This window comes from Cnephaeus nilssonii (assembly GCF_951640355.1).
Source record: "Cnephaeus nilssonii genome assembly, chromosome: 2".
In the NCBI taxonomy this organism is placed as follows: Eukaryota; Metazoa; Chordata; class Mammalia; order Chiroptera; family Vespertilionidae; genus Cnephaeus; species Cnephaeus nilssonii.
The window spans coordinates 100,302,066-100,878,781 of record NC_137073.1 but is presented as its reverse complement, the minus strand read 5'-3'; the positions used below and the strand labels follow the sequence as shown (position 1 = coordinate 100,878,781).

Sequence of the window (576,716 nt, the reverse complement as noted above, 5' to 3'; positions counted from 1 at the left end):
ATATATGTCTCTTGTCATTAAATATTGACATGATTATAATGTAAAAACTATTTAGTTAAATAAACATTTTGTAAAATATTTAGAAAGATACATAAGATATTATAAACAGAATTTGTTTCTAGAGATAATGGAGTAGATTTTTGAAAGAATCCTTTTAAGACAGATTCATATTTTCCATATGAATCTTTGAGGGTCCCAAATACAGTTTTTTGTGCAGCAAACATTGAGGCAACAGGTAATAAGTCACAACCTGATACAATTAAAGATTTTTGGCATGATGTATAGTCTAACTTCTTTTTGTTTGAAAGAAAATACATATGCTTCTCATCTTTCAATTCATAATGAATTAAATACTTGGATAGTCATAAATAGATTCTTTGGTTTGGAAACACCCAAAGCAATTTCCTTGAATGTTGGCTTACAAGGATGTTAGTCATCCAAGTTTGGTCTTGGGAGCAAGGAGAATTCAAATTCTTGCCAAACTGACATCTATCTTTGGAACTCAAAAAAAAAAAAAAAGAAAAAAAAAAAGGAAAGAAAGAAAGAAAAAGCAATATTGTCAGTTTTTTGAGTTGTTTGGTAAATGGGACAAAGCAGCATATCAGAAGGAAGCATATGCTGCCCATGATGTTTCACCTCTTTCTTGCTTTGGGGACAGATCAGATACAATGACTTGTATTTCATCTTGAAAAGTATATAAAACATGCTTGAACAATTGCAACTCTGAAAATTTAACTGAGGAAACAGGACTCTGTGTTTTCAAGGATATTTTCTGCCCTCTGGTGCATATGTGTCTTATAAAAGTGTTAAAATATGTATATATGGGATAGCTATATTTAGTAACTAAAATAACAGTTTTCTGATCACCAGGTCAATTGCATATTATCAATATAGTTTGCTAGCATGATCTTTTATGGAATGAAGAGGTAATAGTGGTCCTTGCAGATTAGATAATTAAAGAAGACTGGAGAGTTGGGAAAGCTCTGAGGTAGGTCAGTGAGTGGCTAGAAAAATTAAAACTCACTCTAAATCTTTACTAAAATGTATGAAAAAAGAGTTCTCCAGGTCAATAATTGCATACTAGCTAACAAAAACTGGTAAAGAAAACACATCGAGAGCACCATTTGCAACTGGAGTCACTACATGATAAAGTTGATATTTATCCATTGGCATTCTCCAAGGTCCATAGTTTTTTGTTTTTTATTTTTCTTTTTTGCATAGATCAGATAGGTTATTAGAATGAGAATTTGGTAAAAATCACTATCTTTGCATCCTTCCAGTCCTTGAAAATGACACTGCTCTCTGTGGACCCTCTGGGAATGGTTGACTAGATTTTTAAGTAGAAGCAGATCTAGTGTGACTTTTCGGTTCTACTACAACATCTCTCATTACATTTGTCAGAGAACCAATATAAGAATTTGGTTTTTCGCTGAGTGTGTTTATACTAAACTATATATTCAAGAACTTGGAAAATAACCAATGGATTTATTGTATTCAGGGACCAAAAGACTCACCATAATGTGAATTCCAGAAAAAGGCCATTATTTACTTGGTTTTCTATTCCCCTAACCCAACTGGCTCACCATTCTGGACTTTTCAGAAACTACCATACATGTAGAATCACTATCAAGTAATCCTTAAACATTTGGGGAGTATATCCCTATCCTCACTTCATAGTCATCCTGCTAAGCAACTAAATTTTGAAGATAGGAATCTGAAATTTCCCAAGTGGATCCTTAGGGGTAATGGGAATTTGTGCCACTCCTATATTTAGATCTAGGTGTTCAGACCCATGAGTTCTATTTTTAAAGGAAGACACATAATAGCTTTTGATGTAGGATTCTTATTGCATCTCGGAAGATAGCAATCCAACTATATGTCTTCCGATCTTTTATTCCAGCAATGCCTTCAAAAAGTAGAGTATTTTCAGCAGCTTTTATATGGTTTAGTAAGACCAGTAGATCCCATGGTCTTGGGCTTATTGCACACCCCCTTTGAAGTTTAGTGAGCCCCTTGGATTAAGGCGATATTAACCAGCATACTGTTTCAGTGAATCAACCCTCTTAAGCCGTTGTACAGTGGTGCGGGTGGAGGCACTGCAGGCAGAAAAGGCAAACTGGTAGCTGGGAAAGTATTGGTTCTAGAAAAAGATTTATGGCCGCGGCTTCCAGGATAGAAGAAGCACAATGTAATCAGTTGCAACCCAGCGGCGGGTCATGCGAAGTTAGGGTTTCAGCATTGGTGTTCATTGCTGGCAGGTTACATGGGCTATAGAACAGCAGTTGTGCCTGTCATTTTCAGGCAAATAAGAAGTGTTTTGACAAAAAAAAAAGGGCATACGTTTTTCTATGCATAATGTTTATAATCTGGCATCTAGACAATGATGATGCAGAACCTAGTACTCAGGATTCCAAGGAACCCTGCTTTGCTATTTAAAAAGAGCCTTGTTGGTAAAACACGTGACACATGTGTGTGCTCTGGTGCTTACAGCAGTCCCTTCAGGTTAAGCTCCATCCTTCTCCACCTTGGCTACTGAAGTCCCCTATAGTAACTGTGTCAACAGACTCCTGTGTCCATGTACTGGCTTTGGCTAATAGAGATATCAGGAAGCAGACTGGAGAAGGGAAGTGAGTTGGGGATTTTTAATCTCACAGCTCCCTACCTTCAGGCTCTGCAAAGGGCTCTCTCCTTTCAGGTTGAAAGAACAAATTATCCTGCACCTTCAGCCCAGAGTAGTAACAATCCCAGGATTTCTAGTATTTTTAAGTCCTATACATTACCTGTGGATTAGTAAGTATATCACACCTATGTAGATGGTCCATTTGCTAAACCCCCTTCAAAGTGTCCTCATTTCTGTATGCCATCTTCTTCCTGCAGGGACTCTGACTGATATAATATATGAAAAAATTGGGGGTAGGAGATTTTAATGAAAGTGAAAACATGGAAACCAAAAGTTCTCTTCAAGTAATTAAGAAAATGGATAAAGAGTTTCTAGTGAAAATGTTTTGTTAATACTGAAGTGAGAACCTAGAGAAGTGATAAATCCCAACAGATATAATTAACTGATAATATGTAATGTCTCTTAAGGAAGGCTTTAAGATTTGAAGCTCCAGGGATACTAAATTAAAGTTAGATGTAATCTACTCTCATTGATGTTAAACAAGCCAATTGTGTATATTTATACCAGAGATAAATCAATTAATTTTCAAGTATAAATCTACACCTCTCTCTACCCAACCCCGAACAGGCAAATATTTCCACTGTTTTCATTATAATCCCCACCCATCTTATGCTGAATAGATAATGATAGATAACCAACAATACAAAACATCCCTAACTTAAATAATAACTACTTACTGCTTATGTGTGTGGACTCAGCAGCTACTAGACCAGTGGCTCTGCTAAACTTGGCTGGGTTTGCACACAGGATGGCTGCTCGCTGTCGGGTGATGTCTCATCCGCCAGCAGGCTAGCCATGGCAAGATCTCCTGACAATGGAAGGCGTGTAAGAGCATCAGTGGAGACACAGGAGGACTCTTGAGACCTTGACTTGGAAACTTACAATTCCTTCCATCATGGGCTACTTTTTCACTGAAACAATATGCAGGGCCAGCCCAGACTCAAGAGATGGGAAAATGGCCTTCACCTCTCTAGTGAGAGGAAAAACAAAGGTATATGGCAAAGAATGTAAATGCAGAGAGGAAAAGTATCAGGGCCCTAATTTCACTCTTAATTCCCCCTATGGGAACTGGCTGTTTATCTCTTTCCATTATCCAAGACTCATGTCTTCAAACTAATCATTTCCATTTTAAACAAAACTGTAGGCCTTTCTGATTCTAAGAAACAGAAATGGAGCCCATGAACATGAAAAAGAAAGAAGAAAGAAAGAAAGAAAGAAAGAAAGAAAGAAAGAAAGAAAGAAAGAAAGAAAGAAAGAAAGAAAGAAGGAAGGAAGGAAGGAAGGAAGGAAGGAAGGAAGGAAGGAAGGAAGGAAGGAAGGAAGGAAGGAAGGAAGGAAGAAAAGAAAGAAAGAAAGAAAGAAAGAAAGAAAGAAAGAAAGAAAGAAAGAAAGAAAGAAAGAAAGAAAGAAAGAAAAAAGAGAAAATTTGCGTTAACAAGGGCCAAGGAAAAAGTGACCAGGCTTACAAGGAGTAGGGCCCCTAAACCAGGCACTGACATTAGACATCAGGGTTTGAACTCTGTGCTCAGGCAGCCAAATGTTTGAACAACTCGTCATCTATTTGTTTTCTGCTTAGATCCTTGACTATCCTGCTCCTCTTTTCATGCAATAGAACGCTCCCCCTGGGTCCAATACGCCCCCTCTTTCCATTATATTCAATAGCCTCGATGAAGCAGAGAACAGTTTGGAAGCATTTTTCCGAGAAGGTTGGGTGGAGTGGGGAATTGTAAGTTAGGCAGCAGTCAGGTGTGGCAGGAGTCGTGAAACCATCTCCAGTTATAACACAGATGCTTTCTCCATTATTACCATTATCCTGGTGAAGACTCTTTTCTCTTTTTATAACTCAAAAACTGCTGCATGAAATGTTCCATACAAAGAGGAAATAGAAATTCCTGCTACATCTGTACACAATGAGGAAATTCCTCCCCCTACTAAACTGTTTCTATCCGCAAAGGATATTTATCACTTATGTAGGCCTTAGTGAGTATATCAAAACATCTGAGATAAAAATTGATATCTTCTCCCTCACTTTTCAAAGCATGCTAAATTTTGTTTTACAAATAAAACAAGATAATTTAGTAAAATATAAATCATTATATCTTCATTTAACTATAAATTTGAATACAATGTTTTATTATTATTTACATTTGAGAGTGAAATCTACAAACTGTTAGATTTAGTGGGAATGCCTACCTCACCAAGTCAGAAATGACAGGAACTAAACAAGCATTATCTAGAGTCTAGATAGATTCTAGACTATGGGAGGTACTTTGACAAACATCATCTCACTGTACAAAAGCTGCCCGAATGTAGTGGTCAGGGGGTTGGGTCTGGGGGCATCTGCCTGGGTTCAGATCCTACATCTCTTGGTTTCTAGTTGACTTTAGGCAAGTTAGTTAATTTTTTACTTCAATATTCTTATCTATAAAGAGGAGTAATAATTGGGCCAATTTGTAAGGATACTTACTAGTATATGGATGAAGGGACTTCAGATAAGTAAAACCTATAGAGGAAACACATAGTAAATGCAAAGTTAATATAAGTTATTATTACTTTTGAAATTACAAACTCTATTCATTTTTAGTCTAAGGGCTCTTTTAATGTTTCTTAAAATTAAACTGACCTATTATTCAGTTTAAGGGTGACAACAAATGCATACAGTATTAATATATGGTAAATTAGCTTAAGACTATATTTTAAAGTGCTGGATTTTATTATTATTGCCATTATATCTCATCCATTTTTCACCTGAGTGGGAAGGGGTGATGTTACCATCAAGCGGCCATGGCCAGATCCCACTTCCTGCTATGGACTCATCAAAGATCAAGTCATAAAGCCTGAAAGTACATATGCAATTTAAAATTCTATAATTGGATTCTGCTATGCCCTACTAACTAAAAAGAGGAAAATCAAGGATTCTCTCTTACCTTCTGTGAAAAGATTGTTAAGATTAACTTCATGGCTTGGTTTCAGTCTTTTCGCTATGGAACACCTCTGAGGGAAGAGATGTTTTGCATTTTAACTAGAGGCCCCCTTAACCTTCTGTCTGGCATTTGAAGAACTCTGTCTGAGACGCTAATAAAGGGCAAGCAGGAGGGAAGTGAAGAGCCGTCGCTCCTTTGTCTCTTATTTGTTGCAGCCTTTTAGGAGCAGAAGTGGAAAGGGCGCTGATTAATTTTGTGCCTTCACGTTTCCCCAATCCCATGACATATCAGAGGGCTTTCCTTTTATGGTTTCAGCGCTGCTCTTGAGCTTCCTTTACATACTCCTCCCATGGAAAGCTAACCTTTCTGCTTTTATAGACTGATCCTGCTCAGAGTCAAAACAAAGCGGGCAATCAAAGGCTAGGATGGCATTTGAAAGCAAGATCATACCAATGGGGCTCACAGAATGAGCTCTCTGAATCCCTCACGTGTATCTCTTGAAACCAGCCTCCTCTGCATACCGTTTGTTACTAAAACGCTAATACTGTTAGCGCTCAACTCACATCCCTGTTCTCTGTGGGCTTGGTGTGCACTGTCATGCACATTCTTCACAGGCCTGATTTTCAGATTGTTGGACAAAGTACTGGGCCTTTATTATGATTGTACCTCGACTCAGTCTTATGTCGGGCCAGCTTACTGACTGGTCTGTGTTATGCAGCCAGAAGATGATGACCTACTTACTATGCCTTTTCCTGCTTAAACATATTGACCTTAAGATTAAATATTGTATATATTCTGCGGCTTTCTCTGTGGACATGAGACTGCTAACTCATAATCTGTGGGCTTTTGGATATATTGGATGTATTAATTAGTAGAGACCCATAGTATTCGACACTACTTTTATTAGCCCTGTGTGCTACAAGCCCTAACCACTTCCAGATCTGTGTGTGTGTGTGTGTGTGTGTGTGTGTGTGTGTGTGTGTGTGTGTTTTGGGGGTGGGTGGGCAGAGACTACTAGTAGATGGTGGATACTGAGGTAGGAATAGAATATAAGATAGAATTTGGAAGGTGGTTATAGCAGGGCAGGATCTTCTTTCTCTTTTATTCCTTATAGGGAAAGGAACTTTGATGAAACAGTAAAAAGGAGACTGTCTTTCTTAGATTAATAGCACATCAGCTTTATGCTACTGGAGTGGACATCGCTGCCACTTCCTACGTTCCACTAGGACAAAAAAAATATGAATGACAAAGTTTTAAGTAAATAAAGTGTCCCTCCTCCTTGCCTCCCCAAAGGAATCAGAGAGATCACAGGCTTTTGTGCTTTCTCAACAAGATTAAGCCTAAACCAGGATCTGAGGGTAAGGCAAAGAGAGAAAATATCTGGCAAATCCAATAAGGAGAGATAAAACACTCACGAAAAAAAGGTCATCAGGATAGAAAATGGTTCTGGTTGAAACACATATAGAAATATTTTTACCATTGTCTGAATTAATGGATTAGATAAGATTAATTATGATACTTTAAAAAAAATAATGAATCGTGTCCACGTGTCCACCATATACTACAAACTTGATAAAGGGGCGATCTTTAGAGGCTAATGAGCATAGTGCAGGGGGACAGGCACTGGTCTCTAATTTAGAAGACCAAGGCTTTTTTCTTGCTTCCTCCTTACAGATCTGTGAGTCTGAGTAACCCATTTATGAAATGATGATAACTTTCTTCCAGTGTTCTCTGAAAGAAAATATAATCAATGCTAAAGGTCTCTAAAAATCTAACAGATTTCTATAAATGCTAAGTAATATTATTAGCAAATGAATCTTTGACTTCATTAGACTGACTCTTGCCACAAACTGTTCTCCATCTAATTGCCATCAATGATTTATCTTAAATTTATATAGCTCAGTAGTTTTCAAACTGTAAATGATGATATTTGAAGATTAAGTACTGGAGAATCAATGGTGCCTCTGCCACCAGTTTGCCAAGGGTGTGCCTGGGAATAGTCCTCCTATTTCAGAGCTCACCATACCAGGTCTGAGAAGGGACCCTTTATTTAATTCCCTGTGTCCAAACTGGATTTAGGCAAAATAATGACTGCAGCACATTCTTTTGAAAAGCAGAGAACCAGGTCTCGGCATCAAGCTGATCCAGGTTTGCTTCTTGGCTTTTGCTCATGTAATCTAAGTTGCACTAGAGAACATGAGGCTGGAGAAAAGGACATGTGCTGGGCCTGTGGAGTTTGTTCTGTAAACCCCAACACTGAAATAGAATCATGTTTGGACCTTCACACCTGGAGCATGCAACCAGGCTCAATTGAGGGGGGGGCGGAATATATTTACAATTATTTAATGTTTGCCTATATGGAGTCTGGGAACTTAGAGACTGCAATTTTTTTTTTAATTTCTTTATTGATTATGGTATCGCATAATTGTCATCCCCCATTCCCATCCCAAACCCCTCCCCACGTATGCCTCCACCCCCCTGTTGTCCGTGACCACTGGTTAGGCTTATATGCATGCATACAAGTCCTTTGGTTGATCTCTCCCCCTTCCCCCCACCCTCCCCTACCTTCCCTCTAAGGTTTGACAGTCTGATCGATGCTTCCCTTTCTCCGGGTCTGTTTTTGTTCATCAGTTTATGTTGTTCATTATTTCCCCTAGATGCGTGAGATCATGTGATACAAGAAATACACTTATAAGAACTGAAAATGAGACAAGCCATAATGGTTATGCTGAGAGGCAAATGAATCAGTCTGTAGTGAGTTTCTTTCTGGGCCAACAGTTCTTTTGAGTCCCAGTTTCAAAGTCAAACAGTTCCTTATGTGTACATGTCAGCAATGATATTTCAGTTCTGGATGGTGGACAAATGGTGGTGATGCAGGTCCAACCGTCTCTGGTTTGGTCCTGGGCATCCTTCAGCGATGCACAGCTGCTGTCTGCTAGTATGGCAAGGCGTCGTCAGCGTCTTCCATCTCTGGACTGTTTCTCTTCTGTCTTCATGGCTGGAGCAGTCCTGTCAATTCTCTCTGTTGCAGGAATCCACATGGTCTTGGAGTTGTTTTCTGAAAATATATAAACATATTCTCGACCAAACAAAAAAATTAAAAATGGTCATTATGTGGTGTAATTGAGGTGTTAGCTAATGGTCATGGTGGAAATCCTTTTGTAATACATAAGCATATCGATCAACACATTGTACAAAATAAGCTTATGTAGTGTTACATGTCAATTATAGGGGAAAACATTAAATTAAAAAACAAATTTAATTTTTATTGTTAACTGACCTCGGCAGTAATTCAGGTGGATTATGAAACTTGAGAAATATAAAGCAATGTAAAGAAACTAGGTCTACAAGGTTATCCTAATAATTAAAATTTGAGCTTTTTTTAAGGTTTAGAATGACATTTGCTGTAGAAAACGCCCAGCATATCATGAAAATAAAGACTCAGACCACCATTTGGAATCTTGTGAAATCACGTATAATAAAAATTTTATTCTACTCTCTCCATTGTTTAAAGACTTAATTTGAAATTATAGCCATAGTTATTCTTTTCAAATATGTACTTTAAATTTTTAAAGGGCAAATTATTTTATTTTCAGTGATGAATTATTCAGTTGTTTATGCTTAACACTGAGAAATCTTTTGGATTTTGGCAAGGCTTTAAGACCACATTACCATCATCTGTCAACAGTTACATTGCTTTTGCATTCTGGATATAAATGCTAAATATATTCATATTTAACTTTTTATTCAATAAGTGTCTTCTTGGACAAATACAAAATAATTTCCTTTAAAAGTTGAAGTGGGGAAGGCCTCTGGCATTAATAGAGCTCTACAATTCCAATCAATGTTGTCCGTGTAAGAAAGCACCACTGTTGGTTCAAATCCTTGAGAGCTTCCTGGTGAAATCTGAAACTGGTCCCCACACAAGAGGGGCAAGGAGAGACTGAAGAAGGGAGACCACTCCAAATCTGTAGGTGGCAGCTTTAATAAGCAAGGAACTTACTTACAAGGCTTGTCTTGGGCAGCCACAGATGAGTAGATCTCTGTCCCTGGCCACCAGTATCTTAAAAGTTTATACAGAGGCCTTAAATGGGATTCAGTCCCAAACATAGTCCAGATAGGGTCAACAACACACTGCTTTCTCAAGGCTGCATCCTTGAAAACAGATCCCACCGTGGGAGTGGACAGCAGAGTGTGCAGTCTGAGGACACAGGAAGGGTGAGGAAGCTCCTCATCCTAGGTCCAGCTCAGGGTCAACCAGCAGTTGCATCCTCTCAAGATCTCACCTCAACAATCCAGGGCATAAAGCATTTTTTTATAGTGCATCCTTGTAAGCTATGTCATTTTTCCTTTGGGAAAGAAGTGGGACAGAAATAAACAATTTTTGAAATAAACATCAAAAGATTTAGTTAATCTGCCATGTCACTAGAAAAAGAATACATCCATAAGGTGCTCTTTTTTAATAAATAGGAGATATTATCAGTCAGAATGAGCTAGGTATGTTGCAGTAATAAATAACCCCCACATTTTAGTGGCTTAAGCACAGCCATGATTCCTTTTTTCCTCATGCCTCTTGACCATTGTGATTAATTAGACTCTGCTTATCTTAGTCCCTCAAGATCCTGGCTAATGAGGATGTCAAGAGACACCATCTTGAACTCGGGGAAGGAGGCTTTATGCTGAGTGCAGGGGGAAAGAGGGTGCTCTTGAGAGCCTTAGTTGAAGATTAAAATGCAGAGCCCAGAAATGATACTCAGCATTCCAATCTCAACTCATTGGTCAGAAATGGATTTGTGGCTCTATCAATCACAAGAAGTCAGAGAATGAACCCACCTTGTACCAAAAACTGGGGGAGAAATTATATGTAACCCTAAAGACCAGCTCAATGTACCCTTCTGATCCACAAATACTTGTTTCACTCTTCATTTCACCAGCAAAATGCACTTACAGCCTCCCTGGGTGAGAAAACTTAGACAGTGTCCATCCAGGCACGCCATGAAGCTCAAAGGCTCGGATGTCTGAGTGATGTACAGTAATATCCATATCAGGAGGGGGTGCTCATCAGTGAGCTACTGTCTCTCAGCTTGAATTCCACCTTTCCACATTCCACTTGATGGCACTGAGATGCTGCAAGCTATATTTTCTCGTTTACCAACTGACTCACAGATAGACTCTGCAGCAGGGGGTTCTAGAAGGAGCCTGGAAGACTAATAGAAGGAAAAACACAATATGCTTGCTTTTTGATCCTATAAAATGACTCCAGTCCATCAGTGGCATGTAGTCTAGTCACCGTGGCTGATTATGGTTTGTAATTTTTCAACATTCTCCAAAGAGCACCAGTTTGCCCCCTCATAGACAGCAGCACCAGCCAACGGGAGATAAGTGCTACTCCATCAAAGTTTGCATTCCATTTCCGGCGGGCTTGAACTCCAGATTTACCAGCCAGAAGGCTAAATCCTAGCTCTGAATCCAGTCCTGCTTTAATTCTAACTTTTCCCTTCAATTTCCAACCCCTGGGAGTAGAAGTTGCTTCCTTAATACTCTTTAAGTGATACTTCAGTGTTCTCTTTCGCCTTTACATATGGCAATGTTTTATATTTAATTATCTGTTAAAACAACTGGTGTGTTTTTCATTATGCCAATCCTTTCAACAACACTTCCAAAATATATCAGAAATCTCACTGAATCCAAAGGGGAAGGGATTTATCTCTGGTTTTGTGTTTATTATCAACCTTTATGCCTCAATTCCCTCTTGTCTGAAATTGATATGAAAACTATCTACCTCATAAGGTTGTAGTAGCCTAACATATAGGAATTGCTTAATAAAAGGCAAGCATAATCACACTTTGTACTTTAAGAAGTTCGCCCAATTGGGACCTGGTATCAAGTTCATCAACAGTGCAACAACTTCATCTTTTAGTTTTTTCCTCCTTCCTTCCCACAGAAAAACTCAGTCAGCAGATAGGCATACTCAAACCTGAAATGGTGGAACATAAATTGGGTTTACTATAGAACACTCTCACAATTTCTACTCTCACTACTGTCTCCCTAATGTTGATGCAGAACTTTTAAAAACTGAGACAAGGCAACAGCCAAATCTTACCTAATAATAGAGAAACATGTAAATTGACAATACTTCCGCTACACCCACAGCCAATCAGAGCGAGTATGCAAATTAACCCATCAAAGATGGCGGTTGCCCGAGCCCACGATTGGAGGGGCGGGGGGGAAGGGGCCAAGCTGGCGATATGAGGGGCGGAGCCCCCTGCCCAAGCCTAAAGCCTGGGTGGCCCGAGCTGGCGATCAGAGGGGCGGGGGTGGGGGAAGGGGCCCTGCCCAAGTGTAATGCCTCAGGCGAAGGCTTTAGGCTTGGGCAGGGGCCAAGCCTGGGATTTGAGGGAAGGGGGAAAAAAGTCAATGGAAACATATCCTCAGGTGAGGATAAAAAGAAAAATAAAGAAATGCCATATCCTATGAAATATACATCTTGAAAATGCCTAAAGAAAGTTGTCATTTTTTCATGGTGTAGGGATTGGAGTCTGTGTTAATGAAAATACCTTGGCAGCTGTGGTGACTGGCAGTGGCTGCAGCAGCGGGGTGATGGGGCTGGTACCTTCCCCTGATCAGCCTGGTCGCCTCCCGCAAAGGGAGGCCATACTGCAACTTGGGTCTGCTCCCAACAGGGAGTGGGCCTAAGCCATCAGTAGGACATCCCCTGAGGGCTCCCGGTATGTGAGAGGGGGCAGGCTGGGCTGAGGGACCCCTCCCCAGTGCACGAATTTTGTGCACTGGGCCCTTAGTTTAAATATAAATGCAGCAGTAAAATTGAGTCAACAATCATCAATATATACACACTAGAGGCCCAGTGCACGAATTTGTGCATGGGCGGGGTCTCTCGGCCTGGCTGACGATTGGGGCCAATCAGGGCCATCTAGCCCAGTCCTGATTGGGGCCCATGGGGGCCAGCTGGCTGGGGAGGGTCTGTGGGAGCGCTCCAGGGCATGTCTGGCCCTCTCACCCAGTCCTGATTGGCTGGACCCTAGCAGCAAGCTAACCTACTGGTCAGAGCATCTGCCCCCTGGTGGTCAGTGCACATCATAGCAACTGGTCAAGTGGTTGAATGAATGGTCGACGAATGGGTCGGACACTTAGCATATTGCACTTTTATTATATAGGATGTGCAATGTTATGTACCATAAAAGGAATTTAAGTTGAAATATCCCCATATAACATATCTATCCTAAGGGTTTATTCTTTATCTAGATGAAACCAGCATCATTTGATTGGTCTCTTTGTTTTAACATTTCAAAAGGGGAATATTTTTACTTTCTTCTGTCTTCTAGAGATTACTAAAATGCTTTCACTTTGCTTGAGATAGCATAATCTAGCACTATTTTTTTAAATGACATGATTACATTAAACAAGAAGTAGATAGAAGTAAAGGATTGTCTTACAAAAGGGATGACTCATTCCAAAGTATTTCTAGGCCAGCACTGGCAATAGAACTTACTGTGATGATGAAAATGGTCAATATCTGTGCTTTCCTATATGGTAGCTATTAGCCACCTATGACTGCTGAGCACGTGAAATTGTCTACTGACAGTGAGAAGTAGAATTTTAAAGTAAAATAAGTTAAGTGTAATTGAAATTCAACATTAAAGAAAGTTATTTAATTTAAATTCAAAAGTCTTTGCATAGCTAGTAGCTATAGTATTTAACACAGTTAATCTGTATTTCACTATGTCCTTCCTAGTCAAAACATGTCTTGAGTATTGTATGAATTGTTCTTAGTCCATCTTGCATGTCATCATTAGAATATACTTTATTTAGAATTCAACAAATGTTAATTGAGACCCTGCTATTTAACAGGAACTCACGCTATAGAACAGGCATTTCTTAACAGGAATCATGCTCAACATCATCTCTCCTTATCCATCTCTGCCAAATTTTTCAGGGTTCTGGACTCATGAGCAAGTTCCCATCTAGGAATTTTTAGTTAATAATCAATGCTTATTTGTATATGAAATGATTAACATAAACCTATTTGGAATTGCATAGGTAGAGATACTAACAAATGGAAATTTTTATTTCCTTTCCAAGGAAAACCTTAGATTCACTTTGCCTGAGGTATATGCCTACTCTTTCATTGACTACTGTTTCCAGAAATATGAGGTCTTATAACTAACAAGGACTCATAATATATGATAGGTATAGATCTATAAATAAAAGCAACATAATCTCTCATTTATTCAGCTTAAAGTTTGCAGGTTAAGGAATACCCAAAGACCTGCAAATAGTTTTAATCAAGTTACTACCCTCTCCAAAATGTTCTGTGGTTCACTATTGCCAATCCTATGAAAACCAAACCCCTGCACAAAATTCAGCTTTAATATGGTTCTTTTCTATTTTTATCTCAATCTCTCTGCCAGATTGGATCATAATTAATTCCCTAAATATCTCTGCCTCTATCACTATCAAGACACCCTCTAATAATTGACCTTGAAGTTTTCTTCATATTCCACATTTCAAGGCTCTTAGCAAATGTCACCTTTTTAAGTAAGAATTATTTTTTCTATTTGACGATAACTTGGAATTAGCCTCTTGATAGCTTATATGTCACATCCATGTAGGTTTCCGTTCTCAACTTGGACTCAAACACTAGTCAGGTGCTAATTTGGAATTACTATAGAAAATTTAGAACGTAATTCTAGAGCAAGACATTTTTTTAAATCAAACTGACAAGATGAACAAAAACTGAGAGTCAAATATTTCAGTTGTCTAGTTTCACAAAGGAGATCTTTGATTTTTTTAAACAGTAATGAACTAAGTTGATCTACATGTTATATACATTAAAGAAGGGAAGTGAAAACTACTGGGTAGTAAACTTGATTCTTCAACATAGTCTTTTCATTACCCATTCAGAAAATAATTCCTAAAATGTGAAGAATTAGGACCCATGATGGACATGGAGAGTTAATGTGGAATAAAATGTGGTTCTTTCAAGCCCCTGAGTTTTTGGGAGCTGTATGTTACCACAGCACAACTTAGCCTGGCCATACTAATACAGATGTTGTGACTGATGAAAAATGCTGGTTTTGTTGACTACACAGGCATCTCTTTTAGAGCGGAAATATGTGACTCATGTATTCTCTATTCAATACAAAAAAGTACACTTATAAAATGGGTTAGAAAGAATCCAATACCTGCCTTAACTTTCTGCTTTCTCTATATTAATAACCAGGATACATTCCTACTTACCCACATTCTTTTTCTCCATATTTGCTAGCCAAAAACCTTATCTCTTTGTAAAACTGATTTCATACAGCACAGCCTATATTTAGCAGAGATGCAGTATCTGGCCAATACAAACTAAATGAGCTTTGAAAATATCTGTCAAACCCAATAAACTTTGTAAAACAGTTTATGAGACAACTGTGTTTGATCTTTGCATAATTTTCTTTAGTAATACTAAGTCATCCAGAAAGAAAACAGAATGAATAATAAAATCTACTGGATTATTTTAAAACTATACTTTGTTTATTTAAATATTTGAAAATATTTTTCTATATCTCAGTTACAATAAAGAGGGCTATGGTAAGGAAACAATATTTAATCTTGGTGTGAATCCAATGAGAAAAATTGGAAATACCTAAGTTTTTCAGATAATGGTTTTGAACAATAATTGTACAAAATATTTCTAGTTGCATGACTTCAGAAGCACATCTTCTCTCATATAAATTATGTAAATATATGTAAGAAATAAAATACATAAATTATATAAAAGTATTTATCTGCAATTTATATACTACAGTCTACACATCATTGTTTTCATCATTACTGTAGAGACATTAAAAGACATGATTCTTTTAGAAAATCATTTAGGTTCATGTGACTAGCTGATAGTAAAATAAAAGCCTATTTTTATGTTCTGCATTTAAGTTCCTTTTCCTCTGTATAAAGGAAACCATAAATTTCTTGCAAGAAAAATGACCTGGAGCATACCCATGTGTTTTCTTAGAAGCAGGAGAATTTCTCACCTTAGACAGACAGAGCTAGTTTCTTGTAGGCAGCAGGGTCTGAACTGGGCAAAACCATGAAGAACACGAAATGTGGCTTTAATGTGTGCCCGCTGCCTGGTTTTGTTCCTGCCTGTATAAAGCTTACCCTTTTCCTTTCCCACTTTACTTTCAGGAAGCATGCTGTCCACCATGTCAGAGGCTTACTTATCTTGTATATTTGCTGTGGTTCTCCAAATTGGCTGACCATTCAGTACCTTATAAGAGGGGACATCTTTAAAAAATATATACAGAAGCACAGAGTTCTGGGCTTTCAAATGTTCCTCAAACAAATCTCATGTAAGAGCAAACAATTTGGAATAAAACCTTCAAGACTAACCATGATGATGATGAGAATGATGATGATGATGATGATGATGATGATGACGATAAAAAAAATAATTCTGTAGTTTGGAGATTTACTACTTTGCTGGCCAGAGAACAAGATATATTGGCATTTAAAAATATATTTAAATATACTTTGAAGATATTTTGTGATCTTTTAAATAACACCCCAGGGATGCTCACCTAGCCCTCTGTGAGGCTGCACCAGCTACATACCAGAGTTGTGTGGTATTTGTACTAGTGTCAGTGATATTCAGTCTGGGCATAGTGGGTGTCTGCCTCATCCACTCAAACACATTCTCACATCCCATAGAAAAGTGGTTCTTAAATTTATGTTTACATGTGTTACCTTGGAATCTTGCTAAACATGCAGAGTCAAGGTCCCAACTTCCAGAGACTGATTCACAGAATTTGCATCTTTAATTACTTCCCAGAATATCCTGATACAAGTGATGCATGGCTCCCAACATCAGGACCACACACTAGTTCTGGAGGGAGCTACCTGTGATGGTTGTTATCCCATTTCTTTAAAGAAGAAATCGAGCTGGGGGAGGAGTTATATATGTAATATATATGTAGTAATATCCCTCTCTGTTATGACGTTGGCATCCTGGAGGACCCATAATATATGAAATAGGATAAATAGCCTCAATTCTTTAGAAGAATTAAAATCATAGAATTTGACATCAAGGAGATCTGAATTTAAAATTCATCTCAGCCACATCCTCATCATGGTAGCTTGGACAGGTTATCTCATCTTCTGAAATGTTTCTTCATTTATAAATTTTTTTTTAAGCCAAAGCCAAAGTAACTCACAAATTTGTAGTAACAATTAAGTCAAAAAGAGAGACAATATCAATGCCTAGTGAACAGTAGTAATTTTTAAAGTTCATTTAAATACCTGCCCATCTTGCTTGTCACTTTAAAGGTTTCCTTTTATACCTGCAGAGTGGTTTAGTTCTAATAAAAATTGCTCTCCACTTGCTTCTATGCTGAAGCAATTCTGGAAAGATTAAAGTTGACATTTCTCCTGGCTGCATGCAGCTTTGACTGTCCAGTCAATTAGTAGTCCGACTCAGTCCAACTGTGTATAAATGGTGCTCACAGTTATGTGTTGGGTCCTCTATCCCCAGATGTGAAAACAACTCTTCTTTCAAAATGCAACAAGCGTTCTTTATGTGATGATGTACCTACGCTAAACGCTCCTTTCTTTTGCAATGAGGGAAACGGTGATTGCCCTTCATGGATGTTATAGAGTCATGCTCTGTTTTCAGGGTGTTATTGGAAAACAAACTATTTAACCTTCCTTTGGAGTCAGGACACTGACAGGTGAGGGAAGGATGGTAATCATGGGTATGTAGGACAGTGGATGGCTCAGGGGGATCATTGGTGAGGGAAAACCAAGCCTTTGAGCTCCAGGTCACCGATTCTAATATACACCAGGTCAGCGGTGATGGAAGGTGTGAGGGACTTCATACATCTTTTCTGGTTCCTGCTACATGGAGGGTTTATGTCAGAAAAGGCATCTCCAGAATTGACAGCCTCGACATAGAAGCCACAATTTAACTGACATGGAAGAACAGCCATCATTTCATATAGTAGACTGCCAGGGCAGAGACAATTTCATATGAATCCCGTCGCCTGCCCAGGGACATATGCTGCAGAAGACTGGAGTGACACTTGATAAAGGAGCTCAAGTGTGCACGATCCAGCAAATGGTCAGTGAAGCTGCCTGCTGAATGAAGAGATAGCTCCCCACAGTTCATGCATTATACCTTACACAGGAGATAATTAACAACCAGGTTAAATTCCACAACCATGTGTCAGCAGTTGTCCATGATTTGAAGATATTTGGGGATGATGTCCTCTTCCCTCCATGCTGTCCAGTGTTAGGTACTATTCCAGGCTTCCTCACCTCATTTTCTAAGAAACAGTGGTGGCTGTTTCTCTTGTAATGGTCTCCTCCTAAATTTGGAGAACTTTGTATTCTTGTGTCATTGATCCTAGATAACAATACCCTTCATGACAATATGTCAGCTAGAGCTTTTCTCCCATTGGAATTTTAGTGTTAAGAAGTGGTCATTATTTCATGGGAAGGACACTAAAGATGGACAGGCCTAGATTTGAATCTCTACTCAATATTCACTGTCTAATATGTGAAGAAATTCATGCAAGTTACTTAACTTTTCCAAACCTCATTTTTTATCACTTATCAACTGGTCATAATAATACCAAGTCTATGTAATGTATAGCATAGGGAATAACTTTGTGTGGTGACCAATAAGTTACTACATTTATCATGGTGATCACTTTGTAAGGTATATAAATATTGAATAACTATGTTGTACACCTGAACCATATAATATTGTATGTCACATATACACAATACCAATTTTATAGGATCCTTGTAAGAATTTAATAAAATCATATTTATAAAATGTTTCTTAAAAGACATATTTCATAAAAGTTAACCAATAAATGTCAGTTTTGTTCTATCATTGGTAAGTGTAGAAATTTCTGAAATATTTTTGCAGCTTTATTTTATACTAGAGGCCCGGTGCACGAAATTCGTGCACGTGTGTGTGTGTGTGTGTGTGTGTGTGTGTGTGTGTGTCTCAGCCCAACCTGCACCCTCTCCAATCTGGGACTTCTTGGGGGATGTCCGACTGCCTGTTTAGGCCCGATCCATAGGATCGGGCCTAAACAGGCAGTCGGACATCCCTTTTACAATCTAGGACTGCTGGCTCCCAACTACTCGCCTGCCTGCCTTCCTGATTGCCCCTAACCACTATGCATGACAGCCTGATCACCCCCTAACCACTTCCCTGCCAGTCCCTGATACCCCGGTCACCCCCAAATGCCCTCCCTTGCATATTCCCTCTTTATTAGATAGGGTTTTTTCTTTAGCATATTGGACAGTCCTGTTTTGGCTCAGCGGATGGATGAAGCATTGGCCTGCAGAATCAAGGGTCCCAGGTTCGATTCTGGTCAAGGGCATGTACCTTGGTTGGGGGCACATACCCAGTGGGGTGTGTGCAGGAGGCAGCTGATCAATGTTTCTCTCTCATAGATGTTTCTAGCTCTCTATCCCTTTCCCTTCCTCTCTGTAAAAAATCAATAAAATATATATTATAAAAAAAAGAAACATTTAAGGTTCCTCCATATCTGCCTGGCTGATGTGACTCAATGGTTGGGACCCCAGGCTGCCACCGCTGGCAGGGGATGGGGCCCTGGCCAGGCTGAGACCCCAGCCCAGGCTGCTGCCTCAGTCCAGCCAAGCTGAGACCCCTGCCCAGGCTGCCATCTCAGCCTGTCTGTGGATAGTCCGGTGGGGGTGTGCGTCTCCAGCCCAGGCTGCCTTCACTGGCCTGAAGATAGCTTGGTGGGGGTGCACCACCCTGCCGTTGCTGCTGGCTGGGTGATCATGCAGTTGGGTGCCCGGCTCTGCAGGAATGAGACCCCAGCCCAGGCAGCCGCCTCGGCCAGGGATCATGCGGCTTGGGTGCCAGGCCCTGGCGGTCTGAGACCCCAGCCCAAGCAGCTCGGCTTGGGGGCGAGGCCTGGCGCCCTGAGACCCCAGCCCAAGCCTGTGCGGCTTGGGGGCGTGGCCCTGGCAGCCTGAGACCCCAGCCCAAACCGGCGGGGCTTGAGAGCCATCTCGCTTGGGGGCCATGCCCTGGCAGCCTGAGACACCCCCAGCCCAAGCTGACTCGGCTTGGGGGCGAGGCCTGGCGCCCTGAGACCCCAGCCCAAACCTGTGGGGCTTGCGAGCCATCAAGCGGCTTGGGGGCGAGGCCTGGAGGCCTGAGTTCCCCCAGCCCAAGCCTGTGTGGCTTGCCAGCCATCCCGCGGCTTGGGGGCGTGGCCCTGGCAGCCTGAGACCCCAGCCCAAACCGGCGGGGCTTGAGAGCCATCGCGCTTGGGGGCCAGACCCTGGCAGCCTGAGACACCCCCAGCCCAAGCTGGCTCGGCTTGGGGGCGAGGCCTGGCGGCCTGAAACCCCAGCCCAAACCGGCGGGGCTTGCGAGCCATCTCGCGGCTTGGGGGCAAGGCCTGGAGGCCTGAGTTCCCCCAGCCCAAGCCTGTGTGGCTTGCCAGCCATCACGCGGCTTGGGGGCGTGGCCTAACGGCCTGAGACCCCAGCCCAAACTGGCCTGGCTTGAGAGCCATCGCGCTTGGGGGCAGGCCCTGGCAGCCTGAGGCACCCCCAGCCCAAGCTGGCTCGGCTTGGGGGCGAGGCCTGGCGCCCTGAGACCCCAGCCCAAGCCTGTGCGGCTTGCCAGGGATCACTTGCGAGTCTCTGCTCCCAGCTCCTCCTGCCAGCGCGATTGGCACCCCAAGTCCCGCCCCCGCGCCTCCTGCTGGCCCAATCGTGGGCGTAGCGGAGTGATGTATTTGCATACTTCCCTTTTATTATGTAGGATGGATCTATTCAAATGTGTAAGTCATCATGAAAATGAGTCTGAGGTTTTCCTCTTTGTGGAGAATGCAGGCCTGTCCTAAAAGGGCAGCCTCTGTCATGTGTAGCAGGATGTCTTCTCATCTGGGAACCACAGGATAGAAAGGATGAATGAAGCAAAGTCAGAAACTATGGGAAAGTAGTTTGCTATGTTCACTGATTTCTTGTGAACAATTGACAAAATTAGAATGTTCACATTATATTTCACATTATATAGTTCACATTATATATGTGTGCCCAAATGGTCATTTTGTCAATAATCAAGTCCATGAAATGAACAAATTCAAATAATGATTGGTTAATTCTCTAGATTCAGTCAGTAGTGGGTATCTTACAGCTACCACATTGGTACCATTGTACCATGTGTAGTGGTACCCTGTTGTGTGGTCTCAAGGATTGATTTAAATGATCTGTGAATAACATATTAGGTTAAATAAATAATAAAAATTCTTTCTAGCTATCAATCTATTAAGAATATTTGCTATTATTAATGAGAAAGAGAAAATCAATTAATTATTATTTTGACTATTGCTCTATTGTATTTCTGTTGTTGTAATTGAACTGTTTTATTTCATATTCTAAGCAGAAACTTACTCATGCAGAGGTATTATAGTTTTTTACGTTGCATCATTTACTTCATTACTAACATTGCCCAATAATTTTAAATTTCGAAAATGTACACTATCAAGAAAAATGCAGCTTGGTGTTCTAGTGCCAGGGTGATTTTACAGCACAGACAATAAGATTAGTGCACACCTGACAAGTGAGCCTAATAAATTTTGACAAGAAAGTCACTAAGAATAAATACATGTCCCCATATTTATTCTGTACTGACTATAAATATATTTTAAAAGAATATAGAACATTTTCTTTGACAACATCCTTGATGTTTTAGCTACCAATTTATAAATCATATAGGAATTTGACAGAGTTACAATATTCAAGGGCCCGTGTAGCATTTAGAAGTGGAACATCCAAACCAACCTTGAAACTAAAGAAAGATAATAGTTATATGAAATGGCATTATTGTAATTTATGTTCCAATACATAGAGAACTTCCAGAATCAATCAGGCAGAAAACAACACTTGTTCTCACTCAGTGACTTAGATGTATATTCCCCTTCCTTTTTATTACATAGTTTAGGCATTACAACTAATGAACACAATGTATTATCTTTGGAAGTAGGATGCTATTGGCTAACATAAATCCATTTATTAAATCAACCTATATAAAGCATCTGCATATAAAAGAATCTACACTAAACTCTTAAATATCCTATATATTAAAAGCCTAATATAAGAAACCAAGATGGCAGTAGAGGTAAACACCTAAACTGTTTCCTCGCACAACAATTTCAAAACTACAACTAAAAGACAAAACGGACATCATCCAGAACCACAGGAAGGCTGGCTGAGTGGAAATTCTACAACAAGAAGGAAATAGAAAAGCACACTGAGACTCACAGGAGCTGCAGGAGGCGAGTGTGGAGAGGACTGGCAACTGAGTGCGCGGCTGGCTTTCTCAAGTGGGAGGGAAACAAAAGCTCCCGACTGCACTAAACTCCAGTTCCGGGTGAGACTCTGGGGACCCAGACTCATTCAGGGAGAAAATGGACTGTCTGGTAGCGAGTGGAACTCGAGGGCAGCTTTCTCTCAGAGGTGCTTGCAGCAGTTACCACGGGACACTGAGACACAGGGGCCTATTAGGGCAGAGCTGATGGGAAACCAATGCTGTCTGCTCTGCCCTGAGACTCTGCCCCATTCAAGCTGAGCACAGAGGCTTTTGCAGGTCTTCTCCCATAAGGGTGTCTCCAGCACAGAAGTTCTCCCAGCGTAGACACAGCTGATCCTCACAGCCAATTGGCCTGGAGGTCAATTCTTCCCAGTGATACCAACAACAATCAAGGCTTAACTACAACAAGACTGTGCACACAGCCCACAAAGGGGTTCACCAAGAGTGTCCATTTCAGGTAACTGGGGAGGCTGAGCCACTGGGCCCTATAGAAGACCTAGCACACAAAACCACTCTATCAACTCAGGGAAGCCGCCAAAATGCAGAGACAAAGAAACAGGTCACAAATGAAAGAAATGGAGGAAAGCAAATGACTGGATATAGAGTTCAAAACCACGGTTATAAGGTTTTTCAAGAATTTTCTTAGAAATGGCCAATAACTTTAGCGAGACCCTCAAGGATACGAAAAAGGACCAACTAGAAATTAAGCATACACTGAATGAAATAAAAAATATTATACAGAGATCTAACAGCAGACTAGAGCAGTGGTCAGCAAACTCATTAGTCAACAGAGCAACAAACTGCGGCTCTCGAGCCACATGTGGCTTGTGAGCCACAGTTTGCCGACCACTGGACTAGAGGATCACAAGACTCAAGTTAAAGATTTGAAATACAAAGAAGCAAAAAACACTCAACCAGAATAGCTAAAAGAAAAAAGAATCCAAAAATATGAAGATAGTGTAAGGAGACTCTGGGACAACTTCAAGCGTACCAACATCTGAATTATGGGGGTGCCAGAAGAAGAGAGAGAGCAAGATACTGAAAACCTATTTGAAGAAATAATGACTGAAAACTTCCCCCACCTGGTGAAAGAAATAGACTTACAAGTCCAGGAAGCGCAGAGAACCCCAAACAAAAGAAATCCAAAGAGAACCACACCAAGACACATCATAATTAAAATGCCAAGAGCAAAAGACAAAGAGAGAATATTAAAAGCAGCAAGAGAAAAACAGTTAGTTACCTACACGGGAGCACCCATACGACTGTCAGCTCATTTCTCAACAGAAACTATGCAGGCCAGACAGTAGTGGCAAGAAATATTCAAAGTGATGAATAGCAAGAACCTACAACCAAGATTACTCTACCCAGCAAAGCTATCATTCAGAATTGAAGGGCAGATAAAGAGCTTCACAGATAAGAAAAAGCTAAAGGAGTTCATCACCACCAAACCAGTATTATATGAAATGCTGAAAGGTAGTCTTTAAGAAGAGGAAGAAGAAGAAAAAGGTAAAGATAAAAATTATGAACAACAAATCCATATCTATCAACAAGTGAATCTAAAAATCAAGTGAATAAAAAAATCTGATGAATAGAATAAACTGGTGAATATAATAGAATCAGGGGCATAGAAAGGGAGTGGACTGACAATTCTCAGGGGGAAAGGGGTGTGGGGTGTGCGGGAAGAGACTGGAGAAGAAATGTATACCTATGGATGAGGACAGTGTGTGGGGGGGTAAGGACAGAGGGTGGGGTGGGAACTGGGTGGAGGGGAGCTATGGGGGAAAAAGAGGAACAATTATAATAATCTGAACAATAAAGATTTATTAAATTATAAAAAAAGCCTAATTTATTAAGTCGTCCATTCATCTGTTCAACCAATCAAAGCATAACATGCTAATGATATGCTAAGGCTGATCATCTGCTCGCTATGATGTGCATTGACCACCAGGGAGCAGATGCTCCGACCAGTAGGTTATCTTGTTGCTGGTGTCCAGCTGATTAGGACTGAGCGAGATGGACCAGACATGCCCTGGAGCCCTCCCACGATCCCTCCCCAGATGGCCAACCTCCCGCATCCCTCCCCAGCCCCAATCGTGCACCAGTGGGGTCCCTCAGCCTGGCCTGCACCCTCTCCCAATATGGGACCCCTCAGGGGATGTTGGAAAGCCAGTTTCAACCCGATCCCACAGCCCAGGCTGAGAAACCCCACAGGTGCACGAATTCGTGCACCGGGCCTCTAGTATTCTAATATCAATGAGACACAATTCATTGACCTGGAGGATTAATGTTTAGAACTGACAAACACACTGTTAATGAACTTTTAGTTTCACAGAATTCAGCAGCTATACTATCTCTTTCCCATGCATTGGTCACCCCCCCCCCCCCCATACACACATACAAGTTATTTTTTAAATTATATTTCCAGAGTGGGTAGAGTTACCTTGGACAAAAGAAAGAGTGCTACCCCCCGCCAACAAGGACAATGGGTTAACTAGTGTGCAATCTCATTCTTGGTTGCCATTGATTTCCTTAAGATTATGCCTGTGTTACTTTCTAATAAAATATAAGGGAATTTTTCTGAGGAAATTTGCTCTTGCTAAGTCTGAAACTTACACAGAGAGTCAGAGATTTTTCCTACTTTCAAGCTAACATCTTATCCTGCCACATTTTATATATGTTTTTGACAAAACAAACAAAAAAACAAGAAAACCCACACAAGACCTGTGAATCAGGGAAATATATAATTTAATACCCGTGTCAAACTGAAGCAGCCAGAGAAATACCTGGCACCAGTGCTCCACATCCTAATCCCCACAGGGCAATGCAATGGGGACCAGATGCTTACATGCATATGCAGTTGGTTGCGAAAACAACTCCAAAATTTTGAGAGTTGGAGCTTAAATAGGACACTCAATCTGCCCATGTTCCAATCAACAGGAAGAGAGAGACCTTATCTCTGCTCTGGCATGTGAATGGATCCTGACTGGGAAAGTAGGGGAAGGTCTCTAAATTAATGCTTCTGAATGTGTCCAGATGGGAGAAAAAAGAAAAAGTCTCTAGCTTTCAAGGCCTTTGTTATTCAAACACACCCTTTGTGCAAAAGGCCCAGACCCTGCAAACCTGAAATGTTCATGGAGAATTATCTCTCAACAGCTTCCCATCCTGCATAAAAATACAAACCCTTCCAAGATAAAGGCCTTTGGCCTTTTATTCCTTTTCTCTTCTTTTTGTCTGGCAATTGCATGTAATCTCTGGAGATGCTAATACCATCTGCAGACCATGAGACAACAAACATGTTGGCAAAATCAACAGACTAGGAATGATAGAAGAGAAAGATAAGAAATAAAAAGTTTGTACACCTCACTGTGTTGCTAAACATTTGAATTAATGTGTGAGACTCTCTGCCTCTGTATTTAATGTCATGTGAGTAAAACAAACTGTCATTTGTGATTAAAAGCACTCCTAAGTCATGGGCATCATATGAGTGGATTCATGAATGAACATACACTTCATATACCCTGAGGAAACCTGTGGCAAAGTAAGTTAGTCCTGACTATACTATATCTGTGGAACACATAACGTGATTAATATGCAAGCTATGATTTAATCCTCACAAACCTTGGAGGTGTATAAATTGAGGTTTAGCAAGGTTAGGTAACAGGATATGGAGCGGGGGGAAAACATGTAAACACATAAAGCCTATGTTGTTACTGACTGCTATGTACAGGCATCTCCTGCTGAGTCCATCCTCCTCAAGAAACAACCCGTGCTGCAGGCTTTGTCCTAACAACCCCCTTTAAAAAGTAGCTATCTCTGTGGTTCTATCTCTAGACTCACTTCTTCCCTTCTGAGTAGCAGTAATGTTACTCTGATTCACTGGCCCTTTTGACTCTTCACCCTCTCCAGATAATAGTAGTGTATGCAGAGAATACAGTATTCTGAAGGCAATGCCACGACCCAGGGTGATAATGCCATGACCCAGCATGATACCATTGGTTAGAATATCAGGCTGATGGTGGATAGTTGCTTGGGGTGACGGCAAAATCACTGGATGTAGGCAGCCATTCTTTGCACAGCGAGATATGTTGGTTCTTATAATCTATCCCTGAATAACTCATTTTTCTGCAGGAAAAAAATCCCATTATAATAAGCACCTAATACCTCTATATTGTACAAAAGCTTTCCCAATTCCACTAGGCCAATGGCTCATAAATTTCAAATATTTTTCAACATAACAAATTGTCAGTGAAACAAGAGAAGTAATCCCTTTCAGTTATGCATTGGTTAAACCCATATAGCAGAAGATGAGGTGGATGCTGGGAATGTTCTGATTTGCTGAAATGTGTGATGAGTGAGGCCACACAAATGAGTAATAGATACTAGTTAGGTTGCCTGATGGTTGTCTTGGTTATCTAGGCCAGTGGTCGGTAAACGGCGGCTCGCGAGCCACATGTGGCTCTTTGGCCCCTTGAGTGTGGCTCTTCCACAAAATACCACGGCCTGGGCTAGTCTATTTTAAGAAGTGGTGTTAGAAGAAGTTTAAGTTTAAAAAATTTGACTCTCAAAAGAAATTTCAATCCTTGTACTGTTGATATTTGGCTCTGTTGACTAATGAGTTTGCCGATCACTGATCTAGGCAATTGCCACATATCAATTCTGTCTGGCACATTCAACTACAAGAGTGCCTGTGTAAGGAATCTTTCTGCTTGTTTGTTTTATTTTTAATTTCCATTGTGAACTAATAGTTTTGTAAAATGCAATAAGTAAGTAGTACTAATAAATTAAAATAATAAAAACAAAAAGATACAAGTAATAAGTCCCCACATGTTTAATATTAATGTCTGTAGAGAAATTTCAGAAAATGTAGAACAAGCATACAATAAGGAAAAGGGAAAAAATTAAACACCATAACCCTTGTTTATTTAAATTGTGCACATGGGCAATTAACAGAGATTTGCTGTTACACATAACTTTTTGTCATTCTTAATCAGAAGCTGTGAATAAAATACGAGTCTCCCTACATTAAACACACATATATATCCTTTGAATAAAGAGCATGTATATCAATATTTGAGGGAACAAATGAACTTTCTTTCTGCTTTTAACCTAAATATTCTAAGTTTGATTGACAACAAAGCTATTTATGAGAGGATGTTGATGAACTATTTTTTGGGGTTTTGTTTTAGAAACATTGAACCTAGAGAATTCAATCTAAGCAATATTTAATTTTCACATGACATAAAGCAAGTGATTCTGTGTTTTCAATTTTTGTTTTTATTCCTATATCAGCTGCCATTTCCCATAATTTATCCTGTAAAGTTTTGGTTAAATTTAAATATCTTGGATGACAACTAATGGATTCTGGGTTTTATATACTTGTTAGCTACTGTTGACAAATTCACCTGAAAATGCCACCCATGAGCTTGTACTGTATGGAACAACTACAGAGTTTGTGCTACCAGCATTTTACAAGGAAAGATCTATAACACCTGAACCTATCTATAATTGTCCTAGTAATTGCTACAAAAGTTTCCAAACTCTTACTCTTAAAGCTTCTGTTCATCTTTTCAGCAGACGGCTTCCAGCCCCTGGCCCACACTAGAAACACTGACCTAGAGAGAGTGTAATGGTCTGGCCAGTACCCTCACTTCAGAGGAATTCAGAGTAGGCAGGCAGCTACTTAAAGCATCATGCTCTATTTTCTGCAACCACCACCTCATTTTCCATGAAAAGCGTCTCTCCTTTCTTCTTTCTTCAACTTTGCCTTGTCTCTATTTTAGGTCATTAAAACTGTTTATTTTCTTTACACTACTGTCTTAAAATGTAAACATTTAATGAGAGACCACGCACTTCAAAAGACTCATACTAAGACATTCATAGACCACTAGGTGGCAGCAGACAGGATAAGCATGATTTGGACTAGCCATTTTCTGTGAGCAAAATCCTTTCCAGCCATCCTAGAGAAAATGTAGTTTTCTGGATGCAAAATAAGAAATCTACTCTTTCATTGTTGCTTCTTTTTCTTGGTCTATTTTTCTCTCTTCAATTAATTTTATCCATCTAAATGTTCCAGGTGGATGTTAGAATACCTATTGCAGAATTTGAGACCTTTACATCCTGTCACCTTTAATACTAGCTGGGTAATTGAATTGTTTTGGGGTTCTACAAAACTGGCTGTGCAAAATGAGTTGGTTCTTCTTTGTCTTGCAGGAAATGAAATAGCACTGCCCATATCACCACAGGGTTTATAAAACCCTACGCCATGGCTTACTCTTATTACTGACAGTAATTGAGCTACTTGAGTAGCTTAACCCAAGACAGAAAGATGTACAACTCTTGGGTTCTGGTATGATTTTTACTTCATCATATATTTAGTTCTTTGAAATGAGTGTTCAGCCATTACAATGCTAAAGTGCAATTGTTGAGAGTCCTCACTAATGGAAGGAGCCAGGTTGTTATGCGTGACATTCAGACACACAGCCAAATGCTCTGACAAAGATTTGGTGTCCGCATGACCTCCCCGTGACTCACACAGAGTCATCCTCATGGAATCTTCTCTCTGACTATTGTTTTCTGTATTTGGAGTGGTTTGGGCTGTTCAGAAAATATATCATTGATCCTAATTAGTCTTGGATTCAGCAAGTAAGCATATTGAAAAGGAAGGTGGGCAAAGTGAACGCTCTCTCATAATAATTTCTTTAGGATTCCTCATATTCTGCAGAAGCTCTAAAAGTCCAACATGTTTCTCCTTATTTGTATGTTTCAAAAAGTGTTACCATGGCATTTAAAGGTAAATCTCTTTATTTGACAGAATGTACATTGCTTCAGCTAGCAAATTCCAAGGCTCATGATAAACCAAAGTGTCTTATTTCTTTTGTTTGAAGGTTAAAAATTTACTGTGAAGTAGATATTTACATTTAATTCAATGAACGCAATGCTGGAATAAATTACTGCCTATCTATGAAGTACAGATGGGACTCCTGGCTTCAAAAGATTCTTAGAATGTTTCTCTGGAAGCAAATAAATTGTACTTATTTCACATATTATTATTCACACAGGGCATTGAATGAAAATAGTATGTATAAAAGTTTTATAATTTAATATTTCTATATTTATTGGGTATATAATTTTACTCTTCAAATAAGTAATAATCTTTGTATATTGTTTAAACCAGGGGTGAGGAATGTCCGACCTGCAGGCCGTGGTATAAGGGCTACGAAATCACTTGGTTTGGCCCTGCTAAGGCATTAGGGGTGAGTTAACTAAATGTTTGACCAAATATAGCAGGCTAATTTTTAAGTTGCTAATTTTGTATGGCCCGAGAATGATGTCATAAATACCCAAATGGCCCTTGGCAGAAAAAAGGTTTCTTTACCCTGGTTTAAACTATTTAGTTTCAATCATAACAAGTTTCTTTCATGAAAAGTTGCCAATGTCAGACACCTGAGAGGGCAAGTGTGTAGCTGCTCAATTATAAAAGTGCATGACGTTCTTAGGTGAAGCATCTCTAAAATACTGAGCAACATAGAACATCAAGACATTTTCCTAAACAAGGAAATAAGTGATAAAATGAAAGATTGGTTCTCATCAGAGCAGGTCAGAAAAAGCAACAGGACAAATTCATTGATGTCCAATATTAAATCAATATTATCATCATTTATAACTTAGGACTCCAATTAAATTTTTTTTCCTCTGTGATTCTTTAACTTTCACCACTCTACCCCTATTAACCACCATTCCTAGGGCTTTCTAATCAATGTGGGTGGTGGGGGGGGAATAGCTGTATTACAGAAACTTTTATTCTTTTCCCCTCAAAACTAAGTCTAAAAGGTACTGTGGCCCAGGTGACTTAGTAAGTTCCAGGAGTAGGAACATTAACAAAACACGATGAAGTGGAATAGTATGGGATAATGGGACATTCCTTAGGAAAGGATACCAGTAAACTAAGGACATCAGACATTAACTCCTCCATGCAATAATACAAATAGAATTAACAAACAGTTATAAAACAAAAAATTCCATCCACTCACTCATTATTTTACAAGTATTATTTTGAATTCCACCAAGTGGTCCATTATTAAGCCACTCAGTACCTGGGTGACTTACTACTTAACTAGGAGTGATAAACACGGGTCAAAATAAAAAGCAGGGTGCCCTAGCCGGTTTGGCTCAGGGGATAGAGCATTGGCCTGTGGACGAAGGGTACTGGGTTCGATTCTGGTAAGGGCACATGCCTGGGTTGTGGGCTCGATCTCCAGTAGGAAACCTGCAGGAGGCAGCTGATCAATGATTCTCTCTCATTATTGATGTTTCTATCTTTCTCTCCCTCTCCCTTCGTCTCTGAAATCAATAAAAATACACTTAACAAAATAAACAAAGAAACTGGAAGAGAAAAATAAATTGACTACAATTAGTTATAATAATTTCCCAGGTTTCCCAGGAGATTAAAGTGCCAAGATTTTTAGTGTTGCCTTTATCATTTACCGTATTTTCCAGCGTATAAGACGACTGGGCATATAGAAGATTTTCCTGGGTTAAAAAGTCATCTTATACGCTGGAAAATATGGTACTAGGGGCCCAGTGCACCTTGAAAGGAACTGTGGGTCACAAGGCTGCGGTGGGCATAGGGGTGGGTCTCGGCCCATCCTCCACACTCCCACCCAGCCACTCTTGCCATGGCCCGCCCCTCTGCCCCCCCTCCCAGTCCCCTGTCTGCCAGCAGCCCCTCTCCCACCACTGCTCCCACGCGCTGACAGCGTCAGCCCTGCTCACACCACTGATAGCGTGGAGCGATTGGGGCTAGCACCAGCAGCCGGTATGAGCAGGGGCTTCTGCCCTGATCACCCCTCAGGAGCAGGGGGAGGTGGAGAAGCCCTCAGGGGCGATCAGTGCTGGCAGCCACCACCGGTACCCACTGATGGCGCCAAACAATTGGGATTGGCAGTGGGTGCAAGCAGTGGCTCCGGCACTGGCTGCGGGTATGAGTGGGGCTGTCACCAGCAGTGGGCGTGAGCAGGGGCTGCTGACTGATCACCCCTCAGGAGGGGTAGGTGGAGAAGCCCTGAGGGGCAATCAGGGCCAGCAGCCACCACTTGCACCCACTGATGACGGTGAGCAATTGGGGCTGGTGCCAGGTGCCCGCATCGGGTGCAAGCGGCGGCTCTGGTTCCAGCAGCAGGTGTGATTAGGGCCGGCGCTGGCAGCAGGTGCGAGTGCCAGGTGGGACCACGGTGCAGGGAGCAAAGAATTTTCAGTAACCACCAGGGCTCACTCCAATGACAGCGATCGGTGCCCCGCCTTGGTGTGGTGCCCCCGATCACCTGCTCCACCCTCTGGCCATGGCTGGCACGCGCATGTTCCGCGCTCTGCTACCTGCTGCCAACACCCACCATGTTCTACATGCACCCCCTTGTGGTCAGTGCACATCATAGCAACTGGTTGTTTGGTTGTTCTGCTGTTCAGTCTATTTGCATATTAGGGTTTTATGTATAGATAGATAGATAGCAAGATATTTCATCCAACAAATTTGAAGACCAAGAAGGATACAATTAAAGGCTAAAAATTGCCCTGACCGATTTGGCTCAGTGGATAGAGCATTGGCCTGTGGACTCAAGGGTCCCAGGTTCGATTCCGGTCAAGGGCATGTGCTTTGGTTGCTGGCACATCCCCGGTGGGGGGTGTGCAGGAGGCAGCTGATTGATGATTCTCTCTCATTGATGTTTCTAACTCTCTCTCCCTCTCCCTTCCTCTCTGTAAAAAATCAATAAAATATATTTTAAAAAATAAAAAATAAATAAAGGCTAAAAATTGTGTGGAAACAGAAAAGTGAAAAATAAGAAAGCAGCCCTTGTGCTTAACAAATGCAGTGGAAGACCAAGAAAATAAAAGTGCTACTTTATTTCTAAAATCACAGCCATGTCATTCATTGTCAAATAGAGGTATGTGCTGAAAGTATAGACAGGTTCAAGAAAGTTGAAATAGATATGTGTTTTATAGAGAATTATTATTTTGAACAGGAAAAAAGGAATTTCAGAGTTTTAGTCTTAAATTTTGATACAAAAAAATATACCCATATTTTGCCAAAGTATGATATTGGTATTTCCACCAAAAGCAAAATTTGGGGATAAATAAAAAATTAATCTGGTGTTGGGTAGTATTATTAATGCAGCTAATTATGTTACATTGTGCATTAGAATGACACAGGTAAGCCATACTTAAAGCAAACTCCAAAACATATTAAATAACCTGGCATATGTTTAAAGTATTCCTCAAATTTGTTATTGTAGTTTTTGCTCTTACAAAAATATTTCTATTGTAATGGTATCTGCCATAACACACATGAACTCTAATGATGATCTCTTAGCCTGAAAATCTTTATTTTTGTTATTTATTTTACCACTGTTACCACATTCAGTTCACAAAGTTGGTGGAGATACGCAATTTGTGTCACAAGTGATTCATAAATATTAGGAATATCTGTTGCAGGAGAATGCCATTAAAATAGTCAGGAGAATAACCTATTTTATGGGAAATTCTGTATTTTTTTCCTATTACCACTAAAAGTTGTAAAGGCAATATTAATTTTTATAAGCATTTGTAGAACTACTAAATTGAAGTCAAAATGTGTTGGCTTTGCAGTTTTAAAGAGCATCTAAAATTAAGCTGGAACGAGACATGTTCTTTAGATGAGCAATTTTCTGCAAACATAGGCAAAATCTATTACTTGTCCTTCCATGGAATAGTACTGACACCCCAAACCAAGGCCAAGTCATCATTAAGAGTCCAACTCTGTGTTTACAGTTGTGAGTCATATTTTTTGCATTATTTTGTGGTTTAGTTAGTTTGTATTTGGGATGGAGGGAAGATGGGAGTTGTTTGTTCTAGTGAAGTAATAGGTAGGAACAGGAGAAGAAAAATACTTGAAAGGCTAGGCTTCACAATTATTGACAATTGAACCAAAATAATCATAGGATACTCTAAATTTTCTCTAATTCACTTCAGTTTATTTCCATTAATTCAAATCAACAAACTTACAATAATTAACTAGAGAGGTATGGAGCTAGGTCCTTTAGTTTAGAATAATGAAATAACTTTAAGCCATATTCTGTCAAGAGAAATAATTCTCCCAAGAAATAAAAAAACAAAAGTATTTCTTAGAAAATCCACACTGTGCTATATTTGTGCTTTATTTATTGTGTCGAAACAAATATAACAAAGTTATCATCTTAATCATGTTAAGTGAATAGCCCAGTAGTGTTAACTGTTGTGAAACAGATCTCTAGAACATTTTCATCTTGCAAAACTTTTCCAGTTCTTTTGTTTGTTTTTTGCTATTGATTTCTAGTTTTATTCCATTGTGATTAGAAGAGACTTGGGCAAAAATTTAAAGTTATTTCCAGGCCACCAACCTATAGCTGAAAGGTAATAATAGAACAGCTATTTTGTACTTCAGATCCTCCAAAATCTGTCCTCTGTACCAAAAAAATAAAAAAATAAAAAGAAAGAAAATCAAGCTCATGATGCCAAAGTCTAGAACACTGACAATGCCAAATGCTGTTGGGGCTGTGGAACAACAGAGACGTTCATTCAGTGCTGGCGGGAATGCAAAATGGTACAGCCACTTTGGAAGACAGTTTGTTGCTTTCTTATAAGTCTGCACATGCTCTTTCTATACAATCCAGTAATCATGCCCCTTGGTATTTACTCACAGGAGTTGAAAACTTATGCCCACACAAAACCCTGTATAGAGATGTTTATAGCAGATTTATTTATAATTTCCAAAGCTCAAAAACAACCAAGATATTTATCAGCAGGCAAATGGATAAATTAACTGTGGTATGTACTAATATCATTCACTGATATTTTTATATATCTTATTATTTTTTTTAAATACTAGGTGTCCTCGCAAAATAAATGTATACACACTTTGAATAATTAGTAATTTCAATGGGTTAAATCTGAAAAGAAAGAAACATAAATTGAGCTATCAGTGTATACATGTTTTGGGGACACCCTGTATATTTTAATTGAATTTATTGGGCTTACATTGGTTAATTAAATAAGTTTCAAGTGTACAATTCTATAATTGATTTTTTAAGTGCTACCAACCTATGAAGGACTTAGATTTCTTCTAAGTCTGGACTATTATTACCTCCATGAAGACATGGAGGAAGGTTAAATGCATATTACTAAGTGAAAGAAGCTAATCTGAAAAGGCACCTTATTGTATAATATTCTGGAAAAGGCAAAAACTATGGAGACATTAAATTGATCAGTGGTGCCAGGTCTTAGTGGGAGGGATGAAAAAGTGGAACACAGAAGATTTTCAGGGCAGTGAAAATACTCTGTATGATACTAAAATGATGGGTATATTTTAGTATCATACAGAGTATGATACTAAACCCATAGATGTAGAACATCAAGAGTAAACCATAATGTAAACTATGGACTCTAGGTGATAATCAGGTGTCAATGTAGGCCCATCATGTGTCAGTTTAGGCCCACTTTGGTGGGAGATATTCATAATGGGGAAGGCTAAACATATGTGGGGGCAGGGCATACATGGGAAGTCTCTGTATCTTCTGCTCAATATTGCTGTAAACCTAAAATTATTCTAAAAATAACGTCTGTAAAAGAGGTCAATGGGGGGAAAAGGAGACATGTGTAGTACTATATGTAATACTTTAAACAATAAAAAATGAAAAATATGCATGAAGCAATATTTTGAATAAAAATTTAGAATCTGGAAAAAAAAGTAAATAAGTAAAGCCTATATGTATCGGGTGAGGAAGGATGGAGTTAGTGATGTTGTTTTTTCAAAGGAAGGTTCCCCAGATTTTCTAACAACTATAATTTTTATTCAATTCCTGATGGGTATCATGCTTCTGATTGCTATGATAAGTCTCCTTGGCTGACTGCCCAGAGCCTGTACAGAATCCTTATGCCACTCAGAGAATTACATCACTGCTACTTCTGCTAAGGTTGCCAAGAGCAACACTATACAGCACATTCACCCATCTTAGTTGGTCACAGAACAGGAAACTAGAAAAGTTCTAGAAGCTTGGTATCCTTGGCTAAATTAAGAACCCTGTGGTTCTACATTGTTTCAGCAAAAATATTCTAAACAATGTTAGACATTGCTCTAAGTGCTAAGATTATAGCTGATCCAAAGAGGCAAAGTCCCTAATCTTATGAAGCTACGGTACATTAAGGCTGGGATGAAAGAAGGAGAAAACAAACTTGAGTGAAATAATATGATGATACATAGTGATACATGACAGAAATCTAATGAACAGCATTTCTACATAGGTTATCATGTAGTAACCATAGATAGTGATCTTGGTAGTAGGGAAAGTAGAAGACAGGGAGAGGTGAAAATATTTGAGCTGAGATCTAAATAATTAAGAACCAGACATCCAAAGATATGAAAGAATAGAACAGGAAAAGTAAAAACAGTACCAAAGACTGGGAGGACCAAGTGAAATGTTTAATGTTGTTAGTCTCATGTGCCAATTGGTTCAAACCCTTCTAAGTACAATTAAAAACTACTGAAGGGCTTTAGAGGAGTTGCATGATCTGATTTAAGGTTATAAATGATCACTATGATCACTCTGATGGCTCCATGGAGACAGACTGTAAAGATGCAGGAAAGGACCAAATGAAAAATGCGAGAATAATGCATAGTACAGGAGGGCAGAGGAAAAATAAAGATATCTAGAATCAGGCAGTCATGGAAAGAAATGGGTAAGCTTGAAGAGTTATATTGAAGGCAGAGTCCATCAGACTTTTGATAGATTGGTAGATTTGATGGGGGCAGGTGGCCAGTGAAGGAAAGGTGAGAATCCCAGATGACACTAAGTCTGGCTTGAATCCTTGCATCAGCACTTTTGCATAAATTGCCTTAGGCTGCTGTTCATACTTGTCTCTTCCCATCTCAACAATATATTTTTGGAAGACAATTCTCCAAGGGTCTCTCACATTTCTGTACATTTTATGAGCACTGATTGCATTTGTTCTGGACTATCTTTTCAGAAGTGTTTCTACAGCCAAAGCCTAGGAAAATAGGAATAATGTGACCCCGAGGAACAAAGGAGAGGTTTGTTTATTATTCCATGTAATAAAGACAATGTCTCCCACAGAGGCAAAAGTCAGGCAGTTTTATTTCCCATTATATAAAAGGAAAAAATGGCTTCCCTGAGAACATGGCTCCCCTCTTGTAATGCAGCCTATGTCACCCAGTCATGCAATCATGTCACCTGCCAATCGGGACTTAGGGAACCAGTGCAAATGCTATCCAGAATTTATGCATGGCTCCCCTTGCTTTGAGTAATAAACTGCCCTTATCTCTGACCCAGTGGTTTCAGTCTTCTGATATCATCCACAGCATCTATCAATGTGGCAGGCTCACTTGATAACTTGCAAGTCGAGTAAAACCTCTGATACTCCCTAGTTCTTGGTATGTATCACCCGGGAAGTTTAAAAGAGATACATTTTCTTTGTCCCAATAGGTTGAATTTTTCCAATGGGTTGTTTCCTTATTCCTGCCAGCTTTTCAGAAGGTTCAGTTACCAAGGAGTGGCAATATCTTGCTTACCAGACATAGAATGCTCTCGGGATGTCACAATAAATGTTATCTTTTTAAAAGTCCCATATGTAGATTAATGAGTATATATAATAAAGGTAAGTTTTCAGTATTAGAAGCTTAATTTAGAAACACAATTTTAGTATATTCTTTTCCAGCCAAAAAGACTTATCTGTAGCATCGCCTATGTAATAAATTACCTATTTTATTTTCCTTTCCATAATTATAGAGAAGGAAATGCTTCCTAAGTAGATGCACCTTGTGTTCCTCTTAAATGACATGGAATCTAGATAATCTAAAGAAACAGGGTTTGATGTAATTTGATAAGCAGATTATCATCAGCTGAATGAAGATACACATTAAAGGAGTGGAAAACAGTAATTACTGGGAGAAGGGGGAAAGGAGCTTGAAGAAGGTACATCTAAGAGAGGATCCGAGGATCCGAGAGAATGAGAGAGTTATTCTGACATAATAAAACTAAGGTCAGATTCAGTAGAGCAGAGGGAAGCAAAAAATGTGAGGCAAATTATTCAGTGGAACCACCTTGTTGGAGTAATTGAGAGAAAGTCCCAAGAGCTCTTGACAGGAATCATTAGGTACCAAAGTGTGCTTAAAATGAATGTCTTGCTACTTACAATAATGGCCGTAATTGTGGTCACAGCATCCTTACAAGAGCTATGTTGTACAATTAGCCAATTAGGTACAAAGATGAGAATCAAAATCAAAAAGAGAAACGGGGTGTAAGGACCACTTCTTAAATTGATTTGGATATGGAATCCCACTTTTCAGTGACATGCTTTGTGAACTCTCTTTTTTATAGAATGACCAATATCAATGCTTGTTTCACTGCCAAGATGGTCGTGGCTAATATGGAAACATGCAAACATGAGGGAAATGTATATACCTGCAGGAAAGGGGACCTTATTGTGTCACCCACAGCTGGCATCTTATCTTTTTTAGTGAAGCATCATCTACAACCTCTTCTACTGGATTCTAACTTCCTGGCTCAAAAAATTCCCTCTGAGTTCCAACCATCTTCACAATTGAATTTTTAAAAGATATATATGATGACATTCTATCTTAACCATCTTCCAGCCATGGCTTTCCACCAATATTATCTGTGTATGCTATTTAAAGAAACATACATTTTCATGTCAAGTTCAAGCCATCAAGAATATTAGGAAAAGCTCTATGAGAGGCAAACCAGACCAAAATATGAAGAAAATATGTTACAGATGTATATTCCATGAAATTTTAACAAATTCACTGAGAGTTTTTTTTTAACATTCCTGAATTAAGAATGACTCATTTTTGTACCCAACCAAGTTACAAAAAGTAGGTCATACATTTTGATAAGCTTCTAGGGGAGAGTTGATAAATTTTCACTGAATGATCACATTAAGTCCAATCTTTTTCATTGCTATATTTCATTTAATAAGTTGCAGTAAGTACATGGCTTAATTTGTCCCAACCTACTTACCTGGTGTCCTTCTATCTGGTTGTAGATTATAAAACCTGTGTAAGTGGAATTTTAAAATGTCTCCCATGACCTTCATTCAGGCTCTGATGTTACTCTCATGATTATTTTACCTTAAATGACAAATAGGAGGTTATCTGAGTGGGCCTACTGTAATCAGACTAGTTCTTTAGAAGCAGAGATTTCTCCGACTGGGGGACTTGAAAGCACCAGGGCTGCTGCCAGCTGGATGGGAGGAAGGGGGAGCCTGTGAAGGAACCGGTTAGTATTAACTAGAAGCTGACAGTAATCCCCGGCAGGCCAGACAACCAGCAAGGGAACGAAGACCTCAGCCTATTACCGCAGGAAACTCAATTTTGCCTACCAACTAAGGATCTTGGAATCAGATCAAAGTTCAGCCTGTCTAACTTCTTGATTCTAGTCTGTGAGACTCTAAACCAAGGACCATTTAAGTCAAGCTGAACTTCTGACTTTACAAAAAGAATGCTGATAATAATCAGTGTGTGTGTGTGTGTGTGTGTGTGAAGATGCTACATTAGTGGAAAGTTCTTAGACAGAAATATAAAAATGCAGAACCAGAGCATTTATAGGTTATAAAATTATGATAATTCCTATCCATAATATAGATAATATTGACAAAATAATCTTCTGATACTTATTTTAAAATAATTTTTTTTAAAAAGCAAACTTACAGGCAAGGTTCCAGGCACATATTTTTATTCTGTTTCTCTTGGTTTATCTTGTATTTTTCTGTTAGCTGTCAGCATTTTATTTTTCAGCAAAATACTATTCACTAGTGAGCATCTTAGGAAAAAACAAATAAGTCTCAAGGAATGATGAGGATAGCAGGGATACCATTGTACTTGACACAAAACATCCACCTCTACCTTTACCCTTGGTATTCTTCGGCTCTAAGATTTGCTGGAAAAGTTAATTAAAATCAAGACTGTTCGATTTCCATGACAACAGATCAGGAGGAAGTTCCAGCTAAACACAGTGTATACGAGGCAGTGTTGCATAATGGTGAAGCCATGGGCTCCTGAGTAGTTCTGTCTGTTTTCCAATCCTGGCTCTGCCAGTTATTTACTATGTGACCTTGAGAAAGCTTATTAATCCTGATGGTGTGTCTTCTTACCCATGAAATTGAGAGAGACAGTTTCTATCTCACAGAGAGCATCACAAAGGTATAATATTTTAGGTACTTCTTGATTATAGTGAATGCTCAGTGAATTTTACACACCAATGCAATGTGCTTGATCTTAGGCAATTTTACCAATCTCTAAACTAGAGCCTTTCTCTTGTCTTCCCCCTTTTTGTAGGTAACTTCCACCATTTCCCAAGTTACGGACTCAGAGCCCCAAAATGATCTGAGGCAAAAGTTTTAAAGTTGAATGTCTTAGGGTTGATCTGTGATTAGGTGGCAAAAGTAGGTGTACAGTTGCATTGTGACATTCTTTTAACAAAGCTATTGTAATAATCATAATCTGCATGCCTTTCTCCATATCAACAACTGTACACCTACTTTTGCAATCTTATATGTTCCTGTTAAAGTGGTCCATAGGAGATGGGCTTGTGCAAAATTGAGACTGGAAGTGTAGGAGTGCCCATTTTTAGCTCATATCCATTGTTGCCGATCTGCTGATTCACAACAGGGCTGCAACTGCTCCATCTGCCCTTGGATCCTACTCTTGCTTCTCTGATTACCAGCTCAAGGGTGTGTGTTTAGCTTTATGACAAAGAACCCAGCTTCCATAGGATACCCATCCCACCTAGGTCAATGGCAAAAAGAACTGATACAAGTTTTAGGCTTCTCTCGTGGACTCGAGCGTGTGCTTGTGGATATCAGCTTGTTATTCTCTCCATCTGATTCCCATCTTCCCCTCTGACTGCCTGCCATGTGGACTTCAAGCTCTAGGATCAATCCAAAGACCACATCCTTGGAGAGACTATTCAGCTAGCTTCTAGGATCATTTGCCCTGTGGTAGAGAGGAGAATTGAACTCTCCGATGTAAGACTGAATGAAAAGGAACATCAAATGAGCACCAAAGAAGTAAAAGGATGTATCTGACTAGCAATCTGGGACAGCAGTTTAACTATCTGCAGCAGCTTAGCGGGAGGTGAGTAAAGGAAAGGAAAGGAAGAGGATAGCACTCTGTTCTGGAGATGGGTAGGGCAAGAAGTTGGGTGAGGTGGGACAGGGGGTATCTCCTTCATGTATATCTCAAAGGTTGGCATAATGGCTGCTTTGATGAGGGTGAAAAATATGAACCTGTAGGAAAATTAATAGTCAGCAATAGCAACAGGATTGACATTCATATACTAGTACACATATAGACACTGTGTGTGCACCATCAGAAGCAAGAGGTCAGGTGGGACAAGGCTGATGGGGGAGATTTTATGATGCCTCAGGGATAACTCTTACTAGGAAGGGGAAAAAGTTGGGTTCAAGTGTCAGCAAAACTTTCATTAACCAGTTGGCCATGTTAACTTTCCACCTCCCAAACACATCTTCTTTCATTCCAAGGACTGTTTACATCCGCTTTCCTTCTAATTGGAAAATTCAAAAGTTAAATTGGGCTTCAGCCATCAAGGGCAGGAAGAATGAGCTGACAGCTAAGTAACCCAGAGATACCCTCTTATGTAGCAGAAATCAAATGGGCCAGGAAAGAAGATGGCAGGAGAGAAGGGACAAGTTCAGAATTGTAAGGAAAAATTCTCAGTATCTGGGAAATGACCCATGGTAGTAGGAGAAAGAAGATAAAAATGGCAGATCATGCTCAGGATGATGAAGTTTTTGCCTAAACGTGACATAGGTCACTTTTGTGCAATTGTCTTTAGACAAAGCAAGTTCACATGGCCCCTTTTGAGTTCAAGAGAACAATGGTGTAGTCTTCCCACAAGAAGGGGAATTGCAGGGAGAAAACCAGAATATTTGGTAAACTATGTTGAATTCCTCAAAATCTTCTGAGAACTTAAATTAGCCCTGGTAATCAATCAGTCCAGGTGTTTTAACTAAGAAGAGTGTATAGGCAAACTCCAGCATGGGCTGTTATTGTCATTTTGGTTGTTTTCATAAACAGGCCTCAGAGGTAATTCAGCTTTAAGATGTCCAAAGCAGGGGAAGCGCTACAGCTGGTGGAATGCAGGATTTAACAAATGTATTGCAATGGGCGGACAATAAGACAATGGGTACTAAGTAGCTCGAATTAAGAATCTAACATAATGCTTGCCTGTGTTTATAGTCTTGTAAGACACAAATTAAAACAAACATACATGTGGTCTACAGGCTCCAGTTTGCACACCCTAGTCTATCAAAAACTACATCAAAATATTATGGTAATTGACTGGATTTCTTTTTAATAAAATGGGGGCAGGGACAACAAGGCACCAATGTACATGAAAAAGATGGTACTAAGATCCATGGATCTTCCACTACCAAGTTGTTATGTGACCTTAAGTAGATAACTAAAATCTTCTTTATTCTGTTTTCAGCTTAATGGCAAAATAGTGTTACCACATTCATGGGGACATTATGGTGTAAACATATGTCATTGTGGACAGCTCTTTAAGTTGTTCTACCATGAAATCAAAACTAGTAAATCATAGTACCACTCTCCTATTAGGATGATATAGAATGCCTATTAGCTGTTTATGACCCTAAGAGCAGAGAAGAAAGTGAGCAGCCAGCATTAATGCTTAATGTGATGAGAGTCATCATTCAGGACTGTCCTGGTAATTCCCACATGCTCGCCACTTCTGAGAAAGCCTGAGACATGCCCCAGCCATCAGCACGTTTCCTTGAGAGGCTGTCAGCAGGATGCCAGAGTTTGTATGAATAAGATTTTTTAATATTCATAACACCTTTTTTGAGATATAATTCACATATCATAAAAGTCATCCTTTAGACTGCACAATTCAGTAGTTTTTCAGTATACTCAGAGTATACCATCACCACTATCCAATTCCAAAATATTTTCATTGCCAAAAACAGGTGGCAGTGGTCAAGAAACTAATAAGGACATTAACAAAATGTTTTTAAGTATCTAAAATCTAAATTAGTCCAGTGACTAATTGAAACAACAGGCAGGGGGATCTACAGTCTATATCAGGAAATGATTCAAAATCTCCTGAGCACCTACATCATCTAGGATATTGTAGCATCTGGATATTTAATATCATTTGCTCTAAGTCTAATGACTAGATATAACATAGGGTTTTTAAATAACAGAAACCACATTTATAGCCCTTTGGTTCAATAGTTAGAGGTTATGGTGACAATACCTCTAGGATCTGATTTTCTCTATGGTGAACACAATCTGTGCCTGCAAGGTGTTAGCACACACAGTTGAAAGGTCAAGTTCCAGCTCAGAAATTCCATACTGAGAATTACTGATTTCTTTAATTGAATTGGGGCATATTTTGCATTATATTATGGTAAGTGTATCTCTGATGTTTCACTACAGATAATTCAGGTATTTAAAATGTCCTTCAACCCTTTCTTAAAAACTACAAATTCATTTAATCAGAAGCTCACCTGAGAACGATGTTTACTGAAAGTTGACCGGTCTGCAGAAATCTTCGCTTCTCGTTTATGAGTTGGTGAATTGAAGAGAAGGGACTAGCTGTATTGTATTATGTGCAACTTCTTTAAGGCCAGGGGTAGATGAAATGTCTGTCACTGGGAGTGGGCAAAACAGTTCAGACCATAGGGAACGTCCGAAGATCCTGGGAAGTGCTGCCCTCTGGGAACATGGAGGGCCTTCCACTTTTCCGTCTACCTCTCTCTTAGCTTGAAAAATCAAATCTGAAATGTTTCCTTTTCTTTGTGTACATTTTACAACATCCCTCCTCATTGCTTGGTCACATTGATCACTGTCCCTAAAGTTCACCCCTATGATTTACACATATGTCATTTTAGACAGTAATATCACTTTTGCCTAGTATTGTGTTTGACCTCACTACCCACGTATCTGTTTTTGTCGGCCACAGACCTTGTAGTCTTGTTATCATTCTACACCCAATCTGAGGGCATTATGTTGCCTGAACAGCAATAGCGAAAACAAACAAAAAACCTTTGAAGGGGGTAATTATGAACAGTCTCTTAGTTATATTTTTGTACAAGCAAAAACCTACACATGTGAATTTACACATTAAGTGTAGTCAGAAGCAAGTTATTGTAGCCAGCAGCTACAATAGGTAATTTGAAACTGGCTTTTTCAAAGAGAGGATGTTTAAGGTTACAAGGCAGTCATAAAATCTCAGAATGCCGTCCACAGTTCTGGAATTTAAATGCAATAGTCCATGGCTGCGTGGCACCTAATGTAAGGGGCTGAGTAGCTCCATCATTTCGATCACCATAAAAATGTATTTTTTTATGAATTCTCAGTATTTGACAAATAATATTTAGCTGTCTGTGCTAGAGAGATTTGACTTTCAAATCATAATGCCGGTATTTTATAACAGTAGAAACCTCTTGTGCTTCTTTTCCTTTAGCAAATTTTCTGAAAGAATTTTAGCCTCACAAATAGATCCCATATATCAATCCAGGCCATGGTAGAGCCAGATAGGTAATAGTGGTGGTAATAAACTGAGAAGGGAATCACTGGAGGTACGCAGCACTGTGGAGCTGGTGGAAATGGTGTCACACACACATCACTTCTGCTGCGCACACTGCTAGGTCTTCCCATTGAAGATCTAGTGGGCCCCTGCCCCGCAAATATCCAGGATCTTGGTCAATTTCCATTAAAACTGACCTTAAAAAACCAAACAGGACTGCAACTGAGTGTCATGCTGATTTAGATCAGTACCTTGTCAGGTCCCCTGAGCATTTTTAAACCTTGTTTAACATATCAAAATAAAATGTTTGTTTTTTCCCATTGAATGCAGTTGGTAGTACCAAGTCATCAGTGGAAAGTTTTGGAAGGTCAAGAAGCTAGTTGGTAGTTGCCCACTCCATCTTTACATATGCTCAGTCATTCATTCTATTTCTCCTCTCTATACCTTCCCCAACCTGATTTTCCTGCTAAGGTGATTTTGAGATTTAAAGTGAAGTCTCCACCTAATCCCATATTCATAACAATTTAATTATTGTCCCTCACACTTTACTGCTAAAAATTATCTTCATGTGCTCCCTTCTTTTGGGGCCTTCAAATAATTATTCCTGAGGAATTTTGCTCTAAACTAAATCCTATGTAGGATTATATGGTTGTTAGGATATCTTAAATTCATATGAGATGGGGTGGATTTGGGAATTGAGACTTTCCATAAATTTCTGCTCCCCACCTCCCTGCACTAATTTTTAAGCTAACTTTGTGGCTTTCTCTATAAGTTATTCAACAGTCATCATTTCATTGAGCCATTAATTGGAAAGGAGAGATTAGACATGCACTAGATTTTTTTTCTATTTTTCATGCATTTTTATGAGAAATTCTTCCAATAAAATAATGTTAGTTAAGGAAAAGTTTCCCGGGATGTAAAATTGTAAAGAGTCAATTTGATGTGTAAAAGACATAACTAGTGACTTAGAATGTTGGACAAAACTTCATCATTCTCACTGCCCTAATAATAACTTTTTTGCTTTGCTCATCTCCATGCAATTTGGGAGTAACTTCCCTCTGTTTAATTTAGGAATCAGGAACCCAGAGGCATGAATGTACAAGATTCTTCAGTTAATTTAGAATTTTCAAAAAAACCTCTCTCAGGAAATTATTGTCAAAAGCCAGTAGCATGGGTTAGTGTGTTGTAGCTTCTTTAGTTAATTTTGTAAAATAAAAAGTACATAAAGTAGCTGTAGTTTTATTTAATAGTTACACAAACTCCAAACTTTGTAGGAAACTATATGATTTATTCATGAAAAATTTAATGCACAATAATCCAAATGAGCAGAGAAATGATAGCATTATTGTTGAATTAAAAATTAATTGATTATGTTTTATTTATTTCCTTTGTACATTTGAAATACTCTTAGTTTTGCAGTGATCTAACTCAAAGGAGATATTTACATGGCATCCAATCATTTTTAGGGTTGTCTTTTGACAAGAATTTCTTTGACAACATCTTTTTTATAGCTCCTTTTGCTTATGAAGGTAGTCTAATATTGTACTAGTTTTATTTCTCTAATGAGGAACAAATTTCTCTGTATATATAATCTTTTATTTTTGCAGAGAGAGATCAAGGAAAAAGGGCTTTTTCATTATCTTCTCTCATAGAGTGACATCCTAAATATCCCAGAGAGAAATGCTAGCTATGTAGGCAATGCTGTCAGATTTGAAAAAATGAGCCTTCGCCTTAGGTACTCGAAGAAAGGGAAGGGTATGCCACCTGCCAGCACTCCTCCATCATGGTGCTTCTGGATCATTCACTCTGTTGCTAGTCAACTGTATTTTTAGAGTCCTGGCAATTACCAAATGACAATTATGGTTTTAATTGAGTGTGGGAGTTGTTAAATGTCTGTTGTTGTAAATGAGTTGAACTTTTCCTGAAAGATCCATATTAGTTATATTTTTGTACAAGCAAAAAACTACGCATGTGAATTTTACACATTAAATGTAGTCGGAAGCAAGTTATCTCAATAGGGGATAGTAATTTTTCTACTTAACGGTTCTAAATCAAGCATGTATTGAGAACTACGCTAATGAAGAGAATAATGATCAACGAGGAACTAACGTATTAAATTGATTTGCAGTTAATGAACAGTCTCTGTCAGCGAGTGATGTTGTAGGCAGATGGCAGAGCTGATGCCTCGGAAGCAGGAAAGCCAGTATCCAAAGCTTAGTTAGCCCCACCAGCTGTTGGCGCTATGATCTTAGACACATTACATATTTAAGCAATCGTTTTCTCTTCCTTGCACCAAATCCCAAGTGGAATTCCCCAGCCATTCATCACCACACAATAATTATGTGAATACATGTGACATGTGTCAGGATCCTGAAGAAGGGCTCATAATTGTATAGTCAGGGAAAATGCAAAATTTGATAGCTCAAAGCCCTTCCAAGTGAAGTAAGGCCCCTATGACTGATTCCACCTCAATTTTATAAACACATATATACAAACATATATAAACTTTAAAAAATTTTTGTGATAATCTATAAATCTACCCTGTCTCCTTCCAAACTACTCATTCTTGAGCTCCCAGTTAAAAATCAAAACCTAAAGGAAGACCTTCCTTGAATCTTCACCCAGCCCCTCACACATACACCTAGACCCTCCATGCCCACAGAACCCTGATCATTTATTCCTAGTACTGATAAAAGTTTCAAATATTTATGTGTGTGATTATGTGGTGGAGCAAACATGAGTGAATGACCACTGGAGTCCAGACCAAATTAAAATTTAGGGAGCCTTTATTAGCCGGCCAGTTGGCTGGCCAGCCAGCCGGGGACTGCTCTGCCTTTCTCCATGCAGGGAGTCCAGGGAGCAGCCCCGAGCCTTTGTGCAAGACTGCATTTAAACCCATTTACCACATCTTGTTTTAGCAGAGTGAGTAATTTAAGATAAAACAGTTTTTCCCAAGCAACGTCAGGGTCATACTATTGGTGACCATGTTATTTACAGGGTCATCCTGTTCTTCAGAAAGCTGACAGTGATCTGTGTTCTAGCTTGCAAGGCTATTTTGTGAGTCAGCTGGGATTCATGCATGCTCAAAAATTCCCACTCTCTAACAATTATTTGATAAGTATTGGTTCTTCTCCCCAAAATTATAAGCCACTTAAAGACACAAATCACATATTTCCTTTTGTTTATTATCATATTTTAAATATACCTGGATGCTGGACACATGATATATAATTCAATAATTGGGATTTTTTGTTTGTTTGTTTGATTTTAATATATTTTTATTGATTTCAGAGAGGAAGGAAGAGGGAGAGAGAGAGAGAAACATCAATGATAAGAGAGAATAATCAATTGGCTATCTCCTGCATGCCTTCCTTGGGGACTGAGCCCACAATCTGGGCATGTGCCCTGACCAGGAACTGAACTGTGACCTCCTGGTTCATAGGTGGACACTCAACTACTGAGCCACACCGGTTGGACTCAATAAGTAGTTTGTTTTTTTTAAATATATTTTTTTATTGATTTCAGAGAGGAAGGGAGAGAAGGAGAGATATAGAAACATCAATGATGAGAGAAAATCATTGATTGGCTGCCTCCTGCATGTTGGACCAAGTCCGAAACCCAGGCAGTGCCCTTGACTGGAATAGAACCTGGGACCCTTTGGTCTGCAGGCTGATGCTCTATCCACTGAGCCAAACCAGCTAGGGCTCAATAAGTAGTTTTTGAGTGAGAAAGAAACTGAATGAGTTAGAATGAAAGTCAATGGCCTTTACTCAGATTTTGAGATATGACATTAGTCAATGCTCAACAATCGTCAATACTCACCATTCATAAATCACAATGCTAATCTGTTTCTTATCCTACATCTGAATACTGTTTGCTTTCTCTTCCCTGGTTTCTTATTCTTTTATCTCAAAAAATGTGAATATTTGCAAAAATCTACCTTTATTTTCTTTTTACTCTCTATCTACACAATTCTCCTCTGTGATTTTATTCGTTTCCTGAGCTTTTACTGTGTCTACCTGCTAATGTCTTATAAATAAATATATCAGTTGTTGGACCTCCAAACCAAATAAACTAAAACCGAATTTCAGTTTATTCTTTGTATTATGAAGCTTTTGTACTGGGTTATCTCTATGATCTCTTTCTACTCTAAAAAATACAACTAATTTAACATGTCTAACAGGGACTCCTTCCTGAAGCTACTGTTACTTAATTCCCCTTTGCTCTCAAGAGCAATGCTTTTCTCCACTCCCTGCCACAATTAGATTTGAGGCTCTCCTTTGATCTTATTGCTATTACTGCAGCAGCCTCCTAATTTTTTCCCTTACTTCCAGTCTGCACACTCTCTAAACTACTTAAGATGATAGCCAGTTTGATTTTTGTTTTAATAAAATAGAAGAAAATTTTTGTGAATATATTACTTTTTTAATCATAATACTTCACCTGCTCCCAGTTTCTGGCCAACTTTACAAAGGCCACAATACAGTATTTCAAATAAGCCAAAATGTGGTCCAATTTATCTTTCTGGTCTTATTTCTGTCTCTTCTATGTATATACTAGAGGCCCGATGCACGAAATTCAGGGCTCTGGCTGGTGTGGCTCAGTTGGCTGGGCATTGTCCTATGCACTGAAAGGCTGCTAGTTTGATTCCCAGTCAGGACACATGCCTGGGTTGTGGGCTTGATCCCCAGTAGGGGACATGCAAGAGGCAACTGATTAATATTTCACTCTTACGTGATATTTCTCTCTATATCTATCTCCCTCTCTCTTCTTCTCTCTAAAAATCAATAAAAATTATTTTTTTAGTTGTGCTTCTATAATGAGTAACTATATCTGAATAATTTTTTATTCCCTGGTTCAGTGCCAATCACATAGTACACATTCAATAAACAGTGATTGGTAAAATAAATTGATAAGTAAAAGTTATGTAAGAAAAGGAGCGTTTGATCCTAACAAAAAAAGAATTGGGCTGAGCAACCCAAGATTTTCTTCCTAATTAGCTGAGTAACCTTGGGAAATTCAAAGTAAATTAAGTTAACTAAATAAACTTTAAAATCGTGTCCATAGTAAAATACTTTTGAACATACCTTCAATGAATCCTAATAACTCATAAACATTAGTAGAATCAAAGTGATCAGTAAATTCTAAAAAATTGCCCTCAGCATGCTTTAGTTATTAACGTCAAATAAGTTAAAAACAATTCTAAAAGATTTCTTTCCTGTTGGATAACTTCAATATACAAACAGGGTAGAGGCTTTCTAAGTGTGTGGGTAATATTCACATCACACATCAGGCAACACAGAATTCTCTAGAAATTCGTACCAAAATCTATAGGAATGATTTCTCTAAGACTAAATGATATTACCTGAGGTTCCCCAAGGAAGATGCTTGATTCCACAGGAAACCATGATCTTAGAGCTGTTGGCCAGACCTATTCTATCTTGGATGTCTCTTATGATAGACTAGAGGCCCAGTGCACAAATTCATGCACCAGTGGGGTCCCTCTATCTGGCCTGCACGATTGGACCGAAACCAGCTCTCCAACATCCCCTGAGGGGTTTCAGATTGCAAGAGGGTGCAGGCCAGGCCGAGGGACCCCATTGGTGCACAATCGGGGCTGGGGAGGGACTCGGGAGATTGACCAGCCAGGGAGGGACCATGGGAGGGCTCCAGGGTGTGTCTGGCCCCTCTCGCTCAGTCCCGATCAGCTGTACCCCACCAGCAAGCTAACCTACCAGTCAGAGCATCTGTTCCCTGGTGGTCAGTGCATGTCATAGAGACTGGTAGACCAGTCGACTGTCTGCCCCCTGGTGGTCAGTGCACATCATAGCAAGTGGTTGAGCAGCCTTAGCATATTATTAGCATATTACACTTTGATTGGTTGAACAGACAACTGGATGACTGGACACTTAGCATATTAGTTTTTTATTATATAGGACTAGAGGCCTGGTGCACAAAAACCATGCATTGGGTGGGGGGGGGAGGGTTGTCCCTCAGCCCAATGCAGGACTGCTGGCTCCTAAATGCTCGCCTACCTGCCTGCCTGATTGCCCCTAACCACTTCTAACCCTAACCCTAACCCTAACCCTACCAGCCTGATCGCCCACAACTGCCCTCCCCTGCCAGCCTGGTCGTCCCCAACTGCCCTCCCCTGCTAGCCTAGTCACCACCAACTGCCCTCCCATGCCGGCCTAATGGCCCCCAGCTGCTCTCCCCTGCCAGCCTGGTTGCCCCCAACTGCCCTCCCTTGCTGGCCTGATCTCGCCCCCAATTGCCCTCCACTGCTGGCCTGATCTCGCCCCAACTGCCCTCCCCTGCCAGCCCTCTAGTGGTGACCATCTTGTGATGGCCATCTTGTGGTGGCCATCTTGTGATGACGTCGCAGCAGCCATCTTGTGATGATGTTGCACGAGGGCATCACGCAACACCACTTAGGCTTTTATTATATAGGATAGTTCCTGATGAATCAGAGCTACATAGCTGCCATGACATACAGGTTATGTTGCCAATTTCTGCTGATCTACCAAGCTCCCAAAGTATGGGTAAGTATGAAACCCAATTCATTATGATTTTATATCTTCAAGCCACAGGTCTCATAAATTTATTGTAAAAATTACCTTGTAAATTTAACCCATAATTAAAGTTATATATATTTTTAATTTTTATTTATTTTTGGGGGTGAATTGGTTAATAAAATTATATAGGTTTCAGATGTACAATTCTATAATATATTTTCTGTATATTGTGTTGTGTGTAAATGAGTGAATAAAAAAGCTGTGGTAATTTACACAAAGGTACATATTTTTAAAACTGTGAAAGTTTGTGAATATAATTTTAATGCATGCACTACCTACTTTACCCAGATTTTTCCATTTTCCCTCAAGCTGAAGAAATAGCTAGAAACATAGAAAGCTGTGGTGTAAGTATACCACCAGCTTTTCTTTACCTACATTGTTTTCAACCTAGGCATTCTATCTTTCTGCTGTGACTTCCAGAATAGAATTCATTTTCAGATAGATCTTTCCTGGAATGTTCCCCTCTCTGATATTATAATCTAGGTTCCAGCAAAATATCCCAGCATCTGAAAACTATTCAGATTGCAAAGCACAAAGTTACACTAAATTTTAAGCAATTATCTATAACTCTATCTGTTGCTAATATAAAATAAATAAGTCCAAAATTCAGGAATGTGACAATATTTTTAAAGGTTATTTACAAGACCCTACAAGACAATTACATGTATCAATCCAAGGCTATACCACAGAAAATCAGGTATCAGTGGTTCTCTGGAGAATGTGGTACTGCTTCTAATATTTTTAAAAGGGGAATAAAGGGATCTTGCCAATTGCACAAAACCATAATTGTTAATATAATATATTCTAACAATTGGAAATAGAGCTTGAATTTATGTGTTTTCAATATTACAATGCTACAATGTCTAACAGGCCCAATCAAGTAATACTTAATCATCTTAAGACTTCTTAATTATTGTTAACTAGAGGCCCAGTGCATGAAATTCATGCATGGGTGGTGTCCCTAGGCTTGGCCGGTGATCAGGGCCTATCAGGGCTGGGCTGGAGAGGAGGTGACGGGTCGACGGGCCGGGCTTGGAAGGAATGGATGTCAGACACGGATGCCACCATCGTCGGTGCCCTGCCACCGTGCAGTTCCCTACCGCCCCCCCTTCTCCTTCCCTCGCCACTGCGCCGCCACCATGGTGGGTGGGTGGTGGGCCGATTGGGGTGAGGGACCTTGGGAGGTTGGCTGGCCAGGGAAGGTTGGCTGTGGAAGTGTACTGACCACCAGGGGGCAGCTCCTGTGTTGAGCATCTGCCCCCTAGTGGTCAGTGCACATCATAGCTACTGGTCATTCCAGTTGTTCTGGTTGTTCCAGTCATTCCAGTTGCTTAGGCTTTTATATATATAGATCAGACCAGACAACATAATATTAGACTTATGAAGATTATTAAATTATAAGTAATATTTGGCTGTTGGAAATGCAAATAATTTTCACCTGATAGAAAAAAATAACAATAGCAGTTATAATTTTATTGCTCTTTGGGACATTAACCAATTTTGTATCTTACCTAGCAATCTTATTGAAGCATTATTTATTCTAGCAATGATACATAATCTGTGCAACAATTTTTCTTCTGAATCAGCTTTACCACCCTGCTGGTTTCTTCACTAATAAATCAATTGCAATCTGATACACATTTTCTATATATTTGAATGCAAATCAGATGGTTAGTCTTTGTAACTTATACTTTAATATAATTGCTACAAAACGTTATCAAGAATTTAGGCATTTTCAATGAGGCAAACAAGTCACACTGGATCTTGAATCTAGCTGATCAGCCACTCTGTGCACACACTCCTGCCCATAATTCTACCATGGAAAATAATTATCATAACTCTAAAAAGATTCCTCTTAGCTATACACACTTTTATGGGAACAGATTGCATTATCTTTGTAGATAAATTGTTTCCCCTCTCCTAAAATCGAGCTGTATAAGAATTAGTGAATTCTATATGAAATGAGTAGAAGACATGCATATTCCATCCAAAAGACAGACTTTTATTAGGTAATAGGAAGAAGAACCACGACTGAAATACCAGTGAATGAGATGAGCCAGACAGTGCCTGGATCCTCCAGGACAGTTATTTAAGCTCTGAGGAGACAGATGTGAGATTCAGCACTGGTTTTAAAGTCAATCTGTTAAGCGTGACATTTTAATTTCATGAAGATATGCATAGTCTTTGTTAACTAGTTAAGATAATTAGAACTACATTGGTGATGCCATTAGTGACTAATTACAACCCACCCTTATGAATAAAAGAAAACTGATTAAAGACTTTTATAAATTTGTGTGAGTATAATTTTCTACAATAAACATTTTTTGTTTATTTTATCCACAAATTTTTTCAGCTTTATTAATGTACTAGAGGCCCGGTGCATGAAAATTCGTGCACTTGGGGGGATCCCTCAGTCTGGCCTATGCCCTCTCCCAGTCCAGGTCCCCTCCAGGGATGTTCACCTGCCATCTTAAGTCCGCTCCCCAGGAGAATGGGCCTAAGCTGGCAGTCAGACATCCCTTTGGCAGCCAGGGAGGCCTTGGGGACATCCTTAGCACTGTGGAGGAGGAGGGAGAGGCACCCGCCACCACCGCTGCACTTGCCATCAGCCCGGCTTGTGGCTGAACAGAGCTCCCGCTGTGGGAGCACACTGACCACCAGGGGGAAGCTCCTGCATTGAGCGTCTGCCTCCTGGTGGTCAGTGCGCATCATAGCAACCGGTCATTCCCGGTAGTTCTGCTGTTAGGGTCAATTTGCATATTCCCCTTTTATTATATAGGATAAGTAATAAATGAAATAGTAAGATAATTAAAGTAGGCATCATGGTGATTTAATATACATATACATTGGGAAAGAATTACTAACACCTAGTTAATTAACACATATATCACTTTATTTATGTGATATATAGTTTACGGTATGTAAAATACTCATTAAATAAAAAATATTAATAGACATATCCACTGTATTCAAGGAAATTCAAAATATCAAAGCTAAGGATATTGAGCAAAATGTACCAAATAACTGATGTGTCTTTTGATTAAACTACAATTTTATTAAGGAATAAACCAATTAAATTAGAAATGTCATTTAATGCTCTCAATTTGCTCATATGGTTGTAGGGACTGACAAGCATAAAATGTGCAGAGTAGGCCAGCAGGCTGGAGACTCAAAAAAGGTCTGATGTTTTTGTTTTAGTCCAAATTCTTGATGAAAGGCGGCTGTAAACTCCAGCAGGGTTTCTATGTTGAAGTCTTGAAGAGATTTTTTTTTTTCAGGGAAACCTCAGTCTTTTTTGGAATAAAAGTCTACTTGACAAAGGAGCATAAACATTAAGAACTTGCCAGAGAACATAAACAAAACCCCCAATACGTTTCAAAGGGTTTATTGTTGGCTGCAGGACAGAGTAATTATCTAGATACACTACAAATTGTCCTTAGCTGGGAAACTGAAGTGAAAGTGATGAGTTCTGTTTATGTAACAAAAGAGAGGGAAGCCTGAGGAACAGTGTTAATCAAAGATAATCTAACATAAGAGATGGAGGACAGAAAGATAAAACCTTTCGCAAGGTAAGGTGCAAAAGGATCGTCAGCAGAAGAACTGGATGAGACTGGGACATTCCGTGGAAATTTTTCCCCTGCAGAGCTATCCACAAGAAGGAATGATTGCTTGGAGCATACACAGATACACAAATACTATCAACTCTTGAGAGTCAAAATATGACTCGTCCATCTCCTCAGAAGAAAAAATGTTTACCATTTCAGTTGAATAGCAGCCAAATCCAATTGTTTCTTAATGTTTAAAAAAAGAATTAGTCAAACTTAAGGATAAAAATGTATGGATAAACATAGTAATTGATTTCCAATGACACCATGCAGACTCAACACAAATTGCAGTGATAAATAATCTATTAATGTAATAAGTCTATATTAAAGTAGGTTTTAGGGCATTCAACATGCAACACAGGATGGAAAAAGAAAATAATAGAGTATCAAACCCAAATGATTTTGAGTAAAAGTCCGAAATCTGCCTCCCAGTGGCTTGTGTGATCGTGGTTGTGTTACATAACTTCGTCTGAACAATTGAGACAGGAACCCTGACTTTATACAGTTGTTGTGAGCATTCAGTAGCTAATATTTTGTAGGACCGCCTATCCTATTAATATAGTTTACAGAGAGTCTTATTAATTGTGGATAAATGTGTATTGACTTTACATTTCCACCCAGTTATGCTCTATTACCCTCTATCTCCTTGCCTTTGAGTGGGGAGGGACAAGCTCCATTAATGTAATTTCAAGCTATATTTTTTTCTTTCTCAATAACTTTTGCTATTAAAGCAACAGTCACTTCAGAAATGCTAAATTCCTCTCACTTCCTTACAACCCTACCCTCCCACCTATCTGTCCCCAAAGTGGGTGAAAATCTAATAGTTCAGAGATGTGGCCTATTTCTCTCATACACACCCCATCAGTTTGGGGATAATATTTGCCCCAAAAGAAAATATGACCTTGCTGTCTGTGAAGAATCTCCTTTGTCATACCGGCTGACCCACCCAGCTAGATGTCAAGGAAGAATTCAGTGTAAAAGACTAGTTCCACCCGTGAGGGTTCCGGTAGACTCTGCTGATGGGAGACTCATCCAAACTGAACATCTAGGCACTGTGATTCCCATGTAAGATTTGCTTGTGCTCTCTGGCCTGTACCCTGAGCTGGATGCATCATTTTGTACCTCTGTGATACTCTGTCCACTTTGCCCTAATCTGTGTTGTTGCCATTAAACTGAAATTTTTAATCCCATCTAGGATGATTGATTTTGTGTGTCAATTTGGTGAGGTCATGGTGTCCAGTTGTTTTGTCAAACACTGGGTGTGAAAATATTTTTTAGATGTCATTTATATTTAAATCAGAAGACTTTGAACAAAGTCTTCATAATGTGTGTGGGCCTCATCTAATCAGTACATGATCTTAAGAGAAAAAGACTGAAGTTTCTCCAAAAATGAAGAAATTCTCCTCAAGACTGCAACATAGAAACCCTGCTGAAGTGTCTAGGCTTCTTCCATGAGGAATTTGGACGAAAAATTGAAACATCAACTCTTACTTGAGTGTCCAGTCTGCTGTCCTGCTCTGCAGATTTTATACTTGTCATCTCCGACAATCATGTAAAACAATTTCTTAAACTCTCTCTCTTTCTGTTTATTGCTCTGTGTGTGTGAATATATATACAGGTACATTGATATGTGTATACTAGAGGGCCGGTGCATGAAAATTCATGCACTGGAGTGGGGGTCCCTCAGCCCAGCCTGCCCCCTCTCACAGTCCAGGAGCCCTCAGGGACAGGAGGCGACCCAAGAATCAGGGGAAGGTGACACCACCATCACACCTCTGCTGTTGCCACTGCTGGCAGCACAAGCCTCAGCCAGCCCTGGTTACCTGAGCCTTGGGCGGCCCTGGGCAGCTGGGAAGCTGCCATCCAAGGCTTGCCTGCGCCTTGGGCGTCGGCTGGGCAGCCGCCATCTGAGACTTGCCTGCACCTCCGGCCGGCCCTGGGTGGCTGGGGGGGGCTGAGGGTGGGTCTGGCCTCACCATGTACCTGCTCCCTGCTGCCTCCTGGCTGGGCTAAAAGGACTGTGAGACTCTGTTGGGGCTAAGGGGACTGGTCGCCATCATCTTGTGGCGATAAGCACCACCATCTCTGTGATGGTGTGATGGACAATTTGCATATCCCCTCTTTATTAGATAGGATACTTATATATGTACTAGAGGCCTAATTCACAAAATTCGTGCAAGAGTAGGCCTTTGCAGCCGTGGCGGCTGCCTCAATCCCTTCCTCACATCCAGGCCTGGATCCCTCCCTTGCAGCCCTGAGTGGCTGCCTGGATCCTCCAGCTGCAGCCCCAGCTTCCTTCCGGAAGGATATCCAGTCTAATTAGCATATTATGCTTTTATTATTATAGATATACACATTTTATATATATTAGAGGCCCAATGCATAAAATTTATGCAAGGGCCTTGGCCTTGTTCCTGCCCGCCACCGCCATGGCCAGGGGCTTTTGCCACCTCTGCCGTGGCCCCCACCTGTTGTGGCTTTGTCTAGAAGGAAGGATGTCTGGTCTAATTAGCATATTAAGCTTTTATTATTATAGATTAGAGGCCCAGCGCACAAAATCTTGTGCATGTAGCTCACCGCTGCTTGCCGCTCTCCCCTACCCACCTGCCACCATGAGCAGCAAGCTGCCCTGCCCACCACCATGAGCCGCTGCTCACGGGCCGGGTGGGGAGGGACCAACAGGTGGTCAATGCACCTCATGGCAACTGGTCAAGTGGTCATTTGAGTCATTATGCTTATGGTCCCTGGCCCTTTATTATATAGGATATTTTTTCCTCCAAGGAGCTGGAAATTCAGGAGTGAGAAGATAATGCCCATCTGTGCCTGGTAGTGCTCCACCATGGTCCACTATGACATTTTTCAGCACACACCCTCTTATAAAAGATACTCAGTCAGTTATTCACTAATATCAAACACCCAGCCAGGAAATAATATACTTCTTTCCTCTTTTCATAATTGCTAGAAAATATTATGTCATTACCTTAGTGTCGTTCTTCCTTTAGAGAGTGGAAGGCAGAATAGAGTTCTCAAGCAGTAAGAGCAGTGCTTGGAACATAATAGGGGCTCAATGAATATAAACTATAATTATTCACAGATACTTCATTACCCCAAAAAATGAGGGGAGGGGGCATGGGAGGTGAGGAAAAGGGTATGAAGATGGGATGATGTTAGTTTGGCTGGCTCTCTCAACACACATTTGTAAACTTCTTGGGGAAGAAGCTGGTACAACACTTGCAGTTCTCAGAACTCAATATGTGGAATTGTTAGCATCTTTTCTCTTCAGCCAGGGTATGAATAGTCAATTCTCAGTAAAAAGGGTCCCACTCAGCCATCAGGTTATACTACTCTCTTATGTATAAACCATAAGACAGATTACAAAACCAGATTTAAGCACTTGACCATAGAACACTGAGATAGTATCTATACTAGTAAAAGGGTAATATGCTAATTAGTCCGGATGTCTTCCAGACGACCTTCCAGATGTCCTTCCTGACAAAGCCAGGCCCGGGAAAATCCGCCTGCCCCATGGTCCCAGAAGCCTGCGGCTACAGCCCAGGCGAAATTGCCTGCCCATGGTCCCCTGTAGCTGCGGCCGGCTGGAGGAGGAAATCCTGGGTCCTGGGTGTGGGGTTGAGGCAAAGGCATTTAGGGGAAATCAGGCCAGCAGGGGAGAAGTTAGGGGCAATCAGGCAGGCAGGCAGAGGTGGTTAAGGGTGATCGGGCAGGAAGAGGGGTTAGGGGCAATCAGGCAGGCAGGCAGGTGAGCGGTTAGGAGCCAGCAGTCCCAGACTGCAAGAGGCATCTCCGACTGCCGGTTTAAACTGGCAGTCAGACATCCCCCAAGGGGTCCCGGATTAGAGAGGGTGCAAGCCGGGCTGAGGGACTCCCACCCTCATGCACGAATTTCATGCACTGAGCCTCTAATCCTTTAATAAAAAGTTTATTTGGGTTGAATTCAGAAGCTCTGGCTTCTAGTTCTTTACTTTGTCTTGGATAAATTGCAGGTTGTAAGTCTCAGCTTTATTTTATAACTGAAAAAAAAAGTAGATTGCAATGTTGCTGTGAGGATCATATAGATATTCTATGCCCAAGGACTTTGCATAGTATCATACAAGTGCTTTGAGAAGCTCTACTCACCTTCATTTCACCAAAGAAAAGATGAACTGTTTTGTATTGATCAAAAACTGTGTCTTTGACAAGTTATATAATTTTAGTATAGATTCAAAGCTATTTATGTTCCCTCAAGAGCCATACAGTGACATCATTCTTTAGCCAGACTCAGGATGAGTTAGATCAGTGTTTTGACAAATAGAATCCCCATTCCAGATGCTATAAAGCAGGGCTATATTATATAGTCTGCCTCCCCTTCTCCTACATATGCATTTAAATAACAGTGGGTGCACTCAGTGAGCTGAATGGGTGATTAATTGCCATCACTTACAAGTAGACAAGCACTGTCTGTACTGAGGCTACTGTTTAAGTACCACCACCAAAAAAAAAATAAAAAATAAATGTACAGCCTTAAAGAAGCAATTAAACCTTTTGGATAAATGTTGTCAGAAAGAACAACTTAGCATCAATTACTTAAGCTATATTTTCAGTCTTCAAATTTTAAAAGGGCAGTGTTAAATGGTTCCATGATGAGTCAATTTATTATAATCAAATCATAGTAATGTCAGGAGAATTGAACTAAGTTCCATTCAAAATTGGCAATTCTTTGAGAGACATCCTAAGATTTAGGCTCTTGTTTGCTAGCACATTCTATTGAGTTTATAATGCCAAAATCATTGTTTCAAGGGCAATATGGCACCAAAACATGGATCTACCCCATGTTTTCAAACATATTAAAAAGTACTCTTTTGATGGAAAGAAATGTAGGTCCTATTGCTGGTAATCTTTGGACCATTAAAAGTAAAATGATATTATTTCAGGCAAGAATAGTAATTAGGCTCCTTAGTATTCAAAATCAGTTATCAATTCTGTCATTCATACATCTGATTACTAAAGTGTATGGTGATTTCTCTCTTTAATGATCATCACAGTTATTAACAGTTCAAGTTCCCTAACCCAGTGGTTGGCAAACCGCGGCTCGCGAACCACATGCAGCTCTTTGGCCCTTTGAGTGTTCTAATGCCACTTCTTCAAAATAGACTCGCCCACGCCGACTTCTGTGCATGGGCCACAAAGTTTCAATCACACTGTACATGTGCGCCTGCACATGGTATTTTGTGGAAGAGCCACACTCAAGGGGCCAAAGAGCAGCATGTGGCTTGCGAGCCGCAGTTTTCCGACCACTGCCCTAACCGGTTTGGCTCAGTGGATAGAACGTCATCCTGTGGACTGAAGTGTCCCAGGTTTGATTCCGGTCAAGGGCACATACCTTGGTTGCAGGCTCCTTCCTGGCCCGGGCCCTGGTCTGGGCGTATGCAGGAGGCAACCAATCGATCTGTTTCTCTCATATAAATATTTCTCTCTGTCTTTCCCTCTCTTCCACTCTCTAAAAATCAATGAAAAAATATCCTCGGGTGAGGATTTAAAAAAAAAAAAACAGTTCAAGTGCTCATAAAATATCAAATATGTCTTCAACCCTGGACTTAACACAATCTTTCTTCAGACACAATATTGAGAAATACAATAAGAGACATAGTGACTATCCATCTTTCTATGTTCTCTAAGTTATATCACTGTATTGAAATATGAGAATTACATTATCTTATGTTTCTTCTGTGGTTCTAACATTGCCTCTTTGTAGCAAACACATAAGTAAACCTTCAATCACTGTTTGTCAAGTTAAAATATCACACACATACCCATCACGGTGTCCACCCAAAACTTCTACCCCAACGGAAGGAGGACAACACTAACTTTTCCTGAGTACAAGTGTCTATTTCTGTGGTAGAACAGATCTTTCTACAAAGCAAAGCAAGAAGACAAAGGGCTAGCCCATCCACAGCACACTCAGAAAGTTAACCTCCGGGAAAGAAACACAAGCTTTGAGACCATGTGAAAATCCAAGAGATTAGAGTTGAACTGAGTCAGCCTGCAAACTGTACCAGATTCAGAATCAAATGAGAAGGATACAGTGAACAAAGAAGCAAAGAGGCACCATTCTCGGCTCCTGTGACAGTTCCTGGTACATGAAAGGGGCTCAGTAAGTGTTGATTGAGTGAATGAGGGAATAATGGATAAGGAACGAGTGGAAGTTCAACTGGCTAAAAGTGGGATGGTTATTGCCGACCAGTATTTTATTTACCTGGTCATGTCTTATAAACACAAGACAAAATAAAAATAAAATCAATAACATCACTAAGGTAGCACTTACTGCCTTCGGAATTATTCCTCATGAATCTATTTGTATCAAAGCCCCCTGTTTTTCAGCCTTGCCTATTTGGCGCCTGTCTGCTTTAGATTCTCTTTTAGGCTTTGTCAGCCAGGGTCCTGGCCTTAGCTGCTAAGTTCTCAAATCCAGAATGGTTAGCCTTAGTTCATGTCCTTGATAACCAATGTCCCATTGCATTTGGGTAGTGAGAAATATGGCGACTGCCTTTCTGAGATGTCCTGACTCTGCTCTCCTCCCCATGTTTACCTGAGCACCCTTTATCGTTAATGTCCCATCATACTCAATTTTCATTCAGTTTCCAGAATTTTCTCCCCATTGTGGGCCCTCATTTATAATGAAGCATTGGGAGGTTGTTTCAAGAGCACAAAAGAGCTAGACGGCTCCAGTCACTTCGGGTCAGCTTATGGCTGAAATCTTCCATCTCCTGCTATTGGAAAAGGTCATAGCATTTATGCTGCTGTTCTAAACTTCACTTGCTGCAACTTCCCATGAATACCTGTTGGTTATTCTGTGATTTTTTCCATCTGTAGGTCCATTGCATGCTTCCCGCTGCTTCATCTTCTCCTCATACACACACATGCCAGCACCACGGCCTTGGGGCTGAAGGTAATGTGTCCCTACTCACTTGTGTCTTTAGGGCTCAAAGGGTTCTGTTGAATAGAATACAATACTTTTCAAATATAGTTGCAAAAACATCTATCATTCTATATGCTCACATTACAATGTGGCTCCCAACAAGAGGCAACGTCTGTGTTCTTTCTCTTTGAAACTATACTGGGGTGTTTTTTGGTTTTATTTTTAAGTCAAGCATAGCAGAAATGTCATTAGTGAGTTATGAAGCTGGGGCATAAAAGGCAGTACAGTTACCACCTTGCTTGATGGAGACCTAGAACCAGAACAACCAGCTGAACTACGTCCCAATTTCTAGTCTACAGATATCATGAGAAATATTTTAAACCCCAAGTTTTGAGCCAATCTCACTCAGTTGCACCATGTAGTGAATAAAATTGAACTCATCTGCAGTAGATTCTACACACCTACTTACAGTTCTGCAAATTTACCTGCTGAGAATTTGATTGTTACTTGGCGTAATTTCTGTGGGAATGATTGGCCTCTTCTAGTCATTTCTTTCCTGTTGTTTTGTAAATGATGGATAGCCCAGGTGAATTAATGGGGGGAGAAACTACAAATGATAATATAAATGTTTCTCTCCTACGTACATATGTAGAGTGCTTCCTGTTTATTTAAAGTTATTTCACCATTTAAAGTCACACTGATAGCATAAGTGAGTTTCTTTGTGCAGAATATTTCTAGGTCCAGGAAAAAATTGACAATGATTACTAGAAATCCTCATGTCTTATAACTTGGCCAGATGTGATCATTTGGATTTTTTCCCCTCTACATAATCACTTCTCTCCTTTTCTCATCAGGAACAGAGTATACTTGATCATGTTGTTTATGTTCAGTCTGACCCTGTGACTATTTTGGTGGATGCAGTGTTACTAGTTATGACACAAGCAGAGGTCTTGCAGAGCTTTGGTTGTCTAGGATATAATACACCTCAATCAATGTTTATTCAATAGTAAGAGTACTAGATTGCAATAAGAAAAAAATTATTTTCAAAATTATAAGGCACTATTATGGGTTAAATTGTATCCCCTCCCCAGAAACATTGTATGTTGAAGTCCTAGCCCCCAGGACCTCAAACTGTGACTGTATTTTGGAGAAAGGGTCTTAAAAAAAGATTATTAAGTTAAAATGAGATCATTAGCATGGGTCCTAATTCAATATACTAGTGTCCTTAAAAAAAGAGATCAGGACACGGATTCACCCAGAAGGAAGACCATGTGTCCACAGAGGGAGAAGATGGCCATCTACAAGCCAAGTTGAGAGGTCTCAGAAGACATTAACCCAGCTGACACCTCAATCTCACCCTTCTAGCCTCCAGAACTATGAGGAAATACATTTCTGTTATTTAAACTGCCTGTTTAAGCCACCTGGTCCATGATATTTTGTTACAGCAGCCCTAGCAAACTACTAGACAGGAATACAGATTAAATTCATGAGTGTATTGGTCTTATTTGAGGGATTTTTTAAACTAAAAGAAAAACAGCTTTCTATTCTATTATTACTTTCTTATTGATCCTTCCAAGTAGTCTGCTTTAGATGTTGAAGTCTCTTGTATTTCAACTTGAATGTGCCTAAATGGTAAAATTCTCACCACAGAAATGTTTAATCACTTGTCCATACAATAAGTCTCTGCTGAATATGGCCCAGCTTAAGAGCTCTCAGACTGTATCAAATATATTGAACAATACCTTATTTATTTAAATATATGCATGCATAAATTACAGTAGATATTTAAAAATGGAGCTTACAAGGTATGCATTAAACTAATGGTTTTCATCATTTTCATATAATAGCCACCAAAAAATCTGTTGTTCAATCTGTGCGTCATACGATTAGCACATAACATTCGTGATCAATTAATTTTGCATTTCTCTACTGAACTACATTTGCCATCTGCTGGCTCACTAAAAAATTATCAATCTGTTCAGCCATTTGCATTGTGCTTTAGTCTTGCTATCTCTTTGAAAAACTGACAGTACAAATATTCTATTTTGAAAGCCATTGACTAAATCATTATGTGGGAGCCCAGACATTTGCCAGGTTGGTGTTTCACCAAATTTCTCTACAACTGGAAATATACAATCTGTGTCCAACTCAATCATATTCCTTGGTGCCTGAGTCAGTGTGTTTATTGATATGACAAAGGGTGAGAAAATGCATGTTAGATTTGAGGAAAATGCCTCCATTTAAGCCTCTCAACAACAGTGAGGTCCATAAGGAAGGTGAGGATGCTGAAGCACAGGAAATAATGGAGCTGAATACAAGGCTGAGGCAAGAACACAAGGCATGATCAATGGCAACATGCACATGTCTTTGCTTTTCTGTCTCAAGCTCCAGGACTGCAAAATTGGAGATGCAGAGATGTTGGATTGAGGTCACATTCAGTCCAATGTGATAGGGTTGTAGTATTTTGAGAATGTTAGAATATCAAAATAAAAACTGCAAATACTGATAAAGCTTTTGGACCAATCCCTGGATCTTCTGTTATACTATACTCATTAAACCTATTCCCTTTGGCATCAAGCAGGCCTGTGATCAAATACTGATGCTGTTATGCTGTTATTAACAGATTCTGGGACAAGTTACCAGTGTCTTTTAGTTCCAACTTCATTATCTATAAAATTGGGATAATAATAGCCCATGCTTCATAAACTTTTTGAGTATTAATTTAAATAATCCACTTAAGTCCTTGTAAATATAAGGTGTGAGATAATATTAAAAACTATTGTTATCATGCTATTACTTTTTTATGCCTCCTATTAATAATATTTTAAAAATATATATTCTTATTGATTTCAGAGAGGAAGGGAGAAGGAAAAAGAGATAGAAACATCAATGATGAGAGAGAATCATTGATTTGGCTGCCTTCTGCATGCCCCACACTGGGGAATGAGCCTGCAACCTGGGCATGAGCCTTGACCAGGAATCAAACTATGACCTCCTAATTCATACGACACTCAACCACTGAGCAACACCAGCCAGGCATCCTCTTAACAATATTTATGTGAAAGATGGCATTCAAACAAGATTGAATGTTGTTTAGGCATAATTTTTTAAAATCCTTGCCCGAGGATATTTTTCCATTGATTTTTAGGGAGAGTGGAAGAGAGAGGAAAAGACAGAAAGAAATATCCATGTGGGAGAAACACATAAATTGGTTGCCTCCTGCACGAGCCCTGACCAGGGCCTAGGCCAGGGAGGAGCTGCAACCGAGGTATGTGCCCTTGACAGGAATCAAACTGGGGACCCTTCAGTCTGCAGGCCGACATTCTACCTACTCAACCAACTAGGGCTAGGCATCATTTATAAGGGATTTTTTTTTTACCCTTAGTTTCAGCTTACTTATTTCACAAACAATGCTTTCACCCAGTTCAGATCTTCTCATATACAATATACAAGACAATTATTCTACTGTAGGGCTTATAAAGACAGGAAAGTATTAGTGAAAATGAACTCATTCTGTGGAATTCAATATGTGTAATGATCCAACCATCAAATGCAATTAACTAAAGCATAGAGAGAGACAGGTAGACATATGTGCATACAACACACACGGTCGGGAGCTATAGCTAATGGGCACATGACAGTGCACAGAGTTTTTGCAGTTAATCAACAATGCCTGCCAATTACTTTATTAAAAATTCCTTGTTTATGAGCACAGAAGATAGAGTCTCTGTTATTCTGATATTGGTTTCAGCATCATTCTCTGATTCATTACTGCAGCCAACACTAAAACATCCATGTGCGTTGCCCTACTTAATGAAGAATTCATCACTTTGCAAATTGGAAATTGCACACTAACGGCAGAGAAATCCGAGGTCCCCTGGGCTTCTACTGCACACATTTCATCAGATTCACTTCCCTGCATCTAGTTGGTTCTCTACTTTCTCTTTTATATGTTAGGGAAGCCCTGGAATCGGGGAAGGGGGTGTCACTCTCCACCAATATACATTCAGGCAGTGAATTTGTTGTTAACAAAACCTAGTATAAAAACAACTAGAAAAAAATATCTACCATGCATTTCTTATTGGCTTTAGACAAGAGAAAGGATAACTTTGAACCCAATAAATATTAGCACATTAGTCATATAACCTTCGCTTTATGGTGTTCCATCTCTTTCACAATCTCCCCCTCTCACTACCTACAGCAACTCGGTTTAAAGACTATCCATTGGCTGCCAGGGCAGATATGCCACTCTTGACCTTCTCTGTGGCCAGTTACACATCAATGGTTCTGTACCTCTTTGAGTTGCTCTCACATTTATGCTTAATTTTCTCCAAATAAAAATTATGTTATGAAGTTTAATGATAATATTCAATGTGGCACCTTCTATTTATTGCCTTCAAAGAATCGAGCAAGGGATGATGAGCTGTCTTATTCTGCTATGACAAAATGGATCTTCCATAATGGTTCTTTTATTCTTACCCAACCTGGACACAGCTACTAGAAAGAGTCTGAAATCTGTTTGAATTACAGTAAATGATACCTATGTCCTCACCATACTCACCTGGACCACTACAAAGTACCCACTCATTTATCCTGAGCTTTATGAGACACTTGTCAATGTCTCCAGATTATGGTACATTAAAAAAAGGTATAAACTTTCAAGTAAGATGCCTAAAGGCCAGGCACCCTGCAGTTCTTTTATACTATGCTTCAAACAGTACACACCAGTTCATATATTATCACACTGTTTTAACCTGTGTATTAGTTCCCATTGTTACTGCAACAAATTACTGTAAATTTTGTGGCTTAAAACAACACAAATTTATTTTCTTACAGTTCTGGAGATCAGAAATCTGAAATGGGATTCACTGAGCAGAAATCATGGTGTTGGCAGGGTGCATCCTTTCTGGAAGCTCTAGAGTCAATCTGCTTCCTTGCCCTTTCTGTCTCCTAAGGGCTACCCAAATGCCTTGATTCATGACTCTCTCCATTTTCAATGCCAATAACATTGGGCTGAGTCCCTCTCAAACCTTTTTGTCTCTATGTCTTTTCTGCATCTCTCTTCCCCTTTTAAACACCTTTGTGATTACCTTTTGACCCATACAGATAATCCAGGATAACCTCTCTATTTGAAGGTCAGCTGATCATCAACCCTAATACCATCTACAATCTTAATTCTCCTATGCATTGTAACCTAGCATATCTATAGGTTCTGGGGATTAGGATGTGAACATCTTGAGGGACATTATTCTGCCTATCATATCCCTTCATGTGTGTGATTATTTTAAATGTTTAAGTAGTTTTGACACCCCTATTCCAGGGAGAAGCAGGCACAAAAGAGTTTTATCTACAATGAACAAACTATTTAGAAAACAGTTCAGGGAGATTTGGCTCCTTTTACAATTGTCTTTGCATAGAAATGATTTGTACAGACAAAGTGAAGTTGTAATTTTATTTCCTAAATGATGTTAGATTCAACAAGCTGGTTGCACCCTATAATAATATGAAGTAGCCTAGCCAGGTGCGGTTCAGCATTTGAGTGTCTACCCAGGAACCAGAAGGTCACTGGTTCAATTCCCGGCAGGGCATATCCCCTGTGGCTTGATACCCAGTGGAGGGCATGCAGGAAGATTCTCTCTCATCATTGATGTTTCTACCTCTCTCTCCCTCTCCCTTCCTCTCTGAAATCAATAAAAATACATTTTTTAAAAATATGAAGTATCCAGTCACAATTTTTAAAATGTTTTCTCAAAGGAACTTTTCAAAGTTGTTTTTGTTTGTGTGTTTGTTGTTGTTTTTGTTAATCCTCACCAGAGGATATGTTTCCATTGATTTTTAGAGAGAGTGGAAGGGAGAGGGAGAGACAGAGAGAAACATCGATGTGAGAGAGACACATCGATTGGTTGCCTCCTACATGCACCAGAACTGGGGAACCTGCAACCAAGGTACGTGCCCTTGACCAGAATCAAACCCGGGACCCTTCAGTCCACGGGCCAACTCTCTATTCACTGAGCCAAAACGGCTAGGGTGCAAAGTTTTAATAATTGCAAAGTTCTATTAATTTTGCTAATGTAAAATTTATATTTCAAATAAAGTAACAATAAGTTTGGTGAGACTTGCTTGAGAACAATAACTTGCCAATGTTTATTTCTATCTTTTTTTAGGAAAAAAATTAAAATCCTTTAATGACTGTTTAATTTTCTTTGAGATAGTCTATAAGATTAAGTTTAACTGAGGCTCTCCCAACACATTTAAAAGTGTTTAAAGACACTAAAGTTACTATAGTTCATTTGAATGATTGCAAGTATTATGTTATAAAACCTATTAGCAAGGATAAAGGTTTCTAGAAAGAAGCATAACATACATAACATTTTTAAATTTATACTTACTGCAAAACTTTAATTTTAAAAATAAAAAGAAACTTACAAATTATATTAAAATACTAAGGATTAGATATCTAATTCACCCCAGAAGCACACGAAATTCAAATGTGACCCTGCTAAGCATTCTTTGTTCGTGTGCATGAGTTTTCTCAGGAGTTTTTGGTTTGAAGAGAAATTCAGAAGATTCTAAATTAAATTCTTGCTTATTTCCCAACTTCCATCCTGAAGGCGTACAGTCTGGCCAATGAATTTGTGCTCAGTAGTTTGACATACCAGTACTCCAAGTAGAAAATTGGTAGTCTTGCTTTCATTAAGATCTTGTTCTACAATTTTAAACAAACCCAGGAAATACTGCCCTTATATCTATTGGCATATTTTCTATATTAATGTAAAACCTATGGAAGGATAAGCAGCATAAGCAGAAAAATGTTTGTACTGTTTTCCTGTCCATCATGTATGAAGTGACAGAACCCTTCTCACTTCCTCCTTACACCTATTTCATCCATGCCTGATAACTGCACAAAAGAAAAATTATGTGTTTGAGCTAAGCATTGTTCTCTAGGGAGTATCCAAAATACTCCTGAGACTGTATGACATAATCAAGGTAATTATTGTAATAATAATTATGATGATTAAAATATAACTAACACTATTGTTATATAGAAAACGTCATTGGATCTTCCCCATTTTCCCAATGAGACAAGTTTCATCATGTCTCTTATTTGCCAAAAAAAAAAAGAAATTTTGGCAAAAGAAGGAGGTCAGATTTCTGGATCAGAAAGGAGTTTGATATGTAAATAACAGAATTCCCTCTCTCTAGTTTAAGCAGAGAGAAATTTCCTGAATAATATAGGTAGCACATGGACTTTCCATGAGCGTCAAGAACCACACTTGGAGGTAACACAGCTAGCTTAGGTGGCCAGGTTCCACTGACATGGGCATGGGCACTTGAGCTTGCATCACTAAGGATGGGTCCTCTTCCAGGACCTTTCCAATCGCTACCTTGAAAAGATAGGATTCTCCACTCCATGGATTCCTCCTTCCTCAGCTCACTCTCTTCTAAAATAAAATTTTAGTCAGATGCAGCCTAATGATGAGCTGAGGTCACGTGTTAAGCTCCAGCTGCAAAGGAAGTGGGAAACTGATTTCCTGGCTCCTGCCTTAAGAACACAGAACTCACAAGATGGAAGCGTCGTGAGAGACATTCAAGTAGTGCTGGGTATCTAAAAATGGATGCTAAGTGTCTACTACACAGGGAGCTTTAAACGAATACCTCAAGGCCATTAAAATGCTAAGAAAAATAACAAAGTGTGTATCAAATATTCGTACTTATTGCTTTCTGGTTGGTCTCTCCGATGGTGCCCTATGCATATATTTGATCCAGTCCGCATGGATTCTAGCATCCGGTAACAAAGTGGCCATCTCAGAACTCCAGCTGGTCTTTTAAAGCTGTAACTAGGCTTAGAGACCTTCTGAGTCAGCTGATTCATTTGATGTGTGCATAGAGATTGAATAAATTGGCAAAGCTGACCCAGATAATCAATTGTAGAGCTAGAACCGGAATGATGCAATTATGCACACTCAACTTAACCTTCACTTTGGGTTTCTCTGGCATCATGTGCTGGATGAATCAGTCTGACTGTTGGATTCAATCTGAATTTTCATCAGTTCTATAATCCCCTAATTCCATTATTTAGATGAATATCCTGCTTAAACCTATATAATCTGCCCCTTACACAACTAATTCTTTCTCAAACCAAGTCTAATCTGCACTGGACCCCAGATTGTCCACACACTTCAATGCTTTTGAGTCTTGATTTATGCTGTCTCATTTGCCTAGACTATCCCTCCAGATTTATTGATTGAAATGATCTACTAGTTCTTAGAAGGTAAATCAAATATAACTTAAATCTATTCCAACACAATGGACTCAGGCTGTCCAAATGGTTTACTAAATGTGTGTGTATATGTGTTATTATATTATAGCTCTATTATTCCTTTACAGATATGTCTCCTTCAACAGTGTGTCTTATTCATCTTTGAATCCATCATAATTAAAATATTGCTTTATCCATAAGGCACCATCAAATGTTTGCTGAGTGACTTACTCTCTCCTTCAGTCTAGCTTACATGTGAAACATCCTTGAAATAAGACTCTGGGTGCATAAGTATATAAATATTAAATATTTTGTGAATTTGATTTTGTAAACATTTTTACTAAGTCTTCTATGTCAAAGAGTGTTAGAATAGGCTTTCAGTATGCCTAATTTTCAGGGATATCTTAATTTAAGGTTTGCTTTTAAACATTGCCAACAGCATTGCTTGAGAAATCAAAACACATATATTATGTAAATGTGAGTTATTTTAAGGCTGTCTTTCAGCTCATTGTTTTAAATAAAACGAGTATATCTCCAAAAATCTTATAATAGGAATCCAGATAGGCATTTTAAAACAGAAGGGTATGTATCCATACCATGAATGAATGAAATGAGTGAGATAATGTTTCAAGACGTGGATGAAATATTAACTGGAGAATTTACTGAGTCAACTTTTTTATTCCAGTTTGATTCAATAGTCATATTGCAAAATAAAAAAGTTTAAATCTCCCAGGAGCAAATTAAGATTACAAAGAAAATGACTAACATGTTTCTAGTGTAGGGATCTCAAAGCATGGTTAAATATAATTTCATCAGACAATAGTCTATCAACTCTTGGGCACTATAATTTGATGTATAAGAGTTTGTAAACATCTGTGATCTGAACCCCTGTATTCCTGCAAAGAATTTCTAACATCACCTCTGCATTCTGTAGAATTTAGAGAATAGCAAGTAAAACTCCCCAGTGTGCAGCTCATTCCTATTAGATAGGAAATTTGTGATGGTCTGGCAGGCTTTTACCTTGATGCCTTTAACTCAAAAGCTGATTTTAGGAGATCTGAATGGAGCTAGATAGTAAATTAATGACCACATTCATCACACCAATGGGCTTTTTTTCAATTAAGCAGAATTCAAGACTGTCTATTTTTTTTAATGTAACCTTATTTCATATGTCAAGGTAGGGCTCGTATTTGCAAAAATACGTCAAGTTCTACTACCTTTGTAATGTGAGAAGGGAAGCAAAGGTAGTTGACATAATAATGAATTTGAACAAAGGTCACTTGGCTGGAACAATAGGCTTGGTTTACATGCTGAGAAGCAGAAAGTTACTCTTGGTTTCTGATATAATTTAGACAACAATGGAAGCATATATAGGAGGAAGGGGTGGTTTAAAATCTTTCAAGATTAAAGAGGCTAACACTTAAAAATACTTTTAAGGTTATATCAGTTAGCTAGGGCTGCCAAACAAAATAACACAATCTAGGTGACTTAAACAACAGAAGTTTATTGCCTCATATTTCTGGAGGGCAGAAAGCTGATCTCAAGGTGTTCCAGGGTTGGCTACTTCTGAAGGCTGTGAGGAACCCTGTCCAGGCCTCTTTCTTTGACTTGCAGATAGCTGTCTTCCCTCTGCGGCCCTTCACATCATTTTCCCTCTAGGCATGCCTGTCTCCGTGTGAAACATGCCCTTTTTATAAGGACACAAGTTAAATTGGATGCAACCTAAAGACATCACTTTAACTTGATTTCCTGAATAAAGACATTATTTCCAAACACAATCACATTCAAAAGTACTGAGGGTTAGAACTCAAACATATCTATTTTGGGGGACACAGTTCAACTGACAAACAATAGTGCCAGGTCATAATTACTTTGTCTAAAAGTTCTTTCAACTTAACCTCTATATTGTTTCTGCAAGATCTTCTACTTTGTCTTCCCACTATTGCTGCCTTAGTTAAAAGTGCTCTCACTTTAGCAACTATAGTAATATCCATTTTAATAATTTTGATTATTTTACTTCCTCTAACTCATTCTACAGAACACTGCAAAACAAATCTTCCTAATATATTATAACCTCCTCTGCAGAAAGTTTTCTCATTGGAGTGCCTCCAATCTTTCATAGTCTTCTCCAAACTCATCGGCCCTCACTCAGTACCTGTCTCATGGCACATTATCTCATGTTGCAGTTATCTGTATAATTCTTATTTTTCTTACAAAATTACTGGCACTGGGAGCAGGAATAAGGTTTCATTAATTTTAAAAAATCCATGAGACAGAAAGCAAGTCTTTAAAAAACACATGTGTCAAATGTCTTTTATTATTAGGTGGCAGAGGTTACCTTTATCATTGGATGGTAGCATCAAAAGTTTTATCTTTATTTCAATGTGCTTTTTTGCATTTCCAACCTTTGTAGAAATAGATTATTTTGTTATAAAAATAGAATTAAAAAATTGTTGTTTTGCAACTTATCTTAATATGAATAGAGATCACCACATATAAGTAAACAGAAGCAAAACAGAAATGCCCTTATGAATAAAGCTTATTTATCATAAAGAAGTGAGAAATCTTAGAAGATATAGCACAAAAAAACTTGTTGGCCATCCTCTGAGTGAAGTTCTCACCTGAATGCACTTTATTTAATACTTACCCCTTCAATTATATAATGTAGTATTTAAATGGTTCTTTAAGATATAGTCAGCTCTGGTCAGTGTGGCTCAGTTGGTTGGAGCATCCTTCTGGGCATCAAGGAGTCACAGGTTGTGGTTTTCATCCCCCTGTCAGGCCACGTGCGTGAGGCAACAGATCGATGTTTCTCTCTCATATATATGTTTCTCTCGCCTCTCTCTCTCTCTCTCACTCTCTCTCACTCACTCTCTCTCCTCCTCCCTCTCCCTACTCCTCTCTCTCTCAAATCAATAAAAAATCATGTCCTTGAGTGAGAATTAAAATATCCTATACTAGAGGCCCAATGCAAAAAGTTCGTACAAGAGTAGGCCTTCCTTCCCCCGGCTGCTGGCACCAGCTTCACTCTGGCTCCCGGGACCCAGGCTTCCCTCGCAGTCCCGGCTTTGTCTGGAAGGTCATCTGGTCTAATTAGCATATTACGCTTTTATTATTGTAGATAATAAAACCCTAATATGCAAATAGACGGAAAGGCAGAACGATAGGTCACTATGACATGCACTGACCACCAGGAGTTGCCCCCTGGTGGTCAGTGCGCTCCCACAGCGGGAGCACTGCTCAACCAGAAGCGGGGCTCATGGCTGGCGAGCACAGCAGCAGTGGCTGAAGCCTCTCCCACCTCCGTGGCAGCACTAAAGACCCCTTGGAAGATGTTCGACTGGCAGACATCCCTGAGGGATTCCGGACTGTGAGAGGTTGAGGGCTATATATATATTCAGAGATGACTATACATATATTGGGCACACAAAATAGATATTTTAGGGTCCCATTGAATTTACTCAATTGTTTCCATCAATTTTAAAATAGGTTTTTTAAAATATACTAACCTCTGTGATAGCTGGACATGTCTGACAATTTCTTTCAGTTGTTGCTGGCCATGCAATAGTTGATGTTGTCTATGAATGCTTGAACTTGGTCAGAGTGGTTTGATTGTCAATTTAATTGAACAATAGTGTTCATTTGATTGTCAATTTAATTGAACAATAGTGTTCATTTTTGGTAATACCCACATGAGTTTTATATCCACTGAAAATGTATTCTAAAATATTACTTTGTGATTCAACATTGAACTAAATCTCAGTTTTATTGAGATATAATTGACAAATAACATTGTATAAGTGTAATGTGTACAATATAGTGTTTGGATATATGTATTTATTGTGAAATAATTACCTCAATAAGTTTAGTTAACATCCATCAATTCACATAATTACCATTTTTTTTCTCTGTACTGAGAACTTTAAGATATACTCTTTTAGCAACTTTCAAATATATAAAACAGCATTTTGAGCTATAGTCATCATGTTGTTCAATAGATGCCCAGAATTTTGTACCTTATGGAATTTTATACCTTTTGACTACCTTTATACATTTTGCCTCTCCCCCACCTCTGGCATCCACAAATTCAATCTCTGTTTCAATGAATTTAGTTTTTTTATATTTTATATGTAAGTAAGATCATACAGTATTTGCCTTTTTCTGTCTACTCATTCCTCATAGCATAATGCTCTCAGAATACATCCATGCTTCCACAAATGGCAGAATTTATTTTTTATGGATAATTAGTATTTTATTATAGATATTACATTTTCTTTATCCATTCATTTGCTATTGGACATGAAAACTGTTTCCATGTCTTGACTTATATTGTAAATAATTCTGCAGTGAACTTGGATGTGCAAATATCTCTTCAAGATAGTGATTTTGTTTCATTCAGATATATACCCAGACATATTTCTTGCACAAAAACAAGAGTTTTATGGAAACTAAGGGAAGATAGAATCCACAGAGATATAAAGCTTTATTAAATTTTTATTGCTGAGATATGTACAATAGGACTGTCCACCACCCAACAAGCATGCAACAAGCATGAGTCAGGATAAATGGATATACATCTCTAGAAAGGGCACAAAGATATTTCAAAGTAATAAGAAGCTGGTGTGATTAATTAATCAAGTATAAAAAAACTCTTACAAAAAGCATAAAATAAAATGTCTCAATGAGAAGGCATGATTGTGTTATATTTTAAGCAGAAGGGTATTTTTTTTCTTTTTCAGTGGAAGTAATACAAGCTTTCCCTGATAATGGATGTCAAATTAGATTGAAACACAGTAACTGCCAACAGAAGAATCCAAGGAACTATTTAAGATGAATAGCCCTTTTCCTATTATTCTTGAAGCTGAGGAGTACCCTAAAACAGTATTCAGCATACTGGTTCTACCACAATGCTTCAAAATTCAGCATTTTGAATTCTTCATCAGTGCTTTCTCTCCCGACTTCTCCATCTCAGCTGTCTCTCATTTTTGCTGGCCTTGATGTAACATGTACTGCACGTCTCTGTTATGTGCAGTCAGTATCTACTCATCTTCATTTTCTGACGTGCTTTCCAGGTCACAGGCTGTACCTATTTGTGCTCAAGGCTACCGATTAATTGACCTGCAAATGTACAACCACCATCACTGTTCAAGGCTCATGATTTTTCAGGTGCCTCAAATAAAATTGGAATACATATTTTTCAGTGACTGCATGATACTTTCCATTAAAAAGTCTCATTTTAACTGATTGTCTCAATTTTAAAAGTTCACCATATTTTAGAGAATTTTACATATCCATGTTTATTTCTCCTAAGCCTAGAATCCATGATGAATCAATGATAGTTAATTGGGACATGAGGGTATTCATCCTTCTGGTAGTTTAACCTCAATAAAAAGTTGCCATTCTTGGGGCACGAATTTGCCAAGAATTATGCCTAGTTCCTGGAAGAAGCAATGTTGCTGTTTCTAATTTTTCCTTATCTTGCTTCCAGGCTTGTCTTACAAAGTGCATACAGATGTTAAAATTACTGGGCTGGGAGAAGTGAGAGATGGAAAATCTCACATACTATATGTGCACCCTGCCTGAGGATCAAGGGAGAGAATTTGCTTAGCAATCAAATGCTTGGCGGTAGAACCAGCTTTGGAGCTATTGCAGTATCACACTGGAGATCAAATTGTGTACTTTAGAACTAGACCTGCTGCCTCAACCTTAATATTCTCTGCACCAAAACTTAATCCCCAATCAATCCACTCAATGTAATCATCCCATTTACATCTGACACAAAATGCTGAAAAGATAAAGTCCACCAGCCTCTCCAAAACACATTCCACAAACAGAAATATAACAGGCAACTAAAACCCCTCTTCCTCATAATGATCTCAGCATCAGAACACTGAAGGGATGAGTGTTATGTTGAAAGAAAGCCAAATAAATGCAATCATCCAAATAATGAAACAGATTATTGATGCAGGTTTTCATGCTGAGGAAATTACTCAGATCAAGTAAGTAGATTCTTTACTTTATCCATCCCTCTCTTTGAAGAGCCTCTGTTTTCTGCCAGCAACTTTAACCACTCCATATGAAATCTCTTCAGGAATGAGGACTTAAAAAATTCTAAAAATAAATCACACTCCAAAAAGCCTTAAAGAGCCAAAACCGGTTTGGCTCAGTGGATAGAGCGTCAGCCTGCGGACTCAAGGGTCCCGGGTTCGATTCCGGTCAAGGGCATGTACCTTGGTTGCGGGCACATCCCCAGTAGGGGGTGTGCAGGAGGCAGCTGATCGATGTTTCTCTCCCATTGATGTTTCTAACTCTCTATTCCTCTCCCTTCCTCTCTGTAAAAAATCAATAAAATATATTTTTAAAAAAAGCCTTAAAGAGAAAGAAGATGGTTTGTAGGAAAAGGGGGAAAAAATCAAAATGTTATAGAATCTTTTTAAGTATTCCTACTTTCCCCCCAAATTTTCTGCTTAAGCAGCACCATTTTCTCTGTTCTCTGTCACCAGCCATGGTTTTTCTCCTTAGAGTCAACCTACAACTCTGCATATTTTTACAACTTGCTAAGACTATTGATGTGGTACCAAATAGATATGGGCAATGATCCTAATTGCTTTTGCAGCTACAATATTTGCTTATTGCCATCTATACTAATAAAAGCCTAGATGATCCTTGCGCCCTTGTGAGACACCCTCACATCATCACAAGATGGCCACCACAAGATGGCTGCCACAAGATGGCCACCACAAGATGGCCGGCAGGGGAGGGCAGTTGTGGGCGATTAGGCCAGCAGGGAAGGGCAGTTGGGGGCAAACAGGCCAGTAGGGGAGGGCAGTTGGGGGCGATCGGGCCGGCAGGGGAGGGCAGTTGGGGACAATTGGGCTGGCAGGGGAGTGGTTAGGGGGGAAATCAGGCTGGCAGGCAGGCGAGCGGTTAGGAGCCAGCAGTCCCAGATTGTGAGAGGGTGCAGGCCAAGCTGAGGGACACCTTCCCCGCCCCTCCGTGCACATATTTTGTACATCGGGTCTCTAGTTTCTATATAAGTGAGTCACACTTCAGGTCAGAAAAGCTATTGCCCTTAGTGTGTCTCTGTGATAAGAAATAAAATGGTCAAGAAATCATTACCACCAAAATACCAGTGTTGTATAAAGACTCTACTGGAGTTAGATCATCCTTGTACATATGTAAACATTATTTAAGGCATTGTCTCAAGATTGTCTATATCCTCATAGCATCTACTGGCAGTGTTGGCCTTGTGTGGGACTATCCAGTAATCAAGGCTTATCTGCAGCAGTGTTAGAGTGTGGTCCGTGGACCAGCACCAATCTGTTACCTATCCCTTAATGAGATAGGGACAGAAATTGAAAGTGAACATTTAGACACATGTGTAGCAATTTGATATTGGCTGATACCCAAGTGCATAACTGGTGGACTCATCTCACTGAACAGGTATAAGACACTTTGATGTCCAATGCAAGCAATGAGTCACATCTGATATGAACTAATACCAATGTTTCTCTGCAACAAGTTGGGTGGAAATAACTGGTTCTTCACCACAGGTAGTTTGAAACATTTATCCAGAGCATTCTTCCACCTCCTTTTTATGGATCTTTCATTGCATATGTTGTCCCAAGCTTCCTATCCCCACAGAATCTCTGCATTCTTCTGCAATACCGTGCTAATGAACTAATACTTATGAATCTAAATCAATGTTATGAGTAGATGTTATGAAGATGTAGACATTCTACATAAAATGCCTTAATTGATGCTTATTTACGTATAATAATCTTCTCCAATATAGTCCTTAAATGACACTGTAGGAATGTGGACACACCTATAAATGTAATTCTGTGGGTCCCACACCCAACTTCAGCCCAGTCCTTCAAAATATAGCCACATCTGCTTTAACAAATTTTCAATAGATGTTCCATGTCAAGGTAGAAGCTTCGCCACCCCAGGTACATCCACCAGCACCCCCAAATTGTAAGTATACCCCAGTTACAGTATCACAGCTTTAAATGAAAGGGATTAAGTTGAGAGAAAAAGTGACTACATCTCAGAAGGACACTTGGGAGTCTGCTGCTCATATCAGACTCCGAGCAAAGACCACACTGTGACCCAAAGAACCAGATACCCTCCCTATGCACATTATATCCAGTGCACATGCTCATATGTGCAGAAATATTCACACACATGAGCATGTACAGAGAAACACACAACTGCCACGCTCATACTGAAAAATTGTCTTGTGTTTGAATATCAATACATAACAGCAACCAACAGACTCAGCTTAGGCCTGAGAACTTAATAAAGATGGCTAAGTTCACAATCCACTTAGACATTGTCATTCTATGTGTGAATGGATATTAATTATTTTGCCTAACTTGATACAAACATAAAAAATAACATATTTTAAGTTAATATTTATGGTAATGTATATAATTAACATATTAAACAATAACATAATATAATAAATAATAATATTAAAATAATGAATAACAAAATGATAAATAATATAAATGAATAATATAAATGGTAAAAAGATATATCCTATCTAATAAAAGGGTAATATGCAAATTAACCATCACTCCATCACAAAGATGGCGGCGCCCATAGCCACAAGATGGCAGAGCACAGTCCTCTCAGCTCCGCTGGAGTCCCCCAGTCCTGGGGGTGGTGGGTGGCCGCTGAGAGCGGGCAGCATGAGTGGCCTGGCGGAATGTGTGCTTCGTCACCGTGGCAACGAGGCAAGCATTCCGTGCCCAGCCTCAGATGGGCCTCTGGGCCACGGAGAGCCTCTGAGCAGCGGACACAGAGTGGCCAGGCCCCACAGAGAGCTCCTGGCACACAGATTTATGTGCAGGGCTACTAGTAATAACATAAAAAAGACCTTTGATTCATTCCAACCCTATTACTTGCTAGTGTATGATCTCAAGAAATCTATTCATTTTCTCTGAGGATATTTCTTCATCTTTCATGTCAGGATACTAATACATGCTTCATGGAGTTATAGGTAGACATGTTATTATAAAGTACTTAACAAACTATATAGCACATAACATGTGTTCAATCAAAAAATATTCATTCCTTATTCTGTTTCCTAGTAGAAAGTCTATTCAGCCAACACTTTTTAAAAAGCCCATCCTGGACCCACCTCCTGAGATGTGTCTAGGAAATGCGTAATTGATAAGTTCTTCATTTACAGACATCACTATCTCCTCTGGCAGAGTCAGACCACAGACAAGCAAAGTAGAGGGGAGGAGAGAAGAAAGATGGGATGGTCCATCTTAACATCCTGGTGAAGAATGGCCTCCTGCTCCTTCCCAGATTCTGATTCACCATCTCAAGGTCCAACATGTAGAAACAGGAAGGAGTCTGTTCAGTTTGGGACAAAACTAAGCTGTTCCTTTATCAGGATTTCAGAGAGGAGTCAATGTTTGAAAAGCTCCTCAGGTAATACTTGATGTGTTTCTACCCTTGGTAAAGTACTGACCCAAATGAAGAGATGGGCATATGCAGATTTATCATAGCTGATGTTAAGGATGCTATAATAGGATACAAGCAGAACACAGAAAAGAGATGGTATTCTGCTGAGAGTATCCACAAAAGATATGCAGAAGAGATGACATTTGGGCTGAATTTCTGGGTGTGGCCAGCCCTATAAGATATACCCAAGGAAGAAGCTCAAGTTGAATTAATTTTCCATTAAAAATGTCTAGGTGGAAATGAGACCTTGGTATTTAGAATAACATTATCAGTTTGTTTTTACATTGATATGTTTCAAGGATATTAAGAAAACATTATCAAAGTATTGGCCTCAGGCAAAATGTAAACTTCTTTCCCAGACACCTGGCAAAAAGAAAGATCATTTCCATTTATAGCTCTTTGTAGAATACTTTTGTTTGAGTTTTAATGGTTTCTTTGTTGACTATTGCAAAAAATGAACATTCTTAAAATGCAATTAAATGAAGGTATTATGATCTTCCAGAAAAACTATAAATTAACTTAAAAACTAAATTCAGAAATTTTTCATTAGAATGCAAATAGGTATACATAAGGGACTTCCAAATCATGTAAACAATTTGTTCTCTAATAAGTTCCACTCTGAACGAGAAATGACTTCACTTCCCAAAATGCATTTCATCTGAAGCAGTACCTTCATGCTGGTGGTAATGGTTTTCAATTAGCAAATAAGTATTAGTCAAAGGACAAAGTGGTAAGTCCTTTACTAGTTTTATATATATGAAAGGTTGTGAGCCATTTTCAAATTTAGGCTGAATAATATGTAAGTAAATTCAAATGACTCACTCAAATTATCTGTTTTCTCAGTTACAATGTGTTTTATGGTGACTATGCAGTTTGTTTCCTTGATAATAAACTCCAAAGTTCATCAGGCTTTACATCACTCCTCCACCTATTTTAATTAATATCACCAGTCTTACGATCAAATATTTAAGCCCTCAGAGTATGCCAAGTGTACACATCAACCTGATGTTGCCATCACAGTCAAGGACAATGTAAGAGGAGAAACAGAAATATGGGGTGGGAGAGAAGAAATATGAGGAAATAGAAAACTCACAAAAAGTTACACTCCAAAATTTTACCTTCTATGAATGGCAATAATCAAAAGACAGACAGTAACAAGTGTTGCTGAGGATGTGGAGAAATAGGAACATTTCTGCATTGATGGGGGGGATGTAAAACAGCGTAGCTGCTTTGGAAACTGTTGGATAGTTCTCTAAAGGGCTTAAGAGGGAGTTGGCATCTGATCCGACAATTTCTAAGTATATGTTATGAGTTGAATTGTGTCGCTTCAAAATTCATATGTTGCACTCCTATCTCCCAGTATCTCAGAATGTAATCATATTTGGAAAATACTAGTAAGTCTTTAAAGGGGTAATTAAGTTCAAATGGGGTCTTTAGGGCAGGCTATACTCTAAAATGACTGGTCTCCTTATGAGAATAGGAGATTAGGACACACAGTTTGAGGGAAGACCATGTGAGGACAGGGTAAGAAGATGAGCATCTGTAAGCCAAGGAGAGAGGCCCCAGAAGAAAATGAACTTACCAGCACCTTGATCTCAAAGTTATAGCCTCAAGAACTATGAGAAAACAAATTATTGGTGTTTAATCCAACCACTCTGTGGTATTGTGTTATGATAGCCCTAACAAACTAATACAGAAAATATCAAAGATAAATAAAAATATATGTTCACAAAAAAAAAATGTTCATGAATGTTCACAATAGCCAAAGGATAAAATACCCAAATACCCATGAATTGATGAGTGAATAAACAAAATATGGTGTATCCATCCAATAAAATATTATTCAGCTGTAAAAATTAATAAAGTGGCCCAGCTGGCATAGCTCAGTGGTTGAGCATCGACTGACCTATGAACCTGGAGGTCACAGTTCAATTCCTGGTCAGGGCACATGCCCAGGTTGTGGGCTCACTCCCCAGTGTGGAACATGCAGGAGGCAGCCAATCAATTATTCTCTCTCATCATTGGTGTTTCTATCTCTCTTTCCCTCTCCTTTCCTCTCTGAAATCAATAAAAATATTCTTTAAAAATTAATGAAGTATGAATACATGCTAAAACATGGGTGAACCTTGAAGTAAAACTTTAAAAGGATAAACTTTAGGGTATATAAATGATATCTTAATAAAGGCTTAAAATATAAAAGAAAAGGAAAGGAAACCAATCCTTGCTTATTCACACGTTATCCTGAGAGATGCTAATTGCTTCAATAGATCTAAAGGAAATGGAAAAATAAAATAGTCCACTCTAACATTTGGAAGTAAAATACAAAATTACAATGGACTAATGAGATTATGGCTTATTATTTTATGAATTCAAAATAATGCTTTAGGAGTTGTCTTCTGTTTCAACAAAATCACAAAAGTATGAATTACAAGAACAAATGATGCTAAACTTCTAAAAGAAAACAAAAACAACTCTACCTCCTGCGAATGTGAGATCCTGATATTAAATAATAAAAGGAATTGAAGAAAGTGAGGGACTGGATATTTGGGATAAATTAAAAAGCTATGGAACCTAAAAGAGGGTATCTGTCAATTATTATAACAAGAGATGATGGGAAGCTCAACTGAGTTTTCTCTAAACATTAAAACACAAGTCAGGTGCCTGCCTTCTTTGAACTGGGGACTTCTGAATGGTAGTGTCTTGGGGGTTATTTTTTGAAGGTTGGCATATGTCTACTAGCATCACCGTCTTCTCTTCAAGGTACCTACACAAAATAAAGAATGTGGACTCCTTTTTTTTTTTTTTTAGACTGTGGACTTTTTGAGGGAATATTGGCAGAAAACTATTAGTCTCTATGGTGCTTCCTCTACCATAAATCAATCCTGGGAACCCCAACTCCCTCCACGCTCTCTCTTCTGCCCCAGCTGCCCTGGGGAAGAAGCCATGTCAGGTCTCTTAGTTTGTCTTGTACAAATTTAGCTGCTCTGAATTCCATCCTTCAAGGCCAAGCATGTTACTTTCCTTGACATTTAAACACCTGTTTTCTAAATGATGGCCGTCTCTTGTGGTCACTGTGGATGTTTCGGGGTCACTGCCATCAGTTTTGCCTCAGCCACCTCTGGGCCACACTAAGCAGGCATGTGGTGGTACCACCCTGACTGAGCTGGGGTAGAGCCACCCTCTTCTCAATGTTGAGGTCCTTCTCTGGTCCAGAGTATCAACTATATTAATACTCCCAGCTCCTGATCACCTTGTCCCACCCTACACCTTCCCTTTCTAGGACAAAGTTTGACCTGTCTGTCTATACACCTTTCTATCGGGACCACACTTCTAACTAAACAATCACTTCCTACTTCATTCTAGACTTCTACTGATGGATAAATGGGCCCCTCTTCACTTCCTGTCATGTCTCAAAGCATTACTTCATACACCAATGAACAATAAACAGTACACTTAAAAGCAATAAGAAATCTGAAAATGTTTCATGAATATAAAAATGTGTTGTGTTTTTTTCTAATCTTGATATTAAAACAAATATTTCCCTCTCCTTTCCCGAAGAATAACGAAAATTAAATGTATACAACAGGCTTCAGTGCCAGGTGGGTATAGAACACACTCCATTTTTTAAGCTCACCAGACATCTTTCATTTCCTTTCTGGTATAGCATATGGTTAAATTGCATCTGTCTTCTTTTTTTGCTGTGTTATTGATTTCTATTATAAGATGCCAACGGGTGTTTATGTGATAAGTTGCCCTATAAATGGCTTTGTATTCAGACAATGAAATGAGAAATATTCATCTATAACCATAGTCCAGATGCTTCCTGGAAAATGTTGGAAGATGTTGCATTTAATGCTGTCAGAAGCCTTTGTTTTGGAAAAAACAACAACACACTAGCTTCCATTCCATTAATTGACATAACTTGTCTTAGAAAAGCAGTGTCACACAAACTCTAAAAATCCATGAAAGAAAATGCATTTGCCAGAGAGGATGGGGGAAAAAAACTTTAAAATTCCCAATTTTTATTTTATTTTTAAATTTTTAATTGATTTTTTTAGAGAGAGAGGAAGGGAGGGAGAGAGAGAAACATCCATGAGGGAGAAACATCAACATAAATTGGCTGCCTCCTGCACGTCCCTGCTGGGGATCAAGCCAGCAACCCAAACATGTGCCCTGACTGGGAATTGAACCAGCAATTTCTCTGCATGGGTCAACACTCAACCACTGAACCACACCAGCTGGGACCAATTTTTAAATTGTGATTTAAATTATGATTAGTCCTTTTGTAACCAGTTATTGAGATTAAGCTCATTGTTAGTACTGTGTAATTTATAGCCACCAATAAAAATGTAATTTCTAATGCCCAGATATTATGATGGCTAAATTTAAATTATTTGTCATTTAATTATTTGGCAGACTTGTTCTTGGAGTATTTCAAAATGAGATGTATTGCTTAAAACGCAAATGCACTGAGGAGAGTGAGAATATTCTCTATCTAGAACAGTGGTTCTCAACCTTTTTAATGCCGCGACCCACAGGTTGAGAACCGCTAGCAGGGTCGCCTAAGACCATCGGAAAACACAGATATTTACATTACGATTCATTAACAGTAGCAAAATTACAGTTATGAAGTAGCAACAAAAATAATTTTAGCGTTGGGGGGTCACCACAACATGAGGAACTGTATTAAAGGGTCGAGGCATTAAAAAGGTTGAGAACCACTGATCTAGAACATCCCAAAACCTTTAAACAAAAAAGAACACCTTACTCCCACAAAAGCAACAATCTCAACACAAAAGGCAGAATAGAGAAACTGGTTTGTCATAAAAAGCCTGCATTTGTCTGTGAAAAGAACCAAAAGCAGTGAACCATATAGACATTGAGCTATTATTTCAGGTAAATATACATGAAAATCTATTCTTGTTCTTTTTTCATGGCCCAGCACAGTGAAAGAAGCCTATCCCACACTTTTGAGGCACAACAATGAAGCATGTTCTCCAAATGGAAACATACCAAGTCCTAGTTAATTTCAAGAATGGAGAGCCTTCCTGCCATATATACAGCTAGTTTTGGAATTGGCAGGGAAAGTAAAACACACAACTCTCTTCCTAATGGAACAAGGAAAGGAAGAAGGAAGGTGTGACTTCCTTCTCTCAGTGTAAAGGCTGAGAGACAGAGGGAGAAAGAGCACTCAAAAAAAGCCACATTTTTGTAACCTGATCTCCAAAATGACTTTCCATCACTTTTTTTATTATCATTATTGATTTCAGAGAGGAAGGGAGAGGGAGAGAGAAATAGAAACATCAATGATGAGAGGGAATCATTGATTGGCTGCCTACTACATGCCCCACCCTGGGGATCGAGCCCACAACCCGGGCATGTGCCCTTGACCAGAATCAAACCCAGGACCCTTCAATCCACAGGCCGACGCTCTATCCACTGAGCCAAACCAGCTAGGGCGACTTTCCATCACTTAAGCCAATAGTCTCTTCATCAGAGGTATGTCTGTAAATGCAGATGTCCCCCAAGGAGAAGGGTTTGTAATTACCTGAAGTCCAGGTTACCGGGGGCCAATCTTAGAGCCTACCCGCCACACTCTCCGTCTGCTTCTGCTTCCTTTGCTCTCTTCTCTCCACTTCCTTTTCTTCCCCCCATTAAAGGAATTCAGAAATCAGCTCACTGACCCACACTTAAAGCTAAACAAGAGTATATAGAAATGTAGCTAAGTTTCATTATCTTAGGGTCACTCTTTAAACCACCAGCGCTATTTATTCTAGCACCTCAACCTTTCCCTGCATCCTTGGCTACAAGAGAGCATATAGCAGACCCTCACGGAGCCTCTTTATTAACTACTCTTTAACATAGTATTTCCTCAGCAAGCCGACTCTAAAACCACAACCCTAATAAAAAAAGAGGAGAAACACATAAACAGAGCTAGAAAGAGTTAATGAGCTAAACAACTTCTTCTGCTCAATCACAGACTTTTCTACAGACCATTAAAAATAATTACCTGCTTTAATACATGTCTCAGAAAAAAAGGGACATTTTGTACTGTTTAGCTCGTGTGTTTTAGTATCTAATTTCTTATTCAAGTCATCACTCCACAGTGGAACTCAGAATCTTCCATGTCCCTAAAATTTATATTAAATTAGTCCGTTTCCAATTTTTTTGACCAGCTGCCTCCTCGCAGGTCCTCAGGGTGCCATTAGTACCTCACTGCCCCAAGCACTGATACACTGGAATAGAGATACCAACATGGCCAATAGCGATTTATATTATTGGCACCATAACAACTAATTTGTCTTCATGTTCTAGCAACCACCACACCGGCCACGCTTATCCTGTCTGGTTGTAGCTAGAATTGGCATTTGGTAAGCATACATATTTTTTTAAATTTAACTTTATTGTGAAAGTATTACAGATGCCCCCCTTTCCCACCCCACTGATCCCCTGCACCCCACACCTGCCCCCAGGCCTTCACTACACTATTGTCTGTGTCCCTGGGTTATGCATGTGCACATATAATTTCTTTGGTTATTTTTTTAAATGATTTGCAATGAAGAACTGACTGTTGAAGCTAAAATCTAGTATGTTTTTAAAGGTAAATTTAGTAATTAGCCTTTAGAAAGGCAACGAAGCAGAGTGACACATCTTAGCACATATTCAAAGATATTTTGAAAACATGCTGGTAATATATTTCTAAACTTGCTAGTAAATATTTGCTGTTTATTATGCAAAAACTTTTCTTGGTAAATTCATGCACTGATGAGTAAGTGATATGTTCATTCTAAATATTATATCTAATAAATTCAGTAGTTGATGAAAATTCCTTAACTACTGAAGCATTTTAGATGATGAATGGCATGAAAGTTATGCATCTAAATTTGGGGGAAATAGAAAGTTGTAATTAGAATTGTTCTCTCCTATTAATCCTGACCAGATGTTTTTCTAGTGATGACCTTGCCACTCTACTATTTTTGGCCCTTTACTGGTGTGTAGAAATGAGGGAAATAAGGAAGGGCAAGAAAAATAATGTGGAGCAAACAAAATGAAAGGTAAGTAAAAGAATAGTATGTAAAAGAGCAGCAGGAAATGCTGTAGACAGCAAGCATGTCAAACTTGCGGCCGTTGGGCCACATGCTTGCTGTAATCAAAACCTCTCTGGGAAAAATTAAAAAGAGGACAATGGTTAAAACACAAAAATTTTCATTTAATTTCACTTCCTTAATTGCCAATACCTAAACAGTTCACTCAGATGCTTATTATGAATATCCAAAGCATAGTTAAATTGGTTAGCTTCTATCTTGTGAATATTATACAACTAGAGGCCCAGTGCACGATTCTGTGCACTGGTGGGGTCCCTCGGCCTGGCCTTCTAGGATCAGGCCAAACCGGCTCTCCAACATCGCCCAAGGGGTCCAGGATTGTGAGAGGGCACAAGCTAGGACAAGGAACCCCACTGGTACACGATCGGGACTGGGGAGGCACCACAGGAAGGCTCCAGGGCGTGTCTGCCCCCGTCTCACCCAGTCCCCATCAACCGGACCCCAGCAGCAAATTAACCTACTGGTTGGAGCGTCTGCCCCCTGGTGGTCAGTGTGTGTCATAGTGACTGGTCGAACAGTCCAATGGTCAAACATTTAGCATATTAGGCTTTTATTATATAGGATAGTTGGCCCAGTCCACTTTTGTTGGTTGCTGTAAAGTTCAGAACTGAATATTCAACTCACCTCTAATAAATTCTTATATTTCATATGGTATACATCTTTTTCTAACTTTTTTACTGGTTTACCTTATTTTATTTACCTCTACATTCACTTGGGGTGGGGGTTGTATTTGAGAACTATGTTATATTTTTGAGCTGTTTGAGATTCACAGCAAAATTGAAGGAAAAGTACAGTGATTTCATATGCACCCCCTTTCTCCACGCATAGCCTCCTCATTTGTCAACACCCCCCACCAGAGGGCTGTTTTTGTTATAATTAATGAACCTGAACTGACACATCATAATCATCCAAAGTCCATAGTTTACATTAGGGTTCATTCTTGATGATTTCATCTACCAGTTTAGAAAAATATATTATGACATGTGTCCATCATAATGGGATCATACAGTCTATTCACTGCCCTCTCCTATGAATGGCTTTTCTTGCCATGCAGTCTCAGAAAATTCTGAGGTTTCACACGAACCTCCTCAGCTCATTCACTGTTAAATCTACACTAACTAAATAGTGCCTGTTATTTAACGGGTGTAAGGGAGCCAAATCCATATACAGTTTTACTGTATACGGGGCTTTCTTCCTTCCCATTCCTTACCTGATGTCCAACGACAAGCCAGCTCATCTAGGCCAAGACATTGTACAGAGAGACAGCCGGGCCTTGAGATGATATAAACACTGTTCCAGGACTCTCAGTATGCAGAGCTTAGCCCTCAATGTGCATGCTCCCCAGCACTGTTCTGGAGTCCTTTGGGTCCTTTGTTCTGTTATTGTGTTACTTAGAGAAACTACTTGTCCCTCTACTCCTTTGTTATAAGCTGAAAAGTGTCCTTTTCAAAATTTCTAACTCCTAGTACCTCAGAATGTAATAGTATTTGGAGACAGGGTCTTCAAAGGGGTTATTAAGTTAAAATGAAATCATTAAGTTAAGTCTTAAACCAATTGATTGGTGTCATCATAAGAGGAGGCGATTAAGACACAGATAAGCATAGAAAATTTTATGCTATAAGAAATTTTGTATTTTCTTCTCTCCTTGTAAGTTAGCATAACTAATAAATTTTGGGGTTACCAGCATCATATGCTTTGGGGGCATAAAAAATCTTGCATCTTGCACAATAGGAGAGATGCTTAATAGATCTTGATTGGATGGATAGACAGACACATAAAAGGGGTGGTGCATAAAATTAGATGAAGCCATTCTGATATGGGGAAATCAATCAAGACAATGGATAGAAAATGTATCAGTCCCACCAAAAGCCATATTTTAGTTACTTACTTGAAGCCTGATTTATTCCATGCTGAAAAAAGACATTTATGCATTTAATGAAACCTGCACTGAAGCAGAAGAAAAATCTCTATGTGAATTTTAAAAATCTTTTTGTAGGATAAAATTGAAGGATCACAAACCCCACATTTATTAGAAAATAATAGATCATCCTAATATATAATATAATCATACTAAAATATATTAGGGATCTTCAGAAAAGCACAAATCAGATAAAATGTTTCCCTTAGGATTGGTCAGTGAACTAAAAGGAAGTATTGAACCAAAAATATACAATGGAGTAAAATATATAAATTAAAAAGAACATACATCCACCATATTTAATCCAAAACAAGGATACATATTGTAAAGTCAAATAATGAACTATTATTAGCAATAAAACTAAATAGAAATAATAATGAGTTGTTATAGAAAAGCTTAGAAAATACCAGGGAGAACAAAGTTCTATCATTGTTCCCCAGAACAGACTCTGAAGTGGAGATTTGCATGAAGGAATTTTATCAAAAAGTGCTTTGGGAGCACAATCTGTGAGGAAGTGAAGGAAATTAGGATAGGCAGTGAAAGATATTAAACTGAGATTAAACCACAGCAAATGCTTCAACGGATCCCAGGGAGAGCTATGAAACAAAGACGATTCTTTTGAGTTGTTTCCACTGGCAAAAGGTACCAGAATTTTGATCCTCTAATAGACCAACTGGATTTAAGCTTCTCCAGGGGAGGAGAAATAACCTTAGAAGAGGCAGATCCTTTGGCTGAGGCCAAGTCCTCAAAATGGGCTCAGATTTGAACCTTTGATAGGCATCACTCTCAGCACTTGGAGGCATGAGTGCCTTGATTCTGAGGGGGTGACACCACATCACCTACGACAGTCCACCTCTTGCACTGTTAATTGCTGCTTCATAAATATGATAACTTATCAGGGAATATCATTTCTGAGATTCAAATTTGTCTCTTTTCCTGGGAAAAATTATAAGAGAAAGGATAGTGGGGTAAGCTACAGACTCTGCTGCTGCTAATTACCAGGCTGCAACTAATATTCATCATCTTCCTCCTCTATTGGCCTTTCTAGTTTTCTCCTCATCTTTCACTAGTAGTATTCCTGGTCTATCTGGCTTACCTGGTGAAGTGACCCACACCCTCATCCATGAGAGATTTGGAGGTATGATCTCAATGTCCTTTTCAGGTCAGAGGACTTCTCCATCAAAAAGAGGATTTCAAAGAAAAGGTACAGTGAGCCATTTGGTACCAAGTCTATTCTTTCTGCTCTTATTATGTAACTAGAGGCCCGATGCACGAAAATTCGTGCAAGAGTAGGCCTTCCTTCCTCTGGCTGCCAGCACCAGCTTTCCTCCAGCACCCATGACCCAAGCTTTTTTCCTCCAGCTGGCCACAGGCAACTGGGACCCGGGCTTCCCTCCCTCTGGCCAGCCGCAGGCACCCAGGACCCCAGGTGGCTTCTCCTGGGCCCTGGCTTTGTAATTAGCATATTACCCTTTTATTAGTATAGATAGCAACCCTACCTACTTTTGATATCGAGTCACTAACTCCTAAATTATTGTCATTCTTTTTTTTAATATATATTTTATTTATTTCAGAGAGGAAGAGGGAGAGAGAGAGAAACATCAATGATGAGAGAGAGTCATCGGTCAGTTGCCTCCTGTAAGCCCCACACCAGAAATCAAGTCAGCAACCTGGGCATATGCCCTGACCAGGAATCGAGCCATGACATCCTAGTTCATAGGTCAATGCTCAACCACTGAGTAACACCGGCTGGGCAAGGATTGTCATTCTTCTTATTACCTGCGGCTCATTTGGCCCAAGAAACTCCAAGGGATGGATAGGAATAAATGCTTAATATTTAATGGTACTCTTTTTTGTCAACTAGTAGGAGATGTCCCCCACAGGATGATGAATTTTTATTCTACAAAGCCTAGAGTTTTATGGCTGAAACATACAAAACATCTAAGAGGGTCAGTGGGAGCAATGAGAATCAGGGCCAACCCTATTTCCACCGTTGGTTCTTTGACCATGTATTATTCTTATTGGGGACACAGTAATATCAATTGTCACTAGTCTAGGACATGCACTATATTCTGGAGGGAAGATGGCACGTTATTATCACAGGAATTCTGTATTTACAAAAATGGGTTCCAGCTTCTGATTAGTATAATATGTAATAGAACCAGTGCATGTGCTCTATGTCACACTTCCTCTGCTTCAAATTCCATCCTGTAGGGGAGCTCAGAGATGCAATATGTCTCCAGCAGTAAAGATGTCTGGGAAATGTTGGATTTTCAATTTAACCTTCTGTGACAGTTTAACTCTCTGTAGCCTCAGGTTTGGCTGACTACCCAAAAAGCCAGAATGCCACCCAAAGATAAACATCAGGCCCCAGGAAGAAAGTTAATGAATGTATAGAGTGTGGAGAACTGCCTGATGTTATCTGTTAACTTAGAAATGCATTGTTCTATCTGGTGGCCTATGTGACTACCAACCTTATGTTTTTATTATTAACCCCCTAATAAGGAGAGCTTATCCTGGGAGGGGAGGGATTTATTCCTGGACAGCCACCACTGGGAGTAAGTAGCTGCTTTGCCCATGTATGTAAGTTTCTCTTATTATTAAAGTTCTTATGAATTTGAATAGGCTATATGTCAGTTCTTCAGAATTGATCCTGAATTTAGACTTTTGGGCTCTCCCCCAACAATCCCTTGGTCCAATGGGAGGCTTCCATCTCTAGATCCAAAATGGAAAAAGGGCTACAAAGTTGGTATAGTTTATAGTACCAACAGACCTTCCGCTTGAGAACCATACAATCAGGCAGACCCTGTAGTATTAGATATTTCTGTTATGGAAAAAAATATCATTTTGAGTTTATACTATGTAGTTCCGTAGGTTTCTGAAGGCAACATCTTGATATGTAAAGTGTATAACAGGTGATCACAGTCTTGCATACAACAGATGCCCATTAGATTGTGACTTCTTTGAAAGCATGGATTATGTCTTATTCGTATTTATGTACAAAACTAGAGGCCCGGTGCACAAAATTCGTGCATGGGGGGAGGGATGTGTGTCCCTCAGCCCAACCTGCACCCTCTCCAATCTGGGACATCCCTCCCACAATCCAGGACTTCTGGCTCCCAACCGCTCACCTGCCTGCCTGCCTGATTGCCCCTAACCACTTCTGCCTGCCATTCTGATCACCCCCTAACCACTCCCCTGCCGGCCTGATCAACGCCTAACTGCTCCCCTGCCGACCCAATTGCCCCTAACTGCCCTCCCTTGCCAGCTTGGTTGCCCCTAACTGCCCTCCCCTGCCAGCCTGGTCACCCCCAACTGCCCTCCCCTGAAGGACTGATCACCCCTAACTGTCCTCCCCTACAGGCCTGGTCACCCCCAACTGCCCTCCCCTGTAGGCCTGGTTCCCCCCAACTGCCCTCCCTTGCTGGCCTGGTCCTCCCCAACTGCCCTCCCGTGCAGGCCTGATCACCCCCAACTGCCCTCCCTTGCAGGCCTGGTCCCTCCCAACTGCCCTCCCCTGCCGGCCATCTTATGGTGGCCATTTTTGACCACATGGGGGTGGCCATCATATGTGTTGGAGAGATGGTAAATTTGCATATTACCTCTTTATTATATAGGATACCTGCCACAATACCTTGCAAGAAAAATATTTGATAAATATTTTATGAGTGAGGGTGTCAATTAAGGAATTGATGAATATAAATACTGTGATTATACTCAAAATTTATGTCAAGTGTCTAATAAATTATTTGTCTAAGGTTGTCTTAGACGCGTTTTAAACAAAGTTTTGAATGTAAGTATCTTCACAGACTTTTATAATGGGAATTGTATAGTTTATTAAAGGCAACTTAAAGTTTTTTTCTAAAAATCAGTTATAGTAGCTTGTATCCTATCTAATAAAAGAGTAATACGCAAATTAACCATCACTCCGCTACACCCACCAGCCACGCCCACCAGCCAATCAGGAGTGAGTATGCAAATTAACCCAGCCAAGATGGCTGCAGCCACAGAGAGAGCAAGAGGGAGGCTTGGGTTTCCCCAGTGATGGAGGAAGCCAAGCTTTCCGCACACCCTGGCCGGCCCAGGCCTCTGCTTAAGGCTACAAAGTTTCAATTATAGAAGATAAATAAATCCCAGATACCAGGGCCTCCGCTGGGGGAGGGGGGGGCGTGGCCGGCCTGCAAACCACCACAGGCCCCTCGCCCAGGCTGCCCCATGCCCCAAGGGAACCCCCACCCTGATCCGGGACACCCTTCAGGGCAAACCAGCTGGCCCCCACCCATGCAGCAGGCCTCTATCCTATCTAATAAGAGTAATATGCAGATTGACCATCACTCCAACACACAAAATGGCTTCCCCCATGTGGTCAAATATCCTGCCCCCATGTGGACACAAGATGGCCACCACAAGATGGTCAGCAGGGGAGGGCAGTTGGGGACGATCAACCCTGGAGGGGAGGGCAGTTAGGGGGTGACTAGGCCGGCAGAGGAGGGAAGTTGGGGGCAAACAGGCTGGCAGGGGAGCAGTTAGACATCCATAGGCTGGCAGGGGAGTGGTTAGGGGGTGATCAGGCTAGCAGGCAGATGCAGTTAGGTGAATTCAGGAAGGCAGGCAAGCAAGCAGTTGGGAGCCAGCAGTCCTGGATTGTGAGAGGGATGTCCGGTGGGATCGGGCCTAAATGGGAAGTTGGACATCCTTTGAGGGGTCCCAGATTGGAGAGTGTGCAGGCTGGGCTGAGGGACAGCCCCCACCCCCATGCACAAATTTCGTGCACCGGGCCTCTAGTAACTTAATAAATACCATTAAAATAAGCATATATTAACTGGGAATGAATTATATGACAGGATGCTTCTAGATTCTGGAAAGCACAATAAATACACAATTTATTCCTGCAAGGAACTTAGTTTTCTAGCAATGATAGCATTCTGTGAAAGTAATTATGATCAGGCAAAATAACATATAAATTAGGTAGAAACATGTGTTTGATATTGATAATTCCCTACTCAGTTACAATTTTTCCCACTTTGAGTAACACAGCCCAATTTTTAGCTCAATAAATGACCCTCAAGAATAATTGTTTCCCAGACTCCTTTGTAGCTTCAGGAGTTGTGTTGTAAACTGAATATTTGAGTCCTCCACAATTCATTGGTTGAAAGGCTCCCAATGGGATGGTTTTAGGCGACAGGTCTTTTGGGATATGATTAGGTCAGTAGGTGGAACCCTGATAAAAGAGACCCCAGAGAACTCACTCATAGCTTTCACTATGTGAGGACACAGTAAGAGTGTATGAACTAGGAAAGTAGTCTCACTAGACACCGAATCTGCCAGGACCTTGATCTTGTTCTTCCCAGCCTTCAGAACTGTGAGAAATAAATGTATGCTGCTTAACCAACTCAGTCTATGGCATTTTTGTTATAGCAGCCCAAGCTGACTAAGACACCATGCACTCAATCTATTGAACAGAGGATAAACAATTCTCTGTGAGAATTCCAAGAAAGTCTCTATAAAAGGAGATGACTCCTTGCCTCCTGTTGAATCTTTAGAATAAGAATATGATGACCAGAGTTCCGGAAACCATCTGGGACCATGAGGTGCTTGTGAGGAAAAAAGTCATGTGCTGAGAATAGTCAATGGTGAACAGCTGAGGCTAGGGTGATTATGAAGCAACCACACTACCTATGGAAAGAAACTTCTATCATGCTTAAGACACATTATCGTGTGTATATTTTTCTATATACTTTATAAAGTAGATGGAAACATACATCTAAGAGATATTAGAGGAATGAAAGGCAACCATTTATTCTTTTAGGAGAATTAGGAGTTTTAGGGAGAAGGTATCTTTTGCATTTGACCCAAGGACATGAGACAAATTTGTTCGATCAATTCTTAGCTCAACGTTTATCAATAGACTGAGAGGAAAAAATAAAGATGTATATTAAAATATTTGTGTAAAATCAATTCCAAATGAATAGCTAGTAATAAAAGCTGCATTTATTGAGGTTCAGTTGTTCCAAGCTTCCTATTTAGCTATGGCTATATGTATTTAAAAGTTTTTTTTACATTCCTGAAATTAGAGCCATATTATTTGCCTATTAAAGACAATATCATAAAACAGATTTTAATTTTAAAAGCACACTTATAAGAGCCAATTATGTTTTCAAAACAATTACTTTTGAAAGTAGAAATATGTAAATTTATATATTTCTATGCATATAGGAAGATGACCTACTTAATACCATTAAATATGGAGGACGTTATTTTGGTATAATACTAAATATATAATAAGATATGAGACAGGGCCTTCTGCAGATACCAATGCAAAACCAATAGAAACATCTATGAAACCCTTTTCACTCTGCTAGCATTTAGTTATTTTTAGATTGCAGCAATTTTAGAAAACTAGGTTATTGTCTTCCTTCATATATATTCCCAAACATACGAATCTATAGGTTGAGATGCATTCCTGGAAAGAGGCATGTGAGGTTTGAAAGAAGGGGAAAAAGAATATAGGGAAGCTATTGAAAATTATATATATTGCAATAACTGTGTGCTTAGAAAGAACCCTGAAGTGAATATTTTGATTAAGCAAATAATGTTTCTGTAATTTTAAAAATTCACTTGTCAAAATCTATCGCCCTAACTGGTTTGGCTCAGTGGATAGAGCATCAGCCTACGGACTGAAGGGTCCCAGGTTTGATTCCAGTCAAGGGTATGTACCTTGGTTGCGAGCACATCCCCAATAGGGGGTGTGCAGGAAGCAGCTGATCAATGTTTCTCATTGATGTTTCTAACTCTCTATCCCTCTCACTTCCTCTCTGTAAAAAATCAATAAAATATATTTTTTAAAATTTATCAAGAATTCTAAAGAGTCTGAGACTTACCCTACTTGTAGGCAAGCACAGAGTGCAAGGTAACCACAGTTTGTTTCATTGATGCTGTTGACTCCTGGGTCAGGGACAAAGGATTTTATTGCTCGTGGCTCTACAAGCATACAAGTTTCATGCTCACATATATTCTTCCTGCCCCTCAAATTCCATGGAAGCAATGCAGAAAGGCACAGGAGGATCATGTACACATAGTAGGCAAGTGTCACAGAACCCAATTATTTTTAAATTTCTTTATTGATTAAGGTATTACATATGTGTACTCATCCCTCCAAATAACCCCCCAACCCACCCCCCACACTCATGTCCTACCCCCCCCCCCTGGTGTTCATGTCCATTGGTTAGGCTTATATTCATGCATACAAGTCCTTTGGTTGATCTCTCCTCCTTTCACCCACCCTCCCCTAGGTTCCCTTTGAGGTCTGGCAGTCTGATCAATGCTTCTCTGCCTCTGGATCTGTCCCTGTTCGTCAGTTTATGTTGTTCATTATATTCCACAAATGAGTGAGATCATGTGGTATTTGTCTTTCTCTGACTGGCTTATTTCACTCAGCATAATGCTCTCCAGTTCCATCCATGCTGTTGCAAATGGTTAAGAACTCCTTTTTTACTGCAGCATAGTATTCCATTGTGTAGATGTACCACAGTTTTTTAATCTACTCATCTGCTGATGGGCACTTAGGCTGTTTCCAAATCTTAGCTATGGTGAATTGTGCTGCTATGAACATAGGGGTGCATATGTCCTTTCTGATTCGTGTTTCTAGTTTCTTGGGATATATTCCTAGAAGTGGGATCACTGGGTCAAATGGGAGTTCCATTTTTAGTTTTTTGAGGAAACTCCATACTAGAACCCAATTTTTTATAGTATGCTGCAAGCAAGCCTTCCTGATCTTGGCCAAAGAGCAATATATTGTCTTTGTTGTATTGGACAATAAACAAATCTGCTCTTTGCTGTAGAAGGAGACAGTACCTCTACCTTACAAGGCTGTACAAATAACCTTGAAAAGACAGGCCAAGCTTCTGATTACAAGATGTGCAGAAATGCGATAGATGCAGGAGAAATGCTTCTCAGAAAAGTACATTCCTTATTGGAAAAACACAATGTAGCCACATCCCTGGGAGGGGAATCAGGCTCCCAAGTATAAGGAACTGAAAGAAGACCAGGAAATCTGTAGCTGAAGTAAGTTAAGGAGGAAGAGAGGATGGAATAACATGAGGTTAGAGAGAGACCCAAGTGATATAGATCCTGTTGGGACTTTTAATGCAAGGAAAAAAGTGGGTTTTATTCTGAAGACAAAAAAGAATCACGGATTTTTTTGGTTTTGTTTTTTGATATACACCCAAGGATATCTTTTACTGATCTCAGAGAAGGGATTAGGGAGAGAGAAGGGGTGTGGGGGGATAGGGAAATAGAGATGAGAGAGAGAGAGAGAGAGAGAGAGAGAGAGAGAGAGAGAGAGAGAGACTGATGTATGAGAGAAACATGGATCTGTTGCCTCCCATAGGCACCCCACAGGGATAAAGCCTGCAACCTAAGTATGTGCCCTGACCAGGAATCCAACCAGCAACATTTCGGTGCATGGGATGACCCTCCAACGAGCTGAGCCACACCAGCCAGGGTGAATCACTGAATATTTTTAAACAAAGGAAGATCACAGTGTAATTTATATGTTTGAAATATGTTTTCAAATATTACAAGTATTGGTAAAAAGGTATAAGGTTTTATTTATGCAACATAAGCCCTGGAGATGTCCTCTACAGCATAATGCCTTTAGTTAACAATTCTTTATAACATACAAATGTGCTAAGAGAGAAGATCTTATGGTAAGTGTTCTTTTAAAAATATATATTTTTATTGATTTCAGAGAAGAGCAGAGAAGGAAAAAGAGATAGAAACATGGTAAGTGTTCTTATTACAAAATAATAACAGGGTGGGATGAAATTTTTTGAGGTGACAGGGAAAAGTATTACATGTGCTGCTGGGTTGGGAACACATTACACAGAAGGGGCAAGAAGAACAAGAGTAGCAGACCCACCAGTTATAAAGGGAAAAGGTGACTGAGACAAGGACTAGCACCACTGTGGGAGAGCTGGGAACAAGCATGTATCTATTCCGAAGACGGAAATGATAGAATTTAGGGATGAAATGTGGGTGGAGCATTGATGCAGAGGAATAAGTGCAAAATAATGCCTTGTTTGTTGCCTTGGTAAAATATTGTAGATTGACTTGAGTGAGGGAAAGAATGGGGATCTTGAAGAAGGTGGTGGGAATGAAGAGCTCTATTTTGGAAATATTAACCTGAGAATTCCTGTTATGCTTTTAAGAGTAGATTGTTAGATGGACAGCTGGATATACAAAACAGATCAGGGGATAAATCTGGACAGAAGATATCGATTTGGGAGTCATAGGTAATATGCTATGTAAAGACCTAGGAATACTTGAGAACATTATACACAAAAAAAAGAACAGGAAACAGAAGCCTGAGGTACAAAGACTCTCATGATCAAATAGGATAGAAGAGGACGAAGTCAAGACAAGGAGAAAGAGAAGGAGCCACTGGTGGGGTAGCCTGTACTCAAGGTGGCCTGGTGTCATGGAAGCGGAGTAGAGACTTGCCTCCAACGTTTCACACAGGTAAGCACATGCCTCAAGCATCTCTACAGCCTCCTTCCCCCCAGCTCCTACCTCCTGGCGCTCTGCACTGTGCCCTGCGCAGGACAACCAATGCTTACACACAGGAGGCCATCAAAAATAAACATAATGATATGGTCCAAACCCCATCAAATTCAAGAAAGACAGAAAAGCCATCCCTGCGGGGAAACACAAGTGAGGCCGGAGCCAGGACTCACACCGAAGACCCAGGCAGGAGTCCTGAGCCCTATTTCAGAACCCCCCAAACTCCTAAAACTCCTAAGAGTCCTTCCCCCTTAGCCCTCCGGAGGCTTGCTCAGCCTGTGAGGCTGATGGGGCTGATTCCAGGCCTCTTCCCACCAACCTCCGCCTCCAGGCCCCTCCAGCATCCCATCACCCAGTGCGGCCCTTGTCAGACAACCAATCCCAGGGCAGCCAGCGGGTCACATGCGAGGAGCAGCCAATCGCAGGGCGATGCGAACGTCAGGGTGGAACCCCCTTTTCCGTCCCTTCGTTTCCAGGCAGGCTCCATCTTCAGAGTTAGGGCAGTCGCTTTACAGCCTCAGAGCAGTTCTCTCTCCCCAGTCCCCACCCAGGACGTCGGGGGCTGCTATCCCGAGTGGTGTCTTTGGTGCCTCGTTTTGTTCGGAGGCAGTTGTGCCCTGGGTGTCCGTTTCCGGGAAGCACTATTGACTGAGTGCTCCAGCTTGTTGATTGCACTTGTCAGGAAGGCCTGGTGGGGCTACGGGGTGAGGTGGACCTGGATGACTGTGTTCCTCTCCGTCCAGAGGGCACTCACTGGCTGCTCGGGCTCTTGGACACTTCCTAAGCAAGCAAGGGTGCCGCAAGGAAAGTGCAGGCAATCAAAACAACACGGAATAAGGAACATTTCAAAGAGCTGTGTCAAAATTTTTGTGGGAAGTTGGATTACACAAAGACGGAGAGGTGCCCACTAGATGTAGCAACATGGACTGTTTTAGTAAACTGGGCAAGATTGTTTTTACTGAAAGACAAAGCCAAATTAAGAGTGGGTTTAACTGTTCCCCACCACTAGAAGAAATAATTATGTGGACAGGACAGAGGTATTCGTTAACACTACAACGGCAACCATATTGCTATATGAACGTGGCAAATCAATATGTTGTACACCTTGAACTAACACAATGTCAACTATATCTCAATAACAAAATGAGAAAAATATAGAGTTTGCAAGTGAGCATTTCAAGGTCATCTCCATTCAATACACTATAGAGTGTTGTTTATTATAGCCCCATCTACTGTATCACCAAATTAAGAAATCTTGGAAGACAGAGGTTGTGCCTTTCACCTTGGCACTTAATATTTAAATGAACAAAAAAAAAAGGAAAGAAAAAGTAGATTGAGGAGGAAATAATGAATGAATAGTTGAAGACTGAAGAATGGTAAGCATAGATAACTCTTTCTGGAGGCCTATTCTGACACACAGCAGAGAAATAAGGCTCGAGGCGGGTATGAGGTCAAAGAATTAGTTTTTATTGGGAGATGGTAGAGCATGTTTTCATATGATTGGAAAAGATCCAGAAATGACTGTGATGCTGGGACCTAATGTGCAGATCAGTCTTTGGAAAGTTGAAAAGGAAAAGTGGAGAAATGCATATTCCAAAAGCTCAGAGGCAATTCATCCACAATATAGGAGAGTAAATGTGAAATCTGTGTATAGGAGAAATTATGTTTGTAGTTCTGGCAGAAAGAGGAAAGGGTCTTAATTTAATGAAACTTCTACTCTCAGTGAAGTATGTTCCTCATATCTTTTAATGAAGGGTCTTATTTTCTCAGTAAAAAAATTGAGGTCAGAAGTTGAATGTATGGGTGAGGAAGTAACAGGAACAGTTGGGAGGATTAAGAAAAAAATAAAAAGATGGGCAAAATCAGTATACTAACAATAAATAATCTTTTAGGAGGTATGCTTTTGTTTGTTCCTCAAGAACATCCATAATGGTCTTTACATGAGCAAGAAATAAGCTTTCACTGTGTTAAGCCACTAAAAAAAAAATGAACATAAACAAAGCTAAGAAGCTTGTAACTAGAGAGTGTACATACAGAAAGTATAGTTCAGAGTGGAGAAAGGTTTAGTCATATAGGTTGTGGTTACTAAGCTTTGCTATACTATTTTAGGTGCCTCATGTAGATTACAATTTACCCATTTTACAGTTGAGGAGATCCAGACTTAAAGACGTGACGTGCTTTCTTAACATTAACCACAACCAGTCAATAGCAAAATTTGAATTCAAGATCAAGTCTGACTCAAAAGCTTATATTCTCACAGCCATGGGGAGACATCAGAGACTTTAATTCAAGGGAGATTTGTGAATAGAACTCTGAGGAAGAAAATTATTATCAAAGTATGGATAAATGGGAGGAACCGAGACAAGAGAGAGCAACCAACTTTGAAAGTGTTGTAGTTAGTTGGTCAAGTACTTGATGAAGGAATAGGACAAAGCAATGGTGGGGGAATAGACACTAGAGGTCTGTAGGCATGTTAAGTAGATATTAAGGAAAGTCTACCTAATCAGTCCCTCTCTACTGTATTGATTTACATTTATTCTGCTATTATGCTTTTTACTCTAAAAAGGAGAAGTTAGCACCATTGTTCTCTCCATTTTCTTTTCACCTTCTCCCCCAACTTCAGAGTAATGAACTAGGGGGCCGTGGGGATGGAGGAGAGGAGGGGATGGGAGGAGACAACATACAAAGCACTAAGGCAAGCTCTGTCACATTGTCTCCGGGCGTTTCAGGAATAAGTTAGCATGAGTAACCTAAAGTAACTACGCATTAGAAGGCAGCGTGTGAGTGCCCTAGGACACTGACTTCAAAACCCTTCTCCTTATGGGCTTATGTTGCATGAAAAACATGTAACTTCTGCACTAATTTAGTGTGTGGATATGAGGACTATGAAAGACTGGAGAGAACAGTATTTGAAGACAAATGATCCAATATTAATTTAAAAAATTGCCTCATGTGGACATGGCCTCCATGTTATCAAAATGTTTACAATAAGCAAAAACGTTCTTTAGACAGGTGCAGATGCTGCAATGAATGTCACAGCAGGCTCATGAGGCATTTTACCAACAGTGGATTATTGGAACAAAGTGCGGAATAATGAAAACATATGACTGCTCAGAAGTATTTGGAGAAAATCATTTGCCCAATGATAATTGATGCTTACTGAGGACAAGGGAGCACATGAAAGCATCGTGGTTCATCCCCATATTTCTGTTGTCACATACATAATGACTCCATAGTCAGAAAATAAATAAAATGTGAATTTGTCTTTGGGGCACTATATAATTTCACATATTTTTTTTCTGTCTTGGGTTTCCTTTTATTCCTTTTCACACAACAACTTTCTTTATTTTTTTAAATGTTCCATATAGTATACATTTATTTCTCTTTTTTCCCCCCTCGTGGTGTGGGGGAAAAAATCTCTGAGCAGATGTTGCATTAAGATTGCCAAACTCATTTTACTTTTGATGTGCCATGCTCAAAGGTACTTTTTGGAGAACACCATGGAGGAATGTATGGCTTATTGTATACTGTAAATTTAATAGCAGGAGGAGAGTGTTTTTTTAAAGGCTTGTAACACAGTTCCTGACAACACCAGTGTACTTGGACCATCAAAGGAAAAATCTGGCTAAGGGTTCACAAGGCGAGCCCCAAAGGTTGCAGCTACAAATCTGTTAACTATTAAGAACAATGTTACATTTTTTAAAAAGACATCTAGAGTGATGAAATGCTCAGGGCCCAGAGGAATTTTAACAACTCAAAGTTGCAGTTTGATAAGCATTAAAAATTAGAATAAAAAAGTTCCCAAAATAAACAATGACTAATAGCAAAATATCCCCTAAAACCAGTTGGCAGTGAAAATGCAGAGGTTAGGCCATTGTATAACCAGCGTACACATTTCTCTATATTCTCTGTAGTGAAATGGGAAATTAAAATGAAGCCATATTGAAACACAGTCTGTATCCTTATAAAAAACTCCCATCATCCTGGCCATTTTTACCTGAGGAGATGCTGACTTGATAGAGGTGAGATAAGAGCCAGACTTAGATGCCTGCAGATTTTATAAGGAAATGTGTTACACAGGGGACAGAAATCACTGGAATAAAAGAAGATGAGTGTGGAATGCAAATCTTTGGAATGCTATTGAGAGAGAGCTGACGGGAGAAGTGTAGGAATGGTGCGAATGTGTACTGTTGTTCGTGTGCTAGGACTGCCACGCAAAGACTGACTGCTTAGACAATTGAAATCTATTTCCTCACAGTCCTGGAGGCAAGAAGTCCAAAATCAAGGTGTCGATCAAATTTGTTTTATTCCGGGGTCTCTAGCCTTGGCTTTAGATGGTCATCTTCTCCTTATGTTCACATGGTCTTCATCCTGTGCTGTATCTGTGTCCTAATTTCCTTTTCTTATAAGAACACCAATTATATTGGATTAGGACCCACGTCAAGGACCTCACTTAACCTTAACTACTCCCTTGAAGACGTTATTCTTATCTCTAAATACAGTTACATTCTGAGGTTCTGGGGGTTGGGACTCCAACATAGGAATGTTGATGGGACAGAATTAACATAAATATTAAGGAAATACAAGTATTTCAAATAGTCAAGTTGATGAAATCAAGAAGACACACAGACTATGTGACATTGAGTTGTGGTTTGAAAAATAAGCAGGAACTCATTAAACAGAGAGGGATTATGAAGACTGTCAGGGAGGGACTGTGACAGCCTGCAGACGCAGATGCTTTAGAAACACTTAGTCAAGGACCCGATGTCAACAAGGAACCATCGAAGCACAAGTAAGTGAACTAGCACAAAAGTCTTTAAAATGCTCCCTCTAAAAGCTATAATATATTCTAGACAACCAAGGGAAAATTTAAATTATGTATAAAAATCAACTTTTAGGTTGGATCGGCATAGATTTTCGTACCTAACTGTTGCTCCAAGCTTAGTGTCCAAAAACAGTAGTCAAAATATGACATGAGGAATTTGGAACAGAGATGCATATAAGTCAGAATTAGAATCAAACTAACACAATCACACATGTCTGTGAAGATGGCTTTATGTACACAATTGAGTTATTTATCAAGGACTGCCATCATTTTCAGACATAGCTAGGAAATTTTGTGACATTTTGCTCTCATTCATCTTAGAAGGGTAAACTCAAGATTTGACTGTCTCTTTAACCAGAAAGATCATTTTTAGTAAAGGTAGTGAATACATCCATTTTATATGACTGCATAAATTTTGTAAATTTTTGTCATCAACTAAGGACACACTCATCTTTTTAGTTCAGTCTATTTCAACTCAGTTTATTTCTTTGGCCAAGGTCAATCACACAGTCCTTGGGAGGCTATTGATGTAGTGTAAATGGAATTCAGAGACATTGAAAAGATTAAAGCTTCGCCTTGATATGTGATTTACATCTGATTCCTATCTTAAATATGCGTATTAGTTCCCACATTTCTCAAAAATTACACTGTTTATTGCACAACTTGTGTCCAAATACCAAGAAGAAAAAGAAACATGGTTACTCATTTCAGATAAGGATCTACCTAATCATTTGTCTTCTGAGACATAAAGTTTCTTAATTATGTACCTATTCCAGTGTCTATTTAATCTGTAGAGATTAATAATCAGAAAGGTCCTCTCATAGAACTCTAACTATGAGATAACAAGTAATAGGTTGAGAATAAGTATGTCCACAAAGATACAAGAACAACAAGCCATTAAGATATATAGTAGATTTTTATATTATTCTCCAAGTTCTTTTTTTAAAAGTACTATAGCTAAAGGAAGAGATTATTGTTGTTTTTTTGTTATATAAAATATTCTTTTAAAAAAATCTATAATAATAAAAGCGTAATATGCTAATTAGACTGGACGGTATTCCCGATGTCCTTCCGGACGACCTTCCGGACGAAGCTGGGGCTGTGAGGGAAGCCCGGGTCCTGGGTGCCAGAGGGAAGCTGGTGCTGGCAGCTGGGGGAAGGAAGGCCTACTCTTGCATGAATTTCATGCATAGGGCCTCTAGTTTATTGATATTTTTAGAGACAGAGAGAAACATTGATGTGAGAAACATTGATGGGCCGCCTCCTCCAGACTAGGGATTGAGCCTGCAACCTGGATATGTGCCCTGACCAGGAATCAAACCTGCCAACTTTTGGAGTACAGGACGATTCTCTAATCAACTGAGCCACATGGGCCAGGGCCATAAAATATTCTTTTTACTTTTTTTTGTGTGGCTTAATCGAGGTTGTTTTTGTTGTTGTTGTTATTGTTTGTTTGTTTTTACTTTAAAATCTTTTTAAATTTATTGTGGTAAGATATACAGAACATAAAATTTGCCATCTTAACCATTTCTAGGTGGCATTAAGTACATTCACATTGTTGTGCAACCCTCACCATCATTCATCTCCAAAAATTCTTTATTGTTTAAAGTATTACATGTGTCTCCTTTTTCCCCTATTGACCTCTCCCCAGCCATTCCCACCCCCAGCACATGCCCTTACCCCCTTACTGTCTGTGTCCATAGGTTATGCTTATATGCATGCGTACAAGTTCTTTGGTTAATCTCTTACCACTTGAGGCTATATCTCTGGTCCCATACTATCTGTGTGAGGTACAAGATTCTTGCTTCACACCCTAGCTGGGTTGCTCAGTTGTTTACAGCATTGTCCCATACACCAAAGGTTGCAGGTTCAATTCCTGGTCAGAGCACATATATAGGTTGTGTGTTAGATCCTCAATCTCTCTTTCTCTCTCCCTTCCTCTAACTCTAAAATCAATAATAATTTAAAGAAAGATTTTTGCTTTATGGCCATTTACTGAAGTCTTTGATTTTGAACATGAACTTGCTCAAATGACATACTTTTGATGATTGGATGTTTATAAGCCAATTTCTTCAAGACAAGTTGCATTTATTTAATAAACTCGGCAAACTAATACACATGATGGCATAATGCTGTGGTGCTCTTTCTCTCACCCAGCCAACTGAATTGGGGCTCCTGGACCTGGCAACAAAGTTAGATAGGCAAAGAATAAGAAATAGTAGTAGAAATGAGAGGCAGAGTAGGACTGTTGTTGAAACCATCTGAATATCTCTATCATTTTTCCATGGAACTTATAAAACATGGCTCTTAAAGGACTACACCAGGACGTCAGTGTTGAATTGTCTTGCCCCAACTGAAGGGTCTATCCAAACACTAACACTTAGTATATCATATTCAGTAAGCAGCAACTGATTTTTTTTAAACTTTTGATGTCTTTGTTGTCTTCCACACAGAAGCATTTCAAATATTGTTTTATGTTAGCAGAGCATCCCACCATCACCTAGCCTAGTCTCTAATTGTTTTGTGCAGAGGCAAGACATTTTAAAGTGTTAATAATTCTCACAGACATTTCAAATGCAATATAAATATTGTATGCATATCTATATGCACACAGATAATTATTATGTATTCTCAATCATGGCAATAGTTGTGTTATTGATCAGAAAAATAATGCTATCTTGCTAATTAACCAAATTTCAGAAACATGTGGGTGTTATATTTTTTAATTCACAAAGATACTAAAAATAAAGATAAGTGCTATCTAACCAGTAAGTATTCAAATCAACTACTTGAGAATATAGAATAGAAAAATGTAGTAGTATCCCAATTACCTATGTACAATGGTCTTCTGATTTGTGCTATTATCCATTTTTGGCAGCCATTATTCTAAAACTGCATTCCCACTTAAAAAAATGAAAGAAAAAAAAAATATGCAGACCTGTAAGCTGAATTGAAGGAATGCTGTGGAGAGAAAGTTTCTAGTTGCTAGGGAAACCGGATCCTTTGCATATCTATTTCAAGGGCCTTCTCCTTGGTAAACTGAGACTGGCCTTGTGACTTCCAGTGAAAAATGTAAGTGGAAATTATAATAACACATACATATGTTTATAAACAGTACAAAGTTATACTTACAAACTTATGAGCATGTATATTTTGTCAGCACATTGATTGAAATCTGTCACTGTTGTTTTTAAATAGTGAGCATACCTAAAAACATCAAAATATTATCAGATATTATTTTATACCACAATTAGAAAACATCCTTTTTTTTTTTCAATTGGCAAGCATTTCTTAGTACCTACTGTGTGTGGGCACAGAACCAAGTGTAATATTGATGGTTAATACTGCATTTTGCAGGGGCCTTCTTATACCAGCTACTCATTCTCAAATAAAGTACAACAGAGAAGAATTCAGAGCCATATAAAGTCATCATCAGTATCACCCCCTGAACCACAAGTTGACATTCTTATTTTACAGTTAAGAAGGCAGATGGCCAGAGGGAATAAATACCTTAACCAAAAGTCCCTCTAAACAAATTGTGTATATTAGCTATTTTCCCACCTAGACTGTAAGACTTCTGGGAGTTTGAAGAATGACTTACAATGAAAAACAGCAATAGACATATTTGTTGATTGAATTATGATTTGTAAGTTATGCTTTCTGACAAAATATCTCATCTGATGGTTGGATCAAAGATTCAGTCTTCTCCATTCAAGACCAAATCTGGTCTTTATCTGTTGCTTCTTCTCCTTCCAAAATTTATTTCATCTCTCCTGTCCACTTTGTCTAGCCCATCATATTCAATTTGAACACATAGCTAATGCTTATCATTGTTTGCTATACTTTTTGCTTCAGAATTCTACTTATTAAAAGGAACCACAAATAGAGTTTCACATCCCCTAGGTCAGCACTGAGGGGTTCCAAGCGTTAAATAATTTCCTCCTATGCCTTCTCCCCATTTGCCTTAAGATTCTTCATTCTCAGAGTCATGCTTTTTCTGCCAAATCTTTAAAATGTTTTTCTCTGAGTCAAAGATGGACTCCATTTGAATTCTTCACCTGAGATAAATGTTGTTGACATTGATAATTTGGGTTTTCTTCTGAAGAAAGAAATTCCTATATATGAAGATTGTTATTTGTATTACACTATTCAAATGAAGCTTAATAATTGATGATTTGTTGAAATAAAGAGTAATGGTCCATTTAGAACAGAGGTATTTAAGGTTGTTTGAAAAACAAATTATTGTTCAAATGGGCTCAAAGTGCTTTTATGTGAGGGGCAAATTATTTCTATGTAAGAAAAAAGAAAAGGATAGACAAAATAAAAGAGGAAAGTAATAGAAAAGAAAACCAGATATGGGTCATTTACATAGGGAAAAATTGGCCATAGTTGGTGGAATTATTTTTCTCTTTTTGCTGTGTGAATTGGCAAGAAAAGAAGAACTTGTGTACAAGAAATTTGAAGGAAAGGGAGAAAAACCTTTCTAAGAATGACTTATAATCAGGAAAATTTTATTATTTTTCTCCATGCATACAAGGATCTGGTACACTGAAATATTCTTCAATCATGAAGAAGAAAATGACAAAAAACATGAAAAGTTAAGGTGAGCTAATGCTTTCAAACCTGGGAAGAAAATGGAGAAAATTAATTTATATGAAACAGCATTTGTTAAAGCATAATTTGCAATAATAGTGCATGTTAAGCATGCTTACCTTTCTGTACAATTTTCTTTAACTGTTTGTTTCATTTTTATTATAAATGTAATATTTTACTACTATGCTCATTTCTTAATATGATTTTTTTCAAAAAATAATTAAGCAGTAAATTATTATATTTCAGTTAGAGTTACTATGGAAGTGTAAGTTACTACATCAGGATGTGCTAGAAAAAAATGTGCTGTCCGTTCCCTGACAACAGACTCTAATTATGGAAAAATCAGTATCATAAACTGCCTTAGAGGTACAAGTTATTCCACTATAAGACAGGAAAACAAACATTATGCAGATCAAGTCCTGCTTGAAATTGCCAGATGGAAAGTTTATAGCAGCTCATGCCTTAAAACCCATTAATATCTTATGGGAAGACTAAGAGGCTGCTGGATATAATGTGGGCACTGATATACTCCTGGTAATGGCAAGCCCAAACAGAGGATAACACAGCAGCTCAGTCTCCCCTAATTGTTCCTGTATAACACTTCCCTTCTTCTACATCCCCTCCATGGATTCCTGGGAAGTGACTTGAAGAGGTTACCAGGACATTTGTATGGGAAACTTGGAAAGAGATGAATTGGTACAGTTGCTGTGTTCAACAAGTGAGGTTAACATGGCCAGCTCCTGGAGGGATAATAATACAAGTGAGATGTTTAAAACTCTCCAAGGGCTGGATAAGGGTGGTGGAAGGGCATCCCCTAGTCAGTTTTCAAGTATCATATAAATGAATTCCATGCAACGTCAACCCTAATAGAAGAGGCTTCTCAGAGAGCAAAATGACAGTCTCTATCCCAGAAATCTCTATCTTATTATCAACCAAACAGGCCCGGTGCATGAAATTCATGCATGGGGGGGGGGTGGTGCATGGGGAGGGAAGCCCTCAGCCCAGCCTGCACCTTCTCCAACTGGGGACCCTTTGAGGGATGTCCAACTGCCGGTTTAGGCCTGATCCCATCGGCCTAAACTGGCAATTGGATATCCCTCTTGCAATCTGGGACCACTGGCTCCTAACTGCTCACCTGCCTGCCTGCCTGATCGCCCCTAACTGCCTCTGCATGCCTGCCTAATCACCCCTAACTGCCCTCCCTGCTGGACTGGATGCCCCTAACTGCCCTCCTCTGCTGGCCAAATTGGTTCTGATGGGTCAGTTTTTATTCCAGTCAGCATCAAAAGCTCCACCTCCTAGGCAGCCATTGGCTCCCGACAGCACCCAGATTTGGTTCTGATTGGTCAGTTTCTATGCCAGTCAGCATCAAAAGCTCCGCCTCCTAGGCAGCCATTGACTCCCCACAGCACCCAGATTTGGTTCTGATTGGTCGGTTTCTATGCCAGTCAGCATCAAAAGCTCCACCTCCTAGGCAGCCATTGGCTCCCCACAGCACCCACATTTAGTTCTGATTGGTCAGTGTCTATGCCAGTCAGCATTAGAAGCTCCGCCTCCTAAGCAGCCATTGGTTCTTCACAGCACCCACATTTGGTTCTGATTGGTCGGTTCCTATGCCAGTCAGCATCTCTGGGCCTATCAACGGGGCCTGATCAGAAAGGTGGGGCTGATCAGCAGCTCAGGTGGAGGCCTGGAGAGAAATGGAGGCGCAGCTGCTGGCCAGACTGGGTGAGAAAGAGAGAAGCAAGTGCTGATCAAAAGCTGCCACAGAGGCAATGGATCAGTCCCTGCTTCTCTCTTCAGGTCTCTCTTTGGCCCTGATTGTCAGCCCCATCAGCAGTCAGTGCTGGGGCACCGCACCTGCAGCAAAAGCAGTCAGGTCTGGGTTGCCACAGCAACCCAGAGCTGACTGCAGGACTGACTTCTGATTGGTCCAGTCTTGGTCGTCCAGACCCAGGGTTTTTTACATTAGGATTCCCCAATTATTCTCAGAATAGCTGGCAACATTTATTACATTCTGAAAAATAGCATTAATGGCATGCTACTTTATTTTATTTTAATGTTTTTAATATATTTTATTTATTTTTTACAGAGAGGAAGGAAGAGGGATAGAGAGAAACATCAATGAGAGAGAAACATTGATCAGCTGCCTCCTGCACACCTCTTACTGGGGATGTGCCCACGACCCAGGTACATGCCCTTGGCCGGAATTGAACCTGGGACCTTTCAGTCCACAGGCTGACACTCTATCTACTGAGCCAAACCAGTTAGGGCTGGCATGCTACTTTAAAAGAAATGAAGAATTTGAAACACTGATGGGTGCTTTCCTTCTTCAAGGTCACTGAAAAGTTGAAACTAGAACCCAGATGGGTTCAGCTTTCTAGGTCTAATTTCTCTTCAACAAGTTAAGTATAAGCTATTCATTAGAATAACATTAGTACTAGAAAAACAATTGCAAAATTTAAAAATATGCTTAAAGATATGAATATAAACACACACCTATACACACACATATATACATACACAAATATATACACACCATACGTGTTAATCCATTATGGTTTCATAGTAAATATAATAATAAGATATCTATATATATAAAAGAGTAATATGCAAATCGACCGAATGGCAGAAGGACTGAAATGACCACTCAACCAGTCGCTATGAGGTGCACTGACCACCTCTCAGTCCCTCCCTTCGGCCAGCAGGCTCTGATCGCCCAATGGCGAATGGGGAACCAGGGGTGGGTGGCGGCAGAGGTGGGGCCGGATGCCAGCAGCTGGCGAAGATGCCCCTGATTACAGGCCAGGCCTAGGGACCATACCCACACACAAATTTTGTGCACCAGGCCTCTAGTAGGAAAATAATAACCAAACTCTAAACCCATATGGTGCCAGTGTTCATTCATGTTTAAGTAAATACTCCAATTCCATTGAGTTATTTCATAGCAAATATACTTCACTGGTTGAATTTTTGCATTTTTGTTTAAAAATAAACTATAAAAAGAAAAAAATTATCTAGCAAATTACAAAACATTTTTCACATTAAAACTCAACAATAAAACTGTTTTAAGTTTGTTAGCTGTTTTTCAGAAAGTTTTCATTTTATTTCATAATCAATCTAATTTATAGCAAACCACCCTTAGCAAAGTTATGAATACAGCAAATTTCATTTCATATGAGGTTGTTTGTTATGTGATATATTTAAAATCATCTTTCAACCATAGTTCTTGCTTCTTTAAATAGAAAAAACTCATAAAATATATGAATCATAAATCAACTATAAATTGTAATTTCCCTTGGTATGTCACAAATCCATCTTTCACACTTTTTCTTCCCCATGAGTTTTTACACAAATATGAGGAGAAATGACTCCCCCTACAAGTTGAAAAGGTGGAAAATTGTAGCTCACACTTTCTGCAAGATCTAACTTTAAAGGTGTCTACCCTCTCTCTGCAACTCAATGACCACCACCAGCCCACACCACCATGGTGTCTGTAAGGTCCTCAGGTTCATGTATGCACATAACCACCAAGCCTCCTAGTTTAGTGCTTTTCTGAAATGGGTGTAAGCTACAATTGACTGTGGCCATGACGAGCTAATTAACGTCTCTGGGCCACATTGAAAAAAAGTTACAGAAGCATTATGGGAAGGGGTGCAAAGTGCAGACTGGGTTACTTAATTCCCAAACTGCCGGGGCTGACCAGCAGACCCTGAGCGAGGGATGAATGATTACTCTGACACAGGATTGTTGTGAAAGAGAGGGCTAAGGGACTGCCTGGCTAAAGGAACCAGACAGCCTCAATTGCCTGCCTCTTCAGGCTTTTATTGTAACAGCAGTTTAAGATAAAGTTTATCTTTTAGATGCAATCAGTAGGGTAAATAATCTTGGGAGGACACATGTGTCTGCAGTGTCCTTTAAGCAAGGACACCTAAAGATTAAGCATAAGGATTCCAGTAAACAATCTAGAGTCCACACATACACAGACTTGTTTGGAATGGTCAAGGAATAATTAGGGGCAGCTGCCTTCGGCCAAACTCCCCTAAGTCAGAATTCTGATAAACAGGGCAAGCCCCCTTCAGCCCACTTCCTTTTTCGGAATTTCCTCCTTACAGACTTTCCAACCAAATCTCCTATGCTTCCCTACCCCCAAACCTTCCTCAAACTCATCAAAATCCAACATTGTTAATTGAGGACAGAGCTAATGGCTGCATATAATCATTTGCTCTCTGGTTCAGAGAAACATCAAGAGAAACTTTCTGTTAGCAGATGCTCTACTGCTAGGAATTCATTGCAAAGATAGCTAAAATCCTGAAAAAAAAGGCTGAAGGAAATCTGCTAGCTTCTATGAAGACATATGAAGCCAAAGAAAACTCTTTATTTGTCTGGAGAAAGTTTCAAACACGGAAAGACATTCATTTTAATGAGTTTTCATAAGGTGTTAAGAGGTACAGAGATCTGTGCCTTGTCAAAATGTGTCCTTCCTCTATGCCTTCTCCTTCCAGAGCTTGTGCTGATGGATCTAGGAGTTCCTTCTTTCAGGACAGTTAGTCTTCATCTTGTTTTGGTCAGTTAAAAAAGCAAAAACAAAGACAAAATATAGCCCCCAAGAATTTAAAAAGAAAATTGCATCTCACAAAATTACAACTTGGTTACAGAAACCTCAAACATCTGCTCTGTACTACTTTTGCATAAATTTTACCTCTGCTTTCTCCTTTTATGCCGTGAAACATAAATTTTATGATCACTTCTTTTCCACTGCCTATGTGAGGACACAGCAGAAAAGCAAGCCAGGAAGAGAGTCCTTACAAGGAACAGAATATGCAGCTTCCTTATCTTAGACTTCCCAGCTTCCAGAGCTTTGAGAAACAAATGTCTATGTTTAAGCCACCTAGTCTGTGTTGTTTTCTTATAGAAGCTCAAGCTAAGATATCCAATAATTCTCAAACCACTATGATTACAATCTATGGACTCAATCACCTTTTTACTTTTCCTCACCCTTGGTATCCTCTTGACTTATTTCCTTATTATAGACACTAGCCTGTACACACCTTTATCTTTCTTATTCATTTCCTGCTTGGGTCACCAATTTCTATCCTCCCATTCTTTCTTAAACCCACTCCGATTTTTGTCTTCACTACTCCATAGAAACCTTCTTTCCTGGAGTCACTACCATTGCCTCTTTGCTAAATTTAATGGTCATTGCTGGGTCCTTATCTTCCATGACCTTTCAATGGATTTTGACAGAATTAATCATCAATATTTTCCTTAAAACAGTTTCTTCTCTTGGCTTCTAGTACACTTAACTTTTTTAAAAAATAAATTTTATTGATTTTTTTTACAGAGAGGAAGGGAGAGGGATAGAGAGTTGGAAACATCGATGAGAGAGAAACATTGATCAGCTGCCTCCTGCACAGCCCCAACTGGGGATGTGCTGCAACCAAGGTACATGCCCTTGACCGGAATCAAACCTGGGACCCTTCAGGCTGCAGGCCGACGCTCTATCCACTGAGCCAAACGGGTTAGGGCTAGGACATTTAACTTTCATTTATTTATTTTATCTTTTTTAGTGTCCTGAGATCTCACTCAGTCTACTTTGCTGTTTTTTCCAATCCCCAGTTTCAAATATAGGAGTTCCCCAAGATTTATCTGTTATAACTTTTTAATACTTCAGTTGATTTCATTCACCCTCATAGCTTCAAGTACAATCTATACACTGATGGTTTCTAACTTTTATATCCAGTTACAACTTCTCTAATGAACCTCTAGCTCACATCTCCAATTATCTACTTGGTATTTTTATAGAATATTTATTAGACATCTCAAATTTAACATACTCAAAACTACATTTTGCCAAAACTAGTTCCTCCTGCAGCCTTCCTCATACCAGTTAAAGGTATCTCCATTCCTCTACATAGGCCACAAATAGGTTGTGATATTTGACAAGGATTTTTTTTTTTTTACATTATACATCCAATCTGTTGAAAATTTCTGTTTTTCTACCTTCAGTAAGTTTGATCATTTCTCATGTACCACAATCCATGTAGCCCAAGCCACCATAATGTTTAGCCCAGTTTACTGCAGTAGCCTTCTATTTAATCTCACTTCTCCCAACCTTTGCTCTCATAATCTATTCTAAACAGATTACCAAAAGCAGTATCATTAACACTGTAGCAGGCCAGGTCCTAAATTTGTTCTAAATCCTTGATTGTCTTCACATCTCACTTCCAGTAAACGATAACAATCTTATCACCTACAGATCTATACACTATCTGGCTCCCTATTGCCTCTCTCCCTTATTCTCTTTCTCTGCTCTTCCTCATTCCTCACTCCATCTATGAAGTACTCCTTGATGTTCTTCAGACATACTTGATAGTCATATATCATGGACTTTGTGCTTTCTTTTCTACCTGGCTGAACACCTCTTATCCTAGATATCTGCCTAACTGTCTGCCTCACTTCCTTTATTCAAAATCACCTCTCAGGGATATCTTTCCTGCCCTGTGTTGATGATTGTACCTGACCCAGGACCCAAAACCTCATGTCCTGATCCTGCATTCTAAACACAAATGCCTCAGGCCTCTGTGTTACTTCTGAGGCAGAAACCTTAGGTCACAGGGTCACAATGGCTGTGTCACACGGAGACCCCTTCCCCTGTAGAACATGAAGTGTGCCCCGCTGGCTGGTGTCTCTTCTCCACACCCACAGGAGCCTTGTGGGGTTTTGCCAGTGACAGCAGAGTGTGACTTGAGCAGAGGGTGGCTTACATAGAAACTCAACTACATAAAAACAGCATCTGTCCAGAGAGATGTGGAGCCAGAAAAGGAAGATGTGCTTTTTCAAGCAATCAACTTAGTAGACAGTGAGGAAAATAAACCCTCAAAGGGAGGAGGGAGCCTTCCCTGTGGTGTTCACATTTTTTAAAAAATGGCTAAGCAATCATATAATCGTGCAGCATTTCTGGGAGAGACAAATGAAGCTGAATAATATTAGTTCAGAGCATAAAGTAGAATGCAAAGGGGAAGGAGTTATGTCCTGTCTATAACAGGGACAACATTAGAACTGCTTTTGCTTTCAATAATAATGTTAACATCCCAATATAAATGCATCTTGTCTACAAGCTTGAGATTTCATGTCAGAGTAATAGAGGTTTAGATGGTGTTTATAATTATATAAAATTACATGGTTCAGAGTAAAAAGGAACTCAGACTGCACTGACAACACAGACAAGGAGGGCACTCACACAAAAAAAACATTAGGAATCAGTACAATCCCCTGTGATATGGGATTTCACACACAGGGACTCATGAACACAGCCAACTAATTCCAGTAGCTGCTAATAATGTGATAAAGTAATCATGCCATTTTGTTTTGAATAATAAACTATCTCTGTGACTAAACTTCAAATATAATATTTTTAAGTGATGGGATCACAATTAAAGTAATTCAAACCTAAAATTCCCCAAACAAGGATTTTATTGGAAGTATCTAACAGTACATTTCTGAAGTTACTTTACTTTGTTAGGAAACTGTCTGCCCTATGTGATTATGCTTTATATACTTAAAACACACACACACACACACAAAAACAAAACAAACAAACAAAAAAATCTAAAGTTGTTGCCTAAGACTAATGTTTGAGTAGAGAGGGAAACTTAAGTACAGTATTTTTATTTTGTTACATTTACACACAAATATTTTATGCATATATATACTTGCACATGCATGCATATGTAGGTATATTTATAATTCAGACTTGATCAACCATTGATAACACATGCGATTTATGTACTATTCATCTTGGAACTCCAGAATTCAGCATAGTGTCTGGAATGTAGAAGGTAATTCATAATTTGTTCTGTAGACCTGTAATCTTCATAGGTTGATTTCTATTTGGAGATTTAAGAGATTCAAATATGCCAAATCTCTTAATAGAATAGGTAAAAGTTTCAAAAGCTCCAGATAGGAAAATGTTTCCAAGCAGGAAAAAAATTCTAATATTTTTCAAAAACAACCAAAGTCTTATGAGAAAGGTAGGTAAAAACCAATTCCTAAATGTGCCATATGTATCTTTCTAATCTATCAATTTTTGATTCCATGAAAACTAGCATCCAGAAAATATAGTTCTATCCGCCCACAAAAAAATAATCTAAATGAGTTCCTGAGGAAGCCAAGAGACAAAAGCCATACACTAAGATCCTTGGTCAATGTGTTGTGAGCCCCAGTCCAGGCATTATAGAAAGACAGCAACATCAATGATCTGTAAGGGGACACCCAGTCAGACTAAGCACATAATATAGAACAGACCTAGGGATGAACTAAACACTAAGGGAATATGATTAACTGACAGAGATGAACATTTGAATCTAGACCTACAGATATAGCTAGACTCTAGCTGCTAGAGGAATTAAAAATGAACAGAAGAGATAGTCAGAGAAGAGTGTCTAATAATGAAGCATGGAGCTGGAATACTCTAAATGAAGGGTTTTCCTAGTTGGATGTCAGAAGGGTGTGGTGAGATGGTTTTATATTTGCCGTGGTTGGGTTCTCAAGGCAGAGGACCAGGCACTTAGAACATTCATTTTGATGTATATTCTTTATAATATTAATTGAACACTGAATTAAATGAAATGGAGAACAAAAAGAATATACGAAAAATAATAATGCAACAAAGAACTGTTTTATTTAATATATTTTATTGATTTCAGAATGGAAGCTAGAACACCCCCCACTGGGGATTGAGCCTGCAATCCAGGCATGTGCCCTGACCGGGAATTGAACTGTGACCTCCTGGTTCATAGGTCGAAGCTCAGCCACTGAGCCATACTGGCCAGACAAGAGCTGGTTCTTTGAAAAGATTAATGTAATTGACAAACTTCTGGCTAGATTCATTAAGGAAAAAAGAGAAAAGACAAAGTCAGAAATGAAAGAGGGGAAGATACCACAGACACCACAGAAATGCAAAGGATCGTATAAGAATACTATGAAAGACTATATGCCACCAAATTCAATAATGTAGAAGAAATGGATTGTGCCGTGCCAGCATAGCCAAGGGTTCGGTGAGCCTGAGGGAGGGCCGGTGAAGGATGAAGAAAAGACAGACAAAGAGAATAAGCTGGGTCTAGGTGGATCTTCTGTGCCTTGCTGAGGCCACAGAACAGATCCAGACTGCAAGCTGATGGTTTATTTTATAGTCAGAGGTAAACAAGGTAATTTACAGTGTTCTTGTAAGTTTCACTTGTTTTGGCAGCCCTTGCTGCACCTCGCACAGCCCATTAGCTACCCAGGAAAGATCTAGGGAGCAGTCACAAGATCAAGCTTAATTATGCTTAGAGGGCTGTGCCCTCCAAGCTGGGACTTGTTTGCGACTTTGCCAGCAGGTCAGTCCAAGGCTTAACCCTATAACCGCTCCCTACAATGGATAAGTTCCTAGAAACATATAACCTTCCTAAGACTAAATCATGAGGAATTGGAAAACCTAAATAGAACAATAAACAGTGACAAAAGCCCTCCGAGGTGGCTCAGTGGTTGAGTGTCAACCTATGAACCAGGAAGTCACAGTACAATTTCTGGTCAGGGCCCATGCCCGGGTTGCAGGCTCGATCCCCAGTGGGGAGCATGCAGGAGGCAGCCAATCAATGATTCTCTCTCATCATTGATGTTTCTATCTCTCTCCCTCTCCCTTCCTCTCTGAAATCAATAAAAAGATATATTTAAAAAAAAACAAAAAACATATCCTCAGGTGAGGATTTAGGAAAAAACGAAAACAGTGAGAAAATTAAAACAACCATCAAAAACCTCCAAAAAGTAGAAGTTCAAGACCAGAGGGCTTCATTAGTGAAAATTCTTATGGAAGTAACTTCTGGGTATTTCAGGAAGCTCAGATATGTCTGCACAGCATATTAACTTTAAAAGGAGGAGTAAAGCACTATATTCTTGGAAACTTAATATTGTGGAAGACTGACCCTTCCACAATATTGTTTTAGGGTATAAAGCCAGTGGGTCTCAGGGCCCTGGGCTGCAGTGAAATTTTTATGTCTCTCCATCTGTATCTTTCATAGCAAGCAGGGGTAAGCTCTGTCTGTCCCCTGCCGGGGTGGATGTTCTCCAGCACTTTTCTTGCAGTCTTTAAAAGTTCATTCTGTGTCTATAGAATGACACTGCAGTTACTGTTTTCAGTTGTAAATGTAGTTATCATGGAGAACAATGGGAGATGGGTCTAAGGGATCCTGGAATCTACATCTTGTTAATGGGGCTCCTTGGAGACTAACTATGAAACCATAACAGGGAACAGATCAAATAAAGGAGGGGTATATGCTGAAGATGCTCATAATTTTTTAATGTTTTTGTTGATTTTAGAGGGATACAGAGATAGACACATCCATGAGAGACAAACATTGATCCTGCACACCCCCTACTGGTGTTCAGCCCACAACCCAGGCATGTGCCCTGACCGGGAATCGATCCTGTGACCCCTTGGTTCATGGGTCAATGCTCAACCGCTGAGCCACACCAGCTGAGCGATGCTCTTTATTGTTGAATAACCACTTTCAAGGGCTAAGAGACAGAGATGCAAATAGCAACTGCTCCATCACACAGCTGACTTACATAGTATGCACTTAGAGAGGTGCTAAATGTGGAACGTAGACACAGATATATCCTTGATTGTGTCACAGTCCAACAAGACAGTTAAAAGTGAATATGTGTTTATGAATTCAGAACACCACAAAAGGAGGTAGGTACGTAGCATCTTCAATCATAAATGGAGAAAACTATAATCAGATGGAGGACAAGGGGGATAAAAATAATGCAGAAAATTATATTGACAAGGCTTGAAGGATAGCTAGTTCACCAAGTAAATAGAGAAAAACATTCTAGATGTGTATGTACGAGTGTGTGTGTGTGTGTGTGTGTGTGTGTGTGTGTGTGTGTGTGTTCATGGAGATGGATGTTGAGTGGGAGGGCTGTGAGTACAGAAGCCCAGAAATGCAAAATGCATGACTAGAGAAAATTAAAGGGTGTAGAACAACTATTTCCCATGTTCAGCCTCATTTCAAACATGTTATATTAAGGGCTTTGCATAGACAGATATTTGAATTCAATTTTTAAATTATTAAAATAGTTTGATGCATGTTACAAGACATTCCATGCAAGTGTTAATTCCATGGTTCTCCAAAGTGAGTAAACTTTCAGAATCTGGAACAATGTCAAGCGTTGAAATTTTATATCTCACGGAGCCACATCTAGTTAGAAAATGAACTCTGCTCCAATCCATCTTGTCTCCTACTTAGTCTGGTTGATAAAAGGCAAGACATCAATCAGGAAAGAGCATAACTATGGAGCATTTTCAGGAGAAATATGGACACCTTAGTAAGAACATGAAACCATTATGCAATAATTTGAGTTTGGATGAGCATAGGTCAAAAACATAACTTCTTAAAAAATGTCATTGGCCTAGAAATCATACTCTATACTGGAAGGATATAGTTCCCTAAAAAGTTTCTAACTTTATTCCTTTTAAGACTATAATGTTAACTATACTGGTAAAAGCTATGTTATGGCTCAGTGGTGGCTCAGTGGTTGAGCATGGACCTATGAACCAGGAGGTCATGGTTTGATTCCCAGTCAGGACATGTGCTTTGGTTGCAGGCTCAATTCCCAGTAGGGGCATGCATGAGACAGCCAATCAATTCAATTATTATCTCTCATCATTGATGTTTTTATTTCTCTCTCCCTCTTCCTTCCTCTCTGAAATCAATAAAAAATATATTTTCAAAAAGCTACACTATTTAGGTACACAAAATAAAAATGTTTGATTAAAAAAACAAAAGCATTTCACTTACATAAATGCACATACCCAACAAATCCAGTCATGTCCATGTCCCTTCTTTGTAAATGGTGTCTACATTAATCCAGTTAATCAAGGAAGGTGACTTCCAATATTGGTGAATCATCCCTCTTCATCCTATTGCCCTTCTACCACCAATCTCTCCTTTTGATTCCTTTTCAGAGCCTCATGTCCAGGTAATCAAAGTGTGCAACTGATATGGAACAGAGAACAATAAGGTAGTTAAAAGCTAATGTTTCTGGATCCAGTAAACATAGATTTGAATCTTTCACCCACCATGTGAAAGCTTGGAAGTGACATCATTCTTCTGTGTTTCAAAGTCCTCATCTGAAACAAAGATAAAAATATATCTTATAATGTTGTCATGGTGATTAACTAAAATAACATACATAAAAAATTTGGCACATGTTAAATATTATTATTGACCTTATTATTACTCCTAGACAATGAGCTAGAAGGGAGTCAAAAACAGTACATGTGAATTCATAGGGAAAATATTTAGATATGCGGCTCCATAATTTCATCATAATATCTAAAACCTATAGCTCAAATGCATGTTTACATTTTCTTACTTTCTGTAACAGTAAAATATTCCGACATCTAAAAGCCACAATTGACTTCTTTTGGTTTGGACAAGCAATTAACACTAAGTGATTGTCCATCTAATGTATGCCAATTGCTTCATGTTTCACAGCACTTTCATGGACATGTGTTTTAACAGGGATCAAAAATGGAAGAAGGAATAAAAGAGACCCATTGGAGGATGTTGGGTATGAAGTTACTTACAAATGGTTTTCTCTATACTTATGCCATCTTTGTTTGCTAATCGGCATCCATCCAAGTTAGGCTCTGACTTCCCACAAAGACAGGATGTAGAGGCATAGAGGTGCTACCTTACTTGATATCCAAATTTCAAAAATATGGTACCTTAGGTTCTTGCGGAAAAGCCATTTCCTTGGTTGTAAAACAGGCAAGAAGTTGGGAGAAGATTTACATACATTTCAAGGGGCAGAGAAAGAATTTATGACTGCAAGTTTCTAAAGAAAACACTTTAAGAAAAGGGAGGTTAGGGGCCTATAGTCAGGAAGAAATATGCCTACAGTTTATCTGAACTGAAGAAAACACTAAGTCTGTCCTGGTCCATGTCGTATCATAGGAAGAGCTAGCTGCAAATGCATCCCTTTTAGTCACTAGAGCTGCCTACTGAAAGACCCCCACAATTGAACTCCTGTCCTCAGTTCCATAAAATCATCCATGGTGTCATGTGTGTATTTGTGTGACTGCATGTGTCTCTGTGTGGGTGTATGTTTGTAAAGTACCATTTGGGATTTTGAAAGAGTTGCTGTTGCTTTTCCTGCTTGCAAAGGACTGGACATATGTATCCCCCACCCCCAAATTCATATATTGAAACCCTAATCCCATTATGGTATTTAAAGGTGGGGACTTTGAAACATAATTAGGTCATGAGGGTGCAGCCCACATATGAGATTATTGCCCTTTTAAGAAAAAGTCAGAGGGCTAGCCAGCTCTCTCTTGGCCAAGTGAAGATAAGAAACACTCTTCAGTCTGGACCCCGGTCCTCCCCAGAACCTAGTCATGCTGGCACCCTGATCTGGGACTTCCACCCTCCGGAACTGTGAGAAATAAATGTTTAATCCATCCAGTCTATGGTATTTTGTTATAGTAATTCCAGCTAAGACACTGCTACAAGCTCCAATGTTGTCCTATTTACAGCTTTCTTATCTTCAATATTATCATCAATAGTAGCACCAATATTATCATCAATGTTATCAATATTGGGCTTCCATAGTGGACTATCAGATCTCATTAAGTAATGATCCAAAGCAGAAATCTCAAGGACAGTAACTAACTCCCCTCCCCCCCACTGAATTTCCTCTTCCCTGCTGCACTGGGCCTGTGTCTGAGCATGTTGGCTGTAAAATCTCAAGGGAGTATAGAGGGTTTCCCCTGGAGCATCACAGGTCTTGCATCCCATAAGACTACATTCAATTAGCTTTCTCAAATTGAAAAGTCACAGCCAATTCTGTAAGTTAAGTAATTGAGTGCCTGAGGAAAGAAGGGGCACTGTAACAGAAGGGGATGCACACCCTCAAGCTGTTCTCTCATTTTGTCTGAGCCCATGCTCTAGAGCTGAGATAATGGTGATGCATGACCTCATGCTTCTCCAGAGAAGCCAGCAAGACTGTGATCCCTCCGATTGAGAATCTAGCCTCTTGGGTTCAAGGGCACAGAACTAAGCCAGCTGAGACCTCAACTGCTGACCTCATTTTCTACCTACTCAACAGAAAAAGTGATACACTCTGTTCTTCCAAATTAATCTTCTAAGTCATTTAAAAAATATCATTCTCATACAAGCAGAACATCAATGTAATGGCAAAGTTAATTAGATAAGGATGAAGGAGATGGTACTCAAAATCATATCAAAAAATAGAAGGCAATATGTAAAGACCCGGTGCATGAAATTCGTGCACGGAGGGGGGTTGTCCCTCAGCCCAGCCTGTACCCTCTCCAATATGGGACCCCATTCCTCTCACAATCCAGGACTGCTGGCTCCCAACTGCTTGCCTGCCTGCCTTCCTGATTGCCCCTAACTGCTTCTGCCTGCCAGCCTGATCACCCCCTAACCACTCTGCTGCCAGCCTGTTTGCCCCCAACTTCCCTCCTCTGCCAGCCTGGTCACCCCTAACTGCCCTCTCCTTCAGGGTTGATCACCTCCAACTGCCCTCCCTTGCAAGCCTGGTCCCTCTCAACTGCCCTCCCTTGCAGGCCGGGTGCCTCCCAACTGCCCTCTCCTGCTGGCCATCTTGTGGTGGCCATCTTGTGTCCTCATGGGGGCAGGATCTTTGACCACATGGGAGCAGCTATATTGTGTGTTGCAGTGATGATCAATCTGCATATTACTCTTTTATTAGATAGGATAGAGGCCTGGTACAGGGGTGGGGGCCAGCTGGTTTGCCCTGAAGGGTGTACCGGATCAGGTGGGGGTTCCCTTGGGGCATGGGGCAGCCTGAGCGAGGGGCCTGTGGTGGTTTGCAGGCCGGCCATGCCCCCTGGCAACCCAAGCGGAGGCCCTGGTATCTGGAATTTATTTTCCTTCTACAATTGAAACTTTGTAGCCTGGAGTGGAGCCAAGCCTGGGGCTCCCTCTGAGGCCGGCAGCCATTTCTGTTGGGGTTATAATTGAAACTTTGTAGCCTTAAGCGGGTGAGCCCAGCCAGGGTGTGCGGAAAACTTTGCTTCCCCTGTTGCTGGCGGCAACCCTGGCCTGCTCACTCAAGCTCCATTCTGCCGCCATTTGTTTGAATTTGTTTACCTTCTATAATTAAAACTTTGTAGCTTGAGTGGAGGCTTAGGCCTGGCAAGGGCAGGCGGAAAGCTTGGCTTCCTCTGTTACCTAGGAAACCTTGCTCTCTGTGGCTGTAGCCATCTTGGTTTGGGTTAATTTGCATGCTCGCTCTGATTGGATGGTGGGCGTGGCTTGTGGGTGTGTTGTAGGTATGGTCAATTTGCATATTTGTCTATTATTAGGTAGGATATATATATAATCCCAGCTCATAATCAGTGGCAGTTAACAGATATAGAGAGAGCACTTTTCACCAATTAGTTAATTAATTCTCACTACATCTTTCTCAGAGATAACCATCTTCACCAACCCCTGAACCTGCCCATGTGGAGATAAAGCTGAGTGTTCAAAACATAATCTTAAAATAAGAACTGGAAATCAAATTAGATACTTCAGTTACTGCCTGCTCATTGAAAATTTAGATTCCAATTTTAGGATTTCTGAAATCAAACTTTTCTGAAACTTACTTTTACAAAATGATAAAAAACTGACACCTACTGATAATATCTATAGGCCTCCTTTTTATGAAAATAATAATCAACCAGTTGTTTGTCAATACATTGAGTACACAAACCCTCTATTTTCTTCCCCAAGAAAAACAGCATAGCATTTAAAACCAATGCAGTTGTAAAAGAGAGAGAGAGAGAGAGAGAGAGAGAGAGAGAAGAAGAAGAAGAAGAAGAAGAAGAAGAAGAAGAAGAAGAAGAAGAAGAAGCAGAATCTCTTACCCTTTGAGACAGCATGGAGTGACCTGGAGAGTATTATGCTAAGCAAAATAATCCAGTCAGAAAAAGACAAGTATCACATGATCTCACTCCTATGTGGAATCTAATGAATAAAATAAACTGATGAACAAAGTAAATCCAGAGACATAAAAGCATGAAATAGACTGATGAATCTCAGAAGGGAGGTGGGGGTGGGTGGATTGGGAGAGATTAACCAAATAACTTATATGCATACATGCATCATAATAGACATAGATAATAGCATGGTGAAGGCCTAAGGGGGATGGGTATAGGGTGGAGGGGGTGTCAATGGAGAAAGAAAGGGGGATATCTGTAATACTTTTAACAATAAAGATTTTAAAAGTAAAATCAATTATACCATCACCTTAAATGAGCCAATAACTCTGATTAGCAAAGTCAGAACAAATCTATGTTAGGTTTAGTTTTGAGGCTCAAGATTTACCTCATCTAAAAATTATTACTTTCATATAATATTTACTAACTGGCATAAGATACTATCTATTATGCTAAGTATGTAGAATTATGTAAATCATGTAAAGGTATCAAACGTGCTTGGGGTACCAAATTTAGTTTCTATCTTAAGTCATAAATTTTATATTAAGTTATATATAACTAGAGGCCTGGCGCATGAAATTCATGTGCGGGTACAGTGCTTAGGCCTGACTGCAATGAGGGCCATCTTCCCTGGCTGCACACAGCTGGCCCTACCCCCCGCCACCACTCACCCCTGGTTCCCTGTTCGCCATCGGGTGATCGGAGCCTGCTGGCTGTGGGGAGGAACCAAGAGGTCGGCCGTTCTGCCCACTCGCCAGCCCTGCCCCCACCATGGGTTGCCCTCTGTGTGTGGGGAAACTGGTGGGGTGGGGTCCTTGGCCTGGTGCCACCCATGTCCCCCGCCACCCACCCCCGGTTCCCCATTCGCCATAGGGCAATTGGAGCCTGCCAGCCGGGGAAAGGGACTGAGAGGTGGTCAGTGTACCTCATAGTGACTGGTTGAGGGTTGTTCTGGTCATTCTGCCATTAGGGTCAATTTTCATATTACCCTTTTATTATACAGAATTTTTAAAGAAGAAATACAGTCTCATGATTCAAAAATAGAAAATCTAAAAATGTCTATATTAAAAGAGTCCCTTCAACCCTAGTCCCAGATTCACCCAAGTGCCACCACTGCCTTGCATCACAAAAGATAATTGGTATCATTGGTCTCTTTGGATCACACCAACATTTCTTTTTGCATATCCACTATTGATTTTAATTTAATAAATGCTCTTCAACTTTAAAAAAAGCCAGTGAAAAGAGGGAATGGAGCAATATTTTAAAAGAGAAGCAAAAACTAATTTGATGACAAAGCATTCTTTTTTAAAAAAATAGGTAAACATGTTCCCCACCATTTCTTTTCTTAATACAGCTGAAGCTTTATAATTCTTATTTTCCAGGACTCTATTTTTAGCAAGTAGTTCAATAAAGAAACATGCCCACTTGTCCTCAACAAGTAAAGTGGAATTTTGCAAGTAATTGGGAGTCAGACCTGAAGGGTGATCTATTTTCTGGCTAACAAGCATAAACAGAAAAGAAATATTCAATGTTATTCTCTATTCTGGCATTGACCTTTCACAGGATGCTAATTAATTACAGGGGGAGACCTTATCAGACCTGAAAAGTCCTTTGAGATTTTGTCTCAAAATAGAGTTCTAACTTTCTCAGTTATAGTAGTTACTGAGACTGCAACTACCGAGGATGTAAATAAATTACTAATAATTATCAACTAAACTGATATAAGAAGCAGATACAAGACAAAGAAAGTAAGGCAGTCTCATACTTCACTGTCAGTAAATTTTATTTGGCATTAATTTGATGTCCTCTATTTGCTTAAATCTCACTCTTTGAATAGATTGTCCCTGACTTCAAAAAGTTACAATCTAGATAAATGTGTGGAAAACTACAATCAGTACAAAAGTCTGATAACAACTTGTAAAAATTAATATGTGTCATAAGAACGTTGTTTTCTCAATTAGTGATCAAATGGGCCAGCTATTGCTGAAATAACATCATGTAACAAAGCACCCTCAAATTCAGTAGCTTATAACAGCATTTATTTTTCTCTACACTTTTGCAGGTTGGTTAGGATGGCTCAATTTAGTCTGTCAGTGAGCTGAGCTTGGCTCTAGCCTGCAGGTTGAATTCAGGTCTGTGCCATTAATCTCTGCCTTGTCCTTGGGCCAGTGTCAATCCTGGGCATGTTCTTCTCATGGTGAATGGCAGAAGTGCATATTCTTCTCATGGTGAATGGCAGAAGTGCAAGAAAGCAGGCAAGGCAACTTCAGCATAGTTAAGCCATGCAAATAGCTTTTCTTGGTCCTGGTGTAGGAGAGATGAGAATGGGCAAGTTATGTCTTTTCCTTCTCTGTCCCAAATGTCCCCAAATATCCCACTTTACTTAAAAAAGGAAATTTAAGTAGTTGATCATAAAATGTCAGATATACACCAAGAAGAATTTAGATAAGCCTGTCTAGAATTTTAGAAGGTAATCTTAAGCAATTCCATTCCACTGAAATGAAACAAACTCTATTGGATAGCATAGGAGAAGAGAAATGATGGCTTAGGTACCAAACAGATTTACTTTTATATGCATCACAATGTCATGCCTATTTGCTCATCACCTTTAAGATCCATATCTAAGCAATTGGCCCTCGATCTGGATTTGCGAAATATGTAAGATTTGAATGGGTGGAGAAAAGAGGAAAGATATGAGCAAATTTGTAGTCAGGGAAATAATTAATCATTAGACTATTGCATAAGGATCAGGTATAATTAATAAACCATAAGATCCAGGAAGGGAACTTTTTTAATTTGCTAAAAGTTAGATTTTTTTATCCTATTTAATTTTATTTAATCCATACAAGGAAAGTAGGTATTAAAGATAAGGAACTGGGATTCCAAGAAGTTAAATAACAAGTTCAAGGTCATACATATTGAAGTTTGACAGGCTTGAGATAAAAACCCAGGTCAATCAGCAAATTCTGCCCTACAGCCTTCATGAAATGAAAAGTGTAGTAAAAGACCATAAAACAAATTTAGGGCCGCATAATAGAGCTTTTCCATTGTGAGATAAAGAGAGTAAATCTTATTCTATGGACTAAGGACCATCCAACAGGAGTGCTTATTCATGTGATACGTGGTTCTTAAGGAAAGCAGGGTGGCTAGTTGGGAATGAAATTGTGGTCCTCAGTTGGGAGGACTTTATCGAGCCATGCTGCCCCCACTTGCCTCCGTACCTCACCTGTTCTCTTTATCCTTGCAGAGCCAATAGAAACTTCCTGAAACATGCAACCCACAAGTGCATTTCATTTCTCCCCAACCATCTCTTTAAAAAAAAAAAAAAAACAGGCAAAACATTCCTTAGAACTATATTTTTTGTCTTTTCTCTTTAACCCCCTTCACTTGTGGAGGTTTTCTAACACAGGTTGTTTTGCATAAATTTTTAGATATTATATTATAGACTAGCAACTTTTGTGTCTTAAGAGACATCTTAAAGGGTCTCTAGCTATGGTTGGTCCCCTGAGCATTTGAAACACATCTGTGAACAAAAACAAACAAACCCTCAAAGGGCATACTCCTGTGCATTGCAGCATTATTTACAATAGCCAAGAAGTGGAAGCAATCCAAATGTCCACTGATAGATAAATGGAGAAAGAGAATGTGAGATATATTTATAATGAAATATGATTTAGCCTTAAAAAAGGAAATTCTATCACATGCTAACACATGGGTGAATGATGAGGACATTATGTTAAGTGAAATGAGTCAGTCACAAAAAAGACAAATTCTGTATAAACCCATCAAACTCATAAAAATGAAAGGAAGAGTGATGGTTGCCAGAGGCTGGAAAGAGGGGAAATTGGGAAGTTGTTGTTCAATGGTTATAGAGGTTCAGTTTTACAAGATGAAAAGTTCTAGAGATCCATTGCACAGCAATGTGAACATACTTAACTAGAGGCCTGGTGCAGGAATTCATACACCAGTGGGGTCCCTCGGCCTGGTCTGCGGGATCGGGCCGAAACTGGCTCTCCAACATCCCCCAAGGGGTCCTGGATTGCAAGAGGGTGCAGGCCAGGCTGAGGGACCCCCACCGGTGCACAATTGGGGCTAGGGATGGATGCGGGAGGTTGGCCAGCTGGGGAGGGACCGTGGGAGGGCTCCAGGGCGTGTCTGGCCTGTCTCGCTCAGTCCCAATTGGCCGGACCCCAGCAGCAAGCTAACCTACCAGTCGGAGCATATACCCCCTGGTGGTCAGTGCACATCATAGTGTGCAGTTGAACGGCCTTAACATATCATTAGCATATTACACTTTGATTGGTTAAACAGCCGACTGGATGACCGGACACTTAGCATATTAGGCTTTTATTATATAGGATACTACTGAACTTTATACTTTACAAAAGTAAAATGGTGAATTTTATGTTGTGGGGTTCTTTTAACCACAAGTTAAACATTTTTAAAGATTAAAATGGAAAATAACAATTACAGCATCCTTGAATAACTATTTGATGTATTAAATATCATGGAAAACTGGATTTGACATTCTTGATTAAAAGAAAAGTAATAAAAATTTTAAAATGATAATAGTAAAAGAAAACCAAAGAGCTATTGCTGGAGCAGAGCTTTGTACCTCCCTTGGGTCCAGGTAGGAACCTGATGGCAACCTCAGGTGTGAGGAGTGCAAAGAAGACAGAATCCCAGTCAGAGGTTAACAACCACTGAGCTTACTGATATGTCAATCAAGCCCTCTGCACTTGTATTTGCTTTATTGTTTTTTCCTCTCCCTAGACCCTGGGCCTAAAAGCAGACATGATGGATGCTCTTGTCATATTGTGAGCTGATAACTGTCACACTACCCCTCCTGTGCTTGCTATAATTTCCTTTAGGAGCTTTGGCTTGCTGCTGGCGGAGTTCAGAGAGAGCCATTCTTGTCAAACTTAGGAGAAAAGAGAGTGAAGAAATATGGATTTGTGACTCCAATTTAAATGAAGAGGTAGCACTTTCCCTGAAAATATTAAATTAGAGGTTGTGATTCAGGCTTCCAGGTCTTACTCTAGTTATTCCTCTTAAAAAGCAGGACTTGGAAGAAAAGCTTGATCTCTCAATATTTACCAAAAACATTCAGGAAAAACCATTCCAGTGCTCCTGGGAGAATTAAAGAGAAAAGATATAAAAATGCATTATATTACACAGAATGCCAAGTGTCTCAGTAGCCCAAGGCCTTTAGAATTATTCACTGTGAGCCTGGCCTTCCTGGGGGAATATGTGCATTTAGGAAAGAAGCATCCATAGGGCATATTTAGCCAATCACAAAGCACCCGGGAATGCCATGGAGGGTGTAATTGATGGGATCACACTAACACAACTCTTGGAGGCAGATCAATCAATCTCATTGAAAACTTCAGGGCAGTTCTGACAGCCAGCATAAACCAACAAAATAAGGAAGACAGGGTAAGTTTGAGTCTATTCTTAAGCTATTCTGAAAGCAACTAATCGAATGATGTTCAACAAGTGCTTGCAATTTAATGTGTAGATGCTGCTATGGATATACCCATGCACAATTAACAAATATGGAAGCAATGTGGGTAGTCATTGAAATCATGCCACTGGGACCCAGAGTCCAGACTTTCAAACCGGATTCTAATAACCCTCACAAGACTTTCAGCTTCACAAGGATATCTTTGAGAGGGGAGAATCCACTCTCAGAAGCCACAACAACTAACAATGTATATTAATAAGGTTAAAATACTCTCTATATATTTGACCTTGTGATTTGGGGCAATGTTACAAATCACTGAAAGAAGCCATAGGCAGGGTCTACAGGAGCTGAGCTGGGCAAGTGAAGACAGGGCATTGGGCACATCACTCATTCACAGGGTCTCAAGGAGTTGGAGCTGATTAATACCACATAACAACAATCAATACAAATCCCTCTGTTAGACTTGAAACAATGGAGTTTTAATTTAAAGAATAAAGAGGAAAAGAAATATGAGGAAAGGGAATATTGAGAATCATCAGATGTTACATAGACTTTAGGGAAAATAGATTTTAAAAATTGAAGTAGAGTAAATTGGTCCATTGCAAAGACTCTAAAAGGAAACACAGCTGAAAGATCATGGGAGACTTTTGAAAATGAAACCACGTTTATATCATCACAATTGTCTTAGTGAAGAAGACACCAAAAAGGTAGTGAAGAAGCCAGAGGGGAGGCAGGAGCACAGAGAAAGGTTCTCCTGAGTCCTAGGAAATGAAACATGATGGAAATAAGGCTTCAATTAGAAACTTTTCCCTCAGGTGACACCTCTACCTCGTTCTATAGTCCAGATCCTGGTTCTGAGTCTCCAAGCCTGGCGTCAATCTACCAAGACTGTCTGAGACTCTGTCCCCACCTAGAGGTCTAACAGTGAATAAAATGAGATAATTGTGAAGTGCCCTGAGTACTATAGCAAAACTCAATAATCATCACTGTATAAGTCCCTGATAAGTACATAGCAAAGCAAGGCGCAGTGCCTAGGAGCCAGTGGGGTTAATAATATGTCAGCCATATAGCTTTCTCTTGAGACAATGGGTCTTGATTTCAGCAAGATTTTTACAAAAACAAAACAAACAAACAAAAAACAAAAAAGCAATGATAGCTTTGTGGGCCATATAAAAAAAAATATGTGCTTGATTATTAGATGGTTAGTTAGCCTGAAAGCAGTCTAAGCGACTCTGTACAAACATTGTGGAGTGTGTGTGATAACAAGCTCACATTGAATCTCAGTGGTACTAGAGTATTCAGCCATAGGCACTGCCATGGATTGCCTATACCTGATAGGAGAGCAGCCATCACTCTGAATGCTCCTCCCTCCTCCCACTCCTCCTGAGCTTCTGTCTAATTTATTTTGGTAAGGGTGAAGAGGGGAGGGGAGTCAGCCTCTGTGGGAGAGGAACCTGGTGTGTCAGGAGCATGTCCAGTGCCCCGATGACGTCAGCTGCTGAGATCCAGGGTGTCAGCGTCGGCCCTCTTGGCTGGTGTAATATTTTATGGTGGCAACTTAGCCCAAATCCACAGCTAGGCCTGCTTATGAAACCTTCTGATTGACAGTCTAAATGAATGAGATGGTATGGCCATCTCCTCACCTCTAGCAGGGGGTCACCACAAAGCCTTTGTATGGACTCCTTTTGCCTTTTGGAGATTCAGACCTGCCTGAAAGTCCAGACCTGCCCTAAGTAATCTGTCTCCATGGGAAACCTAGGATTCCCTGTCTTGTCAATCTAGTACCAGAAGATAGTCGGAAGGAGGCGGGGCTCTGGAGGTGGCTGTGGTCCCTCGATTAAGCAGATCTGCCACTTTACTTTCTTGCACAGGATTTCTCTGATGCCACTGGAGCTTGTCTGCAGGTACTTCCACTGAACAACTCCAGATGAAATTAGACCTCTGGCTCTACGTCCGGAAACACCACAGTCTTAGGGAGGAAATGTCCAGTGGCTTCTCCCTTAATGAAGAGAGAAAAAGGGTAACTCCTCAGACTCAAATGCTCCCAGACACCTTCCAAAACATTCTCTTCCTAAAGACCCCTCCTCCTCTTCTTTCCAAACCTCTTTAATTATTTTTATTGTAATTTTATTGTGTTAAAAAACAGTTAACATGAGATCTACCCTCTTTGATTTTTCAGTGTATACTGCTACATTTTTAACTCTAGGCACAATATTATACAGCAGGTTTCTAGAAGTTGTTCACCTTGCATCACTGAAATTTCATACACGCTGATTAGCACATCATCATTTCTCTCCCCCTCTTCTTGGCCTGTGGCCACCACCCTTCCGCTCTCCTTGGAGTCGGAGAAGACTGGGAGGCTGCTAGCCTGTTCAGCAGTGTTGGCTCAGGTTGGCAAGGGCTGTGTGGAGTCCCGGCATTCACAGTCAGCACAAGAGTGGTCAGAGGCAGTGTTTAATATGTCCAGTTATTGCTTAAAAATAAGCACTTTTAGCACCATCTTATGCAGCTTAATGCAAGTCCACAGTGTGATATGGTTGTCTGTTAGCTACATGCTGCAACAGTACTGAACTGCTAATAACCACCAACGCTCTTCTCCCTGCCCAGCTTACAGCATATGCCGAAATGCTTTTTCCTTTAAGAGGAGTGAAAGAAAGCAGAGACTACTTCACCAGGAAGGCTAGGGGGAAGCAATTTTGTTGATTGGATCGTGGTCCTTTTTATCTAGGTGTGGGGAGGATTAAAATGGGCTCCAGCTCCCCACTGTTAAATTATGGGGTTCAAATCCAACTCCTGTAATAGCCTCTCCTGGCTCCCTCTTCCCAACATGCCCTATGGTTCCTCTGATGTGCACTTTCTCATGTGGTAACAAGCTGAATAAACTAACCTTGTTTGACTAAGGTGTGTTCCTGTTGATCTTTGGCTGAAGAATGGACAGGGAGACACTGTTGATTGTGATATATTGATGGGAGAGTCTCTCCTCTTCTCAGTCGTCAATGTGCCTACGAATCACCCGACGATCTAATTTAACTACAGATTTGGACTCAGTAGAATGGGAATGCACCTGAAGTTCTACAGCCCTAACAAGCTCCAGTGATGCCCATCCTGCTGATCTGAGCTGCACACTTTGAGCAGCAAGGCTCTGGTCCACTAATAAATGGCTAATAAGTAAACAAGTAAATAGGCTGTCCATTTAAATCACATGGAGAGCTGCAAAAACACTGAAGCGTGGGTCTCGCCCCTTAGGGATGATCTCGTTATGAAGCAAAGTCTGAGAAAAGGGGTCTACTATTCTCTGATGGAGAGTAGAAAGCATTGAAGCGTTCAATGAGCCGTTTCAAGGGGAACTGTGCAGGGGAGCCAGGTTTCTGTGAAGACAGAGAGACAAAACAAGGAGAGAAAACATGCAGAGTGGGGAAGTAGTTGGCATTCTTAGGATCACAAGAACAAGTAAGGTGAGCCAAGAGCAGTGGAGCACTAAGTAAGGCTATCGGTCTAGGGCTAGTTTAGAGTGTGTTTACTCCATTCTATGTTACCTTGATAGCAGTGCTCTTACTCCCTTGTGATAATAATAATATAATAAGGAATTTACTTGTGAGTTAAATAAACAGTAACTAGAGACAAAGTTCTAACAGTCTAGTCAGCGCCACATGGAGATAGGTCAGGGAGGACAATGAAGGTTTTGAACCATGGAAAAGAATGAAGACATCAAAGGGAAGAAGATAAATTATGTATGAAGGAGTTCAGGAGTCTGTGTTCTTCAAGAGCTTCTGGGTTCTGCTGACCTATAGTTTCTCCCACTTCCTCAGGTCAAATCAATATCTGTAATAAATTATGGAGTTGCATGTCTCCTCTTTCTACTCTTCAGTTATCACCTCTGGAAAGCAACAGGCACATGCCTACCCTCTGGTGCCCTGGCTTAGGGAAGTCTGCTTCCTGGCTTACTGCCTCAGTCTTTACCCTCACCCAAGGTGTTGGGCTTGACTAGAGTAGGGACTTGAATCAGAAATCAAGAGAATATTATGAAATATAGTGATGAATTCCCATTGCCGCACACCCCAGGATGGCTACACCTACTCACACAAGAGTCCAGTGACTGGAAGCAGCTTCACCACCATAAGAACCTCTGAAGGTTCACTGTTTTTTCTTGGACATGCCTCTGCTGAAACCCCCAAGGTCAATTTATCTTTCCAGGAGTCTGTATTTTGAATCAGACCATCCCCAAATATACACTCAAATTTCGGTAAAGATCTATCCTCTGCTGAGCCAGATAAGTGAACTGATACAAGTACGTGGAGAGCATTCTTATGTTTAATATCACATTCTGAGAAGTATAGACAGTAGCATTCACCCTACCTTCTTCCCTGTCCCTTTCCTGGAACCCAGCCGGTCTTAAGTTTGTGTTTTATCCTTATGCAAAGCAACAGAAACAAGGAGACAGTCTCCTTCCAACATCCAAGGCTCTCACTTGCTCTCACAGTAGAGCAGAATTCAGCTAAATAATTTGCCAGAAATTCCACCATGTATGGGAAATTAAAGGTGACATATTTACTCTTTAACATTGCTCTGTTCTCTAGTTCTTATTTTCTCCACTGATTATGTGTATAATCTCAAGAATAACTCCCGTAACACAAAGATCACAGCATCCAAGATCTAGGCTTATTGGTCTTGATGGTGTTACCTGGCATTCATCCAGGTTACAAGACCAGCCTCATGGGGAGGCACAAGTCGTGGCTGCCTCAGGGCTCAAATTCTAGAGCAGCCAGGCCTCAGCTCCTTCTGGTTGATCGCTTCAATTTCATTCTTGAGCGGCTGTCCCTTAATCACGTGAAAGCTCACATTAGTGCTGTATCCTTTATTGTGAATTAAACATATGAGCCTGTGTTTTGATTCCCCACTCAGGAAAGGGAGACAGATGGGCAGGTGGAGATAGGTGACGGATTTGGAAGAATGGCTTCCCTCTCACTAACCACACAGCTCAAGATGCTACTCCGTGCTCCATGCACCTCTTACTTTCTCTTTCCCCAGGTTCTGCCACCCCCATTCCTAGCCAGATGAGAAGCAAGCAAGCAGAGAGGCCAGCAGGCTCCCTGGGAGGGATGGCACCCAAGAGGCTTGCCAGGGGGCAGAGTTGTGACAGATGCCAGGATCCTCCCAGCCCTCCCAAAGGACAATGGTTCAGAGCACGCTGATTCCTTCTTCCTTCCTCTCATCAATCTTCACTGCTTGTAGTTAATAGAAAGGGGAAAAGCCTCGGAGGGAGCATAATCAGAAGTGAGCGTCTCATCAGCATCCACTCCTCAGCTCCCCACTGTGCCCTTGCTCCTCTCTGCTCTCACCTTGCTCACTTCCCACAAATTCCCTTCCAGAGGGAACCACTAAAAATAGCAGTAGTTGTGAAACAACGTTTTATGTGTTGTTCCAGATCAAAAGCTGTCTCCGAGTGGGGAAAGCATTTCCAGGCATAGAAATAAAGAGAACGTAAAGCAAAAGATTGATGGGCTTGGTCACATAAAAATTTTAAATGTTTATGCAGCAAACGCTGCCAAAAGCAAGATCTGAAAGGCATAAACTAGAAGGAAATGGAAACACCTTCCAGACAACGGGTCATGATTCCTAATACACACATAAAATGCTCTTTCATGGGAGAAGGAGATGCATATGCCAATAGGAGAATTGGCAAAATGTGAAGAGCTGATGAACAAAAAATAAAGTGTACATGGACAATGAAAATATTTAGAGTTCAACTTACGTGCAAATCAAAGAAAGGGACTTTCAACACCAGTGCCATTCTAGCCCATCATATAAGCAATTACTTGATGATAAGATTCAGTGTTAATGAAGATATGAGAAAGTGAATATTGACATGCTGTTGGCGGGAATGTGAACTGCTGCATTCTTTTTAATAGGAAATATTCCAATATGCATCAAAATCTTTAAAAATCTATATCGTTTGTTTTCCTAATTCTACTTATATGAATTTATTGTGAGGAAATAATAGAGATATAAACAATTATTTATTAAAGGTGTTATTGACAGGATTATTTATAAAGAAGAGAAACAACTTAGAGGTGTAACAGTCTAAATCATAAACACAAATATGAGGAAATAGCTAGAGCAAGGAACATTTGTCATTCATTAAAATGTACCCTACCTTATAATAGACAAATATGCAAATTGACCGCACCTTCGCCACGCCCAAGCCACGCCCACCGACCAAGCCACGCCCACCGACCACGCCCACCAGGAAACCGTTGCAGGGACGTTGGGGTGTGGCGGAGCCCAAGGCCAGGAAAGCCTTCACGGATCGCAGGCAACGACCAGGGGGTCGGCTCCTACGATCCTGGCCTTGGGCACTAGTGGGGAGCATGCACGGATCGCAGGCAACGACCAGAGGGTCGGCTCCTACGATCCCCTGGAGGCTGGGGTGCAGCAGGGAGGCTGGGGTGCAGCAGAGCCAAGGCCGCAGCCCAGGGCCAAGCCCCGACCCTGAAAGAAGGCAGAAGGCAGTGGCCACAGCCAAGGCCTGGGTCCCCGGTGCCGGCAGAAAACTGGTGCAGGCAGCCAGGTGAATGAAGGTCTATTGCACGAATCTTCGTGCAAACGGGCTACTAGTGTTTTAATAGAATAGCTAATGACATGGACAAATGTTCATATTATGAATATGAGTTAAAAAGATATAAACAATAAGGACCATAAACTAATTTCTGTATGTTTATTTGAATGTGTCTGTGTGTGTCTCTGTGTGTGTGTGTGTGTGTGTGTGTGTGTGTGCGCGCGCGTATCCCTAGAAAGCTTGACACAGACCCAGTGGTGGTGTTTCAGGAGTGGTCTGACATTTCTCCTATATTCCCCAATCTATAATGAATATGCATTTCTTTAATAAATGGTATTAGAAAAATAAATAGTCTTTTTAATAATCATGTCTTAATTTTTCATGATGCCAACCTCCATTGTATTCTGCAACAGATTATTCAATCCTTCTATTGCAATCATTTCAAAATGCCCACATAGATGCTGCATCCTTGGAAGAAAGGCATAATTCTGCTTGATGAACCCAGAAAACACTACGTCCACCACACAGGGTCACTCAAGCAGATAACTCTTGGAATAATGTTTGGAGCAGTTATCAGCTTTCAGAAAATGAACGTGTGCCACACTGCCCTGAATATCCAAATTAAGGTCTATAAATAACCACTATAAAGATCTCAAATATATTTGGAACATCACCTATTTAAAATCAAGCTACAGCTATGAAGCTTTTAATATATGGCAAAGTGAAAAAATAATTACAAGACTTAAAAGGCACATTGAATTCTATGGGAAAAACATACCCACTGCAACCGAATTGTGATGCAATTGTGTTTCTTCCTCTTCATCTGGAATTCTTCACCTAGAACTTTCAGATTTAAATTGGTTTAGAAAAAGAGGCCCTCCACCTCTACCTGGTGAGGAATACACTGTCATGAGAGGTGCTGTGGACAGGAGGAGGCTCTAAGCAGCATGTGGCCAGGCTCAGGTACAGCAATTTCCTATAGCCTGATGCAACTGAAAAATAAAAATTACAATTCTACATCTGGTAATAGTACATTTTCTACGTGGAATTCTCCATCAGATGTCATTTAAGATTATAGTCTCCCAATCAGTCTAATGTAGTCTCAGTTTCCTCTTCTTCTCCATTCCTTTGAGAAATGGCATTACCTGGGCAGGTTGAGCTGCTTCTTTCCAAAAGTTCCCCCAAATGTGTTCATACTGGTGAGGTTTACCTTTCTCTCCCAGAGCCTTCACTAAACCACCTTCCTGCTTCTGGTATTTATCATTTTAATGAAGAGCCTTGGAGAGCTCTAGTCAAAACAAACTCCCTGTTAACACCTTTTTATAAAAGCTAATACCAACTCACTGATCCTTTGATATTTAAAGACTAGAGGCCCAGTGCACAGATTCAATTGATAAAGATTCAAGATAATCATTAAGAAAAAAATAACAGCCAAAACCGGTTTGGCTCAGTGGATAGGGCGTCGGTCTGCGGACTGAAGGGTCCCGGGTTCGATTCCGGTCAAGGGCATGTACATTGGTTGCGGGCGCATCCCCGGTGGGGGGTGTGCAGGAGGCAGCTGGTCGATGTTTCTCTCTCATCGATGTTTCTAGCTCTCTGTCCCTCTCCCTTCCTCTCTGTGGAATATCAATAAAATATATTTAAAAAAAAAAAAGAAAAAAATAACAAAAACATTGGTTTATCTAGGTGTTGAGATCTATAATAGTTGGTATACTGTTTTTATTTTCTAGGAACAATACAATGTTATAGTTGGGAGTATAAATTAGTTCCTACATATGCAGGTAAGAGTTCTGAATAGTGTCCGGCCAGTGTGCTCAGTGGTTAAACATCAACCTATGAACCAGGAGTTCATGGTTCAATTTCCAGCTGAGGCACATGCCTGGGTTGTAGGCTCAATTCTCAGTGTGAGACATACAGGAGGCAGCCAAACAATGATTCTCTCATTTCTATCTCTCTCTCCTTTTTCTTTCCTCTCTGAAATCAATAAAAATATATTTTTTAAAAAGAGTACTGAATATTCATTCTATAATAATAAAAGTGTAATATGCTAATTAGACCGGACAGCTGAACGTCCTTCTGGATGTCCTTCTGGACGACCTTCTGGATGAAGCTGGAGCTACGAGAGTTGAGCCCCTTGCACGAATTTCGTGCATTGGGCCTCTAGTACAAAAATAAAAAACTAGCCTGGCTGGCATGGCTCAGGGGTTGAGCGTTAACCTATGAACCAAGAGATCACAGTTTGATTCCTGGTCAGGGCACATGGTTGGGTAGCGGGGTTGGTCCCAGTGTGGGGCGTGCAGGAGGTAGTCGGTCAATGATTCTCTAGTCATTGATGTTTCTAGCTCTCTGTTCCTCTCCCTTCCTCTCTGAAATCAATAAAAATATTTTTTTTAAAAAAACTATGCAGGTGAACTATAATTTTTTAAAAAGTAGTTATGTGCATTGCCCAGGAAAAAAATGACAAAACAATTTTTTTTAATATATTTTATTGATTTTTTATAGAAAGGAAGGGAGAGGAAGAGAGAGTTAGAAACATCGATGAGAGAAACATCAACTAGCTGCCTCCTGCACACCCCCTACTGGGGATGTGCCCACAACCAAGGTACATACCCATGGACCTAGAAAGCAAAAGAGGTAACTCTTCTGTTCTCTAGGGATTTTTCTCTCTTTTTCCTTATTTTTATTCATTGATGTTTCCAGTGTTGCCCTTGTTACTGACCAGGATCCTGCCCCACTGTGGGAATGAGTGAAATAGGAAAAGGTGCAGAATGTCGCCTTGATGTTATTTCAAGACCATTGTTAAAAACACCTACTATGCCACTGGGTTATTTATGCTAAGTGACATATACAGTGAGGCCTCATGATAATATTGGGGTAAATATTTAAATCAAGACAGACATGGAATCAAATTCCTGCTCCACAGATTGCTTATTGATGTGATCAAATTAACTCACTTCCTTTAAGCTTTTCTTTCCTCTTTCATAACGCAGCAAATAATACCTCCATCTGACACATTGATGGTGAAATGACATGGCTGCTTGGAGCACCCAATAGAACTCTTAGCATGGTACCTTTCTCCCTTTCCTGTTACTTTCAATGGTTATTGAAATAAACTGGCTGCCTCCCTCTGCAGGTAACATCCTCAGGAATACTATGTTTTCCATTCCTGCCTCCTCCTGTTGTCAGGTGTTACTTCTTGCTGCTGCTGTGTGTTCCCTCGGCTTCTAACCAGCTGCTCCACTTCCTGCAGCATCTTTAACTGATAGCCAAGGGTCCCTCAGCTCTCTGTTCTTGGAATCAAGTTCACAGGCTTTGTGACAGCTCATTGCTTTGTATTAGATGTTTGTCAGATCTGTGCTGCCTTTTGAACACCTCTCCCGTGTTTCATTCATCCTACCACTGGGCCAGTTACTAAGGTAGTCTGTCAATTACCAACCAACACTTCTATATTCTGTTTTGTGATGCAGAACTGGGATTCTCTAACCAAATCTCTGCTTTGCCTGCTGTGGCCTGTTGGGTTCTGCCAGCAGAGGTCTAGAGGGAGCCTGCAAGGCTTGAGGAGTGACAAGGAACACTTCCCGGTGGGACTCCTGCTCTGATTAAGCCTCCCTCAAGCAACACTTCCTCACCTGGCAGTACCACTTCATTCTGGTAGTGACTGTTGGTTTCAGTTTTAGGGCTTTGCAACCCTTGCATAAAGGGCCTCATTGCTCCCCTCCCCAGGGACACAATAAGCACGATCCAGCCAGCACTCCCTTCAGGACTCTGGGCCCCCACCCAGTAGGTTTCCTCCTCATCTTAAGCATCTAAGATTCAATAACTCCAACCTCTTCCTTTGTTCCCAAATCCTAGGCCACCTGACTTCTGCAGTTGCTAATCTATGAGACATTCATGGTATTTTATTTTGCCTTTTCAGTTTCCTAAACAGCAATTCCTTATACCTAGTTAGCAATTCTTTGTACTAAAATATCTCTGTTAAAATTACTTGTTAGGTATGAATGCTCAATCCTAACAAGATCCTGATGGATTACACCCATCGTGAGTCCTGCCTCTCTAAGGTAGGCCTTGCCTCATTGCCCAGGGCTCATTACAGCCATAGCTCAGAACTGTGCCAGAGTGCCTTATATGTCCGAGTTTCTCTGGGACAACTGTGATTTTAGCACCTGAATTCCCAAATCCCAGAAAGTCACAGTCCCAAAAAAACAGATATTTGGACACCCTACCTGTGGCCCGTGTGTCACTAATCCAATGTACCTTGCAATCAATAGTCAGGAGAGAGCAATTCATGAATTTCACTTGTAATTCTTTGGAGCAAAAATAAAATAAGTATAAAAAATCTGTGTTCTTTATTTTTTAACAACTTTATTGATATATAATTGACATAATAAACACATGCTCAATTTAAATATGTTTACTTAATGACAAAGATTAGTGGTCAACAAATATAGATATCACTCTTGAAATATGGTAAATTTATTAAGCATATGATATAGGATCCTTCAGAGTAAGACCCACATTCTGTGTGTGCTCTATGTCTCCAATATGACTATATTAGTCTGCATGGGCTACCATACAAAGTCCTATAGTCTGGGGAGCTTAAACAACAAACATTTACTTGTTCACAATTCTGGGGACTGGGAGTCCAAGATCAAGGACCAGCAGAGATGATTTCTGGTGAAAGCTCTGTTCCTGGCTTTCAGATGGCCATTTTCTTACTGTGTCCTCATATGACCTTTCCTCTGTACACACGTGGAGAGAGAGATAGACAGACAGACAGACAGAGACAGAGATCTGGTGTCTCCTCCTTTTCTTATGAGGACACCAGTCCTATAGACCAGGGCCCCACCCATATGACCTTATTTAACTTTTTTTACCTTCTTAAAGGCCCCCATTTCGAAATACAGCCACATTGAGGGTGAAGACTTTAATATATGAATTTTGAGGTGACACAATTCAACTTATAATATTGATCACAGATGAAGTGGGAAAGGCTGATAGTATTATCTAAAATCTATCTTTGAATAAATGGATAGGAAATGATTGGGGTAAATCTTATTTTTAGAGCACAGGATTTTTTAAATTAACTTCAGCATATTAGACCTTACACCTTCTTCCCAATCCCACACCAAATACTTATCTTCCTTCAGAGGTTAGTTTGGGATCCATATCACTAACAGATGAGTTGATATCACTTGTCTGAAAGAGTGATACAGTCCTCCAAAGGCTGAATATGAAGTGTTTTCCATGTTCTTTTAACAGGACACAAGTAAATTTCAATGGCTTGGTGTAATTTACAATCCGCATTACTATGTATTCAAAATGAATTGCATATGGGCTTGCCTATCCTGGCTGTGAATACCTGTCTTGAACTGTTTCTGAGATTACTGAAAAGTACCACTGTCTATTGAGGGAAATGCATTGTTATGATTACAGCCTTACTTCAGGTGCCATTATGTGGTGTTTGTCAGTGAGAGGTGTCTCATTAATTAATTCTTTGTGAGCTTTCAAGGAGTTAGCAAGGATATCACCAGCAGGAGGAAAGAAAATGACATGCCCCATGTAAAATGGGGATAATTCCCACCCCTGCTGGTTTCATGAAGTTGAAAATGAAAATGTAGATATGCTAAAAGTGGGAAAACATTTAAACTCTACGTAAATCTTGCAGTGTATATTTTGCAACTGAAAAGGGTGATGAAATTGCATTTCTGACAAAACAGGGGAAAGAATGATGGCTTAACCTTATTAATCATGTCTTTCTCCAAGTTTAGTGGGGGTTTTATTTCCATCAGGGCAAAGTTGCCCCGACAATTCAAGACAATTGAATCTCCCCAGGACTGAATGATGCATTAAGATGAGGGCAAGGAGTGCAGCTAGTGGGCACCCTGGGATCACAGCCCAGGGCACTGTGATTTGATTTGCCCCTTAAAGATGAGGCTGCCCAATGTGTTGCCAACAGAAAGTTCTGACCTCTATAAATGTCACCAGTTTCATAGCTATTGTCTTAGCAGGAACAATTGCAACTCAGTGATCAGACTTACAAAATTATGAGTCGGTTAACCAATTTCCTCAGCTTAAAACTAGTAAAAAATGAAGGTACTAAATATTAATTTAGATAAGCTGGAGGCAATGCAAAATATTGTATCAATCTTAGCTGGCTCAGCTTACCTGGCTCCTTTCAGCTGCAGGAAATCCAGAGGTCCCTGTCTTGCATGAGGTGGTTAACTACTACACATCACTAAAGTCTCAAGATATCACTTTCTTAATTCAGAAGGATTGTTCTGGCTGCCACAATCTCAAAGGGGTGGGGCTCCATAGTCTACTGTTCCATTCTCATTGTGGGTAGCCCCATGCTGTTTGAATATTTATTTCTCTGAATCTCCCTACTGTACTATAAGCTTTGTGGGGAAAAGGAATGTGTCTGTCTTCCCTCATGTATTAATTCATTTATGCAGTCAACAGATATTTATTGAGCATGTGCTATGTTCACATCCCAGTGAACAAAATGGCAAACTCCCCAACTCTGCAAATCTTGCACTCTGCTAGGGAAGGCAAATGGCAAGTAAACATATGTGCTATACTTGATTGTGTTGTACAGTGAAGGAAGTTGAGAGAAAACAATAAGAGTATCATCTGACAATAATGTTGTGTGCTGACAGCACTAACATCATAGAACTTGTGGTAGGCACTTGAACTTGTACTGGCCTCCTCAAAGATGGCCATGTCCTATTCTCTAGAACCTATGCATATGTTATGTTATGTGATAAGGGGAAATTATGTTTGCCAATGTGATTGAGGTTCTAATTATCTACCTTTAACAGAATATTCTGAACTATCCAGGTGCACCCAATTTAATAACGATTCCCCTTAAATCGATAGGAGACCAGTAAAAGTGTCACAGCCAGAGAGATGCAGCATGAGAAGGACTTGACTGGCCATTGCTGGTTTTGAAGGTGAAGCAGGTCACGAGCCACTAAGTTTAGGTGACCTCTAAGAGCTGGAAAATAGATTTTCCCTGAGGGTCTCCAGAAAAGAACATATCTTTCCCAACATCTTGATTTTAGCACAGTCATACTCATTTCAGACTTCTCATCTCCAGAATTATAAGAGAGGAAAATCATGTTCTTTTAAGCAACTAAATTTTTGGCAATTTGTCATGGGGGCAATAGAAAACTAAACAGAACTTCACCAGGTTCCTTTTGAAGGGTGGTACAAACTGTTGTGTACCAAAGGTAAGTTAAAAGCTAGCTAAGAAGTTATATAACAGCTAAATATAAGTGTTGGGTATTCATTTTGCATGCCAGTTATGTTTTAAATATTTATAATACACTTTTAATAATATGAGAGCAACAGCAAGGCCATCCTAATTATCAGATACACTTTGCAGATCAGAACATAGAGTATCTACTATGTGGGGATGGTTTATTTGTTGATTTGAGGTCATTTTCCATAGCAAATCTGTGCTTAACATTATGATGAAAAATATCACACATCAACTGTGTATTTCATTGATTTCACAAAACCAGAGCTCAGTCACTTCTACATATGTTACTCCCCAGGCTAGGCCCAACAATAACAACTCATTCAACAGATATTGATTGTGTTGTACCTACTATTTTCCAGGTACCATTATAGGTGCCGTGTTGGAGACAAACAAGGTCCCTGTCCCCGTGTAGCTTACATTCCAGTGAAATTAAACAGTCAATAAAGGAAGCAGACAAGTAACTAAATAATATTTGCCTCTCAGGCAAAGGATAGTGCATTAATCTCCCAGCACTTCCATGACAAAGTAACACAACTGGGTGGCTTTAACAATAGAAATTTATTGCCTCACAGTTCTGGAGACTAGAAGTTGGAAATCAAAGAATTGGCAGGGTTGGTTCCTTCTGAGGGCTGTGAAAGATAATCTACCCATGCCTCTCCCCTAGCTTCTGGTAGCCTCTCTTGTCCCTGGACTTGTAGATGGCATTCTCCCTGTGTCTTCACATCATATTCCCTCTGCATGTGTCGGCCTTCCTATCCAAATTTTCCCTTTCAATAAGGACATAGTGATATTGGGTTGGAGTCTATTCCTAACGATTCTGTTTTCATTTAATAATCTGCAAAGACTAATTTTCTAAATAAGACTTCTTGAAATCCAGGGAATAGGACTTTAACATATTCTTTTGGGCAGGGGTATACAATTCAACCTGTAATAGGTAGGCGGGAAGGACCTGAAACCAACTAACTGGAAGTATGAAGGTGCCAGTTGATTCTTTGGGGATTTCTCCAGCCAGCCTCCCTACTGTTATACTGGTTAAGAGCACCAGCTCCGGCTGTTTTACCAAGATGCTTCTTTCACATACAGGCAGTCCTCGGGTTATGACACTGTTTTGTGGTTACATCACCATCTCCCATCTACACTAATAAAGGAGTAAGATGCAAATTATGTTTTCTTTGAGCATTTGCAAATATTGTTTGGTCATAACTGAAGGTGAGAGGACAATATAACAAGAATGCACATATTTCCAGAGTGTTTTAAAAGGAGCTTCACATAGATAGCTCACAACAATTTTATTAGATGTAAGTGAATATACTCATTTAATGAAGACAGCCTCAAAGACATGACCACCAATGCTTGAGGTCACAAGGTACCTCAAGCATTGGTAGGTATGGGTCAAATGCAAGTTTGGACCATTTTGCTGCTAAAACATGGCTTATGACTATCTGACACTTGAAATTATTTGAAATTGGAAAAGATGGTCATGTGAAGAGTGAGAAAATACACGAATGTGAAATTGCTTCTTTAAGGCCTCAGTTCCCTCCTGACTGTAGAGCTGATAAATCTTTCTTCCCTACAAGAGACATGTCACAATCAATATTTTCCTGTGTTGAACAACCCTATGTTTTATCACAAAAGATCTAGCTCCTAACTTAATTCCATTTAGTACACTTTCATTCTCCTCTTATTCATATTTTTTTAGAAAATACACATCAAACACAATTTCCAAATGGCAGATTATCACTCCCATATTGGGGCTGCTCTAAATTTGCTTTAGAAAGAACTTGATGCTGCCAAAGTCATTCTAAAGGCTAACCAGTCAGCAGGTGATTATCAATTGAGAGAGAATGTTGTCTGTGTGCTCCAAAGGAGGAGGAAAGGATCACTTTTCATTACAGCTCTACCCTCTGTTTTCCCCATGACCTTTGTTGGAACTTGCTGGGTGGCCAGGCAGCGCATGGGCTTCAGGCAAAAGGAAGAGACTATTTAGTATGAAAAGGTCAAAGACAGCACAGCCTCATAAGGAAATCTCAGAGAGGAGCACTTAATTCCAAAGCCGGAAACTGAAAAGGTTAATAGCAGGGAAAATCCATGGCCAGAAGACAGACAGGCTCACACCTGGAGAGCATGTGCTTATGTTAACCGAGAAGAAAGCTCTGTCTGGCAAATCACGCTGTGAACGCCAGGAATCAAATCCCTGGCTGATTCATGCCTCTCCATTTCCTTGTTTTTGCCCAAGATGAACACATTCTTTGGCTTAGTTGGCTTCTCAGTGCTCGTTTTGATAAAATGACATGAGCCCGCAGTAAGAATTGCATTGGTTTCTCCATCATTTTTATCATGTTCTTCCATGTCACACTAATAAAACAGACAAGAACTTCTGGCAATGGGCTTATTAGAAAGTTTTACAAACAGAATACCCATGTGTCATAAAACACAGAACTACACTGGAAACTTTTCAAAATAGCTTCAAAGTTTCCCTTGAGTTGCTATTAATACATGACAGGAAATGTGATCTTGTCAACAATTTAGAAAAGAAAGTTGATCATAAGCCAAGAGTCATGACTTGCAAAGATTGGCCTAGTGTGCAAATTATCATGATACTGTATTTAGCACTGGATTTGCAAAACAAACAATGACATCCAGTTAAAGGTGAGCCTTTGGAAAACTAAGCTCTTAGAGATATCAATCTTGAAGCAAACTTGTCAGCTTCAAGTAGTGGCTGTCTTACATCTCTGCAGCTCTTTACAAATTACAAAGGATCCCTATGACATCCATTGATTTTGCCCCTCTCCATCCAACCTGAAAGATAGAGAGGACCAGAGGTATTACAATTTCTAGATTAGGAAATTGAGGCTCAGAAAGCCGACACAATTTCCTTCAGTTTCAGTTAGTAATGGACACAGCTGGGACTCTAGATCTTTGTCTAGGCTCCATTATAATTCACTGATTAAAATTATTCTCTTAACAAAAGAACGGTCACATGCTTTCTATGTCATCTGATGCTTCAGGTACCATTTAGAGATTGATGATGCCCAAATCCATACTTGTGGGCAGACCCATAAGGGGACTTCCTGCTAGATATCTAAATGTGGATATATATCCCACGAGCACTTCCCACTCAACATGTTCACAGCTAAATGCATCACCAAACAAACTGCTTCTCACAGCACCACCACTCACCTACTTGCTGTAGGGAAATTGTTGGAGGAACTTCCAAACACTAGCCAAATGTGATCCATTCCATGAGCCTTTCTCCATGATTTCAGCATTTACAATTTGTAGCATTTGTGCCATTGTGATCTCCCCACATCCCCGTGTGTGTCCCCTTCAATATTTTTAAAGTTTTTAAAAATATATATTTTATTGCTTTTTTACAGTGAGGAAGGGAGAGGGATAGAGAGTTAGAAACATCGATGAGAGAGAAACATCGATTAGCTGCCTCCTGCACACCCCCTACTGGGGATGTGCCCGCAACCAAGGTACATGCCCTTGACCCTTCAGTCCGCAGGCTGACGCTCTATCCACTGAGCCAAACCAGTCAGGGCTATTTTGAAATTTTTGATGGCAGAGACTAAGTACCTGTCACTTGATGAACATGCCATACACGTTTGCTAAAACTGATCTGAAGTTAACATAACTTTTATTTTCATTTTATTTATTATGCATTGGTTTTAAGTGTACAGCTTAGTGATTAAACGTCATATATTTTACATAGTGTTCCCCTTGATATTTCCAGTACCCCAACTGACGCCATACATAGTTATCACAATATTATTGACTCTATTTCCTATGTAATACTTACTTCCCCGTGACTCTTTGTAACTACCATCTTGTGCTTCTTAATCCCTTCACTTCTTTCACCCAGTTCCCCAATCCCTATCCCTCTGACAACCACCAGTTTTCTCTTTATATCTCTAAGTCTGTTTCAATTTTGTGTTCATTTATTTTGCAAAATTAACGTACATTTTAGATTAGTTTTTTTAACACTTTATAATACAGAATAGTTTTAGATTTAAAGAAAAATTATAAGAATAATACAGAGAAATTCTCATATGCCTCACAAAGTTTCCCCTATTATCAACACTTAACATTAGTATGGAGCATTTGTCACAATTAAGGAACCAATACTAATTACAATTAACTAAATTCCACGTTTTATTTAGATTTTCTTAATTTTCACCTAATGTCCCTTTTCAGTTCCAGCAACCCATCCAAGACACCACATCACATTTACTTGTCACATCTCCTTGTACTCCTCTTGGCTGTGAAATGTTTCAGACTTTCCTTGTTTTTGATGACCTTGACAGTGTTAGGGACTATTATTGGTCAGGTATTTCCTAGAATGTGTCTCGGTTTGTGTTTGTCTGATGTTTTCCTCATGGCTACACTGTGCTCATGGGTATTGAAAGGAATACCAAGAGAATAAAGTGTTATTCTCATTGCATGATATCAAGGGTATTTACTATCAACGGGACATATCACTATTGATGTTGACCTTGATCACAGGGCTGAAGTAGTGATTGTTAGATTTTTTCCACCATAAAGTTATTATTTCCCTTCCCTCTCCATATTATACTCTTTGGTAGGATGTCTCTAAGAGTAGCCCACACATAAGAGAGGGTAGTCATATTCAACATCCTTGAGGGCAAGTATCTACATAAATTATTTGGAATTCTGAGCAGATTTGTCTCTTCTCTCCCATTTATTTATTAATACAATTACTTATTTATATCAGTACAGACTCACGGACATTTATTTTATGCTTTGAGTTACATTCAAATACTTCTTTATTTTCCTGTTCAAATTGTTCCAGCTTTGGCCACTGGGAGTTCTTTCATTTGGAAGAAGTCTTTTCTTCATAAAAATAAAAATGTCATTTATGGATGCAAGGTGGTTTTTACAATTTGAGACAATAACATAGGCCACAGAATGCAGATGCTTAGGACCTGATTTTAATTTTAAAAAATAACATTTGGCTTTCTGTTCTTTTGTCATGCTTTCTCCTTCTTTTTCTTATTTTAACAGTTGTAAAAATACATAACCCTTACTCATCTTCATATTGTACCTAGCTACATCCTACATCCAGCTTGGCAAGATAATGAAGGATTTTTATCTCTGTTTTCCAGATGAGAATCTAAGACATGGAGCAGCTGAGTGGCATGCCCCTAGGCTTTCGTGCCGCACTAGGGAAATCAAATCTACAATGCCTCCTGCCAACCCTCCTGCAGAGAGCTGGGTCACGGCTGCCTCCATCCCTTCTCCAATTATGGTGGGCTTTGCAATCAACGCGGTGGTTAGCATGCCCTTTGCAAAAGCTAGGGGTCTCCAGCAAAGGTTAGCCAGTTCCTCAGGCATATTTTGTTTTCTGCATGTAGAGCCCAGGAGAGCAGGAAACTTTCAGCTGTTTCTTAGGACCACCTGGATTTCTCAATTCCCAGCTCCCCCAAGAAGCTTCGCAAACAAGCTCCTTGTTTTGGCCCTAATCCCACAAGACCTTTATCCAACATCCAGTTGCCTGTTAGGTTTAGCTTTCCTTTCAAAACAAACAGGACTCATTTCTGTTCTGAAAGCTAAGACCTATTAAGCCAACGTTGACGGGAGCTGAGATTTTGAGCTCCTGGAGCTGTATTACACGGAGATCAAAAAGGACAGAGAAGGAAGGATGCACCTACGTAGGGAAACAAAACGTGCCTGCGGTTCTATGCTGGGCTTTGCTGATGGTTAGCTCTGTGACCCAGGCCACCCCTCACGCCCTCTGGACCTCAGTTTCTCCACCTGTACAATGAAAAGGTGGTGGAGATCAGAGCCTCTATGGCCTTGCAAACTAACACCTTCACAGGAACAATTTCATTTTATACACAAATTAAATAGTATGATTGTATTTAAATAATTGAAAATTAAACATAATTGAAATTAAAGTTTCACTAACCAGTACTTACCCTTCCTACATGTGGTTACTCTGATATTTTATAGCCTACTAGGGGCCAAGTGCACAGATTTGTGCACCTTGAAAGGAATTTGTGAGCAGCGAGTTTGTGGTGGACACAGGAGTTGGTTAAGACCATCCTCCACATCCCCGCACAGCCCTTCCTGCTGCAGCCTCCCAGTCCCCTGTCTGCCAGCAGCCCCCTCCCACTGAGTAATCCGCTGGACAATGGCAGTGGGTACAAGTGGCAGCTGCCGGCCCCAACCCCCCCTCAGGAGCAGGGGGAGGTGGAAAAGCCCTGAGGGGCTATCAGGGCCAGAGACAGGTGCCCGCAGTGAGTGCGAGCGGGGCCAGCACTGGCAGCAGGTGCAAGCGCCAGGCGGGACTGCGGTGTGCTGGAGCAAAGAATTTTCAGTAACAATCAGAGGCTTGCCCCAATGACAGCGACTGGTGCGCCCCCGTGGTCTGGCGCCCCTGCTCACCTGCTCTACCATCCTGCTGCAGCCGACGCCCGCCATGTTCCAAGCACACCTCCTGGTGGTCTGCACACATCATAGTAACCGGTTGTTCAGTTGTTCCTCCGTTCAGTCTATTTGCATATTAGGGCAATCTATATATATAGATTACATATCATGGGTGTGTTTTTTTAATGTAGGTGATTTGGGAGCAAGTAAAATTAACGTCTTCTTGACCCATGAAAGGATCATGGTCTACTTTTCTAAAAATCCTGGGACTAGGAGGTATCTAGATGCTGCCCAGCACTCACAAATTTTTAAATCGTGGCTGGAGCAGATGCTATTGTCAGAGCCACTAGGCCGTCCTGCCCACTTGCCCTGGCTTTGGTCCTGCCTCTGCATTAGCTGTGTGACCTGGAACAAGGGACGCAACTTTTTGAGCCTCAGTGTTTTCATCTCTAAAACGAGGCCTGCTGTTAGGAATACATTACATAATGCAAGTAACAATGCTTCAACATTTTATGTAGAATATATGGTGTTATTATTATTGGGGAAGACTGGAGGGAAAGTCTTCTCATTTAGGATAGCGCTCCTTCCATGAGGAGGGAAGATGCGCAGTGCAAATATCCCAGTGGGGGCATCTTGGGCACCAGGTCAATTCTTGGTGCACTTTTGCGCATATTTCTCTCTCAGTGATGCCAGTTGGCTACATTTTGAAGATGCTGTAGGTTTTGTGGGTACTGAGAGCTACCCCTCAATTGTGTACATGAATTTGCCATCAGAATACAATCATACTATTTAATTTTATCATATAATCGTCATACCTTATATAATAGAGAAATGTAAGCTAAAATAAACAACAGAATCTCTTCCAAATCCTCTACTTACTTTGCCTGGAAATCTCTCTCATGGTGTTCTTCACTCTGTCTGAGGCCCTTTCCCAGATCCCGACCCCCATATCTGCTCATCCCAGGCCCGTCCATCTCCAGGTCCTTCAGATGTCTAGTGAGAGAAAAGTGTCTGGTGAGAGAACAGGCTGGGCTAAAGGAGGCTGGTGAGAGAAGAGGCGGGGCTGAAGGAGGCTGGTGAGAGAAGAGGCGGGGCTGAAGGAGGCTGGTGAGAGAAGAGGCGGGGCTGAAGGAGGCTGGTGAGAGAACAGGCTGGCCCAAAGGAGGCCATCGGCTGTCTTGTCAGCAGAAGTCATCACCAAATAACGTCTACTACAGGGAAGGAGGATCCTCTTTCCTGAAACATACTGTGTGTGTGTGTGTGTGTGTGTGTGTGTGTGTGTGTGTGTGTGTAAACACAATAAAATTGGAGGAGAAACTCCTCTCTCCTCCCTTTTCTTAGAGCAACTCCTTTGGAAAACTTGGAAATTTTGTCTCTCTCTCATTGAAACATCTAAATCTTTTAAAAAGCTAAATAGTTCTTTTCTGCTTGAAGTCCCTGCAATGTCTTTCTCAAAGACCTGGGGGCCATTCTTTGAAATGCAATTATCACAGGAGCTAGACCCCTGTCTCCCAGATTCCAGAGGAGGGTAGGAGCTCCCAGAGAGGCGGCAAGAGCATAGTTCTGGACTCTCTTCTCAGCCTGACCTTGGTGCCCAGGAAAACGGCCAGGGAAAGGTAAACAGGGCCATGACTCAGCAGTCGGCCACAGGGAGCTGAAATCATGTTGAGGAGGTGAGCCGGGTTTCACTAAAAGCTGATCCCTTTGAGAACTTTAAATCCATTCAGTTACTTGGAAGCATGTGAAAAGGACCTTTTCTTCCACCATGCTCCCTTTCCAGCCTTCTTCTTTGATAGGGCGGCAGCGTGTAGTGGTAGGAAGGACTCATTTCAAAAGCGTGAGCAGACATGGAGTGACTGTGATATGAAGCCAGAGGTGATGCTGCGATCAAATAGAGATTCAAAGTCTGGACAAAGCACAGCAATGGGCAGCCAGCCCGGCCCCCGGCAGGGCCAGGTCCACGGTGAGATTACGGCAAACATCCACCAAATGCCACCTCTGTGAGACACACTGTGCTACTGGAGTGTCACAATAAGCCATGAGATAGGACTGTCATTAGTGCATTTTACAAACGAGGAAACGAAAACTTAGATCCCTGAAGCAACTGGTGTGAGTGAGAATTCCAATCCCAGGCAGGGGATTTCCAAGTGCAGGCAGCAACCTCAGTAGCAGGATACTAGGATTCACACTGGCTTCTCCCTGCTCAGTGTGAACTCAAAAAAGCACCAAGCATCTCTGGTCCTCACTGTGTTCATCGGAAACGAGGTATATAGCAGGAGCCCTGCTGCCTCGTGGGGTCAGGCAATGCGGCAAGTGTGAGAGTGCTTGGAAAGGTCTAAGGTGCATTGCAGGTACAGAGCATTATTTACCCTGACAGTTCAGGGGACCGGGAAGCAGGCCTGCAAAATAGAAACTGAATTACCGCACTCAGAAAACAGCGGAGTAAAGGATTTCCTGAAAATCACAGCTTCCCGGGCACCGTGGAACTGCAGACCATAGAGGCCAACCATGGTGCCACACCACCTCCACAAACGCCATCAGAAGCAATCCCAAAGGACGCTTCAGCGCACAGTTTACAGGAAAGCCCTGCCTGTCTGGAAAGATCAGGGCCGTCACCTTGGAAACAGGGTCTCTGACGGGTATAGTTTACACCTGAGTGCTCGCAAGTGGTTCTTTTCAGAAATATAGGAGGGAGAAGGTGATGTTCCCAAAGACACTAGTGCAGCATCTTTCAGAGTAGTGAGGGTGTCAGATCGGAGCATGGAGCGACTGAGATGAAACTCCGGCAGGTGGCAATCCGCTCAGAACTCTGTGCCTTCCTTTGTGTAGTCTGAGCTCCTGCAATAAACAGGCCCCACCAGTAGGTGGCAGAAGTCAGATCAAAGGCAGCTGAGGAGGAGGAGGCTCTGTTCCATGCGGACCCAGGCTGGAAAGGCTACTTCTCAACATAGCACTTTCACCGAGTGGTGAGAGGGTAAAAGCAGCCTCCGATTATCAACTTGACCACATATTTGTGTTCTAACGATGCAACCAATAACTCCCAGGGAAATAGGTCTTTTCCTTGTCACCTCCCAAGCAACATATCACAATCACACAGTATAACCAATCCAGCCAGCCATGAAGGAAAGCTTATTTGGAAGAAAGGCCTTTAAATAAAAATCACCTTTAAAATGTGCATTGCTTATTTCATCTTGAAAAAAAAAATCTTTCATGTAAATGAAACATAAAAGACACTGAACTCAAATAAATTTTAATTTGTTAAACATCCACAAACCTATACCTACCTCTTTCCTGGTGAGAAAAACTTCTGTAAACTTCTGCTGAATTCTTTTGAAACTAGAAGACTCGCTTGTTCCCCCAGCATGGTGGCACTATTGCTAGAGTCCAGGTTTCAATTCCCCAAAGGATAGACTTCATTTAAAGCCTTTCCCAATTCTCCTCACAATCAATGACACAGAAAGAGATAATTGTGCCATTTTCCATCCTCATTACGCTCTAAGATTGTTCTGACAGTGGCTTTGTTAGTGGCGAAATGGCACCAGGTGTTACTGGGGAGTGAGACCGGACCTCGGTTTAGCAACCTCAATACTTGAGTTCTGGCTAAGAAAGAATTCAGAGCCAAGACTCAAATACATAAGCAAAAGTTTATTTTAAAAATCAAAGAGGTAATGCAGTGAGCCCTGGAAGAAGTGAGCCAGCTGGGCTGCCTGGCTTAGGAAACAAGTTACAGAAAATAAAGAAGGGCCCTTGGAACTTAGGAGAAAGCAAGCCAAAGAAAGGACCTGGGAGGAGGAGAGGGGAAAGGCACAGGCCTTCTCCAGAGAGAGAAAGAGCTTGCTGGGTCCTCTGCCCTGAGGGTTTTTACCCCCTCTCTAAAGGCAGGGATCTTAGGGGCAGTCCCAGGGGAGGATCTCAACAGAATATTCATCAGCTTCCCAGGAGTGTCCTTTCAGAGTCAAGGTCTCCACTGATAGGTCGAGGCCAGGACAGGGGTCCATTAGTCATGCAGCTGGTCCTGATGTCAGCCGTGGTGTCGCCCCACCTGGAGCTGAAACACAACTGAAGCCTAGATGTTACCTGTAGTTTTACCAAAACTCTGTCTCTGGTCAAGGCTTTGTTTCTAAGATTAGAACCTCATTGTCTAAATGCTTAAAGGAGTGGTTGTGCAAGAAGTGGAGGAAGGTGGAAGAGGGTATAAGGGGGATATATGGTGATGGATGGAGGCTTAACTTGGGATAGTGAACACACAATACAGTGTACATGAAACCTGTATAATTTTGTTAACCACTGTCACCCCAATAAAGTCAATGAAAAGGAAAAAAAGTATAAAATAAAAATGCATTTTCTCCTTTTCACGAGTGAAGAACTAGAGTTCTAAAGAAAGAATCAACTTAAAAACCATGGAATTATAGAATTTTTGTGTTGAAGAACACTTAGATAGCAATTTACCCATAATTATTTAAAACTCAGGAATCTCCTGAAACAAAATCTTGGTCTGCCATTGTAAAAGATTGAGTATTTTTAGAGTTCATTGAGAAAAGTGCTATTCAAACAGTGAGCTGTGACATCATGCTAACTCTTCAATCTATATTCAAGGGCTAGCTACAATGACAGCAGGTGAATAGTTGAAGGGACAGGAGCCGAGGAGAGAAGTTAAAGTAGATAAAGAAACCAGAGAAAGGGGCAGGGGTGGAAGTGACATCGATAAGGTCATGGATACAATCTATTTCTCCTGATAACCAAGTGACAAATATTGATGAAAATTAATTTAGTATTATATAATGTGCTCTCAAAAGTCACAGTTCCATTGGTACACAATTTTAGAGCCTCCCCCTCCTATGGCACTTGTTATAAAATGATTCTGAATATCAGAACTAGAAAATGTTACCTGATTTACAGTAACATGGAAAAAAAAATCACCTTTCATTTAAATAGCTATCTAACCAGGAAGGGTTAAATCTTAGAATCCACAGCTGGAAAACATCAGTTTCCTTTTGTCAGTTAAGGCCAAAAGTAACTCCACATTCTAGACCTGCGAAATCCATTTCCCCTCCAGTGTTCTTTCCCTTTATGGCAGCGTATATGCCACTCAGTTTACTTTGTCTGATATTTGCTTGGACTATTATCCACTTCATTTCTGCCCTCCCCTTCCTACCTTTTTGTTTGTTTGTTTGTTTGTTTGTCTGTTTTATTTGATGCTTGCTGAAGGAGTTAGATTGACAGCCTAAGAGACCAAAATCCTCTGTTTACTGAGAGAAAAAGTAAAGAGAAAGCACTGAGACCGTGAGCTTCACTGACAGGCAGCGAGACCTCAGTCTTACTGCTGAACCCCCTCCCCCAACTATCAGAAAGCTCGTCCATTGGGCACTCTGTTGTTCTCCTTCAAAGTACTGGTGACCTGTGGGGCAGGGCACAACACTAACTTTAGGGAACTACCTGGTGTCTTAGCATTTAAAGTGGCCGGTAGATGAAATCTGCAAGGAGGTATGGAACATGTGGGTCCTCAGCTGCCTATTTCTTACACCCAGACTGCAGTGTATTAGGCATACCTCAGGTAGCAAGCTTTCAGCACTACTTATACATGTGTTCATGTAGGTGTGCATGTGCCTGTAGTGAATTCTCAAACTGTCCATGCATTCTATCACCTGGGGATCTTGCTAAATTTTAGACTCTAATGTGAATGATCAAAACGTGGTCTGAAATTCTGCATTTCTAGTAAGTTCTCAGGTGATGTGATGCTGCTCGTCCAGGGACCACGTTTTGGGTGACAAGGGGTGTATGTATTTGGGAAAGACCAGAGGTGCTTGACACCAATCAAGTTCCTCCCTCAATTATTTCTAGAATTGGTTTCACAATAGAAATAAGGAAGTTACCTTGATACCTCAGCCCCTGAAACTCTCCAGAGTGAACATCGCCAGACTCTGCATCGGTTCTTTTCATCATGGTCATAAACATTGATGGGATAAGGAATCCGTGATTCAGGAAGAACCTGTGATTGCCTGATGAATATTCTATTATGTATAAAGCACTGGACTAGGATTACTAGACCCATACAGCTTGTAAAGTATAGGATGCCCATACCCCACCCTTAACTTTGAACTCGGGCTATATGTTAACTGGTGCTAGCCCTTCGGCTGGTTAGGATCTTGCCCTAGGAGTCTCCAGCTGACATGAATGATTTATTACCCCACATTCACCTGGATACTAGACCAAATTTTATTTTCCAAATAACTGTGTCTTTTTGTCTGCTTTTATCAAAGTGGTTGACCTCAATATGCTATCATTTTAAACAACAATGAGAAATGTGCATAATTTTTTTAAATTTACTATATATGACTCTTATCTAATAACTAAATGTTAAATTTTAACTTTGGGAGAGTGTAATGCCTAGTATACTAATCTATCCTCAAGGAAAACTCCTAGAGCCCTTTCTTAAAGATGTGACAAGGTCTATATTAATATTTCTTAGTCAAGATTTTAATTTTGTTTTTTCATAATTATGGGCCATAACAAAGCTTGACCCAAACAGAACTATTCACTGGAACTCCAAAGGACTTTTTTTCCAAAGCGGTATAAAAATCTAGAGGTAGCAATGAGCATTGAGGAGAGAATGTTTCATATGGAGAATTTTTTTTAGGGATGAAAGTTGAGTGCTTACAAACAGAAAATTATCAAAGGACTTCACAGTTGACACATATTTTGGAAAATAATGAGAGGTTTCCTCTCTTCATTTCTACAAACATTGAAAACCCTTACACATATTTGTACAGGGAGAAAACAAAATTAAAACATGAGCATATTTTATGTCATTTTTCTTTTATTATATTATTATTTTTATTATTCTTATATTTTTCAATCCACTATCATTTTCAGAGCTGATCAACAAGGCACCAAACATTTGTTTAAAATCTCACAGCACTGCTCTCATTCCCTCCATTGTCTTACCTCCCCTGAATTTATTCTCCACCTTTTTGGTCTCTAAATGTGACATCATTACCTGTTTATGTCAAATGATCTAACTTGACCTTCTCTCTGCTCTAGAAAAACAAACATTACATTATTTTCCTCGAGGGTTTCTTCTCAAAGAAGCAGACCAGCTTTGCTCTTTAAATTCTTTCTAGTATTTTAAGATTTGTCTTAAAAATTAAGAGAAAGCCCTATCTGGTTTGGCTCTGAAGATAGAGCATTGGCCTGCGGACTGGAGGGTCCTGGGTTCGATTCCAGCCAAGGGCACATGCCTGGGTTGCAGGCTCAATCCCCAGTAGGGGGCATTCAGGAGGCGGCCAATCAGTGATGTTTCATTGATGTTTCAATCTCTCTCTTTCCCTCTCCTATACTCTCTGAAATCAATAAAAAAATATTTTAAAAAATAAGAGAAAAACCTTCTGACCTGTGCAATCAACTCTGTTAAGACTAAAGCAATGATCACTTTTCATACTCAACAGGGATCATATCTATTTTCAGAAACTTCCAGGTTTGGAATCACTGGGTTAGTGAGGTTGTAATACTCTGTAATAACATCATATTATATCTTAGGAAGAGATAGACGCTAAGTATAAATTATGTACCTTACAAATGTTTATTCATTTAGGCCTAAGATCTGGAAGTCTTTATCAGCCTAATGCTTTAAAAAAGGGTGATGCATCTTCAAAAGTTGCTAAGGGAGATGCTTAGAATAGGAAACAAAGGAACCACTCCTTGCCCCCATGAAGTTAACATTCTACAAATAAACTAAAATGTCCCTGAGGGGACGGTGTCTTATGACTTTTTTCCACATCCAGTATGTAGCATAATTCATTGAGGGTAAACAAAACATTGAAATGCCATTGTAGTTATTGTCTTGGTATACTAATAACTTTCCCTTAATTATATATTATCTTGTATCTTTTCTTTGCATTCATAAATTTTAACCCAAAGAGACTGTGGTAGGCACAATTCAAAAGATGTCCCCAGACGACCCTCATCCCTTGGTTATTCAATTAAACAATAATCTAGCACTTGCCAGTTTGGCTCAGTGGATAGAGCGTGGGCCTGTGGAACAAAGGGTCCCGGGTTCAATTCCGGTCAAGGGCATATATGTCGGTTGCAGGCTCCTCCCCAGCCCGGGCCCTGGTCAGGGTATGTGCAGGAGGCAACCAATCAATGTGTTTCTCTCCCATTGATATTTCTCTCTGTCTTTCCCTCTCTCTTCCACTCTCCCTAAAAATCAATGGAAAATTATCCTTGGGTAAGGATTAAAAAACAATAATCTAGGTACTGCTCTAAAGGGGATCCACAGATAAAATTAAGGTCCTGAATCAAAGACTTGAGATAGAGAAATTATCCTGGGCTCTCAGAGTTTGCACAAAGTAATCACACAAGCAGTCCAGGAAGGCAGAAGAGTCAACCTGACCCATGGAACAGATGGAGAAGCTAAAGAGATTTGAAGATTGAGACGACATGACCTGCCATTGCTGGAAGCCGGCCACATAGGAGGCATGAAAGAGATTGGGAGCTGCCTCTAGAAGCAAAGACTGGCCCCCAGCTGACAGCCAGCAAGGAAATGGGACCCTGAATGTGCTTGAGAGCAGATTCTTCCCCAGAGCCTTCAGAAAGGGAGCAGCCCTGACCCAGCCTTGATTTTGCCCTTAGGAGACTCAAATGAGGACCAAGCTGAGCCAAGCTGTGCCTGGGCTTCTGTCAGAACTGGGAAGAAGTACATTTTTGCTGTTTTTAAGTCTCAAAGTCTGTAGTAATTTCTTATGACAGTGATTGAAAACCAACACAGAGATTTACATATTAATTTGTTTATTTCCTTAACCCGTGCTAGTGGAGTGACAAGATTGAGCTAGCCCTGTGGGTAGAAATACACAGTTAAGAAGACATGGTTCAGGCACTTTCATCCCAAAAGCCATCCCCCCCTCTCCCCTTGCCGTGTCACAGGCCGCTTGGCTGTCCACCTCCCTTGGTGGTCACAAGACGCCCCTCTCCTTCCCTGTTGGGGTGGTGCCAGAGGAGCATGTCCCAGCGGTAATAAGGCCACCTCTCCTGTGCTGTCTGTGGTGACCACTTGGGGTCCCTAACTTCCAACCCCAACCTGCAGTAACAAGGAACCCCCTTCATCAGGAGTCACTAGAGGAACTTGAGCTGAGAGGAAGGAGAGCTTTAAAGGACAACATCCATATCCGGTCTGGCAGAAAAAATCAAGTGAAATGATGGCTTTAGAAAGTGTGTACTGTGTGTTATTTGGAGACCGTTACTGACTTCAGACAATTAGCAATTTTAGTGGATAGTGAAAGGGGGGTTGTGGATGCTGTAAGTGTCGTGAAGTTCATGCAGAACACTATGTGTTTTGGTGGTTGTTGTGGTTGTTTTTTTTTTTTTTAATTTGGCTGTGAAGGAAAGGCATAGGGAGATAGCTAGACGTAAACAGAGGGATGCTTGTTACACAGAAGGGAAGAATTTAAGTATGTTTCCACAATGAAGAGAAAAATCCTTCAGAGAAAAAGGGGTGAACAACTTTAGAGCAGAAATGATTGATTGTCCAAGTTCTCCAAGATACCACAGGACTCCAATTACTAGAGGATTAACCTTGGATAGAAAAAAGTTTCCACTTTTTCCAGATCTCAGCGCAGGGACGACGGCTCAGCAAAGAAACATGTTTTTAGTGGCAGGGTTCCAATCTACTGAGTGCCCCCTGGACGGTTTGAGGATTTTCTCAGGAAGTTAGAGGCACAGTGATTTGCAAATAGTAAAGGAGAAGAGATGGAAGTGTTTCTAGGGCAGCCTAGGACAGTTACACTGAGCCAATATACTTAAGGAGTAAGTCTTTGATCAGTAATTATAATAAATGGAAGCAATACTGTCTTAGATTTTTCTTTAGAGCATTCATATTATTTTTGAAAAAAAAATCATTTTTCCTCTTCCTTTGTAATAAAAAAGAACATTAGTAAAATTGCAATGCTTTGCCAGTGATTTTAAAAAGTGAATCACAGCTCTGCCATCTTCCAAGTATTTTCAGCCAATTTCTAAAATTTATTTGGGAAAAGAAAAAAATAACAAAACAAAAAAAAAAGCCATATTTTCAATTACACCTTCAGGAAAGAAAAATCACTGAATAAGATTTCTCTATCTCAATCTAGCCTACATCATTACTTATTGGCAATAAATGTCATGCCCCCCCCTCTTCATTTTCTTCTCTGCTTGTTTACAAACTAAATGTGATATGCTTTCCTTTCTAGAGGACAGGGGTCCAGTCCTATTCTCAGGAACTGGAGATGTGCAGACTATTCTGCAAGTGTCCGAGAGATGGAACAAACACATCACAAGTGATGTGGAATTCTCTGTCCAAAAGGCTCCAAGTCCCCTTCTGCATGAGCCTCTTTAATTCAGGTTCATCCACTCAAGGACAGATTGCGCTCAGGTGTGTCTGCCCCTGTGCCTTGGCAGGGCTGGTCAAAGATTGTGATTTGCTGGGGTGTGCATTACTCTTGGACATGCAAACTTCGGTTCCATATGAATTGGATAGGTTCCCCCACACTGCAGGACAGAGCTGGGGATTGGGAAAGAGTGGCTCCCCATGTTCCATTAAGAAAATTTAAGGAGGCCAAGAATTCTAAATTTGAACTTGGTCTTCTTGATTGTTATGTTTGTCAAGGTCATGGGAGAGAACATACTTAACATATTTAGCATGAGGTATAATTGTAAGTGTATAGACATATGGGATGTGGACCTCCTTTGGAGTTCTGCACTGGGCCTGAAAGTGATAATGGGCCTGCATTAGGGAAAGATTCTGATAGTCTTGAACTTCCATTTTCTGTGGGGAAATTAAACTGGGAGAGTCCTTCAGTAGCACACATAGACACATATATTCTCGTGCACATATTTTATAGTAACCATAAAGCGGCCAGCTTTAGTCCAAGGGAAGTGAGATTCCTCTCTTTTAGATAATCCCAGGCATCATGTAATCTGCCTTACAAAGATAATATTTGTGTCTCCCAGACAGCATGGCTCAGTGGTTGAGTGTCAACCTATGAATCGGGAGCCAGGTTGCAGGCTCAATTCCCAGTGTGGGGCCTGCAGGAGGCAGCCGATTAATGATTCTCATTATTGATGTTTCTATCTGTCTCTCCCTCTCCCTTTCTCTCTAAAATTAATAAATAAATGTATATAATAATAATATTTGTGATTAGTGTTTATAGAAATTGATACCTGGCAAAATTGGAAAATTTTTGACCCCAGAATGAGAGTCTGTGAATCTATAAATGTTCTTCAATTCAACTGATAAGAATAAGGCCTAGGAAAAATATGGTTTTAACTAATCTTCCAGTTAATTTCTTGTGTTGTTGAAACAATAGCCCATCAGAACTTGCTAGACAGCTCTTGGGACCCTCAGCAATAAAATATGAGTCAAGTCTGAAAATACTTTATAAAACTTTATTCTTTCTTTCACTGTTTTCCAATTAGCCATCAGATGAAGTAAGAATCATTATGATCATCATGTAAATACAAAACAAACAGACAGGCCTTGCCAGTGGCTCCCCTTACAAGTTGCTCTGGTGAAATATTCCTGATATTTGGTATGACAAGTATCACTATTGAATTTTTGGCCACAGATGCTCACAACATTGACTCAATAGATTTTCAACAACAATGATAGCCAAGCTGTGTGCATAAATAGAATTGCTAATTATGTACCAGTGGGAACATATCAGTGAATAATATAGATGTACTAGTACTTCATGCTGCTCTGGTGTGCATGGTCCAGTGAGTGAGCCAGAAATGAAATAAATACCTGAATTTTTCTCATATGCTAGGAAGGACAGTGAAGGATCTGAAAAGCAATGAGAAGAGGTGAGCCAGTGTTTGCTGGCAGAGAGGGGATAGGTCATAGGAGGCTTCTTTGAGGAAATGACATTTAAACTGAGTCCAGTAGGATGCATAATTGTTAGCAGAGAGAAGACACAGTATTTGCTCTGGTCCTGAAGTGGAAAGGTCTTTGATCACCTGCAGAAAGACCAGAGTGGCTGGAGTGGAGTGAGTGAGGCAGGAATAGTGTTACACAAGATGGTGTTAGTCAGACCAAAGACTGTCCTCTGCTCAGAGTTGGGCCGGATGGTAAATATTTTAGACTTTGTGAACCAAGCAGCAAAATTAAGGATATTATGCAGGCATTTAACATCAGGAAAGAGAACAAATCCCCACATTTTTATGGGCAAAAATCAACATCCTATCTAATAAAAGAGCGATATGCAAATTAACCATCACTCCACTACACCCATAAGCCACACCCACCAGCCACGCCCACCAGCCAGTCAGGAGCGAATATGCAAATAAACCTAACCAAGATGGCTATGGGCACAGAAAGCAAGAGGGAGGCTTGGGTTTCCCAGGCAATGAAGGAAGCCAAGCTTTCCGCCTGCCCTTGCCAGCCTAGGCCTTCACTCAAGGCTACAAAGTTTCAATTATAGAAGGTAAACAAATCCAAACAGAAATGGCAGCAGCCACGGAGCCAGTAAGAGCGGGAGGCTAGGGTTGCCCCAGGCAATGGAGGAAGCAAAGCTTTCCACACACACTGGCCTGCCCAGGACTCCGCTTAAGGCTACAAAGGTTCAATTATAGAAGATACATAAACCCCAACAGAAATGGCTGCTGCCACGGAGCAAGCAGAAGGCTTGGCTCTGCTCCAGGCTACAAAGTTTCAATTGTAGAAGATAAATAAACCCCAGATACCAGGGCCTCCGCTTGGGTCGCCAGGGGGCATGGCCAGCCTGCAAACCACCACAGGCCCCTCACCCAGGCTGCCCCACGCCCCAAGGGAACCCCCACCCTGATCTGGGTCATCCTTCAGGGCAAACCAGCCGGCCCCCACCCATGCACCAGGCCTGTATCCTATCTAATCAAAGAGTAATATGCAGATTGACCATCACTCCAACACACAAGATTGCTGCCCCCATGTGGTCAAATATCCTGCCCCAAGTGGACACAAGATGGCCACCACAAGATGGCCAGCAGGGGAGAGCAGTTGGGAGAGACCAGGCTGGCAGAGGAGGGAAGTTGGGGTGACCGGGCATGCAGGGAAGGGTAGATGGGGGGGGACCCAGGCCTGCAGTGGAGAGCAGTTGGGGGGGACCAGGCCTGCAGGGGAGGGCAGTTAGGGGTCACCAGGCTGGCAGAGGAGGGCAGTTGGGGGGGAACCAGGCCTGCAGTTAGGGGAAAACAAGCTGGCAGGGGAGCAGTTAGGCATCAATCAGGCTGGTAGGGGAGTGGTTAGGGGGTGATCAAGCTGGCAGGCAGAAGCGGTTAGGGGCAATCAGGAAGGCAGGCAGGTGAGCAGTTGGGAGCCAGCAGTCCTGGATTGTGAGAGGGATGTCCGACTACCCTCGAGGGGTCCCAGATTGGAGAGGGTGCAGGCTGGGCTGAGGGACACCCCCCCCCCAGTGCATGAATTTCATGCACCAGACCACTAGTATAATAATAATAGGTGAGTACAATTTTTATTTGTACTATAGATCTACTAAAGAGAAGAATAGAATTTGGAGGGGAGAGAGATAACATTTTGTTTAATGTTTCAAGGTTAGTGTTTCCTATGATCAAAATGGATTTGACTTTATGTATTTCATGTATGGAAACATGTTTTCACACAATAGGTACTACTACCAAATACTGACATAAGTCCATGAGCATATGATTTTACTTGAGCATGCTCATCACTTGGAATCAGGCATTTATAGAATTCTATTAGATTTTACTCTTGATATTTGCCTTTGAGCTTATCATTATGTTGCAGATTAATGATTTTCAATTGAAGGTTAGGTGGAAGCTCCCAAATACACAGTTAATGGTTTTGGAAATAAGAAATTTCCTTTGCATATGCATTGAGGTCTGAAAAGTGCTTCTGGAATTGTAGCTACACCGCTGAAAGGTAATCTGTTTTATTATATTATATGATTCTGGATAATATAATCAAGTCCTAAGAGGGGGAAAAAAGATTAAAATTCTAGGCCTCAATCCGATGGTAGATTGTTATCTTACATGATAAGCAGGTTTGTCTATTTTTATTTTTTTAAATATATTTTTACTGATTTCAGAGAGGAAGGGAAAGGGATAGAGAGATAGAAACATCAATGATGAGAGAGAATCATTGATCGTTTGCCTACTGCATACCCCCTACTGGGGATCGAGCCCACAACCCAGCATGTGCCCTGACCTGGAATCGAACTATGACCTCCTGGTTCATAGGTGGACACTCACCCACTGAGCCATGCAGCCTGGGCAGTTTTTTTTCTGTTTTTAAAATGTTTGTCTGATTCTCTGAGTTTACCCAAGTTTCAGCTTTCCCAATCTGAATTATATGGCACACATTATGTATATTCTTTCTGTTTCAGTTAAGATTTTAAAAATATATTTACCAATCCCGCAGATGAAATGATCAGGAAACACGGGGCCAGCAATTCAGCTGCAGAAGAATTCGAATTGGAAGCATGTGACCTCTGAGATCCACTTCTTCCTTAGCTGTTCTCATAGCATTTCTCACCAGAGGCAAGTTCTTAGCCCAGATTTTCTTTTCCTCAAACTTCTGTTTCAAGACTCTCAGAGGAACTTTCTGCCAAATCATCCTAAACACTTAGATGGCAATAAAGACTGCAACGAAGTGTTCACTGTAGCAGTTTCACGGAATGCAATCCTACAGACTTAATGAAGAAGAGAATTTAATGAATTTTTTGAGTCTTTGAGGAGAAAAACATCCCACACACTGACATGACGAGGCAGAAAGATGTGCTGTGGTCCTCCTTCTCTCGATGCCATATCCCGGTCCCTTCAAAGACAAGCAGAGGAAGGAAATAGTGAGACAACATTGGTGGCTACACTCAAGAGCTGAAGCTGAAATTAGAAGGGGATCCTTGATAAGTGTGTTTCTGTTTTAATTTGCTAGCATTGCATAACAAGTTGCAACAACTTAGAGGTAGGACAGCTCCCATGTATTGGCTCACAGTTCTGCAGAAGACCCCATGGGACTCCAGGAGAAACACAGGTTCAGCACTCATACATGTACCTACACCAGGAAGCAATTCTTTTTCCTTTTCGACTTCTTAGATTTTTATTTCTGGGTCTCAAAAAGTAATCTGCATACTAGAAATGGCTTTGCATTACACGATTTGTAGCTGAGTACTATGATGATTCCATAAATAAAAATGATAAAATATCAGAAGGCAGCAGAGCCTTGTCATGAGATCTCAAATAATAATCTCATCTCTCAGGCTTATATCACTCTTCCTTCAACAAAAATTTTCTTCTTACCTAAACAGTTTCCTTACAAGCATTATAGTAGCCAAGGACATTGAGCTATAAGTATGCAAGAGTATGTATTGGGGAGTGTAAGTATTTGAAATTTAAGTATCCAGAAACTAATCTAATCCTGTTTTGTTTTTTTCAAGAGAATAAATACTTTTGGAGTTGTAAAAAGTGTTCTATTATGGCGAATGTTTGTGTATTGTGTAAAAAGAATCCTTTACTTTCCATAAAATACAAAGTTTTAACAGAGAAAATATTAAACAATGCTTTTTAAACTGTGGGTATCATTAACAAACTGAGACAAACAATATACATATATGTGTAACTTTATTTTCAAGTCTGAATTCAAGGATCAACCAATGTACTAAGGGTTTTCTTATCCATGAGCCACTAAAATTCAGTGTTGAGATTTTATAGATTTTGTTATTTTTCTTTTTTGTTTTGTTTTTTCTTTTGATAATCTAGTCTAAGACCATTGAGAACATACTAACGCATTATTAATAGGAGATATATCCATATACATTTCTTTATCAATAAAATAAATCAAAATGCTTTTTCATATAAAATACTTTACAGAATTGTTGCTATCATCTCTCAGATTCTCTGGGGGCGAGGGGGGGGATCCAGAAAAAAAGTGTTCATAGACATTGAATTCAGAATGAATGTATTTATAGAATTAGAAAAAGACTGATTAAAAGCAACGAAACTGTATAAATCAGTCAAGATTATGAGGATTGGCTGCAAGGTTGTTTTGCTTTCAGTGTGAACTTTAAAAACAAGACTTCCTCTCAGTTGCCATGGAAAGTCAGCTTTTCTGTACTGACATTTGCTTGCAATCTATTTGTGTGTTTTTTCTGATTAACAAGCACTCTGTTAATATAAGGAAAGTCTAATAGATTAACTTTTTTGGAGTAAGAAGGAATAAGCTATTATTAGATCACTGTAAAATGACTAGGATAAAGTTTTGTTTGTTTTTCCTTCTCCAGGAGTAAAACCTATCCCAGTCAACTGGCTGCCAGCTCCTTAGTTTACGGTCTGTTTCTTTTTTTTTTTTTACAAGTCATCCCAAACTTAGCTGTCTAAAAAATTAGCACTTTTATTATGCTCACGCATTCTATGGGTCAGAAATTTGGACTGCGTGTGGCGGCAATGACCTGTCTCTGCTCCATGATGCCTGAGGACCTCGCTGGGGAGACTCAAGTGACAAAGGGGTAACTCAGCCAACTAGGAGATGGGATCATTTGAAAGCTCCTACACTCACATACTTAGCCCCTGGGCTAGAATAACATGGAGATTGGGGTCGGCTGGAACTGTGGGAATGTGGCTTAGGCTTGTGGCAGCCTCAGAGTAGCTGGGTTTTTATATGGCAGCACAGGGTTCAAGAGAGCACATTCTAGCAAACTAGGCAAAGGCTACATATAACCTTTTATCACCTGACCTCAAAAGTAACAGAGCATCATTTCCTCTATATTTTACTGGCCAAAGTAGTCATCAGACCAGTCAAATTCAAGGGGAGAGTACACACACGTCCATCTATCAATGTTTTTGAATCTACACAACTATTCATCACTATCATTTCCATATTAATTTTATATGGTCATAATTAGGAAAATAAGTGCCAAAGAATGACTGTACAGCAAACAGATACTGTTTGGAAGTTCACAGAAACCTGGCTGAGTCTTGAAACCACACAATTCACTTGATTGTTTTAACTCATTAATTAATTCAGGTAGCTGAAAACAGTGGACAGTTAGTTAAACTCATTTTTAAACAATTGACATCAAAAATAAGCCAGTTGGTATGTGATAAAGGGTGAGAGAGTGACTAGCATGCAGTAGGGGAATTAAAAATGAGTAGTACCTAGAAGAAAAGAAAACAGTAGGTATTTCATAACTATTTGTTAAAATAAGATCTGAATGTCAATAATGCCTCAGCTCTATTTGAACTTCTTTTCAGAATGACGCTGGATCAAATGACAACTGACTCTTTTGTACCCTCATCTTGCCAGTTCTGCATTTCCAGAAACCTTGCATGGCCATGAAGCCAATAGAAAGTGAAGCAGATGGATGCTAAGATAGAGATTCCAGTCTCCTTCCATTTATTGTGTCCATGGCCATGTCATCTATCCCGCCAGGCCTCAGTTTTTCTTACCTGTGCAATGAAGCATTTGAACTTCAAATACCTATCAATTCCCTTCTAATACTGAAAGTTTTTATCAAAAGTTGTTTTTCTCTTTTCTTGACTGATTTTTTTTTGTTACATAACTTTACATATGTAAATCCCTATTTTGAAATGGGTTCACCAATAAAAATGATAGTAGATAAAGAAGGTTTCCAAGCTAACCCACTCAACCCACTTGTATGGCATAATATTTCAGGCATGTTATGAGTATAATGGCTGGTTGTAGTTCTTCCCTTTGGAGTAGAGTGAGGGATGTTGTTGGACTAAATTGGGGAACCTACTCACAATTCATAAAATGAATCTTTGAGCAAACGTGCTCCAAGACAAAAGTTAGAACACGTGAAATGTATATTGACTCCCCAATCCCCACAGCCTTATTTGCATAAGACAGAAATCAACTAAAGTTGTATTTTTTTTTCTCCAGAAACAAGCAGCAGATGCTTGCTAACCAGCCAAAAGGAAAATCCCTATGGAGACTTATGGAAGAAGAGAAAGTTTTAATTCTCCAGTAACTATTCCCCACCTCATCATGTGGCTGCTACTTATTGGCAACTCGGAAAGCATGTGTACCTTTGGGATATGGAGACTGCCTTGTCTCCCATCTTCACTCCAGTCCGCCACTGACAATGGACTTCTCTGTATATAGTTCAGGCAATTCAACTATTGCCACCCCTCTTTAGAGTCTGAGACACCAATTAGAAATCAAAATTGTGTCTTCAAATTTGAGTTTTTGGAAAAGGGGTTGGTGATGGTAGATGAAATGATGGTAGATTCCGATTGAACGAATCTACTGACATATTTCCAGAACATTTCTAATATCTGTCAGACAGGGATGCTAAATGGTATCAGAATGGGGGGTGGGGGGGAATCATCCTAAGTTCCACAAAGACGATAGGAAATGTGATAACTTTATGGTAAGCATCCAAGCAAGAGGCAGCCACAATCCTATTCATTATTTGAAATAAGTGAGCCTTGGCTCCCAGAGTCGAGAGTTAATTTCTTAGGAAGTGGTGTGGGATGCTGTCTACCTCAGCCTCCACCACATCCCTAGAACTTAGCACAGTGTCTGGTTCCTAGAGGCCACCCAATATAATTTTGTTGAATCAGGCGAAATGAATTGATTGAATGTATGATGAGCTGGGACACAGGAGACCTGAATTCTCACTGTAGTCTGGTTGCAAACTAGAGCTATGCCAAAGGTTTTGAGGCTTTTCTGTTAATTTATTTACAAACATCATAGGTACAGTGGAGCTTTCTGACATCTTTTAACACCAACTCAATTGACTGTGTGATTGCTATGCCCTTTGGTTCCAGATTAAATTTGAGTGAAATCAGAGCACTGAAAACAACCCCAAATCCAAACACGCAGATTTCACAAAATTTAAGACAACCTACAATCAAAGTCATTGGGAGGATTGGCTACCAGGGGTACTGTGTCACCCCCACTTGACCACTTTAAACTGTAAACGAGGTAAACCCCACAGCCCTTCTTCTCTAGCAGGAGACAGCAAGGCCTACCTTGTTATCATCCAAAAAGACTTTGAGGTATATTTCTGGAAGTCCTTAAAATCCCCCCTTACAGAGGCAATTTTTTAAAATATATTTTTATTGATTTCAGAAAGGAAGGAAGGAGAGAGAGAAACATCAATGATGAGAGAGAAGCATTGATCGGCTGCCTCCTGAATGCCCCCTACTGGGGATGGAGCCCCAAATCCAGGCATGTGCCCTGACCAGGAATCAAACCTTGACCTGATTCATAGGTTGACACTCAACCAATTATCCACACTGGCCAGGCAGAGGCAAATTTTTGCCAATATTATGAGAAATAATCTAACTAATTAAAAAAATCACAGCAGTTACTCTAGGCCAGTGGTTCTCAACCTTTCTAATGCCATGACCCTTTAATACAGTTCCTCATGTTGTGGTGACCCCCAACCATAAAATTATTTTCGTTACTACTTCATAACTCTACAGCAGTGGTTCTCAACCTGTGGGTCGCGACCCACAGCTTGAGAACCGCTAGCAGGGTCACCTAAGACCATCGGAAAACACAGATATTTACATTACAATTCATAAACAGTCGCAAAATTACAGTTATGAAGTAGCCACAAAAATAATTTTATGGTTGGGGGTCACCACAACATGAGGAACTGTATTAAAGGGTCGCGGCATTAGAAAGGTTGAGAACCACTGCGTCTAGGCAAACATACTCCCTAATTGTGCTTACTTCTTCCTGTGAAAGTGTTCAAGGCTCATCATTCATCTTTCATTTATTCCTTCACCTCCACATTAATATTAAAGTATAAGAAAATTAATTAAAGACATTCTATTATCACAATGTAGAATCACTATATCAATATCTGACCATTTTCTCTAATAGGAAATTTATGTAAGATTTTAAAAATAAAATTATGGCAACATGAAAACCATAAATGCATACTTAGTGTGTGGGTAATGTCATATTAATGAAAAGGGGAGGCAGAGAGAAGTTTCTGTCCACCAAATTATGTGCTTCCCCTCACATAATGTGATGTTGCCATTGCAATGTGCCTACCCAAAGGGAACTGTGTTTCCCAGACCCCATCCCTTGTAGCCAGGTGTCCACGTTGCATATTTCATAGAGAGGTTCCATCTATGGAATGTGAGCCCAAGTGTTATGCATTACTCTTGGGCAAGGGTATTTAAGAAGCATCCTGGCCGGTGTGGCTCAGTTGGTTGAGCGTCCCATGCACCGAAGGTCGAAGGTTCAATTCCTGATCAGGAAATTGAACAGGCCCAGTTGCAGGCTCAATCCCCAGTAGGGGGTGTGCAGGAAGCAGCCGATTGATGTTTCTCTCATCAATATTTCTCTCTCTCTCCCTTCCTCTGTCTCTAAAAATCAATAAAAACAGAGTCTTTAAGAAGCATTTTTGTCTTCTTCACCCTCTCCTCTCCTCTATGCCAGGTGAATACACAAGATTCAAAGGCTGTATGTGATGACTGGGACATAAGACGAAATAAATCTGGGTCCCTGAATCACAGCAAGGAGATAAATTGACCAGGAGTACCTATATTGACCTATTGCACAACGAGAAATCAACTTTGAGTACATCTAGTCCCTCAAATCTTGGGAGTTCATTTGTTATAGTAGCTGGTGTTATCTCAACTAATAGAATTTAAAAGTGAACAATTTCCTTACCAGTGATATAAGGACAATAAAATCAAACTCGGAGTATTGTTGTGTGAAGAAATGAGTTAACATATAAAAGCAGGCAGCCAAGTTCCTGGAATAGTACAGGTGCTCAGTAAAGAATATTTACAATATCACCTGTGTCGACTTTCCACTAACACTTCTCTCACCTGGTTTTAATATCAATCCTTCAAAAATGATTATAATTAATTTTGTAAAATAAAAAGTGTTAAGTTGTTATAATGCCTTTATTTGGGGACATTAGGGGTAAATGTTAATTTAATATAGCAGTCTACCACCCACTCATCACACACACACACACACACACACACACACACACACACATACACACACTCACCACCACCACCACCAACATCAACAACAACAAAAGCATAAAAGCTGCCTTTTCACATTTTCACATAATGGTGTTTGAAATGAAAACACATTTGGAAAAATAAATAATAGGATGCTCACACCTAATAATAACTCTCTTATTATTAGTTTCCCTCTCATTGTTGTCACTCCCAAGATATTTTTTCATAGTGCATAATACTAACACACCCCCCCACACACACACACACACACAAATGCAAAACAAAAACCCACACACAATAAAATTGCACCAACAACAACTAAAGATTGTTTCTATCTCCTTGGTCTTGATTGCTATAACTACATCCATCTGGCATAGCAGCTTCTACCAAGATAACTAATTTTGTGAGAAAAATGTTGAAATAGAAATTCTTAAACTATTTCGAGAAAGTGTATGCCCAAGAAGAGTACTTCTGAATTTTAAATGTATGCTAATCATAAATTTCTCTTGCAACACATGATCATTATGATATATAGAATTCAGGTTTTTAATTGTTTTTAATAAGTCCATTTTGCACCCCGACAGTGAAGTCCATAGATTACCACAAACGAGGCATTGCCTTGTCGGTCCTCTCCTGATTCCATCAGGCCCAGAAGTCAATTGTCCCCTGCAAAGCTGACTCATCTCATAGGCCTGAGATGACAGACCAAGTCCCAAACACGTCTGGACAGTCAAGCTGAAAAGGGAACACGGTACAAAATTATACACAGTGCAGTTCCTTAGAGGATATTTTAGTTTTTAAAATTATGTACTACTTCCAACTTGACTATAGTATTTATGTGATAACTTAGAAAATAGAATAAAAATAAAATTCCCTACTCCAATGGCACTACTGTTAGCATGCTGGAATTTTTCCTCCCTGTACACATTTTGTCCATATTTAAAAATGGATGGTATGTGCACCTTTCACACAGTGGCATGTACTTTAACATCACAATGAGGTGCTCTCCAAAGATCGCCTCAGCAGAAGGCTGCAATCACTCCAAGTGTAAGAAATTTACTTTGCAAGAGCCCCTCTGCGTGCCTCCAGCAAACTTGTTCTGTAGAGATCATGCTGTGTGGTTGAGGGCTCTCCTTTCTTTGAAAAACCCTGCAATAAAAATGTTATATCTTCAGGCCTGGCATCGTGCTGGGTGAGGTCAATTTCTCAGGCATTTCTCCCCCTGGAAAACTACCGGATACCATCCCCTATGGGCTCACCTAAAAAGTACATGTTTATAGTCTCTCTCCAGACATCTTCAAAATAATTGTGTATGAAAGAAAACTTTCCAGCACAACTCTGCTTGTTTTCAGGTTCTGCTGAGATAAACAGCAGAAAATGAAGCTCCTGACAATAATACTAGTAAATGCCAGAGGAGGAGAAAATCTCCTCTGTACAAAAATCTCAGACTATGGGAGGTGGTATCTTAAAGGCAACAGAAAGGGAACTCATAGGAGTAGACACTTAGGACCTTCTCTGGATCCCACAGAAATCCATTTACATCAAGGGGGAATTGGTTGAGCATCACTTAAAAATCTTCAAAAGAAAACAGTATTAAAATGAAGTAGAAGTGATTAATTACATTGTCCACGATTAATGAAATAATTATGGGGGATCACTTAGGTTCGAAGAATTCAAAAAAATTATTTTAATAATTTTGTATTGATTTCCTGTGGCTGCCATAACAAAGTACCATAAATTGGATGGTTTTAACAGCAGAAATTCATTGTTTCACAGTTCTGGAGGCAATCACGGGAAATATGAAATCAGCACATAAGCAGGGTTTGTTCCTTGTGAGGGAGAATGTGTTCCAAGTCTTACCTGCCTCCCCTCCCCAAATTCTGGTAGCCTTCTCCCTGTGTCTGACCCTGTAACTAAATAAGGTCATTTTCACACGTACCAGGAATAAACCATTCTCCCCCCCCCCCCCCTTTGATAAGCAGTAAAGGAAAAGAGGAATAAACTGCACATCCATGGCATTTTAATACTCACTTTAAAGAGTCCTGGCACATTGCCTGTATCAAGTTATTTAATAACCGAAACCAATCACAAGCCCCCCAAAGGAGCTTTGGGACAATAACCTTATATATTTTCTGCTTATGTTTACTTAGTTTCACCACCTATAGAACATGTTTGCTGACAAGTTATTAATTCAGAAAAGCACATGTACTACCTCTCATAAAAGTTTTCTTCTTTTAGATAACAAGTTGAATTTTTAATTTTTTTTTCATGAACAAATTGGCAGCAGTTCCCATATTTAGCTTTTGAAAATTCAAGGTCTGTCTGCTGTCTTCATCTCAGCAATTCTTTTGCTGACAAAAATAAGTGAATTGCCAAGTGGTTTTAATTCTCCTCAGAGATGTGAATGAATACCATTATTGTGAAAAGGGGTTTTGACCTTGATGTAGGACACACAACATTGAAATGGGTCATTGGTTTCATTGGTGCTCAAGGGACCTTCAACAGCCTCTATTATTACCCCATTATTTTGTAGACCAGCTGAATCCCCCACTAGAGCTTGAGCCAGCACTGGAAAAGTCCTGAGACCTTTCCTCTGCATGACACCAAGGACGAATTTCATCCAGGAACAATGAATTGCAGTTTGCTTATGCTGCATGCTCTGCCTGAAATCTAGAACTTAATACCTCTTTCTTTATTTATATCCATACTAGAGGCCTGGTGCACAAAAATTAGTGCACTCAGGGGAGTCCCTCAGCTTGGCCTGTGCCCTCTCACAGTCCGGGACCCCTCGGGGTATGTTCACCTGCTGGCTTAGGCCCCATCCCTGGGGGATGGGGCCTAAGCCGCAGTCAGACATTCTTAACGCTGCCTCGGAGGCGGGAGAGGCTCCCGCCACCTCTGCTGCACTTGCAGCCGTCAGCCCGACTTGTGGCTGAGCAGAGCTTCCCCTGTGGGAGCACACTGACTACCAGGAGGCAGCGCCTGTGTTAAGCATCTACCCCCTGTTGGTCAGTGTGTGTCATAGTGACTGGTCATTCTGATCGTTCCATCCTTAGGGTCAATTTGCATATTACCCTTTTATTATAGAGGATAGACTGTCAGACCCATGGCAAAGTGGTCCTTTATGATTTGCTATTACAAAGGGTACTTTTTAAAGGACCTGATTGAATGAATTTGCATCCTTCAGAGCTATAATTATCACTTTTTCATAAGCTGTAAATTGCCAGAGAAAAGTTATAAATATATTTTTTATGTGCTTGGCAATTCTTTTGTTGCTTTGCTGTGGGTTTTATTATCACTGTTATTACAGGTACAGGCATAAACTTATACAGATACACTGATGTGCACTTATAACCCAAACAAAAATTGAAAAGGATTGGATGGGAGGGAAGAAAGGAGTGGTAGGTAAAATTCTGAGAAGGTGGGCAAGATTCCCAGGACTGCTGGACATACCTTATATATCCCCCTTGCCTTTTGTTGTTGTTGTTAAATATATTTTTCATTGATTTCAGAGAGGAAGGGAGAGGGAGAGATAGAAATACCAATGATGAGAGAGAATAATCAATTGGCTGCCTCCTGAAAGCCTCCTACTGGGGGTCAAGCCCACAACCCGGGCATGTGTCCTGTCTGGGAATCGAGCAGTGACCTGCTGGTTCATAAGTCAATGCTCAATCGCTGAGCCACACTGGGTGGGCCCCCTCTCCTTGAGTGTGGGTAGGATCCATTAGTAGGATGGGATGTCACTTCCATAATTACATTATCTTATAGGGCAAAGGTGAAATGATTTTCTGCAGATGTAATAAAGGTCCCTAATTAGTTGACTTTGAATTCATCAAAAGAGAGATTATCTTGGGTTGCTTGACCTAATAAGATGAGCCTTTAAGAGCCTGGGCCCTTCCTGGAGTGGGATATTTGAAACATAGGAGAGATTTTCCTACTGGCCTTGAAGGAGAGAGGGCCTGTGGGAGGGTCATGAGGGAGGAATGGGGGGAGGCCTCTAGTTGCTGAGAATGATCTCAGCTCAGGGAAGCCTCAGTCCTACAAGGACACAGGAGTTTAGGGAAGGACCCTCGGACTCACATCAGACTGAACCCCCACAGACACCTTGATTTCAGCCTGGGAGAACCCAGTTAATGTTTATGGCCTCTGGACCCCTGGAACTGTGAGATAATAAATGTCTGTTGTTTGCAGCCTCACAGTTTATGGTATTTGTTATGCAGCACTGAACAACGAATACAGGAAGTACTAGAAGAGAAAGGTCCTGGAGGAGAAGGGAGGGAAATTCAATCACCAGATGAGGTTCACTTTCCTCTTCCACTCTGCTTTAAAATTGCCCACTGCATGGCAGATTTAACGCAGCCCCACTCAGAGGAACGCACCTGGGGTCCTGGAAACACGTTAGTGTCTCCCTCCTTTTGTTCCCGTGGCATTTTTTACAATGATGAATGTTGCTGTGGCAACATCACAGGATTCCAAATGATTTCTTCTAATTCATTGAAATAGTCAAATAAGCCATACAGTGAGCAGTGCTTCGACTCAGTGAGCACTCCAGTCACTGGCTGTGATAAATCTGTTCCCATTACTCCACCTGCCACCAGAAAACATCCCAATAGAAACTTCAAAATAGACTGAATAGTTGTAACATGTACAAAAGAACTGTATCTTTCCCAGGAAAAAATACAACTGTCCACAGCACAGATAGTTAATTCTAATCATGGAAATTGCTCTTCGTTTAGCTATTGTAAAACTAAATTCCAGTGAAACTGTTTCATTTCTCTTTAGTTAACTATCAATACAGCAAAAGCAAAAGTCATCCAAGTGTTTAACCTTTAGCTAATTGTTTCCATTACAAAATGAGCACTTTCATTAGAAGACTTAGTTTAAGCAAAACTAATAAAGTTTGACCACAGCTGAAGGTTTAAAAAGCCAAATGGAGATCTCAAACAAGGGAGGTGTCATTTTGACAGGCATCTGACCACAATTTAATAATGGTTTAATTCTCAAAATGCCTCTAACAATAAGACTGAGAAGGAATAATGAAGCAGGAAAATCTCTAAGAGCCTTCTTGTACTAGTAAGCAGGTACTGCTGTGTTGCATACCAAATAGAGAATTAAATATTGAAGCCTCTGATGCGGGTTGCTTACCCATCAGTCCCTGCCCGCTTCTTTTGTGTACACTAAATCCTGATCTTGTTTGGCGTTTTGTGACTGTGCGCTTCTGGGCAAGCTGGACTTGGCAGCCCTGGAGAGTTAATTGCAGCCTAAGCCTGTGGTTGTCCATCTTTCTCTCTCATCAGCTTCACCCAGAGAAAGTGAGCTCACTGTTTGCTGGGCCCCTCTCCATATCTGACTCAGTAGGTCTGGAATGGGGCTCAAAAAGGTGCCTATCTAGCAAGTTCCCAGGTGATACCAATGCTACTTCCCTGGGGACTCCAGTGTGAGGACAACCCAACCACTGGTCTCTCCAGCAAGTGATTTGGTTAGAAGGGGCCTAAGATACCATTCTGAGCACTAAGGTGAGAGGGCAAATCAACTGAGGGCTTTGGAAATATTGTTCATGATTAATAATAATAATATTTATTATTATTATTATTATTATTATTATTATTATTATTATAACTGAGACAGATTAGCATATTTCCTCCCTTCCCTGATTCTGAACTATGTTGATTTTGTTTGATGTGTAGAACTTGGGTGTTTACTATTATCTTAAGGGGAGACAGCATAAAAGAACAAGCCTATGTGACAGGTTGGAAAGTTAGAAAGGACCTGATCATGAAACAGTTGAGCTACTGAGCTCAACAGCCCTGGAGTGCTCTGCCTCTGAATTTGTTACCACCCATGGTTTCCAGCTTTAAACCAATGCCAGTTGGGTTTCCTCTTACTCAGAATCTAAATCTCCTTAACAGAACCATAAAAAATTGGAGCATTTTATTTGTTATTATGAGTTTTAGGTTAAATAAATTTTTTAAATGTTATTAATAAAGAATCATTCATTATGTGGCCCACATTTTATTTGTGTTCTGGGTCCTATTGCCTTAGATATTGAAATAATCAGTCTCCTGTTATGAAAACTGATCAGATTCCAAATATTATTTTTAATGGATATGAGCATTGGAGGAGAAACAGGAACAATAAAATACTAAAATGTAAAAAATTAAACTTAGAAATACGTTTCAAAATATTAGTATCCCAGACATTTATAGGAAAATGCATTATTGTTAAAATGGGTTAGCTGATTAAAATTAAGGGGTTGGATTGTTGGCTTCTAAAAGGGTTTTTGTTGTTCTTTCACTTTTGTTTTCCAGGTAATTGTCTGTTTTGTTCCGATTTGGGTGAGTCTAGAGGCCTGGACAGTCTGTTTTGCAGAACCTGGAACAAAGGTCATTGGCCAGAGGGGGTGGGGCCACTGCAAGTGCAGAAATCCTGAAGGCTTAAATGGTAATGCTCCAGCTAAAATCCCCCAGTCAAAGGAATTCTCTCTCTGGTTCCTCTCTTGTTCCTCTGATTTTGCTCTTGCAACCTTGCATTCCTAGAAGCTGCATGGCCCACGGCCCTGCGGACCCCACACGCAATGGCCTGATGAACTATAGCTGGGAACACGAGCCTGATGTTGGCTTGGACTGTGCAAACAAATATGGGCTGGAAAAACTGGGAAACAGCTTTAGTCCTAGCTCTGCTAAGGACATAGCTACACTTCTTCCATGGAGACAGAGGGAGAGGGGAGCTTGGAAACTCTGGGGTTTAATTCCATGCAAATAAATGCCACTCATTCTCCCATGAGAGTCTCAGAAAATTTCTTTACTCCTGGCACTGCAAGAAGCCCACCTCCACTGGCCACCAGTGGGGATATGGAGGGCTCCCCACTGAAAACATTACCATATGACACAGAAAGTACACTCCTAGGTATTTACTTAAATGACTTGAATACTTATGTTCAGACAAAAAACAGAACATAAATGTTTGTAGCAGCTTCCTTCACATTCATCAAAAACTGGAATAAAACAAGATGTGTTTTAATAGGTGACTGGATAAACAAACTCTGGTACATCCATGTAATGGAGTATAATTCAGTACAATAAAGTATTATTCAGTAACAAAAAGAAATGATCTATGAAATCATGAAAGATAAATGAATCTTAACTGCATATTTCTAAGTGAAATAATTAAGTCTGAAAAATCCATGTACTACTCTATGATTCCAATTATATGACATTACACAAAAGGCAAAATTATAGGATGGAAAAATATCAATGGTTTCCAGAGACTTGAGGGGATGGTGGCAAGGTTGAGTGGGTGAAACATGGGAGATTTTTTAAGGTGGTAAAATTAGTCTGTATAATCCTATATTATAAAAGCATAATATGCAAATAGACCGAACAGTGGAATGACAGGTCGCTAAGACACATACTGACCACCAGGGGGCAGACGCTCAACGCAGGACTATGAGAGCCTGGGACTGCGAGAGGGATGTCTGATGGCCGGCTTAGGGGATCGGGCCTAAGCTGGCAGATGGATATCCCCCGAGGGGTCTCGGACTGTGAGCGGGCACAGGCTGAAATGAGGACCTCCTCCAGTGCACGAATCTCATGCACCGGGCCTCTAGTCTTATAATAAGGTACCCATGACTCTATGTATTTGTCCAAACACATAGACCATAACAGCACAAAGAGTGAACCTTAGTTATATGCAAATGTTTAAAACATCATTTAGGAGGCTGGGGATCCCAGGAAGGAATGCAGAATGTGACAAAACAATTGAACTGTATTACAAAGGCATAAAATAACCTTACTGACTAGAGTAGATACAAAAGGTGCTGACCTAAGTAACATGGAAAAGAGTGGGGTCTATAAAACCAAAGACAAAGGAAACTGCACATAAACATCAGTTGATAAAGTTTGTTTCCCATGGGCTGGGTACAGATTCACAATTATGATACTGCTGTACATGAATGCTAGAATTGAAAAATTAAATAAATGGGTGGCATATAGCAGCAGCCAGGTTTCTCACTGTTGGAGTGGCAGGTTATAGATAAACAACTGTCTAGGTAGCCAAGAGGCTAGAATGACCCAGGTGGTAATGAATTAGAGTCAGAGACATTAGTGTAAACTCAGGTTTAGCTTAATATAAATACAGATTGTTACACAAAGAAGTATGTCTAGAGATGTATATATACACAATTTAGTATGCACACATATATTTCCTTGTTCTCTTCAGCTGAAAAGGCCTAGAAGCAATGATACCCTAGCAATAATTAGCACACCTAATGCCCACATCTTGGTTTCTAATTCCATTCTCCAATAAAGGAAGCAGGGCTCCTTAGAAAAATGGCTGGTTCTAGTATGGAGTAGAAATATAGGTGGTGAACCTGAAGCATCTTATAGTATTAGAAAGTAGGGCAGTGACCAAAAGGAAAGAAAAAAACCACATATACATAGGAGCATAGGAGCCAAAATAAAAGCTTCCAATGGACAAAGCCTGAGTAATTTGAGCAAAACAATAAGTTAAAATAGTATCAATTTATAACCCCCCAAGTAAAGTAATTATCTGAGTCCATACTAATTTAAATAAATCATTAAATAAGTTAATTAAATGGAGAGAATAGACGAATGTCCCATGCAGAAAAAATTTTTTTAATTTATGGAGACATTTTACCCTCAAGGAAGTGGAACATAACTCCCCACTCCTTCAGTGTGGTCTTCACATGGTGACTTCCTTCCGAAGAGTATATTATGGAAATGGGAGGAAAAGTAACTTGATAGAGGAGAAACCAAAACAAAAAAAAACAACAACCACTACCTCGGATGATAAAAGTAAACATTACCCGTGATAAATGATGTTGAGAGTACACCATGCTGGTATGATGGGATGAAAATGACAGTTCACCTCTGCCATCTTCTCCAAAATATATATATAACCCCATTCTAATAATAAATAAAATAGCAGACAAATCCTGATAATGAAATACTCTACAAAATGCCTGGCCAATACTTCTCAAAACTGCCCAGGTCAGCAAGATCAAGTGAAGTCTGAGAAACTGTCACAGCCAAGAGGACCCTGGAGTCATGACAACTAAACGTAATGTATTTTGGGTGGAATCCTGGAATGGAAAATGGATATTGGGGTAAAAACTAAGGAAATATAAATGGAATAAGGATCTTAACCTGATAATCATGGATCTATTTTGGTCGTTAATTGTAACAAACATACCATTCTAAGATGTTAATAACAGAAAAAACTGGATGTGAGTAAATGGGAACTTTCCATATTCTCTTCAAATGTTTCTGTAAACAAAACTGTACCAAAACAGAAATTTTATTTAAAAAATATCAGCATTAAAAGGGATTAAAGATACTTTTACCCTGCATCTTATCCTAATATTTTCTAATTGTTTCAACTCAAGAGTTGTAATCACACATCCCTGCCCCCAATGCCATCAAACACCAACACTCATCTCTATAGGGGAATGTATTTTTTGTCTTTGGCACCCATGAATGAGGTGAAGGTGACATTGCTAAGGGCTAGGGCTAATTTCTGAGGTACTACCATACCAGTGATGCTTCATAAGACTCAAGAAAGTGAACATGACTTCCTGGCTGAAAATCAGCCACAAACATAATTAAACAATCATTTCTCCACAGCATTTATTACACTATTTACATTCTCAACCAGTTGGCACATTAGCTCAACCAGTTTAACAATCAGGTCAACAGTTTCTGGTCAGAATAAAATGGAATGCACGGAAGAATAATTCAGGTCAATATAGGACATAGAAATCTGATTTCCCTGAAACATTTCAGTTCATTTTTTATGCCTGCATTTCATTTTAAGGGACTGTACAAAAAGCTGAAATTTTAATCAACAGTCAGTTTTGATACAACACAAATATTTATGACATGATATCTTATTTACTAGTTATCCAAGGTTTTAAAAAGAAATGCTTCAACAGATTTCTATTACCTAGTTCATGCTACTATCTGAGATTTCTTGTATTTCATTAAAGTTGATGTGGCTGTGGGACTACTTGGTGTTTATGAATAATAATACATGCACAGTTGCAAAAATTGTGGAAGTCACTTGATACTGAGTTTGTGGTTGACGGTTTGAGACTCAGATAATTATACATTATAAAAAGATATTCCTCTGTAAAATTCTCCTTGGTATTTTTTAATGATATTATTAGACTTATCCTTTTTTTATTAGAGTTCTGTTGTTATATCTGCCATGTATCTTCCTTGATTTGCTTGGCCTCTTTTTCAAAAGAAAGAAAATGTATTAAAACCACATTTAGATAATATATTTTAAAGTAGAAAACCACATCATTATCTCTTGGATCTAGAGAATAACAGTTTATTTCTTGCTTCAAAAGGCTCTCTCATTACTATGGACAGCCATGTATGTGTCAGTTAAAGTATTTGTCAAGAATCACTGATAAGGAATCATCTAAGCCACTGACTAAATGCAGATTCATTCATTACTCAGCCATGTACAGAGGGATTACAACCCACTGCTTGTAATTCAGCCATTTAATTTAACACCTGAGCACTTATGTCTGTGCCATGTGTCTATAGGGGAACAGGAGTCAGTAAACTTCGTAAAGGGCCAGCGAGCAAAGATTTCAGACTTTGTGAGCCTTAAAAAATCTGTCACATTTACTCAACTCTATTGTTGTAGTGTGGAAGCAGCTATAGAAAATATATAAATGAATGGGTGTGCCTGTGTTCCAGTAAAACTTTATTTACATACAGGTATCAAGTGCATTGAGTCAGACTTGGCCTCAGGGCTGTAGTTTGTCAACCACTGTTATAAACAGGGAGAGTAGGAGAGAGGATGGAACGGCAAAGACTGGTCACTGGATGAGGTCTAATATGTTCCCTGCTTCCTTGGCTGGCTGGAAAATCCCCTCTCCCTTTACACACTGGCTCACACATCCTTTCTTCCCTGCGGTCGTTCTCAGCTTCACCGTAGAGGGTTAGTTTTCTCTTTTTTTGCACTGTGCCATTATGACAGCTAATTTTCAAATCTACCATTCTGACTAAACAATGATCTCCTTGGGATAGGGCGACCCCTGTCGTCCAACTAAATGCACACGGTGCACAATGTGCCCTGTAGCTTGGAGTTGAGCAACACAGCAGCTCTTCTCATGGACAGGAAACTACTTCACCTATTTCTACAGAGCAGAGTGCCATTATTTTTTTTAAAAAATCATAAAAACAAAACAAAATAAAAAAAAGAAAGTGATGAGAAAAACATAGGTAGGACAACAGCATGTGACATGAACTCAGAGAAAGAAAAGAGTTCATTCAAATGGAGGGATGAGAGAAAGGTCTATGAGAGGCTGAGTATTGACACCGGAAGTGGGGGAGGATGGGTATGTGAAGGAGGAAACAGTGCTTATTCCAGACCCTGTGTGTGATTGGCAGCCTCTAGCATGGCCCACAATATCCCCACATCCTGATATGAATGCTCTGTGCAATCCCCTCCTCTTGCTTCTTGGTGGGACAGAATGACTCACTCCCCATGAATAAGATACTACAAATGTGATGGCATGTCACTTCTAAGTTTAGGTTATAAGAATAATGCAGCTTCCATCTCACTCACTCTCTCCTTTGATGGCTCTGAGAGAAGCTGGCTGACGCATTGTGAGCTGCTCTATGAAAGGGCATCATGACAAAGAACTGATGGCTCCAGCCAACACCTAGCAAGCACCTGAGCCACAGGAGAGAGCTCAGAAGTGGATCCTTGCCTAGTCTGGCCTGAGACAGCTCACACTTTGATCAGCCTTGTGAGGGACCCTGAGCCAGAGGCACTCGGCCAAGTTGCAGCTGGATTTCTGGCTCTTAGAAACTGTGAGATAGTAAAATGTGTATTGTTTTAAGCTGCTAAATTTCAAGTTAATTTGTTACATAGCAATAGGTAACTAATATATGTCAGGTATTTTAGATACACTTTCTCATTTAATCCTCACAATAGAACTATGGAGTATACATTATAGTCAATTTTACTGGTAAGGAAAAATGTCTCAGGAGATTATGTAATCTATCCAAAAATTCAGGGTTGCTGAGTAACAGAAGCGACATTCAAATCTTTGCTCTTTCAGTCTCTACAAAGCAGAAAAAGCAGGAAATAAGAGAAAGAGTGCTGTGGAGGCCACCAGGCAAGCCCTCTTCCCTTCCAGTAGATGCTGGGACCCACAGGTGACCCTAGCCAGTTCACCACACAGGCAGGGCTCATGGTGTCTCATCATAAAGGTAACTCTTTTTCTTTCTCAGAGGGGTCTCTCTCTGTCTCTTTAAATCTGCCACAGGGCTGTCCTTCTGCTCTGGAATGAAAACTCCGATGAGTGCCATAATATTTTTGGTCGCTCTTAGGTAACAGAAATGGCTGTCTTATCAAGACACAACCTTAACTTAGTGATTAAATGTCTGGTTTAATACACTGATCAACCCTTCAACCTTCATTCACATGTAATGCTCTGCTCTCCTCTCCAGTGGCAGAGGGGCTGACTGGAGCCAAGGGCCAGGATGCACCTGACCTTCTGCTCTATCCCATGGGCTTCTACTAGAAATACCAGCTGATCTCTCTGATCTTGTCAGGGTGGAAGGAAGTGGGAAGAAAGGCTTGGTGGCTGGAAGAATTCATCCTTGTCTGGTACTGTTGTGAGACAGCTCAGAATTTCTGGACCTAATAGCTACTGAAGGTTGACTTCTTTTCACAGCACTTTCTTCAGAGCCTCCCTTGGGCCTCGCTGCCTGCAACAATTTTGATGGAAGCTGACGATCAGCTTCTGCTAGCCTCCCTCTCCCCTGTCAGCCTCCATTCCTGGCAATATACCTCAAACCATTCTACATGAAACCCTCACCCCCTCAATATCGCTCCCTCGGGCAGGATCCCCTCTCAAACCATGCCAGTCTGACACTCCCACTCAGAGGGGCTGTGACATCAGATACAGCCCTTTCCTGAGCTGGGACAGGTTTGTCCTGTTGTGTTCTCCAACTGCAGGGGACACAGAGTGAGACACCTGAGTAGCCCCCATTGAAACATCACTCTTTAGTCTTGAAGATCTCTATATCCTACCCTTTGCAGGAAAGTGGGACTCACAGCACAGCTCTCTCCAATAATATCATTCTCAAAAATCACCTCTCAACTTCTGTCTCTTCGCTCATCAAGATTTCCCTTATGGGTGGAAAATTTCAGAGTTGTGAAGCTGATTCTCTGATTTTCCTTCCTTTGAAAATCTGCTGTGGTTTAGTGCCTTGCTGAAACTTCAATTTTAACGTCATTACAGCACAAACAGAGTTTTGCTTTAGGGGTTTTCATCTAGTGTTATGTAGGCGAGAATGTTGAAGGCACTGACGGAGAGAGACTTGAGAAGCAGCTATTGGATAATCTAAGTTATAGGCAAGTGATATCTGAACTAGGGCTATTGTAGTGGGAATGAAAATATGAACATTGTCTCAAGAGGCATGATAGAGGTAGATCAATAAGAACTGAATGAACGTAAATAGAAAAAGGGACATGAGAACTGGAAGGAAGTTTGGTCAACAAAGAAATCAGAATTTAGAAGGAGTGCCTTTCCAGAGGACATGGGATGATCAATCACGTGGCCCAGTAGGCCCTGTTGACATACCAGGTAGAGATGAGCATCAGGGAATTAGAAAATGGGCCTCAGAATTCAGAATTAACGCTCAGCATCATCTGCACAGAGCAGTCATGCCACTAGCATTAGAAAGCACACACCTATAGAAAATGACTGAGAAAAGGAGGAAAACCTCCCAATAGACATCACAAGAACCCCCAGGAAAGTAGAAACCCAGGAAAAGATATGGATTTAATGAGGAGTAGTCATTGGGTCCAAAGCTGAAGACAGGATAAGAAAGGAACTGCTGAATATAGCCTCAGAAAGATGCCCATCAGCAGTGAGGTCTCAGTGGACTTGTTGAAACCAATTGCAAGGGTCTGGATTGAATGAACTGTTGAGAAGTGAAAGCAACAAGTATAACATAATCTTGGGGGAATTTGTTAGTGAACAAGAGAGATCTCTTCAGAAGATGGCAGGGTCTGGGGGACATTTTAAAATAGGTGTATTTGGACATGTTTGTAAGCAAAAGGGAGAGAGCTGGTGAACAGAAAGTGATTCAGAGAATCAAATAAAAGGGAAACAGGACAAAAGGATAGACACAGGAAAGTTGCCTTAAAATGATGGACAGTCACTTCTAAACTGATGGAAAGAAAAGAAAACATGGGGAGAACACCTGAGATAGAGAAGAAGAGAAGGATAGGGGCCACTTTCCTGCAAAAAAAGTAAAAAGTTTTGAAGCCATCAGTATGTGGAATGGAATTTTTAAAACAGAAAATCAGATACTAATAAAGGATTGCTGACCCAAACCAATGGTTTGATTAAAACTAGCCTCTTCTTGCTCACCACTCACTCCATCAATAATATCAGCTTTTCAAGACTAACTAGTTGACATTGGGTTGTGACCTTTTTCAGAAGTGCCTGCCAGTTTAGGAAGAGCAGAGAAAGCAGATAGAGCCTTATCCTGGGCAGTCACTTAGCAAAGTAGCTACTATAGATGTAGGTCAGGGTGGGGAGAGAGACCATGGTAAAGAGACAGCAATATTTAAGTGTTGACCACTGTCCATGAAAGGAGACAATAAGAAGTATTACCTTATGAGTTCTTCATGGATCTGTCAGTGTAATAGTCAAGGTCTTTTTATTCTGTGTCCTTGAGTGTGAACACACAAGAATGAGGAAAGAGAATATTTTTTAAAAATTATATTTATTGTTGAAAGTATTACAGATGTCTCCCTTTTCCTCCATTGACCTCCTCCACTACATTCCCACCCCTTCCCCAGTCTGTGTCCATAGGTTACACATATATTCATGGGGGGGGGGGGAGTAATCAAAGAGGATATTTTTAAATGCCAAAACCAGCAGCAAAATGGTGTGATTTTGTTTATTGCTGAGTTGGGGAGAGAAAACTAAGGTTGCTTATATATAGGCTTCTGACTCGTGCTAGGAATGGTTCAGTGCACAGAGATGCCAGATGGAGGGGGAAAGGTGACAGATAAGAACCAGAAAGTGGAGTCCTGAAGGAAGGTGCCCGAGTCCCTCATGTTGGTGGAATAGAGAAATGCAAAACATAGTTTCGGACAATCACAAAGACTGAGCAGGCTTGTTAAGGAGACTTCTTCTGTCCAACTTCTAATACAGTATTCCCTCTGGTGCTATTCACTCTGTCCACTGGTGATGGTGTCACCTTCCTGATTGCTGAATTGGGGAGAAAAAAAACTCAGAGTGCTCATACAGGCTTCCACCTGCTCCCTCTCGGGTGCTGGCTCTTCCTGATATGTAAAACACCGTCTCAGTGGCTGTTCCATGGATGGGGCATGGCTGGCATCAAGCACTTTCTGCAACTAGGCAAGTACCTGTACCCAATTCTGGGGTTCTGGTCCATTTGACTCACACTGAACTACATCCTCCAACTTGGTCGTTATCAATCATTTTACCCTCCATCTGCCATTCCTGAGGGAGGAAAAAGAAGGGGTTTTTTTGTTTGTTTTGGTGTTTGTTTTTTTACTGATGCTTCTGGGAGATCATACAGTTTCCTGAAACTTCCTCATGTCGGCAATGCCTCTGGTTTGTTTCAGTTATAATCTGAATCCATAAAAGGATCTCACTGAAAAATCCTTGTTGTTTCTTTCTAGTCCTCCTTCATATATGTCATGAGCTTAATCTGGGAGTCATAACTGTTGAGTTCTTTAATAAATGGCCAGCCATTCCAGGCCATGCAGGATAAGTTGGTTCCAATTCTACTAGCTGAGTAAAGTTTGTCAATGACAGAAAATTATAATTCCAGACTAGTTCTCGAGAGGAAAAAAACTCACACATGTGTGAAGGAGGATTAAATTTAGTCACATTTTTAGATCAGAAAAGAATATTGAAGTCTGGACCCAAGAAATTTAAATTTAGTGTGATGAGTAAAGAAGAAATTTTCATGATTTAATGCCAAATTCCTTGCGTAAGTCCCAATTAGGCCCTTACTGTGAACACATGGATTTATAAATATGTTCTCACATATCACACTGTCCATGCCCCAGTTCCACATAAGGGAATGGCTTCTATGTGATTGTCTTTATTCCTAATGAGAAAGGTATAAATTCCAATCCAATGTTAAATTAAATTTATATTATATGTGTGGGTCTTTGGAACTCTCTTTCAGCCAGTGAAATTGTTGCTATAGTAACTAATGCATTTCCAAAAAAGGAAAAATGTGCACCAATATTTTTCCCCTCAAAAGGTAAAATTAAACTAAATAACAACAGATCATGGTCATTTCATTAAACAGTTGTTCTCTTCCAAATGGTATTACAAATCTCACACACTTCTTTGAAATTGGGAAATAAAATCCTTCTTCCCTCATTCTTGTGTGTTCTCACTCGAGGATAAAGAATAAAAAGACCTTGAATAGTACACTGAGATATTCATGAAGATCTCACTAAGCAAACTTAGGTGATATAATAGATTGATTTGTATGCTATGTCTTTAATGGTCTTTTGTTTTATGAGATATCAAATTGAATAATAATGATAATGGTAATAGTAGTAGTAATAGTCACCTCACGTATTAGGGAAACACCTACACAGAATATTTAGGCACTAAAAATATCTTAAATTCTATTTAAGCTCTAAATTTCAGGAACCTAAATGAAACCACAAAACAATTGGACCACAAAAACAATTCTATTCAGCATATACTAGTGAACATCCATAAATTAATTCATTTGCTCTTAATTTGTTTTGCTGCTGTTTTTGGAGTTTTAAAAAGTTTTAAGTATACTCAGTTTCTTAACTGAGCTTATTAAATCATTTTTTCTCTTTAGTCATGTTGAATTGGTGTGGTATGAAGAGCTAAAGTAAATGTATAGATTTCCATTTAATAACTTTTATACTTGTTAAAGATTGCTGAATTGTATATGATAAAATGAGGGAGCCAGGGCAAATGTGGATAGTTAGAATTAGATTGTGGTTAATTAAATATGTCCTTCTCTAAGAGTCTACAATAAACAAGTTTATGTCTAACCCTGAGATTTAATGAAAGCATAAAGTCTTTCTAAAGCTCAATAGTAATTCATTTGATCTCCTCACTGTTAATCTTTTTTTTTTTGCCACTTAGAAATATCTTCTAAAAATATTGAAAACATTATGCTTTATATTTTCTGTAAGCCACCAGATTTGAAAGCTGTGGAATAAAGCTATATATACTTCTTAGTAATCATTTCTGTTGGCATCAGTAACAGGAAAATAAACAATGTGAAGTAAACAGAAATAGGGGGAAATATAATTGCATATCAAAGAGTGTGAAAATATCATCTTTCTTTTATTAACAACTCCAGAGTAAGAGATGAAGTTCTTTGAACCAAATATTATAGGTATAACTTCAGACACTAAAGCAGTGATAAAATAACATAACACAAAGAGAAGTTAGCTTTAGATACCAAACAGATGGGTGATACGCAGATGTTCCTAGAACAGCTGCTATAACAATAATAGTCTAACAGTCTTTGGGAAAATTTAGGCAATTACTTTCCATTTATTGAATGAACTGTATTTAAGACTTAGATCTAATTAATATTGATATTGCATTCCTGCATGTGCCTATTAGTCAATCCAAAATGCAATGAATTGGACATTCATTTCAAAATGTCTATGGCTTATAACAATAAAGATGTTCAACCTCATGGTCACTGCTGTCATTATCAGCTTATGTCCTTCACTGATCACAGCTGGCCACAGCTTTTCTGGGAATGAGTCTACCACAAATGTTGTTGATTACTACATCCAGCATTCATTTGGCATGATGGATGGTTTCCAGTGCCATGTGAAAACCATGTACCTAGGCTCCACTTTGGGGCAATCCAATCCATCAGAAATGCAGCCTAGCCCAGAAAACATTTTGGGTTTTGCCACACAGCCTGGAGAACTGACAGCTGATGGAGGACCAAGGCTCCACTTTAATGAGTCTCCCTGGTCTTGAATCCATCACTGCCAGACTGACAAGCATCAAAACTTGGCACCCTCCATTAGAGGCTGTTGAACCTGTAAGGCTGCATGTGGTAAAGAACTGCCAGCTTGGAAGTTTGTAATAATGGAAACTTCCTTAGCTGAGCTGCAAGATTGGGTGATACATCTGTCTGGCCAATAAGAACCTTGAGGATTAAGGCATTAAATACCAGCTTTTCCATACTTTTTGCAGGTATAAGTAATTATTAAAATTGTGGTTTTTCAACATAAACTGATTCAGAGACAAAAGAAACATCAATCAGAACGTCAAACCTCAGGGAAGGTAGGGTACAGTGGGGGTAAGGGGGAGAGATCAACCAAAGGACTTACATGCATTCATATAAGCCAAATCAATGGACACAGACAACAGGGGGTTGGGGGCATGAATGGGAGGCGGGGGGTAATGGAGGAATAAGGACACATATGTAATACCTTAATCAGTAAAGAAATTAAAAAAAAAAAAAGAACACTCAAGGGGCCAAAGAGCCACATGTGGCTCGCGAGCCGCGGTTTGCCGACCACTGTCCTAGTCCCACAAGTTCTTTTGCTTTAGTTAGCCAGTGCTGGCTTCTGTTGCTTTCGAGCAGAGAACCTTAACTGATACAACTCTTCAGAGGAATAAATATACACTGATCAAAAAAAAATTGTGGTTTTTAAGAGTTTATCAGGATTTAAATACTAGATACATAAACAAAGCATAAAAATTCCTACATGTAAATTATTTGTGTGGAAATAGGTATCTATAGAAATTATTGCAAACACAGTACAGGCATACTCAGGATGATCTGGACCCTAAACCAAAATTGACCCTTTACAGTAGAAACAACAATTGTGGATAGTCTAATGATGGAATGAGACCACCACCCCGTGGTCTGCCGTGGAGACAGACGAGCACTGGTCACCAATATCCATGTGCTTCTCAGCATGTCTCCGTCCCTTTGCCAGTAGCAGGAGCTGTGGACATTCTGGAAAATGCACTATGTGTAGGAATGCAGTGAGCCACTTCCAGGCTGAGGCATGAAAGAGTGGGTGTGGGTTTTCCACCCTCTTGTCTCCTACTGTAGTGATCCACATTTTGAGATAATGGTGTCACAAAATGGTGATGCTTCTGGAACCTAAGTCTCTCACTACTACCAACAACCGGCATTGGATGTTGTATGGGCAAGAAAAAAAAAAAGTGTATGTATTGCCAACTAAAATATTTAAATTAATTTGCTACTCCAGTGTAACCTAACCTTACCCTGACAGAGATGTTAAGAGTAAAAAGTGACCCTTAGGCAAACAATTGACATCAGGAATGTTCTGTAAAATGATGGTAGGTGATGTCTGACTACTAGGGTATGATGATGGGCAATCCAGGCACTGATTATATTAAGAGCAGGATGCTGATAAGTAGATGTAGGGCCTCAGTCATGGAACCTTTTTGAAGCAGAACTTCATGGCTGGGTATATAAAATGTCATGATTGGAACAGGGAATTGCAATGAGACAATATGGTCATACAAACAAGAGAGGTGATTGTTTTTGGAATAGGGATATAATGTAAGAATAGAACCACCTAAGCTACTGAAATAAGGCTCTGAAAACACTTCATGACTAAGGATAAGCCTTTTACCAAAGCCTGAACGGGGATAAAAACACCAGTAAAAATCTAGAAATCTCAGCTCTGAACAAAGGAGTTTATTTTGAGGCAGAGGCCTGAAAATTAATTGAAAATTTTAAATAAAGGAGTTTAAGCAAGGCTCATATGATGATTGATTCAATGTTTATCATTAAAATGATCACATAATAAAATGATGGTGAGTCAGTCCTCTCATGCTGGGTTGATTCTCATAGCTAATAAAAAAGAGTTCCAGGTAGCAGGAGTTTGTTCAAAGCCAGCTTTGTGCCAAGGCTACTTCATGTGTCTATTAGTGTTACTCAGTGAAAATCAATTGATAAAATTAGTTTCCACATATTTTTTAAAAACGTGTTTTAAAAACATCTGATTGCCTTTTGAAATGTGGCAATGTGTAAAAAAAATATCTTTACCTATTGGCTTGGGCAAAGGCAAATAGAAGCTTGCATCCTTGTGCAAAAAGCATGAATTTTGTTTTAGCCAATAATTCTGAACGGGCCAAAAAACAAAATCAGAAGTAACAGAGTGAATTGAGATTTAGACTTTGCCCAGATACAAAATGGTTTTGCTAAATTTGGAATCATGAATGGAATTCAGCAAAATACCCATGTTGGACTTTAAAATATTAAATCTGCAATTTGACAGATGTGTTTTCTTTATAAATTAGGTCTGTCGTGTTATAGATAAGACCATATCTAGTTTTATGAACCACACTTTAGATTATTGACGAAAACAGGAAAGGATTGCCAGTGAGAAAGCACTCAGAGATTTAGAAAGAAGAGGTACACATGAAAAGAAACTGGAATTTCATATGGAAATAAGTCTTCTGGTCAGAAGATCAATTCTCTGGACATCTACTTTGACCATTATTTTGACCAAGTAACCACCAAATTTTTTACCCAAATTTGATGATTGAAGCAAATGTAACAGGCTGTCAATGAGTTAGTTAAAACAGTAATTAACTTGCAAAAAATAGAGTGTTTAATGTATTACCACATATAGTTTAACTAGGTCTGTGCCAAAAAAAAACACATTGTTTGATTTGATTAATCAGTTGACTAGATATACAAAATCATTTAGAGTTCTTTCTTGTAGCATGTGTTCTTTTACTGATTTAGTAAAAAAAAAAAAAAAGAATTAAGTTATTTTATTCTTTGTGAATAGGGGCAATATTTTATGCATCTGTCTTTCAAGCATAAACATTAAACTGTCACTTTGGTTGTTCAATAACCTGATAGCAAATATATACACATGGTCATACACATCATATACACATGAAGCTTTAATATACCATACCACTTAAATCAAGAGTGCAGAATTTATTGATTTAATTCCATCTTGAAGCAAAGAAAAAATGAGCAGTAATGCTTTCTTACAATTTATCATTGTTTATACAGTTTCCAATTTGTTTATGATTATAATAAAATTCATCTATTACGTGTCAAACTGATAAACAAGTAATCCAAGAAATTATTAAGAAAACCAGATCATTTTCAAAAAGCTTGTAGATGAAAACAACAGAAACTATTTTGTGGTTAAAAAATTTAAGAACATTAAACTCTTTTAAAGCCATATAGATTATTTTTTGTTAATTATCACAGTATCAGAATACTTGGGATTTTATTTAAAGTCTGGGAAAAATATATGTGTGTGCATATATGCTATGTGTAAGACACACACTCAATTATACACATTCTCCTGACATACTCTATTATCACAAGTTTCCTAAGCAAAATGAAGTCAATTTAGCAGATATGTTCTAGAATATCATCAAACTTTTATAAAATAATAATAATACAAAAATACAATTAACTATCAAGTAAAATACTGAAATACCTCCTAGTTCACAGGTTGATGCTCTACTACTGAGTCACTGGAGCCAGCCAAAAGCATATTCTTACAGAATATATATTTTTATAGAATGTGAAAGTTGAGGCAAAATTTTTACCATTTTCTCAGAAGGGCATTTAACTAGGAACAGTGACTATATAGAGGTTTGTACTTATTCCCAGGAAATATTACTTTAAGACTTAAAATAAGCTGACAATTTGGCACCTGTGCCATGAGGGCTACATTTGAATAATATAAAAGAAATGTGAAAAACAGTGGGGGCATGGAAAGAGATAACTTCACTCCTTTACCTTTCACCCAATTGTCTGTGTCTACCTCTAGGTGCTCCTAAATCCCTGGTGATATAAATCTGAGTCAATCTTCTTTCATTCAGTCATTGATTCTTGGATTCATTCAAGCAACCATATTTATTGCATGCTATTTTATGCCAGGCACTCAGCTGGGATCAACCCATTCAGAAGGTTGCCAAGAGTCCTGTTCTCTTTTTCTAGTATTCTAGTGATAGAGGCATAAATCAACATGTGGACTGATAAATAAAAAGGTAACCATAAATTATGGTAAGTTCTAGGAAGAAAATACCTGAAATGGACAGTAAGATGGGGACCTAGTTAACCAAGGTGGTAAGAAATGTGTGCTCTGAGACCAGAATATTGAACATGAACAAGCCATGCAATGAAGCTGGCAGAGAACTTTCATCCCCAAGGGTTGACCTTAGCCTTTCTTACCTATTTGTATTAGAAGATAAATCAGGAATAATTCAACACACCATCTTTAATGATAGATTTTCAAAGAGTTGGACTGTTCCCTGAAAAGATGTCTAGGTATCTTCCCAATGTCACTCAGATGACACTACAAGCCAATTTGCAGACATTTTTAGCCATCCTATATAATAAAACCCTAATATGCAAATCGACTGAACAACAGAATGACCAGTCGCTATGACACGCAATGACCACCAGGGGGGCAGACACTCAAAGCAGGAGCTGGCCCCTGGTGGTCAGTGTGCTCTCACAGGGGAGCGTCGTTCAGCCAGAAGCCGAGCTCACGGCTGGCGAGCACAGTCGCCATGGCAGGAGCCTCTCTCGCCTCCACTGCAGGCTGGTGGTAAGGAGCGAGGGATCCCAGACTGTGAGAGGGTGCAGGCTGGGCTGAGGGCTACCCCTCCCCGCCCTCCCCCCCAGCCCCCCAGTGCACAAATTTTACCGGGCCTCTAGTATGCCTATAAATGCATATAGAAAAGTAGATGCCTTGATATACTCACCATTAAACAGAAAAGAAAATCCACCACAAAGCTCAATGATCTCTGCAGGATAGCCCAATACTGTCTATTTTCCCACTGGATATACCAAAATTTTGTCTAAAATCTTTCCTCCCTATTCTAGAAAAAAATCTTTCTTATACTATTTATTCAATAATTGTGGTGACTAGCATTCCCAAGGTTACCCTTCTGAGCTTTGTGACCTTAAGTACTCCTGTTCTGTGTCCTAGAAGGAGCCCTCGATTCCATGCATCCACCTCATGACTGGCCACCGGTGAAAGACACAAAGGCAGTGAGTTGCTCAGGGGACCCATGATGGAGCCTACTCCACATAGCCCATTGTCAGCTGCACTTAGCTAAGCCAACCAGCTCTTCTTTCTTAGAAATAAACTGGGAAGAATCAAATAGCAACAAGAGCTAAAGTTGAAATGAGCTGGGCAAGCCAAAGTAATAAAGAGGCTATGAAGCCCCGTGGTATTGGGGGAAAAATAGAGACAACGCTGACACCAAATAGTATCAGTAGGAAGATGAATATGCACAAGGAAGGGAAGACCACTAGAGCACATTAATTATGGAATGTTAGGTTGGAGATAAGTCTAGCTACTTCTGTCTCCAGAGGTGCCTCAGAGTCAGATCCAGCAGCTAATAGGCAAAGACACGAGGTCTCTGTACTTAAATATCTGGAGCATCCCAGCTTCCCTTATGTACATGGATCCTCACAGCAAGCACTGCTTGTTCCTCCCCAGTTACTTGAGCAGGGTTGACTAAGACTATTCTTTGACACAAGGAATGACTAATAGAAATGTGCCCCACTGTATCAACCTTTCCCCTCAGGAACATTGGGACAATGAGCATGGTACACAAATAGTATCATTGTTGAATCTCCAGAGCCTAAGGTAGTGGCTGATACATAGCAAGCACTCAGTGAAAGTTTGTTTAATTCATAAATTAATGTCTGAGTAAAAGAAATACCAACCAAAATATTCATTTTTTTTAAAGTTTCTCTATTTTCAAACCAATGTCTCCACATACAAATGTTTAAAAGAAGCATAGAAATATCAGTTTATATCACAATTTCTACTAATAATATACCTTCAGAGACAGAGAAATCTTAAGAAATCAGTACAATATTTTTAAGTATAAGCAGAGATACAAATAGTATAACTGTGTCCCAGAGCAAAGTCTAATCTAGCCCATTCCTGTCACTGAACATCCAAAAGATGCCCCCTGCTTTCTCCTCCAGTAACAGGGGGCCTACTTCCAGAAAGGAGGAAGGAAGGAAGGAAGGAAGGAAGGAAGGAAGGAAGGAAGGAAGGAAGGAAGGAAGGAAGGAAGGAAGGAAGGAAGGGAGGGAGGGAGAGAGGAAGAGAGGGAAGGAGTAAGGGAGGATGAAGGCTCTAAGCCCCCTTCCACTCCACACAGCTTATATTTCCCTCAGGTCCTGTCCCCTTTACCACTTGTCTCTCTTTTCACCTCTCTCCTCTGAGAGCTTTGATTGCACAGAGCAGAGAGAGTGCACCATTGCCTTTTAATAGCAGCCACTCACCTAGAAGCAGAGGTGTGGCCCCGCCCGCTCTGAGCTCTACTCCTCTCAGACCACCTCAGTCAATTCCCCACTCTTGACAATTAAGTCAGGTTGTACACTAACATAAATGAGAAATAAATGGAATAGTTAGTGTTTAGATTAGAACAGACACTACTGTTCTTTCTTCCTTTCCTACTTTGTTTCTTGAATATTTTTTGCACAAATGGGGAAAAATGAGAAGGAAAGCTCACCATCTCACACTGAAACAACCCTCCCTTTAGAAACTACCCCTACATGGAATTGATTACACTAGGAAAGTGAATATTCATAAGCTTCAATTTTAATGCTTATGAATTCTATTCATTAAAGAGATTTTGGATTAATTAAGCCTAAGGGTAGTTTTTGATGGATAGAATTAAATATAACCCAGAAGGTGTTAAGTAGACCTTAAATGATCCTTATATAACTTGAGAAAAAAATGAAGAACTGCCTTGAGTTCATCTAAGCAATTTCTGCTAGAAGTTAAAAGGTATAGAAACAGATTGGTAAATTAACATAAACAAAGGTGTATTGGGATATGAGTTGTCATTTTCTTAGCCAAATTCAGTCCTAGAGGACAAAGGTCTTCCTGTTAATGGTTAGCATGGTGATTCACTGCAGGTAATAAATAACTCTTAGTTATCCCTTAAACTCTCTGTGCCTTGCTCTAATTATTTCATCGTGATAAAATCAGTGCTATCTAGCTGTATCCAAATAAAATAATTTAGCTATCAACTATGGAAAAATTTCTTCCAAAGTATTTTATTTCAGAAAAGACAAAGTTGTTTGTTAAAAGAACGTCATTTTTGTTCTCTTCATAGATGTGTAAATCATACCATAAACAACACTATTCTTTACAGTTGCAAAATAACAGCAATAAAAAAACAAGTCCTCCATATTTATTTTTTCCTCCCGCAGCTTAAAAAAAAAAAAAATGGTCACTCTAATTTTTTTCCAAAAAACATTTGCTACTGGGCTTAATAGCTTGTACAATAAATTACATTTAAACCTAGTAGGAAAATCTGACAGAATTATAAGCCTTAGAAAAACAATGCTATAATGGAGAGTTTGGTAAATTGTGTTTAAAAAAATCCAACAGAATAAATTTGAAAATCTAATTGGCTTTATTAAGCAATTCATGAATTAGGCAGCATCCCATTTAGCAACTAGAAGGGCAGTCCGAGGCGCTGGACAAATGGAAGGATTTTATAGGCAGAAGGGTGTGGCAGGGGATTTATTAGCAAAAGAAAAGGGAGGATTATTTTTAGACCAGGGCATCTTCTTTTGGGGAAAACAGGTAAGGATGGCAATGTTTTTATCAAGTAGCTTAACTCTTCTTCCATTATGGCAGATGACCTTCCTGAAGCTTGACCAGAAAATCCCAAACTGGTTAATGAAGATTATATTTCTGGGAGAGGTGGAAAGCGAAATTAAATCAGTATTGAGTCTAGGTTTGTTACATGGTCTTTAGCACAAGTGACGCCATTTGGGGCCTGAACTTTTCTCTTTAACAGCTGTTAGCTACAACTGTGCCATCGTATAAAACAAGTATGAGAACGAGGAATAAAAAAATGATGTGTGCATTTTCTCAGTTTATCTGCAAAAGTATGTACAAATTATAAATCTTCACAGAGCTCCTTTGATTCTCCTATGCGTGCCTATATAATGCTATCCATGAGTATAGCTCCTTAAATATATACCACCGGGAAGAATAGGAGAATAGCACAAGCATCATACAGTATTTAATGTTTTCCAAATAATGACCTGTTGCTTTTGATTTGGATAAAGCAATGGTAAGACAGTAGATTAATGTAAAAACAAAATAATGACAACAAAACAAATCTCCCTTGGAAGGGCACATAGCTGGGATTAGTACTGATACTTCTCATTGGCAATCTGAATGTATATTTCTTGCTTAACCAAGAAGAATTTTTCATACTGATTCCAAAGTCTTGCACAAAGTAAGCCACACACTACCCCACTATGGCAGACTGTAATAGCCAAAGGAGGTTGGCCACAGGCAACCGAAGGCAGGGTGGGTGCCCTGAGTAAGAAACATTTCTGGCACTCCCTAAAAATTCCTAAATTAACTTTGAATCACAAATGGAGGCGTTTTCTCAATAGTCTCCAGGGCTGAGTAGAACACAGTCTGTCCTGATCTTACCCTAGAGGCAAACTGCATATGGTCCCCCGTGGCTACTCCATTCACTAACTCAATGACTTTGGGCAAGTTACTTAAGCTACTCTTGAGTAAGTCTTTTCACCTGGTTGCAATATGGCTATGATGCAGCTTGTTTTCCTGTGTATGTTACTTGCTGTTGAGTGGGCTCCAGCCCCTGGCCACTATGAATGAGTGATGTCCACAATATTCTGTCCTTTAAGAGTCAGCTCTTATAGACTCATGCCTAGGCTTTCTTTATGGAGTCAATCCATCTCATATTTGGTCATTCTCAGCTCCTGCTGCCTGTCTGGGTGGTAAGATTCATGGGTGAGAGAAAAAGAGGTCAGCAAGGCAGTGGACTTTTCACATGGGGAAGAGAAGTGAGCTTCTTTGGCTCAGTGGATAGAGCATTGGCCTGCAGACCAAAAGGTCCCAGGTTCAATTCCAGTCAAGGGCACATGCCCATGATGTGGGCATTCAGGAGGCTGCCAATCAATGATTCTTTCTCATCATTGATGTTTCTCTCTTTCTCTCCCTCTTCCTTCTTCTCTGAAATCAATAAAAATGTATTTTCTTTAAAAAGAAGTGAGCTTCTGATAGGAGAAAGGAAATAATACAAACAAAGTAGAAATTCCTAGAGAGATAAAAATTACTTTGGTAACTAGCTAACTTTGAAGTGCTTCAGGAAAGCCTGGAGGGAGTAGGAGGAGAGAGGACAAAAAATTAGAAACATTACCACAATGTCTGGAGAGAATTGGGTAGATAAAGGATCACAAGAAATTCTAGAATTTTGCTCTATTCTATGGTTACTGAATATTAAGAATGCATCCTCCTTTACCTCACCTTACCTACTCTTGGGTTTTGTTTGTGTATTTTTCCTCCCAATGACTATGGTAAAAAAATAAATTAATTATTTTGTATGCTGAGTTTCATGTTTCTTTAAGCCACACACCAATTCTCATTAAGCTTCCAAGTTATCTTCATTTTATATAAATCACTTACCAAAACACACATAAAAATGAATTTTTTATTTTTTGCATAAACAGGATCACACTATACATATATCTATTTTTTTAACTTGATAATGTATCAAGGATATCTTCCCACACCAGGATTCATAGACTTACCCCATTAAAAGTATTTTTTCTCACTGCATAGTATTCCATAATGTATGTGGAACCGAATATATTTACATTGTTTCTTCATTTCTCTTATTACAGATAATATAGTGTGATATAGTAATTTATTTTTCCTAATGAATACATATTTATCTTAATACCACTTATTAAATAATCTGAATTTTCTGTGATAACTTGAAATATCAATGTTATATACAAAATTCCCTTATTCCGAACATAGAGACACACTGCACACCCATACATATACAAACTCATATTTCTGTACTTTGTGGTTTTTTATTAATCTATTTGACTTCTGCTTTTTTGAAAATTAAAATAAATCTACCTTTATAATATAATTATAATATATTAGGGCATCTTATCCCACCAGGATTTTTTCCACATTTTCATATTTTCTTGATTTGTTTGCAATCAACTTTAGCATTCATTTTTCAAATCCATGCAAATTTCTTTAGTCTTTATTTCTATATCATTGCTTACTTAAGTTAACTTTGAAAACTTTATATTATCATCATATTTACTCTTTCCATCCAGGATATACAATAGTCCTGCATTTTTTTAGGTTTTCTACAATTTCTGAAATTAATTTACCTGTCCTAGATTCTAATAAGTGCATATTTACACACTTTCCTGTTTCTAAATGCAGAACACATATCATAATGAATATATTTATGGTCATATTTATATTTGTTTTTTCAAAGTAGCGTAATTGAGTTGTATATAGAATTTTAGAGTCAGGAAAGTGTTGTGTCTCTATAATAGAACAAAATAGCATTTCTTTACATAGTTTAAAAATATTATTACATATTTTATATATTTTTGGCATTGTTTTTAGTCTATCTGTGGTTGCCTTCACAAGAGTGTAAGGTTCATTTATTGTTATAAATTATTTAAATTATATTTCTAATCTATTTGGTAATCATTTAAAATATCATTGATAATCTTTTTAAAAAATATATATATATTATTGATTTTTCACAGAGAGGAAGGGAGAGGGATAGAGAGCTAGAAACATCGATGAGAGAGAAACATCGACCAGCTGCCTCCTGCACACCCCCTACCGGGGATGTGCCCATAACCAAGGTACATGCCCTTAATTGGAATCGAACCTGGGACCTTTCAGTCCACAGGCCAACACTCTATCCACTGAGCCAAACCGGTTTCAGCTATCATTGATAATCTTATTATCATTTAGTAATCACCTGTTTTATGAACTTGATGTGCATAGATCAGATTTTCTTAAATAAAAATACCTCTTGTACTCTTCTGTTAATGTTTGCTATTAACAGTTTGCACACAAATCAATTTGTGTGAATCAATTGACTAATTTCAATGGTATTAACTCAATATTGCAATTAGTGGTATTTGTGTTACAGAACAAGTGTTTAAAGAAAGCAGATGCTATGACAAGAACATCAGGGATTTAATGATAAGAACCATCCTCATTAACAAAGCTACTTGTCCCAAGGTCAACGAAGTCAAGTAAATCAGAAGCCAGGATTCTATAATTAGAAGTAGATAAATCCAGTCATTATCAATAATGTGTTAACAATATTAATCTCTTCATAAGGCAGGCTTAACCTGATGTTTAAGAGAAATGCCTTATATACCCTTTGAAAGTTTATCTTAATTGATGCCATATGAGAGGTCTAGCACCTAGGAAGCAATTATGAAGTATCAAGATGTTTCTGAGATCTCACAGTCCGTGAGTACAAAGGAATTAGGTTAATAGCAACAACCCAGATATCTGAGCCCCCTTAGAAGGTCACTCACCTCTAAGAATTTCAGGAGCAGTTTTCCCACATAGAGACATGAGTAAACCCATTCAGTTACATGAGACTTTCAATACCCCTGCTATCTGCTTTTGTGCGACTTTGTCTACTGTCTCTCTCTAGGTGCCTGGGAGTCCCTGCAAACAACACATATGCCTGAGGTTAAGCAGGGAGACTCTGTTACTCTTGGGTGTAGGATGTGGAGGAGGAAGAAATTTTGTTCTATCCTCCGAGGGTCTCTGGCTTGTCTAATAATTAAATTTACATAAGACATTAATAAGAGAAAATAACTAACTTTAAATACATACATATATATAGGAACCCCACGTACATGAAAGAGTCAGAGATCCCACATACAGTTCAGAAGCAGAAAGGTAAAAGGAAGTATATGTGGCATTCTAATCTAAGGATGAGGTAAGGCATCTTGGAGCTTCAGATGGGGAAAAGGTCATAGTAGGACAATAAGAACAGACATTCAGTAATTAGAAGTTGCCCCTGCCCTGTAGATAACTCATAAAAAAATATCTCTGATAATAACTCATATTTTCGGCAAGAATCATTTTAAATACTTGTAGGTAGTTAAGGGAGAAGCAGAAGTTTCTCCTGAGCCCACAGCATCTCAACTGACTTCAGCTCAAAAGAATCCACATGCCAAAGTAGCATATTTTGGGGAGACCTGTTCTTAACCCCTTCAAGGGAGTGAAATTATCTGTTCAGGGGATTGACATTTTATGTCACTCAGTTCCATCTCCAGACTTCCTTTTCTATAGGACCGGGCATGAGTTCTGTCTAATAATTATATTAAGTATAACCATACACCAGGGGTTGCGCTAAAAACTACAGGTGCAAAGGGGATTAAGACCTAGCCTCTGACTTTCGAAAGCTTCTTGTCTAGTAAAGTTTATGCTTATTAAAGAAAATAAATACAATATAGAAATAGACCAAAATTGCCTGATTTGCTTCTTGAGTATTTGAAGAAGTCACATCATTTTTAATGATCATTGTCTCATATTGTCTTGAATGTGACATTGTTATTTCATCAATATCTGTCCTTTGACCCCTTAGGAGGCATTACCAGTGATGGTACAATTCAATCTTCAGACTCAAACCTAGACTTGGGCTCTGATATGCAGAGAAGGGAAAGCAAGCTCACCCCATTTATAGGCTAACCCTGAAATCAGGAGTTGCCGAGAGAGGGAAAAAATTATAGTTTGACATTTCCAATATTTCTATATTCTGAAATATGTTTCTATTCTAAAATAATGCCTTGATGTTCACACACATTATTTGCTGGGGTATAATGTTATTAAATATAAAAAAATTAATAATATCATGCAAAAAATTTAAAGAACATAGCTTTTTGTAATCACTTATTTTCTCTCTTTTATGGGTATTGTTGATAATATAGTAGAGAAAATTCCCAGGGATAATCTGCTAGTATCCATTTCCACAGGTAAGGAGATAAGTAGAGTGGCCTAGGACTCAATTTTTACCACTCCTCAAACCACCTGTAAGTGCAGACTCCAAATCTACTGTAACATAATTAAAAACCTGGTCTTTGAGGTTTAGATTCTTGGCACAATGGCCTCATCCACATTCCCTAGACTCTAATTCCTAATCTACAATGCAATTTCTGAAGAACAATTTTCAAAGCTTCATATACATTGGAAGAGAGATTTTCTATCCACTGCCAAATGAAAAGTTAAATACCTTATTGAAATGCAGAGCAAAATCCTTTATCACCAGAGGGCAAGAGTTACTTTCAATACTTTACTTAAACGTACATGTGTTATTACTGTCTGGCACATAAAGTAGCTCAAATGCTCTCTAGATGTTTTCCTCACTTTATAGGGAAAAAAATGGTCTGTTAATTTTTTTCTTTCTTTCACAACAGCACCAAACTCTAAGCATGCCAAATCTCCTTATGCTATAACTAGGCAAAAGATTGGGGGTATTTACATATTTAAATGAAATTCTCAAATTCTGACACAATTTATTAAATATTTCTTTACTTCATATTTCAGTCTCCCATGACATATGCTACCTATGAATAATATTTCTCAACCCACATGCGCCAAATATGGTGTTACTGTTCTTGCACTATTAGTCAAGTTCTTCACTAATTCTGCATAACAAAATCTTCCCAACACTTGAAGACACTTGCAAAATTTCACAATTTTTGAACTATTTTTTCCCTGAAAGCTCACAAAATTAATTCTTAGTTTTTTTGAGGAAACCAGGAAGCCAAAAGCTGATTTAAGTCGCAAAGTTTAATAACACCCATGAGGCCTTTTAACCGTAGCCAGAATTGACTATTTTCACTCAACCTTTTGGTTGACTTCTACATTCAACTTCTCGTCCAAGAAATATTTTGCCTCCTCATTTGGGCCTTTTTTCCTGCTGGCCCCATATGGATAACACTCAACAGCTTTTATTCCAATCCATTTAGCCTTTAATGTTCAATTCAAACTCTAAAGGAATCATGGCCAGCCTAAGCCAAAATACAGAAAAAGGAAATGCCTTTGAATTACCTCCTTTTTCCACCATCTTCTCTTCTAAAATGCCACTTCTACCATGCCTCTTTGCCATTTTTGAATACCTCTATCTGACCATCTCTCCTCCTTCTGTCACCCATCTTTCATCTCTTCACTCAATTCCTCTCTTCCTTTTTCTTAAAATGGAGACACACACACACACACACACACACACACACACACACACACACACACAAGTTCAGATATGGGGTATGTTTTGGTATGAGGGGAAAGATAAGCTTGGGAAGGAAAAAAGGGGCCAGATAATGAAAGGCCTTTTATGCCAAGCTGAAGGATCTAATTTTTTCTCAAAGACAATGGGGAATTACTGAATAATTTACAACAGAAAAATAGCAGGATCCTGTGTTAAAAAGTGTAAAAGTCAGCATTAGGTAGAGCATTAAAAACACTGTCTTTGAAGACACATAGACCTAGGTGTGCATTCCAGCTCCCCTCTTCTTACCTGTGTGACTTTAGACACATTTAAGGGGTCTGATGTCTACTTCCTCCATTTATAAATGACAATAGAGCCTGCCAGGTTGTAGAGGGGAATAAATGACAGAGGGAACCTAGTTAAAACGTCTAATACATTGCCCTGTGTGCTGCTTATTCTCAACTGCCCTCCTCCTCCCACTCCTCTACCTCCCATCCACTCTACACTTTGCTCCCTGCCCTGTGCCCTAGGAGTTTCATCCTTAAAGACTGAATGGTCCTGAATCCCTTGTTCCCTGTTTCTTAGCCAATAGAAGGCACCAGCAAGAGATGGGAGATGGAAAGAGAGAGGTGCAGGTGCCTTTCTTCTCTACTCTCTCCCTGCCCTGACACTGTGGTTCTGATGGTGGCAGCAACTTTTCAATACCAAGGCTTTTCCATGGCTCTCATTCTTACAGAGCTCCAGGAGCTTTCTCTCCTCCTGCTGCCCTTCACATTCCCCACTCTGCTAGTCCCTGCCTGCCTCAACCTCCTCTTTCAATTTCCTTAACCTTGCCACAGCTCTGTAGTTTCTCATTCAATCTCTTCAGTTGATCCATCTGCATAGAATTCTATTCCCTAACAGAATTCCATTTGGTGCATCTGGCTTATAAAGGAGCAGAGACAACAATGTTATAGAGAAACTGAAGCAGCAAAACGTGAGGTGGGAATGGCATTTTTTCCCTTAAGAGCACGCTCTAAAACATGCCACCCAAAGCCACATGATTGTTTTTAGCAGTAGCTTTACATGGAGTGTTCATTCTTTTTCCTTAGCATTATAAGAAATGGTGAATTGTTGCTAAGCAGGTGGCATGAGGTTTATGCTTCAAAACCCATTATTTCCTTAGACCAGAATTCTAGAATTTTTTTTCCTGAGATAAGTAGAAGGACTCTACTAGTACATGTATGTGGGAAAGGAGAGAGTGCATCTGCCGTCATAGTTCTTTCGGTGCCCAAGTCCCTGCAGTGGGAAGACAGCAATCTGGTGTAGCTATTAATATTGCAGAAGGAAAACTGACAGGAGAAGAAATTTGAAAACTCCCTAACATCAGAACATAAAACAGTTATGAATTCTTCAGCCACAGTGGTGTACTCATAGTTTGCTAGGGTCTAGGTTAAATATTAGTCTAGATTTTGATTATTTTCACCAGATTTTTATAACAAACATACTTTTTTGTGTGGGGGGATGGAGGCAAAAAACTCTAAGCCATGTAAAAACTTATAATTCTTTAAAGATAAATGCTCTTCATTTACCAAAATATTTTAGCCAAATATTAGAGTAATGGAACATTTCATAAACTCAAGTATTATCACTAAAAAGGTGAAAAGATTAAGAGCAAGACTTTCTTCTTTTATGTGAAAAAGCTGGACAATATAAACATGCAATGATATTTTTGAGGAAATATAGTGATAAGAATACTTAATGATATTGGAGGTTGAAAAAACCTTCAACTGAGCAACTAGATAATAATCAACTTAACCAGTAAAAGTAGAAAATAATAGCTATAGGCCAAGAAGGAGATTCTTTTATCTATATGTCTAGTTTTTCTCTTATAAGTAGGAAATATTGTCTTAGTATCAAACAAATAGAACTTGTTTTAAAAACAAGCAAATAAACAAAAAAGAAAGAAAGAAAAAGATAATTTCAGTTGATCAAAAGATTTATAAAACTATTAAATCAAGGGCTTGTTCTTCACAATACAAAAGGATGTGCCACTTTCTAGAATGTGCCGCCCCATTAGAGTACAAAAGTGTTTTCTAGATCACTAATCACTCGACAGTTGAATTTGGGGCTTGAGATGAATGTTGACAAGACAGAAACTGAAAACTAAACTTTTAGGATTTGCAGCCAATAATAAGAAATTAGAATTAAGTGTAAGCCTTTCTGGAATTTAAAATAAAAAGTTTGGTGAAAGTAGTAGTTCAAACAACACATGAGGAGAGAGTCTGCACAATGTTTGGCACCAGCAGACACTGAAGGGAGTATTTGATTCAGGTGTGCGTACCTCTGAATTCTAGGAACCCTGACTTAAGACACAGTGGTAAGTTTTGGAGGAAGAAAAGAAGCATGGAGAAGCATGCCCATGGCAAGTGGGGGACGGGGTTGGGGGTGTTGAGGGGGGGAGGGAACATCACCTAATTATATAGCTGTCAAGAGGCTGTTAGCCAGAGGAGTACTGGAAGGTGATGAGCCGGTGGACCCCGGAGGGTGGTAAAGAAGAGACTAGGGATAAATTCTATTTGCTTCCCTCTCCTGTGCACTGCGATCCCAAAGGAGAGCCATGTTGCACAAAATGACAGGGACAGCCCAAGAAGGTGTGGAGCCAGAGAGGGTGGCAGCCTTTGCAAACGCTGTCAGCAGCAGCAGTCAGTGATGTACAGCCTGGGCCATGCCAGTGAATGTGCTTTGTCATTTCCGTTCCAAGCATGGTACGTCTTGCTTCTATAGCATTCCGAGGCTTTCTCCCCAGACTTGTAATTCCATCTCCCAGAGAAATTGCCTGTGGCCTTCACCTCCCTAACAAACTCTTTTTTGATGGATTGGCCCCTCTGGGAGCATAGTTACTGCTCAGAGAGTAGATTTGTTTTGCTTGCCATTCAAATCTGAACTTCCTATAAGTCTGAATCTCTTTTGTTCTCTCCTGTCCTCACCAAGTCTCCCTAGAGAAATGGACCAGCTGGAGGACATGTCCCTGAAGCAGATCAGTGATAGCATACCTGGTGTCTTTCTCCTTCTCTGTCCCTGTCTTTGCTTTATCATGTTGGGAAGGCCAAGGGATAAGAGAAATGGAAAACTTGAACAAAACCCAAGTAAACAGCAATATATAGCTAGTAGAAGAGGTCTCTGAGTTGGACACCTTCCAGAGTTTGAGCAGGGAAATTCCTTGACAAGGAAAACAAATGATTACTGTGAAGGTTATTTAAAGTGGAATAACAATAATTTAAATGTGATCATCCCAAGGAACCATTCCTAGATTTTTCCTAAATTCCTTTCAAACACCTTGCATATAGTTTATTAACCTAGATATATTCATCTTTAAGAAAAAGAGACAGAGGGACAGAGAAAGAAATGTGTTTTAGTTATGTGAGTGATCAAACTTTCTTTTAGCACTGGAAAATTGTTCCTGAATTAAATAAGTCAAGAGGGCGATACTTTGGAATTGGGAATAGACACTCCACTTTTACTTATAGAGGTCTATTTTCATCGATTGGCTTGTTTTGTTTGTTCATATAATAAACACTTGAGTCCACAGGCAGTCGGAGTTGAGACATTCCAACTTGGCTCATGCTTACTCCACTTTCTTGGTTTGACCACCCCCAACCCAGCCACAATATTGTTCCTCATTAAAAACATCATTCTGTGGCTCTGCGACTTAAAAACCTTTTGGTGGCTTCCCACTGCTCTCGGAACTGGGATGGATAGCACACAGGCACCTCCATAATCTTGCTTCCCCTCTTAATTCCTGCTTCAAGCCTCTCCTTTTCCCACCTCATTCCCCCAAACACCTGGAAAACCCCAGATCGTCATCTGTCCAGCCTCCCCTCAAACATCTCCCTTCCATACCTTTCCTAATCATTCACACCGGGGCTGCTGTTATTCCAGCTTATAGCACTGAAAATGCCTGCTCATATACTCCAGCCCCTTCTAGACCTTAAGCTCCTTGAAAGGTGAATGAGTTTCTAAAAATTGAATCCTTAGCACTTAATCACAGTGTCTGGTATTGGCTAGGTGTACAATAATCATTTGTGAAGTTAATGAATTTCATATTAAATTGCAAGATATCTCTGCTTCAGGGCATCTGTGGCAATACAGGATTAAATTCTACTTAAGAGCAAAATTCAGAAAGGCCAATTTTCTGCCACATAACCTTTCCATGTTAAAGTCAGAAGACCCAAATCTCTACCACAAAAGAAAAAATTAAAAACTTGACATTCTGGAATGATCCCTTGTTTGATGTTCAATATCTTGCAGAGGAAAAGAAATCAAAGCTGTTACATCAAAGCTTTAGCTCCTTAATTTCTAACAAATCACGGTGTTTTCATTACTTTGTCTTCATGGCAGTGTTGATCTAATGTAAATTGTATACTGTAGCTTTAAAGGCCAATTCTCAAGTATTTCAACCTAAAAGGAAAGTTAAAGAGAGTTCACTTTTAATACCAGGAAACAGCAGAGTTTGCTTGTAGTGTTTCCATCCTGTTTTAGGTCCTATCACCCTTTGCTGTAGGAATTTGAGGTGGATTTTTCCCTGTGGTTTGGACTCAATAAGTAATTGCTTTGGAAAGAATCTCATTGCATGCCTGTATGCCCAATACAATATATTCTGACAAAAATGGGACCCAAAGAAAAAGAAAACTGGACAATATGTTAAATATATTTTCAAGGATTACAATTCATTTCCATAGATTCTATGAAATTCTAGCTAATTCTGAGTTTTAAGCATTGCATTTGAAGAGACTGAGGAGTCACATGTCAGTAGGCCTGCTTCGGAAGATTCAGGATGCTGAGAGGCTCAGATTCTGGCTGGGAGACCTTAGACGGAAGTATTTGAGTATGTTCCTCCATAAGCTAGTTTCAGGGCTTTGATGAGCATGTGGGAATATAAAAACACACTTTGCACCAATACAATCAGTAACTATGACTGTATGGAGACAAGTGTTCCATGAATAACATTGGAACAATAGTAGCTTACAGCCACTGTACTGAGCGTTTTGCATATTTTATTCCACTAAATCGCCTCAAAAATTCCATACAGTGGATACTTTTAAATCCATACTGCACCAATGAGGAAACCACATTGGTAAATGAGGAACTGTTACATTTTGAAAAGCTATGTATTTGAGGAAAGATGAAAAGTAGCAGACAGAAGAGAAGGTAAAAATAGAAGGAGAGCAAATACAGAATTGGGGATTCCCAATATTTCCTTCGGACTGACTCCTGAAAGCTGTCAGCTTTTACCCCACTGAACTCCAGGTGCAGGCAATATGACATGCATGCTGGTGAAGAAGCTTCCAGGTTTCTGGGAGATACTAAATGCTGCCCACACAAAATGCCTAGCAACCTTGTGCATTTGTGTACTGAGAATCTGCTGTGAGCATGTGTTCTACCACAGCACCAGCAATACACTAGTACCTAAATAAGGCAAGCAAAGTCCCCACTCCTAATTTACCTGCTGGAAGGGTTAGGCCAGCAGTTGGCCCAGGTTTTGTGATCCTCTAGCTCAGTGGTCGGCAAACCGCGGCTCTCTAGCCACATGCAGCTCTTTGGCCCCTTGAGTGTGGCTCTTCCACAAAATACCACGTGTGGGCGCGCACGTACAGTGCGATTGAAACTTCGTGGCCCATGCGCAGAAGTCGGTTTTCGGCCTGGGCAAGTCTATTTTGAAGAAGTGGCATTAGAATACTCAAGGGGCCGAAGAGCTGTGTGTGACTTGTGAGCCTCGGTTTGCCGACCACTGCTCTAGCTTATCCAACTCGGGGAAGGGGGGTGGGAAGAAAGACCTCTTTAAAGTAAGAATAGCAAAAGTTATTAATATAAAATTATTACAAAAGTGAATATTAATTTAGAATGAAAAAATTGCAAAAAATAACTTAAAACCTGGCAAATACCACAATATGAAAAAAAAAAACCAAAACCCTCACAACTCATCAAGTAGGGAAATTTAGAGAGGAAGGAGACTACTACATCTTAACCAATTATGGTTAAAGTATTGTACTTTTGAAAATCTCTCTCACTCTCTCTCACACACATACACACACACACACACACACACACACACACACACACACACTATGTAGGATCCCATCCCAGGCTTTACTGTAAATCTAGTTTGTCCATGCGTTAGACCATGGTTCTCAAAAGAAAGGGAGAGTAGAATTTTGCCCACAGAGGACATCTTACAAATGATTGAAGACATTCCTTTTTGGTTGTCATACCAGAAATGAAAGAGTGAAAAGACTGCTGATGGCATCCAGTGGGCCATCATCTGTCCCACAATGTCAATAGTGCTGAGACTGAGAAACCCTGAGTTAGACCAAAAAAACACAAGTAAGAAAATGAATGAACACGATCATTCAAATAGAGATCAAGGCTGCAGAGGCATCAGATCACAAAGTGCACCTGGAAAGGGCGTGCTCCTCTAGATGGGAGGGTGGGGTGAGGAACGTGTCACCGAGGCGGCAGAAAAAGCTTTTGAGCTGAGACCTGAACAACACAGAAGAGCCAGGATGAAAAGATTTGGAGAGGAAGCACTCCAGGCAGAACGCGGGGTGAGTGCAAAGGCCCAAGGTGCTGAGGAGCTTGATGTGTTGAGAAACAGTTCAGAGCAGTGCCAGTGGGTCCTTGTGAGCAAACAATGGAATCTCAAGGTGCAAGGCCCTGTAGACCAGGGTGAAGAGCGTGATGGGAAAGTGGAGTCATCTGACTTAAATTGTAAAAGGTTGTGCTGATGCTGTGTGGAAAATGGAGGGTAGAAGAGCAACAAAGAATTCATGGAAACAGATTAGCAGGCTACTGCAGTGGTCCAGGCGAGTGATAATGATAGCCAGGCCCAGGTGATGCGGATGGAGATGAAAGTAGCAAACAGAAAAGGGATTTATTTGGGAAATAGGGTTTGATGAGGGATTAATATTCATTGTGAGAATGAATAAAGAGAAACTTAAAGAATAAAGAGCCCTTGCCCTAGCTGGTTTGGCTCAGTAGGTAGAGTGTTGGCCTGTGGACTGAATGGTCCTGGGTTTAATTCCGGTCAAGGGCACATGTCTGGGATGTGGGCTCCATCCCCTGTAGGGGGCATGCAGGAGGCAGCCAATCAATTATTCTTTCTCATCATTGATGTTTCTATCTCTCTCTCTCTCTCCCTCTCCCTTCATATCTGAAATTAATAAAAATATTTTTTTTTAAATAAAGAGAGGCCATAGGTTTTGTGGTTGAGCAACTGAGTAGATGCTCTTGCAATTTTCTGAGATTAAAAGAAATTTTGGAGGATGGCAAAACCTAAAATTTCTGTTTGGCCATTACACATTTAAAATGCCTTTTAGACATTCCAATGGAAATGCTAAGGAGGAAGACAATTGGGTGGAGGACTCTGGATTCAATTTCCCAATTGAAAGAGCATGGCAAGTGCCGATCTAATGAAAGAGAGATGACCCACACCAAGACTCATTACTATGAAGGCCCAGAAAACTAAGGATAAGAATCCTATAGGTTTCTGAGGGTTGGAGCAACGAAAAAAATTAGAAATCAAATGGAAACCAGATAAAAGTTCCAAATGAAAATTATTTCCAACCCAGAAACATATTAATCCTGATAACGCATAAACTAAGAGTGAAATCATTTTTTAAAAAAGACATGTTATAATATGTATGGTCTCAAAAAACAATGTACCTCCAAAATTTTTATCTTCTATGATAGGAACAATAGATAATATCTAAAATGGGTAAATAAAGGAACAGCAAGCATATGCATTTTATGTAGAAACAGAAATAAATTCCAGGGGGAATAAAACACTATTAATTCAGAAATGATTTGCTCTTTGGGCTAAAACTCAGGTGAGGAAAGTGGGATAAGGGACAGCTATTTATCATTACATCTCCACAGTACTACTTAATTTGTCATTTTTATGCTCATATTACATCAACAAATATTTTTAATTTGGGGGAAAAAAAAGACTGACGTGAATTTGTTATGTTGTTAACACCCAACATGTGCCTTTCAATAATTTCACTGAATTTTGGACAAAATTAAGTTTTTAGTATTGGACTAAAACCATCTAGAAACAGGTGACACATTCAGACTTGACTTCTCTGCCCGAGCTCCTGGGCATTTGTGCCACAGAAATTAGTCCCTGCTGAGAACTAAACTAGGGGCTTTTCTGCGACTCTAAATGTCACTCCCAGGCCTGTCATTCCAGGTTCTGTTAGAAATGGGCCTGTGTCACCTTTATTGTGGCCCACGCTCTGCCTAGACTAGCATGACAACAGCAGAAATATAAGCTCTGTTCCCTAAATCATCCTGTGTTGAATTTCCATTCATAACCACTGAAGACTCACAGAGATCTCCTTTATCCAGTGAGTGGACCACTGTCCTCAACCCCTGAAAATTCTGATGCGGGGACTACTCATATTTCCGCCCCTACCACAGGTGCAATCTCAGAAGAGAACTACACACATACTACTTTCTCAGAGGAAGAGCACATCAGTTAACAAATGGTAAGAAGCCAACAGGGACTATGCTCCAAAATGGAGAGTTTGCTTTGAGTCACTGGGGTTCTGTACCAGGTGAGGAGGTCGGGGGAGAACGTATGGACACACGAATCTATTTCGTACCTAATCATAGCTCTGTTGAAGGCATGTTCTTGTGTCACTCGTTTACTGTCACCCGATATTCAGCAGAAGAGGACGTGACAGTTTGTAAGATCCTGCCCAGGCAGAATTTCTCTTTTCCTTGCTCTTAAGAATCCTCTGAGAAAACTTACAGCTTCCATAGATATTAAAAACAGGCACTGTTTTGTCAGGTGCTCTCACAGGAGATGAGCTTTGTTCCAGGTCCACATGTCTTCCAGGAAGAGATGGAAACCCCGTGGCTGCCACTGCTGGCTGTCAAAACAGACAGGGAAATGAGCACACGACTCGCTTGCCATTGCTGAAGACTGAAAAGAGGCTGTGAAGTGGGGGAAGAAACCTTTTGATCAGAGTAAAATTTAGAAATTTCAACATGCTTTGTACCCTCAATTTCTTCCCCTTCCTAGAAGGTTGTAATCAAATCAAAACGATTATTTTATGAGATAATTTAAAACTAAGTACGAGGGTTTGAAAAAAGATAGCATTGATCAAACTCCTACAAAGACTAAAACAACTTACCGTCATTATCGCCCTTATTCTGCACAAAGACAGTATTATTATCACTAATTTATAGATAAGGAAATAGAATCAAGAAGTTAACTAAATTGCCTAGATGGCACCTTCTAAGAGTAACTGGGGTATGGAACAGTCTCACTTAAGATGAATTCAGAATGCAACTTTATTTTTGTCTCCTTCTGTCCCTTTAAAATGTGTTCAGTTGGATGAAAAGTCAGGCAGGCTCAAGACTTTATTGGTCACTCTGAAGAAAATACAGTATCATAGTCAGTCCACAGTCATAATTTGGTAATGACATCTATTTATTTCCTTTGGCAAGAAACACAGAAAGAGGTCCTTAGTCTTTTCCTTTGCTGCTTCTTCTTTCACCTTCTCCCTGACCTTTCTTCCCACACCATGGCTACTTCTAGACCTCCTCTCGATCAAGGAAAGCAGGGGGCCATGTAAGTCCTGCAAAATCATTTGGTTTGGCCCTGCCACAGCATTAAGAGTGAGTTAATTAAATGTTTGAACAAATATAGCAGGCTAATTCAAAGAATAGAAACAAATGTGTAAACAATGACTAAAATACAAAATCTGCAATAAAGTACTGTTTTGTAACTAAGCATGGTGCAATATTGGTGTGCCATGGTGAGCATAAATGATACTTTAGATCATTCAGCTTCACTTTTCAGTAACCTAGGGAAAATATCTTTATAGCAAAATGCATAGTTTGGGATGTGTTTGCATAAAAATGGAGAGATAATATCTAAATCCAGGTGGAAATGGATAGCCAGAGCCAGAGGACACGAAAAAAATAGAAAGCATGAGAAAAATGAGTTTATTTTTTGTTTGTTTATTTTTTTAAAAAATATGGAACGCCTCATGAATTTGTGTGACATCCTTTCGCAGGGGTCATGCTAATCTCTGTATCATTCCAATTTTAGTATATGTGCTGTCGAAAAGAGCACAAGGACTTTATTTTTAAATGCCAAGAAGATCATGGGAACCAAAAGGACAGGAGAAATGGGACAAGGAGCGAAAGATGAACCAGTAATAGAGGAGGGATACCCTGACACTCATCCGAAGTCAACTTGCCATGAACCAAAGGGCACTCACTCAAGGAGCAACATGAAGGATTGTTTTGAACCACCAAATAGATTCTGTGTGATATACACAACATAATAGTAAGGTTTGATTTCTACTAGCAGATTGCTTATCAATTCAATAAACACTTACAGGTGTTTATTCAATAATTATTATTCATTAATTGTCTGACAATGTTAATTGCCAGAGATTGAAAGATGAATAAGACAGAGTCCAGAGCTGACTTTAAAATATTCTGTTTGGTGGGGAAGACAAAACAAACAAACAGACTATATGCCTTGAAGGGTAAGGGCTAACAGAGAGCTATCATCCAGCATGGGTGGCATCAGAGCCGAGTAAACTCAGATGCTGGTATTTGATCAGTTTCAGGGTCAGTTTTCCAAAAGGAAAAATGAGGACCCAAGTCTTCTAGGCGGAGGCATCTGCCAGAGTTAGGAAGGCCTGGGATGAAATTGTAGTGTCCAAAAGGCAGAAGTCTGGAGGTGTGGTAGGTACAGGTAGGGGCAATGGGTGGAAGTGACAAATGTTAAGATAGATATGAAGATATGTAGGGACTAGACCATGATGGAGCCAAAGACGTGATTTTATCCTGAAGTTTCTTGGGATTCCTGAAAGATGTCTGAGGAATCAAGCCGATGGTATCATGAGATTTCCTCTTAGAAAAAAAAATGACCAGGCAAGAAAATGAGGTGAACTAGAGAAGACAGATAAAAGGGGGATGGGAAATAATCAGGAGGCCTTGTCAATAGTTAATTAAAAGTTTATAATAAATATATATAAATAAAGTAAATTAATTATTAAATCAGAGTCATTTAGGAAACACTACAGGGTATTAAAAAGGAAAGAATTGGGTCTCCACGTGTTAACATAGATAGCTCTTAAAAATACAAATGTAAATATATATCTATCCTATCTAATAAAGAGGGAATATGCAAATTGACCATCACACCATCACAAAGATGGCAGCACCCACAGCGGAGGTGGGGTTTCCGTACACAAGATGGCTGCACCCACAGTGGAGGCTGAGTTCCCATAACGAGCCTTAATGAGCAATCAGCAGGGACCTGAGGCTGTATGGTGCTGGGCTGGGCCAGGGGACCTGAGGCTGCACCCTCTGCCCAGTGGGGCTTGACAGGGGACCTGAGACTGCATCCCCCACCAGGCGGGGCTTGACAGGGGCCCTAATGCTATGCCCCCCACCCCGGTGCCGGGCCAGAGGACCTCCAGCCGAGCCCCCCACCCTGGCACTGGGCCAGGAGACCTGAGGGTGCACTGGGGGATCTGAGGCTGTGCTCCCAGCCCAGCGTGCACCGGGGGATCTGAGGCTGCACCCCCCGCCTGTCACCGGGCCCGGGGACCTGGGGTTGCAGCCCCCCACCCTGCAGGGCTTGATGGGGGACCTGAGGCTGTGCCCCCACCTGGCGGGTCTTGACAGGGTACCTGAGGCTGGGACCCCCCAGCAGGGCTTGACAAGGGTGGAGCCTCAAAATCGCGTGAGACCCAGACCCAGCTGGCCCCACCCCCACTGGGTGAGATCCAGACCTGGCCGGCCCCTGGTTTCCATGAGACAGATAATTGGTTTAGGTTGTCCTCATGTTCCAATCAGTTAATTCCTGATACTAACTCTATAGGTAAAAATGATGTAAGTTGAATCAAATGTGTCCATAGGAACACTGGGGAAATAAAGGGTTATCATCCCAATGGAGAGCCTGATACTTAATTGTTAGGAAATGACCATACATGCTGGCTTGAATAAACATGTCTTTTTGTGTGTGTGTGTGCGTGCGCATATTTAGATTATTTCTATCACAGCTGGATTTTTATCTCAGCACTTGCAGAATAGAATAGGCTTTTATTTATTTCCTTTTTCACGTGGCTGGGTGAAATGTGAATTTTGAGTGGGAGATTTCATTGATTTCTGTCAAGCTGGACAATAATTTGTAGAGTAGTCTATCCTCTCAGGAAGGTAAAAAACCTCCTTTGTCAGGATGATATCGGGTAAACATTACTCTACATTGACTTTTACATATGATAAGATGTACATCTCAGAATTCAAGCCATATGGCTTAGCCACTAGTGATACAGCTAGTACAAACCAAGGAAATAAAAAGAACTTGCTTATTGGCTATTTCTAGGTAACTTGGGAGCCATAGGATGCCATCAACCAACTTCAAGCAATAGCTTTGGTTCACAAATGATCACCTAGAATTCCAGGTGGCACATTCCCAAAGACAATCGCTGGAAGGCAGGAACTGACAAGGAGCAGCCAACTGAGGAATGGAAGGTGCCCAGCAGAATGGAGGACTCCCAGCCCCGTTTTAGACTCAGGTCTAGATACCAGTTCTTTCAATCAAAGAATACAAGAAGTACAATTCAGAGAGGCAAATTCAAAGATAATCAACTATTAGAAGACTAGAGGCCAATGCACACAAAATTGTGCATGAGTAGCTCGCTTCTGCTTGCCTCAGCTGGCCGCTCTGCCCATCGCTTCTGGTAGCTCTCTGCTGCTCGTAGCTCATGCCCTGCCCTCCGCAAGAGCCGCTGCTTGTTTGGTCATGATGGTGTTACGGTGTCATGGCCACAGGCCTTTTATTAGTATAGATGCTTATTACAATGTGTTAGGATTGAGTTAATTAAGTAAAGAGGGATAGGATTCCTGGGCATTGTGGAAAGATTCTCAAAAATAGATTCAGGTTGTCCAATATTAACCTCAGCAGAAGGGCCTTAACAGGAGTGCTAACCCCTTGACTCAGGCTTAGTCAGGCCTGGACTCAGTGTCCAAAGCCCAAGCTGGACAAGTGGTTCTAGCCAAAGCTTTGAGTGCTTATTTCCGAAGGCGTCACTTGAACCAGGTGACTATGTATGGTCATGTGGAGAGCTATACACAGTGTGGCTGTTCCTAATATGTCCATTAAAAACAAAACATCCTGTTCTCTTTCTCAACCAAAGAAAAATAGAAAATCTAAAATGCAATTGGGGTTGGGACATACACTTTGCTAGAAATAATGCTTCAAACTCAGCAAAGTAGCAGTAAAAAATTTTCAGAATAATGTTCCTCCCTATATAACTCATCACTGGAAAACTGCAAAGTGCTCGTTTTTCTAGTTTTCTATATTTATTATAGAAGAATCCACCTAGAGTCTCTTAAAACCCTTGGAAAAGGAAAGCAGACAGAAAGGTTCATCAGAAGAGTCACAGAGGGTGTTTCAGGGGGTCGACCCCCCCCCCCCCCACCAAAGAATAGCCCAGACTTCTCCAAGTGTAATACACAGAGTTTAAAAGAGAAAGAAAAAGAAAAGGATTGTGAAGAAATTTTAGCTTTCAATGTTTTTTTCTAGGTCAAAGTATCTATGAAGATGCTGACTATTGTTAATAATACTGTATTGTGTATTTGAAAGTTGCTAAGAAAGTAGATTTTAAAAGTTCTCATCACAAGAAAAAATTCTGTAGCTATGTTTTGTGACAGATATTAACTAGACTTATTGTGATGTTCATTTCACAATACATATGTGTATCAAATCCTTATGCTGTACACCTGAAACTAATATAATGTTTTATGTCAATTATATCTGTGATGACATATTCATGGCAACTTGTTTATGACTGATACATCTTCTGTGCAGAAGCGTTTTTTTCTCCTACCCTCTCTGTAAACTTGGAAGGGGAGAGTTTTGAGTCAGCATCTCTATTAGACACTAATTTTATGCACTTCTTTGAGTTTTATGTGCATTTCCTGGCTCCTGGACCCTCCTTAGAGCTGAGCTGTCTTTTGCTCTTAGTTACCACCAACAGCCTGGCCATCAGTCTTAGTTGAAGTATGTGGCTCCTTCCTATACTTCTGGAATTCAAACTTTATGGCTTAGATTAGGCCACTGGTGATATACTGCTTGTACAAAACAGGGAAATGAATAGAATACCACCCTACAGAATTTGATATCCTTAATGACCACAAGCAAAGCTGAATGATATAACCCAAAAGTACAAGGAATTTCTCTCTCTGTGAAATAAACTTTGAGCATCAGTGAACAGGAAACAGGAGGGACCCGAACAGGAAACACTCCACCATGGATGGCTCTGTCCATATACGTTTCTTTGTCCTCCCTGTGTTGAGGGGAGAGATGCACCCGTGGTCCTAGCTGTGTCTTTTCACAGCTCTGTGATGCAACAGCTGGTTTGGTAAGACAAAAAAGCACACCTGTGCTTACCTTTTACCTCACTCTCACCACCTTAGGGTTGCATCTCCCCAGTAATGCAGTAGTACTTTACCTTAGATTCTATTTGAATTTAGGACATTTCACCTAAACTTGAATGAATTTAGGACATTTCACCTAAACTTGATTGTTAAGTTAGATCATTCATCCAAATTTTAGACTTAAAATATAACTAAGAGTAAGATAAAATTAAACGTGTCAGGTCTTTGGGGAAATACAGTGATACATGCAAGCTCACTGATTTTAAATTAAGAAAATATCCTTGAAAATTTGTATAATTCAATATCCTCCTTCAAGCATTCCAAATAGTGTTAATAAAAATGCTACTCTAAATAAAGCAGATATGGCTAAAATCAAGATCTATGAAACTCTGGGGTGAACAACCAAAAAATTGTCAAAGATTATTATTTATTCTCTTCATCCACCTTATGAAAATAAATATACTGTAGATGACAAGTAAATTCCCACCACAGTGAACTTCATGGTCTAGACAAATTTATTTCTTGTGGCTCAGAACTTACACATTTCCCAAGAGGCTAGAATTCGTATCCTCAGGCAGCTGGAAATGAAATCACTGTGTCCAAACTCTCTAAAATGAAATTAACAAATGTAAACAACTGCTCTAAAGACATTTAAAAAAAATGAAAGACCACATGAATTCTCCAAACAAGTAACTCTTTGCATAATTTTCTTTTGGAGGGTGATCAGGATATTTGAGAAGGAAGGAGATGGTGAGAATCAGGTGTGCAGTTAGTTGGACCCTGGGGTTCAGAGATGACTAAGATGTAGTCCCTGCTTCTGGTAAAAAAAAAGAGACATGGCCAAAAGTCTCAGGAGAGTCATAAATTTCATGTAACAGAAGCACAGGTGACAGTTGCTAATTCCACCTAGAGGAGGTCCGAGATATTAGTATATGAACTCATTAACATGCTACCGTTAACTGATATATGAATTGGCTTGAAGAGAAAAGGTCATAGGTTTCTTTTGGGACATGCTAAATTTGAGGGAAAATATCCAGGTGGGATGGTCTGCAGACTATTGGAAAAGCAGGTCTGAGTTCAGGAACCATTCCAGTCTACAGGAGATCTGAGCTTCAGGGTGTAGTTTAGTGCATAGAATGAGAGGGTCCAGAGAGCTTGTGCTGGGAAAAGAGGTGGATTGAGAGAAGATAAGCCCAATTTTAGAATCCCTGGGAACACAGATATTTAAGGTGAAAAGGGAATTAGAGAAAGAAAACAAGAAAGAACAGTCAAAAATCAAATGTATGTCTTAAATGAAAGTTGAAAAGTTTCCAAGAGGAAGAATGTGCCCAGCAGTTTTCAATGCTACTAAACTGCCAACGGAAATTATTGAGAAAGGTCAGGACTGCGTTGGGTAGCTAGCAGGTCCTGGGGAGAGAACTTTCTTAGAGGATTGACAGGACCACACCAAAGTGGATGAAGATAGGAAGTCAGATAAGGAAGTAGAAATGGTGGGGAGACACTGGCACCCAACACTGACACCACATCATTAATTGGGTCAAAAATAGTAAATTGTATAAAACACCATTGTGGTTTGGGGGGTTGTCACAGCTCATTCTGGGGTTGACATCATCAATATGTACCTGGTCTCATCTGCTGTGTGATGCTTGTTGGCGCCATTTGTTGGTTCCGACATGTACATCTTGAGGGAACCATTGTGGACTCTGGGTTAGCTGGGATTTACACACATAGTTAGCTCTTATTTCATAAGCTGGACTCACTTTCTGCCTCTAGTTTTCCAGGAGAGTTGTCTGCTATTCTCTGCTTTGCCTTGAATTTTTTCCTGATGCCCCATCTAGAAGTTAAAAACTTTAACTACATCACACTGTCCCTCCCCACAGCCCACTCATCTTATTGCATGATGATGAGAGGGTTGCTGACTAGATGCAAGGCAGCTAGAGGAGGAAGAGGAGGGGCACAGGTCTTTATTCTTTGTTTTCATCTCAGTTACTTTTCAGTTTTATTATTCTCACATCTCTCACTTATCACATAATGGCATATAATCAGGTACCTTGATATAGAGAGTAACTATTGCTTGGATAGAAAAGAGAAATTTCATACATTACATGAAATTATTCTTGTACAGAAACTGTACCCATCATGTGTCTTTTGCTTTCAAATCCAATTCCCCACCCCCCTTCCTCTATGACAGTGATTTTCAACCCTTTTCATCTCCTGGCACACATAAACTAATTACTAAAATTCTGCAGCACACCAAAAAATATATTTGTTGCCATCTGACCAAAAAAAAAAAGGTATAATTTTGATTCATTCACAATGAATAGCTATTGCTGTGTTGGCTGTTGTGGTTTTTTATTTGACATCCTCCCATTGTCTCTCCAGCCTTATGGGTGAGCACAGTTGCCTGTGATTACATCATCCACCCCTATTGGGCTTCTCAGATCTTCCATTACCCAGGGACACATTCCCTGAATTCAACTCTGTCTGCTGAAAGAGCTATAGTGGTTTCTGTCTTCCAAGTGACTGGACCCTAACAGAGAAACCGTCTTAACCAGATCTTGGAAGCACAGTTCTATGGAGATTGTGAGTAAAGACAGTCAAAGGTTTTTCTATATCAGCCTTAATTATCACACTTTCCTACCCAACCCTCATCCAAAAGTGATAGTTAACAATGTTCTTCCAAACCATATAATTACAATATATTTAAAAGCAGGAAAACATAGATACAAGGAAAAGTGATGCCTTGAAGAATGAAAATGCTGTGGTCGGGGCTCTGGAACAATGAGGGCTGATGGTCCAAAATGGCAAATAAGTTGAAGAAAAGGGGGCATTTTGGAGGTAAGAGCTATCAGAAAAGACAGGGATGTCAAAATGAGATGTTTAGAAAGGTATGCTGAACAAAATCAGAGCCAGGGGGATAGGTCTGCTTACTAACGTTAAAATTTGGGTTAGGGGAGTATGGGCTCCAGGGACAGGGAAGAGGAAAGATAAGAACTGCACTAGGAAATGAAGGGAAAGGGGAAATTTTTAAATCAAGAGAAACAGCAGGTATACCAAATAGTTTAAATCTCTACTGACAAAATCGGACAAATAAAACCTACATATTACAACTCTTATGGGCTAAGGATTACAATGCTGTGTTTTCCATAGTAGGTTCACCTAGAGTGAACCATCTGAAACACCAATGAAACCTTAAAATAAAATAAAATAAAATAAAATAAAATAAAATAAAATAAAATAAAATAAAATAAAAATTCCTGGACCTAGAATTATTAAAACAGACTGTCTAGGGGTGACACTTTCATATCTAATCTTTAAAGTGCTCCCACTCCAAGTATGAGAGCCTCAGCTGAAGGAGGTACCTGACAGCCCTCATAGGTATGACAAATGCTGGCATAGTTGAATAATCTTGTCCAAGAGTAGAGCAATACTTCTTTAAGAAACGTAAGGAATTTTGCCTTGTATCAGAGATCCCAAGATTTAGAAGAAACATTTCACACTAAATGCTTTTGGACACTCTGGACAGTGACAATAGAGAGTGGTTTCCAACAGACCCAGTAAGCCTGCTGTGTGCATTCCCCTTGGGAAGATCCTGCCTCATTTTATCGTTTTATCATCTAGGATGTAAATGTCCATCTGGTCCTCCCCCATGCCCTTTTCTTTTTCCTGCATTTATGGTTTGGTCCTGAAGTAATTTTAACCAATTTTACTCACTATAGCAACTTCTTTTTAATTCACATTGGGAAGGTTCTGGGACATTAAACAAAACACAACAAAACTAGCTCTTTTAAAAATATTGTTTTATAGAGCTATTTGCTGCACTTATTTTACTCACAGCATGATGATTATTTCTCCAGGCTTCTTTTTTCCTTCTTGTTTAGAGACAACTAGATAAGCAATTTTTTAGGAGACAGACACCCATTAACTAGTGCCTAGCCCATTTGAGGAAGCTTCAAGACTATTTGTAATACCACCGAAGAGATTTTCAATAACTGGCACATTTTGAAATGGAAATTGGTCTGCATGTTAAATTTAAAAGCAATTTTGTTTGGAAATATTAGTGTAGTCTACAAAGAAACATCAAATTATACAGCTAAGGGGACTAACAACCTTTGAAACTTCAGCAATAGCCTGGAGAATTCTCTTCCTTCCTTCCTTCCTTCCTTCCTTCCTTCCTTCCTTCCTTCCTTCCTTCTTTCCTTCCTTCCTTTCTTCAATATATACTGTATGTCTGATGCAATTGTGAGCAAAACAGTCATTTTCTCTGCCCTCATAGGCTGTAGTCCAATGAGACAATCAAATATTAAGCAAATAGTTACACAAAAGAATACAATTTTAAAGTAGATATAAATAAGAGAGCATCTGTCAGGGGATTTGACTTAGTCAGGGGGTCAAATGAGGGGCTTCAGTGTCTTTCAGACATCTAACGAGAAAGTCAGGTAGATGGTGGGTTAGATGGTTAAAATAAAAAAATTTAGCCCTGGCTGGTTTGGCTCAGTGGATAGAGCATCGGCCTGCAAACTGGAGGGTCCCAGGTTCGATTCCAGTCAAGGGCACATGCCAGGGTTGTGGGCTCGAACCCCGGGGGGGGCGGGGAATGCAGGAGGCAGCTGGTCAGTGATTATCTCTCATCATTGATGTTTCTATCTTTCTCTCCCTCTCCCTTTCTCTCTGAAATCAAAAAATATATATTTAAAAAATTGATTGTGGTTAATAAACCAATTATAGGCTACATCTATTCTGATTAACAGTGGTTTCCTTCATACCATCTTTTGAGATAGCCTAGATGAAATTTACTCTTTTAAGTAATAATTATTAAGCATGGGGGGAAATCGTAGTATGTATGTGGTTTTCACTGGCCTGGGCCTCAGGCTAATCGAAGGGGCAGGGTGGAAATGCTTGGAAAATTAAATAAAAACCCCATGTAATTTAACGTCATAATGAGTACTGATGCAGGATGGATGCAGGAGTCAGGAAGAAAAGGTCAGGGCCTCCACACATAGAGTTAGGAAAGGAGGAGGAGAAGGAGGAAAGGAGGATAAAAAGCATTCTGGTAGGGTATAACTATACCAAAGCAAATATCAGCAAAGAAAAAAGAACGCTATGGGGTGGGGAGGAGAGGAACATCTGGAATAATCTGAACAATAAAGATTTTTTTTTAAAATAGTAAAAAAAAAAAAAAGAAAGAAAGAAAGAAAGAAAGAAAGAAAGAAAGAAAGAAAGAAAGAAAGAAAGAAAGAAAGAAGGATCCTGGCACGTGCAGGGCTGCTATGAACAGAGTAGTAGCCAAGTCATTCAGTAGAGAGTCAATAAAGATATTTATTGGAGCCCGTATGATAAGGTGGGGTCAGTCTATGGACCCTGACTTACGATTTTTTAACTTTACAATGGTGCAAAAGCGATACCTATTCCGTAGAAACCATACTTTAATTTTGATCTTTACCCAGGCTAGCCGTATGCAGTACAAGACTTTCATAATGCTGGGCAGGGGCAACAAGATGATTGTGCCCAACTGTAGGCTAATATAAGTGAGCTGCGGATATTTTCACATGGTGGAAGGGGCAAGGTCTTTTCTATAAGGGCACTAATTCCATTCGTGAGGGCTCCATGACCTAATCATCATGACCTAGTCATCAATCAAAGTCCCAACCTTCTAATACCATCCCAGTGGGGGTTAGGATTTCAGCATATGCATTTGGTGGGGGGAGAGGGGGGAGAATGGGGGAGGGGCAAAAACCTGTAGTTCATAACACTCAGTAAATACCTAAATTAAAATGAAAAAAAAAAAGGGTGTGGGTAATTTATATGATCAATAGTAGCCACCACATAAGAATAAAATTAAATGTCCTATGTTTAACTGTATTAAATGCCCTTGTCATTGCAGAAATAATCCATTGTGCAGGAACGTCTTTTGATGTCATAGATAGAAAATGAAAATGTGCTTTCCTTTTGCTACTGCATTTAAATATTAGTTCTTTTGTAAGTGCATGCCCCTTGAATCTATAACAATCCAAATTATTCCAGGAGTAAGCAAAGAAGGCTTTCTTAAACAAATGATTCTTAAAAATGACTTACATTTCAGCACAATTCTTGAATTTTTTATTGTTCTTTGCTGCATTCATCAGCCCCTTTCTCTTTGTTTCATGATAAAGAGCTAACTTTCCAAAAAGGAAAATACACACACACACACACACACACACACACACACACACACACACACACACTGAAAAAGCACATGAGCTGTCTGAGCAAGGGCTCCTCGTGTACAAAACAAGGGCAGCAGCTGATGCTGGCTGCACAGTGCCTGCTGTGGTCACAGGGGACTCCAACCAACTCATACCTATCAACCCACTCCATCTTTATCACTATCAGGTGAGGACACTGAGGTTGGACCACCTGCCCACAGTCACATAAGGCAAAGCAAAGGTCTACGCTCAGGGACATTGGCACCAGCATCTATGCCCTTGGCCAGCATGCTATGCTGTCTCATAAACATGCCAAGACTGCCTCATGAGATGCTTCACAGATCAACCAGACAAGTTAGATGAAGCACTTAGTGCTTTTTTAGCAGTTATATGAACATTAGCTAACATTTTATTTAAATGAGTGGTGCCAGGATGGAACAAAATATCCTAGGCTACTAAAGATGACATTATCCCAAGACCCTTCACTCAAAAGGTACCTAATCTGAGATGTCAAATAAATTGGAGGAGGAGGGAAAAAAAGACTTCGTATGTTTTGTAATTCTATAAAATATTATTACTGGTGTGTCTCACCACAAATAAAATGAAGTCTTGATTTAGTACCTTATAGCTTTGGTGTTCTGATTAAATCAGATGTGAAAACTATAACTTACTTTGTGAGTACGGTCAAATTGGCTTAGGTATAAAATTTTTATTTAAACCCACTTTATTTTTCAGGTTGGATACAAGTTACATTTATTATTTGTAGTTTCCTGGGAAATTTTGAAGTCATTTTCCTTTAGTTTATCTGAAAAACTATAATGCTGTAATAATCAAAACTAAATTTTCAATCTTGCATCTGGGTTTATTGTATCAGTAAAGAGACATAGCAGCTCAAAATTTTACTTTTATCACTATTCCTTTCAACTTCACTACTTCAAAAGGTATTTCCCATTGTTTTTCATCATTTATTTATAAATTTGGCTGAGATGAGCTACAACCACAGAAAATACCATTGGCTAACATTCATAAAAATAGAAATGTATGATTTATATTTAAATAGTTATGAGGAAAGAGTGATGAAAGGGAATATATAAAATGGACTCACTTTAGACAAGCTCCTAAAATTATTAACATTATGAGGGTTGAGGCATTAGGAAAGACTCCACTCTTGTTCTAACTAGCCTGGGAACTTAAAACTTTTTTGAACTTTCCACTGCTGCATCAATGCCTGGGTATTCAGGTGGTACTCCAATAACCCTCTGCTTATCCCCTGAAGGACTCATGTGTCCAGGTCCCCTGGTTGCCCTCTGAAAGACTCACATGTACATCCACCTGACATCCATTATCCGGACCGCCAGACATGGCCAGACCTCCTGACGCCCATTTTTTAAACCACCTGGCATCCATCATCCCGACTACCTGACATCTGACTGATAACCATCCTGAACCAATCCTAGGGCTAAGAATTTAAGAACTAATAATTCTCAAAGATGTATTTTTTTAACTCTAAGAGCTTTTAACTTTTCCTTCTTCTTTGGAATACTTCTGGTTTTTGCCTAGATGTGTTTCCAGTTTGAAAACTCTAATTCCCCTGATTAATCTTTACCATTTATTTCTCGCAAAGCTTTCAGACTCTTTTTGACTTCATTCCAAAGTTACAAAGGTATGATGAGAATCACAAAACAAATGTTAAAAAGTGTTCTATATCCGTGCAAAACACTATAATTTTCATTATCATTATTTTCATACTTTTAAGTGCTTGATACCCATGAAACAGTCATTCATGATTTCAGGACCTCTCTATTTATTTTGACCAGTGTCGTATTTTAGAGAAATACTTTCTTTTCTTCTCTAGTTGTAGCCTACTTAAAGTAATCAAAATAACTTGCACTTTGCTGATGATAGTTTAACGAGCAAGAACTTGGTGTGGTAAGTTATGAAATGGCTAATGTCGTACAATCAGAAGAGCAACCAGTGCATTGTAGCAACAATGAAGAGACTCTTAAAGGTACATAATCCTAAATCTTCTCCAAGGAGAAGTTCCTGCCTAGATGATTTCGTTCTACCTGTGGGTATCCCTCAGGTAACTAGAAACATCTGAGAGACTGAATAGCCTAAACTCTAACACATTGATTATTTGATAGGAGATGGTAGATGGTAATAGTTTCAAGAGCTAAATGATACTCTAATATTTATTATTTTTAAGGATGAAGTAATAATTATAAAAAATTGACTAAGTGTTCATTATGCTTCAGGTACTGTGATAAGGGCTGTATGCACATTACAGTTGAAAAGAAAGAGAATATATTTAGTTACATCTACAAGGGACTTCTATGGAGTCAGGAAATGAAATGGGTCATTAGGAACCTAGGTTCAATTTGGCAGTATTTGATGATGTTTTATTCCAGGAAGCTAAGAATGCTCCTATTAGGTTTTTCAGGTGAGGCTAATGATGATTAATAGGAAAAGTGGAAATGAAAGGCACTTTACTAATAGTGGGCCACTGTCCAATACACTCACAAAGCAAAATTACCATTGAAGCTGAACAGGAGCCCACAACTTAGTCTGGAAGCCTAACAAAGTCTCAATTTCCCTCCATCGTGCCTGGATGGCTGCGGAGGTCACAGTGATGGGTACAGTAAAGCACAGGTTTGGGAAGAGGAAAGAAAAGAAATACATATAACAGGTCACAGGGAACCATAGCTCACTTGTTTATATAACAGAATAGCAGCCAGAGAAGCAGAAGTGAGCCACAGCCACATAAAACACCACAGGATAACATTCATAAAAATAGATGTGATATACGGTTTTTTAAAAGCACAATTTTCATAGTGAATCTGAACATTTCTCTCAATATATGAAGATAAAGTATCCAGAAAGCATTTCACAAGAGGTTCTACCTTAGTTGGGGGAGTGTGATGGCTAGGTCATGGTGCCCAGGTATTTGGTCAAGCACTAGTCTAGATGTTGCTGTGAAGGTATTTTGTAGCTGTGACTTACATTTACAATTGGTTGACTTTAAGTAAATCAGGGAGCCTCATCCAATCAACTGAAGGCCTTAAGTGCAAGAATTGAAGAAGGAGGATTCCCAAGAAGAAGAATTCTAACTCAAAAACAGTAACATAGAAATCCTGCTTGAATTCCCATCCTCCTAGCCTGCCCTTAGATTTTGTACTAAAGAATGCACCACAACTCCTACCTGAACTTCCAGCCTGCCTGCCTTCCCTATAGATTTCAGCCTTGCCACCTCTGCAATCACATAAGCCAATATCTTAAATAAATATCGATAAGTAAGTAACTAAATATCTCTCTTTCCCTCTCAAAAGAAGAAAGAGAAAGAAAGATCTGAATTCTAAATTATGTGGAATGATTCATTTGGTAAGGTAAGAGAGGGGCATTCAAGAAATATTACTTAAATACTTCAAATATATAACAATATATTTTATAACCTATTGACTTATTTGTTTTCATCTGGTTCAAAACTATTTACTAAAAAGAATTGTATTTATGGTTATAAAGAAAGTCACATTACATTCCTATCAGTGGAACTTTTTCTAACTCACAATGCGTTAATATCATTAATTTAAAAGCATATATATATATATATATGTATATATATATATATATATATATGAAAACTCAAAAGACAAAAATAATAAAGAAATATAATACAACTAAAAATCTCCTAAACTCTCCTATATCAAAGAGGAAATTTAAGTTTCTACTTACAGAGATCTTTGAGAATGAGATATATACCAAATGAATATATTTGGTTTCCTCACTGAATATGTCTCCCCAAGATTCATCCCCAAGGTAGTAATGTTTGAATGGTGGGTCTTTGGGAGATAATTGGGTTTGAATGAGGACATGAGAGTGGGGTCCCCAGAAGGAGACTGGTGTCTATCTAAGGACCTCTCTCTCAGCTTTGTGAGGTTACTGAGAAAAGGCAGCCATCCACAAGCCAGGAGGAGGGCCCACCAGAATCTGACCATGCTGCACCCTGATACCAGCTTCCAAAACTGAGAAATAAATATCTGTTGTTTAAGGCCCTCTGATTATGGTATTTTGTTACGGCAGCCTAAGCTAAGACATTTACCCTACTAATTTTCTACTGAAATAAGACAACCAAAAGAAAGTGTCGTAAAGTGTTGAAAAATTTGTATACCACTATGGGAAACTCAAGAAGAACTTTAACTGTATATTCCAAATGTCAAAGAACTGTAACTTTTGAATGATATAGTTAAAAATGAATAATGAGAAAGGGTGAGGTCTGCCTATGCTACTGCCCGCCAAAGCAGGAAGAAACACACAGAAGACAAGCACCTGTGTTGGAGAAAAAATAACCTGGTCAAAAGAAAATTTTTTTAAAAAATAGAAAATGATAAAATTGTGACTCTCATACAGATATGAAAATGAACATGTGTTAGAGATTTCATTTAACTCTAACAACCAGTTCAAGGAGTTAATATTAGAAAAGTACAGAATTCATTTGCATGTGTATAGACAAAAATTACCTTGCATGCTACCAATTACCTACAACTTACACAGTTGTAGCATAGCTCCAAAGAATCAGAATCATGTGATGTCTTTCAGACAGAAAACTAGACCAATGGCTCAGCAAATCATTTGTAGTTGCAGAATTTAACAGCTCTGGTTATGGCGACTTCTATGTGATATGAATAATCTACTTCAGTAGTTTCCCTCGTCTCCATTCATTTAAAAGGTTATGGTATCTATCCATTCAAGTTGAATGGTTAATATTTATATTACAGGCTGAAGAGAAGTCTAGAGCCTGCTCCAGCCAAGCTCTTTATAGTTCCTCCACTTAAACACCAAGTTAGCTTCCAACCATCATAAAAAATCTGCACTAAACCATTAAATTATAGATCAAAACTAAGCAATATTAAGATGTACAAAGGACAAAAGGGTGATAAAGAAAATTTAAGTGTGGGCTGAACATCTTTCTCCTGCTCATTTTATATTCAACATTCCTTAGGAATTCTTCTTCTGATGTGTTTTTTATTTCATGTTTGAATTCTTAATGGGTATGATCAATCTCTCTAGTTACCTTGGCCTGAATTCCTAGGCATTTTAATATTTGCAACAAATTCTTTTAAATTGGAAGAGATAGATGCATATACATTGAAAAGAACTCAGAAGGGTCAAGATGTCCTTAGTTATATGCATCTATTTTAATTACATGTGCATAATGGGATTATGGGTTTTTAATTTTGTATGTTGCTTTGTTTACTTTATTTTGACAATGAAACTGCAGTAATTTGAATTGAGAATCAATATGTTTTATATGAATTTTTTAAAAGCCATCAAACAATTTATATGTATCTTGGAAGCTTATGTTTGTTATACCTGAATGTACTATGTGGAAAACCTTAGGCCAGATATTTATTGATATACTACTCATGAAAGAATTGGACAGTTTATAATTATAACCATTAATTGTATCTTGCTTATGTTCGGGGACCCAAGTCCCACCCATTCTACCTCAAGAAAATGATGGGTGTATTCCTTTTGCAGTTTCATTGACTACTTGTAGTTATTGAATTATCATCATCATCATCATCATCATCATCACCATAGCTCATTAAGTGTGTTTTATATGCTAGACTCCATTCTAGGTGAGATGTTACATATATCTCATCCACCTCCTAACAACCCTATGTGGTGTGCACTGGTATCAACCCTACTTAACAGACAGAACATTGAACTGGAGAGAAGTTAAGAGCCTTGCTCTTCTAGGTCCCATGATTAGATAGTGCTGGACCAGGATTTGATCCAGGACACTGACTCCAGAGGCCCAACTCCCAACCTCTCTGTTTTGCTATTGTCTAAACCACGTGAACAAAAGTGAGAATAACAAGAACTAATGTGAAGATCACACACTTAGAACCCAGCAGAAATGGGCAACATGTCTCTCCAGCCTTGCACTAGCAATCACAGTGATCCTCTGTCCCTCTTTCCCAGAATGAGTACCTGAGAGTGTGTGCCATAAACCTTGCCTAGAGGTTTTCTGCTGGATCACATTTGTACATCAGGCCAAACAGCACATGGGTTAAAGAATGCTCTGAGTCCTTGAACATAATCTTTGTGTATGATATAGGTGGAAGTGGAGTGAAAAGTCTAACTCTACTTTCAGTTGAGCATAAAGGTAAAGTCCACAGTCAGGGAACACACAGGACTTGTAGGGCACATCCTGCCCTCACAACCCAAGTTTTATTCTCCTCCTTCTAGCTCCACTGACCTTCCCTGACTTGGAAGCCATCTTCAGTCATTTCTACAACCTTCTCAACCATGACCACCTCGTCTTTCTGCCGTGCCCCCCTTACCATTTACCAGTCCTGGGAAAAACCGACCATCTGCTCATGATCATTTCCCACTCCCACTTCTGAGCTGCTAGTAATAATCCAGAAAAGAAATAAAGCCATGACAGTTGGCCTGACTATAAATTCTCATTATCTACCTCAATTCATGCTTTCAGTAACATTCAGGAGCAATTTTCATTTAGTTCATTATTTTCCTTTCCTGCAGTGGCTGATGTTCCCAAACTTTCCCCCTCATTCTTTCTTTCTATCCCGACTCCTTCCCTCACACTCATCAGATTGCCTACCTTCTATTGAAGCCTTTGTTGTTCCCACTTCCAAGGTTATTTTATAAAATCCTTCCGGATCCTGTAAGTTGGTTTGTCAGCAAGAATACTGTGCAAACTCCCAATGCAGGGGAAGTTTCATCTCTGTCTTCAGGAAGCAGTAACCCAGAGTCATTCTCTGTGGGCGCTAAATGAACATTAATTAATGATGAATGGAGGATACTTTACCATCTGTTCACTACTGATTCAAAGTATACTGTTGTCACTTAATTGGATTATTTTTAGTCTTGTAGTTTCAGCTGGTTGAACACTAATGGCTGGAACTGTGAGATGCCATAGCAAATCATAACTCCCATTTTGAAATCCTTGTCTGGAGGGGTGGCTGATTATTGAATGATAAGAGCATCCAAACAGCAATGAAAGAAGGTCTTTTCTAACATTTGGGTTTTTTTTAAGTCATAAAACATTCCCTCTTCAGTAAAATAATTCAAGTCATGTATAACAAGTGACAGCCTGGAGGACTGAGAGCTAATGGAAGAAAGACAAGGGATTTTTTTTTTTTAGGAAAAGAAAACAAGTGGTATTTACATATATGTTAAATAGTCCAACATTGTCTTGTCATTAATTCCCCAGCACCTGCTAGCACATATTAGAGTTACCATACAGTGCTGCCCTCTGGAGGTACGTACTATGATATGCAGTGGAATCAGCAAATATCTTTCAATTCAGTCATTTCAAATTACTAATATGATAGCCATTTCTTCATGAAGGAGAAATTGAGCTGTTTTTAAAATTACTTAAGACAAGATGTTCCTGAGAGGTTACATTACATTTTTTTTCAAACTTTCAAATTAGAATTAAGAAGTAAAAATATATACCTAGGCAGAAACCAACCTGTGGGACCTGCCTGGGTGAATTACCCACAGTGCAGGTCCCTTGACTTTCGTCTTGATAGTTCTTAAATGTGATTGGGTCAATGTTCCCCTGATGAGCAGACTGGCTCTGCTCACTCATAAGAGACTAAATTACTGGCAAGTTCACACTAATTCGCTTCAGCAAATATCACTGTAGAGCAGACTGGGTATTTATATAAATATGGTAAGCACTTTTCTATAGTCTAGAGTGGTCACTGCTAATCTTTGACCTAATGACCGATTTTTCTATGAGTCCATAACTGACCACCTCCCCTACCAGTGGACACATTCTTTCCTTAACTCAGAAATGTTCACTCCCGTTGGCATATAGTACCACGCAATTCTGCAATGCGTCCTGAGTGGGACTTCTGCCTCTTGAAAATTCATTGGCTGCTGCTCTGAAATATTGTATATTAATTTCCTAACTCTCTGGGAGCAATTTTATCACCTTATTTCCCAATTCCTTGAGGCTCACCTAATTGTAACTACATACTGCCCATACCTAATAAGGCATACATAATTTCTGATTTTATAGATGAACATTGAAGCTCAAGTTAAAATGCACATTCTAATTTATATCCTGGAATATGTATAACTTCACATAATCAAGAATAATAGCTCTTATTTATGAAGAATGTGCATACTATTTGCCAAACACTGTGTTTTGCCCTTTATCAGTTTTAATCCTGATAAAAGTATGAAGAAACTGATATTTAGACTATCCTGCAAATATCACAACTTTAGCAAGTTACACAGCCAGAATTTAAATCTAGCCTGTTTGCTTCTAAAGTTCATGCTCTTCACACCACTTCATAATATTAAAAAGTTGCTAAATAAACAAAAGTCTGTGGCAAGTCAATGTGAAAGAAAAAATAAAACAGATCCAAAAGTATATTGCTTTGCTTCAGTCTCTATGATCATGTTTTCAGTGCTTCAGGGTGACTGTACCTTTAACAGCTATTTTATCGGGAGACATTGAGAGTGACGCTTTGATCACTGCAGAATCTCATTTTGGCACTGGTTCCAGTTTGTCTGATGAAGCTGTTTCAGCTGAGATTTCTTTGCATTTAATGTGCGTATGTGTTTTACACTGTGTCCAACCATTCTGGTAGTAGCATATGGTTAGTTTTGTTAATTGGGCTTTTTGTTATGCTGTGTCTGCAAAGCTTCTTTTAATTTATATTCAAATGTTTGTCATCCTCTGGCAGTCTGTTTTGTGATGTCTGTGTTTGTTTTGTGACCCATGACTATACCATGCTTTTCAAGCTGTGTTCTGGAACATTATTTGAAGATGCCCACCATGTGCTGGCTTTATGCTACAACATAATTCCTGCTCTCTTTCCTTAACAAGCCAGCAGAGTGGGCCTTGGGAGAGGGGAAGGAGGGGAAGGTCATTTTTTCAGAACATTCTATTCAACTACATTGTTAGGAATGATATAGACAGGGTGGAAGTTAGCTTGTTTATCAAAGACAGAATGCTAGATGATTCATGTAGCATCAAACATTCATAAAAGCCTATTCATTGCCAGGTACTGTGCATGAGCCAAGTTCGGGAGATTTGTAAAAAGAGGATAAAATAGGGAAGCCACCAAGAATGGTATTGATTCCAGATACTTGGACCTAACTGTCTGGATTCAAATTCCAGTTCCACTCATCAGTTGTGTAACCTTGGACAAAATACTTAACCTCTCTGTCCCTTAGTTTTTGTCTACATATATGGATGACAAAATATCTATTAGTATTTCATAAGATTGGTGGAAATATTAGTGAACTAATACCAATATAGCACTTAGAATAAAACCTGGGACAGTACAGTCAGTAAATGTTAGCTATTATTGCCATTATTATTTACATAATGTCTAGTAAATATAGGGATCGGGCTAGTACAATGGGGTGCTGTAAAGTAGAAATACAAAGCCCAAATGATTCTAATCAATATTTTCCAAACTGCATTCTTCAGCAAATGAATAAATTTAGAGAAAAAAAACTGTATGTGGTTTAATATGTACAGGAAATGCCAAGTTAAACAGATGATTGTGCATTTCATAGAGCCCACAGGAGGCTGATGTGTATTGTGACTCTCCAAGAGGAAGGAACATGCAGCATCAAAGATTAGTAATACAGGGCCTTCATCCATGTGTGGGGTCTGGATAAAGGGACTTATCTAGTCTAGAGAACATTTTTATTGACTTCAGAGAAGAAGGGAGAGGGAGAGAGAGAAACATCAATAATGAGAGAGAACCATTGATTGGCTGTCTCCTGCACACCCTCTACTGGGGATCAAACCCACAACCTAGGCATGTGCCCTTGATCAGAATTGAACCCGGGACCCTTCTGTCCACAGGCCAACGCTCTGTCCACTGAGCAAAACCGGCTAGGGCTAGCGATCTCATCTTAAGAGACAAGTTTCCATTGACAAGTCTTTGAGAAATTCTGATCTGGGCAAAAGTTGTGGACAATCACAACTAGCAATTAGAAGGAAGTTAAAGTTAAGGCTTTTAACCTTGTTCCTAACTGTTTATTATTGAATTCTTGGAGATTTAAGTATAATTGAAATTATATATTATGTGACATCAAAGTGGGGACGGGGAGAGAGGAAAAGAAGGAGAGAGAGAGGGAGAGAGAGAGAACAACTTATGCACAAAGCAATTCCTTGGTGTCACCATCCAAGACTGGATCCTGTGACACTTCAGGTATCTCATCCTTCCTGGAATGATATTTCTCATAGGAGAAGCCCAAGATCTCCCAAATCCTGAAAATGTAAGGAATCTAAAATGTAGCTGGGACTTTATTGCTATTCACATGAAAACATGGAGACAGAGAATATTGTCTCTGACTTTGCCTCTGGCAGAGAACGTAAAAATATTTGGTTATTTGTCCTATCATTTGTGTCCTATCTAACTGTTTATCTCATGCTTCTCTAATTATGGGAGAATTTGGGAGGAAGGCAGGGGGTAAAGAGAGGACCTAAAGGAATGTAATGACAGTAACCAGAAAATCAAAATGTCTGGCAGATATCCCTATTTAGAAACATTTCCTATCAGCTACGGAACTCTTCCATTTGGCTTTTTTAAAATAGGTATGGAAATATTAAACTAGTTTTCATGTAAAATGATTCTTAAACATTCTCCCTACACTGTGCTAGATGCTAGGGGGGAAATGGTAAACCTGACACAACAGTCTCATAGAGTCCTCACAGGTAATCACACAATTTCAACTCTTAGCTCTGAGCAAGGTAGTTTTGAAGCTGTGAAAACACAGGGATGAGTCACTAAATTCAAGATGGCTGGGGAAGAAGGAAGAGATGAAGTAGGTGCTACGCTGAGAACTGGGGAGTGAATGGGAGATGGCAGGAAGAGACGAGTGATCCAAAAAATGGAAAAGCTGCAGACAAGAGAAAGAACAGCAGAGTTGAGAGGTAGGGGTAAGTCAGGAGTGGGTAATAAATGATTTCATAAAGAGATAATAAATTACTTTGAAAGTCAGGTGAAAGGGCTTGCAATTTCTCCTGAGGATTATGGGGAGCTATTGAAGTGCTCTAAATAGAGCAGAGATATGATCACTTTGCCCTTTAAAAGGGTAACACCAACTATTGGGAGAAAATCAGTTTGTTTGGGGACAATATAGGTGGCCAGAAGACCACTTAGGACACTGTGCCTGTAAAGAAGGCAAGAAATGATGGTGGATGAAGAGATGTGAGTAGTTCAGGCAGTAAACTTGTGATTGGTTTAATGTGGGAGATGCAGAGAAGAATTCAAGGAGGGCTCACAATTTCTTAGATATGGGTGCCACACATTAATCTTTGGAGACAGTTAAACAGAACAAAGGATGAAGATGGTTCACTCACCTTGGAATATGTGGAGTCATGCATCTACGTGGAAATGACCAATGGGCAGTTGGACGTGGGTCTGGGTCTCAGCTGTGAGTCATCAACGCTGAAGATACACTTGGGTGGTGTCATCTTGGCGTGAGATGATGCCTAGAGATTGTGTACTGAGAGAATAATTTCTAGGGCAGTACACTGAGAGACAAAGAGAAGACAAAGAACCTGCAGGGAGACTGAGAAGTTGTGGGAAGAACTAGACAAGGAAAACCAGCAAAAAGAATAACGGCATGTCCAACCATGTGGTGAGATGATAAGAACTGAGAAAGGTTAAGCCTAAGAAACATCTTTTAAATGCAGGACTGCTACCACTGTTTCAATGAACCAGTAGGGAGAAGTGATTTAATGGGGAGCACTAGGAGATTGTCAGGTCATAGAAGGAGGTTTTCTCTCGGCATCATTTTCATTTAAAGAGGGGAAGAAATGCCTAGCCTGTGTGCCTCAGTGATTGAGTGTAGATCCATGAACCAAGAGGTAGTGGTTCAATTCCTGGTTAGGGCACATGTTCAGGGTTGTGGGCTCGATCCCCAGTAGGGGCATGCAGGAGGCAGCCAATCAATGATTTTCTCTCGTCATCAATGTTTCTATCTCTCTCTCCCTTCTTCTCTGAAATCAATAAAAGTGTATTTTTAAAATAACAATAAAAAAGAGAGGAAGGACTTAGATGTTTAAATGTGGATGAGATGACAATAGATAGAAAAAGTTGTAACAGTAGATTGAATAAGGTCTCTGAAGAGACCAGAGGGATAGGCTCCTGAGCTCAATAGTATTCATGCCAAAACAAACAAACAAAAAAATCACATCGATTCTATCACCTCTCCATGAGCATTTTAACCTCCTTTTTAATAACTGTGTATAGTGAGTTCCATGCAAATAGGAACTAGAACTATATCTTACTCATCACTGTATCCATCATGTCCACAGTAGATGCTCAGTAAAAGTGTGGTTAGATTCAGCAGGTGATTTTAGTATATCCATAATGCAAGTTTTCAGAAAGATGACTTGGCATAAGGACTAGAGGCCATAGCCTAAATGCTATTGCAAGGCCTAAATGTGCCTGAAATTTAGCAGTAGCTCAACAATATTCTTTTCTAATTCAAACATTAAGATTCTATCAAGAGACAGCATGATTTTGTACACGTGCAATCTGCTGCCTTTGGACATAGCAGGCCTGGGTTTGAGTTCCATACACTACCACTTATTAGGAGGTGTGGACCTCAGACAAATTGCCAAGCATCTCTTAACACTAGTTTCTTGATCAGCAGAAGCTAGAAGAAAGACAGGCCTGGAGGAGGAGGGATAGGAGCTAGAGAAACCCCACAAGGCAATGGAATGCATCAAGGGTTGTCAGGGGTAGAAGTATTCAGAACCAAGGGCTGTATATATTATCATTCAAAATTTTTCAGGACTCAGGAAACAAAAAACTAACAAGGTCCTGTCCAATAAATATTTGTAGGAACTTGCCTTACTCATAACAAAACATGATTTTTATTAGCATTGAAATTGTACATAAGACTGTTTGAAACATTTGTTCTCTTAAGTCCTCTCCAGTAGATTGATATCCCAGCTTAATATCACACAGCTAGTAAGTAACAAAACCATATCTGAAATGGAAACTAGATCTCAGATCCCTCCTACAAATCAATTAGGAAAAGATAGACAACCCATAGAAAGATAGGCATGAGACTAAAGAGGCACCTTGCAAAAAAAAATTCTCAATAGCTAATGAATATATGTGATGGGCTCAACATCATTGATTACCAAGGAAATGCAAAGAATTTCACAAAGAGATACCGCCACACCCTGACAAAATGTTGAAAACTTGGAAGTTGCTGGAATAGTCAAGCATCTCATCTTCAGAACACAGAAGTCTCTTTGGAGTTAATGTTGGATTAGTTTACCTGTGACCTTTTCTTTGAATATATACTAGTAGATTTGAATAAGTTGAAATTAAAGGTGCTCACATTTAGACTATGATGGGCCTCATGATTTGGCTTGGTGTGGTTTGGTTCGATTTTTCCTTTTTTTAAAACTATATTTTTACTGATTTCAGAGAGGAAGGGAGAGGGAGAAAGCGAAAGAAACATCAATGATGAGAAAGAATCATTGATCAGTTGCCTCCTTCATACCCCCTACTGGGGATCAAGCCCACAACCCAGGCATGTGCCCTGACCAGGACTCGAACCCTGATCGCCTAGTTCAATGGTTCTCAACCTTTCTAATGCCGCAACCCTTTAATACAGTTCCTCATGTTGTGGTGACCCCCAACCATAAAATTATTTTCGTTGCTACTTCATAACTGTAATTTTGCTACTGTTAATGAATCATAATGTAAATATCTGTGTTTTCCGACCCACAGGTTGAGAACCGCTAGCAGGGTCGCCTAAGACCATCGGAAAACACAGATATTTACATTACGATTCATTAACAGTAGCAAAATTATAGTTATGAAGTAGCAACGAAAATAATTTTATGGTTGGGGGGTCACCAAAACATGAGGAACTGCATTAAAGGGTCGCGGCATTAGAAAGGTTGAGAACCATTGGCCTAGTTCATAGATTGAAGCTCAACCACTGAGCCACGCCAGGCCAGGCATGATGTCTTCTTTTAGTGCGACTCAGGTATGCAAGATTGATTGTGGTGTCTGAAACCATGAGGCTGCATTGGTTTTCTATGTGATATTTCAGAATGGACTTTTTATTACCTGAGGGGAAAAGAGAAGAAAGCCATTTATTTTCAATCAGAAAGTTTCTTCTTTTATTCTTTATTTTCTATCTTTCTTTTTAAATTGCAGATGTACTGAAATAAAATCTGCTCCGTAGAACGAAAAGTTCTTATCATGCATCTAGAAGTGGCAATAATAGTAATATGAGAAACTCCATGATTATTTTTAAGATTACTTTGCTGACATCTACTGGATAGGACTTTTTTACATAAACTAGATAATACAAAGCAATAAACATTCCCTATTCCAATTGTGATGCATGAAATATTTTTTAAGGAACAAAATGGATGGGATTAACTAATTAGAGTAAATTTTAATTTCCTTCTATATTCCAAATTAATTTAATTATATTTATTTTTATATTTTTTCTTTTTACTTTTATTTTTCTATTTTTCTGTGTGTGGGTAGGGAATCTATAAAAATCAAACATTTCAAATTTCTCAGCTTGAAGAGAAAAGTTGTCATTTTTTTCTAATATGACAATGAATTGAGAAAATAATAAGCTCTATCTAATTTGTCATATTTTTTGCTGGTAGATCTCCCAGCTCAACAAAATAGAAATGCTAACACGTGTATGTTTAATTCAATATAAACACCTCCGTACTGCTGGGCCTTTCCACAAATGAAACAGCTCCAGTGAAGGGCCCTAGAGTGAGGCCACCTGTGGCCAGTCACCATAAAAAAACTACAGAAAAAATCCTATCACTCAACGGGGTTGTGAATGCTCTTCAGGGAAAGACGACAGAAGTGGCAGAGGGAAGCTTGTTTCAAAGCAGCTACAAAATACACAAAACGGAAGTAAATCCATTTGCATGAACCCTGCAGACACGTAACTACTTTGAGTTTTGAGTAATTCTCCATTGGGTGTACAGCCGAAATATTTATCGCCGACCATATACCACATTTTCTAACACCTGTTTCAACTCTCTTGATTACATTTTAAAATAACATACATTTTAATAGCTTGGAATTCATGGACTTGGGTTTGAGGAGCACCATAGATAGCGCTAAGAACAGATGTAGGGAGTGTTTTATTAAGATAAATAAGCAATACTAAGTTATTTCCTATATTGAGAGAGTTTGGCTATGGCGATACGAGAGGGTAATTTTGCGGCTTTAAAGATGAGTTACAACTAATTAAGCATAGACTCAGCAATGTTAGTATACTGTCAGCTTGATAATGGATATTTAATAAGTCTCATTTAATTTTTAAAATAACCTTGCAAGTCACAGTATTACCCTTAATCTATATATGAGGAAACCAATGCTTAGAAATAAGGCAACCAACCCAAGGTCAAGCAGATAATGAGTAGGAATGTTTTGACTTCATATCTAGTGCTATTTCCATCAGAGAATAGCTATCCAATATTCTTATGTTAAATCAATTTAATTTCTTATGTCTTAAAATATTTAAACTGATAATGCTCCCAACCAATATTATTTGCTGGAGTTAACCCAAAATCTAATGCATATGTTTATTTCAAATTGATTTGAAGAGTGGATGTGCTTCACAATTCTTTTTTTAAATACCTCATGGATAAGGAAATCAATGTATTAAAAAATATGTCCCTGGTTATCCAAATGCTTCTATGCTAGTGATCTGCAAAAAGGAAAGATCTTAAGTTGAGCTCTTGGCTACTGAGATCCACAGAGTCCTTGGGGACTGTGAAAGCCAATCTGAGGGGCCACCTAGGGACGCTGTGGAGCTCTCATGACATGAAGTGCACTGTAGGAAATTGTGGAGTAACCAGTCCTCTGTTGCCCTGCATCTATATATGGAAGTTCAGATTTCCAAAAAGAGGTCTGTTAAATTCACTTGAGAAAAAAATGAATTATTTAATAAACATACTCTTCGGTTTTACAACAAAACCAAGCCCTGGCCCACTGTAGCCACATCCTTCAGGCTACTTCACATACATGGGGATGTGACCCCAGCCAGGCCAGGGACAAGGGCTCTGCTAGAATTCTCAGGAAAAAGACTCTCACTTCAGGGTCTTGGGAACTAAGAATGAATCCTCTGTTGAAGTAGTGAAGAAGGAGTGGGAGGGGAGCAGAGTTAGAGGGACGGCAGAAAAGATAAGGAAATAAAAGATGAGAAAGAAAAAGCAAATGAAGACAGTGATCAAGAATCCTCCTTGTGTAACATATCTTTGAAATAAATTGCTTTAGCCTTGGGTGGAAGAGCCCAGAAATTACTTTGAATTATGGAATGGAAGAGAGTTACCAATTTTCAAAGGTTAAATTTCTTTAAATGACTATATTCAATCTTGGTGTTTGGGGAAGTCCCTCAGAATTAAGGCAGAAAAATGGTCTACTGATGGGAGTGAAAAAATACTTTCATTAAGAAGGGAAGCTGTGTGTATGCTTTCTATTCTGTTGTATCTTACACAGAAGTCTAGCTAGGTTCACTTTTATTTCTCTTTATTATTCTCTATTGAAATTCATGGGGTTTAAAGGAACCTGAAAGATGAGGAACATGTGATTTATTATTATTCAGAAAATTTTAATGATCAGAGAAGCCAAGAGTTTATGATAGCATAAAATACTTAATGTCACATTCTGTATTTACCAAAATGGATGCACAGTTATGTCAACTAATTTATATTTAATCCATTGTTAGAATAATTTATTTATGAAAATTAACTAGAATAACATTGCAATCAGTGGGAGAACTGAGATGGGAGAAAGCATAAATAGCATCAATAAATAATGAGGTGAAATAAATAAATGAAGAGGAACTATAGTTCACACTTAGAAGCAAGTTAGGACTGTGTGTTCCTACCTCACATGGAAGATAAGGACATGATCTGGTGTGCAGATGTCACTGAGATGTACAATGGGCTGATCAGGGTTTCAGGGGATGGCTTTATTTTACACCAACCAACCCCTGTGTTCCAGCATGCTCTGTCTACAATCTTGTCCCTGCCTTTGACTATTTATGAAAGATTCCATCATTTTCTGATAATTTTCAGTTTTAAGAACAGTTTTAGTCAAGTAACTATTATGGGTAATTATTCCCCACTTCTCATATATCCAAGTGGAAGAATGTCCACTGGAAAAAGCCCTCACCAAACTCTTCTGCCTCCCCCACCACTTCTCGTTTTTTTAAAATATATTTTATTGATTTTTTACAGAGAGGAAGGGAGAGGGATAGAGAGTTAGAAACATCTATGACAGAGAAACATCAATCAGCTGCCTCTTGCACTCTCCCTACTGGGGATGTGCCCACAACCAAGGTACATGCCCTCGACTGGAAATGAACCCGGGACCCTTCAGTCCGCAGGTCGACACTCTATCTACTGAGCCAAACTGGTCAGGGGCCCCCACCACTTCTTGAATGGCAGTTGTCCAACACTGCCTGGGACTGGGTGGGCAAGTTAATCCTGGAATAAGGGTTTTAGCTAATTTTTTAATGTTTTTTTTATTTAATAAATCTTTATTGTTCAGATTATTACAATTGTTCCTCTTCTATCCCCCATAGCTCCCCTCCACCCGGTTCCCACCCCACCCTCTGCCCTTACCCCCCCACACACACTGCCCTCATCCATAGGTGTACGATTTTTGTCCAGTCTCTTCCCGCACCCCCCACACCCCTTTCCCCCCGAGAATTGTCAGTCCACTCCCTTTCTATGCTCCCAATTCTATTATATTCACCAGTTTATTCTGTTCATCAGATTTTTTTATTCACTTGATTTTTAGATTCACTTGTTGATAGATATGTAATTGTTGTTCATAATTTTTATCTTTACCTTTTTCTTCTTCTTCTTCTTAAAGAATACCTTTCAGCATTTCATATAATACTGGTTTGGTGGTGATGAACTCCTTTAGCTTTTTCTTATCTGTGAAGCTCTTTATCTGCCCTTCAATTCTGAATGATAGCTTTCCTGGGTAGGGTAATCTTGGTTGTAGGTTCTTTCTATTTATCACTTTGAATATTTCTTGCCACTCCCATCTGGCCTATATAGTTTCTGTTGAGAAATCAGCTGACAGTCGTATGGGTGCTCCCTTGTAGGTAACTAACTGTTTTTCTCTTGCTGCTTTTAATATTCTTTGTCTTTTGCTCTTGGCATTTTAATTATGATGTGTCTTGGTGTGGTCCTCTTTGGATTCCTTTTGTTTGGGGTTCTCTGCGCTTCCTGGACTTGTAAGTCTATTTCTTTCACCAGGTGGGGGAAGTTTTCAGTCATTATTTCTTCAAATAGGTTTTCAGTATCTTGCTCTCTCTCTTCTTCTGGCACCCCCATAATTCGGATGTTGGTACACTTGAAGTTGTCCCAGAGGCTCTTTACACTATCATCATATTTTTGGATTCTTTTTTCTTTTTGCTTTTCCGGTTGAGTGTTTTTTGCTTCTTTGTATTTCAAATCTTTGACTTGATTCTTGCGATCCTCTAGTCTGCTGTTAGATCTCTGTATAATATTTTTTATTTCAGTCAGTGTATGCTTAATTTCTAGTTGGTCCTTTTTCATATCCTCGAGGGTCTCACTAAATTTATCGGCCTTTTCTAGAAAATTCTTGAAAAACCTTGTAACTGTGGTTTTGAACTCTATATCCAGTCGTTTGCTTTCCTCCATTTCTTTCGTTTGTGACCTGTTTCTTTATCTCTGCATTTTGGCTGCTTCCCTGAGTTGATAGAGTAGCTTTGTGTGCTAGGTGTCCTATAGGTCCCAGTGGCTCAGCCTCCCCAGTTACCTGAGATGGACACTCTTGGTGCACCCCTTTGTGGGCTGTTTGCAGTCTTCTTGTAGTTAAGCCTTGATTGTTGTTGGTATCACTGGGAGGAACTGGCCTCCAGGCCAATTGGCTGTGAGGATCAGCTGTGTCTACGCTGGGAGAACTTCTGTGCTGGAGACACCCTTATGAAACAAGATTTGTAAAAGCCTCTGTGCTCAGCTTGGATGGGGCGGAGTCTCAGGGCAGAGCAGACAGCATTGGTTTCCCGTCAGCCCTGCCCTAATAGGCCCCTATGTCTCAGTGTCCCACGGTAATTGCTGTAAGCACCTCTGAGAGAAAGCCGCCCTCAAGTTCTTCCCACTGCCAGACAGTCCAGTTTCTCCCCGAATGAGTCTGGGTTCCCAGAGTCTCGCCCGGAACTGGAGTTCAGTGCAGTCAGGAGCTTTTGTCTCCCTCCCGCTTGAGAAAGCCAGCCGCATACTCAGTTGCCCACCCACTCTGCACGCGTGTCTCGGTACCTCTGCCTTCCGTAGTTTTTCTGAGTCTCAGTGTGCTTTTCTCTTTCCTGACAGTCCAGTTTCACCTCATATGAGTCTGGGTCCCCAGAGTCTCACCCGGAACTGGAGTTCAGCGTAGTCGGGAACTTTTGTCTCCCTCCCGCTTGAGAAAGCCAGCCGCACACTCAGTTGCCAGTCCTCTCCTCATGCTCGTCTCAGTACCTCTGCATCCTGCAGCTCCTGTGAGTCTCAGTGTGCTTTTCTCTTTCCTTCTAGTTGTAGAATTTCCACTCAGCCAGCCTTCCTGTGGTTCTGGATGATGTCCGTTTTGTCTTTTAGTTGTAGTTTTGAAATTGCTGTACGAGGCAGCAGTTTAGGTGTTTAGCTATGCCACCATCTTGGTTTCTCTTAGCTAATTTTTTTTTAATCACTAAAGGAATGTGTATTAGTTTGCTAAGACTTTCATAACAAGGTACCACAACTGGGAAGCTTAAACAGAAATGTATTGTCTCATAGTTGTAGACATTCACCTGACATTCTCCCTGTGTGTGTGCATGTTCAAATGGCCTCTTTTTATACTAGTAAAGAACCAGTCATATTGGATTAAGGCCCCACCCTAATCCAGCATGACCTCATCTTAATTAATTACACCTGTAATAACCCTACTTCCAAATAAGGTCACAATTTATGGTACTGGAGATTTAGGTCTTTGTACAATTCCACCCATAACAGAGTCCAAAAGTAGATCTGAGTTGACAGCAGAAAGAATCAGAAAACTTGTGAACAGATCAATAGAGATCATAAAATCTGAAAAACACAAAGAACAAATAATTAGGAAAAGTGAACAGAACCTCAGAGCAATGTGGGCATCATTAAACACAGCAATAAATGTATAATAAAGTACCAGATGAAGATGAGTAAATATATTCAAAGAAATAAAGCCTGAAACTGGTTGGGGTTGGATGGTTGGGCATGAGGAGCAAGAAAATAGATGAGAGGCAGAAAAATAGGTGGGATTAGAAAATGACTAAAAGTCTTTTATAGCAGAAATATCCATTCAATTTTAATTTCTATTATGTGCTATGCTTTGTTAGCCCACCACATTACCCAACTCTTCAGCATAAATCCACTACACATAATGAAAATATGTGCTTAGTTTTAGAAAATTTAAGGAAAAGAACCACTGATATGAAGAAGAAATCATTGAACACAGTAGTCAAATGAAAGAAAGATGGAGAAATCAAAGCCAGTTGACTGAGCCATAAGCAGCTGAAAAACTGCAAGAAACATTGGGTTTGAACCAGTTTTAACTCAATCTTCAGAAGGAAGAAAAGACCAGCCAGATTGCAATGTTTATTATAAGTGTAATTATAAGTTCAAAAATGGAGAACACAATTACTGTCCAAATGATACTAAAAGCTTTATGGAAAAGAACTTGGGCTTAGTTGCTTTTTCATAAGCCACCACATGGCTTCAAAATATGTCTAAACAATGAGTTGCAGAGCCTATGAATTCATATTGCTTCTTTCCTGCCTCAGATAAATGTGTGTTTTCTTTTTCTTTTAAGGGTGATTTAATTCCCATCACATTTTTTGCATACCTGGGGGAATGGAAGTAAGTCGAACTTACAACTGTGATTTCTGCTGTAAGATCGTTTCCCATCTTTCAATGTGAACCTTCTCACCAGTGGGAAAAGATTCCAAATTGTTTGGCTGCAGGCTCACATCATGATCCATCAAAATCTCAGCTATACCCCAACAGCGAGCCATTCCAGAAGGGACCTGCCATTCTCACTGCTGCAAATCTTTTCAAAAATTGTATACTCATTTTTTTTCAAGGTGAACCCTTTTATAGAAAAGATAAACATTCTTTAACAAAGATTCCGTAAATCTTAGATCTGAGAAAATCTGTGAACAGTAAACAGTGAGGTGAATTAATAGAAAAGGTTTTGGGGAGAACTCATCATGTTTTTTTATTGAGGTATAACTGACATACAACCTTATATCAGGGGGTTTATATTTTTAATGATATGTACCATTGCAGCTGCACCTCTGTCCCTCTCTAACACTGTAAGAAAGCCTTTTTCTTGAATAAGAAATACTAACTATAATATCATTCTTTCCTTGGAATAGAATTCTTTCCCACGAGTTAACAAGCAACCTCTGGCAGTAACTTAGCAAATCAAAAGCACTGCTGAGAAATGAGCAGCATAGCTCCCTGACCCTCAGTCAACCTGAAGGTCAAAGAGCAACTGACAGAGAAAGTGTCTGTCTCCAAGCTGAATTGCAGGGTGAACGAATAAAGACTAGCTAAGATTAATGCAAGGGAGAGTGGACAGAATTCTGGGCACCTTGAGGAATGAACATAACATTGCAGCCAGGTGTGCTGCACCATTCGCTGGCTGTGTAACCTTGACCCTGGCTGAGTTAACGTTTTTAAAACTAAGTTTTTCGTATATGTAAAAGGCAGATTGTACTTTTTACTTCACAAGGGGCATAAATGAGACACTGTGGGTAAAACACCTAGCTAATATGGCAAATACTGTTTTTCCCCCTACTGTCATCCCCAAATTGTAGGTCTAAAATAAAATCTTTATTAGTAAGGCTTGTAAATTATTTATAAATATTTGTTTGAAGAATATTAGTTTTGTTGTGAATAAACAATGTGGAGAATTCACAATCATAATTAAAATGGAAGGAGGTTTGAGCTGAAAATGATTTTTTGATCCCTGGATAAAAGAAAGAGAATGGAACCTTCATGTCATCATGTCTCCTAGGGGCAGCACACCTAACATCACTTTCTGAGAAATTATTAATTTAAATCAGGAAACATAAAGTTATTAAGAGACAGAAAGCATGACAGCATTGTGACTGCTTTCATAGACCATCACAGGTCTCCACTCTCTAGCAATGCAGTAGCTGCTTGTCAGTTTCTTCATCTATGCAAATGAACAGGAAGCAGATGGCAGGGTTAGAGTCATATTCTGGTTCTAGCTGGCACTTTTTAATTTTCTTCAAAATAAAAGCGATTCCATTAACCAATACTCAAGCAATTGACTAACTGATCCTTATAGTAAGTCTACAGAATTTATCTAGGATGATATGTATAGAAATGCTGTTTTTAGGAAGTGATATTGAGTAACTGGCTAGGTTGGAGGTCACTAGAAACTTGTGGGACTTAACAAGGGCGGCTGGGACATATGTTTCCCTGTGTTCCTAAGGAGTCAACATCCATCTTTCGCTGTATGAAAGGACATCATAGATGGCTAATGACACCTTCTGGGAAAAGACTGATGGATTACAGGATCCACTCCTGCCAATTAAGTGGCTTTGAGCAAGTGTTCTATCTGCAAAATACTAGGTGCTAACAGTAATAGCTACATTAAAGGATATTTATGAGGGTTAATTAAGCTAGTACAGGAAAGAACTTTCTCAATCTTTAATATTAAGGCAAATCAGTAGGAATCTTGTAAAATGTAGATTCTGATTGAGGAAGTACGATGTAGAACAAAGATTATGCATTTCTCAGGTACTTCAATGCTGCTGGTCCTCAAACATCTTTTCAGTAGCAAGGCCTTAAAAAAGTTACCTCAGGCCTGTCACATTGTAAATACTCAGTATTAGCTCTCTTATTATGGTTATTGTTAATTAAAATACCATATCAAGGAGCTCTGCATTGCCACAATTCCTTTATAAAATGCCTCTATAACTCTATAGGAACAGTGGGTTATTTAAAAAAAAAAAAAAGTTCGCATGCAGTAAAGTTAAAATAACATTGAAGTAGTAAGCTGAATAATAGCAACCCAAAGATATCAGGTACTATATCAGGATCAGATAGCTGAAACCCATCAATGTTATTTTATATGGATAAAGGGTAATTAAATCTAGAATTTTGAGATGAGATTATCCTGGATCATGTGGGTGGGCCCTAGATATGATCACAAGTGTCCTTATAAGAAAAGACAGAGGAGATTAGAAAGAAGAGAAAGTGAGGTAAAGAAAGAGGCAGAGATTGGTGTCAGGTGACCAGAATCCAGGGAATGCCAGCAGCTGCCAGAAGCTGGAAGACAAAGAAGGATCCTCTGCTAGAACTTCCAGAGAGAACACAGCCCTGCCGGCACCTTGACCTTGGACCTCTGGCCTCCAGAACAGTGAGAAAATATCCCAATATCTCGTTTATAAAAGTAGTTTTTACCACTTCAACTCTCTTTAGTTATGTAATTGCTCTATGCTGTTTGAACCACAAATATATGTTTCCCAATTGTTTTATTAATGAAGGTGTTGAACAGTACCCCTTGTTTGTACTTTATAGTTTCTCAATCCTCACTGCTTTAACAGGAGGCCAGGCCCTGCCCCCCAAATATTTTGATTTTATCAAACTGTGGTAAGTCTTGAGCATCAATATTTTTTGAAAGCTCCCCCAAATGATTCTAATGCACAGTCAAGGTTAAGAACCATTATTTTTAAAAATTAAGTTTTTTCAAATAAACAAAAGTAACTTCACTTGCAAACCCATATTGGTTGTTTATTTTACATCTCCCTTTTGTCACCTCATGTAGATGGTCACTGGTTTGTAAATGAAATAATCTGCCTCACTACCTGAGCTAAAACAAAGGAAAGGTGGTATCATTTGACAATTTAACGGTGTGATTGTCAGCATCAGACATTAGCATTCATGACATATCAGAATACATACTTAGGGTATTTATGACACACTATGCAGAGAGAAACTGTAGAGGTTTGGAAGCTTTCCTTTGAAATTGACTTATAAATATTCTCACATCAAAACAATAAAGATAAAAGGAACCCCAAGAATTCAGTTTTCTTAAATTGACAAGGAGGAAATAGCATTGTTGCAGATAAAGTTGGGTTTAACACAGTATGGGAAGGACTAGAAGGATCTCACCTGTTGACCAGAAGTGTCCTCCGGCCAGGTGGTGGCAGCCCGCCTGCCTCTCTCCTTCTTACCTGAATTGACCTGTCACAGGGAGGGGCGAGGAACTGACCTTTGCTGAGCACTCTTTTGCCCTGGGTACTTTCTGATGGTCTCTACTGTTTCTCACAACAGCCTCACAAGAAAGGTATTGTATACCCAGTTTTTAGAAGAGGAAACAATGCCTCAGAAATGCTAAGCAAGTTTCTCAAACTGGTCTATTGGCTCCAAATGCTCCACTTACTCTGGTCAGGCTTTCTCCTACCCCCCAGGTATCCAAGTAGTTAAGAAATGGTGTGCCCAGGCAGCCAGCTGGGGTTAAGGAGTGTCTCAAGAGGAGAGAGGTAGGGCCTTCAGAGCCTGGCAGTAGTCACATTCCCATTCCTATGGTACCTCAGATGATAGCCACCACCAAAGGATGACTTGAGTTGGGCAAGTAAACAGTTAAAGGTTGGAAACTAGAACCTCCATCAGAGCAGGGCTGGAAGCAGGGGCTGGAGATGGGGATGTGGGTAGGAGTGGGACTCTTTTTCCCATGGACATTTTGTTACAGAATAGACTCTGTATCTATGATTAATGTCACAATCTATGTATATAAAAGCCTAAGTGACCATCTGACCATTTGACCATCCAACCGGTAGCTATGATGCACAGTGACCACCAGGGGACAGACACTCAACGCAAGAGCTGCCGAGCTTCAATGACTTGGCAGCTGCGCTTCTCGGGTGACACACCTGGAACCAGAGAGGAGGGAGCTCAAGAATCGCCCTCTTGCAATCTGGGACCCCTTGGGGGATATAGGAGAGCTGGTTTCAGCCTGATCCCTGCAGGCCAGGCCGAGGGACCCCACGCACCGGGCCTCTAGCTACATATAAAGGTTAACAGAGCCTTTAGGGAGCTAGGTGGAGCCTAAGCAAACACATAAAAATGACCAAATACAGCCCAGCCAGCATAGCTCAGTGGTTGAGTGTTGACCTATGAACCAAGAGGTCGTGGTTTGATTCCCAGTCAGGGCACATGCCAAGGTTTTAGGCTCAATCCCCATTGTGGAGTGTTCAGGAGGCAGCTGATTAATGTTTCTCTCTCATCATTGATGCTTCTATCTCTTTCTCCCTCTTCATTCCTCTCTGAAACCAATAAAAAACATATATTTTAAAAATGACCAAGTGATTGACAAGGCCAGAAGATTCAGGTTTACAACTATTGTCCCAAAGTGTCATTTGGTTTTGGCATTCCTGGACTTTTAATTTTGTAAAAAAAAAAAAAAAAATAGTATTATTTTCTATTGAAATAGGCCAGGATGGGTTTGAACCTGCAGCTTCTGTCCAGGTCTCATGAGTGAGATGCAGAACTCTCCTTTTAGCCTGGGATTAAATTTGAAAGACAACCTGTGATATCTATGAGTCAACCCCACCCTACACTGCAAAGATGCTTCCTAAGGGCAAAAGAATAATCTAGGCCTGTGAAGCATAGCCAGCAAAGGTCTCTTTAAGTACAGGTTTCTATCTAAATGCAAGTATTGCTCCAAGGGGGTCTCATCTTAAGCCATTAGCAGTTCAACCTCATGAGAACCAAGGGTATAACTGAAGGTGGTGACAAGATAGCAGAAAAGGTCTTTATGACACAATCTGAGGGTCTCACAACTTAGCAAAGGTTTGTTCGGGCTCTATAATCCTGTACACCACCTTGGGACTTATGTTAGTGGCCACCAATCAGAGATCCTGTAATGCCACGCTCATCACCTGAAGCAGGAACGGTGTGCTGTGGACTCCATCGCAGTAGAAACACAAGGACAACATTGCAGCAAGATTCAGACACACACCACAGACAACTGTATGGTCTGTGACAAGGCTGTGTCCAGTTTCACATTTCTTCCATGGGATGTACTGTTATAAGTTATAAGGAGACTGGCATGAAATTATATTACTAAGGCCTATTTAATTCCCAGATGATTTCTCATTCTCTTTCACATTCACCTAAAGACCCACTCCTAATATATTTTTTAAAAAGGGATTTAGATATCTCTGAAATAAGCTCATTATTTTTATTCATATATAAGACATAGAATTCAGAACATTACATGTTTGCTCTATGCATTGTACATAATACATATTTGTATTAGCAATAGTTTATTTGTATCTAAATGCAAACATGCTAGTATTAGCAGGGATCAAAATAATGAGTGTATAATGATTCTACATCTTTAACATCAACTTACAAAAGTTGTCTCACTATTCCACACTCAACCTGAATTTATCAGTAAATTCCCCCATCCTTCCATGGTATCAATAGGGGTCATATAAGGTGTTCTGCTTTTCTCCACTGAAAACTATTAGTAGACTTTTAGCATGGGGAAAGCAGATTAGAAAAACAAACAAGAAACAAACAAACAAAATAGGCTGAAAAAAACTAAACATATTCATTAGCTATAGTCTCTAGTTAATGCTTAATTTTCTGATTTCCAATATAATCAAAAGAATTTTTGTTTTCCAAAAATATGATTATGCCTACAATGATCATCTTTTTTAAATCTCTCATTTGTACCCCTTATAAATCTTTGTGGTCAGTAGCATGATGTGTCAGGGGACAGTAGCAATTTACTACATTCCTGAGACACTAAAAACATTTTCACTATTTGCTATAATAGCAAAAATAGTTTCATTGGTGCATGCAAATAATCACTTTTCAAATGCTAAAACACTAACATACCTCATAAACTTTTTTCTTCAGCCCACCTGGGATTAGCCTTAAGAATTTGCATGAATAAATTATAAATGGACAGATCACAGCAGACTGCACTGAGCGAGGTGAAGCTCCATGGAGTGAATTTTAAACTGCGCCCAGCGGTCAAGAAGCGTGTTCAGTATCAGCTAGAGCACAGGTTTTGCTTCATAATCCTTCACAAATCTCCCCATCCTATGACTTTCCAGGCAGTCTCTTCGGTGTCCTTCATCACATTTAATTTTTCTCCCTTCTCAAGTACTCATGAACACTCCAGGTAGCCTTATTAAAATTGACTCCTGCACCAAGGAGGGGGGACACATAATTGGCTTTCCAGGCAAGCCTGTTTGTGACTGCATTTGAAATGAATGCTACGCATATTAGGCTAAGTGAAGAAATAAATGAAGAATGGTATTTGCCGTACTCCTACAACATTCCGAGAGCAGGAGCAAAGCAGCGTGCTGCACGGTATGTCTTGGCTCTACCCACAGGACGCACAGCAAGGAGAGGTAATATATAGCACAATGAAAAATGGCATGTGGCATGAACATTAAAAGGAGAGCAAGGCTCCCAGCCTTGGCTCTGCACCCACCCCACGTAAACTCAAACTTGGAAACAATTAAGCTTGCCTGTAAATCCAGAGCCCTGGGGAACTAATGGAGTCCTAAATCATGAAAGCAAAGGAAGAATACTCATTAGCCAATCCACACTGTGGTTTTATGAATGTTCCTAAAAGGCAGGAGTGGACAGGACTCTTATAAAACCACATATTAAATTTTTTAAGGCATGAAATTATAATATTAGATCATAATACTGTTGGCATTTGTAATGAAAACTCTGAAACCCAGGTGATAAAGGTGCTATTTTTTAAATGCTCATTGGGGGGATTATTCATCCACTGCCCTGATCTTCCAGGGTTATTGCTAATATAGTCACGCACACATAACAACATTTCAATCAACGACAGACCACGTATATTATGGTGGACCCATAAGATGGTAGTGGGGCAGAAAAATTCGTAACCGTCACCAAGTCATAGCACAACATTACCATGCTGCCAGTCATATAAAAGTATAGCATGTACAATTATAATTTGACTAATAATAACTAGTAACTTCATAATACCTAATAATGACTAGTAACGACTGTTACTAGTTTATGTATTTACTATATTAAACTTTTTATCATTATTTTAGAGTGTCCTTTTAATTATTTTTAAAAGTTTTCTGTAAAGCATTATGCCATGTTACATGGGCAGCAGGCTCATACATCTCATATTTACTTCATGTCTTGATTGCATCATTTTTTCTTGTACTTGATTTAGTCTCATATTGTTCTGTACAGTAACATGCTGTACAGGCCTGTAGCCTAGGAGCAGTAGGCTCTACTACATAGCCTAGGTGTAATAAACTATATCATCTAAGTTTGTGTAAGTGCACTCTATGATGTTCGCACGATGGCAAAATCATCTAATAACAAATTTCACAGAAGGCATCCCTTTGTTACGCAGCACATGACTGTAATCAAATGCTAACAGTATCTGAGGGGAAGAAACTGATCCCCTTCTTATTCGCCATCCCACCCCACTCAGGATACTTCCTTCCACCCTGTTTTCTGCCTTCACATCCAGTCTCTTTATTCTCATTTCTCTTCATGCAAATGAAAGGAGAGGGCAGGATTCAACCTATAATTACTGTCTACTAAGCTTTATGATTGTCCAGGCTGAAAACAGAACCAGAAATGCCCCTCAGAGTGCAGGCTGGGCAAGGGGCAGATTCTTCTCTTGCATTGATAAGGCCCTTTGATTGAAGTGCAACACAGAATGAGGCTCACCATTTAAAAAAAGGCAAAGAACATTCTTGGGGACTCACGGTTTCTTAGCCAAATCCCGTATCCAACTCTAAAGCTGACCTTGAGTTTTCTCCTCTTCGTCGTTGGAGGTGTCTGCGGACACAACATACACATGTTCGATACAGCAGGTACCAGTCAACTGACCAGGACGCACTAATTTCTAAATTTCTAAAACTAAACACCAGAAAAATTATCAGCCAAAATCACTAGATTTCCTTGTGTTTTCATAACCTACTGATTTGTTTATTGGTTTTCCAAAGCATGCACCCAATCAGGAGGACCATGTTGTGATTATAAGTAGACCATTTATTTGCCCTTAACAGGCCTTGTTTTGATGTGCTGACAGGGGCTACTAATCAGCAGTAATCAGTTGCACAATATAATTTTAAAAATCACTCCTAATACTTGCAATATAAATAGCATTTAAAATGTAAAAGCAATTGTGCGCTCATCAGGGCCTGACATGAGGGGAAAACATGTTGTGCATTTGGGTGGAGGGGGGATGTGGTGTCTTTAAGAGAAAATTGCTTGTACGTATACTGTAACATTTTTATCATTACTCAAGATTTTTGTGTTTCAAATAGTATAAACAAAACTATCAGTATGCATTAACATATCTGGTTTTTATAAAGCTGTGAACTTTTTCACTCATAAAGACATTGTTGATGTCATGTATTTTATCGATACTGGAGAATTCTGCAAGTTACTTAACTATAAAATTGTAGTTTGCTCATCATATCTCTTAATGCTGAATTCTTTACAATAAGATTTTCCATTGCAAATAACATTTAACACAAAGAAGTATTTCTCACTCCAATGACTTAGAGACACACGATTTCCATCAGCCACTATTCTGCAGTTGGCAGCAATCACAACAAGGTTTGAGAGTATATTTAGAAAGCAGCCCTTCTCAGCCTCTCACTAAGGATCTCCTTCATCCCTCTGCAGAAGAGAAGAGGAAGCACAAGAAGAATCCCCTGGTGCAGAACCCGATTCCTACTTCATGGATGTGAAATGCCCAGGATGCTATGAAATCACCACTGTCATCAGCCATGCACAAACGGTACTTGTGTGGGTGGCTGCTCCACAGTCCTCCATCAGCTGACAGGAGGAAAGGCTAACAGAAGGATGCTCCTTCAAATGGAAGCAGCGCCAAAAGCACTTGAATCAAGACACGTGGAGAACCATCCCAATAAGCACATTTTGGATTTGTCCTACTCATTGTCTTATTCTACTACTAGGCAGGTCCTACCCCAAGTTTTAGGGATAACCAGAAGAGTGGTCTGCTAGAGTCATTTGGGGCAATCTGTGAAACAAAATGAAGGCAGTTTCCAAATCAAAATTCCATGGTGTTGCACATTAGAAGTCCTTACCTAGGAAGATAAAAGCTGCTGATGCCAACACGGCAAAGAGGGCAAAGAGGAGGATCTGGTAGGAACCCATGAACTTCTGGAGGACACCTGCACACTGACCTATGCATTGGCCAGAACAAAGGAAGGTACCAGCTATTTAATAACACATCCAGGGCGGAGGCTGTATTTTAAACCTTGAGTGGTCATAAGAGTATCCAGCAGAAGCATCAAAACCCAGCCCTCTAGGAAATTGTTTTCCTTCTTACCTAAAGAGGTGAACTACACTTGGCTCCCTCTATTTGGCTTTTTCCTGTCTCCAAAGCAATAAACTTCTCCAATTCCTGAGCTTACAAAAGAATATTTAAATCCTCTGTCACTTGAGAGTGCCTGTTACCTTTCCTGTGCACTTGGACTTGCATAATATGCTTCCCTTCACCAAATGTGTGCAGTGTATGGTGATTGGATTTCTAAATCTAATCCCTCCAATGTAATATGCTTCTTTGAATCTCCAATGACCTCTTAAACCCAAGGGCCCCTTAGCCTTTTTTACTCAAGACATCATTTCTAGGGAACATTGGTTTGTATATAACCTTGTCCTCAATAAAACTTTACACTCTTGTCTTTGGAGCATAAAATAGATAGATAATAGATAGACAGATGACAGATAGGTAGGTAGGTAGGTAGGTAGGTAGGTAGGTAGGTAGATAGATAGATAGATAGATAGATAGATAGATAGATAGATAGCTGAGGCCACTATAGTGTGGCTTCTGCCTGCTAATCTGTGACACACTGGAAGTATTACAGTCTCCCCTGTTCTCACTCATGGCATTCAGTATTTTCCTTTGTAGCACTTAACCCACAATCTTTTTTATCTTTTTCTATGTATGTAACACATGTGTCAGGTTATGCAATCATAATCTGAGATTAGAAAAAATTACACACCTAAATAGTTGCTTATTTTCTGTGTCTGTTATTCTGATTTACATTCCAAGAAATCAGGGACTGTGATCATTTTTTTCCACCATAATTCCACCAGTTCACTTGAGTACCCAACACACAGGAGGTGCAAAATAAATGTGATAAATCAATATTGAGACACATGAAAAAGTCTGCACTATCACTCTACAATGGTACCAAGTCCCTTGATGTTGTTTTCTCCATATCCAGGGAAGTCAGTGACTCTCCCCATCACCTGGCAGATTCAGTCAATGGGTCCTCCCTTGTCCCTGATTCAGTAACATGCAGAATGCTGTTCAGTGGGTGGGAAGTGGGGGATGGAAGTGAAGGTGAAGCAGAAAGGGGCTTCATTGGCTCTTCACTGCTTCAGAGACATTTCTTGTTGAACAGTTCCAAAAATTTTTAGTTATTTTCATGGTGTCCTTTTCTACATATATACAGGGGTATATCATAAAATTATATGAATTATGCATTTTCAAGTTATTTAACATAAAATCAAGTTTTGAAAGCTTAATTCTAAATATTCAATGGGACTTACCCCTTTCTAATAAGTACCGATCTCAATTCAGACATTCATTTAAAAAAATTTATTAATTCTCATTATTTTCACATTTTCATTATATGTTCTTCAAAATAAAATGATGGCTTGACCACAATCTACAAAAATCAACTGATATATTAACTCAGACAAAAAAAACCTGTTCAAATAAAAACAGCATCATCCAAGATAGGTAGGAGTCCATAAAAAAGGATTAATCTGAAATGGAGAATACAATAGTTGGAATAAAGCATACACTGGAAGGAATAAACAGTAGGTTGGGTGAAGCAGAGGATCAAATCAGCAATTTGGGGGTCAAGGTAGAAGATGGGTAGGAGCCACATGAACCACTCAGGTCTAACTCATCATAATTAGCATAAATTCATACTTCCCTAGTGAGAGGGACCTATACCTGTCTTCCTATAACCCTCCATCCCTATGAAACCTTTTATGTAGAAAGAAGTAATGCAGATATAAAGTTAACATTTATAAAACACAATTTTAATTTAATACTGACCAAGTTTTCTAGTCAATAGGTTATAAATTAAGTTTATAATTTATGCCTAGAACTGAATTTGAAATAAAAATATATGAAAAGTTCCTTAAATAGTATTTTCTTTAATAATGAAAGCCAATGTGAAGTTCCCATACGCCATCTAAGATAAGACTTTTATCCTTTCCCTATTTTTTTCTTCCAATCATATTTTTTAAGTCAACAGAAACCTTTACCATGCTATCACATCTGTTTTTTTCCATGTTATTGTCTAAATACATTTTACAGTTATAATCACAGTATTCAATATTTTGTTAACTATCTTTCAGTTAATATGTGCTTACCATTTCCATATTATTAAATGTTTAATATTGCTGTTCATGGCTGCCAAATATCTCCTAATTTCCTTAAACATGGCCTTATTATTGAACATTTAGGGTATTTTTCATTTATTTCTGTTATTGAATACATTTTTGCACATTAATTTGTTAGGTCTTTTAAATAGTTTCCTTAGTATAGATTTCCAGGAGAGGAAATAAGAATCAAAGCCTGTAACCTTTTTATGGTTCTTTCTGAGCTTAGTTAATTATTTTACAAAAAGGATGGGTCAATTTACATTGCTCTAGGAGTCTTGAGTTATTTGACAAAGACATCACCACAATTTACTTCTAGCTTTCATTTTCTTTCTTATAACAGACATCAATTAGTATCTCATTATTAATTATCAGTGGGGTTGAACATGATTCTATATGTTAATTCTTTAGGATTACATGAATTGTCTATTCATCCAATCACATTCTTATCCCAGTCTTCTATTCCCTTCTATTTTTTAAAGGGTCTTTTTTTAATCGGTTGCTTGAGCCATGAACATAAATCTCTTAACCTGACCTAAATGCAAAAAGGCAAATAAAGCAAAATCAGCACAAACTTGCCGTGTCACCTTAGAGAACGGGGCTGTCACCAGAAGCACATTAACAGAAGAATAATCCTTTCAAGGAAAATACTGTCTGCTCAACCTAGTCAGTCCTTAGACTTGAAAGAGGAAGAAAATGTATTACTGTGGATTTGAGGGCCACGCTTCATTAGGAAGTTGTAAATTTTACTTTTAAATCTCCAAGTAACTTTTCAGCAAACACAGTGATCGGTCATTAATGATGAAACCGGTTAAATGTAATTAAGCATCCGACTGAGGAGAAGGAAAACCTATGCAGCTCATTAATCATGATCAACCAGATTTACACAGCGTTCATGGCTCATAGGAGATAAAGGGTATGGTCATCTGTTTGCTGCATTTTCCAAAGTACTGGGTGGGGGACATGCCCCATATTACTTGACATCACAGAGGAGGGCGACCCCACGGAGCACCCAGTGTTCAGGAGTCTGGGCCGTCCTGAGGTCCACAGCAGCGATGTAATTCAAGTCCGTTCGGACCGGCTTCTTGTAGATGGGACAGGAGTAAAACCGAGGATCTCTTAGAGCTATAAAAAATTCACACAGGAAAAAATACTGGTGAATTTCTAATTTAAGTAACCCAAACAGTGCAGAGCCAAATGGGTGCATTTTAAAGGTCATTCCAAAAAGAGATGGGTTTGGTAAAATGAGGGAAATTCTCCCTGGAGTCAGTCAATCCCTAGATGGGAAGAAGAAGCAACTGTAGGTTTCCAGAGGATATGACAAGATGCCCAGGCATACCCAGGTTTTCCCCACTGGCCTTTTGTCCCGTCTGTGACAGTAACCCCTGCCCATGTACCATGACCCTGAGCCTCCAACTGCTTCCTCCCTCTCCTTTCTGTCAATTCCATTGCCCTTCACCCTTTCTCCTTTACTTCCCTACCACATTTTGTGCTCTTAACCCCGCCCCCCGCTCTGTGTTTCCTCAGAGCTTGCTTTTGGCAAGAGACACGTGTCCTTTTTAATCAGACAGCCAAAACCAATTCTTACTACTATTTCATTATTATTATTACTAAAGGCCCGGTGCATGAAAATTCATGTACTGGAAGGGGGGTCCCTCAGCCCAGCCTGCCCCCTCTCATAGTCTGGGAGCCCTCAGGAGCAGGCGGCGACCCGGCGATCAGGGGAAGGCGATGCCTCCATCACACCTCTGCTGCTGCCACTGCCGGCAGCACAAGCCTCGGCTGGCCCTGGGCGGCTGGGCAGCCACCATCCAAGGCTTGCCTGCACCTCAGGCCAGCCCTGGGCAGCTGGGGGGCTGTGGGGACTGGGGGACTCCGGAGGCAGGCACCCCAGAGGGGCTGAGAGGACTGGGTGCCACCATTTTGTGGCTGTGGGCACCACCATCTTTGAGGGCATGGCAGTCAATTAGCATATTCCCTCCTTATTGGCTGTGGGTGCCACCATCTTTGTAAGGGTGTGACAGTCAATTAGCATATTTCCTCTTTATTAGATAGAATTATTCCAAAATCCTCTCTTCAACCTTCTGTGCCACAGTCCAAAGCACATTGGAAATCACAGGACAGAGGGTACTCCCCACTCCTGCCAGGTGGTGTGAGTTCTCCATGTGTGTGGAGAAACTAAAGGGGCTGCGAAGCAGAGTCATAGCTGGGTTCAGCTTCCTGCGATTCAATCTACACTTCTGAAGTGCAGGAAAGAGTATCCAAAGCCACACATGCCATGAAAGGCATGTGGTTGGCCACCCTTCAAAGATCCCCTTTAATGCATTTATCCCTAACCAAAGCTCACTTCCTCTCCACCCTTGGAAACCCCATAATCAGGGACAGATCCAGGTCTTGTGGGGCCATAAACATACAAATTGGGGAAAAGGGCTCTTTAAGAAAAAGAGTACAAATTTACAAATACAGATGTAGGCTTTGGAAGGAGGCTCTTGCACTGAGTAGCCTTGGAGTTTAAGCTTCATTAGCTTCTTGTTGAGTCCACTCTGCCCAGGATACTTTCTCTGCACATCTTACAACATCCATCTCAGGAAGCAGTATGTTATTTCCCCTTATCTTCCAGATTATAAATTTCTTCAGGACAAAAGTTGTGTCTGCACCCATCCTTGGACTCCTCGGGAAGGCTAATATTATAAATGACCCTCATATAACTACTGAGATGAAAGCACATTTAACTATGAGGATAACTTTGCTTTGGTGAATTAGTGTTACAAACATGAGCACTGATACATGAAGACAGTAACTTTCTAAATGCAATGTTAATATATCAAAGTGACTAAATCTATGTCCCCAAACTCACATCTTCAATAATTTAGCTTTTCTTAACATATTATAAAAGCAAAGCACTATCAGAAATTATCTCATTTATTGATCCCATAAAACCTTCAACCTGTTGTGCCATGTGTTTTTATACCTCCACTTAATTAATTTTATTGGAAGAAGTTAAACAGTTGAATATGCATCTAGTGGGTAAATGTCAGAGATTCTGCTAATATCCTATAATGCACAGGGCAACCCCTCACGACAAAGAGTTATCTGTACCAAAAATGTCAGTAATACCATGGCTGATAAACCCCGCTCTAAACAGATATTTTACAGTACTTTAAAACTATGTGTTTGTTTAATCACATGAAATTAATCATTACAAACAATCTAAATTAATTTAACATCTAATATTTAAGTCTAGTCATCATTTTTTAATTACCATGGGAATATCATTAGTAATAATAATTAAGCAAATATATTAATATATGTGAATGATAGTAAATTTATGAAGTGCAATCAATACTAATTCTACTAACTGATATATTTAAACCATTTAATCCTAAGATCTGTAAACAGAACAAATATGTAACTGCTCATTCTTCTGTATGAAAATTTGACTAACAATCATTTTATAAATCTTGAAGTAAGCCATTGGAGTCTTAGATTTGAACTAAATGATCATTATAATAATTATACCGTGGCAAGAATTTGACTACTTAGATATTAAGCCCCAGAAAAATAAAACTGGAAAAATAGTATCCTTTTCAATAAGCAGGTAAAAATTCTCTGAAATTTTATTTATTTGTAATCGCTGCAGAGCTAAAGGTGGCCATGCCAAGTCACAGCGTGCCACAAACTTCGGCAGCAGGATTAGAAGCACTGAAAATATGATTTCATAGTGAAAGTGCTGACAGATGCTAAACAACCACAGCAACAGATGATTCCAAACCATTACGCCCGGTTAGACAAATAACTTTGAAGGGGAAAATAAACATGCTATGTAGATAGAACAAATCAGCTAAATATGTTTAAAGCCTTAGGGCTCCAGAAGGAAGAGCAGAGAGAAGTGGTTGTCGAAATGGGTGAGCCATCAGCTTTAGGAGCCTAAAGGCTTTAATAAAGCACCTGAGGGAATTTCATTTTCCAACTAGGTAATTTCACTCTCTAGCCTACATTTTTCATCCAGGTGTTATCATGTCATATATTCCTTCCATATCCAAAATAACCGAGTTCCATAGAGATCCCCCATGTAACCTTTAAATCATTCCTTTAATTTTTTAAATTTATTTTACTTTATTTTTTCATCACCAATTATCCTCTCTATGCCCTCTTCCACCTCCACCAATCCCTCTCCACTGCCGCCATAACCCCACCGTTGTCCATGTCCATGAATTCTATCTTTTTTTTTCTTTTTTCTCAATCCCTCCATCCCCCCTCCCCCAACCTACTCCACACCCCCAAGTTGTCTGCCTACTCTCTATCCATGAGTCTGTCTCTATTTTGCTTGGTGTTCACTTTGTTCATTAAATTCCACATGTGAGTGAAATCATATGTTACTTGTCTTTCTCTGACTGGCTTATGTCACTAATGTTCTCCAGGTCCATCCATGCTGTCGCAAAGGGTATTTAACTCCTGTTTTGCTAATAACATTTAAGATACTAAATAGAGAGCTCTTACATATGATATTTCTTTCCATCTTTCAATAAGCATGTGAGAGAACATATCAATAATAACAATAGCAATAAAATTATTTATTGTATGCTACGTGATGGACATCATCTCTATTATTCTCTCAACAACCCTATGACAGGGGTATGATTATTAAATCCATTTTACAGATGAGAAAACTGGACCATAAGGAGATGAGTTACTTGCCAAGGTTACAAAGCTGTAGGTGATATGGTAAGAATCAAGCCCCACCAGAATGGATCCAGAGCCTGTGGTCTTCATCTCATCAATAGCTGGGATGTACTATGTGTACGTATGTGCCTGTGTGTCTTTGCAGGAAGATGTGAACATGTACCTGATAACTAGATACCTGACTTCAATTCCTGGCATATTGGAATCCCCTCCAAAGCCACATGACTAACTACTGGGGTGATAAAGACAGGGGAGCAACCCAAATATCCAGGTGCCTGGCTCACTGTCTTCTACCTGAAGATATGTGGCCCCACCACCAGGCAGGGGAGGTGACCACATTGAGCCTGAAGCAATAAGGGAGGGAGGCCATCAGGAGTGAGAGCTCCCTTCAACATAGGGCAGAGGTTTTTACTGTCTGCCTCACTATGCACCTGAGAAAAATTAATTCACAACTTTAAAATGCAAGGGAGTTGCCCTCATTTCAATGTAGCCTTGATTTTTTTCAAGCACCATCCAGACACCACAGAGACTATCTAGATGCTTAGTCTCAAGCAGGACACTAACCACAGGAATTCTCAGAGGTTTGCATTCATCCCACAAGAGACAGATGGGTTCCCATACTAGTTCTGGTAGGAGGGAATCACAGGCAAATTACATAATGTCTCTAAAGCTTAATTTCCTCATTTGCAAAATGGACATGATAATATCTTACAGAGTCGTAAAGATTAAGTAAGTTAATATCTGTGAATACCTGGCATCATATAATGTCTGGAGTGCAGTCGATGCCCAAGGTGTGTTAGATTTCTAATCCTCCCACCGCCTCTCCACACACACACACACACACACACACACACACACACACACACACACGTTTCCCAGACTCGTGTTCCCAGGACTTTGACAGAGTTCCAGATTTAAAAATCGAAAATGTATTAAATACTGAGGGGCTTAGGAGTCAGGAGCTCTCCACCTCCTGGTCACCCACGGGGCTATTGCCAAGTCCAGCCCCACATCTGCAGTGTTGTAAGGGGGCGGAGTTTACAGGGCATTCTTACAAAGATGTTTTCCCAAGCAGGAAATACCCTCATTAGCTGCAGGGACCCTGAGCTCTTTCTCAGCCTACTTCGTGACCAGAGGTACATATAAGTCCTGCTTTGTTCCCCCAAAATGTTCTAATCATGGTTTTCCCATCACAAAGCTACAGCACTGCAGTTCGTGTATTAGCATCACTAGCTACATCAAGCATGTCAAACTCGTGGCCCGCGGACCACATGCCTCGTTTATTTGGCCTGTGTTAGCCTTTGAGTCTAACATGCTTGATCTACATAAAAGGAGACAGATCTTTCCTGTATCTGCCTCTTTTCAACTTCCTTTGAAAACAGAGGACCTGAGTTGTATATTTTTACCCTCTTGGTGAATTTAGTACTATTTGGGCAACTTTCCCATGATGTTCTAAGAAGAAACATGAATAAAGTAAGTATTTGGGGATGTATCACTCAATTTTTAAAGTTCAAATAAATCTCTAGGCATCTTTTTGAAAACAAATAAACTAGCCTGGTATGTAAAATTCAATGATGAATTATTTACACTGCAAACTGTTCTTCATCTTAACATGAAAACAATTCATTATAAGAATTTTAATTTTCAAACTCCGCACTTTTGTTGGATTGCCCTTTGGCCATGAACAATGCTACACCTCTTTATCTCAATTAGACCCTATCCAGTTATCAAAAATGAATGAAAATTAGATTGACAGCAACAGAAGGTTAGCTTTTTATCACTAAACAAACACCTCTCCGACAACAAAGTTATTTGGCAAAACAAGTTTCCACCAATTTCTATTGAAACCAAAAAAAATAATAGAGAACTAAAGTGTTTTTCTTTCTTTCTCCCCACCCCCCCAGCACATTGACATTAGTCACTTTTCCTTTGTTTATTTTACTTCCTCCATTACCTGCTGCTAATGAGCCTCACCGCTGACTATGCCCAGCAGGGGGAACAGAGTTCCAGAAAAACCTGTTCTTAAATAAAGAATTGCCTGTATTATAAAATTATTACTTTATTACTACCATGCTGAGATGTTCAACATTTTATTGCAATGGATTTTTTACAGTTTAGTCACAAGAAATTAAAAAAGTAACCCCTAACTCCATGTGAGAAGGATCTTTCTTTCATTTTATAAGGAAAACATCTTTTACAACATGTTGACTAGCTGCAATGACAGGATAGAGCACATTTTCTAAAATATGATTTCTGGCTACAAGAACATTATCATTCCTATAAAATAGTCCCTGCCCCAAGACCTCATACCACCCTGAGAACCAGTAAACACGAAGTCACAGGCAGCACGCTAGCCTAATGCCAGGCAGACACTTGTGTCCTCCCAGACACGGCCAGGATATTCTGAGCAACACCATGGGCCCAGAACTGTGCTGAGCACCCTCGTGGTTCTTCCCTTGCTCCATAAGCTCCTCTTCCTTCATACACCTTTTCTCTGTTCCTCAGCACAGCATACCCACTGCTACCTCCCGCCTTTCCCTTGAATATCAGCAGAACCACTTTCTGCCACTTGGATTCCAGTGCAATGTTCTCTCCTCAGCGAGGCCTTCCCCAACCCCCTGAATTATAGGAACAAGAACTAGCTGTCATCAGTTTCTTCACTTACAACTGATTATAAAGTCTCTGTGAATGCCTGGCCAGTGCTGCAGAGTGGTTGAACGTGGACCTATGAACCAGGAAGTTGAGGTTCAATTCCCATGCCCGTTTTACAGGCTCGATCCCCACTGAGGGGTGTGCAGGAGGCAGTCAATCGATGTTTCTCTCTCCCTCTCCTTCCCTCTCTCTTAAATAAAAACATATTTAAAAATAATAATAAAGTTCCTGTGAACACGGAATCAGGGACCATGGAACCTGTGCTCCTGTGGAAATACAGGGTTAGACCCCTGAGAGGCTCTGGTCACATTTTCATCAACCCACCAATATGTTATTTTGTTTTACGTGTGTTTCTACTTAAAGACACCTCTCTAATATACATTGTTGACTCACTGACATTGACCTCCAGGCCAACAGCATTATAACTCATGCCTGCATGTAACATATCTAGCACACGTGTTTTCTCCATAAGGCAGTCTTTCTGCTCTAGGGCACCAGACAGCACTTCAGGACTACTCCTGGGCATCCTAAATAGCAAAAGCACACAAACGTAAAGATACAGCACTAAACAGACCACAAAAGGACACTTGTTTACAGCTGAGACACTGTCACCTTAGTCACCCTCGGCTGGGAGCATGCACGCCAGGAGCCTCAAATTTTTCATTGTTTTGTGCATGTCTGGGAATTACCATGAAAGCACCACAAGCACTGATTTCTGGGTTACAAATAAATTTAGCCAGTAGGTGAATTCCTACAGAATCCATGAGTAACAGAGATTGACTCTATTTGCTTCTTTTTCAGCTACCATTCCCTGTTGAGTTCCATGACAATGGGTAGTCTGCCTGATCTTTTCTCACTGTTGCATCCCCAGCATGAAAATGGTGCAAGGTAGATGGTCAATATAAAAGAAATATTCATGGGATGACCGAGTGAGCTCATGCTACTCCCCTCTTCCAAGAAAAATCTCCCTCTAACTCCCTAGCACACTTGTCCTTGGCCTCCAGAGAACATCTCAGAAGAATCTGCACCTACCTCCCAGACACAGTTTTGATCTCCTTCTAGGCTTCCTGAGCATCCTGGGTGTATCTCTGTCATAACATGTATTAAATTCCATTTTATTTACTCATCAGTCTCCCCCACTAGACTGTGAGTCCTTGGGCAGAATCTGGTTCATAGTTACCTTTGTGTCCCTTGCACCTAAGGCCAAGGAGGGTGCAAGGGATGCAGCCAATGATGTTTGCTTAAAAAATAAATTCTCATAGTTTATAAACTCTCTCTTCTTGACACAGGTTTCCAAATGGGACATTCATCGAATGGATGTGGATACTAAAAGCTGTATTTTTAAAAGATATTATATTTTATCCCTTGTTTAAAGAAAAATATCTTGTGCTTCTGTCACACAATCAGTATTTCCTTGGGATCCTCTATCATAGCTACCTCTGGAGTTTATGGCTGATAGCAATCATTTTACTGTGTGTGTGTGTGCGTGTGTGTGTGTGTGTGTTCGTGTGTGTGTGTGTATGTGTGTATGTGTTATGTTGTACACATTAAACACAATTTTTCTTTAAAAATAAGATAAATTTTAATGAAATAAAATGAACAGGAAAGTTCAATATGTGCTGAAAAATAGTTATTGCTGAGATGTTATCTGGGTAAAATGCAATAACAAAAGCCTCCAGAAAACATCAAGCCAACAATAGAAGCAGTTTATCAGAGTTTCAATGACTTTGTCAAAGTAGAATAATGTGATTGCTTCAAAGCTGTGGTGTTACATTCATAGGCTGAAATATGAATCCAGCAATTTGCCACTGGCTACTGGATTAAGCTAGATGTCCCTGAATTCAATCTGGACTTCACAACCTGGCTTAAATCTCCAAGCTGTTGGTGGCTCCACCTCCAGGGAGCCCTGAGCAGTCCTGCCTAGTAAGCCTTTTTTCCACCACTTGCCCCCCCTCATCACCTTCATCCTTCTAAGCCCAGGCCAGGCCCAACTGCCCTGACCACTTCACCCCACTGTTATCTCACCCTCCTTTCCCACCACTTATTATCTATTCCAAACACTTGTTTCTTATCTCATCAGCTAACATTTTATGAGCATTCATATATATTTCATCTGCTTTATTAGATAGGCAAGAATTATCTAGAACTATTGCCTCCCCAATAGCACTCATGGAAGTGCCTCCTGGTCTATAAATACGCATTAAACATGGGTGTGAATGCAAAGGTAGTTGATAAAAGAGTCAAATTATCATTATATGATAACTAAAATAACAAGGTCCGGTGTTTATAATGTCACTCAATCCAATAATACCAACCATCCCTAAGTGCATAAGAAAACTCACTGTTGTTTTCTGCATAAATCCTTATGACAGGCATCAACTCAAAGAGCACTTTCGGTTTGGACTCCATGAGCTTCATGTTCCTCTTGTCCCAGCCAGCGCCTTCAAGATACAAGCCATAGACGTACACACCCTCTGTGGGAGGGGCAGCAATGTCATCCTTCATCCACTTGGTGACTTCGTTGCAAAGCACCATATTGTCCAGAGCCCAGCCTTTGTTGGCCCGAGTTATCTCCTGCCCCGGGCAAGAACAAAAGCAAAGGATGCAATGAGCAATTAGAGGTTTGTATATACAGAGCATATATGACAGTGTAGCTGCCCAATTACCCTAATTCAAAGTAAGCAGAATGGTATTTAAAGTTAAAAAGATTCTCTCAGAACCGATACCCATGTCCCAAGTTACCACTTGTACTGGTGTTTAAAGTGTGTAAAAGTTAGCACCCATAAGAGAGTCATTCTCTGTCTTATTATATTACTTAAAACTATAATGAAAGAAGAGAACTTTATAGAGGAAAATTATAAGAACACAACAGGTGCACATCAGAGCTATTTATTACCTGCCGCATTGCAGTCAAAAATCCTTGGGGGTTAAAGAAGCCGGTCATCCAGAAGCAGTGGGGTCGGCCATTGAAAACCCAGGAGGTAAACTGGCAGTTTCTTTCCAAAAGTTCAGTAAACCAGAAACCCAACGTACTTGAAACCCATGACGCCTGAAATGAATGCATTAAAATAATTAATACAGGTTTAATTTTGCTGCCTGACTGGCTATGTTCATGGGGGGAAAAATGATGAAATACCAATTTCACCTTTAGAATTTAAAAGTCCCTAAACGTAAATTATCCTGGGGTTCTGAATTTTAAGTTTTCAAATGATTCTTCCTCCTTAAGATATTATGATTGAATCAGCTGATCATCACATGAATACCTGATCGATTGAGAGTTCAGATGCTGTCCACATGTCTACTGTCAATAGACTCACCTTCCACTTACACACATATTCATCACCAATTCTGCCATAAAGCGCTAAAATAACCATTAAATTCAACAGGTTCCAACTACTTTCCTTAGGTTACATTTTCAACAGATACATTATAAAACAGGATCTCTATTTATTAAATGTGCTCATGGTCTAATCAACACTTTAAAATATATCTGTGGATAATAACTCGCAGAAGTCTTATCCATTTATCACTTTTAATGAGGCACACAACAATTATCTTCTGGAGATTTCGTCCCTTAGAATATACATTGATTTCCTCTGATAAAAGAGCAGAAATGGAAACAAAGGCCCATTTGCCACCAACAAATTAATTGCATTTATTGCTTAAAAAGACATTCAAGTCCTCATTTTACTTTTCCAAATAGAAAATCATTTCTTAAAACCTGTCATTTAGCATGTTTACCAATAGGTAATCAATAAGAATACTTGTTATCTTGAGAGAGATATATTCACATATCTACAAACAAAAGAAGGAAAAATGCTGCTCTTTGTGTGACTTTGGATATGTGTGTGTATCTCAGAACATTCTCTTTAAGGAAACTGGTCTTGTGGGCGTGGAAGCCCAAAAGCTTGGGTTTTAATTCTGATTCTTGACTACTTAGGTGTGTGATTTGAGAAAAGGTTTCACCTCTCCCATCCTCAAGTTCCTCATATGTAAATAGAGGGCAATAAAATGTAAGACTTTAAATGAAATAATGCATGGAAGTCACCCAGTAGAGCACATGATATGTGGGAGATGCTACATAATTTCCTTCCCTACCCACAATCTAAAAATACAGGACACTAAGGGATTAGTTCCTAAGCAAAAGAACACTTGTAAGTCAATTATCCTTCAGTCCTTTCCGCTTGCCAATTACAGCGATTCACAACAATAAGGTGATTAGGCAGAACCAGAGCAGCTTCCACGTACTTTTTTCCACTGAGCGGGAATTCTGGCATCAAACATGCAATTCAGTGCATCCCGAAGGTTTTCACTCATGATGATGGTGCCATCGATGGCAAGCTTCAGCTCGGTCAGGGTGCTGCGCACCAGCGTGAGCACCCTCTGCATTCTGTCTATCTCCTGCCTCAGGAAAATGTTCATCGGCTGGAATGGACCCATCTTTTGAAGCCTCTTTCTTACCTGCCGTGGAGACATTCAGCGCGTGTTAAAAATTAGAAAACTATTAACGTTTAAGTAACTGGGGCTTCTAAACAGGCCCCAGATTTTACAATTTCATAAATAGCAACTTTTTTTTTCACTGCCAGAAAACAGAGAAGAAATAAGAAAGAAAACATGTTAGATGACCAGTTGATTTTCCATCCCATGTGGGAGAGAACAGGCAGTTTTTAATTCACAGAAATATGTAAAGCACATGACCACAACCATACAACCTTCTATAGAACAACCATACTTATTGGGAAATATTCACTTACTGTCAATCTAAGACTTTCAAACATACATATGGGTACACACAAATGGACTTGTACACATAGATGACCATTCTGCTGGCTTCCTCAAAAAATTATATGTGTATTTTAAAAACTTTCTGTTTCCCATCGAAGCATCCACCCACTCACCCAATCATTTCCATCTTACAAGCATTTATTGATAATCAATCAGTCATTGTGCTTGGCTGAGTTGCTTTATCCTAGGGTAGCACTGACAAATTCAGCAAAAGGAGGGAGACACTCCTAAACCCCATTATTTACCATACTTATTTATTTAATTACATTTATAGAGGCCTTGTACACGAAATTCGTGCACAGGGAGTGGGCCTAAGCCAGCAGTCAGACATCCTTAACACTGCCACAGTGAGCCTGGCTTCTGACTGAGTGGCACGCCCCCTGTGGGAGCACACTGACCACCATGGGGCAGCTCCTGCATTGAGTGGGATCGGGCCAAAACCAGTTCCCTAACATCCTCCAATGAGTCCCGGATTGCGAGAGAGTGCAGGCCAGGCGGAGGGACTCCACAGGTGCACAATCGGGGCCAGGGAGAGAAGCGGGAGGTTGGCCAACCAGGGAGGGACCACGGGAGGGCTCCGGGGCATGTCCAGCCCATTTCATTCAGTCCCGATCGGCCAGACCTCAGCAGCAAGCTAACTTACTGGTCCAAGCATCTGCCCCCTAGTGGTCAGTGCACATCATAGTGAGCGGTTGAGTTGCCTTAGCATATCATTAGCATATTACTCTTTGATTGGTTGAACGAATGACTGGACAACTGGGCACTTAGCATATTAGGCTTTTATTAAATAGGATTATATTTTTAGAGATTTTTAATGCTTCAGAAATATTAATCACTAGACAAGAGTGACCTGTTCCATGATACTACAATGAAAGGTCTTTAGGAAAGCTGATTGCAGTATTTACTTCCTCCAAGCCAGGGGTCAGAGTTTCTTCTCGAGGAAATTATTCTCTTGGTGATAGTTCCTTGAGTTTGGTCTGTAGTACTAGCAGCTAAATGACCCACTCATGGAAAACAATAGGATGCTAAAGAAACAAAATCCTTCAAGTTTCCTTCTGAAAACAGGTGGAAAGGCAGCAATGTGTAAAGAAATATGGTGGCCCCATGAAGAAAGTATCGCATATTTAGTCCAGGTCATCTCTTAAGACAATATGGAAAGCAACCCAGTTACTTTTGCTTTAATCAAAAGTTTTAAAATGTTATCAGGATAAATATTTTCATAATTTGTTAAGATAACTAAAAATTAACTTTAATAATCATAAAATTGCTTAGAAATTAGTTGTATTTTAAACAGACATATCAATTTTTGAAACCCATGAGATGAAGAAGAAGGTGCAAAGAGTTAATGATAAAAATATAGACTCCCTGCCCTAACTGGTTTGGCTCAGTGGATAGAGCATCGGCCTGCGGACTCAAGGGTCCCAGGTTCAATTCTGGTCAAGGGCATGTACCTTGGTTGCGGGCACATACCCAGTAGGGAGTGTGCAGGAGGCAGCTGATTGATATTTCTGTCATCGATGTTTCTAACTCTCTATCCCTCTCCCTTCCTCTCTGTAAAATATCAATAAAATATATATTTTTTAAAAATACAGACTCCCTGAAATTGAAAATGCTTGAATGTTAAGGTGTACATTAAATTACACAATATGTTTTAACTAATCAGGTGCTAAACTCTAAGAATAAATTACTTTCCTCCTAACAAATAACAATGTGATATACCTCGAAGGAAAGTTCTAGAAAAGGAATCCTAACCCATCATATACACTTGTAATTTAATTATGAATATTAACATTTACATAAGGTTTCCTATTATTTATATTTTGAAGTAATCACATTTATAGATTCAAAAACTTCTTTTCTGGTTTTTCAGGGAGTGTTTAAAATAACTTTTTTTATTTCAGAAAAAATTATGTTTGCCCTTCTTCCTCATTTCCCAAACCAGACACATCCACAGCTGACTTTTCTTTTCATTTATTTTCTTTATTTTATCTTATTTTATTTTATTATTTTCTTTATTTTTTCCATCATCATTTATCCCCTTTATGCTCTTATACCTCCACCCACAGATGATGTTTTGTCAGGATTTCAACTCACCTCAAATGGGCCGTAGTCAGGGGGGAGCTTTTCCAGCATGTCGTCGGCCAGCCGGGCCACCACGGCCTCCCGGGTCTCATCCCCGCCACCAGAGCTGTCCTTGGGCTGGATGCCCAGGATGGTGTCCAGCACGTCCTTGGCCAGCTTGCTCTGGTAGGTGATGTCAGCATTGGGGTGCAGCCCGAAGACCTCGGGGCTGTCGTAGGTGGGCAAACTCTGAACAACAAGCACCCTGGTAAGCACAGACTGCTGACATAAGTACCAGTTAAATTGTACTGTCTTAGTAAGGAAACATGTTTTTATTAGGATAAGCCTTTATAAGAGATCTCTCAGGCCACCATCTCAACAATTTCTCCAGGGAAAAAAAAAAGCAAACGTTGCCTTGAAAAAAATTAAGAAACATAATCAGAGCATGTTATTGATGTCTGCATCTCTAGATACTTTAATCAAGTAGATGCTCTCTTGTTTTAGAAGATGTAATACAGAAAGTGAGCTACAAATTGGTGTTACTATGTTTTTAAGATACCAGAAAGTGACAGTTTTAGCTCAATTTGGGCCCAAATAAGGTAACTGTATTCACCTGGGGAGAAAGAGACACAGAGAAGAGGTAAATATTGAGAGAGCAAGAGTCAGAGAGGAAAACAGACAGCAAGAGATGGAGAGCAAGTGACAGAAGCAGAACAAGCATGCAAAATCCCACCCCCCTACCCCAGCTATTTGAAAAGCAAAAAATGTACCTGCAATTTGACATATATCCCTATGTATGAATTGTATCCTACGCTTTACTGTTGTCTTATTCATATATCCCCCTCCTTTCTATTCTATTTTATTCCTTTTTACATAATGTCGTCTTATGAGCGACCTTAAGTTCATTGTGAAATGAGATGTATATAAATAAATATATGTACAGGCATATTTAAATTTATACCTTCATAGGCACTCTCTTATTCAGTGCCAATGATTTAAGGACACATACAGTATAATTAAGACACATCTATTTGTTGATTTGAATTACTGAAAGTATAAAGGTGGTAATATATGATAAGCTCATCACATTTATTTATCACAGAACCTCTAAATAAACATAAATTTAGCCCTTTGGGGCCGTGTGCTTTAGTTTGTTCAATCTGAGATAAATCTTAGAGGCAAAAGAGATTGCTAAATAATGATCTAATTAATTCAAGGTTTAGAGACAGAAAATGTAGTTACCTTGAAACACAAATCCATTTTCTTCCCCAAATTTCCTGTCAAAATCTATCCTCTTCTTTCTTAGAGCAGTGTTTCTCAATCAGGGGTGATTTTAGCCCCCCCCCTCCCCCAGGGTACATTTGGCAATGTCTGGAGACATTTTTGGTTGTCACCACTGGGTGGGGATGCTACTGAAATCTAGTGGGGAGAGACCAGGATTGCTGCTCACCACCACCACCACCCCAGGACTGCCCCCTCCCAGCACTTCCCCCACTACAAAGAAGTACCTGGCCCTGAATGAGGAAGCTCTTCTACCAGTGGACTCCTGCACATACTCATACACTGTCCATCAGGCAAGGATGAAGGAACAGATGTCCCAAAATAAGGCAAGTGGGTTGAAAAATAGAACAGACTGTGTCTAGAGACTGCCTCTGCCCTATATAACAGGTAACTGAAGTCTCACAGGAAGAGAGCTCCAAGGAATTGGTGTAGGTTCCCCCGTTCTAATCTGCTCAATCTATCACCTCCCCAAAGAATATTCTTCACTGAAGCGTTAAAGAGAATAGGTGAAGGGAATTTATACAAAACAAATATAAACATTTTAATCATTAGGTAAAACAAACATAGGAAGAAAGCATCTATGGTGGAAGGTTCGATATGTATCACCATTAAAATTTATACTAAAGGGAGTATATAGAGTGTAAATAAAAAACCAAAAGGCCAAATGCTGGGGATATTTACTATAAGCATAAAATTCTGACATTGACAAACCTGGATATAGTGAAGATAGTTATCCACCGTGCTGCATTTTGGAATATTGTATCCTTGGTAAAAGCTGAAATCTGGTGCAAACATATTTTCACTGAACCAAACCTTAGCAAATGTATTCAGCAGTCTCTTATCATAGTCATCGGTGACTCTGCCTCCATATTGAATTTCGCCTATCATGTAGCGGACAGTAGACCAGGAGACACCCTGGGAAAAATTATAGAATAATTGTGTAGAAATGCCTACTGTCTCATCCTCATTTTCCTCACTCATTCATTCATTCATGCATGCATTCACTCATTCGTTCATTCCCAATGTGAAAAAAATGCAGAAATAAAATTAGGCAAACATAAGTGATTACTCAAAGCTCATCTTCATGACTTGAAATAGACTCTGCATTCATATTTTAATTTCAATAGAAAAATATTTATATTTTTTAGAATATTGAGGCAGTTCTTTTAAAAGCACACACTTCAAAAGGAATCTAGAATTCACTTTCATTTTTTTAATATTTTTTTAAAATAAGTTTCCCCACCTCTTGGAAAAAAAAAAACACACCTTGTTAGGATGTTTTATATGTAATGTCAACTTGACTGAGAAATTAAAAGATAATTTAAAAAAATTATTTTTTAGCTGAAATCAAGAGGCAAGTGTGACCCAAGTTGCTATGAATTAAAGATTGACTTTGCAAGCACAGAAAATCATCACTCTTATAAGATTAACTCCAAAGCTGGGGGACGGGGGCCATGTTAACTTGGGGACCCACCATCACCAGTGCCATGAAGCAGCTCACACACAGTACCTTTTTGATATCCATGTCATCCAAGTGGTTTTGGATGAACTGCACGGTGGCATTAAAGTCCGCTTGATTAAATTCATAAGGGATGTTCCACCCCAGGGGACCAAACTTCCGCCTCTCCTGGACCGTGGAGTGCAGGAACGCCACTGCGTACAGCATGGGCTTCCACTGGGCCACCGTGCTCACATCCAGCAGGTCTTGGCTCACACCTGTGGCGGTCAGCTGGGTGAATATCTGTATCATCTCTCATACATCTCTGTTTTCTATTTAAGTTATTAATTCTCTTTGTAAATTCCTAATACTAAGTGTCACTTATCTTGAATTATTTTTATGACATTCATATGGCAACTATAAATTAACTTTTGCATATCCAGAGGGCATTTCTCTCTGAAAAATCTGCAAAGAGATTTGAGGGGAGGAGGGGCTCGCTAACATGATTCAAGTTCCTGCCAATCTAACAAGATAATGTGGGGATAAAATACAGGTGGAAGAATGATGGCAGTAAAATAAATACTGCTACTATTACTACAACCACCACGACTAAATAATAATAATAATTTTTACATTATTATTATTTGGAGCGTGTGCATACACTATTTTAATTAATATGAAATTGTTAATACTATATATAGAAGCCCATTTCAACCTAATGTATTTATTGAAATAAGTATGATCACTATGCATGTATCTACAGTATATTATACATATAAAATCATATGTTTTTTCACTGGTAATCTTTTTTCACTGTCATCACCCTTCCACATCCACTTTATCCCCACATTACCTTATAAATTGGCAGGAATTTGAGTATTGTTAGCAATTCAAAAAAAAAACTCTGTTGTTGTTTTTTTCAGAATGATAGAGAATTATTATTATATTCATTATTATTAAGTACACTATATTTCAATCATCACAGATAGATTTTATTGTCCCTATTTTACATATGAGAAAACTGAAACTGGTTATTTGAGTACCTAACACCCAAAAGAACAAAGCATTTTGTGCAGAGAGACCCAGAAACAGATTTCTGACTCCGAGGGCCAGGATCTTTCCGTGACCATGAGTCCAGACAGGAAGCCATGAACAGGGGAAGCCAAGGCAAAGAGAATGCTCTCGGCTCCGGTTGTGAATAGAGGGCATGTGGTTGGGTTCTGCTGCTTTTGATTTCTAACTTCGCTGTGGCTCTGACATTCTGCCGTGTGGCTTCATGAAATGACGGCAGGCCATGACTTTAACTCAGCCTCTCCTCCTGGAAGAGGCCACTGTCCTACTTCCGGGCTGGAGACTAAAGACCATGAATGACAAAAATACAAAATGTAGATAGTAACATAAAAAAGGCAGCTGTCCAGCAGAGAACAGTACAGGCCAAAGTAAAGCAATACGGGAAACACAGGAAAAAATAAGGTGGGAATTCTGAGCTCTGACACCTGGCACTGCCAGGTCGTGTTCATTAGGACCAGCACAAGGGGCCATCTGAGCCTCATCACGTAAATAACAGTACTAGTTGCTTACCTATATCCTAGCTGATCCTGTTTTTACAATTTCTTTAATAAAACAATCTAAGTACAAAAACTCCAGTGAACTTGGAAGGATTCCTCCACTTACCGCCATACGTTCTCTTCAGCCCTGCACGGAGGCCCTGCGGAGGCTCATTGGCAAATTTAATGGCCATCTGCAGGAGTGTGATGGGAAACTGCTTATGAACCTCAGTGGTCATCCACAGGCGGAAAGCACCGTGTACCATCTCAGTTTCTGTAACCATGTCCATTAGCTCATCCAGGAAATCGAGTCCTAGGTGGCAGTTCTGCAGAAGTGCCCATCCTCCCTGAGTGAACAACAGTGAATGGAAACAACCTATTTTGTGTTTTTCCCAGAGATTTAAATTAGTGCGTCCTTTAAAAATTGAGTAGTTAAAATTTAATAGAAAAACACACTAACTACTTTAATCTAGGTCAAATCTAAGGGTGCAATAATGTCAGACAAGACACAGGATTCTTAAACACAGATGAATTTTTTTCTTCTCCAGAAACACTTCAATCAGACCCCTCAGCCTCCCAACTGCAAACTAAGGTCATTAGACATAGCACAACCCACCGAAGGGCCCCTCCCTTTCACCAAAACTGGGGGAAGGGCACAGTGTGGGGATGGTAGAGCCTCGAGGTAAATATGGAGGTTCTAAAACCCAGTGGGCTTAGTTCTAGACCAGAGGAAAGAGACGAGATGCAGCACAGGGGTGAGGTTCTAGATTCAGCAGCCAGGACCTAGAGCCCAGTGGTTTCAGGGAAAGCCCAGAGGTTTGGGGTTGGAAGCTAAGAAAGCCAGTCCTGCCTCATCAGGGGAGACCCTGGAGAGCACAGAAGGAGTCTTGAGATAGGGGGGATAATCAGACTCAAGGAAAGAGGACTAAGGTTAGGTCCAAAAAAAGGCCAGAACGGAATCTTAACTCAGATTGCATGTTCTCTAGTAGGAATGAGAAGTCAAGTGGTTCTGTGCCCCCACCATACCCAGCCAAAGTGGAGGAGAGGGGAACAAGGATGGAAGGATCCTCCAGGCTGAGCTGGACACCCCAGAGAGGGCTAGACCACAGTAAACACATGAGTGCCTTGTCCTGGAGCCAAGGTCTAGAAATGAAATGGAGGACCTTTAGCATCCTATTAACGTAAGTCCTTGAAAGTGCCCCAACTCTAGACTTAACTGTCCCATTAGCAGGGCTGTCAAGGGCTTTCCAGTGTTTGGTGGCTCCCAGGCCATTCCTGAGCACTGCACACTCTTCATGCTATCCTATCCTATTTAATAAAAGAGTAATATGCAAATAGACCATCACTCCAACACACAATATGGCCGCCCCCATGTGGTCAAAGATGGCCACCACAAGATGGCCGGCAGGGGAGGGCAGTTGGGAGGGACCAGGCCTGCAAGAGAGGACAGTTGGGGACGATCAGGCCTGCAGGGGAGGGCAGTTAGGGTGACTGGGCCAGCAGAGGAGGGTAATTGGGGGCGACCAGGCCTGTAGGGGAGGACAGTTGGGCAGGACCCAGGCCTGCAAGGGAGGGCAGTTGGGAGGAACCAGGCATGCAGGGGAGGGCAGTTAGGGGGGACCAGGCCTGCAGGGAAGGGCAGTTGGGGGTGACCAGGCCAGCAGGGGAGGGCAGTTAGGGGTGACCAGGCCTGCAGGGGAGGGCAGTTGGGGGTGACCAGGCCTGCAGGGAAGGACAGTTAGGGGCAACCAGGCTGGCAGGGGAGGGCAGTTAGGGGTGACCAGGCCGGCAGGGGAGGGCAGTTAGGGGCAATCGGGCCAGCAGGGGAGCAGTTAGGCATCGATAAGGCTGGCAGGGGAGTGGTTAGGGGGTGATCAGGCTGGCAGGCAGAAGCGATTAGGGGCAATCAGGCAGGTAGACAGGCAAGCGGTTGGGAGCGGTTGGATTGTGAGAGGGAGGTCCCAGATTGGAGAGGGTGCAGGCTGGGCTGAGGGACACACACCTCCCACGTGCACAAATTTCATGCACCGGGCCTCTGGTAGAGTTTATAATCTATGAAGGGCTTTAGGAGCCCTAGAACCTCTGGCACCTCTGCAGGGTGATGGCAGATTCCTGGCCTCTTCGGGATTTGAGCTATGCCTGGGTGACTCCGTTGTGCATTCTGCAACTCAAGAAAGGCACAGGTAGATTCTGGAGTTCTGAAGATTCCGAGAGTAGAGCTGGAGGGGCCAGAGTGTATAGCAGAGGGGGCAGAGCTGTGGACCCCACTGAGGGTTTGGGATCTGGAGTGGGGGTTGGCATTATGCAAGCTGGTTAGGAAATAAGATGTTCGGTGGGGTAAGTTTTCCAAAAGTCAATGCTCAGCAGAAAAAGTTTAAAATTTATCATGCAGTATGTAAATTTAAACTCTTAACAAGTAATATGTTCTGTAATTGTTACTCTATAACCTGTAATGTCAACAACATAACACAAATGTAGACATTGGACTCACATTTGCCATGGTCTGCTGCAAAAGTTTGCGAGCATGGACCTCCTGGCCTTGGCCCATGGACACATAACGGGTTTCTATTTTTAATCTCTTCCCCAAGGCGATGATGGAATCCGTGGGATCTGAGCCCATAGACAGGAGACAGATGAGTGGTGTCCGTGGATCAGATTCCTCCCACGTCTTTTCCAAGTCCAGGATGACCCCTTCCACATAGTTTTCTCCCATGGAGTCCATGATGTACTTGCGGGCCTATCAAAAATAGTACACCAGTCACCAAAACTAGTTCTAACTTCTTTATGTGTACAATGCAGGGTGGGCTCCAAAATTCATCTGTATAGATTATCTCAATGATGTCCACAGTAACCTGCCCATTAAAGAGGGCAGAGGCGTTTATAATGATATATTTTCTATTTTTTTCATTTGGTAATCTTTTTTTCACTGCTGTCATCCTTTCAACTCAAAAAAAAAAAAAAAACACAAAAAACAAACCCAAAACCTCTTTGTATGTTTTCAAACTGATACGCAATAATTATTACATTCATTATTACTATTACTAGTAAATACACTATTTGGATTAAAATGTATTCCAATCATCCTGGATATGTTTTATTATCCCTATTTTACATATGAGAAAATGGAAACTCTGACAGAGCATCATTTTTGCAACCAGGCAATTGAATATTCCCTGATGTGAGCAGTCATGCTTAGAGAAAATGCTGAGAGTGAGCCTGATGCTGCTTATGGGGAATGGGAATTGAACATGTCTACATTGTAGACCTTCTATTATGCTTCCCAAAAAGATATCTGATTGAATACTACAAAAGGAGTCTAATCCAAGAATAAGAATTTTCGAGGAGAGGGGTCTTCTTCCAGAGGGGACTTCTAGACCTTCTAGAGACCATAAGAGCCATGGGACGCCATTACAAGGACATAATCATATTTCCATCTCTTCTAGAATATACAGGATGGAGTAGAGTGGACAAGAGTGACTATAGGAGACCAGTTAGGAGGTCATGGCTATCATCAGCCTATGGATGTCAGAAGCCAGGATGAAGGTACAAAGGAGCATGGAAGGCTTAAATTTCAGCATTGGACCATTTAAAATAATAATCATAAAAAGAAAAGAAGGAAGGAGGGAGAGAGGGAAAGAGGGAGGGAGGGAGGGGAGGAGGGAGGAAAGGAGGAAAGAGGGAGGAAGGGAGGGAGGGAGGGAGGGAGGGAGGGAGGAAGAAAAGGAGGGAGGGAGGGAGGAAGGGAAGGAGGGAGGGAAGGAAAAGGGAACTACTTGAACCTTCTACATTGCCCTTAAATAAGGCAACTGTTTTACAATTCATTTGGGCAGAATAAAAGTAATGAAGTTGAGAACAAAAGCTGAAGGAAAGGTGATCTCAGTGTCCAGAGCTGCAAAACTCCTTTTCCTTTTCTCAATAAATCATTGAATCTAGTTGTTTCATTACTGCACAGTACCTACGTGGACGTAGAGATGGTTACTCCATGTTTTAAACAGTCCCTCTGGAGAGTGAAGGGGAATGTTTCCTACATTCTGTTATAAATCCTGCCTATGTTACCCCTTGGCTTACTTGGAGAAACCCTTGAAGAATCAACCTATGTGGAATATTAAGCTTTTAATTGTGAAGGCAAAATACGATGACTCTTTTTAGTGAGTAAATGTCCATGATGATAGACCGGCAGATTAAAGGTCTTTAAAAAGGTGATCTTGTAGAGGTAGGAGTCACATTTAAACCATATGTAAAATATATACAATTTTAAAATGTTTAGGCCAGCCTACTTCCTTGCATCAAGGGCTGTACACTTTCTGGGGAAATGCCCACAAGTTTGGGAATGCTTCCTCTCTAATCTCTCTTCTCCCTAGAAACTTCACATTCTTCCTACTTAAGGGGACATTGTTTTACTACCAGCAAAATGGAGCAGCCATATCATTTTTGAGTTAACCCATTGCGGATGGTCATGAGAATTCTCGTGTTTTCTCTTCTAAGGCTTGTGGCCAATCACAAGAATTCTTTAAAAAGATACTAGCTTGTAAGAACATGTAATAAATAACTTCAACATGCAATTGGTATTTAATTTTAAAGCATAGCATGCCTTTAACATTTATGTAAAACGTTTTTTGTACTCGTTCAATAGAAACTTATCTGGCCACTGGAGAAAGCTAGCAATAAAACTACTGGTCCGCAATGTTAATATAAAAAAAATGATATAGAAGAATAAGATATTACCTTTATGTTATACCTACACACCAATCTTAAAAACATTTCACTCTTGTACCATTTGGGCCAAAGAAGATTATTAAATCATTTAGCCTCAATGTACATCTCGGTACACTTATTTCTCATTTATTTTTCCATTTTCACATTCTAATGCTAGAAAAATACATGCAAGACTACAAAAAAAATCTCATTGGGATTAACATTTTAAATATGTCTTTAAGTTTAAAAGAACAGCCTCCTTAAAATGTCCTTTTAATTTCTTATAATATATTTTTATTGATTTCCAGAGAAGAAGGGAGAGGGAGAGAGAGAAACATCAATGATGAGAGAGAATCATTGACTGGCTGCCTCCTGCACACCCCCTACTGGGGGTGGAGTCTGCAACCGGGGCATGTGCCCTGACTGGAAATCGAAATGTGACCTCCTAGTTCATCATAGGTCAATGCTCAACCACTGAGCCATGCCAGCCAGGCTCCTTTTATTTTTTTAATAGGGACGTTTTACCTGGGCAATGGTTCTGTCAGGACACCAGGATCTAATAAGTAGAAGGCGTCTAAAGCAGTCAAGAGATTTATCATAGGCATTTGGAAGAGGTTCCTCCTCAGGATTTTCCTTATCAAACCAAATTTTCCACATTTTCTCATTTCTTGATATCTAAAAATATAAGGGGACATGTGTGAATGATATCTCTTGGTAAATTTTTTTTTATTTTATATTCTAGTGCCCAAAAGTCTAAAAATTAGCAATCAAATGTGATTTGCTCTAATGACACTCTGTAGTAACAACAGCCTACAGATAGCTTCTAAAGTACAGAGAACCCTGGGTTTTTTAATTTATTTTATGTCTTTGTAGTAAAGAAATCAATGGAAACTCATTATTTTAAGGAAATCTGATTTGCTCCATGAAATCCTCTCATGATGAAGAACCAAGTCTCATTCACTTATGTTTCCTCACTTCCCAGAACCACTCTAGGTACCAAAAAAAAAACCACAGTATTTAATACATGTTTTTATAATTAAAAGATTATTTTTTTTGGCCAATATGCTATTAATTAGAGTAATTAGAAATCTATCACTTAATATCAAATAAATAATCAGGCACTGGCTTCCTTTAGGCAACTGATAAGGAGGAAAAAAACACTCCATTATCCTTTGGAGCTTAAAAACAATCAAAGAGAGAAGAGCATTACATAAGCAAGCATCTGAAAAACAGAACAAACAACATTACAGATAAATACAATCTTATGTACTCTAGTATATCCCCTTTGGTTAAATACCCAAGTGAATATCTTAGTGGTCTAATTTTTAAAAAAGCATTTCAGGTTTGTATTTAGAACGTATCATGTAAGAATAAAAAATAATAACCTCTTTCAAACACGAAAGACTACATAATGTAGAGAAATTCAAGGTATAAGATATAATGTCCACAAGATAACAACCTCAATGACTGGTAATGGTCCAGGTAAGGTCACTAGGAGTCATCCTGTGGGGGAACAAGCTAGAGTGCATTAAAATCTCCCAAATGAAAGTTATTTTACCTAAAAGAATGGTCTGTATCCTAATTTTATGGTAATCATCAGTTGTAAGCGAAGGCATAAGAATATAGCAGAATTTAAGTTTCTGATTAACTTAAACTGGGAAAGTAAAAAAACAAGCATTGGAAATTTTCTGGTTAAAAAAAAAATGTTTTTAAGTCTTCAACTTGTAGTTAAATAAAGCCACGTTGCTGTCAATGTGATTTCTCTCTGGTCATCTGATATTCAAAAGCCCATCTCCTGGTCTGTCCCGATTCAATTCTCTATACTCAACTTCCATGATCCCAATATATACACAATTCACCAGCAACCGACTGATTATAAAGGGCAATAACTTGTAAAGATAAGAAGCCAAGTGTCTGCATTAGATTCATACACAGATGACTAGCTAAGGCAGTATAACAGGAAGGGCAGAAGAAGAGGCAAAAAAGGATATTTAGTATAAAGAAGAAGACTGTTCATATTTCTTTTCATATTTAACCTCTAGGAAAAAGGCACAACCTCTTAAGTTTATTAATTACTAGAGGCCCAGTGCATGATTGAATCATGCACATGTAGGGTCCCCTACACGCTTTCGCTTTTGATCACGGGGGAGCTGGGTGCCTGTCCGCTGGTGCACCAGGCCTTTCAGAAGCCTCCGCCGCCCCGAAGGCTTCTGAAAGGCCTGGTGCCTGAATGGACAGGCATCCAGCTGCCACGCTTTTGCTTTTGATTGCAGGGAGCTGGGTGCCTGTCCGCTGGTGCACCAGGCCTTTCAGAAGCCTCCGTCGCCCCGAAGGCTTCTGAAAGGCCTGGTGCCTGAGTGGACAGGCATCCAGCTGCCACGCTTTTGCTTTTGATCGCGGGGAGCTGGGTGCCTGTCCGCTGGTGCACCAGGCCTTTCAGAAGCCTCCAGCACGGCGGAGGCTTCTGAAAGGCCTGGTGCCTGAGCGGACAGGCACCCAGCTCCCACCCTTTTGCTTTTGATCGTGTGGAGCTGGGTGCCTGTCCGCTGGTACACCAGGCCTTTCAGAAACCTCTGGCATGGCGGAAGCTTCTCAAAGGCCTGGTGCCTGAGCGGAAAGGCATCCAGCTGCCACACTTTTGCTTTTGATCCGGGGAGCTGGGTGCCTGTCCGCTGGTGCACCAGGCCTTTCAGAAGCCTTCGGCTCAGCGGAGGCTTCTGAAAGGCCTGGTGCCGGAGCAGACAGGCACCCAGCTCCCCCACTTTTGATGGTCTGCGGCCACTGAGGGGGGCTACTCTGCTGTTGAGAGGTGCAGGGGGCGGGCGTCCCCCCCCCCTGCACCTCTCAACAGCAGGGTAGCCCCCCTCAGTGGCAGCGGATCCGTGCCTCTCAATGGCCAGATAGGCCACCCCAAGTCCCGCCCCCCAGCCTCCCACTGCCCAATCGTGGGCGTAGCGGAGTGATGGTAATTTACATGTTACTCTATTATTAGATAGGATTGCACCTAATTGAATCTATCCATTTCTCTGCTTGTGGATCTCCAGTTGATGATACTGACACATGGCACAGGGCAGCATTAGTTAGATTTCCTGAGCAAATAATTTGTTAGGGCAAGACCAGTCTGCAATGGGTGGAGTGTGCTGTATCAGAGTGTAAGTGAGCTGTGAGGAAGGTCAAAAACAGGTCATATATTTTACAAGTGTCAATATTAAGAAACCCCTCTCTTCCAGGAATATTGTAGCAGCTCACTACGACATTATCATAAGCACAGGTTACCTGATCAAGGATATCTGAAAACTGTCTAAGTTTGCTGAGTTCCACCAAATTCAGCCAGGTCATGTCCAAGATCCATTTAGATGGTTTAGGAGGACAAGCTTTAAGGTCCAATGAGGCACCACCTTTAAAATTAAACATATAAAGCTATTATAATTTCCTTTTTTATTATAAAACTATAAAAACTTTTGCTTAAATTATGTTAATTTCAATTATTTTACTACATTGACATTTTTAAGCTCAGAAATATGTCATGGTGATGAACAAGATTTAAAATTTAATGAAAGAATAGGTGACTTCACAAAAACACATTTAAGAAGCAGTAATATAACTTTGGAGCCAGGCACATGCTGGATTCTATCCTAGCTCCACCGGGCCAAGGATGCTAAGCTCAAAGTCATTTCCATAAGGAAATGCATGCCTGAATTTAGGATATCAGGAATTACTTTCCCCTAGGAAAGCTCAGTCAGCTAGAGGACAAGAGTAGTGAGGCCAGAAATCAGTAATATATGATGTGTGTCTATCTAAGGCATTATATCTCCAAATCACTCATCTTCTACGTGCTCAGCTTTAAGAAACTTAGAAAATAAAGAAACCTAAGGAGCAAGGGTACAAGAGACAACAAATTGGAGGGAAAGAGAGAATTGTCCATAAACATACATTTGTAATCTCAGGTCTAGCTGAATGAGTTTTTTCTGCTACTATAAGATGGATATGCATATATATATGAACATGACTATGCATTTGTATATATATCAGTATGACTACACACCCTCCAGGGTACAGCATGTGCATATACACACCCCCTCCCTACTATCCCCATTGGGGTTCTCTTCAAGTTTCTCTGCAAATCCACTCTCCAGGTAAAGTCATGAAAATCCCCTCCAACCCTCAGATAAAATGGAGTCTTATCTTTAAAGGCTTTGTTTAGAAAAGTATAGTAGATGAAACCATTTAGACCCCTACTATCATTTCCAAAGTACTTTAAATATTTCCTGTCTTGCCCAGCCTGTGTGGCTCAGTGGTTGAGCGTCAACCCATGAACCAGGAGGTCACAGTTCGATTCCCAGTCAGAGCACGTGCCCAGGTTGTAGGCTTAATCCCCAGTAGTGCAGGAGGCAGCCAATCAGTGATCCTCATCATTGAGGTTTCTATCTCTCTCTTCCTCTCCCTTCCTCTCTGAAATCAATAAAAATATATTTTTAAAAATAAAATAAATATTTGTTGTCCTGACATTCAAGAATGTGATAGTGAATTTATCACCTTTCACTGGGCTGTCTTGTTCCAGTGTATAGGGGACCTGTCTGTGAGCAATGCTTCAGCAGATACAGAGTAAGTGTCCACAGGCTGAGCTGCACAGGTGCCTCACCCACCCACTCCAGCCACCCTGATTGCTTTGCTTTCCCTCCACCATACTCCTTGCTTCCACCGGAGCCCTTGATGCTGGCTCCTCTTCCTTCAACACTCTTCCTCCCCAGAGCTAGTGCTGTGATTCTTCAGGTCTTTGCTCACCTATCCATCTCTCAGGAAGGTCTACCCCATTAAAGATCCCATATATCCCATTTAAATGTTAAACTTCCCCTACCCCACACACCCTTTATCCAGCTCTGTTTTTTCCATGTGCTTACCAGCTTTTCACATACTGCATAATGTACTTATTATTTCATGATTTTTTGATGTATCACCCACCCAAAAAATATATAAACTCTACAAAAGCAAGATTCTTCTTTTTGTTCACTGTTGTGTTCCAAGTGCTTATTCTGTGCCCAGCACACAGGTTCTAAACAAGTATTCATACAATAAATGAACAAATATCTCACATAAATGCAATCTTCAATGAAATGCAAAGAAATTATTATAACCAGAAGAAATTACTGCACAGGACCTTCACAATCTTTCCTATACCTGCAGTTGTGTACAATGCTTTAGATGTTATATTGACCTTTAATAAGGGTGAGAAACTCCTCATGCTTGACCCAGTTCCTCTGGATGTCAATCTTCAGTGTAAGCAACAAGGTGAACAGGAATTTGTGCTCCTCGTACAAACCCCGGGCAGCATACTTATAGACCTCATAGGTCATATGCTCTATGATATTAGCAATTCTTTTGCTTGTAATTGGGCTCTTGGCGGACCTGGAGTGGAGAACATTGAAATCAGACTCATCCCCCTGCCCTTTTCAATTGTACATAAAAGCAACGTCTTGAATGTAGAATAAGTAACTTTGGAGGGCCAATTCTTATTTTGTATACAACAAGGGTAAGACCTCTAAATCTAAAATAACAAGCATTTTCTCATTGTGAAATAACAGAGTCCATAACGTCTTCTAAATCAATTTTATCCACCAGGCATTATCACTCACAACAATGTCTGGGGAATGTTCTTGTTTAACAGAAACACATGAAACCACAGGAATCAATCAATGGATGAGTACTAGGTGGATCTTTCTCTGAGCATAAAATGATACATGAGAATGATTTGTTAACACAGTAGCAATTGCACTAATCTTAGACTTAAAAGAGAATAAGACTCAGCAAAGCTAAAGAAAATTATAAACGTAAAGTCATCATCTAGACCACAGGTAGAGAATTCAGCTTGCCTTCCCAAGCACACACACACCTGGCTAAGGAAAGGTCAAACAAGCCCAGAAACTGGCGGAGCGAAGTCTGATACATCTCATTAACCAAGCGCATCTCCGTGATGAGGAAGTAGAGGATGCTGCCCCGAGTAGCCACTGAAAGACAAAGTAAGGCTGCATGTACTATCAGGCTGGAAAGTAAATGACCTATCAGCCTCAACTCTACATGAAAACGACAAATTCTATTTTTATGTCTTACCGATAACTATATATTAGCAGTGGGAGTCTAGAGCGATGTTCATCCTATGTATTTAATTCTTACTTACAGGCTTTGTTTAAGTAGTCCACTATTTGTGTTGAGCAAATGGCACTTTCCATTTTAGAATGTCTAGATCCCTTATAAGTACACTAGAGGCCCAGTGCACGGATTCATGCACCAGTGGGGTCCCTCAGCCTGGCCTGCGCCCTCTTACAATTTGGGACCCCTCAGGGGATGTCAGGCTGCTGGTTTTGGTCTGATCCTGCAGGATGGGTGGTGCGCTGCTCCCTCTCATCCTGGCCCCAGTGCGCCTGCCACTGCCGCTCCATAGTGCTGCCATGGAGATGGGAGAGGCTCACACCTCTGCAGCTGTGCTTGCCTGTTGGTCAGCTGAGTGGCGCTCCCGCTGTGGGAGTGCACTGACCACCAGGGAACAGCCCCCATGTTGAACATCTGCCCTCTGGTGGTCAGTGTGCATCATAGTGACAGGTCATTCAGTTGCTTAGGCTTTTATATAGAGAGACTGTACTGTTTCTTTATAGGTAGAAAAGACAACTGAAGGGATATCAAAGGTTTTAACACCTAGCAAGTTGTGTAGGCAGTGAAAGGACCTCATTCTTAAGTGCCATGAAGAAGCTGCGCCTAATTTTGGCTTAAAGCTGGCAAAACAAGGCATCACAAAGAGGATGCACCTGACTCTTCATTGGGAGAAGATATGGTTTCCATTATTTTCCCAAGGGGAATGGTAACTTACTAAAGGAGACTGAATTCTTTTAGCAGGTTCCTCTAGTAACCAATGAACAACACCAATTTTTAAACTGGTGGATAAGACTGAAGAGCTCCCATTATACCGAAGAACTACCTTCCAAATACAAAGACTACAAACAAAACACTAGCTATTTGTTGTCAAACAATAAACAACTAATGAACAGCCCAAAATTCGTGCATTAATTCCTCAGATTTTACTAATTTGTAGTCAGGTAGTCTTTTAAAATTCTCCCTTTCCGTTCTAGTTTAAAAATAAGTTCACAGAAACTTTAAAAGATCTGCCAACTAACATGAACTAGAAAATTAACATCACTATAAAATATTGTCATCTCAATTTTACTAAATAGAAATGCCACAAAACATAAATGGCCACCCCACTTTGCAAGACCATTGGCCTAATGTCAATTTTTCTAATTCTCATTTATTTCCTGCTTCATTTTCCTGTGACATTAGTTCATTACCAAACTCACCAGGTCTGTATTCCTCCCGGGCTGCGTTAATTTGAATTTCTGTATCAGCTGAAATTTCCAGCTTCTGTGTCACCTCTTCAGCAGTCTTTTTTGTGTTACTCAGCACAATAATGAGACTCTCATCTTCCACCAGCGACCCCTGGGTACTCGTCAGCCGGTAAAGCAAATTATCTTCTAGCTCCTTCATTCTTCTTTTGTTTGCGGTCACATCTTCCATAAGATGAGTTCTTTCTTTCTCCAATTCCTGTTAATTTGCATAAATATATTTTATTCCTTAATAACTATTGTTTGGCCATTCCTTAAAAAGTTAACATACAGGGCTGTCCTCAAGCTCCTCACTATAGTTACCATATTTGGTTGAAAAAAAAAATACATACATCCAGTAAGAGAAGGAGAATTAATACAAGAAAGAAGAATTGGTGGCAAACAATGTGAAATTTGCTGAAAGTATTACCAAATTCCCTTTACCAACTATTTCTTTTATAAAGTCAAATCATTTTAAGTGGCTTTGGTGATTACACTTTAGCTTGTTTTGAAGATGACATGTATTTGAAAATATACTGAAGTGTATTTGAGGACAAAATATATATGTCTCAGATGGAATACATTTACTTCTGCAGTTACATTTAAATGGGAAAATCTTCTTTGCTTGTACAGGTGCTGTTTTCTCCAAGTGAAGTGGAGAGGTGTCTTCCCTATAGGTCTTTTACTGGCAGCGTGCGAGAGAAGGCTTCAGAAGAGAATTGGCCCTATTGGCTACTACTATTTCTTCCTCCTGGAAGTTGGAGAGGGAGAGACAGTGGAAGAGAGGAAAGAAAAGGTGGGGTTGGTGAGGGTTGGGGAAGGAGGAAATGGCCATGACATTGAGCAAGCCAGCGGAAGCAGGAAGCCCATAGGCTGGGCGATAACAGAATGCTTCTGGCACCAAATCAAAGTGTATGTGAAAGTATCATTATGCGAGAGGCTCTAACTTTGAAGCTCATAAAAGAATCAAAAAATGGGAAGGACAATGAGCAAATAGTACTTAAAAATCTAGTCATGTCTTGGTATCACAAGTACAGACATAAAATTCTCTGTAACCCAAAAAGCATGAAGTTAAAGTCAAGATTGTGGTAACACAATTGCATTAAGGCAAAGAGCAAGACCACTGGCCTCTGCTTTCTATTCTAGCCAGTTAACCTCCGTTGACTGAACAGTTATGGTGGGTAGGCTCCTACCAGGCTCCCAACTCATGGTCTGAGCACAACGTGTCAGGTCTGGTAATATTCTAGAAAAGGAAAACTCCTTTAAGCAAAACAAAAGCTTTGCACTTATATCATTTCTTAATTCTTTGAGATGTAGCAACTCAAGCAAAACTTGCTCTTATTATCTTTGTTTCTATCTGTTACTTAGCTATATTTGGAAGCTTCCTGAGTAGTTATTTTAATTTATTTATTCACTAAATGAGAATCTCAAATTTGAGGTAATGTAGAAATTAGTACAAACAAGTGATATTTAAAGACCACCATAAAATTTCTTTCCAAAAGCAGTTATAATAAAAAACATTCACACCATGCGTACACTAAGAAATATAATGATAATAAAACTAAAGGGAAAAACTTCAATTATTTTTATTGCCATAATCCAAAATTTCACACCTAACACCATCATTCCTCAAGGTGAGCTTTATAAAAGTCCTCACCTGAAGACAGGTAAGAGAAGGAATAGAGCAGTGGGAGGAGTGATGGTTTTGACATCAGAAAGACATGTTTGAATCCAAACTCCCAGGACTTATTAATTACATGACCTTGGCCATGTTACACAACTCTACAAACCTCAGTTTCTTCATCTGCAAAATGGACATAAAAACAGCTCAAAGAGTGATTGTGAGGCTATCGCCATTAAAGCAGCTAAAACATCGACTGGATGGATAGCTGCTCAGAATGTGTATCTTCCCTTCTATCCCCTCCCTTGATTCACTTCCCTCATGGATTTTCAGAAAGATTGCAATGTTTATTTAGAAATGAGTAGTTTGAAAAATAAAATCATAAGTTGGCCCCAAAAAGCATACTTTAGATTTCATATACCATCATAAAAGCATAAAGATGTAGATGAAAGGGGATTTTAAAAAGGAGAACTTTCCACTCTTGCACTCGTGCTCAGGATATGTGCTTCCCTGTCTGCAGGAAATGAGAGCAGGGACTGAAAAACCAAAAACCGCCCCAAGTCTTACTGAGTCTTTTCCTGAGCAACAGTTTTTCTTCTGTCCATTTTTCCCCCATGACCACAGTTGGTCTCCCTTTTCTGCTCCTAGTCATTCAGGAGATCTCCCTTTGCTTTTGGGAAAAGGCCAAAATTCTCAACATGCTTCACACAACCTGTCACTACCTACATTACCAACCTCATCTCCACTTCTGAACTATGGGATTGAGACCAAATTTATGCCTCCAGGTTGCTTTAAAAACCATTATTAATAAAATAAACACAGTTATTAGTAATGCATTCAATAAGTGGCAAATTATTTAATTTCTGATTTTAAAAGTAGTAAGTAAAAGCTTGACTATTATTGAGATGGTGTGGTCAATTTAATACTATTGTTAACACTATTTAAAATAAATTTGTCAATTACAGTACTACATTTATATTGCCAAAGGCTTGAAATAAGGCTAAGCACTACATTTCCCCCAAAGCTTGAAACCAATTATTAATATACTCCAAAGGAAATAGTGCAATTTAAAGTAATATTTGGGATTACAAAAGCAAAGTATGTATTACATGGTACAAAAGTGGCTGAACAGTAGAACAGACCATAGTTGTGGGGAAAAGAAAATTATCTTTGAAGGAAAATAGAAGAATTGCTGCTTGCTTTTCACTCAAGATTTAAAAATAGAAAACCTACTTTGGGATAAGGTTTTAGGCATATTTTAATTTGTATGACTGATTTAAATTTATTTCTGTTGACTACATAAAAAGATAGTTCTTTTTCAGATTAATATGAAGAAGGAAAATTAATCAAAATAATTTTGTCTGTACACATTTTTCCCACAAAGGGATTATCTCTTACACACACACACACACACACACACACACACACACAACAGTAAATATGTGTGCTCTGTATTCTATATCCTAAGGCTACAATGTAAAATTTTTATATAAACTGTGAAAAGTATCCCCAAAGTGAATAAGAAAACACAGCAGTTATTCAGTACAATTTCAGGAAATGTACTATTTATTAATTAAATGATCAAAAATTAAGGGCTTCAACAAAGATGCAAATGAAAACTAAAATCCTCTGTGTACATAAATGGCACCTGTAACCAAAGGTTTGAAATCGATAACAGAAAAGAGATGACAGCCTTTCAGACTTCTCATTTCTAAGGTATCACCCAGGCTTTCATTCCCTAAGATTCCTTCTCTTCTGCACTTTACATTGCTAATTAAAGTAGAAAGATTAAACAACAGAACTCGGGAACAGATTTATTTTTTCTCTCCTACCAGTGAGCCGGCAATAACACTGTCTGTTTAGTGTCTTTATTAGATTACTTCCCATATCAGCTCCACCAGGTTCAGGCTCCTCTACCTCCAAAGGAAATCAATCATCTGCCTGTCTGCTCATCCAGAATTCTAAACAATTACCCCTGAGGCTTTGCATTGCATGACAGTAGAAGTTGTTAATTGATATTAGTATTTTTCTCCTAATACTGCAGAGGTCTCTTTGAGTTTCCGACTTGTTCTCCAGGACCAAGGTCAGAGTGAGCCTAGGAGACTGGGTTTTCTTTAAAGGAAAGCTGCTGGAGGGCTACTGGTTTGCTGCCTGCTTAAAATGGTCCCGATCCATCACCTTCTGGTGACAACAGAGGCTGTCTGAATCTACTCACAGGTACATCAATCAGGTCAACAATTGAATATGGCCTTGGTGTGAACTTGAACAGCTCACACAGTTAAAATGACTGCCTTGAAGCACACAGAAAAGTGTAAAATGAGTTCAAAAGTCTGCCTCCCTTGCATTCATAGGATCTGGGGTTTCCTTTGGTTTCTGAGGCTAACAAAACTGTGGGTCCAGCTGGCTGTACAGCTGAGCATTCCTGAGACCAAATTCCGTGTGAGAGGGCTCCTCACTACCCTTTTTTCCTGGACACTAGGAAGCTGGTAAATTATGGAATCAGAGAATAGTGGTCTTTCCCTTGCAGCATAAGCTACAGCTCCAAGCCACCTTCCCCACGAAGAACCTACAGACCAGTGAATGCACAACTCATGCCGACTGAAGACGCTCACCGTTTGTTTCAGCCCCACATTTAAGGGATTTTCTTAGATGCTTTCCAACATCAACTTCGCATTGGTGGGACCTTCCTAGCTTCCAATACCCCCCTTGGCTCTAAAACATTTTATACTGACATTTTACATTCATATTTAAAATCACCCAAAAAGTGATCATAGGGAGACTACATCATCAATGAAGTCAAAGGAACAATTTAAACCTAAGAAAACATTTTATATCTGTGTTCATATGACACAGACATGGGCTCTTCTCAACTGAGTCACTAGATTATAGGCAATGCCCGGAAAGCACCAGAGGCCACCTCAGAGCCACGTGCCACCACCCAGGCCAGAGAGACACGGTAATCAGAGCAGATTCGGGGATACGGTGGGAAGAACAGAAGCTGCAAAATAACAAGCTGCTTGTGAAACGTATGCCACTTTAAATCCTCCCAAATTAAGTCCAGCAGGAGGGAGACTTTGCTTTAGAGAAAAGAAAATACTGGTTGCATGTTGTATTACAATATGGTTCAGGGTAAGAGACCCTCTACTATCCTAAGGAATGAGTGTTGTGTCACATTACTCTGACCACACTCTTTGTAAGAATCGTTTACTGTGAGACTGGAATGGATTCTGATAATGAGATGACATTCAACTTTCCCAGGAAGTAAGAAAGAAGCCGGGCCAGGGATCCTTATTGCCTTTTCAAAGCTGTTTGAAGTCTTGTTTTCAAAGGAGCTTAAAGTGCTCCTTGCTTCATCTCAAACCTCTGCGACCACAATCACGGCTCAGCACTGGGCTGTTCTGTTTTGTTGCAACCACAATCTGTCAGGCTAAATAATTTTCTAAGGAGACTCTATTCATCTGAGCTGAACAGAAAGAAAACCAAGGACAAGGATATTATTCAAACTGCCATCAGAGTCCCTTATCTCCCTGAGGCCAGGGCCACCGGTGAGGCAGAGCCTCAAACACGGCACTGGGTCCTGCCCCAAAGACATTACATCCCGTGGATCAAGATGCCCAGTCCTTCCTGCCATCATGACACAGCAGCACTGAGCTTCCTCAACCACCTCCACTGAGACGCCAAAAATGAACAAGTACATATTCTGAAGGTGTTATCACTTGACAGCTAGTCTGTGGCAGGCATTCTAGCATCTGTTCTTGCCATTTTTTATTCCCTGATATTTTATTTGTGGAAGGGCTCAAGCGTGATACAATATACACAAAAAGGTAAAAGTAATGGGAAGGGAAAACTCCAAAAATTCTGCCAATTTAACCAAAATGAATCTGCAGGTCAGTGTAGCAGGTGCCATAAAGTAAACTAAGAATCCAGAAGAAAATCAATAGCAACTTTCAGAGTCCATCCGGTTTCACCAAAGCAGTACTATTAAAATCCTCTAGATTTCTCTGCCTAATACACATTCCCTAGAGAAAATGCTGGTTCAGAACAGGAAGTTTCTAAATTATTGGCCATTATTCATTGAGCATTAGTTACCCCATAAAAAAGAAGTAAAAACTAAAAAAAGAGAGATCTTAGTTATCCTTATATAGCATAATTGAGCCAGTAGCTTCCAGAAAGTTCTGTGAAACTCTGTCTTCTCACAGCATACATAGAACGTTCTTAAATAGCAAATATGAACTAAGAATGTTTGCTGTTACCTGAGTGAAGCATTTTAATTTTATATTCCAAAAGTATATCAAATTAATTGAATGAAAGAAAAACCTAGACATGTACTAGAAAGTTAAAAGTCCATAGAACTCACAATAGGACAAACTCTTCAGGAAAATAAATAAAAAATCAGAATAATGAGGCTAAAAATAAGACTGATATTCTCCTAGTTACATCATTTATCTTTATGAAATCAAGTGATGATAGGTATGTGATTTATGAGATGCAGATGAAATATGTTAAGTAGATATTGGTTAGCAGTTACCTAAGACAATTGGGAAATAATAATGAAAAAACTTCAGAATAAAACAGGAACGCAATCCTATTACAACTTTTATCACATTGTTTTCATTAATGAAAGAATCACAATATAATGCAGAAGAGCGCGTGACCATACTTCACTCACCTGCTTCTCTGTGAGAATGACTCTACCCAGTAACTGGTCTTCTAGACCTTTCATGGTGACAGTGAAGTCAATGATGGAGGTTCGAGCACTTATTTCAGGGGTGTAGGCTGGGTTGGGCAGTTTGGTGGTAATGTAGAGTCTGAAGCCATCCATCACATCTACTTCCTTGTCACTGACTTTCACCTTTTTTATAAAAAAGAAAGTTAAAAGTAACAAAACAAAGATGCATCTTACTGTGTCTTTCTGTATAGGATCAAGTATTGCTATAAGCAATTACATACCTAGAGATAATTTATGCTAAAAATGAAATGATCCTCAGGCATTCACATGACTTCAAGCTGGAAGGAAGGAAGGAAGGAAGGAAGGAAGGAAGGAAGGAAGGAAGGAAGGAAGGAAGGAAGGAAGGAAGGAAGGAAGGAAGGACAGGAGGAAGGAAGGAAGGAAGGAAGGAAGGAAGGAAGGAAGGAAGGAAGGACGGACGGGAGGGAGGGAGGGAGGGAGGGAGGGAGGAAGGAAGGAAGGAAGGAAGGAAGGAAGGAAGGAAGGAAGGAAGGAAGGAAGGAAAGAAGGGAGGGAGGGGGAGGAGAGGAGAGGAGAGGAGAGGAGAGGAGAGGAGAGGAGAGGAGAGGAGAGGAGAGGAGAGGAGAGGAGAGGAGAGGAGAGGAGAGGAGAGGAGAGGAGAGGAGAGAGGAAGTTCAATATATACCATGCAATAAATACAGAATTTATCACCAACTCAGAAGACTAGACTGATGGTGTTAAATATCCTTTTAGATAGAAAAACTTACTACTCGAATAATGACATTTTCTGGGAGATCAGGGTAGGCTCCCAAGCAGGTCCAAAAAATTCTCTTGAGAGGGTCAGGGGGCAGCTGTTTTAAGATTTTGTGGTGTTGAGGGTATGGGGCTGGAATGACAGTTCAAAACATGGGCATTGACAGGGAGTTTCATGATGTTAACTTCCCACCAGTGCCAAAGGAGAGAGAGAGTACCCAGAGTTTCTTAATGGCTTGCCCAGATTTGGGACAGAAAGGGAAAGAGGCATGTTGGGGCTTGAAAACTGTCCACAGTCAAACATCAAAATGGAGTCAGACTTTTTTACACATGTCAAATAGATAATCCTAAAGGGACTACTCCTGGATACTTAAATCCCAACTCAGGAAGTGTAGGAAAACAAAGCAAATGCCTCTTGCCCCAGACTCGAATTTGAGTTACTGCCTATTGAGAAAATTTCATCTATGTCACATTTACCTGGTCTCATGGTAATTGTTCTGCACAGTTTATCAAAAGGCTTAACCCACCTTAAAGGTAGATCCAGTCTTAATGAAGTTTCTCTCCAAAACATTTTCCAGGGCTGGATCTAGTTCCTCCCCAACATCTTCGATCAGCAAGGGCCTTCCAAGAGAAAGACTGTCCTCCAGGTGGTTCCTGAAGTACTTGTGATTTAGAGATGTGATCTAGAAACCAGATCAAAACGTTGCTCTTGACAGAGATATCATGATGCAATGCACAGAGATAACTCACAGAGAGCTGAGCCTAAGCATTCTGTCACCGGAGGCAGGTACAGAGAATTCAGAGATCCTTACTTGAAACCACAGTTGGTGTGAAGGGATACAGAAAGCTTAAACCCTTTCCATTCTTTTTCTCAGCAGACCATCACTCCCCTTTACTGGGAAGCACAAAACATCTCTGGGTGGCAACACTGCCTTTCCTTCACCATCACTTTTGTGATAAATAATCATGGAATAATTACACAGGGTCCTTATAAAGTGCTGTCATTTAGTGTGATACAACTCCAGCCTGATCTGTTTATCAAAGAGAGCCTTAGACCCTAACAGAAGAGAGTCTGAGACCTTCAAAAGGTGGCATTAGTAGCAATCAATACAAAGGCAAATAATGCAATTTTTAGAAGTTATTTCTAAATATCTAAATATTAATATCTAATATTCTATATCCCTTTGTAAGGTATATAAACATTGGATCATTATGTTGAATACCTGGAACTAATATAATACTACTAGTATCCCTGTGCACGAATCCGTGCGCCAGTAGCTCACCAGTAGCTCGCTGCTGCCCTCTAGTAGCTCTTCACTGGCTGCCCTGCCCTCCTGTAGCTCTCCCAGCCCCCCCCCACCCCCGCCCCACACACACACACAGCTTGCTGCCCTGCCCCCTCCTGTAGCTCTCTGCTGCCCACTTGTAGCTCACTGCCCCACCCTCCTGCTGATCCGTGATTCAGTCCTTACGCTGTCAGTCATTACGCTTCACGGCATAACAACCATTTGCATATTACATCTTTATTATTATAGATATGGCAGTAATTATAAATTAATAAAATAAACCAGTAAGTAAATTTAAACAAAAACAGCTCTGTAAATAAGATAAAGATGATAGATAGATAGATGATAGATAGATAGATAGATAGATAGATAGATGATAGATAGATAGATAGATAGATAGATAGATAGATAGATAGATACAATTATTTCTAAATAACAAATATTTTATTATTCTTGGATACTTATTGTTCTGGGGCAATAAAACTTGACTAGTAACATAAATATACCCAAACACAAATTACCTGGAGTTCATTTTGGCTTTCTTTATTTTTAATCCAGATCTTGCCTTGAGTCTGTGGATCAATTAACAAAGGATAGCGAGATGCCTTTGTGACAATAATTCCGTTCTGAATGGATAAATCATCATTTGGTAGGCCTTGGAGGTTCCATTCACTAATCGTAGGAGCATCAATCAACATCTCGTTGAGATTCAGATTGTCAGCAAATGGAATCTTCCGGGATTTCATTTCCTTCTGCCAGTCATTTAACATCAGATTGCGAAATTCTTGGTTAAATGGACCAGAATAAGACAGAAAAGCCGTGGCCAACAATACATCCCCTAAAATGGAAAACAAACACCACTGAAATACTTTATGATCAGGCTTGTACTTGTGTAGAATATTAAAAATGAAAAAAAAACACCATTCTTTTAAACTAAATTCCAGAAGCCAAACTGTAACCATGTGTTGCTGTGTCTTGATGAATAAGAGGTAGTTTGGTTTACTGTTAAACAGGGTCCAAATTGTCCACCAAGGATTGGCTGCAATAATCAAGCACTGGAGAATTTTGACTCTTGTTGGATTTGGTAGGATGACTTCTGAGTTTAAGATACAACACTTAGAAGACAGAGCCTCTATTCAAAGTGACCTAGGTCAATATCATCTTTCATTGATAGAATTCAAGTGTCCTGATAATAAGAGGTTTAAAGGACGTTAACACATCTAATACGGACTGCATAGATGTCAGACCAATATTCATTCTTCTGAAACACTGCAGTCTCTCTCTCTCTCTCTCTCTCTCTCTCTCTCTCTCTCTCTCTCCTCTCTCTCTCTCTCTCTCATAGAACTTTAAAGTAACAGAGTTTGTATTTTGATTAAAGCTTAAATTTGCTAACTCCCTATCACAGTCAACACATGACGTCATTAATACAGGAATTTACATACCTACAAGTCTTTTAGTTTGTGCAGCAAACTCTTTACTCTGTTCTGTCCATCTTTCTTTTTCTCCTGCCAAACCACCAATCAGAGCAGAGGCAGTCTTCATCTTATGTCTGCACCGCTCAGCATCTTCAAGCAAGGTCTAAACCAGGAGAGAAATTTTGTTTAGATAAATACAGCCTCTGGCTGGAAAATGCAACTTAAAACACTATATATGATCTGCCTTTCTGAGACATGTGAGCCATTCATTTTCTGGAAAGCATAAGATTCAGTTCCTGTGTGCCTGTGTCTGCCTAAGTCTCTTTCTTGTGTGGGGCCCTGAGCCAATTGTCAGACCCTCCCTAGACGTGAACAACTAAGAAATCATGGAAATTTGTATCATTTATGATTTCTCTAAAAGCAAAGTATAAATAAAATACAAGCATGCATGTTAATATCATAAAACACACAAAAACCATAAAGAAATGCATGTGCTTATTTTTAACTTAGAACAATTTCTGATGTTAAAGTTCCAGCATCATTATCGCTTTATCTACACTACATGTCCTTTCACATCAGGTAAAACTTGAGATTATCTTCAGATTGTGGGGTTCCGAGGCTTGTTCTCAAACTCCAGCCATACTTGACTCAGCAGATCCCTCCCTGCTGCTCCTTGTGTCAATAAAGTCCTTTAACCAGACTTCTACATACTGTTACCACTAGGTGCTTAGTTATTAAAAACAAATGGTTCTGACTCTCTATGTTTAAGAGACAACTGTTAATTCTACTTGTAAAAATGTATACTTATGAAATAATGATAAATATGGATAAAGATTTAGCTGTGTAACCAGTCCCTAGAAGTTCTTGTATAATAATTATATATATTTACATAATATATATATTTAGCACTTACAGTTGACCCTTGAACAATGTGAGGGTATATATATATATTTAGCATTTACAGTTGACCCTTGAACAATGTGAGGGTTGGGGGAACCAACTCCCTGCAAAGTTGAATATTCATAATAACTTTTAAATCTCCAAAAACTTAATTACTAATAGTCTATTGTAGACTGAAAGTCTTACTGATAACATAAAGTCAACACATATTTTGTACGTTAGATGTTATCCTATACTAGAGGCCCAGTGCACGAAATTTGTGCACAGGTACAGTCCCTAAGCCTGGCCTGCAATCAAGGCCATCTTCCCTGGCTGCCTACAGCTGGCCCCGCCACCCACCCCCGGTTCCCTGTTCGCCATCAGGTGATCAGAGCCTGACGAATGGGGGTAGGGACTGAAAGGTGGTCAGTGTACCTCATAGTGACTGGTGGAGCTGTTGTTCTGGTCATTCCACCATTAGGGTCAATTTGCATATTACCCTTTTATTATATAGGATTATTATATAGGATAATAAAGGCATAGTATGCAAATTGTCCCCTCAACCAGGAGTCCATCCAGGAGTTCAACCAGGAGGCAGGGCCAGCCAGAGGAAGGGAAGGAGGCCCTGGCCGGTGGCGGTAGCAGTAGGCAGCCAGGGGAAGGGAGGGAGTACCTGGCCAGCAGCCGACAGCCGCTAGGGACCCTACCTGTGCACAGATTTCATGCACTGGGCCTCTAATATATATATATATATATTCTTACAATAAAGTAAGTTAGAGAAAAGAAACTGTTATTAAGAAAATCATAAAGAAGAGACAATACATTTACAGCATTATTGAAAAAAGCCATATATAAGTGGACCCATGTATTTCAAATGCACAGTATTCAAGGGTCAACTGTATATGCTAAATATAAAACAATAGAGGATTATTTAAATAGAGTATGGTATGTTGTGAATAAGAATACTCTGAAGCCATTAAAAATAATCTCATAAAAATGTGTAATCATAATATATCATTAAGTTAAAAATTCCATTTATAAAGCAGTATGTACTGAATTATCTATTACAGTTTTAAATAAATTTAAAATACATGTAATTCGAGGCATATGTTCACATATGAAGTGATAAAGAGCAAAATATTTCTAGTGGTCCTCTCCAGGTTACCTATGTGTATTCTCTATAAGGAACATGAATTGCTTTTGTAGTAATAACACAATACAGTGCTTTACAAAAGCATGATATTTATTCAGCCTGCCTAAAAGATTGTTTCAAAGATTAAATGAGATAAAGTGGGAGGGTCTGATTTGAAAAACATGAGAAAAAAAAGCTACGTAAGACTTAGTTATCCTCCCCATTACAGGGAAACTCAGAATGTTCACGTTCCAGAGCCGACTCCTATTTTGGCTGAACACCCTGACGTCTCACCAATGGTCCTTAGTGTCTGTTAGAAACAACATCAAGCCTTAGTGAGGGATGATGTGCTATGTTTGCATTTGTATAAATTCGGTGAAGCCTTGATCTAAACCAAACCTCTGCAGAGAGAAAGCAATAAAGGAATGAGGGATTGCCACAGCCGTGGAGTAGTGTGACAGTCCCTCCCACGCCAGGGGGCAGTTACCTGCTTTTCCGTCATGGCCTGTTCATACTCGGCCTGCACCACATCAAGCTCTGCCTGCTTGTCGTCGAGCTCCGCCTGGGCCTTCTGCAGGTCCTGCATGGCCACGACGTAGCGATTCTCCTGCACCACCAGGTTGGCCTGCACAGGACACAGGAGGTGTGGGGTGGCAGCAAAACCAAACATCCAGCACTTCAGAGACTGAGAACACTCAGTTATGTCTCCTGCTTATACCTGCTCTTTGTTCCATCCTTAGGGTCTTTTCAAATTGTGTTAAGTCAAGACCCAATCTTCATGTGAAGTTGATATAAATGTTCGCAAGCAGAAAATTAGAATTCATTAGAATAGAAGTGAGCAATTTTTTCCCATATTTTATGCTTCCAGGGCCAAAAGGTAAAATCAAGGCCACCAATGTCTATGTGTCAACCCTGTCTCTTTTACAGAATTCCTGGCACAAGACCTTGGATGTTATCATGGGATTCTGTGCTATAGTTTTCTGTGTTTCTTTCTTTCTTTTTTTTTTTTTTTTTGAAGTTGACAATGTATAGGAAACTACCAATAGCCTACATGGGCTTAGTTCCCTCACAGAGCGTCTGTGCCTAAAGGCTCACACCATGCTGATTGGAGCAGGATTACAGAGAAGAAAGAAGCATCTTGTTTGCAGCCTTTCTGTCCCCGTGAACCCGAGTACAATAATACCAAAGGCTGAGAACTCCAGGGCTGTGTGAAAAGTCAAGACCCAGTTGACCTAGAGGCCCCTCACAGGCACGTATCATGCAGCTCTACCTAGAAGGCTTACCTTCAGAGGCAACACTTCTCTGTTTATAGAAAAAAAGGATGCCATGGCTTTGGTCCAGGAGCAAAGACCAGCCACATTCCCACATACACGTTTAGCAGTTTCGATGTTGTAGTCTGCCATTTCAAAGTAAGGACCCAAAAATTCTATCACTTCTTCATTGATTGTGTCTTTGGGGAATTGCTATGGGAAAAAGGCATAAAATTAAGTCAAATGCTTCTTGTCATGAAGAAATATTCACATTATGCTCACAATGCTATTGGACGCTGAAATGGAAGAATGATGTCATATTTTGTCAATATTTTAGGATATTAGGCAAAAGTCCTAAAGGTGAAAGCAGACTAAGCAATGACAACAAAGAAGTCGAAATACACTTTGTCTTCTATGAACAAGATATACCAACCCTAAATAAATTTTCTGCGATCTAAGGAAAAGGAAAGTATTTCAGTGATGAACACTAAAATGGTTATTAGAATTTCAGAAGCAATAAAATTTTCATGTCATTAATCCTAAATAGGTAAATTACAAACCTGTAAAGTCAACAATGGAAAACAAATACACCGAGAGATATTTAGCCTAAGGACATATATATTTAGCATTTAGCAGCAACTAAATCCTTAATACATTCAGACAGAGGTTTGATTAACTCGCCTGAAATGTGAAGATAATAACTTAGACATTAGGCCTTGAGGGTGATGAATTAATTTTTAATCATAGAACTATCAAAAATATGAGATAATTTTTATATTCTTGAGGAATAAAAAATTTTAAATAGCAGAAATGTATCAAGAATACCTTCTTACATCAAGAGAAAATACTGATCAAACAATGACTTTGGACCTTTTAAAAGTGGTGTTTGATCATCTAAAATAAGATAATTAAATGTTTTCCAAGTAGAAAAAAAATTTGGTGTCTAAATAACTCAGTGAAACAAGCCTTCACAGAAGAAATGTAATGTGGGATAAAACACAATCTCATTCAGACCTGTTTGATCACAAGTTTCTCATATTTTAATTGTCTGGATAAGTCTGTGTGGTCCACTAGTTTCATAAGCTACTTATTGTTATAGCTGCTGTAAGATAATGTAGCCACAGTAGCCACTGGGCAATGTTGAATTAAAAACTAAATGGAAGATAGTGCTAAAGTTATCACTTGGGAAGTTAATGTGAGTTGGGTATTCCCAATTAATTGTCTCAAGATCTAAATATGACAGATGAAACAATAAAACTTCTGGAAAAAAACTCAGAGGCATTTATTCTGCCTTAGAGGTGGGCAAAGATTTCCTAAACAGAGTGCAGAGAGCACTTAAGGAAAATACTGAAAAATTGGACTACATTAAAGTTAGGAACGTCTGCTTATCAAAAGACACAGTTAATGGAATGAGCAACTAAGGCAGAAAGTGGGAAAAGATAGTTGCAAACATATAAATGATAAATTACTCATATTTTATATATGAAGAAATTCTACAAAGTGATAAAAATTTGAACGACGAACCTGTAGGTTCTGTAAAAAGTTCCCTGCAGTCATCAGTTTTAAGGATTCCTGCCAGGAAGGAATCGTACAGCTTTTTTCCGGGTCAATTTTCACTGCATTGACTTTCCTTTGAAACAACAGCAGCACACAATCCATGATCCTCATGATGAGGTGAGGGGGCCGGCCCAGCGTGCGGACGGTGGCAATGTCCGAAGGCTTGATGGTCTGGGGGAGGAAAGGAGGTTAGCATCCAGTCTCAGATGAGAAAAGTGCAGACAAGCCTTTCATCTCTAAATGCTATGATTTTGACAGAGGAAAACAGCATTTTTAAACAGATGCAGTCATGGGGGCTAGATGCGTATTTAATCCCAAACAAACCCATGTCCCCAAAAGTTCCAATGCTTACAATTCAGACTGACAATGAGGAAACACTGCTGAGCAGATAAGGAGCTGTGACTTCCCTAAAACTGTACAGACCACTTAGTGTCAGAAAGCAGAAGAGTGTAATCTGAAAGAAAAAAAGAATAGTCAGCACTTATGCAAATACCAGGGATCCTCAACCAGGAAAACTCCAGTATTTGCAGTGCTTTTTGAGTCATTAGTTATATAGGTCAAGAATCTGCCTCTCTCTCTTAAGTAACTCTGACTTGTCACAGTGGACTGACACTAGCGGGTAGCCCCAGGGCTGACAGATTGAATAATTAGAGGTTTCTTAGCTGGAAACTGACCTTTAAGTGACAGAACTTGAGCAATAAGAATTTCACTAAGCTGTTAGAAAAGTTCTGTTCCATTTCCAGTACGGAGATTCTTATGGCGTAAATTATTTAATAATCACATAGAACCATTCTGGTTGATAGTAACTGGCTCTATCTCTTAAACTCTTTTTGGAATAAGTAGTGGTAAATATCCTAATATATAAAAACCCTGGGTGGTAATGACCAGTAACGACCAGAGGCTGACCAACTGGAAGTCAGTGCTGGCCCCACCCCCAAGCAAGCGGAAAGGGGCAATCAGGCAGGTGGACAGAAGGATTAGGGGTGATCAGGTAGGCAGACAAGTGGTTAGGAGTGATCAGGTAGGCAGACCAGCGGTTAGGGGTGATCAAGTAGGCAGGCAAGTGGTTAGGGGAGATCAGATAGGCAGACGGCCCCTTGCTGGGCTGGCCCCACTCCCCAGCAAAGAAAGAAGGAGGCCCAGGCCAGCCAAGCCATTGCACCCCAAGCAAGCGGTTAGGGGCAATCAGGCAGGCAGGCAGAGTGGTTAGGGGTGATCAGATAGGCAGACCAGCAGTTAGGGGTGATCAGGTAGGCAGACCAGAGGTTAGGGGTGATCAGGTAGGCAGGCAAGCGGTTAGAGGAGATCAGGTAGGCAGACAGCCCCACCCCCAAGCAAGTGGTTAGGGGCAATCAGGCAGGCAGGCAGAGTGGTTAGGGGTGATCAGGTAGGCAGACCAACGGTTAGGGGTGATCAGGTAGGTAGACCAGCGGTTAGGGATGATCAGGTAGGCAGACCAGTGGTTAGGGGTGATCAGGTAGGCAGACCAGTGGTTAGGGGCGATCAGGTAGGCAGACAGCCTCTTACAGGGCTGGCCCCGCTCCCCAGCAAAGAAAGAGGGAGGCCTAGGCCAGCCAAGCCATCGCACCCCAGCCTGTCACCTGCAGAGGGAGGACACTAGTGACAGGGGAGGGGGGGGGCAGCACTGCACAGATGGCAAGCAGTGGCAGTGGCGGGGTGGGGCCAGCTGCCTGCAGCCCAGGGAAGGAAAGCCCCAATAGGCCCTGATCTCAGGCCAGGCCTAGGGACCCTACCCGAGGGGTCCCAGATTGTGAGAGGGTGCAGGCCGGGCTGAGGGACCCCCCTGAGTGCACGAATTTTCATGCACCGGGCCTCTAGTTAAATATAAAAATCAGATACAGTACACTCTCTAGACAAATAGTGTACATCCATTCCTTCCAGATCTTGAAAACCTTCCATCTTATTTGCATCTGCATCTCTCCTGCCAAAGAAAATACCCAATGACCTTCTCATCAAAGCTAATGATCTTTTCTCCAAGGACTGATAAAGAAAAGAAGAAAACCACTAAACTTGATAAGCAGGAATGTAACTATGTATTTTGAAAATGTTTCAATAGACTAGTATTTGTAAAAGCTAGACAGCTGGAAGTGAAGAAGAATTTGTGGTAAAAAAGAAAAAACACTAAAGATGGCAGATCGATCTTTCTTTGAGATGTGTGGCTATGAAAGAAAGGAGAGAAATATAATAGCAGCCAATGGGGAATGCAGGGTCAAATTAAACTTATATAAGGTTTAAGAGCTGAACATGCTTATTTTACTTTAGCTTTAGAAATAGGAATTTTCAAACAGAATTGGGTACCTAGGTAAAAGGAGTTGGAGAGAAGGTTATAAATGAAGTTAAATCTATTTCAGCTAAGTATTGAAATCCTCTCTTCTCAGCATGCAAAGCAATATGACCGTTATATAATTCCCATACATCATTGCAATATAATAGTTATTTAACATCTGGAGGCATATTAGCATTGAGATAGGAAGAAACACATTCTTTGCGGATACATTTTTTGTTGTATCGATTTATGTAGCCTGATGCCAAACTGTTAAGAGTTTGGATGTACCTGGAACTTCCTTTGTATACACTGGTAGTACCACATTTCAACATTTCAAAAGCTCCCAAAGAGGCAAAAAAGATGGGAGCAGAACCAATGAAAGAAATTAATAAAAAAAACCATCTTGCACAACCCCGATCATCTTACCACAGTTCCCACACATTTCTGCACTGATGATTACATAATGCAGGATAATTCAGTGGCAGAGAGCACTAAATTAGGAGGATACTGGAAAGTACTTTATAATATTAAAAGAGATGCTAAGCCTTTAAGTCTTGGGAAAATGCAGGACTTTAAGCAAAACATGAGATGCCATATGCTCTATTCCTATGATGCCATTAGGAATTATGAGCTCAATAAAGACTTAGAAGTTTCTTTACACTGTCATTGTCTTCTCTCTGTTGATCAGACACTTTCAGAGATGCTCAGATACCTAAAAGAGGTGCAGAGGAGGATAAAGATCGGGATCTCATCCTCAGAGATATCTGCATCCCATGTTCACTGCAGCATTATTCACAATAGATACGGAAGCAACCTGAACGTCCACTGATAGATAAAAGGATAAAGAAAATGTTTTGAATTATAATAAATATAATTCAGCCTTAAAAAAGAGAAAGAAATCCACTCATGACATAGATGGGTCTACAGGACATTATGGTAAGTGAAAATTTTAAACATAAAGATAAATACTGTATGATCTCATTTATATGTAGAATCTAAAATAGACTCATAGAAGCAGAGAATAAAATGGTAGTTTCCAGGGGCTGAGGGGGAGGAGAAATGAGGAGGTGATGGTCAAAGAGTACAAAGTTTCAGACATGCAAGATAAATAAATTCTAGAGTTGTAAACAGCATAATGCCTATAGTTAACAATACTATATTATATACCTAAAATTTGTTAAGAGGGTAGATCTTGTTATATTTTTACCATAAATAATAATAACATTAAAGGGAGCAGGAGGAAACATTGGGAGGTGATAGATGTTTCTATGGCCTTGTGTTGTTGATGGTTTCATAGGTGTATACTTGTCTCCAAACTCATCAATTTGTACACATTAAATATGTACAGCCTTTTGCATGTCAATCATACCTCAACAAAAGGAGAGATGAGGTGTCCACCAATCTGAAAGACTGGAGACCCTGGAGGACTTCAAGGTCTAAGGAAGACAGTGCATGGTGGAATAGTGAGGCAGCAAGGAAAGACATGTCACATATAAGTGCAATGTGAAAAGTTGGAGAGATATAAGAGAAGGCAAGATCTAATTCATATATTGTATATTGACTCAGAAAGCTTAAAGACTTAACTTGGATCAAAAAGATACAGAAATGTTTCTGGAAGTGTACTAAGGAACTTGTAAAAAAGTAACAATTACATCCTATCTAATAAAGAGGGAATATGCTAATTGACCCTTATACCATCACAAAGATGGCAGCTCCCACAGCCAATAAGGAGGGAATATGCTAATTGACTACCCCACCATCAAAGATGGTGGCGCCCACAGCCAATAAGGAGGGAATATGCTAATTGACTGTCATGCCCTCAAAGATGATGGTGCCCATAGCCACAAGATGGCGGCGCCCAGTCCCCTCACCCCTGTTGGGGCCGCAGGCACAGGGCAAGGCCAGGCCAGACCCACCCCCAGGCAGGCCCAGCCACTCTGCGCGCCTGCCTCCGGAGTCCCCCAGTCCCCTCAGCCCCCCAGTCGCCCAGGGCTAGCCCGAGGCACAGGCAAGCCTCGGATGGCGGCTGCCCAGCCGCCCAGGGCTGCCCGAGGCTCAGGTAACCAGGGCCGGCCAAGGCTTGCACTGCCAGCAGTGGCAGCAGCAGAGGTGTGATGGGGCATCGCCTTCCCCTGATTGCTGGGTCACCTCCCACCCCTGAGGGCCCCCGGACTGTGAGAGGGGGCAGGCCGGGCTGAGGGACTCCCCCTCCAGTGCATGAATTTTCATGCACTGGGCCTCTAGTTATCAAATAATGATGCATGCTCATTTTAGGTTATGTAACTTGAATTAGCAGTAGACACATCAGCAGCTTTTCCCTCTCTCCAGCAGCTTTTTAGGCCAAAAATCAATAACATAAGGCAATAAATAAGACTGAAGTAAAAGCAATCTTAAAATTGAGCCCCCAAAACTCTTAAATTGAGACTTCAAAACTGGACCAGCCCCTTAGAGTATGGTCTAGTTCATTAAACTCATCATATTTACTCAGAATCCAACCTCCTTTCTAATTGCACTATTTGTTATTGCCACACAATTGTATCAAATATTTGTGTTGGAAGCCTGCTCAAACTCTTGACATTAATGAGCTACTTTAGATCAGTAGTTTGTCATATGGATAATTCATAGATAAACTCAGAGAATGTTATGGCTTACAGACCCACTCCAGTGTTCTCAAGAAATGAGTGAGTAAATGATATTTTAGCAATTTTATGTGTCTTTCCCAATGTCACATAGCTTATTGGTAACAGTGAACATGAGAACCGAGCACTCTTGATTGCCGTGATATGGCACTGCCCATCAATCAATCATGAGAGAGGAAATGAGATGGGAAGTAGCACGTGCAAAATATATAAAGAGCTAGTAACATCCCCAAGCAAAAATATCACTTGCAGTTGTTCCCGTGGAGAGCACTTTGGTCTGAAGCACTTCCTGTTGTTACTCGTCTTTTCTTCGTTTTCCTCCTTGGCCCTGCGCTTGACATCTGTTATATCACACATTTACCTGCAGGGCTGCCTCTGCTTCTTCTAACGCTGGTTTGGCTGCTTCCAGTTTCTCTTCTGCAATGGCTTTATCCTTAGAGATGCTGTCTACAATGGCTTGTGCTTTGTCCTTTACCTTCTGTACCTCGGCCTTCACCTTTTCGGCAGCCTGTGCCTTCATCGTCACTTCTTTTAAAACCTAATTCAATATAAAACAAACAAAAAAGCCTCGTCAAAATAGACCCAGGTGAAAGGGCACATTTTTGCCTTGGTTTCTTGATTTTTGTCCACTATACAATTTTTCATACAGAAAACTAAGAGTATTCTATGGTAATGCAAATAAGTATCTTTCACTTTCGTGGCTATAACTTAGCAACTATATATATATAAAATTAACATTTGTGAACTGGGAATTCAAAATAAATGTGATACACATGTGAATGTCCACCCACCGTGTCGGCTTTATAGTTTGCCACTTGCAGCTCCTTTTCTTTCACTTCCAGTTCTTTGCTCAGAGCTGCAACAGACTCCGAAGCTTCTTTTAGCTTTTTCAATCCAGTATTCATTCTGAGATTGAAAATCCAAGGAAGCAATGTTAATTTTGTGGTAGCGGGCCACATTTTCCAAGTGGTCTATATTATAGATAGTAATGGCCATATTTGAAGACTGAGTATACATACAAACAGCAAATCCAGCAGAGCTTGATAGAAAGGGATGGGTCCAGGCTTGATTCCAGCCTAAAGACATTGGTGTATTTTCCATAGACTGTGTGTGAGAAGAGAGAACCTGCTAAAAATATTCTGTATGCCCGGCCAGTGTGGCTCAATGGTTGAGCATCAACCTATGAACCAGGAGGTCACAGTTGAATTCCCAGTCAGGGCACATGCCCTAGTTGCAGACTAGATCCCCAATAGGGTACCTGCAGGAGGCAGCCAATCAATGATTCTATCTTCATCATTGATGTTTCTATCTCTCTCTCCCACTCCCTTCCTCTCTGAAATCAATAAAATATATTTTTTAAATATTCTGCATAACATGAGGAACATCAGTGGTTCTAGCATTTGTATCCTGCAGGAAACATGTTTAATGAAGTTTAGCTAAATGACAATAGACTTCAAATGTTTGAAGGCCTAACATGGAGCAAGGAAAATCAATTACTTCCACTTTTTGAAAGAGACCAATGAGCCCTAGCTAGTTTGGCTCAGTGGATAAAGCATCAGCTTATGGACGGAAAGGTCCAGGGTTTGATTCAAGTCAAGGGCATGTGCCCAGGTTGTGGGCTCAATCTCCAATAGGGAGGCTGCAGGAAGTAGCCAATTAATGATTTTCTCTCATCATTGATGTTTCTATCTCTCTCACTCCCTCTCCCTTCTTCTCTCAAAGCAATAAAAATATTTTTTTAAAGAAAGAGACCAATGAGGTTAAAAGCAGAAAGATTTAGGATCAAGAGGATAAATGAATTTAAAATCATCAGAACAACATCATGAAGGGACTAGCTACCTGCCAGAGCCTGAATTAATGCATCTTAAAGACTGGAGCCCTCAGAGTTATTTAGTCTAATCACTCCCCGGGTGTTCCTCATGTAACAACCCTGGCTGATTCTGTCCATATTCAGGCAGAAGATGTAAGTGGTCAGAGAAGAGTAGGGTAGAGAATGAAGTTTGGAACAAACCTCAGCGAAGTAGGTATTCACTTATATACAGTGCATATAAGCAGCAAACAGAGTATCCTAGATACTCAGAAAGGATAGCGATGGAGGGAGGGGATGCCTGGGTCCTCAGCTTCCTTCCAGGTCTAATATTTCTATAATTATGTCAGTCCATATTAGACAAAGTGGTAGGCCACATAAACACGTGGCAACATTTTATCCTATTGGGCAAGAATAAAGCCCCCAGCAGCCATAATCCTTTGAATAGGCTTGAGAGAAGGGCTTCTCAACTCTAGCACTGTTGGCATTTGGGGGCTGAAAAATTCCTTGATGTAGAGGTTGTCCCATGCACTGAAGGATGTCTAGCAGTAGCCCTGACCTCCACTTATTTGATGCCAGGAGTACTGCTCCACACTCCCATCACTGGAGTTTTAACAAACAAAAATGCCCATTAGGAGTAAATTTGCCCTCCTTGAGAGTGACTGATGTAAAATAACTCCATATTTGAACTTCACACTTACCTGTTGGCCAGAGTTTGCACTTCCACATGCTTCTCTCCGTATATGAACTTGTAGGCCTGAATGAAGGACAGGTATGACTTGGGAGTCACATGGGTAGAACGTCGGAATCTCTGGAAATAATCAACACACTTCTCAGCTACCCCATCCTGGAAGGAGCCCATGCACTGAACCACTTCCTTCTTGGTTTCCAGACTGCAGTCAATATCATAGGAAGAGAGGAAGTGTTCAGACACTAGAAAGAAAGAATAGAGATGACAGCATGTGAAATATGAACATGAATTACCATGGAAATAGTTAACTGGCTATTTTTTAAAGACTTCGTTATTTCTTAGGACTCCATACCATTTTTAGCCCTAACTAAGTAGATATAAGTCAGCATTTTTGGTCCCAGGCCTATGACAACAATAATTTTATTTTCCCTTTCATGTACATAACTATCACAGACTTTACGTCTATCATCATACTTTTTTTTCTGGTACATATGCAAAGAAGTCTCTTCTACACAGCTGCAGCTTCTGGTCAGCAGCCAGCCTGTTGTATGGTTTACATAAGGACAAAAGTGGCACAAATAACTCAGAAATCAGTGCCCACCTGGCACTCATATTTAACAATCTCATTTATTTTTTTTTACTCAGAACCTGTCAAACCCTTAATTCCCTCACACTCTGACTGCATTTGGCACGTAGAATGTTCACCACAATTTTTTTTTTATTCCTGGGCCAATTTGTTCTTAAATGTAGCAGCTAGTCATTTGCAGTCAATTCTAACTTGCAGCATCATTTAAAAATGTTTGGGTAAAACCTCCTGTTGTTCACTTTTATCTTCCCAACAGTGCCAAACACAGGGCCAGTTCTAAGACAGCGTTTCCTATTATAAGAATAGGCCACAAAGTCAGAGCTAATCAATCACCACATACATATTAAGTGTCTGCTACACACCCACCACTGTGTGGTTCCATGGAATAAAAGAAGAGGATGACACTTGGTCTCAACCCCAAGGAACTTTAAAGGGTTTCATATAATGAATGCAGTTAAATCTTATCATAACCATTTTTATGAATCTTAGAAAATATGGCCTATGGATTTGCTTTAAAAATACTTAAAATATTGAATAATGTATATAAGAGTTGCAAATAGAAATACGGCTAATAAAAATGAAAATAAAGAGAAAGAATGAAATGAACAAACCTATCAGGTGATAGTTGGCAAAGAAAAAAAAGTGGCATCTTTTCACCAATAGTAACTGATCAGTAAATTAATGTGGTCATTGTGGAGCAGTATCTACATCTATGCAAGTAACAGAGACTATTTATCAATGTGAGATGGATGGGAGGCAGGTGAAAGAGGAGGAGAGACCATTAGAAAGCTATTTGGGTTTTCCAGGTGAGTGACTGATTGCTTGGCCTCATGTGTCAGTGAAGGAGAAAGAGTTGAATAGACTCCACCAATATTTAGAAGATAAAGTTGACATGACTTGACGATGGAATAGACCTGAGAGTCGAAGGGTGAGAGGTGCTAAAGAAAAGAGATCTCTGATTGCAGTTTGAGGGACGATGATGGGACCTCCTGGGAGAGGGAGGCCAGAAGAGAACCAGTTCCGTTTCAAACATATTGCGTTTAAGGATCCTGTGAAACATCCATGAGAGTGCATCAAGCAGGCAGTGAAGTGCACTGATTTCAAGCCAGAGGAGAGACCACACTGGAGATAAAATTGATGAGGCATATTGTCAGAGGCTGTGCATGAGCCTGCTGGGAGGAGAATCTGGAGTGAAGAAACAAGTCTGTCTTGCCCTCCAATGTGCCTGGCTGAAAACATTCAATAAATACGTTCTGAATAAATGAACAAATAGATGCATGCATGAAGGTCAGAACACTTGCAATGAACTGAGGACACAGAAATGTAAGTTTCCCTGTCCATGTAATCTTGGCTTGGGTTGATGTCATGACATTTAAAAGTATGGGACAGATTTGAGAGAAATAAACAAAGGAAGAATCAATAAGACCTCTGTCTTGTGAAAGAAGGGATGGTCAAAACAGGGACTTGGCAGAAAGGGCTCCATATTTAAATTAAATAATCGTAATTATGGTATATTATTGTGATTGCCATCTGAAATAATTTTGTTAATAATAGTACCTTACATGATAGTTTACAAAGTACTTGCATATTAATGATTAGATTTCATAGTAAACTCTAATATAGCATAGCTCTTAAATACTGTCATTTTGTGCACTACATTCATATCCGACTTCAAGGAATTTTTAAGTTTACACTTAGTTGTATTTACATTTTAATAGGACTTAAATTTTACATCACTGGGCTTTTCTCAACGCTTATCTGACAAAAGAGAAAACTGTACAATTGTCCTTCAAATATATTAAAATCACACATTGGAAAACCCATAGTTTTCAGTAGTAGTATCCTAAGAACAAAACTTCCCCAGTGGATAAGAGTTTGTTTAAAATATATACGTATGTTGCTTCTAGCCAAAATACTGATGGTACTGTTTTCTTATGCCTCTGACAAGTCTCTCATCTCATTATCCCCAGTCTCCCCTTCTATAAAAGACAGGAGACACACTAATGAGTCATTCTCTCACTGGGTACCACAGAGCTGGAGAGCAGGTGTGGGAGGCAGGAGTGAGGTGGGGTGAAAGAGGAGGCTCCAAAATGCTTCCTCCTCTCCACTTTTCACTGTTTTACCTACTACGGCTACCTGTGAGGTTTTACTGGGATAGAAGACTCTTCTTAATTCGTATTAAAATACAATAATCAGAGAAAAAGTGTGACAGCCACTGCCACTGAATCAGGGTTCCCCTAAGGTTCTGATGCAGTAGGTCAGAGGGGAAGCCTAAGTATCTCCACCACCTAAAATATCCACAGATAATTTCTCATCAACAGCTGGGAAAGACCTTGAACTAAATGAGTGCTCTCTACTATCTCCTTTACTACTTTTATGTTGAATCCATTCACAGAGTCAGAGAAGCATGAATGTCCCGTGGGATGGACGACTAGACAGAAGCAGCAGCAGCAGGGGCCCCAGCCACAGAACACTCTGGTTATCATCCTTTTCCAAGGACAGACACTATCAGAGGATTGCTGGATAATGATTTCCGATTTGATTGCCAGCACTGCAGACACGAAAAGAAATCAACCAAGAGACACATGGCTTAAACTACTCGTAGGCTGGCCAATCCACCGATGAAGGAACAGAAATGCTATCAAATTAAGAATCTCAGTGGCTTCCTGTGGCATTCCAGAGCCTGCCTGCGACCCACTTGAGACATAGTTACAGAACTAGAACACTGTCCATTAACCCCAGGGGGTACAGGCTGGCAATCTCGTTCTCTGACAACCAAGCTTTGGGAAAAAGTAGAAAGTGTGTCCTCTAACCCTGGACAAAGTGACTTTTGACTCAATCCAGTACAGTGACAGCACACGGCACAGAATGTGAACAAGCAAACGCTGTAAGCCAGGCACTCCAATATAAGACTTCCCACCACACTAACCAGCAATTAAGGCGTCCTTCGGCCATCGGCTGAACCAGTCAACAGTGCATCCTGAAATCAGGGCAGGGAACTTCAAAGCTCGATTTCGAAATTTCTCCCCCACCGGCGAAAAGCAGAGCACAATGTGGAGGTTCTGCCGGACCCGACTCATGAAATACTCATACAGGTTCTCGTTGGTCGGAGGACGTCTGGGGTGTTCTCTTTTCATGACTGATATGAGATCACTGTTAATTTCATCAACTTCATCACGAGCAAATAGGTTGGAGACCTGAAAAAAAGTGCAGACATTCAAATTCAGTACAGACCTATAAAAACAGATGGAAACAGGTAGCTCGATTTGTATAATGTCTTTTTTCCATGTGTGTTCTTAAACTCGCCTTTAGGAAATTAACCAACAGCCTTCAAGATGAGATACACCACTTTTTAAAATACACGAGCGATTCTATTATTAACTACGAAGTCATAGCCTGTCTTTATAACCTCCCTCTTCTGTTTTTGTTTTTGTTTGTTTGTTTGTTTGTTTGTTTCATTTTTCACTTGGAGCACTCATTGAGGTTTTAAATGGATAGCTCCACATTTGGGGAATTTTATTCTCCAAAAACCCAATAGAAACAGCCATTCTTTATACTGATCACCTAACCCCCAATAATAGTACTTATGCAAAACTCTCATCCAAGGAAATACAGACAGCACTAAAGTTGGAGGAAATCTGAAGAGACAAAATACATGAACAATAAATGAACTCCTACCTCACCCGATGATAAAACATTGTTCATATATTCCAAAAATGACTCATCCTTAATCTCACTGTCCGTGAAAATAAAAGTGATTCCTTTGCCTTGCTGACCAGCTGTTCTATACAAAATTTTCAGGTCTTCCATCAGATTTGATGTGTTGTAGGATCTAAGGAAATATTGTCATTGTGTCATTAGCTAAATCATTTTGATGTTAAGGAAAGATCCTTAAAACAATGCTTTATGCCACTTAATTAAGCAAAAAAAAAAAAAAAGCTGATATTGTTGCATCAGATGGGTATTTAAATGTAAGTGAATGTTACTGGTTCATTATATTTACTTACAAATATTAAACTGATTTTTAAAATTTTCTTTCAGTTTCTAATAGCTATTCCTTTTGGGAGTAATAGAAGTGCAGCATCTTGGTAAAGTTTTGAGTACTAAAACTAAAGTCAAGAACTATTTTTTTTATTGAGGTATAATTGACGTATAACATTATACTAATCTCAGGTGTACAACATAATGGTTTGTATACATATAATGTGAAATAATCACAATAAGTCTAGTTAACATCAAGTAACACATTTACTCGCAAAGATGAACTTGATATTTAAAACTCCACATTTTGTGAAGCATTATAATTAATGTTTTACACAAAAAAAAAATGAGAGAGAGAGAGAGAGATCTAGAGTGAAAAGTAAACCTAGAACAAAAATGTAATGTGTACCACAACTAAATGTCACCTGGATGTGTTTATGTTTCCTTTTGAAAATATTTTTGGTAATGACAATAGAAGAGACAAATTGGAATATTTACTAAGCACCATCTGCAATGATGTTTTAGAAGATACTTCACAAATTAAATTAAACTAAACTAAATCATTCCAAGCCTTCATTATATGGGATGAGGGAGATGCCCTATTATAAACAGTGCCCTCCTCATCTCCAACACAATATTTCTCGATGCATCTATGGATCCCACATAAAAGGATTTGCTAAGCAATCAGTCCACTGTAGTAGAATAGGTAGAAACATTATAAAATATCCCAATATAAATCTTTCACTGTCAAAAGCAATACTTCAGTGAAAATTAGCTTGCAATCATGAAATGTTAGAGAGGTCCCAGTACAGAGTAGCCCATTAGCACCAAAAGTGAAAATAAAGATATTCCAGCCCTGGAGACTCAGACTTACTAAATTACTATTTGAATTCTGTGCCATTAAATAAACTCTGAGTTCAGAGCATAAGAGCAAATGGCCTTCTGATTTTTTTAAGCTACTGAACATTTAACTTCTATACACTGTGCTTTTTTAACCTCTATAACCTAAACCCTAGAACCAGAAGTACCACTACCATGCATCGATATATTTAAAAGACTTCTAGAGAAGTGAGATCTGAGAGATTCAAATTTTAAAAAACACAGTCCCCCCTTTAAAAAAAAGAAAAAAGGAAAATATCTTGCCCTAACTTCTCATGCTATATGAAAACTTTCAGCTCAGTCTCCTGGATCAAGAGGGTCAAATAATTTAATCTGAGTCATATACAAAGAAATGGACATGCTTTCCAAACCTGTGGCTCTTGCTCCTTGACCTTTGGCCATATGGCCGTGCAAAGGCTTAGCAGCAGGATGGTCTCTTGAAGACTATGAGAAAGCAAGGAGGCCTTCACCCCCTTTTCATCAGTACTGGAGCATTCCCAGTATGACATGCAGAGGAAATAATTTTTCATGAAGAGGGAAGTCGTAAGATATTTTACTGTGGCAGTGGGAGCAGTGAAGGTCAAGACAGACCAGAAACCAGTAATATTGTAGTCAATTCCCAGGTAGATCTGGGATTTCCGGTAAGACATTGCCTCTTGGAGTCTCAGCTATAAAAGAGGCTAACCTACAAAGTGCTTTTGAAGATTAAAATAGCTTGTGCATGTATCTATGGAATTCCATCAATGAGACAAGATAGCTACGTGCTTTCCCTATTGTGCCAAGCCACAGCTCTATATCAATGTCCAATAGGCAAGACGTTCTGCTCCTGTACCTAGAAATTAAACTCGAATAATTTTTAACCCAACTAAACTTCCCAAACTGGCCTGCTGCTTCTCATCTTGATGAACCCTAAAATTCTGTTTAGCATCTCTGCATTACCCCTGCTTATCTCTTCATGTTGACTTTTCTCTTCATAATTCTCCCTGTTCTACACACATATATCTGTTGACAACCCTCCTGGGGTTCCCCATCTTGATGAGGAGCAGTACCACTTACCTAGTTTCCCAAGCCAGAACCAGGATAGAACAAATCCAAAAGCTCAACTTCCTAATGATCTCTTGAATATGTCTGTCCTCTTTTCTTTCTCACTGCTACCACTCACTGCACCATCATCTCTTGCCTAGATCCCTGGACAGCCTTGTAACTGTTCTGGTCTAGCTCCTTCCGTCTATTTTCTGTACTGTGCATACAAATCTGATATGCTTCCCCCAGTGGTTAACTCATTAATGGTTTCCTATTGCTCCAGGATGAAGTCCAAATCCATATGATACTTTCAAAGGACTCCATTTCTCTTCCTTTCCCCACCTTATAACTGACATATATCCTTTACACTACAAGTATATACGCCATACACCCAGCTATATTTAACTTCTTCCAGGGCCTCGAATGTGACTTCACATGTGCTGATTCTTTTGCCTGGAACATTCTTTACTGCCCCTCTTCTCTGGGATAATTTTGACTCATATTCAGGTCTTAGTTGAAACATGTCTTCCTCCAGGAAGTCTTTTCTAACCATCGCTTAGACTAGGTTAGGAGGCCTCCCCCTGTTTCAACAACACCTGGTCTGCATTTATTTCCTTATCATAGATAGCACCTATGTATCATATATATCAATTGAGTTGCTCAGCTGTCTGTCCACCTAGAATTACTGTAAACTCCCTGATAACATAGGTCAGGTTTACCATGCTTACCATGTACTTCTCAGTACCTCACCAGTGTCTGACACATAGGTGTTGTTCAATAAATATTTTTGAATGTCTGAATAAGTAAATCTGCATTATTTTTCATCTATTTTTCCAGTTTATTAACATTCTTGAAATCTGAATTAACATTTAGTAGGGATAAATTTCCTCTGAGATGCACCAAAAGGAATACACATAATACCCACATCATGCATAACATAAAGACAAAGCCAGCTATTCACTGCAATGAGATGCTGAAATGTTTCAAAAGCAAATTATTAATGTGAAATCTTCACGGTTCATAACAGAAGTTGAAATGGAAAGATAATAAGTCAACACTGAAGAAGGAAAACTATTGTGATTTCTTTATGTATAAGCAAAATGCATTCTTAACTTCAGGTGGCCTCTGAGAACTGTTTATCAAATCCATTTATGGTTAATTAGAGTTAAACCTTATTACCTTGTCAATGTGATCTGGAAGAAAGTATAGCCAGCAATGAACGAAGCCAACTTTGTCAGGCTTTGCTTTCCCGATCCACCAACCCCGACTAAGAGGGCATTTCCCCGGGGAGTGCGAATGATGCGTGAGATCTAGAATATGGAACAGAAAAAGCATATATTATCCAATATGTAAATATTCCATTTTTTCCTACTTATTCTACATAGCATTATGGAAGTTGTACGTTTCTTAGGATCAGAATGGACAGGGATAATGGTTGGCGGAACAAGGGCATTACTGAAACAGAACAGTGTTTAATAATATTGAACAGAGTGGGGAATGTGGGGTGTGCCTTTAGGAAACTAGAAAGAGACCAGTATAGATAAGTCAGTAGTCAGCCCAGACTGTGCCTTGCTCTGGGTCTTCAAAAAGAGAAACAAAGAAGACTTAAAGGTTTCCTTTAGTTTGCTCAACCTACTGCAGTAGGATAGGGAAAAAACAAACAAAAGAAATTTCAAAATATGAACCTTTGGAATACAGATCCCACAATTGATTAGAATATCCTCCACATCTGAAACATGACAGTTTAAATGGAAGAGAATAAAATTCCCCAAATATGGCATAGATACAGAATTTATTTTTAAAGAAGAAAATAAGCATAAACACCCTCCTATTATTTGGCTAAGACAGTGATATCTAAGATATCTACCAAGAAGTGCCTATGGGTTCACCAACCAGAAGTCCACTCTATTCCAGTCAGTAGCCCCAGACCATTCCAAGTCCCAATTGTGGTAAAAGTCCATTATTTCTTTGGCTTTTACTGGTATTGAATGAATTACTTACATCATCAGGCCTCCAATCCTACCTAGCAGGAATTCGGTGCAGAATTCTCCTTAATGCATTCTTCGCCTTGTGTGTAATGATCTTTCCCTCCTAACTGCAGGTTAAGCCTGGGGTATTACAGTATTCCCACTTTTCTCTAGAGAGTGGGTTGGGGCTAAGAAGGAGTCACTTCCCTGCGGCTGGGGAAGCTCCCTGGAGTAACTCAGGCTCTGCACTCTGCCAAGGTTTTGTTAAACATCCTTTCTTAAAATTCAAGAAAATCTATGTGCTATTCATATTGACTATTCTTGGCTTTTGAATTATTTCCCCCAATTCAGTGGTAGCCCCAGGAAATGAAAACCATTTTCCTGTCTCTGTTGTGAGAATCTGTGAGATCGGGCTATATTGGAGACTTGGTTCAATTCCAAACCTATTTATCAAGCAGCTCAAGTGTGCCTGTCTCAGCAGTACTCCAGCCAGTGAATGCTGATGTGAATAAATTGGATGCCCGCCCTCATGGAACTTATCATCCCGCAGGAAAGAAGAACACACAAAAAGATCAATCTATACAATGCAGCACCTGCTGGGCATGCAGTATTGGTGAGATGTCCTGCAATCGGGATGTGTTTCATCATAAGAAGTTGTGTTTTTTTTCTGGATTACACGCCAAGCAGAGCATGACCCATCCAACTGGAGTATGAGGCAGGTGCTAGATCATAAATAATGTACACGCCAGGGCTTGAACATTAACCAAAGACACAAAAGAGATATCACAGAAATATCTGTTTTAAAAGAAAATCCTTCTTTTAATTAAGGAATGAATTAAGAAATATGCTTGGTCTCATATCATATCCTGTTTTGTTGAAATTTTATCTTAAATTCTGTCTCTTGGTTTCTAACATGTCTTATAACTAGGTCACATATTTCAAGACTCACACCAGTATGACACAGACTTTGGATGTATTTCTTACAGAAAACAAGAGTGTAGAAGAGATGGTCATCCTAGAAGACTGTGAAAATTGTCATCTTTAAGCTCAAAATCCAGTCATGAATTCTTTAGCCAATTCCAGAATAGACACATTAAAGGCTCTGAGAGTGAGGAAAAACACAGTCAAGGACCCTGTGCTGATGCACCCAGGTCTTGAATGTCATGCCCAAAGTGAAGAAATGCTCACCAGTCATCATCTGTGCTGTGAAACACGGGAAAAAAAGACAGTTCTGGGGAACTTCCTCAAGCATGAGTCTAACATAAATAACCTTATCCTCAATTTGAGCAATTATGAAATCCCAGGCCAATCAGATTTTATCTCCAGTAGGTACTTAGTCATGAAGTGGTCTTGGTATTATTTATTCAGAAAAATGTTTTTCTTTTTCTTCTTCTTCTTCCTTTTAATCATTAAATCTAGAAGACTATGCTTCCTGAAACACATAACTCTTACTCAACTATTAATTAGGAGCTAATTTCAAAATGTTATTTCTATTTAGCTTTGAAAGAACATTTGCAACAACATGGATGGAGCTGAAAAGCATTATGCTATGTGAAATAAGCCAGGCATAGAAAGATAAATATCACATGATCTCACTCATTTATGGAATATAATGAACAACATAAACTGATGAACAAAAACAGATCCAGAGAGAGAGAAACATCGATCAGAACGTCAAATCTCAGGGAAGGTAGGGGAGGGTAAGAGGGAGAGATCAACCAAAGGACTTGTATGCATGCATATAAGCCTAACCAATGGACACAGACAACAGGGGGGTGAGGGCATGAGTGGGGGGATGGGAGGTAATGGGGGAATAAAGACACAAATGTAATACCTTAATCAATAAAGAAATTTTTTTTTAAAAAGAACATTTGCATATATAATTCAGTATAAATGTCTCAGGTTCTGGGGAATTTAGAGTTTTCAAGCTAAATTCCTCATGCTGGGGAGATCCAACCCTAGAACAAACTCTCTGTCTTCCTCCCTCTCCCAGACTTATTCCAGCCTTGCAGAAATGCCTTTCTCACACTCCTCTGTTTTCAGGGGGAGGGTTGACTAGATAACCCCTACAATCCTCTCCATTTGTAAGATTCAGTGATAATTAGAGGGGACAATTTATAATTATGAGAGCACACCTTCTGTTTAAATCTAAGTAATGGAAGAAAGCCTTGAGTTGTCTTCTTTCTAACTAAAGGGATATAGTCTAAAGAAGCAATTCACATAAATGACATGAGAATATCAGCAACCAATTTTGAATGTCATTGTCTTCCATCACAGATAAATTAGGTCATATAAGTTATCAAGTGAATAATATATTTCATTTGCAACCTTAGAGGATCAACTGTCCTATGAATGGATACTTCAATGACGAATATGGCAAAGTAGAAAGGAAACTATTTTCTTTGTCGATTGCATTCTAACAGAATTTTCATCCAACTGGAAGTCAACTATTTATGCCATATTTTTAAATTATTATTTATAACTGTGGTGAAACACATCTAACATAAAACTTATCATCTTAACCATTTTTAAGGGTATAGTTTAATGGCAGTAAGTACATTCATTCACATTGTTGAATGTACTCAAAACCATTTTTATCTTGCACAAATGAAGTTATACCATGAAACACTCCCAATTCTCTCTTCCACCCAGTCCCTGGCAACCACTTTTCTTCTTTTTGTCCCTATGAAGTTGACTACCCTAGGTATCTCATTTAAGTGGAATCATTCAGTAATTGTCTTTTTGTGACTGGTTTATTTTGCTTAACATAATGTCTTCAAAAGTTTTGCACTATTTTTTATAGTTATCTTTTGCATGATGCAAAAAGTAATCAAAATTTTTGCCTGTGCTTTCAACTCAGATGTCAACCACATTGATTCTATGTAGTGTAAATATTGAGCTGGAAGCTATACAGCAGCAACAGTGAATAAAATTATCACATCACACATTTGAAGTACACATGCTCTGATTTTAAGCCTATATGTGTGACATATTGCATTCAGTTTAGAAATTAAATTGGAATGTAGCACTGAGTTTATTTTTAAACTAAAAATTCTCCTAGGAGATGAAAATGAAAGAGGAGGGGGAAATTCTGGTGTGAAACCAACAGTCTGACACTTTGGGGAGGCACCGATGGGTGTGGACACTGACCTTGACTAAGTGGACCATCGCATCCTCAAAGAACACCAAATCCATGCCAGCACCACGGACACTCTCGTTATAGAGCTGCAGGAACATATTCAAACGCTCCTTTAGATGCTCAAAAGACTCAATTGGCTCATAAACTTTGGGCATCTCAGTATCAGCCTCTTCAGATGTTTCTCCTGGGATTGGGGAAGGAGAATCAAAAGTCTTCAACTCGCTGGGCTTTACTACTTCCTTCAATGTAAATTAGTACACTCATAACTCCATGATTTAACACTAGATAACACTGATTTTCATCCAAATGTCATATTATGTATTTTTATAAAAGAAAGCAAAAAATACTAAAAGGATTAGAATTATTGTGATCCTATACAGTCATAGCTCTTTCCTGACCAGAAAGGGCCAACTTCAAATAATTTTATAAATACTGAAATTAACTTGTATCCATAGTTGAACATTGTCATTTCAAGGATCCTCTCAGAGATATTCACCTAATCGTCTAAATGAAGATCAAATAAAGTAATAATTTAATGCCAAAATTAGTAAGAGGCTAAGAATTAAATTATTTTTAATAAGAATAAAAAGGTAATTGCATCTGCTCAGGCAATTTTTATAATTCAGAAATTTCAAGTTAGTGGTAAGGATAAAAGTAAATTTGGGGGAAAGGAGGTAGTGGGTTGAGGGAAAATGAATAATGATTTCCTAAATAAATAAACATTGAATTATTTCACTGGGAAAATATTAAAATCAATATATTTTTAATTAGAAACATATACAAGCCTAACACTTTTCCAACTTTGACTATAAAGCATAATACCAAAGAAAAAGCTAAACTGAGCACATATAAATTCACTATCAAGTAACAGTAACAGGGGGAAAAAGTGACACATTCATTGAATATACTAATAATAACTTAGAAATTCATTGGGTACTAAAAAAGTGAGTGGATCCTCCAAATCTAATACTAATTATTTTCAATTGACCATGTCCTAATATAATTTTGTATTAACCTTTTTATGACAAGGAAAGAAAATTGATTTAACATAATCATTAACATGGCCTATTTGCAAAGCTCTAACATTTCAATAGTCATGTCACTGTTTCATCAATGTTCAACTCAAGCTTCGAGGAACAAAGTGCTTTGAAGTCACAAAAGATTAAGTGTTTGCCTCAAGATGCCACCCCCCTAAAATGCATTTGTGCTTTGCTCCTTGAAAATCATAATCTAAATATGTATCTTTCTGAATTAGAGGAAATAAAATACATAAATTCTAATTACCTAGTAAATGCTCTTACCGTTACGGCATTTTTTGTATTTGTGTGACCTGATTTAAAATAAAATGCATCAGCGTCTTTCTGTAGAAGGTTCCTTCCAACTGCACAGCCAGCAATAAAACTCCTTTTACACTTTTCAATCAGAAATTGGGATCACATGCATCCTTATTAAATCTAGAAAGGGGCTGCCTCGTCATTTTCAATCATTTAAAAGATATACATAGCATGTGTTTAAACATGCCTTTTTAAATTTGGAAATTAACTTAAAATTCATCCTCAGTTCAGAAGAGGTCATTCAATAAAAGAAAGAAAAAATATTCTACTTAAGCTCAGTTATTTCTAAGGGAAAAAATAATTGGAGCAATACTTCTTTTCATAAGAAAAGTAAAGTATGTCTCAATTATTCATGGAACCATAACCACAAAAGCTTGCCTCCACGTCACCCATCTCTTTCTAATTATATGCACTGGCCCTCTCAGATAGTTTGAGGTTCTTCTTTTTACTGTGAACACTCGGGATGACCCAAATAATAATAATCATCATTTTTGCTGCCTTTCATTCAGCAGTGACTATGAGCCACAGATGGCCCAAGCCCTTCTGCAGACAGCATTTCATTTATTCCCCACAGTGCTCCATCATGCCTATATGAATATTTCCATTTTTATAAATGAGGAGAATGAGGTTCAGTCAAGTTCAGAGACTTGCCCAGCTAATGTGTGACAAGTCACTTCCTCACATCTACGTCTGTGTGACAGCTGTAAGTCCCAAGTGCTCTATTCTGTCCTATCCTATTTCCCAACTCTACCTTAATATCCAAGACTCATGTGCATAAAAAGTAGTTAAACTCTGAACTCCAGGAGTATGCACTTATTTAATCATTCTATATCTGTTGAATGCTTAGCATGGTCCCAGGCTTGTTTTAGTCAAGTTTACTGGACAAACATTCAGCATCCCTAAACTGAACCTTCTGTCTTCAGATATCCCTTTGAGGAATTTCAAATTCTGCTTCAATAGTTTACCTGTTGGTTCAGGTGCATCCCTCAAGAAATCCACAAAATAAGCGTCGATTCCACAATCCACCGAGAGTTTTTTCTCTTCACCAAATGCCTCCTCCACCAAACTTACTAAAGCCTTATCAAACCAGGTCACATCGTCCGACACCGTGAAACGATCAGCTATCACACGTTTACACTCATGCTTCCAGAACCTTAACAGTTCCTGTAGAAAGCACAATGAAAATGTGCTACTGGTTGCCATTATGCCAGAGATGGGAATTCAAGGTCACAATATTGCAGAGTACCATCTTTACTGACTTAAGGTGCTACATTTTGAAAAGTTAGGGTTAAGATATACTTCATTTCAAATCTGTGTCATTCAAGAATATTAAACAGAAAGTAGGTTCTATTCATTTTCATTCTTTAAATTAAAATTAAAACATCTCTAGACAAAATACTAAAATCACTCTGATCAACCAACAAACTAATATTCTATGTATAAGTCTTACGTTTATGATAAATTAGTCTGTATTAGTCATGTGGCCAGACCATAAAATAAAATGCAATGTATAAATAACTCTCACTTATACAATTGAGGTATTACAAAGGTATATTTACTTAACACCATATGATGATAATTTGAGGCAAAAAAAAGAAAAAAATGGCAATCACCTAGACCTGTGGTCGGCAAACTGTGGCTCGCGAGCCACATGCGGCTCTTTGGCCTCTTGAGTGTGGCTCTTCCACAAAATACCATGGGCTGGGCGAGTCTATTTTGAAGAAGGGACATTAGAAGAAGATTAAGTTTAAAAAATTTGGCCTCAAAAGAAATTTCAATCGTTGTACTGTTGATATTTGGCTCTGTTGACTAATGAGTTTGCCGACCACTGAATCCTAGGCTAAATAATTCAGGGCCAAAAGCTAACTGGAAGTTGAGAAAATAATGGCCCAATACACCTGTCCCTATAGCAAGCAGAACAAATGTTTGCCTAAGCTCATTGATATGAAAGACTGGTTGAAATGTCTTAACTTGGCAACATTTTGCAAGTTGGAAGGGTTTTTAAGCCATTATATTTCTAATGATAGAATGCCATTTAGATGTCAAAATAGAAAAGGAGTGCAGTAAAATATATTCAATGATTCGGTTAAAATAAAAGTTCATGATAAAAACCAATTGCTAAAACTATTTATACTGATTTAAAATAAACATTTCTTTATTTGTGTTAATCAAAAAATGGCTACTCAAAAAGTAATACTGGAGAACTCTATTCCATCATGCCATTAATTTGTCAATAACTTTGAAGTTAAAATGTTCATTGCTGTTAAAATGGTTCTTGCTCCTCTGTAACAAGGAGAGTAAGTTTTCCCCAAAATATCTTGTCTTAGAGTCAACCAGTGCAGATTCCTACTTTGTGAGCATCTGGGTAACGATGTTTCCCTAAAGAGTCAACACACTGTGCCTGGTGACCGTTTAGTTGATATCTCTACTGTTTCTGTATTTTTATGTACCCTAAAACCCATTTGCTTAACGACCTCTTTGGTTCCATAAAAGGCTGAAAGAGAGGCCAAGGTCACATTAGCCTGAGCACACAGGCCATGCTTTGGTTCCTTATTCAAAGGAAATTCTATAATGCTAGGAATTATTATATTCCAGTGGATGTACAAATGCTCATTTTTCTGTCAAATGAATTTTCTTCTATTCTGCCCCTTTTCAATGTTAGCAATACGTAATTCTTTCCGTGCATTCAGTTATATGGAAAGGAAAGATCATGAATGAATAACAACAAATGGGTTTCTTTTTTCAATTTTGATTATTTTAAAGATAATCACTTTTTAAGTTAAAATGTCATGTTTAAAATATGAAGATTCTTATACAATAAAGTCAACAGTGACCTGTTCCATTATTTAGTATAAAAAAATACCGTATGATGAGAAAAGAAAATCAATTGTTCCTTTTACTCTATTAATAGAAAATAACTATGTATACCAGTTCCTTAAACATAATCCTAATTTAATTAGAATTTTTAAGTAAAATTTTCTGACACTGTTTCTTTATTTGTGTTAATTTAAAAACAGCAAAGAAAAATATCCATTCTAAAACACCTAAAAATATTATCATAATTCCACTAAAGATTACATTACTAAGAAAATCTAGGGTGTATGGTGAATAACAATGTCATATGTCTTTCTTTCTTATGTATTACTTACATCTGGTTCCTTGATAACCTCTGAGGTGGTGTTCAGCATTCCCTGCCAGATCCTGGAAAGATCTCGAAGATTAAATACGTAATGGAATTTTGCAGGGGTGGGGAGCATTTTCATCTTCGTCATCTGCCACAGTCGGCGTGTCAGGGGAACCAATTTTGTCACTGAATCTCTCACTTCCTCTGAGAAACCCCTTTGGATACAGTAGTAGCCTGTCCCAATGACACCTGAAAGGGGAAAAGATGCTAAACATTTTGACTGACAGTCCAAACCAACTAAATTAAAATGAAAAACATTATAATGCAGAGTTTGCACAAATATAATTACACATTTTAATATACAACTACAAATTAAAGAAATTTACAGTATGTTCTCTTATCTTCAACACCTAAAAAGTAGATACAAGTTCAAGTACGTTAGCACTCAAATACTGAAAAGTTGATTAAGAAATACTACTACAACTCTAGCTAACTAATTCAATATTATTAAATGGGTAACTGATAAGTATATAAAGATGCCTTATAAAAGAGTTAAGAAAGAGGAAGATTTCATAGCTGCTCTAAGATTTCTCTGTTCTTTTGTTGTACTTTCATGCATTATAAAGTATTTTAATTTACCTTACATATAAAACTTTCCAGGTCCCACCCCCAAAAAAGATAATTAAAAATGGTAAAAGTCATACTTTCTGCTCCATTTTACTTTTCCCAAGTCTAGATAATTCACATGCCATTTGGTTTCCAAACCTTTGCCCGCTGCTGCAATTGAAGGCAGGTGCTGCCTAGGGTGCTAGGTTGACATTTTGGTCTGCCAGAAATTAATTAGGGAAATCCTAAGGAGTTTCTTCTCAGTATCAGGTTCAGAAATACATAATTAATAAAATGACATAACTTACACTCTTTTTCTGCAAAGAATAATTCCAAAATCGGTTATAAATCATTTTTATTACTCACTTAAATAATTATGATTATCTATTGGGCTTGTATTTCTTCAATAAAATTATTCCTGAAATACTACATATGTAATCAATCAATGATTTATTACTCTATAAATTATTCTGAAGATGAGACTATAATTAATCTCAGTGCAAAATTATTTCTTTGGCCAGAAACATTATATGGGTTGGTTGAAGTACCAGCTATATAAACTTTTCGCATGATTACTGTATCAATCTCGACTTCAAATATGTGTGTCCATGAGGAAATGATCTCATTATGTAAGTCCTTATATAAACAAAATACACTACTTGGGATTGATAAGGGCAACAGATTAAGGAGCCACCGAGTGCTCCTTCTGTGTGGACCTCTAGGAATATATTTCTCATTGGAACACAAGGAACTGCTCTTCCCTCCCCAAGCCCCATCAACACTCATCTTACCAAAGATCTTGTCCATGGAAGCATCCGAGGGCAACGTGCAGTTAAATATAGAGAACTGCCTCTTGAGTCTTTGGGGTATATCGTTGCGTCCACCCCCCGGATGGATCATGGCTGCCAAAAGCTGAATGTCCACAATGCTGGAAAACTCCCCAGGCTTCTCTAGGTTATAAAAACCACTCTGTTCCACCAGCTGCCGTACTATCTCATTAGTAACCTAGGAAAGACAACTTTCAGAATTAAAATGTCACTCCTTCATATGCTGCAACCTAACTTCTTGAATGCTTCAAATCAATGGACTTAATGGGAAGTCAGGAATTATATGTTGGAAAATCAGAAAAAATATTGATTCATCAAAGAATAAGTCAATGTTGAATTAAAGAAAGTGCACAATAAGACTCGACATACCTGGTCTCCCCACTCATTGATAACTGGCATATTCACATCATCGATAAAAACAGTCATCTTCTTTCCTGCTGGAGGGCCATATGTTGTACCCATGCGTTTATCTACATAACTCTCTATTGTCCTCTGTTAAACAAGAAAGCCAACGGAAACGTGTGTGAAAATATCCCCTAAAACATGGTCAATTGTTTTAAAAATTTAGGGACACTTGAATTGACAGGAATTACTCAGAAAAAAACAACCCGAACTCCCCTTAAATCTGGAATGCAGAGTGCAAAGTGCCTAAATTATCTTGATAATGTTTACAACCTTTGAAAACATGATTTATTTTAGGAGTAAATAAAATTCTAATCCATGTAAATTTTTAATGGGATGGGACTCTTCAGTCCATTTCTACAGATTTACTTTTGCCTCATAATGCCTATGTTGCTGACACTCTAACCCCCACCCCCCATTGTTCAAAGAGGCCAGCCTTTATAATGAGGGACAAAGGTAATCAGGGCTACTATCCAAGAAGCTTCTTAGGACTGGGCTCTGAGCTACTCAGCCTGCTGTGGGCAGAAGACGGCTCTCCCTCTATGAGGAGGCTGCCACCTGGCTTCTGTGGCCTGACACCATCCGACTCACTGCTTTGGGGCAGATGCACTCTGCATTGCTTCTCATCCCTTGAGACAAAATGAGAATAGCACCCACCCACCTCTGCTCTCTCATTTCCATATTCTGAGCTTAGGTGGCACAGGAGACTACTCTGTGCTCTATAAAAACACTTCCCTAGCAATATGAAAAAGAACCTTAAAACTGATGAAAGTACTAATGTAATGTTATGTGTCGATTACACTTCAACTAAAAAAAAAAACTGGTGGAAGGAGTGTTGAAAGGGGTAAGAGGGACATGGGACAAGGACCCCAGATTGTTGACCATGATGTTAGCATTTCCATGGCAGTACAATGTAGTTTGTAAATTAGTCAGTCATTTAAAATGTATGCACTGATTAACCAGAGCTAGCACCGCAAAGAAAACAGAAAGGGCTTTGTGGTTCCCATGCTCTAGCCAGGGGTCGGGAACCTTTTTCCTGCAAGGGCCATTTGGATATTTATGACATCATTCTCGGGCCATACAAAATTATCAACTTAAAAATTAGCCTGCTATAGTTGATCATTTAATTAAATCAGCCCTAATGCCTTGGCAGGGCCAGACCAAATTATTTTAAGGGCATTATATGGCCCGAGAGCCGGATGTTCCCCACCCCTGCTTTAGTAAAGGATGAAAGATTTATGGGATCTAAAGAGACACCAGAGTATATCCCACCCCTGCTTTAGAAGCTCAGTCTTAAAGACCTCATTTCAATCCTACCACTGTACAGATCCTTGATTTTAAGTCATATTAAAGATAATGCATAAATATAGGAGAAAGTGGAGGTATATTGACATAAAATGCATTCTCCTCCTATCCAAAAAAGCGTTCTCTTATTTCATGATGAGTAAACCAGTAAAAAATGACTTTAATATCCAAGGTACAAGCACAAAATAAGGCCATGATATAAGCAAAAATCTATGCATCTGTCCTTGGAAATGGTCACAGTTTGGTAATTTTAAACTTTAAGTTTCTATCCTCATTTTAACAAATAATAAATATCAAAAGATATGAAAAATTTTCACCGTTTTTATATAGAAAGGTATATAAATGTATCACAACTCATTCAATTGCAAAACAAATCTCTCATGACAACAGTGCAATGGCAAAAAGAATTTTATATTCCCTGACATAGAAGCAAACTCTTTGAAGTAATGAACTAGGCTAAATTTAGCTCTGCTTTCCAACGAATTTAAATGCATAAGGCAATTAATAATTTCCCAACACCTCCCTCTGGCACTAGAGCCTTCCAGGCATTCCCGGGTATATTTGTAAGAACACATAGGCACATAAAGATTTTATGTCTTGGGGTGGGGGGGCTTCTAAGAGCTAAAAGCCATAGGTGGACTAAGTGAGATAATATGAAGCAATAGCCACATACCTGCACTTTCTTCCCCTTATGACCTTAATTTCTTTGAAATAGCAGGAAATTATTAGTAATCTATATATATCATAAAAGAGCTAATTTGACAAAAAAAACAAAGTAGGGAGAACAAATAAATAGCTTATGAACCCAGAGTTGAGACTTCTTTCTGTTTTTAGAATTGCTGACCATTAAATAGTTACCTAATGAATTCTGAAGTTTGCTGGGACCTCCTGAAGGCCTGAAACACAGTAATTGTGTGTTTCACTCCCCACACACCTATTTGGGAATGTGTGGGGAAACCACAAACTTGGACTGGTATCTCCAACTAGACTTCCCCACCTGGATGATCCATCGCATAATAAAATCAACATATCTGAACATAAACACCTCTTATTCACCCAAAGTCTGCAGCCACTCCAGTGTGCTCATTTCAGGACTAGGCCTCAACTACCTACATGCCCTAGGTCAGTTATTTGTCTTTGTCATGGGGATTAATGTCACAATCACTTAAACTGCCTCCCTAGCCTCTTCCAGTCAGTACTGGAAACTTCTTTATAAGTCATATACATGTGTGATTTATAATTTCCTGTATCCCTAAAGAATTACTGATCATTTTTGTAGTAACCTACCACCCACATTCTCCCTGATCTCCTTGACTTCTGTTCCCACCTCTTCCATTGTTTTGGTGATATAAACCATGGTCCAGTTAATAAAAAGTTATATTAATCTACTTAATTACTGTCTGTCTCCTCCACCAGAATGTAAGGAGGTCAAGCACCTCATATCTTACTCATCGTTGCATCCTCAGTGCCTAGAAGAGTATCTGGCCCAATGTATTTATCAGTCAACATTTGATATACACATAAAGACAAGAAACCTGGAGTCATTTTTAACTTTTTTCTCTCTCTTCCACCCCTCTCCACCAACAATATCCACTCAACCTATCAGTTCTGCTTTCTAACCACAACTTGAATGCTTCTCTGTGCTGTTTCCATTCCTACCTTTTTTCTCCTGGTCCAGCCAACCTCCCTCCTGAGGAATTACTGCAGCCATCCCCTCTCCAGTCCTCTGAGCGCAGCCACATCTCTTCCATCTTGTTCTCCACCTCCACAGCCAGAATGAACTCTCCAAGCGGCAATGTAACCCTACTCAATACTCCAGTGGTTCCCCGTTAGTGATTTACAGGGACCTCCATAATGCTCCCTGCTTGCCATTCCAGTCTCATTTCTAAACACTCTTCAGTCTCTTTGTTCTGGCCCTTCAAGGTCATGATTCATTCAGATTCATTTAGCAATAAAAACATACCATAGACTGATGCTCATCTCACAGGCTGGTTTACAGTGTTCATTATAGAACCTTACTTACATATTCCTAGAGTACCCATTTCTAAGCAAGAGAAACCTCTCAGGATAAGCATTAGCCAAACACAACTTCTGAAATACTGATGTAGATGAATGTTCTTCCTTAAATGTTACTTCTCTCAACCCAGCTATTGATTTAAAAAAATTTGAACCTGGCCAGTGTGGCTCAGTGGTTGAATATTGAGCCATGAACTAAGAGGTCATCAGTTTGATTTGCGGTCAGGACACATGCCCTGGTTGCAGGCTCCATCTCCAGTAGGGGGTATGCAGGAAGCAGCTGATTAATGTTTCTATCTCTCTCTATCTCTCTCCCTTCTTCTCTCCCTAAAATCAATAAAAACATATTTTTTAAAATTTTTGAAATCTCTAGCAAGTGCCTGGATTATGGAAAGTTTATACTGTTCTCAGAGAATAAACAAAAAAAAAATTTTACTTTGAAATCTGGGAATGGTAGTCAGCATGACGTCATCTTAAGCAATTTACAGAACCAAACAAAGGACCCCGGTGTTGTTGTTTATCTCACACACAGATGGAAATCCAGGGTTATCCCAGTTATGACAGTGGTGCTTTAAGAAATAAAAACTAGATGGTTAGGGATCCAGATAGACTTAGGAATGGAGGTGAGGAAAGCTGCCCCTCGCCATTCTAAGCTAGCAGTCCTAAGGGCTGCTGGGGCAATTCAATTTTCTCAATTAATTTCTTAATAGATTATTCAGCCTCTATAATTCCTAAAATTAATATAACAGAAATATTAAATTCCCCCAGGTCATGGTCAATTCTTTCATCACATTGATTTCTGTAATCCCCTAAAGAAACTCATCCCCTCTTCCTCTGGGCTCTACAATACTTAGATTACACCATGAGTAGCACTTATCACATCAGCTATGCCTGATTGTGTACATGCCTACTCCAATCTGAGGGAGACGGAGTGCATTGGAAGGGGTACTGGCAGGGTCCCTCACAGCTGAGGAGGTTGTGCACTGCCCCATTCTTGGATTTACCATTCACATGATTGTCTCTGTGAATGGGACATAGCATAACGTGCATAACCGGCATGGCCTAATCAATAGCTCTGATTAGGTTTCAGTCAGAAAAAAAAGGATTCAACTGATACTTCTCCCACTTACTAACATTGTCATTTGATGTAAGTCACTTAGTATGTCTAAATCACAGCTCAGAAGTGGGAGTGTATATAATGATACATAAATCATACATATATATACATATGTGTATATAGGCATAAGAGTATTATCCACAAATGATCTAATATATATGAAAGCACTTAGTGACCTTAATGCATTATAAAAAAAGAGGTATTTTATTATTACTGTACGTATCTCTATATATCAGCACTTGAATCATTTCCCATACATTTTATATCTAATTATATTGAAATATAAAATATACTTAATTTTAGGCTTCCATTTATCTGCTACTAGTATTTAGCTAAAACATAAAAATGGAGAGTGTATTCTCTTTATTAAAAAATCTACTGCCTAGCTTTCTGGTGGTAATGACATCCCCACGTCAGCATGCCTCCTTCATCCCTCTCCAGAAGAGAGAAGACGAAGCACAAGAAGAAGCGCCTGGTACAGAGTCCAGTTCCTACTATCTGGATGTTAAATGCCCAGGATGCTGTGGAATCACCACCATCTTTAGCCATGCACAAATGGTAGTTGCATGTGTTGGTGCCCCACGTTCCTCTGTCAGCCAACAGGAGGAAAGGCAAGGTTTCCAGAGGATGCTCCCTCAGAAGGAAGCAGAGCCAAAGCACCTGAGTGGAGGTGAGTGGGGAACCATCCCAATAAATGCACCTTGGATACAAAATAAATCTACTGCCTATGTAAGATCTTCCCATTTTATTACAATTCATGCAAACCAAATGAAAATGGTCTTGCACTAGTCAGATTTAAAATGTACAATATAAGTAGTAAAATGATATCTCAAACAACATGAAAATGCAATAGTGCATAATTACAAGGTAAAAATAAAACAAATGCACTACTAAGTAATGAATCAACTATTTGAATATCAATGTGGATAAAGAAAAGCCATTAGAAGGAAGCACAGGGGTGAGCTGGGAAAGCACCGTGGAAGGCATGGAAACCGGGTTTCTCTCTCAGGTTTTGCCACCCACTATGTGAACTCGGGTACTTTAATCTCCCTCCACCTGAGTGCATTAATATTAACAGTAAAACCTGACATTTTTAGGAGACTTTGCCATGAAAAAATACTTTCACATAATTTCCCTCTGCAAAACAGTCTTCCAATTGTGTTTTGAGGAGTCAAAAGAATGTTCTGCCAATGCAGGGACCCCTGCAGGAAGCAAGGATGAGGCTAGAAGGGGTCTCAGGAGCCCAGCTCCAATTCCACCACGCAAATCCTTGGCTCCTTGTTTTGTAGCTTAGTCTTCTGCCTAAAATTGCATTTGAAAACACGGTTCTGAGTCTTGAAAAAAAAATATGGAATTTCCTTCCCAGCTCTTTGATTCTTATTTTTCTAAAAAAAAAAAAAAACCTATTGATATGCAAACCATTTATAATAATGTTACATTCAAAACACTTTATGATTATTTTTAGAAGAGATAAATTCAGAATTTAGAAATTCTCTTAAGAAACTTTCACTTTCTTCTTATCTTTCTGTATTGCTTAAATTTTGAAAGATATGTATGGATTACTCTTAAAAAATAGAAAAATACATTAAAACAATATTTGTTTGTGGAATAAATGAGAAATCTCTTTTTAAAGACCAACTGAGCCCTAACCGGTTTGGCTCAGTGGATAGAGCGTCGGCTTGTGGACTGAAAGGTCCCAGGTTCGATTCCTGTCAAGGGCATGTACCTTGGTTGCGGGCACATCCCCAGTAGGGAGTGTGCAGGAGGCAGCTGATCGATGTTTCTCTCTCATTGATGTTTCTAACTCTCTATCCCTCTCCCTTCCTCTCTGTAAAAAATCAATAAAATATATATATATTTAAAAGAAAAAAGACCAACTGAATTCTCTCCACCAAAGAATAGGGTGACCATATAATTTTTGCCCAAAGCACACACTTTTGATCATGGCAGGGCATGCCATTAATTATTAATCTCAGACAATGGAAGTAAACTAGACTGTCCCAGGCAAAGAGGGACATACAGCCAGTCCTTCTACTGATGAAAGGTAAGAGAGCGATAGCATGGGGAACACAAAGGAAACCCTGATGAAAGTAAATGTGTCCCTGAATAGACTGTGTGCTATCATGGCAACACAGGATGATTGGACAGTTCTATTTTCTCATCTAGAATTTCAACTTGGTTTGGATCCAGATAAGTGGGGGACACCGAGACAAATGCTCAGCTCCATCAGCCCTTGTTTAGCATAAAAGGCTGTAAATTACAGTGAGAATGTTAATTACAGCAGTTTGGCTAATCGAAAGCTTCCTAAAACTAATGACTCTAACTTAATCAAAAGCTTGGATGCTCAGCAGTCAAAACAGGCACTAAACAGAGTATATGATCCTGTGATGTTTCTGAACAGAAAACGAAAGAATTGTTGATACCACCTTCATACTGAAGGGCAGGAAGGAATTGATCTAAAGTAGTTGTGAATCAGAAAATCCTGCTTCATAATTCTTCTAATTATCACACTTCAATATGGTACCATTGTTAGAAGTGTATTATATAGTTTATGAATTTGCATATCAACAAAGGGGTTGCTTTCTAGATAATACATGCCTTTTTTCCAGAAAATTAATAAATATCTCATGTTAAAGAAACATATGCCAAGGTTACAGGTTCAATCCCCAGTCAGGGTACATATAAGAGACATCTTTACCACCTTAAAGGGGTAAATATACCAAGAGTTACTAACAAGGTCTTATTCTATACTAAAAAAATGTGGCTGGCTTCTCCCCGGGTCCTAGGAGAGAGCCTTTAAATCCATGGGATATCCTGAGTAACAGGAATGTCTTTGTAATTCAAAGTGGATCCCTCAAACCATTCATGTCAGAAAAACCATGTGAGGATCAGGCTTTGGAGTATGAGTTATCAGCTTATCTCCTTGGATGGGAGAAGGCTTGGAGATTGAGTTCCATCACTTACATAGCCAATGATTCAATCAACCATGCCTATGTAATGAAACCCAATAAAAACTCTGGATACTATACTTCAAGTGAGCTTTCCGGTTGGTGATATACACCATGTGGTTAGAGTAACACATTCTGGGGATACAGCAGGTTAGCATTTGAGACCCTCCCAAACTTTGTCCCATGTGTCTCTTCATTTGGCTGGTCCTGATTCATATCTTTTACGTTAAAACCATAACCCCTAGGCACAGCATTTTCCTAAACTCTGTGAGTCATTCTAGTGAATTATCAAAACTGAGAGGGTCATAGGGACCCCGGAATTTGTAGCCAGTTGTTCACAAGAGCTGGAGGGCTGGACCCCCTAAGCCTGAGGCTGCTATCTGAAGTGAGGGAGTCTTGTGGGAGCCTTAGCCCTTCATTGGTAAAGTCTTTAGTGACTCCAGGTAGTTTCTATCAGAATTGTACTGCAGCCCCAAAGATTTAATACAGTCTCAAAAAAAGGGAATAGCTAGACAATTAATTAGCCAACATAATGAAAAAAATCATGCTTTGATTTAATGTTTTAAAATCTGCATCCACAGTAGAATTACAATTATAACTTTTAAAGAGCATATACTCCTAAAGTAAAAGTAACAAAAGTTCTTTAAATATAGAACAATATCAAGGAATGTTTATAATGTTAGCATCTTGCCAGCCTAGGATACTTTAATGTGCTGTTCCCCAAACACAAAATACCACTGCTGGGTCCCTTCCACCCAGACCTTCCCTTTGAGAGGCCAGTAAGCCAGGACAGGTCACAGGTAAACAGGCAGGTAGCTGAACAAACTGGCAGAGCAATTTATAGAAGGTCACCGCCCTAGAGATAACATCTAGGCCCCAGCTGTATTTCAGCTCCAGACCCAGAAAAGCAGCAAATCCAGGTGAGTGAAACCAGGACCAGCTGCAATGACTAGTGACCTGACACTGGCCAATCAATGGAGACCACGACCCTAAAGGAGCACAACTAGAAAACTGATGACTATTCGGCTGAAACCCTCCTCTGAGACCTCCCTAAGAGTCCCTCCTACAAGAGAGACATAAAGGCCTCCAGACAAAGAACCCAGCATGCACTCTCCCTCTGAGGAGCAGCTCCCGCCATTCCTTTTCCCTTCTTCTTCCCTCTTTCCTTTCCTCACAGGCACGCATCTCCTAAACTCTGAAGGACTCCATGAGACTTGCAACCAGGGTAGCAATGGGCAGTGGCAGCTCGTTCCAGACTAAACCCTGACCCTATTCCCAAGGCCCCTTTTCTCTGACTTCCCAGAGAGTGAGGGCAGCCCAGCCTAGGCTCTCCTGTTGCCTCTTCTATGCTAAGCCCTTTCTTGTTTTACTGTCCCCAACATTTACTTTAATAAATGTTCCCTCATAGTCACCTGGACTCGTGTTGTGAAACTGTTCCTGAACAAAGTGAAGAACCCACACACTACAGGCCAGCCTAGGCAGACCCGCCAAGGGCCAGCCAGATCTCCTTTCTAGTTACACCATCACAACCCTGTGAAATGGTATTCATTTAATTGAAGGCTAGACAGTATTGAAAATGCCACCTCTAAAAGAGGAGCATTACATAGTTGGCGGTCTTACTTAGAAATTTAATCAATGGTCTTAGTTTATTGGAATTCTGCAGTCACCAATTACATTAAGTGAGAAAATGCAATGATTTAGCTATGCTCTTAATATTTTTCATTGCTCTTTGATATTTTCATTCTGATAACTAAAGAACAACAAAGTTAATCAAAAGCAAACTTCTTGGGATTTGGATTCTCCTAAAAGCTTCCCTTCCATTTTCAATGTATAAAATGTGTCCTTTTATTAATGCACTAGAGGCCCGATGCATGAAATTCATGCAAGAGTAGCTTAGCAGCCACAGCTTCCTGGATCCCTCCTTCGCAGTCACAGTGGCTGCCTCGATCCCACAGCCGCACCCCTGGCTTCATCCCAGAAGGGTGTCCAGAAGGACGTCCGGTCTAATTAGCATATTATGCTTTTATTATTATAGATTATTTGTTCTAATACAGATATGAGAGGTGATTTAAGAACAATTGAAGCATGAAATGACACTTAGGATTTCCTCTCATTTCAATGGGGTCTTAGATGGCTTAGGAACAGGAGGAAACAACCAACCAGCCACTGCAAATCCAGGTCATTCTTGGCAGCTTTATTGACAAAAGCAATGCAAATTTGGGGGGGGGGGGGGGTTCCTGTGACTCTTCAATATGATAGGGTAGCATCCTTAGTATAGGAGTCTACGATCTTATTCCTTGTTGCAATTGATAATGGGAGCTATTGCAAAATGTTAAGCCAGGGAACAACAGTAAAAGTGACAATATATGAACCGAAGATTAGAAGAAAAATAAAAGGTAGACTGTAAAAGAATTAGACTTGAACAAAGACCAGCTGGGGATTCCTTCATGCTGCTACCCTGGTGTGGAATCAAGAAGAAGTGGATTATGTAGAGGCAGACAGGGAGAATGAAGAAAAAGGAAAGGATGTGACAAGTATTTCCTTAGATACATTAGCTGCCCTTGATTCAAAAGAGATCCATCAAAGATGCCTCCAATGGATCCATTCTAAAGGCTAGAATAATGGTAACACCCACAGAAAAGCAGACAGTGAAATGGAGGGTCCTAGTGATTTGATTTGATTTGACTTGTGACTATAGCTTTAGAAAATCATCTTTTTCTCCCTCTCTCCACCTCATAGACCAAGACTTTCCTCCAATAATCATTAACCCCTGAGGCAGCAGAAGACAAAAGCCTAGACCTGACTAGTGGTCACTAGGTCTGGATCGCTGTCAAACTTAAGACAACATCTTGGCCTAAGTTATGTTTCAGCTCCTGAGTCCTAGGGTGGAATGTCCCCTAGCTACTTTTCCATGAAACCAGACAGAGGGAGGCCAGCACAGACCTCAGAGCTGCCCTCCAAAGCTGAAGAAATGATGTATCACCCTTACCTCACCTCCAGCCAGTCAGTTTCTAACACAACACAGAACCCCTAACCCACCCACCATATCTTGTGATTTGGCCCTATGTAATCTGTAATGTACACGTCATCAGGAAGTTGGGTCTTTAAGAGCACAAACTCACCCCCACTCTGGACTGGGCAATCTTCCTATATAATAAAGAGGTAATATGCAAATTGACCATCACTCCAACACACAAGATGGCTGCCCCCACATGGTCAAAGATGGCCGCCACAAGATGGCCAGCAGGGGAGGACAGTTAAGGGTGATCAGGCCTGCAGGAGAGGGCAGTTGGGGGTGACCAGGCTGGCAAGGGAGGGCAGTTAGGGGTGACCAGGCCAGCAGGAGAGGGCAGGTGGGGGCGACCAGGCTTGCAGGGGAGGACAAGGGCGACCAGGCTGGCAGGGGAGGGCAGTTGGGGCAATCGGGATGGCAGGGGAGCAGTTAGGCATTGATCAGGCTGGCAGGGAAGTGGTTAGGGGGTGATCAGGCTGGCAGGCAGAAGCAGTTAGGGGCAATCAGGCAGGCAAGCGGTTGGGAGCAAGCAGTTCTGGATTGTGAGAGGGATGTCTGACTGCCCTCGAGGGGTTCCAGATTGGAGAGGGTACAGGCTGGGTTGAGGGACACACACCCCCATGCATGAATTTCATGCATCGGGCCTCTAGTATAGTAATAAACTACTTCTTTCTTGACTGCAAACTCCTGCTCGCACATTTTTTTGGGCCAGTGCATGCCAGCACAGGGACTCAAAAACTGGAGTTTGGTAACAACAGTAAGGAGAGGAAGTAGGTTTCAGTGGAGGAATAAATATTTCTCTTAGTCCACTTTAGATTTGCAGGTTTTTCTACATAGATATTTTAAACAGGATCAAGGTTTTCGATACCTTATATAAGTTTTTCATTTCTCCATAATTTAAGATGTTTATATGTTTTAATCTAATTAGGGAGAAATTCTACTGCAGTTGAAGAACAGAGATAATGGAAGACATATGTAGGGATCTATCATGGCTATGGGGGTGGAGAAGCAGCTCAGCGGGCACAGCAGAATGGAAGAGAGATCAGAGCCTCCAGTTTATCACAAACCTGGGCTGCCAAGCAAACCCCAAGAGCCAGTACCTGAAACATGAGGGGGGTGGTTGCAGAAGAAAAGTTCAGACTCTTGGTCATGTGACTTTCAGGGTTGTATTTTGACATAAATCCTTTCATTATGACTGTCTTGGCTGTTCCTTGCTCACCAATTAACAGCACAGCCTACAATAGGGGTTGAGAAAGAAATCCAAGAAATACAATAAGATGATTGTCATGGGCTGAAATGGCAATGCCCCGCCTCCCCCAGATTCATAGTTTGAAGCTCTGGCCCCTGGTACCTCAGAATGTGACTATATATGGAGAAAAGGTCTTCAAAGAGATAATTAAGTTAAAATGGGGCCATTAAGGTGAGCCCTACTTCAATCTAACTGGCATCCTTATAAGAGGAGGAAATTTGGATACACAAAGAAACAGCAGGGATGCTCGCACACAGATAAAGGCCATGGGAGGACAGTAAGCCATCTGTGAGCCACGGAGAGAGGCTTCAGAAAGAAAGCTAAACCTGCTGACACATTGCCTTGGACTTCAAGCCTCCAGAACTGCGGGGGGGGGGGGGGGGGGGGGGGGAAGTATCTTGTTTAAGCCACCCAGCTCTTATGTCAGCCCTAGCAAAGTAATACAATAATCCAAAGAGATGGATTTCTCTTTGAAAAACAAGTCAAAATTCACTTTCTCTCATAAGAAATAATTAGTTATGAATGAGAGCTATTCAATGCTAACATTGTTATTGGAGAATAATAAAAGAAGCATATTAATTGGGGTAATATTTAGATTCGCGTTCTCAAGTGACATTTTTAAATATGCGACTTTTAATAAAAGTTAAAGAGCCATACCTTGCCCTGTTTAGCGATGGTTTTAATTAGGAAGTCAGTCCTCACATTGTCAACATTCGGCACCAGGATGGAGCCATATTCCGGGGTGGCGTTAGGTGGATACTCATATTCCTCGGTACAGGTGTTCCAGTGCATCCACTTACCTGAGGTAAACAGAACATGCACCTCGCCATAGTCATTCCTATTAATAATTTAACTGACTGTAATGAGCAGACATCCTTGACATTTCATGAAGACATCTTCCAAAAACTCCCCATAAAATAAAGATCATTAACATCGGAGAGATCTAAGTACTATTCAAGTACGTGTTAGCTGAGTCAGAATTTCCCTAGGAACTATTCCAAATTCGTACTATTAAGAAATATTTCAAAGATCCTAAAATTTTCTTTTAAATACATAGGTTTTAAATAACATCAAGTGTGTATAAACATACAGAACACTGTGACAGTAGTATGTACATAAAATCATTTTCAAATGTTTAATCTCACAAACTTTTCATTACTCACTTCCTTAATTGTAAGACCAAAAATATAAGCCCCTAGGATGCCATATATCAATATTGCATATACTGTATATGTGCATTTCATATCTGTATATGTATGTACTTTATATATATGTATGCACATACAAATACTTAAAGTATAGGTATATATATATATATATATATATATATATATATATATACACACATATATGTATAGGTACACACATATTTGGTAAAAATATACTTCACACTTCGTAATTTTTATATAAATTACTGATTGTATCATATGAATAGCTAATATGGATCTGATTTGGGTTTTAAATTTTGTTTTTAATTCATTAAAAGTTCAGTATACGATACTTGAAAAAGAAACAATTAGCTTTCTTCACACATGAAAATTTCCATTCTAATTTTACATGCAGGAGTTGTGCCATATATATAAAACTGTTCTCGTGTGCTACATATACATGGAAGTGAGCATCCTCACCATCGGACGTGACATAATAGTCAAACATGGTGTCGGCGGTCCCGGAGAGAGGCGGCAGGTCCAAGGCCAGCGTCTCCTGGGACCGCAGCCAGTGCTCCAGCCGGCGCCGACCCCCCAGCTCCAGCGGGGCCCCCACGCTCCACATCAGGGAGAAGACGTACAGCCTTTCCAGGTGCCCCGGCGTGACCTCCACACCCTGTTCCTGAACCGAAAGAACAAAATGTAATTACGTAACTCTCAAACCCAAACTTTGCTTTGAGGTTGTAAGGAAAATAGCCAAGATATAAAAGGGTCAAAAGTTTTCCCCCAAAACAAGAACAAGGGAAAGATGAGTAAGACTGGGAAACCAAGGCAAGACTGATCTAAAGGAAAACCAACTGGTTTGCAAACCTGACAACTAAATTACAAAACCATGGCTTGCTTTATGGGGGAAAAAAAAGAAAAAATGTGCAGGCCCATGTTTGAAACATCTCTCCTCCCCACAGCTCTAACAAAAGCAATTTCAAATATTGCCCTCGGCACAGTATGACTCCGCCAATGAGAGAGAAATTCTCCAGAAAACCGAGCCACTTACCTTCGGAGGGATCAGACCTTGCAGCATGTTAATGCTCTGCATGATGACAAAGGCCTCGAGCATCTCCATCTTGTATTCTAAGTTCTGAATACTGAAGCGATACAGGGTGGGAAAAGATTTGGTGTACAGCTGTCGAAGAATTTCAGCTTCTTGAGGTGAGCGTTTTTTAAGAAAGCCCTGTCCATTTACAAATTAATGCATGAATTAGATTTATTAGCACACCAGAGAAATGGTCATGTTGGAACAAAAGCTTTTAAAATATCAATTAATAACAGTATCTAATGATTATAACACACTTATGATGGGCCAGGCCTTGATATAAATGCTTTCATGTACTAACTCGTTAAATGCTCAAAACAATTCTATGAGGTAAGAGTTGTTATTATCCTTCTTTTACATATGAGGAAACTGGAGTCCAGGGAATTTAAGTAACATGCCCAGGATCCCATAGCTGGTAGGTGACAAAGCCAGAATTCAAACCCGGAATCTGGCTCCAGCATCCACACAGTCACCTACTTCACTACACATATGCTCAATTTGTGAATCCAATATGGAGAAAAAGTCTTCAGCTCTTGATTAAAATGTGCTAGAAAAAAATAAGGGGGCAATATATGGAAATGATTTTTTAAAACAAAGCAGAATAAAAGATCAACAAAGGAAATCCATACCCAGATTTTGCAAAATGGAAAACAAAGACTTTCACCAATAGTTTAATTAATAACCAATGTAGAAAAATGTCAAAGAATTCTCAAGAAATTAGAGAATTTAGTCATCTGTGGAACCCAATATTAGGAAAGCACATGTGATTCATAACAAAAAATAGCATTTAACACAAAACAGTATTTTCTTAAGGGGAAGAAAGTTCCTTTGGCATGAAGACATCAGCTCATTCTTAAAGAATCCAAACAGAAGCAATATAATGTTGGTTCCAAATATTTCATCAACTCATGAAACGAAAACAAGACAGCACTTTTGAGTTGATGGGACCAAAAACATCAACTACGGGGCCAGTAATCAGCTTGGTTCCCTGGAGCTGAGATTCCCATGAACACCCTCCCCATTGCTCTGCCCTCTCATAACTCCCTCAGAGCAGCCTTGCACTGCTCCCTGATCGTTGTGAGTCTTGCTTCTTCCCACTCATTTGTAGGAAGAAACGGCATTAGTTAAAAGCATATAAAAATATTACGTACGTCTACCATCAATGTAAATGCCCAATTCAGCCTCAACATTGACAAGATATAATAGAAGCTTATTTCATAAATAGCAATATTTATTAGCTAGTAGCATAAAATTATTTTTAAAGCCTTTGTGAATTGGTAGTATTTGGGGGAAATCGCATAAACACACTTTGACTTGGAATTTGCTGTATCTGTAGTTACCAAGCCTGGGGGTTGGGGGGTGACCCAATCATCGTGTTATAAGAACTGTCATTGGTGATTATTTTTGCAAAACCAGGGTTGAGAACACTTGCTCTGTATTCTCCTTAAAGGATGGATAACGTATTTGTGAAATCTGAAACCTTTAGAAGAATTTTTAGTGACATAACCAATGTCAGTATCATTTTGCTATATAATCTCCTCCTTCACATCTTCATACTTTACTGGATATAAACCCTTTCAAAACTCAGAGATGTGTAAATTCTGAAAATGCATTATGATAAGTCAGGATATACCCATACACAAACAGAAGCACAAAAATTTATGGCAATATAAAATAAACATCTACTTTATCCAAATTATGAATTCATAAGTTTTCTATCCAAATCATCTCCAAAACATGTATGTAACTGAAAATAATCTGACTAACGATGTCAAAAAAGGTTTTATAGATGGCTTATCTAATAAGCATTCTGCCTTAAACTATAGTATCTATTTAATTATAATCTAATTATAAGTAATATACTCTAGGATATATTGGTAGTAATAAAATAGTATCCCTTATCATGCATTAAAGAGAAATTATCTGAAATACTATTTCCAAGTAAAACTTAAAATATTATAATCCTGAGTCTAATAAAAATCCCTTCTATGCAATTTTAATAAATTGTCTTCTTCAAGTTAATATTCTAAGATGGCTGCTCCCAAACTTTATGCGAATGAATACCTTTTAAAAATGTCATGAATCCCCAAAGTGAAAAAATTTAATTTTATTTATTCAGTCACTGTTCAGTGGGGTTATTGATTCACCTGAGCCTTGCAATTACTCCTCAACCCAATGGTTGGAAATCACAGATCTCCCATGATTAGAAGAGCAGTGAAGAAACCTGTAAGGGGCAATCAGGGTTTGCATGTCCCAGAGCATTCAAGGATCTCCCATAAACAGTGGCATTAAAGTGCAATTACACCCTGCGGGTCTGCAGAAAAATCAGCAGGCACTCTACCCGAACACTAAAGGATCTGCTTCCTCTTTACACAAAAGAAAGACTCCAATCATACCTCCAGAATAGGACTCCAGTCCAGGATAGAAGAACTCATGAAAACCATTCCATTCCTTGAGACGGTAGCAGGAGAAGCATTGTCAATGTTATGAGGCTCAAAAACAATCTTGCAGTTTGGAGCCATGGGAATCCGATCGCCATTGGCAAGCGTTAGAGTTTTGTTATCATCCAAAACAGAATTCAGATTTTCAATCCAGATGGCATCGACTGGACCATCAAGAACTATCCAGATATGGTCCCCTAGAATATACAAGTAAAGGTGTGTGGGGGAGGGGGGGTTGCATACATACACAAGTGTAGCCCTTAATGAGCTTCTTTAAACAGCATTCAAACACCTAAACTGAATAGTTTGTGCCTGGCTGGTGTGGTTCAGTTGGTTGAGTGTCAACCCGTGCACCTGGTTCAATTCCAGGCCCAGGGCACATGCCTGGCTTTCAGACTCAATCCCCAGTAAGGGGGGGTGCAGGAGGCAGTCAATCGATGGATGTTTCTATCTCTTCCTCCCCCTTCCTCACTCTCTAAAACCAATAAAAACATATTGTAATTATACATATATAATCTGAATAATTTATTAATTCAGTATAGACTTCATTTTGTATATATACAATTTTCTTTCCAAAGAAGCCCACTTCCTCCAGTGATTTTATTGGAGAATCAGGTTTTTGTTAATAGGCTGTACTTAACTAAGAACAACATTTTTAAAATACTCAGTGAAAATAGTTATGGTAAAATCACTTTATTAAATACTATCAATTTTCCTTAATATCTTTTTCTATCTCTTTTATTCTAAGATATCAGAGGAATACAAGAACATTTTTTTCAAAAGGAAAATAATTCCCTTCTTAACCAAAAAACAAGGGGGAGAAGGCATGAAAGAGGTTTTAAATACACTAGTCAATAATTTTAGTATTTCAACATTCACAGATATTATACGGATTTATGACTTCTTAGTCTTGACTAAGATATTATATGGAGAATACAGTTTTTCTACTAATTTTAAAGAGCCACCAAGGATTTTACTTAGAAGTACATGTCAAAAAATAGTATTATAGCCGAGACCGGTTTGGCTCGGTGGATGGAGCGTCGGCCTGTGGACTCAAGGGTCCCGGGTTCGATTCCGGTCAGGGGCATGTACCTTGGTTGCGGGAACATCCCCAGTGGGGGGGGTGCAGGAGGCAGCTGATCGATGTTTCTCTCTCATCGATGTTTCTGACTCTCTATCCCTCTCTCTTCCTCTCTGTAAAAAATCAATAAAATATATATAAAAAAATAGTATTGTAATTCATCTTCTACCTTTCTTAGCCCTCAATGTTTTCCTCCAAAGAGTAGAAAATATCCCATCAGTCCAGTCATTCGTGGCCACGTCGAGCCGACCAAACATCTGTGGGGCCGTAATCGCTTTGGGATTCATCCTCATTTCCCGGTGTGGTTTTCCACAATCTAGACCAAGTAAATCCAAATTTTAAACAACTCAGGTGTAGAGTGAACCATCATTATGCAACATTGCATTAATTTGCAGTGTAGAGTCAGCAGGTGTTCAAAATATGAAAATCCAAAATTGCATTGAAAATATGTCTTACTGCATTTCCAAGTTGTCATAATTAGCCTCATATTTTATTGATTAAATTGCATTTGTTTTTACCTTCTGTAAAAGAAAACTGCATATTACATAAGAGGAGAAAAAGGATATCATGTTGGAATTGACAAAGAAATTAATGTAATCTGGAAATTCTTCAAATTTCACAGCTCAAAAACCTTTTGGCTTATGGTGTACTAGATTACATCTTATATGTGACATATCACCTAAAAGTGGCTTCTATATCTACATTACCAGCTTTGATTTGCTGGGATGTGTTCTTGCTCATTTAGAAAAAATAAGCTAAACTAATATGTTGCAGGAATCAAAAACTTTCTTTTGTGGCCAACCTCAAAAAAGGTATTTGAATCTTTCAAACCCTAAAACTACTCTTAAATGTGCTAGATTCTATACATAAGGGACTTTGGTTGATAAGCAGAAAAGTGACAAAGTTTAAAGTATAAAACCATAAAAATAGATACTAAAATATTGCACACTGTGGTTGACACAGGCACACATACAGTACACACATGTGCACATTTGAAAGGGTGTTACATTAAAACCTACTTAGAAAATTAGACCAGAGTTCTCTTTTTTCAAAAATCACAAAAAGAATCAACTGTTCCCTGGGTATATCATAGTCTGCTTCCTGCATAGTCTTCCTTGCACTAAGAATGCCTCATATCCACCTGCTACCCAGCCTTCCAGCCTCAGATGCAGTAGCACCTGCTCTTTAAGCCCTTCCATAATTCCTTGGAAAAGATTCTGCTGTCCTTCACCTCTGCTCACAAAGTAATTATCCAAACTTTCCTCATAGTGATTCCAAGTTGACTTTTAGGAATCTGTGCCTATGTCTGTAACTCGTTACACGGTAAGCTCCTTGAAGACATGTCCACTTTTTTTTCATACCTGTTCTCCCATTTCTAGTGCAGAACCTCGCAAAACCTCCAAGTATTTTTTAATGAAAAAATAATGGGAAATAAGGGAACAAATAACATACATGGGTCTTGCACTTCTTCAGTAGAAGGTCAGCCCAATTATCTTCTCAATCTTTTGGATAATTACAGTTTTCAGCAAGAAACAATGTTTTACTTAAGATAACAAATGTTTGGCCTACCTATTAAAACTAAGAACAGGATAATAAACAGGAAATACTAAAACCAAGTACAAGTTAATAGACAGCAAATAGTCTAATGATTAATTCAACTTTGCAAAGAGCTTTTCCAACATCAGGGATGCCATACGAATTATCCAAACACATTATACATAATGTATCTGTACGGTTTAATATTTAGTGCTCATTTTGTTCATGTCATTGTACCAGGTGCACTTGTAGTTAACAGAAGGCAGTTTTATAACAACAACAAATGTATTGAGCATAATTTGAAAGGGAGAACACATCATTTTAAAGCTATGTGAAAATCCCAGCTATTATCAGCACACTGAAAACCACGTGATAAGTCCTGCAGGTGTGAGCTCCGTTTTGGTGGAGTTAGGTGCTAGCTGAGAGCATAGTCCTGTCTCCGTGTGAAAACCCCATAGATAGAACTTTGATGCACAGAATTACTTCATCCCACAGCTGAGAAAACTGAGACTAAATCTAATGTGTGCAGGACCCTAGAATAGATACAGGCAATTCCCAGCAACCAGCAACTCAGTATCAGCGCACTGGGGTTCCAACCAGCACCTTTCCCTGTGGGACCTTGTATGATGCATTCCCACAACCAAAGTTCTGTGAAATTTTGGAATTCAACTCTGGCACAGCTAAGGGCTGCTGATACTCTTAGGTAGAGAATCATCAATGTCTAATCAGAACCAGAGAATACAAGAATAATCATGACCATTATCCCCAGGTGACCTCAGGCTAGGGACTTCGATGTGAAGCTTAGGGATATCTAGAAATTAAGTGCATTTGTTTAACTTCCCCAGAAAAATACTTTCTTCCAGGTGGAAAATTAATTTATATGTATAGTTAACATATGCCGTGGGAATTTAAATCTTGCTTGGATCAATTAGCCTATGGTAAATTGTTTTCATTATATGTCGTTTTGCTTAAAGTCAGTTTCCAAGTGAGGACTGACTGCATGTGGAACCTAAAAAAGACAAACTCACAGAAACACAGAGTGGTGATTCCTAGGAGTTGGGGTGGGGGGTGGAAGTGAGAAGATATTAGTCAAAGGTATAAACTTCCAGTTATTAGATTAACAAATTTGGGAATCTGACGTACAGCCTAGTGATTACAGCTAATAATATTGCATCATATACTTGAATGCTGCTACGAGAGTAGATCTTAAATGTTCTCACCACAAAAAAAGAAATGGTAACTATGTATGTGATGGAGCTGTTAGCTAATACTATGGTGTTAATCATTTTGCAATTTATAAATGAATCAAATCAACACTTTGTACACCTTAAGCTTACACAATGGTATGTGTCAATTATATCTCAGTAAAGATGGAAAGAAATGTTTCCCCCTGGTAGTCCATTAATGTAATATGTTCTCTCTAAAATGTACCCAATTATCAGTAAAGCAGCATTCTATCCTGTAAAACTATATTCATGTATCTACCTTTGTTTCCTCTTGGGGCATTCCAATGTGCCACAACTATTTAAATGTGTCACCCAGAGCAATGCAGCATGGCTGCCCGTACCTGTCATGGCTTTCATCAAGGTGTGGATGCAGGTGGTTTTCCCTGCTCCGCTAGGCCCCAGGGTCATCATTCCATGCCGCACTCTCTGTGTTTCAAACAGCTGGATGACTTTCAGTTTCCAAGGAGGATGGCTGATTAAACCAGCTTCTTCCACCTGAAAACATAACAACACCCCTACAGTGAGCCACATCAACAGCAAGCCGGGCTGCCAATGTGCTCAAATTAAGCATAGAGCATGGCATGGGGGGTAGAGGAATGGGGAGCTACTGTTTATTAAGCATGGAGTTTCATTCTAGGAAATGAAAAAAGTTCTGGAGATGGATGGTGGTGATGTTTACACAATAATGAGACTGTACTTAATACCATTAAACTGTCCACTTAAAATGGCAAAAATGGTAAATTTTGTATTACATATTTTATCACAATAAAAATATATATTGCATAAAAGAATATATGTACACAGACAAAAAGCAGGCTGAACATAATCCAATGTTATAGCAAGCTAATAAGAAACATCTGCATTTGTCTTTGGGAATTGGATGCATTTATATTAACATTTTATTAAATGTGCATCTTAAGAGCAACTAAAGAATAAAGACTCAAGTATGAAATGTATTTTAAATGTTTAATTTAAAAGATAACATTTAATTATTGGAAAAATTTCCAGCACACCAGGCTGACTGAAATTCCATATAAACATCAAGCTCTTTGTAAGTCCACTGGGTAGTTTTTATCTATCAAATACATATATGGAAGTTACCCTGTGCCAAACTATCCTAAGTTTAATCTTCATAACAATAATATGAGATTGGTACTATGGATATCTTCATTGTACAGATAAGGAAACTGAGGCACAGAGCAATGAAGTAACTTGTAAAGTTATGAGGTGGGCATTTGAGCCCAAGAAATTCAGCTCCATGGCCCATGCTTTTAACTAGAATGCTATGCTTAAATGAACTATAAATAATGCTTTTATTTTTACTTAAGTAATTTGATTAATAATAATGTGTCACTTTACACTATGTATATACTCCAGATTTTTCACATGCTACAAAGTTCTAATACAATTCACCTTACAAATTACTTTATACTTAGCTTTTTAGGTAATGGTACAGTAAGTTAGGCCATTTGATAAAGAAACCATTTGCAAAATGAAATTCATTCTTACCTGATAAAAAAAGATTAAAACTTTTATATATTGATTTTTAAAGCAAAATATCTATTTAATGCTACCATATTTCACTTTTATTACAAATATCTTCAAGGAATTAAAATGTATTTTATAAATATGAGCTAATCACCATTTCTATGAAATTTTCCCCCCAGCTCTTCTTCCTGGGAAAGGAAATTGAGGCACAAGGTTTACATAATTCATTTCCATTCTTAGGAAACTATAAAAAGTTAAAACTGTACCAAGTATCATGGGAAATCTAGACACCTAATGATATACACTGAGTGGCCAGATTATTATTATGATCTCTGAACGCATAATAATCTGGCCACTCAGTGTGTATGTGTGTATGTGTGTGTGTGTGTGTGTGTGTGTGTGTGTGTGTATATATATACATATATATATATATATATAAATGTGTATATATATATATACAAATGTGTATATATATATAAATGTATATATATATATATATATATATATATATATATATATATATATATAAATGTGTGTGTGTGTGTGTGTATGTGTGTGTATATATATATATATTAGAAGCCCGGTGCATGAATTCGTGCATGAGTGGGGTCTGGCCAGCCTGGCCAGGGGGAGGGGACATGGGTGGTTGGCCGGCCTGCCTGCTGGTCGAACTCCTGGTTGAGGGGACAATTTGCATATTAGCCTTTTATTATATAGGATATATACTGAGTGGCCAGATTATTAAGCGTTCAGAGATCATAATAATCTGGCCACTCAGTGTAGATACGTAGCAGACTCCCCCACAGCCCCAGGAAGGAATCACAAGTGATTGTGGAAGAGAAAGATGATATCTGAGGGACCACATGAGATCATTGCATCTGACACTGACAGAGCCACCCAGCATGGGCAAGGCAGCAGCCCAGCCCTGCCAGCCCCTGCTGGCCCATCGCATCTCATTTTGGAATCTGGTTTCCATCAGTAACAGGGCCGCTAGCACGTGGCCACTGGACGTGAGGTTGTGCAACGGCAGGAAGAGCTCTATCCTGGGGTGCAACAGCCTCTCTTAAACAGTCGTCACATCCAACCAGGTCCTAGGCCAACAAATAAAATTTAAACATTCTGAGGTTTGTTTTACTCCATTCCCTGAAAATATAATCAAGTAATCCTTGTACGTGAACAGCAGAAATCGCTATTGTGCAAATTATATAGCAATTTTTATTGAAATTGAATGTATTTGTTCTATATGTTACTATATTCATTAGCAATAATATATTAAAATATACTCTGATCACATACACACAAAAACAGCAGTCACAGCCCCGGGTGTTGTTCTTGGAACCCACAGATTTGGGCCGCACTAGCTCCACCTGATTCCCTGAAATCCAGGTGAGACAGACTGGGTATTTGATGCCTTGTGAAATGTATTACCTGTCTATCAATTGCCACCTCCAGTTCAGGGTAGCCTGCCTTGTCCAGAAGAATATTTGGGAAGAGATCTTCAATCAAACTCAAAAATAAGGGTTCATCCTCATCAACCTCAAAAAGAAAAGAAAGGGAAATCAGACCCATGATTTTGGCATAATCATAGCAATGACCAGGTAAACTGATGGTGCCTGACCCTGCCCAGATCATTTTATCATATACCATTAATAATATCACCTTCTTTGAAGTTAAGAGATGTTTCCCATATGTTAAAAATTATTTTTAGAAAAGGAAGGAGAGGAAAGGGTGAAAGAAGAGTAAAAATGGAAGAAAATAGAAGGAAATTAAATACTGTCTACATGACAACTTTCCTATGAAATAATCAGCTTGGGGCTGATTTAAATTTAAATTAAAAAGAATTTTTAATGAGAGAGAGTAGCAAATTAATGAATTATAATTTGGTTCATACTTTTATTTTAAAATTTAAAAATATATCATTCTGTCACCTGTACATAGATCCACTGATATTGGAAAACTGAATATCAGTCTCTACCATGAAATGAAATGTACACAATTATTACACATTTGTAAAATTTAGCTACAATTTTCTGCCAGGCTCTACAGACTTTAAGGAAAGTGAGATTTTAGCTTTAAAACACAAAATGACTCAAAGTATTTGAAAACATAACCTGTGGATTTTTTTTAAATCCATTTAAATTCTATTGGAATAGGCATATGTTAGCTTAGACATGAGTTAGTACAAAAAAGAACTGAAAAGTATACTTTGAAGTTGTGCTCTCTAGCACTTTATCTGATAATTAGGCATTTTTAATTGAGCATATGAAATAAATATTTCTACATCTCGTTTGTGCTTAGTTAGTTGAACTGATATTTAAGTGAGCGGAACGTTCCATCTGTGAACCGTACCAGTTTGGAAAGATTCATGTCTCGGAGGACGCGCATGACAATCGTGGACTCCGTATCTGTGGGGTTGGCTCTTTTTGCTGCTCCCAATGTTCGCAGAACTGACAGAATGTTGCGCAGACCAAAATCATAATGTACCTGAAAATTGTAAGGTACGCCAGGCTTATTTTCAATATGAACTTACACATGGAAGCTGTACCAATCTGACCACATAATGAATAAAATGCTGATGTGCCTTTAGAAAATGTGTACAGTTAGCAGAGCAATATATTTTTATCAATATATTTTTGACCAAACAGAGAATACCCAAGAGTCCTTTCCTGTACCATCATTAATTTAAGCCCTTAGATCAGAATTAATAGCTATATCTTGACAGGGAGAAAGGCATAAATTTCTTCTTAGAGTACACACATCCCCTTGAGCTTCTTCTTAATCAATCATCCATAAGAATATGTCCTCATATCTCTAAAGCTAAAATTCTGAACCAGAATTAAACTGAGACCTCAGTCATGACCATCATATGCATTGATAAGTAAACAGGCGGGGGTATTAAAAAGAAAGTAAAGTAGCTACATCCCAGGATTACCTAGAGAGGGGAAGAATAAGAACAAATTAGAAGCTAAGCCCCCAGCTTTATTATTGCCTTAATATATATTTTAAAAACTCAATCATGCCAAATTTTAGCACATATCTCTAATAATAAAAGCATAATATGCTAATTAGACCAGACAGCCAAATGTCCTTCCGGATGTCCTTCTGGATAAAGCTGCTGCAGCTGCGGTGGCTGTGAGGGCCAAGGGGAGGCAGCAGCGGAGGGGTGATGGGGGCAGCGCCTTCCCCTGATTGGCCTAGTAGCCTCCAGCAGAGGGAGGCCAGAGTGTGGCTTAGGCCTAAGCCATCAGTAGGACATCCCCTGTGGGTTCCCGGACTGTGAGAGGGGGCAGGCCAGGCTGAGGGCCCCTCCCCGCCAGTGCATGAATTTTTGTGCACCGGGCCTCTAGAAAAGTGAATAATTAAAAACTAATTTTCTAATCACTATGGATACTATGGCAATTCCTCAAAAAATTAAAGGTAGAACTATCATATTATTCAGTAATCCCATTCTGGGTATATATCCAAAGAATTGAAAGCAAGGTCTCAAAGAACTATGTGTACACCCATGTTCATAGCAACGCTATTCACAGTACCCAAGAGGTGGAAGCAACCCAAATACATATCAACTGATGAATGGATAAAGAACATGTGGTATATACATACACCATAAAAGAGGAAGCAAATCCTGCCACATGCTACACATAGATGAGCCTTGAGGACATTATGCTGAGTAAAATAAACCAGACACCAAAAGACAGAAACTGTTTGGTTTCACTTATATGAGGTATCTTTACTAGGGGCTGGGGCAAGGGAAAGAGAGGAGCTGTTTAATAAGTATAGAGTTTCAGTCTTGCAAGATGAAAATTTTCTGGAGATCTGCTTCACAGCTTTGTGCATATACATAACACTACTGAACTGTACACTTAAAATGGTTAAGATATCACATGATCTCACTTATAGGTGGAGTCTAATAGACAAAATAAACTGACAAACAAAATACATCTAGAGTCATGGAAGCATGGAATAGAGAGAAAGTGGGGAGAGGGAAAAGATTAAACAAAGAACTTATATGCATATATGCATAACCCATTGTCACAGACAATAGTGTTGTGAAGGCCTGGGGAGGGAGTAGGAGAGGCGAGCAGGAAAGAGGGGGTCAATTGGGGGGGGGCATCTGTAATACTTTCAACAATAAAGATAAATTATATATAGATACTAGTATATATATAGATATATATAGATATATAGATATTCTGCCATTGACAATAGTAAAAAAATAAAATGGTTAAGTTGGTAAGCTTAATTTTACATGTTTTTTACCACACACACAAAAAATACCTATAGGAAAACAAAACAGAAAACCAAAACAAGTATCTGCTAAGGTACCTGGAAGCAGTGTGCATCATTTAGTACTAATCATTTGGAAGATAAATAAATAATGGAGTAAGGGCTATAGGAGTGCAGAAAGATTGAAGTACTGAGAAGAAGAGAGCAGGAGTCGGTGATGTGGGAATTTATCTACACAGTAAAAAAATACTTCTTTTACAGAGAAAAGATAAGAATGAGTGAGTAAAGTCTATAATAAACAGAAGAAACCAAGAATGGTGGTGGCAAAAATAGGGTCAGTCTAACCAGGAAAGCTCAATGGCCACGGTCAGCAGGCTCTGTCTGTGCTTGAACACTCATAAGGGAAGGACTTTTGAGTGAGAATATAAACTGTAAGTAATAACAAGTAAATTCAAAAAAGTTTGGAATAGAAGCCAGAGTGAGGAGAGGGATCAAAGAGTTACATATGTTAGGAGTGTTATTCAGTTTATTTTTATGTTTAGTATAATATATAATTATTCAGCACATGCTTTTAGTAATTTTTATTTATATATTCTATAAATCTGTGATATGATCCCTGCCTCCTGGTCTTTGTACCCTTGTATGATCTTACCCCCTGAGCGTGGGCAGGACCTGTGATTTGCTTCTAACCAATAGAATACAGCAAAAGTGATAGGTTGCATATGGTTATGTGTACATGATTATGTAGTCACATTACATAAGATTTGTGGTGGTTAATTTTATGTATCAGCTTGATTAGGTCATGAAATGCTCAGAGAGCTGATTAAACATTATTTCTGGTGAGGGTGTTTCTGAAAGAGATTAACATTTGACTTTATGGACTAAGTACAATAGATGGCCCTCCCCAATATAGGTGGGCACCATCCAACCCATTGAAGACTGGAGGAACCCATTGGATTCGCCCTCTTCATCCTCTCTGCCTGACTGCTGAGCTGGGATACCTACCTCCTGCCCTCAGTAACTTATAGTTTCTGGTCTTCAGACTGAGGTTGGAATCCACACCATCAACCCTTCAAACTATAACTCCAGCTTTCCTGGGCCACCTCTTGTAGACAGCACATCATGAGACTTTCCAGCTTCCATAACTGTGTGAGGCAATACCTTATAATAAATCTTTTTTTTATATAAACATATATACCCTATTGGTTCTGCTCCTATGAAAAACCCTGACTAATATAAGATTGTAGCACTCATTTTGCTACAGCATCTCTCCCTTGCTGATTTGGAGAAAGCAAATGGCCATGTTGAAGAAACTCAGGTAGCAAAGAATGGCACACAGCCTGTGGGAACTGAAGGTGCTCTTCTCCAGCCCATAGCCAGAAAGAATCCCTCAAGAAAAAGAATTCTGCTGTCAACATGAGTGAGCTTGGGAGTAGATCTGTCCCCAGTCAAGCATCAAATGAAACCACAGCCCCAGCCAACACCTGACTGCAGCCTTGTTAGACTTTAAACAGAGGACCCAACCAAGTTGTGCTAGGACTCCTAACCCACAGAAAGTGTGAGATAGTAAATACGTATTGTTCTACCTTAGTAATTTTGTGGTGACAGTATGACACAGCAATAGATAACTAATACAGAAGTAATAAATGATTAGTTTTGTGCCTCTGAATTCTGAAATACCATAAAGTCAGAATCTGCTACTCTAAACAGTGCAGGAAATTGGCAAAGAAGTTAATATATACAAATAACAAAGCTTGGCCAAATACCTGAATGAGCTTGAAAGTGAAAAGAATAAATGATTGAAAGGTTGCTAAAAATCATAAGAACACATAACATATTATGATAAATGTATAGGTGGGATAAAGAGAAAATATTAATATCTATAATCAGTCCAGAGAGTATTTACTTCATTTCTATGTCATAAACATTAATTTCTTTCAATGTACTTCTTAATAAGACTTGCATACAAAATTGTTTTTATAATGTACAACTTTCTACTTTATATCAATAAGGTATTTGTCAACAACCCTAGCCTACAATTTTTCAAAATGAAAACATTTCACTGAATAGAAAAATGAAACTTGCATAGAAAAACTTCAGAATGTCACACCTGCTTAGAAAGCTGCTCTTCACATAGCTTGTAGAGCGTGAAAAACTTCCTGGCCAACACAATGTTGTCAATGAAGCCACAGCTAGCCAGTTTCACTCTTATGATAATCTGACGGTCAGGGACCATCATGGCCACGGAGCGGAAGTTAATCTTCAAGTTTTCGGGGAGTTCCTGCCGCCCAGCATAGCCAGGATTCTACACAAAATAAAACCCTAGGATGAATGATATGATCATGGGGCAACCAGCACACATCAGTAGGACATTAGAAGATCCATTATGTACACACCACAAATCTGGAATGACAGCCAGAGAATTCAACCTATCTCCCTCTCCTTTTCCCTGAAGACATTAACTGGTGAGTTATTAATATGGGCTTTAACTCCAAAGGCTTTCAACCAGGAGTGAAAGTTACAATCCCAGTTTCCATTCATAGAAAGTACTAGTAGGTGACATATGACCAAGGAGATGTATGAAACCTGTGACAAGAGGCAGAAATTCAGTAGAGCTTCCTTACCATGGTTAGAAAAAGTCCAAATTCAGGGTTCATAGTCACTCTATCTCCATCAGTAAAAATAAAAGATTTCTTACGCTCCTTTTTGCATGTCAAAATAATGGAAATTTGCTGGGCTGCAACTGAGAGAACTGGTAGATCGATACGGTTAAATTCATCAAAACAACCCCAGGATCCAGATTGTGCCAGTCCTTAGCAAGCAAACAGAATGGAAAATCCAGTTAGTATGCTATTTTGGAAAGCCAAAGAAAAGGAAATTACGCAGCTGCCAAGACAAGCCAGAGATGAGCTGGTTGCAAACATAAAGTGGAACAACCAGATCATGCATAGAGTGCCCCCCAAATAGCTCACAGTGTGGCACTTTCTCTGGAAGCACCCCACCTGCAGTGATAAAGAAGCATTACGAAAGGCCAGTGGCATTGACATTGGATCCACTCAACACTGCTAAGATTCAGATTTTCCAAAAGGTGTTACAACGTGTAACAATGACCCTAAAAGGAAGCCAATTATTGAAATATAAATCTTAACCTATTCCACCTTAACTGAAATCTCTCATCAGATAAAAAAAAAAAAAAAGAAAAATATCACCTTCACCTTTAAAAATCCGTCCAAGCCCTCGGAAATCCATCTGGTCCGAACAATTGAAAACCACAACATATTTCCCAAGACATCGTCCCATATCCTTGGTGGTTTCTGTTTTGCCCGTTCCTGCAGGTCCAGCGGGGGCTCCTCCCATGCTCATTCCCAGAGCCTGGGCCAACGTGATGTAACACCTTGAGGGGTAGAGACAGCACTAGAGCCAAAGCACTGGCATCTAGAACATATTCTGAAACACCGCAGCGAACTGAAACCCGCACAAAATAAAACACACACACACACACACACACACACACACACCACGAAGATCCAGGCCATTGCCCACACATAACATTTCCAAGACTCCTTCTAAAATACATGTATCCTATGGCTATTACATGCATTAAGGAAAAAGGAAGGGATGGTCTATGGCAGGGGTCCTCAAACTTTTCAAACAGGGGGCCAGTTCACTGTCCCTCAGACCGTTGGGGGGCCGGACTATAGTTTAAAAAAAAAACTATGAACAAATTCCTATGCACACTGCACTTATCTTATTTTGAAGTAAAAAAACAAAACGGCAAAAACACCTGCATGTGGCCCGCGGGCCGTAGTTTGAGGACGCCTGGTCTATGGTCAAATAAGTTTGAAAACTCTTTAAAGGGTTAAACAGCCTTTCTTATGATAATGTAATTGAGAGTTTCCAAGTATGAAAAACAGTACCTAGCAATTCCAAAACTAATGTTGCCACTTCTTCACAGACCTACCACATCTGAAAAATAGTATTCTAGGAAACAGATTGGGAACCATTAAAGTAGAGCAACCCCGTTTTGAATGTGAGTTCATCATTGGAAGTAGTTGGGGGCCAGTGAGATTTTAATCACATGAGATTTTAATCACACATTTCTAAATGATCACACCTTCACTCCATTTCTGGGAGCATATACTCAGGACTAAATCTCTAGGACATGCCCTCCAGAGATAAGCAAAAATCTCTCAGAGCATCTTCATATGTATGTTTACATGCATGCATACACTCTCCCCAGAACATCCTACATGTATGTGGACCTCGCTCTATCCTTTCCCTGCTTTCCTTTCCAGTCTCTTTGCTATTTTCAAAAATGTCATCACTCATGAATGGTGATTTAGTGGCCCTTCCACAGCTCCAATAGAGTTTTCTGCCTCCCCACCAGGCTGCTGTAAGCTCTCTGCTATCAGGAGTGTTTCATTTAGTGTCATGAATGAACTAAATGAACAGAAGAAACAGTCTAAACAGGTGACAGTGCTGCTACATCAAACTTTTATGTTTTGTCTAGTAATAGTTGCAATCTAATAGCCCAGAGATTCATTCTGTGAAAATAGCTGATATGCAGCTGCAGCTTCTACTTAGGCCAAATATTGGTTTTATGCACATCCACTGTGTCCAAAATTAATATTCAGTGCATCCCTGAGCAGAGCATATACAAGTGGCTGATGCCACCCAGTTTAAATTAGACTAAGTGAATTACAGAGGGTTAGCTATGAAAGGACCCTTGGAGATAGCCTGGTTCATCTTACAGATGAGGAAACTGAGTCCAGGGAACTTGCACAGCAGATCTACCTGACACAACTGGCAAATAACAGGCAGAGAGCAGAACTAAACCCCAGATGTGCAGCCCAATGTCCTCCCCATTGCTTTTCACCTGCACAGGCACTCCATTATTTTCCTGCTAAAAAACACCTTAATTGTCTTTGTAACCACAAGAGATGTCAGTCCCCAAAGCAGTCTTTAAGGCCCATGTGATTTGCACCTATTGACACATGGCAATTAATTCCCTTTCTTGCCTGTTTTGATGTCCACAGAGGTCATTTGAACTATGCCTCTATAAGACTGAAGGCAAAAGAAGCAAAGTCTGTCTCAAACACAAACCTAAACCCCATGTGAAGACACACCTGTAAGGCTAAGAATACTGAATTTCAAAGCCTTTGGTATAAAAGAGCTTATAAACTATGAAAGGACATTAAGCAGAAATCCCCTGAGCAAATTGTCGATGGGGCGGCGGGGCGGGGGGGGGGGGGGAGTGGAGGAGGGGGGGGGTCACAGAATCCTCCCATCACCTGTCTGTGAGTGGAGTTATGACAAGCCTGTCAGTGCAGCCTAAAAATTCATTCTGGTATATGAAAGCCACATCTGTGATGTGAATCATCATCTTGTCAGAATCTTCATTAAAATAAAATCTGCACTGCTTCAGCCACTCAAAGTCTGTAGGGCTCTTGATATGCATCTGACACTGAAATGCAAAAGGTATTGGTTAAAACTGGGAAGAGACCTATGTATTAAACATTAGCATTCATGTATATCATAATGTGAAGTCAACTGAACTCAAAGACTACCCAACTAGGTCGGAGATGTCAACTACATCACTATCCAACCCACTCATCTATTGATCATCAAAATAACAGAGACTTTAGAATATATGGGCATGGAAAATTCAAGAGAAACCTCTTATTGTGTTCCACAAATTAAAGAGCATGATATATTTTAATAGTAAGATATTCATTTCTTAAATTTCACCCTTAAATGTCCAATACCACAGTCCTGACCATGAAATACAGACAATGAAAACATATTTTGGTGTTCAAAGACAAAACTAAACAATCTCATGAGAAAAAAAAAAGTCATCTCTTGTGATTATGACAAAGTATATTGTTGGTTTTCTTTAAATCCATTAAATATTTTTCCTAGGATTGGCTGAGGGCAAAAATGTCTAATGGCAGGTTATTGTTCAGCAATACTTTTGTCTGAATTTTTTAACCAAAATTTTGAGCCACTTTAATCATTTTTCTTTGACAAATAGGAAATCTAAAATTACCCTGAACCCTTTATTTCTCAGAGGGGCAAAGAGGGTGCTTAAATATTAAGAGAAGATTAGCTCACACAGCTTGAATGTGCTGTCATTATTTCCATTATATTAGACCCAATCTTTCATAATATTTTTACATAATGGGGTGAGACACAATCCAGAAAATTATTATGAAAATAAGAGCTTTTTGCCTCTTATCTAATGTCCTATTTTATAGTAGAGGACAAATTTCATGTCTTTTCACATTTCCTATTTTCAAGAGCTGCTAAACTCTTTTCCACCTTGTTCTCTTTTAAAGGCAAAAATTTGCATGACACCTGAATGTCACCATCTATATTAGAAAAGACCATTTGTGGTCAATGACATAAAATGTAGCAGAACTTTTTAAAGATGTGATTTACCAAAAGCCTTAAAGAAAGTACTAACTGCTCTACTAGCAATATTACTTATCAATTCTGTATCAAGAAACTGGTCATCCTTAACTAATATCTAAAAAGTGCACAAGACAAATGAACACTTTTCAGGATGCTACATGACATTCTAGTATTTAAAATAATTGCATAACAAATTTTAAAACAAAATCTAATTTCCCCAATAACCTCTTAGCAAAGACTGTTGAAATATGACTGAAATTTTGGCAAAAGACTGAAAAATAAACCTGACAAACAAGCTCTCAATGTGAAGATGAGTTTTTGCCTGAATTTAACCTTCTCATTGAATTCATTGAAACTAATTCCAGTGGCTCAGCACAGATAGTGGCTGGTATTTGCTCTTCTGTATATGCCACAGCATTCATAGAGCATTTACCAGGTCATCAAAGATATCCCTTTGGTGCACGTGAATAGTGATCAAAGTCTCATATTTAACTCGTTCCATGGAACTCAGATCCTTGGTTGTGAGGTCTATCAATGTGTTCAGCAGCTCCAAGAAAGACTGATTGGTTTTCTGCATGATTTTTTTATCAAACTTGGCATTTCTAAGGGCTTCTTCTGAATCCCGTGTCCATATCATTTGAATTCCTAATAATCCAACCTATGGAAATAAAAAGGACTTCATAAGTATATATGGAATATAAATAGAATTATACACCTAAAACTTATATACTTTTATTAACCAACTAATGGCCTGATGCACGAAATTCATGCATTCCTCCAGCTTCCCTCCGGCACCCGGTAGCCAGGCCTCCCTCCCGCCGCCGGCAGGGACCCGGGCTTCCCTCGCAGCCCCGGCTTCATCCGGAAGATCGTCCGGAAGGTCGTCTGGTCTAATTAGCATATTATGCTTTTATTATTATAGATGTCACCCTAATACATTCAATAAAAAAGATTAAAGATTTTAAAATAAAATTAAAAAATAAATAAACAGAAATTACAGTGTAGTGAATAGTTGTGATTATACAAATATGTCACCTTTGATTACATCAACTTTATATGTTTTATAAGAACCTAGGAAAACAATATTCATATTGTTTACCTGACAATTAAGTATGTATAGCCTCACAATGTATCTATAATTTTTTTCTTATAACTTTAAGTCATTTATTGTTTAAGCTATAATTCTCCCTATCTAGATTTTAAGTTACTGGCAGGGAAAGCATGCATCTTAAACCTACTTTTCCCAAATTAACACACAGTTTATACATAGTAGATACTTGCAAAATCTTTATTGATCACAATGACTAAGAAAATATTGTTTTCTGCATTTTAATGCTGAAATATACTTCTCATTTTTATGGTAAAGCATACATACACTCAGTACATTTTTATGATTTATGTACTAAAGAGATTCAGTAAGAAAAAAACTTTAAAATTAAACAAAATATACCAAATATCTCTACAACACACATATGTATATATGTACACATATATAACCAAATAATCTGTCACTGAAACCTTTAAGCTTATATATATTTAGCAAATCCTTATAAAAATCTTAATATTGGTCCAGAGTTAAATAGAAGCCAGTTGTGTCATTTACAATAGAAAATATATGAGCTCTAAAATGACTATTCTGTGAAAAAAATACTTTCCAATTTCAACACACTGACCTGAGCAGGGAAGGAAGAAAGAAATTCAATCAGTTGGAAACCTGTTTCTTGAATATTTTCAGCTGCCTGGCGAATCACATGATGTAATGAGGACTGAGATTCCTCCAGGAGAGAATTGAGCCAAACTTCCACATTGCCCTCTGCCATCACAGGTTTATCCAATTCAATCGTCTCACCCTCTCGAGAGGAAATTGACAGAATGCGATCATAGATCTATGTTAGAAGCCAAAAAAAACAGCTATATTCATATAAGGAATATATTCCTCCATTGCCCTCGTGTCAATGTTTTCCTTCCAACAGAAGCTAAGCTACAGATTATAACATAAAAGTCAAAATATGACATAAAATCAATTTCAAAACAGTAAAAAAGAAGTTATCCATGAAGCTAAAAGGGAATACTAAATCCATTCTAAATAGTCTATACTTGAAAGGGGAAAACTTGTTTTCTAAAAGAAATATTCAATACAAATGTGACGATCAAAAAATCTCTAGTTCCCCAAATGAAATGAAACTTTCTAAGAGATTGCCATCCATACCACAAGCTTATCAAGTTGACATTAGCAATGACCTGGCCAATATGATCAAGCAAACACCTTACAAGGTAACTCCAATTCTGTACGAAACAGTGTGCTCCTAACAGGAGCTCTTGGTTGCTCACAATGTTCTCTCCTTCAAACCCAGCTCTTCATCTGGTCATTTCACTTCAATTTCCATGCAGTATGGCATGATGAGGATAGCATGGTGTTTGAGGTTCTAAAATACAGATTTGAATGATACTCTGCCATTCACTGACCAGTTAATGTTGGAGGACACATTTCTGAGACTAAATTCCTTGCCTAAAATTAGACATTACAAATAATGCCTTCCTTACTTCCCTACTTCACTACCCACCTTCCTGTTCATGCCAATTGAAAAAAATAATAATGCAAACTATAAAGTAAACGTGAATATGTACCGATTTTCTTTGTTAGTAAGTGGTCTCAGATTTAGAACTGAATCCTAAATGTCAGCTTTAGAACTGTATTAATGAAGCCAATGAGTCTTAAATTTCAGGGCCTCTCACTTACATGGACCCATTCCAAGGTTCTAAATATAAATTGGTATTTATAATTTTATAGTATGTAGGACCCACAAAACCATAATCTGCCATTGGTTATAGACACCTTATGGCAGAAACAACAAAAAATCAGTGCTTTTTTTTCCCCCCTAAAGTAATTGCTATGAACAACAGCTAAAGATGAGGAAATTTAAATTATCTTCAATGTACAATGAGAGAATGAAAAGCTTCACCAAGCACCATGAAGTTCTAGTGCTTTCACTGAAGGATTTAAGCAGAACATCAGAAGGAACTTCCTAGGTAATTCAATCCCTTCTTTCAACCCACGAGTCCAGTAGATTTACACAAACACTGATTTAAAACCATTTCCATGTTTTCCTTTCCTCTCCATTCACCCCCTTGGTCGAGACTTTATTGCAGCAGCTCAGCCTCTTCCATCCTGACCTTGCAGTCACTTCCGACGCTGGTTTCCATGCTCCCCTCTACTCCAGCACTGACATGAGCCAGAGAATCCTTCTGGAACTCCCATCAGGTCACTGGCCCGCCCTGCGTAAAAACCTCCCTCGTATTTGGTCACATTCACAATGGAGTAGAAGGACATAGTGTGATGCACTTGGCCTTTTGGAATCTGGTCCATACCTCCTTCTCCCTTTGCTCATCACTTCTGGTTGTGGTTAAATTGTGTCTCTCAGCCCCAAACTATATGTCAAAGCCCTAAGCCCCAGTACCTGTGACTGGGACCTTATTTGGAACTATAATCAAGTTAAGATGAGGTCCTGGATAATGGTGGACCCTAATCCAATCACTGGTGTCCTTAGAAAGAGAAGGAAATTTAGAGACAGCGACACACTGGGAGAATGTCACATGAGGACAAAGGCAGAGATTGAAGTGATATGTCTACAAGCCAAGCAGCACCAAGGGTTTCTGACCACCACCTGAAACTAGGAGAGAGGCGTGGAATGGATTCTCCTCACAGCCTACTGACATCTTAGTTCATAATTCCAGCTTCCAGAACTGTGAGAGAATAAACTTGTGTTGTTCCAATCCAGGAAAGCTTTGGGAAACTAATACACTCCCTCACACACCCACATTCCTGCCCATACCTCCACTTGCCCTTCCTTCTGACTGGACCACATGTCTATCCCTTCTCCACCTGCTTGATTATGTTCCACTCGCCTTCAAAAAAATCCGTTCAAACACCATCTTCTCCTGCAGCAAGCCTCCTCCCACACCCCTTACACCCAGGTGAGGGCTCCCTGACAAGTATTTCTCTGATCCTTGTGCATAATACAAGCACAGCAAGTCAAAAATTACCAAGAGTTTCATTTTAATGTCAAATTTCTCTTAATGTTGTGCTGCATAAAAACGACTTCAGTACTATTTGTGATGCATTTCTCCTTGAAGCCCCAGGACTAGCAACTGCCTGGCACATAGCAAGGGGCTTGAACTTCAATGACTGGCTTTTAACTGCTTACAATGACGTCACTGTACCACTGCACTAATTGCACGCTGGGGATGCCACCAGAGCGTGAATTCCCAGAGCTCTGTATGCTCCCGCTGTCAAGATGACATCTGGCACGGCACGTGGTAGTTGCTCAAGTACAGACTGCATGCTGGGATGAGCAACTGGTGCTTTCTTTGATTGAATTTCTAAGCAGTTAACTTGGCATGTAAAACCATGAAAGCTACATACATTACATGCTTAATCATAGTTAAACTATTTGTTATACAAATCTACACTCTAGATATTAAAAAAATTACATAGTTCTGCAGGTAAATTGGGCTCAAAAGCTTGTTTTTAGTCACCGGCTGAGAGTTAATGGCCAGGGAAGTAAGTAGAGAGCTGTTGGTGAAGACAGCATAGATCCTAAATATGGTCATTGCTGGCCAGTAATTAGAGTTAGGCGAACCTTCTCATGGAACTTGACACTTTTAATGTTGTCAAACACATTCAGCAGATGGGCTTGTATAGTGTGCGCATCCGAGGCCTGCCCCAGAATCTCCAGAAGGGCCGGGTCCGAGACGAAGAAGAAGCGAGGAAAGCAAAGTCGTTTTTTCTCCAAGTATCTAAGTGGGGAGGGAAAAGATAAATGCTATAAACACACAAAGCAGGACTCTCTAGGAATAAATTAACCTGGATGGGAAAGGGAGGAAAGATTTTTGAAACAATCTGATTTTCCCACATATTGTTCAATGTTTTTTTGTTTTGTTCTGTTCCTGGTTTTGCCAATAGCATTCCATATTCTGATGGAGAAGCAATTTCTTTTTTCCAGAATTGCTGGAAGAATTGCTTCACTTTTCACAACTATAATGTATGCATTTGACTTATTCTGAAAAATGTTATGCTTTCTTTGTAGAAAACAGAAAAAATATACACAGGATTTTTTTTCCCATTTTATTTGCAATAATAGTAGTGTCAGATAAAGGGTGCAAATCATTTGTGGAACTGTATCTATAAAACTCCAATGAGCCCTGGCCAGTGTGATTCAGTTGGTTGGAGCATCATTCCAAACACCGAAAGGTCATGGGTTTGATCCCCAGTTGGGATGCGTGCAGGAGGCAACCGATTGATGTTTCACTCTCACATCAATGTTTCTCTCTCTCCCTCTCTCTGTCTCTTTCTCTCTCACTCTCTCTCTCTCTAAAAAAATTTTTTTTTCAATATAAAGCATGTCTTCTGGTGAGGATTAAAAAAAACACACACATACAATGAATCCATCACCAAAGTAGAAACAAAATCCAGCTACAAATGAAAGGGTCTTGGCTCTGTTCCACCTCCAAGCATTACCAGAACCCAGTCAATGTGCCCATCATTGCCCTGATTTCAACTGCACTTTGGTTTCTATGTTTGCTTTATTTTATGGTGATTCCTTATGTTATGGGTGTTTTTTCTGTTATTCTCATACCTATACCTCTGTATCTTCATGTTCTAGTACATTTTAATATAATGAATTAATTGCAGTTTCTTTTTGAAATCTTACCATAAATGCTTTTTAAACATTGTCTTGTTTTTCTTCTATTCTTTCCTTTGTATTATTTACTTGTCTTACTTTTTATTTATATTATTATATGTTTGTATTATTTATTTGTTTCCTGTGTAAAATTATGGGCATTATTTTTATTTCACAGAAGCCGAATTCTCCTCTTAGAGTTTTTACTGAAAGACTGCTTGGATCAGTAGCTGAGCCAGGGGCACCTTTGAGGCCTGCATGGGAACTCCCAACAGTCCATCTTCTGTCAGGGGCTGGACTTCTGTTTTGTCAGGTGGGATGTCCAGGGTGAGGGTCAGAGCTAAATTCCTCAACACAAAAGAGAAGGCTTTTTTCAGAATCGGAAAGAGGCAAAGCAAGGCAGGAGCTATAAGGAGAGGCTGGTGGTCAGTGAGGAGTTGGGAAGGGAAGAGCATTTCTACTAGTAAAGTGATGAGAGTGGGTTAGCCTCGCTATGTGTTGTAATCTTGCTCTTCGACCCTCACAGGATAATAAGTGGAATATCCATTACAAGCTACTGTTTGGGCAGTTTGGATGTATTCACCTTGAGCTTGTGAAAAAGCCCAAAGTCTGGCCTCAAAGAGTGGGAAGGACAAAAGCAGAGGCTGCCCAATGAGCCTCTTCTTATATCCTCCCTCATTTTCTTCAAGGCTTACCTTAATGCTCCCAATGTTTTATTTTGTTTGCATTAACTTTTTGCATTCCTTACTTTTGTGATTTTAAATATCCTAATCTTTCTTATTTATATAACTTTGACTTTTATTCTTAATAACTTACTTGCCAATCCCTAACCCTATTTGCCCTCAGACTAAACGTAAGACTAGTCTGATTCTGCTCAGACCCAGGTAACATTTTCTATCCGTTTGGACTAGTATGGAAGGAGGCACATGGCATGTGACAACCAAACCAAGCTGTTAAAGTAGAGAAGACAGCTTATTCCTGGAAGACCCAGCATCCATGCAGATCCTTATCAGCATAGGAGGGAGGGTGTTGTTTTTCTGTAAACATTAGTACTCAAGTATTTATACTGGCCTTACATATTTGGGCTCATAACCTCTTCTTGGCAACAGATCCAAAAGCAAAGGGGAGCTCAGTAAAAACTGTAATTTTAGAGTAGGCTTTTCTCTAAGGAGTTATAAAATAATGGCAAAATAACAAGTGATATTTTTAGTATCTCCATAATAAAAAGAAATAGAAAAAAATTTAGAGTTTGTGTGTGTCATCTTGGTTCTGTTTCTCTAGAGAACTCTGACCAATGCACAATAATCAATAGTTTACCCAAAGTTTTTAAGAAGAATGTCTGGAGACATTTTAAGGGGACTAACAGTTTAGACGAAGAGATATTTAAAAGCATGTGTATTTCAGTTGTAAGCCCTGGAAATGAAATGTACAGCATGATAACTATAGTTAGTAATATGTATTGTGTATTTGAAAGCTGCTAAAAGTAGATCTTAAAAGTTCTCATTATAAGAAAAAAATTATAGCTATGTGTTGTGATGGATGTTTGCTCTACTTATTGTGGTGATCATTTTGCAATACATATTGGTATCTAATTATTATGCTGTACACCTGAAATTAATATAATGTTATATGTCAACTAGAGGCCCGGTGCATGAGATTCATGCACTCAGGAGGGGTCCCTCAGCTTGGCTTGCACCCTCTCACAGTACAGGAGCCCTTGGGGGATGTCCAAATGACGGCTTTTCCCACCACCACCATGCTCACCAGCCAGCCGTGAGCCCAGCTCAGGGCTTCTGGCTGAACAGAGCTTCCCCTGTGGGAGCACTGACCACCAAGGGGCAGCTCCTGCATTAAGCATCTTCTTCCTGGTGGTCAGTGCACATCATAGTGACCCGTAGGTCCATCATTTGGTCGATTTGCATATTAGCCTTTTATTATATAGGAGTATCTCAAGAAATAAATAAATAAATGCATGTGTAGATAACTGTTTTTACAATATTCTTATTTAACATTTTTCTACTTGCATAATTTTATATTGACTCGCCAAAGGGGAAAAAATGAAAAATATTTATTACTCTTGGATTTCACTCAGGCATCACATACATAAGAGTGTGCGTGACTATGCATACCAATCTTGTTTCTGTATAATTTCGACTATTTGTGTACACTACAAACTGTTCAAATTGTTCTTGGTTGACTATAATGAAATGTTTTGGTTCTTCAGATATTTATACAAGAAGGATATCAGAAAAATAGGTGTATTAATTTTTAAAAGCAAGAACTGTATGTGAATGTTTGCAAGATCTGGTCCCAGTAATGGAAGTTGCCTTAAATCCTGTAATCCCAGCATCAGGACAAATCTAGCAAATACTCGGAGAGACTGTAAGGCTCCAGATTATCAGTTTTATCTGTGCAACGTCAGATATGAGTTAGGTCTCAGCAAAAGAAAACAGACTTGGCTAATTCTTTCTAATCTCTCTGGACCCCGCCACATCTAGGATGCTAAGGGAGCAGAGAACTTACCCAGTAAGGGATTTCTGGCATATTTCCAACTGGTCCAGCAAATGTGGTAATAGCTGCCCCATGGTTTCATCTCCGACACAACACTGAACCACGTTTGGCATTTCATGCGCCCGATTCATGATCTTCACCCAAGACTTATCTATATTGGAAAAGCGCTTGGCTTCCTATGAGAATGAGGTGACAAAGCACATTGGACATGTCTGTAATCTCAAGGACAGAGCATCTCACATACCTCCCGCCAAAGCCAGATTTCTGACCAGTCTGGATACCCCAGTTATCCATCACCAAAATGTCACACAGGAATTCTCCTCAGGCCTTTGCACCTACCACCCCCTTTCTTAAATAAGAAGCTTTAGCTCATCCCTGGTATCCCATTATGGTAACTAAAAACAGGGAACCAATACAAAAGTAATAATACAATCTGAGACAATCTGAAAGGAAAGGACATTCCCACTGTTTCCACCAGTTATCTCTAAATGAAGTGAATTTTATGCTTTTCAGGCTTCCTGCACTGATCATTGAATTGCTTGTGTATTTAGAAAATAAAATAATCATTTTAAAATAACATACAATATTAATTTTATTACAATGCTAATATTGTAAAAAAATATCAGGAAAAAATGCAAAATGGGTAGATTTTTTTTGAGAGTTGGAATAATTTTTATTTTCATCATTAAAACTTTCTGTATTTTTTCAATGAGCATGTACCATTAAATATGAGAGCAAGAAACCTCACATAGCTCCTCCAATGTTGTATGTGCAAATTTCCATTAAGTCCAATTTGAGATTGGTCTCCACCCATCAAAAAAAAAAAAGCATGACCAAATATGAAAGCAAAAATAAATAAATATTTAAAATTTTAGTGTAGGGTTGCATTCACTGGTATCCAAAAAAATAAATCAGCTAACAGATATGTCCTCTATAATTAAACTAAAACTGAACCAAAGACATAGCTAGAACACCTAAGTAAAGAGACCACTCAACATAATCGTGCCTCTAAAATTCAAATATATTGTTAAAATGTTATGATCTTGCAAACAACTTAAGGTAATTGAATAAGAATCCTTGAGATTTGGTAAAACTGTGTGTTTTTTTAAGTACCTCAAAATACACTCCATATCTACCTAGTGAGATGATTACCATTCACTCCACACTTGAGAAGAGGGCCTTTTTGTTTGGGAGCTTTTTTCCTACAGATTTCCACCCCTCAGTTTTACAGTTCAGATATAATTGGGTATATTGTATAGTGGGAGTTATTTTAAACTGTCAGTAATAGGACAAATTATCCTACCATTGTCAAGATAACTACTCCATAATTCTACCCTGTTCCAAATTCTACCTTCAAATTATCTCAAGAAGTATGTCAATTATGTAGGCACTCATTCTTTGTTTGTTTTAACCGTCCATTTCCTATAAAACCTCTCAGCTTTGTAGTGTTCTTACTCTGATTTTCATTCCCCTTCTTTTCCTTAATTTCTCTCTCTTTGAAAAACAGTTCAGTAGCAACCACACAAAAAAAAAATGGGGAGGGGGCAGGAACATAAATTGAATTACGGGGTTTTTTTTAATTATTAGTTCTCTAAGTTAAACACCTGATGAAATCATAAAGAAAATTCTAAAACCTTGGGAAGCTGCTTGGCAATATCTCCTCCCACAAAGACGGCCTCTAAGTAAATCCACAGGTTCTGCACCAGCATCCAGTTCTCGATGATGTCTGTCGAGTTGGAAAGGAACTGCACCCATTTCTGAATCTGGGCTTTGAATGGCATATTGTACCTGAAATGGGAAATATATTCAGCATTTAGGGTTCGGTGTTTTATGCTTTAAGTTTATTGTTGCTGCTTTCAAAAATTAAAAAGGTTTTTAAAAATCCTAATTGTTACTGACTTCTTTACAACTTTATGTTGCTGGCTTTTAAAATGATGCTGCCAAGTGACTAATTCACCACCATTTATTGGACATTGTTAGACTAACTTTTTCCCATTTGATCCAGAGCATAGAGAGGTGGGAGACATGTCCCCTAAGGAGCAGGTCAGGCATGAATTTGACTCCACCCAGCTGCCACAGCGTAATTCTGGTCATTGTTGCTACCGCCAGGAGTAATATTCTCGCTACTGAGCTTCTGTGTCTTTTCCTTGGTGTCCCTGGTGTTCCTCACACAAACCCACATTTGATGCCATTGGTAAGCAAAGTTTCTCCCTCCCTAATTTTTACTTAATTTATATGTGTGCCTTTTCTACCACCCTAGGGTGTGTCATCTTCCATCTATCCCTCATTCTGGCTGGGTATGAGTATTAACCAAATTTGTTAAGTCTCACCAAATCCTAAGTAGTTCAGACTCTATGTTACCAAAGGTCTAAATCTCTAAGACCCAATTTTATATTCTATATCATTCATTTCAAACACTTAGATGTACCCAGTAAGTGTAAAGAATAAGCATTTTAAGTAGTTATTACTCCCTACATTAACATTACTGATACACATATGCACAGAGAAAAGAGTAGCATTTTAAAGATAGAATAACAATAATCACATCTCGTTGGTATCCACATTCTACACCATTACCATATATTTGAGAAGATCCTAGTGGACAAACGTTATTTCAGAAAGAGTAAAGGGAAGTACTGACATAACCCAAGGAAATGCCAGTCTAGGAATCTATGGCTTGCAGGGCCAAAGCGTGTCGGCCTTGCTGTTACTGCCGGATAGAAGTGTTAGACTGGCATTAGTCTGCACTGTTTTACTTTTCTTTGTGAATTAAATTCACTCAGTATCCTGATCATTAAAGTATGTGCACTTCTAGTCCATAAACTTGTTGGCAAAAAGGGTTTTCTGGGTAGAATGATTAGTTTGAAATTCAGAATAATCCTCTCCCCACCCTGCACTGTAGAGCCTGCTGAGCTGCCGGCTCTGCAGTGAGGCTTGTCAGCAACAAGGCTGAAATGTTCACAGATCCAAGGGGCCGATGGCATGTTGAGGATTGTATCTATTGATATTCTATTCTCCTGGACCATTAGTCCAATGGATGGTCTCAGACACAATCCACAAATGGAGGACAATGAAATAAAAACAGTATCATACATGCTATGCCAAAAGCTAAAATTAAAGCCAGTGTTGTTAATACTGAGTAAATTGTATGAGGGGTATTGTTGCATTTTTAAGCATTAGTTTCCCTTGAAATGCTTGGTCTTATGGTTCTCAGACCTCAGGAAAGAAAGATGGAGGTGTCCCTACCTGTTGCTCAGTAGGGAGCTCAGCAACATCAAGCTGTCCTCCATGCTGGCGATGATTTCCGAGGTGCTGTCTCCTCGCAGGAGGAGTTCTCCGCGAGTTTTAAAGCTGCCAAACGTGAATGTTTTGCTGTCCCATTCGTTAACCACTTGCTTCAGCTTTTGCTCAATGTCTCTCTCTTTCACGGCACCGATGCAGATGTCCTAGAAAGTGGCAAGCCCTCACTTTATCACATGAATGTCACACATCCTTCCTAAATAGTCTAGGTTCCACAGAGGGCCTATCTTCACCTTTTGTTTCACGTGTATCTATAAATACTCATATTCCCAAATCTAGTAAATGAGTAAGTTCTGCAGAGGTTGTGCACAGCATAGTGATTATAATGAACAATACTGTATTATAAACATTAAACTTGCTAAGAGACTAGATGTAACTACATGATGAAAGAGGTGTTCTAACGCTGCAATATCATTGCAATATACATGTCTATCAAATCAATACACCTTAAACTTACACAAAGCTATATGTCAGTTATATCACACATTTTAAATTGGGATCAACAATATGCAGTGACCTTTTAAATGTTGAAACTTTCATCAAAGACTCAAATTTTAATGTTGCTATGATTAATTCAAATCAGTGTGATACAAGAGGAGGGCATTAGCAGGATTCTGATTTCTTCCCAGCTCTGATCACTTTCCCAGTCTCCTCTGCAGCCTTCTCCTCTGCGGGACCAGAAGTCCAGCCCTGCCTTTGCTCTCTTCTGGTCTCATGTTCCACTCTAGCGGAGCTCTCTGTGCCCATGCGGTCAGCAAGCTTTCGTATATCCAAGTGAGACCTACGTCCATTTTGCCTACTGGGTTTCTCTGCTTCACTATATAAGGGAGCCCCAAACACAATTTGTGAAATACCAAACTCAAGCCCAAAATCAAGTTCATAGTCTTTGTACCTGTCACTCAACCTGATTCCCTGTCTCAGTGATAAGCCCCATAATCCATCTAGATCTCTCAGCAAATCTAGGGTTCATCCTTAGTCCCTCCACCTTGTATCTCCTACCATGTTCCCTCCATCACCAAATTCTACCCAATTTTACCACCTACAGATCTCGTCATCTTTTCTCCCCTCTCCAATTTAACTATCTGCCCACTCATCCAACACCATTGAATCATACCTCAGATATTCTTAGAAGCTCCCAATTGGTTTGCCCATCATCTCCCTTGCTGTCCTCCCATCCTTTATCCACCCAGCTAGCAGAGTGAACTTGACAAAATGAAAATCTAACCATGGCATACTCTGCTCGAAATACATCTTCCAGATGGCTTCTCACTACTCCAAAGCCTAAAATCCATAACATGTTTTAGTCCACTCCACCTGCCCTTTCTCAGCTATCTCCTCTCTCTCCCACGCCCCTAGCCCAGCCATTCTGGCCTTCTAATGGTCCCCCAAACACATCTCAGATCCTTCACACATGCTTTTCTCTCTGCCTGGCATTGCCTTTTTTGTACTTTCCAAGTCCCCCACCCTGACCAGACAAGCACACTCCCTTTATCCAACCAGTCACATGCATCCACCCCACCCTCCTCTACCTTCATCACCCTTCCCTCACCTCCAAGACAGGTCAGCCCCTTCAATGTAGGAACTCCACAGAACATCATACTTCTTCAATGGTATTTACCACAGCTTGTAACTGTATCCTTATTTGTATAAACATTTCATTAAACTAATTAATTAATTACCTATGAATGTAGGAATGCATCCTCACATCCCTACCACTAAGCACAGAACTTATCACAGCAACATTTGCTGAAGGAATTCTGTGGATGCCAGGAAAACAGTCTTAATTTTCTTGGCCTGGTGTCGGGATGCAACATTCCACAATGCAAGACTACTATCAAATAAATCCCGTGAGAGCTTCCAATCTCCCACCATGCATGCTATCTGCTGTACCTCTATTTCCTCTTTGTATTTCAGAAGAGGTGCCTCCATGATGTTCCTTAACTTAAAAGTTTCATTCCCCACATCCAGACTATGCCCAGTGAGAGCAGTTATCCTTGCCCAGTGCCTGTCCATCATGGCCTTGCTGGCCATGTGTTCCAGCAGGGGGCAGCACTCGCTGAAATCATCAATGGTCTTCTTCAGATCCAGAAAAGCCTGCCAGTCCTTTGCTGCCCGGGGCAGCTTCCGACATCTGCAAAGGGAAGGCAACAGGAAAATTCATTCGCCTCTGATTCCAGAAGTCTCCAGTCCAGGACTGTCTGCCTGCATCAAAACTAGTCACTTCGAATATCTATCACGTTTTTAAATCTCAGAAATCAGAGGATATCGATTAATCACATTTATATGATAAAAATTACTCCTCCCAGTCAGAAAAAAAAACAACCTAACAGCTAACTAGATAAAAGGCATTATTTTAAAGGATATTCTACACACATTTCTTGAAACACTACCAAGTACAAAACACAGCCGAGAGTATCAGACTGTCAACCAAAAAATTACAACCAATGACCCTCCATTTTCTTTGGGTTCAATACTTAACAGGACGTAGAAAAACCATGGGCTCTTGCCTTTATTCTAGGAAATCATCTTACTAAACCCTGAATGTTTGATAAGTATAATATAAATAGAGATCAGCTCCAAGCTGCAGAAAAGCCTTTGACAATATTCATCCAGGTTTAAAGGGTATACACACACGGGACAATTAATAAATGGCATTTGACAAGGGTGATGTCTAGCAGACAACTGCAATGCAGCGTGATGTGCTTTCAAAACATCTGGAGGGAGAAGAGAACTTGACAGCCAATCAAATAAGAAAGCATTTGAGGTTCAATAGTTCTGAGCATGTTAAACACTGAACTCCTCACCTGTTCTGGAACTCTAAAAGTTCATTGTTGATTTTTTCAATATTTACTTCTGACCACAGAATATCGTAGTAGCTATTTACAGCTTCTATAACGCTGTTGTACAGAGTGTATATTTTCTGGAGAAGATTTAGTTGCTTCTTTATTTCGAGAAGCTGAGGATACTGAGTAACTGGCAGACCAAAAAGCTCCTCTCCCCCAGTATAGGTGATGTATTTCCGATAGATATTATCAAATTGATTCTAATAAAAACACAAGTGAGAATGTATCAAAATAATTTCCACATGAACAAGCATGTAAATTTAAAAAAAAAAGACTGGCAAATCTCAATACATAATCTCTGAGCACATATACAGAGAAATACCAAATGAATGTAATTAATTACATAGAAACCAACTCTACCTGTAACCATACCAAATCATATTTTTTAAATGTAAGTCCATACCATTTTCCACAATAAGCTTTTCTATGTCAATAGAGAGGGAGAGGGGAGTGTTTAAAACACATGAAGGTTCTGGTTGTTTAGAAGGTCATAGAAACTAAAAAGGTTACCTGAAACATGATAAGCCTATCACTGGCTTCCTGGGGTTTCAAGCCGCCAGCCATTGGGCCGTTCTGAAACAAAGTTAAAATAAATATAAAATAGAATGAAGTGTTTGCATATAAATTTCACGAGCTCAAAGTATTTGAACATCAAAGTTAGTGTTCATGCATGTCATTTACATGACTGGAACCAATTTTTATTTAAAAAGGACTCAGGAAAGTAACTCATTTGGAAATATTTTCAAGTCTAACTCCAAGTTACTGATGCAACTTCCATGTGTCAAGAAATTCTGAAAATAAAAATCTATACTATTCATTTCTTAGGTGTCAAGGCACAGATTAATAACTGCTCTATAAAAAGCACATATAATATCTGGGTTTTTCACTGTTGTTGTTATTGTTTTAATTTTTTAATATTTTTTATTGATTTCAGAGAGGAAGGGAAAGGGAGAGGGGGATAGAAACATCAATGATAAGAGAGAATCATTGACCAGCTGCCTCCTGCATACCCCCTATGGGGTTTGAGCTCACAACTCAGGCATGTGTCCTGACCAGAAATCGAACCGTGACCTCCTGGTTCATAGGTTGATGTTCAACCACTGAACCACACTGGCCGGGCTAATGTCTGATTTTGAACTAAAGCACTAGTGCAAAAAAACTCACAGATTTAACCATTCTAACATCTATGCATAAAGTAACCTATGACTTTAACATTCCAATCAGGTCTTCTCACATTAGAACACCTTAAATATGTGGATTTCTGTGCTTCTTCACCCATGAAGCTAGTGCAAGAGTCCAATTCCCTAACTTTATTAACTTTGTCGTTTGGTGTGCTAGTAGTTAATAGGAACAAATGCTACCCTATGCTCTATATATTTCCCTTCCATAGCATATTGTACTGTAATCGGCTAGAAATGGGTCTCATTACGCATCATATTCCCAGCAGAAGGTTCTACACTAAAACTCATATATGTATGAGAAAATATGGACTCCATCTGCCTTGTCCATTTTGTGTCTTCAGCACCAAGGGCAGTGCCTGGCACATTCTGGGTGCTCTACAGCACTTGTGGAACTAATGAATGCTGTGGGGAGGGGTACCATTTTAACTATACGTAAACTGTTTGTGCCTATTCAAGTTTAGAAAGCTATCAAACAACTTCAGTCACAGTCCAATGACATAATATAAATAGCACTTTTTATGGTATTTTTTTCTTTCTTTATTGATTAAGGTAATACATATGTGTCCTTATCTCCCCATTGTCCCCCACCCCACCCCCACTCATGCCCTCACCACCCCCCTCCCCGCTGTCTGTGTCCAATAAATAGCACTTTTAAATTCCCCATTTCCTATTAAAATAATTCTGGATGAACTACAAGAGAAAAGAATAATGAATGGGAAATAAAGGCCTGTGCTCTCATGAAAATAAAATTCACATTTCCAGGGAATTTCATTAAATGTGACACTATCTTTAAACAACTACTTTTTACGTCCATGCACTCGCATTCCCAATTACTATGCGTGCATGCAAAAGTGGGACAGTGAAGAAGGCTGATAGGAAAAAATGGATTCATTTGAAAAGTGGTGTTGAGAGCTCTATGGACACTCTGGATTGTAAGAAAGATGAACAAGTGGGTCCTAGAGAAAATTAAGCCTGAAACATCACTCGCAGCAAAAATGACAAGACTGAAGCTGTCCTACTTTGGGCACATTGTAAGAAGGCAGGGTTCTTTGGTTAAGACAATCAAGCTGGGTAAATTAGGAGGCAGAGGGAAAAGAGCAAGACCAAATAGGAGGTGATTGACAACATGAAAGAAGCCACAGGCATGTGTCTACAGGAGCTGAGCAGAGCTGTAGAGGACACAACATTACAGACATCACTCATTCATGAGGTCATCAGGACTCGGAGCTGACTCAACAGCATGTCACACACACACACACACACACACACACACACACACACACACACACACACCTGCATGCTCTATTCACTCTTCCCCAAAAACACACAAAGAGAAGGCTAGCGTCATACCAAATCATAGTCCAAATAGAACTGCTGACAGTCTTGGAGGAAGACCTCCACGGTACTAATAAGCTCTTTCCTGAAACCAGGCTGCAGGGAGACTAGTTCCTTCTGAACTTCACTGGCACGCGCCAGAAGCTTCTCCCAGGCGTAACGCAGGGCATCCACTTTGTCCATCTCCTCCTTTGCTATCAGAAGCCCGTATTTGTTAAGTAGGGCATAGGATTCCTACACAGAAGAAGGAAAATTTAATTCCTACCAATCAGATGCATAAGTCTACACACAGTCACTCCTTAGAGCCTTTAGAACCGGAAAGATCAGCATGATCGGGACACGCCCATAAGAGTTCTAGTTACTCTATTTGCAAAGGGTAAAAGCTTAAGTGAGTAACTGAGCCCCTTGATTTCATTTCCTGGTTTGCAAAATGGGAAAATTCCCTGGCTGCTTCACAGGGATTTCTGTGAATATCAAAAAATATATCCTTTTTAATGCAATTTGAAAACTAAAATCATTGTGCAAATTAAAGGTATCTGTGCTGTATTTCACTTGCTAGTAAGACGCAGAGGGTGTTCTTGAATCAGAGCCTGGGCCAGGTCATTGCCCTCAGGATGCAAAATCCTGGATGACTCTCTTGGCCAAAAGATTAAAATGAAGCAAAGGTAGATTTTTCATGAGAAAAATAATTTCCCCAAATATCCCTAGCCCCTTCCTACCATGACTCCTCCCCATAGAGGTAGGATGGATACATCACCATTGATTTGAGAAAAGACTGTTGCTTTGGGCAGGCATAGCCCAGTGCCTCTCTCCCCCTTCCCTCTTTCTCCTTTTCGGCATGCCTCTGATCGGCACCCCAACCAATAAAATGGAGCAGGTTACAGAGGCCTACAGCTGCCCAATGCTGCCTCTGATGGATGAGGGAGTCCAATTCTGGGATTTAGTATTCATAAGCCCTGGTGTGTGTGAGAGTTGTATACTAGATCATGTCTTCCAAATAAGTTCTAGCCATAATAAAGATTGTACTTCTATCGTGGCTACTTGACTTTAGTTTTGTCTTAACTCTCAGGTGGAGAAAACAGGGTTGTCTGTTACTGGTCCTCCTCTTCACTCCCCAGGGATGCCCCTGGTCCTACACAAAGCAGGGACTCTTTGCCTTGATGTTTCCATTCCCAAGAAGAGCAGAGCAGATCACGTGATTTCCCAACACAGCAGAAGTGCAAATGTGCTGTCACCTGTACCACATTCACGGTAATTGGACACTTCTAAAAATTCAAAGAGAGGTCCATATAATGTGAGACTAGATATAATCCTGAGCATCAGAGTGTAAGTCCAGGCATTCAAGTTATCATGTGAGGAACAGATAATGTTTTCATGTCTGCAATTGTTTTAATGCTACTAGTCTCATTTAAAAGAACAAATATAGTGGCAGATTGCTGATAAAACATTTTCATCAAGAAAAGATAGTATGATAATAAAACCAAAAGTAATGTGCAACACTAATCAAATTGTATAATTTCTTTGACCCTCAGTTTCCTTGTGGGTAAAGAGGGGGTTGCAGGAAGGATTAATGAGTTAATACATGAAAGGACACTGTTAGTACCCCATCCAGGTCCTGTTTACCAGTGGGTATTTGCATTCCCAACTGCTGAGAGTGTTCACTGTAGGATCATGCTGCCCTCTTTCTAGAAAATTGTCCTCAGCTGAATAGGAGCCTTCTCATGGGGAGATTATGGTTGATGGTCAACAGATATGGGGGTACAAAGGGAAGTCCCCTTGTCTCAATGTGGAAAAAAACTGTGTGGTACAATCCATGCTCTATGGCTCCCCGTGGGATCAGGCTGAAGTCAGTCTACAGCTAAGACCCTATCTTCACTTAGTTCCCCCCAACCTGACCTCATCCTTTCCTGTTTCCCTCGCTCCTCTTCTCCAGTGAATATTCATCAATAAATCACTTGTACAGAAATCGTCATCTCAGGCTCTGCCCCTAAGGGTCTAATACTGATCCCCAGAAGGCACCCTATAGGAGTTACACATCATCTTTACCGAAATTGCTGTTCTTAGGTTTAACACCCAGTAACTCCAGTCTAGATCTGGTCAGTATTTCAGCTAATCTTACCCTACCTGTGGAGATAATTCTATAATGAACAAATGATTATCAATTACCTCGATGGGTCCTATTTGAAAGTCAATGACAATCTGCTGCTCCCTGATTTCCTTCAGTGCCACCATAGCAATCCGAATATCATCTAGGTCTTTAATTGGACGATTCAATTTCTTACTGAACTCTTCAACAAGTGCAAAAACGTTTTCCATCTCACTCCTGTATTTTTTGTTACAGTGACGGCCGGTGACAACCATCCAGGCCTTCGTCTCGGCAGTCAAGGTGAACTTCAAGTCAGCTATAAAACCCAAGTGTCCACAGCTCAGTTTGAAAAATTTGAACCAGCATAAGAAGACCACATGCAACTGCATGTGATAACCCTCTAACATGAAAAATCAAACTGGAAAAATATTTATTTTTCCTAGTCATTATATAGTCATTTATTTTATAAAGCTTGTTTTCTAGTAATTGAAAACACATTTCAAAATGCTAAAAAAGAAACACAGTACATATCAAAACCATTGGAGGTAAGTAACCCTGAAGTTTGTTACTGTTGTTTATTAAAGAAAGGATAAACTTTTATTGCAACTCTAACAGATCCCCCTTCTCTGAATTAGCATTTATTTTCAAGGTTTAGCAGCAAAGTATTCAAAATATTGCAGAATAAATAATTATGCAGAAGGGAGTTAAAAACAAGTCTACAAATTGATTTTAAAGCTTAAGGCCTATAAAGGAAAAGTCAGTCTTTAAGATAAGCTAAAGCTCTCTGGAGTACTAATCTCCATAAAGAGACAGAATGATACTGTTGAATTTTTATGGCTGTCTGAAAGAAAATGAACCAACCTGTGTACAGAGCAATGGCACCCACACAGATATATTCAGGCTCAGCATTAATCTTCTGCTCTAGGTTTTGGAAATAGAGAATCTGGGATTCAAATTCAGGAAGCAAGGGGTTTTTCATAATAAACGTCATGATGGTTTCTTCTTTCTCCTTTTGCCAAATGTGATTGTAGCATTTGAAGCAATCCATGGATGCAATAATTTCCTAGGATACAAATAAGATTATGTGTGTTGAGAAAGAAGAGTCAGAAATGGCATCATGCTAACGGTGAATATTTGCCAACTGTTGATGGTTCCCATGGATTCATTAAAATGTTTCATTGGTGAACTGTGTGATTAGTTGTAAAGGCCACAGAACTGGGACTATATACAAGAGTGTAAACAGTAACCCAAGACTAGTAACCATGAAACTGGGACCATCCAGACCATCCATAGCCAAAAGAAAGTGGGAGAGTCTTGCAGACAAGGCCCTCTTGATTGCAGCTAGACCTCAAATAAAAAATAAATAAATAAATAAATAAATAAAACACAGCTCAAGATCATGTCATAGAGAGTGAAGGGGAATATAAGACTTTTGGGGGGCTAGCTATCTAAATCTGTGCCAGTAACCAGTATTCTGACGCACACTCTTGCTAGAAGATATTAGCTCCATTCTTATCTGTAATGCTTGTCGTGCCTTGCAGAACCTGTTTCCCGGAATACTCCCATTTTACAGAAGCCATAAATCATGAACCATACACAACTCCCAGAGAGGGTTGTCAGCGCTGGCACCAGCCAGGCCAGGCCTTTGGGTGTAATCTCACTTTCCCCATCCCAACCCATGGGGGGCTGCAAAGCCTGGGAAATGTCTGGAAGCCTGATCCATACTTGGGGGACAAAGAAACTAAAAGGGGTAAAAGGAAGGCTTCCTCCATACTCATCACTCAGGCTTTGGAGGCTGATTCCCCTGAGTCAGCGCACTAGTGCATCTGCAATTCTGCATTACAGGCTCCTCTTCTGAATCCTCGAGTGCCCGACTGATTATTCCTCCGCGCCGCCTGGCAGCTTATCTACAACAAGGGTACTATGGGGAAAAACACTCCAAGGTCACTCTCTCCCCTCACTTCAATGGAAACCTATTGACTTGTTCTTAAAGTCTAAGAGTGGAGCATAGATCTGGAGGCAAATAGCATATCCAGCATCAAACCCCACTGCATCAAATCATATAAAATATATAAATTCATTGGATAAGGACTGACATTTGTATGATATTAAATCTTCCCATCCAGGAACATAGCATGCGTTTCTAAATCTGCCAATTTTTTTTTAAATTCCTTAAAGTTTAGAGTAATCTTTTTTCCAGCACTTTGTTCTGTACCAGCTAAAGCAGCAAGCCACAGCAGGGTATAATCCTTTGTGCCACATCCCCTTCACCTCTTCTTCCTTTTGGGACAATTTGGTCACCACTTTGTTTTGAGAATATTCTTTGCACAGTTCGACCTGAACTTTAAATATTTTATCCTTATTTCCATAACTCAGCAGTTTCAATGGTTTCTTATACCACCTTCTAACAAGTATCTTTTACCTTTTGATAGTAAAGTTCCATACTTTTTTAGAGTGTTATTAAATGGGTTAATATTTTACTATGTTTTTTATTGTTGCTATGATTTTTTTGGTTGCTATTCTGATTATGAAATTTCCTAAGTTTTGTGTGTGTGCCTCAATCCTGCTTTTCTCATAATCCCTATTTTATTAAATGTGCAAATTTGCAAAACGAGATTTTTGGGAACACGTTTATTGCATTATAGCAAAAATGCCTATAGTTATCCTTCAATTGACTACTGACTTAACTCTTATTGGGCCTTATTTTTTTCAGATTAGCTTCTTGGATTTACTTGGTAGATAATCATATCATCTACAAAGAATTAAAAATTTGTCTCCTCATTTATGATGGTTATACATTTTGAGAATCAATTTTTCTATTGGTTTACATTATAATTTCAGAGTTATATCTGCATAATAATTTTTTTATAAATTGAGATAAAATTAAAAATGAAATTATTTGAAAAAAGAGTATTATGAACAGCATTCTAAATGGTCCAATTACATTAAGTAAATTGCACCAACCTGTGCCAAACCAAGGAGTAGTTTCACTTCAACCCCCAACATGTAGCTAAAATGTCCCTCAGAGATTCAGGTATAATAAGTGTTAATACTTCTCACCCATTAAAATCCAGAAAGCTAAGCCTGTCACTGCTTGTCCCAACCACAACTGCTCTCTAAGCAAGGGCTGAGGTGTTGACATGAAATGCCCAGAATGCATTGCAACAGCAGGTAGACATTCACAAGTGTGTGATGGTTTGGAGAATGAATTACAGATTATCAAAGATCACTGGAAATAGATAGACATTCCAGAATCCTGAGCTCTTGAAACTCCAAGAATCCTATCTAATAATAGAGTAACATGTAAATTACCATCACTCCGCTACACCCACGATTGGGCGGCGGGAGGCTGGGGGGAGGGACTCAGGGTGGCCTATCCGGCCATTGAGAGGCACGGATCCGCTGCCACTGAGGGGGGCTACCCTGCTGTTGAGAGGCGCAGGGGGTGGGACTCCCGCCCCCTGTGCCTCTCAACGGCCAGATCCCCGGCCGCTGAGGGGGCCTGCCGCGGACACCCAGCTACGCCTCTCAACGAGCTTCTGAAAGGCCTGGTGCACCAGCAGGACAGGCACCCAGCTCCAACGCAAAAAGCGAAAGCGTGTAGGGGACCCTACACGTGCATGATTCAATCATGCACTGGGCCTCTAGTTTATAATATTAAGATACACCCTAACTAAATGTTTTAGACTTTTATTTTATGTCAGTCTTTATTAGATTGGAACTTGTTAGAGCAGAGGTAACCTAAAACTTAAAGAAAAAACTACATGAACAACCTATGTAGGGCTGTTTTCCTTATTTTTTTACCAAGGTTATTTTGATAGTTCGGTTTAGCTAGTTCATCTTTCTAAGCCTGCCTGACAATGTTATAAGTTGATGACCAGCCTATGGAAATGCTGAATGTAGGTCAGGTTTAGACTCTGATACAATCAGTGATGGCAAGAGAAAAGGAGCTGGGTCCTAGGATTTTCTGTGGTTGAGGGAGAACCATTCAGAAGGGTCTATAGCTGTGGCTGGCTAGCCGTGTCGAGTCCTATGACAAGCACGCATATATTCCTCCAGAAACAATTTGGCCATCCTATCAAATTGGAAAAAGTCCTTCAAATTATTTTAAGTGCCAACCCTTTAAGGAAGACTAATATCTGTACATTTCCTTTGCATAATAAAAAAAGCCAATGTAATAAAAGTGACAAAAAGATAAGTATATTTGTTGCCAGCAGTATGTTAATTTCAATTGCTGTGTCTTACCCTTAGATTTTCATAATAGGGGCTACTGATGTTCAGAGAAATTAATGGACTTCATTACTGATTTGCTTTATTGTACTTTCCATGATTAGGAGACATTGGGAAGTATATGTGAATGTACATTATAATCATAGAATACTATATTTAGCTTTACCATTTAGTATAAAGCTTGATAAACTAAGTACTAGATGAATATTTGTTAAACTGAATTATGTGAACACTGTCTCTAGGGCAAAGTTAAACACAGGACCTTCAATATATTAAGAAAGGAAAATTGGAAATGCATAAATGCAAAAGCTTCCAGTTCCCTCAGGAACAAAAAAATTAAAATTGAACTTAATATCCCCTCATATTTTTACAGCAATGGTAACTTTTCAAAATGCTTTCAAAACAAATGAAATTCATTCCATCAAAACTAAGTAACAGAGCCCTGGCTGGGTGGTTCAGTTGGTGGGAGCATCGTCCCATACACCAAAAGGTTGCGGGTTTGATTATCAGTAGGGGCACATATCAAGGTTGTGGGTTTGATCCTCAGTCAGGGTGCATACAGGAGGCAATTAATTGATTTTTCTCTCTCACATTGATACTTCTCTCTCTAAAACCAATGAACATATCCTCAGGTGAGGATTTTTTTTAAAAAAGAAATAGGAAAAAGTATTTACTGAGTGGCAACTATTTCCTCGACACTAAAACCATTTTAAAGAATCAACAGATCTTAATGACAATGTAAATATACATATTTTTAAGCAGAAATTGACTTCAAGACTTTGAATCTTTTTACTCTAAGAACAGATATGCCCAAACAAAAAAGGCAAAGTTAAGAGAAAAACAGGTTGGCAATAGAAATTAATTCAAATTTACCCCCATATCTAGTGTAAGTTTGCATTGATAACACTAATATTTTCTTTATTTTTCAGTATTATCTGATTTCCACATAACAATGTACATAAATTCTCATCGATATTTTTTAAGATTTGCCTCAGTATACAAATATGAAAAATTGACTATAGCCGAAACCGGTTTGGCTCAGTGGATAGAGTGTCGGCCTGCGGACTGAAAGGTCCCAGGTTCGATTCCGGTCAAGGGCATGTACCTTGGTTGCGGGCACATCCCCAGTAGGGGGTGTGCAAGAGGCAGCTGATCGATGTTTCTCTCTCATCGATGTTTCTAACTCTCTATCCCTCTCTCTTCCTCTCTGTAAAAAATCAATAAAATATATTAAAAAAATTGACTATAAATCTTATTCTATTTCAAATGTACTGGCATCACCGACTCTATGAAGGTAAATTGTAACACCAGTCTGACTTGTGGTTTGGGACATATCCAAAAAAATTTTAAGTTATATTCATTTGAACTGAAATAATAATAAATAAATAGGTTAAAGGCACTAAAGAGAACATAATATAAAACATAGGAATATTAGGTCTCTTTCATTTTGCAATCTAGAATGAAAATCTTTAAATAAACATTTGCTGTGTACATACAAAGTACCATAAGCAGCTCACTGAATTCACAGTAGGTGGGACCCTGGCTACACGTAGGACAAGCTTGTGATGTTCAGCTTCACACAGGCACATGCTATGAAGCAAAGGGCTCTGGCTACAAATCCTTGTGACCTACCTTCTTGGTGGAGTTGATGATTGTGCTAAGCACAGAGACTAATTTTACAATATCTTTGTTGTCTGAAACGTTCTTATAGTAGTTCCTGGATTGCACAGGAATGGGTAAGGTTACAGATGCTATCTCAAAAGTATCTAAAAGCAGAAAAAGAGAAAAAAATGTTTATATCAACAGCATAGGGAACATACTTTCAAAGGAGAAGGTCATTTCTAGAATGGTAAAGTAAGGGCCTTTGAAAACATTGGGGAAAAACTGTCAATATCAATTTCCCAGAACTGTGGAAATTATCTAAAGCTTGCAACAATCCAAGAAACATTTGTTTAGTCGATAAAAATGCTAAATCCCATAACAACAGTGAGTTTTGTGGTGTTTTAACTTGATCTATGCCCATAGTCCCCTCACTGGCTAGGCAGGAGCCTCAAAAAACACAGCCTTACAACCACTGTGACTGTGCAAACCATAGCTTAGCAGTCACCAGAGGAGGCCAGACTGGGTTTTTGGAGTTCCTCAAGAAGCCCCATTAAATTGTCACTATTGGACCATTCTGGATACTACCTCGCTACCTCAAAAAGCCCCATTTAAAGAGTTGATCTTTATTTCACCTGATTCAAAACTCACTGAGTGTGAGAAAAAAAAAATCCCTATCTCCAAGGCATTTGTCAAAACTAATCAGCAACAATTGTTTAACTTTATAGCTGCCTGAGGCAATGTTATTAGTTGGGGAAAACAGGAAGTTGGCCAAAAAAATGTGAAGATCTGGAAATGAGATGTCTATCAGGGGTAGGGGAGGGGAGCTATTATAATGCCCTGACATATTCCTGGAGCTCAAGGCCACACATATGTACAGAGCTAGGCACATGCTCAGGAAAAACCTAAAGATGCCCCAATAGTTTAGCTCTGGCTGAACTTGAGGCTTGCACAATCAGTAAATAAAGACTAAGGCAGTGTTATAACTTACTGAGCTTCCAGGGTGCTCTACACATAGTGATCCAACACAAACAAACACACACACTATGTCCCCAGGTAGAGGGTGGAAGACTTACTGGTTCAAAGCAATAAAGGAAATCTCTGTGCAATCATTAGTTGAACACTAAGCTAATGAAGCAGAGATTACAACAGCACACACCACAGGCAAGACAAATTTTATAGAATTAGTCCCGGAAAGTCAATAAAGAAACAACACCAGACCCTGGGGGGAAGATAATCAGATTCTCAGAGTTGCCACTTTATATTCTTTAAAATACCAACTTTTCAACAAAAAAATTAATTGTGAGACGTGCAAAGAAACAGAAGAGTGGTGCTTGCACACAGGAACAAAAGCAGCCAACAAAATTATACATGAGAAAGCCCAACCAGTGGACATATAACTCAGCAATTCCACTTAGAGGTATATACCCAAGAGAAATGAAAACAAATGTCTGCACACAAAAAAATGTGTACGCAAATGTTCATAGCTGGATGTTTTATAATAGCTAAAAAATAGAAACAAGCAAAATACCCAACTGGTGAGTGAATGAATAAAATGTGACATATCCATATAAGGGAATAGAATCTACATATATATAAAAGCATAAGTGACCATTACAACCGGTCAACCATGACACGCACTGACCACTAGGGGACAGCTCAATGCAGGAGCTGCCCCCTGGTAGTCAGTGTACTCCCACAGCCAACCTCCCATGGCCAGCCAACCTCCCGTGGTCCCTCCCTGCAGCTGGCCGGCCCAAATCGGCCCCTAATGGGACTGGGCCAGACGGCCCCAATCACCTGCCAGGCTCTAGTTTACCAATAAAAAGGAATAAAGAACTGATGCATGCTGTAGAATGGATAAATCTTGAAAACACTGTGCTAAGTGAAAGAAGCCAGTCACAAAAGACGACATATTGTATGATTCTATTTATATGAAATGTCCAAAATAGGCAAATCCACAAAGACAGAAAGTAGATGAATGGTGCCACAGGCTATGGGGCAGGGGAATGGGGAGTGACTGCTAAGGGTACAGGGTTTCTTTTGGGGGTGATGAATATATTATAAAATTAGATAGTGGTGATGGTTACAAACACACTAAAAACCACTAAATTGTATGCTTTAAGGGATAAATTTTGTTATGTAAACTATATCTCAAAGCTATTATTTTTAAAAGATGTGACATTTCTTTTGTCATGACAAAAATATATATACAACTTTTCATTGAACATTTTTTCTTCTGAATTTAAGATATAATTCATAACTGAACATATTTTGAGTTTAGAAAATTCTGAATTTTCAACTATTCTTGGAAGTAAAGCAATGTTTCTACATATATAAAAGTGAAATTAACACAATAACAACATATGTTTTTTAGCTAAAATAAATAAGTAATATTGTAAGTTGTGGGTAAAGTTGTCTTGAGCTGTCTTTACCCTCCTCAGTAACAGACTGTTTTAAAGAGAAACTTGCTTCAGTTTCTTCCTCATGGTTAGTTGATTTATTGTCTCGGAACATGAGCACAAATTGAAAATTACATGGGGTCTGCTGTTTGCAGGGCTGCTTTAAAAGGAGTTTGCAGAACTAAAGACAACATTTAATATAATGAGGAACCTGCAGGTCATATGCTCCCTAATTTTACAAAATTCAAATGAAAACCATGGGATGTACAGCATGTTCACACATCATAGGATGCTGGCAAACAGGACACATAATGGGTTGAAAAATGCCTCTTTAGTATCAGGAAATGTTCACTGTGATGGTGACAAGTATCTCTTTAAACTGAGAAATTAAACCCCAGTTCTCATCATCACATTGGACCAGAAATCAATGTTGTACCCAAAACTGTAGGACACCCATTAGAGGTAAACTATTTGTAATGGTGATATTAAAAGACATGGATCTTTATATTTTATATACTTAAAATGGGATCATAGATTAATATGCCAACCTAATCTGATTTAAGAATTGCATGGAGAGAACATGCATTTTAGCACAATAAATACTAGCTTACAATGACTAGTTTAAAATAAACAAAAGAACATTTACCTTGAGGTTCGTTTTCTCCCATTTCAACATCAGAATCACTGTCTTCCTTATTCTGCAAAGCAACCATTTTTCTTTCATGCATCTTTCTCTAAAACATAAAAGTACATTTTTCAGCTCAATCTCATCTGTTAAAGATTTTATTTTATTTTATTCCGTAGGAAATAATTTCTTCATCCCATACTCACCTTGGACAACAGCTCACTGCTCCACTGTCTAACCCCCTTGGTGACATTGACGATGCACTCCACAGCTTTGTTCAGCATTTGCTGTACATCTTCCAGGGCAGGGACCATGGCAATGTTGGGAATGGCCAGAGTGATGCCTGCCCGGAAAATGGGCCGACTGTTTGGCTTCATCTGAGAAGCACTGTTACTATCTGAGTAAATGGAAAACAGGGCAAATTTAATATTTTTAACTTAAAATGGGATTTTTTTTCATTATTACCAGTGTGTGTGTGTGTGTGTGTGTGTGTGTGTGTGTGTGTGTGTGTAACTTTATATACTTATACTAGAGGCATGGTGCACGAAATTCGTGCACTGGGGCGGGGGGTGAGGGGGTGTCCCTCAGCCCAGCCTGCACCCTCTCTAATCTAGGACCCCTTGGGGGATGTCTGAATGCCGGTTTAGGCCCGATCCCTGTCGGACATCTCTCTCACAATCCAGGACTGCTGGCTCCTAACCACTCGCCTGCCTGCCTGCCTGCCTGATTGCCCCTAACTGCTACTGCCTGCCAGCCTGATCACCCCCTAACCATTCCCCTGCCAGCCTGATTGACACCTAACTGCTCCCCTGCTGGCCTGATTGCCCCCAACTGCCCTCCCCTGCCAGCCCGGTCACCCCCAACCCCTCCCCTGTTGGCCCAGTCACCCCCAACTGCCCTCCCCTGCCAGCCCAGTCGCCCCCAACCCCTCCCCTGTTGGCCCGGTCACCCCCAACTGCCCTTCACTGCCGGCCTGGTCACCCACAACTGCCCTCCCCTACAGACCTGGTTGCCTCCAACTGCCCTCCCCTGCAGGCCTGGTCCCCTTCAACTGCCCTCCCCTGCCAGCCTGGTTGCCCCCAACTTCCCTCCCCTGCAGGCTTGGTCCCCCCCCAACTGCCCTCCCCTGCCAGCCTGGTTGCCCCCAACTTCCCTCCCCTGCAGGCTTGGTCCCCCCCCAACTGCCCTTCCCTGCTGGCCTGGTTGCCCCTAACTGCCCTCCCCTGCAGGTCTGGTTGCCCCCAACTGCCCTCCCCTGCCGGCCCAGTCACCCCTAACTGCCCTCCCCTGCAGGCCTGGTCGCCCACAACTGCCCTCTCCTGCCAGCCTTCTTGTGGTGGACATCTTGTGACCACATGGGGGTGGCCATCTTGTGCGAGACATGATGGTCAATTTGCATATTACCTCTTTATTATATGGGTTAGTCGGAAATGCCCAAAATATATAAAGTTGGGAAATAAATGTGATTTAATTTTCAGCATATCAACCAACATTTGGTAAGTTCTAATACTATTCCTGTATAAAAAAAAAAAAAGAAGAACTATCCTCTATTGCAAGTGAAATAAAACATATTGAACCAGGCCACCAATCAAACAATTCTTTCAGTGTTTCCATTTTTTAGTTATTCACTTTTAATTAAATATTAAAGATGCTTTCTCTTAAATGCCAATATTCAAAATAAATAAAAAGGTTGTATGATCCTATTATTTTCCCATTTGAACTAATTACTGTTTCTCTTTTTTCACTATTTTAAATTTAAAATTTAATTTCAGAATGTCTCTAGGTTTGATGGATTTTTGTAACCCATCTGGGAAACACAACACCTGTTTCTGAATTGTGCTGAGGAAGAGCTGATTGTATTGAGAATGAGGAAACCAGCTGGAAAGTAGTAAATTGACACAAAATTAATTTTTAAAAAAATTTCTGCTTTGAAGAGCATGGCATTAATAAGATCTCTCTCACTTTATAAGACTGGCTAATCACCTAATAATTTAACAATGAAATTATCTTTCCATATATCTCCTTTTTAAAGTACTCGAGGTTTTTTTTCTTTCACTAATTCATTTTACATTTTCACCTTGTTACAAAAAGATTAAAAGTAATGCCAACTATTATGCTATTATCAAAAGCTAAACGACCTTAAGCAAATTACTTAACCTCCCTGTGCTCTGGTTTTCTGTTTTAAAATGAGGATAATGATAGTATCTACTTCAGAGAATTGTTGGGGAAATCAAAGTTCACAGTGTATAAACTTACAAGGAGACACTCAATAAATGTGGGCTTTTTAATTATTTAAATTTAACACACACACACACATACACACACACACACACACACACACACACACACGACCAGCCACTATGCCTGGCCAGCCAGCCAGTAGGAAAATTCTGTGGGATTATTACCCCGGAAGCTAATCGTGTTGGATAAATGAATTCGCTTGCGGATGGCCTCTAGTGTATTCCTTGTAACCTTCAGAAGAGCATCCATGTTTTGGTGATTGAAATGAGAGAGCAACTCGCAGGCTTCTTCCTCTAAGATCTCAGTCTCTTTCTTCTTTCTCGTGATTGTCGTCAAAGGCAGGAAGCCTGATTCAGCATTAAGGGAAGGTGTCAAGGTGTCAGAATGTCCTTCTCTTTTTGCTGTTACTAGATGATAAGACAGAGGGGGGGAAACATCTGTTGCAAGAAAATAACAATAAATTACATGCCAATTTGATAACACTTAAATGTCACACTTCTTAGAAAGTGAGGCCATCAAAGGGTAGAAAATGGAAAATGTGTCACCAGGTGGACTGACGGAGACATCTCCTCCTCAGTGTGAGGAAACATGAGATGTGAGAGACAAGAGCTATGACTTAAAAGCAAGACTGGGCCTCAGGGGCCTGGGTTCTGGTGCTCTCTCTTCCACCAACATCCAGAAAACCTTGGAGAAACAGCTTCCCATTTCTGCCTTCAGTGTTCTCATCTCTCCCACACAAGGTTTGCTCTATTGTAGATGTACTCCAGTGGAAATTCCCAAACCATAATCCATACTACTCTATTGATAAGGAGAAAAATCCCACACTCATAGCTAAATGCAAAGAGAGCTAACAAGAGCCAATACAAAATTACATGTTTATAGAATTTAACAAAAAATAATGTAATTAATGACACAGGGTCATTGCATAATTTTAGATTTGTGAACATCCTTATGAAATTGGGAGGGTGTTTACAGAAGTGTGAAATTAATTGCTATACAGGAAATGTAATTTTAGTTAACAGTAATGTCCTAGAAAAGCAAGACCCTTCCACTATCCCATCCCTTACCTGAACTTTTGTTTTTTGAATCAGCACCATTCACATTGGATACTTTTTCACTTTCTTCTTTGAATGGAACTTCCACATCTAGCAACATATTTATTAGCTCATTGACTGCTTCCTCTACTAATGAGCTTTTAAAGTGTAGTATCTGAGCACCATTTACACAAAGATCCTATAAAAGAGTTAGCATAGCATCATATTTGTTTATCTAGCTTTTGAGAGCACATCAGTAATAGTAGTAATGCCTTTAAGTTCAGCCTCCAGATGAAATTTAGGCCTCCAAAGATGCTTGGCCACACCCCTCACACTAGCCCAGACATGGCATCCTGTAAGGGAAGGTGTTAAAGACAAGGGAACCAGCCAGTCAGAAAAAGACAAATGCCAAGTGATTTCACTTATATGTGGAATCTAATGAACAAAAAAATAGAAACAGACTCATAGATAGAGAACAGACTGACAGCTAGGTGAAAAAGGGTGAAGCGATTAAAAAAAATAACAACTCATAGACCAACTCATAGACAGACAACAGCATGGTGATTAACAGAGGGAAAGCGGGTGGGGGTGATAGAAGAGGGTAACAAGGGGGTAAATGGTGATGGTAGGAGACTTGACTTTGGATGATGAACACAAAATGCAACATACAGATGATATATTATAGAATTGTACACTTGAAATCTACATAATTTATTAAACAGTGTCACCCCAATAAATTCAAAAATTTTTAATTTAATTATTTTAATTATGACCTTCCTCTAAAATGTAGAAATGTTGAACTAAGAATAAAATTCATAGGTTTATAGTTCTTATAATTCTATAAATCAAAAACAAATATATAAGTTATATACAAACAGATAAGAAACCAATAAAATTCAAGTCAACAGTATTAAATTTACTATAAGATTCATGGAGTATTCTGCTGAAACTAAAGAGTGGGTGTTAAGAGTGGAGTGGTAGAGCTGCAGATTCAATTTTATATATAAAGCCTATAGCTTCGGTTCAATAATATTAATGAAAGGAAGGCCTGCTTACATAAATTAGCTTAAAAAATTTTATTAATGCATGCCTGAAACCGAACATTGAGACATTGGTAGTTAAATGTGAAAAGGGAATCCGGAAGGCTGGTCAACCTTAATCGCTCTGAATGGTCGGAGCTATTCACTCATTGTTTAGTTGAGACATTGGTAGTTAAAGCAACTTTCACCTGTTAATCATATGTAAATTTTTGCTGATTGTCTATTATTGGAATTTCCTGCCTAAAGGATATGGGTGTATCTCAGAACCCCAATAAAAGGGATGGCAAAGGCTAGGCAGGGGTAGTCCTTCCCCTAGAGGTGGACTCCCGCCTGGCCCCCCATTTACCCAAATTAACTCTTTTCCAGTCTCTTTTCATTTTGATTGTGGCCTTCTCCAGAAACCGGACCTGAATGGGAACCCTGAAACACGCGGGATGTGAAAGGGGCTGCCACAAATGTATTTAGGCTTTGCTTGTTAGTTCAGGCTATTCAGATCCATGAATAATCAAAATGGAGGCCTTGTTTTAATACAGTAACGGGTAAAGAATCTGTAAGGGGAGAGGAGGGGAAAGTCTATGCTGAGCCATTTAGACACTGACTCCACCTTTCCCAGCAACGGCCCCAGAACCCAGAACGTGTGCCACAGAGCACCAGCTTGGGAAACGCTGCTTTACAGAAGAGTTTAAAGAAGAAATTCTGTCCAGGAACTGTTTAAAACAATTGCTTTATTAATTAATCCTAGTTTAATAGGAGCTCTTCAGCTAAAGAGCTCTATTTTTCAACAAATATGGAAAAAAAACAACACATGTGTTCCACAGCAATTTCTTTCCAACGGATCTGAAAGGAAATGACTTGTTCCTCATGTCTAAGGGATTCCCTACAGACATTCCTCTTCATTATCGTCCGAAGACTCCATATTTAAGTAATATCTACCACTGACCAATCACAGGAAGAGAAAAAAATGCAATTTGTGCTTCAAAAAATGCCCTCTATAGAAAAATGAATCACAAAACAATGTCTAATGAAAACATTAATATTCTAATAACCTTTGTCATTTGGAGAAACTCTTCACAGGTAAGCGGCTCCTCCTGGGGGAGCTGACAAAGAGGCGTGCTGCTCATTTCTTCTAGAACCGCACTGATGCGGAACTCGATCAAATCATTGACCCTGTCAACCAGCAATTCCAGGTCCTCTGTGGAAAAAATAGAAGTGAATAAGAGAGATTAAACATTTTGTTGTGTTTTGTTCTTTTTTTTTTTTTTAATCCTCACCCAAGGATATTTTTCCATTGATTTTTAGAGAGAGGGAAAGACAGAGAAATATCGATGTGAGAGAAACACATCAATTGGTTGCCTTCTGCGAGAGTCCTGACCAGGGCCCAGGGCTGGGGCGGAGCCTGCAAACGCGGTAAGTGCCCTTGACCAGAATCGAACCTGGGATCCTTCAGTCCACAGGCTGATGCTCTATCCACTGAGCCAAACCAGCTAGGGCTTGTGTTTTGTTCTTAAATCAACATTGGATTAAACTGAGGTAGTAAAACCAGGATTAAAGTCGCTCTATACCAGTTTCAGTCTTGGTTTTCTCACACTATTCTTTCTTTGGCCAGTTTTCTCATTTTCTCAGCCTACCTAACTCTGACTCAGACTTGAAGATCTGGCTCAAATGTATCTCCCTGAGGAGGCTACCTGTGAGCTACACATACTCGTGCGGCCCACTCCTCTCATATTGACATTGACCCTGAGCAGCCTTCCGTTCCTACATATACCACATGGTCTCCTCTTGTGCCTTATCTTCTGGAATGCATATTTTTCAACCTTTCATCTTCAACACTTAGCCCAGTGCCTATTCCACAGGAGGTATTCAACAGATCCTATTGAAGTGAAATTCCTTCAGTGTTTCTTTTACTGTCACTACCATAAGGTATATTTTAAGTTGTAGTAAAGTAATATTGAACACTATGTTCTATAGACAGAAAGGCCAATTCTGAAACAAATTAACAGCTTTACTTCCAAAGTAGGAATGGTGGTTAATGGATTGTCATCTATGAAGTAAATACATTTTTTCAACATTTCTCATACGGTCAATTCTCTTTTTTTTTTTTTCTGATACTACTTTCTTCTAGGAAACAAAGTTAAAATTGAATACAGAAAAATCCATGTTATATACTCATGATGTATCAGAGATGTAAACACTTCCTTAAATAAATACCTTTACTTCCCAAAGAATAAAGCCCTAAAAGTTCCAGTCATTTCTAAGCTAATTATTAAAGAGGCTACTGGAGATAGTTCTGCCTGGTAAGCTTACTCATTACTAAAAGAAAGTCAACGCTTTTATTTAAGCATGTGTGTGCTCAATAACATTCTTTACTACTTCTGATTCTTCAAAGCCTCCTCAGGGCCACCTGTGGTAAGCTGATGTCTTTGAAGAATCTGACTGACTCTTCAAAACATCTTCAAGGACTTCTGTGCCCACCTCCCCTCCCAGCGTGTCTACATCCTAATCCCCTGCAAATGTTACCAAGGGGACTTTGCAGATGTGATCAAGTTGAGGATCTTGAGATATGGAGATTGTCCTGGATTATGCAGGTGGGGCCAAGGTAGTCATAAGGGTCCTTATAAATGGGAAGTAGGAGGGTCAGAGTCAGAAAACAATGTGACTATTGAAGTAGAGAGACAGACAGAGATTTGAAGATACTAAGCTGCTGGCTTTGAGGATGGAGTGACCAGCAGCCAAAGGATGTAGGCAGCCTCTGGAACCTGGAAATTCTCTCCCTAGGTAGGCAAGGAGAATGGCAACTACCGTATTTTCAGGCGTATAAGACGATTTTTTAACCCAGGAAAATCTTAAACGCCCAGTCATCTTATACGCCGGAAAATACGGTAAGTCTTCTGGGGGAAAAACCCTTCATACCATGTTCCAAACTGTGTTCCACCGCCCACCACAGAATGTAAATAAGGTGTTACTATATTCTCCTAGAAGGCAGCCAAGGATTCTGGGAAATGCCACCAAACAGCCTACTTTTGGTGACCACTGGGCAATGGCATGTTAAAGGCTATGAGAAGTCCCACAGAAAAGAAGCCTGCCTGGCTTTGCTCAACCTCAATTTCCCAGGTTTCTCTGAGCCCAGATCCCTTCTTTGCAGCATTCCTTTACACATTCTGGGAAATGGAATATACCACCTTACATATATTTTTAAGTGTATTACATCCATCAAGAAAAAAAATGTTTGCATAAACTTTTCCCATATATCCTGCTCTTCAGCACTCCAGGCTGTCCAAATCTCCCCATCCTTCAAAATGGGGTCTGAAAATACACTAACCTATTAGTATAAAAGGCTGAATGACTCCGAAGATCCTTTAAATTCTAATGTCCAACAATAAGTATATTTTATAATATAGCTAATCTCTGGGGATAAAATTAAATAGTGAATATATGTACTTTCCAGGAAATTAATGGATTCATATATTTTGGTAAAATTCCTTGGGGAACAGCTTAAAAATAACGCTCCCCATTTCACAATTTGTATCACAATACCTGTAAGAAATTATACAAAGATGTTAAGAACTGAGCCTTTCAAATTGAGAAATAACAGCCATTTAGACAGACTTACTGATCTTAGCAAAAGCGTGTTTCAAGTATGTCTCAATGTTCAGGGATGTCCAGGTCAGTGCGGCCAGGCCGGGTTGGAGAGCCTCGTCCACTTTAGCCAAATGAGGGACCATCAGTGGCTCTATGATGGGAGGCATTTTTGACTTCACTCTCTGATATTCAGCCAGCATCATCTGCAATAAAATGGAGGTCAGATAATCAATATCTCACTTTTAATATCTATTAATATCACTTTTTTTTAATCCAAAAAGATGACTTTTACTTAGGTCTGGCTGTAGGACTCCAGTAGCTACCTGGCAGTAGAGTGCCCCAATGTAAGACTAGAACAGAAGACAAGAAATAGCTCCATAAATACACATTCCTAACCTGATAAAACACGGCTGAGGAGGCAAGAAAAAGAATTTAAGAGTAATAGTTTCTCACCCCCTACCCAGCTCAAAAAGGGAGAAAGATTTTTAGGCTCAGTGACTTTGCTAAACCAGGTGAAGTCACATTACCAGTGCCTTAGCCTGTGTATCACTAAGCTCACATAGTCAACTTTGTACGCTGGTACCCCGTGCTTCCTGCACCTCTGGGCACTTCCTATGGACCATACTCATCACCCAAAGTGTCAGGGTCTGCTCAGCCCATTGCTGGAATTGTAAGCCAAGTCCTGATGCAATACCCAAAGCTTACATGGAGTCAGGAACCAGTGTTGATATTATCAAGGGTCATAGCTTTAAGTATCATCCATATACCAAAGACAACCAATTTTTTTTTTCATTAAATTCACTGGGGTGACATTGATTAATAAAATTATATACAACCAAATTTATATCTCCAGCCCAGACCTCACTCCTGAAGTCTAGAATAATACATGGCAAGCACCTACTCAATACTTCCACTTGAAAATATAGCAGACATTTTAAGCTGAACATGTCCAAAACTGAGTCTGTTCTTCTCCAAAACGTTATCTGCCCCAAAGCATTCTCCATCTCAACTGATGCCAACTCCATCCATCCAGTTCTCGGGCCAAAACTCAGAGTCATCCTCAACTCTGCTCTTTATCTCACACCCACATGCAATCCATCAAGATATCCTGTTTGCTCCATAGTCAAAAAGAGATCCTGCATGTGACTTGCTTGCCACCGCTACCACCATCATTGACTCTCACCTAAACTATTATAATAGTCTCACTGTTTCCACTCATGCCCCCTAGAGTCTATGCTCAATTTAGCAGCAAGAGTAATCCTTTCAAAATGTAAGTTGGATCATGTCATACCTCTGTTTATATGGCCACATGGCTTCCCATCTTATTCAGGGTTATAGCTCTTACGTTGGTCTGCAAAGATCTATCCAATCTGGACTCCATTACTTCTCTGATTTCATCTCTAATCACTCCTTTCCTCTCTTACCTGCTCCTGCCCTAATGTCCTTAGCCTCAGGGCCTTTGTATCGCCCTCAAATAATTATTCAAATACCATCTTTTCAATTAGGCCTATCCTGACCTATTTAAGATCCTAAACTATAACCAAAATCTCCTGCATATTCTTTCTTCTTTGCCCTATTTTTTCCACAGCACCTATCACTTTCTGATAAGACTATATAATTTACATATTTACTAGTACAATGTTCATTGTTTATTTTCTGTCTTACTGAACTAGAATATAAGTTCTATAATAAGAAGAATTTTGTCTGCTTTGTTTAATGTGTCTGAAACAGTACTGGGCACACAGGAGATGATGAATCCTAAATCTCTAATTAATTAATTAGTTCTCATTAGAAGGAGCATTTGTGATCAGAAACTCATGGATTCAGGACCTCACTGAAGTTTACCTGTTGTTAATGTTGAACTGTACCAGTAACTTATAAAGTTGTTACCATTTTTAAATAAAAGGTACTTTTTATGATAATGTTAACATCAACAATAATTAATTATAATAAAGTAACATTAATGCACTGGTTAAATACAATTGTTTTTAAGCTCATATTTTTAATGTGCATGTTGGTGTTTTTTGTCATTAGATCAATGTTTCCCAAAGTGTTTTCCCTGAAATCCGTGCCCCAGAGATTCCATAAGAAAAACTATCTCTGGATGGACAAGTTTGGAAAGCACTATATACAATATCTCCTCTCTTGCACAGTCAACTAATATTACCAATTCTGAGAAAACTGCAAGAAGAAAGTAAGAAGCCTAGTAGAATTTATGAATGTTGTTAAAGCCAACATTTCCCACATGTGCCAAATAATCCTTTTTTAATATAATACTTTTTCATAATTTCTATATAGCCTTTCAATTTCCATAAAAGCCACTTTCGAAAAGCCTAAATTTGAAGGTTCTATTATAGCAACTACTTAGACATTTCCTGAAGCTTTTCTCCACTGCCTTCCTTTTTTTATTGTCCATCACTTATTCTATTTGGGAAGCAGTTCTTACAATCACCTTTCTGTGTCCTACCTTAATCCTTTAATCCCATGAAGTATTACTCATCCATTTTATAAATGAGAAACTAAGGCTTAGGAGGGTAAAGGAATTTGCCCAAAGATAACTGTTTGAATCCAGATCAAATTGGCTTCAGAATCTATACTTGTAGCTACGGGCTCATCTCTTTCTACTTTGAACTGCCTTCCAAGAAATAGATAAAGAATACAAGCTCTCAGCTACTTTGCATATCTGTAGAGGCCTGAAAGCTGAATTAAACATTTAGCACAATAACTCTGTGACACCTGAGATGGTTCCCCTAATCAGCCACTAGATCTGCTCTTACCAGCTACTCATGTAGGTGGGAACCTTTAACTCTTTCCACCTTCAAGAAACAATAAATATTAACCAGATGACAATGTACTTGCTCAGATTGTCATTTACAACTGAGTGTTTTAAAAACATTCTTTGACCCTCCTCTCCTCATGGGTGGGGTCTATGCCCCTCTCCTTGAATCTGGGTGGGCTTATGGAGCCCAACAGAGCATAACAAAAGTGATGCTATGAGATATTGAGGCTGCCCTAAAGATCATAAGGCTTCCTCCTTATTTACTTAACACCTGCTCTTGGAAACCTGAATTGCCATATAAGAAATTCTACTACCTGAGGCCTCCATACTGGAAGTCCACATGTAATTGGTCCAGTCCTTAGCGCCAGCTGAGCAAAGCTTCCAGCCATCCCCACCAAAGAACCAGACAAAAGAATAGGGCCATCTTAGACCTTCAAGACCGAACATCTGTCAGCTGAACTAAATAACCTTAGTGCCACACGGAACAGGAAAATCACCTTGCCAAGCCTTGCTTAAATGCTTTACCCACAAAATCATGAGATATAATGAAATGGTTGTTTTAAGCCACTACACTGCGAGGTCCTTTGCTATATGCAACAGATAACTGAAACAATTCTGTGGACAAAATTATCATCAGTGATATTATATTTTTTAATATATTTTTATTGATTTCAGAGAGGAAGGGAGAGGGAGAGAGAGAGAGAAACATCATTGATGAGAGAAAATCATTGATAATTGATAATTGATCAGCTGCCTCCTGCACGCCCCCTACTGGGGGTCAAGCCCGATACCCTGGCCTGTGCCCTGACTAGGTACCAAACCGTGACCTCCTGGTTCAGAGGTCGACGCTCAGCACTTAGCCACACACCGACTGGGCTTATAAATACTATATCTTAATAAAAAAATACTACTTTCTTTGTAAATATGTACACTGACTAGGTGATTTTCCTGACATGCAAGAAAAGTCTAAAAGGGAATCCTAACATGCTAACTAGTATGTGGTGAGCCCACATTTCAGGAATGTATGTCTGTTGCCAATATTAGCTTTTTAATATAACATGGAGGAATAAAAAACAGCGGACTCAGAGTCTGGTTTCTGGTCCCACTTCTGCCACTTATTAGCTATGAGACTTTGGCTAAGTCATTTCTGAGATACAGTTTTGCAATCTATAAAATGCTATAATAATTTTTGTCCTTACTATACATAATTTTGGAACATATCTAATGGAATAATAAACATGAAAATTGTTTAAAATGTAGAACATTATACAAATGCATGGCCTTACTGGCCTCTTATCATGTTAACCACTAAAAAATTGTAACAATGGTCCATCTTGTCAAATATTATAGCTGCTTCTCTGAGCACCACTTGTCACTGCTGACCAATGTCTCCCTCATGAAACTTTTCTTACCCTTGGCTTCCTTGACACTCAAAGGCCAATCTTTAATTTTATTGGCATATTTGGCCTCTTCTCTCAGACTTGTTAATATTGGAGCTCGTCAAGGATTGGTCTAGACCCTCTACTTTTCTTTATCTACATTCTCTTCTTTGGAGCTCTCATGGGACAATGACTTTAAATAGCAACTATATTCTGATAACTTTCAAATATATGTTGTCTTCAATTTTGACTTCTGCACTCAATTCCAGACTTACGATCTATCTGCATAGATAACACTTCCACTTTGATCTCTAAAAATCATCTTATACGTAAGGTGGCAACAAATGACTCCCTCCTGCACCCCAAATAAACTAGTTCCAGGCTTTGCCATCTCTATAAGTGGAACATCCATTCAGGACCAATGTACATTATGGAGCAAGCTGTACAGAATGTAACCTACGCAAGCAGTAGTCTACAACAGCCATACTTTAAGTAAATCCATTGAGTTGCTCACACTAAAAACAAAGAATTCACCCTTGAGATCTCCCATAACCTGCTTGTTGATATAAGTCTCTAATTCACTGATATATTACTTGGCTGACATCCTAGTTCAAGCTCCCATCATCTCCATCCTGAACTGCCTTCAAACTGGCTTCACAATGACATGCTTGTTACCATAAAATGCATTCATCATCTAGCGGTAAGAATGATTTTTATTGTAAAAGACATCATGCCTTTTTTCCTGCTCAAATTTCTCCAATGGCGTCCTGGTAGACTCAAACTTATAACCTTGGTTTGCAAGATCTGTAATGACCTGGCCTTGCCACCTCCACAGCCTCATTCCATGGCACTCTCCCCATCAGTCATTCTACTCCAGTCATCCTGGGTACTTTCTATTCCTCAAGAGTGACACATCACCTTTTTTTTCTAAAATGCAAGCTGGAGCTAGCCAGAAAGGGGGGTGGGGGGCATTATACCTTCATGTTACTGAAGTTCTTTTTGTATATATCCCGTTTCTGGAAAAGGGCAGCTGCCAGGGATGAAACCTTCAGACCCATCTGTGACATGCACTCTGTTTCTCTAAATAAGGTCAATATCTGAGGGTCAAAGTTTACAAACAATTCTCCCGTGCCTGGAGCCTTCACCAATAAAGAAGCCTCAAGTCCTATGTGAATTTCTTCAATCTGTGAGAAGAAATCAACATTATTACCATTAGAAAGTTCAATGCATACACAGAATATACAGCTCAGCCATTCCTGGGAGAGTATCATTAAGTGTTCTTCCATGGAGCTGAGCTTCTCAAATTAAAGACAATGGGGTCACTCACTCTTCTCCTAAGTTCACTTCAGAAAAGGGCCTTTAGGTCCTTGGTCATAATGTTGCACAATCAATTCAACAAAATGCATGGGTCATGATTCCCTCACACTGACATATAAGTGGATACCGCAATTAATGGTGACTTCTCAAACCATTTAGCTCCTTGATACCTTCATTTCTACTCAGTTATTTTTTTCCCTAATAAAAGTATCATAAAAACCTACTAAACTCCATTTTCAGTTATTTAGAAAAGCAATGAAGACCACTATGGAGACATCTTTATATTGGCTCAGATACCAAAAGGTGAACCAGGAAAATGAGAAACCATTTTTGAGGCCTAAAAAAGCTGAATTTTATCCTCCAAAATACAAAAAAACAAACACCTTTTTGCCAATCTACAAGGGCTGGTAGGGTTTGAAACGTAATTTTATTTACCTAGTATAGCCAAAGAAAATTTAAGACTTTGATTAACACTCATAGTAGTGTTCACTGACACATTAAGAAACCGAATGGAGGAAAAGAAGAAATCCTAATTAACCAAGTAAAAGAACCAACAAACAGGACTTTCTCCCTTAGGAGTTTGTAATTAAATAAAAATGAGTTTGTTACCTATGATTTTTTTTTTCAAAATGAATCATTATTTTTCTTCATGGACATATTACACTCTTTGATTACCTACCTATATTCAACCAAACCTGTCTTCTAAAATACCTGAAACTCAAATTTCTACAAAAATAAGACTGTTCAATGCTAGCAGAGGGCTTCCCGTTGATTGACAATGGAGACATCTTTGAAGAACATAAATGTACAGACTTACTTGTTGAAGCCACGCCCTGTGGTAGAGAACCTCAAACTCCAGGAGTACCTTGGCCACCCTGTTGTAGTCACGGATCACGGGTCTGGCTTCCGCTGTCCGAAGCACGCTTGGGTGCTGCTGGAAAAGCTGCATTGGTTGCTGAATCCTGTGGAAGAGCTGACGGGCCCACAGAATCTTCCCAGCGATGGGAGGCTGGTTTCGGGCCAGTGGAGGGTCACACTTCTGCTTTGTGTACAGCTTTGCAATCATATCAATGTCAGCCCCATAGTTTTTGAGGATACACCGGTATTTGTCATCAATACCAAGATTGGGTATATTCAATCTGAATTTTTAAAGTGAAACACTTGAATTACTGAGACAATATCTAGCAATCTCTTTTATTAAGACATTTTAAAACATATGCTGATGAAAGAAAATAAGATATTTGGCTAATTTTTAAAAAAATAGTATCAATCCATCATATTGCGATAAAGTGGTTTCTAAATACGGTGTCAATATTTAAAATATAGGAAAAAGTAGATACATTTTTTGAATTACTTGAACATTAAGTAATATAATGATAGGCAGTCACAAGGTAGAAAATTGAACTTAGAAAATTATTCTCAATTTTTTACCTTTCAAATTTCTTTAACATACTTAGAGCTTGATTTGTGTTTTGAATCTTCTCAAATGTGACATCCATGAAGTTCTGCAATTGTTTCTAAAACAGAATGAAGTCTGATTATGAACAATGAATTAGCATTGGGGAAAGTCCTATTTAGCATCAAGATAAAAGAGCTTCCCATTCTCTACAAGCACATGTAATACAGGACAAAACAGAACAGAAAACTTCATATTCACCTGGGCCTGAAAGAAAGGTAAAATGACCAAAAGCCAAAACACAGAGGGGCTACAGAGCCAGAGCAGTCCCAGGAGTTGGCCAGTGGCAGGCTCCAGAGGTACTGGGTCACATACAGGGACGGGGTTAGGCACCGAGGCTTTATCACTGTGGGCAGAGAAGTTGTGGGGTCCTAACACTCCCAACAGACCCCTGCAGAAAGCCAAGGCACTTGAAGTGCTGGCCAGCCCATGTAAGGGGGGTTTAATGACTGTCTACAAGTTGGGGAAAGCAGCAGGGGTCTTAACATCAGGCCAAGGCTGTGAATAGATAAAAGAAGCCCTTTACTTTCTCTATAAAACAGTCCGATGATGAGTATTTTCCACTTCACAGGACATGGGTCTCTTTCATAACTGCCCACCTACCACTGCAGTACAAAGGCAGCCATAGACGACCTGTGAACAATGAGGCAGGGCCGGGTTTGGCCCATGGGCATAGTTTACAGAGCCCTGTCCTAGAGCGATTGAAATTCCATGCCAGTACACACCTAGATGAGGGGTCTGAGTTACACTACACATGAGATGAGAGAGGTCTAAGCCAAGAAATTAACAGAAGAGCTAGTCTGGCAAAACCACTGGGGCCCAGCAGAAGGAACACAAAGCCACTCCACAGAAACACTCCCACAGCCCAGGCCACGAGACCTCTACAGGAAAAAAATAAATATCTCCCAAGAAGTTAAGTTCAAAAAGAATGACCTAAATATCTACTTCTTAAAGCCCTTAAATCTATTTTCCAAAATGATTTTCATTATGGGTTGTTCTGAGAACCTCACACATCTTATAGGACTGTATAATTTTGTCCAAAAAAAATAAAAATAAAAATAACTGCACCTAAAAACAAAGCACATGATTTATTCTTTGTTCTGTCTCAGATTTAGCACAGAGTTGTCATTAAAAATCTAAATTGAGTTAAATAAAGGACAGAAAAATTCTTTCATTATTTTTCTATTTTGTGCTTTAAGGGCAAGTTCCAGTCAATTCTTTTTTCTCAATTTAAGCCTCTACAATCCTAAAGAGATCAATAATTTATGTAGTGATCAAATTGGGAAGCCAGTTGCATGTACAGTGAAAATTAGTACCAAGATGAGCTATATAAGTAATTTGGCAAGATGACCAGTCAGAAATATCCAGGACCCCACTGGAAACACTTAACCCTTGAAGAGATGTTGCTATCTGGGAGCAAGCCACAGTGCTCCCTGCACCATTGAACAAAACCCCAAAGCTGAAGAATGGCTAACCCTATTACAATGTGTCTCCAATACTTCTCACTCTTCTACTGAAATTATCAAGAACAGTTCAGTTGGCCTACCCAAGTAAATACTCAAGTATTTCACTACATAAAAATCTCTGAGCATAAAATTATGCAGAACTGGAGCACTTGCAATGCCTCCACTCCCTCCCTCTTACTTCAGACACCAGCAAATCTTCACTGAGCCCTGTCAATGGAACCTGATTTTCCGTGCTTTTCCACCCCATAACTTCACAAAGACCTACGCTGAGCTCTCTATGAATATCTAAGACCTTGAATTAGTCTCCTTTTTCTCTCTGAGCGTTAGGTCTGTTCTGACATTCTTCTGAAGTCCAGGCAAGGAATTCTCACACTCGTCCTCTTACATGGCCTTCCAGCTCCTGCTCAGTTTTCGGTTTAACCTGTTAGTGCCGGCATGAACTCTAAATCTGGACAGGATTCCAAGCTCTGGTTGCTTTGACAGTAGAGTTCTACACACAACTCTGATCTGAATCACTCACGTACCCACCTCCTGTCTCCAAGACTAATCCCCTCCCCAACTCACCCCATCCAGAGTCGTGGGAGGGTTGGGATTTTCACCCTGACTTTATAGAGAAAAGGGCTGAATTCACAAATTATTTAAAGGAGAAAGTGTAGACAGTTTAGTTAAGAGAAAGAGGGTGGAGAAAGGGACAAAGAAGTTAAACGGAAAGTAGTTGTCCAGCCACAGGGAGAAATGGACCATTATTGAGATGGAACATAAGACATTAATAACATTGAATTTTTAAAAAGAAAAGATTAAAGAGAATGGGAACTGTCTATAACTAATGCTTAAAACCAAGCTGTAGAACAATTATAAAGTTATATTCTCAGTATTATAAAAAGTAGACACAGACTTGAAAAGGTCTCCCATCCCACACATTTCCCTCCATTTATTTGGAAAAAAATAAACACTGTTCTAGCTTCAAGCATCACCTCCTCTCTGAGCCTTCACTCCTCCCAGACAAGTGGAAGTGTGGGGCTGTTTTTTTTTTTTTTTCTAGGCTCACATTCTGCCTTGTGGGTTCTAGCAATTCTCAGATTCTATATTACTGTATTTTCCGGCGTATAAGATGACTGGGCGTATAGAAGATTTTCCTGGGTTAAAAAGTCATCTTATACACCGGAAAATACGGTATGTTTGTTAGACCTGTCCTCCCTCTAAGTTTCTTGAGGAATTCTTTGGACTTTGGTCTTTGCATCCCCAAGGCCTGGTACAATATCAGAATATTATACTTCTAACATATATGTACTTGTGTTTCTATCATAACACTTATCTGCCTTCTGTCTGCTGTGAGCTGTGAGAGCAAATCTACTTGACTTATTTCTATATTCATAACCCACAACATAGAAGCCTAATACATAATTGATGTACAGTAAATGCTTGTTTAATTACAATAAACCTAGTTCTTATTAAATCATTACTCAGACTTTAATTCCACAAACATTCTTTGCTCTCCAATTATAGGTGCCACCCACCAGGCCCTGGAGACACAAATAGGAATGAACATGATTCCTGCCCTCAAGGTGTTCACCATCGACCTGTATTCCACATATAAGCTAAGGAAGTACTAGCTATCAGAAAGTGCTGAGAAACAGGTGAAGACTGACAAATGCATATTGACCATAGAGCACAGAACCAGGATCTGCCACTGTCCATCAATTTCCAACAGGAAGACATCAAGATCTGTTGTCCTTATGTCTGAATCATCCCCTAAAATTGGTCACTGCTTAAATTATTACAGGCATTATATCTTCCTATCAACTGAAATGTGTCTTACAACATAATAGTGGGGCCCCTTGGCCTGGCCTGCAGGGATCAAGCCAAAATCAGCTCTCCGACATCCCCCAAGGGGTCCTGGATTGCAAGAGGGTGGTTCTTGGGTGACACACCCTGGATTTCAGGTGAGTCACCCAAGAACCACAGCTGCCAAGTCACCACAGCTCAGCAGCTCCTGTGTTGAGCGTCTGCCCCCTGGTGGTCAGTACGCATCATAGCTACCAGTCAGCTGGTCGAACGGTAGGCCAGTCGCTTAGGCTTGTATATCCTCTCTAATAAAAGAGTAATATGCAAATTAACCATCACTCCGCTACATAAGCCACACCCACCAGCCAAGTCACACCCACCAGCCAATCAGGGTGAGTATGCAAATTAACCCCAACCAAGATGGCTACCAGAAGGGAGGCTTGGGTTTCCCTGGCAACAGAGGAAGCCAAGCTTTCCACACACTCTGGCAGGCCCAGGCCTCCACTCAAGGATACAAAGTTTCAATTATAGAAGGTAAACAAATTCAAACAGAAATGGCAGCAGCCACGGATAGAGCAGGAGGCTTGGCTCCGCTCCAGGCTACAAAGTTTCAATTGTAGAAGGTAAATAAATTCCAGATACCAGGGCCTCTGCCTGGGTTGCCAGGGGCGTGGCTGGCCTGAAAACCACCACAGGCCCCTAGCCCAGGCCTCTCCATGCCCCAAGGGAACCCCACCCTGATCCGGGACACCCTTCAGGGCAAACCAGCTGGTCCCCACCCGTGCACCAGGCCTCTATCGTATCTAATAAAAGAGTAATATGCAGACTGACCATCACTCCAACACACAAGATCAAGATAGCTGCCCCTATGTGGTCAAAGATCCTGCCCCCATGTGGACACAAGATGGCCACCACAAGATGGCCAGCAGGGGAGGGCAGTTGGGAGGGGCCAGGCCTGCAAGGGAGGGCAGTTGAGAGGGACCAGGCCTGCAAGGGAAGGCAGTTGGAGGCGATCAACCCTGCAGAGGAGGGCAGTTAGGGGTGACCAGGCCGGCAGAGGAGGGAAGTTGGGGGCAAACAGGCTGGCAGGGGAGCAGTTAGACATCAATCAGGCTGGCATGGGAGTGGTTAGGGGGTGATCAGGCTGGCAGGCAGAAGTGGTTAGGGGAAATCAGGAAGGCAGGCAGGCGAGCAGTTGGGAGCCAGCAGTCCTGGATTGTCAGAGGGATGTCCGGTGGGATCTGGCCTAAACGGACAGTCGGACATCCCTCGAGGGGTCCCAGATTAGAGAGGGTGCAAGCTGAGCTGAGGGACACACACACACACACCCCGCCCCCGTGCACGAATTTCGTGCACCGGGCCTCTAGTGTGTGTGTGTGTGTGTGTGTGTGTGTGTGTGTGTGTGTGTGTGTGTGGTTAAAAACTTAACCCTTTGCACTCACTTGCTTTTTTCGCAATTCCTTTATTCTAATGCTAACTGTGTCGAGTCACACTCCACATCTGAGTGCAAAAGGTTAAATCCTAGAGCAGACTGCCTGGGCTTAATCTTCACACCACCACTTGTTATTGCTGTGACTTCGGGCAAGTCACTTAACCTCAAAGAGCCTCATTTTCTCCTCTGCAAAAGGAGGACACTAAGAGCACTCACCTTATAGGATAATTAAATGAACTAACACATATAAAGTGCTTAGAACAGTACCTGCATATAGAATTAGCCAGTTTTATTATGATTCTTTCTACCACTGAACCCACCCCTCCAAAATGCCTGAGTTCTTTTTTCCTTAAAGTGTACCAACTTTTTTCTTTTCTACAAAAGAAGTAACAGATGGCCATTTTCCTTTTATAATCAGAATAGTGCAAATTTTTGCCTCACTGGGATGAAAAAAAAAGTCTTGAGATTAATTATGATAGATATCTATTGGGTTGTCTCCTCACCTTACCCTCCTCTGATAGCAAATATTCCCAAAGACCACAGGGGGGTGGTGTCTCTCCTGCTTTACCTCATGGATCGGGGCTAGAACTGGCCAACCCAACATTCTCCTTTGGAATTTGGAGCTGGGGCTGGACCTGTGATATGTTCTCAGAAGCTGATGGCAGCCATACACTGTTCATGCAGACTGACAGTCAAGATGGCTGGTCTGTAGTGAGGGCAGGCCGGGGGGGGGGGGGGGGGGCGGGAATTACAGAGAAGGAAGAGAGAAAGGGGTCCAGATGTTGAGTCAGTCCTGTTTCTAAGGCCAGCAGCCACCTTGCCTTTGGGATCTGCCAAACATCACTGACCATTTGCTTAAATGACCTCTGGTCATAAATCACTGCTATAAAATAAACAAATGGAGATAAATTTCTATATTCTAATAACCCTACCTTTCAACAGAAGATGAAAGCTAACAGCCTAAGAAGTAAGATGGAAGATATGTAGACATCTATGATTGCAGATCATTATCCAAAGTTATACTTATGACCCTTTAATCTACGAAAAAGAGCCTTCAGTTATTAATCTGAAATCACAAAACACAGGCTGGGGTTGCTGCCGGTCACCTCCGTGATGAAGACGCCTTGCCCTGCTGATGGTCATGATTAGCAGCATTACACAGAACAGAGAAAGAAAACAAACATGCCTGTAACAGGTATTTTATTACACAACCTACATGAAGGTCATCAGTCTGCTTGCAAAACTCTTCATAATCCTGGTCAAAATCCATTTTCCGCTGGTCTAAGAAATTATATTCCTTTTTCTTTATGGTAGCAACAATACCCTGAAATGTTATAAAAGAAATAAGCCATTTCAATATTCTAACATTACGTAATTAAATATACCCTTTAAATGTAGAACCTGAACAATCATTACCAAAAAGGCAACTTAAAAGGAGCTTATTTCTTTAGTTACATTGCTTAACGCTTATTACAGCAGTATAATGTTGCCTACTGCAGTCAAAGAAATCATTTGGAAAGCATTTTCATGAGGTTTAATGTCTTTTTGAAGAAAAATGTAAAATAAAGACTACATCTGAAAAGTAGGAGAGGTGTTTTCTCTAAAAATGTCTTATTAATCACATCTGAAATAATAAAAAACAAGCCCAGAGAAGTTACTAAAATATTTTTCATTGAAGTTTGACTTCTCAGAAAATAAATAAGACTTTAACAGAACACAAACTTAGAAAGAAAACAGTTATAATATCCATAGATGATATACTATCTTCGAAACCTCAAATGGCTTAAATAAAACGTCAAACCTCAATCTACCATTTAAAGACTCTCTAGAATTAATTGGCTTTCTCTGCCCTGCAAAGCTGCAGTCTATGACTACAAGAGGACAAATTAGGCAATTCATCTCCTTGAAACACTATTATCCAAAGTTTTGTTTGCTCTGAATAATGAGCTATAAAGCTCTGTGATCATTCTTAACCAGGTCCTAAGCCATTCGCAAACTCGGGAGCCCACGCTGTTGACACAGGCATATAATTTTTATGAAGAATGTTGGGCCTCCTTCTGCAGTCTCCTCTTCAAAGTCATTTCCATTTATATATCAATTCAAATATCTTAATAGACAAAAGTGTATGAACTGCATAACTCTGTGAAGCAAGTTTGCTAGTTAAAACAACCTACTCTTTCATGCTAAAATTAGCTCTGTTTACTAGTAGAAATTGTATATATTATAATGTTACCCATCGTGTTATATAAAGAGTATAAAAAAAGCATGGAAAAGCTACATCTCTACATTAAATATGGTAATTAAAATGACTTGGAGCTCTTAGAAAATTCTGCTCAATGATTGGATTTAATGGTCACTTAACAGTATTAAGTAAATAAACCAATTAATTGTGACCTTTAAACCAACTAATCACACTCAATCTACTTAGAGTCCAAATTGAAAAATAAATAAACGGATATATTATTCCCTCTTTATCTTGCAAAACTTTTCAAAGTGCAGATTTTCAGTCCTTTATTTGACAGATTTTAAGTAATATTTCTATTTTTTAATTGAACTTATTGGGGTGACAGTGGTTACTAAGATGATATAGGTTTCAAATGTACATTTCCATGATACATGATCAGTATATTGCATTGTGTGCTCACCACCCAAAGTCCTATCATCCTCTGTCACCATATATTTGGCCACCTTTACCCTTTACTACCCTGCCCCAACCCCCTTCGCTCTGATAAGCACTGTTACCTGTGTCTATGAGTTTGGTTTGTTTTCTTATTTGTTCATTTGCTACTTTCCATTTTATATGCCACATATGAGTGAAAGCATATGTTTACTGCACACCTACTATATACCAGTTAACGATGAAGACACAGGAATGAACAAGACAAACAAATGTCCCCACCCTAGGGGAACTTACAACCTGGGTGGGAGAGAGATGGCCAGAATCCATGTAAGCCACAAACAAATGAACAGAGTAATTTTACACAGTGAGAAATGAGAAATGTGACAGAGTGTTTGAGGTAAACCAGAAGTCAAGGTAAACAATTTAGAGAGGGTCCTGAAATCAAGATCTGGAGGCTAAGGAGGAAATAACTGTGTGAAAATCCAAAGGCAGAATTTTCCAGAAAAAAAGCACTGTAAGCCTAAAGGGGGACTGAACTGCGTCTGAAGATCATAGAATGAGGAGAAGAGGAGCAGGCTGGGGGGGGAGGGCTGGAGGGGGGGAGGGAGCGGGAGACGGGGCGGGGGGGGGGGGGGGGCAGGTCCTCGATAGCCAGGTGAGGAGTCCGAGATTCATTCCCATGGATGCCATTTTGAGCTTCTAATACTGGTACTAAAACACAAAAATCTCACTTTACGCTTTCCTGCACCATCTACATTTTATCTCACTACCCTCTGGCTCATCCATTTTAATTAGTATTTCACTTTAGATTTCCAAAGCAATTTCTTTTCCCAGTATTTTTATCAGGTTAGAACCATCTTTATCTACTCTCAGAACATATAGTTCAACTTCTCACTCAAGGATAAACTTTAAAATATGTTCCACAGTTATTTTTTTCATTAAGAATAGAGTCCAAATTGAAAAATAAATGGATATATTCCCTCTTTGTCTTGCAAAACTGTCACTTTCAAAGTACAGATTTTCTATCTTGCAAATTTCACAGGATTCACCTAAAATATTTCCTGCTACATAAGAAAGATCTTTTTTTTCTCTCCCATAATCTGGTATACTTAGGAAATAAAAGACTACTTATGTTGGCTTAAACTGTTTAAGTACAAAAAAAACTGACAATAAATTATATGATCCTTTTGGCCTGGGTGAGTAGCTCAGTTGGCTGGAGCATTGTACTGTACACCAAAATGGTTGCGAGTTAAATCCCCGGTCAGGGCACAATTGGAAGGCAACTGATGGATGTTTCTCTCTCATGCTGATATTTCTCTCTTTCTCTTTTTCTCTCTTTCATCCTTCCTCTCTCTCTAAAATAAATAAAAAACAAAGCCTCAGATGAAGATTTTAAAAATTTTTTTTAATTATATGAGACTGTGTGTGTGTGTGTGTGTGTATGTGTGTGTGTGTGTGTGTTGTTGTTGTTGTTGTTGTTGTTGTTGTTAATCCTCACCCAAGGATATTTTTCCCATTAATTTTTAGAGAGAGTGGAAGGGAGGAGGAGAGACAGAGAGAAACACCAATGTGAGAAAGGCACATCAATTGGTTGCCTGCCACACACACCCCAACCAGTACCAGGGACTGAGTTTGCAACCGAGGTACGTGCCTTGGAATGGAATCCTCAACCCTTCAGTCTGTGGGCCACACTCTAATCACTGAGACAAACCGGCTAGGGCTATATGAGCCTTTTGAAATTCAAGTACAAACATTTTAAATTTCAACATCACAGTTCTCAAACAAGAAACGATTGTCTACATTCATGACTACTGTGCCCACTTTAAAAACTAAGATTAGTCACATACATAGCCTTACAATATAAAGCAGTTAAAAGTAAAATTAACTAGGAATGGTAACGCTACAATAAAATGCGATCCCTTTAATTTTTAACAGGTGTCCAAATAAATTGCTTACAAGCAGAGATAATCACATGACTCTCAGTATGAACGAGTGCCTGACACATAGTACTGGCTTCATTAAATATTTCTTGCATGAATAAATGAAGTGATAAGTTATATTTAAACACTTTTCTTGTGCTACTAATGAAAATGCTTTTACTAATGATGATTAATTTTAGACTATTGGGAAGTCATTATCATAACCACACACCTGAAAAGAACATATTAGCACCATTACACAATTCTCAAATAAATGTGATTTCTTTATTGTTTAAGGGCTATGAGCTTATATTTCACATTATGAACTATTTGAATCATTTTAAGTAGTTATTTGCATAAAATACCAAAGTTTTTGTTATGGATAAGAGCAGCAACTTTAGTTGTAAAACAATACCTGGTATTTAGTGACCATGTCTTCCAGCCCTTCAATTTTCGAATCTTGCAGGACCGAGTATGTCTTAAAGGCTGTAAAGATGTCTAATATCTTAGCAAGACGTCGGTAGAAAGTTTCAAATTTTCCAAAAATATACATCTCGCTGAATTCAAATTGTTTTTCATTTGGATCTTGTTTAAGCTTTTGTTTTGTCTTGTGAAAACAGAGCTGGTATTCCTTAAAATCAAAAAGCAAAATATAAGAAAGGGGAAAACAACAAAGATATCAACCTTATTCTCTTCAGCAAAGGTAATGGCAAAGTTAGGGTGGGACTGCAAGCCCTTCCAGTGTCAAGGCTTTTCATTTACTCATCCGTCAGCCTGGAATAGCATCTTCTCCCATCCTCCGATCTAGCGAACTCCTAATCATCCATAACGCAGCTCAGAGGAGCAGCCTTTTCACCCTGGTCCCACCATGTGAGCAGTAGCCTCGCTCTGTGTCTATCTCCCCATCCGTCTATCAGAAGCTTAAGAAAACCTTAGTCATCTTAGTCATCTTTGTATCTTCAGTATTTAGTGTGGTGCTGGGACACAGGAGGCCCCCAAAGAGGGTAGAATAAGTACCTAAATTGGGAAGGTTTATTAACATGCAACTTTCTTAATAGTGAAGAATTACTGTTCTCTTTAGCAACCAAGATTATAATAATTGCTAAATAATTTAAGATGCATCACCAAACACAACATAAAAATAATGAAACGTTACCTAAATATATTATTAGGCTGACCATTACCTGCTTAAGTTTAATTGCAGATAATATTTTTTCCACAACAACATCCTGTGGCTGGCTCCACACAGAAGCGGTTCCATTGTTGGTAATATAAGCTTTACATGCAGATATCATCTGATTGGTCACCTGGAATTTTCCAATAAAATGATATTATGTACATAAGACAGCCATCAATTATAAATTGGACTAGAGGGTCCTTAACTCTTGTTCCTCTCAGGACATACAATCTGTGGACTTGAGCTTTGGATTTATTTGTTTCCATAGCAACTATCATCAAGCACTAGTCCTTTTTATTCAGCTTTATTGAGGCACAACCGATAAATAAAAATTGTATATATTTAAGGTGTACAATGTGATGATTTGATATACACAGTGAAAAAGATTACCACAATTAAGTTAATTAACACCTCCATCACCTCACGTAGTTATCATTTTTCATGTATGTGCTGGTAGCACTTAAGATCTGCTCTCTTTAACAAAGGATGTGAAGGACCTATACACTGAAAACCTCAAGGCATTATTAGAAGAAATGGAAGAAGACACAAAGAAATGGAAAGACATTACATATTGATGGACTAGAAGAATCAACATAGGTAAAATGACCATATTACCCAAAGCAATATACAGGTTTGATGTAATCCCCATCAAAATCTCAATGGCATTTTAAAAATATATTTTTATTCATTTCAGAGAGGAAAGGAGAGGGCGAGAGAGAGAAACATCTTGAGAGAGAATCATTGATGGGCTGCCTCCTACACATCCCCTGCTGGGCTGGGCCTCGATCCCCAGTAGTGGGCATACAGGAGATAGCCCATCTATGATTCTTTCTCATTACTGATGTTTCCATGTCTCTCTCTCCCCTCTTCTCTCTGAAATAAATTTAACTTTATTCTAAATATATTATGTATCATGCTTAACAAAATAAGTCTGATGGAAAAAGTCAAGAACTATATGATTTCACTCGTATGTGGACTATAAAACTAAAAGCAACAAATAAACAAACAAGACAAACAAAAACTCATAGACACAGATAACAGTATGGTGGTTACCAGAGGGAAAGGGGGAGAGAGGTAGTAAAGGGTTAAGGGGTCAAATATATGGTGAGAGAAAAAGATCTGACTTTGGGTGCTAAACACACAATGCAATATTGATGATGTATTATTGAACTGTACACTTGAAATCTATAATTGTATTAACCAATGTTACCCCAATAAATTTAATTTTTTAAATAAAAATGATCTGCTCTCTTAGCAAATGTCACGTGCACAACACAGTATTGCTAACTATAGTCACCATGCTGTACATTAGACTCCCAGAAATTATTCATCTTATATAATTGAAAGTTTATACATTTTTACCATCTCCCCATTTCCGCCAACCCCCCAGTCCCTGGCAACCACCACTTTCCTCTCTGCTTCTATTAGTTCGACATTTTTAGATTCCACACATATATTGTCTAAAACATTTGTGAAATCACAGAGTTGGAAGGACCATGGACAATCCACAATTCAAGCCCCTAGAAATGACTCACTTTCCAACCTAAACGCTGCTAAGAGGTTCCCTGGTCTCCTTGAGTAGCTTGCTCTACCACCTAACGCAGTTTCTAAGTGCCATGTGGACTGTCCACCTGATCATCTCATGCCATTAGATCTGTAGCAGACATGTCTATAGGAGAAGGCAACAGAAAGAAAGAGTAAAGCTAAATGTAGGTAACTACTAACATTTTATCCATCCGCCCAAACTTTAAAAAGACTTCAGACTTTTCTCAGTGATTTTTTATAAACTAAAAGGAAAACTGGATGACTACTGTATGCATGAATGACATGATGGCTGGGATTTAGTGCAAAGGTCGGGGGTATAAGAGAAAGAAGGATGGCCATGTGCTAATAGTCATTGAATCTCGTAATACGTACAGGGTGTTCAGTATACAATTCTCTTTCCTTTTGTACCTGTTTCAAATTTCCCATAATGAAAGGATTTGGAAATTTAGATAAAAGGTGGTTTTACAATTTTATTCAACAAGGCCTGCAAATAATATGCAACTCAATTTGTGTTGTTACTAAAGGAACAACACAAGTTGACTTTGGAGTCTTCTGCCCAGGGCCTAGCCCCCGTGACCCCCACATGTAGTTTTAAAGTGTGGTCAGGAGTTGCTGCCTTGCTACTTGATGTGAAAGCAGAAGAATTTTTCGCTGAGCACACAAGGCTGATGGCCCTATTCCCAGGAAGAAGCATGACTCCTACAGCATTAGTATTCACAGCACAGGTCACGATGAAAATTCCTCTGTTTTAATACAACATTTAAAATTGTGCCTTGGCAATGAAAAAGTCATCTATTTCTCAAGAGACCATTCATAGTGGGAAAAGCAACAGCGCTCACCGTAAACACTTAGGAGTTAGGACATAAGGTTTAAACATCGTTACGGTTTTTTGGCAGAATCATTATAATTGCTTTATGGATTACTGGAACATTGCAAGTGGCTTTTATTATTGAGATTACTATCCTAATAACACCAAGTAAACCACTGTGGCATCAAATAAATTCGGTACAGTAGCTTATAAATATGAAACAGGAGATAGTCCTTTTTTTCTTAATTAAAATTTACCCATGGGAATAAATAATGTGCTCAATAACATAGGTAAGAAGTTCCAAAAAGAATCTTTTTTTTCATTTTTATTATATAAATAACACAATATTTATTATAACAATTACTTTGAGAAATCATGCTTCCTAACTTGGCCAGAATCAGCCTCTCACATAAACTTAATTCTAGCTCCATTGAGGGATTAAGCTTTTTTTTTTTATTGTAGTATATAGAGACACTGGGTTGTATTAATACGGTCATTTTAATTACCAAAATATTGACCATTGGCAAAGAAATATCAGCGACCGCACTGCAGACTTTATGCTATACACTTACCTTTACAAACAGAGACGTAATCTTCTCAGAGGTATTATAATAATGAGAGATACTATAGATCATTTTAATTGCATTTATAAGTGTAGGAATAGCATCAATCATGGATATCTGGAAGACACCACAAAAGTTTTCTGGGAAACAAATATCAAATTCAGCAAAATTCTAATAGTCTAATCATGCCATCTAAGTAACTTTTACTTAAAATTTTAAAATATTATCTAATGCTTTCCATAAATACATTTAAAGATCATTTTATTATTTAGTCATATTCAGTTAATCAAATTTTATTTCAATGCAAGAAACATTAACTTTCTTTTCATGACAAGGAGGTTGTGTTAATTGACAATCAAGTTTGTAATCAATAAAAGCAGGTACTTCCTAAAGTTCTAAGTTCAAAAAAACACCTGCTCGATGACTCTTCCCACAGTAGGGTAGCCCAAAATGTCAACAGCAATATTTAATGGAAAATGCAATATGCAAGAAATGTTTTTTAAATATCACAAATACATCTTTGATAGATGGAAAGATGGATAGGCAGACGTAAATGTAGATATAGATATAGATATAGATATAGATATAGATATGGATATGGATATGGATATGGATATGGATATGGATATGGATATAGATATAGATATAGATATAGATATAGATATAGATATAGATATAGATATAGATATAGATATAGATATAGATATAGATATACATGTGTATATATACATATCATTTTCTTAAAAATAAAAAGAGATTTCTAAGACTTTTCCAACAAACTGTAATATCCACAAACCAAAACTCTAAACTCAATTCAGCTGTTATAAAAGGGCCATCAGGAGACTGAGAGAGTAAAAATAATTAACTCACAGGGTCATTGCTGTACAAGGGGTCACAGCATTTTTCAAGTGTGTACAAATATCTGACATTGTCCTTTGCCTCGTTAGCTGCATCGGTGATTCGAATATCCATCTCCCGCCAAGTCTAAGCACAGTACAGGAAAGCAATTTTAATGCAATTATTAATAGAGAAGCTTCCAATATAATAGCTGCTAAGAGTCACCACAGATCCCTTGGTTCCGACTTTCACTTTGTCCTGTGCATCTTACATAAAACTGAACCCAGAGGGGTGAAGGACATTGTCACACTGAAGAGTAATTTTAATTTTTTTACTAGGCCTTCTCTTATAAAACCTATTAAATAACTAGGACAGAGCATCAAGAGGGAAGCAATTATTTATTAACTGCCAACCACATACCAGGACTGTGCTATGACCTAGGAATGTCAAAATGGACAGATATCTAAAAGTAGGAGAAGTAAAAGGAAATGATTTAGCTCCAGCCAACATGTTCAATTGACTTCATTGAAGTCCTAATGATATTTCTGAACTATAGCACAATGAAATGGTTGCATTCTTTGAACAATGACATAAGATAAATCTAAAGCAGTTATTGAAATAAATTATTTAAATTCTTTTCGCAGATTGAAACATCCATGCAAATGGCTAATAAACTGTCTTTATGGCAGCAATGCCCGGTGTGGTAGGCACCTCTGTGATGGTCCCCAGTGACCACTGACTCCGGGTATTCATGTCCTTGTGTCATCCCCACCCCTTGATTACGGGCTGAATCTAGCATTGCTTCTAACAAATAGGGTGTGACAAAGTGATGGGATGTCATTTCTGGAATTAGTTTACCAAAAGACTGTGGCTTCCATGCGGGGTGCTCTCTTGTACTCTGCACATACTCCCTTCCATGGAAGCCAGCTGCCAGGTTGCGAGGGGCCCAATAAGTGGTAAAGAACTAAAAGAAGCCTCCAGCCAACAGCCAGCAAGGAACTGAATCTTGCAACAACCACATGAGTGACTTGGAATCATATCCTCCCCAGTCGAGCCTGCTGATGAGCCAACACACCTACTGCAACCTCATGAGAGATCCTGAGTCAGAGGCACCCAGCTAACCTGCACCCAAATTCCTGACCCACAGACTGTGGGACACTAAATGTTTGCTTTAAGTTTCTGAGTTTGAGGGTAAATTGTAACACAGCAATATAAAACTAATATACCAGAACTAAAAATATACATATATAAAGTTTTCATTATTACTACTCCTAGTTGGTCTGAATTCATACTGTATATATAATCATGTTATGATGTGCCATCTTAATTACATGCCATGTCCTCTAATGATACATATACATACAGGTATATCAGCCAACAAATATCTTTAATTCAAAAGCTATTTCCATGGTATCAAAAATTATAGAAGGGCAATATCCAATCTTCACTTTTTTTCATGGGGGTATAATAACATGTTTCTGTTCCTGATTACTCTGTGACCTGAAATACCCTAGAACATGCAATTCCCACTTCATACAGCAAAACGTGGCTGACAACCTTCAGAAGTTTCGACTTGGCAGCAGCAAGCACTGCCAACACAGCCTTCACATCTGGGCTTTTCAACTGATCCAAAAGGTAGTTAAACTTGGACAGTCTCTTTTTCCAGTGCTCCAACTCTGCTCGGGGCCCAAGGTCATCGGCTTCCTTCCGCAGCTGATTGTTTTCCGCGAGGACCTGTGAATGCACAGAACAAACGTGAACCACTGAGCAGGGCTGGAGGTATGAATGCTATAGACAAGCAAAAAACTATCTGAACATGCTCCATGCTTATTCATTTGCATGTTTTGAATGATAGTCTTTTACTAACTTGACACGTATCCATTTTTACAACCTCCACAAAAACTTAGTTGCCTTGTTCTAACTGAAAACTACTCACTTAAGGAGTTATAATAAATTTTCGGAGGACCTGACCTCAGCACATTTCCTTGGTTATACTCACTTACTATGTATAACCTCAAAGCAATATAACCTTAGAAAGTCCCCAAGCCTATGTTGGTTAATTCCAATTGTGTTTACTTTTTGATGCAATGTCCACCTCCACTTAGGACTTTTCAGAAAATATTTTTTAAGGTTAAGTCTCAAGATCTCTCTTTGGAGGACACACTAAATTAGAAAACTCTGAATTTCTACAGATGTTCTCATCAAAGTAAATTATGCCTTGAGGGGAAAATAGCAAAGTGCTGTCTTCTAGTTATGTAAGCATACAGAGTCATTAACTTTCACCTCTTAGAATTCTTACTATCTCTTCCTAACTAATGACTCTAAATTAACGCCAGGGGAACCTCTCACCTTTTCAGGCACCCATGGTAAAATCCTTAGGCAAATGCGAATAGCAAATGATATACCTTCTTCCACTGGCCAGTTCAGTAGCATGGCAACCGAGATTTGGTTTCTGGAAATTACCTGTTCTGTTTGTTTGATCCATACTTTCATACAACCTTCTATTTTTTCCAAAGTCTCAGGGTTATTAGCGAGAGTCACGTAGTCTATCGGTTCCTTCAGGGTTTTCAGTTCAAATATGTCACACTTTTGAAGGTTCACCTAATTAAAATGAAAATTAGATAATAAGGTGGTGCTTTTTAAACACACACACACACACACACACACACACACACACACACTGGTTGACCCCTTGGCTTAGAATTATCTTAAGGGGCCCCGCCAGTCTAAACCAACCCTGCTCTCTGACGAAATATCCTGAAACAGTGAGGCATCCAACGCCCAATCACCCCACACATTGAGCACACCACTTGAGAAGATGGGTTCTGAGGTCAAATTCTGGGTAAAAAAGAAATACTGAACTAGAGAGGAAGATCGTCATGACATCACAGAATTTGGGAACTAATAGGGGACTTGAAAATTAATGTTAACTCATGAAACCAAAGAAGGTAGGGAAGCTTCAAGAAAATTGACTGGTGGAGAGGAGTAATTTCTCATCTATCACATTCTTTTTTGTCCTGACTCAATAGCATCTTTATAGTTAGCAAGTTCACTGACAACACAAAGACTTATTTTAGGAGGAGGAAGGAGGAAGGGGGGAGTAAAGGATGTGTTGGATTTTGGCACGACAATGAAACCTAGTGTGTTTTTAAACACACATCATACAAAACGGACTTCAATATTTACGGAAGACATTTTCCTTCTGGTACTGTACACCTGGCTGGCGCTGTGCATCTCTAAATTCAGATCTCAGGTCCAACCCCATTCGCCAGCAACAGACCTAATATGTTCTTCTCAATTGGTTCAAAGCCAGCAGGATAGGATGTGGCTATTTGCCATGCTAAATGCCAACACGGCCAAGGAGCCACGTCCTGAAGCCCAGGCCCCAGGGGCTTCCTGCTGAAGCAAGGTGAAACTAACGAGCCCACTAGGAGGTGCGGAAGGTAGAAGGTCCAGGCTGGGGAGTGCTAGGCACCAGCTGCTGGAGATCACACTCTCCTCCCTCCAGCCAGCAGAGGGAGGGGCCTGCAGGGTGAGGCCATGCCTCTGCCACAGGGGGACCCTGCAGCATCTGGCTGGTTTCCTGTTTCCTTCACGTGGCTTCCTGATAAAGCCCTGCGGCTCTGACCTCTAACAGCGCCCAGTCCCGCCCCTAAGCCCACTCCTGCTCAGAAGCACTGTCAGCCCCGCCCACACGGGGCTCAGAGGCACCACTTGTGGTCCCTGAAGCTGGCCTCCTTGGTGGTTGCTTTCCATCCTGCTCCCTCTGACAGAGCTCTGAACCTCCCAGAGCCACAGGCCTCCACTCCCCTGGGCCTTTGCTCAGCTGCCCCAGCCCGGAAGGACTTCCCAGCACACCTCAGCCCCCTGCCTTTTCCCACTCTGCGCTTTCCACCCGTCACATGGAGAGGACTCCTTGGTCTTCCAGGGGAGGGCTCTGGGCCTCGTGGAGTGGCATAGCCTCCCTCCTGCGTCAGGATCCAGCCCACTTTTGTAAATACCTCTGCCACAAAATGAAGCGTATCAGATGAAAGCATGGCTTTTTTTTTACATAGAATAACAATTTAATTTGGTTCCACTTGCCTTTCACTATGGCCTGAATCCTAGCTGCTAATATAACAATTATGTGAGCGGGAATCATCGTGCCCCAGGCTGGGTGAAGGTCACTCAAGTCGCCTATGCCACATCCTTTAGGAAGCCCAGCACCTCCTTCTCTCCTTCCCAACATCCCAATAGGTCTCAGTGTTCCTTAGAGAGGAGTCAGTGCTATATTGTCATTGGTGTCATGGGCTCCGTTCTTCTACCTCACACCCCTGCCTGGAGTGGGCTGTCATCTACCCCAGAAATCACTAACAAAGGCTTACGCAGATGGGACAAATTTTATAGACGCTAAAGCTCACATTTGCCACACTTATTATTAAAGGCACTTTGGTCACTGGCTGAACCAAAGGGCCTGACCCACTCTCTCCTCTCCAGATGTGCTAATTCCTCTCTCCGCTCTCCTCTCCAGGATTTCCTTCATTCCTACCCACCACCAACAACCACACACACACACACACACACACACACACACACTACACACACACTCTAGGTCCAAGTTCCTTCCTTATGGGATGCAGAGCAATGCCACAAGCATTTCATACTCCGCAGCCACACATCTGACATGACTGAGTCTTCCATTAGAGTCGCCATTTCTATGGAACCTCTGATGCATTAATCACTCCTAACCAAGAAATTTAAATCTAGTCACCACCACATCTTGAGGGGGCAATAAAAATGCCCACAAGCCTTAGCTGGTTTGGCTCACCAAAGGGTCCCAGGTTCAATTCCAGTCAGGGACACATACCTTGATTGCAAGCTCCTCCCCAACCAGGGCCCTGGTCAGGGCTCATGCAGGAGGCAACCAACCAATGTGTTTCACATTGATGTTTCTCTCTCTGTCTTTCCCTCTCTCTTCCACTCTCCCTAAAATTCAATGAAAAAATATCCTCAGATGAGGATTAACAAAACAAAAAATGCCCATGAAATTTTTTCAAAATTTGCAAGATAGTGGGATTAAGACTATTTAAGGGAAGTATTACATACTTCTTTGTTGATTTGTTCACCCTTAACCATTTTTGAAGGAGTAACTTCTTCGTGCTCACCTTCTCCTTCAAACTCTCCTGCGCGCCCGACAGGACGCTCACAAAGCCTTCCAGAGAGCTCAGGAACTCCTGCCGAATAGCGGGTGCTTCCTGAAGCCCCTCGAGCTCACCCCAGGCCTGGCCCCTGGCCCTGAGTGTGGGAATGAAGATGTCCGACAGCAAACGCCGCATGCTATTGAGCAGGCCTCCATCTGCAGCATCCAACATGTTAAAGCTCACCTCCTGGAAAGCAAATGGGGCCCTTCACTGTAAAAATCACCTTCAGTCGAAACATAGCTACTAAGTCTTCTGTGAATGTTGCCCATTAACCAACCATCCTGTGGAAGTGAATAAAGACCACCCGAGAAAAGCACAGGCTAGTAATTCGGAGCTTGCTGTATTAAGGGAGTTAGCCACCATCACCTGCCTTCACACAGCCTCATAGTCAGGCAGTGGAGTGGGAGAGCCTTCTCGTGGGGTGTCCTGATTGGGGGGTGCTGACCTGGGGAAGCTAGAGGAGGGCTAACTAGAAGCAAGGTAACCTATGTGGTTGGTCAGGGGAGCGCATTTGGTTTTTCCTAGTTGGCCCCAGAGAAGGCCGTTGGAAGTATGGACAAAAATTCAGTAGACTGGCACTCAAGAATAAAATCCTGGCCATTCTGACCAACTGTGACAGCAATTACTGTCTAGCTTCCTAGTTGGCTTTCCTGAGAGTCTGACAAGCAGGCTGGCTACCTGGGGTTTTGTGTTTTGTCTTTTGTAGACAGAGGGTTGCTTTTCCTGGGCAGGTTGCTGCAGGTTAGAGGTAAAAGTTTTATTGTTACAGATGGTCTGGCCATTGTCTGTTTTTCTATTCAGTATCTCCATCCAGTAAATTATTATTTTACACACCCTGGCTAAGACATAAGCTTTATACTATTCTAAAATGCAATCATCACAGTAAAAATTAAACAAATAGAGCATAAGATGTTTACCAGTTTATCTACACCAAGCAGATAATGCACCTATTAAGGGCAAGGGAGACATGTACAGATGAACTTTATTCTGCACAGAAAAGAATAAAGTTATATGTGTTCACTTTAAAAAGTCTGATTTTAAATGTATGGAATTTCTTATAAAGTAAATTATATATGAGGAATTCTTTTTAAAAGGAAAGACCATACTGCCACACACACACACACAATATAACATCAGTTTCTGTTAATAAATTGAGTATTTAGTCCTCTTCCCTAACAGATTTAAAGAAAATGTCCTCTTAATTGCTTGCTTTAAGTGCTTGTAAAAATACTTCTTTGAAATGAGTTTTAGATATTTAGTGAATATTTAATAAGCAATGGCTGCCTCCCGCAGAACCTGAGTGGTTTTTGGTAAGGGGGTGGAGGGCTGCTCTCGCCCCTTACCCGGTGGATGTTCTCGGGGGTGATGGCTCTGGAAGGGTCGGGCCTGATGAAGAACACACATACTCCAGTAAGAGCAACATCTTTTCCCTCCGTCACGAACACTTTAGGTTGTTTAGTCTTTGCAGAAATAGGATTTACTCCTCCTGAAGAGCTTTGTTGTCCTACACATGCAAAAGAATGTTAGGTTCACAACTGCTATTGCAGTCCACGTGGTCGCCGGATAGAGCTTCCTAGTTAAAATAAGTCATGTTGGCTCATCCATGTGCCCTAGAAGGTCCAACTCTTGGACAATCTCCGGCCTGAACCCTAAAGGGATCTAAAAGGATCTGCTCAATTCCATATCATAGCTTCATTTCAAAATCGTTGCTCCAGGAAAAAGCAGGAAGGAGAGGAGCCGGAATAAGAAAGATTGGTGTAGAGCAGATCCTTGCTGAAGCTCTAAAAGTCATCTCGGTCACGGTGGGCCTTCCCGGGGCAGTGGGAGCAGGTGAGGGAGGGGAGAGCATGGATTGGCATATGCTATGTGTCAGGCCCTCTGATTGGAACATTGTCTACATTGTTAAACCTCTCTATAACCCTGAAGGCAGGTGCAGAGCCAAGATAAAAAACCGGCTTTAACTGCAATACTCCAGACCTCTACCGCCCCCTGCTGCCCCTCCTCTGTCAGGGTTAGCTCTTCACTACAATGCTAGGGTCAGGATTGTGTAGAGGCAGGAGAGCATCATGGCAAATGGTGTGACCTCTAGAGTCACACTCTCAGAGCTTCAATCTCAGGCTGCCCTGCTTAGTCATGTGACCTTGGGCAAAGTTACTTAATATTTCTGTGCCTCAGTTTTGTCATCTGAAAAATGGGAATAATAATTCTAACATTGAGCATCTGGAATTGTTGTCAGAATTAAATAAGTTAAAACCTGTAAAGCCCTTAGGAAAGTGTATCAAAAGACTAGCTCATTAAGCATTATCATTATTATTATCTGAAAATTCATTTTTGGTCATGCAAGCATGCAGTTCATGAGTGGATCATTTAAGTACACAGAGTACGCTCTGAGCTCTTCCCCTGTGTTCTTATCTGCCCCAGAAAGTTTTAGATCTCCAAATGAACTGGTAGCTCAAACAAGACTATTGGGGTAGGAGCAAGATCATTAGTGCTAACAAAAAGAGTTGGGGAGGGGAGTGGGTGGGAAGGTGAATCCTGAAACCCTGGGCTTAGACCCTCCTAGGGGAATCTTCTCCTGGGGCTCTTTCTTCCCTGTGGTGCTGGCTAGAGACTTGGACTGGGAGTGCTGACAATGAACCCCTCCAAGAAAGGTAACCAGAAGCTATCTCCCTCATTCAAAACTGTGTCCCACTTCTCACTAATATCAAATGGGTCTCATGAGGAAGATGTTAAACTAGAGCTTCAACAAGGCACCAAGATATGATAGATATCAGAAGCAAAGAGAGTTTTAAGGTAAAAAAAAAAATAAATCCTGCAGAAACTTACAAGTATCCTAGAATGGATTAAACATCTCACCCACATCAGAATCCAAAAATCTCAGGAGAGTGTGGGCTACTTCACCCAGCGCATAGTTCATGAATGAACTCAGCATTGCATGGGCTTTGCAACCTGAGATAGAATTCAAAACTTCTGTATTATTTTGACTTTTCACTCAAAATATGAAATACTTCCTGACCACAAAACAGTAGATGGATAATTTTGAGGAAATGCTGATCATTTAGATTATACATGCACAATTTCCTCAGTTTTTAAACAAAAAAGCATAGTCACACTATATACCAACAGCAATAACTATTTTCCCTTTCTTCAAAAAGGTAATAAAAGGATGCATATGATATGTTAATATAATCATAATATATTTGTTTATGTCACTAGCTTGGCTTTAGAATTATATGAATCCACATGAAAGTAAAATGGGATTTGCCAGTTGACTCCACAAAAAGATTTACAAATTTTTCTTAAGTGAAACTGACTAAACTTATCATTCACTATTACTCCTTTGAATCATAGTGGGTGGAAAATAAACATAATCTGACATATAACGGGAAAACTCATGTTAGGGTATTGGCAACAATTCCCACGTTAAAAAGAAATAGTGCCTATATAGAAAAGAAACAGATGCCCATTAGAAGTTATAGAATATGATTGCTTGGAATGAACTAGCATATAAGAAAAAGAAGTCTCAAAATGTAAGCTACTTTATTGTTCCTTAATTACCAGCACAGCCTGACAAAGTAAACAAAACATCCCAAATAAAGATAGAACAGCCAGGCTAGGTACCCATCACACCTGTCTCCTTTCCTTGAGGTGAAAATAGAACCTGGGTCTCATCCTCCACACCTCACTGCTTCCTGTTCAGGTCTCACAGTGGCCTTCTGCTTCGTGCCACCCTCAATTAAATCTAACACATTTCCGGGTTGTGGCCCATCAAAATTGAATACCTGTTTCTGCTACCTCCACATCCTGATAGTAAAACATGAGGTGACGAAGACCTCCAACAGCAAAAAGCCGATCAATTCTTTCAATCTGGGAAAAAGAAAAGGCAAGGTAACAACTTTGTTCTTAATTAGAAACCACATTTAAATCAGCATTTACTGTCATCTTTCTCATTCAGATAGGACTACATTTGATACAAACCACATAGAAATGCCTCACATAGTAAATATTCAATTCAAAAAGTAATTCAATTAACCATAAAATACTTGTCACATATACAGATTTAAGAGATTGTCTCTCCATTTTTAAAAAACGTTTTTATTCATTTTTTAGAGAAAGAGGAAGGGAGAGGGAGAGGAAGATAGAAACATCAATGAGAGAGAAACACTGATCCGCTGCCTCCTACATGGCCCCCACTGTGGATCAAGCCTGCAACCCTGGGCATGTGCCCTGACCAGGAATCAAACCCATGACCTCTTGCTTCATGGGTCGAAGCTCAAGCACTGAGCCATACCAGCTGGGCTGTCTCTCCATTTTTGCTAATTTCCTAAAGTGTTGAGCTATTGAAGGCAAATATAAACATAGATGACTGTTTTCTTTTCAATCAACTGTAGATCAGAAAATAAACCTTTCAAAACCCAGATAATTGTTAATATTAAATTTCAATAATCACTATAATCACTGAAAAATGCCATGAGAACACACATGACATGGAACAGTCCAGCCCATAGCAACCTGGAACCTGGTCCCATCTGCCCCACCGTGAGGATCACTGTACACCTGTAGGTCTACCAATTGGCCTGCTACCAATGGAGTTGCTTCTTTAAATTGTCAAATGCATAGTTTTGAATTCAAATTGGAAGAAAAATGATAAAATCTGCACTCCCATGAGGATGGCTACTATCAAAAAAATAGAAAATAATAAATGTTGGCAAGGATGTGGAGAAACTGGAACCCTTGTGCACTGTTGGCAAGGATGTAAAATGTCATTGTGGAAAACAGTATGGCATTTCATCAAAATATTAAAAATGGGATTATTGTATTAGCCAAACACTCCACTTCTGGGTATACATGCCAAAGAATTGAAAGCAGGGTTTTGCAGAGACATTTGTACAGTCATGTTCACAGCAGCATTATTCTCAGTAGCCAAAAGGTGGAAGCAACTCAACTGTTCATTGATGGGTGAATGGATAAACAAAATGTAGTACATGCACTTTAAAATAATTAAGATGGTACGTTTTATTTATGTGTATTTTACCACAATTTAGAATAAAAAGAAATTTAAAGGATAAAATCTAGCCTAAAAATTTAAATGTGAAAATAAGGCCCCTTCAGTTTCTACCATGCTATAGATAAAACCACTGGATGTGAGGAAAAGCGAGTGGCCCTGTTTCCTTCATTACATTTCCTTGCCTGGGATGGATGCACTCCATGAGATTAACTCCAAGAAAGCGATGAGAGGTACTTCCATCACGGCCGTCCTGAAACGCCTGTCCTTCTAGCCTTGCTTGCAAGCCTGAGCCAGGATGCTGTCTTTAAACTTCCAGGTTTTAATATTCCTGAGTTTTGAATATGACAGAGCAATGTGACTTGGGCTTCCCACAGTTCATAACTTTTACTCAATTACCCCACCTGCATTATCCCAAATCCAGAGGTCTGAATTGGGAAGTAGGGTAGGGTTAAGCAATTCACCTCTGGAACTCTCTCTCCAAGACTGAATCAGCTATGTGGCGCTGTTTCCTTCTATGCCTCTATTGTTTGGAAATATTATCTATATCCTGGTATTAGGAAGATTAAATGGGATAACAGCTGAAGATCACTGAGAAGAGAGACTGGCACAGGGTAAATATCCAATAAATGTGAGCTGTGATGAGGAGAAAAGGGGCATTCTCTCAACCCCTGACTGATTCATCCTATACTCAAAACCATTTCAGAGTCATCCAGGCTTAACGGTCCCACTGTCTCCTATTAACTCCGCTGGAGTGGCACAGTAAGAAGGAGCAAAGCTGGTGGACTGCTGGAGCGATAGCCAACGGACCACACTCCTCCCAACTTAGCATTTAATAATGCCCGGTTGGTAGTTTGGAATCAGCCACGTGGGAGTATTTACACAACAGAAATCAGCAAGCATTCACACTCTCTCCACTCTCCGTGCCCCAAGGCGACTGTTAAACATTTATAAGCCTACCACTGCAAAGCACTGTTAACAGTGTGACACCTGTTCAACAAAATGGGCGCTCTCTCTCTCTCTCTCTCTCTCTCTCTCTCTCTCTCTCTCTCTCCCTCCCTCCCTCCCCCCAATACGTTAAAAAAAAGAAGAAGAAAAACAGACTTTAGGAACCATCACAGGGTTCCTGGCATGCCTTTCTCACTGCCCAGGAAATTATATCCTCCACTATTTTCACCTTTCCCATCCAAGGTCAAATCACATCCTAGGTTTTAGAGTAGAATTATGGCACAAAATGGGAAGTCAAGCTCAGGAACAAAAGAAACCAGATTCAGCTGCCAAACCAAAGTTGAAGCCAGGAAATGATGGCACAATCCAATCTCCCAGGTTAGAACGAAATAAATAATTTTTTTTAAAAAAATCAGCCTCTGAGCAGAGATCCTGTTCTCCAAAGTCAGGTTCCAACATGGTGCCTGAGCCCAGCTTCACTAGATTCAGAGAGATGCAGACAGAGCCGTCAGAGTTGTGGAATTTAAATGGCAATTGTAAGTACTCCATTCAACATTAAGACCTGGAAAGCCCTAAACTCATGCTGCCATCATCTGTCTGGAATCGGAATGGAGTCCTATCCATGCTAAAACAGGCACCCTCCTTCCTCTAAGGCCCAGCACAGGATCCTGCCATAGGACAGTGGCAGCGGACCCTCCCTGCCCCCCATAATCAAGCCAGTGAGAACTCAAATGCATCCTACCTGACTCCCCTCAAGAATGGCATCCTCCACCTCGGCTTTGGTCAAGTCCACGCAGGAAGCTACAATCCCAAATAGGTAGTCATGCCTACCATCCAAACGCGCCCGCTTGGCTTCCTTCTCTTCCTTCAGTCTTTGCTACAAGGAAGGAACAAAAATGTTATGTGGCAACTGCTGTTCTCAAAAGGATTCATTTTGCAATAATTTCATACTCTTGTTGCTTTTTCAAGTCTTGGGTATTCAGATAGCAGGCAGCTTAATGGTGCCAGTTTTATGTACTACCTTCTATTTTTAGAAGTAATGTTATTTCTATTATGAAAATAACATTGTTTTGAAATTGCATAATATAGATAAGCCAAGAGAAATAAAAATCATCTGCCATCCAGAAATGACTACTGTTAACATTTTGTTCTAAATCTTTACAGACATATTTCTATGCATATATAAGCATTCAACACACGCAAAAAAAAGAGAGATCTGCATTTTGTAAACATTCTCTAAGCCATTAAGGAAATATTATTCTGCATTATCTTCTATCTTTATTGTCTACAGATTCATATCTGTTCTTAATTTCTGAATACCCTGATTACTTTTAAGCTGATTGTTAATTACAATAATAAGGCATGTTCAACATAACCAATGTTAGCAGGTTGAAGCATATCTTTCCATATGTACTGTGCTCATACAAACATATGCAAATGTATGCACACCTCTCTATTATACTATAACATTTTTCATGCATCTTTCCCTTAATAATATATCACAGACCTCTTTCTAGTTTAATACATACTATTCCTACCTGTAGAATAGCTGCAAAAAGTTCAACAATACAGATGTACCACAATTTATTCAATCATGTGCCATTGGTGGACATTTGGCTTCCAATTCATTTCTTGAATTAAGTACATTACCTTTCATGCCATGAGTGCAGATATAATTTTCCAAGAAAGAAATGGAGATTGAAAAGATTAGAAGGTGAACAACCTTGGGGAATACTAATATGGCAGGGGCAAGGAGGGAAAGAAACTAATGGAGAAGATAGAAAGGAAACCAGGAGGCAGCACCACCAATCATCCATGGAGAGTGGTTAGTCCTGCTAATGCTACAGAAGATTGGTTGGGTCAATTGGATGATCCCTAGTAATTGTGTTTACAAGATAGCTGCAGCATCTCACATCTCCTCTGCAACGTGACCATCCACCAACCTGTCAAGAGATGGGTTCTATTTACCCTCCTATTGAATTTGGCTTGCCCTGTGACCAGTTTTCACCAAAAGAATGTGGGGAGAAGTGAGACTAAAACTTCCTAGGCTAAGACCTTAGGAGACCTTCAGCTCTGTCTTTGCACTTAGAATGCTCTTGGAACCCAAGCCCCATGCTGTGAGAAGTCCAAGCTGCATGGGGCACCTCCGAGGCATCTGGTCAACAGCTCCAGGCAACCTCCTAGCTGACATCCAGCAGCAACTTTCAAGCTGTCCTAGACAGCCAGACCTGATCATGCCTGCAGGTGACTGTAACCCAACCAATGGCATGTGACTCAGAAGAACAGCCCAGCTGAGCCCAGTTACCCACAGAACCAAGAGAAATAACAGATAGTTGTTGAGCTTTAAGCTGTTGAGTTCTGGTATGGCTTGTTACGCAGTCGTAGATAACAGTAATCCTTGTCAGAATAAGTTTAGTGGTTGGATATAGACTTGAGAAAATGGATGACTGGGGAAAGAAAATAATAAAGCTACTGAATATAAACTATTCTTTCTAGAAACTCAACTATAAAGGAAAGGGGAATTGAGAGTCAAGGAAGAACTATTTTATGATACAGACACACACAAAAAAAACCTTTAGAAAAAGTAAAAAATAAAAAAGTTAGGGATTTCATTTTTCTGAGATTGAAAGGATTCCTTGAGAGAAGCAGCTGGGGGTGGGTAAGGTTTAAAAAAAAACTAAACAATATATCTATTTTCTTGCCATTTCTCTAAAAAGAAACAAACACAAGTCCTAACACAAAGTAGACATTCCATAAACTTCAAATAGAAGAAAATTTAAATCTCTTTTCAAATGTGGTAAAACAGGAAGATGTCCTGTTGTTTTGACTGTTTTCCACCTTCCCATCGGGGAGGAATAAAGTGCTCTTCTCACAGGGATCTCTCCGAGTTTGTACTAAATGTCTTCAGCAGCTTAAGAACACGGTGAGCAACCAGGGGAGCCGGGAACGGAGCAACAAAACAACAATATGGCAAACGCTGGGCAGCCAAACAGAAACTTAGGAAGTGGAGAGCCAGGAGAGCCGGGATGTAAATCAACTGAAGGCTTCCAAAGGCTACAGAGCCTTAAATGAGATTCTGCCATGGCAACACATTACTCTTTTTTATCAGATTCCAAAGAAAAAAATATACATATATATTCTGGTGGAGGAAAGGAGAGATTGGTCCCTAAAACAGAACACTAATTAGTCTATTTTTACTTAAATATCACAGAGAAAAAAATACTTCCAAAGCAGTTTTATGTGTACAAAACCAATTACCAATGTGCTTTAGAGGAAATGCTTTCAGAGCTATATTATAAAGCATGTTAAGCACTGAGCATGCTCTTACATACACAACTGCCTGTCTCCTAATGACAGGTCATATGAAGTAACCCCAGTGCCTGGTACATGACCAACCAGTGCTGATCAGTCTCACCTTCCATTGCTTTGTACTAAGGTACCCTGGCACCACGAGGGACTTTTCTTTTTCTACCACAAAAAGTCAATAATGTCGAACAAATATTTAGTGGTCGGATCAGTGCATTGTGTGTCCATCAACTTAAACCTGCAGCTTCCTGGCTGCTAGGGAACAGCAGCAACAGCAGTCAGATGACCTGCTGTCTGGAGGTGGCTTGGCTGCTGGCCTTGGAAAAGGCTGGGACTCTTGGAGGGTGAGGGCAGAGGGATTCAGAAGACGGGAGGCAAACTATGGATTTTTCTTAGAGTCACATTCAAATTGCTTTGTGTTGCATGAGCACGCACCAACTAATGGGGGTGGAGAAGATGGCCAGAAACTACTAGATGTCCAAAGACATATGCAACATATTATGAAAACATTTCTGCATTTTGTGACAAGGATGTTACTACCATCTTGGGATGCAAGAGTGACTAAGGTGCTTCCTCACAAGAAACAGGTGCTGCTTTCAGGGCAGGGCAATTTCCCGTAGACAGACAAGCCCTGGTGTTGGGGCAGGGCTGAAGGTTCCAGTCTCTGCTCGGCCACTAATTGCAAAACCTTGCACCTCTCCTTTAACCTCTCTGGGCTTCTGTTTCCACCACTCCAAAATCCCCCAAGTGTTGGCTAGGTGGCAAAGTTCCATTCCTTCTCTAACCTTTGGGCTACGTCTCATTAGCTGGTTTGTCTCAGTGGACAGAGCATTGGCCTGTGGACTTAAGGGTCTCTGGTTTGGTTCCGGTCAAGGGCACGTGCCCGGGTTGCGGGGTTGAACCCCAATAGGGGCGTGCAGGAGACAGCCGATCAATGATTCTTTCTCATCATTGATGTTTCTATCTCTCCCTCTCCCTTCCTCTCTGAAATCAATAAAAATATTTTTTTAAAGTTAACACAGACCAAGAACAAATCTCAACAAAAGTCCAAGGCCATATGCTTCATAACAAAGCTCTGTGACTTTTTCTGATGACAAACCCATCCATGCAATTTTTTAACATACTAACCCTTGCCTTTAACTCTGTAGAACCCACACCCAAGTCTACATGCTTGTGTACATAATCTGAGCATGAACTTTCCTTTTGAGTCCAGGTTGATAATCCCCAACTATATGAGAGACCTTACCTCATCCGTGAAAAGAAGAAAAAAGCCCAAACTGGAAAAGTATTTGTGAGATAATATGAAGTCAACCATACTTGAGTTGACTGCAGGGCAAAGAAGGGTGGGTGAAGGTAGAAGAAGGTATAGGGAAACCAGTGGTGAAGGGGGGAAATAAAATAAAGGAGATAAGGAAAAATAAATAAATAAAAATAAAATGGCATGGCCAAAGCTTTGACCCTGGACATCAAAATTCTGGTGAAATAAACTCTTTAATAATGATTTTTTTTTCATTGTACAAATGTTTAAGCTCCCTCTACCCTTAGAAAGCCCAGACTCAAGCTCATGGATCTATTCCCACAAGAATCACTGTGTAGGGAAGCCTAGCAGAAAGTGGATGGAGGATGGAGCGTTCTAGTCCAGGACCCCTTGTGGCCTACCAGGGACACCCTTTCCCCAACCCTCGAGAAGGTGCCAGAGTACATGTTGCTCTGTTTGCCCTGGATGCATTGCTAGTTATGGATCTGCTAGTCATCACCTCTTTCTGCGCTTAGGTTTAATGGTCACCAAAGCCCTATGAAGCAGACACCATTATCACCACAAGGAAATCGAGGCCACGGACCATTAACAGCTTCCCCAAGAGCACACAGCTACGTAAGTAGTAGGGCTGGGAATCAAGCTCTGATGTGTCTACAGGGCCAGTCTGGCACATGGGGTGTCCCAGGCAGCTACAAATTTTGCATCCATTCAAACTGATATTCCGTAAACATTTTTTCTTTAAGTCCACTCAAGGGTTTCTAGGGTAGAGTGCGGAGAGACCTCATATACATCACGTGGGTTATAGGAGCTGCGTGGGTGGAGACTGGCGTTAACCAGCACCATTTTCTGAGTTGCACTGGTGGTATTTTAGTGCCAGGTAGACTGGTGCCAGCTGGTTTCCAGGGGACATGCCCTGTGTCCAGCTCTCCCACTGCACTCCTTGTCTCTGCCAATGGTAGCTCCAGCCCCACCCTCAACTCCTAAAAGTGCCTGGGAGGTAGGCTCTCCCCCTGCCCCCCCGCCGCCCCCAAGGGCAGCCAGTAGCCTGGGCTCCGTGCTTCCCCCACTCCCTGCTGCCTCCTCGGAACCAGCTTCCTTTTATCTGCATCACACTGTGTACGTCAGGTTCTCATAGGGTGTCTTTGACAGCAAAGCGTGTGGGGCAAGAAATGGGTTCTGCAGCCAAAACAAACAAACAAGATCCTTGTTTTTAAAAAAGGTTTTGAAAAAGAAAAAAACAGGTTTTGAAGTCACATGATTGTCCTTGGTGCAGGTCTGAATCCGGGAAGGAGATCTGTTTTAATGAGGGTCTGGGCTGCATATTTGTTTGATTTGGGTGTTTTGTTCCTTTACGTATATGTATGTATGTGGCACATCACACACACAGTAGAGGAGAGGGGAGCATAATATAGGTAAAATCCCCACTGGCGATGACTGTAAATAATGTCAAGTCTGTGAGTTACAGTTGAAAACTCCTTCTCTTCAATCTCCAATGTAAATACCTCTGAGACTGATTCGCTTTGGCTCTCAATACCAATCTCAAGTCCATAGACAATTAATTACCTGGTGACCACAGTGCTCAAGAGGCCAAGGGCATGGGTTTGCTCATCGTAGGCCACGTAGCTTCCCTTGATTCCATTTTCCTCAACTGTGGGTGAGATCAGGGAAAACCCAGGAGCAGAAGGAAACATTACTCAATATGCCCGGCTAACATGCCTGGTGATTGGTAAACTATGTATCTCTTTTCTTTTTGTAAAGAGGATACCCAAAGGGCCCAGGCTGGTCTAGCTCACCTACCTACCCTGTCTGCAACGTTAACCCGATTTCCCCGGCTTCCAACAAAGAAAAGCCTCCCTCTTTGTCTTCCAGCATTTTCCTTTCAACCCATGGGGCCATTTCCTCCCTGGAGAGGCGCTCTGTGATGCCCCTGGACCCTCCAAACCTGTTCTTTAATTGGCTGGCAGAACCACAACGGAAGGAAACCCAGCTCCTGAGTGTCCTCCCCCTCGTGCCTTTCCTCCCGCCCCTTTCATTTCAGGTCTGCAGGTGCAGGAAGCGCTGCCCCTCCTTCCCGCACTGAGAGCACTTCAGCAAAGTGGCTTCTGGAGCGGAAAGACACCCCACCCCCGGCTGCTCATCCCCTCACAGCAGGTGCTCCAGGGAAGCCCTCCTCCACTTCACAGGAGCTGCGCTCCCCTCCATTGCAAAGAGCACTTAAATGGAGCAGTCCCGCCAGTCTGTCTGGGGTCCTAGGAGTAAGCTCTGGAATCCTGTCTATTCTTGTAGCAGTTTTCAAGGCCCCTAATCTCCCCATTTACTAACTCCCTTACCTGGCATTCTTTCCAAGCAAATCAAGATCCCTCTTGACCTTTTATTACGTGTGGATTTTTCACCCAAGCTGACCCAAAACCTACTGTAGGGGTATCCCTGTCACCACAACCTCCTCTGCCTCTGACGCTCCTTCATCCCAATCCTAATCCCAAGTGAGTTTCCTGCCAGAATTCTAGACCTGATGGAGACTCAGTGGACCTTCACGTGGCCATATATTCTATCCTCCCCAACTGTGAGACAGGATATACTATTCCAAAAGCAGAGATAATGCTTGTAGAATTCCGAGAGCCCCTCCAGCAGCAGGGATCAAATAATTCAAGTGGCTTTCACTCACATGATGGAAAACATACAATATGTCACTCTTCACGTTATACTATAGGACACAAGGGTGAAATTCCCAACTTCCCTTATTCACAATAAATCAGAGCGCTTAAAGCTGGCCGCTCATTAGACTCCCCTGGGTGCTTTACAATACTGATGCCTGGGACCCACCCCCAAGAAACTGTGACTTCTCCTGCCTGGAGCGGGCCCTGGCATTGCACCTGCTCACAAGCTCCTCTGGGGATCCCAGTGTGCAGCCCCTGAACTCGCTGCTCCGAGGAAATCGTGGTATGAACTGATCATGACTGATTAGTGCCACCAGCTTCTCACTTGAGGTAGGAACTTCTAGAGAACGTCCAAGGGTGTAAGTTTTGGATCCCTCCAACTCCGGCCCTCTTTTTCCTTTTCCTCGTTACTAGAGTTGTGCAAAAATTGACAGGAAGAACAACTTTCCGTCCCAAACTCCACGAGGCCTGGGAGTGCTCCTCCCTGCCACAGGGAGGAGTGAGGAGCGTGGAGCCCAGCACCAGGCATCACTCAACAGATGCTTGTGGAATGGATGAAGTCTGCACTTAGAGCCACCTTCTCTCGGGGTCCAGCGACGGCGTGATTACCATATGCGGGCAGGTTGGGCATTAACTCATTCAGGCTCAAGAGTACTCACTCGGGCCCTAATAAATAGACATGTCTTCTCCTCACTCCCCAGCTGAATCTTAGAGCCACTCAATTCCTGACACTCCAAGGAAATTGTTTTGACCTTGAATATGTGAAACGTGTTCCCCGGGCTCCACACGTCTGGGCTTGCTTAACAGAGGATATTGAAACTGGTTTGGCTGTTCTGCCAGAGAAGAACAAAACTGACACCCTTCCAGCTTGCAAAGACACCTGAGAGCAAAGGTTCTCTCCCCCTTGGCTTCCACTGTGCAGCCTCCCCGCAGAGTTTCTCAGCAGGGGAAGGAGTGGGACCTCCCAGAAGGTCAGCCCTCTCTCCCCTCCACAGTCGCTACCCCGAGAGCCACTGTTTAGGGAAACCTTGCAAACTGAAATCTGATGAGCAACAGTATCCCTTAGCTTAAATACAGCACAAACCAGGAGCATACACATCCCTCCAGCTTGTCTCCATTTTAAACCAGCTGCAATTCGGTGAATTTAAGTCAAGACGACTCTGAATCTTTCACATGTTTTTTTTTTCCTAGAAGTCAACAAAGTCGACCAGTGAAATTATTTATCTCAGTTTAATTTCAGGGGAGGAAAAAGAACAGAATCCATAAGTCTGAAATTCATGTCCTTTGCATATTTATAAGTTGGTCCTAAACAGTCTTCATCTGTGAGAAAAGCAGAAAGAAGGCAGACATCATATCTGGGTCATATTTTTGCAAATAAGTCAGTGAATATATACAGAATATTTCAATTTTTTTTTCATTTAAAAGCATTATTAAACAACAAAAGGGGTATAGGCATAGCTTGACTTTTTTCAAACACATAAAGCTTATGGCACATTTGGTTGTTATTTGCAATATCATTCTGGATAAAGTCAATTATTACATTACTAGAGGCCCGATGCAGGACATTCATGCACTGGGGGGTCCCTCAGCCCAGCCTGTGCCCTCTTGCAGTCCAGGACCCCTCGGGGGATGTCTACCTGCCAGACATCCCCCGAGGGGTCCTTAGCACTGCTGTAGAGGCGGGAGAGTCTCCCGCCACCGTAGCTGCGCTTGCCAGCCATGAGCCCAGCTTCTGGCTGAGCAGTGCTCCCCCTGTGGGAGCACACTGACCACCAGGGGGCAGCTCCTGCATTAAGCGTCTGCCCCTTAGTGGTCAGTGCACGTCATAGTAACCGGTCATTCCAGCGTTCGGTCAATTTGCATATTAGGGTTTTATTATATAGGATAACAACCTAGATGTAATAAAGCATCATTACAGTAATTGTTCCAGACCAAGGTTAAATATAGAGAGATTTATAGTTTTTAAGTTAAATAGCTTTGGGGATCTTTGCCACTGATTCTGGTAGGTCACCAAGTTAAAATTTAATACTCTGTCATATCAGTGCACCACACAGAAAATGCAGTCATTATTTACATAATAGTCTGCAACATTTAAGTAAGTCTATTAATATCATACTTCAGTGGAGTGATCAGAACTGGCATCCTAAACATATAAATGAAACCTCAAAAAAACTTTACTTTTTCCCAAAAGATAGCTTGTAGCTTGTGCTAAAGAAGAAACTAATTTATTAATTACACTCAAGATTTTATCATCAATTTTAATGTTTTAGCCTTGGTGGTAAAGTACAGGAACATTTTTCAGACGTGAAAAGTTTCATTCATTCAATTTACTGCACAAGCGTAAACAAAGGAGCATTAGTGCCAGGCTCGGTGTCAAGGGGAGGCTATTTAAAAACAGAGAGAACGCCATTCCTGTCCTCCAGGAACTCACAATCTCGGGAGGGAAAGAGACGTGAAGACAAACGTCACTCCACGGCAGTGAGTGAGGCCTCTAGCTGAGGACACGGGGAAGGGAGCTGTCCCCTCCTCGAAGTGTCAAGGAGGCTTCTCAGAGGACAAAAAAGTAGACAATTCAATCAAACATGGGCAGGGACATGAAGCGACGTGTCTCCAAAGAAAACGTACAGATGGCCAACAGACATACAAAAAGATGCTTCGTCATCAGGGAGATGCAAATCAAGACCATAGTGACATACCACCTCACACCCGTCAGAATGGCTATGACTGAAAGTCAACAAACAAGTGCTGTCGAGGATGTGGAGGAAAGGGGACCCTCCACACTGTTGGTGGAAAAGCAAACTGGTGCAGCCCCTATAAAAACAACATGGAGGGTCCTCAAAAAAACTAAAAAAAAAAGATATGCCGTATGACTCAGCAATTCCACCTCAGAGTATTTATCCAAAGAAAGTGAACACATGAATTCAAAAAGATACATGCACCCTCATGTTCATTGTAGCATTTTTACAACTTATTGTAATAGCCAAGATATGGCAGCATTATTTACAACAGCCAATACATCTAGCCAACCTAGGTGTCCATCAATAGATGAATGCATAAAGAAGATGTGGTATACATATACAATGAAATATTACTCGGGAATGAAAAAGAATGAAATCCTGCCATTTGTGACAGCATGAATGGACCTAGAGGGTATGATACTCAGTGAAATAAATCAGAGAGAAAAAAACAAATACCGCACAATTTCACTTATATGCAGAATTTTTTTAAAAAAAAATCAAAACAAACTCATAGAAACAACGAACAAATTGATGGTTGCCAGAAGGTGGAGGGACGAGTGGAGAAGGTGAAGGGACATATAATCAAGAATAGTGCAAGAACTTTGCATGGTGACAGATAGTTACTAAGTATGGCGAGCATATTGTAAGATACATAAATGTCAAGTCACTATGTTGTACACCTAAAACTAATAAAATATTGTATACCAAATATCTATACATATAAAAGGCTAATATGCAAAGTGTCCCCTCAGGAGTTCGACCAGGAGTTCGATTGCTTGCTATGATATGCGCTGACTACCAGGCAGTGGTGTAGAACGTGGCGAGGTACTGAGGGACCAAGGGAAGGAGGAGGCGGGAAGGCAGGGAATCTGATCGGCCCTGATCCCTGGCCAGGCCTAGGGACCCTACTGGTGCACAAATTTTGTGCACCAGGCCTCTAGTACTTTAATGTTTTTTAAAAGAATGAATAAGTGCTTGCAAACAAGTTCAGGGACTTTGCAGGAAGACACAGACTTGAGAAAGATATATCTGAATATGGGGATCTGGGAGCAGGCCAGGGGTGGGGATTAGAGAAGGGGGTAACAGTGTTTAGAAAATGCAGAAACAGCATTGTTGCTGTCTTGTGGTGAAACAGCAGACTGCAAGCCTAAACTGAATCATATGCATTTCTGGGGATGCACACAGGAAACAGTGATCAAGCCCCAAGGAAGTATGGGTTTGGTTGAGGAGGGAGTCCCAGCAAAACCTCCATTTTCTTCTGATGTTAATTGGGGGTGGGAGAGGTTCCAAATCCCTCTCTATACATTTGCATAATAAAAAACTGCTGATCTGAGCCCTGTGCTAGGGAAGCTCATTCTTCAATGTGACTCCAAAGGCACATCCTTGCATCTCCCGGTCTGTGACCTCATTTCCAAGGCCACAGAATGGGGGTGGCAGGGCATTCACAGACCCTAGAAAACTCGCAGCCTAGAATCTGACTGAACCATCTCTCCTCACCAATAGAAGCTCACGGGTCTCAAAGAATGCAGGGTCCGAAGCACCCTGGATGTGTTTTTACCCTGGGGCAAGCATCATCCCAAGAGATGCAGCATCTATTTCTGCAAGGAGTTATGGTTTAGGTGGCAACATGCAGAAAAGCCTAAGGATACAAACAAACCCTGTTGTTTAAATTTGAAATATTAACATTTAGTCTTATGCACTACCCACAAATTAATAGACAACCATGTTTCTCACAATTTCATCTGTGTAGAACTTTGAACTTTTTTTAGCTGTTTCCCACACAGACGTGAGAGAGGGTAATCGAAGACACGCGCAAGCGTACAGACAACAGCTCCTTACCGTCAAAACGCGGGTGACGCTCTGCTTCCAGAGCTGTCTCCTACCGGTCCTGAACATCACCGCGATCTGCTCTTTCTGGACTTTTCCAGAATGATCTCTCCTATCTTCTAGGAGACCTATTCAGCACCCAACAGACTTTCAAATAAAAGTCCTCTGGAGGACCTGAAGTTCACTTTCACAAAATCTAATTTGCATGTATTATTCACCAGATACACAGAATAAAAGTAAAAGTACACCTAGACTACTCAAGCGTTCCTGCTACAGCCTTTCCCCCATGGGCCTCTTGTCTGTTCCGAAGCCCTGTGTTGTTAGGGTGACACTGTTTATATGCTGTACAGTTTAAACATGTCTCTTCATCATGTTTATCAACCAATCAAAGCATTTGAACTGTTTGGTTGCAACACAACTTCTTCTGATGTTCGTTTAATTCTTTACTCTGCCCAACAATGAGCTTGGAGTCAAGAGAGACATGTGACTAATTTCTTTGAACAGTGAGAAACTTTAAACCATCAAACTACAAATCAGAGAAGCCACGGCTTTGAATACACTGCTCAAGATATTCAGTCTTACTTTGTCTAAACAACTTGGCATGCACGATTTACTGCCAGCATTGTGACTAATTGTGACTAATCGTCAGATAGGCTAATTGTGACCCAAAGGAGCCATTTTCTCCCCATAAAGAACATGAAGCCTATTTCATATGCAAATAGCAAATGATGTCCATAAATTACTTGTGCTCACACAGTTGCACATACAAATAAACCAAGGTAATTTATTCTCTGTGACTGAACATCTTGATTATCCTTACTGTGAAAGCATGATGGGAAATCACAGCCAAGGTGATTTGAGAGCTCTAAGTACTTATGATTTCTCTCATCCAGGTGAATAAAAGGCAGGACATTTAAGGTTTGATTGTTGAATGCAGGATTTAGTCCTTAGAGTTCAAAGTTCAGGAACTTGAATCCGATCAAGTCATCCAACATAATCAGGAAATAGGGAACTCATCCTGTCAATACCCTGCTAATCAATCTCACAGGAGACTGACTAGAAAGATGAGCTGCTAATTTGATATCAACACTTACTGCTAATTTGGTATCTGAACTTGAGAAACGCATCTGGTCAACAGCCAACACTAGGACATGGCCTCCATAGGTAGGGTTAATAAAGAGACAACATGTAGACCTAAATGTAGGAAGTCCTCACTTAACATTGTCAGCAGGTTCTGCAACTTTAAGCAAAACGACATGTAACAAAAACCAATTTTACCACAGGCTCATCGATATAAACTGGAGTTAAGTTCCTATGACACCTCATCAACAGTATAACACAATGTTATTCAAGAGACCTGGTATTATAAGCAAAGGCCTAGAGCACAAGAAATTCCCGTTTGTTTGTGGGATATTTTTTCAATCAGCCTCTGGGAATGGTAAGTGGCTGTTTTCTGTTCTAATGATAATGACGATGGGTATCTCCACTGGAAGCCATTCCCCTCTGTGAGGGGTTGAAAGGGCATCAGCAAGTCCTCCTGCTCAGCATCTCAGTATCAGCCCCAAGAATCCTCTGTCAACACGTGACCTCAGGACAGAGGTTCCAATTCATTCTATCACTGTGTATCGCTCATCAGGTTTAAATCAGGTGCTTCCCTGATGGGATTTTGGGCACCATCCTCTTTTCACGAGCAGCGCATTGACAACGTTATCTCTTGGGGAGGGTTACTTTCTGGATGATTTCCACAGATGGCTGATGGCATTCATTTTGTGTTTGGCAGGCGTAACCATGGCTCCCTCAAGGCTTCCCAGGAAACTGCAAAGTCTTCCAGCCTCTGTGGCTGAATGTCAACCTTCTTTGGGCAAAGCAGAGGCAGTAGGTGTCATAAGGGATCCCCCTGAGGGAAGGCTCCCTGAGAATTGTGGTAAAATAGCACCAAAAAAGCAAAGCACACGCCTGAGTCTATATCTGACCACCTGCCCGCTACATGCCTGCCTGAAATAAAACTGATTTCTGGCCATTAGAGAAGAGTTATCAAACCCTGCTCAGGGAAGACTCAGGGGTGGTTCCTGCCAGTAGTTTCCACCAGGCACCAGCTTCAGCTGACGAGACTCCTCCGCCAGGGACTCAAGCGGAGGAGCTCTCCAGCCCTACCTGCTTGGACAATGCACCCTTTCAGGCTGAGAATACTGGCCAAACCCAAGTCTTAAGTCAGACATAACGAGAAAGCAAGAGTGGACAATGGGCATCCTGTAGGTAAAAGACTTCATCCAGAAATCCAAGTACCTCAGGCAAAGTGTAAATTCCACTTTCATTCATTCATTCATTCACTCATTCATTCATTCAGTAAATGTTTGTGAGTGCCTTTTATGGGGCCAGGCACTATATATACTATGTACTCAGCATAAAGCAGCTAATTAAAACACACACTTAATCAAATATTTAAAAATTAATTACAAGAGGCATTATTTTATGTAACACTCAAAGAGAAAAAGTAAAATGCTGCCAAATAAACTTAAATATGTTAATTTTAAGATGCATCTTGAATTCACAGATTTTAAAATGTGAAAAATGTGCATCGCAAAGTCAATGAAAAACCATCATTCCAGCCGTCACTGGGAGAAGATAGTAAACAACATAAAAATAAATATGTAATTATAAATAAAATATAATTACAAATTGTGGGACATGCCATAAAAAAATAAAATAAGGTGCAGACTTCCCTTGGATCTGTGTTCTGAATTATTACCATTTGATGCTTATATTCCAAATTTTGAAATTTCCTGAACTCATCCCTGCTTTATGGTGAGTCGCCTATTTTGGGCCTTGAAGCCCTGTATGTACATTCTATGCCATGCAGCGTCACAGAAAAGTGCAAGCGAGCCAGGCAGACCTGAATTTAAATCCTAGCTCTGTCTTCTTCTAGCTGTGTGAGGTCAGAGCTTTTGTTCCCTACATTACAAATATACCCGCCTGCCTAACAGACTTGTGATGATTTAAATATGGAATTCCTGAATCCTCACAGGCACCTAATAAATAAAAAGTACAACTTTTTTTTTAGTTGCAAACAAGTTCTCACCACAGTTAGTGACCATATCAATGTAGGGAATAAATTCCCAAAAAATTTAACATACCCCACAAATTCTATTCTAGAGCTGTTTTGAAATTTGGCTCTAGATTTCTGCATTAGTCCCAGGAAAAAGAGTGGATCCAAGTTTTATCAGTTACCATCTCTACACGTCTTTGATAGATTTGCATCTCTAAGAACGTCTTACTGAGGCCCAGGAGAATCAAACACATCCATCAGTTTAATGGCCTTGTAAGTGATACAGGGGCAGCACGTGAAGATGGAAAGTGAGTGCAGTGGATGAGAAAGTACCATATTTCATCCTTTCTGAGTTCAACATGTTTTTCACTTTTTACCACATTGACTTTGGGTGCACCTGATATTCAACATCCCCTTATGCCTGCTGTTGGTCAGCAGCAATCATGACACAGTTGTCATTGCCAGGTTTGTGCAGACTCAGCGATCACTCCAGGAGGCAGGACAGGCCACTGTAGCGCAGTGACATGTCAACGAACCCCTGAACAGCCATTTGAGGAAGGAATGTGTGTCCTAGTCATTTTCTGAAAATCTTCCACTGACACCTTCTGGGAAGATCAGGAAAACACCAGCATCACAACATACAGAACGGGAGAGACTGGCTAGAAAGACAATCCCAGAAGAACCAGACCCGAGTGTGAAGGAGTTTTAGAAACTTTTTACCCTACTCATTGCAGTTATATTTGTATGGATGCACAAGGGAGGGGATACATAATTTGTTTAAGTCTATGTTTCAGTAGGTCTAAAAGAGCTTTTCACCTAAAATAAAATTCAAAGAAAGCAAGGCATCCTAGTTTACGGGGCAGCTGTTTTTCTATCTTAGTGGTGAATAAAACAGTAGCATGTCTTCTTTTCTGGTGACGGCTTAGATCAGATGAAATACAGCTTTAAGATAGCTAATGACCAGAGAAAAGCTCTTGGAAAAGGAAGGATTTAATTCAAGCCTTGCAAAAGGCTAAGATTCAAACAGGGGAAAGGGAGGACGGAACCTATGGGGAAAGACATCATGAGCAAAGCATGGAGGCTGGAATTCAGAAGAGAGTCTGCATGCTGACGAATCTCTGAAAGGCATGTGGAGGCTGAACTGCGGTGCCTACCTAAGGCCGCTGGCCCTCACAGGCTTTGGGAAGCCACTGGAGAGCAGACTGATGAAAGTCTCATTTAGGAAAAGTATGCTGGTCATTGTGTACAGGAAGGGTTGGAGGGGAGGAAGGCTGAAGTCAGCATTCTGGGCATAAAGAAATAAAGGATTCGACAGAGGGGTGGAAGCAGGGTCACTCAAGCCACCCAAAAACAAATAAGCTCAATAAAAAGAGGCAAATCCTCTTGTCTCATCCACCCTTTTGCTACCTCTAAACTACTGCAATATAAAAACCCTGGTTGAAGAAGGCAGAGGAAGGAACAGAGTGATGGAACTGGACAACTGGTAATGTTGGAGAGGACAGGTTGTCCAAGATGGTTCCATTTTGTCAAGCCTGGGTAAAGTGAAGAATCAGAATAACTCACACAGGAATGGGGTAATCTAGAGAAAGTACATTTTGAAGACTAGATGACTAAAGAAATGCAAATAACGCTCTGATTCTTTACTTTTCCTATTGGTTTTCCATCTTGAAAACATGAAAATCTGTACGTGCAAGACCAAACACTTCCAGTACATTTTTCTTTATCCTGTCATAATAAGAAAAGTTATAATAGAAAGGAAAAGCTTATATATCATTGCATAAGTCACTGCCCATGCCAAGATCTGGTCTCTGGGACTGAAGACAGCAAGGGGCAGTGACTAATACTGAGAAAGCACCCAGCCCACATCCACCTGCTCCTGCTGACTCCCACCAACAGACACGTGCAGGCCTGCGGTTACCCAACACTACAGCGGCAGCACTGAGGATCAGGGACCACGTTTCAGTGTGGGATCACTGTGAGGGCTCTCTGCTGTTATCACAGTCAGGCTTGTATGTGTTAAACAGGGAAAGAAAAAAGGAAAGAGTTAGGTTCCCCAGCAAACATAGCAATTCTCACTTAACCCTGCATTCAGTTCCTCTGCTTTTCTCCTGTACTAAAATATCAAGAAATGTTAACCTCAAAAGCTTGTTCCTTTCTTATGGAAATACTTAAAGAGAAAAATTAATCAAATGCCATTCAGTATAATGTTGAGAATTATTAGTTAATCCACTCAAGAGCCATCTTCTATAACCTACAGAGAAATACTAAAGCCCCAGGCTTCTAATGTCACCCATCAGAAACACATTAATCAACCAATTGAGAAACTGTATAACTTTGATATCTTAACTTTGCAAACCACAGTTTATTATATATATATATGCCTAAGCAATCATTATGACAGAACAACCAGTCACTATGACACATACTGACCACCAGGGGGCAGACACTCAACGCATGGGCTGCCCCCAGCCCACAGGCCCCGATTGCCGATGGGGCCTGCCAGCCAACCTCCTGGTCCTTCTTCCCAGCCGGCAAGTCCTGATCACCTGATCAGGGCCAGGCCCCAGGCTGGGATGGGGAACCAGGGGTGGGTGGCAGCAGAAGCAGGTTTCGAGGGAAGGAGGAGGCAGGAAGGCAGGGAACCTGATCGGCCCTGATCACTGGCCAGGCCTAGGGACCCCACCTGTGCACGAATTTTATTCACCAGGCCTCTATTTTTATCATAAATTCAATCCCATAAAAATAACCAAGACATATTTATAAACACTAATAGTTCTCACATGCCAAGGGGTCTGGAAGGAAAATGAAATGCAATGATTTGTGAGGCAGAAAAACTTTTCATTATGAGGATGTGATCAAATACACAGAAAACCCATTCATTTGAAACCAAGCAGTAATTTCTGGAAAGAATGTTTTATCCCTCTTTGGAAAGCTTAAGAATAGACTTGGGGAGACATCAAAGGAAGAAGTTTCCAGCCAGAACCAAGAATTATTTGACCACCTTAGAAAGAAAGTAGATGGCAGAAGGCCAGAGTTCAAGGGGAGGTTCAGATGCTTTGCTTTGGGTGACCTCTGACCTCCACCAAATACCACAGCAAACTTTTAGAGGTCAGGGACAGATCTGTCTGTCATATCTACAGTATATTTCTAGGTCTTTGTACCTCTCATTAAATGAATGAAGATCAGTCCCATTTATAACCTCATCCAGGAGCTAATTAGGTCCTTAAACCTTAAACTATCTACAGTCACAAATGAGTTACTCTGCTACCAACAAAGCAAAATTTATATTGCCAAGGAAGAAAAAAGATAACCCAATTTACTTACCTGTTGGTATTTTCTATATTTCACCTTCCTTAAAGGCCATAACATAGCCTGCAATAAATGTCATTACCACCTATAGATTTCACAAAGCAAATCTCAAACACTACTATTTCCTTCAATAGCAAAAATATCATTTCAGAGAGTAAGCACACTCCTTTACCACATACTACTAGAGAATAAATTTGCTTTACTGCTAACAAAACTACATTATGTAAATGCTATGCAGACCAAACGTTCTTTCAAAGGTTCTTTAAGGATGATTTCCAATGCTTACTTCTTACCAAAACTGGCATCACAGCTTTCCTGATGGAGCAGGGATGAAAGGGCACCCAATTAACATTAATATATATGTGTATTTCCTGTCATAAGTACATTTAACATTTGCTTTATAATGCAATGTCTAGTTCCTGCTTCTTAAAGAATTGGCAGCTTCCTGATTTTCCATCTATTGTTTACTCTGCCACTGAAAGCAGTTAACCTCCAGGTAGATTCAAACATCCAAATGAAATGGTACAATTAATTACATAAACCAATCTCCATGGATTGAAGTAAAGTCTAAGTTGGGAACACGAATGTATCTAGATATAAAAGCCAGGAGAAGGAAAGGATTTTGAAAAGGTAGCCCTTGTCCTGGTGGTTCAGTATTAGACAAGAAATTAATTGGAACGATTACTGTCTTTGGAGTGTTTTAACTTTCAAGTATTATATCATTAAAAATATGGGAAGGTTCCTGTATAAAAGAAACCAAAGATAGCAAAGAAAGACCCTAAGAATAAAACCTGGTAATATAACTCCTTTCCTAGATAGTAAGAAAATTAATTCCATACTTTAGCTGTTGATTTAGGAAGTTCTTAAGATTTTAAGAAAAAATTTTAGTATATCGTATTAGTCTCACCAAAATCAACCACCATCATAGTTATTGAGTTTCTCTGACACACCCAACACAATATTATTCAAGTATGAGTTACAAAGAGTTTATAACCTAGCAAAGGAGATGAAACTACAGTTAGTCAACCAGAGGTATGAAACTACAAGCACCTACCAAGGTACATGGAAACCCAGGCTGTATCGCTCATGAGTCCATGAGTGTAAAATATGCATGCCCTTAATATGCAATAAGATCTAAGATAAGAACTTTTCATAAAACTCAGTTTTTAAATGAGTCTAAATCACTTAAATAAAGCATGCCTAAAAATTAAAGGGGAAAAATTTAAAGCTACAAAAAGTCTACTCTGTTTTCCTTTCATAATAGAATAAAGTAAAGGAAAACAAGTTCCTGAGGCAAGTGTTCTGAAAGTCAGCTAGAGCAGCCAGGAGAAAATACTTTCTGCTTTTCTACTTCCTTCCTCCCCCTTTCCCAAAGTAAAGGGTTAACACTCGAATCTGTTCCAATAGAAAATTCTAGAAGTACAGTGTCTCCCTGCTCCCCATGAAACCAGCCCTCACTTGTACCTGGCCACTTCCTCAGCAAGGCCCTTCTACTCTGATTCTTCCTCATTTCCCCTTAACCTCCCCATCTGCTTCAGCCTCCCTCCTTTCTCATCCTAAAGCCTGAAGGAGAAGCATCTCTCAACCAAATCTCTTTCACATCATCACCGATTTCCTTGTCATTCTGAGCATCCTTTTGAAACAAATTAAGATCAAACCATCAACACTAGGCTAAAGCAGACCAAGAGAGCACTGCGTGGTTAGTGGGAGGAAGGACGGGCCCAATTGCTTATTACATAGAAATAACAGAGAATAGAAAAACAAAAATTGAAGAATTTAATTCATTGAGTGATGTAGATCAATAGAAAAAAAGTCTTTTCTTCTCCAGAAAATACACAAAGCCAGAAAACAGCAGTCTCCTAAAGAAATTGAGGCAATTACAAGTAAAAGAACTACAGTTGAAGTCAATTTTCCTCCTTTTGGGAATTACATTTCTCTCTTTTCTTCTTTCTTAAAGAAAATTAATTTCATGGAAAATATGTTTAAATCACAAAATTTTGTCTTACAGAAGGTTTTCTAAGGGGTAAGCAGTCGATTTAGAGTTTATTTTTCCCTAATTAGTTCTATTCAACCTTTGTAGACATTGAATCTCATTAAAACCAGTTCAAAACTCTTATTTCAATATTAAATTTTTATTCTAAAAGTAGAGGCCTGGTGCATGAAATTCATGCACTGGGGGGGAGGGGGTCCCTCAGCCCAGCCTACACCCTCTCCAATGTGGGACCCCTTGGGGGATGTCCGACGGCCAGTTTAGGCCCAGTCTCAATCTGGGTTTGCTGGATCCCAACCACTCGCCTGCCTGCCTGATCACCACCTAACTGCTCCCCTGCCGACCCGATTGCCTCTAACTGCCCTCCCCTGCTGGCCCAGTAACCCCCAACTGCCCTCCCCTGCTGGCCCAGTAACCCCCAACTGCCCTCCCCTGCTGACCTGGTTGCCCCCAACTGCCCTCCCCTGCCGGCCCAGTCACCCCCAACTGCCCTCCCCTGCCGGCCCAGTCACCCCCAACTGCCCTCCCCTGCCGACCTGGTCACCCCCAACTGCCCTCCCCTGCAGGCCTGATCCCCACCAGCTGCCCTCCCCTGCCAGCCTGGTCGCCTCCAACTGCCCTCCCCTGCTGGCCCAGTAGCCCCCAACAGCCCTCCCCTGCTGGCCCGGTCACCCCCAACTGCCCTCCCCTGCTGGCCCAGTCACCCCCAATTGCCCTCCCCTGCCGACCTGGTCGCCCCCAACTGCCCTCCCCTGCAGGCCTGGTTGCCCCCAACTACCCTTCCCTGCAGGCCTGGTTGCCCCCAACTGCCCTCCCCTGCAGGCCTGGTTGCCCCCAACTACCCTTCCCTGCAGGCCTGGTTGCCCCCAACTGCCCTTCCCTGCAGGCCTGGTCCCCCCTAACTGCCCTCTCCTGCAGGCCTAGTTGCCCCTAACTGCCCTCCCCTGCCAGCCTGGTCACCCCCAACAGCCCTCCCCTGCTGGCCTGGTCGCCCCCAACTGCCCTCCCCTGCAGGCCTGGTTGCCCCCAACTGCCCTTCCCTGCAGGCCTGGCCCCCCCTAACTGCCCTCTCCTGCCGGCCTTGTCACCCCTAATTGCCTCCCTTGCTGGCCTGGTCGCCCCCAACTGCCCTCCCCTGCCAGCCTGGTTGCCCCTAACTGCCCTCCCCTGCAGGCCTGATCACCCACAACTACCCTCCCCTTCAGGCCTGGTCCCCCCAAACTTTCCTCCCCTGCTGGCCTGATCGCCCACAACTATTCTCCCCTGCCAGCCATCTTATGGCAGCCAGCTTTGACCACATGGGGTGGCCATCTTGTGCAATGATATGAGGGTCAATTTGTATATTACCTCTTTATTATATAGGAGGATATAGGGGAAAGGTCTAAAGGGCAGGAGCAGTCCGGGCCAAGAGTGTGCAACACTGAAGAAAGAAAAGAGCATTAAGGCACCCCCTGCCCTTCCCTACAAACGCTCCTTGTGCCACTCTCTAGTACTGTATATAGTAATAAATCAACAATGACATTTCTTTCTGTTAAATAGCACCTCTAATTTTTTCTTTTTGTTAAAAGGGTTAATTTTATGTTGTGAATACTTTACTGCAATAAAAAATAAAAAAACCTGTAAGGTCAGCTTCCCCCACTTTCCAGGCTTCCCCTGGCTGCATCCTCCTTCCCATAACTTAGGAATCCTCGTAGCATTGGGGCCAGGCCCTTGGTTTTGGTGCTGATGTCAGTCAGGGTATCCTGACAGAGGAGGGTCTGGCCATACTGCCTCCACATTGTATCTTTGGTCTGTTCTCCCAGGGAGTTTGTTGTCTTCCTCTAGTGCAGGGGTCCTCAAACCTTTTAAACAGGGGGCCAGTTCACTGTCCCTCAGACCGTTGGAGGGCTGGACTATAGTTTAAAAAAAAACTATGGAAAAAAAGATGGCGACCGGCAGGAAGGTAGGGAGAGAGAGAGTGTGAGTGAGGAACCCATAGAGGAGAGTGTAGATGTGTGTGGTGTGTGTGTGTGTATGAGATAGGGTCAGTTAGATTCTGCAGGTCTTCCAAGGGGCTCCCGAACAGGGCAGCCCTAGACGGCGGAGCCCCGCGCACAAAGCGGACACTTCTCGGCGGGGCGGCTGGTGCGGACGCAGAGACCACGCCATCTTGAGAAACAGAGCTGCCTGAGACTCGGATCCTGGCTTCTGACACAAACCAGGACCCTGCAGCCACTGGGGACAGAGAACTGCTATCACAGCTTCAGACCAACGGACAACAAGAATCCAGACTTCCGGGCAGATTTCCGTGAGTCAAAGAGCCTATCCCCCTCCTCGCAGGCGCTGATAGCGCCATAGTAACTGATAGACCTGCCCCTCCCCCAAGCTGCTGAGCGCCCACAGGCGCACGGAAAGCGCCATAGTAACTGATAGACGCGCCCTTTGCCCAAGCTGCTCACAGGCGCGTGCACAGACAGCGCCATAGTAACTGATAGACCCGCCCCCGACCCAAGCTGCCGAGCTTTGCGCAGGGACGCGCTCCCTCTTAGGGAACTTGGCGCGCGCTCACGCACGGGACAGAAGCAGCTCCCCGTCGGGGAAATCTGTCAGTGCGCACAGAAGGCTACCCTTCGGGGAATTTGGGGGAATTTGGCTCGCGGGTCACAGCTCCCCCTCCGGAGATTCTTAAGATCGTGCACAGAGGGGCTCCCCTTTGGGGAATTTGGCGCACAGGACGGACTCCGCCCCCCTTCTGGGACTTTGGGAGAGTGCACTGAGCCGGCTCACCTTCAGGTTTTTAAGAATGTGCGCTCTAGCCGGTTTGGCTCAGTAGAGAGAGCACACACAGGACGCAGCTCCACTTCAGGGAATTTGGCACGCCGGACACAGCTGCCTGGGATCCCTGACTCACAGCGCATTCACACTAAGAGCCAGCGACCCCAATTGTTGGTGCGTGCACACACAGGGACCCTGATTCTCAACGAGAAACCGCACAAGGCAACAGAGACTTTGACACTCGAGTCTTGGTGCAGACACAGGGAAACTCTGACTCCTGGCACAAGCTAAGGATCTCATTCTCGGCACATACCAACAGTGTGGTGCAGACAGGGCCCCTGATTCTAAATGTGCACACGAGACCACACAGAACACTGGGGACACTGATCCTGGGCAAGTCTGGTTCCCACCAACCAAAGACAGCCACACGTCCTAGTGTCAGAGCACTTCAGTGAAACTAGGGTGGAGCGAAGTCCCCACAGCACACGGCCCAGGTCCACGCAAACAGAAGCTTGAGCTTTCTGGTAATAGCCAGAATGGGGAAACGAAATAACTCACAGAGGAAAGAAAATGTGGAGTCGCCAAGAAAGGAAATTAGTGAAAATGAAGCTTGCAACATGACCGAAAAGGAGTTCAGAGTAATGGTCATGGAATTTATACATCGGATGGATGAGAAAATCAACAACTTATGCAAGAATCAGGAAGAAATGAAAAGTGATATAGCTACAATCAAAAACACCATGGAAAGTTTCAACAGTAGACTACAAGAAGCAGAGGACCGAATTAGTGAGTTAGAAGATCAGGTACAGAAACAAGCTCAAGCTGAACAGCAATTGGAGAGAAAAATTAAAAAGCAGGAGGAAAGCCTAAGGGAGCTTCGGGACAACATGAAACGAAGTAACATGCGTATAATAGGGCTGCCAGAAGGACAAGAAGAGCAGCAGGGATTAGAAAATCTATTTGAAGAAATAATGACAGAAAACTTCCCGGATATGGGAAAGATAAAAGTTACGCATGTAAAGAGAGTCCCAAGCAGGATCAACCCCAAAAGACCCACACCAAGACATGTCATAATTTCAATGGCAAATATAAATGATAAAGAGGGAATCCTAAAGGCGGCAAGAGAGAGACAGAGAGTTACCTACAAAGGAACACCCATCAGATTGTCAAATGATTACTCATCAGAAACACAACAAGCTAGAAGTGAATGGAAGGAGGTATACAAAGTGTTGCAAAGCAAAGGACTGAATCCAAGAATACTATATCCAGCAAGACTATCAATCAAAATTGAAGGGGAAATCAGGAGCTTTGCAGACAAAAAAAGCCTCAGGGAGTTTATCACCACCAAACCAGCAATGCAAGAATTGCTAAAGGGAATACTGTAAAAAGAAGAAATAAACAGGTAAGAAGGAATACAGACACAAAAATAGATATGACTGCAAACAAATACCTTTCAGTAATAACTTTAAATGTAAACGGACTAAATGCTCCAATCAAAAGACATCGAGTAGCTGAATGGATAAAAAAACACGACCCATATATATGTTGTCTACAAGAGACCCACCTCAGAACAAGAGACTCACACAGATTGAAAGTGAAGGGATGGAAAAATATCTTTCAGGCAAATGGAAATGAAAAAAAAGCTGGGGTAGCAATACTTATATCTGACAAAATAGACCTCAAAGTAAATGCCATAACAAGAGATAAGGAAGGCCACTTCATAATACTAAAGGGAGAAATCCAACAAGAAGAAATAATTCTGGTAAACATATACGCTCCCAATATAGGAGCACCCAAATACATAAAAAAACTCCTGGAGGATATCAAGGGAGAGATTAATAGCAACACAATCATAGTAGGAGACTTTAATACCCCACTATCACCACTGGACAAATCCTCTAAACAAAAAATCAGCAAAGAAACAGCAATCCTAAATGACTCACTAGACCAGATGGAATTAATTGACATCTTCAGAACATTTCACCCCAAAGCCACAGAATATACATTCTTCTCAAGTGCACATGGGTCATTTTCAAAGATAGACCATATGCTGGGTCACAGGCAAAGTCTCTTCAAATTCAAGAAGATAGAAATTATATCAAGCATCTTCTCAGATCACAGTGGCATAAAACTGGAAATCAACTACAATAAATACAATCCAAAGAAATCAAACACATGGAGACTAAACAGCATGCTATTAAACAAGGACTGGGTTACCAAAGACATCAAGGAAGAAATAAAAAACATCATGGCAACAAATGACAATGAAAACACAACAATCCAAAATCTATGGGACACAGCGAAAGCAGTCTTGAGAGGGAAGTTCATAGCTCTACAGGCCTATTGCAAAAAACAAGAAACAATGGTAATAAATTACTTAACCCTACAACTCAAAGAGCTAGAAAAAGAGCAGCAAGAAAAGCCCAGTGTAACCAGAAGGAAGGAAATAACAAAGATCAGAGCGGAGATAAATGACATAGAGACCAAAGAAACAATACATAAGATCAACAAAACCAAGAGCTGGTTCTTTGAAAGGATAAACAAGATTGATGGACCTCTAGCCAGGCTCACCAAGAAGCAAAGAGAGAGGACCCAAATAAACAAAATCAGAAATGAAAGAGGTGAAATAACAACAGACCCCGCTGAGATACAAAGGATTGTTACAAAATACTACGAACAACTCTATTCCAACAAACTGGACAACCTGGAGGAAATGGACATATTCCTAGAAAAATATAACCTTCCAAAAATCAATCAAGAAGAATCTAAACAGCTCAATAGGCCAATAACTATGGACGAAATTGAAGCAGTCATCAAAAAGCTTCCGGCAAACAAAAGCCCGGGGCCTGATGGCTTCACAGGAGAGTTTTACCAAACATTCAAGGAAGAACTAAAACCTATCCTCCTCAGACTATTCCAAAAAATTCAAGTGGAAGGAACACTTCCAAGCTCCTTCTATGAAGCCAGCATCACCCTAATACCAAAACCAGATAAAGACAACACAATGAAAGAGAATTACAGACCAATATCCCTCATGAACATAGATGCCAAAATCCTCAACAAAATTCTAGCAAATCGGCTCCAGCAGTACATCAGAAAGATCATACACCATGACCAAGTAGGATTTATCCCAGGAATGCAAGGATGGTACAATATCCGCAAATCAATAAACGTGATACATCACATAAACAAATTGAAAGATAAAAATCACATAGTCATATCAATTGATGCAGAAAAAGCATTTGACAAAATCCAACACCCTTTCTTGATAAAAACTCTCAACAAGGTGGGAATAGATGGCTCATACCTCAACATAATAAAAGCTATATATGATAAACCCACAGCAAACATCATACTCAATGGACAAAAACTAAAAACATTTCCCCTAAGAACAGGAACAAGACAGGGATGCCCACTCTCACCACTCCTGTTTGACATAGTACTGGAAGTATTAGCCATTGCAATTAGACAAGAAGAAGAAATAAAAGGCATCCAAATTGGAAAAGAACAAGTAAAGCTGTCTTTATTTGCAGACGACATGATATTGTACATAAAAAATCCAAAAGACTCCATCAAAAAACTAATAGACTTAATAAATGAATTCGGCAATGTAGCAGGATACAAAATTAACGCCAAGAAATCTATGGCCTTTCTATACACCAATAGTGAACTTACAGACAGAGAGACTAAAAAGGCAATCCCATTTACCATCGTACCAAAAAAATTAAGATACCTAGGAATAAACTTAACTAAGGAGGTAAAAGACCTATACACGGAAAACTACAGGACACTGAAAAAAGAGATAGAGGAAGACGTAAACAGATGGAAGAACATACCATGTTCATGGATTGGTAGAATCAACATCATTAAAATGTCCATACTACCCAAAGCAATCTATAGATTCAATGCACTCCCCATTAAAATACCAACGGCATATTTCACAGACCTTGAAAGAACTCTCCAAAAATTCATCTGGAATAAAAAAAGACCCCGAATAGCCACAGCAATCCTGAGAAAGAAGAATAAAGTAGGAGGGATCTCAATACCAGATTTCAAGCTGTATTACAAAGCCACTGTTCTCAAAACAGCCTGGTACTGGCACAAGAACAGACATATAGATCAATGGAACAGAATAGAGAATCCAGATATTGACCCAAACCACTATGCTCAATTAATATTTGACAAAGGAGGCATGAACATACAATGGAATAAAGACAGTCTCTTCAATAAATGGTGTTGGGAAAATTGGACAGATACATGCAAAAAAATGAAGCTTGATCACCAACTTACGCCATACACAAAAATAAACTCAAAATGGATACAGGACTTAAACATAAGACGGGAAACCATAAAAATACTAGAGCAATCCACAGGCAGCAAAATGTCAGACATATGCCAAAAGAAATTCTTCATTGACACTGCCCCTAGGGCAATGGAAGCTAAAGAGAAAATTAACAAATGGGACTACATCAAAATAAAAAGCTTTTTCACAGCAAAAGAAACCATCAACAAAACAACAAGAAGGCCCACTGCATGGGAGAACATATTTGCAAATGGCATCACTGATAAAGGTTTAATCTCCAACATCTACAGGCAGCTTATACAACTTAATAAAAGGAAGATAAATGATCCAATAAAAAAATGGGCAACAGACCTAAATAGAATATTTTCAAAAGAAGACAGAAGGAAGGCCAAGAGACACATGAAAACATGCTCAACGTCACTAATTATCCGAGAGATGCAAATCAAAACAACAATGCGGTACCATCTCACACCTGTCAGAATGGCTATCATCAACAAATCAACAAACGACAAGTGTTGGCGAGGATGCGGAGAAAAAGGAACCCTCGTGCACTGCTGGTGGGATTGCAGACTGGTGCAGCCACTGTGGAGAACAGTATGGAGTTTCCTCAAAAAAACTGAAAATGGAACTCCCATTTGACCCAGTAATCCCACTCCTGGGAATATATCCGAAGAAACTAGAAACACCAATTAGAAAGGATATATGCACCCCTATGTTCATAGCAGCACAATTCACCATAGCTAAGATTTGGAAACAGCCTAGGTGCCCGTCAGCAGATGACTGGATCAGAAAACTGTGGTACATCTACACAATGGAATACTATGCTGCCATAAAAAAGAAGGAATTCTCATCATTTGCAGCAACCTGGGAGGAATTGGAGAACATTATGTTAAGTGAAATAAGTCAGTCAATGAAAGAAAAATACCACATGATCTCACTCATTTATGGATAATAAAGAACATTATAATCTTGAACAAAAAGATAGATACAGAGACAGTAAAGCATCAAACAGACTGTCAAATTACAAGGGGAAGGTTAGGGAGAGGTGGGGGAGATAAGAGATCAATCAAAGGACTTGTATGCATGCATATAAGCATAACCAATGGATGCAAAACTCTGGGGGGTGGGGGCATATATGGGAGGGGGGTGTGGGGAGGGCAATGGTAAGATATGTACACATATAATACCTTAATAAAAAAATTGAAGAAAAAAAAATAAAAAAATAAAAAAAAACTATGAACAAATTCCTATGCACACTGCACACATCTTATTTTGAAGTAAAAAAACAAAACAGCAAAAACACCCGCATGTGGCCCGCGGGCCCGTAGTTTGAGGATGCCTGCTCTCGTGAGTAGACCCCCACCTCAGCCATCAGGCCTCACAGCCCCCCTGGGCTCAACTGTGATCTCTATGCATTGCCCAGTCTAAGAGTCCAAATTCAGTCCTTGGCTATAAGGTCCCATCAGCCCTTGCTGCAAGACCCCTCCTGGGAAGACGACCCTTTAGGCATCTTCCCAACCCCCCACATGTGAGGACATGGGAGATCTACAGGCTCTGGAGAGGCACTAAGAGCTGCCTTGCAACCCCTCGACATCAACATGCCATACCCCCATTCCTCTTTCTCCTGTCCCGTCCCAATAGTGGCTCAAAGAGAGGGCTTGTCCCCTCTGTCCTCAGCCTCCCTGAGGTTTCCGTGATTTCTCCACCCACCCAACCCCCTCGGCCTAAGCCCAGATTGGTGCAGCCTCTGAGTTCCTGAGGAACGCAGTCAGGGCCTTCACTCTTTTTAACTCATTGCCCATGAACTTGTCCCTCTCCTGCTTCCACCACCAGGAAGGGCTCTCTACTCCTTCTGTGGGGGAACACCTCCATTTCTTAACCCTCTTGAAGAGGTTGTTTTTCATGTCATTGTTGTTCTCATTCTATTTGTTGTCATTTTTCTTTTGTAATTAAAAACTATAGGCAGTGAGAGTGGTGTTAGGGTGTAGGGAGAAGTCACTGATAGGCAAATTCTGGATCGTTCTATTAGTGTCACTATTCCTGGTCTGTGCCCTAGTTTAATAGATTCTGATTGTTCTGCATTTCTACTTTCCTCTGTTAGCCTAGAGTGCAGGGCGAGGTTTACACCATGATCAACTCGCACATTTTTTTTTCTTGCCTTGAAATATACAAGCAGGTGCTGTTTTTTAATATTTTACTGAGTGATTATCAAATGGGATAGAATTGCAAACCGAAATTTTAGGAACTGAATTATTTATGAGTGAATTTCAATATACTGAGCATCAACTTACCATTGCTCCAAGCCATCAGCTACGGTTTACAAATATTTTCCTTATGGGGAACTGTTGTTGCAACATTATGTGTAGTGTGCAAATGTCAAATTGGTAAAGCTCTGCTATTAATAATGGATCTATAGACGCCTGAAAGGAGCACTGTGCCTGCAACCCACGGCTCAGGTTTATCGGGCTTTTTCCTTTTCCTTCTGAAAAGAAATCCTCAGAATGCCAGTTACAAGGTTTACAGCATTTCAATCTCATGTCCTATAAAACCTTATGTTCAGAGGTTAATAAAATGAGATTAATCCAGAGATACCACATGCCGGTTCTTTTCTTTTTTCCTTCCAAGCACAATACGTTAAACAATGTAGTCTATGGGATGAATAGGGATTCTGCAGACAGCTGACTGGTGGAGGTTAGCTGCCACCCAGCGGCTGGAAGTCAAACTCACCCACACCCTTTGCAGAGCTAAGGAAATGCAAACCCAACCCATGTCTCCTAAGTGCATCAGGGTTATCCATCATTTACATTTATTGTCTCATAGTTACAGAGAAGACAGAATGACGGGGAAATTATTGAATGCTTTAACTAACGATGATCCAAAGTCTCCTCTTTTCTAATTCTAAGTCATAAGGAATTTGTGACATACTAGTATGTTCAAATGGTTTCCCTTTCAAAAAAAAAAATAAATCCCAATTTAGAAACTTTGCATACCTATATCACATAGAGCCAAACTAAAGAAATAATTATAGATTATAAAATGCATCTCACTACATGGAAGATGGTACACTGAAGAGGCAAGTATTTTAATAATAATCTCTAAAGAAGAAAAACATGCAAATATACCCAGATAGTGATCACAATATCAATACAGCTACATAATGAATTCACTTTGAATGACTTTGATCATTCCTCTTATATAAAAGGTAATAAAATATCTTCCTCTTCTCTAAGGTCCTTTACCTCTTTTAAACAATTCTTTTTTTAAAAAAATTTAATAGCTAGCTTCATTTTTATTAAAAATGTTTTAAGTTGACATTATTGTAGGCTTCCCCATTCTTTTGTACAATTCTGATACTAACGTTTCAACATAATTTTTTATTATGATAAAAATAATACACATATATTGTGGAAAACAAAAAATAAATATCACCACACTCTGAGCACTATTAATAGCATATTGACTAGGTAGGCTTTAATTTATTTAGCCAATACTTTTTATTCTGTTAGAGCGCTTCCAATTTTTTACTATGATAAACAATACTACAATCAATATCTCTCTGCACAAATCCCTGTATAGATCTGTTTATGTCAATAAGCTATTAGAAAACATCATTCCTTAAAAATTATACCCTTTGATTCCCATGAGAAACTTTTTAATTGTGTTTCATCTTTGCCTATGTGGCATGAGACATGGTAAGTCACTGGTACTCTGTTACTAGTGTAATGGTCAAGGCTTTGGCAATCATAAAGCTGAACATTCTTAAAATATTTATTGGATATTGGGGGGGGGGTTACTTCTGTGAATTGCCTGTTCTGGTCCCTTCCTATTTTTCTCCTGGTAATTTTCTTTCTATTGATTTGTAATTGTTCTTTTTAAGACTGGATAAAAATACAGGACACACAGAGAAAACAAATAGCTGCTTCAATATTACTGTCATATGAAGTGGAATTAAATACAAAAGCCTTAAAGATTTGGACCAAGACAGGAATTTTATTTTTATAAAAGGTATAATCCACTGTGAGTACACAGTAGCTATATGCCAAAAAAAAAAAGTATTAAAATAAAATAAGAAGACCTGTTAGAAATACAGGCAACCTTAAAGGAAAAACTATAACAAAAGGGTGTTCAGATAAGATGTTTTAACAGAAACACGTTAAACCTTATACTCCCCAGGTCATGTCATTCTTTTCTAGGCCATAGATGGTTAACAAAATTAATCATTTATTATAACACAGAAAATGTTAATGCATTTTAAACTTGTTTTAATGAACCTGCCCCATTGAATATAGGTCAAGTTCAACAGGGAGGGTGAAAAGTCCCTTTCCCTGGCCCCAAACCATATCCACAAGTCCCATGCATCCTCTAGGGTCTCTCTCCTGCTTCAGAATTACCCATCATGCCCAGGGAGACTGAAACCCCAGACTGGTGCCTGGGTGTTCTCCATTACTACTCGCCCTCTTTTCCTCTCTTTCTTACAGTCAACGTCCTAAAGAGTCCAGTGGCTACAGGAGTGCACAGCCACTGCTTCATGGGCCCAGATAGGCACCAGGCATTTGCCCACTGGTGTGCCAGTTCTACCACCACTGTTTTCCCACCACCTCTGAGCCCACCTGGCAAGCGGAGGCATGTGGGTGGCCCAGAAGCCATGGAAGCCTCTTCAGACCGTTAGGAGGCAGGAGGCCCCAGGGCAGCCTTCCGGGGGACTATTGGTATGGCACAGACCGACCTTCTGTGTACACCGAGGGAGGGGAGGAATAGCAGGCTTCCAAGAGGCAAAAACGTAGGGCTCTCTAAGCATCAACTTACCGTTGCTCCAAGCCATCCGCTACGGTTTACAAATATTTTTTGTGAACCTGGACACCAACAAAATGAACAGATCCCAGCCCATAGCTCTGTGCCAGTCATTAGGCCTTCAATTGCGAGATAATGGAGAAAGTTGAGGATTCCAAGTTGTCAGGAGCCAAGAGTCAATGAAAAATTAATTCTAACATTATTTCAGTAAGCTAATGAAACAGAACCTCATGGAAACTTAGTCCTCACCATTGGCTTACTTGCTCATGCCTGAGGACAAAGCATTCTTCGCATAGCTGCCCTTCAACCGCCCCATCCTTTATCTATAGTCAACACCCTTTACGACCTTAGCCAAATTATCTAAGTCCACATGATCCGCTCAGCCCCTATCCCTCCTAGACATCTCCCCTTCTAGAACTTCCTCATACCCCCTCCCCTGCCTGCAGCCCCTGCTGGCAAGCACTGATAGGTCCACAGTTCACTCCCCGCGCCCCACCTCCCACTCCCTGACTTGGATATAAGGCACTGCTGTAAGAATAAAATTTTGAGGCTTGATCAGAAACCCATTTGTCTTGCCTCCATTCTCCGCGTCCCTTGTTTGTCTCATTTCTCTTAGGTTCGTCTCTAGCGACTGCGTTGTTGCCCCGCGGGCCGGGGCACCAAGTGAGCAACAACAGGGCCCTGAAGGGCTCTGAGGCAGGGCTCACTTACCAAATGAACAGAGGTCCTCGGCCTTTCAACAATGAGCGTGGCTCTGCCAGAACCTACCTGCAGAATTCCAGCCTTACATAACATTCCATTTTGCATTCTGCAGTGGATATGGAAGATTCGCTCATTCAACATCCATGCCAGTCCATTTCAAGTTTTTGGTGAGTTTTGTTTTTGTTTTTGTTTTGTTTTTTGGTGTTTGTTTGTTTGTTTGTTTGTTTTGTATTTTAGTAACTTGAAAGTTAAAAGCTACATTTCCCAGACTCCTTTGCAGCTCTCTTATAGCTAGGGCTCCATATGTAATTTGGGTTATTCTAATCACATGAACTGGCACAAAAGTGAATCAGAACTAAGTGTAGGGTGTGAGACAGCCATTCTGCAAGTCGGGGCAGAGGTGATGTGGTCCTAGAGCCAGAGACAGGACAGCAGCTCACTAACCCGAGGCAACATTTCCCTCAGTTCTGCATTGTGCTGGTAGCAGCTCAGCCCACCACTTATTCAGAATGCCCAATGTTTCCATGCCATGCCCGTACCCCTTGGTTAATTCATTTGCTCAGTAACCAGCTATAGTGCATATTCAGATCTATAACTGAGAACAGCAACCAGACATGAAATTCAAGAATCGGCTCCCCAAGGGAATGTGCAATGTGAGCTTGGCTACCTGACTTGCTTAGGTCTGAAGGCTGTGCAGATCCAATTGCCTTCACTGGGACACTAACAGTCACGCTCACATTGGCAAATTGGTGATTTAAATTGTCACTTGTGGTTGTATAGAATGAAGTGACATTGAAGGCCATGGCTTTAGAAGCCCCAAGGTGCTCTGCAATGGATGATTACGGGGAGCACGAAGAATACAGAACTGTATGGTGGCAGCCACTGAGCAGGGTAACAGCTCTGGGAAAAGGAGATTTCTAAACCTTTGGAAATTCGGGAACCCAGCTCTGAGCCAACAGAGCATGCCACTGTGGGCCACAACGTGGGGGAGTATTGAGGCTTGTAATAAATGGTGTGTGACTTCAAGCTTATATCACAGTGACCCAGTAGAAGCATCAATTCATCCTGTGACCTAGTGGACACATGAGCTCATCCAGGGATCACTTACACAAGGTGTAATCAGAACAGGTGTCCTTGATAAGTAACAGAACCTTCCATTTTGCCAGGTATGGATTCTCCTGAAACACTCTCTCCCTATAAAAACAGAAAGCAGTGCTGCCATCCTAGTTGTGACAGGTGCAGGTGGCGATCTCTTCCACAAACCCTTTCAACACCCCTGTTCCACCACTGCCCACCTCGAGATGGATGGTCTTAGAGCAGGGCTCCTTGATCTTGGCACAGGGATAGCTGGGGCTTGGTCATTTTGGTGTGGTAGAATACTTATCAGCATCCCTGGCCTCTAGCCACTACATACCAGCAGCATACTCTCCCCACTTGTGACAACTGTCTCCAGACATTTCCAAATTTCCTCTGGGGTAGATTTCATTTACAGCTGGTGTGCCAGATTTCTTGACCTAGAAAGAGGCATAATTCTTGCTGAGCCTCTGGATTTTGGAGGCAATATATCCCAAGATTGGATGTATGGCTCCTGCCACATACGCAGTAATGTATGAGGCTTCCAGCTTTGAGTGGGGCCCAGAGCAAGATATGGCTCCATCTGGTGCAAGTCCCTCTGACCCTCTGACCCAGCTTGAAACTTCTGGGGAAATGGGATGCTGAATGGAGCTCGGACAAGAAAACCACTGCAGAGGCTCCTTGCCCACTTTGGAAATAACTCTCCTCTTTTTTAAACAGCTCCTGCCTGCCAGTGAGCCCGGAAGAAACTCCAGGTGGCCTTCGTACCTGAAATCCCCATCAGAATCTTTTCCAATGACTGTCCACCAGGCCCTGAGGCCCGGGAAGCTCCCATTTTCAGCGCACCTACACCTACGTATGACCACCTCTCTCTCTAACCCACACCTGTGGCCTCCAGGGAGGCAAGAAGTCACTTTTGCCACTCCTGTGCATCGTGCGATGCTCCCACGCCTAGAACCTGAAAGGTGGACTCTTACAAGGTCATCTTTCCCAACTGCCTCAGAGGACAGATCAGGAAACTGATACCTGAAGAGGTTTAGTCTCTTCCCCCAAATGACAGAAGCAGGTGGTGATTAGCAAGATGAGAACCCCATCTTTTTGCAGATTTGAAGGTAAAGAGTTGGTGTAAGATTCGCTGGTAAGGAGTTATTCTGCATCCTACTTCAGCCCTCTCCTCAACATGTGTCACCCCCAGAGAAAGAAAATGTATCCATCTTTGCATTTCGTAACCTACTTAAAACGTCTAGAAAAGCAGAGGAAGTTTTGACTACGTGATGCAAAACCTGGTCAGGCCAGCTGTTTTGTTTCTCTATTCTGGGTGGCTTACCCAGCCTCTTCCGGCGTATAGGACTCTTCATTCAAGTCCAAGGTAATCATCAGCAAACTTTGTCCTAGATCTTTCTTAAGACTGACATGAGACAATGCATTCGGGATGCGAACATCATGCTTTAAGAAATTAAAGTTAAGCTACCTGGAGTTGTTGCTTAAAAAAAAAAAAAAGATATTAGTGCAATTACAAAGAGTATCACCTGATGAAGTGACTTCATACCTACAAAAAATTGCATTTATAAGTTTCATACAAAATGCAATGGGGGCTGATTATATAAAACTTCCATGTTTTTTAACAAAAGGGGTAATACTTCAAAATTCAAATGTATTTTGCCTCAATTCCTTAACCTTGAGTAGTCTGTCACTAAAATTCTTTGGGGCTTCTCCACAAGGTGGTGCTAGCCTACAAGCAATTCTGTTGCTGAGGCTGGATGGTGCATTGGTGTTTGAGAAACATTTTATTATGAAGTGTCACACAAAGTTAGTTGTCTTAATAGGGTTCATACTGAGCCTCTGGATTTGGGGGTAATGTATCCCAAATCCTGCAACTCTAGGATTTGGATGTAACTGCAACTCTAGGATTCATTAATTAAGGTCAAGGATAAATATTTCCAGCACCATGTGAGAAGCTGTAACCTCTCAGCCTCTGGTCGCTCATGCAATGGTCTTCAAGTCCAGGCTTGCCTTCTACGTCTCCCCAGTTCTCGACTTCACTGGGAAAGCCTGTGAGAAGGGCGTGGGCAGCACCCCCCGCTTCCACCTCTGTTCCCAGTGATCAGCACCTCCTTAGCCCCGATCCCCTCAGAAGAAAATGTGCCAAGAGTCAGAGGTCGTTAAAAGATTTCCATTGGCTCAGGAGAAGCAAAAAATATATTCAGTTCTATTCAGATGATGGTCGGGGCAGAAAAGTGGGAACACTTGGGGAACCCCAGTAACCTTTGCTGAGCAAGTCCTGTGGACCAAAAGATCCTCTACATGTCTCATCTCACTAGATCCTCATGACAACCCTACACGGTTGCTTGACCCCGACTACCACCGGAGAAAAACTACAGCTTTCAGAAGCATCTCTCACTCTAGGTGGCCCCGCTGCAAAGCAGGGTCTGTCGGATGGCAGAGCCTCCTTACTTTTCTACCACACTGTGGTCGCGCAGTTATCTGCAATGCTACTCAGAAGCTGGGGCCCCCCATGGCTCCGTCTTTCCTATATGAAGTATCGGAGTCCTGGAGGCAAAGGTGGTTTTAAAAAGTCTAATTATTGCTTGAATATCGCCAAGAATATCAAAGGGGATTCCATTCATAACCCATAGCAACACTTCACCTCTGCTCCCCATTCTCACACCCCAAAGCTGTTCCAGGATTTCTCCCCCACACACAGACCTTCCACAGCTCTCCTCTCTCCCTTGCCCCTCTCCTCCTCCTTCCTCTTCCCTGGCTCTGGCTAAATCCTTCCCCCTTTCTTGCCTCTAGGATTCATTGCCAGATGGGCAGCTCCAAATTCTCCTTTGAGGGAAGAGAGAATCGTCACAGATCTCTCACACCCATGTCCCAGATCCCAGCCCAGGCCTAATGGGACTCAAACACACCTGGACACAGCTGGTCCTGTGAAATGAGCTGGCGAAGTCCTCGGGGAGGGCGATTCATGAAAGTTAAATTGCATTCGTAATTTAGGGGGCTTTGGCCAATGGGGAAGAAACATCCACCGAAGATTACACAGGACTTCAGGGGAGAAGCAGGGAGGGGAGGACAGAAAGGCTACTCTCCACATAATATTTCAGACCCTAGACGTCCTCCACCTCATCCCACCCCATCTTTCTCAGGCTTTGGGTATCTGTACAAACAACCTGTGCCACCTGACTTTCCAAGAAGGGCCCATCTGGAGGGCTAGGCAATCATCCCCAAACCTGGCAGGCACCTGAATTGTCTCGGACGTTTTGTATAAATACAGATCAGCAGGCCTGCTGCCAAGCCACTGCCTCAGAGCCAGCGTACGAAGGGCCCAGGAGGCTGCCTTTCCTAACTCCCAGCCGGTGCCGATGCAACCACCCAGTCCCAGCCCCGGGTCAGGAACAGGGTTCCAGGACCACCTGCAGGGCGGATGCCAGTGCCCCGCGCCCTCCCATTCCGGATGAAGGTGAGTTTATTCCTCTTCAACCAGTTCATGAGCAACACCCCAATGTGCTGGCTCCCACCCAAACTTGGAGGCTACAGTTGCCAAACGGCTGGGGCGGTGGTCCCAAACTTTTATGTCTCAGAAACCCTTTACCCTCTTGGAAATCATCAAGGACCTGAAGCTTATGTGCATCTGGGTTGTATGTGTTGATATGCACTGCATTCAAAATTAAAACGGGGACATGTTTAAAACAAGAATACACAAGCACACATTCCACCGGCCACCAGAGCCAACACACTGCCACACGTCACGGTCCCTCTGAAAGCGACTCCACACTTATCCTAGAATAAATAGGAACATAGCTTTGGCCTCAGGGGCAGGGCGCCTGGAAGGGGCTGAGGCCCCAGGGTCCGGACAACAATTGGAGATCATGTAGGCTGTGGGGATGGGCAGTGTCCCAGGCTGCCTTCAGGAGACTGATGGAGGCATGACCAAACTCTGGCTGGCTTTATTTCCTGCTTTGGATGGAAAAGCAAGGCCTCAAAAATGAAATCTCCAAGGCAGGCAATCAGCTGAAGTTTTCGGGAAGCAGCAACACGGGAACTATTCCCAACCTGCCTCTTGCGCAATCCCTGGGACGATTGCAGGTCCAGGTTCTGGCACCAACAGAAAATGCTGGTGCGGCAGGCGGATCAACGGCCCCCACAGATGCCCAGGTCTCCATCCCCAGAACCGGTGAACGTGTGAGGGCACATGGAAAAGGGGGATAAGGGTGCAGATGGAATAAAGATGGTTCGTCAGTTGACCTTAAAATAGGGAGATAAGCCTGGGTTCTCCCCGTGAGCTCAGTGTGATCACAGGGGTCCCTTAAAAGTGGACGACAGAATCCTGTACACCAAAAGGTTGTGGGTTTGATTCCTGGTCAGGGCACATTCCTAGGTTGCAGGTTCGATACCCGATTGAGCCCCATACAGGAGACAACCAATCACTGTTTCTCACGCTCTCCCCCCTCCTTCCTCTCTCTCTAAAAATCAATAAAAACATGTCCTTGGGTGAGGATTTTTACTTAAGTGGAGGGTAGTGGCAGGAAAGGGGGTCCGAGAAAGAGATGTGGTAAGGAAGAATGCAGAATGCAGTGCTGCTGGCTTTGAAGAGGGGCATGCGCCATTAGGCGGGCGCCCTGGGAGCTGGCTCTCCCTGCCTCCAGAAAGGAATGCAGCCTTGCCGATGCCTCACTTTCAGCCCAGAGAGACCTGTGTCCGACCTCTAACCTACAGAGCTGCTGGGTAATAAATCTGTGTTGTTAGCCTCTAGGCTTGCGGTTACAACAGCCAGAGGAGGATAACTCACCTGTGAAAGCTGCACAGCATTTGACCCCTGCCCCCAAGAGGGAAGTTCCCAGAAGAGCCCTGAAGGAGGGAATGCCGTCCTGTGGGCAGAGCTGGGGAGGGAGGGGGAAGGAGGGGAGCAGGCCAAGTGGGAGGAGCTCAAAGCACTGGCCAGGCGTCAACAGGAGGCACAGGATCCCTGACCCGCCGTCGCCCTCGCTCCCCTGTGCACAGCGGCTTACACTCTGGACCAGCGACCAGTCCACAGTGGTTTCGCTGGGGCTTCCGCTCTTCCCAGAGTTACTGGAACGAGCATGTCCGTTTCAGGGCCCCATCCCCCACCTCCCGCCTCCAGGACCTCCTGTCTGTTGTCTTGAGGATGACTAATAACTTAGCACTTGGTCCCAGCTGCAGGGACACTCCCTGGCCTAGGTCACGACCACATGGAAGCAGTTGACCTCCCCCAGGACATGGAGACATCACCACTGGGTGAAGTGAAGCAGCTGGACACGTTTCAGGTTGTCTCCTGGGTGGGGGAGGGCGGGATGGGGGGAGGGCAGTGCATTCATTGTGGAATGAATGTCAGGAAGGGTGCATGTGTGCCTTCGGAGCGGGCCAGAGCCCAGGGATGGAAAATCACGTTATCAGTCCGCGTGCCAGCCCCCCCCCCCCGCCCCCCCAGAACACAGTACACCCCCTCCGCCCTGGTTACCTCCCTGGACTGCCTCTGGGCCACTGGGAGTCACGGCAGCATGGCCCAGCCCCTCCACACCGTCAACCCCTGACCAAGCTGGAAAGGCCCCTCCCTAGAATTCAGAATGACAGCTAAGAGGCAATTCGCTGCTTTTGTTTTTTCAGGGTGCAAAGTTGTGTGTGTGTGTGTGTGTGTGAGTGTGTGTGTGTGTGTGTGTGTGTGTGAGTGTGTGTGTGTGTGTGTGTGTGTGTGTGTGTGTGTGTGTGTGTCTGTGTCTTAATCTATCATTGAGTTATGTTTTCCAAGAAATCTGACATTGGGAAAACCAATCTTATGAGAAAAATGTAACTCTTCACCTGACATTTGACAAAAACCTTGAGACCTTATAAAAAAATTTTTAATTCGCATAATAGGTTCAACATTAGATTAGATTCTTATGGCGGCCATTTTTTAATCTCTCAATCCACATAAGATGCAAAATAAAAGTTGTTCATGGCATACCATGTTTATAATGTTCTCATTTGCGTAGTATGCATAACTAAATAGTGAAGTAACCGTAATGCAGCTGCCTTCCATTCATATGAAAATTATCACCAAGATCCCCCACACCCCAATCATTTAAATAGCATTTATTTCAGAATGATGCCAAAACTATTCTTTACACTTTTGCCAAAAGAGCCTGCCACATTTGCTACCGCATAAAAAGAACTTCCGTCGAGTACAGGTATATCCTGTGACACCAGCCTCCAGTGCCACTGCTGTCCAGCAGCGGGGGCTGTGACCACAGAAGCTCAGAAGCCAGGGCTGGGCTCCGGCCTACAGGCAGACTGTGGACACAATCAGGCCAGTCTTCAGAAAGAGGGGGACAAGAATGAGGCCAACACCCACGTGTACAGAGATGAGAGTCGGGGTGACTTTCCGGCCCTGGCTCTTGCCCCTTTTGCAGCCCCAGCATCACCACCACCACCACCCCATGAGTCCCCGAAACAACCCTGCCTAGTCCTGCCCCGTTCCTTTCATCTGCTTTAGTTGGTGTAGGTTTCTTGCAACCACAGAATCCTAACACGCATATGATATACTATTATCAGGGCATGGGATCCAACAGGAAGCATTTACTATAGAAAACATATCAAATCCATAACCAATATTTAGTTCCCGGATAGACTCCTGTGAGTAGAATCTGGGGTGACCACACTAAGCAAGGCTGCCGAGTCCCACACTTGTGTGCACCACCCCTCATCTCTCAGCCTCACCTGTCTCTGGGGCCCTGGACCACTTGTTCCACCCCAGCTGTCATGCGAGTCCAAAGTCCAACTCTCATACGCACAGCCCCACACACTGCAGGCCTCGAACCTCCAGAAACCTGGAACCTATTTGTCATCCATGACACACAACCTGAAGAGTGGCGGGGGGCGGGGGGGACAGTTAATGTTAATGAAGCCAACATTCACTGGCGGGAAAGTGGAGCCTGAGATCAGTTCTCCCTCCCTTCCCTCTCCTGGACTCGTGCTTCACGTGGCTTCGTGGCAGACGGCCCCACCCAGTGCTTCCTGGACGCGGCCAGCTAAATAACACACCCTCAGCGTGTGCTCCTTCCTGCTGCTTTTCCCACACTCTTGCTTCCCTGGAATTGCACTCCTAATAAACTGGTTACACAAATCCACGCCTCAGTGATGCTTTTTAGGGAACACATTCCAAGATGTTGTTGATTTCAGGGGGGTCTATGGTAAACTCAGGAGCTGAATATGGTAGAGATGAAAAATCCCTGGCTAGTTTTCTTTCTGGTAACTGAAAGGACAATAGGATCTTATATAATAAAAGGGTAATATGCAAATTGACCCTAACAGCGGAATGACCAGAACGACCGCTCGACCAGTCACTATGAGGCACACTGACCACCTCTCGGTCCCTTTCCCCGGCTCCCATGGCCAGGCCAAGGCCCCCACCCCACCAGTCGTTCCACACACAGAGGGTGACCGGCAGCAGGGGTAGGGCCAGCAAGCAGGCAGAAACAGCCCACATCTCATTTCCTCCCCCTGCCCCCCCCCCCCGGCCGGCAGGCTCCAATTGCAGGATGGTGAACAGGGAACTGGGGGTGGGTGGCGGCAGGGGGCATGGCCGGCTGCCAGGGAAGATGGCCCTGATCGCAGGCCAGGCCTTGGGACCATACCTGTGCATGAATTTCGTGCGCCGGGCCTCTAGTATTATAATAACTGAAATATAGACAGAAAACAATTGATCCCCTGGGAGTCAATTATACCAAGTTACTTAGTAACATCCCTCTGCCACATTGCTCACACAAGAGAATGAAAGTAAGATCCTGTTAGCAAATAAACTAGGTTTAATCCTCACTCCCCACCAAATGTGAGAACAGTTGGTAAGACGTTTAGTGGGACTCCTCAAACAATGACCACTTCTGCCTGGAGGAAAATGAGCACATAGTGATGAACTACATAAACCTGTCACATGGAAACCACAACCAAGAGGCCAAATTCCAGAAGCCATGTCCCAGACAGCCACTAGGTGGTGCGCTTTCACCATCGTTGACTTCTTCACCTGGTTCACTGCTCTTAGCTTGATGAGAATTTGCTACTTTGGCAAACTGAATTTACTTACACAATAAACTGAGAATTTAAGAAATCTCTAAATTTAAAAAGTTGGAAAGTGTTTTATTATAAATGCAGTAATACAAGTAGGACAAATGTAAACCACCGACATGTTTTACTTGTCCATTAGCTCCGTGTATGTTGCTACTCCTGTTCCTCTGGCCCCTGATTCTTGAGAGAGAGGCTTTTTTTTTTTTTTTTTTTTTTTTTGTATTTTATATTGGTTTTGGGTGTATAGCTTGGTGGTCAGACAGTGATATACTTTACATAGTGTTCCTCTCAATATTTCCAGTACCCTAACCAGCATCATACATAGTTATTGCAATATTACTGACTATATTGCCTATGTTTTACTTACTTCCTGTGACTATTTTGGAACCACCAATTTGTGCTTCTTCACCTCTTTCACCCAGTGCCCCAACTTCACTCCCCTCTGGCAACCACCAATTATCTCTGAATCTGTGAGTCTGTTTCAATTTTGGTTTGTTCATTTATTTTGTTCTTTAAATCCACATATAAGTGAAATCATATGGCATTTGTCTTTGTCTCACTGACTTATTTCACTGAGCATAATGCCCCCTGGGTCCATCCATGCTGTCCTGAATGGTAAAGATTTCACTCTTTTTTTTTTTTTTTTTCCATTGCTATATGTACCACCACCTCTTCATCCATTCATCTACTGGTGGGCACTTGGGTTGCTTCCATAGCTTGGCCATTGTAAATAACGCTGCAATGAACATAGGGGTGCATATATTCTTTCGAATTTATGTTTTGGGGTTCTTTGGATAAATCCCCAGAAGTGGAATCACTGGGTCGTAAGGCAGTGCCCTTTTGGGTCTGGCTCCAGATTCTGGGTTCTTAACTAATAAACAAGAAACAAAATAATTGAGGGGGAAAAAGATGGAAAACTGTAAGTTATATGTATTTCATCACAATAATAAAGACAAATATAGGAAGCAAAGAAGGAAGAAAAAGAGAGGAGGAGGAGGGAGGGAGGGGGAGAAGGAGAGAGGGAAGGAGAAACTGTGTGCCATAAGGAAAAAACACACATTTCCTTTTGAAAACTTTAAAAAATTGTGTAATGCCTCTAAAATTGAATTATAAAAAGGAATCTGTGGGGGGGGGGGGTTGTTTGTTTTTAATTTTTTTATTAAGGTATTATATGTGTACTTATCTTACCATTGCCCCCCCCACCCCACTCCCATACATGCCCTCACTCCCCAGTGTTTTGCGTCCATTGGTTATGCTTATATGCATGCATACAAGTCCTTCGGTTGATCTCTTGGAATCTGTGTTTTTTTAAAAGAAAAAGTATAAACTGAAAAATAGATAAACATTGAAATGGTTAACCCCAAATAAACTGCAAGAATTCAGAAACATGCAAGTAAAATGTCTTAAATCAGAGGTCCTTCGTTTTGTTTTTTTCCTGAACACTTCTCACTGCGCTGGCTGCTCCCTTCTCAGAGCACAATAGGTGCAGAGGGGCTGGATTCCCTCCCTACCCCACAAGTCTGGACTTTGCCTCTCTAGAGCATGCTTCAGCCTGACTAGCATGGAAGTCGTCATTTTTTTTTTAACTAAAAAAAATATTATAATAATAAAAGCAGAATTGTAAAAGAAGGAGGGGGGTGATGCCCAAGCTGAAAGAATGACAAACCTTAAATACCAGTTCATACTATTCAAATTTGTGTGTTTAAACAGGAAACACATATACCCCTCCCAATGAGGATAAGACCCGGGGCTGCAAGGGAACAAATGAAGTCTATGTCTGCAGCCAAAACAAACCACCCCGTTCAGCCAGATTTGGGCGGGGAGGGTGGGCAGTGGTTGGTGGAGGGGAGGAAGGCCAGAGGATGGGGAGGAGGTGGGAGGGGAGGAGAAGCCTGGAGGAATGAGAAGCATGGTGAGAGAATGGAGGTGGGAGAGGAAGACAGAAGTGAGAGGGGCGAGATGGAGAAGCTTCCGTTTTACAGGTTGAGGAAGGGACACACACATATGTTGAAACTCATGAAGCCTGAGCACCTCCTCCTTTCTTTTCCTCTGTCCCTCCCAACAGACTTCAGGCAAAACATCCCCATCGGCAAAAGCCGGGAATGTGCCTTTAGCTCTTAACTACATGGTCAGGATTAAATTTTGTAAAGACATTCGAGTGTCCTAAGTAACAAGCATTAAGCAAAAGCCTTTGTTTCGCTGCAATATCTTCCAGTCCACAGAGCGGCATTAACAGGCCTTTCTAAAAAGTGATCTTAATACAAATAACGCAAGTGCTGCTTCAGAGAAGGGGACCCAAGCCCAGAAGCTGCAAAGTGGTGTCACAAACTCACAAAGGAGGAGACAAACGCTCACTTGGCCCATTCAGCTCACCCACTTACTCACCTTCCAGGAAGCCAGTATTTTATAAATAGTCGGGGATTAAATTGTTTTAAAATAATATTGTTCGTGTCACTGCGGATGCCAAGTCTTGTGAAAGGAGCTCTCTATTCCACTCGACAGCACGCAGGTTTGTCTGGTGAGCCGCCACAAAAGGCTGGCTTGGTGGGGGGGGGGGGGGGGGGGTGAGGATGTGGAGGGGCACAGCTGATACTTGAGCTACAAGAACAGGAAGAGCTGAGCCGCTTGGAACTGCTTGGGATTCTTCAAAACTCCTGTGTTCTGCCAGAAATGAGTGATCATCCTCACCCTCTCCCTCATAAGCATACAAATCCCACCACGTCCCTCAGACCACAACCAAAAAGACCTCGTTTTCCCAGGTTAGCCACAAAGCAGCACACAGCACCGTTAGGGAATTTAGAGGATAGAGATAGAGGTGAGAATAAAACCAAGCCCAGGATCTCCGTTCGGAATCTTTGTATCAGGGCTTTAAAAGATCATCTGCACCTCATCTTTGCTCTCTAGCTTTTGACCAAAACGCATAAACATTTTAACCTGATTTCTCTATATTCACTCATTTACCAGTGTTGTGCTGGGCCCTGTTTTATTTCCCTTTGATGCCAATGGCCTAAACACTTGACTTTTTTAATCTATAAAAATGGGGACTGTAAAAGTCTCATTTTCAGAAATTCCACTGCAAGAATATATCTTAAATCAGGGATTCCCTGGTAATGGAGCTGTACTTATGTAACAGATTTCATGAAGAACTGCTAAGGTATTGGTATTCCACGCACATCTAATGTTATTTCCCAATACTAAAAGGTGAACAAGAAGGTAAGAATACATTATTAGCCCTTGTAAAACCTTTATAATGAGGTTTAAAATGTTAGTTCACTGGGCATATATTTGCACACAGTTACCAAGACTTACTAAAACTCCCAAGGTGGAACTTCATCAGCCCTCCCCTCCTACAGCAACTGTCAGGACAGAGGCCACTAGGCACTGACCCAGTGACTTCTTCAGAGGCCTTCATTATCCCAAAAGGACCACAGCTCTTTTTTGAGAAGTGGCGATATATTCCTGCTCTTCATTAACACCCTTACAGCCAATGAAAGGGCAATGGAAGTCACAAACACCTGGGATGATTAACAGCCTCAATGAATAGCCAATGGATTCCCACTTTCTTCCTTCGCGGTGGCCCGTCTACACGTGCTTAAAGTAGAGACTCTAGAATTCTAACAAAGATAAATTAGGACCCAGAGTTAAGAAACAACTGTAATCATGATGCAAATGCAACACATTCAGAAACAAGTTACTCTTCATTGTCTCTTTAAGCAGGTGGAACATCCTTTAATGGTAAATGAAGTGACTAGGAGTTGATTTCCCGTTTTTAAGTTCCTAGGTCTACACAAGCCTGGTAAAAGGGTACTGAGTGCCCAAGGCTTTCGAGATTAATTTTCTCAGCAAAAGAAAATCAAATATCCCACCCACTCTGTTATCAACCACAGGTAACAAAATGCGGGTGACATAGAATTTTGTCTCGTGAAAAGACTATTTGGTTAATAAACATTTTTAATTGCCTAATATTCTCAACACTGGACTAGACATACACATAGGTATTTCCCCTCTGAGCTTAAGGGCATAAATAAAATGAACTGTATTGTCCATCCTCAATAAATGTTTTAAAAGCATGAGCTATAACTACATATAACCAAAGCCTGCTATGACACGGACAATAAGGTTACTCTATTCCAGCGATTTTTCAACCGGTGTGCCGCAAGAATTTTAAAACATGCAATATCTGACTATTTAGTCGGGGGCACTGACCTCTTTTCTTCAAATAAAAATTAAAAAAATGACAACAGCCAACACAACAATAGCAGCTGTGAATGAATCAAAATTATACCTATTTTTTTGTCAGATCAGCAAAAAAGTGTAATATGTTTGGTGTGCTGCAGAATTTTAGTAATTAGTTGATGTGTGCCAGGAGATGAAAGGTTGAAAATCGCTGCTCTGCTCTAGCGGCCATATTCTTCATCATTACTACTACAAGGAGCCGCCATTGGCCTGAGAGTCTTCTATGCTTATAAGCTTAGACGGAATCATAACCTGGAGGGACAGGAGTGACCTCCGTCTCACCGGGCTCTGCCTCTTTGCCCCAAGACTGCTACACACCTAATTGGCCTGTCTGCTGCCATTCTCACATGTGCCTATAACCTTTCTTCGATCCGTGTGGCTAGCTGTTCACGTCCCATGTTCACTTGGAACAGCTGCACAGGTTCAGTGCCACAAACCATCGTCAGCAGCATCTGTCCATCACACATGAGGGGCAGCGAACCTGGATCAATGTGGGCAGACCCACCACGTTCCAGGAACTCCCAGGCGCAAGCTTGTCATCGGGCAGGGCTCCGAGTGGCTGCTGGAGACCCGTTTGAGGTTTGCCCCACACGGATTCCCTCTGTGCTGCTCGTGCCACGACAAACACATGCATTTTGTGCTGAGTCCTTTTCCATTTTAACTTACGTAGGATTTTCAACAGCAGTGTTTGGCATGCTTGTCTTCCCAACGCGGTGGTTACCTTTCAGCCTTGGTTTTCTCATCTGTGAGACAGAGATCACGCCAGCACCTACCTCGCCAGGCTACAACCGGCATATTTTCTCACAGCGCTAGAGGTCCGAGATCAAGGTGTCAGCAGGCTGTTTCCTCTGAGGCCTCTCCTTAGCGTGTGGATGCCCACCTCCTCTCTGTGTCCTCACACGGTCGCCCTCGGCCTCTCGGTATGTCTGTCCTAATCTCCTCTTGTGATAAGAATGCGGATCATATTGGATTGGGGCCCACATGTTTGACCTCATTTGACCTTAATTACCGTTGTAAAGGTTCTTCCTCCAGAAACAGTCATATTCCAGGGTACTGAGGGTTAGGATTTCAACATATAAAGTTTGAGAGGACACAACAGCTTATAACACATAATAAACACTTCTGCTGTGATATTTATCTAAACCTGCCTTGTTGGACATATTGATGTCTTTATTGCTAAATTACAAGTGCTGTGAGCTTACGGAAGGTCTTTTATCTTCAGCTACGACCCTCAGCTACCATTGCAGCATCACCTCCTGCCTCCTTCCACACCGGCCTCCTTTCCACATCGGCCACGGCCTCTGGTCCCCACAGAGATTATCCCTTCTAGCCGGAGAGCGCTGCCCTCCTCTGACCTCACTGGCCTCTGCTGGCCCCTTCAGAGGCCCTATCCACAGCTGTCTCCCCCACGGCTGTCAGCTGTACACATGCACAAGGACTCTCATCTGTTTGTTCCCTGATGTCTCCCCAGTCCCCAGCACAGTTCCTGACACTTAGTCAGCCCTCTTTTAGGGAACATCGCTAGTCAGCGATGACTGTTTCCTCGGCGGTGCCGCACTTTGTTTTACTGTAATGAACAATCACATGGACATTTCAGGACACCAATGCATCACAAACACTTTCACCCTTTTCCCCAAATTGACTAGACAAGGTTCAGAAGTGGCCCACACAACGTTTAGACCTCCAAGAGTAAAATCTGTTATTTTCCCCAGTGTCCAAGCATTCCAAGGAGGTCTACAACCACTCCCACAGGAGTGGACACAGAGGGCTCTTCCCACATCCACAGCCGAGCCCTGTTGTCCAACCTAGAGGCTGCTTCCAAAAAGGAAGACATTCTGACTCTTCAAATTACCTGCCCAGGGGCAGAAATGTTGGCCCATGGGAATCTGATCATGATTCTATTACCCCACCTGGGGTCGGCACAATAACGGGCTTCCTCCAAATGGACTCAAAATATCCCAGGTTTACTGTTGAGTTTTTATTCATAAGCAAAGTAATGTGTGAGCAGTTGTTCCCTTTTTTTTTGGCTGTTTGCTAAAAGTGAGGCTACAAAAAGTAAAGCCAAAAGCAAACAGCAGAGAGGTATAAACAAACAGCCACGGTGCGCAGTGCCAGAGAAGAGCTTAGCATGACTAAAGGAGAAAATGTAACAGGTAAACATCCTTCTAAAGTTTCCTGTGCAGCGGGAACCAGTTCCTCGAAACATCCCCACTCAGAGCAGCCTTTTTCTAATGCTGACACTGGCCTCAGACCTGGGAGAAAAACAGGGTCCGCGGACTTCCCCGGGGAATTTCGAGTTCTGCATAGGTCTCAGCTCACAGATGCAACGATCTGTGTGCTTCAGTATTTGTTTGTTTCTGTTTTTTCTTAAATAATGTAACCACAGAAGTGCACATTTGCAGCATTGATGGTAAATTATTATGGCTGCTAAAATCCTTTCCACATCAGCCTGGGATTAGGGAAATTAACTGTCGTTGGCAATGGTTAGGAAGATGATGCTGTATGGCAAACATACTTTGCTTCATTCTTGCTGCTCTTCACCCTGACCTGGGCATGCCCACTCACCTCCTTCTGTTCCCAATTTATGTAAAATAGGGCTGGTCACTTAGCTGGGGAGACACATGAGTTGTACAATAGTGTTTATAAGGATGTGACCCAGTGCACACACACACACACACACAAAAAAAAAACAAAAAAAAAACAGAAAATATTTACCAAAGGGTGCTAGGTTTTTCTCGGGAAAAGAAAGTTGTGTAAAAATTTAGGGGATATTATTCTTTACTAAAGGCCCAGTGCACAAAATTTGTGCACAGGTAGGGTCCCTAGACCTGGCCAGCAATGAGAGCTGATCGGGGCCTTCCTGCTGCTGGCCGGGGCCTTCGTTCTGCACTGCCCCCTGGTGGTCAACACACATCATAGCGAGCAGTCGAACTCCCAGCTGGTCAAACGCCCAAGGGGACAATTTGCATATTAGCCTTTTATTATATAGGGTAATTTTTTTGTAACTACAAAATTTATATGTATATGTCTATAATTTATTATTAATATGTTTTGTTTATATATTTATCATATGTATATTCATTATGGAAAATCATTAAATAAAGAAAAATAAAATCTGCTTTAATGCCACCAGCTAGAGATAATCAGTATCAATGTTTTAGTGTATGTCCTTTTATTTCTTCTGTTTTCTATATATATTTACATACCTTTTCTTTGCTTATAGAATTGAAACAATATTACTTTAGTGACCTATTTTTCTCATGATAATTGTGAACATTTTACCATGCTATTAAACAATCTTTAATTATTTTTTTATGTTGGTGTCCCTCCCTCAGGCATCATAATGCCGGAGCTCTTTTCCCAGCCTTACAAAGGGTTCAGCATTCTGGAGAAAGGGGCTGTGCGTAGATGACTAAAGAGGAGTCCAAGGACGAAAGATAATTTTGAAAGGCATTGGGGGTCAGAGGATCTTCAGCTGAAGGAGCTAGAAGACTCCTACCTTGACCAAGGACCCGTGCTTTTATTCAACACAATTTGTCCTAAGGCAAAGTGGAGATAATACACTTCGAAGGGTAGGGTTTCAAAGGGTAGAATACAGAAGCATTATCAGTTTGGGGAATAGCCTACAGCTGTTCAGGTGTTTGGCCAACAGGAGGCAATAAAATGCCCTAAGCTGTCTGGCAGTTAACAATCCTATTCAGGTTTGGGGGAAGTGCCATTTAGCCGTTTCCAACAGGTAAACTACATATGTGGCTCACTCTTGTTGAGCCGCCCAAGCTTCACCAACCTTTTGGTGAAACTCTTGTAATTATTACATGCTGGAATTGGTTCCCAGCATTTTTATGTTTGCAAATTCTGTATGTAAAAAGAGATATACCAATTAAATTCGCTAGACATTTAATGTCCTACTGAAGTTAAACAAGAAACATTTGATCATTTTAAATTCTTTAACTTAAACCTGAACAGACCAAGAGCAAAGTGAAAGAAAAGAGTATAACCCAGCCAACATGGCTCAGTGGTGGAACATTGACCATGAACCAGGAGGTCCTGTTTCGATTCTCAATTAGGGCACATACCTGGGTTGCGGGCTCAATCCCCAGTGCAGAGCATGCAGGAGGCAGCTGATCAATGATTCTCTCTCATTGCTGATGTTTCTCTCTCTCTCCCTCTCCCTTCCTCTCCAAAATAAATAAGAATGTTTTTTTAAAAAAAGAAAAGAACATAGCATTGAAATCTTAAAGCAAACATAATTAATAAAACATAAGAACATGGTATAAAGTTAATAGCCATGTTTTACATCTTTACAGGGTAAAACTTGATACATGTATATAGGGTTATATAGTATGTGGGTTTTAAATTAAGACATAATTGTCATTGGTTTACTGATATTAGAAGTAGCAATTCTACCTGTCATTTCCGGGTCACTATCATCATTGACAAAAATGGGGAGAAGACACTAAAAAGGCTAAAAAGAACTAATGAGAAGTGCCTTAATGCAACATAAAATAGATATGTTGGAAGTTCCAAGTACTTATGAAATAAATTATATGAAAATAAGACATTAATGGGTCTACCTTAACAAGATGTTCACAAAAATAAAAGATTTTGAGCAAGATAAATGAGGAAAAGGTTGAAGTATTATTCATGCAAACGATATACATGGCTCTTAATTAACAAAATATACATTTACCTTTATTAAGTCCTGACCATGCATACTTTATTGATTGCTATAATCGCTGTAGCTATAGTTATATAGCTATAAACAGTGTCGCTACGTGAAAAAATATAATAGACAATGTCCCTGGAAGGTAAATACTGAAACAAATACCCGGATTTTTTTTTTCCATCCCACGATATTCATTTTTAAGAAGAGAGTGAGAGCAAAACCAAATGAAATGAAAGCTAACTTCCCTGCTTTCAGAAGCTTCCAGGCGTTGCTCACCTGTTGTGCATGGAGGCACATGTAAAAGATAAGGAAACTGCCCGTGCGGCTGGCTCTGCACGCCATCCCTCTCCCTCTCTCCAAGGGAACTAAACATTTGCTTTTGTCCAAACCCAAGGGCTGACAAGAGCTAGAAACAGCCAACAAACTTGACACAAAAGCAGCCTGCGCCCTCCCCACCTGGATCTCTCTGATGCTCGCTAGGGGACAGTGGGTTGCTCGGGTCCACCTCGCTGACCGCAGTGGCCTCTCCGCAGCCAGAGGAAGGGGCAACCAGCAAGCCGAACAGAAAGGTCCCTACCCTCCACTTTGGCACTTTATATATATATATATATATATATTTATTGATTTCAGAGAGGAAGGGAGAAGGAGAGATAGAAACATCAATGATGAGAGAGAATCACTAATTGGCTGCCTCCTGCAGCAACCCCGGCGGCATGTGGCCTTGACCGGAATCGAACTTGGGACCCTTCAGTCCGCAGGCCGATGCTCTATCCACTGAGCCAAACCACCTAGGGCCACGGTCAGCAAACTGTGGCTCGCGAGCCACATGCGGCTCTTTGGCCCCTTGAGTGTGGCTCTTTCACAAAATACCACGGCCTGGGCGAGTCTATTTTGAAGAAGTGGCGTTAGAAGAAGTTGAAGTGTAAAAAATTTGGCTCTCAAAAGAAATTTCAATCGTTGTACTGTTGATATTTGGCTCTGTTGACTAATGAGTTTGCCGACCAACTGAGGGCAACACTTTTGCACTTTTGTGGGTGCCCAGGGACATGACTGGCCATCACCCACTGGAAAAAAAAAAAAAACCTGCAAAACTCAGAAACCAGCAACTCCAGCCCTACAAGCTCCTCTAACCGTTTCCACACCTGCCCCCCCCCCCCCCCTGAAGGTGAATCCCAGACAAGAAGCCCGACCCACTCTGGACCGCGTGGACCCCACGGAGCAGCCCAGCGGCTGCGCACGCGCCTTGGGGGCAGCAGGGCCTGGGAGCCTGGGGATGGGAACGGGACGGAGCGCGCACAGTACCGGCTTGTCCATGACGCTGCGCTCGGGCGCTTCGCAGGGACCCGGGAGGGGTTGCGCCCGGCAGGTGCTTGGCCCACGGCTGTCGCCGTCCTCCGCCCTCGCTGCGCCCCTGGGCCCCCTCGGTATGCACGTTGTCCCGCTCGTGCGGCTGTTGGCGGCTTGCGTGGTTGCCTTGGCGACGAGCAATGCTCCGCCTGGACCGGGCTCCCTCCTCCCACTCCTGGCGCTAGGGCGCCTCCCAGGGTCCCTGCGCCGGCCCGCCCGCCCGGAGCCACTTGCACCGCAGCCCTTTGGGCGCTGGCCCGGAGAGAGCACATTTGGGCCCTGAGCCCAGAGGCTGTTTCTTGACTGTTTTCTATCAGGTTTTTGTGAGTTCTCGGCAGGATGTGACTTCTAGCATCAGCCAAGTCCATTCGTTTGGAACTTGTTTGAATGTGGGAATTTAGGCTTCTCTAGCTCCAGGAGAAACAAATCAAAATGGAATTCCCAATGTTTCAGCTATAATTTGCACATCTTCTGTCAGTCTTGATGTCTACTTAGGTTCCTCTCCTTGCTTCCTTGTCAGCTTAGAACTCAATGGAAATGTTTAACCTTCAGTTTTAACCTGGAGGAGACAAAGGTAATTTCCTAAATACTGTCTACCTGTCAGAACCATAGCGGCATTGGCACGTGTGAAGTTCCCAGGAACTTTGCCTTAAGACTTTCCAAAGGACAATATACATGTTTCATATCTACACACACACACACACACACACACACACACACAAAGAGAGGGAGAGAGGCGGGGGGGGGGGGGGGGAGAGAGAGAAAGAGATTGATTGTTTGATAGAATTTTATTAACTGTTTTACTTCCATAATTTTGGGGTGAAATTTTTATTGTCATAAATTGTGGGCTAGCAAGCATCAATAGACAATGAAGGAATGATCAGTTCACAAATCAATATTACTTCAAATTATAAAATTCGGCAATGGAAGAAGTCACTGTTGTTGGTAACCCACTAACATTTCAATTTCATTCTTCTATGCCTGTTTCTCATATTTATACAAGAAATGGTCCCTTGCAGTTGTAGGTGGCCATGTGACATGGCTGTGGCTGATGAACCACAAATGGCAGTCTACAAGGGCTCCTGGGAATGCACTCACTTTCTTCATAAAAGACAGGCTCAGCTCTCTCCTTCATACTTTCTGGAAAGAGACCATGATGCCTGGAGTTGTTGCCGCTCTGGAAACATATTATAAAACACGGCCATATCATGACTGTTCTAGTACAGTCCTGCTTGAACCAAGTCCCATGGGCTGCATGGTTTACACACAACAGAAATATTTTTCTTACGATTCTAGAGGCTGGAAGTCCGAGATCAGGCGCCAGCATAATCTCGCTCTGGCGAGGGCTCTCTTCCAAGTTACAGACTGCTGACTACTCACTACCTCCTCCAATGGGCGAAAGAGGTCTACCTAGCTTCCTGGCCTCTCCTATAAGGGCACTAATCCCGAGAGTAGCGGGAAGGATTAAAAATGGCTGCAGAGTAAGTGGATGCTGCACGGACATGCTCCTAGGGCCAAACTGGAATTACAACTAAAATACAGAAAAACCTCCTGAATAATCAACAGACGATTCGGTGGAGAGAACCCTGATAACCGAGCACCAAAAGTGGAGACCGCATAGAGTCTGGTAGGAGGGGTGGAGGCACAAAAGGGCTGGCCAGGCTGTGACAGACAGCAACTGAAGTTCCGGAGAGATAACTCAGCTGTGAGGGGTTCCCACTGAGAACTCAGAAGTCTAATCCCCAAGCTGGGCCCCCCAGCAGAGAGCACCAGAACTGAGAAGGGTACCCACATACCACCTGACGGTGAAAAGCAGCAGAGTTGCTGTCGGCAGGGAGAGAAAGCTGGAAATGCAGGCACCCTCTTAAAGGACCAATGCACAAAATTCCCTGTCAAGCCACCCACCTTGTGCTCCAGCAGAGGGAGGGCAGAGTAGACTAGAGCTGAGTGAGCAGAAGCCAGGATCGGGGCTCAGGAGTTAGAGGTCAGAAGGCAGACACCCCAGTTTCCTGTGCTGAGACATTCCCTCATGGTGGGGAGGCCAAGAGCTAAAAAGGCAGCTTTGCCTGGGGGTAAGACAGCTGATCCACTCTATTGGAAAACACCTTAAGCCCATGAAGAGACTGAGAATAACAATTAGCCTCCAGGCAAAAGTAATAGCTCCACCAAGTTGAAAAGAACTCTTGCCACACCTGTGACGATTGCCTGAGGGAAATTCAAGACAAAATCCTATCAGTCTGTAGATAGAGGCAGTCTCTGGAGGCTTTGAATCTTTGCCTGATCTAACTAGTCAGAAACAGAGTTTTTGAGAGGCATAGCAGATCTACCTAATACACAGTCACAAACCCAAACAGGCAGCCAAAATGAGGAGGCAAAGAAACAACCCCCAAATGAAAGAACAAGAGAATTCTCCAGAAGAAGAGGTAAATAAAATGGAGATAAGAAATTTATCTGATACAGAGTTCAGAATAATGATGGTAAAGATGCTCAACAGCATGAAAAAAGATAGAGTAACTGTGAAAACAGAAATAAAGAATGACATAGCACAAATAAAGAACACATTGGAAGGAATACACAACAGATTAGGGGAAGCTGAAGATAGAATCAGTGAATTAGAAGACAAAGTTAAAAATATCACTCAATCAGAGAACCAAAAAGAATAAACAGCAGATCTACCCGATGACTTCTCTGGATAGATCTTCCAGACAAAAACTTAACAAGGAAACAGTGACTCTTAAAGGACACACTAGATCAGATGGATTTAGTTGACATTTATAGAACAATTCACCCCAAAAATGCAGAATATATATTCTTCTCAAGTGCACATGGCTCATTCACAAAGATAGACCACATGTTAGGACACAAAAGGAGTCTCTACAAGTTCAAGAAGACTGAAATTATATCAAGCATCTTCTCAGATCACAGTGGAATGAAAAACCTCCTTTGGAAGAGCTTAACTTTTTTAAATTGGGCACCCACTATGCTACTTTTATCTCTCCTTCCTTTCTCATGTATTTCCTCTATTTATTATTATTGCCAAATTTAATGAGGTACAGCCTCATGTTAATGTTTTTAAGGCGACTTAAAGGAGGGGGCAGTATTGAATGTATGCCCCCCCCCCCAAAAAAAAAGGAAAAGAAAAAGAATGTATTGAAAGGCTACAGGGCAGCTCAGAATAGCTGAGAATGTTGGACAGTGAGGCTTGGAAAATGGCCAGGAGGATCTATCAGCAGCAGCCAAGCCAGGAACAGGTCATGCACCTGCCACAAAAGCAGCCTGTTTGAGGATGCTGCTGCCTACAGGGCTGACTTATGGGAGAACATATTTGGCATTGATACATCTGATAAAGGGTTAATATCCAAAATATATAAGGAAATCATACAACTTAACAGAAGGAAGACAAACAATCCAATTAAAAAACGGGCAAACGACCTAGACACTCTTCCAAAGAGGACATACAGATGGCCAACAGTCATATGAAAAAATGCTCAAAGTCACCGATCATCAGAGAGATGTAAATTAAAACAATAATGAGGTATCACCTCACACCTATCAGAATGGCTAGCATCAACAAATCAACAAATGACAAGTGCTGGCAAGGATGTGGAGAAAAGAGAACTGCTGGTGGGAATGCAGACCAGTGCAGCCATTATGGAAAACAGTATGGAGTTTCCTCAAAAAATTAAATATGGAACTACCATTGGACCTAGTGATCCCACTTCTAGGAATATATCCTAAGAAACCCGAAATACAAATCAGAAAGAATGTAATGCATCCCTATGTTCATAGCAGCACTATTTATAATAGCTAAGATCTGGAAACAGCCCAAGTGCCCATCAGTAGATAAGTGGATAAAAAAAAGCAGTGATACATTTATACCATGGAATACTATGCAGAAGTAAAAAAGAAGAATCTCTTATTCTTTGAGACAGCATGGAGGGACCTGGAGAGTATCATACTAAGTGAAATAAGTCAGTCAGAGAAAGACAAGTATCACATGATCTCATTCATAAGTAGAATCTAAGTAACAAAATAAAGTGATGAACAGAGTGAATCCAGAGACTGGAAACATGGAACAGAGTGCGGAATCTTAGAGAGGGGAGGGGGGTGGGAGGTAATCAACCAAGGACCTTGTATGCATATATGCATGGCCCATGGACACAGACAATGGAGTGGTAAGGTCCTGGGGCAGGAGGTGGGGGCGGTCTAGAGGAGGTTAATGGGGGAAAAAGGGAGACATATGTAATACTTTCAACAATTAAGAATTTTTTAAAATAAATAAAGGCACTAATCCCATTTATAAGGGCTCCACCCTCATGACCCTCCCAAAGGCCCCATCTCCTAATACCATCGCACTGGGATCAGAGTTTCAACATTTAAATTTGGGGGGGAACACAAATATTCAGTTCATTGCAATGACCATGAGGGAAAAGCCCCTTAAATTACAAAAATAAAAGCTTTAATATATTTGCCTCTCTGAAACAACAATAGCAACTGCCACTCCCAGACCTTGTTATATGGAAAATCAGACCCCTGTTTGTTTAAAGCTTTGTAGACTTGGTTTTCTGATCCCTACAACTGAAAGCATGGTTAGATAACATGGAAACCGCCAGCCATTAGGGGTTTTGTAGGTTGGTTTTATTTTACAAAAACACGAGTTATAAATTGGACTGCCACAAAGTAGAGGTAACTCACAACCATCCCAACCTGAAGGGAGGAGGGGTGGCAGGGGTCGAACAATCCATGAGTAAAACCTCCAGTTGGTTTTGTTCAAGTCCTCCCACGTACAGATGCTGGGTGGGTGGCATCTCTCCTCCTCCACGACTGCCACCATCCCCCTGGGTGTCCAGAATCCCACTCCCTCTTTAGAGGTAGGGGATAAGAGGGATTACAGGTGCCCTTGGATGCTGAACAGGGATATCTATCCCACGGAGTAAGAAGAACTGAGCAAAGCCTCCAGGCAGAGGTGGGTGTCCAGAATCCCACTCCCTCTTTAGAGGTAGGGCAATGGTCGGCAAACTCATTAGTCAACAGAGCCAAATATCAACAGTACAATGATTGAATTTCTTTTGAGAGCCAAATTTTTTAAACTTCAACTTCTTTAACGCCACTTCTTCAAAATAGACTTGCCCAGGCCGTGGTATTTTGTGGAAGAGCCACACTCAAGGGGCCAAAGAGCCGCATGTGGCTCAAGAGCCGCAGTTTGCCAACCACGGAGGTAGGGGATAAGAGGGATTACAGGTGCCCTTGGATGCTGAACAGGGATATCTATCCCACGGAGTAAGATGAACTGAGCAAAGCCTACGGGCAGAGGTGGGTGTCCGTCCCGCTGGAAGCTGAACAGGCGGCCAGCCTTGGGATGCTTTTGTCTCATGGTAACGAGAAGGGCTGCAGGCACAGCTCCTCTCCACAGGCATCATTCAGAGATGCTCTTTTAAGGATCCGTGGTGGGTGTAGACCAGGCCACTCTGGGCAGATGCCCCTTTTCCCTCTGTTCCTCCATGTTCCAGGAGGCCTAAGTGTTAGGGCCCCTCCGCAGACACTTCTCTGCCTGCCCCTCCTGGTCTCCCTCAGCTCTTTCCCCCCTGGTCTCAGCCTGGTGTTCCAGCATGACTGCTCCTTGGCATCTAGGCTGCCACCATCACGCTGGCTTCCACAGAGGGGTGGCACGGAAGGACTGTAGTGGACCTTTGTCCTTTGGGAGTGACCCCCATCAAAATCCCCTTCCTATAGTTGGAGGATTTCCCACGCAGCCGAGCCTTCCTTCTGCTGTAGAAACAAAAGTAGCAAATATTCTCCCAGACCCCTTTACTGCTAGGGCACCAGCATGCACCGCAGATGTGACCGATCAAATGCGCCCACTGGGACTTGAACACGGGCCGGTAGAGAAGACACTCTGGCAGAGGGTGGCAGCAGCGACTCTGCACTGAGTTTCCCAGGCAGTCATGGCTGCAGAGGCCTCCTACGCTGTGCGTCCAGCAGGCAGCCCTGGAGGCAGCAGCATCCTCAAACAGGCTGCTTTTGTGGCAGGTGCCTGACCCGTTCCTGGCCTGGCTGCTGCTGATAGATCCTCCTGGCCATTTTCCAAGCCTCACTGTCCAACATTCTCAGCTATTCTGAGCTGCCCTGTAGCCTTTCAATACATTCTTTTTCTTTTCCTTTATTTTTTTGGGGGGCGGGGGGGTGCGGGCATACATTCGATACTCCCCCCTCCTTTAAGTTGCCTTAAAAACATTAACATGAGGCTGTACCTCATTAATTTTGGCAATAGTAATAAATAGAGGAATTACATGAGAAAGGAAGGAGAGATAAAAGTAGCATAGTGGGTGCCCAATTTTAAAAAGTTAAGCTCTTCCAAAGGAGGTTTTTCATAGGGAAGAGAGAGCTGAGTGCTGGTTCCTTGCCTTGTTGACTAGTTTCAGAGGTTTAGCAGTCAGAATTCTACTAGAGAAATGCAACCAGTAGGGTGTGTGGAGAGAGAGAGAGAGAGAGAGAGAGAGAGAGAGAGAGAGAGAGAGAGAGAGAGAGGTGTCTATTTCAAGGAAGTGGCTTCAGCATTGTGGGGCTGGCAGGTCTGAAATCCTTAGGGCAGATTGTCAGGAGACGAGTTGGAAACGCCTGGGCAGGAGCTGAAGCCGCAGCCACAGGCAGAATTTCTTCTTCCTCAGGAAACCTCAGCTTCGCTCTTAAGGCCTTTCAACCGTTACCAGTTACTCAACAGCAATCTGATGCAAAACAAACACTAGAGTGCCATTATTTGCAAAATGTTAGAAATACAAATATTTTTATAATTAACACTTAGACTTTACACCAAAAATAAAATTTTATAACATAGAAAGCTCAGCACACAGGATGAATGCTTTTTTTATCTATTTGAGAAAAGATCAAATTGCCACAAAAAGATTAAATAAAATTGTGTGTACTGAAAAATAAACAAAAAAGACGTTTCCGTTATACTTTATAGAATCACAGTTCACCAAATATAGGGTGGGACAAAAGTAGGTTTACTGTTGTTCATATGAAAAATAATACAATAATAAATAAATAATAATGCAAGAATAAACTCTGTTTTGTGTACTCACAACTAAAAACCTACTTTTGCTCCTCCCCATATTTCTATCTAAGAATGGAGAATATACGGTATTACCTGCAAAGAGTGTATAGTCTCAATATCTAATACTAGAAAAATGTAACAGGTAACTTGGGGTGTGCAATTACAATAAGTGTTAAATGCTAGCATTTAAGTATATATATATATATATACATATATATATATATATATATATATATATGTATATATATATAGATAGATAGATAGATAGATATAGATATAGATATAGATATAGATATAGATATAGATATAGATATAGATATAGATATAGATATAGATATAGATATAGATATATAGATATATATATAGAGAGAGAGAGAGAGACTACATTTATTTTTTGCCAATGTACAATCCTATCTAATAAAAGAATAATATGCAAATTGACCATCACTCCAACTCACAAGGTGGCCGTCCCCATGTGGTCAAAGATGGCTGCCCCCATGTGGATACAAGATAGCCGCCACAAGATGCCTGCAAGGGAGGGCAGTTGGGGGTGATCAAGCCTGCAGGGGAGGGCAGTGAGGGGTGACCAGGCTGGCAGAGGTGGGCAGTTGAGGGAGACCAGGCCTGCAAGGGAGGGCAGTTAGGGGTGACTGGGCCGGCAGAGGAGGGCAGTTGGGGGAGACCAGGCCTGCAGGGGAGGACAGTTGTAGGGGACCGGGCCAGCAGGGGAGGGCAGTTGGGGGGGACCAGGCCTGCAGGGGAGGGCAGTTAGAGATAATCGGGCTGGCAGGGGAGCAGTTAGGCATTGATCAGGCTGGCAGGCAGAAGCGGTTAGGGGCAATCACGCAGGCAAGCAGGCGAGCAGTTGGGAGCCAGCAGTCCTGGGTTGTGAGAGGGGTCCCAGATTGGAGAGGGTGCAGGCTGGGCTGAGGAACCCACACATCACCCCCTGTGCACAAATTTCATGCACCGGGCCTCTAGTGTTCTAATAACATAATAAGGCTTCACAAAAAAGGTTTAGATTTTTATCAAAACAACATTTTCTACCAATAGCTTAAAACACATGGCCAATTCATTGAATATTTGAAAAAAATAATGATGAGAAATAAAAATGATATAAATGCAGGAAGGGTTCCTTGTTATTTAAATTGCTTCACCGCTGTGTATTTTAGTTTAGACCTTCAGGTATGGGCTCAGATGATCAAAACCAAATGCAAAACTCTATCAAAGAAACAGCTGCTTTCTGGCACTTGGATGACCTTACTAATAATTTTTAACATTGAATTGTTAAAGCATATTCTCGGCCAAATTGCAAAGAGCATGTGTCAAAGTTGTATTTCAAATTTTCCACAAGAGCAGAGCCAGCCAATTCAAAAGTATCCCTTCTGCTAGAGATATTTATAGAAAGAAAGAAAAAAAAAAAAAAAAAGGAACTGTTAAGAAAATTTTTCGAAAACTAGAAATAAAAAAGAAATCAGCATGTGTGATCTTTCCATCTTTGAGTGAAGAATCATTTAATAACTGGATGCTCACGGATTGTTTAATTCTTCAGGGAAATGCACCTGTTTTTGAATTATTACCATTGATTTAAAGTGCAGACTCAGAAGTTGCAGTTTAACTAGTAGATTTCTGTCCTGTGAATGACTTTATTTCTGTCCTGTAAATGACTTCTGTCTGGGAGAAGTTACCATTTTATTGTCACGTAGAACATTGGCCAGTTTTGTATCTGACTTTGCATTCTTAACTCAGCCATCTTCCATGCACGATACACAGCATTTTAAACTAGCTGGCTCTCTTATGAATGAATTAAATAAACCTTGACACATGCTGTTTTATATGTATTCTAGAGGCTTGGTGCACGAAATTCGTACACGGGTAGGGACCCTAGGCCTGGCCGGTGATCAGGGCCAATTAGGTTCCCCGCCTCCCGGCCTCCCCACCTCCTCCTTCCCTCACTCCCTCTGTGCCTCCCTGCCACCACTGGTCACCTACCATGTTTCTCACCGCCCCCTGGTGGTCAGCGCACATCATAATGAGCGATCAAACTTCTGGTCTCCCGGTTGAACTCCCGAGGGGACAATTTGCATATTAGCCTTTTATTATATAGGATAAGAATCATGCTTTTCAGGCAGAGGAGGAACCAAGATGGCGGCATGGTTAAACAACTAATCTGCTGCCTCGAACAACAATTTCAAAAATACAACTAAAAGACAAAACGTCTACCACCCAGAACCACGGGAAAGCTGGCTGAGTGGAAGATTTACAACTAAGGAGAGAAAGGAGCACAAACGCTGAAAAGCTGAGGTACGGAGGCGCGCGAATCAGGCTGGCGGCGGGCGACTGGGCGCGCGGTTTTTCTTCAACCCGCAGGGAGACAAGCTCCCGATCACTCTGAAACCCAGTTTCTGGGGACTCGCGGGGGACCCAGACACCTACGGGGAAAAGCTGGACTCTCGGCCATCGGGTCAGAAAGTGAGAGTGACTTTTTTGCAGAGGTGCGCCCAGCAATCATTGTTTACTGCGCTGGAACGCGGGGCGCAGGGACTTGGAAACGTGGAAAGGCAGAGACGGCTGACGCCAGCCATTGCCGCTGGCCACGCCCCAGCCTAGGGACGCCCTGAGATCCCGCCCCGCCCTGAGGCCCGCCCCGCACATTCTACAAACCTGCCAAGGCTCCACACAGCGGCTTTTGCATATAAATGGCCTGTTCTGTGGCAGCTTAACCAAATAAACTGCAGCTCCAGTCAGACTGCTCCAAAACCGCCCAAGCAAAGGAGGAGAAAACTAGTTCTTGCTGTAGCTCCTGCTGGGGGGCACACAGTACACAAGGGTACACCAAGAGTGTCCACCTCAAGTAACTGAGAGGCTAACCCATTGAACCAATAGGACATCTAGTACACAAAGCTACCCTACCAATTCAGGGAAGCAGCGAAATGAGGAGGCAAGGAAACAGATCACAAACCAAAGAAATGGAGGAGAACAAGCGACTGGACATAGAGTTCAAAACCACGGTTATAAGGTTTTTCAAGAATTTCATGGAAAAGGCCGATAAATTCAATGAGACCCTCGAAGATATGAAAAAGGACCAACTAGAAATTAAACATACACTGACTGAGATAAAAAATATTATACAGAGACCCAACAGCAGACTAGAGGATCGCAAGCATCAACTCAAAGATTTGGAATACAAAGAGGCCAAGGACACTGCTCCAGAGAAGTATGAAGAGAAGAGAATTCAGAAAGTTGAAGATAGTGTAAGAAGCCTCTGGGACAACTTCAAGCGAACCAACATCAGAATTATGGGGGTGCCAGAAGAAGAGAGAGAGCAAGATGCTGAAAACCTATTTGAAGAAATAATGAATGAAAACTTCCCCCACCTGGTGAAAGAAATAGACTTACAAGTCCAGGAAGCACACAGAACCCCAAACAAGAGGAATCCAAAGAGGACCACACCAAGACACATCATAATTAAAATGCCAAGGGCAAAAGACAAAGAGAGAATCTTACAAGCAGCAAGAGAAAAACAGTTAGTTACCTACAAGGGAGCTCCCATACGATTATCAGCTAATTTCTCAACAGAAACCATGCAGGCCAGACGGGAGTGGCAAGAAATATTCAAAGTGATGAATAGCAGGAACCTACAACCAAGACTACTCTACCCAGCAAAGCTATCATTCAGAATTGAAGGGCAGATAAAGAGCTTCACAGATAAGAAAAAGCTAAAGGAGTTCATAACCACCAAACCAGTATTATATGAAATGCTGAAAGGTATTCTTTAAAAAGAGGAAAAAGAAGAAGAAAGATAAAAATTATGAACAACAAATACATATCTATCAACAAGTGAATCTAAAAGTCAAGTGAATTAAAAATCTGAGGAACAGAATAAACTGGTGAACTTAATAGAATCAGAGGCATAGAATGGGAATGGATTGATAATTCTCAGGGGGAAAGGGGTGTCTGTGTGGGGGGTATGGGAAGAGACTGGACAAAAATCATACACCTATGGATAAGGACAGTGCGGGGGAGGTAAGGGCAGAGGGGGGGTGGGAACTGGGTGGTGGGAGATATGGGGGGAAAAAGGAGAAACAATTGTAATCTGAACAATAAAGATTCATTAAAATAAATAAATAAATAAATAAATAAATAAATAAATAAATAAAAGAATCATGCTTTTCAATTTTTTACTTATCTATAATAATAAAAGCGTAATATGCAAATCGATCAAACAGCTGAACAGCAGAACAACCATCCGCACTACCACGCTATGACACCCACTGGCGCCAGGCCAGCCAAGGTGGGTGCGATGCGATTGGTCGGGGGCCCCGCCATTGCCCCATGATTGCCCCACAAAGGTAGGCCCAGGCCACCCACTGGCGGCACTGCAGCAAGTAGCCTGGGCCTCCCTCTGTGGGGGTGATCCATCGCAGAGCCCTGGCCAGGTGGGCAGGGCCTACCTTTTTGGGGCGATCGATCACGGAGCCCTGCAATTGATCCCCCCACAGAGGGAGGCCCAGTCTACCTGGCCGGTGGTGCAGAAAAACATTTTTAACAGTAATTCAATTACAAAATTAGATCTCAAAAGAAAGACTTAAGCAATATATAAAGATTTAAATAAAAATAATGTTTCACTTTAGTGTCATTTTAAAAACTTAAATGAACCAAATCTTAGGCCACTTGTCATTACTACTATTTGGAAAACCATTGTTCAGCCTCTTGAGTTTTGCTCACTAGGGAAAGACTGGTGAGATTTTAGGGAAACCCAACGAGCCTAGGTAAACATGGGAATAGAGCCCCTCAAGACACTAGACATACAAAGTCTCATACATAATTCAGACTCCACAAGCTGAAGGTTTGTAATAACACAAACAAGGGCTGGGCTATGGTATGTCTTTTCATTATTTGTAAAGAAGGAATTTGCTCAGTAAATGAATTTGTACACAAAATTTATCTGAGGGGGAACAGTTTAGCCTGTTGAATCCTTCTGAAAGTAATTACAGTTTTCAAATATTTGCAAGCACTCCAGAGAACTATGTATTCATAAATCATTGATATGTTAATTGGAAAGCATTCTTATATATTTGTCAAATATGATTCCCTCGGGACTTCTGCTAAGCAATGCTTTGCTATCCTGAGCCTAATTGCTGTACATATTTAAAAGTAATCAACATTGTGCTTCTTTTCTTTTTTTTTTTTAACATGCTGACTTTCATTCTTTTGTCTGAATTAGTGAGAAAAACAGATGTGTGTGTGTGTGTGTGTGTGTGTGTGTGTGTGTGTAAATATTTAGAAATCTCCGTTTTTCCTTCTCTGAATTGCCTTTCTCTTCCCAGTAATTGGACAGGAGTGAGGACAGAGTGCCCAGCTGAGCGGGCCAGGACAGGGCCAGGAGCTGGTGAGGTCCAGGAGCATCCGAATCAAGGAGGAGCATAACTCAAAAGTATAGAAAAGCTAATGCCTACAAAAAGCCCACGGAGGGAAAGTTAGAGTTAGTCCTAAGGAATTCTAGGAGCTCTTGACCACTACCTAAAAAGGTATCTCAAGCACAATTTAAATAAATAAATGTTGGAATAGAAATTCTGTAAGCTACCAAACCGTGAAAAAAGTGCAATAAAATTCTTCCCTCTTGTTAACTCCTAGCTTACCTTTAGGGCAGTTTTAAGAAGGTTAAATTCAAGCAACCAAGACGTTGGTTGTTCTTGAAATGTTTAAGCAGCTGAAAGGAGAACTAGACCAGCCAAGCACTAACTTACATGCTCAACTCCATCCTAGTTTCATCTCAACCACATCTCTCCTTCGTAGTGCTGAAAGAAGGGCAGCTAAACATTTTTTCCTTTTTATTTTTAATTTATCCTATTTACTTCCTTTTCTTTCTTAATGTCATAAATACATATAACCCCCTTTATAATTTCTCAAAACAATCATTTATTGAATGAAGCCAATATTTGGGGAAATTTATTGCAGGGAGTAAGCATATAATGCTCTTTTTAGTTTTCACCTTTTCGAAATGTTCATTCATTTTCCTCTAAACCAGTGGTTCTCAACTTTTCTAATGCCGCGACCCTTTAATACAGTTCCTCATGTTGTGGTGACCCCCAACCATAAAATTATTTTCGTTGCTACTTCATAACTATAATTTTGCTACTGTTATGAATCGTAATGTAAATATCTGTGTTTTCTGATGGTTTTAGGTGACCCTGCTAGTGGTTCTCAACCTGTGGGTAACGACCCACAGGTTGAGAACCGCTGCTGTAGATATAAATAATTTTATGGTTGGGGGTCACCACAACATGAGGAACTGTATTAAAGGGTCGCGGCATTAGAAAGGTTGAGAACCACTGCTCTAAACCATTGCTAAGGTGGTTGTGCATATTTTACATGCATCATAAACAGTGAAAGTCAAAATCCTGGGAAAGGTATTGGCCTGGTTCAAGTTAAATAAAGAATCCCCCATTTTCAGATTCATTATAGAAATCCTGTGATTATGTCACTCTTTTCAAAACTAGCTTTTATCAAATGGATTTTTAAAGAGTTTTTAGTTCTAAGAAACATGTCTCTGTGTCCACCAATAACAATTTCATTAACCCCAAAAGGTATATGTCCCTTAAAATGTGGCAAGACCTATTTCCAAAATTCTACGGGCAGAAGGTTCTAGAATGTGCATACCAGCTTCCCGATTTACTACAGCATTATTTCAGTTTGTGTAAAAGGTTGTGCCAAAAAAGGAAATTTAATGATCAAGCTACTTTGAGTGTGCATATTTTAACTCCATGTGATTTAACATTCTGAGAAGCACAGATGGTTGATCAAGTGCAAGAATTGTGATGGCTGGAAGATCACATATAAACGCTGAGCCCAATTACAAACATCAAATACCACTTAGATTAGCATTCACTGTGTTGTTGTTTTAATTATTGTGCAACACGAAGTTAATGGTGATGACATTACAGTTCAATAATACATCAATCCATTTTATGAAAGACTCACCTTCTCAACTTTCTTTCCTTTTGGCAGAGTTTAATAGTCAACGGTGTGAGAAATCTAGTAGCATCTCCCCACTCGTGTTAGAGGTATTTCCAAGATTCTTGATGATATTGTGGTTTATAAGAAGTAGATATTTGGAATTCATTTCTAAAATTCATGGAATTTTCCGTGATTAGAGCAATATAGGTGTCTTTTGTTATATTATTGCGATAACTTTGGGAAAACTTCTAAGCATGAAGACTTCTAAGTATGTTGCCAGGAGAACCAACCATGTGATCAGAGGGTTGGGATTTTCAGTCCCAATCCATGACCTCCAGGTAGGGGAGACAGACTGGAGAATGAGTTCAATCATCAATGGTCAAGGACTTAATCAACCACCCCTATTAAATGAAGTCTTCATCAAAACCCAAAAGGATGGGGTTTGAAGAGCTACCTGGTTTGTGACCATGTAGAAATTTGGGGAGAGTAATGCTTTGGAGAGGGCATGGAAGTTCCTTGCCCTTTCCCAATACCTTGCCCTATGTATCTCTTCTACCTGGCTATCCCTGAGTTATATGCTTTTATAATAAACTAGTAATATAGTAAGTAAAATGTTTCTCTGAGTTCTGTGAGCTGCTTTAGCAAATTAATCAAACCCAGGAAGAGGGTCTTTGGAACCCCCAATCTATAGCCAATGGATTAGAAGCACAGGCTACAACTTGAACTTCCAATTGGCATCTAAGGAGTGGGGTGCTGAGGTGGGGAGCAGTCTTGTTGGGACTGAGACCTTAACCTGTGGAATTTGACACTATCTCCAGGTAGAGCTGGGATTGAGTTGAATTGTAGGATACCCAACTGATGTCAGAGAATTGCCTGGTGTGTGTGTGTTGGGGGAGGAGAGGAAGGGGGTCAACACACCGAAATTAGAGTCAGAATCAATAGCCCCTTCCACGTTAGGTCTGGCAATGTAATAATTAGTCAGTAAAGCCATGACCAGTTCCTTGCAGTTAGGTTGCCTATTTACCTTCTCTTCTTTCTGGACAATCTACCTCCTTTTTACATCTAGTCTGTTACACTCCCACTCTATGGATACAGCCCATCTGTAAGTTAAGCCCTTTCCAGACCTTGAAATCACTAGAAGGAGTGATTTCACTTACCCTCACCCTGCTCAGTCTTCACCCTTGTTCTAGACAGGGGCTTTCTCTCTACTCCACTGAGTGCATTATCTTGTTTTGTGCAGTCCCTCCCCTGATAAGGCAAGGATCCTCCCTTGCTCCTTTAGGCACTTGAGGAATTGGGCCTTCATATGTCTACAACAGGAGAACTTTGGAACTACACAATGGTTTGCCTATATGTTTCTGAGCCTATAAAGTAAGTAAACAAAATTTACTGTCAAAATTATTCTATTTTCTAGGAGATGCCTTTCAAAAGATTATTCAATCTTAACTTCTGAACAGAGTAATGTCCATGAGTCCCTGGATCCAGAATTTTTTTGGACACATATTACACATCAGAAACTAAAATGTGTAGGCAGTGGTTTGCTAGGCAAGTAAGACATATATGGCTTCTACTCTCAAAAACCCAATAGTCAACCAATAAATGTAATATAGTAAAACTCTTAAATAATAGAAGTATGTATGTGCAAGGTGTATGGATCAAGGAAAGTAATGAAAAGAACATTTGCAAATGATCAGTTATTATAAACACATCTATGTGACTGTAGGCAATGTTGGAACATGTGTAGCTGTTGGGTGGGGATTGTAATAGTGTGGATGGGTAGGCAGTACATTATACAATGAATGAGTAAACACATGAACAAATGAGTCCATTTTTCTACTTTATAGCACATGGGATGCTGTTCCTCCCATTGTAAGTTCATTTAGTGGAGTAACCTCCCACTCTAAGTTCTTTTTCAATGACCCAGGCATGGAGATTTTGGTTCCCAGTGTCAGAACAGAAATTAATGCATCTGATATAAAATAAGAGGAATTATTTCATTCTCTATCTATCTACACCCTCCCACAATCCTTTAGGCCCATCATTTTTTTTCCCAGCCCTTTTGTTTCTGTGTGTCTCACCCCTCTTTCTGAACTCCTAACCCCCTTACTGCCTGGTACTCTCATTTGGCCACTTTTTTATCTTTTTTTTTTTATTATTGTCAGTGTTTATATTTTTATCTTTATTGTTGAAAGTATTACATATGTCTCCTTTTTGTGTCTTCTTGGCAAGATTGTAAAATCATAGAGAACATATTTTGTCTTGGTGCATTGTACATTGAAGGCTCTCCCAAAAAACATGTGTAGGAAGAGGGAAGATAAAGAGACGGAGAGAACATATGAAAAGATGCTCAACATCATTAGTCACTAATTAAAGGCAAGTCAAAACTACAATAAGGTAACACTTCACATTAGGATGACTAAAATAACATAAAAAAAGACATATAATAACAAGTGTCGGTAAGGATATAGAGAAATTAGAACCCACATTCATTGTTGGTGAGAATGTAAATTGGTACTACTTTAAGTACCAGTCTGGTAGGTCAAAATGCTAAACACAGACTTAACATATGACCCAGCTATTCTACTCTTAAGCATGGACCCAAGAGAATGAAAAGATATGCTCAAATTAAAGCATCAACACAAATGTTTATAGCAGCATTATTCATAATAGGCAACTGTGCGAATAACCTCAACTGCTGAATGACATTCCATTGTATGGAAATACCACATTATCCATCCAAATGATGAACGGAAAACAAAGTGCAGTATATACACACAATGGAACATTATTTGGCATTAAAAAGGAATGAAGTACTGATAGATATTAAACTATGGATGAACCTTGAAAATATAATGCTAAGTATAAAAAGCCAATCACAATAGACAAAAGATCATATGATTCCATTTATGTGAAATGTCCTGAATAGGCAAATCCATGGAGACAGAAAGCTGATTATCTAGCTGGGGGGGGGAAGAGAGGGAATGGAGAATGACTCCTAATGGGAAGAGTTGTCTTTCTGGAGTGTTGAAAATATTCTAAAATTAAATTGTGGTAATAGCTACACAACCCCATGAATATGCTAAAAATCATCTAACTGAATACTTCAAGTGGGTGGATTTCATGGTACGTGAAATATAAATATCAATAAAGCTGTAAAATAGAGAGAAGGTAATGTTTCATGTGACTTAAGGTCAAATTAATTAGATACGCTCTTGAATGTAAACACTAACATGATGAAATCTACCTCATACTAGCAGCATTTGTAAAGGCAACAAATTTCCTTGTTTTGCCCATCCTGGGAATTAGAGATATGAATTTGATAGGAGTGAGCCACCCAGTTCAGAAAATTATTCATAACAATACTTATGGACTTGGTAAGAATGACTGAATTCACGCCATGGATGAAAACTAAATGTAGTTTACAATATAGTTGACTTAAGAATAATTATACACCCCAAACGATAATGATATAGAGTAGGAGGAAATGAACTTAGAGTTAGTAATTTCTGACTTCCCCACCAGGAACCATGTGAGGTAAGGAAATGTTTTCCGTGCTGACCCAGCCAGATTTTCCATTGTCCTGATTCATGTTGCTTCTAGCAGGCGTTTCTGGGCATCCCATCGCTCTCTTGCCTCAGTCTAGTCAGTTCTCAGATGTCACTTTCGGGTGGCAGAGCCCCTGTTATTTGCAGAAATTTCTCATCCTCTACTCATACATTACTTATCCTCCAGGACTTAATCAGCAGCATGTCTAAAATAATATAAACCCCCAAAAGATCTATGGAAATTTTCTTACGGCCCCAAAATGGCTTCTGTTTGTCTGTAGGCACAGGCTGGACCGTGAGTGGCCACAGCACTCCCATCTGTCCTTTGAGGTTCTGCATTCTACCCCATGTTGAAGCCTGTAATGTTCCTCTCCATTGGGCAAGAAGAGTGATTTAGTTCAACCTGCCTCAGAATCTGTGTTTGGGGTCTCCTTTCAGATGTTCTTGGAAAAACGCTAACAGAGATTGAGCTTGGACAGTAACTGCTTGGGTTGCCTTCTAGTACTTGGGATAGAGGACACGATTGGGTTTAGTATGGGCTTCCTTTTCCTCCTTCCACTCATCCTCTCTGCTTCCTAATGCCATTCTTTCCGGGCTTGTGGTTCTCCAGAGCCATCACTTTTGCCCAGGGCTCCCCACGTGATGAGGTTGTAAGTGGGGAATTCACCTCCTAAACTTTGCCTCAAGTCTTTAGGGCAGAAGCAGAGAACTGGGCACAGACTCATTAGAAGGAAGGGGAAGGGGAGTGTGTGTCAGAGGACTTACTAGGGCAATAATAAGTAGATTGAAGAGTTGAGGTCAAGACAGCAGATTCTGCTTTGTAACGGCCTAAATGCTGATGGCAAAAAAAAATTTTAACTGAGCTGAGTGGTTGCACTACAGATTTATGCTTTCCATCTCACAGCTGGGTTCTGAATGCTTCTTGACAATCATTTTCCTAATCACTACATGATTTCCTTTCCACCCCTTTCTGCAGCTGCTACCAGCCTACACCACGTCTCTCAGCTCCCCACCTCCACCCCTACCCCCTTCTCTCCCCACAGTGGATTCACCTTCAGTGAAAAGGAACACTCTGAGCTGCAGCCTCCATCGGCTTCCCTTCCTTCAGCTCATAATCCCTTTCTCTGCTCTGGCTCAGGTCACCCTCTCTGCTTCTGGTCTCTCTCAGGGAAGAGTCCTGATCACCATTGAGGATCAGCCCTCCATCTCTTATAGGATAAATAGGCCAATGCATGGTCAGGGACTTGAGTCCTGACACCACCCCTTACCAGCTTTGCAGCTTTGGGCAAGTGCTAACCTCTCTGTGCTTCAGTTTCAACATCTATAAAATTGGGGCAATAAGATTACCTGTCTTATAGAGCAATTGTAAAACTTTCATTAGTTTTATTTATCTGAGTAAAGAATTTAAGGCCGTGCCTGGCACATAGCTCCTATGTACCATAAGTGTTCACTAGTATTATCATTGTATACTGACATGAATGTGCATAATATGAATGTGCATTATATTGTGCACATAATTAATTAGTAATTACTAATGTATATTAATATAAATAATAGTTAACAGTGTCCTACTGCATACCTACCTCTCTGGCCTTCTCCTTCCCTATCCCCTTATGAGTTTCTCTTCCACTGCCCATCCCAAAAATATTAGACCTTTCCTTCCCTTTCTCCATCTACTCCTTGCGTGGTCCCATGTGTTCCCATCACTTCAATTTCCCTTTGTTTTTGCAGTTGTTATGGGTTGAATTGTACTCCCCCAAAAGATGTGTTCAAGACCTAGCCCTTTATAGGTGTGCATGGGACCCTATTTGGAAACAGAGTATTTGCACATGTCATCAAGATAAAATGCAATCATATTGGATGAGGGTGGGCCCCTAAATCTGGTGAGTGGTGGACTTAGAAAAGAGAAGGATTTGGAGGTATGTACCTGGGGAAGAACGACGTGTGAAGATGGAAGCGGAGAACGGAGTGATGCACGTATAGGACAGGCCTCCAAGGTATTCTGGCAACACCAGAAGCTCAGAGACTTTCATGGAACAGCTTCTTTCTCAGAGCGTCCAGGGCCCTGCTGACACCGTGATTTCAGACTTCGAGCCCCCAGATCTCGGAAAGAAGACATTTCCTTTGCTTTAACCCACCCATTTTGTGGTCATTTGTTACATCAGCCCTATACGGAGATGATAGGAATCATCTCCATCTGCACTGTCCAGTATGGTATCCACTAGCCTTATATGGCTACTGAGCACTTGGAATGTGCCTACTATAGCTGAAGAACTGCACTTAAACTTTTATTTCCTTTCAATTGATTTAGAGTTAAATAGCAAGAAGTGGCTGGTGGCTACCATCTTGGACATGCAGCTCTAGATGGATGCATTAACTTCCTGCAGGCCAGTTCCTTTTGGATATTGCATAAAAGACTCAAACTCACTCAACATGTTCACGCAAGTATCTTCCCCTCAAAGCTGCTCCTCCTTTTGTCTCAGAAAAGATGTCTTTTTCACCACCCAAGCTGTGGGTGTCCTTTTTGGCTCCCCTTCTCCCTTGGCTCCACATGCATCAAGTCACCAAGTCTACCTCCTAAATATTTCCATTCTTAGGATCATGCCATGTAACTTGGCCAGTAGAGTGGAGCCAGATCTGGCCCCTCCCAGCGCCTTCCCCGGCCACACCCACTTCATCTCTAAGCCTAGGTTTGTGCTCTCTCTTACAATTCTCCCCCTCCTCAAATCCCTTGTCCTGGCTAAATTATTTTAGGGCTCATCTTCTCCTCCAGGAAGCCCTCACTGGAACCCCAAAACTAGATTATATGCCTTTTACATGCTCTTATAATGTTGAACTAGCCTACTGCAAGGGGGTTAATGCTGTACTGAAGTGACCCCCTTTGCCTTGTCTGTCTACCCATTACCAGCTGTATCTACAGGACAGCCCCTACCTGGCATACAGTTAGCACCCAATAAATATTTGAGGAATAAATAAGTGAGTGATGAATGAATGAGCGAGGGAATGAATGAATGAAAACAACTAAACTATACAGGTTATCAGGAAAAACTGTTAGCATTGTGGCTAATTATGGATACTAGAAAAAAAAAGGTAGAATAGATTACAAATCTGCTTTGGTGGCATTCAGTGATACTAATTATAGTTATTTATGTGAAAGTTTACTTCTTATGCCTAATTACCATGCAGTAAAAGCAAGGATTTTGTATATCATTAGATGTGTCAGATCAACTTGGTTGGGTTTTATTACATTATAATAGTGAATTATGCACATATGCTTAAACTACATAAATTATTGTGGATGTAGTTGGTTGTCTGTCCCCACCCTTGAAAAGTGTCTTTCCTCTATTCCTCATTCCATAGTGTCTCCAACATCAGGGGCACCATGAAGATAAGCAGTGAGCAGAGAAATGGGCCATCATGTCTGACCATGTAGAACACAAAGCAATTATGAGCCGACTATAAGGATGATACTGTGGATATGTTGCTCATCATTATAATGCACTTGACAACTATAGAGACTTTCATGGACATTGTTTTATTTAATTATCTCTTCAACATGGTAAATAATTAAAATTCTCAGAGTTTTAGTGACTTGTTCTAATAAAAGTCAGTGTCAGAAAAATAGCCCATGTTAAGACAGGTTTGGACAGAATGTGGCTCAAAGTTAACCACATTTAAATTACATTTCCAAAGGTTTATATACAATGCTTTTGTGCACATCTCATCAATAACACCCAGTGATTTTGGTATTATTAGCCCCTTTCTGCAGACAAGGCAACTGAGGCAGAGAGGTTGAGGAACTTGTTCAAGGTCTCAAGAATGGTTTCAATGACTCTGGAACGTGAGTTTTTTTGGCTCAAGAACCCATGCTTTTCCTTATATCACTGGATTTATGCCTAATGGCCCGTGTTTTAATCAGGAAAGTGGGAATAAAGACATCTCCTAGTCAGGAGGTGCTAGACTGAAGGCTTGAGAGAAGGAAGTGGAAAAGGTTTCAAACAGCTGCTTTGGTGGTCACCGAAGGATGCAATCTGCGTGAAGTATAAGAATTTCCAAGCATTCCTGAGAGCCTGGCTGAGAATACATCTCTTACGTGATGTGGTGGACTAAAGATGGCCAAAGCTTCTTTGGCCCTCCTCCCATTGAGAAGGGGGAGCTATTTCCACTCCCCTCGGATTTGGACGCGAGAGTAGCAGAGTGATGCTGCTTGACTTCTGGAGGTGGGCTCTAGCAGCTGGCCCTGAGCAGCCATGCCAGAGGGTCACACATTGTTGCTACAGTCCTGAGCCGGCCCTCCAGCCGGCCCCATCTTGAACCCTCCAGACAAGCCCATCTGCCAGGGAATACCATCGAGTGGCCTCAGCCAATGCCACAGAGCAGAATAACTGAGCAGCTGGGCCCTGTCCGAATTCCTCACCCACAAAATCATGAGGCATAATAAAAATGGCTATCATGCCCTAGCCTGTCTGGCTCAGTGGATAGAGCATCAGCCTTCAGACTGAAGGGGCCTAGGTTCGATTCCAGTCAAGGGCACATACCTCGGTTGCAGGCTCAATCCCTGGCCCGGGTCTGGGCACGTGCAGGAAGCAACCAATTGATGTGTCTCTCTCACATGGATGTTTCTCTCTGTGTCTTTCCCCCTCCACTCTCTCTAAAAAATCAATGGACAAATATCCTCAGGTGAGGATTAACAACAACAACAAAGGGTATGGTTTTAGGTAAGCCAGTAAGTGTTGGGGTACACAGCAAAAGATAACCAGGACAGGCCACAAGTTCATTTTGCAGTTTTCTTCTCTTCATGGTGCCAAACTTATTATTAGCCAAGGGCCAGGCTAATAAATAATCCTAATTAAACAAACAAGCTCTTTCGTGTTTCATATGGCAATTTCGCCCTCACACACAAATGATCTGGCAAATGTGCATTTCAGACAAACAGCCTTTCAGTGAACTTATTTGAAACGCACAAAATAACTTTTTCTTTGAAATTTATCAAACACTGGTTTAAAAAAAAAACAAAACTGTCTGAGAGCACAGCCTATGACAAATAGGACAGACATTCTTTTGAAAATTTTACTGTTTCCATTTTATGCACCCAGCAGCTTTTTCCCTGTTCAACTCAAATTTGAAATGGCAACAACAGATGACATCTGTTTTCTCCGCTGTCCTTACACACATTTACTAACACCCAGAGATGCAAGCTATTTTCTCACACGCTATTCAGGTTTACCTTCTGATGCTGCTGCACTGAAAATGGCACTTTCTTGAAGATCCCTCTTACAGTGTCAGCCAGGAATGCAGAGTAGCCCAACAGGGAGGGACTGGCTCTAACCTCAATGGACGGAGCAGCTACCCAGACTGTGCAGTCAGCAGGGCACAGGCGAAGGCTGCAGCTGTCGGCAGAGGCACCCGCCGTATTCCTGACCCGGCAGACCATGCTGGTGATGTCAGACAGAAGTGAAATGTGAGAAAGTGAAAAACTCGGGGACTGTTGGAAGATGTTTTTCCTTGTTTCGGGAACTGTGTTCGTAAGTAACGACATTTTTCCCCACTCCTGGATTTCCCCCAGGTCTTTGAAAGTCTACTTTTTTTGGGTTAACAATCCTCCGCAAAACCTACCAGTTGGCTCCCTGAGCTCTTGGTTATCTCACCGCCCTGCCATGCAAGTCACCGAGCAGGGAAATGACTCACGGCTCTAAAGAAAACCCAGTTCATTGAATGAGACATTGGAAAAGAACCTAAGTGAGTCACGGTGCCCTTCACTCGGCCGGACGCAGCGCCCCACCTAGCCGACGGCAGCCAGAGGAGATGGAGTCATATTTTTAAAAAGCTGGTCAGAGAAGGATCGTTTACAACAATAATAAATGCCATTCCTATATATGCCTATATTCCAAAATCAGCAGCAAGGGCGCTGCACAATGGAAGCCCGAAGGACAAACTGAAGAGCAGAACTGTGCTCAGCCAGGAGCCTGACTTATAACGGTGCCTTGTGCACATTCTAAAAAAGTGGCCCCTGGGCGAGGGGATTAGGAAAGAAGCTCTCGTGGCAGAAGCTGCCCAGAGCCTGTGTGCAGAGCTGGGTGAGCTGAGTACCCGGGTCAGCCTCACTTGCTCCTGCTGCCTCCATTCCAAGCTCCTATCCCCCTGCTCCCAGCCCTGCTCCTGGGCACAGACCGAATTCCAGGACCCTGTGCAGTGGCCTGAGAAGTAAATACAACTTTTTATGCCTGCCTTTCCCCTTTTCCTAGTAAAATAGACCTTTTGCTACTTTCACCCATGCTTCCTTATTGCTGACATGTGGTAACACTGATTTTTTTATAACATTTTCTGTCGCCCTCTACTAATAAACCCGGTAGCTGACAGGTGATGTATCCTTATCCCACTAGGGACCTGGCAGGTGCTCAATAACCACTCCCTAAAGCAGGGGTGGGGAACATCCAGCCCGGGGCTGTATAAGGCCTCCGAAATCATTTGGTCTGGCCCTGCCAAGGCATGAGGGCTGAGTTAATCAAACGTTGGACCACGTACAGCAGGCTAAATTTTAAGCTGATAATTTGCATGGCCTGCGAATGGTGTTATAAGTAGCCAAATGGCCCTTGGCAGAAAAAAGGTTCCCCGCCCCTGCACTAAAGGAGTGACTGGCTCTGGGAGAGAAAGAACCCAGCCTTAGTCTGAGGTTTCCCTTGCTTTAAACTGAAAGGAAGGGTGTGACCTCCCCTCGCCTCCCCTTCGGAGTACACAGTTGGCTCTCCAGAGCAGAATGTCAGGTTGGAAAGGGCAAACCTTGAACACGTGGACCATTGTCTGGATGCCATTCTCTCACCGAGTAGCACAAGTAGCACGTTAGCCTGGACCATCAAGAGGAGAGGAGCACCCTTCCTAGACCCCTGGGGCCCTGTGTTTACAGGGAGGGGCTGCCGTTCCAGCGCCGGTGGTCACAGCCCTGGTTCCTCCTGGGGAGAAGATTGGAATTGGAGTGCAGCCACCAAAACCACTGACCCAGAGCAGACCTTCCCAGACACCCCCCCCGCCTGGCGCTATCGGTGTCCTGACCAGCCACAGAGACAGCTGCCAAGTCAACTCATCGCTTTGAAATGCGGGCCACCTGTCCACGGCCACGCAGAGGTCAGAGGCAGAATGCCTGGCTGGATGGAAAAGGTGAAGGGATTCAGAAGTACAAACTGGTAGTGGCAAAATAGTCAAGGGGGTGCAAAGTACCGTCAGTAACATTGTAATCACCATCTGTGGTGGTCGCTGGGTACCAGACTGTTCCCGGGAATCACTTCGTAAGTTCTATAGATGTCTCACCACTGGGCTGTATACCTGAAACTAATATAATGTGGAGTGGCGACTCTAATTTAAAAATAAAAAGTTAAGAAAGAAAAAAAGAAACTGTCCTAGGGCCAGTTTGGTCCGCATGGTATCTGTTGTTGTCCATGGTTGACAGTTAATTGCATGATTCCCTTCATAGGAAGGATTCCGAATGAAGTTTCCTTTACGGGGGATAAACATGTTTTGGAATTAGATAAAGGTAATGGTTACATAATATGGCACTGAACTGTCCATTTTAAAATGGACAATTTTAGGCTATGTCAATTTCACCTCAATTTTTAAAGTCAATGTAAAAAAAAAAAAATCAGAAACTTTATCTTCTCTCAAGAAACCAGAAGGTCTGGCGGAGGTAGCCTCATCCCCACGTGGCAACACTCGGTTGGTGCAGAGCAGCAGCTGTCGGATTGAGGATGGGGCACTTGTCCTCCACGTTGCCCTTGACCCAGGCCCTCATCTGAGTTTGTGACCCCTGCACCTACCCACAGGTATTCTCTGCAGAGAGGAAACCGAGACCCCACTGAGCTGCATCTTCAGATGAGTGTGAAGCAAAATCATAACTCAAGTTCTGCGAACACAGCTGGTGTGGAACGAATATGAAGAGGTCAGGAGGCGCTGATCCAGGAAACAGACACAAGGATGAGCGAGGACCAGTGTGCTCCTGATCACTCTGCCTGGAGTAGCATCTCCTCCACCCTCCACCCTCTCCTTCCTCTTACCCTGCTTTATTTTTCCTCCCCAGTTTGTATTACTACCCAACTGACTGAGTATTGGTGTCCTAGGGGCTGTTGTGACAAATTACCACTGGTAATTTAACTGGGGAGCTTAACAGAAATGTATTCTTTCTTGGTTATGGAGACCAGAAGTCCTAAATCAAGATGTCAGCAGAGCCGCACTCCCTCCGAAGGCTCTGGGGAGGATCCTTCCTGCCTCGTCCAGCTTCTGGTGGATCCAGGTGTTCCTTGACTTGAGGCAGCATCACTCCAATCTCTGCCTCTGTATTCACATCGCCTTCTTCCATCTGTCTTTATGTCTCAAACCTCTCTCTCCTTTTCCTTATAAAGACATCAGTCATTGGATTTAGGATTTGTCCTAAATCCGGGATGATCTCATCTTGAGATCCTTAACTTAATTTTGTCTGCAAAGACCCTATTTCCAAAGAAGATCACATCTACAGGTAACAGGGTTAAAAGTTGGACATAATTTGGGGGGGGGACACAATTGAACCCCTCAGACTATATATCTATTTCTTTATTATGTGACTCATGTTGTGTAAGTGTCATGAGAGTAGGGACTCTGCCCACTTGTTTCCATGTTAGCTCCATATAGTCTAGAACAATACCTGGCATATGGCTTCTCAGTAAATACTTATAGAATGGAAGAAGGCAACGTGTGCGTGGGATGAGGCTGGGCTCAAGCCAAGTCAGCCACTAACCATTTCAATATGAAGTCTCGGCAATAGCAATCCAGTATATGAAAGTCAGGTACGAATATCAGGTGGACCCCAGGTCACTGCCTTTATAAGAGGCACCAAGACAAAATGAGGAATGCTTCATTCAGCTTGAGCAAGAGGATTGTCATTGGCACCACAGAGCCTGTGCTGATGGGGTTTCCTGATGGAGGAGCTCAGGGGGATGGAACCCTGGTCTGCAGTGGTGTGGATTCTACAGTAGGGCTGGACCAAGACACTTTAGGAAGGGTTAAGCCTGCTTCCCACACCTACTGGAGTGCTGCTGTGTTTGTCCCTATTTGGCCCAGGGTTTTAACTCAGTGGGAAAGTGAGTTAAAAGCACCTACTTCAGAGTCACCTGGGGGTGTTAACTGAAACTGCACATTCTTGGGCCTCACTCCCAACCTTATGAATCAGAGTCTCTGGCAGGGGCCAAGGTGATTGCTGAGAACACCAGCATTTGAAAACCAATAAGCTTCTGTCTCTCATGATGGTGACCGCTGGGATTTTTGCCTCCTCAGTTGTGGTCAACATCCCACACTATGTGCTAATTGCTAGGGTCATTGTCCTCAGTTCATGCAATTGCCCCCTACTTGGATGGCCTGCCCCGATTTCTTGCCTCTCTATTCTCTTTTACATACTGTCACTAGAGTTAACGTGTAGTAGAGATGGCACTGTTCCTGGCACTCAACCCTTGAATAGTTTCTTCATTATCTTTCTAGAGAATAGATACAGTTGATCAACTACCCAACAGCCATTCCTCTATCATTTTGTTCTACTAGAACCCTCATCTCATTCAGGCATTGAACAAAAATGTGTTCATGCACAGTGGGCCCCACCACCACCACAGGAAACTGGTTATGATGGGTCCCCACTCAGTCATGATAATACCATTGCTGTTTGCCTTTGATTGGGATTGGTTCAGAGGTAGGCAGGTGGCCCAGTTCTATGGCCCAGTTCTGTCCAGCAAGACATGAGAGACAACTCCTGGGCCTTTTGGGAAAGATTTTCAACTCTGATAAAAAGAGACAAGAAAGGAAACATTCTCCACTTTCCATTGTAGCTGATGCCTCTGGTTCCCCACAGCACACCCCTAAGCCAGCCTTGATCTCAGCCACAGCCATGGTTCTTAGCAATGGTTGTTTTGATGATCTCCTCTTCACCCCTTGGGGGAGGGAGAGATTCCCACCTTTGGGTTGAACACACAACACCCGACACTAGACAGATGAGACCAACAGCAGTGCATTAGTCACAAATACTCAGCCCCAGAAGAGGAGATCACTGCATACCATGCGTGTCACAGGGGAGCTGCCCTGGAGAACAGAGGGAGCAAGTGGGCCGTGGGAAGCAGGCTATGTAGTAACAAGAGGGCGGGGCACCCCTGAAGGAGGATGTCATGAGCTTGTTTGAGTGATTCTATGGGCTGGTAGGAAACTGAAGCCCATACTCAGGGATGAGCAGGAACCATGCCTGGTCCTGGGACAAAAAGGGGTGTTTGGCTAGGGGACTACATCCGTGGGAGCAGAGTGAGGCGGAGAGCTTGCCCTCCAAGTTTCAGACATGGAGGCAGCACATGCCACGGACCCTTCATTTCAGGCCTTCCATCACAATGGTGGGCATTCTTAGGAGTTCTTCTTCATCCTGAGCTGACTGCATCCCACCTCAGGCCACCCACTGAACCTCTTAGTACTTTTGCCTTTGAGTCTCCTATGGTGCTCCCTGACACTCCCTACACGGTGCTCACCCTCCCAGCCATGGGGACAGGAGCGCTGGAGGAAGACTCCAGGAGCCTTGTCTTCCAGGTGGACAACCCTGAGCACACTCTGCACCCTTCCCAGGAGATGTGGCAGAACTTAGCCCCCAGCACCCACAGCAGCTCAATGACACGCCCTGTTGGCCTTTCCTCCTTTCCTGTCTCATGCTCCCCAATCCCTCACTCCTGCTTCCTGGAGTTCCCAAATAAAGGGTATCAGGCTCTGCTTTAGGGGGAACTCAGAATAAGTTCCCCCTTCCTATACCTGGACATAGTTTTATAAGGAAACTAGAGGCCCGGTGCACGAAATTCGTGCACTGGGGAGGGTGTCCCTTAGCTCATCTTGCACCCTCTCTAATATGGGACCCCTCGGGGGATGTCCAACTTCAGGTTTAGACCCGATCTCTGTGGAATTGGGCCTAAACCTGCAGTTGGACATCCCTCTCACAATCCGGGACCGCTGGCTCCTAACCGCTCACCTACCTGCCTGATTGCCCCCTAACTGCTCCCTTGCTGGACTGATTGCCCCCTAACTGCTCCTCTGTGGGCCTGATTGCCCCCAAATACCCTCCCCTGCTGGCCTGATCACCCCCAAGGCTTTTATTAGTATAGATGACTTCTTATGGCTTTGAGAAGACAAAATTGATGGGGAAAGCCAATGTGCTGAGGATGGTGGAATTGAAACATGAGAAGAGCTGGGTGTCCTTGGTGACATCCCCAAGATATTGAACCCCCACCTGCTCCTTCCCTCCATTCTTATTAGAAGGAGTGGATAGAACCCTAATCCATTGTTTAGGCCAATTTTATTGGAACACCCTAAGTGGTCCCCAAGATGGTCCATGTCAGTGATAGGCAAAAGAAGCATGTTAATTTTAGACCAGGGAAGCCAGGAGTCTCAGACACAAGGTCAGCTGGTAGTGTCAGCTGTCACAGAACCATCTCGCTGGAATCCAGCAGAAGGAGAACACAGAAGTCCAAGGGTGCCATCATCTGCCAAAGCCATTCCCCAAGCCATAATATGCGGTGAATGTGAGTAGTTGTCATACCTTTGGCCATTCTCATTCCATCTTGCTGTCTTCAGCTGTCACTTGAATTTCGCTAGCATACTTCTAGCCACATAGTTGCGGACGAAATTCTTTGTCAGAACTAATCGCACAAGCACAATTATAGCCACCGAGTTACTCATGACAACAGCCTCTGGAAATCAACCACGCTCGAGCATCTCAGCTGCATATGAGCTGCTGCCATGCAACTGACATGCGGGGTTTGCATGAAATTGGTAAAACGTTAAATAAGACTGAGATTCTGAAAACACAGTCCCCTGCTGCTCTCTATGCTCAGCAATAATGTGAGTGATTAGAGATCTATTTTTACTCTTTGGAAGATACTAATTAGCATTTAGTTTGATTTACCCCAATTAGGCAAATAGTTGTTTAATGAGAAATCTTCACAAGTTAGTTGGCTCACATTACCACCCCAGAGGAATTAAGTAGAAAAGCCTGGTGGGAGAGTCAGGACAGCGTTCCCTACATATTTATAGTGATTTACTAGCATGAACTACTAAAGTATGTTGTCAGAGTTTAGCTTGCTCTCTATTGTGCTCCCAACAAAAGTTCTAGGCGCTCCTTAGCATTGCTGGATTGTCTTGATTTGCTCTCCTATAATACTAATTGAGCATCTGCCCTGAGCTGAACTGGGGGTACAATGACCAGTAGGGCCCGCCCTGACCTCTGGCCCTCAGTGTCAGAGCTGTCTGACCCTGAGCAAGACACAGCCCCTCCTTCTTAGTATTCTCGTATGAAGCAAGGGGACAATACCATCTAGCTTCAGGGCCTTCAGCCTGTGCTGGTGCACAGGCCCCACATTTAGAAGGGCCCTCAGCTTGATTTGATGCCTTGCTGTTGTCATCTTGAAATTCTTAATACTTTTTTAAAATATTTTTTTTTTATTGATTTCAGAGAGGAAGGGAGAAGGTGAGAGAGATAGAAACATCAACGATGAGAGAGAATCCTTGATCAGCTGCCTCCTGCACGCCCCCTACCGGGCACCGAGCCTGCAATCCAGCATGTGCCCTTGACTGGAATTGAACCCAGGACCCTTCAGTCCACAGGCTGACGCTCCATCCACTGAGCCAAACTGGCTAGGGCTCTTAATACTTTTTGAACAAGGAGTCCCTCATTTTCATTTTTCACTGAGCCCCTCAAATTGCATAGTCTGTCTTGGGAACAGGAAAATATACACTTCCGAGATTTATGTATAAGTATTAAATAAGGGGGTGTATTTAAAGTGTGTAACACAAAGCTCCACATAGCATAAGTTCTCAAAAACGGTACAACCATCCCAACAAGGTAGCTAAATCCAAAACAAATGTATTTTCTCATCCATCTAAGGGCCATTAGTTAAATTCTTCTGAACTTTCTTTAGTAAATGCTATAAATACATGTCTGACCTCAACTTTGAATCATGATTTTCAGATGGTTGGCATGGCCTGTTTCATTTCCTCCCTAGAACTTTTGTCCAAATGCCACCCTCTCCACAGCTCCTGTTGACTTGAGAGCACCCATAAGGTCCTTTGGCCTTCAGTATGGACTGATGGAGTTACGAAATACTTCATCGGTTGTTTCAATTCAATCAGTTTTCTTCCCTGAATTAACCAATTAATTCTTCCGAACTACGTACAGAAGTAAACCATAGAAAGGGGACAGTAATAGATTAGAAGAAAAGATGTTTATTTTTTCTCTCCAAACTTATAACCTTAAAAAAAATTTTACAATCCCTTATCCACAATTCTGAAATCTACAAAGGTCTAAAAATTTTGAAGTAAATTTATGGCAAATAGACTTAGTTGCAAACCAAACCTAAAACTAATATGGGGCTATTTCTAGTATGTTTATAATGATGCTCTAGGTATTACATAATGTACCATGTATCACATACAAACTAAATTATCTTTCTAGAATAAAAAAAAAAAAGTCTAAATTCTGAAACACATCTGACCCCACAATCTTGGATAAGACTGTGGTTTACACTATGTCTTTTAGAGTTTCCTCCCCAACCAACAAAGCAACACATTAAGGACAGGCACTGTAGTTCAAAGAGATATCTGTATACCTATGTTCACTGTGGAATTATTCACAATAGCAAAAGTTGGAAGCAACTCATCATCGGGTGATTGAATAAACAAAATGCGGGATATCCACACAATGGAATACAATTCACCTATTAAAAAGAATGAAGTACTGATGCATACTACAGCATAGATGAGTCTTAAAAGCATTATGGTGAGTGAAAGAAGCCAATCACAAAGACTAGACATTGCATGATTACATTTATATCAAAATATCCAATAGAGGCAAGCATATTAATGGTTGCCAGGAACCTGGTTGGGGGGAGGAGTAGGGGTTGGAATTGGGAATAAGTGCTTAATGGGTACAAGAATTCCATTTGGAGTAATGAGTAAGTTCTAAAACTAGAGAGTGTTGATGATTGCACAAGATCATAGATTTACTTAATGCCACTGAATTATACACTTTAAAATAATTACAGTGTTAAATTTTGTGTATTTTACCATAATAAAAAAATTGTTAATAGAATGGGAAGAGAAATTGAAGACTGCAAAAATGGATGTGGTACTATAAAACAGAAATAGAATAGGTGTTCTAAGAGAGGTCAAAAAAAGTTTGTGCACTAATGGGAATGAATGAGGAAAGACAAAATGGATAATGCAGGAGAGAGGGGGGAAGGAATTGTTGGAGAATGACCGTGAGCAGAGGAGAGGGGTAAGATCTATCACACAAGGTAGGGTTGGGCCTTTGTTGGCAGCCTGGGCATTTTCATCCCCTGAAAGAAGGAAGGAGGGAGAGTATGTGAGCCCAGATTCAGCCTGTAGGTAGACAGATGTGAAGGTGAAGACCTGCTAAGTTCCTCTCTGGGACACGAGGAGCAAGGTCATCTCCTAAGACTAAGAACTGGGGAGGAGGTTTGAAATAGTTGTCTAGGAGTGGGAGCGTGCCTGGACCTGGGAAAGCAGTACAATTGCTTGACTGCATTGAGGGCGACTGAACTGATCATTCATTTCTAGTGAGAAATGGTGGGCATCTTGCTCCCACCGCCTCCAGCTATGTCAGACAGGGTCAGAGCAGGTAGGAAGTGCGTTTTACCAGGATTGTGGTTTAGCCAAATGTAATGATAAAATTTATATGTCAACTTAGCTGGGCCCCAATTCCCAGATATTTGGTCAAACATTATTTTGGATGATTTTGTGAGAGTGTTTCTGGATGAAATTTACATTTAAGTGGGTGGACTTTGGTAAAGAAGATTGCTTTACATAATGTGGGTGGGCCTCATCTAATTAGTTGAAGGCCTTAGTAGAACAAGTCTGACCTCCCCTGAGCAAGACAGAATTCTCCAGCAAATGGCCTTTGTGCTTGAACTGCAACTTCAGCCAAGCCACCTTGCAGATTTTGGACTTATCCACCTCCATAATCATGTGAGCCAATTTCTTGAAATAAATCTCTGTATGTATACACACACTTGTTGGTGCTGTTTCTCTGGAGAACCCTGACTAATACATCAACTGAGTTCAATGAAGTGACAGCGGAGAAGGGATTGAAGTGTTTACAGCTGACTGAGGGTGAACTTTCAGCTGGAAAATGAGGAAAGCGATGGCCCAAGAGGAATCAAGTAAATTCCTGGTGGTAAATTCAGTGGGTTGTGGTCCCTGTGGGCTTGAAGGATTGTTGAGGAGGGGCATTCGACGGAATTATAAAGTCAGTTCTAAATACTTTCAAGTGATCATTTTGCAAGATAAATACTGAAATAGCTGTGTTGCCATTTTCCTCCAGAATTACAATTGCAAGACTGAGGCTCCAAAGGAAGGCACGGTGAACTGTGCCACCCTTCCCTCCTGGAACCCAGGCAGGAGGCAGCCTTGGAGCATGAGGGTGGGATGTGGGAGGAGAATAGACTGAAGTGCAGGAATGGTAACAATGTAAAACTGGAGAGAAAATGGCCTGAGAGAGTCACCCACACCCCACCCAGCACAATGGAGATCCAGGGACATTCCCATAGCCCTGGAGGGGTCAGGCAGTAACTGAGCATTTCATCAGGGTGCCTGCCAGGGTCATCTGGATTGGAGCAAGAAGACACAGAGGCCAGGAGTGACGGCCCAGACCTGGGAGCCAGAGGAGGCGGTGGCTGGGGGCCCAGGCAGCAGGGGGTTGTACACTGAGTTCCCCTGCAGCAATCGGTGTGAACTGAAAATAAGATGTGGTCCCATCCAAAGACCAAGCCGGAATCCACATATCTCCTCCAAGGCCAGCTCAGAGAACCAGTGCCTGCCCATGCCCCAATGTTCCAGAAGCTTCTCCCTGCCCCAAAGAGGGGGACGGTGGAGGAAGAAATGATGCAAGTGGGAAAAGGCCTGGTAGGAATTCTGAACTTTGAGGTGACAGAAATTCACTGAGAAAAAGCTTTAGTTTTTAAGCAGGAAATACAGAATGACCTCGCATGATTGCTTTTCTGAGTGGAAATGGAGCAAATTTGTTCTGGATGTTGTTCCCACTGAGAGGAAAAGGCCACTCATAACAAATTCCAGAAGTCTGGTTACCCTTCTGCATATCTGAACGGTGACTCTGAAGTCTGATCTCACTCCCTGCTAACGAAGTGAAGTTACATAAAACAGCTCTACATGTCGAGCTAATACAATAGAATCATAACATAACCTCCAAATGGGAAGAGGCTTTGGGTCGTCTAATCTCGTGGTTCCCCACTAGGGACAATTTTGCCCCCCAGGGGGCATTTGGCCTAGGCTGGAGACATGCTGGATTGTCACAACGAGGGAGATGCTATTGGCATCCAGTGATTGGACGCCAGGGATGCTGCTCAACAACCTACCATGCATGGGGCAGCCCCTCCCAACAAAGAAGTATGTGGCCCAAAGGTCAAGGTTGAGAAATCCTAGCCAAATCCAAAATTCTATCCAGACACGCACGTCCTCAGAAAAAACTCCCTCCTGGCTCGACCAGCCTCAGCTTAAGAATTTCCAAGGTCATTTGCCGAGTGACTAAGTGATAGAGGCAGGACGTGTTCCCAGCTCTGCCTGACCCCAGAGTCTGTGCTTTTTAAACCCCTCTGTCATGGGCCAAGGTCAGTCCAAATAGACATTCTACTTGTGCTAATTGGAATGCCCATAGGGTAGGCTATGTGGGGTTCTGCTGAAAGGCCCCCTACCCCCAAATGTCTCCCCTGTCACCTGCAACAGAGCCTGCCACTTCATCACAAAAAGTCCCTCCCTTCATGCTGAGACATCCCTCTCCAGGGCCCTCCCATAAAATGCAAACCCAGACAGGTTTGAAGAAATTACCCCACAATATTGTCTAAAAATGGTACTGCCTGATGACTTGGGCAAGGTACTTGACCTCCTTGTGCCTCAGTTTCTGCATCTGTACAATGGCAATAGCAATTGTACCTCCCTCGTGGATTGTCGTACAAGTGAAATGAGTGATTATGTGGGGAGCCTGATGCATAGTAGGTATAATTTGTTGTGTTCATTAACCGTGTTTCCAAGCGTTCTTAGGGAAAAAATCTGTATGGGCCCTTTAAAAAGCCTGGCAGAAACCCAGGTTTAAAAAAAATAGCAACAACAAAAGTGCAGCTTATGCAGTTTCTTTTCAAGTGAGACAAACTGTTCAAAACTGAACAAGCATTAATAAGTTGAAGAGTTGAAAGCAGTGAGTGACTGACTATTCGCTTGGTTGCCAAGGAAACTCTGCAGGTTGAAAAAAAAAGATTGTCCTGGAGTTGACACAGACTCGGAAGCAGCCAGGGAATTCTGTCCTCTCCCTCTGCCGCTGGGGGGAAACTGAGCAAGAGGCTCCCGGGGCTTTAGAGAGAAGCTTTGTGGTTCCCAGCAGCCTCCTGTGTCAGCACAAAGCCTGGTTCGCGCTGATGGAACTCAGCAAAGCTACTTAGGACGGTTGAGACTAAGTCAGATGTTGCTGAGATAAGCAGCACACATTGTCAGGTCCAGAGGTGGCTGAAGACGGCGCAGCCCGAGGAGGTTGGCTCAGCCCTTTTGGACCCGAGCATAAGTGGGAGAAAGCTGAATATGTCTCTGAAGAAAAGGGGGAGGGTGATCAATAGTAAGGAAGGGTGTGGAAGTACCTAGATGTTAACATGTCAAGAAAATTATTTCCTTATCATATTCCAAATTGGTTATGGACATGTTTAAATGTGGTAAAATACACACATAACATAAAATGTACCATTTTAAAGTCTACAGTTCATGATTGCATTCATAGTGTTGTGCAGCCATCATCACTGTCAATTCCAGGACACGTTTACACCCCCAAAAACCCTATTAGCAGTCATGCCCACTTTCCCCTCCTCCCCCCAGCTTCTAGCTACCATTAATCCATTTTCTCTCTCTATGGATTTTCCTATTCTGGCTATTTTATATACAGTACATGGAATCATACAATATGTGCCGAATGTGTCTGGCATCTTTCACTTGGCATATTTTCCAGGTCCCTCCATGTTGTAGCATGTATCAGAACTTTATTCCTTCTTATGGCCAAATAATATTCCATTATACGGGTAAACCTCATTTCACTTTCTATTCATCTGTTAAAGGACATTGGGTTGTTTCCACTCTTTGACTGTTGTGAATAATGCTGCTATGAATATTTTTTACTTGTTTTCTGGGTTTTATGGCAATCATATTTTTAACTTATTGAGAAACCACCAAAAGTTGCACCATTTTACATGGTAATGGTGTTTTGCCAAATGAATTAGGGGGCGATTTTTTTAAAATTTTATTGGTTTTTTACAGAGAGGAAGGGAGAGGGATAGAGAGTTAGAAACATCGATGAGAGAGAAACATCGATCAGCTGCCTCCTGCACACCCCCACTTGGGGATGTGCCCGCAACCAAGGTACATGCCCTTGACTGGAATCGAACCTGGGACCTTTCAGTCCGCAGGCTGACGCTCTATCCAATGAGCCAAACCAGTTTCGGCAGGGGGCAATTTTTTTAATGATAACACTGAGGGCTGGTAAGGAAGCATTGCCGTCTGCTCCTTTAAGAAGCAATCTGGTAACATAAGTCTCACTGAGCTTACAGTGAGAAAGAGAATAGAATTCAAAGCCAATACACTTGGGTCTAATTCACAGTTCTACCAACTTCTAGTTGGCAAAATGCTTAACCTTCCAAACCTCAGTTTCTTCATCTGTAAGTGGGGGATATCTGCTTCATAGGGTTGCAGTGAAGATTAAGGACTTATATTAAAATACCTGGCATTTTGTAGTTACCATATAAGTTCTAGATGCTATTAAGATGCATAACGTTATTATCATGTATCAAGAACCATAAAAGTCATGTTATAACTAGAAAATTATGTCCTTGAAAATATATGCCAAAGAAGTCAAGTCACCCATTTCACCTAAAAAGAACCCTCAAAATATATAATAACAATAAGTTAAGCCTGGCTGGTGTGACTCAGTGGTTGAGCGTCAACCTATGAACCAGGAGGTTGAGGTTTGATTCCCAGTCAGGGCAATGCCCGGGTTGCGGGCTTGATCCCCAGTGTGTGTGTAGAAGACAGCCGGTCAATGATTATCTCTCATTGATGTTTCTATTCACTCCCTCTCCCTTTCTCTCTGAAGTCAATAAAAATACTTTTTTTAAAAAAAAGACTGACTTAATAGTACTATTCTTAAACAAGAAGGAGATGGAAAAATTAATAATTCTTGAGCACCAGCTCTGCCTTGGATTCTGGGTTAAGGTCTTGACATACTCATTCTTCAAATGTGCATTTATTGAGCCTCTACTATGTACCACTGAAGATACAGCGCCAAAAGAGAGACACAGTCCCCGCCGTCATGAAGCTTATATTCTAACAGGAAAGAAAAAATTAAACAATTAATAATAACAGCTAACACTGTGCATGTGCTTTGTGGCAAACTACAATCCATGGGCCAAATCTAGGCCACTGCCTGTTTTGTAAATAAAGTTTTATTGGAATACAGCCATGCTTATTCATTATGGATTATTGTCTATTGCTGTTTTTGCACTACAACAGCAGAGATGAGTAAATGAGACACAGACCATGCACCTAAAGTTTTTACTACCCAGCCCTTTATAGGAAAATATGCCATCCACTGGTCTAAACACAACAAACCTTAGATGCAGGTACAGTACTCTTCTTACACCCATTTTTTTCCGAAGAGGAAACCAAGGCACAGAATGACGAAGGGACTCGTTTGAAGTCACACATGTAGGCAATGTAGGAATCAGAGCTATAATGCAGTATGCTATAAAACCCATGCTTTGCAACCTATGCTCTACAACCTCCCGAATCAGATTCAGGGTAATTACATTCCAGCTATAAGACGTGCCCTGAAGTAGAATGTGCAGTGCTTCCCTGAGGTATAAAGCTGAGGCCAGGATCGGAAGGGTGAAGATGGGCTATCTGGGTGGAAATGGGGCAAATTCCAGGTGTAAGAACAGCGAATGAGGGAGGGCTAGAGCTGGGGAAAAGCTGGTCCATTGGAGGAACAGTGAGAAAACCAGTGTAGCGGGAGACAGAGGGAGGAGGGAGTGGTGCCTGGTGGATCTGATGAGAGAGGCAGGAGGCAGATTGCGCAGGGCTGGGGAAACCAGTTTGAACTTTACACCAAGAGCAATAATGAGCCATTGAAGAGTCTTAAGCAAAAACATGATATTATTATATTTGCTTTCTTTCAAAAATGACTCTGGATAGAGTGTGAAAACAAGATTGGAAGTTGGGGACTAAGAGTGGAAGGAGAGACGCATTAGAGGCTATTGCCAAGCCCAGATGAGAAGTGATGGTGTTTGAGCAGGGCTAGGAGAGTGGAGAAGGAGAGAAGTAGACTCAGAAGAGGCTTGGAGGGGCAGGGGCAGAATCAGTAAGATTTAGTGAATGATTGGCAATGGTGGTGTGAGAGAGAAAGCAATCAGGGCAGGGCACATGGTACTTAGTGTGTATTGCTTCTAGGTTTTGCATTGTAGCAATAAAATCTGCTCTAGTTGGTTGGAAAAAGTGAATATTATACTAGAAAGAATGAGTATTATATTAGGTATGAGCTCTCAAGAGAGTCTTTGGAAGGAGAAATTGACCAGGTTCTTGGCTGAGTTTTGAGGAACAACTCCTTGGTGAACGTGGCAAGGAGACCCCAGAAGGATGCTGCCTGTGCAAGAGGGAAATGTCCCGTCCTCCTCTATACTTACTCACACTGCTCCCCCCGGAATCAAAATCCCAGCTGGTGCACCTGATTGGTGGACTCTAAGTCACATGTCTGCATCCTTGTAGCAAAGGAGGCTGGGAAATGTTGTACCATATTATAGAGCTACAATAATCAACAGTGTGGTATTGGCCAAGGACAGTAATTAGATGGATGGAAAAGAAGAGAGAGTCCAGAAATAGACCAACACTTATGGTCAATTAATATTTAACAAAGATGCCAAGGTGATTTGGTGAAGAAAGAATAGCCCTTTCAACAAATGTTGCTTGAACACCTGGATATCCATAAAGAAAAAAATTGAACCTCCATCCTTACCTCATACTATTCACAAAAACTCAGAATGGATCATAAACCTAAATGTAAAAGCTAAAACTATCAAATACCTAGAGAAAATAATAGGAGAAAATCTTTGTGACTTTGAGGTATAAATTTCTGTTTAGATTGTATTACCGGTTACCAAGTATCCATCCCCTGGTGGTTTCCCAACCCCTATCAGGCACCAACATGCAGTGGACAGCGTTGTGGACTTGACATCATCGATCCCATCCCAGATGCTTTGTCTGAGTTCATCAGAGAAAAATCCCATTCCTTAGGCCAGTGGATGATTCAGGAAGGAGCATGTGAACAACCTAACCAATGAGATGTGAAGAAACTTCTCAAAGGTGATTCAAGAAAAACCACAGGAAGAAAGAATCTCTTGTCCTGCCTGCACTGGATGTTATCCTGTCTGGATGGCACACCTGGAACTGCCACAGCCTTCTTGTTCCCACACCAGCCTGAGCATGACGATGACACGGGACGGACGGCAGAGCTCAGACAGAGAGAACCTGGCCTTGAAGATTCTGCATCAACTCTCCCTAGAGCCTCTGTGGCTCCAGCTACCCTCCAATGTGAGATGGCAGATGTCCTTATTGCTTAAATCACTTAATTCCTGTTTCTATCGCTTACAGGAGAAAGGATCCGGACACCAAAACCCCAAGAGGTTGATCGCTTTGCTCTATATCCCATTGTTAGTGTGACCAAAACTGGAACTGGAATCCCAGCCTCCTATCAACCAGGTTATATTTTATTCACTTGTTAATTGGTTGAAATTATCTTGCCCATTTTGGTTTGATGAATACTCAAAACACCTTTTTTTTTTAAATGATGAAAAGCTTAGACAATTTAAAGAGAAAGTCCAGAAAAATAAATGTCTGTTGAATATGATGATGCATAATACAGATGCTTGCTTTGGTATTATTTTCCAATAGAAAGTAATTTATAGCTGAAAACATTTGGATTAATGTAATACATGAAATAGCATTATCTCCTTTAGATACATATTGCAGCAAAACTGGAGTTGTTTTTAACAACATTTGTGAGGAAAAGCTGCTGAGAATGACTCTTTCTCGCAGTAATTCTTCTTAAAGCCCACGTAAATAAAATATGAGAATCATTACTTTCTGCAGAACCAATAGTCATCAAAATGTATGTTGGGGTTTTTCCTTTATTTTCTTCACACTTTGTGCTTTACTTTTTAACAATTATTTTCCGTAAATCTGGCTTAAACTTTTTTTCCATCTTTGGAACATTTCCTACAACCAATAGTTTCGTTTTATCTCCAGATCTAGAGGGAAGGGGCTCAGACATCTGCTCATTTATCTTGCTTCCTTGAGGCAGGTAGGTCTTTGCCTTGGAAGAAGTGAACTCATGCTGCTTTTACAGTCCCCTGCGGGCACTCACACCCCTGGCCTCCAAAATGCCTTCTCGGCATCAGGAAATTCTTCTTGGGTCTGTCATAAGCCTCACATTTTGTAGTTTAAGTGCGTCTGCTCAATTTTGGCTTATGGGATGACCCTCCAACCAAGTGGGCCACTCTGGCCCGGGCAACGTGTCCTCATTTTTGTACCTCCATAACTGATCAGAACCTCCTTCATCCTGGATTCAATCACAAAGTACTTTGCCCAGATGCCCTTGATGCCCTGTCAGTGCCTTCATTGGAGTCTTCCATTTCTCTCACTGCTCACTGGTCACCCAGGACTACTTGATGGCTCCCACAACAATCTGGGGCCACAGCCCGGGCTTCCTCTGATGGGAGTCTCTTTATAACTGAAGAGACCACACGTCCTGGTCTGCCGGTTCAGTGCTACAGTATGCCTGCGGCTGTCTGGTACACTTTTTAAGAGCGCCCCCTTTCTTTCCTTTCACCCTCCAAAATGTCTTGGTTTGGTTAATAAATTCTATGATTAAACCTCAGGACCCATCCTTCCTATACATGTAAAGGCGAGCAGGCATTCAGTGTGAACCTATGCGGAGGGCTGCCTGCCTATTGCCTCAGTCCCCCCTTACTGCCACCTGCGGAGCAGATGCTATCAGATGAACAAGTGGAAGAGCCACGTAACACAGGGAATGCGCGAGCTGGGATTCCTTCCTGGTGCTGCCTGACTTCAAACACTGGGCTCTGGGTTCTACATCACATTGTGTTTTGGAGAGCCAGCATTCCTTATAGCAGCTGCAATTTTTGGTGCACAGGAAATGGCTGGGTCATTGAGAGTTTTGGGTTAGTGATCAAAGCCAGACATGAGCTAAGTCTGCCAGGCCTGTACGAATGGACCATTGTCTGACTCTGAAACAAATTCTTCTGTTCCTTGAAGTCACAACATTTCTGTCTTTCCACTTTTCTAGGAATCCTGGAAGGGCACAAAGGTTTGAGTGAGGGGTCCCCCAAAGGCATTTGCCATGCCTCTGAAGAGGAGTGAATATTTCCACCAAGAATTGGATGTTAGTATCTGAGCCAAGTGGTAAATAAAAATGTAACCCAAGGGCACTTGAATTCTGATTCCAGCCTGAAGAGGGGCCTGGGTTTGCTGTGTAATCTACAGCAGGACAGCCTGACGCAGCTCAGGCCCTGCAACCCCAAAAGGCCAACACAAGGTCTCGTGACTAGACTTCCAGAAGTGCTGAGGGTGTTCCTGCACCCCAAATCACCACATTCTCCTTCAGGCTCTCCCAACCCAGCATGCCCCGCCCCCCTCAGGACATTCTGCTCCTCCCCATCCAGCCCCTTTATACGAATCACAAACCCTGGGCGCCCTCTTCATTACTTCTAGCTCCTGCTGGCTCCGTAGAGGCACCGGCCCTGGGCCCTGGTTACCCAGGCAGGAGCCCACACACTGCCCCTATGCCCAGCTCTGCCTCTCCACTCCCCTGGCAGGATGTTAAAGAGCTTGAGCCAAAGGAATACATTCTGCTTTGGAGAAACTCTGCAAAGCTCCACAATGCAACAGCATTTTGCTTATAGTGTCCATAGGGTGGATACCACCAGTGCTAATGAAACCTTTCAGGTCATGCAACCTGGGAAGGTGATGAAGGCGCAAACTCACACCAGAAATATCAATGTGGGGACTTTCCCCCTTTTGCAAAGGGATCCAGAGAAAGGAACGCATTTCAGAAAAATACCGACAGGCCTCTTCTTTCCACTCTGATGCCAGCTCTGCAAGACAGTGCCCAGGGGTTCAGCGCTGCTCCTGGGAGAGAGAAAGGCTAAAGCTCCAGGCTGAGCCCAGCTGGAGGTGGCGACATCCATGTGTGTTAGTTCTGTGCCCGGGGCAAAAACCCCCAGGATGCAGGGGATGCCCTGACATCCATGTATGTTAGTCCTGTGCCCGGGGCAAAAAACCCCCAGGACGCAGAGGATGCCCTGACATCCATGTGTGTTAGTTCTGAGCCCGGGGCAAAAAACCCCAGGACGCAGAGGATGCCCTTCGAGATGAAAGCTCTCCGGGAGGAAGGAGCCCACCTTTCCTGCCCCGTGTGCACATCCCTGCCTGGGGAACACGTACTCTTATTGGCCTCCCATTCTACTACGCATGCTCAGAAAGAAACAGCCTGTTGCCTATCGCTGAAAGGATTTTTGGACACAACCCTGAGAGGGATGGACTGTTACACGAGAGGGAGAGGCCGGCTGGCCCCCTGAATAGAAGCAAGGCGGAGGATGCCTCCCAGGCACAAAGCCTCAGGGCAGGAGGCACAGCAGAGGCCGGGTTGGGTCTGGGTTGGAGAGCTGAGCTCCGTGTGTGGCCGGTGAAGGCTGGCACGCGCATTCTCTGTCACGGTCATGCTGTCATTCCAAAATTCTGCATCCACTTTGGCATGACATTGGCCATATGACAACAGTTCCTTCTACTTCCCACTCCAGTCTGCAGCATTTGCAGGGGGCTGACCTCTGCTCAGCGAGACAAATGCTCACTTCCCCACTCACCCCATTAAACATTGTTTTCTAAACTCGCACGGAACCCCCTGGAGTCAGAGCCGCTAGGCAAGCAGGAGCTTGAATAATGTGCTCTCAACACGTTGAAAATGATGTCTCAGCTGGAATGCCTTTCTCCCTTTTTCTTTTCTTTCTCTTTCCTGCTTCCCCCCCTCCCCCCGCCCTCCCCCTCCACTTCAATCTTCCTTCTCACCCTTCTTTGGCTCAACTGGACTCCGCCCTCCAGAGCAAATAGGAAGGTCCAGAGAAAGGAGAGGAGAGTACCCTGCAGTCACAGCGAGCCTGGGAGGGAAGGTGGTGATCATTCACCTGGAGAAGGCGGATTCCGCCCTCCCCTCCCAGACCCAAGACTTCTCAAGGATGAGGACTTTGCGTCATCTTTTTCAGGTGCCTTCCATCAGCTCACACACCGCAATGTGCCTTCTGAGTATTTGTTAAGTGGTTTGTGACTAACTGCTTTCTGCAGGCCTCGGGTGGCGTGCAGGCAGTTAATTGAAGACAGAGATCGGAAACCTCACTGATATCAGGGATATAGGGTGGATACCACCTGAGCATCAGCTGGAGACAGCAGCCGAGAAGGTGTCTCTCTCTAGCAGGGCTTGATGGAGCAGATTGTAAATGCCCCATTAGGATCTGTTTGCCTTCCACCGCTGCAGAAGTTGTTAACATATTGTCATCATGCACACAAACACACATGCAAGGTTAATGGCTTTTAAGACCTGCTTCAAATTCAGAACTTATCTGCTTAAAACTCTTCAGTGGCCCACCACCAAATTGGTGAGAATAGCCACAGTCCTACAACCAGCAGGCTCTGTATCAGCAGGTCTCAAACTTCTAAATCTCGGAGCCCCATTGTACCTGTAAAAGGTATAAAGAACCTTGAAGAGTTTTTGTGTATGTGGGCCATCTCTATCAACACTTAACCCTATTAGAAATTTAAACTCAGAAACTGTTATTTTTAGTTATGAGTGAATTTTTAAATAATGATAATGAAACCATTACATATTAGCATAATTAATATAAGTAACATGTCTGATTAACAGAAAGGAAACACAAGCTTGTAAAGACTGATTCTATTTTCCAGAACAAACAATTTTTAATAAAATAAAAAAAAGAGACATTGTTTTACATTTTTGCAAATCTCTCCAGTGCCTGACAACGGAAGACATCTGGATTCTGACATCTGCATTCAATCTGTTGTGATATACTATGTTGATAAATCTGAAGACAACTAGGACTTATACAAACAGGCAGTTGGAAAAGAAAGAAGTATTTTAATAGGCATTTCAGATCACTGTGGACATTGTTTTTTTGATACTACACCGAGTCTCTGCATGTGGTCATTTCTTAACAGTCCCAGTGCGGAACGTGAAATCATAGCAGTGACCTTTTCATTTCCTTTGCCTCAAAACCATTCAACTATCTTGCCCTTTGAATGGATCTTTTACTCATACATGATTGTGAGCCATCATGCATTGATCATTTGAAAAATATTGGTTCACCCTGTGGACAACTGAGGCTCAGTCCTGCTAGGGACTGTTAGGAGGTAGAGTAGGGCTTGTCTCAGAGTTAGGTCACTGTCAGCACTGGCTAATGGCTACTGGCAGGGACCTTCTCTACCCAGTACTTCCTGTCTGCTCTGCTTGCACAGGATGAATACACCAGAGAAGCTCTCCGATGGAGAATTGCAGAAGCTTGCTGTAGGAAGCCACTGCGTGCACTGGGATGGTGGATGCCGCGGACAACGGATGGGCCAGCAACAGCATCTGCTACCTTCGCTATTCTCCCCTCAAACTGGCCTTCATTTTCCCTGAGTCAGGGTCTTCCCACATGCTGTTCCTTCTACCTGGAACCTTCTTGTGCCCAACTCTTTCCCAATCATTCTTAGGTCTCTGCCCATAAATTTAGTTCTAGAAAGGGCTTCCCTGAACCCCACCATTCTAGAACAATTCCCCTGCTAGAGTCACTGAATACACGCTAAGTTTTTCTTCTCGAAGAGCCACCCTGTTCCCATAGTCCATAATTATATATTTGTGTTGCTCTTTATTCAATGTCCTCCCACTAAACCAGCATCTCTGTGGTGTGGTGATGAGGACCATGTCTAGGACTGTTTCTTCCAGTCTGTCATCACCAGCACCTAGAACAGCCTGACACATGGTAGATGCTCAATAAATACTTGCTGAGTCGATGGGTGGGTGAATATAAATAAAAATGTGTATAAAAGGTACACAGCTAACATTTACAGTGGAAATTCAAAGTGAACAATTGAGGCAATCATTCTAGAAAATCCAGGAGCTCTACTGATTATAGAGCCGCTTTAATAGCTGAAAATTGGGTCAAAGTGTCCTGAATGAATGACAATCTTGTCCTGTTTGGAATCACAGCTAGATGGCAGTGTTGGGTGTCATGGCTCAGTTGCAGTCCCCCTGTGCTTCTGTATCCCAGGACCCCAAAATACTTTTCCCCTACTAGGATATGGATTCTACACATGCATGGGCACATAGGCATATGATTTTAGTTTAGAATAACAAGAGAAGCAAATACAAGAAAAAGATGCTCAGCGTGTCCTTCCAAATTCTCACAAGAGCCATCGTGGGCCATGAATGTTGTACCTAACAGAGAGAGCAACAAGGAAATCCAAATGAAGAATGAATGAATGAATGAACGAATGATGCATGAGAAAGAGCGAAATGATGGTAGGAAGAAGCTTTCTTTTGTAGATTTCACACAGATGGCATTTTATTTTTCCAAAGCACGCCACTGTCTATGTCACTTTCTGGCACTGCTTATGTGCACTGCCAACTAGCATAAGCCAGAAGAGAAACGTAATAGACACCTCACAAATCACCTCATAGCACACACGGTTCGTTTTTTATGCCTATGACAATTTGCAAAGACCTTGTCACTGGAATAGACATCTCCTTGATAGACTCCATTTCCTTTGCAGTGCCCTTTAAAACAACTGAGCTCCATGATGGACAGCAGGGTTCACAAACTCCTTTTCAGGGTTATTAAATCTGATGCTGGGAAGCGCGAATTCCCTGAAGCCTTTTCTCAAGCTCAGGTTCTGCTCGAGAGTCAGTCGCAAATGTAAATGCCCAGGTGCATGATTTCGTATGTGCTTTGAATAACGGTATCTGCTCTCAGAAAATCAAACAGAATTAGGGAAAGCAATCGCCTGCGGGATTTTCATCTTGTATTAGTGACATGAGCTCGTTCACACACCACGCTGTTATAACCATTCAGCATGGCGGAGTTAGGAACTGTTCCACAAATCCGCTATGGGATTCTCAGCGTGCGTTTCCCTTCCTGTTACGGGAGGCAAAGGAAATAGGTGCTGGAAAATGCAGGCGGCATCGAGGTAAACGCGGCAGCCATTTGCTCAGCAAAACATACAGGTATCTTTTTCTTACAGAAGAGAGACAATATTTGATTTTAATTACTGATACCGTGTTTGAGATGTCAAGGAAGTCAAGTAACTAAAACACAATACATTGAAGCATAACAGCTCCAAGAGAAGCAAACAAATACTGTATAAGCATGAAATGAAAGCGCCATGAATGGCCAAACATAACCTGTGCCACTCACTTATTGCAGAACTAGTGGCCCGGTGCACGAAATTCACACACATTAAAAGGGAGACCCAGAGTCAAGTCCCCGCCCACCCACATGCACCTCAAAATCACGTGAGACCCAGACCCAGCCACCCCCCCCCAATTGGGGTGGATCCAGATCCAGCCAGTCCCACTCTTGTCAAGCCCCGCTGGGCAGGGGGCTAGCCACAGGTCCCCTGGCCCAGCCCCAAGATGGGGGGTGTGGCCTGAGGTTCCCCAGATGGGGCAGGGAGCGTGCCTTGAGGTCCCCCATCAAGCCCCGCCAGGTGGGGGACATGGCCTGAGAGCCCCTGTTAAGCCCCGCTGGGTGGGGGGCATGGCCTGAGGTACCCCATTAAGCCCCGCCAGGCAGGGGGGGGCACAGCCTCAGGTCCCCCAGCCCTGCACCGGGAGGGGGGCACAGCCTCAGGTCCCCCGTCAAGCCCCACTGGCAGGGGGGCGCAGCCTCAGGTCCCCCTTCAAGCCCCGCTGGGCGAGGGGCACGGCCTGAGTTCCCCTGACCCAGCACTGGGGGTGCACCTTGAGGATCCTGTCAAGCCCCGCTGGATGGGGAGCACAGCCTGAGGTCCCCTGTCAAGCCCCACCAGGCAGGGGGGTGTAGCCTCAGGTCCCCTGGCCCAGTGCTGGGGTGGGGGGCGTGGCCTGAAGTCTCCTGTCAAGCCCTACCTGGTGGGGGGCACAGCCTGAGGTCCCCCGGCCTGGTGCTGAGGTGGGGGGAGCAGCCTAAGGTCCCCTAGCCCAGCACCAGGACAGAAAGCACACCTTGAGGTCCCCCGTCAAGCCCCGCCAGGTGGGGGGCATGGCCTCAGGTCCCCTGGCCTGGCGCCGGGGCAGGGGCAAGGCCTGAGGTCCCCTGTCAAGCCCCATGGGGGCAGGGGAGGGTGTAGCCTCAGGTCCCTGCTGATTGCTCGTTAATGCTCCTTAAGAGAACTTGGCCTCAGCTGTGGGTGCAGCCATCTTTGTGACCGAGTGATGGTCAATTAGCATATTCCCTCTTTATTAGATAGGATTGCCCGAACATCGAAACCTGTGTTCAGATTTCTTCAGGTATCTGGATATTCTCGGAGCGGTCTCCTTAGGCAGGCAGGCAGGCCATAGGTTGCCAAGCATCCCAGCCCCAAGGAAATACACAAGAGAAACAAAAAGAGCTGGGCCAGTGGCCAGACGGATACCCCTGGCCATACTGTGGGCCATACTCCCTCTCCAGGTCCTTGGGGTTAAGTGTTTGCATCTGGCTGCCCAGCACCTGCTAAGAGACATCAGGAGAGCAGAGGGAAAGATGTCCTGAGCTCTCCAAGGAGAGACTGCAGAAGGTTAGTGGGTGCAGAACGTTAGTGGGTAGAGAGGCTCCTTTAAAAGAGCTTTTACAGCCCTGGGCCCGTGTGGCTCAGTTGGTTGGGCATCGTCCCATGCACCAAAAGGTTACCCATTCGATTCCTGTTCAGGGCACATGCCCAGGTGTCCAGCTCCATCCCCAGCAGGAGGAGTACAGGAGGCAGCCGATCAATGTTTCACTCCCACATGGATGTTTCTCTCTCTCTCCCCCTTCTTCTCTCTCTAAAAATCAATTTTAAAAATCTTTTTAAAAAGAGAGAGAGAGCTTTTAGAGCATCCCCGAGACTCGCTGCCCTTACAGAGTAAAACCCAGCATCTGCCTAATGTACACTTAAGCCTGGGGAGTGAGTCTTTATAAGCTCCAACTCCTAATGACCATCATCCATAGCACCTTCCCACTCCTGCTAAAAGTCTGACCTTGGGTGCCTTGGTCCTCCATCCTCCTCATTGTCCTCCCAGTGTCTTTCCTCCTCATGAGTCCCCTGATCCTCATATCACTGGGCCTGGCTCCCCATACTTCTGTGTCCTCTAAAGCCAGCTTGCTCACCCGTGAAGCAGCAGCTAGAATTCCCAAGATTCTCAGGGTTTCAGGGGCCCAAGGGGATGGAACTCCATTCCATAAATCTATAACCTCAGCCCCGAAATATTTCCAAGCCCCAAAAGACTAATTTAGCCCTCCCCAGCCTCAACCATCAGCAGAGCCTTCAGCTGTTTTTAATATTAGGAGAAGAACCAAATAGCAGAGTATCCCTGGGAGAGCCTTGGCATGTAGGCACGTACATGTACCACGTGTATGTTGTTTCCAGAACACCTCCCATTCTCACCGAACAGCTCACAGACACTGGTGCTTAACATGTGCCAAGCTCGACGGTGAGCTTGTAGTCCATGCTTACTTATTTAAGCCTCACTACAATGTTAAAAGGAGTAGATGAACTGTTATAATGCCCATTTTAAAGATAAAGAAATGGAGGCAGAGGGAGGTTAAGAAACTTGTTCAGAAAGTGACAGAGCTGAGAATCCAAGCAGGACATTCGCTCTCCAGAGCCTGGGTGCCAAAGCTGGTCCAAGTTCAAGGACGATGAGGTCATAGCACAAAGAATTCTTATTTCTGGTCTATGCTCAACTGTTATTTCTTTTTTTCCTGCAAAAAGCTTTATTGTTTCCATTTGGTCCAATGCATAGGAGAGGGCTCCAGGGTGGTTAAAAGAATGGCTAGGAGTTTCAGGGAGAGGCTCAGGCAAAAGCCACACACCAGGGGATGCAGAGGGGCCCCTCTAAGGCTCTGGGCTCCAAAGGCTCCTGGCTGTGCTTGAGGGTGAGCCGGTCAAAGAGATCCTCGCCCAGCCCAGCCTGGGGGTTGGCCACCTGTGGAGGTGAGTCAGGTGTCGCCCATCTTCTTGATGAGTTTCACCTCTCACCCCGGAAGTGGTTCCACAGGAAGTCACAGAGACGAAGGTCTGCGGGGAGAAGCCAGGGCCTGCAGCTCCAAGAGGGCCTGGTTCAGGTTCCCCTCCTGAGTTTTGCCCACTCCTCCTGGGAAGGCTTCAGCACGTCCTGGAAGAGAATGCGGCCACCGCGCTGGTTTTAAGAAATGCTCAGCGTCCTCGGCTTCTTCTCCAACAGCTCTCAGAAGAGGAGGCCCTCGCCCTCCAGAGCCACATCGTCAGGTGGAAACAGAAGCCCAGAGAGAGGTAGGTGTAGGGGGCCCGCAGACGCAGGTTGGCCAGGTGGTTGACCGCAGCCTCCATCTGGGTGGAATAATTCTGACGGATTTGGGAGCTTATGGTTGTTCAGCAATAAGGAGGTAAGGTAAAAAAAAAAAAAGGTTTGTTGGCTGGTCTTGGAAGTGGTGACCGGATAAGATGCTGGAGGGGGGTCGGAGGCCGGGAGAAGGGGCATCCCTGGGTCTGTTCCGCCCAAACACTGTTAAAGGGAGAGACAGATCTGGGACTGCCAACGGCACTGTCCAACTGTTATTTCTCTTTAAGAAAAACTCCAATCCCTATTTTAATCACTCATTTAAATGATTAAGCATGTATTAAGCACTTATGCTTTGGGGATTAAAGACTTCATGAAGTTAATCAAACAGATATAAATAAATATGCTGCTATTCTAGAACCGTAAATGAGGCATTTAATTCAGAAAGGTGGTATCTGTGACCCTCTGTGGAACCTTCCAACTCCCAGCGAACAGATGACGAATAGTGGTGGCAGCTCAGATCTGCACAGCCTGAGCCCGGCCGCCATCACTTGCCCTCGTTCAAACAAACCCTGGTGCCTGATCACCATTCTTAAAGCAATGCAATGAGCCATGAGTGATGAGCGCCTAAACGGAGCGTTGCCAGTGTAGAAGTGAAATATTTTTAGGAAAAAAAAAAAATAATAACCCCTGTGGATGAATACATTGCATAATTACATATTGGAGATAAAAAGTATAATCAAATTTCAGGTCAAGAAATAGTATTTATTAAGCCCTTTCATCATATAATGACTGTAAGAGGTGTGTATAGATCAGCTGGAGACAGTTCTGATGTCGAGGTGCTGCCATAAACACTTGGAAAGCAGGGAGATAAGACAAGTACTCAAATAACAACATAAAGTAACCATATTATGACAATTGCAGACAAAGTACTATTAATAAAAGCGTGCCCAGGATTCCCCAGGAGGAAGAGTCTCCCATAGTTTAGGACTAACAAATGGTATTTTAAGGGCTTTTAGGGGCACAGTACAGGGTTGTGGTCATGTCTCAACACTCACTCTATTCCCTTTGCCACAGCCTGAGAGCAAGTTCAAGTCCCATTCACCTCACTGAAGGCTGGAGGAATGATGCCCCTGGGCCACCCCTCAGCTGAGGCAGGGCCGGAATTCTCTGCAGGATCTTCTGGCTCCTTCCAAACACTTCTGTCTCAGTAGCTCCAGAGTCACTAGGAGAGGGTATGAGTTGCTACCAGTTAGAGAAGCCAGCACCCTCAGGAATGTGAGACAAGAGGGGTGCTATGTTTGACATTCATGGGAATGTAAACAGAATGCTAATCTCCAAGAGAGGGCCAGTAGCAGGAGGTAGAAAAAAATCCATTCGTAAATAGCTAACCCACTGCCTACCTGAATTGCATGATGAAAAGGCTGCTTGGTAAGTAGGAAGATTTAAGAGAGCAGGCATACCAACTGGGTTTCTGACTAATGCTGCTGTAGGAGTTATTGCTGTAATATGTTCACTCGAGTGTACATGTTACATTCAGATGGATGACAGCTTTCTCCTACAACAGTCAAGACAATGTCCAGGGTCTTCACTGTATTTGATTCTTTGTGATTAAACAAAAAGACCATTGACAGGGACTTGGGGAACTCTAATGTACATAAGTAATGTCAAACACAAGAATCGATGACATCTGTGTCTCACCACTTATTTGCGATTTTCTTCCTGAAAAAAACAAAAACAAAACCACACCTAAAATTTCAGGATTAAATGTCTATTATATGATAGCATGTTATCTATTTTGTTTAGTGTAGAATCTGCAAGGTCACATCTTTCATATTATATTGAACTAGAGGCCTGGTGCACAAATTTGTGCACGGGTGGGGTTCCTTGACCTGGCCAGCGATCGGGGTTGATCAGGGCCGGCCGGCAGTGGGGAGGGGCTGTGGGAGGTTGGCTGGCCTCGGGAGGTTGGCCGGCTATGGGAGGTTGGCTGTGGGAGTGCACTGACCACCAGGGGACAGCGCCTGCATGGAGCATCTTCCCCCTGGTCAGTGTGTATCATAGCAACCATAGGTCTTTTGTTCATAGCAACCATAGGTCTTTTGGTTGTTCAGTGGCTTAGGCCAGGTGTCCTCAAACTACGGCCCACGGGCCACATGCGGGTGTTTCTGCCAGTTTGTTTTTTTACTTCAAAATAAGATATGTGCAGTGTGCATAGGAATTTGTTCATAAATTTTTTTAAACTATAGTCCGGCCCTCCAATGGTCTGAGGGACAGTGAACTGGCCCCCTGTTTAAAAAGTTTGAGGACCCCTGGCTTAGGCTTTTTATATATATATATTTAATATATATATAATACTTAAATAAACTTGGTATGGTAAATTAATTAATTTGCCAAATTTTTGTGCATTAGTCAATTTGCCAAATTATGACATTTTATAATGTCTTCATCGACTTGAATTTCTTATGTAAAAGTCAGTAAAACATGTTGGAGTGAAATAGTTCCTCAGGGTGCTGATGACAATGTTATTAAACCTAAGTTACTAAGCTTATGGGCTACATTTTCATCCAAATTAATATAATTCAGCCTGAAGGCAAAAGATCATATTAAACTAGGGCTCTTTGAAGAAATGGCAAATTCCAGGACTGGAGCAAAAAAGTACATGAGCCTGGAACACCTTGTCATGCCCCAAAGTGAGAATATGATCAAAGGGACATAGGAGCCAGTCTGAAGGGACTCTAAACTGGCCAAATATGGGACAATCTGAACATCAAAATATGATTTAAAATATGCTGTACCCCCTAATCCATGGAACAGAGTAAAAATTCACTAGAAATCCATACTGATTCAATCAGTAAATGGGGAGAAGGGAGAGTGATTCCTCGTAGCATAACGCTAAGTAGTAAATGTAGAAAACAACCAATCGCCATTGTATGACCAAGATAGTAATAACTGACTCAAGGAAAAATTCTCAATGGCGGCAAAAAGGTGAATGTATGAAGAACAACAGGATATTTACATAATCTCAAAGTATTTTCCAGTAGATGACGTATGAATTATAAAGGAGAAAACAGTGATTTCTAGTGAAGAAACCTGACAGGCACCACCTTAATGAAGGGATCAAAGTTAGTATCACCAGCAATGGGACAAGCAAGCGGGCACCATATGTCTCCTGATGAGACACACTGAGAAGAACACATCATTTGTGAAGTATTTGCCCCTGGTGTGTAATTATGATAAAACATCCAACAAAACCAAACTGAGGGACAGCCTACAAAATGATTGACCTATAATCTTTTTAAAAGCAATTCCATGAAAGATTTAAAAAGCTTGAAGAACTGTTTCAGATTAAAGGTGAGTAAAAAAAGAAAAAAAGGCACACACAAACAACAACCAAAAAAAAAAAAAAAAAACCATGACTAAACACAGTGTGTACAATGTGTGATTTTGGAATAGGCTCTGCATTCCAAAATCAGGGGAGGGGACAGATATTGCCATAAAACTCCTGAAACTGAATATGGCCCATATGTAGATAATAATATTGAATCAATGCTACCTTTTCTGAATTTGATATTTGTACTGTGGCTGTATAACAAGTTGTTCTTAGGAAATCAGATTAAAGCAGTTAAGGAGAAACAAGCATAACATCTGCAACTAACTCTCAATTGGTTCAGGAAAAGCAAACGGGGTCAAAGGTCAGCGATTGGTGAATCTGAGTGAAATGCAGCTCTTCTGTCCATTTCAATACCAGATGATGCCTTACCCCTCCCCCACCCCACCCCCGTCACATTGCTCCATGAGTCCACCCTGTACCTTTTGATGATGATAATATCTGCCATCTCAGGAAATCCTCTTGGCTACCATCTCTGACTTAGGTACTTCACAATGTCTCATTTAATATTCACGAGGTTACAGTGAGGCAATTAGTTTTGTCGGAATTTTACTGATAAGAAAAATGGAAGTTTAGAAAGGTTAAATATGTTAGATGAAATGGCTACTCAATGTTCACAAACACACACCTAACCTCGATGAGCAAAGTATATGTTCCCTACCCCATATTTGTTGGGCTTGGGCCCTGGGATTTAATTTAAATGAAGAGATGGTATTGGATAAATGTGGTTGCATGGTTGGGCTTGCATTTTTGTGCTTCTGTCATTACTGTAAGAAAACCGTGTTTTGGGCATGTGTTGCTGGTCCAAGGAGGATAAGAAATAGTCTTGGACTTAAGTTATAGCTTCAAGACAAGCCCAGGTGAGCCCAGGCTAGATCAGCCAATGCCAAGCAAACCCACGGACTCATGTTATTTGATGTTACTGAGTTTTAAAATCATTGGTTCCATGGCACTATGGTGGCAATGAGTAACTGATAGAGCTAACCTGTCTGAAACTATACAGATAATAAGAGTTGGAGCAAGGATGCTCAACCAACCAAGTTGCTGTGGTGCCTCCCATCACACCTGTATGAAAGAACATTTCCTAATATTAATAGCCTTGCCATTCATAAGGATAATTCATGACCCTGAAAACTCCCAAGATACTTTCTGAATCATAAAATTAAAAAGTGATTACAGCAAAAATTGCAAATCGGTTTTGTCTTCCATGTTTTAGTAATTGATAATCATGGCATATTAAATTAACCTTTTTGTTTACCAACCTGGTTAAATGATACTACCATTTTTCAACTTCAGTAATCATCAGAAATATTCAATACCCACAGTGGTATGAAGTAGAGGCAGTGCTTGAATAATCACCAGTCTCTAATGTCAGATAGAAAAATCAATCCTGTAAATACTGGAGCAAATTTCCTAGCAAGGGTTTTTACTCATCCAAGCATAGGTTTCTTAGGGTATTTTGGTTCTCTGATTTTAGTCTTATTCCAAACCCAAGATGAAAAATTATACCTGTCCTCAAAATTTAAATCCAAAGCAAATTTCTGATTTAATTCTAAAGAAAAGTTTTATGTGCTAGTTTTTTCCAATGACTACAAATATTCCTACATTTTTGCTAAAATTTTTGGGAACATTTTCTCTTACAATAACAAAGGAACTTGTTTTCAGCAAAAAAGGCTTTCTTTCTTTTTTTTGTTGGTTACATGTACCTCAATACCAAGTCGCATAACAAAAAAAGTGCCTAGAAGTGTCGCACAGCAGTTGCCCCTTGACTGTAACCATCACTGAGCTGCACAACAGTCAGCAAAGTCACAAGTTTCTGGTAAAAGAAATAGCCACCACTCGTTATTTTGGGAGAGTGTTCTAAATACCCATACAAAATGAGATAAAGAGAAATGGGGGGCAGGAAGAGGAGGGGGGAAGTAAAGAAAAATTAAAAATGGAGCAACCCTCAGTCAGTGATATGCTGTTGCATATATGCATGGTATGGGAAATCAAATACTGTGAGATTTGGGGGTTTTGTGTCCTTTAAAATCTCTAAAAAGTACACGTAAAGGTGCACTCCCTACAACACAACCTTATTTTCTAATATAAAAGAATGATTTTGTTTCCCTCCCTGTGAAAAGGAGGCAGAATATTTGCAGAAACTGAAGTTAAAGATAGCCCTGGTGATATTGTCTGTGAAGATTTTTTTTAAAATGCTCTTTTTTGTTTTATATTCTTGTTAAAGAGAGAAAGCAAAGAGAATGTGAAATAAAGGGTGAGAAAACAAACACTCCTTCCAAAAGAACAGAATGCAAAGACCCTCCCACTGACTGATGAAAAAGTAAATAAAGTCGATATCTGACCTAATTTTATAAGAATGAAACTTCGGTAGATGGCCTAGACTCTTATGCTGTCATGAAAAGTATATGCTTTTCTGCCTCTTAGCTGGAGAAAAAGGGATCCCTGGCTCCAGAGACTGAAGCAGAAGAATCGATCAGGGCCTGAGGAAGTTCCAAAGAGGCTGGGTATTCTCCTGCTTCCCATTCCCAATTTGTCTTTGCAGCTTGTGCAGGAAGCATCTTAGATAGGAAACAAAGAGGAATAATAGCTCTAATGTTGGCCTAATAACAAAGCTCTGATCCTATTAGGTGGCCTCCCATTTTTTCCTAGTAAGATACAGGTCATTCTTACTTTTATTTTTATAAGAAAGGAAGCCAGGACTTGATTTTACAACCATTACAGTGGAATCATATTTAACAAATGCAGGAGGTTTAAATGAGATGTAAACCATAATATCAGAGGTGACGAGGCAACAAGAGCCCATCTGTAGACGACATCATGAAGCAAGACATGGTCTCATTAAAAACTCAGAAAACACTTAAGTCATCCCACAACGGTGTACAATGTATTAGAAAAAAACTCGTCAACAAACCAGCGGAACTAATGTTATGCAGATTGATTGCAGAGTCCTTTGACATCAACGAAGTCATGAAAACATGTCTAAGAAGAAGAATCCATGATGCCATCTGGAATTTGGGTTCCTAGTTCCAAACCAATTGGTAGCATAAATTCATCATTTCAGTGAAAATAATCTGGCATGGTTGATAAATAACAAAGTATGAAATGGTAGTCACATATGTAATACAGAACCAGACCTGCATACATAATACTCTCACTGTGTTAAACCATAGTTACCTGAAAATGAATATTCATGAACTGAAAACTGGTAGACATTTTAGCACTGCAATAAATTTGCCTTTTACGCATATTGATAGGTGTATGTTATGCTATTGTAAGGTGTAAGGACCTATTCTTAACATTTTTAACGTTTATTTTCCCGTTTTGAATTAGAATTTAAAAGTGAGGCATTGCACCCCACTCATTTAAAGGGGTGAACCTCAGTCCTGAGAACAGGTGGTATTTTTCAGGCACTTCCTCTGTGCCAGGAGCAGGCTGCGAGGGCAGAGCCAGGACTGGAAGTGAGCAGTCTTACACCACTTCTGTCACTTAAATCCCAGACACACATTAGAGAGTGTGTTTTTATCATATTCTCCCCCTAAAATCCCTTCACATTCATTGGCTCTAGCGAGCAGTGACTTTGAAGAGACCCTAAGAGATGGATAGATGCCTGGGATGGGAAAGGAGGCACAGAGTTGGAGGGTGGGCAGTGGGATTTTCTCCCTCGCCACCGGGCTCCTCAGGGTCCTGGAGGGTGCGTGCTTGCTCTTGTGTGCGCGACTCAGGAGAGTGCCCCCGGCACTGTACCAGGAGATTCAAACCAGCATCACGTCATCTGGATTAATTTTTTAAATTTATTTAAAATTTTTTTAAAAATATTTTTTATTGATTTCAGAGAGGTAGGGAGAGGGTGAGGGAGATAGAAACATCAATGATGAGTGAGAGAATCACTGATCAGCTGCCTCACACATGCCCCCCACTAGGGATGGAGCCCCCAATCAGGAATCTCCTGGTTCATAGGTAAATACTCAACCACTAAACTACATGGTGGTTTTAGAGAGAGAGGAAGGGGGAGAGAGAAAAAGAGATTTGTTGTTCCACTTATTTATGCATTCCTGGTTGCTCCTTGTATGTGACCTGACCAGGATGATAAACAAGATTGATGGACCTCTAGCCAGGCTCGCCAAGAAGCAAAGAGAGAGGACCCAAATAAACAAAATCAGATATGAAAGAGGTGAAATAACAACAGACCCTGACGAAATACAAAGGATTGTTACAAAATACTATGAACAACTCTATTCCAACAAACTGGACAACCTGGAGGAAATGGACATATTCCTAGACAAATACAACCTTCCAAAACTCAATCAGGAAGAATCTAAACAGCTCAATAGGCCAATAACTATGGACGAAATTGAAGCAGTCATCAAAAAGCTTCCGGCAAACAAAAGCCCGGGGCCAGACGGCTTCACAGGAGAGTTTTACCAAACTTTCAAGGAAGAACTAAAACCTATCCTCCTCAGACTATTCCAAAAAATTCAAGAGGAAGGAACACTTCCAGGCTCCTTCTATGAAGCTAGCATCACCCTAATACCAAAACCAGATAAAGACAACACAATGAAAGAGAATTACAGACCAATATCCCTCATGAACATAGATGCCAAAATTCTCAACAAAATCCTAGCAAATCGGCTCCAGCAATACATCAGAAAGATTATACATCATGACCAAGTAGGATTTATCCCAGGAATGCAAGGATGGTACAATATCCGCAAATCAATAAATGTGATACATCACATAAACAAATTGAGAGATAAAAACCACATAGTCATATCAATAGATGCAGAAAAAGCATTTGACAAAATCCAACACCCTTTCTTGATAAAAACTCTCAACAAGGTGGGAATAGAAGGATCATACCTCAACATGATAAAAGCTATATATGATAAACCCACAGCAAACATCATACTCAATGGGCAAAAACTAAAACCATTTCCCCTAAGAACAGGAACAAGACAGGGATGCCCACTCTCACCACTCCTGTTTGACATAGTACTGGAAGTATTAGCTACCGCAATTAAGCAAGAAGAAGAAATAAGAGGCATCCAAATTGGAAAAGAAGAAGTGAAGCTGTCCTTATTTGCAGATGACATGATATTGTACGTAAAAAACCCAAAAGATTCCATCAAAAAACTAATAGACTTAATAAATGAATTCGGCAATGTAGCGGGATACAAAATTAACGCCAAGAAATCTATGGCATTTCTATACACCAATAGTGAACTTAAAGAAAAAGAGACTAAAAAAGAAATCCCATTTACCATCGCACCAAAAAATTAAGATACCTAGGAATAAACTTAACTAAGGAGGTAAAAGACCTATACGCGGAAAACTACAGGACACTGAAAAAAGAGATAGAGGAAGACGTAAACAGATGGAAGAACATACCATGTTCATGGATTGGTAGAATCAACATCATTAAAATGTCCATACTACCCAAAGCAATCTACAGATTCAATGCACTCCCCATCAAAATACCAACAGCATATTTCACAGACCTAGAAAGAACTCTCCAAAAATTCATCTGGAATAAAAAAAGACCCCGAATAGCCGCAGCAATCCTTAGAAAGAAGAATAAAGTAGGAGGGATCTCCATACCAGATTTCAAGCTGTATTACAAAGCCACTGTTCTCAAAACTGCCTGGTACTGGCACAAGAACAGACATATAGATCAATGGAACAGAATAGAGAATCCAGATATCGACCCAAACCACTATGCTCAATTAATATTTGACAAAGGAGGCATGAACATACAATGGAATCAAGACAGTCTCTTCAATAAATGGTGTTGGGAAAATTGGACACACACATGCAAAAAAATGAAACTAGATCACCAACTTACACCATACACAAAAATAAACTCAAAATGGATACAGGACTTAAACATAAGACGGGAAACCATAAAAATACTAGAGGAATCCACAGGCAACAAAATCTCAGACATATGCCAAAAGAACTTTTTCACTGACACTGCCCCTAGGGCAATGGAAGCTAAAGAGAAAATTAACAAATGGGACTACATCAAAATAAAAAGCTTTTTTACAGCAAAAGAAACCATCAACAAAACAACAAGAAAGCCCACTGCATGGGAGAACATATTTGCAAATGCTAGCACTGATAAAGGTTTAATCTCCAACATCTACAGGCAGCTTATGCAACTTAATAAAAGGAAGATAAATGATCCAATAAAAAAATGGGCAACGGACCTAAACAGAATATTTTCAAAAGAAGACAGAATGAAGGCCAAGAGACACATGAAAACATGCTCAAAGTCACTTATTATCCGAGAGATGCAAATCAAAACAACAATGAGGTACCATCTCACACCTGTCAGAATGGCTATCATCAACAAATCAACAAACGACAAGTGTTGGCGAGGATGCGGAGAAAAAGGAACCCTCGTGCACTGCTGGTGGGAATGCAGACTGGTGCAGCCACTGTGGAGAACAGTATGGAGTTTCCTCAAAAAACTGAAAATGGAACTCCCATTTGACCCAGTAATCCCACTCCTGGGAATATATCCAAAGAAACTAGAAACACAAATCAGAAAAGATATATGCACCCCCATGTTCATAGCAGCACAATTTACAATAGCTAAGATTTGGAAACAGCCTAGGTGCCCGTCAGCAGATGACTGGATCAGAAAACTGTGGTACATCTACACAATGGAATACTATGCTGCCATAAAAAAGAAGGAATTCTCATCATTTGCAGCAACCTGGATGGAATTGGAGAATATTATACTAAGTGAAATAAGCCAGTCAATGAAAGAAAAATACCACATGATCTCACTCATTTATGGATAATAAAGAACATTATAAACTGATGAACAAAAAGATAGTTACAGAGACATTAAAGCAACAAATAGACTTTCAAATTACAGGGGGAAAGTTAGGGAGAGGGGGGGTAGATAAGAAATCAAACGAAGGACTTGTATGCATGCATATAAGCATAAACAATGGACGCAAAACTCTGGGGGGTGAGGGCATGTGTGGATGTGGGGTGGGGGGGGGGGGTAATGGTAAGATATGTACACATATAATACCTCAATAAAAAAAAAGAGAAAAAAAATAAAAATATTTTTTATTGATTTCAGAGAGATAGGGAGAGGGTGAGGGAGATAGAAACATCAATGATGAGTGAGAGAATCACTGATCAGCTGCCTCACACATGCCCCCCACTAGGGATGGAGCCCCCAATCAGGAATCTCCTGGTTCATAGGTAAATACTCAACCACTAAACTACATGGTGGTTTTAGAGAGAGAGGAAGGGGGAGAGAGAAAAAGAGATTTGTTGTTCCACTTATTTATGCATTCCTGGTTGCTCCTTGTATGTGACCTGACCAGGATGGAACCCAGAACCTTGGTGTCTGGGGAAGATGCTCTAGCCAACTGAGCTATAGGACCAGGGCCTCATCTGGATTAATTGAAGAGGTGATTCCATCACCTTCCGTATTTCCTGGCTAGCTGGGTAGCAGCATGCATTTCCAGGGTGAGGTAGAATCTTCCAATAACCCCGGCAGGGAGTTCTCACACCCCAAATAGATCTGGTGCAGCTTATCTCTCCTGCTCCCACACTCCCAGCATCCCAATTTCCTCAGCACTTAACATAAGTGGTATTAAATCCTTTCTGAAAGAAGGTTGGACATAAGTAAATAAAGCAGCTCTCCAAAGCAACAGAGCTGGTTTGCCCACCTCATTCATGCCACTGTTTATTTAGTTACAGGCTGCACGTCATCCAAACTCAGAGTTCAGGAGGTTAGTTTCAAAAACTAGCTGTAGGAAACTGAACCTCAGATTGAAGTGCCTGAATTACTCTATGCAACTCGGAATGAGCTTCTGTAATAGCATTTTCCTAAAGACGACTGCAGATCAAATGTCAGCTTTTTTTTTTTTTTTTTTTTTACCAGTGTAGGTGACAGCCTAAGTAATCATTACTGATGTCTGAAATTCCCTAACTGAATAATGTCTTTCATACATCAATTAGAGAAAGGTTTAAAATGCAATCTCCCTCAGCCAGTGATACCTTGAGTTAGCTCTACATTAAGTATAAATTATTAGTAACTTATACTGAGAAAGAAGAGGGGGGAGGAAAGAGATAAATTTTGGTACCTGCAGAGGGTGGGGAAAGAGAATAACATACTAGACAATCAATTTCTTGAGTAATTTCTTAAAATTACTTTATTATTGAATGTAGGCCAAATAAACATTTTCTGAGCAAATTAAACATTGAATGGAAAATGGTGAGGGGAGAAGGGAAATTTTAAAAAATGAAAACTGATTCAGCTTCTTTGCTATACAAAGAGTAGTTAATTAGTACTTTGGCAATAAGCTAGGAATAGAAGGGAACTGCCAGTTGATAAAAGTTATCTATGGAAAACCCACAGCTAGCATCAGATTTAATGAAGACAAACTGAAGGTTTTCCTCCTAAGACCAGGAATGAGATAAAGTTGTCCACCATCATTACTTCTATTCAACACCGTAATGGGGGTCCTACCCAGAACACTTAGGAAAGAAAAAGAAATAAAAGGTATCCACATTGAAAAGAAAGGAGTAAAATTACCTTTTTTCAGATGACATGATCTTACATATACAAAATCCAAAAGAATTCACTAAAAAATGATTTGCACTAATAAGTTCAGCAAAGTGAAGATACAAAATCAATATACAAAAATCAATTCTATTTTTGTACATTAGCAAGGAACAATCCAAGAACAGATTAAGAAAATTCTATTTACTATAGCAAAACAAACAAAAAAAAAAACCACACAGAATATTTGGGCCCTAGCTGGTTTGGCTCAGTGGCACTGGCCTCCAGACTGAAGGGTCCTGGGTTCCATCTGGTCAAGGGCACATGCCCAGGTGGAGGGCTCCATCCCCAGTAGAGCATGCACTGATCAATGATTCTTACCATAGATGTTTCTATCTCTCTCCCTCTCCCTTCCTCTCTGAAATCAATAACAATATATTTTTTAAAAGAATATTTGGGAATAAACTTAACAAAATAAGTGTAAAATTTGTACTCTGAAAGCTATAAAACATTGTTGGAAGAAATTAAAGACGCTCTCAAATAATGGAAAGACATCCTATGTTCATGGTCAAAAGACTTAATACAGTTAAGATGCCAATACCTTCCAAGCTGATCTACAGATTCAATACAATCTCTTTCAAACTCCCAGGTGGATCTTTTTCAAACTGATCATAAAATTCATATGAAAATGCAAGGAATCCAGAATAGCCAAACAATTCTGGAAAAGAACAAAGTCGGAGGACACGCACTTCCCAATTTGAAGGCTTACAACAAAGCTGCAGTGACAAGACACTGTGGCACTGGCATAAAGATTGACATACAAATCAAAGGAATAGAATTGAAGTCCAGAAATAAAACCTTACATTTATGGTCAATTGATTTTCAATAAGGACTCCAAGACAATTCAATGGGGAAGAACAGTCTATTCAACAATGGTTCTGGGACAACAGGATGCTCACATGCAAAAAAAAAAAAAAAAGAAGAAGAAGGAGAAGGAGAAGGAGAAGGAGAAGGAGAAGGAGAAGGAGAAGGAGAAGGAGAAGGAGAAGGAGAAGGAGAAGAAGGAGAAGGAGAAGAAGGAGAAGGAGAAGAAGAAGAAGAAGAAGGAGAAGAAGAGGAAGAAGAAGTTGTTGTTGTTGAACTCCTGCCTCACAGTATACATAAAAATTAATTCAAAATTAATCGTAGATCTGCCATAGCTGGTTTGGCTCAGTGGATAGAGAGTTGGCCTGTGGACTGAAAGGTCCCAGGTTCGATTTCAGTCAAGGGCACATGCCTGGGTTGCGAACTTGATCCCCAGTAGGGGGCATGCAGGAGGCAGCCGATCAATTATTCTATCTCATCATTGATGTTTTTATCTCTCTCTCCCTCTCCCTTCCTCTCTGAAATCAATAAAATATATTTTTTAAAACTTAATCATAGATCTAAATAAAAGAGCTAAAACTATAAGACTTCTAAAAGAAAATCTTTGTGGCCATGGATTAGGAAATGATTTCTTAGATACAAATCAAAAGCACAAGAAAGAAAAGAAAAAATATGGACAAATGGGACTACATTAAAATTGAAATTTTTTGTGCTTCAGTGAGCACTACAAGAAAGTGAAAAGAAAGTCTACAGAATGAGAAAAGTTTTTGCAAATGATATATTTGACATGGGATTTATATTGAAAAATACATAAAGATCTTCTAGAAATTAACAACAAAAAGACAAATAAATCGATTTAAAAATGGGCAAAGATTTGAATGTGCATTTCTCCAAAGAAAATAAACAAATGGCCAATAAACACATGAAAAGATGTTCCATGTAATTAGTTATAAGGATAATGCAAATCAAACCATAATGAGATACTTTGTCACACCCACTAGGATGGCTAAAATAAAAGGGATGACAATAACAGGCACTTATGAATATGTGAAAAATTAGAGCCCTCATTCATTGCTGGTGGGAATGTAAAATGATGCACCTGCTTTGGAAAATACTTTGGCAACCCTTCAAAATGCTAAACATAGAGTTATCATATAACTCAGCAGTTCCATTCTTAAGTATATACCCAAAGGAATTGAAAACATATATTCATACAAAAACTTAAACACAGATGCTTATGGCAGGATTATTCATAATATCCAAAAAGTGGTAATAATCCAAATGCCATCTATTGATGAATAGATTAAAAATGTGAGTCTGTTTTAAATGAAATATTACTCAGTAATTAAAAAAAGAATGAAGTACTGACACATGCTACAATATGAAGTTTGAAAACATTATGGCAAGTGAAAAAAAAGCCTGTCACAAATTATCACAAATTATATGAATCTATTTGTGTGAAATGTAACATTTCTATATCTAACTGGAATTATGTTGGTATAAATCTGAAGCAGAGTCTGATAAATTAAGATGTATATGGCAAGCTCTGAATAAACCACCAAAACCCTTCAAAAATATAGTTTAACAAAATCATTACAAGAATTAAAATGTTACACTAAAAAATATTCACTTAATGCATTAAAAAAAGGAGAAAGTTGGTCACATTTATTTTTTATATATATATTTTATTGATTTTTTACAGAGAGGAAGGGAGAGGGAGAGAAAGTTAGAAACATCGATGAGAGAGAAACATCAATCAGCTGCCTCTCGCACACCCCCTCTTGGGGATGTGCCCGCAACCAAGGTACATGCCCTGCACACCCCCTCCTGGGGATGTGCCCACAACCAAGGTACATGCCCCTGACCGGAATTGAACCTGGGACCCTTGAGTCCGCAGGCCGACGCTCTATCCACTGAGCCAAACCAATCAGGGCGTTGGTCACATTTATTGATGCAAGTGGACAATGGACAACCCAAACACTAAAAATATGAAAAACAATTTGTGAGCAGATGCTTCCCAAAAATTTGGTCCAAGGTCCCAATAAATTCAAGGATCTCTTTATAGTATTTAGAAAAGTACAGCTATTTAAGGGTTTATCTTTAAGAGGAGTATGTACTGTTTATTCACTGTTTATTCACTTCTGCCTTGCCAAGGGGATATAATTAGGTAAATTCCTCACAATGACTGATGAGCAATGGAAGAGGAATTCTGGACAGGAAGTAAAGAAAATTGACAAACTGTGATGGAATGGCATCTATGTGAGCTTGTGCTCCCTTTGGTACACATCGCATCTCTGGAGACACGCTACATTTTTCAGGGAAAAGAAAATAACTCCAGGCTTCCGGTCAGGATGGGGGTGCAGGTAAATGCGATATTCAGAACCTTCCACAACCACATCAAAATTCAACTAAGCTGCGAAACAATCATCATTCAAAACTGCCAAAAATCTAGCTGAACAAAAGTCCTATAATTAAGGATATAAAGAAGAAGAAACATGGAGACTGATGGAGGGGCAGGGACACAGAAGGGGCTGGTCCCACACCCACATGTGGTGGTTAAAAATCGGGAGGGGCCCTGGCCGCTATAGCTCAGCTTGTTGAGCGTTTTCCCATGCACTGGTTCAACGCCAGGCCAGGGCACATGCCTGGGTTGTGGGTTTGACCCCTGGTTGGAGTGCGTATGGTAGGCAACCAATTGATGTTTCTCACATTGATGTATTTCTTTCTCTCACCCTCTCCCTTCCTCTCTCTCTAAAATCAATAAAAACTTTAAAAAAGTAATTGGGAAGGCTATCTCAGCTGCAGAGGTCCTCCTGAGGAGCAAGGAGTCCCAGTCCCTTCTCCCCAGGGTTCTAGTGCTGGGAAGAGAGGTCCCCAAAACTTCTGGCTGTGAAAATCAGCAGGGATTGTGGTTGAGTGAAGTCCCAGGCATTTCTCTTAAAGGGCCCACGCATGAACTTACTCAGATGCTTTGAGCTCCAGTGCTGGGGCAGCAGCTTGAAAGGCATCAGGCACATGGGGCGGCACTGATTTGTCAGGCTTCAGGATAAGGGCTGTAGGGTCAGCTTTCCCCAAGACAAAAGCACTGGCAGATGCTATTGTTCCTTTGCTGAACCCTCACCCTACAGAGCCGGCAGGCAGGAGCCATATCTGAGTCACCATCAACCTGGCTTGCACAGTTTGCCCCACCCTGATGGTTCCATGAGACCCTGCCTCACTCACCCAAGCTGTTTCCAGTGGCTTTTCCATACAGACCATCTTCTCTTTTTTTTTCTTTTTTTTCAATTTTTTTATTAAAAGATATTTTTTACATATCTTACCATTGCCCCATCCCCACCCCACTCCCATATATGCCCTCACCCCCCAGAGTTTTGCATCCATTGGTTATGCTTATATGCATGCATACATATAAAATACAAGTCCTTTGATTGATCTCTTATCTCCCCCACCTCTCCCTAACCTTCCCCCTGTAATTTGACAGTCTGTTTGATGCTTTACTGTCTCTGTATCTATCTTTTTGTTCAATGTTCTTTATTATCCATAAATGAGTGAGATCATGTGGTATTTTTCTTTCATTGACTGACTTATTTCACTTAACATAATGTTCTCCAATTCCAACTGAAGCTTGCAACATGACCGAAAAGGAGTTCAGAATAATGGTCGTGGAATTTATACATCGGATGGATGAGAAAATCAACAACTTATGCAAGAATCAGGAAGAAATGAAAAGTGATATAGCTACAATCAAAAACACCATGGAAAGTTTCAACAGTAGACTACAAGAAGCAGAGGACCGAATTAGTGAGTTAGAAGATCAGGTACAGAAACAAGCTCAATCTGAACAGCAATTGGAGAAAAAAATTAAAAAGCAGGAGGAAAGCCTAAGGGAGCTTCGGGACAACATTCTCATCATTTGCAGACCATCTTCTTGGCTCATGCTTCAGACCTTCCCCAAAACTCTCAAAGGTTCACAAATCACAAGTAGCACTTAGCCTCGGCGTGCTCTGTGCCTCTTGCCACTTTATTATTCATATTATTTGTCTCGTAGTTTCTTCTTCTTGAAGAAGACCCTTTAACATTTCTTGTAATACTGGTTTGGCAATAAGTACATATTTATCATTCAGATGTTCATTGCAGCCTTGTTTACAACAGCCAAGATATGGAAGCAATCTAAGGGTCCATCAATGAATGGATAAAGAAGTGGTGCGTATGTACAATGGAATATGATTCAGTCATACCAAAGCATTAAATCTTGACATCTGCAACAACATGGATTTACCTGGAGGGCATTGTGCTAAGTGACATAAGTCAGACAGAGAAAGACAAACGCCATATGATTCCATTTAAAAGTGGAATCTAAAAAAAACACAAAGCAAATGAAAAAGCAGAACAGAAAAGCCCCATAGATACGGAGAACGTTCTGATGGTTGCCGGATGGGAGAGGAGTTGGGGGAATGGGTGAAAAAGGTGAAGGGACCAAGAAGTACAAATAAGCAGTTACAGAATAGTCATGAGATGTCAAGTACAGCATAGGGGACATAGCCAATAAAATTGTAATAACTGTGCATGGTGTCAGATGGGTACTAGATTTTCCGGGGTGCTCACTTTGTAAGTTATATAAATTCTAATCACTGGATTGTACATCTGAAACTAATCTAATATTGTACATCAGTTAAACAATAAAAATCATTAAGAAGAAAACAAAAAGCTGTTATCTCCAGGCACTTTTATGGAAAGATCAATTCAAAGTCAGGTAGTGCCCTGAAACTCTAATGTTTTAGAGAAAAGGAGGCAAGTGACTCCCTCTTAGAATGCTGAATGACCTTGATCAGCACTCTAACCTCAGTGGAGCTTTTGAATGGATGAATGGAAATTACCACATTTCTCCCAGATTAGACATAACCAAAATCCCTTCTTAGTGTCATCAGTAAGGAATCTGCTTAACAAATGAACCTATGGTCCCTGGGCTCTCTGCCAAAGGCAGAAATAAATAAGGACAAGGAACTAGACACAGGAAGGGATAAAGGAAAATTCTTTGCACCCGAATTTATTGCTCTCTCTCTCTCTTTTTTATCTCTATCTCCTAGCCCCTCTTATCTATTTATAGAAAACAAAATTATTCCTTAAATCTGAATGCATGAGAGGAATATGTACAAATACATGGCTTAAGCAGATAGTTATGTAAACGATTATAGAATAATAAAATCAGATGTCCAAAGTAAATGACTTCCATTACCACTAACCCATGGCAAGGTTCCCTGTTCTATTTTTAAGCACCTGCAAACATATTTGTGGTCTTTTATCTCAATTTCATTTCTATAACATTTTTCCTGGTATACGGAGAGCTTGCCTGAATACTGAAGGAAAAAAAATTTCCACTGGACTCATTTCTATAGCGAGATTTTATGGAGAATTTTGCCTATCAAGGAATTTTCTTTCAAATTTCACTGAAAGAGCAAATCAAACTGCTCCTCACACCTACTGTAACTCCCTTTAAATATTCACAGGTCTCATTCTAACTTCCTTTGAAAAAGTTACTTCTTTGAGAGACCACAGAAAACCTGACTGGTTTTCAAATAAAAGTACCAAGAATGTGAAAACTTGGGCAGATTTAGAAAGCATTGGAAAGGTTTAATTGGAGCAATGATGGATCAATCTTTGCAAATCTTTTTATTGCCACTCAACTGCCTTGGTTCATCTATTTTGTCAGTTTTTCTTTTCTATTTTCACTAAAATCCCTAGTGTTCTTAATTTTTCTGCAGTAGATTAAGTCTATGAAAGAAGATATGCAGTTTTGTTTATCCATACTTGGAAAATTCTACAGCCATCATTTCTTTGAATATTCCCTTTTACTCCCTTGTATCCATTCACCCTTTAGAAAATATGTGAGAGTGACTGACTCTCTCCACCATGTCTTTTGCTTTGTTTTGAGTAAATTCACAATTTTTTATTAAGTGGGTTTACTTGCTTTATTAAACTACATTTTAATGACTAATTAGCACAATTTAGAAACTACCAATTAGAAATTAAGTACCTTGCTGACCATAATAACTTCTTATGCTTCACCATTTCCTAGTTTTTAAGTAAACTTTCTTGTGGTATAATTTTCACAGGATAAAATTCACATATTCTACGTGGAAATGGATGAATTCTGACAAATGTATTTATCCATGTAACCACTACCCCTATTTAAGATACAGAATGTCTTCCCAGAAAGTTTCCTTGAGCTCATTTGTACTCAATCCACCACCACACCCTAGTCGACAACTGATCTGATTTCTACCAATATAGATTCCTTTTGTCTAACCTAGAATTTCATCATATAAACAGAATCATGCAGTCTTCCCACTTTTGTGCCCAGTTTCTCTCATTCAGAATAATGTCTGGAGTCTTATTCCTGTTATTGCATGACTCAGTACAGTAGTTTGTTTCTTTGTATAGTTTGAACAGTATTCCATTGTATAAATATACCATACTCTGTTTACCCACATTCATTCCATCCATACTTATATTGAATACAAACAATTTCTAAATTGTAATGTTATGAAATTGTATATATTCAGTATAAGACATGATATACAAAACTTTTGGTAGCCTCTAACTGGCTTCTCTCGCTCCAGCCTCCAGTACATTCTACCTGCCAAGATCAACCTGCCCTTCACCATGAAAATCTTCTCTTAGACTTTGGCCTAGTCCACTGCTGAAAGTAACACTTTTTGCTTCCTAGTTTTACTTCATATGACGCACTACTTTCTACTTTGTGTTATGGTTACATAGGTACCTACCTGATTTCAACTACTAGACTCTAAGCTGCTTGAGGTCAGGATCCAGAGAGATTTATCTCCTCTGTGCACGGCATCTAACAAATAACTGGCTTTATGGCATGTCCTCAACAAATGCCTGATTAGAAGATTTTAAAAGTAGACAAGTGAATATCTCTATTCAAAGTTAGCTTTAGTAAAAAAAAAAAAAAAATTGCTTCAGTGTCTCCTCATTTTACAGCTTATTGTTCAAAATCTTTCACAACTAGCTCCAACCTAGCTTTCCAGCTGCTTCCTCGTGATTTTTCACTCACAATGTGTCTTCTCCAGTTAAACTGGAATCTACTTGCTGACTTCCATGCCTTGATGTATGATGTTTTTTCTGTCTGGTAGAAACACACACACACACACACACACACACACACACACACACACACACCTACCCCTCCCCGTCCCCACCCCCTCTTTTATTCTTCAGTCCCTCCTGAACAAGAGTAAGAATCCCAAGGTTTCTATTTCCAGGGTAACCAACCCTCCACCATCTACCCACCTTTGTCAGCAAGGTCCATACAAGTAAGCAGTTGCAAATTATGCCCAGTAGGGGGAGGTGTGCCCATAATCTCCCACTATTTCAGTCCTTTCTCTGTAGCCCTGGCGATTTCAAAGAAGCCATATGTTTACAGAAAGCTGTCAGGGATTAAACAGATAAATAAGCAACAGTTCAACTATCTCCTTCCTCAAATCACTCACAAGCTATGAGTAATCTCCACTAACCAAAGCACCGTCCTTTGGGACCTAATAACAAAGACAAAACCATTTGACCGTTTTTAGTCTTAATGATTTTAAACACGACTAGTTAATTTTTTTGAAGTTACATCTGAAGGACCTCACTCCATTTGCATCCTCAATTTTTTAAAAGCAATAAAATGTGCTCACAGGTTGAGTGTTGTGTCTGTGTTGGTGAATCAGGAACCAGTAATGCAAAGTTGATTGTCTTGCCTTTCATAAGCAGAGATGAGTTGAAATAAAAATTTAAAAAATTAATTCTGTTCTGCCCACTTCTTTTCCATCTCCACACATGTCTTCTCTCCATTTAGATTTTTAAAATATGTTTTGTAACTATTTACTCCAGAAACGTTATTTTTTATGTACTACATAAGATACAAGAGGATTCAGCTTGACTCAAGTGTTAATCATTGGTTCCTGCTGATCACACAGCAGAATACACAAACCATGTCACATCCCCACCCACCTAACATGGTCTCATATGGTGGGGGCAGATGGAGCTCACAGAGGTCATCAAGTTCAACGTCTCACAAGTTTATAAATTAATGGAGCTGGAAGGGATCATTGCATTTCATGCATGAGAAAAGTAAGGTCCAAGGAGATCAAAGTGACTTTTTCAAGAGACCATGGCCAGTTAGTGAGGAAATAGTCTAGAATCCAACCCTTTGCACCTGTTCCCTATATGATGCTCTTCATCTATACACATCGCTTATTACTCTCTTGCAGTGTCAGCAAGAGATGATATCTTAAAAGGATCTCCTTTGCGCCCAAGTTCTTTAAAGGCATACTGATAAGGCAATGCAAACACCAGATTGGCTCAAACAACACCTCTCTAAGAAGCCCGCCAGGCTTTCAGCTTCTTAAGGCTGCTGTGACACTTCCACCTTTTAAAAAGCACTTATACAATTTCATTCTTTTTTATGGCTGAGTATGGTAGCAGGTGAGTACTGGAAATAACAGGGGAATCGCTTTGTAAAGTATATGATTGTTTAATCGCTATGCAGTATACCTGAAACTAATACAAAATAATATTGAATGTAAAGTGTAATTGATTGAAATTTAAAAAGAGTCAAGAAAAACAAAATAGAAGTGCTTATAAGAAAAATCATTAAGAAAGGAAGCAAAATCCATCCTTAGTGGCTATCGTATGTATCAGCACACAGTCTAGTCATTTCTCCTGTAATTATTTATTGGGTGGAGTAAGAGCCAGGATGTGTTATTATATTGGGACGTGATTTGTCCCTTGAATCTAAAGAGTGTGCCTACAGTTCACATTACATCAGAGGTAGGATGTGCATGGTTAAAGCTATGTTCAAACAACAGTGCTTAATAATAGTGGTGCTAGAAGCTTATAACACCTTTTAGGGCGGAATCTCAAAGCACCTGGAAAATATTCATTGCGTTTCATCACGTTGTGATGTTCTTTTTAAAAGTCAGAGAAAAGAATAATAATTGCCTTTCTAAGGCTATCTGTATTGTTTCTATCTCTTAACACTTTTATTTTTAATTAGGCCTAATTTTATAAATTACCTAAAGTCTCTTGGGAATAAATTTATGTAAACTCTAATTAACTAAATAAAGTGATTGACATCACGAGACTAGAACCTGACAGTCATGTGCTCATTCAGAAGAAACGCTAATTTTTCAGGCTTCGTGACATCACATTCGTACGAAGGACCTTCAGGCAGCAGCATCTGACATTCCTGGGATGGAATGTGTGAAGCAACCCACCAAGGAATATCGCAACTTAAACAAAAAAATTGTGGAAGCAGTAATTCTCCCCCGAACTATTGTTATTAAAAATTAATCTAGGAATTCAGGTTTGAGGATAAGGTCGGAGGATGGGTGGGAGGGAATTAGAAGTGGGGGAAGAAGACAAAGCCTTTAAATATTTATGATTTTTATTTGAAATCGGAGAAAGAGTCCCTACTCTCAAGACCTGAAGTGTCATGATAATGAAGCACTTCACATATTGTCTATTCTATCTGGTGGGTTTTGACTTCAAAGGAGCTCAGAGGGCAACGTGTCAGTAGGGACAGAGCTGGCACTGAGCCCTGGAGCATTCCGCCTCATCAGTGAGGGTTCAGCACAGGCCTTCCCGACATCGGGCGGCACCCCAGGGACAATCCTCCTCTCTGACCTGGTCAGTGAGATGTGACTGGAACTTGCTGAGCAGAGCCCCTGGAAAGGTTTCTAAAAGAGGGCTGTCTCAGCTAGGAAGGGTGTCTTGTGCTGTTCCCCCTAGGCCTCCTCCTTCCTGCCTGGCATGGAGACGTGACAGCTGGAGTTCTCATAGTCATTTTGTGTCTGGCGGTAGGCCTTGAGAAAGGGAGGCCACCCTGAGGGTGGTGGGAGAAAGATGCAAGGAACATTCATGTCTGATGACCATGTCGATGTCACACTGACCCTGAACTGCCTGCCGTGGGATTTCTGTTACGTAACAGAAGCCTCCTACTTGAGTTTTTCATTATTTAGTCACTAGTACAGCCAACTTGATGGCCTTTAGAGCGTGAGTCTCCTTACTTTCTCTGTAAAACTGCCTTTGTTTCTCTGGGAAGTACAGTCAGCACTGCTTTCCTTGACTTTATAGAATATATGCTCTAAGGCCTCCATGTCACATAACTCCAGAGGAACCATATATGTTGTGGGCCAGGGGACACCTCTCACATGGACTGCAGTGTGGGCAGGGTCCACTGGACCTGGGGTCCTCACTACCCCTGCTTTCATGGAATCCCCTGCTTACCTTTTGATCTTCTTGGGGTTACATCCTCAGGGAAATAAGTATTAGGTGATTTTAGATTCAAGTATTGACCAAATAATGGCTAATACAATCTGTGGCTTTATAATCTCATCAGGGGCTAATTTAGATGAGATTTCTCAAACTTGCAAGTCCTGGATAACTTTGGCAGGTAAACAAACATCAGGAATCATATATCATACTTCTTTCCACAGCAAAAAGAAAAGAAAGGAAAAGTTACCACATTGAATGGAATAGAGAGTGTGCTTTTGATCATAAAATAGGAAGAGATATAGGAAATACTTAACAGAAACAAAATAATTATCATTACTAATATTTACTGTGACAGTTTTTCTGTATCAGACCACATGCATTAACTCCTTTGGTCCTTATAACAGCTCTGTGAAATAAATATCTATAATAATAAAAGCATAATATGCTAATTAGACCGGACAGCAGAACAACCTTCTGGACGTCATTCAGACATCCTTCTGGATGAAGCTACGGTGGCGAGGGCCAAGGCAGAGGCAGTTAGGGGCAATCAGGCAGGCAGGTAGAGTGGTTAGGGGCAATCAGTCAGGCAGGCAAGTGGTTAGGGGTGATCAGGCAGGCAGGTGGGTGGTTAGGGGAGATCAGGCAGGCAAGCAGAGGAATTAGGGGCGATCAGGCAGGCAGGCAGAGTGGTTAGAGGTGATAAGGCAGGCAGGCAGGCAGAGGGGTTAGGAGACATCAGGCAGGCAGGTGAGTGATTAGGGACGATCAGGCAGGCAGGCGGGTGGTTAGGGGCGATCAGGCATGCAGGCAGAGTGGTTAGAGGCCATCAGGCAGGCAGGCAAATGGTTAGGGGCAATGAGGCAGGCAGGCAGAGTGGTCAGGGGCTATCAGGCAGACAGGCAGAGGCAGGTAGAGGCTACCAGGCAGACAAGCGAGCAGTTAGGGGCGATCAGGCAGGCAGGCAGGCAAGCAGTTAGGAGCCAGCAGTCCCGGATTGCGAGAGGGTGCGGGCCAGGCTGAGGGACCCCCCTCCCCAACCCCCGTGTTCAAATTTTGTACACCAGGCCTCTAGTTAATAATAATGATGGTGATGATGATGATGATGATGATGTTGATGCTTACTTTACAGATTAAGATACTGAGGCACAGAAAGCTAAAGTGTGTTGCCCAAAGTCTCACAGTTGTTAAATGGTGGAATCAGGATGAACCCAGTTCTCTCTGACCTCAGAACTCATAACTACCAATCATCATGCTCCTAATAGTATAAGACTGTTGGCACCGTGTTACCATAAACCCTAATACTAGACTGCAGGCTCCATGAGGGAAGGGGTGTTTGAGGAATGTTCACTGTTCTAGGCCCTGTGCCTACAACATTGTTTGGCATGTAATTGACACCCAAGCAATTATTGAATGAATGAGGAAATGACTGAATAAACGAGTGTGGAGAACTTTACAGGGCTGCTGGGGGAGGGGGCTTTATGATTATGATTTAAGAGGTGCTTCTTGGAGTTGCTATGAGCAGACCATTCCAAGGAGAAACTCATTCATGATGCACCACCTTCAAATACTAACAAATCATCAACATCGACCATCTCCAGGAAATTATAATGGTACCTTCTGGGGAAGGCTCATAGCATATAAAGTACCTTTATTTATGCCTTCTTGCTTAATCCTCATAACACCTGGTGAAGATTTATTTCCACTTTATGAGTGAGAAAGCTGGGGCTCAAGGTGATAGCCACAATCCAGCCTTGTCCCACTCACTCATCCCCACACCATGGGCATTTAGCTGGCTGGCTGCCTTGTTCTTTGTGGGGTCTGATATCCTCTGACCACTCCCATTCCACTCCCCACCCGCTTCACAACCACAGGCCTGCATCTATAGCTCTCCAAATCCCCGTGTTCCAGAAATATACTGTTGAGTAACAAACCATTCCAAAGCCTAACAGCTTACATGACCATTTATTATCATCTCTCACAGTTCTGTGAGTTGACTGGGCTCAGCAGAGTGGTTCTTGCTCAAAGCCTCTCATGTAGCTGCAGCCTATTTTCATGTCGCCTGAAGACCCCACTGGGCTGGACGTCCCCTACGGTCCACTCCCGTGGCCACCGGGAGGATGGCTCAGCGGGGGCTGTGGACCCCTGTGAGCCTCTCCCTGTGACTTGGGCTCCTCACAGCATGGTGGCTGGGTTTCCAGAGAAGCATTCCAGGAGCCAGTGTTTCCAAGGGCAGGGAGCAGAGGCCCCCCGGCCAGAAAGGGGCTTCACTCAGATCCCTGACAGCGTTGTTTCCACAGTATCCTACTGATGAAAGCCGCCGTGGGGCCCACCCGGGTTCCAGGGTGTGGAGAAACACATCGCCCCTCCTAATGGGGAGCAGGAAGGTCGTGTTGCTGAAAAGCATGTGGGATGGGAGCTGTTGTTGCAGCCATTTTTGGAAAATATGATCCAACGCACTCAGCTTTGTCATAACCTGCAGTGGAGCTATCCAGCTGCAGATAAATTTCCATTTCCACACTGTTACTCTGCGTTTAATTGGGCACAGAGTAATAGTCCATTTATATTTTTTTTAACTGTTGCCAAGGTTACGTTTCTGGCCTTCCCTGTCATTAGTTCATACCCTTGTATACCTTCTAAGGCTATTCTAATTCAAACACATGTTTAGGTCCCAGGGTAAGAGAGATGAGGGGTTCAGGGCATGGGTGAAGCCACCCCTGCTTGTTTGACATTCACAATAGCCCTGTGTACCCCTAGGGCTTCCCAGCCTCTCAACGAGAACCAGGCAAGAACAGGCACATAGATCAGTTCAAGTCCATCACAATAATGAAAACTCTTTTTATTAAGTTCACAATCAACCTCTCTTTCAGACCTTATGTTCCAGTGTTTCTCAGCAGCATCCATGTTCCAATCAAACTAGACTTCTCACCACATGCTTCCCAGCCTGGTTTGCTCTGTTTTCTCTTCTCCCAACCCTTGACCCCTGTTTGTTTCACATTCACCATAGTCTCAGATTCCACTCCATATCCCCACTTATTGAAATACTACTTCTTTCGTGGCAAATTCAAATAGCACTCCCTCTGGATTGACTTTCCTGATTTCCCTGCCAGGTGGGTGTAACCCTGCTCTTCTTGGCACCCCTGTGCCCCTTGCCTGCCACAGTTGACCTCATCTACTGGGAGTCACAGTCCTGTTTGGGCTTGTCTCATTCCCTCCCCACACCTTTGCATCCATCCCCTATGCCAGTGGTCGGCAAACTCATTAGTCAACAGAGCCAAATATCAACAGTACAACGATTGAAATTTCTTTTGAGAGCCAATTTTTTAAAAATATATATTTTATTGATTTTTTTACAGAGAGAAAGGGAGAGGGATAGAGAGTTAAGAAACATTGATGAGAGAGAAACATCGATCAGCTGCCCCCTGCACACTCCCTACTGGGAACGTGCCCGCAACCAAGGTACATGCCCTTGACCGGAATCGAACCTGGAACCCTTGAGTCCGCAGGCTGACGCTCTATCCACTGAGCCAAACTGGTTAGGGCTGAGAGCCAATTTTTTAAACTTAAACTATATAGGTAGGTACATTGTTATTAACTTAATTAGGGTACTCCTAAGCTGGCCTTTGCTAAAAACTCAAGGGGCCAAAGAGCCGCATGTGGCTTACGAGCCGCAGTTTGCCGACCACTGCCCTATACAACTCAGCACATCACAGGTGATGGATTGGATTGCACTTCCAGGAATGTCATTCTCATCTTACAGTGTCTAACTGTCCAGGCCTCTAAAAAAGCTCGTTCGCCCTCAGGGAACTCTGTTCATTCACATTCATGCATTGGTCCACTTACTGTTCCAACAAGTATTGACTGGGCGTAGTCCCCGTGCTAAACCGAAAGAATGTTTTCACGCAGCTCTGGATTTACATTGAATTGTTCCTCTTCTGCAAGCAAAATTGTCTTAGCAAAGGAAGTAGGCGTTAATGTCACTCCAATTCCAGCTCCTCGAAGACCCAAAGAGATGCCTCCTGGAGCTGGACCCAGGGCTGTCCACAAAGGCCTGGACGTTGCTTCCACAGGAGGATCCTGGTTTTCTTCTTCTACTCAGCATGCCCTGGGCAGCCAGACCTCGAGGGGGCTTTCGAAGGTTTCCCCCACGTTCACAGCTGTGGGGCCTTCCTTCCTGACCCTTCCTGATTCTGCTTTTGCTCCATCTCCACTGGGCAGGGACGGCCCAGCCATGCTCCCATGTAGCTCCTGACCTGCTCCGCTCCCTGGGTTTGCCTTTGCTACGTTCTTAGAGGTCATTCTTGAGACCAGGAGAAGGGACAGCAAAAGGAGTCCCAGGCCCCTCAGGGAAGACCGTCAGAAACACCCAGCTCAAGGTGGGACTAAGTCTTCCCATGTACAAAAGCGGATTATGTGGCCACTCTGTGTTCCCGTGTCCTCAAGGGAACATGGGGATAACGATAATCCTTATTTCGCCCATTACAGCTGTGCCTGGTACATGACAAGCGGCCCGTGAATGTTACGTTTTGTTCTTGTTGTTGAATTATTATTGTCTTGGGTCATCTTTTCTCAGAAGCAGAGTGAGACAAGGAAAGGTCTGATTTAGGCAAAGTCACAGGGAAGGCAGCTTCAGCCTAATTCTCCAGGGGAATCAGGAATGTGGGGCACCCAATGTCACCAAGGGTATGGGCTTCCTGGGGAAGAATCGCCTGCAGGGCGTGGATCGACAGGCAAATCCATAGGCCAAGGGCTGTCCTCCAAGAAGAGGGGCAGATGTGGGCCTTGAGGAACAAAAGCCCTTGGAGCTGGGAGGGACCAGCAGCACATGGAGGGGACCCAGGGGACCTGGGTGAGGCCCAGAGTGTGGGGCATAGTGTCTTCCACAAAGCAGTCCTTGCACCTCTTGTCTTTGATTGGCCTTTTATTCTATAGCCCCCATTCTCTGCCCTGCATTCAGCCCCTTTACAGCCTGCAGCCTGCTCATTCATCCAGCAAAAACTCGCTGAGTCTTACTATGTGCCAATTGCCAAGCTAGGGTCTGGGAATATATCACTAAACAAAATAGACAAAAGCCTGTGCTCTCGTGGAAATAGTCAGTGGTGGCAAATTTTACCACGTTTTAGAGCAGGTCTGACTTTTAGAAATAGCCAAATGTCAGAGAAGATACAATTAGCTGCATAATAGCAATTTTTACCCAAAGTAATTGCCATTTTAAATGAATAAGACCGATTTTTCTCCTAAGCCTATTAACTTTATCTGTCCCAGGCAATAATTTCCATAGAACTTTAAAAAAATCATACATTTTTTATTACACAGGTATATACTCATACTGCTGAAAACTTGGAAAATAGAAAAAACATGAATGAGTCACCTATAATTCCACTGACTTAATCCAACTACTATTAGCATTGGGGGGATTTTCTTTCTGTCTTACCTTTGTGTCAACTTTATTTTTAAAAATATATTTGAAGTAACTTATGTATATTTATATATTCCTTTCTCACTTTTTGTTTTACCATAAGTATAGCCCCATGGTCTATATAAATAATATTTTAATGAGTATAAAATATGCTATTCTTGCCCTAACTGGTTTGGCTCAGTGGATAGAGCGTCAGCCTGCGGACTGAAAGTTTCCAGGTTCGATTCTGGTCAAGGGCATGTATCTTGGTTGCGGGCACATCCCCAGTAGGCGGTGTGCAGGAGGCAGCTGAATCGGTGTCTCTCTCATCAATGTTTCTAACTCTCTATCCCTTTCCCTTCCTCTCTGTAAAAAAAATATATATTTTTAAAAATGCTATTCTTTACTTCTCCATTATTAGTTCTGTGGGTTATTGGCCATGTTTTCACTGTTAATTATTGAAGTGATTAATTCAGAAAACAATTCCAAAAGAGGAATTCCAGTTCCGTGTGAAGCAGTGAAACCATAATTGAAATGAGTCCGCTGGTTTCACTGCTGACTGTTTTGGATACATCAGGTTCCTAGTGTTGCTTAAAAAACCAATAGGCTTACCCAGCGGTTTCATATTTCACATGCTTGAGGGGTTCTTTATAAATTTGCAGGAGGCCTCCAAGAGAGGAATGCTCGGAATTTGATTTTAATCTGCCTGCGACTGCACCAGAAGCCGTCCCCTAACTGTCCCCAAGTGCTCTGCTACCTTTGGAGAAGGGCACGGGAGGGGAGAGGCAAGTGGCGGCCTGCCGGCCTGCCTGCCGTTGGCCGGTGTTGTTCCTGCCGAGGCCTCAGCTGACCCCGGAAGGGCCCTTGCTGCTGTTTTCCCGGAAGGGCCCCACGTCTAGTTGTCACTGGTGTTTTCAGAAGGCTCTCCAAGGCCACAGACATCTGTTAGACACGACGGAAGACAAAGACAGCAGGGGAAATCCCACTGTGAAAGGCGCTGCCCCTGAGGTCCTCGGAGAGCCATAGTCAACCATTGTTCATCACAAAAGGCTCAAGTTGAAAGCTGCTGCTGATTCTGGGGTCAGTCTCTTGGCCGGCGGCAGAGGTACAGTGGGGAGGGACACAGAAGCGCCTGTGTCCCCAGCCGCGGCTGACAGAGCAGCTGAGGGATTGCTGCCAAGAGCCAGGGCTCGGTCTAGAGAGGACCTGGCCCCCAGGAGACCCCGGGACAGGCCGGACAATGGGCCATTGGCGCTCCGTGGCATCTCCCTCCCAGAGTTGGCATTTACTGCATGTCCCACACTCTCTAGAGCTCCCTCCCGGCAAACTGCAGTAAATTGTAGCGAAAACTGTCCAGCAGCCACCTGGATACACTCCTGGCTGGATGAGTAAGCAAAAAGTCTGACTTCTTCTACCCACTCCCCAACCCCACCACTGGGCAAGGCCTAGAAAAAGAAGAACAAGTTTTAAAAGCACAGGAACTATTCAAAATTGGATGCCCTCTTTCAGGGCCCTCACTGGACATTGCCACTGCGGCTGGCAGATATTGGACATTGATATGCAGAACACTCTGGATGAATAAAGCAAGCACGTGGTAGGTAGAGATGAAGAAAGCAAGCAAGGGCGTCCTAAGAGCATTTGTAAAGAGGAATTATCTCCGCGCTGCTGTCTGCAGCTTTCTCTGAACAGTTTCTGCAGCTCATCAAAGCCTTCACATGACAAGTGCTCTGGTGTCTGACATGGGCCGGGAGGGCAGAGGGTCAGGCCTGGCTGTTGGCACAGACGGGGGTCCAGGTAGCACTATCCAGGATTAAAACTGGGAATGACCTCATGCTTAATGGACTTGGCCTAATGTTTTTTATTTTTACTTGGGGCTGGGGGAGGGGGAAGGTCCTAAAAATACAGCTCCTGTAAAGAGGCAAGGGAAATCAGGTTAAAACAAAAACGAACAAACAAACCTCTCCTATAACCCCATGGGTGGAATTCTGGGACTAACAGCTCCTCTAAGGAAGCACACTTAAAGAAACACCTGGAACACGCTGTGGTGAGAGAGTCCAGCTTGCAGGCTGCAGACCATTGCAAAGAGAAGGAGGCTCATTCCTGGTGGCGGCCCCAAGGCCGTAAGCTGGTGTGCACCATGAGGGCTGAGGGCCAGAGCTGGGCATTCACAATGCAGTCAATTGCAAAGGCACAAAGACACTTAGCATGGAAGAGTCTTGGCAGGTGTCCTGATATAAGGCTGATATATAGAAAGGATGCTGTAATGTGCGTATATCTATTACAGTGCTCCTCCTGCCGTCCTCCTCTTCCGCCACCCCCGCCCCCACCCTCCCAGTGCTGAATACAAAGGTGGGCATTTCCAGGGACCAACCTGGCATCTGCCAGCCTGTAGGTGCACCAACCAGTTCCCAGCAACAGCCACACCCAAACCCGGTCCCTGTATGTCCCCTAGTCAGGGAGGGCCCAGACAATAGCACTGGGAACTTGCTCAGCTGGGTTTTTCTGATGAAAGAAAGTATTGGAAAAACCGTGTTTCCATACGTATGTGCCAAGCTCCATGCTGCATGCTCTCCAGGGAATCCTCCTGGGCTCTGAGCACTGGTTTATGACCCTCTCACAGATGAGAAAACCGAGGCTTAGGAAAGTCAAATAATTTACTCAGGGAACTAGAAGCTAGAAGGTGGCAGACATTAAATTGGAAGCCAGGTCTGTCTAACTAAAAAGCCCATCTTCCCCACTCCACCTCATTCTGTCTCCTCTGCAATTGGCAGGCAGCTCTCAGGTTTGGGAGGAAAAAAAGGTTTGTGAGAAGTATGATGTCATAAAGAGCATGTGCTTCGAAGAGAAAGTCCGTTGTCATCCTCCAGCGAGAAGTCAATCTCCCCAAGCGTCAGGGAGACTCCTTCTCCAGATGGGACCTGGCCTCGCCCCACTCACCTGCTCAAGAAAAGAGGTGCCACTGGTGTCATCTCTATTTCCTCCAAATTGCTTATCTTGGTCAACTACCACTTTCTTCGTATAGCCTATTATTGGTAAGTACATATATATTTTTCTCCACCAGACTCTAATCTCATTTAAATGCAGATCCATGAATGATCTTTACTCTTTTTTTGCTTGTTTGTTTCCCATACATGTTGCACACACCATAGGAGATGCTCACATCAGTTGACAGAAAGAAACTCTCTCTGTCTCTCTCTTTTTTGCATCCTACACAGGTTGCACACGGCACAACACCTGCTGAATAGCGGTTGAATGAGGACTGAATGTGTGTGGGGCTGCAGAACTGGTCCTTGACCTGAAGGGCTTCACATGAAAAGGCTGTGCATCTAGGAATGTAAGTAAGAAGGGGCACACTTTAGAAATAGGAGACATGGCTATGGCCAGAGGAAGACCCTGGCCATGTTTTATGCAGAAGCCTAGCCTGGCAGGAATATGTCTCTTTCTGCTTTCTGCTGACTTCCTGTAAAGCAGGACACCACGTGGGCCCTCCCCCTTGATGCCCACATTGGAAGTGAAAAGATTCCTAGGTCTCTGATCAGTAGGAGCTGAGTGGGCCTCTACCACACCCATCGGATTGGAATTATCCGTTATTGAAAGTCCTGCATTTCTACCATTATTTTATTTCTTCCGACAATAAGACAATAAGTAGAGATGTTGCCCCCTGAAGTATTTACTTCAGACTGCAAGAGTCTCAGGATGTGTCTTTAATTACAGAATTCGAAGGAAGCCCTTAGCATAACCTTGTTTTCCAGTTTTCAGATAGTCATTTCCTTTTTTTTTTTTTATTTGCTTTCTCGTCCATTTGATAGGAACTTGTTCCTTTTTTAAAAAGACTCTAATTCAAATCAAAGAATTGTTTAGTATGTCAACATCTGTTATTTCATTAAATTACAGTGCTTTGAACGTAATCCTTACCTATGGATCTTTGAAAGGCAGAGCATACCAAAGTCAGTTTCAATACTTAAGGAAAATGGAATTTACTTGGCTCTAGACCAGTCACAGAGACACATGCCAAAATATAAGACTTGGAGCAGAAACTCCCCTTGCCCTGAAGCCACCTCAAGGCAAGATGGGAGAACAGATTTGTATTATCTCACAAGGACATTGCTCAGGACAGACTTCATTTCACCTAATTTGAGGATCGCACGATGGCTATTGCAACACCACTAGTTTCTTCATTTCTCCCTTCATGTCTCACATCCAGAGAGAATGACCTTTCAGGTCGGAGCGGATGGCCCTGTGCATTTTTTTGAGTTACACAAAAGACTGTCAGATACTTGTTAGCTACAGGGCAGGCCCAATGGCAGTCTCAGCCAACTTCAAGGACTTAGAATAGCCTGTCAGAGTTGTCCTGAGTTTGGCTGAGATGACAAGGCCCTTCTACCCATGATTCAATGTGGACATATGGGCTGCCCCAGGAATGACCTTGGGCAAGACTGTTTTATACAGTGGAGACACTCCCTGAAGTGGGTGACAGCTGGAAGCTGTCTGCTGACAGTGTTCCCAGCAGCTGGGGCAACGTGTCTTTCATTGAAGGGAGATCTGGATGGTGCAACACAGAACCCACCACAAATATACAGTCCAGTTGGGAGATAGACGGAAGTACATAGGAAATTACAATACACTGAGATGGAATAAGAGAGTTAAATACAGGGCTCTGCGTGGACATCTGAGAGATTGGCTAACTATATCGGGAGTTGTGGGGGTTTAATAAATATTTCCTGTTTTCCCTAAATGCTTTCTGAGCCGGTTAAGAGATACATAGGGGAGTTGTTGGAGAACTGACTACCACCTTCGTTATTGATAAAGCTGACAGCCAACCCTGTGGCTAACGTGTGTGGCAGTAATGCACCACCCAGTACTGAATCCTGGCCTCTTGACTCACCCAGGCACGGGCAGTACTGGACCACTGTGGGCCTCCCCACTCAGGCATGACGAGGAGCAAGACAGGATGGGAGCTCCCTGTAGCAGCTGCTCCCAAGAGGAAAGCAAGGAGTAGCAAGACTGGACCTGCCCTGTCCCCCCTCCCAAAGTCACTTGTCAGGTAGGTCAACCCACATGGGAGAAAACACTGGGACTGGGGAACAAGCCTACTCTCGCCCCTCCCATGCACACCCATACCATGGGGGACTGGAAGGTGTCTGTTGGGTGATAGTGAGTTCCGTGGGGTGGTGAAGAGGAAGCCAGATTGCCAGAGGCAAGGGAGAGAACAGGAGGTGTGGGAGTGAAAGCGATGAAGCTCCACAACTTTTTCGAGTTTTGTTAAATGACTACGCCAGTAGGTAGAACTAGTGTCTGCAGAGTTTAATTTAACTACATAAGTGTATTTTAGGGTAACTCTGGCTTGAGGAACTGTAATGGGTCTTGCTAAACTTCCTAGAGAAAGATATAAAAAGTAAACCATGAAAATGTGTGTTGTGACCAGAGGACTCACAGGAAACTACCTTGGGTCAGGTCATGGGAAGCTGATGGAAAGGTGGGAAAGAGCACCAGTGCCCAGGGCATGTGTATTTCTTCTCAAGATTATTCACTGGCTAGATTCATAAAATGGAGAAAAAGGATACAGAGCTCAGGTGAAAGAATTTAAACCAACCAAAACCCCCCACTAAATTAAAGAAAGAATATATATCACTCAAATAAAACTTTGCAAATAAATAGGCCCCCATGTTTCAGAGGATTAACAAAAGTGAGAGTATAATTCATTCACGCCCTAGTCTACCACAGGTTGGTAGCTCTGCCTCATTTTGTACCTTCACCATCTAGGACATGTGGCCTCCAAGACGGATTGGGATGGAGAGTGGAGAATCGAGGTTCGTAAACATATCCCATTGGACAGAATATAATCACATGGCTCCATCTAACTGCAAGGAAGTCTGGGAATGGTAGTCGGTGAGCCTTTGAAGAAGAGAGAAACTGACAGGGTAAGCTCCTGCAGAATCCAACCCAGAATGAAAATCTCACATAAGTCAGGTGATTCTTCACTCATCTTGAAGAAAAGTTTGTTGTTGTTGTTGTTGTTGTTGTTTTTAACAGACACAGATGTTTAAATTAAAGAAATAAACACCATTGAAGTGGAAATTATGATCCATAGCATGTGACACAATACCTAGCACAGAATAGGGTCAATCAATATCTATTGATCAATTTAGCTGATGCCTAATAAGTCTTAAAATTTAAGAAAAAAGACAACAGCAACACCAACCCCCCCAAAAGGGTATTTTTCTTCCCCGAAGCTGAAAACATTCTGGTTTTGCTCTCTTACTCAACTTTTCCCACATCCTATATTTTTGCCTGTTGGTTTGGAGGCCATAATCAGGGGCAAGGAAAAGCGAGGCTAAGAAAAGCAGAGTGGTTGGGCTGGGTGAAAACCGGTCACTCCAAAGTCTTGGTTTGGTAGGTTTTCCTTTGCTCTTTTCTTTCTTTTCCAAGGAGAGCGTTAGGAAAGGACTGTGGCTTGCAGGGGTGTTCGAGGACGCTGGTGTGGTTCCCGGGGCTCTGGAAAGGGCCCCCCAAGGCTCCCCACGCCTCTTCAGTGCCTGCTAATGAGGAAAACTTCTTTAAAACATTCAGTTGCATAATTGGAGAAAAGTAATTGGAGAAAAGGTTTAAATTGTCTTGTGGGAGGCAATAGCTTGACTAACATCCTTACTTAAAAATAAGCGATGAAAAGCAGCTTTTGAAACTTGTTATGTCAGCAGCGATGTTTTGAACCTTTTCTAAATCTGTGACGCAGTGAAGGGAAAACAACGAAGGACACAAAGAACAAATGGGCTGGTCTCCGCTCTCCGGGCACGGGTGGGAAAGACAGTCATCAAAAGCCCCATTGGATCACAAGGGGAAATGATTCGGAAGAGCCGTCAGATGGTGCAGAATTGGCGGGTGGGGTGCTCACATCAGGCGATCAAGGGCAGAGGCCCCCTGGGGAGCACAGGTGTGGTGGAAGACTCTGGAACAGTGGGTGCTCTCTGGCTGTACCCCACCGGCCCCATATGTATAAGTGGCTGAGGTCCTGGTCTAAATAAGCCATCGCATTCCAGGGCCTTACTGTCCAGCTCCTACACCAGGTATGGACATCAGGGCCTTGGAATGGTGGGGCCCCTGGGACACCCCGGGACATTCTGCTTGAGGCAGGCCCCAAAATGGGGATTTAAAATAAAGGCTCCAGGGCCTGGCCGGCATGGCTCAGTGGTTGAGCATCGACCTATGAATCAGGAGGTCACAGTTCGATTTCCGGTCAGGGCACATGCCCTGGTTGTGGGCTTGATCCCCAGTGTGGGGTGTGCAGGAGGCAGCTGGTCAATGATTCTCTCTCATCATTGATGTTTCTCTCTCTCTCCCTCTCCCTTTCTCTTTGAAATCAATTTTTAAAAAAGGCTCCAGGAGATTCTCAGGTTTGGAACACCAGCAAGGTGGTTCTTTAATGTCATGCAAAGGGTCTGAAGAGCACTCTGAAGGGCAGGGAGTGAATCAAAGATTTGTGAGGAGTGGCGAAACCCATCCCATGCTTCGGGAAGGTCCTGGGATTATGGTCAAAGGAGCAATGGTTGGGGTGATGCCGAAATGGAGAAGGTCCAGAGGAAGAGCCATTTCTGAGACAGATGCCCCTCCCCAGTTGTTGAATCCCCAGTTGTTGAACCCCTTTATGACTCCCAGATTTCCCTGGCCTCAGGCACCTGCAGAGACAAATAACATCCCATTATCGTGAATATTCAACTTTCTCTGGCTTGTTAACTCACTACTATAACGCAGGGTCTCAAGTAAGCACATAACTTAATTCTGAGCATCTTGACTTCCAAGAAATAAAACGAAACACGCTTTCCACCGTTTGCATTAGCTCATAAAAGGAAGCACAACCCTCTGTAATTTCCTACTACCAAATTCTAAAACAGCTAGCACTTAGGTCTTTATTTATTAAAGGGAAATTAAATAACATCCTCAAATGCAGATGAGTCCCCTTAAAGGCAGAGCACATAATGTAAGATCTTTATGATTTTGGTAGGGCTCCAGGGTAAAATAATCCGGACATCTTTTGTCTAGGGTGGCTCTGAAAGTTCTGGATTGCGGACATGTGACTTACTGCTCCCCTGCTGTTCAATGTAGCCTCACCTTCACATGTCATGGCTTCTCCTTCATTCTATCTCAGGAAAGATAAATATACAGGGACACCAATTAGATCATGCCAGAGAGAGTGGAAGAGACAGGAAGACAAGAAGACCAGGGATCTGAGATGTCACCCAGGTGGGGACTGGGGTGAGAAGAGTGAGTAAATGAAAGAGCATGGCTTTTAAATGTTTCAAATGCCAGTCCCACCACCTTGGAAAAATCCAGATCATATATTTCAAGCAATCGATATTAGTTCCTTTCCTTGCTTCTCAGAGCTAGAACTGATTTCCTTTCCAATGAGGTGCTTTTAGCTAGAGACACTCACCCTCACCCTCCCAGCCCCGCCCCTCCTCCACCCTTGTGACCTCAGGAAAAGAGTCCCTAAAAAAACGCGATGAGGTTCCTGCATTTCACCTGTTGCTTCTCCTGTTTTTCTCCACTCTGAACCACAGTGTCCTTCCCTATGTTCCTCTTAAAGGTGTGCACACCATGTTGCCTCAGGGCCTTTGCACGTGCTGTTCCCTCCTCTGTCTCACAGATATCCACTTGGTTCATTCTCTCATTCTGATCTTTGCTCAAATGTCACATCTAATGTTGCCTACCACACCTCACCCCAACCTTCTCATGTTCCCATCTAACTCTTCTCCCTTGTACATATTATCATTGGACCACTATGCACTTTACTGGTTTATTGTTTTTCTCTCCACCCTACTAGAAAGTTTGCTCTGTGGGGGCAAGCATTTTTGCTTGTTTTGGTTTCTGTGGTCTTTAAGAGTGTCTGCTGTATAGCAGGGGCTCAATAAATGTTGACTGCATAAATAAATCAAGATTCCTAGAAAAGCCCGAACTGGACACAGAGTCTTTACATGACTTCCTGTGTGTGATGGGAAGCCTTCAGCCAGTACCCAATAACCCTGAAATATAAAATCTTCACTATTCCCGCAAACAACAACAACAAAACAGGGCCAGACCTTTCTCAGGGGCTATATTTGACAGAAGCAGTAAGACCAGCTGTAGGCCAAAGCAAAGTGGGTGCTTTTTTTTTTATCCTCACCTGAGAATATGGTTTATTGATTTTAGAGAGAAAGGGAGGAGAGAGAGAGAGAGAGAGAGAGAGAGAGAGAGAGAGAGAGAGAGAGAGAGAGAGAAGAAAAGGGAGGAGGAGGAGGAGGAGGAGGAGGAGGAGGAGGAGGAGGGGGGGAGAAGAAGAAGAAGAAGAGGAGGAGGAGGAGGGAGAAAAGGGGGAAAAAAAAACATCATATGAGAGAAAAACATGGATCGGAGTTGCCTCCTGTAGGAGTCCCAACCTGAGCTGGAATTGAACCCACAACATTTTGGTATACAGGATGGCACTCCAACTAACTGAGTCAGCAGGCCAGGGAAAAGTGGGTTCTTTTTTATTGGTGCCTTCCATCTCTCTTTTCCTTCTTTCATCTCTCTTTACTCCAGGCCAACCCTGGGCTAATCCACTAATCCTCTCTAGAATGCATTAAGTGATAAAGGAAGGTTTAAGGTGTTAGTACTCCTGGGAGTACTTATCCTTTAAAAAGAAATCTTGAAGACCAAAAGTTGGCCAGGATCAGAATGGATAAATCTCACCTGGTAGAATTTCAGATTCTGCATGTTTTGGGCTGGGGGTTCAATTTGGCACTTGGAGTTACTGGCCAGGAACAGAAAGTCAGCAGTTAGGAAGCAATAAGCCTGTAACATTGATCAAAGCAGCAAATAGAAATACTGTCATTTCTTCTAGACACTCTTCTCATTTACTTATCAGTAATAGTAAAACCTTGCCCCTCCAGATGTGAGCTTATTTCAAAGCCAAGTCTGCCTTTATCTTTTCTTCCTGAATTGTTGGGTTTCCCTGCTACCAGATCAAGATCTTTATTAACTCCTAACCCAAGTGCAGGCAGGCATAAGCATGTGTGCAGACACATGTGTATGTACACGCGCGCGCGCACACACACACACACACACACACACACACACACACACACATATATTTCGCCCCCTGTGTACTTCAAATGCCCTGATCCTTTTCCAGGGTCATTTCGCCTAATTCCCCTTCTACCTCCACCAGGGCCTCTGCTTGATTTGTATATTCAGTGGTACCTCAATGACTGGAAAAAGTACTGGTGTGAAGGGGCTCAACAAACCCTTTCTACTCCACCCTCAAGGCCAGTCAGTCATTCCCAAGGCCTGTGCCTGCGAATATGTCAAAGGGACAGGGCAAGCAGGGCCCTGACCTGGACCTTTCTGGCTTTGTGGCTTAGTAGAGGTCACCCCAAGTCAAAGGAATCCAAGAAGCTGGGTTCACTTGGAGTCATTTGTGAGCAGATGACTATCTGAATGAGATGTAGTGTGTCCTATCTGAGGTAGTGTGTCCTATCTGAATGAGATGTCCTGTGGGCCTGCTCTTCTTCTTCCATGTGCTGCTGCTGCCTCTTCTCCTTCTTCTCCTTCTCCTCCTCCTCCTCCTCCTCCTCCCTCCTCCTCCTCCTCCTCCTCCTTCCCCTCCTCCTCCTCCTCCTCCTCCTCCTCCTCCTCCTCCTCCTCCTCCTCCTCCTCCTCCTCCTCCTCCTCCTCCTCCTCCTTCTTCTTCTTCTTCTTCTTCTTCTTCTTCTTCTTCTGGTGTTTTCAGAGAGGAAGGAAGAGATAGAAACATCAATGATTAGAGAGAATCATTGATCAGCTGCCTCCTGCACGTCCCACACTAGGGACCGAGCCTGCAACCCTGGCATGTGCCCTGACCAGGAATTGAACCGTGACCTCCTGGTTCATAGGTTGATGCTCAAGCACTGAACCACGCCAGTCGGGCTCCCCATGGTTCTTAATCTGCTCCAGGGCCAACTGAAGACACTCAGTACACTTTAAGTCACACCTCTAACCAGATCCCCCTACTGTGTGGTACCACAACCCAGCCCCACGCCATACCATACTCATCTTTTACACTCATCTCCTTGGTAGACTAGTCAAGCCTAGAAGCTCCAGGTTTCTTTATGCCCTTTAGCTCAAATTTAGAGTTCGAGTTCAAACTCTGGCCGGAGGTCCAGCCCATAGCTCAAGTTTTCATCTGGATATTTCTATAGTATGTCCTCATTAACACTAATTTACACTGGTAGCCCTAAGTTGACACTCTTGATGGTCCTCTGGATTCTTTCCTTTCCTTTATAGTAAGCACCCATCAAATATCATCTAGAAGATCAATATATAACTCTCTCTCTCTCTCTCTAGAATGACAGTTTTCACTCAAAAATTTGGAGGACAAGATTAGCTTGTGAATTTCTTAAGCTGCTCTAACAGTAGGTACTTAGAACAGTCGAAATCTATTGCCTCCGTTCTGGAGGTTGGAAGTCTGAAATCCAAGTGCTGACAGGGCCATGCTCCCTCTGAACCCTGCAGGGAAAGCCTTCCTTGCCTACCTCCTAGATTCCGGTGGTTTGCCAGCAATCTTTGGCATCCCCTTTGGCTATAGATGCTTCACTGCAATCCTCCACTTCCACATGGCATTCTTCCTGTGAGTTTCTGTCGCATAGGCCCGACTTCTTATGCGGACATGATCACATTGGATTAGGAGCTCAGCCTACTCCAGTATGACCACCTCTTCACTAATTATATCTGCAAAATGACCCTACTTCCAAATAAGCTCACATCTTAGGGTACTGGGGGGTTAAACCTTCAATGAATCTTTTTTAGGAAGCGGGGAAGAGGATGTGATCCAACTCAAAGCAACTAGTGAGTTAAGACATTATTTGTTAAAATAAATGCAGGTATATAAGGAAAAGGAAAAACTCACATGCATTTCTAAGAAAAAGCCAGAAACTTTAAAGACATGTTCATCTGGTGGTGGCTGTTTGGGTTCCCTTCCCAGGCCTCCAAGGACACAACTTACCCTTGTCTCTTCACCCTCCTCCATCTTCAAGGTTTTTTGGTGGGAAAGTTTGAAAAACACTGATAGAAAACCAGGGCTGGTCTATCCATTAGGAGCTGTTTTGGCTGCACAACTTACAGCCATGTAACTAAAGCCAGGTCTTTGTCTTGTGTGGAACAAGAAGTCCGGAGCTGGGCAGCTCACTCTCATCTGTTCCATGTGCTTCTGTCCTCATGTTCACCCTCTCCTAGTCACACGTGGCCTCTTTACCTTCAGCATCTTGTCTGTGTTTTGGAGAAGAAAGGACAAAGGGTAAAGGGCAAAGGGCAAAGGGCATGCACATGCTGAGTCTGAAGACTTTCTTGTGAGCCCTGCCCAGTCCCTTCCACTTATATCTCATCTGCCAGCACGAAGTCACAGGGCCACCATAGCTGGGAAATGGAATGTTTTAGCCAGACATGGGTTCTGCTAGGAAGGAGAGAAAGGATATTGAGCAGACCACTTGCAATGTCTGTCCCAGCTGGCTTTTGCTGTTTCTTTTGCTTCGTATCTTCCGGCCTGTTACAGTTGTAGGCACACACAGGAGACTTGTTGATGCTTGTGTACTGATTGCAAAGGATCTCATCTTGTAGGCAGGACATTAAACACAAATGACATACACAATGGAATGCAGTAATGCTCAAATGCCAGAACGACTGGTGCTGCAGAACGCAGAGAAGGGAACAGGTCCATCTGAGTTATGCAGGAGCACCATGAAAGGGGATGAAATCTGAGCTGAATGTTGAAGGTTGGGTGGGATCGACAGACCAACAGCAGCTGTCGTGAAACCCTGTTTAGATTCCCCTCCACTGCTCAGATGACAGAAGGCACAACACAACAACCTGTGTGCAGTTCTTTCTCTTATTCTGGTCTGAGTGAGCCTTCATGCATGTCCCACACTCAGACCCAAATCTTCTATATCGCTTTCTTGGAATTGATTCTAGTTGAAATAGAAGAATTGGTCAATGTCTGGGTCTCGACCCTAGAGAGTGCCTCATACCCAAATACATGTATTCTGTGGCCACCTTGATCCCCAACACCCTTAGCGGTCATTACCACTCAGTCACATTCTCTTTCCAGCCAACTCCCAATACCCAGAACTTGCCCTCACCTGAGAACCCTCCCACAGCAGTGGGCCTTTTCCAGTTGCCACTTCCCGAGTACCACTACTATGGCATTATGAATCTTTCTGTGGCTGCATGATATACAACCTGCCCCCCTCGCCCCCCAGCAGTTTTTATTTTTCAAGTTCCTGACCTTTCTTTACCGTTTAGGTAGCAGTGAGGGCCTCAGCATGTACTTACTACCCGCAGAGTAGGATTACTATGGGAGGAATGCAAAGCAAAAGCAAGAACTCAGCACTTGACTTCTGAGTTTCAAAATGCTCTTGGAACTCACGGTGGAGGGAATAATCGGAGAGCAAAGGTTTTGAATACTACAACTGAGCCTCCTAAGAACACAAAGGCTATGCCCAAAACAATCAATTTGGAAGAAAGCCTGATGAAACTGGAGAGAGCTTTTCTTCTTGCAGAGGGGATAATTCTGCAGTTCGGAGGTGAGGAGGCAATGGGTAGCATTAGGCCCTGACGTGAGTTTCTGAGAAAGGAAGCCTGTGCCCAGGTGGGCTTGAGGGATCAGGGAGCAGAGAGAACTTGGCCTCATCCTCTGGGGTGGGGGTGGGGGGGAGGGGGACTAAGCAGCTGAATGTTGTCCTGAGTGGTTGAGAACGGCTCTGACTGCCAGCAGACCTGGAGAGGTCAAGAGGTTGGGTGAGGGCGCCACGCCACACAAGGCAGCAAGGTCATAGCACTGCCTGTAGTCCAGGCAGGAATGTCAGGGAGGGGGACAGACATGGGCCACACAGCCACACTGGTGCCAGCATGTGCCCATGATGACCAAGGGCCACGTGCAACCTCCCCATCCCCACCCCACACTGTGATCTCGCCAGTGCCTCTGGGAGCTTGGCTGCAACCTCGGGAAGAAGGCAGGAGAGGAAAGCACTCAACTGTCGAAGAAAAGTCCTGGAGACAGAGTCTTTCCTGAACTAGGATTAAGCTTTCTGCCAAGAGGAGGAATGGGAGCTGGAGATAAGAAATTACCCAACAGAAAAAGAAGGAAAAGAAACATTGTCAGCACACCTGAGCTAATGGCTGGTGAAATTCGGACCTCCTGCATTTTTTTTCCATTGTGAGATATCACACAATTAAATAATGTTTAAATAAACTTTTTTCTTTTACAGATTTTCAGGTAAGTTGTGAAAATGGTACATTCCTATATATTCTACACCCAGTTTCCTCACATTACTCACAATGACTGAATTGGTATTGGTACATTATTACCAACCAAGGTGCATACATTATTCAGATTTTCTTCATTTTTACCTAATTTCTTTTATTGGTTCCCATTATGTTTAGCTGTCATGTTTTCTTGAACTCTTCTTGGCTGTGACAGTTTTTCTGGTTTCCTTATTTTTGGTGACCTTGAGAGTTTTGGGGGGTACTGGTTAGGTACTTTGTAGAATGTCCCTCATTTGGGATTTGTCCAATGTTTTTCTCATGATGAAACTGGGGTTATGTGTTTGGGGGAAGATGACCACAGAGGGAAGTGGCATTCTCATTATGTCATATGAAGGATATATGCCATACCGTCCACATAATTTATTACTATTGATGCTAATGTAATGTTGATCGCCTGGCCGAAGTAGTGTTTTGTTAGGTTTCTCCCTAGTAAGGTTACTTCCCATCCCCTTTCCATTTTGTAATTGTTGGAAGTGCAGCCTATAGTTAAGGAGAGAGGAGTTCTATCCCATCTCACTGAGAATGGAGTACCTGCATAAATGATTTGGAATCCCTCTGCATGGGATATCCGTCTTCTCCCCATTTACTTACTAAATCATTTCTTTATATTAGAATAGACTCATGGATACTTATTTTATACTTTGGGTTATAATCAAGCATTGCTTTCTTTATTTTCTTGCTCAAATTGTTCTAGCTTTGGCCACCGGGCGCTCTTTCAATTGCCTCCTGTATCCCTTTGACATACCACTTCCCTTGTTTTTGTTATTGGTTAAAAAAAATCTTGTTTTGAACACTTCCTTACCTTCAGGCAGAACGTGCTCCAGGCTGGTCTTGTATATTTCTTGTCCCAGTCCTAGAACCAGCCATTTTGCCTAGGAGACCTTGCTCCTTTTATTGGAGATCATGTTAAAGACAAGATCTGAGTGCCAAGCATGCTCATTGCTACTGGAGTGTTATTTCTAAGACCACTTAGCTGACAGAGCAAGGAAATCTGTGCATGTGTTCTACCCACGTATATATGCATATCTGTAAATCTTTTTACGTACCCATTTGTATCTAGATTAAGCTAAACATAAACTCATACTGATGTCTCCAAACTTAATCCACATGGATCATTTAGCTTCCTCGCCTTGCTTATCGGTTACCTCCCTCTCCAACAGTGAGAAACCCGGTACACCATTCATTCATTTTGTTCATTTCCAGGGTACATGTGTAGTGGTTTCAGCATCCAGTTTTAAAAATATTCACCTTGTTTCTGTCTTTCCTTATTTTCTGCAACGTTGGATCCTCTAGCCTCTGACACCAACCCTTTTGATCATTTCTCTTGTAGCCACATCTTTGAGGTTTTATACGTGAATATTTGTCAAGTGCTGGTTTGACTCCGACCTTCCCTAAACCTGGATGTCACCTACCCATTTCCTTTGGTCTCCCCAGTCCCATCACCTTCCCCATTCTCTGCATTTTGGTGGAGTGAGTCCAGAATCTCATTTTATAGACGAGGAGACTTCCCCCAGGAGTTCAGAGGCTTGCCTCACTCGGGACTGGAGTAGCTAACCTGTTTTCACGATGTCTCTTCATTCATCAACTATTACGGAGCACCTAGTACATGCCAGTGCCGGCCCTGCGCCCGAGTCCCCCGCCCTGCCGGCGAGATCAGTAATAAACATCTCGGTGCAGGAGCGAGCGCACGACGGGGACACAACGCCGGGCCTGGAAAGGTCCGCCCGGCTCCTCGGAGCGTTCTTGCTCCTTCCAAGGGCCGGAGCTGCCGGGAGGAGGGTCAGGAGCTCCGCTGAGCGCTCCGGCTGCCACCCGCCCGCTCTCTGGGCGGCGGGCCACCCCGAGCGGCCCCGCCCCTCCAAGACCCCGCCCACCGCCAGGCCCCGCCCTCCCCCGAGCCCAGCTCGGGCCCCTGACGATGTTCGCCGGAAATTGCCGAAGCCCCTCTTTTTTTCCTTCCTCTCCTTTCCCTGCTCTCCCTTTTCCTTTCACCCGGGTTCCCTCGGCTGTGATTTCCCCCCGCCCCCTCCTTCCTTCCCCAGTGGAAATCAAGATGGAGGCTCGCGGCTGCCGCCGGCGCCCGTGATCGCGGAGACCCTGCCGGCCCCGGGCCCAGCCCTTGCGATCGCGTGTCCCCGCGGCGCGCGCCGCTGCCCGAGCTCCGGCCGGCGCCGCCGAGGCTGTGCCCCGCGCCCCCGCCCCGCGGCCAGCTTGCGGCTCCCGGGCGGAGTCCTCGTCTATGTGGGCGCGCTCCGCGGGCCGAGCCGCCACCGCCGCCCGCCGCCGCCGCCCCGGGGCTAGGCGTCCGCGCGCCGGGCGCGGGCAGCTGGGCGCTCGGCTCCGCCAGGCCCGGCGCGGGGCGGGCGGCGCGTGGCGCTAGGGGCGCGGGGCCCGAGCCGGGCGCGGCCGCGGGCGCCGCCGCAGCCATGAGCGGCAGCAGCGGCGGCGCCGCCGCCCCCGCCGCGTCCTCCGGCCCCGCGGCCACGGCCAGCGCGGCGGGCTCGGGCTGCGGGGGCGGCGCCGGCGAGGGGACCGAGGAGGCGGCCAAGGACCTGGCCGACATCGCGGCCTTCTTCCGATCCGGTGAGTGCAATTGCGGCGCCGCCCGTGCGCTGGCCAACACCGACGAGCGGTGCGGTTCTGGGTCCCGGCGCGCCCCGTGCTCACCCGCACGTCGGGCCCGGCGCGCTCTCGCCGACCCACTGACGCCCGCACCGGGCTCCCGGACCTGCCCCGCGGGTCCCCTGCCCGCGCTGCCCCGCGCTCCGCGCTCGGCCCGGACGCCGCCGACCCGTCCTTCCCCGCGCCCGCACGTCGGCCCACGGTGCAGCCTCCCCGGCTCCGGACCCCGGCGGCCGCAGTTCCACGGGTTGGGGCGCCGGCTCTTTGTCTCTGTCGCGGGAGGGCCGAGGAGGGGGCGGCGGGGAGACGAGGGCGGAGGCTCCAGTCCTGGAGGCCGGACGGGGGCGACGGGGCCGGGCCCCGGAAAGCGGGCTCCCCGTTGGGCCGGTGCCGGTGGCCAATCTATACCTGGCCCTTCCTCGACCCCCGGAGCGGGCAGGTTCATGAGCCCGGCCCTCCCGCCTGTCACCTCCCCGGCCCCGGTCTACACTTCTGCGACACGGGGCGGCCGCGGCACCCGTGTTGGGGGGAGGTGGCCGGCCTGGAGGCGGCCGAGCCATTGTCTCCGGGGGCGGCCCGGGAGGGACAGCTGGGAACGTGGTGGCCGTGGGGAGAGGCGCGGGGCGGGAGCTCCCGGGGCGCTGCCGGGGTGGCTTGGAGGTGGAGGCAGTGCCAGGTGTCTCTCAGGCGCGGAGGGGGTGGCCGCGGAGGAGGCGAGCTTTGCGATCCGGAGGAGGCGCGGGGGGCGTGACTGGAGGTCCCTGGGCCCCAAGCGGCAGTGCCTCCCCCCTCCCCCCCCCCCGGCCCGGTCCAGATCCCGCGCGAGCCGGGTCCACGTCCCCGCGCCCAGGCCCGTCTGCTCCGGGATCCGGGCGGCTGCAGAGGTGCTGGCGGCCGCGGGCCCGGATCCCGGAGCGCAGTGTCCCGCCGGCCCGGCGCGGTGCGGGGAGGGTGCAGCCTCGGGGCTGTAGAGCGAAGGAGGCGGGCCAGGTCGGGGCGGATCGGACGGCGTGCGCGGGGCGTGTGCGGGGTGCTTGTGGCGGCCCCTGGGAGGGTGGCAGGCCGGGTAGGCTGGGGGAGCCGCCGGTCCTGGGGCGCGTGCCGGGGGGTCGGAGGCTCAGCTTCTCCATACCCTCTCTCAAAATGCAGTCCCCAAGAATCGGTGAGATCAGTTTGGCAGTTAATACTGGTCCCAGGGAGCAGTGTGCATCGGGAGGGCGATGGTCGGAGGCAGAAGTTAGCGGTGTCAGGAGATAACCTGGGTTAGTGCTGTCTTCCACTCGATTTCTTGATCTTGGCCAGGCGGGGTTATTTTTGAGTCTGTTTAACAGATTGATCGTGGCTGGGAGTGACATATGCCGACTCTCCAGTGTCAGCTTGGGGTTAATCTATCCCTGGGTGGTGCTCCCTCTTTCCGTGTGAGGTCCCCTGCAGAAAGCAAAGGTTTAAGAAAACACGACCTCGAAATGAAAGCCTTTTTGTGTGCACCTAGCGCGATGGAGCAGTCCCGTCTTACTTCCTAATAGCAGAACTGGGTCGTCTTCCCTTCATGCCCTGAAGCTAAAGTCTAGCCTGTCTTCTCTCTCGCCTCTACCACCTGTCACAAAATAATAGACTCTGTGCAGAATTCAGCTCCTCTCAGCGGATGGAATTGACGGTGCTTGTGAGACCAGTCTTTCTCACACCTTTATTATACTTGTTAGGGACATGACTTCTTCTGCTCATAAGCCCCCAAAGACATCGGGGTGGACTGGATGATGCCCACAGGAAACTTGCTCCGTGTCACTGTGGTGCTCCGCGGGGACTTAGCTGGGGAGATACCTCTGTTGGTGGCCATGCTTGCTCCCAGGCCCCTGCTCATGCTCATTTTGGGGCAGAACCAGACAGTGCTGCTCACTGGTTTGCTCTTTTCTTTCATCCTCCAAAACGATCTGACAAATCACCTCTTCAGTTGTTTGATGCGGGATCAGGAGCCAGAGCAGATTCGAGTCGGCAGCAGTTGCGCTGTCCCATCCCAAGGGAAATCCGGAAGGTCTTTTAAAAGTGCTTCTCCCTCCTTCGGGCAGCTCCCAATTCCTGACCTAGATCTTGGCTCCAGCATCTAGGGCAGCGATGTCTAGCAGAGGCTAGAGAGGGACCATTCAGTTGGGTTGGTGGGGATTAGCGGGGGGGTTTGGACAGTCAGGACAGACAAAGCAAGAGGACCCTGGGTGGGGAGCTCAGCTGGTAGAATGGCTCAGGTAGGGGCGCCCCTGGGCAGTTTTGATTGAATGTGAATGGCTGAATGGAGAGGTCAATCTATTAGTAAAATGCGACATTCTTTCCTAAGATGTAGAAACATGGAAAATCAGTAGTCATTGGTTGGGGTGGACATGTCTAGGTGTGAACTTTTCTCCAGGCTGTTTTTGAGCCTGGGATTTAAGATTGCCTGTGTGACCTAGACATGGTGCTTCTCATTGCTTTTCATGTCGCGGCCTTAAACTGTTTGCTTGGCCACCTTCTTTTCTTTTCTTCCTCTTATTCCTTATCTGTGCTGCTTTACAATTTATCTTTGTAAACACACATGGAAAAGTGGTACCCAGGGTTGGATGAAAGAAGGGGAAAGACATTAGTTCAGTAGGACTTTTAAACAAAGTAGAGTGGCTCCAGCCGGTTTGGCTCAGTGGATAGAGCGTAAGCCTGCATGTGATTTGTCGTTACTGGAAGTGCTGAAGCAGGGGTGTTGCTTCCTGCCAAGGTTCGGAGGTGGGTGCTGGGGACAGGACTCCTGCCCTTGGAAAGGGGTCTGGGAAGATGGCTCAGAGGCTGTTTCACTCTCTCGGATTCTGTGGTTCCCTCCACGTTTCCTTGGGTAGTTTAGGTCTTCGGGCAACGATTGTTTTTCGCCCGCTTTGTGGCGCCCAATGCCCACCTTGCTCAAGGTCTCACCTCATAGGCTGTCATTTCATTCTCCACTCAGGTCCTTGGCTCAGAAACTTCCTATTCATTTGGACAATCCTGGTCCCCCTTTTATAGATCTGGCACTAGCAGGAAGGTCAATTAGTGTTAAATTGCATTGAGCCAAAAAAATGTGGTTATGGTGTGTTAAAGCGCAGCTGAGATTTTTCCGCAAGTGTTAGTGAATTTCAGACCTCACTGTCCTCTTTTGCACAGAGCTCAGCATCAAAAAAGATACAGCAAACGTCAAGGCATCACAGAGGTGAGCCAGTACAGTTTTTTAATTACTTAATTTATTATTACGTTTTATCTAGGCTTTCAGGGAGGTTAAGCCACTTGCTCAGAGTGGGACTCTGGTAGAGGTGGGGTCAGGGCTGGGAAGCGCCCCTGGCTCGGGTACTCTTTCCTGGACGCCTCTCATGGCAAGGACTTTGCTTACATTAGTTCTCAACCCCACTGGGACCAATCACTTTTATTGCCAATCTATTTTGGGGCTCTGTTCTTGTGGCAATAAATCATTCTTTCAGAGCTCTCTATTTAACCTTGCAAGTGTGTGTGAGTGTGGGGGGGAAGGGGGGTGCTTACATAAATGCATTATTTTTAACCTGCCTGGCATGTTTTAGGTTGGATTAAATGAATGTGCAAAGAAAAAGGTTTGTGGTTTTCTGAAGCACCATGGCCCATGGTGCTGGTTTTTTTGATTGTTTGTTTGTTTTCATTCAATCTTATTCTGGACTCCTGGCAGCAGCCCTTCTCTTTCCTATGCATGATGTGAAGGAGGAGTCTGGTACTTAGGGTGGGAGCCACATGCATACCTTTCCATGTTTTGATATGATGGCTTCCTCATGGAGCATCAAAGGAAGCATTTCTTCATATTTACGCTTCTAACACCCCGTAAGTAGCAGGCCCCCAGGCTGGTCAGGTTACCTCTGTGTGTTCAGGGCTGGCAGCTTTGGTCTTTGTGAGCACCAGTAATAATTATTGCACTACCAAGTCCGCCCTTCTTACCCTCAATATTTTGAAAAGGGAATCGGAAGAAAATGTAATTTGATAGTAAGTGTTGGTTTCTCCTTTTCAGTGGCACAGTTTTAGAGGAGAGCAAAGCGATAGCTAAAAAATACTCCTAGAAGTGACTTTCAAGAAATCAAAGAGCAGTAAAACAGTCTTTGACAGAAACTTTCACTGAGACCTTGTAAACTGACTTATGGACTGTGATATTGTATCTTTACTGTTGCAGTTTAACCATCCCAGATTCAAATGAAGATTTACATGAAGCCATTTTAACCATTTAAATGACTGACCAAGATTTAAGTGAAAACAAAGGTTCTGTTGAAAATGAAGCATGTGGTTTAAATATGTTTTTCAAATGTATGTTAAAATAGGTGATTGAGCTCGTCTTTTTAGACCTTCTGAATACTAGGGCAAATTTGGGGTTTGTTTTTAACTGAAAATGAAAGATATGTTTGAAGCTGTCATTTAAATCAGCAGTATCTGAAATTTTAAGTTTATGTACTTCACTCCCCTACTGAGAAAATAAAATTTTATTTCATATCCTTGGCAGAATTCCAGAGAAAAGTCAAATTTTTAATCAATAGCCACACTTTATGCCTAGTAAAATCACTTATGCTGATAGTGATGAATTGTGCTTTCCTATAAAAAGCAGTCTTCACATCCCCCTTCATTCCTCCTCAGTTCTGTAATGAATTGGTTTTTATTTCCTTGAGTGTGTTGCCTCGTCAGAGTTTTGGTAGCACCACTGCAGGAACAGCTGCTCCTCGGTGGACAGTGAAAGGATGCATTTGAGGGAGAATCCTGCTGTTTCGGTGAAGGTAGAGACACGCTCCGATGTCCTTTCTGATTTCCTTCTTCCCCGAGTGTTTAGCTAAGTGGACTCGGGGGGACTGACTGCATTCTTTGTCTTGTGGATGGAGATGCTGTCTTTTACATCTTCTCCATGCTCCTCAGCCCTGCCTAAGCTGATCGTGGGCAGTGAACAGGATGGCCTAGGGTTGGAGCAAGGGGTAAGCGGGATTAGGTGGGGCAGGACACAGTTGTCACTCATGCCCTACCCTAATATCTACTGATGGGTGTTCAGCGGAACAGAGAGCAAGGGCGGGAGCGAGGACCCGGTGTCTTCTCAGTGTCCCTTGCACTTAGGAATGCTGGCTGGGGATGGTTCAGCTGGAGCCATTCTGGAATT

General features: G+C 40.9%; 2 protein-coding genes across 12 annotated transcripts in view; one reads left to right on the top strand and one right to left on the bottom strand.

The window, feature by feature from the left end:
• Positions 1–249,069: 249,069 nt before the first annotated feature.
• DNAH5 (dynein axonemal heavy chain 5) lies at positions 249,070–501,370 on the bottom strand. 6 transcript variants are annotated; one of them, XM_079781311.1, is made up of 80 exons: positions 476,902–477,133; positions 425,627–425,761; positions 422,714–422,798; positions 420,275–420,435; positions 418,896–419,117; positions 416,215–416,352; positions 415,309–415,485; positions 413,785–413,898; positions 412,924–413,031; positions 410,006–410,128; positions 409,237–409,452; positions 405,499–405,606; positions 399,575–399,660; positions 398,961–399,282; positions 397,804–398,010; positions 392,700–392,871; positions 390,136–390,281; positions 388,083–388,248; positions 387,180–387,422; positions 384,981–385,171; positions 384,796–384,883; positions 381,781–381,914; positions 376,780–376,981; positions 375,999–376,234; positions 373,848–374,066; positions 371,827–371,889; positions 371,278–371,516; positions 370,364–370,604; positions 368,420–368,619; positions 366,808–366,961; positions 365,186–365,349; positions 361,622–361,778; positions 358,655–358,867; positions 357,415–357,639; positions 355,862–356,034; positions 353,786–353,964; positions 353,195–353,382; positions 352,681–352,875; positions 348,693–348,827; positions 347,772–347,879; positions 345,197–345,350; positions 342,263–342,409; positions 340,968–341,209; positions 338,533–338,709; positions 337,959–338,160; positions 336,988–337,130; positions 336,182–336,316; positions 324,650–324,772; positions 324,245–324,458; positions 322,873–323,096; positions 320,689–320,887; positions 318,401–318,573; positions 314,463–314,593; positions 311,079–311,232; positions 310,330–310,597; positions 306,825–307,056; positions 305,108–305,222; positions 304,678–304,854; positions 299,358–299,561; positions 297,867–298,046; positions 297,071–297,208; positions 294,600–294,735; positions 293,679–293,995; positions 292,399–292,554; positions 291,098–291,280; positions 284,784–285,027; positions 283,328–283,442; positions 282,653–282,843; positions 280,714–280,835; positions 277,963–278,112; positions 275,234–275,479; positions 272,870–273,089; positions 271,268–271,473; positions 270,469–270,672; positions 268,510–268,725; positions 265,879–266,091; positions 264,527–264,679; positions 263,973–264,204; positions 251,976–252,074; positions 249,070–250,695 (listed from the first exon to the last, which is right to left on the bottom strand). In XM_079781311.1, the coding sequence occupies exons 1-80, from the start codon at positions 476,911–476,913 to the stop codon at positions 250,652–250,654; spliced, it is 13,824 nt and encodes a 4,607-aa protein (XP_079637437.1). In that variant the 5' UTR covers positions 476,914–477,133; the 3' UTR covers positions 249,070–250,651. The 6 variants fall into 6 exon arrangements, with proteins under 6 accessions (XP_079637437.1, XP_079637440.1, XP_079637436.1 ...); XM_079781314.1 differs by lacking the exons at positions 249,070–250,695; positions 251,976–252,074; positions 476,902–477,133 and adding exons at positions 253,236–255,420; positions 501,326–501,370; XM_079781310.1 differs by lacking the exons at positions 249,070–250,695; positions 251,976–252,074 and adding an exon at positions 253,236–255,420 and having other exon boundaries at positions 476,902–477,132.
• A 70,001-nt stretch (positions 501,371–571,371) lies between these two features.
• The window catches only part of TRIO (trio Rho guanine nucleotide exchange factor), a 304,156-nt gene continuing 298,811 nt past the window's right edge, over positions 571,372–576,716 (top strand). For 4 of the 6 annotated variants that reach the window (XM_079791309.1, XM_079791308.1, XM_079791312.1 and 1 more), the window contains exon 1: positions 571,372–571,540. In XM_079791309.1, coding sequence (XP_079647435.1) covers positions 571,384–571,540 — 157 coding nt within the window. In that variant the 5' untranslated portion in view covers positions 571,372–571,383. Of the gene's footprint in view, positions 571,541–572,280; positions 572,570–572,605; positions 572,742–576,716 lie in introns of those variants that run through there. The other 2 variants (XM_079791311.1, XM_079791310.1) reach the window with 2 other exon arrangements.

Coding starts and splice junctions, on each gene's coding strand:
- DNAH5 (XM_079781310.1), bottom strand. Junction 392,872..397,803: donor AGAACTTCAGTAACATGAAG/GTATAATGCCCC, acceptor ATTTTATTGCAG/ATGATGCTGGCTGAATATCA. Junction 376,982..381,780: donor TCATCAACTCCACCAAGAAG/GTAGGTCACAAG, acceptor TTTGTATCCTAG/GAAATTATTGCATCCATGGA.